This window comes from Episyrphus balteatus, chromosome 1, assembly GCF_945859705.1.
Source record: "Episyrphus balteatus chromosome 1, idEpiBalt1.1, whole genome shotgun sequence".
Taxonomy (NCBI): Eukaryota; Metazoa; Arthropoda; class Insecta; order Diptera; family Syrphidae; genus Episyrphus; species Episyrphus balteatus.
This window is the reverse complement of record NC_079134.1, coordinates 91,745,810-92,322,525: the sequence shown is the minus strand read 5'-3', so window position 1 is coordinate 92,322,525 and position 576,716 is coordinate 91,745,810. Positions and strand designations below refer to the sequence as shown.

The following is a 576,716-nucleotide window of genomic DNA, read 5'->3' as shown; positions in this document are numbered from 1 at the left end:
TATGATTTACATGGGAAAGATTGTGTTTTTGAATTTGGAATTTTATAACTTTTTAATGGTTCATTAACGCTCTACGGTCTACAAAATTGAATTTATAAAATTAATGTCGTTTTCTTTCACTCTATTAAGGAGTACTCTAAATTTTTACTCCTTTTTCTGAAGTCATAGAACATAATAGGTGTGTTTTTTATTACAACCGGTCTTAACTTGACAAAAAAAAACGCAGTCTGGGCTAAGCAATTTACATATTAAATACAACAACACCTTAGCCCCTTGGGCTTAGTTGTTTAGCCCGGAGATTTCTCTGGGCTTAACTTTTTGAAGAGTTTTAAATCTGTGCTACCAAACTATTTTTTTCATAAATTGTTTAGAATTTGTTTAAAAACGTGAAAACTCACGTTTGGAAGGACAAAATGTATTAAAATAGTTTTGCTAGCATACATTTTTGTATCTCTTTGTAAAACATACATGCAAAATACAAGAAAATGACGAAAGCGGAAAATATGACAACTCTAAATTTTTGTTGTGTCTGCTGTTTTCGGAACACTCAATATACAGTGCTGCCAAGATTTCAGGTTAAGCCCCGAGGCGTTTTTTTTTGTACACTTTTTTTTTGTCCATTTTTTTATGAATAAAACAAACTGCAAACATGGCGGTGTGCCTTTTTTTGTTTTTAATTGAAATTATTTCGTTTTAGTGATTAAGTGCTTAAAATATCTAAATATTTGAAGAAAAAGTAATAAAAAAAAGTGTTTGGAAAAAATTGTTTTGATATTTTTCGTTTGTTTATTAATTTTTTTTTTCTAGAAGTTTTTAAGCGCGAATATCAATTGTCAAAAATGTTGCACTTATTCCCCGCTTTTGTTTAAGGTGCTAGTTTCGGGAAGAAACAAGTGGAACCAACCTGAGCGTGCTTCTAGCAGTCCATATATCGTCGGCACAACGCCAAAACCGCGAATCTGCATTTTTGGACATTTTGACTTTAATGTGTCAGTTTACTTGTTATCGGTCCCTCTATTCACTGCGTCAATCGCAATCCTCCATCTGTTGCCTAGAAGCCTAAAATATCATTTTTTGTTGCACTAGTTTCCATAAGATTGCATGTGTTTCCAAAACTTTGAAGCCGTTTTTCTCAAAACTAAAATTTTGCAGATTCGTGGTTTTGGCTTTGTGCCCACGATATATTAAGTCAATGAAAATCATGAATGCCATAAAATAATACACTTTTTTAAAAGAATAAATGATTTTTTTAAATTTTGGAAAATATTTAATTTAAGGGGAGAGATCCCTATGGAATTTTTTATTTTTGCTTAATTTTAATAATAAAAATTCATATATGTATTAGACTGTTCAAAGTAATACCGAAAATATTGTTGGAAATGAATAAAAATACTGTAAAAGTTTCAGCCCTTAATATTACACATTAAGTACCGCCGCATCGCAAATTTCTATATCCCATATGATTTACATGGGAAAGATTGTGTTTTTGAGTTTGCAATTTTATAACTTTTGAATGGTTCATTAACGCTCTACGGTCTACAAAGTTGCATTTATAAAATATATGTCGTTTTCTTTCACTCTATTAAGGAGTACTCTAAATTTTTACTCCTTTTTCTGAAGTCATAGAACATAATAGGTGTGTTTTTTTATTACAACCGGTCTTAACTTGACAAAAAAAACGCAGTCTGGGCTAAGCAATTTACATGTTAAATACAACAACACCTTAGCCCCTTGGGCTTAGTTGTTTAGCCCGGAGATTTCTCTGGGCTTAACTTTTTCAAGAGTTTTAAATCTGTGCTACCAAACTATTTTTTTCATAAATTGTTTAGAATTTGTTTAAAAACGTGAAAACTCACGTTTGGAAGGACAAAATGTATTAAAATAGTTTTGCTAGCATACATTTTTGTATCTCTTTGTAAAACATACATGCAAAATACAAGAAAATGACGAAAGCGAAAAATATGACAACTCTAAATTTTTGTTGTGTCTGCTGTTTTCGGAACACTCAATATACAGTGCTGCCAAGATTTCAGGTTAAGCCCCGAGGCGTTTTTTTTTGTACATTTTTTTTTTGTCCATTTGTTTATGAATAAAACAAACTGCAAACATGGCGGTGTGCCTTTTTTTGTTTTTAATTGAAATTATTTCGTTTTAGTGATTAAGTGCTTAAAATATCTAAATATTTGAAGAAAAAGTAATAAAAAAAAGTGTTTGGAAAAAATTGTTTTGATATTTTTCGTTTGTTTATTAATTTTTTTTTTCTAGAAGTTTTTAAGCGCAAATATCAATTGTCAAAAATGTTGCACTTATTCCCCGCTTTTGTTTAAGGTGCTAGTTTCGGGAAGAAACAAGTGGAACCAACCTGAGCGTGCTTCTAGCAGTCCATATATCGTCGGCACAACGCCAAAACCGCGAATCTGCATTTTTGGACATTTTGACTTTAATGTGTCAGTTTACTTGTTATCGGTCCCTCTATTCACTGCGTCAATCCCAATCCTCCATCTGTTGCCTAGAAGCCTAAAATATCATTTTTTGTTGCACGAGTTTCCATAAGATTGCATGTGTTTCCAAAACTTTGAAGCCGTTTTTCTCAAAACTAAAATTTTGCAGATTCGTGGTTTTGGCTTTGTGCCCACGATATATTAAGTCAATGAAAATCATGAATGCCATAAAATAATACACTTTTTTAAAAGAATAAATGATTTTTTTAAATTTTGGAAAATATTTAATTTAAGGGGAGAGATCCCTATGGAATTTTTTATTTTTGCTTAATTTTAATAATAAAAAATTCATATATGTATTAGACTGTTCAAAGTAATACCGAAAATATTGTTGGAAATGAATAAAAATACTGTAAAAGTTTCAGCCCTTAATATTACACATTAAGTACCGCCGCATCGCAAATTTCTATTTCCCATATGATTTACATGGGAAAGATTGTGTTTTTGAATTTGGAATTTTATAACTTTTTAATGGTTCATTAACGCTCTACGGTCTACAAAATTGAATTTATAAAATTAATGTCGTTTTCTTTCACTCTATTAAGGAGTACTCTAAATTTTTACTCCTTTTTCTGAAGTCATAGAACATAATAGGTGTGTTTTTTATTACAACCAGTCTTAACTTGACAAAAAAAAACGCAGTCTGGGCTAAGCAATTTACATATTAAATACAACAACACCTAAGCCCCTTGGGCTTAGTTGTTTAGCCCGGAGATTTCTCTGGGCTTAACTTTTTGAAGAGTTTTAAATCTGTGCTACCAAACTATTTTTTTCATAAATTGTTTAGAATTTGTTTAAAAACGTGAAAACTCACGTTTGGAAGGACAAAATGTATTAAAATAGTTTTGCTAGCATACATTTTTGTATCTCTTTGTAAAACATACATGCAAAATACAAGAAAATGACGAAAGCGGAAAATATGACAACTCTAAATTTTTGTTGTGTCTGCTGTTTTCGGAACACTCAATATACAGTGCTGCCAAGATTTCAGGTTAAGCCCCGAGGCGTTTTTTTTTGTACATTTTTTTTTTGTCCATTTGTTTATGAATAAAACAAACTGAAACATGGCGGTGTGCCTTTTTTTGTTTTTAATTGAAATTATTTCGTTTTAGTGATTAAGTGCTTAAAATATCTAAATATTTGAAGAAAAAGTAATAAAAAAAAGTGTTTGGAAAAAATTGTTTTGATATTTTTCGTTTGTTTATTAATTTTTTTTTTTCTAGAAGTTTTTAAGCGCGAATATCAATTGTCAAAAATGTTGCACTTATTCCCCGCTTTTGTTTAAGGTGCTAGTTTCGGGAAGAAACAAGTGGAACCAACCTGAGCGTGCTTCTAGCAGTCCATATATCGTCGGCACAACGCCAAAACCGCGAATCTGCATTTTTGGACATTTTGACTTTAATGTGTCAGTTTACTTGTTATCGATCCCTCTATTCACTGCGTCAATCCCAATCCTCCATCTGTTGCCTAGAAGCCTAAAATATCATTTTTTGTTGCACGAGTTTCCATAAGATTGCATGTGTTTCCAAAACTTTGAAGCCGTTTTTCTCAAAACTAAAATTTTGCAGATTCGTGGTTTTGGCTTTGTGCCCACGATATATTAAGTCAACGAAAATCATGAATGCCATAAAATAATACACTTTTTTAAAAGAATAAATGATTTTTTTAAATTTTGGAAAATATTTAATTTAAGGGGAGAGATCCCTATGGAATTTTTTATTTTTGCTTAATTTTAATAATAAAAATTCATATATGTATTAGACTGTTCAAAGTAATACCGAAAATATTGTTGGAAATGAATAAAAATACTGTAAAAGTTTCAGCCCTTAATATTACACATTAAGTACCGCCGCATCGCAAATTTCTATATCCCATATGATTTACATGGGAAAGATTGTGTTTTTGAGTTTGCAATTTTATAACTTTTTAATGGTTCATTAACGCTCTACGGTCTACAAAGTTGCATTTATAAAATATATGTCGTTTTCTTTCACTCTATTAAGGAGTACTCTAAATTTTTACTCCTTTTTCTGAAGTCATAGAACATAATAGGTGTGTTTTTTTATTACAACCGGTCTTAACTTGACAAAAAAAACGCAGTCTGGGCTAAGCAATTTACATGTTAAATACAACAACACCTTAGCCCCTTGGGCTTAGTTGTTTAGCCCGGAGATTTCTCTGGGCTTAACTTTTTGAAGAGTTTTAAATCTGTGCTACCAAACTATTTTTTTCATAAATTGTTTAGAATTTGTTTAAAAACGTGAAAACTCACGTTTGGAAGGACAAAATGTATTAAAATAGTTTTGCTAGCATACATTTTTGTATCTCTTTGTAAAACATACATGCAAAATACAAGAAAATGACGAAAGCGAAAAATATGACAACTCTAAATTTTTGTTGTGTCTGCTGTTTTCGGAACACTCAATATACAGTGCTGCCAAGATTTCAGGTTAAGCCCCGAGGCGTTTTTTTTTTGTACATTTTTTTTTTGTCCATTTGTTTATGAATAAAACAAACTGAAACATGGCGGTGTGCCTTTTTTTGTTTTTAATTGAAATTATTTCGTTTTAGTGATTAAGTGCTTAAAATATCTAAATATTTGAAGAAAAAGTAATAAAAAAAAGTGTTTGGAAAAAATTGTTTTGATATTTTTCGTTTGTTTATTAATTTTTTTTTTCTAGAAGTTTTTAAGCGCAAATATCAATTGTCAAAAATGTTGCACTTATTCCCCGCTTTTGTTTAAGGTGCTAGTTTCGGGAAGAAACAAGTGGAACCAACCTGAGCGTGCTTCTAGCAGTCCATATATCGTCGGCACAACGCCAAAACCGCGAATCTGCATTTTTGGACATTTTGACTTTAATGTGTCAGTTTACTTGTTATCGGTCCCTCTATTCACTGCGTCAATCCCAATCCTCCATCTGTTGCCTAGAAGCCTAAAATATCATTTTTTGTTGCACGAGTTTCCATAAGATTGCATGTGTTTCCAAAACTTTGAAGCCGTTTTTCTCAAAACTAAAATTTTGCAGATTCGTGGTTTTGGCTTTGTGCCCACGATATATTAAGTCAATGAAAATCATGAATGCCATAAAATAATACACTTTTTTAAAAGAATAAATGATTTTTTTAAATTTTGGAAAATATTTAATTTAAGGGGAGAGATCCCTATGGAATTTTTTATTTTTGCTTAATTTTAATAATAAAAAATTCATATATGTATTAGACTGTTCAAAGTAATACCGAAAATATTGTTGGAAATGAATAAAAATACTGTAAAAGTTTCAGCCCTTAATATTACACATTAAGTACCGCCGCATCGCAAATTTCTATTTCCCATATGATTTACATGGGAAAGATTGTGTTTTTGAATTTGGAATTTTATAACTTTTTAATGGTTCATTAACGCTCTACGGTCTACAAAATTGAATTTATAAAATTAATGTCGTTTTCTTTCACTCTATTAAGGAGTACTCTAAATTTTTACTCCTTTTTCTGAAGTCATAGAACATAATAGGTGTGTTTTTTATTACAACCGGTCTTAACTTGACAAAAAAAAACGCAGTCTGGGCTAAGCAATTTACATATTAAATACAACAACACCTTAGCCCCTTGGGCTTAGTTGTTTAGCCCGGAGATTTCTCTGGGCTTAACTTTTTGAAGAGTTTTAAATCTGTGCTACCAAACTATTTTTTTCATAAATTGTTTAGAATTTGTTTAAAAACGTGAAAACTCACGTTTGGAAGGACAAAATGTATTAAAATAGTTTTGCTAGCATACATTTTTGTATCTCTTTGTAAAACATACATGCAAAATACAAGAAAATGACGAAAGCGGAAAATATGACAACTCTAAATTTTTGTTGTGTCTGCTGTTTTCGGAACACTCAATATACAGTGCTGCCAAGATTTCAGGTTAAGCCCCGAGGCGTTTTTTTTTGTACACTTTTTTTTTGTCCATTTTTTTATGAATAAAACAAACTGCAAACATGGCGGTGTGCCTTTTTTTGTTTTTAATTGAAATTATTTCGTTTTAGTGATTAAGTGCTTAAAATATCTAAATATTTGAAGAAAAAGTAATAAAAAAAAGTGTTTGGAAAAAATTGTTTTGATATTTTTCGTTTGTTTATTAATTTTTTTTTTCTAGAAGTTTTTAAGCGCGAATATCAATTGTCAAAAATGTTGCACTTATTCCCCGCTTTTGTTTAAGGTGCTAGTTTCGGGAAGAAACAAGTGGAACCAACCTGAGCGTGCTTCTAGCAGTCCATATATCGTCGGCACAACGCCAAAACCGCGAATCTGCATTTTTGGACATTTTGACTTTAATGTGTCAGTTTACTTGTTATCGGTCCCTCTATTCACTGCGTCAATCCCAATCCTCCATCTGTTGCCTAGAAGCCTAAAATATCATTTTTTGTTGCACTAGTTTCCATAAGATTGCATGTGTTTCCAAAACTTTGAAGCCGTTTTTCTCAAAACTAAAATTTTGCAGATTCGTGGTTTTGGCTTTGTGCCCACGATATATTAAGTCAATGAAAATCATGAATGCCATAAAATAATACACTTTTTTAAAAGAATAAATGATTTTTTTAAATTTTGGAAAATATTTAATTTAAGGGGAGAGATCCCTATGGAATTTTTTATTTTTGCTTAATTTTAATAATAAAAATTCATATATGTATTAGACTGTTCAATGTAATACCGAAAATATTGTTGGAAATGAATAAATATACTGTAAAAGTTTCAGCCCTTAATATTACACATTAAGTACCGCCGCATCGCAAATTTCTATATCCCATATGATTTACATGGGAAAGATTGTGTTTTTGAGTTTGCAATTTTATAACTTTTTAATGGTTCATTAACGCTCTACGGTCTACAAAGTTGCATTTATAAAATATATGTCGTTTTCTTTCACTCTATTAAGGAGTACTCTAAATTTTTACTCCTTTTTCTGAAGTCATAGAACATAATAGGTGTGTTGTTTTATTACAACCGGTCTTAACTTGACAAAAAAAACGCAGTCTGGGCTAAGCAATTTACATGTTAAATACAACAACACCTTAGCCCCTTGGGCTTAGTTGTTTAGCCCGGAGATTTCTCTGGGCTTAACTTTTTCAAGAGTTTTAAATCTGTGCTACCAAACTATTTTTTTCATAAATTGTTTAGAATTTGTTTAAAAACGTGAAAACTCACGTTTGGAAGGACAAAATGTATTAAAATAGTTTTGCTAGCATACATTTTTGTATCTCTTTGTAAAACATACATGCAAAATACAAGAAAATGACGAAAGCGAAAAATATGACAACTCTAAATTTTTGTTGTGTCTGCTGTTTTCGGAACACTCAATATACAGTGCTGCCAAGATTTCAGGTTAAGCCCCGAGGCGTTTTTTTTTGTACATTTTTTTTTTGTCCATTTGTTTATGAATAAAACAAACTGCAAACATGGCGGTGTGCCTTTTTTTGTTTTTAATTGAAATTATTTCGTTTTAGTGATTAAGTGCTTAAAATATCTAAATATTTGAAGAAAAAGTAATAAAAAAAAGTGTTTGGAAAAAATTGTTTTGATATTTTTCGTTTGTTTATTAATTTTTTTTTTCTAGAAGTTTTTAAGCGCAAATATCAATTGTCAAAAATGTTGCACTTATTCCCCGCTTTTGTTTAAGGTGCTAGTTTCGGGAAGAAACAAGTGGAACCAACCTGAGCGTGCTTCTAGCAGTCCATATATCGTCGGCACAACGCCAAAACCGCGAATCTGCATTTTTGGACATTTTGACTTTAATGTGTCAGTTTACTTGTTATCGGTCCCTCTATTCACTGCGTCAATCCCAATCCTCCATCTGTTGCCTAGAAGCCTAAAATATCATTTTTTGTTGCACGAGTTTCCATAAGATTGCATGTGTTTCCAAAACTTTGAAGCCGTTTTTCTCAAAACTAAAATTTTGCAGATTCGTGGTTTTGGCTTTGTGCCCACGATATATTAAGTCAATGAAAATCATGAATGCCATAAAATAATACACTTTTTTAAAAGAATAAATGATTTTTTTAAATTTTGGAAAATATTTAATTTAAGGGGAGAGATCCCTATGGAATTTTTTATTTTTGCTTAATTTTAATAATAAAAAATTCATATATGTATTAGACTGTTCAAAGTAATACCGAAAATATTGTTGGAAATGAATAAAAATACTGTAAAAGTTTCAGCCCTTAATATTACACATTAAGTACCGCCGCATCGCAAATTTCTATTTCCCATATGATTTACATGGGAAAGATTGTGTTTTTGAATTTGGAATTTTATAACTTTTTAATGGTTCATTAACGCTCTACGGTCTACAAAATTGAATTTATAAAATTAATGTCGTTTTCTTTCACTCTATTAAGGAGTACTCTAAATTTTTACTCCTTTTTCTGAAGTCATAGAACATAATAGGTGTGTTTTTTATTACAACCGGTCTTAACTTGACAAAAAAAAACGCAGTCTGGGCTAAGCAATTTACATATTAAATACAACAACACCTTAGCCCCTTGGGCTTAGTTGTTTAGCCCGGAGATTTCTCTGGGCTTAACTTTTTCAAGAGTTTTAAATCTGTGCTACCAAACTATTTTTTTCATAAATTGTTTAGAATTTGTTTAAAAACGTGAAAACTCACGTTTGGAAGGACAAAATGTATTAAAATAGTTTTGCTAGCATACATTTTTGTATCTCTTTGTAAAACATACATGCAAAATACAAGAAAATGACGAAAGCGGAAAATATGACAACTCTAAATTTTTGTTGTGTCTGCTGTTTTCGGAACACTCAATATACAGTGCTGCCAAGATTTCAGGTTAAGCCCCGAGGCGTTTTTTTTTTGTACACTTTTTTTTTGTCCATTTTTTTATGAATAAAACAAACTGCAAACATGGCGGTGTGCCTTTTTTTGTTTTTAATTGAAATTATTTCGTTTTAGTGATTAAGTGCTTAAAATATCTAAATATTTGAAGAAAAAGTAATAAAAAAAAGTGTTTGGAAAAAATTGTTTTGATATTTTTCGTTTGTTTATTAATTTTTTTTTTCTAGAAGTTTTTAAGCGCGAATATCAATTGTCAAAAATGTTGCACTTATTCCCCGCTTTTGTTTAAGGTGCTAGTTTCGGGAAGAAACAAGTGGAACCAACCTGAGCGTGCTTCTAGCAGTCCATATATCGTCGGCACAACGCCAAAACCGCGAATCTGCATTTTTGGACATTTTGACTTTAATGTGTCAGTTTACTTGTTATCGGTCCCTCTATTCACTGCGTCAATCCCAATCCTCCATCTGTTGCCTAGAAGCCTAAAATATCATTTTTTGTTGCACTAGTTTCCATAAGATTGCATGTGTTTCCAAAACTTTGAAGCCGTTTTTCTCAAAACTAAAATTTTGCAGATTCGTGGTTTTGGCTTTGTGCCCACGATATATTAAGTCAATGAAAATCATGAATGCCATAAAATAATACACTTTTTTAAAAGAATAAATGATTTTTTTAAATTTTGGAAAATATTTAATTTAAGGGGAGAGATCCCTATGGAATTTTTTATTTTTGCTTAATTTTAATAATAAAAATTCATATATGTATTAGACTGTTCAAAGTAATACCGAAAATATTGTTGGAAATGAATAAAAATACTGTAAAAGTTTCAGCCCTTAATATTACACATTAAGTACCGCCGCATCGCAAATTTCTATTTCCCATATGATTTACATGGGAAAGATTGTGTTTTTGAATTTGGAATTTTATAACTTTTTAATGGTTCATTAACGCTCTACGGTCTACAAAATTGAATTTATAAAATTAATGTCGTTTTCTTTCACTCTATTAAGGAGTACTCTAAATTTTTACTCCTTTTTCTGAAGTCATAGAACATAATAGGTGTGTTTTTTATTACAACCGGTCTTAACTTGACAAAAAAAAACGCAGTCTGGGCTAAGCAATTTACATATTAAATACAACAACACCTTAGCCCCTTGGGCTTAGTTGTTTAGCCCGGAGATTTCTCTGGGCTTAACTTTTTGAAGAGTTTTAAATCTGTGCTACCAAACTATTTTTTTCATAAATTGTTTAGAATTTGTTTAAAAACGTGAAAACTCACGTTTGGAAGGACAAAATGTATTAAAATAGTTTTGCTAGCATACATTTTTGTATCTCTTTGTAAAACATACATGCAAAATACAAGAAAATGACGAAAGCGGAAAATATGACAACTCTAAATTTTTGTTGTGTCTGCTGTTTTCGGAACACTCAATATACAGTGCTGCCAAGATTTCAGGTTAAGCCCCGAGGCGTTTTTTTTGTACACTTTTTTTTTTGTCCATTTTTTTATGAATAAAACAAACTGCAAACATGGCGGTGTGCCTTTTTTTGTTTTTAATTGAAATTATTTCGTTTTAGTGATTAAGTGCTTAAAATATCTAAATATTTGAAGAAAAAGTAATAAAAAAAAGTGTTTGGAAAAAATTGTTTTGATATTTTTCGTTTGTTTATTAATTTTTTTTTTCTAGAAGTTTTTAAGCGCGAATATCAATTGTCAAAAATGTTGCACTTATTCCCCGCTTTTGTTTAAGGTGCTAGTTTCGGGAAGAAACAAGTGGAACCAACCTGAGCGTGCTTCTAGCAGTCCATATATCGTCGGCACAACGCCAAAACCGCGAATCTGCATTTTTGGACATTTTGACTTTAATGTGTCAGTTTACTTGTTATCGGTCCCTCTATTCACTGCGTCAATCCCAATCCTCCATCTGTTGCCTAGAAGCCTAAAATATCATTTTTTGTTGCACTAGTTTCCATAAGATTGCATGTGTTTCCAAAACTTTGAAGCCGTTTTTCTCAAAACTAAAATTTTGCAGATTCGTGGTTTTGGCTTTGTGCCCACGATATATTAAGTCAATGAAAATCATGAATGCCATAAAATAATACACTTTTTTAAAAGAATAAATGATTTTTTTAAATTTTGGAAAATATTTAATTTAAGGGGAGAGATCCCTATGGAATTTTTTATTTTTGCTTAATTTTAATAATAAAAATTCATATATGTATTAGACTGTTCAAAGTAATACCGAAAATATTGTTGGAAATGAATAAAAATACTGTAAAAGTTTCAGCCCTTAATATTACACATTAAGTACCGCCGCATCGCAAATTTCTATATCCCATATGATTTACATGGGAAAGATTGTGTTTTTGAGTTTGCAATTTTATAACTTTTTAATGGTTCATTAACGCTCTACGGTCTACAAAGTTGCATTTATAAAATATATGTCGTTTTCTTTCACTCTATTAAGGAGTACTCTAAATTTTTACTCCTTTTTCTGAAGTCATAGAACATAATAGGTGTGTTGTTTTATTACAACCGGTCTTAACTTGACAAAAAAAACGCAGTCTGGGCTAAGCAATTTACATGTTAAATACAACAACACCTTAGCCCCTTGGGCTTAGTTGTTTAGCCCGGAGATTTCTCTGGGCTTAACTTTTTGAAGAGTTTTAAATCTGTGCTACCAAACTATTTTTTTCATAAATTGTTTAGAATTTGTTTAAAAACGTGAAAACTCACGTTTGGAAGGACAAAATGTATTAAAATAGTTTTGCTAGCATACATTTTTGTATCTCTTTGTAAAACATACATGCAAAATACAAGAAAATGACGAAAGCGAAAAATATGACAACTCTAAATTTTTGTTGTGTCTGCTGTTTTCGGAACACTCAATATACAGTGCTGCCAAGATTTCAGGTTAAGCCCCGAGGCGTTTTTTTTTGTACATTTTTTTTTGTCCATTTGTTTATGAATAAAACAAACTGCAAACATGGCGGTGTGCCTTTTTTTGTTTTTAATTGAAATTATTTCGTTTTAGTGATTAAGTGCTTAAAATATCTAAATATTTGAAGAAAAAGTAATAAAAAAAAGTGTTTGGAAAAAATTGTTTTGATATTTTTCGTTTGTTTATTAATTTTTTTTTCTAGAAGTTTTTAAGCGCAAATATCAATTGTCAAAAATGTTGCACTTATTCCCCGCTTTTGTTTAAGGTGCTAGTTTCGGGAAGAAACAAGTGGAACCAACCTGAGCGTGCTTCTAGCAGTCCATATATCGTCGGCACAACGCCAAAACCGCGAATCTGCATTTTTGGACATTTTGACTTTAATGTGTCAGTTTACTTGTTATCGGTCCCTCTATTCACTGCGTCAATCCCAATCCTCCATCTGTTGCCTAGAAGCCTAAAATATCATTTTTTGTTGCACGAGTTTCCATAAGATTGCATGTGTTTCCAAAACTTTGAAGCCGTTTTTCTCAAAACTAAAATTTTGCAGATTCGTGGTTTTGGCTTTGTGCCCACGATATATTAAGTCAATGAAAATCATGAATGCCATAAAATAATACACTTTTTTAAAAGAATAAATGATTTTTTTAAATTTTGGAAAATATTTAATTTAAGGGGAGAGATCCCTATGGAATTTTTTATTTTTGCTTAATTTTAATAATAAAAAATTCATATATGTATTAGACTGTTCAAAGTAATACCGAAAATATTGTTGGAAATGAATAAAAATACTGTAAAAGTTTCAGCCCTTAATATTACACATTAAGTACCGCCGCATCGCAAATTTCTATTTCCCATATGATTTACATGGGAAAGATTGTGTTTTTGAGTTTGCAATTTTATAACTTTTTAATGGTTCATTAACGCTCTACGGTCTACAAAGTTGCATTTATAAAATTAATGTCGTTTTCTTTCACTCTATTAAGGAGTACTCTAAATTTTTACTCCTTTTTCTGAAGTCATAGAACATAATAGGTGTGTTTTTTTATTACAACCGGTCTTAACTTGACAAAAAAAACGCAGTCTGGGCTAAGCAATTTACATGTTAAATACAACAACACCTTAGCCCCTTGGGCTTAGTTGTTTAGCCCGGAGATTTCTCTGGGCTTAACTTTTTGAAGAGTTTTAAATCTGTGCTACCAAACTATTTTTTTCATAAATTGTTTAGAATTTGTTTAAAAACGTGAAAACTCACGTTTGGAAGGACAAAATGTATTAAAATAGTTTTGCTAGCATACATTTTTGTATCTCTTTGTAAAACATACATGCAAAATACAAGAAAATGACGAAAGCGGAAAATATGACAACTCTAAATTTTTGTTGTGTCTGCTGTTTTCGGAACACTCAATATACAGTGCTGCCAAGATTTCAGGTTAAGCCCCGAGGCGTTTTTTTTTGTACACTTTTTTTTTGTCCATTTTTTTATGAATAAAACAAACTGCAAACATGGCGGTGTGCCTTTTTTTGTTTTTAATTGAAATTATTTCGTTTTAGTGATTAAGTGCTTAAAATATCTAAATATTTGAAGAAAAAGTAATAAAAAAAAGTGTTTGGAAAAAATTGTTTTGATATTTTTCGTTTGTTTATTAATTTTTTTTTTTCTAGAAGTTTTTAAGCGCGAATATCAATTGTCAAAAATGTTGCACTTATTCCCCACTTTTGTTTAAGGTGCTAGTTTCGGGAAGAAACAAGTGGAACCAACCTGAGCGTGCTTCTAGCAGTCCATATATCGTCGGCACAACGCCAAAACCGCGAATCTGCATTTTTGGACATTTTGACTTTAATGTGTCAGTTTACTTGTTATCGGTCCCTCTATTCACTGCGTCAATCCCAATCCTCCATCTGTTGCCTAGAAGCCTAAAATATCATTTTTTGTTGCACTAGTTTCCATAAGATTGCATGTATTTCCAAAACTTTGAAGCCGTTTTTCTCAAAACTAAAATTTTGCAGATTCGTGGTTTTGGCTTTGTGCCCACGATATATTAAGTCAATGAAAATCATGAATGCCATAAAATAATACACTTTTTTAAAAGAATAAATGATTTTTTTAAATTTTATAAAATATTTAATTTAAGGGGAGAGATCCCTATGGAATTTTTTATTTTTGCTTAATTTTAATAATAAAAAATTCATATATGTATTAGACTGTTCAAAGTAATACCGAAAATATTGTTGGAAATGAATAAAAATACTGTAAAAGTTTCAGCCCTTAATATTACACATTAAGTACCGCCGCATCGCAAATTTCTATATCCCATATGATTTACATGGGAAAGATTGTGTTTTTGAGTTTACAATTTTATAACTTTTTAATGGTTCATTAACGCTCTACGGTCTACAAAGTTGCATTTATAAAATATATGTCGTTTTCTTTCACTCTATTAAGGAGTACTCTAAATTTTTACTCCTTTTTCTGAAGTCATAGAACATAATAGGTGTGTTTTTTTATTACAACCGGTCTTAACTTGACAAAAAAAACGCAGTCTGGGCTAAGCAATTTACATGTTAAATACAACAACACCTTAGCCCCTTGGGCTTAGTTGTTTAGCCCGGAGATTTCTCTGGGCTTAACTTTTTGAAGAGTTTTAAATCTGTGCTACCAAACTATTTTTTTCATAAATTGTTTAGAATTTGTTTAAAAACGTGAAAACTCACGTTTGGAAGGACAAAATGTATTAAAATAGTTTTGCTAGCATACATTTTTGTATCTCTTTGTAAAACATACATGCAAAATACAAGAAAATGACGAAAGCGGAAAATATGACAACTCTAAATTTTTGTTGTGTCTGCTGTTTTCGGAACACTCAATATACAGTGCTGCCAAGATTTCAGGTTAAGCCCCGAGGCGTTTTTTTTTGTACACTTTTTTTTTGTCCATTTTTTTATGAATAAAACAAACTGCAAACATGGCGGTGTGCCTTTTTTTGTTTTTAATTGAAATTATTTCGTTTTAGTGATTAAGTGCTTAAAATATCTAAATATTTGAAGAAAAAGTAATAAAAAAAAGTGTTTGGAAAAAATTGTTTTGATATTTTTCGTTTGTTTATTAATTTTTTTTTTTCTAGAAGTTTTTAAGCGCGAATATCAATTGTCAAAAATGTTGCACTTATTCCCCACTTTTGTTTAAGGTGCTAGTTTCGGGAAGAAACAAGTGGAACCAACCTGAGCGTGCTTCTAGCAGTCCATATATCGTCGGCACAACGCCAAAACCGCGAATCTGCATTTTTGGACATTTTGACTTTAATGTGTCAGTTTACTTGTTATCGGTCCCTCTATTCACTGCGTCAATCCCAATCCTCCATCTGTTGCCTAGAAGCCTAAAATATCATTTTTTGTTGCACTAGTTTCCATAAGATTGCATGTATTTCCAAAACTTTGAAGCCGTTTTTCTCAAAACTAAAATTTTGCAGATTCGTGGTTTTGGCTTTGTGCCCACGATATATTAAGTCAATGAAAATCATGAATGCCATAAAATAATACACTTTTTTAAAAGAATAAATGATTTTTTTAAATTTTATAAAATATTTAATTTAAGGGGAGAGATCCCTATGGAATTTTTTATTTTTGCTTAATTTTAATAATAAAAAATTCATATATGTATTAGACTGTTCAAAGTAATACCGAAAATATTGTTGGAAATGAATAAAAATACTGTAAAAGTTTCAGCCCTTAATATTACACATTAAGTACCGCCGCATCGCAAATTTCTATATCCCATATGATTTACATGGGAAAGATTGTGTTTTTGAGTTTACAATTTTATAACTTTTTAATGGTTCATTAACGCTCTACGGTCTACAAAGTTGCATTTATAAAATATATGTCGTTTTCTTTCACTCTATTAAGGAGTACTCTAAATTTTTACTCCTTTTTCTGAAGTCATAGAACATAATAGGTGTGTTTTTTTATTACAACCGGTCTTAACTTGACAAAAAAAACGCAGTCTGGGCTAAGCAATTTACATGTTAAATACAACAACACCTTAGCCCCTTGGGCTTAGTTGTTTAGCCCGGAGATTTCTCTGGGCTTAACTTTTTGAAGAGTTTTAAATCTGTGCTACCAAACTATTTTTTTCATAAATTGTTTAGAATTTGTTTAAAAACGTGAAAACTCACGTTTGGAAGGACAAAATGTATTAAAATAGTTTTGCTAGCTTACATTTTTGTATCTCTTTGTAAAACATACATGCAAAATACAAGAAAATGACGAAAGCGAGAAATATGACAACTCTAAATTTTTGTTGTGTCTGCTGTTTTCGGAACACTCAATATACAGTGCTGCCAAGATTTCAGGTTAAGCCCCGAGGCGTTTTTTTTTGTACATTTTTTTTTTGTCCATTTGTTTATGAATAAAACAAACTGCAAACATGGCGGTGTGCCTTTTTTTGTTTTTAATTGAAATTATTTCGTTTTAGTGATTAAGTGCTTAAAATATCTAAATATTTGAAGAAAAAGTAATAAAAAAAAGTGTTTGGAAAAAATTGTTTTGATATTTTTCGTTTGTTTATTATTTTTTTTTTCTAGAAGTTTTTAAGCGCGAATATCAATTGTCAAAAATGTTGCACTTATTCCCCGCTTTTGTTTAAGGTGCTAGTTTCGGGAAGAAACAAGTGGAACCAACCTGAGCGTGCTTCTAGCAGTCCATATATCGTCGGCACAACGCCAAAACCGCGAATCTGCATTTTTGGACATTTTGACTTTAATGTGTCAGTTTACTTGTTATCGGTCCCTCTATTCACTGCGTCAATCCCAATCCTCCATCTGTTGCCTAGAAGCCTAAAATATCATTTTTTGTTGCACTAGTTTCCATAAGATTGCATGTATTTCCAAAACTTTGAAGCCGTTTTTCTCAAAACTAAAATTTTGCAGATTCGTGGTTTTGGCTTTGTGCCCACGATATATTAAGTCAATGAAAATCATGAATGCCATAAAATAATACACTTTTTTAAAAGAATAAATGATTTTTTTAAATTTTATAAAATATTTAATTTAAGGGGAGAGATCCCTATGGAATTTTTTATTTTTGCTTAATTTTAATAATAAAAATTCATATATGTATTAGACTGTTCAAAGTAATACCGAAAATATTGTTGGAAATGAATAAAAATACTGTAAAAGTTTCAGCCCTTAATATTACACATTAAGTACCGCCGCATCGCAAATTTCTATTTCCCATATGATTTACATGGGAAAGATTGTGTTTTTGAGTTTGCAATTTTATAACTTTTTAATGGTTCATTAACGCTCTACGGTCTACAAAGTTGCATTTATAAAATATATGTCGTTTTCTTTCACTCTATTAAGGAGTACTCTAAATTTTTACTCCTTTTTCTGAAGTCATAGAACATAATAGGTGTGTTTTTTATTACAACCGGTCTTAACTTGACAAAAAAAACGCAGTCTGGGCTAAGCAATTTACATGTTAAATACAACAACACCTTAGCCCCTTGGGCTTAGTTGTTTAGCCCGGAGATTTCTCTGGGCTTAACTTTATGAAGAGTTTTAAATCTGTGCTACCAAACTAATTTTTTCATAAATTGTTTAGAATTTGTTTAAAATATTTTGTTCTTTTTCGTCGGCTACAGGTCTGATTTGAATATATATTTTATTACCTAGTTCTCGATCGACGTTTCGATTGTGGTTACAATCTTCTTCAGGATCTAAGAAAAATATTTCTAAAAATTGCTATTATAAATAAAATTTATACTTATCTTAAAGTTTTTATATCAATGGATTTCTTTTTATTCTTGTTTGATTTCTTGGTTATATTCAAATATTTCAAAACTCAAAAAAGGAAAATGTCTTGAAAAAGACGTTTTCAATCATCGAAATTTCAAAATATAAAAACTTTTTTTTATCATTTGACAAGAAATTCAAAAAAATTCTTATCAAATTTAACTTAAAGAAATTGAGTTGATTATAAAGTTCAAGTTAGAAATTCCTTTTAACAAACTGACTATAAATACTGCTAATTTCGATGATTGAAAACGTCTTTTTCAAGACATTTTCCTTTTTTGAGTTTTGAAATATTTGAATATAACCAAGAAATCAAACAAGAATAAAAAGAAATCCATTGATAAAAAAACTTTAAGATAAGTATAAATTTTATTTATAATAGCAATTTTTAGAAATATTTTTCTTAGATCCTGAAGAAGATTGTAACCACAATCGAAACGTCGATCGAGAACTAGGTAATAAAATATATTTTCAAATCAGACCTGTAGCCGACGAAAAAGAACAAAATATTTTAATAAAGAAAGGTCACGAAATAAGGAAGAATTTGTTTAGAATTTGTTTAAAAACGTGAAAACTCACGTTTGGAAGGACAAAATGTATTAAAATAGTTTTGCTAGCTTACATTTTTGTATCTCTTTGTAAAACATACATGCAAAATACAAGAAAATGACGAAAGCGAAAAATATGACAACTCTAAATTTTTGTTGTGTCTGCTGTTTTCGGAACACTCAATATACAGTGCTGCCAAGATTTCAGGTTAAGCCCCGAGGCGTTTTTTTTGTCCAGTTAAGACCGGTGGTAATAAAAAACACACCTAATGTAATGAGTAATTTTTTGAGTAATTTTTTTTGTAATTGTGTGTGTGACAAGGCACAAATGGATAATTTCCTTGAAAAAATAGTGATAACAGGCCTAGGGAAAAAATTTTATGAATTGAAAAAAAAAAAAAATGAATATTAATAACATGAAGCATAATAAGCGTTCGTATTTTTTTGAAGACGCAAATTCAACAGCTATTTTCTTTGATTTTATTTTGTTCTTGTTTTCGTATGACGACTTCTACAGAAAGACGTAGACGCACAAGATGCACATAAGGACAAGGGAGAGAGAAGGATCGATTTCTCCTTTGCCCCTATGTGCATCTTCCCAGCAAACGTAGAACTACAGAAAAAACCGGTGTATTATGTACGTAAAACAAGTACTTCTTTTCCACTGAAAAAAGATAGGAGCTCGGGAAAAAACTCAGTTATATACTTCCTGTATATAAAAATACGTGAAGCAACTATCTCTTTCTCGCATGCAAGATGAAATAAATTTCCCCTCCATCAAAAGTACAGACAAAGGTACTTTAAAAGTACATCAGCGAAGCACATCTGGAAGTACTTCTGATGTATATTTGCCAGTACTTTTTTAGATACAGAAAAACCACTGAAAATAATTGTACTTTAAAAGTACTTATCTAGAAGTGGTGAAATTTGTACGTAAAAGAAATAGTTTGTTCCTAGTGAAACTAAACCTTTTGAAATTACACATGAAACATGATAAATTGAATTTTATAAATAGTCTAGCTTTTATTGAAAAATTATTTATAAACTTCAATTTAACATATAAAGGACAATGGTAATTTTGGCCCTGAGACCAATAACGATGAAACATACAGTAGCGAGCAAAAAAAATGCAAACGAAAAAACTATAAAGAGTTTTGAACAAGAAGTAAGTTACCAAATTTAGCATATTGAAACTGTTTTATTTTCATTAAACAGAGTCAATTTGTGGAATATTTTACTCCAAAAGCATTATTTGGTCAAAAGTCTACCTAAATATGCGTTTTAAGACGAGCAAAAAAATGCAAATGTTTTTATTGTTTGCATTTTTTTTGCTCGCTACTGTATATCATTGAAAAGGTACATCAATTGTTTGTATGGCGACAAACTTCAATTCGCTGTGTGAAAAAAGTTATAGACATAAATGTAGAGTAGGGTAAGAATAGGCAATATTCGGAGAAACGGCCTTAGAGTTACTAAGCTCACGAGGTTAGGGGTTCAAATTGGTGTCAAAAGAAAGATAAGTTGATAGAGAAAATGAAAAAGTAGGGTTACCGCTTTTAAAATTGGAACTTCTAGGTGGCAACCCTATTTTAAAAGAAAAGATGACATACATATAACATATCTTTGTATTATGTTCAAATGAGAACATTTTTGAAATGTCACACAAAAGCCTAAATAGTGAAAAATTAATAAAATAATATTCGGAATGTATGTAGGCCTACAAATTGGCAACCCTATTTAAATTAAAAACAAAAATAAAAACACATCAAAAAGTCTTTTTTGACCAAAAGAGTAGGTAATTACCTACAAACTTTTGTTGACATTCCCTTCTTTTTTAAAATTTTAGGTTGCCACATCAAAAATACGGGAAAGTACTTTGCAACCTACGCAAATGCTAAGATAGAGTAAAAATACTGGAGCAAAATGTGTGATATTTTATGTTATCTTTTGGCCTTTAACGCTATCAAATACCATACATTTTTGCTGAAAAATATATTTTCGGTATTTCTAACCATTTGCGTAGGAGAATAGTGAAAAAGAAAAAATTACTCTGCACTTTGGTGGTGGTTTTTGTATCTTTTTTTTCTTAGGCCGTGTGTGAATTGCGTTAAAAAGTTAAATTCGTGTTAAATTTTTGACACTATTGAGGTGAATAAAAAATTTCAGCTGTTAAAAATTTGTTGGGCTCTGGGACCTGGTTAAAGGAGATGGGGCAAAATTATATGGGACCTGGGCCATGAGCGTACATTAATGAGACTAGTCTCAAAATGTAGCAGGAGGTTAGTATATCCAATCTATGATTTTTTTTTAAATCGTTAGTCAGGGTCTTGAGATGCAAGGCTCCAAAGTTCGTTCTAATAACCCTTACTTGTCCCTTTTACTTGCAAATATCATGAGAGCTACAAGAGGTATATTGATGTCAAATGAAAGGTTTTTAAGTACTATGTAGTTAAAGACTAACCTCTTAAACAATATAAAATACATATTACACAAAACGAAGAAAAAAAATCGATTCATGTTCGAAATTAATGGCATTTATTTTCAAATTAAATATGCTTGCAATCGACACTTACGCATGAGTAGTTATAAAACTGTTTTAATTTTGTAGAATGCGATTAGAACCGGTTTAGCAGCTTGTTTATCTGACCAAATTATGTCATGTGTGGAAAACCAATCGGTTAATACACTTTTCAAAAAACTTGGTAGATCACTTATAGAAAAGGAACGAATAAGATGTTGTTATGGTAAAGTACAATTTTATTAGAACATTGGTTTATTGTATTTAATAACGTTTTAATTAATTTCAAAGAACTTATCAGTTTATTATAGTTTCAAAAAGCTCCAAGAAATATATTTTAAAATAAAACTGGGACAAGAGTGGATTTATCGAAAATCTTCATTAGTATGTATTTTATAATCTAGTTTATGTAAACAAGAGCGTAGCCCAGAGTTCATCACAAGAAATTATAGTTTTTGTGTCTCTCTAACATATTTTGGTCAAATAAACAAGCTTCTAATCCGCATTCTAAAAAATTCAAAAAGTTTTATAACTACACTTGCGTGTTGATTGTAAGCATATTTAAATTGAAAATAAATAAATATTTTGAACAAAAATCGATTTTTTTAAATAGCATTTTACTTTTCTTTATTTGTTCGCCGTTTCTTTGTTTTGTGTAATATGTATTTATATTGTTTAAAAGGCACTAAAACAACCTTTCATTTGACATCAAAAACATCAATATACCAATTGTAGTTCTCATGATATTTGAATATAAAAGGGACAAGTAAAGGTTATCAGAACGAACTTTGGAGCCTTGTATCTCAAGACCCTGACTTACGATTTCATAGATTGAATATACTAACCTTCAGCTTCATTTTGAGACTAGTCTCATTAATGTACGCTCATGGCCCAAAAACGACCCATCTCCTTCGAGTTAAATTTTTTTTGCAGATTGTTTTGTTTCGTTTTTTTATTAAAAAGGAGTATGTATCATCGCAGAAAAAAGGCAAAACAAAATTTTAAACAATACATTTTTTTTGGAATTTTTTTGTTCACCTAAATAGTGTCAAAAAATTAAGACAGATTTAACTATTTAACCCTCTACTGCATGAATTATGAACGAAATGAAATAAAAATTTTTTTAACAACTTTTTAGGTTTATTAGGAGTTGAAAAAATGTATTACATACATTTTTTTATTTGTTTACATATATATACATTTTTAGAAACATAAACCATATATGGGTTAGTATGCAGCAAGTCGATTTCCAGCAAACAATTAATAACCCATATATGGTTTAGTATGCATTCAAGGTATGTTTTGTAAAGTATGTTTTTATTACATTGGATTTTCCTTATTCATGGAATTTATTCAAACTCTTTCTTTTATCATTGTTGCAGAAGAACACCTTCCATTTTCTACACGCACACAAATCGTTTTCAGTCCCCAAATTTGACATATTGGTGTTTTTGTTTGCCATTTAGGGATATGGTCCATGTTTTCAGTTAGCATTGAATTCAACGGCTTTTACCCTTGGTTGTTGTTAGTGAATTGAAATTTCGGGATTAGATGGTCCTGGACTTCCGTGACTTGTATATAACTCCCTCAGCTTTGTTTTGTTCCATCTCTGCTTTGATCACCTGCCAAAGCTGAAGGGCGTCCCCTTTTTCGTGACATTGTAGGTGTTACAGATTTGAAAAAATGCTCGGAGATGGCTTGTTTGATGTTAAAAAGGGTCAGAATCTGAAGCTAGATCGTCATTACTTCGAAAGCCATCACCAGTTTTAGCATTATCACACTTATTTTTTCCATAGAAAGTCTTCGAATTCATTTTACAAAAAAAATAAAATTCCCACAAAAATCAGTAATGTAAGTCGCCAACGCATGATAACCCATATATGGTGTTTTGGAAAAAACGCAAAAAAAAGACAAAAATTATTAAAAAAACAAAAAACAAACTTCGTAAACATATTAAAGTATAATAAATTCATACGAAACTTATTTTTAATTGGATGCAACTTACTTATTTATTATAAAAAAACACTTGAAAAGTTCACACTTTTATTCACTGATTTGCACTTTAGACATGCTCTTGAAACAATGAGTTTATTTCAGAATCACGACTCTCTTACTGATAATAAAAACGGGTTAATTATAAAAAAATAGACATAGTTTTATTAAAGTTTTTTCTTTTTGACATTTGGTGCAATATAACGGGAATAAATCGACATGAAGTCGATAAACCATATATGGGTTAGTATGCGGTAGAGGGTTAACGCAATTCACACACGGCCTTAATGCACAGAGCTGAAGCTGTGAAGCGGTGTCAAACTTCCCGATGATGCACAGTGTGTCGAGCCCATACAAAAGTTTATCATAAATACTTGCAGCTAAGTTTTTGGAGTTTTAATATCTTTTTTTGTGTTTTTATGGCAGGAATAGAAAAAAAAAATACAAATTAACAAATTAAACAACCTATTACTTTTTTTTTTAGTATAATTTATGAAATTAACATTTATTGAAGAAGCCACTTGTGAGCAAAATTAATTTTTTTTTTATATATAAACAAAAATATACCTTTCGTAAGGTTTTTGGTGTGCTGAACTCGAATCCGAACTCAGAAAAATTCTATCATATCACGTTTTTGAAATATTCCCGTTAGAAAATCTGAAATGTCGTTTTTTAACAGTTTTTGAGGTTATGTTCTTGAACGTGTTGATTTATTTTAAATAAATTTGTGACAGTTTCTAAAAGAACTAAATGTTTTCTTTTAAAGCCCGTTTAAATCTTTTCAATATCTTTTTTCTACCTTGAGAAATCTTAAGTTGAAGTCAACTTATTTTGTTTATCTTCTCTATACAAAAAAATCGTATGTTTATTTGCGTTTCATAGCAAATCTCGAATTGTTTTTTGTCAATCGCTTTCAAATTTTGAAATAACGTTTTATTTGCATTTTCGTAAATTCTTATATCGGCGAGGTTGGTAAATACGCTATAATACACAGTAGAGCGTGGCCAGGCCAAGTAATTATATTAAAAATCTAGTATGCAGAAAAATATAATTTTTTTCTTGTTGAAAACAATATTTAAAATATTTTTAATTACATAAACAGCTTTTTGTTACTTGTGTATGGCTAAAAATTATTAAAAACATCGATTTTTTCATTTTTGTGATCCCCTTGAAGATGTTTCTCAAAAAATAAATTATTTTGAGTACTTGACTCGTAGCACATAAATGTGAATGTCTCTGGTAATCGCAAACAGAAGCAGACCAAACTTTGCCAATATTAAGTATAGGCCTATGGCAAAATAATATAAAAAAATTATCGATATGATTTAATAAGTATTTTTTTAAATTAAGTTTAAAAATTAAATTTTTTTTTTTTGGCCATTTATCAAAGAAATTTTAATAACTCATATATAATTTTATAAATTTAATTTTTTTTTTGTGATACGTTTTACAACAACACTCAAATAAACAAAATAACATTAACAAAATTTTTCAAACAATTACCAAACGTGAAATATATACTCTCAAAGATTCCCATAAATTCCTCAAAATATTTTCGATTTCCGAGGTACTCATGTTTCGGAGCTTATTTTGAATACATAACCTGGATTATTTTGTAAGATTAATATGTTTTCATATGAGTTGACACTTCTAAATTATATTTTAATAGCAAAAATATTAATTTTTAACAAAAAAAAAAGTGATTTATCATAAGGGGACGACACACTGTGTGATGGTGGAATTTTTGTGCCAAAGAATTTGTGTGGTAGATTATTAACTTCACTTATAACTGAGAAGATTATTTATTTTTTAAACTAAATTGTTTTATTTTAATTCTCTAAAGGACAGACAAATTTTTTTTTTAAATATTTTTCGCTTTTGTCTGCACAGAGAAAAAGTCGAACTCACATTCAAAAATAATTTGCTCAGCAAAGTTATGTTGCTGCGGCTTTCAAGGTTTCACTAGAAAATATAAAATGCAGCAAAAGTCAAAACAAACGCGAGCAAAAAAGACAAAGCTTTGTACATTGCATACATTGCGCTCTTTTCCTCCCATTTTACAAAGAAGGAGAAACAAGACAATTTTTTTTTTTGAGGGGAGAGATTTTGGTAAATAAAGAAACACATACATCTACAAACTAGGCTTTGTTGGTGGTTGTATTTTCCCCTAAACTATCGAGGTTTGGTTTGCAGGGTTGTGCGTCTACGTCTTCGTGTAGAAGCAGACTGTTTATGTATTTTAATTCAAAAAAAAAAAAAAAAAAAACCACTATATATATAAAAAAAACAACCCCAGTGGGGTCTATGTGCAACGAAAACTTTTGAATGAATTATAAACGTTACTATACACGCAAATAATACACAACCGACGGAGCAGACTGCGCGACCGACGAAATAAAACAAAGCAGAACAGCAAAAAAAAAATAACAAGATCAAAGAGAAACGTAAAAAAGAGTCAAAAAATTTTTTACCGGAGACTCCCGGTAGAAAATCTTCCATCCCTTTTTTTTTCGAACTTTATTTCTCCCTTGCTCTTGTGTGCGTCTCGGGCTTTGCGTGTTCGTGTAGAAACGGACTTAGTTTTACTTTTGGTATATTTTTCATTATATTTCTCATCGTGTGTGCAAATCGGTGTAAATCTGACTAAAAATGTGGAGCAAATCCGGGGTACTCCGTAGTATTAAAATTACTCCGGAGTAATTTTTTTTTTAAACTTTTGTGGCGTCAAAGAACAAAAAACCTTCAAAAGTGCAAAAATAAATACTGAAAGGGTACTCAATTCTCCACAGGTGGCGACAGTATTGTGATGAACTCCTAAATGAGCAATTTCCCAGGATATAGGTACTTTCCAACAGCCAAACATAATTTAGACGAAGTACCCGACCTTACAGTCGAAGAAGTTAGCGTGGCGGTGAAAAACTCCAAGAAAGGAAAAGCTATTGGTCCAAACGAAATACCCTCTGAGTTCTGGAAGAAGATGGGAGACATTGGGTGTAAATGGCTCAAGATTCTCATCTCCAAACTCATTAGCGGTGACCAAATGCCAAATCAGTGGAGAGAAAGTTTCCTTCTCCCAATCTACAAAGGAATGGGGGACACACGAAACTGTGATAACTACCGATCGATTAAGTTGATGTCACACACCATGAAGATCGTTGAGCGGATTTTGGACGGCCGACTGCGAAAAATAATACGGCTGTCTGATGACCAGTGCGGGTTTGTCTCGGGTAAATCAACCACAGATGCCATACAGAGTTTAAGAATCCGAATGGAAAAACACCGTGATTCCTCAAGGGATTTGCATATTGTGCTGGTTGATTTCGAAAAGGCATTCGATAGACAACCACGAGATCTGATATGGGTGTCCCTGAGACAGCGAGGGGTTCCGGAAGTCTACGTGCGGATGATCAAACACATGTACGAGGAAGTAAAAACGAAGGTAAAATGCCCCGCAGGAGTCACCGAAGAGTTCCCAATCAAAGTCGGTGTGCACCAGGGAAGCGTCCTGAGTCCTTTGCTCTTTATTACAGTCCTTGACTTTCAGCTTGAAGGAAAAGTGAATCAGTTATTCTTTGCTGATGATGGAGCCATCATAAGTGAAGATCCAACATCCTTGCAACGAGCACTGGATGTGTGGGTGGATGTTCTGGAATTAAGTGGGTATCGGATAAGCGCGAAAAAGACAGAATATCTCTGCTGTCCATTTTCTGACCCAGACGGCCCTATTCCGGACATTTACCTGAATGGAACAATACTTCCCAAGTGCGAAAAGTTCAAATATCTTGGATCTATGATCAACAACCAAGCTTCTTGTGATGACGACATCAACCACCGAATAAGTGTAGGGTGGATGAAGTGGCGCGAAAACTCTGCCATCTTCTCTGACCGAAAAATGCCCCCTAAGCTGAAAGGAAGGCTCTATACTGCAGTTGTTCGCCCAGCACTTACATACGGTTCACAATGTTGGACAATGTACAGAACGTATGAGAGTAAACTGACAGCAGCCGAGATGAAGATGCTTCGTATGACAGCAGGAGTAACAAAGCTTGACCGAATCAGAAGCAAGAAAATCCGAGGAAGCCTTCACGTCAAAAACACCATCTTGGATAAAATACAGCATGACCGTTTAAGCTGGTACTGTCATGTACAAAGACGAAACCCTGAGAACCCAGTTCAAAAGGCGATCGCTAACGACGTTCCAACGCAATCGCGAAGAAGAGGCAGGCCTAAGAACTCATGGAGAAGACAAATGCAACGACAACTGCATTCAGTTGTCATAGAACAATTCAAAATCGAGAAGCCTGCCGACGTTTCCTGAGGTCAACCCGGCGAACCCCACATGCGGAGCCGTAGTGTGAAGCAGTGGGAGAGTTGTGACCCCATCCGAGATCATGACTATCGTCGATAATGGAGAAGAAGAAGAAGAAGAAGAAGAAAGGGTACTCTCATTGGAGTGAAAGAAAACGGCATAAAAAAAAACCGACGCGAAAAATTAATTAAAATAATTTTTAGTTGAAAAAATGAATAATTCGAATTTATTGAAGAAATCTAATAGGATTGTATTAGGGGTTTGAGAGTTGTATAAAAGGGTCTGTGAAACCAAAACACAGCATAGAATGCAAATATCCGAAAAGTCTGCGAAATTTTTTGAAAAACCTAATAGTTTCGTCAAAAAAATGAAGAAAAAATTACATTTCATATTTTAAAGTTGAATAACTTCGAAATTAATATTAGCTTTTTTGTAGAGCGTTCAATTTTATACAAGAAAATAATTTAATCTAGCCTTTTTGATGAACCATTAAAAAGTTATACAATTTCAAACTCAAAATCTGCCTTTTTTTCCTAGGCAAAAAGTGCAGTACTTTTCTGGGAATATTTCCAGATTTTCTGGCATTTTTTCCAAAAAAATTTTTGGTGCTTTTCCATTTCATAAGATGGAAAAAAAGCCAGACAAACAAAATTGGAAAAAAAGCCAGGGGCCCTATTTTGTAAAATGATTATCGTTGAAACTACTTCGCTTTCGTTGAAATGCGACTACGTATTAAGATAATCATTTAACTTCAACAATACTCGTTAATCTTTACGACTGCCATTTCGTCGCCCTAGTATTGGAGTGCCCTATACGCCAAATTTCATTTTTTGAACTAGGTATGCAGTCGTACGTTTTCGAAGTTGCTCTTTTCAAATCTGCTATCCGTTTTTTTTCTATCTTTTTTCGTTGCCGAGATATTCACTATTGTTTTGACAAAAACAAAACATTTTGGCATTTACGTCAAATTTTTCATGCAATCCAAGAAAATTTTGAGAATTGTTTTGACGTACGTTATGTTTTTTTTTGACGTACGTGTATATGAATAAAAGAAACTTCTGATTTTCATGGCGTATACGGCAAACTCATTTTGGACAAAAATTTAAATATTTTGAAAACTAAACGAATTGCAGATGTCCAATAGCAGCATGTACACATATAAAAGACACATTTTAATTATATATCATACTAAAATATCAAAAAATACCAGCTGTTAGTTCTTTCGCAATTATCTTCCGAACATTTAAATGCGATTTCCCAAAAATGTAAAAATGGCGTATACGACACTTACTAGGGCGACGATTTACCTATCGTTTAACTTTCGTTTTCGTTTAGCTGTCATAACTATTATTGCGTTTGCAACGTTTGTCGCCCTACCTCCTCTAATAAGCTATGGGGGATTTAGGCTTCCCCAAGCCGAATGAAGTTGATGGCTGGATAGAGCCTTTCTTTAAGGAAGAGTATGGAAATAAAAACAACAGCCAGAGTAAACGGCTATGCTTCGAGTTCGAGTAATTTTTATTGAACAAAACTTAGCCTATTTGAAATATTTTCTTACACACTAAGAACTTAAATCTATTCATACATTCACTCAAACATACAGCACATAATGTTTAATGTTCAAATTGAACTCAGACATTCGGCAGCATACTTGCCATATCATCAAATTAATAGCCAATATGCATACCCCTTATTAGATGTAAACAAAATATATCCAATGCACTATACAGAATATAGTGCATTGAACCTTTTTAGGTAGATACACTGACCAGAGTAGAAGTAATCTGAAACGTCAGCGCGTGCAAGATTGGGCTTTTAAGCAGTCTGTCTTTGTCTTTTCTATCATAACTTTTTATTAAAGAAGTACAAGAAAAAACCAACCAATCAAATCAATTCTGAGGAAAACAAAAGCATACATGAAAACAAACGCCACTTTCCTTAAAATTGAAATGTCAAAAGTGTTTTTTTTTTCGACAATGACGTTTGGCTTAAAAGCTTTTCAGCCAAACGTCAAAAATAAAAAAAAAAAAAAAAAGAAAAAAAACTTTTGACACTTCAACTCTGAGGAAAAGTGGCATGTATTATGCGTGTATGCATTTGTTTTCCTCAGAATTGATTTGATTGGTTGGTTCTTTCTTGTACTTCTTTAATAAAGGAAAAAGACAAAGACAGATTGCTTAAAAGCCCAATACTACGGGGTGCATTACGTTGACCATTAATGAAATGCGAGTGCACCCTTCAAGCAAACAAGTCCGACCTCGGTCCGAATCCGCTCCGCCTGAGGCGGAGTTGAGCCTGACTTTGGCTCAGAAACTGGTCCGAAGGCGGCTCAAATTAGTATGGAAATTATAATCACCGCGAAGTCGATTGCATATGTATTGGTGTGGTGAAAATCTCCATTCCGCGAAAACGGAGCCGAAGTCGGACCCGAGTCGGAGCAGCGAAAACCTACCAGAAAGAGGAACAAAAAAGGGATGATGTTTCGCATTTGCGACCAAAAAAAGAACCAGATTTTTTTTTTTCACTGAAACTGTTTTATTTTGTTTTTCTTTTCTTTATTTTATTTTCACAAGCACAATTTTTATAATTATTTTCTGGTGAAGGCCAGTGGCAGGAGAACTCGATGTAATTCGACAAATTGTGGATGTTGAATGTATGTGGGTGCTGGTGGCGTCAGTCTGCCGAAGAAGAAGATTTCCTAAGAAAAACACAAAATGATTAGTTTATTATTTAAAAAATCACTGCGCGAGCACACTCGCCCATATTTTATCGATGAATTCTTTTTTTGGCTTAAAATGATCCCATATTATATATAGTAATTTAATTTTAAACAAGGCGAGACACGAAACGCCACAAACACTGCAAGAAAAAAAATAAAATGAAGTTGACGCTTTGTATTTCTGTTCCCTTTGTCTTTCCTTCGTCAATTTTCCTTTTCGCACTTTTTCACCACGATTCTCGTTCGACTTTTGTGTTCATACACAAAAAGTTGTAAGTGTGTGAGTGCAAGCCTGATTTTCGGGGTCTGAGGTCGGAGTTTCTTTGTTGAACTCAGTTTTCTTGCTTGAAGGGCATTTGAGAAATATATTTACTATTATAAAGTGAAGTGTTAGAGTCAATGACCAAAGTGTATTGTTTCCCTTTAAGCAAACAAGTAAGACCTCGGTCCGAAACCGCTCCGCCTCAGGCTGTTTCCGACTTCGGCTCAGAAACAGGTCCGAAGACCGCTCAAATTAGTATGGAAATTATAATCACCGCGGAGCCGATTTTAAATGTATTGGTTTTTTCACCACGATTTCTCCTTCGACTTTGTGTTCATACACAAAAAGTTGCAAGTGTGTGAGTGCAACCCCGTTTTTCTCAGTCGGAGGTCGGAGTGTCTTTTCTGAACTCCGTTTTCTTGCTTGAAGGGTTATGTCGCAGTGATCTTCTGCGCCAATGACTGGAATGGATTATTAATAATTATGTGATCGCGAGTGTGATCCCTTCACACCACCCTTCCCGGGGGAAAAAGGAGAAATCATGACATGTCTTGATTTCTTCTTTTACGCCTCACTTGTATAATAGGGATTTTGAGAAATATTTATGTTTTTCTTTAGGTATTTATATATTTTTTTTCCTTTATTATGTGTATGCTGATAGTATGTTTGACTGTATGTTTATAATGTAATAGGTATATATATTTTTTTTATTCATTTTATAATTAGTTTTAACGACTTTTTAGCAAGTTAGGTATTCTTTTATATGAAGTGACTTATTTAATATATTTTTCTTCTTACAAATATCACTTATTATCAATGCTTTACTTCTTATGTTATATTAGGTTACAAATATTACTTATTATGCTTTGCTTCTTATATTAGGTTACAAATATTACTTATTATCTATGCGCGCTATTAAAATTAAATGAAATGGTACCTAACTTTGTACGTACATACATATTTATGTAATTTATTTTTCGGAAGTACTTCCTTCCCCTTTTTTTTATTTTGATTTCGCTTTTATCATAAATCATATTAAAGTTAAATATATGTAAAATGGTTTTAGTCTATTCTTGTGTACTGTCATTCTATTATTATTGTATTTGATATCACAATTTACACCGTTTTGAGACAAAAATTCATATGGTCCTATATACAGGGTGTCCGGTAGAAAATGGATAAGCCTGAAATGGTTGATAGGTGCACTTTTTACTGTTCTGAAACCGAATAGAAAAAGTTTCTTTCGCAACCAGTTTAGAAAATATTAGCTTTTTTTCGTTCAGTGTACTTTAAATTTCATCATCTTACGTTTTCTTTAACCACAACCACGAATGAATGAATTTTATAAATTTCTTATTTTTATAATTTTCTACAACAATTGGCTCACTACATAAGAAGTTAACAAATTTTAAAACTGTTGCATCTTTTCTTTAAACAAATTTTGAAATTTGTTTTTCGATGCAAAATGTGAAAAAAAAAATTTTATGAAAATTTTCAAACACCTGTGGTATAAAAAAAATCCATAGGAACGTAGGTGGCCAACTTTTTTTAAAAATATGCGCGTCCAAAGGGGTTTTTATCAAATCTAGAGTTACTAGGAAGTTATTGTTACCAAAGTGCAAAAAAAGCCTATTAATTTAATAAATTATTTTAACTGTAAGATCTTAAGTTTTTCACATTGCTGCCACAAATGCATGGATTCCATCAGTTTTTTAATCAGTCATGTTTTACAATAATTCTTCTTACACATAACTATTAAAAAAGCGTTATAACCGTTGAACAATGGCTATAAAAAAAAATAATTTAACTTTTTTTATTGCAAAGTAGAAAAAAAATATTTGTTTGCTCAGTTAAAGCATGGGAATGCAATAATGCATCCGGACAGCTTGTTTTGAGTTTTGACTTCTCAATGATCTCGTTTTAAAGAAAAATTGAGATTTTCAGTCCCGTTGGCCCAATGCAACCTCACCAAAAATGTTGCAATGTTTTCGAATTTGTGTTCAATTCCCAATCTTATTGGGCTACGAAAAACGTCCAATATTAGATGCAATTTAATTTTCAGTTAATATTGTCAGCCACTTCTTATTTTATCTTTTAAACTGGTTATTAGCAAATTAGAAAACAAATATTTTTTTCTACTTTGCAATAAAAAAAGTTAAATTATTTTTTTTTTATAGCCATTGTTCAACGGTTATAACGCTTTAAATAAAAAAAAAATGGAGGCTTCCAAAAATATAACAAAAATATTTTTATGCATTATTCGACCATACGAACAGCCTACACTATGTTATTTCTCGGGTGTATTTTTTTTTTTTTATTTTGTAGCACAGTGTTATTTTTCGGAAGTACTTCCTTCCCCTTTTTTTTTATTTTGATTTCGCTTTTATCATAAATCATATTAAAGTTAAATATATGTAAAATGGTTTTAGTCTATTCTTGTGTACTGTCATTCTATTATTATTGTATTTGATATCACAATTTACACCGTTTTGAGACAAAAATTCATATGGTCCTATATACAGGGTGTCCGGTAGAAAATGGATAAGCCTGAAATGGTTGATAGGTGCACTTTTTACTGTTCTGAAACCGAATAGAAAAAGTTTCTTTCGCAACCAGTTTAGAAAATATTAGTTTTTTTTTCGTTCAGTGTACTTTAAATTTCATCATCTTACGTTTTCTTTAACCACAACCACGAATGAATGAATTTTATAAATTTCTTATTTTTATAATTTTCTACAACAATTGGCTCACTACATAAGAAGTTAACAAATTTTAAAACTGTTGCATCTTTTCTTTAAACAAATTTTGAAATTTGTTTTTCGATGCAAAATGTGAAAAAAAAATTTTTATGAAAATTTTCAAACACCTGTGCACTGTGGGTCACCTCCCATACAAAGTGCGGTCAAAAATATAATGACCATTTTTTTTTTAATGAAACACCTGTATTATCATTTTATATGATTTATTATTGCAAAAAAATGCATCAAGTCAGTTTTTTTAAATTTTGGTTATTTTCAAGAAAAATAAAAAAAGGTAAAAAAAATTTTTTTTTTGAAAATATAAAAAAAATGGTTAATGCCGGAAATGGACCTGCCTGTCAGTCGAGCACTTTACCCTTACCCTCTAGTTCAGTCTTTTATAAAAATAATAGTGCCAAAAAGGAATTTTTTTAGTTTTACGTTGTAATTTTTTTTTCTCCGTGTATCGTCATTCAAACTCGTATTACTCGAAAAGGGGAAAAAAGGGGAAAAAACGGCGCTATCATTTCGAAAGGTAGGATGGTATTCTTCATTTGAGAACTAAAATTGTAGAGGGCACTCGAAGGCAAACCAACTAAATCTCTAATTTAATGAAAATTGAGCTAAATAAAAATGGTTAAAATTGCTTCGCTAACGAGCCCCATTACAATTAGCCTTAATGTTATTTAACAATATAATTTATGTTTTTAGAAAGTATTAACCTTCTCTTTTAATATCCATAACAATTTAATACTGTTCACAATTTTTAACACCCGCTATCACTATCGCAAGTTCACACCTTATAACTGCAGCGATTAAAAAACTGTACCTTTTTTTATATACCGACTTTGAATGGCTATTAAGAAATGAAAAAAAGGGCAACCGTCAAATTTTTTTTGGTTTTGGTTCGATGGGAGATTGAAGAACGTTGTTTAATCATTGGATTTTAAAAAATTGACATTTACTTCTTTTATTTTTGACCTATGGCGGGACCCACTGTGCTGTGGTATAAAAAAAAATCCATAGGAACGTAGGTGGCCAACTTTTTTTAAAAATATGCGCGTCCAAAGGGGTTTTTATCAAATCTAGAGTTACTAGGAAGTTATTGTTACCAAAGTGCAAAAAAAGCCTATTAATTTAATAAATTATTTTAACTGTAAGATCTTAAGTTTTTCACATTGCTGCCACAAATGCATGGATTCCATCAGTTTTTTAATCAGTCATGTTTTACAATAATTCTTCTTACACATAACTATTAAAAAAGCGTTATAACCGTTGAACAATGGCTATAAAAAAAAATAATTTAACTTTTTTTATTGCAAAGTAGAAAAAAAATATTTGTTTGCTCAGTTAAAGCATGGGAATGCAATAATGCATCGGGACAGCTTGTTTTGAGTTTTGACTTCTTAATGATCTCGTTTTAAAGAAAAATTGAGATTTTCAGTCCCGTTGGCCCAATGCAATCTCACCAAAAATGTTGCAATGTTTTCGAATTTGTGTTCAATTCCCAATCTTATTGGGCTACGAAAAACGTCCAATATTAGATGCAATTTAATTTTCAGTTAATATTGTCAGCCACTTCTTATTTTATCTTTTAAACTGGTTATTAGCAAATTAGAAAACAAATATTTTTTTCTACTTTGCATTAAAAAAAAAGTTAAATTATTTTTTTTTATAGCCATTATTCAACGGTTATAACGCTTTTTTAATAGTTATGTGTAAGAAGAATTATTGTAAAACATGACTGATTAAAAAACTGATGGAATCCATGCATTTGTGGCAGCAATGTGAAAAACTTAAGATCTTACAGTTAAAATAATTTATTAAATTAATAGGCTTTTTTTGCACTTTGGTAACAATAACTTCCTAGTAACTCTAGATTTGATAAAAACTTTTACCATTCTGCAATCCCCTATGGATTTTTTTTATACCACAGGTGTTTGAAAATTTTCATAAAATTTTTTTTTCACATTTTGCATCGAAAAACAAATTTCAAAATTTTTTTAAAGAAAAGATGCAACAGTTTTAAAATTTTTTAACTTCTTATGTAGTGAGCCAATTGTTGTAGAAAATTATAAAAATAAGAAATTTATAAAATTCATTCATTCGTCGTTGTGGTTAAAGAAAACGTAAGATGATGAAATTTTAAGTACACTGAACGAAAAAAAGCTAATACTTTCTAAACTGGTTGCGATAGAAACTTTTTCTATTGGGTTTCAGAACAGTAAAAAGTGCACCTGTCAACCATTTCAGGCTTATCCATTTTCTACCGGACACCCTGTATATTGGATCTAATTTCTTTCTAGCCTCATTTCTTAGTAAAACCAAACTTCTTTTTTCAAAACTACTACTCTTCGTTTGTTCCTCTTTATCATATTTATCTTTTATAACATTTTTCTTCTTAATAAGCGTTTCCCGAGCGTCTTTATGGGCAACTTGTAATTTATGTTTGAGGTCAATTACGTAGTCGTCATAGTTGTACACCGGTTCCATTTGTTTTGTCAGGTTTTTTGGCAAGCTACACTGCTTTCCGAATATTAATTCAAACGGCGTGTAACCCGTTTCTGAGTGTACAAATGTGTTATAACAGAAAACGTAATATGGCAACCAACTGCTCCAGTCCATAGCCGTATTTAGGGGGGGGGGTGTTTTTAGGTGTTTAACCCCCCCCGAAATTTTTTTTTCAGAAAATCAAAAGATACCTATAAACATATACAAGTCTAATATGTGCAGCACTAAATGATTTGTTTTTGTATTTTAGTGATTTGATTACCTATATGAAAATCTCCCTTAAAATCACTACCAATTTTGCATCGTTGCAGAAGCTGTCGATGAAGTTTGTATAAAGGAAAACAAAAATTGTTTGGTCCATTACAAAGAGTTTTTATCTCTTTGACCATTTCCTAAACCACTATGTTAACACCTTAAAATGCTCTTTTAAGAACCCTTTAAATACCACAAGTACTTTTGCAGGGTTTTTGGTGCCGAACTCGAATCCAAAGACGGACTTATTCGATCACATCTTGTTTTTGAAATATTACCCTTAAATCTATTTAAATCTTTCAGACATCTTTTCTACTGTCCGAGATATCTTCAGTTGCTTATTACCCACTTTTGTTCTATGTCAACCTTAAATCCAGTATGTAAGCGAAAGTAAATGTATCGATTTATTCAGAGACTGTAGTACCTACCAACGCTAGGAAATAACCTCGAAAACTGGTAAAAAGCGGGATTTTCGATTTTCTAACGGGAATATCTCATAAACGCGATGCGATAGAATTTTTCTGAGTTCGGATTCGAGCTCAGCACATAAAACCTTTAGAAAAGTATATCTTGGTTTCTGTAACAAAAACCTTGTTGGCCATACTCAAAATAAAAAAAATGCGATTATACTTTAGCAATGGAAGAAAAACTTGTTTTTATTTCTAAAAATTATAAGAGAAAGTAACGGGACATTTTGGTCTTCTCAATATTCTTGTTTTTTAATCCCCTTTAACAAAAAAAAATAGTAGGGTGTCACTGCAATACTCGGTTTTATATAAATAGCATTTTTATATGGTGCGATTATACTTTTTCAAAGCACTGTATTTACAACATTTCGTTATTCTTTTGTTTCAAATTATAAAATTAAACAATTTCAGTTTGTTGTTAAATTTTGAAGTGAAGTATAACACTGGTCAACAAAATTAAACTTCTTTTTTGTTACAGTAACCAGGGTATACTCTTCTATAGGTTTTTTGTGTGCTGAGCTCGAAACCGAAGTCAGAAAAATTCGATCACATCACGTTTTTGAGATATTCCCGTTAGAAAATCGAAAATGCCGCTTTTTACCAGTTTTCAGGGTTATTTTTTAGCGTTTACTTATTTTTTTTAAATTGAATTTGTAACAGTTTCTAACGGGAATATCTCCAAAACGTGATGTGATAGAATTTTTCTGACTTCGGATTCGAGCTCAGCCTATAGAAAAGTATACCCTGGTTTCCGTAACAAAAACCTTGTTGACCAGTGTAATTAGCTCATGTCAAACAACTTGGATTATTTAAAATTTTGGTTTTTAAGTATTGCTAATTTCATTTAGAACTCAATAGATAGAATGTACCTGTCAATTTTCTGCTACAAAATTTCATTGCAAGAAAAAGTCCATTTTTCAATGTTTTATATATTAAATTGTACGAAATAATTTTTTTTTATAAAGCCTAAGAATGGTTAAAATTTGTTTCTTAAAAAAAATGTTCTTGCTCACTAACGCTCGCAATTTATATCAACCAACTTATCATTCTTTGTACCTACAAAACTAGAGATGCCGCTGAATATTCGGCCATTTTTAAATTCGTTTACCGTAAGCAGGGCTTTTTTAAACTTTTAACTACGAATTTCTCTCCTAAAAAATACTTAAAAAGGATATTGGCAAATTTTTCGCTTCTACACAGTTCAAATGACTATTTGATTTAGCGGGATTTAGAATCGACTGCAGTTACATATAGTTGATACAAAGTATTGTGATTTCTAAAAATTTGTTTGGTCTGAGCTAACCCCCCCCCCCCCCCCCCCGAAATGAAATCCTAGCTACGGCTATGCTCCAGTCTGTGTGTTTTTCTGAGACATAACTTCTGAGATACGCGCCTAAAACCTTATGTGAATTTTCTAAAGCTCCTATACTCTCATGATGGTACGCAGTAGATTGTAATTGTTCTATTTTCAAAAGCTTACAGATACCCTTGAAAACCTGGTTTATAAATTCGGTTCCCAGATCAGATGCTATTGTATGTGGTACTCCGTATCCTTAGAGGATATAATATATGGAGTGCTTGTGCTGTTATTTCCGTGAAAATTTTATAGTTTCACATCTAGTTTCTTCAAGTTTTTCGATGAGTGCATGCCTCCATTTTATTTTCATTTGATGGCTGTCATCAACAAGCGTGTTTATTTACAGCTGCGGAACCGGACTCGCACTGAAAAACGAAGGCAGCGACCCCTATCCATGCATATGGCGTTACAATGTATTAGGTATAGGAACAAGCACTCCATATATTATATCCTCTAAGTCCGTATCTTAGGTTAGGTTAGGTAGAAATGGCTGTCAGGAAAACAACTGACACACTTAGACCATTTATTGGTCCGTTGTGATACCATGATTTTGTGAGGAAATTCCTCACTAATTAAACCAGTTGGAGCTTTTAATAAAGCGGTGAAGGTTGAAGATGTCAGTATTGATTAGTTCACTGGTATCTTCTAAGAAATATTTTTCCAGGTATTTTTTACGTCTACTGGAAAGGGCAGGACATGAGCAGAGAAGATGTTGGATTGTTTCTTCTTCTTCCTCATCAAGGCAACTTCTACAGAAGTCGTTAGAGATTACGCCAAGTCTTATGGCGTGTCTACCTATGAGACAGTGTCCTGTTAAGACACCTATTACAGAGCTGATATGCAATCTGCTTAGAGACAATAAATTTTTTGAACGTTTTGGATCTAGCCTAGGCCAGATCTGCTTGGTCGTTTGGCAAGTTATAATGTTTGACCATCGTATGTTTGTTGCCTCTATAGCTTCTTGCTTCAGCATGAGTTTGCACGTTGCGATTGGTATACCAATATTTGCCTTATTGGGTAAAATTGGTATTAGAGTTCCATTTCTGGCGAGTTCGTCTGCTTCACAGTTTCCCAGAATATCTCTGTGACCCGGCACCCAGAAAAGGTGAATGTTAAACTGTTCTGACATCTCCATGAGAGATGATCGACAGTCGCGGGCAGTAACGGAGTTTGTGGAAACCGAAGCTAACGATTTAAGGGCGGCCTGGCTATCAGAGAAGATGCGGATATCCGATGTAGATATCACGTTTTCTTTGAGCCAAGTCAGTACTTCTTTAATCGCCATTATTTCCGCTTGGAACACGCTGCAGTGATTAGGGAGACGGAAGGAGAGACTAACATTAAGTCTATCGGAGTAAACCCCGCCACCCACTCCGTCATTGGTTTTAGAACCATCTGTGTAGAAATGAATTGAATCATCTCTTAGAAACTCGGCATTGTCCCATTCTGATCTATTTGGGATGGTGACTTCATAATTATTGCCGAAAACCAATTGTGGGGTGGTGTAGTCGGAGTGACTGTGGATTGATCCGAATGAATTCAGAATATTTGTGTGGCCAATAGAGTTATTGGTCCATTGAGATATGGCTTGGAGTCGAATAGCAGTGCTCGCGGCCACCTGCTTACTGAATATATCTATGGGTGGAAGATTGAGTAATATATCAAGAGCGGCGGAAGGTGTCGAACGGAGAGCTCCGCTGATGCACATGCAGGCTGAACGTTGGACTTTGCTTAACTTGTCTCGATATGTTACTTTTTCCAGAGCAGTCCACCAAACTGCTACCCCGTAAGTGAGAATAGGTCTGATGACTGCAGTGTATAGCCAATGAGTTATTTTAGGAGATAGTCCCCATTTATTCCCTATAGCTTTTTTGCAAGAAAAGAGTGCCACTGTGGCTTTTCTTATTCTTTCTTGTATGTTGGTTTTCCAGTTTAATTTGCTATCCAAAATAAGACCCAGGTATTTGGCTTCGCTGGCAAAACTAAGTGGAACACCATTAATAGAGGGGGGGTCTAGTTGTGGAATTTTATATTTCTTTGTAAAGAGGACAAGTTCTGTTTTTTGAGGATTTACCCCCAATCCACAGTTTGTTGCCCATTTTAGTAGCTTATTTAGAGCAGTTTGCATTAGTTCTATTATAGTATGGAGATGTTTTCCTGATATGGCAATGGCGACGTCGTCAGCGTATGCAATCACTTTGAATCCATCTACTTCTAGACCGACTAGTAGTTCATTAACCACTAAGTTCCACAGGAGTGGGGAGAGTACCCCTCCTTGTGGTGTACCTCTACTAACAGATCTTCTTGCTGAGAAATCTCCTAGAGTTGAGTTAATAATTCTGCTTTTCAGCATAAGGTCTATTAGCTCGCTCAGTGAGCTATCTACTTTAAGGTTCTTCAGTGCATTTGTGATTGCTATGTTGCTGACGTTGTTGAACGCGCCTTCAATATCAAGAAATGCAACTAAGGTGAACTCTTTATGATGGAGGGAATATTCAATAGTGCGCACTACAGTATGTAGTGCTGTTTCAACCGATTTCCCTTTACAATAAGCGTGTTGTGCTGTAGATATAAGATTGGGATCTATGACATTACGCAAGTGGATATCAATCATTCGTTCTAAGGTTTTAAGAAGGAATGATGATAGGCTGATAGGTCGGAGGTCTTTCGGATTGACATGAGAGAATTTGCCTGCTTTGGGTATGAATACAACTTTAACTTCTCTCCATAGGGCAGGGATGTGTTTCAATTTTACACATCCATTCAGAATTATCTCTAAGATGGGAATTAGAATATCTGATGCCATTTGAAGTTCGGCTGGTATTATACCATCCGGTCCAGCGGATTTGTATGGTTTGAAGGCGTTGATGGCCCACTTTAGCTTCTCTCTTGTAATCAGACCAAGATTGTTTTTTGAATTTGTGTCTGGCCCTGATGGGTCGACTCTGTTTATAATGTTTGAGCTACTTGGAAAATGAGTATCTAGTAGCAAATTGAGTGATTCTTCACAGGAGTGGGTCCAGGCCCCGTTATTTGTTTTCAAGGCACTGGGCATTAAAGGGTTTGTTGAGAGAATTTTTCTTAATCTAGAGGCTTCTGAAGAGTCTTCTATTTTTTCACAGAAATTTCTCCAAGAAGATGTTTTACATTTTCTTAGCTGTTTTTTGTAGACTTTCAGGGATTCTTTGTATAGGTCCCAGTCTGAAACATCTCTAGTGGATTTGGCGAGATTGAAGAGTTTTCTACAAGCTTTTCTGTGCGGTTCTAGCCCTGAGTTCCACCAGTGTGGCTTCTGCTTTCCTCTTACTTGTATGAGTGGGCAGGAGTTATTCATTGAAAGGTTAAGGGCAGAAGTGAGATCATTGACTTTGTTGTCGAGATCGATTGTATTTGAGGGATAACTTAGAAGTTCAGGTTTAAGTAAGCTTGTCAGAGTTTCCCTGTATTTTTGCCAGTTAGTTTTGCGATAGTTTCGGAATGCTAACTGTTTAGTAGTCACATCGTTAAGACTAAATTGGATGTATCTATGATCAGAGAACGAGTGTTCTTCAGATACTTTCCAATTTAAGATCCTTTGATGAATCGAATCGGAGACAAGAGTAATGTCTAGTACTTCTTGTCGGTTTCTGGTAACGAATGTTGGTTCATTGCCAGTATTACTTACTATCAGGTTAGTACTCAAAATAAAATCAAAAAGTGACTCACCTCTATCATTTATGTCGGTACTTCCCCAGACCGTGTGATGGGCGTTTGCATCGCAACCAATTATGAGGCAGATCTTTTGCCTTTCAGCATCGGCTACAAGTCTCCGTAGTTTTTCGCCAGGGAGAGGGCCGAGTTGGTCATGGCCGAGATATGCCGACGCAATCCAGAGTGTTCCTTGGTCAGTTTGCAGTCTGACCGCGGTTACATCTCGATCGCTGTAATTAGGGAGTAAATATACATTAGCATTACTTCTTGCTAATATGCATGATCTGGGGTCACCTTTGTCCGATGCATATAGCAAGTTGTACCCAGGAGTCCTGAGTCCCTGAACCATGGACTTGCAGATCCATGGTTCCTGGACCAGCACCACGTCTTCCCCATTCTTGTGGATTCGGAGAAGAAGGGAGGCCGAAGCCTGCTTGGAGTGGTGAAGGTTAATCTGAACTAACTGGAGCATGAATGCTACTGTTAGTCAGATCAGCCCCCACCACCGTAAGGTCGAGGTCTTCGGATTCTGACTCAGAAGATGAACGTAGGAGTTCATCTTCACTGAGTAGAATCTTGTTGAGATATTCCTCTGTTTCCATCTCAACATCGGAGTTATCTGGTATTGGAGCCATTGTGGCTGGCGTTTTAGAGCCCGAGGGGACCTCCTCAGTTGGGGAGATTACCGGCGTATCAACCTCAATTGATGGAGATGGAGGATTGATATTTAAGGCAATATCTTCTTCTAAGGAGGGAACCTCAGGTGCCGGAAGTGATAGAGGTGCAGCTTTTGCACTCTCCTCATCTTTTTTATAGATCTTTAAGGTTGTAGAAGTCCATCCAAACCTTATCTGACTTTGATTCGCGGCTAGGGGAGTCAACGACTCCTTATTGATGACAATTATTGCCGATCTATAAGGGCCCGTTGGCTCCTCCAGCTTTGCGACTTTCCAGTCGTGAGTGGGTAGGGATGCATTTCCAAACTGGATCATTTTGAGCACAGTATCTTTGTAGGCTAGCTCAGCTGGGATACTGATGCGAGCTCTAGGTCTGCAAGGAATGTCTTCCTTTGCCACAACCTCTAGCTTGGCATCAGGCCATAGCCCCTCTAGTCTGCTGATAGCAAGCTTATATAGATCGCATGATCTCTTGTCACCGAATGCGACGAGCTTGAGTCCGTATCTTAGAATAAAACCTACTAGAGCTTTGGCTACCGTGCTTGAATCTTTATTTGATAAATTTCGTCAGTTCATCTTGAATGGTATGTATTTAGCTCCATCTTCAGATTCTTCTAAAGTACCTACTAGGTCTATTAATATCACTGTGATAGTTCGATTTTGCAACAGAAGCGAGACACATCGATTCTAGTTAATTCGAGTATGCTGTGTTGCTGGTTAGTGGAGGGGAGAGGAGCGTGGAAGAGGAAGAGTCGGTAAGGCAGCAAGACTACCATACCGTGACAGGAACATCTGGAAAAGGAAAGAGGAACACCAGGAAAAGGGAAAGAGTGTCTACTCCCGAGAACTTGGCCTGCTTGCTGTGCGCAGCGTCAGCTCGTCGGATGTGGGGGGGATCTTGTTCCCGGAAGTAAACTTCACCAGCAGCCAAAAACATAAATCAGGCCGATAACCAACAACTAAACTCAAAATTTGACGCGGACGGACGTTCACCACCCCAAGGGCACTGCCGGTGTTGTTGCAGTGTGGCCTTTTACCCACCCAACCATGAGAATCCTCGGCCATTTTGGATTCTCCCAAATACGTTGTCGTTCCACTGGAAATCAGGTCCTTACCATCGTTGAAACTCGCTACCTTCTGCACCCCTGAAAATTTCTTCAATTAGCCATCGTTTCACTCAGGCGAAACGGAAACAAAACAAAAAAATATTTCTTGTCTTTTCAACATGGGCGTCTCAACTTTTATTCTTTATAAAAATGATTTTTAGAATATTAGAAATGATTTGAAACATTTTTTTTAAATTAACAAAAAAAAATAAATTAACAAAAAAAAAACCAGAAAAAAAACTAAGCAAAACAAAAGAAAAAAAAATGTAACAAAAAAACGATTCCTTTTTGAGGCAATGAACAAAAAAAAACAATCAGGATACCCTTAGTGGTACCAACTCAAATTAAAAAAAAAACGTCCCAGGATTCCCTACCTCTAGAGAGCTCTTTGGAGGTCCTAACCCTAGGAAAATAAAAATTTCAAAATCCGCTTGGACCCCTGTGGAATTATTTTTTTATCACTTACAATGTAAATTTATAATTAATATTTAAGAATTAAAAAAAAATATATTTTTTACTATAATTTTGCTTTGACGCCGGAAAAAAAACAACAGGTTAAATAAGGGACAAACACAAACACTTAATTTTTGAACGATTTGAGCTATTTTTTGTTTTGGGTTTGCTTTCAAAATAACTCACTGCGACCTCGCTTTTAGTATATAAGTAATTTTTCTTTTTGTTGTTTCGTTTTAGGTGCCTTTTGGCGGACCAGCGTTTCAGCCAGCCGGGGTGCTCCCTTGGACGGAACCAGACTGCAGGGGGAATTAGTTTGGACACTTCAGTTCCACTCCCAAATCCTTCGAATTGGATTACTACCGGCACAGTTTTCACCAAAAAGACCGATGATAATTTATTATTTTATTTTTTTTTTAAATGGTGCGGCGGCCCAGTCCTGGTACGTTAATCTGGGACCGCCAAAAATCAACCTAGGAAATTTTACGTCTATTTAAGACCTTTCAATAAAAAAAATAAAAATTCTGTCAAACTCACCACTTTTATTAATTTAGTAAAATATATATTTCCCTGGTTCACCCACAAAAAAATCGAAGCAAATTAATTTCAGAAAAACAGTTTACTGGTATTTAGAGTTCTAATAAAAAAATGGCAAAAAAAAACAAACATATTAATTTAATACACACACTTTGATTTAAATTTCAAATTTTACAACTTTTCACTATTTCTTAATTTAGTTTATTTTCTTACGCAAATAAATTTTAATTCAATTTAACTTGGTTTAATATTTTTATTTAAAAAAAAAAAACTTTGGCAGCTTTAGCTCAACCGAATTGTATCTTCCTTAACTTTCGAATGATACGACCCTTCAAGCAAGAAAACGGAGTCCAGAAAAGACAGTCCGACCTCCGACGGAGAAAAGCGGGGTTGCACTCACACACTTGCAACTTTTTGTGTATGAACACAAAGTGGAAGGAGAAATCGTGGTGAAAAGTGAGAAATGGAAAAAAAAGTGAAACAGACATAGCCAACAAGAGCAAAAGCGTCATTTTGTTATGTTTCGTTGAAGTGTATAGTCGCGTCGTGTCTCGTGTCGTTGTTATTATAATATTAGTATAATTATAAACAATTATATCAAATTATAAACAATATGGAAACAAAAAAAGGTATGTTGTATATATCGCTCAAAGTGTTTGGATTAAATTGATGTGTTTCTGTTTGTGTTGTAGATGTAATCGCTAATGATGAAGAATAAGGCAGAAGGTGAAGCATGCGATTGGACATCTAAAGAAACACCCACGCAACAACAAATAAAATAAAATGAAAAAAATTTATTGTATTTTATATTGTATATATTGTGAAAATTTCGTTTGCCAAAATTAAATAAAAAAAAACAGTTTCAGTGAAAAAAAAAAATAAATCTTGTTCTTTTTTGGTCGCAAATGCGAAACGTCATCCCTTTTTTGTTCCTCTTTCTAGTAGGTTTTCGCTGCTCCGACTCAGGTCCGCCTTCGGCTCCATTTTCTCGGAATGGAGATTTTCACCACACCAATACACATGCAATCGACTTCGCGGTGATTATAATTTCCATACTAATTTGAGCCGCCTTCGGACCAGTTTCTGATCCGAAGTCGGACTCAGCTCCGCCTCAGGCGGAGCGGATGCGGACCGAGGTCGGACCTGTTTGCTTGAAGGGGAGTTCGGCGAGATGTCAAAAGCCCGATCTTACAGCAGGGGAAAAATAAAGGAAAACCACTTTGACATTTGGCGGCGAACCTCCAAAAATTGGTACCGCATGTTAAATCTAACTGGACAAACATCACCCGATTCCCATCTCTCAATATAAACCTTATATACACTCTTGTAAGTATTGGTGAGCATTTCTAAATCCCCCCTGTCTATCTTCGAATTCGAACTTAATTATATAGGGCACGTTCAGAAAAAGGGAAATTACTTTGTTGCAACCATCCACCAATAGATGGCCATTGTAAGGTTAAGGGTGTGATTATATTGGCTTATTGGAGGTTTAAGTTTGGTTTGTGCGTAAAACTACAATTATAACGCGTAACATGAACATCGACAAAAAGTACGTATTGAACAAATAAAAAACAAAAATCGACACGTGTAAACGTTAATTATTGTATGGTTTCCATGTCAAAACTCATAAAAAAACATTAAAGTGGGTTTACATTGCATTGCCTGCAAACAAAATTACTAACATACATTTACTTCTGTAAGAAGTATAATGTACCACACGAGGATAATAAATCATCTTAATTTTATTTGTTTCTTTAATTTCATCAATAAAAATCTAGATATTTAAATTTTTCTCTTTCTATCATCCATCTCCTTTCCTCAAAATTTCCATACTAATTTGAGCCGCCATCGGACCCGTTTCTGAGCCGCAGTCGGACTCAGCTCCGTCCGAGGCGGAGCGAATTCGGACCGAGGTCGGACTTGTTTGCTTGAAGGGTAGGCACGAATTGGCCCATCCAACTCGACCCTCATGTAACCATATAAAGTACGAAGTCTGAACCATTGTTGATCGGTGTCAGTCCATAGACTACCCTTCAAGCAAACAAGTCCGACCTCGCCTCGGACGGAGCTGAGTCCGAATACGGATCAGAAACTGGTCCGAAGGCGGCTCAAATTAGTATGGAAATTATAATCACCGCGAAGTCGATTGCATATGTATTGGTGTGGTGAAAACCTCCATTCCGAGAAAACGGAGCCGAAGTCGGACCCGAGGCGGATCAGCGAAAACCTACCAGAAAGAGGAACAAAAAAGGGATGACGTTTCGCATTTGCGACCAAAAAAGAACAAGATTTATTTTTTTTTTCACTGAAACTGTTTTTTTTTTATTTAATTTTGGCAAACAATTTAAAATACAATACATTTTTTTCATTTTATTTTATTTGTTGTTGCTGCTGTTGTTGGTGTTTCTTTAGATGCCCAATCGCATGTTTCACCTTCTGCCTTTTTCTTCATCATTAGAGATTACATCTACAACACAAACAGAAACACATCACTTTAATCCAAACACTTTGAGCGATATATACAACATACCTTTTTTTGTTTCCATATTGTTAATAGTTTGATATAATTGTTTATAATTATACTTATATTTTATTAACAACGACACGAGACACGACGAGACCAAACACTTCAACAAAAAATAACAAAATGACGCTTTGGCTCTTGTTGGCCTTGTCTTTCTTTTCCTTTTCTCATTTTTCATCACGATTCTCGTTCGAATTTGTGTTCATACACAAAAAGTTGCAAGTGTGTGAGTGCAAGCCCGATTTTCGCGGTCTGAGGTCGGAGTTTCTTTGTTGAACTCAGTTTTCTTGCTTGAAGGGTTGTTGGCTATGTCTGCCTACTTTTTTTCCTTTTCTCAGTTTTCACCACGATTCTCTTAGACTTTGTGTTCATACACAAAAAGTTGCAAGTGTGTGAGTGCAACCCCGCTTTTCTCGGTTGGAGGTCGGACTATCTTTTCTGGACTCCGTTTTCTTGCTTGAAGGGTATAATTTATTAAACATCAAATTGGAAAATGGCAAATTCAACATGGCAGGTAGGTAATAAAAAATTCTTATTTTGTTTATTTTTTCGTTACATATTATTATTTATACAACTAATATTAATTACTTTGTCTTTTTCAGGTTCTAAGTTATGCTTCCAGCTGGAGTTTTCATGGATGGATGTCGTCACAAGTGGATAAGTTTGTTTTTCATTTCCTTCTTAGGAATTGTTTACGTTGTTTTTTTTTTTTTTCTAATCTTTCTTTTTCATTCTAGGTCTATGGGGCAGTTCAACAGGCGTCCGCAACAGCTGAATTCAGTGGTGGCAACCGTTTTGAAAGTTTGGCTCAAGTTTTCGAGATATTTCGAAAATAAAATCTTAGGTCGGGACTATTAAAATACTGATAATTTCGAATAATTAAGTTTTTTTAAGCAGTTTTTAGTTTAGAGAAAAGCTATTCCTGTATATAGCTATATGTTTAACACTATTCCAACCTAGATTGTGATGTTTCGGTCGCTTACAAACATTTTATAAACAAAAACTTCACTTTTTCATGTTTTTTTTTATTTTGTTGACTTTCAAAGCCTTTAATATGGAGGCAATTTGAGTTTAACATTGATTCGGGATATTTTATATTATTTAAATAGCATATCTTTCCAAAAATGAATAAAATACTGCAAATCTGAAAAAGTTCACTAGTGAAAATCAGCCTACTAAGCTACGGAATTGTATCAAAACCTGAACTTAAGATTAAATTAAGATAGTTTTTGGATTTTCAGCTTAAGCTTAAGATATATCAGAAAATAAATTAATGAATTAAACAGTTTTTGTAAAAACAAAAAACGTTCTTATATACTTACATCATGTCGGGATAAAAGCAGTCAAAATAACGTTTTTTCCCTTTTATAACTGTAATATTTAAAAAAAAGGAAGCCAAATAAATATGTATATGTTCGGATTCGAGTTCAGCACCCCTTTCACCTTCAGAAAAGTATATTTTGGCTCTTGTGGCAAAAAAAAAAGTTTATTTTTGCTTACCAGTGTTATTTAATACATTTCCGTAGCTTAATAGACTAATTTTCACTAGTGAACTTTTTCAGGTTTGCAGTATTTTATTCATTTTTGGAATGATATGCTATTTAAATAATATAAAATATCCCGAATCAATGTTAAACTCAAATTGCCTCCATATTAAAGGCTTTGAAAGTCAACAAAATAAAAAAAACATGAAAAAGTGAAGTTTTTGTTTATAAAATGTTTGTAAGCGACCTAAACATAACAATCTAGGTTGGAATAGTGTTAAACATATAGCTATATACAGGAATAGCTTTTCTCTAAACTAAAAACTGTTTAAAAAAACTTAATTATTCGAAATTATCCGTATTTTTATAGTCCCGTCTTAAGATTTTATTTTCGAAATTTCTCGAAAACTTGAGCCAAACTTTCAAAACAGTTGCCACTACTGAATTCAGCATACTCGAATTAACTAGAATCGATGTGTCTTCGCTCTGTTGCAAAAAAAAGTTCTAAAAACTATCACAGTGTATTTTGTCAAAACCTGATTCGGCTGTTGATGTCAAAGTAATCGGTTGTTTTTTTCGGTTGGTTATATATGTTTCTTTGACATACTGGGCAGTACTTAACGTATGTCGTCACATCGTTTGCATTCCTGTCAAAAAAGTATTTTAGTTTAATCGTTTAAGGCATGTGGATTAATTAAATTAAAAGAGTAAAAAAGGCAGCTTTATTGACTTTGCCAAATTTTAATTTTATTTACTAAAAAACTTTTTAACAAATTAAATTAATGTTTTTGGATGCATTTCGACTATTAGTCATCCTCAGCGAGCACGTTATACTAAGTTCAATCTGTCATGGACCAGCTGGACGTGAGAGAAAGAAGAATTAAAAACAAATTCAAAAACAATAATACAAATTAAAACGTCTATTAGAAGACTTATCGATGCATTTGAATAGTGGGGAGCATATTGGGGCTTCCTTCGTGTTCGTAGATATGCTTCTGTTTAAGAACATATAAATGCTCTCATAGTGCGTGGCTACACGGTGATTTTTCAATCGCCTAAGCAGTGAGTTTGTAGGCAAGAGGGATTAGGATTGAAGGGGGAAGATGCTCACGAAGCGAACTGAATCTTCTGAGGGTAGTACAGTTCCATTCCTAAATTTTTCCTCTTTTTGACGTTTGTTCCTAGAAAATGTAAAAGTGGAACGCGATTGAGCCCAACAGTGTGTAGCAACCTCATGTGATTTTTCAATCGATTGAAAAATCACTGTGTAGCCAGGCACATAGGCGTCTAGTTTGTATGCGTCGGTCGTTGACCTGTTTTTTCAGTTTGACGTTGTCCATACTCCAAAGTGTAAGTTGTTCATGTTCTAGTGCATGGATTGCAAAGGCGGATTTTGTTGTTTGTTGTTTCTAAATGCTAGTCAAATGCTCCTTCATTCTCACCTCTATGCTTCTTTTGGTTTGGCCAAGGTACTTTTCTTCACATTCATTGCATGAGATTTCATAAATTCCAGATTTTTGTAGGAAGTTTGTTTTGTCTTTCAAATTGACAATTATATTTTGTAATTTGTTGTTGCTGCTGTGTACAATTTCCATGTTATGTTTTTTGAAGACTTTTTTTAATTTGTTGGTGATTTCAGGTACGTAAGGTAATGATATTCTTTTTTGTTGTTCTTTTTCCCTAGATACAGTACCTTGCCATATTATTAGGCCCAAGCGAAAAAAATACAACTTTTTGGTTAATGTTGCTCAATTTTTAAAGTTTTTGTCAAAATATCTAAAATTTGTTTTGTCTCATTTACTTACACTTATCAGGTAGATGCGTATTGACTTAAAAAAAGTTTAAGAATTTATGAATTTTGATAAAAAATAACGTGCAAAAGGATATAAGCTTTAAAAGACGTTTTCCACCGAATTCATGACCGGAGAATTTCGAGACCAGTCTAATACTTTAATTTTTGTATCGCGTAATAACGTGACATTCTTAACTTTATGGTAAGGACCCCATTATGCATAAATATAGAATCTTTGAGCCTTAAGTCTGTTCTGAAATCGTAGAATAAAAACGAAAACGTCTTTAAGAGCTTAATCCCTTTTGAATGTTATTTTTTATCGAAATTTATCAATTCTCTAACTTTTTTTAAGTCAGTCCTTATCTACGTGATAAGTGTAAGTAAATGAGACAAAAAAAGATTTAAGATATTTCGACAAAAAACTTTAAAAATTCATCAACATGATCCTAAAAATTGTATTTTTTTTCGCTTGGGCTTAATAATATGGCAAGGTACTGTAATGTCGTGATGCTCCGTATGTTTATCTTTTTCGAATGTAGAGATACTAAATTGTCAATCATTTGTTCAGTGTAACCATTTAACAAAGCTGCATACTTGATGTATTTCAATTCTTCCATATAATTTTTGATGTTGAGTGGAAGTCTGCAAAGTCGATGAACCATGCTATGGAATGCAGATTTTTTATGAGACACTGGGCAGTGCGAATCAGGTGGAATGTAACATGGTGTGTTAGATGGTTTTCTGTAAACAGAAAATTCGATAGTACCGTCAATTTTTCGTGTTAAACGTACATCCAAGAAAGGTAATGACGAATCCTTCTCCATTTCTAACGTGAAATTAATCGTTGGGCATTGTGTATTTAAATGTGATAAAATGTCCCCTTCTTTTCCTTTTTAAATTATTGCTGCAACGTCGTCAACGTATCTCCACCAAGTTGTTGTAGTTTTCCTGTTTCCTTCAATTTTGTCTCAAAACTTGACATAAGAGGGGATAAGGCGTTTCCCATGCAGGTGCCTTTTGTAATTTGATAAAAATCACCATCAAACTGGCAAATGTTTTGATTCATGCAAAGTTTTGTTAGATTCATGGACAAATGTCTCTTTTCTTTCCTTGGCTCACATTCTTTTAGCCAGTCTTCCAAGATGATGAGTGTTTCAGGAATAGGTATGCTGGGGAAAAGAGACTCTACATCAAAAGACACTAAACATTCATTTTCTTTTATTGTTATACTTTTCATTTTGTCGCAACACTCAAAGCTATTTTCAACAAATAAACCTTTTGGTTTCTGGTATTCATTAAACTTTTTCACTAACCATTTTGCTATTTTTTCGGTTGGTGCATTACAGTTACATTGGGCGCATTTTTAGGTTTGTAATATCTTTGTGAGTTTTTGGCAAGCATAATAATGTGGATTAGTTTTGCATGTCCACCTATTGGTAATATGTGGTAATCATTGAGTAATAATTTCTTTTTCTGAGGATCGGTTATTTCAATACATTTGTTTATGAGGTGCACCTTTACATTACTTTTTTTATTTCTCCTAAGGATTTCTGTTACTCGTGAATTTTGTATTCTCGACGGCCGGCCGCACGGTTATCCAAAATGACTTATCTCGTTGCAAAAATCATAACTTTTGAACGGATTGAGGTAGCGGTACAGTTTTTTTTTTAATTTGAAGGAAATTTGCAGGGCTGTTACACCAATGAATTTCAACAAAATTGTTTTACAGGGTGTTTAGGAATCATCGGCTAAAAACATTAAAATTGGCATGCCATTTTGTAGAAATCACTAATCCACATCTAAAAACAAAATTTCAAAAAAATACAATGTCCCGTTTTCGGAAATTTTATTTTTCAAAAAAAATTTTCAAATTTTTTATAAAAATCCAAAAATTATTTTTTTTTTTTAATTTAATTTTGGGCTTATATTTGAGTTATATAAGTGCTTCTTCACAAAAAGTTTCGTTGAAATCGAATAAGCCGTTTCGGAGAATATCGGATTTAAAAAAAACCGTTCTATGGCAGATAGACCTTGTCTTAAAGCTTACATTTGAATTTTTTAAACAAAATCGTTGGAGCCGTTTTTGAGAAATTACAACTTTACTGAAATTGGTGTATGACAAGTACCGTTATTTTTGGTCCAAAAAAATTAATTCCAAAAACTCCTCTGGAGAGTCTCAAAAAAATGCTACATACCAATTTTGAAGTCAATCGGTCCATCCGTTTAGGCTGTAGATCAGACAGACGGACTTCCGGGACCAACTTTTTTGGCATTCTCTACCATCGTAATATCATGGAAAAATGTTATCTCAACTTTTTTGTTTGTAGGAATGCATAACTTGATAAATAGTACCTATGTAAAAATATACATAAAATGTCTTAAACAATTATTTATAAATATTTAGTAAAAAGTTCACTGCCATCATCATCACTTTTAATATTTAATAGACAGTTGGACAGTTGCTTTTTTTTAGCTCTTTTTGGGATCTAAATTTGTCAAAAATTATCAAGGACAAGAACAACAGAACATCCTTCAAAAAATAATATCTGACAAATAAAAAAAGATTTAAAAAAATTGTAAACGCAGTTACAATGGATAATATTTCTTCTAAAAATTAAAACCTTAAAATCGTTAACAGAGAACTAAGCGTTTACGTGGGTCAAGGTATGCCAAAGTAAGCGTTTTCTCAAGCCTTTATTTTTTTTTTTCAAAGTACAAAATCTCGGCAGTGCGCAATATTTTTATTTTGGCTCAACAATTGGTTGTTACACATACCCTATTCGACTTAATGCATGAACTCGAAGGGATTATTAACGGTACCTGCCATAGAACCGTTTTTTTTTTAATCCGATATTCTCCGAAACGGCTTATTCGATTTCAACGAAACTTTTTGTGAAGATGCACTTATATAACTTATAATATAAGCCAAAAATAAAATTTAAAAAAAAATAATTTTTGGATTTCTAAAAAAAAAATTTGAAAATTTTTTTGAAAAATAAAATTTTCGAAAACGGGACATTGTATTTTTTTGAAATTTTGTTTTTAGATGTGGATTAGTGATTTCTACAAAGTGGCATAGCAATTTTAATTTAAACATTTTTTTAAGAAAATCTGTTTTCGGCCGATGATTCCTTAACACCCTGTAACAATTTTCTTGAAATTCATTGGTGTAACAGCCCTGCAAATTTCCTTCAAATTAAAAAAATTTAAAAAAAACTGTACCGCTACATCAATCCGTTCAAAAGTTATGATTTTTGCAACGAGATAAGTCATTTTGGACAACCGTGGGCCGTCTGTGAGTTTTTTTTTTAATTTTTTCTTTTGTAATGTATAATTTATTTATTATTGATTTTATGCAGGTCGCTCGACTACAAATCGCAAAATGATGTCGAACGGGCGATAATGCTTTCCTTGAACTTTCTTAGGAGTATACAATTCATCTCTGGGAATTATGCCAACACTTTGTTTGTTCCCATGATCTTATTTATATCTTTTAGATATTCGTCGTCCTCGAAACTATTACATATTTTAAGCTCAATTATTTTATGTCCATGCCCTGGTGGCTTAAGCAATTCCGTCATAATATGATTATTTTTTTTTCAATTTCTGATTCTGTGTGTCATTATTTTGAACCGATTTTTTTTTTGCCTTTGATTGTAACTTAGTTATTATGCATATTTGGAGTTTTTTAGGGTTGTCAGAGTTTAACTTTATGCAATTTAGTGCTTAAGCAGTACAAATATCTTTAATATTCTACTTAAAACAAATTTTATTCTTTTAATAATAGCCTGACTTTCCGAATATTTTAATATATTTTCAAATACGTGTATTTTTTTTAATATACATAAATAATATGTATGAACAATTAACATGGTGTTTTTTTTTTTTGAAAGTGGTTTTTAATGAATTCTTGTACAATGTGGAATTATAACTTTGGTTTTGCAATTTTTTTTTTGTTTTTGTTTCTGTTTTTTTTTTTTTCATTAGTATATTCTTTTTTATATAATAATAACATATCTATTCCAAATCCATTTTCAAAAATGTTTATTTTTGTATTGTAATTCATTTTGGCAAGCAATAAAAATTAAGTCGGAAAGGAATAAAAATTTTAAATGAAAATTAATTATTACTTAACTTGAAAATATTTTTTTTATAGGTATAGGTATAATATTGATATTTTTTTTATTAAATCAATATATTTTTTATTGAATATTTGTCTTTCTGAAAGTTTTAAGTTAACATTGATTTAAAATTACATTAAAAAGGCATTTTATTGAACTAATGATGGCAAAACAAAGATTATACATAATAAATTTTTATTAATTTTTTTTTTTTTATATTTGACATGAATATTTATACATGTGTGCAAATCTTTTACTTTTTATAGGTCTGTTTGGGTACTGCCTAAAACAGAAATATTTCAACTTTTTTCAACTTTTTTAACCCAATTCCTGTTTGGGTACTCTGAAATTGTACATTTTTTCACAAAAAAGATGGCCGCGAGAGAGAAAAAAATTTCCCCTTCTTGCGAATTTCTGCCCAAAAAATTTCATCGAACAAAAATCTGAAATCTGTCAAAAGGTAGTGCTTTCTCTGTTTTTCTTTATTTGTTCTTGTCGCACAACATAAAGAAAACAAACTACAAACATGGTGGAGTGGATTTTTTTCTTGTTTTTTTTTTTTATTTATTTCGTTTTAGTGATGTAATGCTCAAAACAAATTAATATTTTACGAACAAAATAATAAAAAAAGTGTTTCAAAAATAAAACAAAGTGTTTTTAATACTATTCATTTCTTTTTTTTTTTTAATTTGTGTTTACATTTTTTAATGAAGAAAACAAAGTACAAACATGGCGATGTGGCTATGTTTTGTGTTTTTATTTTTATTTTTTGTGTTTTAATGATTAAGAAGTGCTTTATTTTATAAATGATTTATGAAAAAATGAATAAAAAAAAAGTGTTTGTAAAACAAAACAAAATGTTTTGATATTTTTCCTTTTTTTATTTTTTTTTTTTTTTCCAATTGGTGTTGTTGTTTACATTTTTGTTGTTGTAGAAAAAGTAGCAGAAAATTTTGTGCAAAAGCGTTTGGGTACTTTTACACAATTTTTCTTTCTCTGAGAGAATTTCATCCCCACTCCTTAAAATTTGACAGGTTTCATATTTTTGTGCAAAAAGAACCCAAACAGACCTTATATTGTACCTATGGATTTTTTTTTATAAATTTTGCATTTTTTTTTGTAATTCGATTTTTTTTATCTGTCTGTTTATTATTTAAATTTTGTTGTTGTTATGGTATGATTTTTCGAAAGCTTACAAAAATCATTGATTTTTTTTTTATTTTCTTCTTTTCTTGATACTGATAAAGGAGATGGCATATTTGAGTCTTCTTCATCAGAAATAACAATTAAAACTCAACCTTCGAAAATGTCGAGTATGTGCGTATGGGATATCCATTGTACTTTTAAGTCTCTCGTACCTTCGTCTTATATAGCTATTGCAGGAACTCAGGTGCCATTCGTCAAGGCTTGCATGATGTTTCTTTTAAATTTATTTTTAATGTATATATACTTTAAATTGATAAACCTTTAATTTCATTACCCACAATCTTTTGGACTTTTCGGTTAAAAAAATATTTGGTAATCTTAAAGAGTAGATATACTAGATATACTAGTAATATTATTAATATAATTATTATTATGTCAATTATAAGTAAGTTTGAACTCATTATGTTGTTATTATTATTATTGGTCACGACGACCTCATCTTTGGAATTTTTACCTCCCATTATCTTTTGATATACATTAATGTATGTGTAAGATTTGTTTTTTTGATTTAAAAGGAATTTCCATATGCTTTTTTTCTTCAATATTCAATATTTTTTTTTTATTCATAGTACATATGTACCTATACAAATAGTTTTCAAATACAATTTTTTTTTTAACTTGTTGAAAAAGAAATTGAATCTGCATGTTTTATTTTTTCATTTAATTTTTTTTTTTTGATTTAAGCGTTTTATCATAGTACGACCTGTTTTTCTGAGATCATTGTCGTGATCTGTTGAATTTTGGTGATTATGTACTGCATTTTTTATTTTTGTGTATTGCATTAATTAAATTTTCATCTTCTTTGAATCTTCGTCATCGGAAATAACAATTTAATTTTATTAGTTTTCCAATCTGGAAATTTCCTTCGGTCTCAGTTTCTATGTATGGACTGGCAAGATTCACCTAATGCCAGCCTGGCAAGATCGCCATGCAACGTTTGTTGCCCTACCTCCTCTAACAAGCTATGGGGGATTTAGGCTTCCCCAAGCCGAATAAAGTTGATGGCTGGATAGAGCCTTTCTTTAAGGAAGAGTATGGAAATAAAAACAACAGCCAGAGTTAACGGCTATGCTTCGAGTTTAAGAGTGATTTTTATTGAGCAAAACTTAGCCTATTTATATGAAATATTTTCTTACACACTAAGAACTTAAATCTATTCATACGTTCACTCAAACATACAGCACATAATGTTTAATGTTCAAATTGAACTCAGACATTCGGCAGCATACTTGCCATGTCATCAAATTTCATGTCACAAAATTTTGAAATAAATTTCAAAAAAAGTTCAAACTGTTTTTTTTTTTTTCAAAAAATCTACCCAATAAAGTATTATTTTTTTTTATTTTTATTATTTTTATTTCTCTTATATATTTTGAGTCAAACACCGAAAACTGAAAGTCAAAATCTCTTTTACTTTTTGAGAAAACTGAAAATTACCAAACCTTCTATTTTTTCACCAACGCCAAAATTACGGCTATTAATTATGTCTTTCAGAAAGGAAGTAAGATGTTCACGGGTTTTATTGTAGGAATCGTTCAATGGGTTATAAAAAAGATAAAACCCCGGAGTAGTATTAAATGAGAGGGTGGGGACCGGAGATAGGAGTGCAAAAGCCCCTTTTTTGGTTTTTTCAATATATCTCGTAAACAAAGCATAATTTTGAAATATTGCAGAGAATTTTGTAGAGAATTAAATTTCCTATAATAATTATGTTTTTTTTAAAAAGTGATAAAAAAATTTTCCTTACCAAAACAGTCAAAACAAACAAGAAAAAATAAAAAAAAAAACGATTTTTTTTAGTTTTTTTTACTTTTTTGGTTTTGTCTCTTATTTGGGCTGAGATAGACATTAATATTGCTCTAATAAAAGATAGAAGATTAAATTTTCTTTAAAATGCTGGTCTTATTAAATTTTTTAATTGAAAATTAACCGAAATATGGCCATTTGAACTTATCTTTTTTTTCGCAGATTCAGTTTTTCACAAGTAAAAAAGAAACATTTCAGGGGAAAGTACTATAACTTAGCAACCAAGAATTGATAGCGGTTTTTTGTAGAAGGGTTAAATACAATCATTTTTTACTATGGGAGGGGGTGTCTATCGTCCCCCGTTTAAGCGGAAGGGATTATTTAAAAAAAGAAAAATACTTAAAATCAAAAAAATTTATTAAAAAACAACGGCAACACTAACAGTTATGAACCATACTTTTTTCGAAAGCTAAAATTATACACTTAATTTAAATTTTGAAATGAATTTATTCAAACCAACTATTTCGAAAATGGAATTTATTAATTTTCAGGCTCTGTTTCCAAAATGAAATGTGGAAATTAATCCAGAATGTATTATTTTCTGGCCTAATTAAAAAAATCTGTCGTAATTTCCTATGGCATCATTTCCGGGAGCCCTTTTCTAGAGGTTTTTTATGTGCTGAACTCGAATCAGTCGAACTCGAAAGTCAGAAAAATTTGATAAAAAACTAAAAAACCTCATTTTGGCTGTTTTCGAGGTTCTGGTTTTACGTGGAGTAATTCATTATAAACAAATAAGTAACGGTGATTATAAGAACAGATATTCTTCTTTCAAAAACTGTTTAAATTTTACCGTTATCTCTTTTATTGCTCGAAATATCTTAATTTTCAGTTAATAAGACAACGAGAAACTAAACATGATCTAAAGTTTAAGTCACAGAATTTTTGACACAATAACTAAAACATACTTTATAAAGGTTTTTGGGTTGCTGAACTCGAATCCGCAATCAGAAAAATTCTATTAGCCTCCGTTCTTGAAATATAACCGTTATAAAAAAAACCTTTTTTAGCAGTTTATAATTGTAATATATCATGAACTAAGGCTTAAAGAATTTTTTTGATTGCGGATTCGCATTCAGCAACCCAAAAACCTCTAGAAAAGTATATTTTGGTTCTTGTGGCAGAGTTTAATTTTGTTGGCCAGTGCTGTTTCTGATTCAAAGACCGCTACTCAAATTTTAAATATATCGGGCAGTAAAAGAGATATCAAAAAGATTTAAACATTTTTTGGGAGCATAAAACCAGTTCTTATAGGCACCATTACAAATTTATTCATAATGAATTACCCCACATAAAAACATAACCTCGAAAACAGCCAAAATGACGTTTTTTGGCATTTTCTAACGGTAATATTAAAAAAAACGGAGGCCAGTAAAATTTTTTTTGACTTCACACTCGTGTTCAAAACATAAAAAACCTATAGAAAAGTATATTTACCAAGTTAAATTAACATTTATTTTGGTCCATCATTTTCAATAATTCAATATGAATCGAAGTAGTAAACTACCGTGTTATAAGAATTGAATTTGTGGCTCAAACATGACTGAACCAGCCCTGTTAATTAACCCTTTCGGTACCAGTGTGGGATTTCGCGAATTTAGCGGAATTTATTTCGAAAAATGACTTGTCTTGTTTGATGCCAAAACCGGTTTTTCTCAAAGCTAATGGATTGTAGAAAGTGATAACAAAAGCATTTTTAGGTGGGGATCATGTAAACAAAACAAAAAACAGCTTTGAAGTTGCAGTTGGCGATTTTTATTCTGTTTATTTGGTGGAAGAGATTACTTTGATCTTTAATTTTTCTCGTGCGTTTGGTGTGTGTTTTAATAAAAGTTTTATTTTTTTTATATTTCCTTAATATCAAGGTATAATCATGTAAGTAATTTTTTATTTCACAGGGTGTTTCACATTTTTGTTTTGGTGATTGAAGTTAAAAAAATGTGTTTTTTTTTTCGATTTTTGTGTTTTTGTTAGAGCAAAACTTTAGTTATTCCGCGTTATTCCGCTAAGAGATAACATTTATCAAGAATCACTAAAATTTGGCACCCCAATTATTTTTTTCGATTTTTCTAAGTGACTATTCAACAAAAAAAAGATGACCTACCGTCAAAATTGAATAATTTCTTAGGATTTGGTTAGCTAGCTATGTTATAATTTTAAGAATTTTTTTTTTATTTCAGAGGGTGTTTAAAAAACAATTGGCTAGTGAATTCATTTAAAAATAGTTATAACAGAAATACAGAGTGTTCCAATCCAAAATATAGAGTAAGAGAAAAAAAGAACTAAGTAATTTGAAAAATTAAAAAAGAAAACTACCAAGGAATAAAAAAAGATTATATCGGAAAAAGGGTGTTTCAGTAATAATAAGAAAATTTAAATAATTTAAAATTTTTTAATTTTTATAACGTTTATCGATATTTAAACAGGGTTTTCATATTTGCATACCTAAGTTAATAATCAAGTGATTGGTCATTTATAATTCGTGGCTTAGACAATGTCCTTCTTTCTGAAGATAGAATAAATTTATTTATGGCAACTATAAGAACGCTTTGTTAAAGATTCAGTGAAATATGGGCTAAGATCGGTCGAAACTGTGGAAGCTTGAAATTCACATACTTTTCCCGACTCATTGAGAATTTAAGACTACTGTAAATAGTCTTAGATGAAATAACTTTCTCATATTATGATAGCAGACCATCATAAGATAAAACATAAAAGAATTTGATGAGTCCTGCAAAAAAGGAAAAAAACCCAATGTTTCCAGTTAACCTTTATGTAGTTTCCGAACTCCGTTTATCAAAAAATTGGATAATTATGCACATAAAATTATTTCTATTTCATTTTCGTATGTAATACTTATAAATATTACCACCAAAGAGAATACAACGTTTTTTTTTTTCTGCGCGAAATTAATTTTTTAAGAGGGTCTATCAAGAAGCCAAAAACGTGTACTTTTAGAGCTCTGTAAATCAAAAATGTGTGTAAATATGTTATTAATCGTACTTCTACTCAATATTGTACTTATTTTTTAATAATATTATAAAAAAGAAATGATAATTTTTTTTTGTACAGTATTTTTAAAAATGAGTCCACCGAAAGGCAAAAAACTTGTACTTTCAGACTCTGTACATAAAAAAATTGACGAGATATTTAAACAATTGTTATTATATTTCATTATTGATATATTTATAATTAATCTTGAAAAAAAAGAATTCTCAAAAAGTTAAACCTGTAAGCGCTATTAATTTAATTCCGCTAAATGAGCAAATTCCCACACTGTGCAACGTTACTCTCATGTAACATATCTATAAAAATTCGTAAAAAATATAAATTGATTACACAAGCAGCTGCCCTGGACGTATTGAAAGCTATACACAAACCTCTTCTAATTCCATCAAATAGTTTTTTAGGTTTCGATGGCTTAATTGAAAGATAATATTGCCTAGTTACTGGATTAGTACAAAAAATTAGTCAAATATTATACTTTAAATTTTTACTTGCGATATAGGTACTATATATAAAGTTATGTATTTGTACAAAAAAAAGTTGAGGTAACGGTACTTGTCATATACCGATTTTAGTAATAATGAAATTGCTCAAAAACGGCTCCAACGATTTTGTTTAAAAAATTCTAATGTAAGTTTTAAGACAAGGTCTATCTTTTAATGAATTTTTTTTGTTTGAAAATCATTATAAACGGTACCTGCCTTAGAACTGTTTTTTCAAATCCGATTATCTCCGAAACTGCTCATTTGATTTCAACGAAACTTTCTGTCAAGAAGCATTTATATAAATTAAGTATAAGCCAAAAAAAGTTTCGAAAAAAAAAATAATTTTTGGATTTAAAAAAAAATTTGAAATTTTTTTTTTTGAAAAATCAAATTTTCGAAAACGGGACACTGAATTTTTTTGAAATTTTGTGTGTAGATGTTGATTAGTGATTTCAACAAAATGGCATACCAATTTTATTTTAAAACTTTTTTTCCAAAAAATTATTAACGATCTAACGATTTTTAAACTTTTTTTCTAAAAATGCATCTTAATATATCAATTAAAACTGCATACTTGTTTTGGGGGGGGGGGGGGGGGGGGGGGGCAGTTCAATTTCAGATTTTATATATTTTTAAAAAACGAATTTTATTTTTTTTTTTCTGTACCCATATAGTAGGTACCTACATTTTCCAAATTTCTATATAAAAAGTCTTAAAAATTTAAGCAACTTGAACTCTAAGAGCAAGTTCGTGCGACCCAGTCCTGCATTTTATTTTTTTATCGAAAAAGGGTCTGAAGTCCATATTTTTTTTTTATATGTGGTCATAATTTTGAAAAAAAGGTATATAAAAAATGTTATATTGATTAAACAAAATTAGATAGATTTTTATAAAAAGCAAATACTAGAAAAAAAAGTCATTACAAAATACTAAAAGAAAAAGAATAAAATGCAATATTTCATCAAAGTGTCTCTAAATAACGTCTGATAAGAATTTTGAACTGAGTTGTGGAGTTTATCTTTCTGATGGAACGAGGTATGGGAGTTCCATAGTCTTATTGCATTTGGGAAAAATTGACGATCTGATATTAAATATTTATAACGTATTGGAATTAAGTCCATAGATCTTTCTAATAAAGGAAAACCAATGTTAGTATAGAGGTACAATGGTTCTCGGGATTGCAATATGTTATGAAGTAAAGTTATTTTCTTATATTTAAATATGCTTTCAAGAGTGAGTCCATGTAGTGATAAGGCAAATGAGGAAATGTGGTCATACCTTTTTAAACCGAATACGTAACGAGCTATACTATTGTATGCAACATTAAGACGCCGCCGTCGATCTTCACAGTCACAATTTGAAAAAATCTCACAGCCAAACGTAATAGTTGGTATAAGTAAAGTTTTTGCTAACATTTTCCTGGTGACCCCTTCGGGTAGGGGAAAAGAAAGAATATACCCGAGGTAGGCATGCCTGTCGTAAGAGGCGACTAAAATCCACCCTCCGTATACTGAGAATGACGTATACAAAATATGGAATGAATAAAACAGAAAGATATAATACCCCAGGTGGCAATTCAGATTTTCTGGAAAATCCACCCTCTTCGGAGGTCGGCTCTAAGGATTCTGGGGAGAGCCAATTATTCCAATTCGAACACTTGATAAATCCGTTTTCAAGAAAACCCATGATAACTCGATCACCACCACCAACATCGAGTGTATCCGGGCAAAAGAGTCCGCCCAAAACGCCAGAGCGTGCAAAAGAAGACTCAGAGAAAGTAGAAAGTCTTGTAAAAGACAATAAAGATCTTCGTCAAAGGCTCGACGAAACATTGCAACTCTATCAAGATTTGAAAGAAGAAATAAAATTTCTAAGAAATGAAAATGAGGCCTTAAAGAAAGCACAGCAAGAAATCGATATTCTTCGCAAAGAAAATGTTATGTTGAAAAAAACTAACACAGAAATAGAATCAAAAGAAACTCCACAGCAAGTGGATATTGTTGAATATAAAACAGACGAAGAAGAACTAGAACGTGAAACGAAAAGATCCTCAAAAAGACGTACCAAAAAACGTAAAGTTCGTCCCCACCAGAGGATGCATCCTCTTCCGAAACGGAAGAAGCGAATGTAGAAGTAAATAAAGAAAACGATAAAAATAACAAAGAAAAACCTGTTAAAATAAGGCCACCGCCACCGATTAATGTTGTCGGGGTTGCGGAGTTCAATAAATTACAAACTATTTTAAAGGCGTTACCGCCGCCGAATTTTAAAGTTATCTCGCTTAATAACAACAAGTGGAAAGTTTGTGTAAAAGACTCCGATAACTATCGTCTCCTTTCGCGAAGACTAAACGAAGAAAAAGTAGAGTGGTACACATACGAAAACAAATCGGAAAGACCTCTACGCGTCGTGGCGAGGGGCTTACACTCCTCATGCCAAAAAAATGATGTCATCAGTGATCTTAAAGAACAAAATTACAAGATTTTAAATGCTGAAAACATCGTCAAGAAGGAAAAACAACAAAAAGATAAAGAAACAGTCGTGGTACAACGTAGCCTCCCACTATTCATACTCACGTTTGATAAAACAGAAAAACTAGAGGAAATCTACAAAATTAAAACAATACTTAACCTCGTTGTAAAGATCGAACCCCTAAGAAACCGTGCAAAGCAAGTACCTCAGTGTAAACGCTGTCAAGGCTTCAACCACACGCAAACCTATTGCAAAAAAGAACCTAGGTGTGTGAAATGCGCGGGAAAACATTTAACTGCAGACTGTACCGGAAATAGCAAAACTCCAGCGAAGTGCATTAATTGCAATGGAAGTCACCCGGCAAGCTATAGAGGCTGTGAAGTAGCCAAAGAGCTACAAAAACGCCGAGAAAAAACTCACACACAACGAAAACCATTGAAGCAAACAGAAAACCCAATTTCTAAGACACCTAAAAGGGCAAATACAGTAAGACCCAATACCGGCAAAGAAAATACAACGCCATCAACATCAAAGACGTCTCCAGAAAAAAGTAGTGCAAACTCATACGCCAAAGCGGCAGCTACACCCGTAATAAATCATCCTGAACCTGACGCATTTTCTCAATGTCTGGCTTTAATCTTGTCAAAATTTGAGGATCAGGTCAAACTTAATAATAGAATATGTGATAGGCTAGCTAAAATTGAAGATTTTATTCGACCCCAACGGTATACAAGAAAACATGATGGGAAAACCTTAAAATTATTACGTGGAATGCCAATGGATTATGGCAGAGACTTGGAGAACTAGAAATGGTTATACGGGAACAAGATATTGACATTTGTTTGATATCAGAAACCCATGTTAAAAGAGAATCAAATTTCAATATAAACGGTTTTTTAGATTACCACGCAATTCATCCGTCGAACAAAGCAAGGGGCGGAGCATCATTATATATAAAAGAATGTATCAAACACTCGATTGCTTGAACTTGAATCGATGCAGCTTATAAGTGTGCAAGTTAAAACTAAACATGATGCATTGAATATTTCATCAATATACTGCCCTCCGCGGTACAAAATTGATAGAAATGAATTTTCAAACTTACTAAAATCACTTAGACCAAAGTTAATCATTGGTGGCGATTTTAACGCTAAACACACGTTTTGGGGCTCTAGATGCATATCTCAAAAGGGCCGAGCATTATACGAAGCCGGTATGGAGAATAATTGTGACTTTCATTCTACTGGAAAACCAACTTATTGGCCGGCAGATTCCTCCAAAATACCTGACCTGATTGATTTCTTTATAGTCAGGGGAATACCGTCAAATCGAATTAAAGTAACGGAATGCTTTGATCTTTTCTCTGACCACTCTCCCGTTATTCTCACAATGAGCGAAAGTCTTGTTAAAATTGAAATACCACCTAGGCTAACAAACGGTAAAACTAACTGGGAAGGCTTTAAGAAAGATATTGAGGAAAATGTTGAATTAAGGGTATCACTACAAACACCTCTTGAGCTTGAAGGAGCGGTAGATAATTTTGTGAATATTATCCAAAAAGCCGCATGGAACAATACCCCTTGCCAAAGAGAAATTTCAGGGTACAAAGATGCTAAATATCCCCAAGAGATAAAAGACGTTCTTAAAGAAAAGCGAAAAGCGCGGAAAAAATTGCAACAAACTCGTGCTCCTCAACACAAATCTAATTTAAATCACTTAAGTAATTTACTTAAAAAGATGATATCAGATTTCAAGAACCGCGAAGCTAAAAATTACCTTGAAAATTTGACGGCAGGTAAAGAATCTAACTACTCTCTATGGAAAGCTATAAAAGCCACGAAAAAACCTAAGATTCCAGCACCTCCGATTATGAAAGACCAAAATGAATGGGCAAGAAGCGACAAAGAGAAAGCAAACGTTTTCGCTGATTACCTAGAGGAAACATTCAAACCATTCAATGGGCAAGCATTGAATGATAGTATAAATATGAATATAACGTCAAGTGAAAGCTTCATCACAAGAAATGTTACGCTTGCCGAATTAAACAAAGAAATTAAGAAGCTAAAGTCAAAAAAAAGCTCCAGGATACGACTTAATTACTGCGGAAATTCTTAAAATGCTCCCACGGAAAGGTTTAATAAACCTTCTATACATAATGAATGCCACTCTTAGGTTAGAATATATTCCAAACCAATGGAAAGTCGCAGAAGTAATAATGGTCTTGAAACCTGGCAAACCATCACATGAAAAGAAACCATACAGACCCATTTCACTGCTTCCTGTAGTATCAAAGGTTTTTGAGAGAATATTTTTGCAGCGCCTACAGCCAATAATAGAAGAAAAAGGTCTTATACCTGAACACCAGTTCGGTTTTAGAAGCAAGCACTCGACGATTGATCAAGTACATAGAATCACCGATGTCATTGAGAAAGCTCTTGAAGAAAAGAAAATTTGTTCAGCGGTCTTTTTAGATGTGTCTCAAGCTTTTGATAAAGTATGGCACGAGGGTCTCAAATTCAAGTTAAGACAAGTCCTACCTGAAGGACTCTTTATCATTCTTAGAGAATATCTAGAGAACAGAATTTTTCGCGTAAGGCACGGAAATGATTACTCAGACTTTAGGGAAATAGTGGCTGGGGTACCACAAGGTAGTGTTTTAGGTCCCATTCTGTACCTTCTATTCACACGCGATATACCTCAAACAGAAAACACAATTGTAGCTACTTTTGCTGACGACACCGCAATACTTGCAGTAGGCAAAACAATTAACGAATCGACAAGTAAATTGCAAAATGCTCTTAACAATGTCAATGAATGGACACAAACATGGCGAATAGCGCTTAACGAATTTAAGTCAGTCCACGTGGACTTTACATATAAGAAAATAAATAGACTACCTGTTTTTATTAATACTACTCAAGTCCCATTTGCAAATGAGGCAAAATATCTCGGGATGACTCTCGACGCGAAATTAAAATGGAAACCGCATGTTAAAAATAAATGTGATCAATTAAATATTAAGTTAAGAGAAATGTACTGGTTGCTCGGACAACATTCTAGACTTAGTATTGAAAACAAATTATTAGTTTACAAGCAAGTACTTAAGCCTGTCTGGACATATGGTATTCAACTCTGGGGTTGTACCCGCGATACAAATTTAAATAGATTACAAACCTTTGAAAATAAATTATTAAGATCAATTGTAAATGCGCCGTGGTATATAAGAAACGAAGATCTTCACAGGGATCTTGGAATCCCCACGGTTCGCGAAGAAATAAAAACGTTTGCCCAAAAACATCGAAAACGGTTAGTCGAACATACTAATGGAACAATACTAGAAATACTCGACGAGACAAACTTAGTACGACGTTTGCGAAGGACTAAACCTTCCTATTTGGTACAGTGAAATTTTTCAATTTAATTCCTTTTTTTCAAAATATCGGCGTTGATTAATATAAATTTGAATGTTTTAGAGATTTTATTTGTTTAACTTCCTTTAAAGTATTTTTTTTGATAACAAAATTTAAACCATTACTTAAATGATTTAATTTAAAACAAATGTTATTTATTTATTTTTAAATATCATCAGTAGGAACTTTCATCGGAAAGTTACCTACAACACGTAAATTAACTTCGAGAAAGATAAATTGCTAGATAAGTTCCATCTCAACTTAGTTGCAATCGGGAGGAGGAGGTGGTTTTAGTGGTTAGGTAGGTAGGTAGAGATGGCGGTCATAAGCAGCCTAGCTTGATGACCCAAGTAGCGCAAAATGCGCCGTTTTGATACCAAAACTTGTGAAACCTATGAGTTATAAATGGGTTAATTGGAATAAAGTGATTTCAATACATACGAGTGTTTAGGCTAGCCTAAAACCACTTCGTTGCATTGAGGAATGAGATCAAGTCTTTGATCTTTAATTCTGAGATGTTATTTATATCGTTGAAAAATTCACTGCCCAGAGAGAGCATTCTGCTTCTAGCAAGGGCAGGACATTGGCAAAGGAAGTGGAATACCGTTTCTTTTTCTTGCTGATTCAAACAACTGCGACAAAAGGTGTTGTAAGGAATACCTAGCTTTGCTGCGTGTTCTCCTATCGGCCAATGTCCCGTACATACCGCAACGATCCTGCTAATTTCTTTTCTGGGTCTAGAGATTAGGTCATATGATTTGGATTTATTATAGGTGGGCCAGATTTTTCTGGATATGACGCAGCTAGTCAAGTTGTACCACCTATTGTTGGCTTTTGTTAGGTATTTATTTTAGTGGTTAAGAGTCCCACATATCTATGAGCACGCGTTTTCCGGGCCTCATAGAATCTTTTGAAGATTTCAACACCTACCCACGGACAAAAAAAAAAAAAAAAAAAAAAAAAATTTTGTGGTGTTGACCAGTGTTAAGTGGTGAGAAGGTTCACCAGACGAAATACGATCTTTCGTATTTCGTCGATTTTGCTATTCCCACAGAAACGTAGTATTATATCTGCGTGTGTCACACAGAAGCTCATCGAAATTATTAAATTATCAAATTGTGAATCTAGATTTATGTTAGAAATAAAATTATTATATATTCAACTTTCAAAACAATGTTGGATTTACTTCTTTTATCATACAATGACAATATTGCAATGGGTCTAAAATCATTTGCATCTTTATTTTTGCCTTTGTCCATTCCATTGGGAATACTCCTGTCATAAGAATTCTATTAGAAACATGAGTGAGAGCTTTTAAAATGTATGGAAGTATTGCCTTAATAAATAAAGGATGCATTTCATCAAAGCCAACTGAATTGGACTTTATAGCCGTTAAGGCTTTTACAATGTCAGTTTCATCAATCGCCCTAAAGCTAAAACCAGTTTTTGTATCGGTACTAGAAGTCTTGGAGACCGACTCGTTCGGATAATTTGAATTTTTATAAAAACCTGAGAATGATTGAGAAACAAAATTTTTATTTAACTCATTGCAGTCAAAATCTTTGGGGTCTTGTAGTTCTTGTTTCCTATTCCCAGTTCTTTTCTATTTTTCCAAAGTGTTTTAGTATCTAGTGACGGGTCAAGTCTTGGAGCAAAAAATCTTCTCTTTGCTTCGCGTTTTTCAGATGTCACTTTTTTTATCCAATGTTATTTGATTAAGATAAACTCCTGTCTTTCTTAGAAGCAGCTTAGAGTCTATAAATATGGCCCAAAATCTATGCACTTGAAAAGATTTGCTGTCCTATAATTTATCTTATTTTCAGGTGAAATCAAAAACAATTCCCATGCAGACGTATTATTACAATTTTCACCAGAGACCCAAAGTAACCACAAATTCAAGTTTACTTTGTGCCACAATTTGGAGGTTTATAAGATAAAACGGTGAAGGTTTTGAAAATAGTATGATAGATAGGTACACCCAGAGAAAAAACGCATAGTAATTTTTAATACGTTCTACATTGAATCAATGCTGAAAAATGTATTCATTAATTTTCTAAAAATCGTCCTATGCTTAAGTTACAGTTTGTCACATTAATTTTTATAAGTGAGATGGCACAGTGGTAGAGCACAAGCTTGTAAGTCGATCTTGTACTGTGAAAGAGTGTGCACGCGCAAATCGGCTTTCACAGTGCTTTAATTCGCAAGCGGAAAGAGTGTTAGTAAACAACAAGTTAAATAGCCAGTAAGGATAACAAATCATCGATAGCTCAGTGGTAGTGACGTCGGACCCGAGATCTGAAGGAACGGCCGAACCTGGTTAAGTGCGTTCCACAAAACCTTCAGCGGAGCTGCCAGCTGAAGGGGAGGAAACGGCGCGCACGTCGAATATTGAAGCGGTAGCTAAAAAACATCATAAGCCAAATGATGATGTTGGTCTGTCATCGCTAGAGCCGTCATCTGACGAAGATGAAGAGAAGGAGCAGACCCTCCAAATCAAAATAAATGAGTTTGAGAGGAAAATGAATGATCTCAACGGTCATCCTAAAGAGCATAGATCCCTGCACGGAACCCCAGGCGCTCTATGATGAGCTCTGCTGCAAAGCGAGTGGTGATCTCGAATCATCAGCGTCAAGCCATTCCAAACGGCTTTGTCCAGACGGGAGAAAAGGAAACTGCCGATATTTTTAGTGCAGCTCTCGCCCAAAAGCAAACTGGATAGTTTGAGGAATATCACCGTCCTCAACTACCAGGTTGTCACTTAGGATAAATTCAAAATGTGCGGTGATACGCTTCAATGTGTGCGCTGCCAAAGGTTCGGCCATGTCGCAGCCAACTGCGAAATGCAGTGGCACTGTGTCAAGTGTGGAGAGAACCACAATAAGGGGGAGTGTAAACTCGGGGAGGAACGGGTCGAAGACAAGGCCTAGCAAAAATGCGCAGTCTGCGGAAGCGTCGGGCACCCTGATAATTATCGGGGCTGTCCGAGGTTTCAGCAAATGAAGCAGCAGAAAACAGCGAAGCAGGCTGTCGTTGAAAAACTTCCAGAAGGACGTGCTCCTATCGTCAATCCAAGCATCTCTTTCACCCAAATGGCGCAAAGAGCAATGCCACGAAATGTGGAAATTAATCCAGAATGTATTATTTTCTGGCCTAATTTCAATTTCATTTTCCGACTCTTTTTCCATAGTTGTTTGGTACAATTTCCAATATTTCTTCCTTTTTTTCCAAACTATTTTGTTGTGTTTTTTTTCGATTCTGGCGTTTTTTCAAAAAAAAAAAAAATCTGTCGTAATTTCCTATGGCATCATTTCCGGGAGCCCTTTTCTAGAGGTTTTTTATGTTTTTTTTTTTTTTTTTTTATAATTAACGCGCACTAAAGGGAGTTAAATACCCTTAATATGTTAAACACAGTGCGAGCTTCAGGAAAATAGGGAGGGATTTAAAAGGAGAAACCGATGCACATTAGTTTTAAAGCTCTGGACATTAAAATGGCAGGGAAAAACAGAGGCGGGTAATATATTCCACATTCGTGTGGTGCGGCTAAAAAAAGAATCTCTGTATTTGACGGTACGTCCGAAGTTGGGCTCAAGGGTAAACTGATGAGCATTCCTAGAAGCGCGAGTATTACGGTTAAATTTTTTCAGGGGAGGAATGCAACTAGCTATTTCATCTGAACATTGTTTATAAAAATAGCGATAAAACAAGGAGAGACATGACACATTACGTCGGTGGTCTAGGGACGCAATTGTCTCAGTTATCGATCTATCATCTATCATTTTGAAAGCACGTTTTTGTATTCTGTCCAAGAAACTCAAATACGTTATCGGAGCACCTGCCCAGATGTGACAATTGTATTCAAGTTTTGGTCGAATGTAAGCTTTATAGATTACAGCTAGATCAGAAGATGAGAAGAATTTCTTGCATCTTCGGAGAAAACCTAAACATTTCGCAGCGTTTTTGGCGACATCGAATATGTGTTCGTTCCACAGAAGGTGGTTTGTTACACTCATACCGAGAATGGAAAGTTTCTCAGTTTCCTCGATGCAAGTGCCACTCATTGATAGTGGCATGGGTGGAGGGTTCCGTTTTAATGATAGTAAGCAGCATTGTGTTTTTGATGCATTAAATTCTACACGATTTCTTATTCCCCATTGAACAATGCTGTCTAGATCAGAATTTAATGAGCTTATCATATTTTGTCGTTGAAGTTCCACATCCGAAGGACATGGGTGTGAATGTTCAAACGAATATGAAAAGCTGAGGGTACTATCATCTGCGAAACAATTTAATGGATTAGAAGTTTCAGAGAGCAAATCATTAATGAAAATGAGAAAGAGAGTCGGAGACAAAACGGAGCCCTGGGGCACACCAGCGTTTATTTTGTGGGTTTCAGACTTGAAACCATCCAATACGACTTGTATTGAACGGCCCGAAAGGTTATTTCTAATCCAATGAAGAAGAGAATCATCGATACCGAATGCATGCATTTTCGATAAGAGAGCTTGATGCCAAACTCTATCAAATGCCTTTGAAGCTGAACTCGAATCAGTCGAACTCGAAAGTCAGAAAAATTTGATAAAAAACTAAAAAACCTCATTTTGGCTGTTTTCGAGGTTCTGGTTTTACGTGGAGTAATTCATTATAAACAAATAAGTAACGGTGATTATAAGAACAGATATTCTTCTTTCAAAAACTGTTTACCGTTATCTCTTTTATTGCTCGAAATATCTTAATTTTCAGTTAATAAGACAAAGAGAAACTAAACATGATCTAAAGTTTAAGTCACAGAATTTTTGACACAATAACTAAAACATACTTTATAAAGGTTTTTGGGTTGCTGAACTCGAATCCGCAATCAGAAAAATTCTATTAGCCTCCGTTCTTGAAATATAACCGTTATAAAAAAAACCTTTTTTTGCAGTTTATAATTGTAATATATCAAGAACGAAGGCTTAAAGAATTTTTTTGATTGCGGATTCGCATTCAGCAACCCAAAAACCTCTAGAAAAGTATATTTTGGTTCTTGTGGCAGAGTTTAATTTTGTTGGCCAGTGCTGTTTCTGATTCAAAGACCAAGTTAAATTAACATTTATTTTGGTCCATCATTTTCAATAATTCAATATGAATTGAAGTAGTAAACTACCGTGTTATAAGAAATGAATTTGTGGCTCAAACAATTTACCTGGGTCAGAGGTAAGAAACAGGTCTAGAGTGTTTTCAGCTTGGCCCACAACGTCCGAAATTAGAGTTGGCTCGTCGACAAGCTGAGTTAGATGGTTTAACTCAGCGAAGATCTCAACATACCTTCCTTCGGGTGTTGTCTGGCCAGAATAGCGAAGCCACGAAGAATTGTGTACATTGAAATCGCCTGTAATGACGATTTCAGTGCGAGGATACAGGGAAACAATCCTTTGGATGGAGTCGGACAGGGCATCAAATTCGTTAGAAGTTGAATTACTGTCCAGGTTGGGGCTTCGATAAACGAAACATGTATGAATGATGCGCTTATTAACCGTGAATTTTAACCACATGAAATTAAAATTTGTGTTTACACACAGGCCGTATTGTGGTTGAAGTTGATAAGCTACAACATTTCTAATATAAATGGCGAGACCGTGATGAGAAAAGAATAATGGCACCAAGCAATACCCATTTAGATTAAATTCAGAACAATCTCAATTTTCATTTATTTGAGTCTCACCTTATGCCAAAACAGCTGGCCTGTTTTGTACAGTATAAATGTACACATCGCAGAAGTTCGATCTAAGCCCACGAATGTTGGCATAATCGACCCTGAATGTACCTACCATTTAAATATACCAAAACTTTAAAAACCTTATCCGACAATTAACTATATTGAATATGTTTTATAAATTCCAATTTGGGCTTCAACAAAACAAATTATCACTAGTGTTATGCCTTAGTGACAATTTGTATCGATCCGCCCCTGGTTATTTATTAACACACACAATAATCTATCTGGAATCGAACTGATAACGATTGCGGCATTTTGAGAAGAGGTTCCACTCACAATACCACAATCGTTAAGCAAGTAAGACTGCAGAAAGAGTGGGGGAAGGAAAAGAAAGGATTACTCGTATGCACTGAACACTATTTGAGCGGCGCGAGAATTTATTTTTTTTTTATAAGCCGTTGTATTATGTGGTTGATTTGATGCTGCAGTGGTTTTTTTTTTTTTTGTCTATTGTTTTTGCACTAGATGGGTATTATATTTTTTTGTTATTGTAACACTATTATTGCAAAGCGAACGTTTGTTGTTTTTTTTTGTTGGGAGAGGTACTGTGGTGTTGTTGTTGCACATTGCATTTATGTTGGATTTTATTTATTTTTTTTTTAAACACTTGTTTTTTGTTTTTTTTTTGTAATTTAAATTATTTATGATTTGTATTTATTTAATTATTTATTTTTTTTTTCTTATTTAAATGGGGCTATTGCTTTTTTTTATATTATTAATTTGGACTAATATAGGGAAAAAACTATAAAGACAAACGAGAAAGCTTTCTTTTCGGTTGGGATAAGACTTAAACGCGTGCGTTGCCGATGGGAGGCAAATCGGAACTAATAGTATTCGTACAATGTACGCTTGATTTTCTACGAATACTAATAAAATATTCGTAAAAGTACTAATAAACGTCCATTTTACGCATAATATTCGTGGCTGAAAACCACGAATAAAATTCGTAGAATGTACGCAGTTATTAGTACTATTTACACATGAAATTTTTTGAGTGTAGCATTTTCCCTTGTTTCTCGAACGATTTCGATTTCTATTATGACTAACATTTTTGTGATTCGAATTCACATTAAAAACCTGATGATTTTCTACACCACTAGTTCTCTTTTCACGACGCCTATGCTCCTCTTTCAGCAATTTAATTTTTTAGGTTAACAAGAGGTGGTAAGCTATCTCGGCTTTCGATGGCTACAATAAAATTTTCATATGTATCAGGCAAACTACATAGCAAAATAATACTCAGCAACTCATCAGGCATAACACATTGGATTTCATGCAATTTTTCTACTACTTCATAAAATTGGTCAAGATGAGCTGACATGGACAGACCATCTGTCATCTTGGCATGCATTAATTGTTTAACCCCTTACCGCACAGTGGCTCATATATGAGCCAAACCATAAAAAGCCTTAATACTTTAAAGTTAAAAAAAAAAATCTAGTCTTGTTTAAACTTTTCGAATTAAGTAATATAAGGCCTCTAAATAACATTATAAAACGCCATCTGTAATGATTTGGGCGAGCTTAGTTATCCGGTAAAGTGGCCGAACTGGTGATAGGCAGGACGGAGCATATTTGAAAAATTGAAAATTGAATAAAAAATATAAAACAATGAGTAAGAACTTTTAAAAAAATATGCCAATAAAGGATATAATGTGATTATTATTGCTAATATATATTTTGTTACATTTATCAAGTTTTAGACATTTGAAAGTGGCATTAAGTGATTGGATCATATATGAGCCACCGTGCAGAAATGTTCCCCTCCTGTTGGTCCATATATGAGCCATCGTGCAACAAGGGAACAAATTAATTTTTTTTCTTATTATCTACACCCGATTTTTTCTACGTTTTCGTGCGGAATGTTATAAATTTAATTTAAATAGATTAAAAGGCCTTTTAATCTATTTTATTGAGACTCATACAGTTCCAGCGCGTAGTTTTTACGTATAATTAATTTAATTTACATTTTTTTTTGTTCGTTTTCTGCTCAATGTGCCAAATATGATCCAAACCGGAAAAACCAAAATTTTCCGACTTTTACTCAAAAAATTGAAAATTCCTGAAACACGTGTCTTTTTATTTAACAAAATCTACCATATACATTTTTTTCACGAAAAAAAAAAAAATCATGCGGTAAGGGGTTTTAAACAAACTCACCATTCGAGCTGGACCTTTAGGCTGATAAATTTCAGAAAATGTATCCCATGCCTCCTTAGACTTCTTACAGTGTTTTACATGTACCAGCTCAGATGATTTTACACTCAGTAAAATTGTTGCTAGCGCCTTCCCATTACTCATTGTCCATGCTGATGATTCTTCTTCTTTAGGCTGCACAGGCAATTTATTTGGCCCATCAACAAATGACCACAAATCCGCATGGACCAGAACGCTCTTCATTTGAATTGTCCACGTCGTATAATTATCGCCGTTCAGCTTTTCAATTTGATATAAGGAACTCATCCTTTTATTTTATAATTTTGTTTCTCAACAAATTAAAAAAAAAAATCTTAATCCCGATTTAAAGAAAAAAATAGACCAACTACTTTAATTCAACAGACTTAAATTAGTTTTTTCTACAAACGAACAAAAAAAAAGACTTGTGGCACTCGAGGACTGCCGCGGTTAAGCTATTGCTTTGCATTTTTTGTCAACTTATGCAATTATAATTTGTTTACCTACCCTACACAAAACCAATGATCTGATTTTGTATCTACCTATCAATTCATACACCTAATATTTAATATTTATTTATTGACAATAATGGTTTGTACAGTACTTAGATAAAGTTAAAGTTAACATTGATTAGGAAAACAGAAAAAATAAAAAAAGATAAATTATGATGAGCAAATCTTTGTGGGAGTTGGGATTTGGGAATAGGATCAAAGTTGGATTAGGGCTAATGTTAAACTGGGAGGGATGAGAAATGAAAAAAAATTGCAGCTATAAATTTTTTAACATTTACAATTAATTTGATTATTGATGGGAGAGAGTTCCAGAGTCTGACAGCACGAATGAAAAATAAACGGGATGAATTCAAGTAATTATATAGATGAGGGGTTAGGTTGTTGCTTCTAGTGGATCGATTTAATGAAAGTCTGTTATATAAATAAGATGGCATCCTAAGTTGTATAAGTTTATGTAAAAATAAGCAGTTTCCTGCATCGAGGTATTGCTGTAAAGTGCAACCTAAGAGTTTCTTAGCAAAGTCAGAGATATGGTCGTGTCTTCGAAGCCCATAGACATACCTAACAGCATCATTGAAGGCGACTTGAAGTTTCCGTTTAGATAGTGAGTCAAGGTCACTATAAACAATTTCAGCGTAACAAATTAATGGCATAATTAAGGAAACTACCAGTTTTCGTCAAAATTTACGCAAACACCCGTAAATACGACCAATGATTACATTGGTGTGTTTATACCCAGATAAAGAACGGTCTATAACAAACCCAAGGCTAGTACAATGCTCAACTACTTTAATTTTGTCATCTCGCAGCCTTATATCCGGAATGATGCGGAGATCAAACTTTTTTTTGGATATAGGAATGATTAGTGATTTAGCCGGGTTCAAGAGTAGCCCATTGGCGATAGACCAAGCGTTTATTTGACGTAGATCTTCATTCATGGAGAGCGAAAGTTCATCCAGCTGATTGAACGGTTTTGATAGATGGAGTTGAACATCATCCGCATATAGATGGACTGAGGCATGTGAACAGCAAGACGGGAGATCATTGATAAAAAGGCAGAAAAGTATTGGTCCGAGAATAGATCCCTGTGGGACCCCTTGCACAACAGGTTTAGAGAGTGAGTATCTACCATCAGAAAACACTTTCTGCGATCTACCAGATAAATAATCAGCAATGAGTTTGCATGCCCTTTCACCAAAACCAAAGAGGCGTTGCAGTTTGCGCTGTAAAATATTATGGTTTACTTTATCAAACGCCTTGGAAAAATCGAGCAGGCACAGAAGATTTAAATAACCCTTATCATAGTCCACCCTAATGTCCTCAAGAAGATTTACCATAGCAGTGAAGCAGCTATGTTTAGCTCTAAAGCCAGATTGTTTTATGTATAACAAATTATTGGATGTAATGTGCCTTAAAATTTGCTTCTCAATTATCTTCTCGAAGACCTTAGAGAGGCATGGCAGGATGCTGATTGGTCTGAAATCTGCCGGAGTCGTACAATCTCGCTTTTTCACAATTGGAAGAACTTTGGCAACTTTCCAGGAAACAGGGAAAGTGGTAGTTATAATACACCAGTTTATTATGTGAGTGAGATGGGAAATGATAAATGGCATTAATAATTTAACGAACGAATGGGCACTCCATCCTCACCTATAGAGTCAGACTTTATAGCCATAACACATTTCGCTACATCATCTTCATTGACCACATGAAAATCTTCCAGGCTAGCAATGGAATCTGAAGAGTTGAGTTGAGTGTTTAGTTCAAAATCATAAACAGGAGTTGGACCACCAAGGAAAAAATCATTTAGCTCATCAGGGTCAAGCAAACATTGAGAACCTTTGTTCTTACAAATACCAATTTTTCTTAAATTGCTCCATAACTTTTTTGATGGTAAAGAGGTGTTGAGTTTGGATGAATAATAATTGGATTTAGATACTCGAATTTTGTATGTTGCTTAATTGCGAGCGAACTTGAAAGCTTTCCAGTTTTCAGCAGTTGGTCTGTGCCTCCACCTACTATGCAGTATATTTCTATGCTTGATGGCCAAAAGTACAGACGAGCTGAACCAAGGACAACAATTATTGAGTACTCTTACCGTCTTAGTAGGGACGCATTCATCATACAGTTTAAGCAACACATTTTGGAAAGAGTTGACCTTGTCATTAGCGTTTGCATGTAGGCGGCAATTGATCAAGGGGGCAGAGACAGTAGCTTGATGGAGATTATTTAAATCAATCCATTTAAAATCTTTATAAGAGAAAGTTTCATTACTGGCAGGTTGTGATATCTGGATATTATATGTACAGAAAAGAAGATCATGATCAGATATATCAAAAGATAACTGATCGTACAGATTGACAGAGGAACGATCTGAAACCATAATAAGATCAAGAAGACTGGAAGAGCGGTTAGGAGCGAAACGAGTTGGATAGGTGGTATTTACAATGTTCATTCCGACAGACGAAACTAAATCGTTCATCTGATGGGCCAATGTATCTTGCTTGAGCATGTCGGTATTAAAATCACCACATACAATTATGTGCTCAAAACTAGCACAGAAATCACTAAGAGCAGAAAAAAATGCAAGAGAAGAGCAGTTTCGATTATTGTTATAAACACATGAAATTAAACATTTCGTATGGTGATCTCCAGCTTCGATAATGATGAATTCAGTGCCTGTCCATTAGATTTGGCAATGACTTTTGCTTTAATAGATGATCTACAATAAATGGCTACACCTCCCCCAATCGTGTCAGTTATTCTATCATTACGGTGTAGTTTAAAATTGGGGATATCATAAACCTGATCAATAATATCAGGTTTGAACCAGGTCTCACTTACACAGATAATATTTTTTTTTTTTTAGATTTAGATTTATTGATTCATCGAGAAAAAGAATTACAAAAACATTTTTGTTAATTAACTTAAATCTTTAAGGGCATGGCCAGATGGGCCGTCAGCCAGATGATAGCTTTGCTTAATGATTACATTTATGAATTTGTAAATTAATTGATTTTTTGCTTCTTAATATAATTTTAAAAGGCTTCTCTTAATATTTTGTTTCTATAACTTAATGATATTTTTATATATTGCGATAGTTGGTGCCAGTTTTTCCCATTTAAAATTGCAAGAAGATCAGTTTCATGCCATACTTGTCGCCTTATTTCTGCCAAAATTGCACATCTTGCGATGAAATGAACAATATTTTCCCTTTCGTTGTATTGCATAAGGGGCATTTCAGAGCTAAGTCTTCGCGGTGCGGTATGAAATTCAATGCTAACAATTCTCCTCTTGCTCTGAATATGAAAGATATTTGTTCGAAGTTAAAGCTGTCATTAAAATACTTACTTAGATAACATCAATACAAGAATTAGAAAATAAGAGCTTCAAATAATCAAGTTTACAAACATTAAGACTACGTGCATTCATAAAACAAACTCTCAAACCATCGCAACGCTTAGAAATAATATTAACAAGAGTAGTCGTTGATTTTTCATACATACTGTTCTGGTTATTTACCATCAGATACGTGGACTGAACAATAACAAAACAAAAGGGAAGGGAAAACAAGAAGAATAAAAAAAGTATGGGAAACAAAGAAATGGTATGGGAACAAAGAATGCTAATATAGAAAATTTTAATAATGAATTACAAAAATCAATTAAATTTCAAAATTTTAAAAAGTAAAAATCAAAACTAGAAAAGCTTACAGTTGAAAAAACTACAACAACAAGGTCACATTTGAAAACATGCATACACACACTCTCATGTCATAAACTTCTCCAGACCTAAAAATAAGAAAACACAAGAATACTTTTTCTCTTTTCTCTACAATCGCAACGCAACGCTTTACTCGTTCACAAATCACAACAAGTTGAACAAGAAACAGAAGAATGGGAAGAGAAAACAAAACAAAAGAAAGAAACCAGAGATACCCAAAAGAGATGAGAAACTTCTGACGTCATACGCGGTTTGCCTACAAGCTGCTTTAGACATTTTTGGATAAGTATGCGTGAAAAAATATACATTTTTGGCGAAGTATGCGTGAAAAATTGACATTTTTGCTTAGGTGTGCGGAAAAACACCGTGGCTACACTATGTGTGTTTTTCACATTTATTCACGAATACAAAAGAGATTACAACAACACGAAATAAACAAATGGGTTTTGGGGGGTAAAACGTACGAAAGTTTCCCATCTCCTTTGGGTATCTCTGAAAGAAACCATTCACACCCCAAAACCCATTTGTTTATTTCGTGTTGTTGTAATCTCTTTCGTATTCGAGAATAAATGTGAAAAACACACATAGTGTAGCCACGGTGTTTTTCCGCACACCTAAGCAAAAATGTCAATTTTTCACGCATACTTCGCCAAAAATGTATATTTTTTCACGCATACTTATCCAAAAATGTCTAAAGCAGCTTGTAGGCAAACCGCGTATGACGTCAGAAGTTTCTCATCTCTTTTGGGTATCTCTGATTCACACAAACAGCGCTTGCTTGCTCTCGTCTCGATACATGCAAGCTTCGTACAATTGTACATTCGTACCATGTACACACATACCATACACGTTTAGTGAACCTTCCATGTGTGCGGCGTAATAAATTTTCGTTTCATTTTTCGTTACTATATTTTTTGGCTAGCACCCCATCCCAGGCCTGCGTTAAAATCTATGTAATAGCTTAAAAATTACTTTAAACTCTTAGCTGTGAATACTTTAATTTCGCAAACCTGGGCCCATAACCTGTTGCAGAAATAGAACGCAAACCGGGATTATAATTCAATGTTAATGTTTAATGTGTTAAGTATTGAAAGCAACAGATCAGAATGATGAGATTAGAGATAATGATAAGTTGGGCGAACAAAGTAAAGTAAATAGGTACATAAGTAATGTTAGAATTAAGAGAGTATTGTGTTGACTTTAATTATGATTAATTAATCTTAAGTTAATACAGTGATTCAAAGAAATATTTCAACACAATTGAGTGCAATGTATGAATGAGTGAAAGTTAATATGAGCAAATGAGTAAATGAGTAATTGTTTAATGTTTAACTGTTTGATGCAGTTATTTGTAAAAATAATATTTTTCATAGGGTGTTGTTTGCTGCAATCGGTTCCTCAAGTTTGGTTCCAAAACAGGTTATAAAAGAAGATAACCGCTAAAACCGATTACATGAGAGGGTGGAAACTGAAGATAGGGGTGCCAAAGCCCCCTTTTTGGGTTTTTCAATATATCTTGTAAACAAAGCAAAATTTTGAGATATTGCACTTCACACATTTTGTAGAGAATTAAATTTTCTATAGCAATAATGTTTTTTAAAAATTGATAAAAAAAAATTTTCTTACCAAAACAGTTGTGTCTCTTATTTGGGCTCAGATAGGCATTAACATTGCTCTAATAAAAGATAGAAGATTAAATTTTCTTTAAAATGCTGGTCTTATTAAATTTTTTCATTGAAAATTAACCGAAGTATGGCCATTTGAACCTATCTTTTTTTCGCAGATTCAGTTTTTCTCAAGTAAAAAAGAAACATTTGAGGGGAAAGTACGATAACTTAGCAACCAAGAATTGATAGCGGTTTTTTGTAGAAGGGCTAAATACAATCATTTTTTACTATGGGAGGGGGTGTCTATCTTCCGCCCTTAAGTCGGGAGGGGTAATTTTCTAAAAAAAATACTTAAAATCAAAAAAATTTATTAAAAACAACGGCAACACTTACAGTTATGAACAATACTTATTTCGAAAGCTAAAATTTTACACTTTATTTAAATTTTTAAGTTAGGTTATTTCAATTAATTGTTTGCAAAATAAAGGAGTGAGCCTGGTAAAGAAAGTAGTTTTTCTATTTTTCAATTTTCTAGGAAAACAAGAAGGCATAGGAACATAATGATTTTCAGTGTTTAAAAAGAAATCAATTGAGGCTGTATACTTTATCGATAAACTTCGTATTGAAATCCACAGTCTTTACTAAAATAGTAATCAACTAGTTTTTTAAACTTTTTTTTCTAAAATTTTGACTTTGAAATCATTTATTTCGAAATAGTCGCTTTAAATAAATTCATTTTAAAATTTAAATTAAGTATATAAATTTAGTTTTCGAAAAAAGTATCGTTCATAACTATAAGTGTTGCCGTTGTTTTATAATATTTTTTTTTATTTTAAGTATTTTTTTTTAGAAAATTGCCCCTCCCGCCTAAACGCGGTAAAATAGTAATAGTAACATAGTAACGCGGTAACATAGTAAAAAATGATTGTATTTAACCCTTCTACAGAAAACCGCTATTTATTCTTGGTTGCTGAGTTATTGTACTTTCCCCTCAAATGTTTCTTTTTTCTTGAGAAAAACTGAATCTGCGAAAAAAATATAGGTTCAAATGGCTGTACTTCGATTAATTTTCAATGAAAAAATTTAATAAAACCAGCATTTTAAAGAACATTTAATGTTCTATCTTTTATTAGAGCAATGTTAATGCCTATCTGAGCCCAAATAAGAGACACAATCAAAAAAGTAAAAAACATGTTTTCGTAAGAAATTTTTTTTATCAATTTATCAAAATCTCAAAAAAAAGAAGAAATATTTCTGTATTAGGCAGTACCACAACAGACCTCTTGTGTCCGAAGTGATTCATGTCAAATATCTTATCTATTTGCTTCGATACTTATAAGCATTCTGTGCATTTTCTCCAATTGGGCCCTGGCATGTTGGGGGCCCTGGGACATCGCCTCGCTTGCCCCGATGGTGTGTACGCCCCAGTTGTTTAATATTTTTTTCTGCCATGATACTCCTTTTTAATAAAAAAAAAAAAAAAAAAACAAAACCATCTGCAAAAAAAAATTACCCTAAATTTAACCAGGTCACAGAGACCATTAAATTTTTTTGTTCACCTCAATAGTGACAAAAATTTAACAGGGGTTAACAATTTTACGCAATTCACACACGGCCTTAAAGAAAAAAATTGTATGACAGTTTATTTTCAAAACCAGCTAACTGTCAACTGCTAACTTTACTTACATTTTTTAAAAAATTAAATTTTTAAACATTTACTCTGTCCGATAAAAATTGGCAGTACAGGAAAGATGGGGATATTTGCATCTCGTTCGCACTCTTTTCCTATCCATAAGTAGTTTAGTACCTTTTCAAAAAAGCTCTTACAGGGTTGGCGTAATGAGCGTTTTGAATTTGAAAAAGCTGAAAGAAATATTTGGAGGGTTACCATTCTTCTTGTTTAGATTGAATTTTCATTTCGTTTTTAATTACATATTAATATGAAATAAAATGTATCCTTTTCTACACCAAAACAATAATACGCAAACATCACAACAAGATCACAACGATAATATACAAACAAAACAACAAAAGCACAACAGTAAAAAACAAACCACATAACAATGAAACAACAACAGCACAAGATTTCGTATTACCGAAGTCGCCGGTGCGAATGATATTTGGCTATGTAAGTGTCAACAATGACATATTTCGGTAAGCAGTTTAAAGCAGAAACACAATCACGCTTTGCCGTCGATTTTGACAACTGCCAAAAGTTCAACCATACGAAATCTGTGTAACCTCCCACAATGACGCTTTTCTTACGTACGCTTTTTTTGACAAACGTAAGGAAACGTAAGAAAGCGAGCAAAAGTTCAACCAGACTGAACTTTTGCTGGCTTTATGACATTTATCAGACGTAGTTACAGTCACCCACATTATTATTGCGCCAAATGTGAATAAAAAAAATTAATTATTGCAAAACTAGGTGTGTTTTTTAATTTCTCTATATAGATTTTGCACTAAAAAACGACATCGAGATATTTTAAATCAAAACAATTCACGTATTAAAAACAAAAATAATTTTATGATGTTGTAGACTGAGTTTTATTGTTAAAAACAATTTATTTTGATTGGTTTTGTTTTTATAACTATAGGATTAAAGAATAAACAAATTTCTATGCATTTTTTAAACACATTAATATCCTTTTTCGTTTTTCCACAATTAAATCAATTTTGTGAGTGACTGTGTTTTTTTTATTTGACAGCAGATTTTATGTTTCAATCAGCTGTTCGAAGTCAAAGTGACAGAAGCGCGCTTTGAGGATTTCTCAACGTAACGCGATGACGCGTCTGGCAAAGCGTGATTGTGTTTCTGCTTTTAGTGTGTTTTCGTGGATCGATAATACAGTTCATCCCGGGGAGTTCACAGATTGAAATTTGATTCGATTGCGGGTCGAGTAGATTCCCGCGGAGTGAGTCACTGCGTCTTCTGTAATAGGCATGAATATCACAAAAAATCAACAAACCTACCACCCGGTACGAGAATCTACGCAAATAATATTCTTCCTCAAATATAATGGCTTTGATTTTTATGTGTAAATTCACAAACGCATCACTGCAGAGATGATTTGCGGTCATTCTTGTAGCACATGCATGTCAAACTTGCGGCCCGCAAGTTTTACACATAATTTTATTAGCGTCTAAGCATTGAGGCTTATTTTTTGCCAAAAAGGTATAATTTTTTTCATTCCACTCTTGATTTATATTTTAAGTTTATAATTTTTTAAATATTTTGATGAAAAAAAAATTAAAAATTAATATTATTTTATATAATCATGCCTATTACCGAAGACGCAGATGCACTGCGGCTGGAGTGAGAGTCACTTTCACAAGATTTCGTATTACCAAAGCCGCGCGCCGCCGCGGAAGTGATAGAATGACATTTGGCTATGTAAGTGTCAACAATGACATAGGGTCAATGTGGGTAAATGTAAACAGGGGTAAATGAAAACATGGCTCATAATAAGCTTCAGTTAAATCTCTTTGATGCATACATAAGTACAAATCGCGGACGCATGTATCTTTTAACATATACGTCAAGCTCATTGCTGTCAAGAGAGAATTCATTCGACGAGCGTATTTTCCGTGAAAGATAATTTTTTAAAGTGCCAAACAAGTCGTTAGTCTTTCAGAAAAATTAAATATTTTTGCAGATTCAATTAAGTCAGTATAATTTGCAAATACTTTTTTGTTTTTAATTTTGATGTAGATTCTATGTGATACAACCAAATTTTAAAATACAGGACATTTATGTCGATTTGCATGTGTTTACATTTACCCCAGAATATTTTTCATAATGGGTAAATGTAAACAACGTATTCTGGGGGTAAATATAAACATATATTTTTGCTGAAATTATTGGTTTTAATAAAAATAAAGTATTTTTAGTCGATTGCTATTGCTAAAGTGCCGCGGAGTCACAGTTTAAAGTAGCCAACACCATCATTTTCAGTGGATGATGTTGCAAGATCGGTCTTTGACGTAAAAAAAACAAAAAATTTGACGTTCGGAGCTGCTCAGGATTCATATTGGGCCTCTATATAAAGAATCAAAGGAAGAAAACAAAAACTTTTATTGGAATTTGAAAAAGTTTTCGTCAAATACCTTCTTGAACGTTTTTCAAGTTGTTATCCATATGATAAAGAGGAAATTCTAAATTTTAAACCACCGTTTACATTTACCCCGAATTTGTAAAAAAACACAAACATGGTGGGGTATTTGTAAACATGCCATATTTGACAGTAATGTAAACAATTTGGGAAATATTTGTTTATATTTATAAAGAAGAATTGCCATCATTTCATATTTGCATTTGAAGATACCATTCAAGTTGTTCCGTGAAAACATATAAAAATCTAAAGTCGAAAGAAAAAAAAGACATGAAATTGTTTACATTTACCCACATTGACCCTATGTCGGTAAGCAGTTTAGTGTGTTTTCGAGGATCAATAATACAGTTCATCCCGGGGAGTTCACAGTTTGAAATTTGATTCTGTTGCGGATCGAGTAGATTCCCGGGGACTGAGTCACTGTGTCTTCTGTAATAGGCATGAATATCTTTTAAATAAATGTTGTTCAAAATTTTATTTACAGAATTTATTTTTTCCATTTAACTCTTGGTAGTGTTTAATTTTTCGAAGAGTTTTGTTCACACTAATCAATTTTACTAGAAAAGAATCGGCAAAATCGATTTTGTTGCTATAAAAATGTCTAAAACGCTTAGAAATAGACGATTATTTCTTATTGGTGAAAAAAACTGGTCGCTAATTTCTTCTATTGTGTAAAGCAATGTCTTAAAAAAATTCTTTCGAAGAAAATAAGTTGCCGTTTCGTGACAAATAAGTAGCCTTAGTGTATAAATTATTTAAATAATTAAACATTTCGTTTTGTGTACTTGAAATTTTTTGTATATAATTTTTCAAACATAAACTAAGAAATCTAAATTGAGGCATAATTTATTTGAAAAGACACAATTTTTTTTTCAAGTGAGGCATAATTTTGTCTGAATGGGTTGGCAACACTGCGGTGTACTGCCAATTTTTATCGGACAGACTAGTAATGATGCTTCAGATGATATCATGGTAAGTATCCTTTGAACTTGGTTCTTTATTCCCATTCTATAAACTCTATTTTTCCTTCAGTCCCTTCTATCGATGCCTTCTACTAGAGAGAAACAAAGTAAACTAGTTGGCGAGGAGATCCTCGAACTTCTTACTAAACACACAGCCAAGGAACGATCTTTAGCAGAGAAATTCAAATCCCACGGAGGAGCTCAAGTAATGGAGTTCTGTCCCTATGGTAAGAAAGTTGAGTGTTTAAAAGCCCAGCAGGCCGCAGCTGAGATGGCTGCCAAGAAACGACGTGAAATCGAACAGAATGCAGTCTCCGACAAGGCCGAGGATTCAAATGCGGAGACAAATTCCAGTGGAACTCCTGATGAATCATCGACAACCAACTCGGAGGAATGCAAAAAAGAAGAACCAGCTGCTGCCTTGCTGGTAGCGCCCATCGATGAGATCATCACATCATCACATAGCAGTATGAATTCTAATGAGGGCCAGTGTTGCCAGAATATTTTCGAGGCAAGGATCCGATTTTGAAAAATACGCAAAAAACTTTTGTGGCATGAGATTTGAATTTTTTTTTAATTTTCAAATAACTTTTTCTTATCAGACTTCAAGTATAATTACACTGTGCAAGTTTATTCAAAAAAATTTTTGAGACAAGTGTGCTGTTGACTGTTCCTCCCTATTTCGGACCTGAGAAATCGATTGGCATCATTAGTTTTTCGATTTATCGGTACGACTTCGAACAAAATTTTTTTCGGAAGTAACCATAACAAATTACAGATCCAATTTTGATCATTTCTGTTATTAAACGTCGGTAATGAAAAATACTTTAAAATCTATGTGTTGAAAATTGCCGGTGCTGCCGTTTTGTTTTTTAAACTAATAATAAATTTATTTTCAATACTTTATTTTTGAATTTCATAAATAAAAGATTATTTAGAATATTTACAGAAAAAATTATATGGGAGTGAAGGATAAGATTAAATCGTTTAGGCGGTAGAAGCAATTTTCTCACAAATCGGCTTCAAATGAAAAAAAATGTATTACAGCACATTCATTACTAAGATATACATTTTTACAAAGCCAGTAGTTTATGCTGGTATTAAATAACGTTTGAGCAGAATTAATAGCAATATAAACAAGAAAAATGACTTTAAACCGGGCAAAATGATTAAAATTATTGAAAAAACTTCCGAAACAAATTTTGTTCGAAGTCGTACCGACAAATCGAAAAACTAATGATGATAATCGATTTCTAAGGTCCGAAGTAGGGGGAAACAGTCAACAGCGCACAAGTCAAATATTTCGACTTGAGCAGTGTTATTTTTTTTTTTCATTTTGTTGATATATTCTGGATTTCATGTTCTTTTATGGGTGTAAAATTAAGTGTAAATTCACAAACGCATCACTGCAGGGGAGTAATTTACGATCATTCTTGTAGCACGTTTATAAATGCAAATAATTAGCTTCACTTAAAATGTCTATTGTTCACTATTGCAAAATTGGATCAACTGATGCGCCAATATCAAACAAAAAAAGCATCAAGAATTTTCTTGATAAGTTGTTGATGCCGACGCGATTTGGAGTAAAAATGGAAGCAAAGGACAATGAAAAGTTTTTAATCAAATTCTAAATTGTGCCACCCCGACTGTCCCTACTTAAAACTAAACACCTAAAACTATGTAAGCCGGCCAAGGCATAAAAAACGAAGACCACTTTTACCTATACATGAATACCATTACTAAGCCACAAAAACTGGCTCTCCTGCTTTACCCTATCTCTTCGGTGCCGATCGGACACAGTCCTACTGAACCAAAGACGCCCTTCTCCGCCTAGTGCGGGGATGTCCCTGTCATACAGCAGTCACCTGTCCACGGTTCTTCGCCCGACGTGGTAGATTAGCGGAACTGCCAATATATCCTCTACAGGGTAAAAGCTCTCCTACCCCTGGCCAGAGCAGCATCCATATCGTCGCCCTAGTATTGGAGAGCCGTATACGACAAATTGCATTTTTTGAACTAGGTATGCAGTCGTATGTTTTCGAAGTTGCTCTTTTCAAATCTGCTATCCGTTTTTTTCTATCTTTTTTCGTTGCCGAGATATTCACTATTGTTTTGACAAAAACAAGAAATTTTGGCATTTACGTTAAATTTTTCATGCAATGCAAGAAAATTTTAAGAATTGTTTTGACGTACGTTATGTTTTTTTATGACGTACATACGTGTATATGAATAAAAGAAACTTCTGATTTTCATGGCGTATACGACGAACTCATTTTGGACAAAAATTTAAATATTTTTACAACTAGACGAATTGCAGATGTCCAATAACATGTATATAAAAGACACATTTTAATTATATACATATCATACTAAAATATCAAAAAATACCAGCGGTTAGTTCCTTCGCAATTATCTTCCGAACATTTCTTGTTAATTTAAGATAGAGACCTTCTAACCAAACGGTGTCGAAAGGTTTTTCCAAATCAACAAGACAGGCACCCGTGCACCACTTTTTTAGATTTGTTCCACTGAATATCAATACAAGTTTAGACGCGGCATGAATAGTGTCATGTCCTGCCTTAAACCCGAATTGATTATTCGGTATGATATTGTTGTCCTCAGCCCACTGAGACTGAGCCCTATTGATAACTTTTTCAAATACCTTGCTGATACTTTTAAGATTTAAGGAGACTTATCGACCGGAGATTTGCCGGATTGGAGTTGTCCTTTCCCTTTTTCGGTAGAGGATGTACCACTGCTGTTTTCCAACGCTTTGGATAATATGCATTATTCAGAGCGTTTTTGAACAGAGTGGCAAAAAAGTCAATAGCTTCCAGTGGCACGGTGTCCTTATAAGACGATTCCTTCCGTCTTACCTTCTATAATTCTATAACTTAATAATATTTCATTCATTTTAGCTCAAGTTTTTTTCTATGCGCATACACACAATACCTAGTCTGCCTATTTTTTTTCAATACTCCGCACAAATACACATCAAATCATCAAAGCTACAGCACAGCGACAGCCAACAAACAGAAAGGCAACCCGAAATAAGCCGTCTTATAGCTATATCCCTTCAAGCAAACAGGTCCGACCTCGGTCCGAATCCGCTCCGCCTGAGGCGGAGCTGAGTCCGACTTCGGATCAGAAACTGGTCCGAAGGCGGCTCAAATTAGTATGGAAATTATAATCACCGCGAAGTCGATTGCATATGTATTGGTGTGGTGAAAATCTCCATTCCGAGAAAACGGAGCCGAAGGCGGACCTGAGTCGGAGCAACGAAAACCTACCAGAAAGAGGAATAAAAAAGGGATGACGTTTCGCATTTGCGACCAAAAAAAGAACAAGATTTATTTTTTTTTTTACTGAAACTGTTTTATTTTTTATTTAATTTTGGCAAACGAAATTTTCACAATATAATCAATATAAAATACAATACATTTTTTTCATTTTATTTTATTTGTTGTTGCTGCTGTTGTTGGTGTTTCTTTAGATGCCCAATTGCATGTTTCACCTTCTGCCTTTTTCTTCATCATTAGAGATTACATCTACAACACAAACAGAAACACATCACTTTAATCCAAACACTTTGAGCGATATATACATACCTTTTTTTGTTTCCATATTGTTAATAGTTTGATATAATTGTTTATAATTATACTTATATTTTATTAACAACGACACGAGACACGACGCGACTAAACACTTCAACAAAAAATAACAAAATGACGCTTTTGCTCTTGTTGGCTAAGTCTGTCTACTTTTTTTTCCTTTTCTCAGTTTTCACCACGATTCTCTTAGACTTTGTGTTCATACACAAAAAGGTGCAAGTGTGTGAGTGCAACCCCGCTTTTCTCGGTCGGAGGTCGGACTGTCTTTTCTGGACTCCGTTTTCTTGCTTGAAGGGATATAGCAAATTTGTTTTCTTTTCCTTTTTTCCCTTATAAGTTACTTTATTTGACTCCTCCCTGTTTTACGCAAGCTCTCTTATCCAAATAATAACACGGTTTCTATCGTCTTATTTTGAAGAAAATTTGTGTGTATCTCGCAAAATTTAATAAGCAGCAGCAGAATATTCAAACAGAGAAATGTATAGGCACAGGAAGGTCCCAGTCGTAGGTTTTTGTTTGAAAAATTGTTATACGAACAGAATAAGACGGTTTCCATCGCTGCGCTTCTGTGATAAATTCAAAGGGGAGGTTGACTGTTTCTGTTTGCAAATATTGTTTAAGGGCCTTACTAATAATCAAACTTAAAGCTCAGTTAAATATTTAACTGAACTTTAAATATTTCTCCATACCAATAACCAATTTAATAGGCAGGTTAAGGGTTAACGCCACGTTAATTTTATAGCTGGAAAACTGAACTATAAACGCACGGTTAAATTAAAACGCACGATTTGCACTGTCATTTGACAGCAAAAAAAAACATTTGTCAAGTCAACCAGTTATTGCGAAAAATTAATAATATTGGCGGCAAATTATTAAATATGTAAGTAAATGTAAAAATGTATTTGTTTATAAATATTTATCCTTGTTATTAATAAATATTCTTTACTTTCAGAAAAGGCTGAAAAAGAAAACTTAAAAAGAAATAGATCTGCAAATTTTCATCGTCGTACTTCACGATAGATGAACTTTTTTTGTATGCACTTTTGGCCTCCTTGCTTGGGCTCCATTTTTTTAACTTTTACAACCAAAATAAAAATATATGAAGGTATGTAGGTATTTTGTAGTTATGTTTTTGTTCATTATTACATTACATGCAAAAAATGTCACTTCAATAATGTCATTTTGACAACAAATGTAATAGATCTGGTAATAGAAGCACAATTAGTTAAACGCGCGTTTATTTTGATTATTAGTTATTATTATTATACACCCAATTTAACGCGACGGTAAAATTATGCCTGATTCACAATATTGCGAGACGACGAGACGAGATCGTTGCGAGAGTAAAATTGATATCTAGTTTTCGATGTTTGGCCAAATAATTTATTTCTTTTTACACACATTCTTCTATTTCCTGTCAAAAATAGACAATTACCAAAAAAATAAAATGCACGACTGGGGTCGCACGAACTTGCTCTTAGAGTTAAAGTTGCTTTAATTTTCAAGACTTTTTATATAGAAATTTGGAAAAAAAAAATAAAATTCGTTTTTTAAAAAAAATAAAATAAAATCTGAAATTAAATTGCCCTCCAAAACAAGTATGCAGTTTTGATTGATATATTAACATGCATTTTTAGAAAAAAAAATTTTCTAAATCGTTAGAGCCGTTTTTTAAAAAACTAATTTTTTATAAATAATTTTTTGGAAAAAAAGTTTAAAAATAAAATTGGTATGTCATTTTGTAGAAATCACTAATCAACATCTAAAAACAAAATTTCAAAAAAATTAAATGTCCCGTTTTCGAAAATTTGATTTTTCAAAAAAAAATTTTTTAAATTTTTTTAAAAATCCAAAAATTATTTTTTTCAAAATTTTATTTTTGGCTTATATTTAAATTATATAAATGCTTCTTCACAAAAAGTTTCGTTGAAATCGAATAAGCAGTTTTGGAGATAATCGGATTTGAAAAAAACGGTTCTATGGTAGGTACCGTTAATAATGATTTTCAAAAAAAATTTTTTTCATTAAAAGATAGACCTTAATTTTAAACCAACACTTGAATTTTTTAAACAAAATCGTTAGAGCCGTTTTCGAGATATTTCAATTTTACTAAAATCGGTATATGACAAGTACCGTTATTTTTGGTCCAAAAAAATTAATTCCAAAAACCCCTCTGGAGAGTCGCCAAATAACGCTGCATACCAGGTTTGACATCAATCGGTCCATCCGTTTAGGCTATAGCTCCTTATACAGACAGACAGACAGACTGACAGACAGACTGACAGACTGACAGACTGAGAGACTGACAGACTGACAGACTGACAGACTGACAGACTGACAGACTGACAGACTGACAGACTGACAGACTGACAGACTGACAGACTGACAGACTGACAGACTGACAGACTGACAGACTGACAGACTGACAGACTGACAGACTGACAGACTGACAGACTGACAGACTGACAGACTGACAGACTGACAGACTGACAGACTGACAGACTGACAGACTGACAGACTGACAGACTGACAGACAGACAGACAGACAGACGGACTTCCGGGACCCACTTTTTTGGCATTGTCTACCATCGTAATGTCATGGAAAAATGTTATCTCAACTTTTTTTTTTTGTACGAATGCATAACTTGATATATAGTACCTATATCGCAAGTAAAAAACTTAACATTACCAAATGGCGTACGATTTAAATGACCAAGACAAAATCTCGTCTCGCTCTCGTCTCGTCGTCTCGCAATATTGTAAATCAGGCATTAACCCGACGTTACTTAAACGTGTGTTTAGCGATTCATTATTGGTAAGGCCCTAAGAGGTAAACAAATAAATATAGAACAATATTATGTGTTTCCTTTAGTCAAGACATGAATCTTTCACTCAATTTTTTGTCGTTAGATAACCGGAAAATTCCATCCATCAATTTGTGGGTTCAGGTTGATTTTTAGAGCTAAAAAAAATTGTGGAGGATTTAAAAAGAAAAAATACTTGATAGGTACCTACGAAAAAATATGGCTTCCCCTGGATTTATGCCTGCGGTCAGGAGTACGTCTCTGTTTCCCACAGTTCTCTGGAGCTTAAGAAACGGAAGCTCGTTTTGATCATTCCGTCTTAAAATCTTATTAATCTGCGGAAACATACTCGGGTCGCTAGAATTGACGGCCCGAATTTTTTTGTCCCAATACAAGTTAATTTTCTTCGATCAACTGGTTGATGTTTTTGATCGACGACTTCAGTGTTCTAATCTCCAGATCGTGTGGGTTGGTAAATCGCCGGTATAAACGTTTAAGTCTTGTCAATAGTCGGATTTTTTGTCTGTGGAGTGCGTCAATAGTCGCGTTTCGGTAAACGTTATTTTGGTCACGTTCTTTGTATTTAGGTATCGTTCTGTTCATCGTTTGTAAGATGGTATCGTCGTTGGAGATAACCATCGATCTCACTGTTCGACAGATTTCTTTCGTTTGGAGGGGCTATGTTGTTCGAACGCAGTTGTTGTGAGAGTTGCGAAAGAGTACAGACGTGTTGTGAGAAGGCTAAATTAAACGTATGAGTGGAGTAGGTAGAAAAATGACAAATCGTAATTTCTGTGAATTAAAAGTTAACAGAGAAGATTGCAAAATAAAATGCAATGAGTGCAATTCCTTGATTCATGCAAAATGTGTTAATCTAAGCCCTACAGATGTGGAAAACATACCTAGTCAAATCAAAAACATTATGGAGTTGTGACATGTCCCGTTTCTGCTTGAACCTCGTAAGTACATTTTTTTAAAAGATTTAATTTTCTATTAAACATTGCTCTAAAACTTACAGTAATAATAGATACAAAGGTTTAAGTGTGGAAACAACTCAATCAATATGTCTTAAACATAACATGATTTCCCTTTGTTCAATTCATATTTTTAACTTTGAGAAAAATGTATATTTATTTTAAGAACTGAACAAAATTTGCTATGTAGATACGTGGTTCAGGTAGAAACGGAACGATGTGTATCAAACATAAAAAAAATAACCCAAATTGACTATCGATATCATCAGTTTTCAGCAGCGTTGCCAGATTCCCCGATTTTTCGTATTTCTCCCGATTTGTTGAGCTATTTACGATTGCCCGATTTTGTGTTTAAAAATTAGGTTTTTGGCAGAACTTCACTTAAATGTTTTAAAAATTCCTTTCGTCTTATTTGTTTCCTTTTTTTTTATTTGTTGGTTTTAATCTATCAAGAGAATACCTGAGTAACAAAATGGATCATTCCACAATTCATTATCGACAGACGATATCGTTATGACGATAATCTTGCTTCACTTAAAAGCGATAGTTAACTTTCATCAGACGACATCGTTTTGACGATTGAAAAATTTTTTTCTGTCTGGTCAATAATATTTAAAAAAATGTCTTTAAAACGACAGCGCTTATTGACGATAGGTAAAGGTCTCGTTTTCATTTATTTGTTTTTTTTTTTCATGGATATTTTATATTCGATTTAACTTTGAAAATATTTTTTATAAATGCATTTGTCTTCCATTATAAAAAAAATTGCATTGAAAATAATTTTTTTTTGCAAATGAAATAAAATTGCTTTAAAAAAATGTTAATAAATTTAAATTAAATAATTTAAATAATTAAAATAATTAAAATAATTAAAATTTAAATAATAAAACATTTTAAATTAAATAATTTTTAAATTTCTTTAAAAAGAAACGTTTTAAAATCGTTAGACAATTCAAAAAAAGCGAAAAATTTAATTAACTTTTATTCTACTAATGCAAACAAGGAAACTCTCATTTTCAAGGACTATTTAATTTAGAAAATTTTTTACACATACATATATATATATATTTCTGCTTTTTACAACATTATTAAACTTTTTCCTGTTTGGGTATTCAAGAACTTTGAAGTTTTAAAGATTTCAAATATTTTTGAAGGTTCTTAAACTGTGATGTGGCAAAAAACTTTTTGTGAAGCAAAAAAACGGGCAACCACGTTAACAATAATCGTTTTTTTTCGATTTTATCAATTCAAAAATTACGGAACGACACCCCCTAGTTTAAAACTCAAAATATTTCAAAACGACAAACAAGGTCGAAAACAACAAAGAATTCATTTTACTCTAGTTAAATATTAAAACAAAACCACATCTCAGCCTTTGCTCAAGAAATAAAAAATGTCTAGGCCGGAATTTGATGATTTATTGTTAGGTATTCAACTCAGGACTTGATGACAATGCTATACAGGAAGTTTTCTATCGAAATTAAAGATTCTGTTTTATTTAAAATCTGTTTTATTTAAAGTCTTGATTTTTTTAAAATTTTTACTGATTCCCCGATTTTCCCCGATTTTTGATGTGGTAATCTCCCGATTTCATAAAATATTTTATGGCAACACTGGTTGTCAGTGAAGATGACTTAAGCCATAATAGTGATACAGGTAACATTACTCTAGAGGGCATTCACTTTAAAGTCATGGAAATAAAAAAATCTATTGCTACCACTCTCCATACATTGGGTCTAATGCAAGCACAAATTTCTGCTCTTGAGCAAACCACCCGGTTGCTTGCCGAAATAAAATCCGAAAATAAAACGATTAAAGCCGAACTAAAAACAACAAAAGAGAGACTAGAAAATGCAGAGTATATGCAGCATTCTAAACACATCAAATTGCGTGACGTTCCTCTTTTTGAGAGGGAAAATGTGCTCACAACGGTTATTCAAATTCTTAATAAAGGAGTTGACATGGAAATGACTAATGATGATGTGGATGACTGCTACAAGAAAAAGATCAAGGGAAAGCATCTGGTACCGTGGTTGTGCAACTGCGAAGTAGAAGTTTGAAGGAGGAAGTCTTGGCCGCTGAATACGCTAAAAAAGCACCACTCCAATCTGACAAAATCTTCTCTTCTTGCAAAGGAAAAATTTACATAAATGACTGGTTGTCCCAAAGCACTAAGATGTTGATGAAAGAAGCGAAAACTACAAAAGTAAATCACAAGTATTAACGATTTATAGTTAAGATTGTTTTAATTTTTCTTTTTATCTTTTATATTCTTAAATCATAGTTAAAAGTTAATTAAAAAATGTTTTGCCACAATGAATTATTTGATCTCCATAACAGTAGTTATTATTACTCTTCGAGTAATTCCTAAACTATTCAGACGTGTGTCCTATTTCGCTCCCGCATTTTTCTTTCATTTAAGAACATTCACTGTGCCCATTATATCAGTTTTGTCATAAATCGAAAGCCCTAATTATTTGGCAAACTTGTTTAATTTTCCAATTACGCTCAAAGAATTTTTATAGTGTAATAAAGTGAAAAAACTATAAGTCAATATAAATAATTGTGACAACTTTAACACAATAAATTGAAAAAAAAAAAAAAATAATAAAAAGTTAATCTGACTCTCTCTTAAAAATATCTGCTCCCGTTAAGACTTTTTGTTTCCTTCTTTCCCGGTGAGTGAAACATTTTACGTATATGTTCTGCCCATGAAGCATAATTTGAAGCTACATTGAATCCCCATTTTTTGTGTCTCATTTTGCATACATGTTGCCGACTCTGAGTGCCTGAGAAATTCATCTTTAACACCAGCTATAACTTACACTACGGACTGAATAGCAATTTCTAATCTAACAGATTATAATTAATTTTTGCTCTCAGTCTTACCTTCTGGGTGATTCATTTTAGTATAGTTCTGCCAAGCAATCATCTATTGGTATTACACCTTAAATCCTCTCTGGTGTTTTTTTTTATTTACATATATCATCCAACACACTATCGAGATTTTCACCTCATCAACATTTTCTAATTACCGACATTATCACGGTTCGTGGATTCGAATAATTTATCAAATACCTAAATCACTTTCTCGTGTCGGTAATTAAATTTAATTAGCAAATACCTAAACCACTTTATCACAAGAACTAAACTAATTTCCACTGTACAGTCAATACAGACAATCATACAACATACAACAGTACTTATTCCTAAGGATAGAGAAAAAATCAATTTTTCAACAAGCAGATATAGCTTATTCCTTAGAATAAAACTATCTGCTTCTTTCAGAGACGAATAAAAATTATTCTAAGGAATAAACTCAACAAAAATATTGTGTCAGTTGTCAAAGCTGTTTTGAAAGAATTAAAAAAAAAATACAGTGGAACACAAGAAAACAAAAACAATCATGAATAAAAATGACGTTTAATTTTAAATATTTTTGAATTTGACAATTTTTTTTTGTTATTCTGTAGAATAAATTATTCTTGATTGAAAATTTCAATGTTTTTATCTGATTGCTTATGAGCCTAATAACTTTATTCGTCGAACAGTTAACTGACCTTTTATTAGAAGATTGAAAAATTGGCTCTAAATCGTTTAAAATTTTGAGCAATTGGATTTTAACGGAATTTTAAATTTTTTTTTTACTGTAACTACATTCCAATTTTTGTAATATTAGCTAAAAATGTGATTTTTAGTTAAATTTTGAAAAGATTGTTCCGCTTTTTTTTTGTTTTTAAAAAACTATGCATTCCTTTTGTCCTAGTTTTGTACTCTTTTTTGTGTCCTAATTTGTCCGGGATTTTACATCTCGATTACTAGTTTCGTCAAAATATACCTGGCAACCCTATATGTGAGCAAATTTTGATAACTTTTGTTTGTATTTATATAATTCTTTTAAAAATTTAGGTACCTGATATAATTGTTTTAACTGAAATTTGGATCTTTCACCATGAATTGTGTTATTACTCTATACCGGGCTTTAATTTATATGCCGAATGCAATAATTCATATCCATCGGGTGGTGTAGCTATTTTTGTTAAAAATCATATTGTTGTGTCTGAGATTTCCACCCCTGATTTGAAGAGTGCTGATGCAATTATATTGAAAATTAAGCCTGAAAACATTCTTTATATTGACGTGGTTGCCATGTATCGGCTGCAATCTATTCATAAAGATATATTTTTAAATGATCTTGAAGACCTGCTTCGCGGTTTAAACAGTTACAATATCTGTATTATCGGTGAAATGAATATAGACATTTTTGGTATTCCATCTAGCTCTGATGACTATTTAATTCTTTTATCTTCCCTTGGTTTTGAATCTCTTATTAATGTTCCAAGTAGAGTCACAAATGTTTCAAAAACTTGTATTGACCATATTTTTGTTCGCACAAACTATTTTAATGATATCCGTCCGTTTTTATTAGAATGGGATGTTACTGACCATTTCGCAACAGGAACATCTTTTGCTGGCCTAATGACAAAATATACAAAAAGAAATGAACAGGTGAAAATCCCAGTATTACATAATATAGATTATTCAATGCTTAATGAATCCCTCGCCACTGAATCCTGGAGATCTGTTTACAGCTGTAACTGTCCTTCAGTTGCTTTTTCAAGTTTCGTTAACGTTCTGTCTAATTATGTTTCTGCTTGTAAATTTCAAAAACATAAGCCAAAATTTATATTAATTAAACCATGGATGACCTATCAACTGTGTCAAAATATTAACGATAAAAACGAATTTTACATTGTAAATAAGGCCAATTTAGGAATACCACGTATAAAGAATGCAAACAAAAAGTTGCAGAATGATGTTTCTAATGAAATAAAAAAACAAAAAAATGTAGCTGAAAGTCATAAACCAACATTCGAGAATACTGCAAGTTTAAAGCAAGAATCTTTTAATGGTAACGGAACTATCTCGTCGTTTTACCTCACTTAGAATATGGTATTTCATGCTGGGGTTGCTCTTATATTAGCAATTTACAACCTCTAATTATAGCTCAGAAAAAACTAGAGTAATGCTTAATAAGAGAAGGTGGGAGCCATCATTTCCTTTATTTAAATCACTCTCTATTTTACCGCTTAGGCATCTCTACGTCTACAAGGTAACGAAACTGTTTTACCTGGTGGTCACAATTTAATTAGAAGAAATGAAGTTGCCTATTCTCTTAGATCGGCTAACACGGTGTCCGTGCCTAGAGCTAAAACAGAACATTTAAGACGTTCCAGTATGGTTATAGCTCCGTACATATTCAACAAATTGCCTGCAGATATATGCAGCAACTTAGGTCACTACAAAAGATTCCTTAAAAACCTAAAAATATGGCTAGTGTCCAAATCAGATGTGGAAGACTTAATACAGGTAGTTGTTTAATAAAGAAATATTTGACTGTTAACAGTCGAATTGTTTTTTCTTGAACACCGTTTATTTTTAATAAATATGATTTAAAATCATGAAAATATAAAACCAGCATAAAAGTGTTCATATATGCGTTTCGCCCCGATGTAATGGTTGGGCTCATCAGAAGATGACCATTACACCTTGTCTTGACGCATATTTTCCCGAATAAATCGAGATTCCATATAATCCGAGCTGCATAGAGCAACTGCGAATTATATAGTTGCTACATTTATTGCTCGATTTACTCGGGAAAATATGCGTCAAGACAAGGTGTAATGGTCATCTTCTGATGAGCCCAACCATTACATCGGGGCGAAACGCATATATGAACACTTTTATGCTGGTTTTATATTTTCATGATTTTAAATCATATTTATTAAAAATAAACGGTGTTCAAGAAAAAACAATTCGACTGTTATCTAACAGTCAAATATTTCTTCAGTGCCATAGCAAGTCAATAAAAATAGCTACAATTTATCTTCTTTGAAGACTTGTAGCAACTAATAATTCGCAGTTCCTCTATGCAGCTCGGATTATATGGAATCTCGATTTATTCGGGAAAATATGCGTCAAGACAAGGTGTAATGGTCATCTTCTGATGAGCCCAACCATTACATCATCGGGGCGAAACGCATATATGAACACTTTTATGCTGGTTTTATATTTTCATGATTTTAAATCATATTTATTATGTTTAATAAAGTTTTGAATAATGTCTTATTTGCTTAGTTAAATTCTTATGTAAAAACTCATAAAAAAAATCTTACTTGTCCTTTAACGCTTTCTTTTTAATTGTTTTCTACTCATTATCTCCTTTTCACTACACCAATACAAACGCGACTCTTTCTTTTATCAATATAAATATTAAAAGTGCACTTAACACTGGTATATACTTGCCACAAAGTGTATGAAAGTTTTTCTTTTCTAGTTCACAATTCATGGAAAAAGTAAATGCATATATTTAAATTAATTAATACTAAAAAATTAAATTATGCTTTATGTAATATTTATCTATTTGTATAAAGTAAAATAATGTATGAATTACTATTGTAAACTTGAAATGAAATTAATAAATTCTTAATTCTAAAATTCTAAACGCAGTTCTCTTACTAAGGCGTTGGTGAAGCGTGGCCAGCGCACCTTACCGTAGTTGTAAGAATGCTACGGTACATACTCCTCCAATTCCACAAGCTCGTTCGGAAGCTGTATTGCGGCGGCGAGTCCGCAGTGGTCGCTGTCGTACTCAATTGTACGAAGGCAGTTTCTTGGGTGTTGGCCCACAGAGTCTGTTATTATCAGTCTTGAGTCTAGAAGCAATAAATCCAGAAAAGAACCTCTTCTTGGAAACGATGGCCTTTCAGTAGCCAGCAGATCAACCCTATATTTAATAATGTTTTGACTCATCCAATTATACAGATGATTACCTCGCTGATTCTGTATTTGATTTCCCCAATCTTGGTGTTTGGCGTTCAGATCACCGGCCATGAGGATATAGTTTCCCTCCAAATTCAGTCGTAGGACTTGAAAAAGTTTTTCGAGTTCTGCCGTAAAGTTAGAGGTGCTTCTGGCGCATAAGCTGCGACTGCATACACCCGCTTTCCATGTTGGAGAGGGATGAATGCAATGCACACCTCAAGCGATCGAAATTTTCGCACTTCACTATTGTATGTATATTACCTTATAACTAATGCCTTTACGTATGAAGATTGCAACACCGCCCTTTGAGTGGAGTCGGGCCGGTCTCTTCTTACGATGTTGTAATTATTATTTGTCAGTTTATGTTTCTCGTTTAGCTTAGTTTCGCTAGCCATAAACACATCGGGACTTAGATCTTTCAACAATTGGAAAAGGTTAGCTCTACGTTTGACCCACAGTACACATAATAAGGTCAAAAAACGTCAAAATTTGTTTGTCAAAAAATGGGCACCAATCTGTCAGGGCGGTCTTTAATTTTTATATTTTAATCGCAGTAAACAGGAAATTTGTTTTTGTTTTAATTTATAAAATGTCATTTGAAAAAATTATACATTGAAAAATAACAAATTTTCTGCGTGTTTCGTCTCGGAAAATGGTAAATAAATGTTAAAAAATTAGTTGTGCGCGTGGTTTTTCGGTTTTTTTGCGTTTTCGTCGGTAATTTAAACAATTAAGAATAACGGTAGTTGACATTGGTCGCCAAACTGTCAAGTTTTGACAATTTGGCGACCAATGTCAGTTTGGAATATATTACCTTTTTATGTGTCCTGTGGTTTGACCCTAATCTGTGAATTTACATTCACAGCTAGGATCCTAAGGGGCCTGTCTGACAGCGCGCCCATTACGACCTAGGTTGCGTTAAGCTAGGCAGTTGAGAGTAGATATGATCTACCCTCACTGTCTGCTCCCTTATCTGGCTTTGAAGCCCTGTTAACTGTGCTTGAATGCTCAGTAACAAGGTCAAAACCTCTGATTCTGCCGCCAGTGCTTTAGGCACGTAGACCTGTTGGAACACCTTTGATGGCTTCTGTGCTACCTTTGGCATTGCTCTTTGCGCCATTTGGGTGAAAGAGATGGTTGGATTGACGATAGGAGCACGTCCTTCTGAACGTTTTTCAACGACAGCCTGCTTCGCCGTTTTCTGCTGCTTCATTTGCTGAAACCTCGGACAGCCCCGATAATTATCAGGGTGCCCGACGCTTCCGCAGACTGCGCATTTTTGCTAGGCCTTGTCTTCGACCCGTTCCTCCCCTAGTTTACACTCCCCCTTATTGTGGTTCTCTCCACACTTGACACAGTGCCACTGCATTTCGCAGTTGGCTGCGACATGGCCGAACCTTTGGCAGCGCACACATTGAAGCGTATCACCGCACATTTTTAATTTATCCCAAGTGACAACCTGGTAGTTGAGGACGGTGATATTCCTCAAACTATCCAGTTTGCTTTTGGGCGAGAGCTGCACTAAAAATATCGGCAGTTTCCTTTTCTCCCGTCTGGACAAAGCCGATTGGAATGGCTTGACGCTGATGATCTCGAGATCACCACTCGCTTTGCAGCAGAGCTCATCATAGAGCGCCTGGGGTTCCGTGCAAGGATCTATGCTCTTTAGGATGACCGTTGAGAGCACTCATTTTCCTCTCAAACTCATTTATTTTGATTTGGAGGGTCTGCTCCTTCTCTTCATCTTCGTCTGATAAAGGCTCTGGCGATGACAGACCAACGAACTTGGCCCTTCTCCCTCCTCGGACATATAGTTAACATCATCATCATTTGGCTTATGATGTTTTTTAGCTACCGCTTCAGTATTCGACGTGCGCGCCGTTTCCTCCCCTTCAGCTGGCAGCTCCGCTGAAGGTTTTGTGGAACGCACTTAACCAGGTTCGGCCGTTCCTTCAGATCTCGGGTCCGACGTCACTACCACTGAGCTATCGATGATTTGTTACCCTTACTGGCTATTTAACTTGTTGTTTACTAACACTCTTTCCGCTTGCGAATTAAAACACTGTGAAAGCCGATTTGCGCGTGCACACTCTTTCACAGTACAAGATCGACTTACAAGCTTGTGCTCTACCACTGTGCCATCTCACTTATAAAAATTAATGTGACAAACTGTAACTTAAGCATAGGACGATTTTTAGAAAATTAATGAATACATTTTTCATTGATTCAATGTAGAACGTATATAAAATTACTATGCGTTTTTTCTCTGGGTGTACCTATCTATCATACTATTTTCAAAACCTTCACCGTTTTATCTTATAAACCTCCAAATTGTGGCACAAAGTAAACTTGAATTTGTGGTTACTTTGGGTCTCTGGTGAAAATTGTAATAATACGTCTGCATGGGAATTGTTTTTGATTTCACCTGAAAATAAGATAAATTATAGGACAGCAAATCTTTTCAAGTGCATAGATTTTGGGCCATATTTATAGACTCTAAGCTGCTTCTAAGGAAGACAGGAGTTTATCTTAATCAAATAACATTGGATAAAAAAAGTGACATCTGAAAAACGCGAAGCAAAGAGAAGATTTTTTGCTCCAAGACTTGACCCGTCACTAGATACTAAAACACTTTGGAAAAATATAAAAGAACTGGGAATAGGAAACAAGAACTACAAGACCCCAAAGATTTTGACTGCAATGAGTTAAATAAAAATTTTGTTTCTCAATCATTCTCAGGTTTTTATAAAAATTCAAATTATCCGAACGAGTCGGTCTCCAAGACTTCTAGTACCGATACAAAAACTGGTTTTAGCTTTAGGGCGATTGATGAAACTGACATTGTAATAGCCCTAACGGCTATAAAGTCCAATTCAGTTGGCTTTGATGAAATGCATCCTTTATTTATTAAGGCAATACTTCCATACATTTTAAAAGCTCTCACTCATGTTTCTAATAGAATTCTTATGACAGGAGTATTCCCAATGGAATGGAAAAAGGCAAAAATAAAGATGCAAATGATTTTAGACCCATTGCAATATTGTCATTGTATGATAAAAGAAGTAAATCCAACATCGTTTTGAAAGTTGAATATATAATAATTTTATTTCTAACATAAATCTAGATTCACAATTTGATAATTTAATAATTTCGATGAGCTTCTGTATGACACACGCAGATATAATACTACGTTTCTGTGGGAATAGCAAAATCGACGAAATACGAAAGATCGTATTTCGTCTGGTGAACCTTCTCACCACTTAACACTGGTCAACACCAGGAAAATGTTAGCAAAAACTTTACTTATACCAACTATTACGTTTGGCTGTGAGATTTTTTCAAATTGTGACTGTGAAGATCGACGGCGGCGTCTTAATGTTGCTGAAAAAACCGACAACTGCAGGATAACGAAAACACAACCGATCATTCTGGTAGTTAAAAGTATTCTCCTTTATTCAAGTAAATCTATTCTACTCTATAGCTATGTATGTCTTATATCTATTTTATAAATATAAATGTATTTGTCTTAATCTACTTAAATTACCTTATCTCTAGTTTTCTTAAAATCCTAAAATAACAATAAATGTAAATATAAGATAACGACGCAAGATACAATACATCCTCAATCACAACCATATTGCTCACAGATGTATGTCATAAAACACAATCTCTGAGCAATTACGGTTATGTTTGAAAGGGATCGACATGACCTAGCGTCGCTATTTATTTGTTCGTTAAATTCTCTACAGATAATTGAACATACTCCCGCCATTGGCATCATTGAAAATGTGTCAATTTAATGATTTTAGGGTAATGCTGATCTTCAGGAACGTCGTCGTTGGAAATTGGTAGAATTATTGTGGTGAAGATGCTGTATGTAGCAAGTGATGATTCTGCAAAGTATATATCAACTGGATACAACGATTTGAAATTATTCACCAGTGTCTTGAAGAGTTGTACAATGCACATCAGACGTTGTGTCATACCATTTTAATTTAACATCGAGGAGGCACCTTTGATGTCTTCATATGATGTCTTCTTGTGAGAATCCTAGACTCCATATGCAAGAACCAGTGTCAGAATTTTCTTCTTTCAGAACTCACTTATTCCGATTAGTAGGATTTGCAAGTTTTAACATCTGGTTGCAAATGCTTCATGGATTGGGATTTGAATAGTCGATAAATATGACCCTTGTCATTATTTAAATCCAACTTTTTTATCTTCGTTTATTGACCATCTTACTTGTCATTATATTGATCAAGTGTGCAACGGCGTATACAAGGGGGGGGGGGTCACGGGGTCATGACCCCCCCCCCCAAGAACTCAGAACTTAAAAAAGAATTTGTTATGTGATACTGAAATCTCTTGAGTAAGATTATTTTCAAAATGTTGAAGTTTTAGAACATGAACGAAAATTAAAAGTAAACAAAATTTTTGGTATTCAAACAAACTATTTTACCATATTTTGGGGATGTGGTCATATTTTTAGCGAACGCTATGCTGGATTAGGATTATTTTGATTCGTTCGATAAAATTAGTTGAGCTGTAGAGTTTTGTATGGAAACAAAATCCGGATAAGTATTATATTCAAAGCTTTTTAAAAGAAATTGAATCTAGTAGGTACACAAAAATAATATCTTAAGGGCAAGACACTGCTTACCAGCAATTAAAAAATGCAGCCATATCTTCTATTTTTTTATATGATGAAGTGAATAAAATATGTTTTAAATAGGGAAGCTTTCTGTGGCCTTGCTGTGTGGAGGTCAATTCTGTTGATAAAATTCGTCATCGGCAAAATGTTAAAGAAGGATATCATTTCTCAAATCTTTTTAGTTTTTTGCAATGTTCCAGTTCAATACATTCGCCTGTAAAAATTTTTGAATTTTGTTTGCTTACAGAATATAACAGTATTTTGTACATACTAAATTTGCTAGATCTGTTGCATTTTTTGAAACAACTATCGATTTGTTAATCATCAATGGCCAGCCAATTATAGAAGCAATGTAAGCAACCTTATCTAAGGCAATTTAAATATTATTATTATATAACACTTAGGGCTAATTTTTTGAATAGTTAGATAAACCTAAGTTAGAGCTTATTCCTAGGAATAAAAGTTTTTTTATAGTGACATTTATTCTTCTGATAGTCTATCTGACGATTGAAAAAGCAGGGCTTAATCTAATAAATACAACTGAATGTTTTTTATATTGTAAACCGCTGATGAATACCTGAAAACGGACGAACTCCAAAATATCGCCAAAATTATTTTTTTTGTCTTTACTATTTTAATAGAGGTATTTTAAATTCCCATACAATTTTAAAACAAAATTTAAAAAAATATATATTTTCAATGCAATTTTTTTACAAAACTTTGCGATTCGTTTGCCTGAGGTTAGGAAGACTTTTAATTCAAAAGTTAAAACTGTTATAAAGTAAAAACGATTTTTATATTAACTTTCTGGGCTAGCGGAAAACAATGAACAGTTGTTTTAAGGCAAATTATTCAATCGAAGTAATACAGTACATTTTATTTTTAGGAGGATAGCCTCAAGTAGTCAAAATTAAAGCCTAGTACGCTGCTGATAAGAAACGAAAAATCCCATACAAAAATGAAACAACGAAATGCTAAACCAAAAATTTCGTTCAACTTTTCGTTCTGTAGTACGCTGTTCGGCACAACGAAATTGAAAGTCTAAACTTCTTTTTCGCACACAAACAATTGCCGGGGACATTCATTGTGTGTGGAAAAATGACATTTTGAGTTTTTTTGTTTGTTTTTGTTGTTCATTTTGTCATTGCATTTCTTTCTGCGATGCGTGTTTGCTTTTTTTTCATTTATGTTTTGCAATTTTTGAGTATTTTTCGGTCCAGATTTCGCAAGCATTTCGTTGTCCTCGTGGAGACCGACGAAAAATTTCGTTTCACATCAGCAGCGTTCTATGCTTTAAGGCCTAACGCTAAACTTAAACGAATCTCATACCGTTTTTGTTTGGTTATTTTTAGAACTACATTCGGAACTTTTCGAAATGCAAGACGCACAAATTTTAATGTTTAATAATTCAAAAAGCCCATTTTCAGGTTTATGCTATCAAAACTTTTGAAAAAAAAAAAAAATTGGCATGACCCCCCTCAAGAAGCAAACCTGTATACGCCCCTGCAAGTGTGTTTAAGTCATCTAAGAAAGTGTGGTGTTACTGGCAAATTCGGTGCACACCAAGGATACAACGATTTGAAATTATTCACCAGTGTCTTGAAGAGTTGTACAATGCACATCAGACGTTGTGTCATACCATTTTAATTTAACATCGAGGAGGCACCTTTGATGTCTTCATATGATGTCTTCTTGTGAGAATCCTAGACTCCATATGCAAGAACCAGTGTCAGAATTTTCTTCTTTCAGAACTCACTTATTCCGATTAGTAGGATTTGCAAGTTTTAACATCTGGTTGCAAATGCTTCATGGATTGGGATTTGAATAGTCGATAAATATGACCCTTGTCATTATTTAAATCCAACTTTTTTATCTTCGTTTATTGACCATCTTACTTGTCATTATATTGATCAAGTGTGCAACGGCGTATACAAGGGGGGGGGGTCACGGGGTCATGACCCCCCCCCCAAGAACTCAGAACTTAAAAAAGAATTTGTTATGTGATACTGAAATCTCTTGAGTAAGATTATTTTCAAAATGTTGAAGTTTTAGAACATGAACGAAAATTAAAAGTAAACAAAATTTTTGGTATTCAAACAAACTATTTTACCATATTTTGGGGATGTGGTCATATTTTTAGCGAACGCTATGCTGGATTAGGATTATTTTGATTCGTTCGATAAAATTAGTTGAGCTGTAGAGTTTTGTATGGAAACAAAATCCGGATAAGTATTATATTCAAAGCTTTTTAAAAGAAATTGAATCTAGTAGGTACACAAAAATAATATCTTAAGGGCAAGACACTGCTTACCAGCAATTAAAAAATGCAGCCATATCTTCTATTTTTTTATATGATGAAGTGAATAAAATATGTTTTAAATAGGGAAGCTTTCTGTGGCCTTGCTGTGTGGAGGTCAATTCTGTTGATAAAATTCGTCATCGGCAAAATGTTAAAGAAGGATATCATTTCTCAAATCTTTTTAGTTTTTTGCAATGTTCCAGTTCAATACATTCGCCTGTAAAAATTTTTGAATTTTGTTTGCTTACAGAATATAACAGTATTTTGTACATACTAAATTTGCTAGATCTGTTGCATTTTTTGAAACAACTATCGATTTGTTAATCATCAATGGCCAGCCAATTATAGAAGCAATGTAAGCAACCTTATCTAAGGCAATTTAAATATTATTATTATATAACACTTAGGGCTAATTTTTTGAATAGTTAGATAAACCTAAGTTAGAGCTTATTCCTAGGAATAAAAGTTTTTTTATAGTGACATTTATTCTTCTGATAGTCTATCTGACGATTGAAAAAGCAGGGCTTAATCTAATAAATACAACTGAATGTTTTTTATATTGTAAACCGCTGATGAATACCTGAAAACGGACGAACTCCAAAATATCGCCAAAATTATTTTTTTTGTCTTTACTATTTTAATAGAGGTATTTTAAATTCCCATACAATTTTAAAACAAAATTTAAAAAAAAATATATTTTCAATGCAATTTTTTTACAAAACTTTGCGATTCGTTTGCCTGAGGTTAGGAAGACTTTTAATTCAAAAGTTAAAACTGTTATAAAGTAAAAACGATTTTTATATTAACTTTCTGGGCTAGCGGAAAACAATGAACAGTTGTTTTAAGGCAAATTATTCAATCGAAGTAATACAGTACATTTTATTTTTAGGAGGATAGCCTCAAGTAGTCAAAATTAAAGCCTAGTACGCTGCTGATAAGAAACGAAAAATCCCATACAAAAATGAAACAACGAAATGCTAAACCAAAAATTTCGTTCAACTTTTCGTTCTGTAGTACGCTGTTCGGCACAACGAAATTGAAAGTCTAAACTTCTTTTTCGCACACAAACAATTGCCGGGGACATTCATTGTGTGTGGAAAAATGACATTTTGAGTTTTTTTGTTTGTTTTTGTTGTTCATTTTGTCATTGCATTTCTTTCTGCGATGCGTGTTTGCTTTTTTTTCATTTATGTTTTGCAATTTTTGAGTATTTTTCGGTCCAGATTTCGCAAGCATTTCGTTGTCCTCGTGGAGACCGACGAAAAATTTCGTTTCACATCAGCAGCGTTCTATGCTTTAAGGCCTAACGCTAAACTTAAACGAATCTCATACCGTTTTTGTTTGGTTATTTTTAGAACTACATTCGGAACTTTTCGAAATGCAAGACGCACAAATTTTAATGTTTAATAATTCAAAAAGCCCATTTTCAGGTTTATGCTATCAAAACTTTTGAAAAAAAAAAAAAAATTGGCATGACCCCCCTCAAGAAGCAAACCTGTATACGCCCCTGCAAGTGTGTTTAAGTCATCTAAGAAAGTGTGGTGTTACTGGCAAATTCGGTGCACACCAAGGTAATCATCTTTCGAATATATATACGTTTTTACTGAACTCGAATTTTGTCAGCTATGTTAATCCTAGATGATTTTATCAAACACTCCACTGCATTCACTGGTAATATCATATCAGGATACAATTTTACTGAATCAACCACTTAACTCTTCTAGTTTTACCAATTCCATTGTTGATGTTGTTTCCTGGTCGGTCCAATGCTTCCTTCGGTTCGAGATAAATTTACTTGTTATTCTAAGATAATGTTATCATATTTTTGCTTAGTGAAAATGCTCGTAAATAATTTTTACAATATTTTAATTCAAGCAATTTTTAAATATAGTAAATAAATTCTTTAATTATTCAAGATATTACAATGAATTAAGCCGATTTTTTTACATTTTGAACGTGTATGGAGCATGTACTTAGGTATAACAAATACTTATAATATTTTATAAAAACACGAAATCAATGAATTTATTGTTCTGAACACGTACTACATCATTTGAATCATAAACAAGATATTTTTCTTAAACATAAAATGTTATACAAATTTAAATGTTTGTTTGACATATATTGTAATTTCTTTTTCAAATAACTATACAATTTTTGATAATTAAATTGAATATTTTATTGTTCAGTTAATTTATGTTAACAATATTTACTACAATTAAATTCAAATTATAACTGCTAGATATATTTTTTCAGTAATAAATACATATATTGTTTTGTATCCTTGCTAGGAAAAGGACGAGCAATGTACTCGAATTTGTCGAAGTCCCATTGCTTGTCCTTGCGTCTAGTGTGGGATAGAGGCCAATTTAACCAAAGATATTCTTTGATTCCCTGCCCCCTTCCACGGCTATAGGGATATAATTTCTTTTTAAATTTTATATTTTTAAATGAAATGAGCAACAAGATGCCATTGGCAACACGGAAATTATTTCTTCTTTTTGAAGTTTTTGTAATAAAAAATATCCACCTTGTTTCTATATTGTAAATATTACATTCAAATTTATTTTCAGCCCATAAGACTACTTCTCTGATCCTTTTATTACTACAATATTTTCGAAATACTAAAGGTGATTTTAGCATTTTTATCAAAGGCTGTGATTCTTTATTTAAACCCAAAACAAGAAAATAATAATTTTCATAAAACAATAATTTCAATTCAATTTTGATGTCCTTGGACATATCAAATAGTTTGCAAAAATACTTTAGCAAAGAATCATCATTTATATTCCAATAATAAGGGTTAGTGGAAGAAAGACTTTTTAAACAACATTTCAAACCACAAAGTGTAACAAAATTGGGAAATTCTATGTTCATATGATGTTTTAAATTTATTTTAAACAGAAATTGAAGTTTTCGATCAATATTATCAAAAATATATTCTTTAAAAACATCATATTTTGTTTTCAGCATTTTACTGTGTTTATTTTTAAAGAATCCCTTGCGTAAATTTACTTTTGAAATTGGAACACTTACGATTTTCTTCACTTTTTGTTTTTCGGAATCCTTGAAGTCCTTTATCATACAACTACTCAGGGAATTAAAAAATGTTCCTATTAATTTTAGAGTTTGAGTTTCTATTGGAACATTAACTATAAAATCTTGTTCATCAGAACTTAAGCAACTAGAACCTATTTCTACTGCTGATGGGTAAGCAATCCCATCAAGTTCTTTTTCATTATATATCAGATTTAATTCTGACATTTGTAGATCTTGAGTGTCACTTGTATTACCAAAGATCATACTTTGTTCTGTTTTAGAACAAATCAATAGAGAATCTACCCTTTCGACTTCTTCAATTTCTTCCTTATCGGAATCTTCATAGTTCAAAATTTGTAGAACTTTAATTTCGATTGAAAAAAAATTACTGAAAATTGGCTTTTCATTCACCAAAGGACCATCAAGGGTCACATCATGTTCCTCCGCTTTGGAAGATACAAGTTTTTTAATAGTTTGAAGATTCACGTCATGTTGTTCTTCGTAAGAACATGCTTCGCTCGAAAATAAGTGCTCTGCTTCAACTGACGAATCACTAAGGATAATTTCAGTTTCGGTACTAGGAACCTTTTTTTCAGCATGAAGCAAAGTATTGTGATTGCCATTGCAAATATCACAAGAACCTTCGCCACAACTTCTGCTTAAATGTTTGCCTTTCAAACATTTAAAACAAAGTTTATTTGCGATTAACTTCTTCAACTTTTTCTTGTAGCTCAATTTAATAAATTTGGCACATTGATGAGTGAAATGAAAGGAATCACATCCCATAGCGCAATTATCGATTGAAGGTAAAGATGCCTTTAAAATAGGCTTTTTTTCTTGATGGGCTTTTAAAACTTGAGATAAGCTATCCTCCAAAGGAACCTTTTTCCTTTGAACTTCTGCAATATTTGAGAGCTTGGTTTGGCGGGTTTCGAAAACAAAAAGCTTTTCTTCTGTAGCTTTATCAGGATTTCTCAAGTCAAAATCATTTTCGAATGACTCTTCAGAAGAACACTCTACAAGGGGTTTCCCCAACATACACTCTTTTCGAACATTAGAGATTTGCGTTTTGGAACCAAACGTAAAGTTTGTATTTTCACACTCTTCATTTGAAGCTGTGTCTGAATTGGATGCAAAATTCCCGCTTTTACCAAAGGTACAGTTTCTCAGTATTGGCCCTTGAGGTGCAGTTTCCTCTAAAGGAACTAGTTTCCTTTTTTCTTCTCGCATTTATGAGAGATATGTATCTGAAATACTTAGGATGTTTCTAAAAGCAGAATAATCCCCAACTGAATTAATAAGAATTCTTTCGGATTTTTTAATTAATAATTTGAGGTGTTCTGTTGTCTCATCCTCCGAGCCAGTTTCTGACACATATTCATCAGATAACTGTTCGGCGCAATCTCTTGCCCTAAGAAGAGAACTTAAGCCTTCAGTGCCTGTTAGGAAGTCCTCCAAAACTTCCTCAAAGTTTTTAATGGCTCGTTTGAACCTACTAATCACTTTGCTCGACACCTTGCTTATTTTTGAAGCCTCATTTATTTTGTTCCAAAGGTTCTTACCCGATTGTATTTTGTTTCTTACCTTTGCAGCGCAGTTCGTCCTAAGGTACTGCATGTTACCACTGGCTCGTAAGTCTGAGTCCCATTCCCCAAACAGCCACTCCCAGTGGTCCAGTTGTAGTTTCCATTCTGCTATTAAGCGTCTCCTCTCGTCAAGGCTGGCCTCAAGCATTTCCTTTTGTATACTTGAAATATGATCCACAATCATATATTGACATTTTATTGTTTCCATAGTCATATTTTTAATTTATACGCGAAACACTTGAGAGAAGAAAACAAAATACAAACTTTTAAGGACTTATTCCTTATTAATAACTTCGACTACTCGTACACGCACTTAGAACATTTTTTATTTTATTAAAATTGTGTGCTCAAAACAACACTAGGGGTCACCATGAAAATACCGACAACTGCAGGATAACGAAAACACAACCGATCATTCTGGTAGTTAAAAGTATTCTCCTTTATTCAAGTAAATCTATTCTACTCTATAGCTATGTATGTCTTATATCTATTTTACAAATATAAATGTATTTGTCTTAATCTACTTAAATTACCTTATCTCTAGTTTTCTTAAAATCCTAAAATAACAATAAATGTAAATATAAGATAACGACGCAATATACAATACATCCTCAATCACAACCATATTGCTCACAGATGTATGTCATAAAACACAATCTCTGAGCAATTACGGTTATGTTTGAAAGGGATCGACATGACCTAGCGTCGCTATTTATTTGTTCGTTAAATTCTCTACAGATAATTGAACAGTTGCATACAATAGTATAGCTCGTTACGTATTCGGTTTAAAAAGGTATAACCACATTTCCTCATTTGCCTTATCACTACATGGACTCACTCTTGAAAGCATATTTAAATATAAGAAAATAACTTTACTTCATAACATATTGCAATCCCGAGAACCATTGTACCTCTATACTAACATTGGTTTTCCTTTATTAGAAAGATCTATGGACTTAATTCCAATACGTTATAAATATTTAATATCAGATCGTCAATTTTTCCCAAATGCAATAAGACTATGGAACTCCCATACCTCGTTCCATCAGAATGATAAACTCCACAACTCAGTTCAAAATTCTTATCAGACGTTATTTAGAGACACTTTGATGAAATATTGCATTTTATTCTTTTTCTTTTAGTATTTTGTAATGACTTTTTTTTCTAGTATTTGCTTTTTATAAAAATCTATCTAATTTTGTTTAATCAATATAACATTTTTTATATACCTTTTTTTCAAAATTATGACCACATATAAAAAAAAAATATGGACTTCAGACCCTTTTTCGATAAAAAAATAAAATGCAGGACTGGGTCGCACGAACTTGCTCTTAGAGTTCAAGTTGCTTAAATTTTTAAGACTTTTTATATAGAAATTTGGAAAATGTAGGTACCTACTATATGGGTACAGAAAAAAAAAAATAAAATTCGTTTTTTAAAAATATATAAAATCTGAAATTAAACTGCCCCCCCCCCCCCCCCCAAAACAAGTATGCAGTTTTAATTGATATATTAAGATGCATTTTTAGAAAAAAAGTTTAAAAATCGTTAGATCGTTAATAATTTTTTGGAAAAAAAGTTTTAAAATAAAATTGGTATGCCATTTTGTTGAAATCACTAATCAACATCTACACACAAAATTTCAAAAAAATTCAGTGTCCCGTTTTCGAAAATTTGATTTTTCAAAAAAAAAAATTTCAAATTTTTTTTTAAATCCAAAAATTATTTTTTTTTCGAAACTTTTTTTGGCTTATACTTAATTTATATAAATGCTTCTTGACAGAAAGTTTCGTTGAAATCAAATGAGCAGTTTCGGAGATAATCGGATTTGAAAAAACAGTTCTAAGGCAGGTACCGTTTATAATGATTTTCAAACAAAAAAAATTCATTAAAAGATAGACCTTGTCTTAAAACTTACATTAGAATTTTTTAAACAAAATCATTGGAGCCGTTTTTGAGCAATTTCATTATTACTAAAATCGGTATATGACAAGTACCGTTACCTCAACTTTTTTTTGTACAAATACATAACTTTATATATAGTACCTATATCGCAAGTAAAAATTTAAAGTATAATATTTGACTAATTTTTTGTACTAATCCAGTAACTAGGCAATATTATCTTTCAATTAAGCCATCGAAACCTAAAAAACTATTTGATGGAATTAGAAGAGGTTTGTGTATAGCTTTCAATACGTCCAGGGCAGCTGCTTGTGTAATCAATTTATATTTTTTACGAATTTTTATAGATATGTTACATGAGAGTAACGTTGCACAGTGTGGGAATTTGCTCATTTAGCGGAATTAAATTAATAGCGCTTACAGGTTTAACTTTTTGAGAATTCTTTTTTTTCAAGATTAATTATAAATATATCAATAATGAAATATAATAACAATTGTTTAAATATCTCGTCAATTTTTTTATGTACAGAGTCTGAAAGTACAAGTTTTTTGCCTTTCGGTGGACTCATTTTTAAAAATACTGTACAAAAAAAAATTATCATTTCTTTTTTATAATATTATTAAAAAATAAGTACAATATTGAGTAGAAGTACGATTAATAACATACTTACACACATTTTTTATTTACGGAGCTCTAAAAGTACACGTTTTTGGCTTCTTGATAGACCCTCTTAAAAAATTAATTTCGCGCAGAAAAAAAAAAAACGGTGTATTCTCTTTGGTGGTAATATTTATAAGTATTACATACGAAAATGAAATAGAAATAATTTTATGTGCATAATTATCCAATTTTTTGATAAACGGAGTTCGGAAACTACATAAAGGTTAACTGGAAACATTGGGTTTTTTGCCTTTTTTGCAGGACTCATCAAATTCTTTTTTGTTTTATCTTATGATGGTCTGCTATCATAATATGAGAAAGTTATTTCATCTAAGACTATTTACAGTAGTCTTAAATTCTCAATGAGTCGGGAAAAGTATGTGAATTTCAAGCTTCCACAGTTTCGACCGATCTTAGCCCATATTTCACTGAATCTTTAACAAAGCGTTCTTATAGTTGCCATAAATAAATTTATTCTATCTTCAGAAAGAAGGACATTGTCTAAGCCACGAATTATAAATGACCAATCACTTGATTATTAACTTAGGTATGCAAATATGAAAACCCTATTTAAATATCGATAAACGTTATAAAAATTAAAAAAATTTAAATTATTTAAATTTTCTTATTATTACTGAAACACCCTTTATCCGATATAATCTTTTTTTATTCCTTGGTAGTTTTCTTTTTTAATTTTTCAAATTACTTAGTTCTTTTTTTCTCTTACGCTATATTTTGGATTGGAACACTCTGTATTTCTGTTATAATTATTTTTAAATGAATTCACTAGCCTATTGTTTTTTAAACACCCTCTGAAATAAAAAAAAAGTTCTTAAAATTATAACATAGCTAGCTAACCAAATCCTAAGAAATTATTCAATTTTAACGGTAGGTCATCTTTTTTTTGTTGAATAGTCACTTAGAAAAATCGAAAAAAATAATTGGGGTGCCAAATTTTAGTGATTCTTGATAAATATTATCTCTTATCGGAATAACTAAAGTTTTGCTCTAACAAAAACACAAAAATCGAAAAAAACACATTTTTTTAACTTCAATCACCAAAACAAAAATGTGAAACACCTTGTGAAATAAAAAATTACTTACATGATTATACCTTGATATTAAGGAAATATAAAAAAAATAAAACTTTTATTAAAAGACACACCAAAGGCACGAGAAAAATTAAAGATCAAAGTTATCTCTTCCACCAAATAAACAGAATAAAAATCGCCAACTGCAACTTCAAAGCTGTTTTTTGTTTTGTTTACATGATCCGCACCTAAAAATGCTTTTGTTATCACTTTCTACAATCTATTAGCTTTGAGAAAAACCGGTTTTGGCATCAAACAAGACAAGTCATTTTTCGAAATAAATTCCGCTAAATTCGCGAAATCCCACACTGGTACCGAAAGGGTTAATTAACAGGGCTGGTTCAGTCATGTTTGAGCCACAAATTCAATTCTTATAACACGGTAGTTTACTACTTCGATTCATATTGAATTATTGAAAATGATGGACCAAAATAAATGTTAATTTAACTTGGTAAATATACTTTTCTATAGGTTTTTTATGTTTTGAACACGAGTGTGAAGTCAAAAAAAATTTTACTGGCCTCCGTTTTTTTTAATATTACCGTTAGAAAATGCCAAAAAACGTCATTTTGGCTGTTTTCGAGGTTATGTTTTTATGTGGGGTAATTCATTATGAATAAATTTGTAATGGTGCCTATAAGAACTGGTTTTATGCTCCCAAAAAATGTTTAAATCTTTTTGATATCTCTTTTACTGCCCGATATATTTAAAATTTGAGTAGCGGTCTTTGAATCAGAAACAGCACTGGCCAACAAAATTAAACTCTGCCACAAGAACCAAAATATACTTTTCTAGAGGTTTTTGGGTTGCTGAATGCGAATCCGCAATCAAAAAAATTCTTTAAGCCTTCGTTCATGATATATTACAATTATAAACTGCAAAAAAAGGTTTTTTTTATAACGGTTATATTTCAAGAACGGAGGCTAATAGAATTTTTCTGATTGCGGATTCGAGTTCAGCAACCCAAAAACCTTTATAAAGTATGTTTTAGTTATTGTGTCAAAAATTCTGTGACTTAAACTTTAGATCATGTTTAGTTTCTCTTTGTCTTATTAACTGAAAATTAAGGTATTTCGAGCAATAAAAGAGATAACGGTAAAATTTAAACAGTTTTTGAAAGAAGAATATCTGTTCTTATAATCACCGTTACTTATTTGTTTATAATGAATTACTCCACGTAAAACCAGAACCTCGAAAACAGCCAAAATGAGGTTTTTTAGTTTTTTATCAAATTTTTCTGACTTTCGAGTTCGACTGATTCGAGTTCAGCACATAAAAAACCTCTAGAAAAGGGCTCCCGGAAATGATGCCATAGGAAATTACGACAGATTTTTTTTTTTGAAAATACGCCAGAATATGAAAAAACGCCAGAATCGAAAAAAACACAACAAAATAGTTTGGAAAAAAAGGAAGAAATATTGGAAATTGTACCAAACAACTATGGAAAAAGAGTCGGAAAATGAAATTGAAATTAGGCCAGAAAATAATACATACTGGATTAATTTCCACATTTCGTGGCATTGCTCTTTGCGCCATTTGGGTGAAAGAGATGCTTGGATTGACGATAGGAGCACGTCCTTCTGGACGTTTTTCAACGACAGCCTGCTTCGCCGTTTTCTGCTGCTTCATTTGCTGAAACCTCGGACAGCCCCGAAAATTAGCAGGGTGCCCGACGCTTCCACAGACTGCGCATTTTTGCTAGGCCTTGTCTTCGACCCGTTCCTCCCCGAGTTTACACTCCCCCTTATTGTGGTTCTCTCCACACTTGACACAGTGCCACTGCATTTCGCAGTTGGCTGCGACATGGCCGAACCTTTGGCAGCGTACACATTGAAGCGTATCACCGCACATTTTTAATTTATCCCAAGTGACAACCTGGTAGTTGAGGACGGTGATATTCCTCAAACTATCCAGTTTGCTTTTGGGCGAGAGCTGCACTAAAAATATCGGCAGTTTCCTTTTCTCCGTCTGGACAAAGCCGTTTGGAATGGCTTGACGCTGATGATCTCGAGATCACCACTCGCTTTGCAGCAGAGCTCATCATAGAGCGCCTGGGGTTCCGTGCAGGGATCTATGCTCTTTAGGATGACCGTTGAGAGCACTCATTTTCCTCTCAAACTCATTTATTTTGATTTGGAGGGTCTGCTCCTTCTCTTCATCTTCGTCTGATGACGGCTCTAGCGATGACAGACCAACGAACTTGGCCCTTCTCCCTCCTCGGACATATAGTTAACATCATCATCATTTGGCTTATGATGTTTTTTAGCTACCGCTTCAATATTCGACGTGCGCGCCGTTTCCTCCCCTTCAGCTGGCAGCTCCGCTGAAGGTTTTGTGGAACGCACTTAACCAGGTTCGGCCGTTCCTTCAGATCTCGGGTCCGACGTCACTACCACTGAGCTATCGATGATTTGTTACCCTTACTGGCTATTTAACTTGTTGTTTACTAACACTCTTTCCGCTTGCGAATTAAAACACTGTGAAAGCCGATTTGCGCGTGCACACTCTTTCACAGTACAAGATCGACTTACAAGCTTGTTCTCTACCACTGTGCCATCTCACTTATAAAAATTAATGTGACAAACTGTAACTTAAGCATAGGACGATTTTTAGAAAATTAATGAATACATTTTTCAGCATTGATTCAATGTAGAACGTATATAAAATTACTATGCGTTTTTTCTCTGGGTGTACCTATCTATCATACTATTTTCAAAACCTTCACCGTTTTATCTTATAAACCTCCAAATTGTGGCACAAAGTAAACTTGAATTTGTGGTTACTTTGGGTCTCTGGTGAAAATTGTAATAATACGTCTGCATGGGAATTGTTTTTGATTTCACCTGAAAATAAGATAAATTATAGGACAGCAAATCTTTTCAAGTGCATAGATTTTGGGCCATATTTATAGACTCTAAGCTGCTTCTAAGGAAGACAGGAGTTTATCTTAATCAAATAACATTGGATAAAAAAAGTGACATCTGAAAAACGCGAAGCAAAGAGAAGATTTTTTGCTCCAAGACTTGACCCGTCACTAGATACTATCACACTTTGGAAAAATATAAAAGAACTGGGAATAGGAAACAAGAACTACAAGACCCCCAAAGATTTAGACTGCAATGAGTTAAATAAAAATTTTGTTTCTCAATCATTCTCAGGTTTTTATAAAAATTCAAATTATCCGAACGAGTCGGTCTCCAAGACTTCTAGTACCGATACAAAAACTGGTTTTAGCTTTAGGGCGATTGATGAAACTGACATTGTAAAAGCCTTAACGGCTATAAAGTCCAATTCAGTTGGCTTTGATGAAATGCATCCTTTATTTATTAAGGCAATACTTCCATACATTTTAAAAGCTCTCACTCATGTTTCTAATAGAATTCTTATGACAGGATTATTCCCAATGGAATGGAAAAAGGCAAAAATAAAGATGCAAATGATTTTAGACCCATTGCAATATTGTCATTGTATGATAAAAGAAGTAAATCCAACATCGTTTTGAAAGTTGAATATATAATAATTTTATTTCTAACATAAATCTAGATTCACAATTTGATAATTTAATAATTTCGATGAGCTTCTGTGTGACACACGCAGATATAATACTACGTTCCCGTGGGAATAGCAAAATCGACGAAATACGAAAGATCGTATTTCGTCTGGTGAACCTTCTCACCACTTAACACTGGTCAACACCAGGAAAATGTTAGCAAAAACTTTACTTATACCAACTATTACGTTTGGCTGTGAGGTTTTTTCAAATTGTGACTGTGAAGATCGACGGCGGCGTCTTAATGTTGCATACAATAGTATAGCTCGTTACGTATTCGGTTTAAAAAGGTATGACCACATTTCCTCATTTGCCTTATCACTACATGGACTCACTCTTGAAAGCATATTTAAATATAAGAAAATAACTTTACTTCATAACATATTGCAATCCCGAGAACCATTGTACCTCTATACTAACACTGGTTTTCCTTTATTAGAAAGATCTATGGACTTAATTCCAATACGTTATAAATATTTAATATCAGATCGTCAATTTTTCCCAAATGCAATAACACAATTTTTCCCAAATGCAATGTCACAACGACGAAATAAATTAAGGTGAAATCAAAAGTAACAATCACTTCAGTATTCAGTTTCAAACAGACATTCAAAGCAGATAGACGTGCAGCGGATAGTTTTAAACACTTAACAAAAACAACCACCAAATCTACCAGCGAAGGTAGATAAAACCTTAATTAATGTGCGCATGAAAGTTTTTCTTAAGGAAACGGGTACAATAGATCTTAGAGGTCGCAGTACATCTTACACCCCAAAAGGATTAAACTAAGTGGTGCCATATAATAATTAAAGTAAAAATAATTAGCAGTAATTAAAAATGGGTGAGCCTTTTAATCTTGAAAGTGTGTTTATTGCCCTAGAGAAACTAATTAAGAGCATCGTCAACGACCTGGGTCCTGAACACGGACCGCGAATCAATAAAACCCTAGGAAGTTTTATACCAAGGGATGACCAAATTATAGAATAATATAAACAATAGAACAAAGAAGACAAAGAGGAAGACAAAATGGAAACCGAAAGCGAAGAGAGCTCATCGACACAGCCAACTATGAGGTGCAAACCAGCCAAGATGAGCCAGCCAGCGAAGAAGAGGATACTTGTGATTCTGCTTCCAGTTCGGAAAATGATGGTGAATCTCCCCAGCCAAGGCAAAAGAGGCCTAGCCAATCCGGAAAAGGAGCAACTGCAGCCAAAAAACTAATAATCACGGATTTCTACAAGCCATCAACAGCAACAGCCCAGCAATCTCCGAATAAGCAGCCAACATCAGCCAGTCCAAACAAGCCGCCAATAGCACAACAGTCACAAGTAGCAACTCAGCCACTAACAGCGTGCATTTCCCCAGCCCGGACCCATCGAAAAATTAAAAAAAAGTATGCAAAAGTTTTGTACAAGTTTTGTACAACCAAAGCTGAGTTTTGTAAAAGCTTAAACGAAAATTATAGCCAATTCAAAGCACCGGACTGGAGAAACGTTTCCCCAGCCCGGACATTTCTCAAAATGAAAAAAAAAAAAAATTAAAAAAAAGTATGCAAAAATGTTGTACAAGTTTTGTACAGTTTTGTACAACCAAATTCGAATTTTGTACAAGCTTCCAACAAAAGTTATAGATAATTGAAAGTACCGGGCTGGGGAAACGTTTCCTCAGCCCGGACATTTTTAAAAATTGTATCAAAATAAAAAAAAATTCTAAAATTATCTACGAGTTTTGTACGGTTTTGTACAACAAAAACCGAGTTAAATAATAAGAGCTAATTTTAGTTTACACTGGGTACATACGTACCTAGCCAGCTATATCGAAAACTTGCAAAATTTAAACGCAAAGTCCATCAAAGATTTATGTAGGGGAAAGTGGCCTAAAATGGCACCCCAAAGTAAAATGGCACCCATGCTAGAAATCGTAGAATCGAACATAATTAGAAAGTTTTATGAACGCGATTCTTTAGTTAATCTTTAGCAACTTCAAGCTATTATTTGAAATTTGACAGGTCAAACTGTCTCTAACCATCTCAAAAAGTACACTCGTTAAAATTTTGTGAATTTTTTTTTTGCAAAAAAAAGTGTAAAAAACATTGTACATATTTTGGAAAAAGAAGTTAATATATGTATGTATTGTAATGTTTTATTCCCGGTTCACAATAAAACTTAGCCTTTAATGGATATTCAGCAGTCGAGGATCCTTAGGGATGTGTTCAGAGGGTAGGTACTTTCTTAATTATTAATGGTGAGTTCACATTTCTACCTTTGGTGTAGTAGGTAGTGTGTTCAGACATTTCCCCAGCCCGGACCCATCGAAAAATTAAAAAAAAGTATGCAAAAGTAATATAGACAATAGAACAAAGAAGTCCAAAGAGGAGAGAGCTCATCGACACAGCCAACGATGAGATGCAAACCAGCCAAGATGAGTCAGCCAGCGAAGAAGAGGGTACTTGTGATTCTGTTTCCAGTTCGGAAAATGATGGTGAATCTCCCCAGCCAAGGCAAAAGAGGCCTAGCAAATCCGGAAAAGGAGCAACTGCAGCCAAAAAACTAATAATCACGGATTTCTACAAGCCATCAACAGCAACAGCCCAGCAATCTCCGAATAAGCAGCCAACATCAGCCAGGCCAAACAAGCCGCCAATAGCACAACAGTCACAAGTAGCAACTCAGCCACTAACAGCTCAACAACCAACGTGCATTTCCCCAGCCCGGACCCATCGAAAAATTAAAAAAAAGTATCCAAAAGATTTGTACAAGTTTTGTACAACCAAAGCCGAGTTTTGTACAAGCTTATAACGAAAATTATAGCCAATTCAAAGCACCGGACTGGAGAAACGTTTCCCCAGCCCGGACATTTCTCAAAATGAAAAAAAAAAAAATATGCAAAAATGTTGTACAAGTTTTGTACAGTTTTGTACAACCAAATTCGAATTTTGTACAAGCTTCCAACGAAAGTTATAGATAATTGAAAGTACCGGGCTAGGGAAACGTTTCCTCAGCCCGGACATTTTTAAAAATTGTATCAAAATAAAAAAAAATTCTAAAATTATCTACGAGTTTTGTACGTTTTTGTACAACAATACAACAAAAACCGAGTTAAATAATTAGAGCTAATTTCAGTTTACACTGTGTACATACGTACCAAGCCAGCAATATCGAAAACTTAAAAAATTTTAATCAAAGATTTATGTAGGGGAAAGTGGCATAAAATGGCACCCCAAGGTGAAATGGCCCCCGAGCTAGAAATCGTAGAATCGAACATAATTAGAAAGTTTTATGAACGCGATTCCTTAGTTAATCTGGCAAAACCGACATATATGAAATTTTATCAACTTCAAGCTATTATTTAAAATTTGACAGGTCAAACTGTCTCTAACCATCTCAAAAAGTACACTCGTTAAAATTTTGTGAATTTTTGTATGTATTGTAATGTTTTATTCCGGGTTCACAATAAAACTTATATCGTTTATTTTAATTTCCACTTATATTTCCGTTCAAATAAGAACACACTTTATTTCAACTCAATTTACTTTTATTATTCGCTCACACACGTTTAAATCACTTTACTTACTACTAACAATTTCCATCACTTTTAAACTGTATCCGGTCGGTGTCTACGCTGCCCTTTTATACCGGAATTTCGAGATTCGAGAATGTCTTCGAAGGTTCTTGTCCTTGCTTCTCAGGAGGGGCGCTTCATACTTCCAGTCCAATGGGATATTTTGGGATATTCAGCAGTCGAGGATCCTTAGGGATGTGTTCAGAGGGTAGGTACTTTCTTAATTATTAATGGTGATTTCACATTTCTACCTTTGGTGTAGTAGGTAGTGTGTTCAGACATTTATCTTAAAAGTAGTTCAGTAATTCATCGTTACATTTTCCCCGTCTTAGGATTGTTCGTCCCGAACAACTCCATTGCTTCTTTCACCATTATAACAATGTAAACGGTCACAATGAACTACCTTTAGTTTACCTCTTACCCCTCTTCATATACGGTAAACCACGTCATTGATTCTGGTTATTACTGTGTAAGGGCGTTCTCAGTTTTGTTGTAGCTTGGGTGATAGTCCCTTCTGTCAGTGGGGATTGTAAAACCACACAATTTCTCCTTCTTGAAACCCTGTTGCTCGTTGCTTTGGATTTTTCTAGCTGATCCTTTGCTAGCGGCACAAGTATCACATTTTCGGCACCACTTTTCAACGTCTTCTCTTATACGTAACCAGTAGAATTGCTGTCGTAGCTTTCCAGCGTCTTGTTGATGCCTAAATGGCCTCCAGAAGTTCCATCGTGCATCTCTCGGAGAACATCATTAACCTTTGACTGAGGTACGACTAGCTGCATTACATAGGATTTACCATCTGCGGATTCCCACTTACGCCTGAGTTCGTCTAACAGCGACAATTTCCTTCTCTTCTAGTCGTGTGCAAAAGCTTGCAGTCTTGTTTGCACGGGCGCCGAGATAATGCGTCTGCGTTTGAATGCAGCTTTCCTCTTCGATGTTGAATTTGACAGTGATATGTCTGAAGTATCTCGATCCATCTCGCTACTTGACCCTCTGGATTTTTTAAGTTCAAAAGCCAATTTAGTGCACCATGATCTGTGCGAACTTCTGTCCATAGATGTACTTATGGAAGTGCTTTGTTGCCAACACCAGAGCAAGAAGTTTCCTCCTGGTCACGCAATAGTTTCTTTCTTGTTTCGAGAGTACTGTTAGATACATCCATTTATAAGAATAAAACCACAAGCGGTTCTACTTGAGGAAAACTAATACCTTGAAAACAGAACTAAGGAAAACAGAGTAGCTGCTAGAAAACCTGTTTTGAAATCGGAGATCAAAAAATTATTGAAAAACAGAATCGTAAGGAGAGAATATTGATTTTGGATAAGTTGAATCAATAAACAATAAACCATTATATTTCGAAGCGGAACATGAAGGTTTGTTTAACTTTTAACCGTTTCTAACTTCAGAAGTGGGATTTGAACTACAATTATTAATAATGCAATTCTATGGAAAAGTATAACGATAAATTTTTGTTTTTTATAATTTAACTGGCCATAAGATTTCAGGATAATGGAATCGAATAATATAAATGGAACAAAATATAAGAGATTTTGCATATTTTAACAGTAAATTTACACTTTGCTACTTGGTCGAGTCACGTTCTGGTGGTCGTAGGCTGTTCAGTTTTACTGAAATCTCCTCCCATTTTCTATTAAGTACCGGCTTTGCGCAAATGCCTATAGCAACCTCGGAATTTGCTTCCAATAGCTCCACAAGCGTGGTTAGTTGATTTCTGTTGCTAACTATTCTAGCACTAAATTAAGTAAATATTTATTAACAAGTAAAACAAACCTAATTAAACAAATTAAACAATCTGTAATTTAAAAAACCAAACCCCAACAACGACGAAATAAATTCTAAAATTATTTACGAGTTTTGTACGGTTTTGTACAACAAAAACCGAGTTAAATAATTAGAGCTAATTTTAGTTTACACTGGGTACATATACATACGTACCTAGCCCGCTACATCGAAAACTTACAAAATTTAAATGCAAAGTCCATCAAAGATTTATGTAGGGGAAAGTGGCCTAAAATGGCACCCCAAGGTAAAATGGCCCCCGTGCTAGAAATCGTAGAATCGAACATAATTAGAAAGTTTTATGAACGCGATTCTTTAGTTAATCTGTCAAAACCGACATATATGAAATTTTAGCAACTTCAAGCTATTATTTGGAATTTGACAGGTCAAACTGTCTTTAACCATCTCAAAAAGTATACACTCGTTAAAATTTTGTGAATTTTTTTTTGCAAAAAAAAAAGTATAAAAAACATTGTATTTTGGAGAAAAAATAATATATGTATGCATTGTAATGTTTTATTCCGGGTTCACAATAAAACTTATATCGTTTATTTTAATTTCCACATATATTTCCATTCAAATAAGAACAAACTTTATTTCAACTCAATTCACTTTTATTATTCGTTCAAACAAACACACGTTTAAATCACTTTATTTACTACTAACAATTTCCATCACTTTATTTCACTTTGTACTGCACTCTTTCACTTTCAAAATTAAACTGTATCCGGTCGGTGTCTGTGTGTTCAGAGGGTAGGTTCATTCTTAGTTATTAATGGTGAGTTCACATTTCTACCTTTGGTGTAGTACGTAGTGTGTTCAGACATTTATCTTAAAAGTAGTTCAGTAATTCATCGCTATATTGCCCCCCTCTTAGGATTGTTCGTCCCGAACAACTCCATTGCTTCTTTCACCATTATAACAATGTAAACGGTCACAATGAACTACCTTTAGTTTACCTCTTACCCCTCTTCATATACGGTAAACCACGTCATTGATTCTGGTTATTACTGTGTAAGGGCGTTCCCAGTTTTGTTGTAGCTTCGGTGATAGTCCCTTCTGTCAGTGGGGATTGTAAAACCACATAATTTCTCCTTCTTGAAACCCTGTTGCTGTCACTCGTGCGTCATATCTTGTTTTCATCCTGTCACTAGACGCTTTTATATTTGTCCTTGTCCATTGGTGAATGTCAGCCAGTGTTTCTTTCAGATTACCTACGAACTCAACCATTTCATGTGGCTCGTTTGGAACACATCCAAATTTTATCTCACTTGGCAGGCGTATTGCTGAGCCAAATAGGACATCCGATGGTGTTTGTTCAGTAGAACTATGTGTTGCACTTCTATAAGCCATCAAGAATGATGGAATATGTCGATCCCAGTCTCGTTGATTATCATTGACTACTTTTGACAGGTGTTCCTTAAGTGTCCTGTTAAATCGGTCAACCATCCCATCAGATTGTGGATGAAGCGGTGTTGTTCTCGTCTTCTTGATGCCAAGGAGTGAGCAAATCTCTTGAAAGATTTTAGATTCGAAGTTTCTTCCTTGGTCGGAATGAAGTTCCATTACACTACAAGAATGTACCGGTTTCCGTTTTTGGTTTTGGGAAAAGGACCTGCCACGTCTATTGCAATCCTCTCGAAAGGTGTACCCACATTGTACTGCTGCATCTTGCTTTGGATTTTTCTAGCTGATCATCTGCTAGCGGCACAAGTAACACATTTTCGGCACCACTTTTCAACGTCTTCTCTCATACGTAACCAGTAGAATTGCTGTCGTAGCTTTTCCAGCGTCTTGTTGATGCCTAAATGGCCTCCAGAAGTTCCATCGTGCATCTCTCGGAGAACATCATTAACTGTTGACTGAGGTACGACTAGCTGCATAACATAGGATTTACCATCTGCGGATTCCCACTTACGCCTGAGTAGCCCTTCTTGCACATGAAGCAAGTCCCATTGTGCCCAATATGCTTTGAGAGTGCAACTTCGGTCGGAGATGTCAGCCCATTCTGGTTTCTCTTGATGTTCCTTCCATGCAAGGATGGGTTCGATGTCCGAATCTTCCTGTTGGGCCATCCTGAGTTCTTTATCACTTCAGCCGGAAGTGGGATCAGCTCTCGTTCGTCTAACAGCGACAATTTCCTTCTCTTCTAGTCGTGTGCAAAAGCTTGCAGTCTTGTTTGCACGGGCGCCGAGATAATGCGTCTGCGTTTGAATGCAGCTTTCTTCTTCGATGTTGAATTTGACAGTGGATATGTCTGAAGTATCTCGATCCATCTCGCTACTTGACCCTCTGGATTTTTTAAGTTCAAAAGCCAATTTAGTGCACCATGATCTGTGCGAACTTCTGTCCATAGATGTACTTATGGAAGTGCTTTGTTGCCAACACCAGAGCAAGAATTTTCCTCCTGGTCACGCAATACTTTCTTTCTTGTTTCGAGAGTACTGTTAGATACATCCATTTATAAGAATAAAACCAAGCGGTTCTACTTGAGGAAAACTAATACTTTGAAAACAGAACTATAGAAAAAAGAGTAGCTGCTAGAAAACCTGTTTTGAAATCGGAGATCAAAAAATTATTGAAAAACAGAATCGTAAGGAGAGAAGATTGATTTTGGATAAGTTGAATCAATAAACAATAAACCATTATATTTCGAAGCGGAACATGAAGGTTTGTTTAACTTTTAACCGTTTCTAACTTCAGAAGTGGGATATGAACTACAATTTAATAATACAATTCTATGGAAAAGTATAACGATAAATTTTTGTATTTTTATAATTTTACTGGCCATAAGATTTCAGGATAATGGAATCGAATAATATAAATGAAACAAAATATAAGAGATTTTGCAAGAACATTACAATTATTAAATGTCTTGAGAAAAGCAATTTTTACATTTCGTAATCAAGCAAACTGAAATTCAGCTGACGAAAACTCTTCCCAAATTTTCTATAAGTTACATAATTAAAGCCATACAATCCCAGAGATGAAATGACCATGTGGATTTATCATTTCTTTGAGTCTTTAAATCAACGGATTATCTAATTGGGTGAGTGAAGTAGGATATTTAAAAATGATTCATTTTGTTTGGTAGATGTGAAGGCATTCGGTTTAAACTTTAAACCCTGAAGTGAAATATTGTTAAAATTTTGAAGAGATATTTAGACTCTTATGGAATCTATGATTTAATAACGTAAAAAATGTTATTAAAGTAGTTATTTTATCATATCTGAATTTGACGTCATAATACAGAATGAAATCAAATTGCAGCATTATTTATTAAATATTAGGACTTTTGTCCCTTTTATATAAATCTTTATGTAGTTTGGATTTCAGTAAATTTTTATACTGTCGAAAAAGAAAATTAAACCAATTACACAGATCGCTATATTGATCTAAAAAGAAATGGTTTCAATACGATAAATTTGTTAATTTTAGTACACTAATCAAGTGCGATAATATTTGGATAAAGTTCGATTGATGTTGTTTAATTTAATCTTGGGATGGATGCATGATATGCAAGAAAATAACCGGATTTGAGTGTTATAGCGACAGATCAGTATGAGAAACGTCAACATTTGTTTAGGACTAAAATAAAATTATTTTGCTTAAAAATATTGCTAAAGTATAACTACAAATGCCAAAACAAAATGGAATTAGAAGACTATCTACTATTCATCATAAGACATTCATAAGACAGTTTAACTTTTTTCTATTATTTACCACTTGGCTATGGGTAGAAATTAATAATTGTTGAAGTTTTTTGAGAAACAAATCAAAAGCATAAGATGAGTCACTAGCAGTATAAACTTCATCCCAAAACTCAAGTCAAAGCTATTTTAAGGGAAGGAAATTTTGTTTTGATAGAAGTACTTGCATGTGTTTGTTTTAATCTTTTTTGACTGCAATTAAATTGGATGCTTGTTAAGCTTTGATCAGCTATGTCTGATTCAAAAACTCCCGATTAGTAACGCACATCATTATTTTTATGAAGCCTTAAAAAAATATGATCCAAACAAGATGAGCCTCTTGTAGGTTTTTCTAATAAAGAGATAAAGCCAAATGAGGAATTAACAGCAAGAAAATAATCAACATCAGAATTGTTGGTCAAAATATCCATATTAAAATCGGCTACAAGAAGCATATTTTTATCATTGTGAGCATTCAAAAACCCAGAGAATTCATCTACAAAAGCTTTGATTGCATAAGAATGTAATCTGTATACTCCGACAAAGAAATAATGAACTTCAGATATAGTAAAATTTAGGCAAATCAAATCAGCACTCTGAAGATTCGGTTTTGCAACTTCACACATAATATTAGAGCGGGCGGCCACTGCAGAAACGCTCAACTCATCGAGTTAAAGAAAATTTCAAATGAGAAGTGAAAGAGGGCTATTAGTCTGCTGCTGCTCATTCTTCGTCTAACATTGTTTGTGTGAAATTTACTTCTCTCAATTGCAAAAATATGTTGATGCAAAATCTGAGAGAAAACAAAATCAAATTACATGCAAATATATTTGGTGACAGTAAAAACAAAGCACGCTTATAATATGTCAATGATTGTCTTACTACGTTCACGCGATCTCTTTTTAAAGATGCTAAATTCTTAAAAACCAAGGAAAATGCAAATACATATGGGTACGGAATTCAACTATACTTATCAGAAAAAAGGAAGGCGATAATATTATTAAGATAAAAAGTTATGAGGATTTCATAAAGAATGATTTAATTTTAATTTCTTAAAATTTAATATGATAATAAATGTGCTGAATCTTCTTTATCAGATCCTCATTATCTTAATTTAAGTAGTATTAGTGATAGTATAGCCAATTGTTTTTGCATTGATCATCCTTTTATGGAATTGAATTTAGGTTTATCAGTAGTGCACCAAAATATTCGAAGCTTACGTAAAAGCTTTGACACCTTTTTTACTTATCTCGCATCTCAAGACCATTTTCATAGACTGGATCTATGAAAATGAAATTTCAAAATTTTGCATTCCGGGTTTTACTTTTGCTGCTAATTGCAATGAATCTTACGCAGCAAGTGGTGTGACGGTATTTTATAGAAACGATATAGGCCGGGCGGCCACTGCAGAAACGCTCAACTCATCGAGCTAAAGAAAATTTCAAATGAGAAGTGAAAGAGGGCTATTAGTAGTTACGAAAACCACAGGTCTTCCCGTTCGCATCCTGGCACGATTGGCGTGGTAAAGTGCATTGTGCATCTCATAGAGTTAAAAGACAATATTGGTGTCAAATTAAAGGTGATATTGTCAGCTATCAAAATTCAAATTCAAATTCTTCCGGGTGAAAGTCTGGCAGTTTTGTCACGCAGCCCGTTTTAAGGTTAGAAGCGATGAAAGTGAGTTTTTTCATAAAGTCATGTTTTTTGGTATTTTGGTCGATGAGTTAAGGAGTTTTTTCACTATAAAATAAAAATAAGAGTTATTAGCATTTAAATATAAAACGATGTTTTGGAAAAAGCTTGATAGATTATTAACAATGACCCAAAGTATATGCAAAGCTACGAATAATTCAGGAAAAAGTCTCAAATAATACGCTGCGCCCCTTACAACTTACCGAATTAAAAGGCGAATTTATTGTCAAATTAAAGCTAATAATGTCTTTTTTTTGAAAACCAGAGGTCTTCCAAGCCACATCTTGATATTTCACCCCCCAGCTTGGGGGAATGTTATAAGTGAAAAACGCTCCTAACCTTAAAACAAACTGCGTGACCTAACTTCCATTTTTTGGCTTGGAAGACCTCTGGTTTTCAAAAAAAGACATTATTAGCTTTAATTTTAAATAAAAGACGAAGAATGAGCAGCAGCAGAGAGATACATGAATCATTTTGATTTACTTTTAAATGCTTTACAAAACAGGTTTCGATGTCGTTTTGTTGTATATGAGCTCCCACTCCGTTGTTGAAGAGGTGGATGACCTTATCTCTGGCATTAGAATTGCACACATTAGGCACACCAACAATATCAACTGCCAATTGTTTTTCTCTCTGTTCCAGAATATTGAGCTTAGACTGTAATAGACCGAGAGCCAACGACATAATGAATCAAGTCATCTAAAGAATGTTGTGAGGCATATCATTAGAAAGGTCTTGGGGAGTAAAGCACAAATCGTGAAGTCTGGCAGCATTTTGGTACGACCAACATGGGTTAAATTCGACCCAAAGGTGTGACAAAAATGAAAGAAGTCAAGTCATCTAAAGAATGTTGTGACGTACATATATCAGAAGAAAGCCCTTGAAAAGTTAGACAAGAATCATTAAGTCTGGCAGCATTTTAGTGTGACCAACATGGGTTAAATTCGACCCAAAGTGTAAAAAAATGAAAAAAGTCAACCTGGTTGGGTAACTTTGTAAATTTAATTCCTAACCGAAAGTAATTTGCATAATATTTTATTTGATGAAATTTGTAACATAATATTCCCAAAAGTGTCAGCGCAAAAAAAAGTCCTGTTTCTGTTTCTTGTTTAAGAAAACCTGTCATGTGAAAAATGTTGTGATGCATATCCAGAGAAAGGTCTCGATGTGTAGCATAAGAATAAATTGGTCTGGCAGCCTTTTAATGTGACCAACATGGGTTTAATTCGATCCTAAGCGTGAAAAAACAGAAAAAAATCAACTCGTTTGAATAATTTTGTAAGTTTAACAGTGAAAACTATATGTTTCTATGTCTTCTAGTTTTTGAGAAAATTGAAAAATAAAAACAAATAAAAACAAAAAATATTTTGAAAAAAGAAAAATCTGATAAAATAATTTTTCAATTTTTCCAAAAACTAGAAGAAATAGAAACATATAGTTTTCACGGTTCGATAAGGAATTAATTGAGGCAGTTTTCTGTCTAAGTAATTTATTTACTAAAATTCACAGTCTGGACAAAAATAGTATAAAATGAGTTTTAAAAAATTTTTTTCCCCTATTTTTAACTTTGAAATCGATTATTTCAAAAACTATTGGCAATATTATATTGATTTAAAAATTAGAATCAAATGCACAATTTTGCCTTTTGGAAATGGTATCATTTATTACTGTAAGTGTTGCCGTTGTTTTTTAATAATTTTTTTTATTTTGATAATTTTTTTTTAGAAAAATGCCCCTCCCACCTAAACGGGGGGAGATAGACCCCCCTCCCAAAGAAAAAAATGTTTGTATTGAGCTCCTCTACAAAAACACTTCATCAAAACCTGGCGCCCAACTTATCCTACTACGTGCCGAAACAACATTTTTGTTCTATACCTAAAAGTTCGAATTTCTGTATCTGGGTTGAAATCGAAAATTTTTTTTTCTAAGCCAATTTTGAAGTGATTTTCATAAAAAATACCTCGATCAATTGGGAAATAGATATAGTTTTAGAATATATTTTTTAAATAGCATGTTGTTTTGAAAACATATACTTTAAATTGATGCCGAAGTTGGGCAAATGACAAAAAAAAATTGATTTTTTGAACTTTGACATCTTATAAATTCTAAGTGGTTTAACCGAGTTACATGTTTTATACATTGTTAAAAAGGTATATTTATCTTCTATCAGAAACTGTAAGAAAATCGAAAATGGGTAAAAAATTGTCGAAGCTAGAATTTTTTCAATGGGTGAAGGTCCCAAAAACCGTTTTTTGCCCGTAACTCCAGATTTTGGGGGTGTTAGGGGATTTTCAAATACCGTTTCGTATTCAGTGCGACTAGCTCTACAAAACCTGATAGGTCTCCGCCCGCGTATATTTTGAGTGTTACACCGTGTAATTTAAAAATTTTGATTTTCAGGATTTTTTAAAATTTGAAGTTTGAGTAGGGTAAACAAAGGTGAATTTAGAAAAAGGGCAAAAATCTATTATCTAAAAAAAACGTGATAAAAATAAAATTGAAATCGGAATCGATAGATATTATAAATATATGAAAGCCACACACACAAATAAAAAATATAAAAAATCTACAACTCGAGATATAGTCTTTTTAGAGTCATGACACTCAAATTTGATATTTGAGAAATAATTCACCAAAAATCAGAATGAAAGATTTTTTAAATAATTTTTATGTAATAAGTTAGGAAAAATAAAATAACTTGACATGTATCTGTCAAATTTTTAATATTACTTACGGTTTTTGCGTAGGGATTTTTTCAAAAAGTACTTATTTTCGTATTTCAACATATTAAAGGAAAAAATCCCGTCATAGGTAGACCTATCCACGTCGTTATACCAGTTGAGAGTTATATTTTCTGAAAGTCACTACGACTAAGGAAATAAATTGCACATGGGTTGCCTAGCGATATCCTGTCAAGGCATAGGGTTGCTAGGCCTTAAAGTTTATTTTTGCGTATTTTTGAATACGCGACCCTGCTTATATGGCAAGCCAAAGAGTTATAAAAAAAATATTATGTCATAGGAGATTTAATTTAAAAATTTTAATTTCCAGGATTTTTTAAAATTTGAAGTTTTAGTAGGGTAAACAAAGGTGAATTTAGAAAAAGGGCAAAAATCTATTTTTGTAACAAAACGTGATAAAAATAAAATTGAAATTGGAATCGATAGATATTATAAATATATGAAAGCCACACATACAAATAAAAAATGTAAAAAATCTACAACTCGAGATATAGTCTTTTTAGAGTCATGACACTCAAATTTGATATTTGAGAAATAATTCACTAAAAATCAGAATGAAAGATTTTTTAAATAATTTTTATGTGATAAGTTAGGAAAAATAAAATAACTTATTTTCGTATTTCAACATATTAAAGGAGAAAATCTCGTCATAGGACGACCTATCCTATGAAAATCCCGTCATAGGACGACCTATCCACGTCGTTATACCAGTTGAAAGCTATATTTTCCTAAGGGTAGTGTCCAACTTTTTGGCGCCTGTGTATTTTAGAAGATTTTTACAATTCCATTGTAGTCCATTGAAATGTTACAAAAATTTGACCGAACCTTGCATTTTGGGTAGGACAAGATTTTTTTGTTTTGATCTGTAGGGGAGGTTAATATGAGTATACAATCCAGTTTTCGGGGTTGAAAGCCCCCCCATTTGGCCGCCATCTTGGAAAAAAGGGGTGTTAATTGTTTTTTATTGATACCTTGCGAACCGTAATTCCCACAAAAAAAATGTCTGAAGAGATTTTGTAGATAATTTATTTCTCTACAATTTTGATTGAGGTACTTTTTTCTGTAAAATTGAAAATAAGAAAGTTATACTTAAAAATAGATGTACATTTTCAAGAAAAAATTCTTTGAAAGGCCATAGCTTTTTTTCTACAACTTTTATTGAAAAAATACTCATGACAGTTTTTAAAGATCATTTAATTTCCAACAATTTGATGTGGTCATTTTGCAGATTTCGTTTATATAAAGCTGCTGCAATGGTTTTACAAAAAAAAGGTAACAATTTATTTTCGTACTTTTATGTTTATTTTATTTTTTTTACTTCAATGCAGACTGATTCAAAAGGATATGTAGGTTGGGTTGAAACAAGAAAAAAATCAAAGTACGGGTCGTCCATTCCGTACCGTTTAGTGAGGAGGGCAATTTTCTAAAAAAAATGTCTTACTTTTGAAAAAAAATTACTAAAAATCAACGGTTACACCCATTTTAACGTGTTATATTTTTTGTAAGGCCGAAAACCTTTTCTTTTAATTTCTCGAAAACGACAAGACTTTTTTGCGTCCGGTTTTCTGTTTTTGTTTGAAAACACATTACAGCAATGAATTTTGAAAACCTTATTAGTGCTTAGTTATATAAAATTTTGAAAAAAATTAGTTCAAAATATTTTTTTCGTATTTTTTTTCAAAGTTTTTATTTTGAAATTTTTTTTTTGAAAAGCTATTCCATAAAACAGGTTTAATTAAAAATAATATAAAAGAAAAGGTTTTCGGCTTTACAAAAAATATAACACGTTAAATTGGGTGTAACCGTTGATTTTTAGTAAATTTTTTTCAAAAGTAAGACATTTTTTTTAGAAAATTGTCCTCCTCACTAAACGGTACGGAATGGACGACCCGTACTTTGATTTTTTTCTTGTTTCAACCCAACCTACATATCCTTTTGAATCAGTCTGCATTGAAGTAAAAAAAAAATAAAATAAACATAAAAGTACGAAAATAAATTGTTACCTTTTTTTTGTAAAACCATTGCAGCAGCTTTATATAAACGAAATCTGCAAAATGACCACATCAAATTGTTGGAAATTAAATGATCTTTAAAAACTGTCATGAGTATTTTTTCAATAAAAGTTGTAGAAAAAAAGCTATGGCCTTTCAAAGAATTTTTTCTTGAAAATGTACATCTATTTTCAAGTATAACTTTCTTATTTTCAATTTTACAGAAAAAAGTACCTCAATCAAAATTGTAGAGAAATAAATTATCTACAAAATCTCTTCAGACATTTTTTTTGTGGGAATTACGGTTCGCAAGGTATCAATAAAAAACAATTAACACCCTTTTTTCCAAGATGGCGGCCAAATGGGGGGGCTTTTAACCCCGAAAACTGGATTGTATACTCACATTAACCTCCCCTACAGGTCAAAACAAAAAAATCTTGTCCTACCCAAAATGCAAGGTTAATGTAACATTTCAATGGACTATTGACCGAAAGAGTGAGCTGAATTGTAAAATCTGTAATTCTTCTAAAATACACAGGCGCCAAAAAGTTGGTCAAATGAAAAATTTGGCAGATACGTGTCAAGTTTTTTCGTTTTTTCTCTCTAATAACATAAATATTGTTTCAAATATCTTTCGTGCTGATTTTTTTGACCTTTTTTTTCAAATTTACCTCAGTTTCCCCTTCGTATATGTCAAATTTATAAAAATCCTGAATATACAAATTTTTAAATGTAATTTTCTCCAACATAATTTTTTTTACACCTCTAACACTTACCATATAAGCAGGGTGGTGTGGTCGAAAAAACTCAAAAAATGAACTTTAAAGCGTGGCAACCCATGTGCAAACTGTTTCTTTAGACACTACCCTTAGGAAAATATAGCTTTCAACTGGTATAACGACGTGGATAGGTCGTCCTATGACGGGATTTTCTCCTTTAATATGTTGAAATACGAAAATAAGTACTTTTTTAAAAAATCCCTACGCAAAAACGGTAAGTAATATTAAAAATTTGACAGATACGTGTCAAGTTATTTTATTTTTCCTAACTTATCACATAAAAATTATTTAAAAAATCTTTCCATTCTGATTTTTGGTGAATTATTTCTCAAATATCAAATTTGAGTGTCATGACACTAAAAAGACTATATCTCGAGTTGTAGATTTTATTTTTATCACGTTTTGTTTAGATAATAGATTTTTGGCCTTTTTCTAAATTCACCTTTGAATTAGTAGGCTGGAGCCTACTGCGGCAGATTTTAGGGGCGGCAAATTTGGGGACCGATCTGTTCACCTATGTTTTCCATGACGACTTTCTGATGTCTTGCAGATAGAATTCTGTAAAAAAATTTTCCAATGACTTTTTTCTCCCATTAGTCATTGCACATTCCATATTCTAGACTAAAACAGCAAGTTCGCCGCCCCTCAACTAGTAATCGGCATCTGCGCATTTTTCCCATACTTTGTATGAAAAAATCCCCCCTATTGCGTATGTCGTTTGTACGACTTGCTCTGGGAGCTACAATTTGTCTTAAATAAGAAATTTATCTTGGCAGTCCCCTTCGCTCTTCGCTCCTCCTTCCAATGACACAATAATTGCGGGTTGGGGTCGAAATTCTGTATGCTGCAAAATTCTGTATTCAAAATACTGTATGCCAAAATACTGTATGTCAAAATTCTGTATATTCAAAATGCTGTACGAACAAAATTCTGAAAGTCAAAATTCTGTATAGCAAAATTCTGGTTGGTCAAAATACTGTATTTCAAAATTCTGTACATTAAAATTCTGTATAGCAAAATTCTGTAAAAATGCTGTAAAAAATATCGTTTTGATAATGTAAAAAAGTGCGCGCGCACTTTTTTACATTATCAAAACGATAAGCAAAAACGGTAAGTAATATTAAAAATTTGACAGATACGTGTCAAGTTATTTTATTTTTCCTAACTTATCACATAAAAATTATTTAAAAAATCTTTCCATTCTGATTTTTGGTGAATTATTTCTCAAATATCAAATTTGAGTGTCATGACTATAAAAAGACTATATCTCGAGTTGTAGATTTTATTTTTATCACGTTTTGTTTAGATAATAGATTTTTGCCCTTTTTCTAAATTCACCTTTGAATTAGTAGGCTGGAGCCTACTGCGGCAGATTTTAGGGGCGGCAAATTTGGGGACCGATCTGTTCACCTATGTTTTCCATTACGACTTTCTGATGTCTTGCAGATAGAATTCTGTAAAAAAATTTTCCAATAACTTTTTTCTCCCATTAGTCATTGCACATTCCATATTCTAGACTAAAACAGCAAGTTCGCCGCCCCTCAACTAGTAATCGGCATCTGCGCATTTTTCCCATACTTTGTATGAAAAAATCCCCCCTATTGCGTATGTCGTTTGTACGACTTGCTCTGGGAGCTACAATTTGTCTTAAATAAGAAATTTATCTTGGCAGTCCCCTTCGCTCTTCGCTCCTCCTTCCAATGACACAATAATTGCGGGTTGGGGTCGAAATTCTGTATGTTGCAAAATTCTGTATTCAAAATACTGTATGCCAAAATACTGTATGTCAAAATTCTGTATATTCAAAATGCTGTACGAACAAAATTCTGAAAGTCAAAATTCTGTATAGCAAAATTCTGGTTGGTCAAAATACTGTATTTCAAAATTCTGTACATTAAAATTCTGTATAGCAAAATTCTGTAAAAATGCTGTAAAAAATATCGTTTTAATAATGTAAAAAAGTGCGCGCGCACTTTTTTACATTATCAAAACGATATTTTTTGCATCATTTTTACAGAACTTTGAAATACAGATTTATTTAAAAGAGGTTTTACTATGAATTTCTAAAAGATCAACTAAATAAAGAGGATAAAAGGAGAGAGAAGACAAAACTCTACACTTATTTAATAAACAATCTGAATTAAACCATATTGCATACCTTAAACGGATTGCAAAAAAAATTAAATTTATATTGATTTTGACAATTTTTGTAAAATGTATTTTGTTTGTTTAAGAAAAGTTTGATTTGTGTTCCTAGAATTGATTTACTTTTTTACTTTAATAATTTACTTCAATAATTAAAACTAATTATATTTAAAGCTAGTATCATGTGTCTTTTTTATCAAAAGAAATTTCTTGAAAAATACTGTATTGAAAATACAGTATTTTGCCGTACAGAATTTTACAAAACCGAATTTTGCAAGTCAGTATTTTGTTCATACAGTATTTTGACGTACAGAATTTTGTATTTACAGTATAATGACGTACAGAATTATGGTCTTACAGTATTTTGACCCCACAGAATTTTGTCGTACAGAATTTTGACAAGCAGAATTATGACCCGCTCCCAATAATTGCTTTACTTAAGCCTCAATTTTGGCGTTCAGAGCGAGTCGTTTTTGTGTCGTTTAGTACAAACGACTTAATACTCCAGTCAAAGCGTCATTTGACCTTGCGCAGAGAGGCACTGTCAGTTTTTATTTCATGGATCGATAGGGGTATATGTATTTAAAAGGCTTAAACCCAATTTCTCACCACCTGATCTTTCTTATTAGCGGAGTTATTCGCAAAAATGCATTTTTTGTGATATTTACTTCTAAGCGAATATCTTTGCTCCAGATTGTCGTAGACCAAAAACTAAACACACATTCTCTTCCTTATAATATTTTCTATCGTTGTATGTAATTTCATTGTATTTGAGTGAGTAAATACAAAATGGCAGCCATTTAAAGTCAAATTCTTGTTGTTAAAAAACTCATTTTTGTCATTATTTCGAAAAAAGCTTATATCATGATTGACATTTTTTTAATCTATTTTGTAGCCCTATTCATGTCCTGCATTTTAAATGAACGCATGCAAAACCGGTGCGAAAACACCCAAAAATATCGTTTTTTGGGAAATACTCGGCTTCAGAGTGTCCTACGACAAAAAATAAAGCTATTGATTGTTCGTTACAACATTTTCTATCGATTTGGAGCACATTATTTTTGTTGAAACAAATAAAAAATAAGTAATATTAAGTCAAAGACGTTTTTTTTATTTAGCAAACTCTTGCCTGATTATTTTGTAAACGATGCAAGTATTTGCTAAAAAAATAAATTATTACTGATGTAGTCCTTTAAATTATCTACATTTAAAAAAAAAAATTAGCTCTCTACACACGAGTCGAGAAATGAATTTTTTAAAAAAGTTCCGAATGCCCAACGAAAAACATGAGACAAATCCTCTTATAACAAGAAACAATGAAAACAACCCCTCTCACTGAGAACTATTATTATTATTTCGTAAGAATTTTTTTTAAATTTTCTTACGAAATGATGCTTTCTTAAAATTATTATAACTCGGCTCGTGTGCGTCGTAGAGAGCTAATTTTTTTTTAAATTGTAGATAATTTAGAGCGATTTTATTCACTCCAAGTTGAAAACAACTCGAGGATTTTTATGTTCAACTTGATAATTTGATTTTATTCACTGAAAGTTGACGGTTTTAGCCTTCAGTTTTCAAATCTCAAGTTTATCAACTTTTGATTTTCTCAACTTCCGAAAATATCAGAAGTTTGTCGAGTAAACTTGGGATTTTAAATTGAAATGTCATTTTTTTGTTTTATTTTTGTGTCAAATGTGTGTAAATTAAAATTAGATTTTAGTTTTTGTGGTTGCTTAATGTATAATGAAAATGACGGAACTAATGAGCCTTGTATTTAAAAGAAAGCCAAAACAACATAACGCCAAAATCATGTCGGAAACCTTTTTTTTTATTTCGTTAAAATAAAAGTATTTTCGGAAAATGAATTCAATCGCTTTTTTTTCAGACATACAAATTGCATGTATTTAGTTGGAAAATTTAAAATAGATAAAAAATTATGTGTGTGCCGAAAATGGATGCTTTATCTTGTTGATTTTTTTCTGCCTAAAAAACATTTTCTTCGGCGTTTCCTTTTGAGCTCCTTGAAAAGTCTACTTTCTTCAGTGCAAATGAGTTCCAAGTTTCAGCCGAGATTATATTGGTTTTATGTAAAAACATGTGCATATCATGTATAGCCATTTAAAGTACATATAGGAGAATATTAGGCAATTAGTTAAAAAAAAAACTTATAAAACTTTAATTGGAATGACACAAAATTCAAATGAGATTGGAAATTGATTAAAATGTCACAAATATCCCAGGAATATTTTCCAAACGGCAAGTTGGCCAACTTTTGGATTGAAACAAGGGAGTTAAGAATAAAATTATTGAATAAAACAAATTTTCAAACTGTAATTTGAATCTCGAGTTGGAGTTAACTCTGAAGTAATGCAACAATCTGGAGCAAAGATATTAGCTTAGAAGTAATATATCCCAAAAAATGCATTTTTGCGAATAACTCCGCTAATAAGAAAGATCAGGTGGTGAAAAATTGGGTTTAAGCCTTTTAAATATACCCCTATCGATCCATGAAATAAAAACTGACAGTGCCTCTCTGCGCAAGGTGAGGCCCTTTTTTCCGACGCTTTGACTGGAGTATAAGTAATAGGGGTGAATGTATTACCCTTTTCCCACTAACAACCTATACATGCCAGTCCAACTACTGGTTGGACTGGCATGTATATATTTGATAGAGTTAAAGGCTATATTATACATAATATTTTAGCTAAGACTATGCTCTATCTAAAAAATGTCGGGTGCCACCTCGCGAATGCAGACAATCACTCGTTTTTTTGGCCAAAGTGTATAATATTTGATAGAGTTAAAGGCTATATTATACATAATATTTTAGCTAAGACTCTCCTCTATATAAAAAATGTCGGGTGCCACCTCACAAATGCGGACAAGTACTAGGCAACCCTACTTCAATGGTAAAAAACACTAAAATCACTTGTTTTTAGGCCAAAGTGTACAATATTTGATAGAGTTAAAGGCTATATTATACATAATATTCAAGCTAAGACTCTCCTCTATATAAAAAATGTCGGGTGCCACCTCGCGAATGCAGAAAAGTACTCGGCAACCCTACTCAAATGCTAAAAAACACTAAAATCACTTGTTTTTTTTTGGCCAAAGTGTATAATATTTGATAGAGTTAGAGGCTATCACATACATCATATATTAGCTAAGACTCTCTTCTATCTAAAAAATGTTGGGTGGCACCTCACAAATGCGGACAAGTACTGTCAACCCTACTCAAATGCTAAAAAAACTAGTGATTTTAGTGTTTTTTAGCACTTGAGTAGGGTTGCCGAGTACTTGTCTGCATTCGCGAGGTGGCACTCGACATTTTTTAGATAGAAGAGAGTCTTAGCTAATATACAGGGTGTCCCAAAAGTTAGCGTCGAAACGAAAACGGTAGATAGGGTAGGTGGTGACAGTTATCAGAAAAATAATTAAAAAAATCGCAGCCATATATTTTGGGAGTTATGGGCATTTGTAAAAAAGTCGAAAAAATGGTCACCCTGTGACGGTTTTTCATGTGCCGTGACTACAAATCTTAATTTTCTCATTTTTTTCTTTTGTTACGGAACCTTGAATAACCCTGCTATCAAATGCATTCAAAAATTTTAACTCAGCCGCATCAGTTTTAAAAAAAATATTACTTTTTTACCCAACTTAGTAATAAAAAATTTTACATGACTCTAATTCAATGAGCCGTAGTGTAAAAAAAATGCACTAAGATGTTTCGGCAAGTTGCCTTAAAAGTTGGTGTGTTCAATTCTCTTTTCAAAATGGTACAACTTTGTTGGGAATATTTCATAAATAACCGAGATAAATTTTTTTTTTCTTAAGAAATCCGACTATTTTATGAGGTAATTTTTCCATATTATTCAAGTTTTGTACCCTTTCAGAACCTTTCAGAATACAAAAACTTAAATAATATGGAAAAATTACCTAAAAAAAAAGTCGGATTTCTTAAGAAAAAAAATTTTATCTCGGTTATTTATGAAATATTCCCAACAATGTTATACCATTTTGAAAAGAGAATTGAACGCACCAACTTTAAGGGCAACTTGCCGAAACATCGTAGTGCATTTACCCATACCCAAAAAGTATTATAAAATACTCCAGAATTTTTAACCGTGTATGTTAGTTTGTTTGTAGATTTTAAGAGCTGGCTCTCTATAAATTGAAAAAAAATTTTGATGTTGGGGAAGAGCCGACATTTAGGATAAAATTTTATAAAATTAAATTTTTTTTTTTGTTATTCTGCCGTTTTCGAGTAATTTGCTACCTATAACGTGAAAAATTTGTATGAGAGGTACAATTTTTAAGCGAGATATAAATTAAAAAAAAAATGAAGGGGCAAGGGCGGCAAAAACTGAAAAGCCTATACCTTAAAAATTTGTAAATCCGCCTCTGATTACCCTACTCAAACTTCAAATTTTAAAAAATCCTGAAAATCAAAATTTTTAAATTAAATTTCCTATGACATAATATTTTTTTTATAACTCTTAGGCTTGCCATATAAGCAGACCGCGTATTCAAAAATTGAATTGAAAATGAACTTGAAAGGCCTGGCAACTCTATGCCTTGACAGGATATCGCAAGGCAACCCATGTGCAATTTATTTCCTTAGACACTAGCTTTCAGAAAATATAACTCTCAACTGGTATAACGATGAGGGTAGGTCGTCCTATGGCGGGATCTCCTACTATAATTTTCAAAGTCAAAATTTTGAAAAGAAAAATGAAAAAAAAAAATATTGAACTAATTTTTTTTTTTAAATTTTATGTAAATAAGAACTAAATTAGCTTTAAAAAAATGTAATGGTCTTATTGTTTTTAAACGAAAACAGAAAACAGGAAGTAAAAATGTCACACTGTTTTCGAGAAATTAAAAAAAAAAAACCAAAACTACTTAAAAAAAAACCTTTTTGTTTTGTTTTTACGTGGCTGGACTTCTTGGTAAATTATTTTATGAAACATTAACCTTCCATTATTCTTTAACATTCAGATAATATAAACACAATAAAATGGGATAGTATTGGATTGACCCTGAATTAATGCTATTTTTCAATCAAAAGGTATCTAGGAAAAAATATTTCTCTGAAAATCAGGAAATATGATTTTAAGAGTCCTTTTACTATTATCAACTACTTACTTACATATTTTTTGTATGCCTTTTTGTACATTATGGTGGAGTGAAAAATCCTTTTTTTCGATTTTTGCGTGTCCTGTATTATCAATCGTTCATGATCTAAAATGTACACAACCAAAAGTTTAGTCAGTTATGTCAACATCTTGAGGTGACGCACTAGACTAGAATTTTTTTAAACCGAATCTGAATATTTTGGTCAAAAAGAGTACCCAACGACTGCTAATAGATACATTTATAATTTAAGCTAATTAGATTTATTACTTCTTAGTTTTATGTAACCATCTTTTGCCTTAGGCCTACAAATAGAAATTGCAGCTTCATTAACAAGTTTAAGGCTGAGTGGACCACGTAAAAATCGGGTTATCGCTTACAAATCGGTGCATAACTTTCACATTTTTAAAGATAATTGAATGAAATAAATTTTATTATTTAGATAATAAACAAGGCTAAATATCTTTATCCCCACAATTTAAAAATTTGTGCACTTGTAATTAAGAGAGCACAAAACATGATAAAATTTTCGTTGTTTTAGAACGACCTGAAAGACATTGGTTTGTTTCTTAGTCAGACTAAAATTTTTATTTTTTTTATTTCTATTTTGGATTGAGGTTGAATCAAACTACGGAGTTAAACTATTTTGAAAAACTAAAAATGTTTTTTCATAGAAAAAAATTTATCGAAACTGAAGCTATTTTTCCTTATGTAACAATGTTTTAACATGTATAACTTCTGCAATTATTAATAAAATGCATCGAAATAAAAAGAAATAAGTACCTCAACTCAAATACTAACACATTTATTAGTTTAACAAATTTATATTAAGTTTTAAGGTCTTAAACAACAAAAAAATGTTAAAAAGTCATTTTTTCTTAACTTTTTTTAAAAAAAGGTGGTTTAATTTCTTTGTTTTTCAAAGTATGATTTTGATTTTTAGTTTATTTAAAAGCTTAGTTTATTGACTATGGAGTAAAGCTATATTTTGTTGGAAAATATTATTTTGAAACCCTCCCATCGCTTTTTAAGTAGTCCCAAAAACAATAAACTGTACTAAGAAACCAGAAATTTTAGATTTTTTATTATATTTTTTTTATTTTTTTCATTATTTTTTCTATCAATATCAAGTTAGAAAACAAGAATTGCTATCATAGTTTTCTTACAATTAATTTGAAAAAGAGTCTACTTTCCATTTTTTTCTCAGAAATTCATGGAATGCGTATGTATTGTAATTTGTAGTTCAAACAAATTCCGCTGGCGCTAGTTGTCTCTCTCTCTCTTTATTATCTTTTATTTTGTTTCTACATGATCTCTCGCACTCGCTCTGTCGAGTGGTTGTTTGGTGGTATAAAGAATAAGATGAACTTAGGTATCTACATTCTACATATTGTTTGTACATAGGTTTTTCCATAAAAAAGGATTGGCGCTAGGCAAGCTCATCGCACATGCAAAGTGTTGTTGTTTTTTTTCGCGAAAATGAGAGGATACAGGAAATGGATCTCTCGCACGTTCGCAATGTATGGTATCTGGTGTTGCGTGGTAGGTATATGGAATAGGATAAACGAGTTTTTTTTGTATTCTTGTTTTTTTTTCAAACTGGTTTATTTATCTCTTTCATAAATTTATGATGTTGCATGTTAGGTATTCTCCTGAGCAACTGTAGGGATATATTTTTTTCTATAAAAAAAAATTTGATCTGTAATGTTATTTTCGAATTTGATTTTATAGATGAAATTGTCTTTTTCTGTGAAATCGGGCACAACTATTCTGCTTCTCAATTACTTCATTTGTATAATTTTTCAAAACAAATTTATGAGAAATATGACCAGTCAAAAACTTTAAAATTCTTTTCTTTTTTTTTTAATAGGCAATAGGAGGTATATACTATCACCTTTCTAAATAAACTATTGAGTATTTTGTACCTACTTATAATAATGAAATAAAATGTATTGTTTTTTTTACCAAAACTAATTAAAATCCAAACAAAACAAAAAAAATGTTAAAAAAATTTGTTTTTTAAACTACTAAAATAAATATCATCACTGAATAGAAAAGATTCCTGCGCCTACGAACACTATTATTAGAATACCAAGTGATGTAGGTACATAGATGCGCAGAATGATAGAAAAATTTAACACTGAATATCATACCATTTTTTTCTTCATAAATATACCATCCACGACTCTTGCACATAGAGTAAAACCAATGGAAAACGAAAACACAAGTGAATTCGGTTGCGCAAAGCAAAACCGCAAAACGATTCTATAATCTATATACACTTGCAAGGCTTGCAACCCTTTTTTTTTGCTATTTCCTTGATGCTGATTTGTTTTTTCTACCTAAATAGACTTTAATTTTATGACTTTGGTTCTCTAGAAAGGGAAAGAGAATGCAAATAAAGACGGCGAGAGAGAACTGAGTTGAGATGACGTTGAACGTGAGAGATGTATGGCGAAGAAAGGTCACTAAAAGCTGAAACACAATCACGCTTCAGGGCGTCGCTTCGTTGCGTTACGTTGAGAAATCCTCAAAGCGCGCTTCTGTCACTTTGACTTTGAACAGCTGATTGCAACATAAAATCTGCTGTCAAATAAAAAAAAAACACAGTCACTCACAAAATTATTGGGCCAAGTCTTTATCTTGATTTAATTGTGGAAAAATGAAAAAGGATATTAATGTGTTTAAAAAATGCATAGAAATTTGTTTATTCTTTAATCCTATAGTTATAAAAACAAAAACAATCAAAATATATTGTTTTTAACAATAAAACTCAGTCTAAAACATCATTAAATTTTTTTTGTTTTTAATACGTAAATTGTTTCGATTTAAAATATCTCGATGTCGTTTTTTTGTGCAAAATCTATATAGAGAAAATAAAAACACACATAGTTTTGCAATAATTTATTTTTTTTATTCACATTTGGCGCAATAATAATGTGGGTGACTGTTATTATGTCTGTTAAATGTCAGAAAGCGAGCAAAAGTTCAGTCTGGTTGAACTTTTGCTCGCTTTCTTACGTTTCCTTACGTTTGTCAAAAAAAGCGTACGTAAGAAAAGCGTCATTGTGTGAGGATACACAGATTTCCTATAGTTGAACTTTTCGCATTTGTCAAATTCGACGGCAAAGCGTGATTGTGTTTCAGCTTTTATAAACACAAACTCATTTACATGAAGTCTGAGTTCGTCATTCGGGAACACCCACTCTTAACATAGTCTTTCTACATACTGGGTTTGGCAAAAAAAACCTTCTTAAAGTACAATATATTGCTTTCTGAAGATTTATATTTTTTTTTTCATTCAAGTCTATACTCTGTCCGATAAAAATTGGCAGTACAGGCCTTATGGGAGAGCTTTTTTAAAATCAGTGGGACCTTACAGTTGCCAAACGAAAAATATGCCCCTGAAACACACAAGAAAACCACAGGCGTGCCATGGCATTGTTGTTGTAATTTCTTTACCAAGCGACGTACATCCCCCTATGGCCGATCTGCCACACGATCTGTGGCAGAATGAAACTCAATCATCAAAGTTGTTTTTTTAAAGTATTCACAATACATAAGAGTTACCATAGGTAAACTTCCTTCATAAACTACTCCCTTTTCTATTATTTTTTTGAAACAGCTTTCAGGATTAATGCTTTTTTCAAGCTTTTAAAACGAAAAAAAGCATATGTGTTGACGTGGTGCTGGGGCTGTTTTTTTTTATTTTGTGTATGTAGGAAAACAGTTAATGTCAATATTTTAACACGCATTTCAACATTTTAACAGGAAAAATTTGTTACGCATGCGTGGGGTTGGGCATAAACAAAAAATACCAAGACTGGAAACTTTCGTACGTCTTTCCCCCCCAAAACCCTTTTGTGTACAGTGTTGTCTGTCAATATATATGTGAAAGCTACCACGTTGGTAAATGACGTTAACACGCAAGCAAGAAAACGGAGTCCAGAAAAGACAGTCCGACCTCCGACCGAGAAAAGCGGGGTTGCACTCACACACTTGCAACTTTTTGTGTATGAACACAAAGTCTAAGAGAATCGTGGTGAAAACTGAGAAAAGGAAAAAAAAGTAGACAGACATAGCCAACAAGAGCAAAAGCGTCATTTTGTTATTTTTTGTTGAAGTGTTTAGTCGCGTCGTGTCTCGTGTCGTTGTTAATAAAATATAAGTGTAATTATAAACAATTATATCAAACTATTAACAATATGGAAACAAAAAAAGGTATGTTGTATAATATACAATGTATATATCGCTCAAAGTGTTTGGATTAAAATGATGTGTTTCTGTTTGTGTTGTAGATGTAATCTCTAATGATGAAGAAAAAGGCAGAAGGTGAAACATGCGATTGGGCATCTAAAGAAACACCAACCACAGCAGCAACAACAAATAAAATAAAATGAAAAAAATGTATTCTATTTTATATTGTATATATTGTGAAAATTTCGTTTGCCAAAATTAAATAAAAAAAAAAACAGTTTCAGTGAAAAAAAAAAAATCTAGTTCTTTTTTTGGTCGCAAATGCGAAACGTCATCCCTTTTTTACTCCTCTTTCTGGTAGGTTTTCGCTGCTCCGACTCAGGTCCGCCTTCGGCTCCGTTTTCTCGGAATGGAGATTTTCACCACACCAATACATATGCAATCGACTTCGCGGTGATTATAATTTCCATACTAATTTGAGCCGCCTTCGGACCAGTTTCTGATCCGAAGTCGGACTCAGCTCCGCCTCAGGCGGAGTGGATTCGGACCGAGGTCGGACCTGTTTGCTTGAAGGGCATTTATAGATTCACGACATTCACCACACATCGGACACGAACACAACGATAGGTTCACGATATTCACCACACCTCGCAGCTTGTAGGCAAACGTCAGTTGACTGCGGAGTTTCCAGTCTTGGTATTTTTTGTTTATGGGGTTGGGCTGTGTCTCATATGAGTGAATTTTTGTTTGTTATTGTGGTGTAAAAAGAAAAATTAATTTTTTTATTCGTTTTTGTGAAATTTTACCGCCAGGATGGTAACGCTGGTACCTTTTCAAAACATTTTTTCTGGATAGTATGGCATCGCTGTGTGAGCTTTTTGATGTGATAGACATATCCAGAAGGCGTGAAGCAGAGTGAGATGCAAATGTCCTATCTTCCCTGTACTGCCAATTTTTATCGGACAGAGTATAGTGGGCCACCTCAAGATGTTAACATAACTGACTAATATTTTGATTGTGTACATTTTAGATCATGGACTAGCGATTGATTATACAGGACACGCAAAAATCGAAAAAAAGGTTTTTTCACTCCACCCTAATGTACAAAAAGGCATACAAAAAATATGTAAGTAAGTAGTTGATAATAGTAAAAGGACTCTTAAAATCATATTTCCTGATTTTCAGAGAAATATTTTTTCCTAGATACCTTTTGATTGAAAAATAGCATTAATTCAGGGTCAATCCAATACTATCCCATTTTATTGTGTTTATATTATCTGAATGTTAAAGAATAATGGAAGGTTAATGTTTCATAAAATAATTTACCAAGAAGTCCAGCCACGTAAAAACAAAACAAAGCAATAAGGGTTTTTTAAAAGTAGTTTTGGTTTTTTTTTTTTTTAATTTCTCGAAAACGGTGTTACATTTTTACTTCCCGTTTTCTGTTTTTGTTTAAAAACAATAAGACCATTACATTTTTTAAAGCTAATTTAGTTCTTATTTACATAAAATTAAAAAAAAAATTAGTTCAATATTTTTTTTTCAAAATTTTTACTTTGAAAATTATTTTATCAAAAATTATTTCATAAAACACCTTTATTTAAAACACCTTTATATAAAAAACAATGTTTTCGGCTTAAAAAAAGGTACAACACTTTATTTTAGGTAAACCCGTTGATTTTATTTTATTTTGTTTCCCAAATAAAGTAAATTTTTTTTTTAAATTGCCGCTCCTGGCTAAAGGGGGGAAATAGACCCTCCCCTCCCATACGATTTTTTTCTTGTCTCAACGTAAGCTACACACTCTAGCTTTTTGACACATTTCTCATAAATCGCACTGTATAATAAATACAAATATTTTTTCTCGTATTTTTGGCACACATTCAGACCGTAAAAAACCAATGTTGGTCATACCAAAATGCTGCCAGACCAATTTATTCTTGTCTAACTCCTCAAGACAAGAAACAGAAAGAGGATTTTTTTTCGAAAATTTCGAAATTTCGACTTTTAAGTTGTCTACCGTGGTGTTTGTCAAAGAAATTTGGCCTGACTTTTTGCGCTGACACTTTTGGGAATATTATGTTACAAATTTCATAAAAAAAAATATTATGCAAATTACTTTCGGTTAGGAATTAAATTCACAAAGTTACCCAACCATGTTGACTTTTTTCATTTTTTTACACTTTGGGTCGAATTTAACCCATGTTGGTCGTACCAAAATGCTGCCAGACTTCACGATTCGTGCTTTACTCCCCAAGACCTTTCTAATGATATGCCTCACAAGTCACAACATTCTTTAGATGACTTGATTCATTATGTCGTTGGCTCTTAGACTATATGTATCGGCTGCAAGTTTCTTGATACTTCATAGAGGACATTAAATGCAAAATGTATGTAATATTCTTATTAAGTTTCAAGGACACACACAATGTAGATTTTTGTTATTATTTAAGAATGATTCGTTCTTGTATCGATTTTTATTAATATCAGCAATTAAATTAGATGTACCATTTTATCTGTACAATACTGTACATAAATCCCTGACGGACTTTGCATTTAAATTTTGTAAGTTTTGGATATAGCTGGCTAGTATATACCTAGTATAAACTAAAATTAGCTCTTATTATTTAACTAAGACTGTACAAAACGCGATTTTTGTTGTACAAAACTGTACAAAACTCGTAGATAATTTTAGAATTTTTGTTTTATTTTGATACAATTTTAAAAAATGTCCGGTACTTTCAATTGGCTATGATTTTTGTTGTAAGCTTGTACAAAACTTGGTTGTCTTTGGTTGCACAAAACTGTACAAAACTTGTACAAAACTTTTGCATACTTTTTTTTTAAATGTTGCGATAGGTCTGGGCTTAGGCACGTAAACAACCAGCTACAGCAAATACAACTGCCGCCCAGCCAACGCCATCAATCTCCACCACCAAGACAACAGGAATGCCACCAATCTTCTGTTTTTCCGCTAACATCGCGGAAATCAGCAGATTCTGCAAAAATAAAATCCTCAAGGTGACATTTAACCCATTTATTCCCAAAGTCCTTTAAAACTAAAAATTCAAATTTTTGGTAACAAAACTTTATTAAATACGGTCATAGGAACACAAAAAAATTTTTTAATTTTTTTAAAATAGTAACTAATATGTTTATTAAGCTGTACCCAAGCAGGTACATTGGGAGGATACGGGTTCTAATTTTTCATATGAAATTTTTTTAGAGCAAACTTTTTGAATGTTTGAAGCTTAGAATCTTAGTAGATTTTAAGAAAAAAACACATTCTGAAATGTAATGAACCACGTTTGAACAACATTTCACTAAAATGTAGGCAAATCTTCTTGGAAACTGGCTGCGGTTTTGTAATAATTCCAACAGTTTACCAGTGTACAAGTTAGCACTGACGTAAAACGAATTGATGAACTGGTGGTGTAGTTCGGCAGTCCATACCCTTATTACCCGCTATTGCCTATAATTCTATGTTTCCGTTGAAAATGTCCCCCTTACTCTTTTTGAAATATTTCTTCTTATTCGAGGTTTTTATTTTATTTTAGTAGTAATAAACATTCAGCCCTAGAATCAGGTTTATAAGGTTTTCCTCTTTTGGACTGTTTTGAACATTGATGACCAAAATATTTGTAAGTTTTTGTCTGCAAACCTATAACGTTTTTTGGAATGATATGGTCATAAAAGGTCTAATTTAAGCCATTTATTTTTCGAACGTGAAGTGAATGTTTTCCAATCTGGTTCTCCATATTTATATTGCCTACTTCAAACTTATTGCGAGTAATTATTGTAAAATCACCCACATTTACACAACAGCGTGGTTGAGATTATTTGAAGATTGAGGTTGTTATCACTCACAAATCAACATCAGTCTCCCAAGCAACATCTCTAATAACTAGTCCAGTGCTACCTGAGAAGTCACTGGCGAATGGATCATTGTTCAAATTTTCAAACTACATATAAATTGTCCTGGGGGGTCATTCCGTAATTTTGAAAACGATAATCGAATCGATGATAATCGTTTTACAGTTTGAGAATCTTTATAGCTATTTTAAGTCAATTCTGATTCAATATTTCCTAAATAGTTTATATAAATAAAAGTTTTCGTATCCTTAGAAGTCGTATTAGTCTAGGTGATTTAGTAGTTGCCTCTTACTCGGGTGTCCCAGGTTCGATTCCGCAAATTGAAATTGTTTTTTTTTTTTATTTTCTCAATAACCGTCAATAATCGTCAATAAATAAACGATAGCTAAATAGGTCTCGTTTTTGGAGAATTTATTCGTTTTTGGATGCAATATTTGATTTTTTAAAAGTGTTTATTAATTTATTCCAATCACCGATTAATTTGCAAACTCCACAAACAAAAAAAATATTAATGAATCGAATAAAACCAATAACAATATGCCTGGACCGTCATGTAAAAAGTTATTGCACTCTTTATAAATAGTCAATTACTTGAAGGAGTGAGGTGCAAAAGTAAAAGAATGAAAAATAATTGTGCAGTTTGTGATAAAAGGATCAAATTAATAGGATTGTTAGTAAAATATATAACCCTCATTTTAAGATATTGGACCACTTAATATTTTACCTTTAAGGATGTTTATAACGATGCACAGAAAGCAACTTAAATGAAATTTTGTGAAATTTGTGATTATTAGTTGGCTCATAGACATCCTTCTAGTTAAAATATTAAGTGGCCCAATATCTTAAAATGAGGGTTATATATTTTACTAACAATCCTATTAATTTGATCCTTTTATCACAAACTGCACAATTATTTTTCATTCTTTTACTTTTGCACCTCACTCCTTCAAGTAATTGACTATTTATAAAGAGTGCAATAACTTTTTACATGACGGTCCAGGCATATTGTTATTGGTTTTATTCGATTCATTAATATTTTTTTTGTTTGTGGAGTTTGCAAATTAATCGGTGATTGGAATAAATTAATAAACACTTTTAAAAAATCAAATATTGCATCCAAAAACGAATAAATTCTCCAAAAACGAGACCTATTTAGCTATCGTTTATTTATTGACGATTATTGACGATTATTGAGAAAATAAAAAAAAAAAAACAATTTCAATTTCCGGAATCGAACCTGGGACACCCGAGTAAGAGGCAACTACTAAATTACCTAGACTAATACGACTTCTAAGGATACGAAAACTTTTATTTATATAAACTATTTAGGAAATATTGAATCAGAATTGACTTAAAATAGCTATAAAGATTCTCAAACTGTAAAACGATTATCATCGATTCGATTATCGTTTTCAAAATTACGGAATGACCCCCCTGGTGTTTACTCTACTTAAGTATACTTCAAGGTCAAACACGTCATTGTGGATACTTTATTCGCTCATATTTAGAAGAAACAGGCATAAAATGTGGCATTCTACATTGATTTGAAATTTATTCTAAAATAAAAAATATCTACAGATTTTTCCATTGTACCCAAGCGGGTACAACATACCCGCTACTAAAATCGGGCAGTAATAATTTTTTTTTTAATTTTTCTCTTTTTCCTGTTTATAAAAACTATTTTTAAAGTTTTAAGCAAAAAACAAAAAAATAATATATAAACAAAATATTTGATTTGTTACCAAATATAAAATAACCTCAAAAAAACGACGAAAACGCAAATCGTACCTCACTCCGAGTAATAAAAAAAATTACATTTTACATTTTTTTTTGTCATAAACTGAACTGTAATATGTTGTCAATATGTCCAGAGACTAACAAAAATAATATTTGATCAAAACAAATGAGAGATAAGTCAACGGTAAGGCGAAATATTCCATGAATTTTTTGTACCCAAGCGGGTACAGTGGTAGTAAATGGGTTAAAAACCGGAGCACAAAGACGATCATCATTTCAACTGGCAACCGCCAATCTTTTGAGGACATTAAAAACTTCCTGAAGGCGAGGAAAATCCAATTCAACACTTTTACACCCCGAGAAGTTAGGAAGAACCTGCTGCTGCTGAAAGGGCTTCACTTCACACTCGCAGCCATTGAAATAGAAGATGAACTGAGGATCTCCCAGTCATCAAAGTCACTGAATGCAAGTCCAAAAAGGCACAGGGCAAAGAATTCAAAAACTTTGTGGTAGAACTAAGCAAGAACTGTGACATCGCCAAATTCTACTCAAAGACCTTGATAATGAACCATAGGGTTCATCGGAAGTGTCTTAGGACCAACGACATCGTTCAATGCCGAAACTGCAAACGTTTCGGTCACGTTGCTACTAACTCCGGCTGCCAATATGTATACGTTAAGTGCAAAGAGGACCATGAACCAGGGCTATGTACGAGGAAGGAAAACACCGGATCAGATGTATGGTGCGCCAACTTTAAGAAGGAAGGACATCCAGCTAACTTTAAAGGATGTCCGACATTGAAAGCCAAGCTTACCGAAAGGAATAAGGTGCTAGCGGAGAAAAAGTCTCACCAAGAGTTTGCTGCTTAGTCAGCATGTAACATAACCCGGCCAGCAGTAAGCTATGCAGCAATGGCCCTAAAAGCACAACCACTAAAGGCAGCAACACCCAAGCCAATAGCATCAGTGAAGAACCAAACACAACAACAGCAAACCAGGACTCCAGCAAAGACAGGGCCAACTAAGCCGAGCAGACCAGCATCTACATCAGCAACATCACCGATGAATCTTAACAACGAGGTTGAGCGACTGTCAGTGATGCAGAGAGCCCGCAGTGCAGTTCCATCTAACTATTGTCACCGATTTCTAAATTAATTAAAACTATATTTATCATTAATAAATATAGAACTCACGAGTTGAGCATAACATGGACCGACTCCTTTGACAGAATAAATTAAATGTATTCGAATAAAAAGGGGAAGTGATAATGATAGTATGAAATGGAACAAGGAATGAAAAGAAATTTGGTATGTTCCGAGAATGAGATTTGGGATGTAGAGGGAATGGAATAAAGTATGTTTAGGTAGTATAAGATGTTGCAGATTTTAAACCAAGATTCTTGTTGCTAACTATTGCTAGCAACTTTTGTTGAATCTTACTGTGGGAGGGATATGCAACTTGGGAATGATGATACCTTATAAGGTATTTTAGCTACATAAATACCGATAGTAAAGTTGAACAAAAGAAATGTTCAACAAAGAAAGTAGATCTTAAGTTATGTATTTACATAACGAACAAAGAAGGTTTTATGCATTACAGGAAATTTAGGATGGACAAAGATTTACTTGATATACTAAGTTCAAAGTGTCGAGACGACTAATCTCCACCCGAAAATAACGATCGTTATACAATTTTTTATAAGTGTTAACTTTTATAAACCTTTATTTTAAACTTTTATAAGTGCTTACAAAAGCTAAGAAAAGTTAGATAAAAAAAGCAATAGATAATAATTGATATAAGCTGAATATCAATTTATTTGAGGTAAGCTCTAATATAGTGCAGTGAAAATACTAGAAAAATTATTAACAAGGTTATTTTTTTCTAGGCGGTTTTGTTTAATTATACAGACCGCCTCAATTTCATATCTAGAAAAATTGTCTTGGCAAAAGAATCATATTAGAAGAAAACCATACGGAGTTAAAAGGAAAACTTTAAACTTTTTTATTTAAAGTAATTTCTTTTAATCAAAATAATTAAGCTATTGTTGTTACTATAAAATTCAAAGTTTAAATAGTTAAAGTACTATATTCGAATCAGCTATACGCAAAAGTGACGGTAGCAAAAGAATTGGTTTTAAAAAGTTATAACACGAACCGGGTATAAAGATACATATATATTTAGAATAGTGTTTTAAAAGAACCATTTAAGTATATATTAATATATAGTGAAATAATAACTTTGGTACAAAAAAGTCCTCACGATAACTTCTGCTGCAGTGATCACTTCATCAGGATATAAAAGGGTGAGTTTGATTAAAAATACATATATTAAAAACTTATATTAAATTATATAAGCCGTATTTTTTCTACTACTCAGTAGCTACTCATTTTTTGATTTTATTCGAAAAACAATAAAAACAAATACTTACTTGTGTAATTGTTTTTATTGTTTTGCGAATAAAATGAAAAGTGAGTAGCTACTGAGTAATAGAAAAAACACGCCTATACTTATATCTTAAAATCATAACGCTATTCTAAAGGGTTTCTGTGGGTAGGGGATTAATGATTAATTAATTAAAATATTATAAAACTAAAATAAGAATAAGAATCTAAAATTAAGAATAAATTCGAAGACGTTATGACCGTTAATAACGATTTCTTTGAACCCAATACTAATAAAATATAATAAAGATTATTGAAATTTTGCATTAATATAGAATAATTTTAATAATAGGCGTGTTTTTTCTATTACTCAGTAGCTACTCATTTTTTGATTTTATTCGAAAAGCAATAAAAACAAAAACTTTTTTGTGTAATTTTTATTATTGTTTTCGAATAAAATAAAAAATGAGTAGCAACTGAGTAATAGAAAAAACACGACAAATGATAAACTAAGAATAAAATGTTGATCATAATGAAATACAATACTATAGCTGCGTTCCTTTGGAAATATTTATCTACTTTTTAGTACTTAAAACTACTTTGATCTACTTTGCTATACTGAAAAAGTAGTTCAAAGCAGCTTTAAGTACTAAAAAGTAGATAAATATTTTCAAAGGAACGCAGCTTATATATGTATGTTTTTTAAATGAAGAAAAGTTAAAAGAATGAAAATGGAGTAAGTTTTAATATAAAGAGATGGGGGGGACAACATAAGTAAGAGGAAGTACTTAAGATAAGAAGATGCCAATCTTAGGGGTCGTCTAGCCGAGTACGGCGACTATGGGGAGGGTGAGAAAATCTCTCGCGTATCTCGAACAACTAAAGATACATTAGACTGGTATCACAAATAATTATATACAGATATCTCATCTTCATAAAAAAAAGTGACATATGAAACTGAAAATCACCACTTTGAAGAGCTTTTAAAAAAGCTCTTTTCGATGAAAAATTTGAGAAATTTTAAAATGCTTTTTTTTCTCTTTGGAATTTTGATTATTTATTCTGTGATTCTCTTTTACGTGGTCTTTGAGAGTGAGTATCATGTGTTTTCACGGCTCTGCCTCAGACAGAGCGAGAAGATCTTTTTGTATGGATAGAAAAGAAAAAAAAAATCATGGGCATAACGATCTTGACTCTTGAGTTGGAATCGTTATTTTTCTGTATCTCTGAAATTTGTTCTTGTATTCTTGTTGTGTTTTTGCATTGCAAAATCGCGCTTTAACTGTTTCTTTTTTAAGGCGGGATATATGGTAGAAAAATAGAGCTGTGTGTGTGCAGATGGATTGTGGACGTATTTAAAAATAAAAACCTGAGCAGTAAATGCATTTTTTTCCCTAATATTTTTTCATAAGCTAGGTTCAGATTGAGATGAGGAATAAAAATATGAGGTGATCTGTGGTTTTGCAATATTGTTTGTCAATTAAAAAAATGTGTTTTTTTTTCTGTCCATAGAAGTAGACCTTGCAGCTCGAGTATTGAGTCTTCCTGACGCACGTTTTTTGTTTCTTTCTATCAAAGGAATATACGGTTGACGCTGGTCAGTCTGCCTCAACGAGAACGATTCATTAAAAAAACAACACAAAAAACTTACTCAGTAGTTCAGTACCTACTCACAAAAGATTTATTAGAAGAGAAAGAAAGAATAAGGAATATGTACTAGTATCTACATACATATTTGGGTTGGTTTTTTGTTTTTGTTTGTTTGTTTTTTTTTTGCAATTTAGTTTTGTTTTTGTTTCCTTGGATGGCGCGATTGAGTAATTGTGTGTAGGTATGCAAAAGGATTGTGAATGCATTTTAAGAAAGTAGGTAGGTACCTAGTACTACCTACCTGATCAATGAAAGAAATTTTGTTCTTTAATATTTTTTCATAGGATAGGTTAGGGTTAGGAATATACAAATGAGATCTGGTTTTGGGATATTTTTTGGAAATCAAGGAAAAAAGTTTTATTTGTTTGCGCATTGATTTGGTTTGTGTTTTTGTTTAACTGGGGTATGAAATCATGAGTATCTAATTAGGTAGGTGAAACAGGTCGGACTGGGGCAAAAGGGCCCGGGTGGCAAAATGAAAAAGGGGCACCGCTGCATACAAAAAAAATTACAATACTACAAACATTTCTCGAAGAAGAAAAGAGATATTTAAGAGATTTAACGGATTTAGAAAGACAAGATTTAGTTCTTTTAGAAACCGTTAGAAATTTATTTATAACAAATAAACAAATGCTAAGAATTAACCTCGAAAACTGATAAAAAGCGGCATTTTCGATATTCTAACGGGATTATCTCAAAAACGTGATGTGATAAAATTTTTTTGACTTCGGATTCGAGCTCAGCACCCAAAAAACCTAGGTATAGAAAAGTATATCTTGGTGTCTGTAACAAAAACCTTGTTGACCAGTGTTATCTATAAATCAAGAACAGCGGAAACGGAGAACATTCAAATGTCTGGTTTGTCTTTGATCCATATTGCAGAACCAAATTAAATACCTTAATACCTACTAAATTGGAAAAAAAAGGAAATAAATTCCTCCTTTATTTAGTTCTTTTATTTTTTATGTCTTGTAGATAAACGAAAGGAATTACACATTCTAATTTTGTTGTTGTTTCGTTTGTGTAGAGTTAAGAAAATTACTAATTTAACAATAAAATTATTTAGTGGAGTAACTGAAGCTAAAAAATGTTGTAAAGGATCTTTTCTTACAAACGTCGGTAATTTAAAAATACTCTTATCTCTATGAAAAATTGCTCGAAAAATAGCACTGCTTCCGTTTTGCTTTTAATATTTAAATTACTTAAGACTTTAATTTGTGTTTTGTTGGTTTTTTTTTTTCAAAAAAAATATTCCTAAATGATATGAAAAGATTGCCTGAGTTGTTTGAAGACATTATTAAAGCGACAGAAGCAATTTTCTAACAAATTGACAAATTTCAAAATCAAGTAAACGGAAATTGAAAGCAGTGTATTTGATAAACTGGTCCCCAAACTCAGAATTTTGAACTTATCTTTCATTTCTTTCAATATTTAGTAGGTACCTACAGAAGAACGGTCACGTAGTGAGCAATTACAGTGAAATTTAAGCCCATAAAATTATGAAAATTATTATAAGATACCTAAACCATAAAAAATGATTTAGTTACATCACTAATCAATTTAATTCAGATGATAATTTACATTACATTAAATTACATATTAATCTAATCCGAAGATAAATCTACGGACTAGACACACACTACAGCTTCGGAAACTTAGTCCATTTTGCTGTTACAGCACAAGACATTAATACAACAGAGAGAAAGACAAAGAAAGAAAGAACAACAGAAACACATATAACACATAACTACGTGGCACAGAGGGGGAGACATCGTTGACAATTGTCTCATGTTATCGCACAGGTGGCTTCAGTTAAGCTGGCGATTTAGAAAAAACTTCTGAGCCGACCGTTGGGTTCGAACCCACGATGTCTGGCTCTGAAGTCATCTACTCATTCCTCTGTGCCATGGCCACCTGCAGAGATGATAATTTAATACATAGCATTTATTGATTCTGCATCAGCTACTTAGTACATTAATCAACAATATTTTTTTCGCGCAATATTCTTATATTATATCATGCATACAAAAGTGATTTATACAGGGTGATTCAGGAGTAATGTGCCAAAAAGCTAGAGCGTGTAGGTTAGGTCGAGACAAGAAAAACATCGTATGGGAGGGAGGCTATGGGAGGTATGGGAGGTATGGGAGGGAGGCCCTATTCCCCTTCCTTTAGCGGGGAGGGGCAATTTAAAAAAAAATTGACTTATTTTGGAAAAAAAAATTATTAAAAATCAAAGGTTATACTAATAATAACGTGTTACACCTTTTTGTAAAGCCAAAACCCTAGTCTTTTACAAATATTTTAAACAAAGCCATTTTATGGCACAGTTTTTGAAAAATTAATTTTTATAATAAAAATTTTGAAAAAAAAATGGAAAAAAAAAATTTCAAAGTAATTTTTTTCAAAATTTCATGTAGTTAAGTACTAATTTAGTTTTTTAAATTCGATGCTCTTATTCATTTTTAAACAAAAAAAAAAAAAAAACAAAATTGAAAAATATTTTGTGATTTTCGAAAAATTAACAAAAAACCAAAACTACTTTTTTCTAAGAAACCTCTTTATATTTGTTTTTACATGGCTGGACTTGTTGATAAATTAATTTATGAAACATTAACCATTCGTCAACTATTTTTTAAACATTAAGACTTAATTAAGGATACAATAAAGTGATACCGTATTGGATTAATCCTGAATTGATCAACTTTTTTCATTGATAACACCTGAAAACTTACCTGAGAATTTTTCTTACTATGTCTGAGATGCTCGCTGCCCATGGATTCTAGCTGTAAGGGTCTTAAGGCAGTATAATTGTTTTATTTTTTTTTATAAAAAACAATGAAATAGTACTTGCGCAAGCTGTTCAAAATAAAAAAAAGGACTTTTTAAATCATTTTCTTTGATTTTTAATGGTTTCAAGAGAATCATTTTTTCCTAGATAACATTTGAATTCTTATCCTTCGTATTTGCCATTTCTTGTCCTCGATTGATCTTTTGGATGTACATTATTATTTGTTATTCAATTTCCATTAAGAAATTGCCTAAAACCCCTTAAAGCTAGAATCCATGAGCAGCGGGCACCCCAGACATAGTAAGAAAAATTCTCAGGTAAGTTTTCAGGTGTTATCAATGGAAAAAGTTGATCAATTCAGGATTAATCCAATACGGTCTCACTTTATTGTATCCTCAATTAAGTCTAAATGTTTAAAAAATAGTTGACGAATGATTAATGTTTCATAAATTAATTTATCAACAAGTCCAGCCATGTAAAAACAAAAAATACATGAAATTAAAAAAAAAATTACTTTGAAATTTTTTTTCAAAATTTTTATTTTAAAAATTAATTTTTCAAAAACTGTGCCATAAAATGGCTTTCTTTAAAATGTTTGTAAGAGACTAGGGTTTTGGCTTTACAAAAAGGTGTAACACGTTATTGTGTTACACCCCCCCCCCCCCTCCCATACGATTTTTTTCTTGTCTCGACCTAACCTACACGCTCTAGCTTTTTGGCACATTACTCCTGAATCACCCTGTATAATTGAATATGAATAAAAAAAAAGTTTCAAAAAAATTCAAAAATTTTTGAGAAACCCGACCTTTTCTATAAAAGGTTTATTTTGGTCCTAAAGCAAATTTTCCCTCTACGGAATCACTCTTAGTTACCAATTTTCAAGTAGGAAAATCGCTACAGATCGAGATAGAGGCAGACAGTCAAAATTATTGCGAGACCCAATCTTCGATTTTTGTTATCTCGAGTTCGATTTTTTTACAAATTCTTAACTTTTCCGTAAATCGTAAACCGCAAGTAAAAAAATGAATTTAAATTTAAAAGAATATTTTTTGGAAAAAAAAAATTTAATTGAAAAAAAAACGTTTATTGCAACTGAAAAAAAATGCATCAATAAAAAAATTGTATAAGGTACAACAGAAAAATATTTTCATTAAAAAAAATAATTATTTCAACTAAAATTGTAAGAAGTTCGACGAATATTAAAAATGAACTATTTATTGCCCACACCCCCACACTTTGCATTGATTTGTTTTTTCTATGGAGAATTTTTTTTTATTTGCAATAGGTACAATTTTTTTAAGGCCAAATATTGTTTTTGTCAATAAAGATGGTGCAATAGTATTTTTTTAATGCAAAACATTATCAAGTTGCAGTAAATATTTGTTTTAAAAAAGATTTTTTACAACCCTGCTTTATTTTTTTTATTTCTTGCTTCCATGTTCCATAAAAAAAAAATAAAGTTCACCTGGATGAATGCAAAAACATGAATAGAATTCGCCAATTCATTCACTCTTCTCTATCTAAGAACCTGCTTACCTATCTATCCATCTACTTAAATTTTCACAGACCCATACACACCAGACACCACACTTGTTTGCACAACGTAGCGAACACACAAGTATCTTGTCTATGGGCCGCCTTATGCACGCAGACGTCATGACGCCCAACGACATCGGCCTTATGTATGTATACGCAAATACCCATACTATGCTCATGTTTATATTTCACCAACAATCTGATCGGTGCCCAGTGCCCATGAAATCTCAAAACCAGCCGACACTCTTATAAAATATTTTCAATTACATACAGTTTATGTACCTACATATCGTCGGGGTAAAGCAAAATTGTTGTACGCCGACGATATCTATTTGAAATATTTCACAGCAGCTGATTGCTTAGAAAGTCAAAGACGAATTGAAATCACTTCTATCTCTGTCTACCCACAAGCACTCCTTTTTTTTATTTTCGCGGGAGAGTGAGTAAGTTCATGGTCGTTAAGAGATCCTTTCTTATTGTTCTCTTTTTAAATTAAAAAAAAAAGCTTTTTTGTCGGCTGAAAAATTCTCTTCTCCTTTTTGATTCAAATTTAAAAAGCTCTTGTCGGCTGAAATGTGTCGGCTGGAAAAAATTTTGATGACCATTTTTTTCTATGGGATGCGATATCTGTATATAATTGTCTGTGCTGGTATGATATTTATTTTTTTTGTAATAAGGTTGAAGCACAAATAATTATATACAGATATCTCATCTTCATAGAAAAAAGTGACATATGAAACTGAAAATCACCACTTTGAAGAGCTTTTAAAAAAGCTCTTTTCGATGAAAAATTTGAGAAATTTTAAAATGCTTTTTTTTCTCTTTGGAATTTTGATTATTTATTCTGTGATTCTCTTTTACGTGGTCTTTGAGAGTGAGTATCATCTATCATGTGTTTTCACGGCTCTGCCTCAGACAGAGCGAGAAGATCTTTTTGTATGGATAGAAAAGAAAAAAAAATCATGGGCATAACGGTCTTGACTCTTGACTGTATCTCTGAAATTTGTTCTTGTATTCTTGTTGTGTTTTTGCGTTGCAAAATCGCGCTTTAACTGTTTCTTTTTTAAAACGGGATTTATGGTAGAAAAATAGAGCTGTGTGTGTGCAGATGGATTGTGGACGTATTTAAAAATAAAAACCTGAGCAGTAAATGCATTTTTTTCCCTAATATTTTTTTCATAAGCTAGGTTCAGGTTGAGATGAGGAATAAAAATATGAGGTGATCTGTGGTTTTGCAATATTGTTTGTCAATTAAAAAAATGGAAAGGCAAACAGAAAATCGTCGTATTTGAAGTATAAGAGCACAAAAGAAAATAGTACTCAGATACGATTGCAACTCAAGACCGTTGTGCACATATGTGTTTTTTTTTCTGTCCATAGAAGTAGACCTTGCAGCTCGAGTATTGAGTCTTCCTGGCGCACGTTTTTTGTTTCTTTCTATCAAAGGAATATACGGTTGACGCTGGTCAGTCTGCCTCAACGAGAACGATTCATTAAAAAAACAACACAAAAAACTTACTCAGTAGTTCAGTACCTACTCACAAAAGATCTATTAGAAGAGAAAGAAAGAATAAGGAATATGTACTAGTATCTACATACATATTTGGGTTGGTTTTTTGTTTTTGTTTGTTTGTTTTTTTTTTGCAATTTAGTTTTGTTTTTGTTTCCTTGGATGGCGCGATTGAGTAATTGTGTGTAGGTATGCAAAAGGATTGTGAATGCATTTTAAGAAAGTAGGTAGGTACCTAGTACTACCACCTGATCAATGAATGAAATTTTGTTCTTTAATATTTTTTCATAGAATAGGTTAGGGTTTGGAATATACAAATGAGATCTGGTTTTGGGATATTTTTTGGAAATCAAGGAAAAAAGTTTTATTTGTTTGCGCATTGATTTGGTTTGTGTTTTTGTTTAACTGGGGTATGAAATCATGAGTATCTAATTAGGTAGGTGAAACAGGTCGGACTGGGGCAAAAGGGCCCGGGTGGCAAAATGAAAAAGGGGCACCGCTTCATACAAAAAAAATTACAATACTACAAACATTTCTCGAAGAAGAAAAGAGATATTTGAGATTTAACGGATTTAGAAAGACAAGATTTAGAAACCGTTAAAAATTTATTTATAACAAATAAACAAATGCTAAGAAATAACCTCGAAAACTGATAAAAAGCGGCATTTTCGATATTCTAACGGGATTATCTCAAAAACGTGATGTGATAAAATTTTTTTGACCTCGGATTCGAGCTCAGCACCCAAAAAACCTAGGTATAGAAAAGTATATCTCGGTGTCTGTAACAAAAACATTGTTGACCAGTGTTATCTATAAATCAAGAACAGCGGAAACGTCTGGTTTGTCTTTGATCCATATTGCAGAACCAAATTAAATACCTTAATACCTACTAAATTGGAAAAAAAAGGAAATAAATTCCTCCTTTATTTAGTTCTTTTATTTTTCATGTCTTGTAGATAAACGAAAGGAATTACACATTCTAATTTTGTTGTTGTTTCGTTTGTGTAGAGTTAAGAAAATTACTAATTTAACAATAAAATTATTTAGTGGAGTAACTGAAGCTAAAAAATGTTGTAAAGGATCTTTTCTTACAAACGTCGGTAATTTAAAAATACTCTTATCTCTATGAAAAATTGCTTGAAAAATTGCACTGCTTCCGTTTTGCTTTTAATATTTAAATTACTTAAGACTTTAATTTGTGTTTTGTTGGTTTTTTTTTCAAAAAAAATATTCCTAAATGATATGAAAAGATTGCCTGAGTTGTTTGAAGACATTATTAAAGCGACAGAAGCAATTTTCTAACAAATTGACAAATTTCAAAATCAAGTAAACGGAAATTGAAAGCAGTGTATTTGAGAAACTGGTCCCCAAACTCAGAATTTTGAACTTATCTTTCATTTCTTTTAATATTTAGTAGGTACCTACAGTAGAACGGTCACGTAGTGAGCAATTACAGTGAAATTTAAGCCCATAAAATTATGAAAATTATTATAAGATACCTAAACCATAAAAAATGATTTAGTTACATCACTAATCAATTTAATTCAGATGATAATTTAATACATAGCATTTACTGATTCTGCATCAGCTACTAAGTACATTAATCAACAATATTTTTTTCGCGCAATATTCTTATATTATTCTTATATTCATGCATACAAAAGTGATTTATACAGGGTGATTCAGGAGTAATGTGCCAAATAGCTAGAGCGTGTAGGTTAGGTCGAGACAAGAAAAACATCGTATTGGAGGGAGGCTATGGGAGGTATGGGAGGGAGGCTCTATTCCCCTTCGTTTAGCGGGGAGGGGCAATTTAAAAAAAAATTGACTTATTTTGGAAAAAAAATTATTAAAAATCAAAGGTTATACTAATAATAACGTGTTACACCTTTTTGTAAAGCCAAAACCCTAGTCTTTTACAAATATTTTAAACAAAGCCATTTTATGGCACAGTTTTTGAAAAATTAATTTTTATAATAAAAATTTAAAAAAAAAAAATGGAAAAAAAAAATTTCAAAGTATTTTTTTTCAAAATTTCATGTAATTAAGTACTAATTTAGTTTTTTAAATTCGATGCTCTTATTCTTTTTTAAACAAAAAAAAAAACCAAATTGAAAAATATTTTGTGATTTTCGAAAAATTAACAAAAAACCAAAACTACTTTTTTCTAAGAAACCTCTTTATTTTTTGTTTTTACATGGCTGGACTTGTTGATAAATTAATTTATGAAACATTAACCATTCGTCAACTATTTTTTAAACATTTAGACTTAATTAAGGATACAATAAAGTGATACCGATACCGTATTGGATTAATCGTGAATTGATCAACTTTTTTCATTGATAACACCTGAAAACTTACCTGAGAATTTTTCTTACTATGTCTGGGGTGCTCGCTGCCCATGCATTCTAGCTGTAAGAGTCTTAAGGCAGTATAATTGTTTTATTTTTTTTTTTATAAAAAACAATGAAATAGTACTTGCGCAAGCTGTTCAAAATAAAAAAAAGGACTTTTTAAATCATATTCTTTGATTTTTAATGGATTCAAGAGAATCATTTTTTCCTAGATAACATTTGAATTCTTATCCTTCGTATTTGCCATTTCTTCTCCTCGATTGATCTTTTGGATGTACATTATTATTTGTTATTCAATTTCCATTAAGTCTCACTTTATTGTATCCTTAATTAAGTCTAAATGTTTAAAAAATAGTTGACGAATGATTAATGTTTCATAAATTAATTTATCAACAAGTCCAGCCATGTAAAAACAAAAAATACATGAAATTAAAAAAAAATTACTTTGAAATTTTTTTTCAAAATTTTTATTTTAAAAATTAATTTTTCAAAAACTGTGCCATAAAACGGCTTTCTTTAAAATGTTTGTAAAACACTAGCGTTTTGGCTTTACAAAATGGTGTAACACGTTATTGTGTTACACCCCCCCCCCCTCCCATACGATTTTTTTCTTGTCTCGACCTAACCTACAAGCTCTAGCTTTTTGGCACATTACTCCTGAATCACCCTGTATAATTGAATATGAATAAAAAAAAAGTTTCAAAAAAATTCAAAAATTTTTGAGAAACCCGACCTTTTCTATAAAAGGTTTATTTTGGTCCTAAAGCAAATTTTCCCTCTACGGAAACACTCTTAGTTACCAATTTTCAAGTAGGAAAATCGCTACAGATCGAGGTAGAGGCAGACAGTCAAAATTATTGCGAGGCCCAATCTTCGATTTTTGTTATCTCGAGTTCGATTTTTTTACGAATTCTTAACTTTTCCGTAAATCGTAAGCCGCAAGTAAAAAAATGAATTTAAATTTAAAAGAATATTTTTTGGAAAAAAAAAAAATAATTGAAAAAAAAACGTTTATTGCAACTGAAAAAAAATGCATCAATAAAAAAATTGTATAAGGTACAACAGAAAAATATTTTCATTAAAAAAATAATTGTTGCAACTAAAATTGTAAAAAAAAAATAATTGAAAAAAAAAACGTTTATTGCAACTGAAAAAAAATGCATCAATAAAAAAATTGTATAAGGTACAACAGAAAAATATTTTCATTAAAAAAATAATTGTTGCAACTAAAATTGTAAGAAGTTCGACGAATATTAAAAATGAACTATTTTTTGCCCACACCCCCACACTTTGCATTGATTTGTTTTTTCTATGGAGAATTTTTTTTTATTTGCAATAGGTACAATTTTTTTAAGGCAAAATATTGTTTTTGTCAATAAAGATGGTGCAATAGTATTTTTTTAATGCAAAACATTATCAAGTTGCAGTAAATATTTGTTTTAAAAAAGATTTTTTACAACCCTGCTTTATTTTTTTTATTTCTTGCTTCCATGTTCCATCAAAAAAAAATAAAGTTCACCTGGATGAATGCAAAAACATGAATAGAATTCGCCAATTCATTCACTCTTCTCTATCTAAGAACCTGCTTACCTACCTATCCATCTACTTAAATTTTCACAGACCCATACACACCAGACACCACACTTGTTTGCACAACGTAGCGAACACACAAGTATCTTGTCTATGGGCCGCCTTATGCACGCAGACGTCATGACGCCCAACGACATCGGCCTTATGTATGTATACGCAAATACCCATACTATGCTCATGTTTATATTTCACCAACAATCTGATCGGTGCCCAGTGCCCATGAAATCTCAAAACCAGCCGACACTCTTATAAAATATTTTCAATTACATACAGTTTATGTACCTACATATCGTCGGCGTAAAGCAAAATTGTTGTACGCCGACGATATCTATTTGAAATATTTCACAGCAGCTGATTGCTTAGAAAGTCAAAGACGAATTGAAATCACTTCTATCTCTGTCTACCCACAAGCACTCCTTTTTTTTATTTTCGCGGGAGAGTGAGTAAGTTCATGGTCGTTAAGAGATCCTTTCTTATTGTTCTCTTTTTAAATTGAAAAAAAAAGCTTTTTTGTCGGCTGAAAAATTCTCTTCTCCTTTTTGATTCAAATTTAAAAAGCTCTTGTCGGCTGAAATGTGTCGGCTGGAAAAAATTTTGATGACCATTTTTTCCTAGTAATTAGTAATTAGTAAGTAATTAATTCATTTTATTGATTTGTTCCTTAGATACATGTTAACAATTTAAAGAATTTAAAGCTATGGCATTGCCGTCAGCTCGGTTAGCAAATTTATATATAAATGTATCTTTTCTTTATAAAATAATAAATAAATGTAACTATTCAAATTCTGTGATAATTAACATTCTATACTTGTAAATATCTTTCAAGAATAAGGCGAGAGGTTTCTTTTTTTTCTATGGGATGCGATATCTGTATATAATTGTCTGTGGTTGAAGATCAAAGAACCACACCCACCGGCGAGCTACAGTAGCGACCAGCATACCAGCAAAGATCTTCGGTACCTAAATAAACCTGTTACAAAATGGCGCCCAACGTGTTGTTGCCCACTATTACGAAATAGTGAGGCTAAGATTTTTGAGCCACTTCAAGATTTGATTGCAATTTAGTTTAAATTTTTTAATTTTTTAATTTTTTGATTTTTTTAGTTTTTTAACTTTGCTTAAATTTTATAACATTTGGTGATGTCTGCCTGTGAGTCCCGATGACTGATAGTATGGTTGCGGTATCGCGTTGCCACATGGTTATTCACACCAAAAACGATTTTAAAATACAAGAAAGACTTAGCAGTTTCAGTCTGTGAAAATCTATTAAGGTATTCACAAAGCCGAACAATTTAGCCCTTGCTTGGAGATGTAGGTTGAAAGAGACTCGTAATGCGGGAGCGTTCTCGAAAGTCCTTTCAACTGATTCTCAATAGATTCTTTCATTTTATTTTTCTTAGAGTCTTCTCAGATGAAAAGTTGTCTGTTGATGTCCTAAGGAAAAGAAAATTTAATTTAATAAAAGTAATTTCAAAATTAGTTTCAGATTCAGAATTACCACTAGTTTATTTAATTTTTTTATCTTGGCTCAGAGGACTACGGTGTCTTCTCATTCTTCAGGTTCAGTCCTTTTATAGTTTAGTCACCCTCATCTCTTTAACAATTTATGAAAAGTTTCTGAAATTGAAATATAGTTTTTATTAAACATTTTATTATTTAATTAAATTTTTAATTTTTTGAAAAAAACAAAATAAAATTTTAAAAGTGAAATTTATATTTTTTTGATTTAAAATCGGTTTTTTTAATCCAAGTTAAAAAAAAGGCATTTATTTTAAAATCTAATTTTTTTTATTTTGTTGGTTTGAGTCGACTGGATAGAATTTTGAAGTTCTGGCAACCAGATTAGCTGTTAGAGTTAAAGTTAAATAGAAATAGTTTTTATACAATATTATTTTGAAACAATAAATAGATCAGAGCTTCAAGGGAAAGCTTTTGTGAATCGGTTCAGAGCTCAAGAGCATGAGCCAAAACAACCCGAAAAAAAGTTCGTTAGGCAGTTGGAGAAATCTTCGAGCTATATCGGAAGCTAGGTTCGAAAGTTTTGTACGGCGTTTTAACAACACCATAGATAGGTTTAATTTAGATCAATCGGTAGATTTTTCCAGAGAATTAAACTCAATTATTTCGGATTATAGCGCTGACATGTCTAATGTGAATGGTTCAGTAGAGCCTTCGGAGGCGAACCAAAGTGTACAGTCAGGCTTTCTGTGGGTAGGGGATTAATGATTAATTAATTAAAATAACATAAAACTAAAATAAGAATAAGAATCTAAAATTAAGAATAAATTAGCAAATAAAACTTTTGAAAATGGAATAGATCCTACACGGACAGAACAGGTAGTCCCACCTGGAGCAGGATGTTCTAACACAGTCCAAGGTCCTGGTAGGTTGGAAAGTGATGATTTCGCTGATAGGGTGGAAAGGAGTCTACTCGATAACCAAATGCGTGTTTTTGAGCAAATGAAACATTTTATGGATAGTGTAAATCAACGGTTGGACAATTTTGCGAAAAGTAATGCTCAAACGTCTGTAGGTGAACATTTCGCACAGCAATTTACCTCGCCGCTGCAAAGGGAATTTAATCCTTTGTCTTTAGACAACTCAAATGCTTCAGTTAGGTGCCGTATAGATAAATGGCATATTAAATACGATGGCACTAGCAATATCTCGGATTTTTTATTCCAAGTGGATTATTTGCAGGTTTCGTCAGGTAATACCTTATTTTCAGTCATTGCTCAATGGTAAAGCTAATGAGTGGTTTTGGAGGTATATACGTAAGAGACCGGATGCGAAACTTGAAGAAGTGAAATCTGAGATGCGTAAAGAGTTTGAACGCCCAGAAAGTGATGTAGATATTTATATGCGGTTGCTAACTCGCAAGTAAGGATATAAAGAGTCGTTCAACGAGTTTTATAACGCCATTGTTAAGATCAATGATCGTATGAAAGAACCATTCGATAGCAGAAAATTAGTAGACGTTATACGAAATAATGCAAAGGATAAGTTCGGAGAAATGTTGTTGGCTGCAGATGTCAAAACAATGGAACAATTGAGAATAAAGGCTAGAGAAGCCGAACGATTTTCTTCACCCAAAGTTGTTCATTAACTAGCTTTAGAAGAAGAAACAAAACAGCAGGAAATAGAAGATGAAGAAATCGCAGCTTTTTCGCATCAAGGTAGAGTAGGAACAGCTTCAAATTACTCTTGTCATAATTGCGATGGAAAAGGACACTCGTATTTATACTGTCCTTCTCACACTCGTAATTTGTTTTGTTACTTTTGCGGAGCTAAGGGCGTAACCACACTAGAATGTCCAAAACATGCGGGAAACTCGCGACGGGTCGACAAGAAGGGTTGGGAAAGTCGTTCCCCGAAAACCAATCCAGACCCTTCAAAGCAATAAACAAGCAAATTAATAAACAACTTACCTCTGATAACCAAGGGCGGATCCAGGATTTTTTTCTGGGGGGGGACACAAGGGACGGATTGGCAAAAAAATCAGCAATAACAGTTAGAAATAAAGTGAAGTATCATACGACTGACTGACAAGCAGCGAATTTTAACGATGCACAGTGCGGTATTTTAGTCTAAAACCTGGCCAAAAATATTTGGGCACATTTTCCACATCAAAAGGTACCAAATGACAAAAAAAATATTCGGAAGGAAAAATTTTCATTTTCTTGGTACAGTTAAAGCCACTTAAGTGCTTACCCACTTACCTCCCGATTAGCCGGTAGAAAAAAAAATATTAAAAATCATAAAATGCACGTATAACCCTGTGCTATAACTTTTCATTTTTTGAGTCAAGTTGTTTCATTAAATAGTTTTTGAGAAATTAAGTTTTAAAGATGAAATGTAGAAAAAAAAATGTTTTCGTTTTTTAATTGATTTTGTATAAAATTTTACAATATTATGGACATATTTATACCATTTTTTAATGACCTCGTAGTTTTTAGTCAAATACTAAAGACCTCATTCTAATACAAAATATTAAAGTTCCTAAGATTTAAAAAAAAAAACTGAAACATAGGTAGGAACTTTTTTTTCTGGGAAACCCAGTTTGGTTGTTTTTATTTGCAATAAATTTTTTTTATATCTCAAGAATATTGTGTTCAAATTGTAGGTCTATTGGAGCCAACTTGACTAAGTTATGAGTATTTTAATACTTCGCTTACGAACTTTTTAGTTCAGGGTTCAAAACTTTAAATCATTCTCCCCACAACTAATGTTTTCAAGCCGGTGCCCTTTATAGCTTCGAAACTACTGCACCGATTCTTTTGAAATTTGGAACACTATTTCTTTACTACTAGGTATCCCTGAAGAAATTTTCTCAATAACATAATAATTATAAAAGTCTATAAGTAAGGGTCGCTTTTTTTCAAGGGGTATTTATTTTCAGGGGTGCAAACTTGGGCAAACTCTTGAAATGCAAGATAGTTCTTTACATCCAGCAGTTCAATAATATATATTTTATGCAATGTTGTGGCGGGTTGCGCTATTTTAAAAACACTAACGTAAGAAAAAAATAACGAAAAAAGTGCAAATTTTTTAAGTGTGTATTTCAACCCCTCCGGAGGCCTCCGTATGAAAGCATAGAGTTCCATATACAATTAATTTTTTTTTTAGAATACAATTCATACCTTAATTGTCGATATCAAAATTTTTCACCAAAATCAATACGTGTAATTAATTTAAAAAAAAAAAAACACTTAGAAAATTAACTTTTTTTTAAATCGAAAAAAAAATTCGTGCCCCGTGCCCCCCCCCCCCCCCCTGGATCCGCCGGTGCTGATAACTCCTGCTCTCAACAAAACCAAGGAGCAAATTCCCCGTCGTTAGAAGAAAAAGTCAGTAAGGTAGAGTCAAATCCAACCAAGGTTCTCAAGCGAGAAGTACCTCCGGAAATTTCTAGTCATCCAGTCCACACTTATGATCTGAAGTCTCTTCACGATCGAAAAATGACTTATGAAAAAGCGCGTGCTAGAATAATGGGAACAAAACAAAGTTTAGTTGATAAAAAAGTTCAAAAATGTAGGAATAGGTATAGGAACAGAAGGAAAGTTAGAAAGCTAATTCTTGATTCAATTATTTCTTCTGAATCTGATGGTAGAATGTACGCCAACGTTTTACTAGAAAATTAATCTATTTTCGGATTATTAGATAGCGGTGCATCAATTTCAGTACTAGGCAAAGAGTGCTTGGCCTTGGATTTAGTTAAGCGAATAGGAGTAAAGGTAACATCTTACGAAAATAAAGTTAGCACCGCGGACGGAAAATCCCACAATATAGTTGGATTTTGTAAAATATCAACAAAATATAATGGCGTTTCTTAAATCTTACTTTTAACCTGGTACCAAACCTCACCCAGACACTTTATTTAGGCATGAACTTCTGGAGGGAGTTTAATTTATTACCTCAAGCTGGTGAAATAGAAGCTAATGTCTATGAAGATGAAAAAGAGGTTAATATTAAAGATGAAGCAAAATTAATTGATCTTTCGCCAGAACAGAAAATGCAGTTAGAGGCAACAAAAAAGTTGTTCCCAAATTTTGTCGAACTGGGTCTAGGAAAAACTCATGTAGGTATTCACGTCATTGATACTGGCGAAGCGGCACCAATTAAATCAAGGCACTACCCATTGTCTCCCGTCCGACAAGAGGAAGTCTATAAAGAATTAGACCGCATGCTAGAGCTTGGGGTTATTGAAGAGTGTAATTCTCCATGGTATTGCCCATTGGTTTTGGTAAGAAAGCCTGGCAAAGTTAGATTGTGCTTAGACTTTCGTAAGGTAAATTCAGTCACGGTAAAAGACGCGTACCCCATGCCTCATATTGATGGCCTATTAAGCCGAATAAAGGATACACACTACATCTCAGGCATTGATCTCAAGGACGCATATTGGCAGATACAATTAGAAGAGAAGTCGCGGCCAAAAACGGCTTTTGCAGTCCCAGGTAAGTCACTTTACCAATTCAAAGTGATGCCATTTGGACTGAGCAATGCAGCGCAGACGTTGTGTCGTACCCTTGATAAGGTTATACCACAAATAATTATATACAGATATCTCATCTTCATAGAAAAAAGTGACATATGAAACTGAAAATCACCACTTTGAAGAGCTTTTAAAAAAGCTCTTCACGATGAAAAATTTGAGAAATTTTAAAATGCTTTTATTTCTCTTTGGAATTTTGATTATTTATTCTCTGATTCTCTTTTACGTGGTCTTTGAGAGTGAGTATCATGTGCTTTCACGGCTCTGCCTCAGACAGAGCGAGAAGATCTTTTTGTATGGATAGAAAAGAAAAAAAAATCATGGGCATAACGATCTTGACTCTTGAGTTGGAATCGTTATTTTTCTGTATCTCTGAAATTTGTTCTTGTATTCTTGTTGTGTTTTTGCATTGCAAAATCACGCTTTAACTGTTTCTTTATTAAGGCGGGATTTTTGGAAGAAAAATAGAGCTGCGTGTGTGCAGATGGATTGTGGACGTACTTAAAAATAAAAACCTGAGCAATAAATGCATTTTTTTCTCTAATATTTTTTTTTTCATAAGCTAGGTTCAGGTTGAGATGAGGAATAAAAATATGAGGTGATTTGTGGTGTTGCAATATTGTTTGTCAATTAAAAAAATGGAAAGGCAAACAGAAAATCGTCGTATTTGAAGTATAAGAGCACAAAAGAAAAAAGCACTCAGATACGATTACAACCAGTGTTGCCGGAGAGAAATATTAGAAGGTAGTACGGCAGAAAAAAAAGGGGAGTATTTTGAACAAAATAGGAGTACAGCCATTTTTTTGTCTTGACATTTTTTTTTAGTTTTATTTAAAAAAAAATATATTAAGTTAAACATAAACAACAAAACATAAATAAATAAATTATTAATTCAAATAACGAAAGTAATAAAATATCTGTCTTATGGTAGATAGCTTAATTTATAGTAATATTATTTTTTTAGAATAAAAATTAGGAACTTAGATATTGTAATCACAAGATATGTATTAAATACATTAACCCTTAACTATAGTGGTGGGTCCAGGGGACCCACATCAACTTTTAAAAAGTTAATAAAAACCGTTGAAAATGAATTTTCTCTTTTTTTTTTTTATTTTTTTATTTTTTTTTAAATTGTTATCTTTTGATGCTTAAAAACAAAATTTATAAAAAAATTCAATTTTGTATTTTATTTTATCATTTCAAAACACCACAAATTTTCACCACTATAGTTAAGGGTTAAATAGAAGTGGTTTTGCAAAAATGAAGGTATTTTGATTATATGGTAAGTATAAAATGATATAAGAAAAAAACAAATATTATTTTTATACGCTTTTAAAAGTTGTTTTGAAGGATTCCATTTGTGGCAATCAACTCTATTTAACAATTCCTTGCAACTCATAATTGCATTTATTGTATTTACTTCCAATCTGTTTCGTTTTTTATCTTTGATGATAAAGAGTTGGGAAAAAACTCGTTTTGCCGCTGCGCTGCTGTGCGGAAGACTTAATAAAGCACTAACAAAATCCTTTGTCAGAGGGAAAAGTGTTTCATTAAGAGCATTTAAAAAAAAAATATTTCTGACCAAAATTCTTCTATTTCTAATGAATTCGAAGAAATTATTGAAGTTGCACTTTCTGCTAAATTTAAAGGGTCAATGCCTTGAATATGTTTCAGAATTTCGTCATAGAAATCGATTCGCTGTGAAATTTGAGCACACAGGGTCTTATAATATTCTCGGCAAACACCTTTAAACTAATTACATATTTCACTTATTTCAATTTTGTTTGTTTTAATAAAAAGTTCAGCTTTAGCCCCAACGTATACAGAGTTAATATTTTTTAAATAAATGTCAGAAAAATTCGGATTAGAGAGAAACTCGTCGCTTATCACATCCGATTTGATAAAATTTTGTAAAATAGTTTTATAGAACGTTTTTACGTGTGGCAAAAATGTATGAATCCGGACGGACTGAGATTGAAATTCTAAGTTTAGCTGCTTAGTCAACTGGAGAACATAGGATAGAAATAATAAATACAATTTTGTGGTATCATTTAGTTCTTCTTGAATCTTGTGAACAAGATCTAGATTGTTGTCAGAAGATTCAAAAGAATTCTCCAAAAAATAATAATGCAGGCCACTGTTCTAGCGTTCTTGCCACAACCTGTTCAAGAGCTCACCACCGAGTAAAAATTCCCTTTGAAGGTAAAAGTGCTGCCAAATTTGCATTAAATTTAAAGTAAATTAAATTTATTTAGGCTGATATTACACTTTGCTACAAGTGTAAAATATTTTATGTCATTAAAAAAAATAGGAGTACGAATGTGAAAGGAGGAGTACGGGAGTATGGAGGTGCTGAAAGTAGCACAATACTCCTATGGGAGTACTTTCGGCAACACTGATTACAACTCAAGACCGTTGTGCACATATGTGTTTTTTTTTCTGTCCATAGAAGTAGACCTTGTAGCTCGAGTATCGAGTCGTCCTGGCGCACGTTTTTTGTTTCTTTCTAAAAAAAAAACAACACAAAAAACTTACTCAGTAGTTCAGTACCTACTCACAAAAGATCTATTAGAAGAGAAAGAAAGAATAAGGAAATGTAATAGTATCTACATTAATATTTGGGTTGGTTTTTTGTTTGTTTGTTTTTTTTTGCAATTTAGTTTTGTTTTTGTTTCCTTGGATGGCGCGATTGAGTAATTGTGTGTAGGTATGCAAAAGGATTGTGAATGCATTTTAAGAAAGTAGGTAGGTACCTAGTACTACCTACCTGATCAATGAATGAAATTTTGTTCTTTAATATTTTTTCATAGGATAGGTTAGGGTTATGAATATACAAATGAGATCTGGTTTTGGGATATTTTTTGGAAATCAAGGAAAAAAGAATGCATGCACAGTTTTATTTCTTTGCGCATTGATTTGGTTTGTGTTTTTGTTGAACTGGGGTATGAAATCATGAGTATCTAATTAGGTAGGTGAAACAGGTCAGACTGGGGCAAAAGGGCCCGGGTGCCAAAATGAATGAGGGGCACCGCTGCATAGAAAAAAAATTACAATACTACAAACATTTCTCGAAGAAGAAAAGAGATATTTAAGAGATTTAACGGATTTAGAAAGACAAGATTTAGTTCTTTTAGAAACCGTTACAAATTTATTTATAACAAATAAACAAATGCTAAGAAATAACCTCGAAAACTGATAAAAAGCGGCATTTTCGATATTCTAACGGGATTATCTCAAAAACGTGATGTGATAAAATTTTTTTGACTTCGGATTCGAGCTCAGCACCCAAAAAACGTAGGTATAGAAAAGTATATCTTTGGTGTCTGTAACAAAAACCTTGTTGACCAGTGTTATCTATAAATCAAGAACAGCGGGAACGGAGAACATTCAAATGTGTGGTTTGTCCTTGATCCATATTGCAGAACCAAATTAAATACCTTACTACCTACTTAATTGGAAAAAAAAGGAAATAAATTCCTCCTTTATTTAGTTCTTTTATTTTTCATGTCTTGTAGATAAACGAAAGGAATTACACATTCTAATTTTGTTGTTGTTTCGTTTGTGTAGAGTTAAGAAAATTACTAATTTAACAATAAAATTTTTTAATGGAGTAACTGAAGCTAAAAAATGTTGTAAAGGGCGGAAACAGATCCGATATTCATGATCTTTTCTTACAAACGTCGGTAATTTAAAAATACTCTTATCTCTATGAAAAATTGCTTGACAAATTGCACTGCTTCCGTTTTGCTTTTAATATTTAAATTACTTAAGACTTTAATTTGTGTTTTGTTGGTTTTTTTTTCAAAAAAAAAAATTCCTAAATGATATGAAAATATTTCCTGAGTTGTTTGAAGACATTATTAAAGCGACAGAAGCAATTTTCTAACAAATTGACAAATTTCAAAATCAAGTAGGTATACGGAAATTAAAAGCAGTGTATTTGAGAAACTGGTCCCCAAACTCAGAATATTGAACTTATCTTTCATTTCTTTTAATATTTAGTAGGCAGGGCCGTCTTTAACTATCCTGAGGCCCTTGGGCACACAACAATTTGGGGGCCTTTGGGAAAGTAAAATTAGTACAATGGTTTTTTTTGGACCGTTATTAACGGTACCTACTTGCCATAGAACCGGTTTCTTAACGTAAACGACACAACCGATTTTAATAAAAAATTTTACATAAAAAGGTTTATACTGATATTAAAATTAAGATAACTTAAAAAAAATTATTTTTGGATTTAAAAAAAAAAAAATTTTTTTTAAAGTTACCTATTTAATGAATTTTATGTGTCAATTTTTAAATACGAGAGCAATCCGCAATTCAAATTAAAAAAAAGTTTGGGGGTGCCAACCATTGTACCATGGCGTTTTCCATTGAACCAAAACATTGATGTACCGTCGCACAGTGCGGCGACTAGTGGAAAAAAATCAAAAAAAAAAAATTGCCAAAAATGTGGAGCAAGTATGCCAAATTCAAGGTAATTAGTCTGAGTGAATGAATCAACAGTTAATTTATGATAAAGTTCAATCTTCTGTCGTCAGAGATGCTCAGAAGATCAATAAAAAAAAAATAATGAGAGTAAGATTTTTAGTTAACGGTCAAAAGAGCATTTGTTGAAGAAAAAAAGAAGATATGATATTTTTTTTGCTAGATTCATATTCAGGAGAGAAAATATAATTATTCTAACTGCATTATTTTTTTTTGCATGTAAATTTATATTTTTTTTGAGAGTCCAAATCAAAGCTTCTTTGTGCGTGTTAAGTACTAACTTCGATAAGCTATATATTTTTGGAGGGGTCCGATGGGAAAAAAGTGTTTTTATTTAAAGAAAGTAAACAATTATACCTTTTAAAAAAAGTAAGTTTTTTTTGCAGAAGCCTGCTCTTTCTCTTGCAACAAGTGTTTGTTTACGAGTATTTTTTACATAATGTGTTCCGCTAGGGAGCTTTTTGATGCTTGTTTTTCCAACCCAACAGCCCGATTGCGTGCACGGTTAAAAATTCTGGAGTATTTTTTAATACAGCTCTTGTATTAAAGCAATTTTCAATACAAAAAATAATACATTTTAATACTTCCAAAATATTAAAATTATTTTTAATCTTTTTTGTATTAAATTTTAATATTTAAGTACTAAATTTATTTTTTGTAATACAAAAATTATTAGAAAATAACCTCCGTGGGTTAAATTCTAATCTTGTATTGAATTTTAATACCACTGTATTACATTTTAATATAATTGTATTCAAATTTATTAAAAACTAATATAAAAAGTATTAAATTGTAATACAAGAATAATAAATTTTAATCAAACGACGACAGCCACAGTACACGCTGACACATGTCTGCCTTTAATTTTTATATTTCAATCGCAGTTAACAGGAAATTTTTTTTTGTTTTAATTTATAAAATATAATTTGAAAAAATTATAAATTAAAAATAAACAAATTTTCTTCGTGTTTCTTCGCGGAAAATGGTGAATAATTTTTAAAAAATTAGTGGTGTGCGTGGTTTTTTTGGTTTTTGTGCGTTTTTCGTCGGTAATTAAAATAATTACGGTAGCTGACATTGGTCGCCAAATTGATTTTGGAGACCAATGTCATTTCGGAATATATTACCTTTTTTATGTGTAAACTGTGGACGCCAGCAGCCATTTAAAAAAAAAAATCCATTGTTTGAGACACCTTTTCTAAAAAAATTAAATCAAAAACTGTAAATTTGTACTAATTTGAAGGCGCTTTGTGTTTTTTCGAAGCAAAATGCATGCATTGCAGATGAATTTTGATCGGCAGTAAGATTTTACATGCCACAGTTTGTGAAAAAGATAAAATAATATCACCATTAATATATTATTTAATATTATATATGATATTTATTTTCAGTAATGAATTTAGGAAAAGAATACATATATTATTAATTTTAAATACATTAGGTATTGAAGTGAAATATTTTTGTATTGACTTTTAATAAAATTCTTATTCGAAATTAATATAAAAAGATTAAATTTTAGTATGCAATACTTGAAATTTAATACATTTTGTGTTAAATTCTAATATAAATTGTATTATGTTTTAATACAGCCATATTAAATTTTAATACATTTTGTATTAACTTAAAAATTTTAATATTTGTCATGTATTTAATTTTAATACATTTCTGGTGTAGACCTATATGTAACCCAAAAAATATTAAAAAATACTCCAGAATTTTTAACCGTGTGGTGTTTTGCAGTTAATGAAGTCAAAACTAAATATTAAATATGCAATCAAATTTAGAGCCTGAAAATCAAGAAATCTTACTTGTTTTTTTATTTTTTCCCGAATTCCCATACATACAAGTTCCTGGATTGAATAATGTATACAAAAGTAGGCGTGGCAGGGGGCGAATAGGGTCGACACTATTTTGTATTTTTGAACTCGCCTAGATAATCAAATTACTTCAATTTTATTCAAATTGTGCAAGCCGTTTTCTAGATATAAATATGCACACTCAGGAGTGGGCGTGGCAGGGGGCGTGGAAATTTCGCTAAAGTTTGTAAAACGTGTTGTAATAACATTTAAAAACAATTTTTTTTCCAAACTCAACTTATTTTCAAAAATTTGATTTTTTTCTAACATCTCCATACAATCGACGCACTGTGCGTCGATGAGCCGGAAATAGTTTTTCTTAAACGTTTTCCAACGTCAAAAGTATTGATGTTTTTTGCCGACGAATTGATTCAATTTTCGTCTTTTAATACGAATCTACACATATTTTTACACTGATTTTAACACACACTACAGTTTTGCAAACTTCAAACGAAATTATTATTTAAGAGTGGGTGTCCCCGAATGACGAACTCAGACTTCATGTAAATGAGTTTGTGTGTATTAGTGACCTTTCTTCGCCTTACATCTCTCACGTTCAACGTCATCTCAACTCTTTCCATTTCTAGAGAACCAAAGTCATAAAATTAAAGTCTATTTAGGTAGAAAAAACAAATCAGCATCAAGGAAATAGCAAAAAAAAGGGTTGCAAGCCTTGCAAGTGTATATTGCGGTTTTGCTTTGCGCAACAGACTGCCTGTCTTTCCAAATTTTGTTTTCATAGAAAAAAATATATCCATACAGTTGCTCAGAAGAATACCTAACATGCAACATCATAAATTTATGAAAGAGATAAATAAACCAGTTAAAAAAAAAAAACAAGAATACAAAAAAAAACTCGTTTATCCTATTCCATATACCTACCACGCAACACCAGATACCATACATTGCAAACGTGCGAGAGATCCATTTCCTGTATCCTCTCATTTTCGCGAAAAAAATACAACAACACTTTGCATGCACTTAGCCTGGCGCCAATCCTTTTTTATGGAAAAACCTATGTACAAACAATATGTAGAATGCAGATACCTAAGTTCATCTTATTCTTTATACCACCAAACAACCACTCGACAGAGCGAGTGCGAGAGATCATGTAGAAACAAAATAGAAGATAATAAAGAGAGAGATACAACTAGCGCCAGCGGAATTTGTTTGAACTACAAATTCCAATACATACGCATTCCATGAATTTCTGAGGAAAAAATGGAAAGTAGGCTCTTTTTCAAAAATTAATTGTAAGAAAACTATTATAGCAATTCTTATTTTCTAACTTGATATTGATAGAAAAAATAATGAAAAAAAATAAAAAAAATATAACAAAAAATCTAAAAATTCTGGTTTCATAGTACAGTTTATTGTTTTTGGGACTACTTAAAAAGCGATTGGAGGGTTACAAAATAATATTTTCTAACAAAATATAGTTTTACTCCATAGTCCATAAACTAAGCTTTTAAATAAAATAAAAATCAAAATCATACTTTGAAAAACAAAGAAATTAAACCACTTTTTTTTTTTAAAGTTAAGAAAAAATGACTTTTTAGTATTTTTTTGTTGTTTAAGACCTTAAAACTTAATATAAATTTCTTAAACTAATCAATGTGTTAGAATTTGAGTTGAGTTACTTATTTCTTTTTATTTCGATGAATTTTATCAATAATTGCAGAAGTTATACATGTTCAAACATTGTAACATAAGGAAAAATAGCTTCAGTTTCGATTAATTTTTTTCTATGAAAAATACATTTTTAGTTTTTCAAAATAGTTTTACTCCGTAGTTTGATTCAACCTCAATCCAAAATAGAAATAAAAAAAATAAAAATTTTAGTCTAACTAAGAAACAAACCAATGTCTTTCAGGTCGTTCTAAAAGAACGAAAATTTTATCATGTTTTGTTCTCTCTTAATTACAAGTGCACAAATTTGGAAATTGTGGGGATGAAGATATTTAGCTTTGTTTATTATCTAAATAATAAAATTTATTTCATTCAATTATCTTTAAAAATGTAAAAGTTATTTACCGATTTGTAAACGATAACCCGATTTTTACGTGGTCCACTCAGCCTTAAGGATAAAGATAATGGAAGAGAATTCGTTGTTTTTATTAATAAATAATAAATAATCTTACCTACAGTGGAAAAAAAAGATATTTTTCTTGTTTTTTGAAAATATTATTGTCTTATTTTTTGGAAAATTGAATTTGGCTTTGGTCATTTGGATTTAAAATTTTGTCCGCATACAACGCCACATAATTTGCCCGACAAAAATATTTTGAGAATAAATGAGTGAGAGAAATTTTCGTTCCTTCGGGGCCCCCTTGATAATGGGGGCCCTGGGCACGTGCCCCGTGTGCCCTTATGGTAAAGACGGCATTGTTAGTAGGTACAGAAGAACGGTCACGTAGTGACGTAGTGAGCAATTACAGTGAAATTTAAACCCATAAAATTATGAAAATTATTATAAGATACCTAAACCATAAAAAATGATTTAGTTACATCACTAATCAATTTAATTCAGATGATAATTTAATACATAACATTTATTGATTCTGCATCAGCTACTAAGTACATTGATCAACAATATTTTTTTCGCGCAATATTCTTATATTATATGCATACAAAAGTGATTTATGCAGGGTGATTCAGGAGTAATGCGCCAAAAAGCTAGAGCGTGTAGGTTAGGTCGAGACAAGAAAAACATCGTATGGAAGGGAGGGTCTATTCCCCTTCGTTTAGCGGGGAGGGGCAATTTAAAAAAAAATTGACTTATTTTGGAAAAAAAATTATTCAAAATCAAAGGTTATACTAATAATAACGTGTTACACCTTTTTGTAAAGCCAAAACCCTAGTCTTTTACAAATATTTCAAACAAAACCATTTTATGAAAAATTAATTTTTATAATAAAAATTTTGAAAAAAAAAAATTGGAAAAAAAAATTTCAAAGTAATTTTTTTCAAAATTTCATGTAATTAAGTACTAATTTAGTTTTTTAAATTCGATGCTCTTATTCATTAAACAAAAACAAAAAAAAAATAATTTTTCAAAAACTGTGTCATAAAATGGCTTTCTTTAAAATGTTTATAAAAGACTAGGGTTTTGGCTTTACAAAAAGGTGTTACACGTTATTGTGTTACACCCCCCCCCTCCCATACGATTTTTTTCTTGTCTCGACCTAACCTACACGCTCTAGCTTTTTGGCACATTACTCCTGAATCACCCTGTATAATTGAATATGAATGAAAAAAAGTTTCAAAAAAATTCAAAAATTTTTGAGAAACCCGACCTTTTCTATAAAAGGTTTATTTTGGTCCTAAAGCAAATTTTCCCTCTACGGAATCACTCTTAGTTACCAATTTTCAAGTAGGAAAATCGCTACAGATCGAGATAGAGGCAGACAGTCAAAATTATTGCGAGACCCAATCTTCGCTTTTTGTTATCTCGAGTTCGATTTTTTTACGAATTCTTAAACCGCAAGTAAAAAAATGAGTTTAAATTTAAAAGAAAATTTTTTGGAAAAAAAAACGTTTATTGCAACTGAAAAAAAATGCATCAATAAAAAAAATTGTATAAGGTACACCAGAAAAATATTTTCATTAAAAAAAATAATTATTGCAACTGAAATTGTAAGAAGTTCGACGAATATAAAAAATGAACTATTTATTGCCCACACTTTGCATTGATTTGTTTTTTCTATGGAGAATTTTTTTTATTTGCAATAGGCACAATTTGTTTTAAGGCAAAATATTGTTTTTGTCAATAAAGATGGTGCAATAGTATTTTTTTAATGCGAAACAATATCAAGTTGCAGTAAATATTTGTTTTAAAAAAGATTTTTTACAACCCTGCTTTTTTTTCTTGCTTCCATCAAAAAAATGAAGTTCATCTAAGAACTTGCTTACCTACCTATCCATCTACCAACATTTTCACAGATTTAAGCGACGCATACACACCAGACACCACACTTGTGTGAACACCGGAGCGAACACACAAGTATCTTGTCTATGGGCCGCCTTAAGCACGCAGACATCATGTCGCCAAACGACATCGGCTTAATGTAGGTATAAGCAGATACGCACACTATGCTCATGTTCATATTTCACCAACACTCTGCACCTCATATCATGTATGTCTATATGTCTACACACAATTGAACAATCTGATCGGTGCCCAGTGCCCATGAAATCTCAAAATCAGCCGACACTCTCTTATAAAATATTTTCAATTACATACAGTTTATGTACATATCGTCGGCGTAAACCAAAATTGTTCTTAGTCCTTAAGGAATCCTATGTACTTAGAACAATTTTGCTTTACGCCGACGATATATACCTATTTGAAATATTTCACAGCAGCTGATTGCTTGGAAAGTCAAAGACGAATTGAAATCACGTCTATCTACCCACTTGGTTGCACTCCTTTTTTTTATTTTCGCGGGAGAGTGAGTAAGGTCATAGTAAGAGATCCTTTTTATTGTTCTCTTTTTAAATAAAACAAAAAGCTTTTTTGTCGGCTGAAAAATTCTCTTCTCCTTTTTGATTCCAATTTAAAAAGCTCTTGTCGGCTGAAACGTGTCGGCTGGAAAAAATTTTGATGACAATTTTTTTGTATGGAATGCGATATCTGTATATAATTGTTTGTGGTTATACCATCACGTCTAAGAGATCAAGTTTTTCTATATCTAGATGATTTGTTAGTTTGCACTGAAGATTTTGAAAGTCATTTAAGTATATTGAAAGAAGTAGCATCGTGTCTTAGGCACGTTAATCTTACTATAAACCTAGATAAGAGTAAGTTTTGCATGCGGGAGATAAAGTATCTTGGATACATAGTCGGACATGGGACCTTAAAAACTGATCCAGATAAGATTGAAGCGATGGTAAATTTTCCCATTCCCAAGTCTCAAAGACGATTCTTAGGACTTACTGTATGGTATCGTCGCTTTATCAAAAACTATTCTGATTTAGCAGCACCGTTGTCGGATTGCTTTAAGAAAAAGAAGTTTGAACTCAGTCCTAAAGCTTTAGAAGCTTTTAACAAATTAAGAGAAGCCCTTGTTCTCTTTCAACTGGTAGGGACTTGTTTATACGAACTTGAAACGCGTGAAGGTAAATACATAGGAGTATATCACTCGAAAGATATACGTCAATAACCTGAAAGAAAAAGTAAACAAAAAAAACCACAAGGTCTCAAGTGCAAAAAAGTTAGAACTTTGCCCGGCACGAGACAACAGGGCGTAAGGTACGGCTCCCACGTTAGTTGAAAGATACATCCTTTTCTTCATAGAGGAAGGAATACCTAGAGACGCGACTTCGGTTGGTTTTTCTCTTCCACCCTACAAGCTGCAATGAGAGGAAAAACTCCACAGTGCTTATATGTGGTAGTTTTACCGTGCATTTTAAATGGCACCAACACATTCAACTGTGGAGTTGGGCTCAAAACAATTAAAAACAATTTAAGTGCTCAGTAGAGGAATTAATTCATAAAAAAATAATATAATAAATTCAAAACACGAACCTTTTTTTATATTTCTGTACATATTTATTGAAAGGTGGGTGTCTGGAGTGAGCTATTTGAGCTATTCAAGTTCATGTACAAACCAAAATCATGTTTAAATTCAAAATTTGTGAGGACATCTACTGGTGAAGGAAAGGAAGGTACCTTTCACACGTATTCACAGATAGGAAAACAAGAGAAAAATAAGAGAGATTATCTGAAATTAAATTTGCGGGTGTTTTAGGCAAGGGGGGTACGAGTCGGCTCTCTAGGTATTCCTTCCTCTATGGCTTTTCTTTAAGCAAATTTAGCCGTACTCGCAAATAGATGATCCAAATAAAAAACCATATTGTTTACAAAAATGTAAAGAAGACTGAACTATCATTTCATTTTCAGTCATTTTACTTTTGGTTATAATCCGTTTCGAGGTAGTGTTATTTTTGTATAAACAAAATAGTAACCGTTCATTAAATTTTTTTATACAAATTTGTTCATGCTTGCTCTCTTTAGCGCAATACGGTATATGATAATGCTACGCACCATTTTTTTTACACAGCAATTTTTATATTTTTTTATTCATTATTTTGATATTTTATTGAATTTTGATTTTGAATTTATTTTAGCAAAAAAAATTTGCCGAATCACTTTAGCACTATACAAGAATATTTAAAACTCACTGTAATAGAAAACATACCAATAAGGTATGTTTAGGTAGTATAAGATGTTGCATACAATTTTTTATAAGATGTTGCATACAATTTTTTATAAGTTAATTTTATGAGTGTTAACTTTTATAAACCTTTATTTTAAACTTTTATAAGTGCTAACAAAAGCTAAGAAAAGTTAGATAAAAAAAGCAATAGATAATAATTGATATAAGCTGAGTATCAATTTATTTGAGGTAAGCTCTAATATAGTGCAGTGAAAATACTAGAAAAATTATTAACAAGGTTATTTTTTTATAGGCGGTTTTGTTTAATTATACGGATCGCCTCAATTTCATATCTAGAAAAATTGTCTTGGCAAAAGAATCATATTAGAAGAAAACCATACGGAGTTAAAAGCAAAATTAAGCTAACCCAGAAGGAATCAACTATAGTTCAAGTGGCTAACACGCCCTAATAGCAGTCTATTGTACTAGAGGACTCAAGTTCAATTCCAGAGTGGAACAAAACAATTTTTTTATTAAACTTTTTTATTTAAAGTAATTTCTTTTAATCAAAATAATTAAGCTATTGTTGTTACTATAAAATTCAAAGTTTAAATAGTTAAAGTACTATATTCGAATCAGCAATACGCAAAGTGACGGTAACAAAAGAATTGGTTTTAAAAAGTTATAACATGAACCGGGTATAAAGATACATGTATATTTAGAATAGTGTTTTAAAAGAACCGTTTAAGTATATGTATATTAATATATAGTGAAATAATAACCAAAGGTAAAAAAAGTCCTCACGATAACTTCTGCTGCAGTGATCACTTCATCAGGATATAAAAGGGTGAGTTTGATTAAAAATACATATATTAAAAACTTATATAAAATTATATACTTATATCTTAAAATCATAACGCTATTCTAAAGGGTTTCTGTGGGTAGGGGATTAATGATTAATTAATTAATATAACATAAAACTAAAATAAGAATAAGAATCTAAAATTAAGAATAAATTCGAAGACGTTATAACCGTTAATAACGATTTCTTTGAACCCAATCTAAAAACGTTTGACTGAATTCCATTGAGTATCATAAAATTATTACTCTTGGTTTTCGATAAAATTGCATACTAATAAAATATAATTAAGATTATTGAAATTTTGCATTAATATAGAATAATTTTAATAATGATAAACTAAGAATAAAATGTTGATCATAATGAAATAGAATACTATATATGTTTTTTAAATGAAGAAAAGTTAAAAGAATGAAAATGGAGTAAGTTTTAATATAAAGAGATGAGGGGGACAACATAAGTAGGAGGAAGTACTGAAGATAAGAAGATGCCAATCTTAAGGGTCGTCTAGGCGCGTACGGCGACTATGGAAGGGAGGGTGAGAAAATCTCTCGCGTATCTCGAACATCTAAAGATACATTAGACTGGTATGATATTTATTTTTTTTTTGTAATAAGGTTGAAGATCAAAGAACCACACCCACCGGCGAGCTACAGTAGCGACAAGCATTCCAGCAAAGATCTTCGGTACCCAAATAAACCTGTTACACTATGGGCTACTGAGTGATAAAGATAAGTCCGCGTCCTTAGCCACCTTCATCATCACTAGGTCATTAATGAAGCTCCGCATACTGGCGTATAATGACAAGTCATTGTACAGCCTGGAGAAGAGGACATCCCAACTAACAATTTTGCTTCTATAAAGCTTTATAGAAGCAAAAGAAGCATGTATAAAGCTTTACAGAAGCAAAATTGTTAGTCGGGATCATTCAACTTGTTCTTGAAGAACAACAGCTCACACATCGCCCTCATCAGCGAGACCAATTTGACACAGAAAAATAACATTGACATCGTTGGATTTAACACCTTCCGACAGGACAAAGCTTAGAACCGCAGAGGGACTGCAATTTTTGTAAGGAAAAATATAAGCACCAGTGAAACCATCATCAATGGACTCTTGGCCAGTGAAGCTAATTCCGTAATCTTAAACCTAGGAAGAGATGAGACACTCACCATAATAAGCGTGTACTTCAAATGCAATTCCACAACCAAAAACATCCAGAGCGACTTACAGACCCTCAACGGCATACTCTCGAAAAGCACTTATGGACTCATCGGCGGTGATTTCAATGCTAGACATCACCTTTGGATGGATACAACTATCAACACTGAAGGGAGGGCAATATCCGACTGGTTGGATTTCAACAGTGCCCAACACTCGCTAGTTGTAATTTATCAACCGAAACCAACCTACCCAAGAACACCTTCAACATTAGACTTCTTCTTAGTAACATCAAATTTTGTCCATATTCATCCTGATTTCTGCAACAGTGAAACTATCTTGACGGACCAAGAAGCAGTTCAGCTCAGTACTAAGCTTCATCAGCCCATCAACTAAGTGACCCAACCACGGAACACTTCATCAACTATAGGAGATTGGATATAGACAGGCTGCAGAGAGAGGTTGAACAATCCGTCACTTGCCCACCACACAACAGAAATCTTCAGAATGTTGAAATGGATGCTGCCGTGATTCCCTGGAAACGGCCATAACAAGTGCACTGGACAATCAAAAACAGCCGAAGACATCAAAGGACTACCAGCATCTTCCAGAACACGTGCAAAATTTATACGCACACAGACAGCGGTTAAGGAAACGCCTCCAAAGGATCCACCAGCGGGACTTGAACACATCAAATGCTAACTATCGGACAGTGTGGAGTGAGCTGTAGTGCATCAACATCATGCTCCGTAACTCCATTCAACATTTCAACAACACGCAGTTCCAGAAGAGACTGCAGTCAATAAAGCCCGGACCTGATGCCTTCAAAGATATCAACCGAATTATTGGACAGAAGTTACCAATGCCGGAAGTTATTAACACCAACAATGGAGAAGCAACAACATCTCAGGAAAAAGCAGTTACTTCGAAAGTAACTTCACACCGAACCCTTCCGCAGACCCAGTATTCTTACAGGAAATGAAAGCATCCATCCAAAGGACCTTAGTACGGGTGTTTTCATAAATGTCGGAAATCTGCGTCAGTCCAATCGTCTTTCTGCTTTGCTGAATTAACGAACACACCAATTCTGCAGAATGTTTGCAGGCCTGCGTTGGTACAATTTTCAGCAGTCACTGAGTGTTCATAAACGTCAGAAAAAAAATATAAAAAAATTGCCACAGAATGAGTTTTGTTTAAGCAAAAAAATATTTCTTTTTCAGTTCCCGAAAATATTGTTTTTAATAACACGAAAAATTTGTAAGCCGTGTTACGTTAGGGTGGCTAAAAAAAATACTTTCTTCTAAAAAAAAAAATAATAAAAACACCGAGTAGTTCACATTTAAAACAAATTATCTATGGAAAAAATATTTTAAATTAGGGTGTTCAAAAGTTTTTTTATGCGTTTGAAAAAAAAAAATGATTTTTAGTGCACAGAAAGTTTGTTAAGTGCGTTTTTGCTATAGTAATATTAAATTCATGCCGAATTAATTAAATTGAATTTGGTTGAATTCCAAGCGTAAATGTTAACTATACCATTTTTCTGAGCCCCCTAATTCGAAAATACCTACCCCAATTTTACATTATATTTCATAAACCATGTTTTACAAACTTTCTCTGCAGTTAAAAATAATTTTTGTAATTAATTAAAAAAAAATGTTTGAACCACCCTAATGGAAATTTTTTTTTTTTCGATAATTTGGTCAAAACAATATCCACGTTGGTTTTTTTTTTTTGGAACTCTTCAAGCAACTGTAGAAGATAACATTTTTTAGAGCCATCCTAATACGCAACTCATTATCTCAAAAAACACAATTTCGAAATTTTCTGTGTCATTTAAATTTAAATTTTTCGAAAAATGAAAAAAGAAACATTTTTTGCACCACTCTAATTAATATGTTTGCTTTTCATTTTTTTAACAATATTTAAATTTATTAACAAAAAAAAAATCGAATCAAGAGTCAAATAAATTTCTTCTTGAGTTCTGCAGCAATAAAATTTTGGCTGCGCAATCTGCCCGATGCTGACGACATACTGACGTTTATGAACAGCAGAACTGCAGTTGGACTAAGTTAGTCCGATCGCAGATCTGACTATGAACACGACTAACGCAGGCCTAAGTTAGGCAGACGTTTATGAAAACACCCTACCTAACATCGATGTAGCAACATTCAGTAACAACCGCAAGTGATCCAGTTGACAGCCCAAACCTGAGTACCCCAAAAGAGACTGCCGAAATAATTGGCCTATCCGAACCGAAGAAATCAGCCGGAACGGATGGCATTTCCAACTTCGTCATTAAGAGGCTCCCGCAGACATTTATTAATCTTCTTATTTCTTAACCATTATCCTCAGCAATTGGGGCCCTATTTTGTATTACAAAACGAAAGGCAAAACAACGATACCCAGGGCAACGATAGTCACGACGCACGTAAAGCCATTTAGTACAACGATAATGCATGGTTGAAAATATTGCCAGATAAAAATGAAAAAACAATTTTTTTTTAAGCGTACCAACTTCACGCCAATGAAAAGCTGTCAAAAAATAAGTAGATAAACAAAATCTTCAGTGGCGAAAAAAGTTTTCTTTTACTTTTCTTGAGCTATTTAATATTTTCTATTCAAAAACATAATAAAATTGAAGTTAATAATAATAATAATTTAACTATATGCCTGTAAGACCTAAGGTCTTTTAAATGCAACTGCACGGCACTAGTTAGAAGGAATAGAAAGATAGGAAAGAATTTTTGTTGGTACAGTGAATTGAGAATAAGATGATTATTACCCACAACCTTCAGGTTAGCAGTCAAGTACTACATCCACTGCACCATTGCCACCCGTTATGGACATAATTTCGACTATTTATTTTATGAATTTTAAGAAGAAAATCATCTTTCCGAGAACTTTATCTCTGCCATTGCCAATTGGCCATGAAGATTGAGATCAATTGTTTGTTTTATCGTTTTCTTGTGTTGTGGTGTTTTTAGTAATAAGAAATATGCTTCTTTGTTTTAATATTGGAGTATGTTTATATTTTTGTATGTTCATTGCGATCAGTGGAATTAAAATTGGATTCGAAGTTTGACAATTTTTTTTTTTTTCTAAACACGACAAACGAGAACGAAGGTCAAACGATAGGCAAATGACAGTCGTAAGCATTAACGATTATCGTTGAAATCAAACGGTTATCGTAGTACCTAATTACATTTGAACAAGAACGAAGTAGTTTCAACGATAATCGTTTTACAAAATAGGGCCCCTGCATCAACAACAGCTACTTCGCACAGAAATGGAAAACTGCAAGAATCGTGGCAATTCCTAAGAAAGGTGAGAGGAACATTATATCTAATTACAGGCCAATTTCTCTTCTCAACAACCTAAGTAACATCTTGGAAGAGCTGACACTGAGGAAGCTCAAGAAGTTTTGCAGTGATTTCAACATTATCCCAGACATGCAGTTCGGCTTTCGGGAGAAGCACGCCACACTGCATCCGCGCATGAAGTTCCACCAAGGCATCACCTCGGCTTTAAACAACCATCAATTAACCGTCGCATGCTTTCTGGAGTTCGAGAAAGCATTTGACAGCGTATGGATAGAAGCCCTTATCCATAAACTTCATTAACTAGGCTTTCCTGTAGCACTAATAAAAATCATTTTTTCTTTTCTTTCTTCTAGGAACTTCTTCGTACAAGTGGAGGATAGAAATCAACTTAAACGAGCTCCTGAGGTTCAACCTACACTCTATTTCACTCTATTTATTTATTTATTCATTACTTAAAATTTTGATATAAAAATATAATTAAATACTTAAAGCTAATTTATAATTGGATTTTAAATTCACATCTGTTTATGGAAAGATCAAGTTCAGTACATATTAGTGTTGAAAAATTTTATGCATCTAGAAAATGGTTCGTTGCAACCATAATTACATCTATGTTTAGGATTGGTAAAAAAATGACGAAGACGCAATCTTCTCTCCGGAATATAGATTTCAAAATTATAAATAATTTGTGTGCATTTGATACGGTATGAAAATACATCATGGACAAACAGTACACACTGAACAGTAGTAGGATGTAGTACTTGACACTCTAGGGGTGCTTTCATAATTGCATGGTTGCTTTGTTTACATGCGGTCATTTGCGATCAGACTAATGTCAGAAAAACTATTTGCGCATGTATTTTACTTTGAATTTATGAACACTTTTTCTGATTTGCGTCATTTGGCAAAATTTTTAAGTTTCAATTCAGCCTCTTCTCCAAAACAATCATATCTTCTTTAAGCAGAAAAAACAACTTTTTTTTAACATTTCTCTAAATATTTACAAATTTATTATATCCAAGAAATTCGCGGCTATTTTTGTTATTTTTAATTGAACTTTGAATTTCCAATCAATATTTTGACAAAATTGAGAAATAAAGAAAAGCTGTATCATTTTTACAGCATTTTCCTTCTTTCTTTGAGTTTAAATTCATTGCGCATGGGAATTTTTTCATTTGCACATTTGCGCTGCAAATATTTGCGTTTTACATTTATGAACACCTGACATTTGTCATTTGCATTAATGAAAGCTTTGCATTGGTCAGACTTGCGCAACCATGCATTTATGAAAGCACCCTAGGTCTGTCCTGAAAAAATCCAACCACGCCTTCCATCGCCTATAATAGCTTTCCGGTATGGTATACCATCTCCATGACAGCCATGAAAGAACTTCAAATTTTCGAGAGGAAAATCCTGAGGATCTGCACGTGACTTTACTTTGATCGACAGCGACAAAAATACTACAGCAACGAGCAACTCTACGAGGAAGCAAACATCATCACGTTGGACAAGTATCTGCTGCAATCTATAAGAAACTTGTAGGAAGCATCGCCAACCATCCCAATCAGCTGATGAGAACAATGAGATCCCAACCACTACATCCCGATACCTTAGTGCTTTGGGTATTCTGGATGAGCATATAATCCCAACCGACAACGAGGAAGTAGTTTACTTTTAAGCCGATACGCAGTCGGCCTAATAACGCGGCTAAATGCCATACCACCCAACCCACCATCATCAATACCACAACTGGACAACCGAGACGGAACACCCCGAGGATAACCTAGTCAGCAGACTTGTAAAATTAAGCCTATTCATGTACTATATTTATTTATATTTTATCTTTTATCCATTGTATAATGTTAGGCCCCATATGTGCCAACAAATTTTATATCAATCAATGCATGTATCTTATCAGAAATAAGTTAAGCTTAAGTCAATTGTATATATGTAGTATGTTTAATAAAACAAAAATCTTATCTTATCACAATCGTATTTTGAACAATGTTCACAATAGAGACAAATTTATCAATTGACAACCGTAATACCTAAATATCAATTGATAAATTTATCGTTTATCTATCAATTAATATTTGACAACCGTAATAGGGGCCTTACTTTGAACACCATAACATACTTAATAAGTAACCATCAACTTAACATATACAAGGTGATTCAGAAGTAATGTGCCAAGAAGCTAGAGCGTGTATGTTGGCTCAAGACAAGAAAAAAATCGCAATTAAAAAAAAATTTACTTAATTTGGAAAACAAATTATTAAAAATCAACGGTTACACCTAAAATAATGTACTATACCTTTTTGTAAAGCCAAAACGGTAGTCTTTTAGACAAAATATAAACAAAACCATTTTATGGCACAGTTTTTGAAAAATTAATTTTTAAAATCAAAATTTTGAAATAAAAAAAATTTAAACAAATTTTTTTCAAAATTGTATGTTATTAAGCACTAATTTAGTTTATCGGTGAAATAATTATGCCGACGACTGTATAGTTCTTTAAATACCTTCTTTTACGTACAATTCTTAAAAAAAGTAAATTTCCCATCATTTTACATCGACAAAAAATCAAAAATTGGAAAATATATGGCAGGTTCTACCTCATTTTCAGCATGTGAAAACAAAATTTCAAACGCAAAAATCTTTCTTATTTGACCTAATCCAGAAAAACTAAGTAAGCCATCGTGTTCAGCATATTCGAATTAGTAGATATTAGATGATTAGAGCCCTCTGTCGGTTTTTTGAACTATCAAAGTGTAATTGTATGTCTAAATTTATGGCATCAATTAAATTAAAGTAAACCTTCAAATATCACAATAATTTTTTTTTTCTTCCATCATAATTTGTTTTTAGTAGATTTGTGTGTTCTAATATTGCACACTATAGTAAACCATTTTTGGGCGATTGTTGAAAATTTTGAAACACAAATTTGCTCGAATCAACGACTCAATAGTTTCTGCGTGTAAAAATCGTTCGCATAAGCCCATGTGATTTATTTTGAAACCAAACAGTCGCAAAACTAAAAAGCACAAGTAGCTACGCGACTAGCATAAGTTTGAAAACTGTTTCTTCGTATGGTTTTTTTTTATAAATGTGTTGCTATTTTATTGTTTATTCAAGTACAAATTAGAAAGCATGAAAACGTTTAAATATTTAAGCTTATTGACGGTCAGTGGCGCGTAACTTTTCTTCAACTGCTTCCCTCGATGCTTCTGATAAATCAGTTGCTTGAATATATTTTTGTACTCCGACAAGCGACTTTTTCAATGCATCAAAAGAACTAGAATACAACATCTTCTTCTTTACCTATTGGAAAAGAAAATGAGTATAAGGTTTGAAATATGTAATTTAGATATAATTTACTTTTGCAGTATCGGGACACCATGACATCAGGAATAGTTTTTGTTTCTTTGAACTTTCTGATGTACCTTGACACTGATGCATGTATTCAAAATCAAATAGCCCATATCTAAATAAAAGAAACAAACAAAAAAAAAGTTGATCTCCACTTGACCAAATGAAATTTTACTATTTTACCGGCACTCCCCAGGTCCACATTTCTGGATATCTTCCAAAAATTGATCGTATTCAGCATTACGGTCCCCGACTGTTTCTACATCAATTTGCTTCTCATCGCGAATGAAAAAAATTACATAACGATGTTTCTTATCCTTTTTTATTTCTTCATAGGTTGTTTTACAAACATCGGAAACTGTTACACCAGAAGCCTGTATTATGGATATAAAAAATCAAATTTCATTACTTGCAATAAAAAAAAAACGATTATTTTATATATTATATTATAGATTACTAGCTGACCCGGCGGAATTTTTCTAGTATTATTTCCAATTTTTGATTCTGTAGTGTGTAAACCTTTTCGAATACCAACAGAAATCGGATCTCAACAACAAATCTAATACATAAAATTATCTTGTCGCGATGTTTCTTATCAAACTCCACCAAAACGGCTGAACAAATTTCTATGAAATTTTTTGTGCATATCGGGTTGGTCTGAGAATAGGCAAGCACCTATTTTTCATACCCATAATTGGTTAGGGTGTCCCAAAAAAACAGAAGGTTTGAGAATCGACAAACTTCTAATTTCTAATAGATCGTTAGGGTGGTCCAAACAAATTTTTGTTTAATTTGTTTTGAAAGATTTTTATGAAATTTTACGGGTTGGGGTCAAAATTCTGCCGGGGTCACAATTCTTTTATCAAAATTCTGCTTTTCAAAACTCTGCTTTCAAAATTCTGCTTTTTAAAATTCTGTTTTTCAAAATTCTACTTTTCATAATTCTGTTTTACAAAATTCTGAAAAAAATTAAGAAATGGTTTGGAAAATGTTAAAAAAAAGCGCGCGCTTTTTAACATTTTTAAACCCTTTCTTAATTTTTTTCAGAATTTTGTAAATTCATCATCTCGCAAAATCTGCTGCTTATTTGAGATAACTTACTTACGAATAGGTACTGTCAATTTTGGTAATATTAATTTTTTTTTATAAATCAATAAATTTAAAAATATTCAGTCTTATTTATTAGATTTTTGTCTACTTATACACTGCATAACAATAAAAATAATAATCACATCACATTATTCGCGGTTAAGACAATCTACTCTTGTGTATAAATTTGACAGCTATAAGACAACAATAAGCAAGGTTTTTGATCACATTTTCCAAATTTAAACAGTTGTATAAGGTTATACAACGTTTATAAATACAGGGGATTCTCTTTAATGATCTTCTATCTTAAATATCTTCGAAAAATGATAATTGAAAAATTTTTAATTAATCAAATAAAAATTAGTATTCAAAAAATTGAATAGGAAAAGGAATATTCTTCATCGTTTCTAATTAGTTTTCAACGGTATATAGATGCCAATTATAAAAAAGTTAGTCTTCTAGGCATTTAGGAAAGTACCAAACTTAAATTACATTAATGAGGTGTATTTTTGTTAACCGCATGTGCTATGAAAAAAAAAAAGAATTAGCAGAATTTTTTTTCTTAAAAAAAAATGCTGGCAGAATATTGAAAAGCAGAGTTTTAAAAGACAGAATATAAAACAGGCAGAGTTTTGAAAAACAGAATTTTCTTAAAAAGCGCAGAATTTTGACCCGCTCCCATTTATATAATTTCGAAAGAAAACCAAAACATATAAAAAAAAGATCCAATAATAAAAAAAACTTAATTTTTCAACAAAAAATTGCGATTAAAAAAATGTTAAAGATTTTTTCCAAAAATTAAAAAAAAATTATGCTGGACCACCCTTATCATTTACGTGTATAAAAAATCGATATTGGGCGATTCTCAGACCAACCAATATGCGTACAAAATTTCATAAAAATCGGTCTAGCCATTTCGGAATAGATTTGTAACAAACACTGCGACACGAACATTTTATATATTAGATGCAGTGTTATAAAGTTAATAGTGACAGATAATTCTAAATTAAAAATATTTATTAACGAGCCCATTAGCTTTGATAGGTCTTTATTCCTTGTAAGGATCTATAGCGAAAATTTTTTATGTAATGATGCCATTCAAAAGAAACATTCGTTTAAACAAAATAAAGAAAAAATTTAAAGCAGCGGTTTCTTTGTATTTCTTTTAAATAACTTGATTTAAAATAAAATGCACGTATCGCTTTTGCAGTTCAAAGCACTTTTATCTTAGTTTACTTGTAGATTTTAAGAGTTGGTTCTATATAAATTTGAAAAAAAAATTGATATTGGGGAAGAGCCGACAATTACTGAAAAATTTTGTTAAATGAAAAAAAAAAATTTGTACGACTTTTTTTGAAAAAAAAAAAAAAAAAAATGAAAATGTAGTTTTATTTCAATTTCTTTGAATATTACGTCTGCAAAGTTTAATCAAAATCGTTTGAGCCGTTTTCGAGATATAAAAAAAGCAAAAAAAAAAAAAACAACTTTCAGAATTCCATAAAAATCATCTGTATGAAATTTGAAGAAAATCCGTCCACCCGTTTAGGCTTTATAAATGTGTACAAATGCACGCACACACGGACGAACGGAATTGCGATACACACTTTTTCGAAGTTCTCCATCATCGTAATGTTGGTTTTGATTAAAACCTCAATTTTTTTTCGACACAAAACTAATACTTGCCTTATAGAGCAAGTAAAAAAATAAAAACGTAGTTTCTAGAAACTAATACTAGCTACAAATTCTGACTAAAAGTTTTACAGACAGACTCTCAATACACAAAATATGCATTCTTGAAACGTGTTCAAACATCGAAAAAACTGTTGTTTTGAATTCTATGCCCTAAAAGGGCATATGCTTTCAAAATAAAATTGCTCAAAGTGTATGTACAGTAGCGAGCAAAAAAAATGCAAACGAAAAAGGTTAAAAGAGTTTTACATGATAACTAAGCCATTTTACATCCTTATGCTACCAAATTTGGCACACAATATTGAAAATGTTTTATTTTCACGAAACAGAGTAGATTTGTGGAATATCTTACTTCAAAACAATTATTTGGTCAAAAGTCTGCCTAAATATGCGTTTTTAGCCGAGCAAAAAAAATGCAAATGTGTAAAAAACAATAAAGTATAATGATTTATTCATATTTTTTGTTTATGTTTTTGGTTTTTTAGGTTCATATTTTATTAATATTTTGTTGGGAACCCTTTATTTGAAACAAAGGCGCGGATTTTTTTGGTATTGAGTCTATTAAAGACTATCATAAATTTTATGGTATTTGTTCACATTCTGATCAAATTTGCTCCATCAGAACTTTGCATTTTGAATGCTTTCGCTTTCTAATCACCCGATCTACAAGATAATACAAATTTTCTGTGGTATTGGGGTCTGAAGATCGCGTTAGACACTTCAGAACAGCGAAATTGGTCATTTTCAAAAAGCTTTTTTCTAACCGGCTGGTGTTTTTGGGGTCATTATCTTGTGTAAACAAGCTATTTTTGAGGCCAAACTTTGCGCAAGACGACCGGAAAAGAAAACCTTACAAAATTTCAATTAATAGCAGAAAGCGGTTTGATTTCGCGAAGTGCCATATGCATTGGACAAGTGAAAAAGTGAGGTATGATTTTTTTGAGCAATGAGAGCAAGTTCAACTTGTTCTTGTCAGATGGCTTTCACTGTCTGTGAAGGCCTCTAGGATATCGATATAACCCTATTTATCAAGTTCCTGCTATTAAACACGGAGGAGGTGTGGGGTAAGTATAAAATACTCATGAAAAGAAATTAATAGTAAGTTTTTGTTTAGGGTTTGTTTTCTCGAGAAGTGTGTCACTTGTGCCAAATGAAAAGAATAAATCGGATGAATGCAAAAATGTGCAAGGACATTGTGGAAACCCATATGTTCCACATTTTTAGTCCAATATCCCCGAAAACAGCTTGTTTACACAAGATAATGACCCCAAAAACACCAGCCGGTTAGAAAAAAGCTTTTTGAAAATGACCAATTTCGCTGTTCTGAAGTGTCTAACGCGATCTTCAGACCCCAATACCACAGAAAATTTGTATTATCTTGTAGATCGGGTGATTAGAAAGCGAAAGCATTCAAAATGCAAAGTTCTGATGGAGCAAATTTGATCAGAATGTGAACAAATACCATAAAATTTATGATAGTCTTTAATAGACTCAATACCAAAAAAATCCGCGCCTTTGTTTCAAATAAAGGGTTCCCAACAAAATATTAATAAAATATGAACCTAAAAAACCAAAAACATAAACAAAAAATATGAATAAATCATTATACTTTATTGTTTTTTACACATTTGCATTTTTTTTGCTCGGCTAAAAACGCATATTTAGGCAGACTTTTGACCAAATAATTGTTTTGAAGTAAGATATTCCACAAATCGACTCTGTTTCGTGAAAATAAAACATTTTCAATATTGTGTGCCAAATTTGGTAGCATAACGATGTAAAATGACTTAGTTATCATGTAAAACTCTTTTCACCTTTTTCGTTTGCATTTTTTTTGCTCGCTACTGTATGTTACTACTTTTAAAACAGGTTTAGTTTCTATAACCAGCACATACGATTTCAAAGATACATAATTAGGAATTTAAGAAATGACCAATTAATGTCAAAAATTACGTTTTTCTTGGCTATGCGAAGATTCTTGAAAAAAATGTGGACTCATCTTTAAGATAATGTTTTTATTTAAAGAAAGGTTTTTATTATTTTTTTTTCGTCCGATTCATAGTTTATAAAATAAACACATTTCAAAAGTTTTCTCATTTCAAATTGTCCCAATGATTGCTTTTTTCTCTTAAAGTCTAGTACGCTGCTGATGCGAAACTTTTATTTTATTATTTATGTTTTGCAATTTGAGAATATTTTTTCGTTGAGATTTCGCAAGCAATTCGTTGTCCTGGTGGAGACCGACGAAAACATTTCTTTTTTTTTCATGAGCAGCGTATAAGGCTTAAGAGGGTAATGTGATCACACAATAATTAAGATCACATCACGCACTGATTGATTTTTTTCTTAGACATATCCTCTTTGTAATTTGTAACCTTTGATTTTTAATATTTTTTCCAAATGAAGCCAATTTTTTTTTTAAATCGCAAATCCTGGCTAAATGGGGTAGAATAAACGTCCCCTCCCATTCGATTTTTTTCTTGTTGACATCGATAGTTAGTAACTGAATGATTTGAACTATAGAATAGTTCATTCATTCATTTATTCATTCGAATAAAAACTATCGAACAAAACTATCGAATAAACTATCGGATACAAACTATCGAATAAACTATCAATTAAAAAAAAACGATTTGAATGAGAAAACTATCGTATAAAAAAACTATTTGAATGAAAAAACTATTGTTTAAGAAAACTATTCGAATGAATAAAGTGTCGAATAAAAAAAAATATTCGAATGAAAAAACTATCTTATAAGAAATTATCGAATGAAAAAACTATTCGAATGAAAATAGTAAATAAATGAATGAATGATTTAAAACTATCGAATGAATGAATATTTTACAACTATCGATAGTTTGATAGTTTTTATTCGATAGTTCCCATCACTACTTACGGTGACTACCATGAAGCTAAGAACTATGCGATCGTGAAACTTGTTTTCGCAGAAGGGCCTCCCATGGTCGACAGCTACTATTTAACCCCCCAACGAAGGAGTGTTCCCACCAAGGCACTCCCAACAATTGACGCTAGCGGATGAATTCACTTATAGAATCAATGGTAGCTTCACTAGTTCCAGTTAGGCCGAACTACTTGGTTAACCCCTTATATGAGCAACTCCGACATATTCAGAGCACAGGTCTATAAGGAGCAAATCACATCTAGGCAGAATAACATCAAGGTGAGCCTAGCGACACACACCAACATCTAAGAGCATTCCATTAAGCGTGCATGCAATTCCTTGGGTTAGGCGACTGGAGATCACCGGCGTAGTAAAAGACGATCAAATTACACAAATAGGAGCATGCCAGTGTCGACAAAAATGCGATAACGTTTCGCTAAATTTTCGGAAAATTTCGAGCATTATGGAAAAGCTTGCTAATACGAGCGGCACTACCCCGCCAAGCAGTACCGATTCTACGCACAGTATTGATCCTGGACCGATTAGCAATAATCGGGTCAAAGCTATACGGATTTCGGGGGCTAGCAAAGCGATGCACGAGGTGAGAAGAAAATTAAGAGTCACGAGTTGGAACGTGGGTAGTATGAACGGCCGAGGCTGTGAATTAGAAGAGATGATGAAGAGGAGGCGAGTGGACATCTTGTGGTCCAAGAAACCAAGTGGCGAAATACTGGACACAGAGCCCGTTTCTTAGACTTCAAGACAAAACAATACATGATGTTCTACTACGGAACAGAGCAAGGTAGAAACGGAATCAGTGTCATTCTTGCTTCTTAAAAGCTAGGAAGATTCAGTTTAACACCTTTACTCCCCGTGAGGACCGGAAGAACCTACTGCTCTTGAAGGGACTGCATTTCACACTGGCACCCATAGAATTGGAAGATGAACTGAGGATTGAGGGTCTCCCAGTAATAAAAGTCACGGAGTTTAAATCAAAGAAGGCGCAGGCAAAGCAGTACAATAACTTTGTTGTCGAACTCAACAAGAACTGTGACATCGCTGAAGTCTTCTCCAAGACCCTGATAATGAACCACAAGGTTTATTGGGAGCGGTTAAGGTCGAACGACATCGTGCAGTGCCGCAACTGCCAACGCTTTGGCCACACTGCCACCAACTGCGGGCGCCAGTACGTGTGCGTCAAATGCAAGGAGGAACACGAACCAGGCCAGTGCAAAAGGAAAGAGAACACCGGATTGGACGTTTGGTGCGCCAATTGCCAAAAGGAAGGACATCCAGCCAGCTTTAAGGGATGCCCAACACTAAAGGCTAAGCTCACAGAGAGAAACACCATGAAAGCAGAGAAAAAGGCTCAGCAAGAGTTTGCTGCTAAATCAGCCTGTGCGATGACCCGCCCAGCAATCAGTTATGCAGCAATGGCCCAAAAAGCACGAGGAGTTAAAGCTACCGCAGCAACAACAACACCAAAACCAACAAGCACCAAGAGCCATATCCAGCAGCAGCCACAACAACAGCAAGCAAGGACCCCAGCTAAAACTATCCCTGTCAAGGCAGGGCCAACGAAGACAACAAGATCAGGGTCAACCTCAACACCTCCATCGATGAACCTCAACAACGAAGTAGAGCGCCTCTTCGGGGATAATCTCCTCACAGTGATGCAGAAAGCCCGGAGTGCCGTTCCACCCAATTATCGGCAACTAAGTGAGGGAGATAAGTCCGCGGCCTTAGCCACCTTCATATTTACCTTATGCCATTAAAGAAGCTCCGCATACTGACGTACAATGTCAATTCATTGTACAGCCTGGAAGAGAGGACATCATTTCATTTGTTCATGAAGAACAACAATCCAGACATCGCCCTCATCAGCGAAACCAACGTGACAAGGAAGAACAACATCGATATCCGGGGATACAACACATATCGGCAGGATAAAACGGAGAACCGCAGAGGGACCGCAATATTTGTTAAGAAGAATCTAAGCACCAGTGAAACCATCATCACAGGACTCCTCACCAGTGAAGCCACAGCTATCAACTTAAACACAGGGAGAGATGAATCATTGACGATTATCAGCGTTTACTTCAAGTGCAGTTCCAACGCCAGAGGCATCCATAAAGATCTGCAAACCCTCAATGGCATCCTCTCAAGAAGCACTTATGGACTCATCGGCGGTGATTTTAACGCTAGACATCAACTCTGGATGGATACGACTGTTAGCGCTGGAGGCAAAGCGATAGCCGACTGGCTAGATATCAACAGTTCTCAACACTCCCTAGTTCCAGTTTCCCAACCGAAACCAACCTACCCGAGAACACCATCAACCCTGGACTTTTTCCTTTCAACTTCAAATCTCATTCATATAGAACCAGACTTCAGCAACTTCACCTGTTCAACAGTACCCAGCGACTCGGATCATGAAGCAGTACAGCTAATAATCAAGCTTCACCATCCCATTTACGTTATAGAACAACCAGTAGCACACTTCATTAACTACAGACGTCTAGATGTATACAGGCTGCACAGGGATGTCGAACAAACCGTGACACTGCCTCCACAAAACAGGAACTTGGAGAATACTGAAATTGATGCTGCTATTGACTCCCTGGAAATAGCAATCACGAGAGCACTGGACAGTCAAAAGCAACCGAAGACATCAAAAGACCGCTATCAACATCTTCCTGAACACGTGCAAAACCTGTACGCACATAGACAACGGTTAAGGAAGCGTCTACAAAGGATTCACCAGCGGGAACTGAACACATCAGAAGAGACTACAGTCAATCAAACCCGGACCTGATGCCTTCAAGAACATCAACCGAATCGTCGGTCAGAAGTCACCAATCCCGGAAGTCATAAATACCAACAATGGAGAAGCAACGACATCGCAGGAAAAAGCAGAAGCATTTGCAGTCCACTTCGAAAGTAACTTCACACCGAACCCTTCCGTAGTCCCGGTCTTCTTAGAGGAAGTCGAAGCATCCATCCAAAGGACCTTATTACCTAACAACGATAAAGCAACATTCAGCGACTCCAATCCTGCAAGTGAACCAACTGACAGCCCAAACTTGAGTACCCCAGAAGAGATTGCCGAAATAATTAACCTATCCAAACCGAAAAAATCAGCTGGACCGGATGGTATCTCCAACTTCATCATAAAGAGGCTCCCGCAAACAGTGATAATCTTCTTAGCTATCATCCTCAACAACTGCATAAACAACTGCTACTTCCCACAGAAATGGAAAACCGCAAGAATTGTGGCGATTCCTAAGAAAGGTGCTAGGAACATCATCTCCAATTACAGGCCAATCTCTCTTCTCAACAATCTAAGTAAGCTCTTGGAAGAGCTGACACTCAGGAAGCTGAAGAAGTTCTGCAGCGATAACAACATCATCCCAGACATGCAGTTTGGTTTTCGGGAGAAACACTCCACACTGCATCCGCTCATGAAGTTCCACCAAGACATCACCTCAGCTTTAAACAACAATCAAGTTACCGTCGCATGCTTTTTGGATGTCGAAAAAGCCTTTGACAGCGTATGGATAGATGCTCTTATCCATAAACTTCATTTACTAGGCTTTCCTTTGGCACTAATTAAAATTATTTTTTCTTTTCTCTCTTCCAGAAACTTTTTTGTGCAAGTGGGGGATCGGAAATCACCAATGAAAGTCATTAGAGCTGGAGTTGCTCAAGGATCCAAACTTGGCCCCTTCCTTTACAGCATCCTGACGTCAGACCAACCACCTGCAAGTGAGTGCGAGAACCTGCTTTACGCGGACGATTCACTCATTTACTGCAAGTCCATCTCGCCAACAATAGCTGCCAGGAAAGTCGAAGCTCACATTCGGAAACTGTATGAGTTCTACAGTAAATGGGGTATCCGAATAAACTCATCCAAGTCGGAACTACTGTGCCTTAGACGATCAGGAGGAAGAGGCAGTCGATCGGCTGGAAGCTGTAGAAGCATCACATTGACACTTCCAGATGGAACTAGATTGCCAGCCAAACGCAACGCCAAGTACTTAGGAATCAACTTTAACGAGCTCCTCAGATTCAACAATCACTCCCGTTTGGTCCTCAAAAAAGCCAACTTTGCTTTCCATCGCCTTCACCCTCTGATGAAAAGAAGAACAGGATGGAGTCAACCAACGAAACTCTTGATCTACAAGCAGCTTCTGCGACCAGTCATTGCCTACAGCTTTCCAGTATGGTACACCATGAAGGAACTACAAATGTTCGAGAGAAAAATACGGAGGATTTGCACTGGACTCATCTTTGAGCGACAGCGGCAGAAATACTATAGCAACAAGCGACTCTACGAGGAAGCAAAAATCATACCACTGGACAAGTATCTACTGCAATCGGCGAAGGTACTGGTAGGAAATATCGCCAACCATCCCAATCAACTGATGAGAAGAATGACAGCCCAACAACGACACCCGGAACCTAAGTACCTTTGCGCCTTGGATATGCTGGCTGAGAACATAATTTCAATGGACAACGAAGAAGTTAACTTTTACGCCGACACCCAGTCGGCTTACTACCGTGGCTAACGCCAACCAAACCAACCCAACTCAACCAACCCCACAACTGGACATCCGGGTCTGAACACCCCGAGGACAACCTAGTCAGCAGACTTTAAATTAAGTTTATCCATGTATAATATTTATTTATATTTTATAACTGTCATTGTATAAGGTTAGGCCCCCTCTGTGCCAACAAAATTTTGTATCTATCAATGAATCTTAGACATAAGTTACTTTTAAGTCAATTGTAAATAACAAGTTCAATAAAAACAAAATTGAATTGAATTGTCATTCTTGCGGAAAAGCTTCTTGGAAACGTTTTAGCTATTTCGAAGTTCAGTGACCGATTGATGTCTCTAAAACTGGTGATGGAAGGAAAGGTGTGGAATATAGTCAGTGCATATGGGGCAAAATCATGGAGGTTGGAAATTTCGATGACCGAATTCTTAAAAAATAAACTTTGTTTTATGTTAAAAATTTCATGCTCAAATGTTTGCTTAAGCCATAATTTGTCGGTTCATGAACGGGCAGAGCACAAAAATGTATATTTTTCAATTTACCGCAAAACCCCAAAAATTAGTACTAGAAAAACGTTCCACGAAATGGTGGTGATCTCTTCAAAACGACTTTAGGAGTCTAGAAATAGTATCAATGTGAATGATATTATTATATTAAGATAGTCTTAAATAAATCAAATATAACTATAATCCAGTCAAATAAGGGTTTAACCTCGGAATGAATGTTAGTAGAAATTTTTTTTGCTCAATATCTTCCTTTTGCCATTCTATAACATATCTCAAAAGTCTAGAAAAATCTCATGTCCGCTTGTCGCGATTTCTAGGTCAAATAGCGAAATGGAGATTTTCAAAATTAGCAAAAATAGGCTATGGTATTATATACACATATGATACATGATTTCAAGGTATTTTCTAATGCTGATTCCAAAAAATCTAAAATCAAGGCAATCTGACGTCTCTGAAAAAAGTTATACCTGTTTTTTATGTGTCAACTCATATTATTATAACAGTTGCAAACTTACTACCGAAAAACACTTAAAAGTAATGGTAGCGGAATCATATTTTGCATGAGGGTTTTCATATCCATTATCATTAAGAATCAAAACAATGCAATGCAAAAAAACATTTATATCCATGACAAAATGGTATTTTTTGAGAAAAGGGGAAATTTTGGGATGTGCACTAAAAAACATCCTTGTACAATCTTGGAATTAGTGCTAATAGGCTAATTTTTTTGTTTCTATCTTTGTTTGGATATTCTTTAACTTATGTCAAAAATCTAAAAAATCTCATGTCCGCAAGTTCTAATTTTCCAGGTTAAACTAAGTTAGGTGCAGATTTAAAAAAAATAATAAAAAAACTTTAGATTCTTATATATATACCAACATAACCCATATCATTTCAAGGTATTTTTTAACGCTGATTCCAACAAAACCCACAAACAAATCAAAATGACCATCCCTGAAAAGTAATGTACCTTATTCATGTTGATCTTACACAAATATCTGAAGAGCAGTTTTTCAATTTTTTCAAATCTGCACCTTATCTTCAAACCAAGAAAATTAGGACTTGCAGACATGAGATTTTTTTAGATTTTTGAGGGTAGTTAAAGAATATCCAAACAAAGATTAAAATGAAAAAAATAGCCTATTAGCACTTATTCCTAAGATGAACAAGAATCTTCTTTAGTGCATATCCTAAAATTTGCCCCTCCATCAAAAAATACCATTATTTCGTAGGTATATATATTTTTTGTAATGGATAGTTTTGATTTTTAATAATGATGGATTCTAAAATCTTCATGCAAAATTTGGTTCATCTGCCATAACTTTTAAGGGTTTTTCGGCAGTAAGTTTGCAACTGTTATAATAATATGAGTTGACAGATGAAAAACAGGTATAACTTTTTCCAGAGACGTCAGATTGTCTTGATTTTAGATTTTTTGGAATCAGCATTAAAAAATACCTTGAAATCATGTATCATGTGTGTATATAATACCATAGCCTATTTTTGCTAATTTTGAAAATCTTCATTTCGCGATTTGACCTTGAAATCGCGACAAGCGGACATGAGATTTTTCTAGACTTTTGAGATATGTTATAGAATGGCAAAAGGAAGATATTGAGCAAAAAAAATTTCTACTAACATTCATTCCGAGATTTACCCCTTTTTTCTCCTTATTTTACTGTATTACTACTTTATTTCTTGGGGCAGAGACCGATTTCTACAAAAAAAAAAAAAAAAAAATGCTTTAATGCAGATCCGAAACACTTAGGCCATAAGTAATTTTTTTCTTTTGTTTTTGTTGTAACTTTTTTGATTAAATTGTTTATTACAGCCATACTTACTACTTTTGAGAAATTCAGCAACAATTCAGCACACAAAAAAAAAAAAGAACTGACAGCAGACAAAAAAAAAGAACTGACAGGCAAAGATAACTAGTAGTTTTACAAATGCGGTTTGTTAATTTTTTTTGATAATATAAATCAAATTCGTTTTTTTATTTCTTTCATTAATTACAGAAAATGGCATAGCACAAAAAAAAACAAAAACAAAAAATGATGTGGGGGACCAAAGATGAGGAGTTCCTGTTGGAACTTTGTCTAAAGAATTTGAGAGGCGGCCAATTTATTATTCTCTCTATATTAAAATGAAACTACATAATTTAACGACCAAATAAATAAAATTGTATTTAAATTGTCAGAGTTTATTTTATTTGATCAATTTTGTGAGCTCAAGCTGATTGTAACAACAAAAATAAATAAATCCCACTGAAAACTTGACATTTGGATGTCAAAACATTATAAACGTCAAACAAAAACCTGTAAACTTGTGGTGTGAACGCTTTTCAGGTTTTTGAAAACTTTTTGCCATAAACCGCGTTTTTGGGTTTGGTGTGAAAAGGCTATTAGATAGGATATTGAGTAAAAATACCCAAAACATGCAAAATTATGAGTGTTAGACTACATTATTTATTCAGATTCTAAGAGCGTTCCCGGAAATGACGTTTTGACCATAATTTATTTTTATTTTTTGTGTCACAAAGTAAAACGAAATATTTTTGAGATTATATTGTTGTGGCCTCGATTTTTGATCATAATATCACAAAAAAAAAAATAAAATTTCAATCTAACTATACCCCAAAACAAGCGTTCCCGGAATGCCGGTTAATTGATGTACGCTACTTAAAAATGATACTAAAACTAGCTTCTTACATACATTTTATATATTTATCAATAAAAATAAGCGTTGAATGATAAATCTATATAAAATTAACTTTAAAAACTGCTTGCAGCACAATTTGTACGTTAGATGATTAAAGTATTGATACATTAAGAAATGTTGGTTTTATGCGTGACAACTTGAAATTTTGTGTGGAGCTTGACAATACTATTCTCCAGTGAAGTACGTAGGATTTTTTTGAAATATTAACATTTAATGATTTTATGGTCTTTTTTTCATCGTATTTTGTTTTTGCATTGAAATAATTTTTTCAAACATTCATTTAAAAATTAATATTTCAAAAAAATCCTACGTACTTCACTTGAGAATAGTATTGTCAAGCTCCACACAGCCCAATCGGTTCAAAACTGTAGGAGTTAGTTGGTCGCCCGATGGGAGCACAGGATTTTGCGATCATCCTGAACTACGCCGCCATTTACAAAATTTCACGTCATTAAAAAATTTCAAATTAGCCTATTCTGTTACCTATTGATATACTTAAACAAACTAAACAAACTCCAAAAGAAAATAATATTTCTCCTTGTGAAAGGTGTTATTACCCCTTAATTATTTTATATAAAATGCCCATGGTCCTTTGTCTTGACAATTTTGTCATTGTCAGACTAAGACAAATTTGTCGTTTTTGTGTTTTCACAAAATTGAACCGTATGCATTATGGTTAAAGGTAGCAAATGCTTTTACTTCTAAATTTTTATAGTATTTGCAACTTTCCATATGCATAAAAGACATAGTAAATGCTGAGAAAGTAGTATTTACTAGAATAGTATTTAATAGTTTTGGATGAATTTTTATAGTAAATACTAATATTGGGATGCATAAAAAACTAGTACGAACTTTTACTTTCTAGTATTGACTGCAAAGTTGCGACTGATGATGTCGGCATTTAACATGAGAATATAACGGTAACGTGTGACGGTTCAGGATAATATCTTTGTACAGGTTCTGGTCTATTTTGGGGTTTATCTTCACTATTGGACCAACACCGTGCCAAAAAAAGGCAGCCCACACCATCACGTTTCCACCACCGTGCTTACCTGTCTTAATGGTGTACTTTAGAGCGATGAATCCAAGTTCTGTCGGCTTGGATCGGGCGGTAAAAAAACATTTGTGGCTTCCACAAAACATGGAACATGTTCCAAAGTACACCATTAAGACAGTTAAGCACGGTGGTGGAAACGTGATGGTGTGGGCTGCCTTTTTTTGGCACCGCGGTGTTGGTCCAATAGTGAAGATATTGGAAAGTTGGCTTTTGTCGAGTGCGGACGTGTTTTTTCATTCGCTCCTATAGTTGTGTGAATAGTTGATAATATTTTTTTAATATACGATTTTATATATAATATTGATATCCAAATTGAGCGGTATTAATAATTTGGCAGAAATCTTTTTTAGATGGATTGCCATAAATGCAATACTGCTATTGTAGGGAGATCGTCGATAAAATGCGAAGGTGTATGTAAAAAAGTGTGGCATCTGTCGCAGAAGTGTAGTGGTTTGGACACTTACAGCAGTGGTGTTTTAGAAACAGTGAGCATGATAAGATTTATTTGTGATGATTGTGTAAATCAAATTTATAATGTTGACAGTGTAATGAATGATATAAAAAAAATCATATCTGAGAATAACAAAGGACTAGAACAGGTTAAAGATGACTTTGCGGCATCTTTAAAACAAAACAGAGAAGACATTCAAGCGGTACTTAAAGAGATAGAAAACAAGCACAATGAAAAACTTAAAAATCAAATTGTGAATAAAGGGCCCAACCCATACAATCCGTTACGTCGACGGATTTAACTGACAGCTTTATAAAATATACATGTTCTTATGAGAACCGACCCATAAAACGCATTAGTTGAGTCCGTCATGTATGGGTCGATTCTCATAAGAACGTGTGTATTTTATCGGGTTGTCAGTTGAAAACTTCGACGTAACGCACGCGACGGATTCTATGGGTTGGGCCCTTAACGCGAGTGAAAGAGAAAACCAATTGAAAGAAAGTGTAACGAGCATAAAAGATCCGGTAAATAAGCTTGCGGTAGAAATGAAAAAGAAAAACAACAGTGTTGACAGTATGGTCGAAAAGAAAACATACGCAAGTGAATTAAAGAAAAATTCTCAAATTAAAGTGGTACCAAAAGAAGTAAACCAAACAGCTGAAAAAACAAAATCTGAAATAAAAGCTAGAGTTAATCCATCTACTAGTGGTATCCAAGTATCGGGTATTCAAAAGCTAAATAGTGGGGCAATTATAGTGTCGTGCGATAATGAAAATTCAATAGAAAAGTTAACATCGGATGTTAAAAATAATCTTGGTGATGATTATTCGGTAGATGTGATTAATAGAAACCCGAGAATAAAATTATCTTATATCTCAGACCGTTTTGAAGAGAATGATTTAATTTCGTGCATACGTAAACAAAATGATTTTCTGAAGAATTCTGAATTAAAATTCAAAACTATGTGGAAGCGAAAGGGAAAGAGATCGGACTACTATACTGCAATAATAGAAATGGACGTAAATAGCTATAATGAAATTATGAAAGTTGGTAAGATAAGTGTTGGATGGGATAAATGTGAAGTGAGTGAGGCCATTTACGTAAAGAGATGTTATAAATGTTTGGGTTTCGGCCACTTCAGTAAGGACTCTACGAGTGATAGAATGACTTGTCTCAAATGTGGAGGTTAACATAAAGGTTCTGAATGTACAGCTGAATGTTTATCTTGAGTGAATTGTGTTAAAATGAATGAAGAATTAAAACTAAATTTAGACGTAAATCATTATGCCCTGGACAATTGTTGTGAGGTTTACCTTCGTAGACTAAAAACAGAAAGAAAGAGACACTTGTAGCAACCCATAAATAAGAGGAAGGCGGTTTCGTATTATTTAAATGCGCAAAGTCTTCTTCATAACAAGAGCCATGTAGAAGTATTGTTAAATCATTGTAAGCCAGATGTATTGTTACTATCTGAAACAAGAATAACACCTGATATAGAAGAGTGCGAGTATAAAATAGATAACTACTCACATATTATTTGTTTTTCGCATTCAAGACATACAGGAGGAGTGATGGCTTATATAAGAAAAGGATTAAGGTTTGAAGTGGTGAACGTTACAGGGTATGATAATATTGTGTGGATTTTAAAATTGTATGCTTGGTTTGAAAGTAAAAAATGGGGTTTCGTGAGTGTCTATAGATCACCAAGCGCATCAGTAAATGATTTCTTATGTTTTTATGAAAGGTGGTACACTGAGCATTTGGAAAGTGAAATGAATGTTGTAATAATGGGAGACTTTAATATTGACTTGTTAATAAATGATACTAACAAAGTGAGAATGTTAGATTTAATTACGGATCAAGGTGATATTCAACTTATAAATGAGGCTACAAGAATTACAGAAAATTCAAAAACATTAATTGATTATGTGTGTTAATATAGATACGAAAGACGACTTTATTGTGTATGTGGATAAGAACTTTAAGGTGAGTGATCATGAAACTGTAAGAGTGGAAATAAAATGAGATAATGGTAAAAATGGTTTGAAAAAGAAAAATATTTTTAAATATTCCAAATTAAAATTTGATAATTTGTTGATCAATAATGGCTTTTCTGATTTATATTATGAGGGAGACTTTAACGAACTAACAATAAGTTTTAATGAATGTATTGAAAAATGTTGTGCAGCTATGACTGTTGAGAAAGTGGTTGGAGTGAATGTTAACTGTCAGTGGTATAATAGTAGTCTATGGAGATTGAAGCAAGAAAAAATTGCAGCATTTAGAGTTGCAATTTACAGCAACAACGTCGAAAGCTGGCAGAGATATAAACAAATTCGAAATAAATATAAAACAACAGTCTCAGAACCAAAAAATGAGTACATTCGTCTGCAAATACAAAATTATAGTGGTAATCAAGTCGGTATATGGAAAGTAATCAAGACTCTAATAATGAAAAACAATGAAAGTAAGGATATTACTAATATTAAATTCGGTGATGAATTTTTAAATGTTGAATATCAAATTGCGAATAGGTTCAATTCTTATTTTATTGACAGTGTGATTGAAATTAATAATTCAATTCCCTTACAGCAATATATCTCACCAAATATACAACAAAATTGTGTTTTCAACTTTCGGTATGCTAGCGTGGAATCATTGTGTGTCCTCGTTGAAAAATTAAACAATAAAAAAGACTGTAGTGGTATTAACAGAGACATTATTTTTAAATCCATTGAAAAATGGAAAAAAGAGATTGACTGTAAAAATTTCGTAATAGCAGTGTTTTTGGATTTCAAGCGTGCGTTTGAAACTATCGAGAGAAGTATATTAGTGCAAAAACTGGAAATGTATGGAGTTAGAGGCAATGAGTTGAACTGGTTTAAGTCTTACCTTACAGGAAGGACTCAACGAACAAAAGTTGGAAATACTATATCAAATGCAATGGGAGTGGAACTGGGAGTACCTCAGGGATCAGTTTTGGGTGTGTTGCTTTTTCTTTTATATATAAATGACATTAAGTGTGTGTTGCGATTTTGCAAAATTGTGTTGTTTGCGGATGTTGCCTTGATATATGTAAGTGGAAAGAATGTTGAATATATGGTACAATGTTTAAATGAGGATTTGGACAGCATAAATAGATGGCTACAAATGAATAAAATGAAATTAAACGTGAAAAACACAAAATGTATGAAATTTGAAGTGTCTGAACCAATAAATGTGTGTATGGATGGAGAGAGGATTGAGTGTGTAGATAGTTTTAAATATCTTGGAGTTGTGTTGGATTCAAAGTTAAATTTTAAAGAGCATGGCAGATATGTGTGTGCAAAAATTGCAAAAAAAGTTGGTTTCCTGAGAAGAGTTAGAAGAGACTTGACGTTTGAGAGTACTTTGCTGCTATATAACACTATTGTGCTACCCCATTTTAATTATTGTGCAACGGTATTGTATGCTTTTCAACAAGAGATTGTAAATAGGCTGCAAATACTTCAGAATAAAGCAATGCGAGTGATATTGAGAGTGAATGTTTATACCCCTATAAGAGTTATGTTGGATGCGTTAAATTGGATGAGCGTTAAACAAAGACTAAAATATAGTGCTATGGTATTAATTTATAAAATGAAGAATAATATGGTTCCTGAGTATTTACATTATCAACGTCGGAGATGTGCAACCATATGATTTGCGCAATTGCGAAAACTTAAGACCAAATAGGTGCAACAGAAGCAGCACTCAGGATTCATTAATGTACATGGGTTTTAATTAATTTAATGGCCTTCCGTGTGAATTAAAAAATGAGCTAAGTATAAATGTTTTCAAAAATAAACTTATTCTTCATATAAAAAACTAGCTAACCCCACCCGCTTCGCTGAGTGCATTTGAATCATTTATTTTCAAAACATGATAAGTCCACTTTTTTTCTAAATTCGTTTTTTTGACTAAATTGTTACTCTAGGGATAACCACGTCTATCTTCAAAATAATGTAGTATCTACTCCATCTATATCCGATTTCACAGCTAAGCGAAATATTTTTTTAGTATCAAAAACAGGATAAGTCCCGGACTTATCATCTTTTGAAAATAAACAACAGCTTTTTTATGTGTAAAAGCTATATTAAGCTACTGACTGAAAATCTTAAGTTTAAAGCTTCTTTAAAATTAAAGAAGCACTCCGGACATTATATATACATTATATTTTAATCTCAAATACAATTTTGTGATAGACTCGAGATGAAAGCAAAATTGTGTACCCATTTTAAAAGTAATTTCACATCCGTATATTTTCAAAATATGATAAGTCCAAAAGCGTTTTTATATTTTATCTTTTGAACTATCGCTCCAAAAATTAAAAACGAAACGGTTTTACCAAGGCAAAAGTTCTACAAAATTTATTTTTTATAAATTTTGCTACACACATCAAAAGAAAATAGAACGTTTTTTTCTTCTCCTGCAAAATTTAAAATCATGGACTTATCATGTTTTGAAAATAATGATTCATTTATAAAAAAAAATTAACCTGTGTGAAAATATATTCAAACCGAAAAGTGAATTTATATTCATTGCAGTGAACATTTCTCAATTTATTCTAATGTTTTTTGGTTAGATCAATACCTCATATTTTCAACAATGGACTTTGCGTTTTATTTATGGTTTAAGCGAACGTAAGATGAACAAAAAATCAAAAAAGCAAATCTGACGGAATCATTTAACATCTTTGTCTTTAAATTTTCCACAAAAAATGGTAGCGTCTATTTCGAAAACGGTTGATTTTACAGAAAAATGCATAAGGCAATATTTGTAGATAATTTTATGACAAATAATTTTACTACAGACCCCTATTGACCTTTGAGCAACACGTCGCGAGATATATGCGAAAAACTGATTTTCGTGACCTTTTGACCTCTATAACGCCGGCACGATATCAATGTCGATTTTTCACATCTTCATTACAACGTCGTAACGAAGGTGTATACCCGAATTCAGCCCAGTAGGAATTTTTCCGCAGATTGGGGTTAAAAATGCCTAAAATTACTGGGCTATCGCATCGTGCTAAAGTTTACTATGATTTTTAGAAACTTTTTGCTTTTATTGCTTATTCATTTAACGAACCGTGATTTTTGTAATTTTTATTGTTGGACACTCAGTTTGAATCAAATCATTCCTCGAACTTGCATTTCAAAAAAAAATCGTTCGTGTTGTAGTTTGGCCTTCAGAATCAAGTGGCATTATTGTGTTGTCCAATAACCCTACTTAGAAAATTCTGCCGCTGATATATAGATACTTTATACCAGAAGAAGCCAGATCCAGTGCTTTTTATTTTTAAGATGTTTTCCCCGTACCATCAGAAACCAGGTGCATATGAAAAACACAAACCTTAACACTGAATGACCATACCTTCTTTAATTCTTAACTTTTGGTACTGGGAAAACATCTTAAAAATAAAAAGCACTGGATCGTGCTTCTTCTGGTATAATGTATCTACCTATATATCAGCCTTCACAAATCAGTTGACACAATAAGAAGTGAAAACGATGTAGTTAATTACCCGACGGACATAGCCGTATTTAGGGGGGGGTTTTGGGTGTTTAACCCCCCCCCCGAAATTTTTTTTCAGAAAATCAAAAGATACCTATATTATAAACATATACAAGTCTAATATGCAGCACTAAATAATTTGTTTTTGTATTTTAGTGATTTGATTACCTATACGAAAATCTCCCTTAAAATCACTACCAATTTTGCGTCGTTGCAGAAGCTGTCGATGAAGTTTGTACAAAGGAAAACAAAAATTGTTTGGTCCATTACAAAGAGTTTTTATCTCTTTGACCATTTCCTTAAGCACTATGTTAACACCTTAAAATGCTCTTTTAAGAACCCTTTAAATACCACAAGTACTTATGCAGGGTTTTTGTTGCCGGGACTAAACTATGCTTTTTCAAAGGGTTTCGGTGGCCGAACTCGAATCCAAAGACGGACTTATTCGATCACATCTCGTTTTTGAAATATTACCCTTAAATCTATTTAAATCTTTCAAACATCTTTTCTACTGTCCGAAATATCTTCAGTTGCTTATTACCCACTTTTGTTCTATGTTAACCTTAAATCCAGTATGTAAGCGAAAATAAATGTATCGATTTTTTCAGAGACTGTAGTACCTACCAAGGCTAGGAAATAACCTCGAAAACTGGCAAAAAGCGGGATTTTCGATTTTCTAACGGGAATATCTCAAAAACGCGATGTGATAGAATTTTTCTGAGTTCGGATTCGAGCTCAGCACATAAAAAACCTTTAGAAAAGTATATACCTGGTATACCCTGGTTTCTGTAACAAAAACCTTGTTGACCAGTGTAATTAGCTCATGTGAAACAACTTGGATTATTTAAAATTTTGGTTTTTAAGTATTGCTAATTTCATTTAGAACTCAATAGATAGAATGTACCTGTCAATTTTCTGCTACAAAATTTCAGTGCAAGAAAAAGTCCATTTTCAATGTTTTATATATTAAATTGTACGAAATAATTTTTTTTATAAAGCCTTAGAATGGTTAAAATTTGTTTCTTAAAAAAAATTTTCTTGCTCGCTAACGCTCGCAATTTATATCAACCAACTTATCACTCTTTGTACCTACAAAACTAGAGATGCCGCTGAATATTCAACCATTTTCAAATTCGTTTACCGTAAGCAGGGCTTTTTTAAACTTTTAACTACGAATTCCTCTCCTAAAAAATACTTAAAAAGGATATTGGCAAATTTTTCGCTTCTACACAGTTCAAATGACTATTTGATTTAGCGGGATTTAGAATCGACTGCAGTTACATATAGTTGATACAAAGTATTGTGATTTCTAAAAAAAAATTTTGTTTGGTCTGAGCTAACCCCCCCCCCGAAATGAAATCCTAGCTACGGCTATGCCGACGGAGTTATTGAATTCCTTCGATTAACCAGGAACTCCGCAATAGGAGCACCAATTATATTGCTCCGAAATATCAACCTACCTAAAACTTTGTAATAATACCAGTTTTCCCGTAAGGAATTTAATGGCAGCTCTGATTGAAGCTAGCATTTTTTGTGGAAAATTCAAAGACAAAGATGTTTTGCTTCATCGAATTTAAATGATTCCGTCAGACTTGTTTTTTTTGATTTTGTGTTCATCTTACGTTCGCTTTAACCATAAATAAAGCGCAAAGCCCATTGTTGAAAATATGAGGTATTGATCTAACCAACAAATATTAGAATAAATTGAGAAATGTTCACTGCATTAAATAAAAATTCACTTTTCGGTTTTAAAATATTTTCACACAGGTTAAATTTTTATTATAAATGCACTTAGCGAAGCGGGTGGGGCTAGCTTTGAACGATAATAATTATAATAATTTTGAAATCCTGTCTGAATTAATTTGTTTACAAATTAAGCTAAGTTAATTTTTTTAAAAAGCGAGAGTGTTTCATCACTCGTACAAATTGACAGCTATGTAAAGATGGGAGAAAAGGTATTAATTTTTTTTATACAAACCATCTACACATTAATACCTTTCAAACAAAAAAAAATTACCAAAATCGGACCAGCCAAACGTGAGTTTATCGGCCACACACAGTTAACGAACTCTTTTTTATATATAAGATTGTGATTAATACATTATGTTTTGTTCAAAAAGGTTTTCTAACCTCATATACTGAGTATTTTAGGATCTAGGGCACACAACAGAGCCTAATCTCATGCAATGCAGATATAGGTACTCTTGGCTTACGCCGAGATGGTTCCAGAAACTCTATTATTATTAAGATAAGCCCCAAAATAGACCAGAACCTGTACAAAGATATTATCCTGAACCGTCACACGTTACCGTTACATATGTAGAAGAAAATTCGCCGCTTTTATGGCGCTTCATGCACGAAAATGACCCTAAGCACACTTCAAAACTAGCGTAAAGTGCCTTAGAGGTCAATATAGTAAATGTTTTAAAGTGGACTGCTCAATCACCCCATCTAAACCCGATAGAAAATTTATGAAATGACGTTGAGGAACGCATTGAAAAACAAAAAACCGAACATTTTAACAGATTTGTGGCAAAAGATACAGAATGCTTGCTATTCAATACCTAAGCACTGCTGTGAGGCCAAGTCGAGAACTTGCCAAGAAAACTCAATTCAGTTTTAAAGATTAAAGGATTTCAAACGAATTATTAAAAAAAAATATAGCTTTAGTAACGCTAATTAACATAAATAAGCAATTTTATTGAAATGTGCTAATTCCATGTCCAGAGAAACATGGATTATTTTAGTATTTTTTTCATATTTTTCTTTCAGATATTAACCCTTAACCACCTACCTGCGGTCTCACAGACCGCAACGGAAAAATTGTGAATTTTGGTGCCTTATAATTTTGTTGAAGATTTTTTTTATATTACATTTTTTATATTCATTTAATTCTTTGATATGTTAGTTTATAAGAATGAATACGAAGAATTCGAAATTTTAGATTCCTACTGTAACAGAGCTCAATACATAAGCACAGTCAGTGACCCATATAGAGGGTAGGTGGTTAAGAGTTAAAATTATAAGATTGATTTTTGGGAAAATATACTTAGATGTGTAAGTAATGTTATTAACAGAAAAATGAGCATATGGAAATAGAAACAAGTTTTCTAAATACATATAATTTAATTGTTTCTTCTATTAATGTGCTAATTCTTTGTCCAACACTGTATATATCGTAAATAACGTTAGTATTGATTATGGATTTTGATAATGGAGTTAATATCCAACACGCCATCTCAAGACGAACGTTAATTATGCAATTCATTTTTTTTTCTAAATCCAAGACCTTCAAGACATCTCCAATGAACTTCTCGTGATAACGCTTTATTCAGGACATCTGCAATCATGTGTTCAGTTGGTACATGCTTCAATACAAACATCTCAGTAATAATCGATTCTCGGATAAAATGGTGCTTAATATCCGTATGTTTTGTGCGAGCTTGTGCGAGGTTGTTTGCCAAACACTGTGCTCCACGGTTATCCACAAAAATAGTTGTCTTAGCAAGGTTTGAAAATCCAAGTTCAATCAAAATACTTTTAAGATAAATTGCTTCTTTCGACGCCTCAGATAAGCTGATGTACTCAGCCTCCGTCGATGAAAGCGCTACGTTCGTTGCTTTTGTGACTTCCAAGATATAGCTGCACCACTGAGTACAAATGCATAGCTAGTATATGATCGACGTTCAACCATACAATTATCCCAGTCTGCATCTGTGTATCCAGTTAATAACTCATTGGTTTTTGTATACATTAATCCAAAATTCGCACTTCCAGCAAGATATCTGAGAACTCGCTTCGCTGCTTGCCAATGACATTTCTTTGGATTAGTAGTATACTGTGCCAATCTTGATACGGCGTTTGAAATATCTGGACGTGTAGCAACTGATAAAAACATCAAAGACCCAATCAATTCTCGATACGGAAAAGTCTCTTTTGAATTCATCTCTTCTGTGTCATCAAAACATTCTTTCTTCTCTGAGGGTGTCGCTACTGGATTACACTTCTCCATACCATACTGTTTGAGAAGTCCTAAAATAGTTCAATCATTAATTTTTGTTGATGAATTTCCAAACCAAGACAGTATGTTGCCAAGCCCAGATCCTTAATTTCGAAATCTTCCAGCAAACGGTTTCTAATTCTCAGTAACTTTTCAGCATCTTTTGCAGTACTTAATATGTCATCGACATAATACATATTATGTATGTATATCAGGACATTTTGTTCGTCCTGTCACCACCAGAATCATCTCGGAAAAGTTAAAGGTTCGTTTGCAATAGGTTTCAGCCCCAAGCTAGATAACTTTGCATTTAATTTAAAGTACCATTGACGACCAGCTTGCCGCAAACCATAAATGGCTTTTCGTAACCTGCAAGCATTACCTCCATTCTGTAAGTTATTGGGCATCTTCTCGGCTTTTCGTCTTAAGTTCGATGTTCCCCTTGTTTGGAAATTATTCTTTGCAGCATTTCAGATAGCATCTCGGGTACTCGCATAGTAACTTCTTCATCTAATGTTCCGTTTAAGTAAGTTGTTACAACATCAAACTGCCAAACCTTAAGACCCATCTGAACAGAAAGAGCCAATAGCAAAAGCAAGGTTTCCAATCTTGCCACTGGAGCAAATGTTTGGTGAAGCCTGGTACGATGTTCGAGATAAATTTTAGCTCCCATACAAATTATCGGAAAATTTTAGCCGAGCTAAAATGGATCTCATACAAATTATCGATAACTTGTATGGGAATTTTATCTCGGCTAAAATTTAGCGCGAACAGCGTACCAGGCTTGAAAGTTTACTCCATACTTCTAACTGTAACCTTTTGCTACGAGCCGAGCCTTTCGTCTCTCAATATTACCATTCGGGCCATGTTTATTAGTTAAAACCCAACCACAGCCAACAACATCATTCATCTTCTCATTTTCAATGATATCCCATGTGTCGTTTTTGAGCAAACTCATCGCCACTGACTCCATTGCCTTTTTCCATTCAACACTTTCTTCACTCTTCAGAGCATCGGCAACACTTATTTCAGCAACCCCAGCAAAATGTTCATGTTCATCTTCAGTTTCACTGAATCCATAAAACTCCTTGGAATCTGTAGAGTCTCTTCAATGAATTTAACATCGCGAGCATTTATAACTTGGTGTTTGTTCGGCAACCACACTCGGTAACCTTTTCTGTTTCGATGATATCCAACAAATACTCCTTCTATGGATCTTGCCGCAATTTTGTCTTTGCCAGTTTTTATCCAAGACATACACCATTTGACAAAACGATCCTCGCCATTTAGACTTCTTGTCGGACAACAATTCCGAATATGACAAGCTGTGGCAACTGCTTCAGACCAAAAACTGCAACAACAAACATCTTGCCATGTCCATGAGCGTCATGACTCATGAGTGTTGAGGAGTATGAGGAATTCAGTCTTCTTTTGATGCCTTTATCTAAAAGATGTTTTTCAAATTCTGAACTGCAGTACTCACCACCATTGTCGGATTGCAAACATTTGATTTTCGCCCCCGTTTGCTTTTCCACAAGATTTTTATAGAATTTGAAAGCTTCAAAAACACCACTCTTTTGTTTAGGGAAATATATTTCGCACCACCTTGTGCTTTTTTCGTCAATGAAGGTTACAAAATATTTTGCTCCTTCAAGTGATTCCGTCCTAAATGGACCTACAACATCAGAGTTAACTATTTTCAAAACTTCTTCAAATGACTTTGGAAAGGGCAACGCTACCATTTTACCTTTCAAATAATTCTTCACATTTTAATAATTCTTCATGATTCTTTGTATCAATTGCAGGAACTACACCGATTTGAATCAGCTAAAGAAGATCTTTGCTGTTCAAATGATCCAACCTTCCATGCCACTTCAAGCAACCAGGCTGGACAACTACTTTTGAACATTCTGGCCGTTCTCGAACGACTAAAGGTCTCCCCTTCTATCTGCAATCAAACTTGCAGAACCATACTTTGCTTGAACAATTGCACAATCTTTACCAAATTTAACTTCATGCCCTTTGTTTGTTAGTCTTGCCACAGAAATCAGATTTTTACGTAATTCTGGTACAAATAACGTGTCTTTAAATGCAATTGTTCGAAATCCTGTATCATTTGCAACGGATAAATGTATAACACCTCTGTGTTTTCTGTGATGCTTCGATGATGCTGTGATGCCATAGCCATGATGACACCTCCAATTGTTTGTTTTTGTGCTTCGCTCTCTTCAATGATTTTAACCTTAAGCACTTCAGCAGAAGGTTAGTCATCAGGGGACTCTATGGCACAAAGAAAGTTCTCAAATGACGATGGAAGTACAGCACCAAAATTGACAAAAGATCACCATTAATTTTGATCTTCGTGCTTTCTAGTTTATCAAAGGCATCAAAGAATTTGGCTATGTGCTCTCTAACATCACCACCATCCTTCAACTTTTGAAGTATTAATTGCTTTAAAAGCGTAGCTTTTCTTGCTGGACATTTTGAAGCAATTTAAGCCACACTGAGTTCGAGGTTTCACATCCACGAATCTGCTTCAATTCTGATGGGTGAATGGACAGAATAAAATCAGCCTTTGCTTTACGATCCTGTTAACATAATGCTGCAATTTCAGCATCAATAGTTGCTGGTTTTAGAGATTTTCCATTTACAAAATACCATAAATCGTTCTTGGTAAGAAGTGCATGCATACACCAGGTATCATAGTTCTCCTTAGATAGCAACTCCATTAGTGAAGAACTATATATTGTAGCAAGACCCGCAGCCATTTCAATTAAAATAAATTAATTTAAAAACTCTTACCAACGTTAAAACCGTTAGTTAATAAAACCGTTAGTTTTTGTTCTGAAAGGTTCTGAAAGGGTACAAAACTTATATCGTTTTCTATTGACGAATCTCAGAATGAGATTTGTTCAATGATTAATTCAAATGAAGATGAATCAAATGAAGATGAATCAAATGCAGATGAAATGAACTTTGACTTACATTTGAGACTTAGACTTCAAATTTTGCAATCACCAATCATTTTTCCTGAAATGATTGCAATCTTTTTTTTTACCAATCAATTGACTGCATTCAAATGATTGCAGTCTTTTGGGGATGAGTGCAGTCTTTGCATTCTTTTTGCAGTCTTACCATTCCTTGGCAGTCTTTGCATTCCTTGGCAGTCTTTGCATTCCTTGGCAGTCTTTGCATTCCTTGGCAGTCTTTGCATTCCTTGGCAGTCTTTGCATTCCTTGGCAGTCTTTGCATTCCTTGGCAGTCTTTGCATTCCTTGGCAGTCTTTGCATTCAATGGCAGTCTTTGCATTCCTTGGCGGTCTTTGCATTCCTTGGCAGTCTTTGCATTCCTTGGCAGTCTTTGCATTCCTTGGCAGTCTTTGCATTCCTTGGCAGTCTTTGCATTCCTTGGCAGTCTTTGCATTCCTTGGCAGTCTTTGCATTCAATGGCAGTCTTTGCATTCCTTGGCGGTCTTTGCATTCCTTGGCAGTCTTTGCATTCCTTGGCAGTCTTTGCATTCCTTGGCAGTCTTTTGCATTCTTTTGAATTCTTTTGCATTCTTTTTGCATTCTTTTGCATTCTTTTGCATACTTTGGCATTCTTTTACATTCTTTTGCATTGTTTTTGCATTCTTATGCCACAACCATGACAAACGTAAGGATTTCACAAAATGTTCAACATTTTTTTTTTCAATAATGAATTTGATAGTTGTTTTAAGTTAGTATCATTGTCTCTGCAGAAGTAAGGAGTGTAAATAAAACAAATTTCCATTTACAAAATACCATAAATCGTATCATAGTTCTCCTTAGATAGCAACTCCATTAGTGAAGAACTATACAGTACGTTCTCGATTAACGCAACTCTCGATTCACGCAACTCCTCGATTTTCGCAACACCCCAATTTTTATCATTGTTGACGCAGTAATCGCAACTCTTGTACAAAAATTGACTCGATAAGTGCAACTTTCAATACAAAAATACAATGAACTGACCAAAATTTAACCCTTATTGAAAAAATGTTGATTGTTCAAAAATTGCTAGATATGTCAATTTTTAAAATCTAACAAACTAAAAAATCCAAACAAAAATATCCAATTTTTTCGAAATAAAATAATTAAATTTGGATAAAGAACTAAACATTCATAATTACGTACTTATCGTAATGAATTTACTTCCATTTGTTTCGTTTCATATCAATTATATTTTATTGGACAGAAATTTGTTGCATTGTTAGTGTTGCGTTTCTGATATTTTCGCTTTTCATCTCATATTGAACCTAAAAATTATTTACTCGGTCATTGCAACAACCTCGGTCATTGCAACCACCCTTGTTATAATTAGTTGCGTTAATCGAGAATGTACTGTATATTGTAGCAAGACCCGCAGCCATTTCAATTAAAACAAATTAATTTAAAAACTCTTACCAACGTTAAAACCGTTAGTTAATAAAACCGTTAGTTTTTGTTCTGAAAGGTTCTGAAAGGGTACAAAACTTATATCGTGGCAGTCTTTGCATTCCTTGGCAGTCTTTTTGCATTCTTTGGCATTCATTTGCATTCCTTGGCAGTCTTTTGCATTCTTTTGCATACTTTGGCATTCTTTTACATTCTTTTGCATTGTTTTTGCATTCTTATGCCACAACCATGACAAACGTAAGGATTTCACAAAATGTTCAACATTTTTTTTTTTTCAATAATGAATTTGATAGTTGTTTTAAGTTAGTATCATTGTCTCTGCAGAAGTAAGGAGTGTAAATAAAACAAATTTTTGAGTCTTGGTAAACAACTTTATTTATTATTTAACCAAAAAAAAAACTTAACATATTTTTTTACTCCAAAACCACAACTAAAAAACCCTCATACATTATAGTCATATGCAAAACAAAACAAGTTCAGTACATTTAATTAACAGAATATACAGGGTGTCCCACAGTCACCGCCCCAAACGAAAACCATGGATTCCTGAGGTCATTTTAAGTCGAAAAACTTAAGAGGTAATTTTTTCGTTTTCGTCCCGTTTTCGAGTTACCACGGTTTTTATGATTTTTGTTCTCTTTTCCCTTATCTAGCTTTATCTTTGCCAAACTACGTTTGATTTGAAAAATTTTTTTTACAACCAATCAAGAATTTATTACAGTTTTAGTTTGTTTCAAAACTTTTTTTTCTGCGGACAACCGTTTCTCCACAATTTGGCATCAAACACAATTTTCTTCGTTTTTTAAGTTGTTTTTTACACTTTCATATCATTTAAGTCAAAAAAACACGTTAATGAGTATTAATTTTTTGTGCTTTTTATTAAAGCCCAGTTTATTTTCATAAAAAAAATAAGTTTTATTTCATAAAAAAGGCTACTGAAAGTAATAAAAAAAAAATAAACAAACTGAGTGAATTAAAAAAAAATATAATTTTTAAATAAAAAATTAATTTAAATGAATTAAAAACTTTTTCTGAGCTATTGTGGTTAAGAAAAGAACAAATAAATAAAGCTCAGAAAAAGTTTTAATTCATTTAAATAAATTTTGTATTTAAAAATTATTTTTTTTTTAATTCACTCAGTTTGTTTATTTTTTTTAATTAATTTCAGTAGCCTATTTTATGAAATAAAACTTATTTTTTTTTTATGAAAATAAACTGGGCTTTAATAAAAAGCACAAAAAATTAATACTCATTAACGTGTTTTTTTGACTAAAATGATATGAAAGTGTAAAAAACAACTTAAAAAACGAAGAAAATTGTGTTTGATGCCAAATTGTGGAGAAACGGTTGTCCGCAGAAAAAAAAGTTTTGAAACAAACTAAAACTGTAATAAATTCTTGATTGGTTGTAAAAAAAAATTTTCAAATCAAACGTAGTTTGGCAAAGATAAAGCTAGATAAGGGAAAAGAGAACAAAAATCATAAAAACCGTGGTAACTCGAAAACGGGACGAAAACGAGAAAATTACCTCTTAAGTTTTTCGACTTAAAATGACCTCAGGAATCCATGGTTTTCGTTTGGGGCGGTGACTGTGGGACACCCTGTATTAGTCAAAATATAAAGGAATACAATAAAAAAGTAGCAAAATCCCAGTTAGTCGTTTTTAAGAAAAACATTGCACTAACGAGCGTGTGTCATTCTGATCTTTAAAAATGAATAGTTTATGTTAAAATAAAAAAACAAAAATTTCTAATATTTCAAATACACTGGTCAACAAGGTTTTTGCCACAAGAACCAAAATATACTTTTCAAGAGGTTTTTACTGTGCTGAACTCGAATATCGAGTCAGAAAATTATTGTTGGTCTCCGTTTTTGAAATATTCGAGTTCAGCACAGTTAATTTAATATATGTTGTGTATTTTAAGAGAAAACGGACATACGCCCTTTTTGCTTAGTAAAACACATAGATGTGCAATGCCGTGCTAAGCAAAAAGGGTGCATATCCACTTTTTTAGTTTTTATTAAATTGAATTTTATTGTTTCTGGTTTGTGCACCTTTAAATTAAACATTTTAAAAAATTTTAAAAGAATATGGAGAAACCTACGCCCTTTTTTAATAAGTAAAGCACATAAAGAGTGCAAATGTGCTCTTTTGGATAAATGAAAAGATTCGGAAAAATTGCCATAATTTTGTATTTAACTTAATCCAATAAAATAAAAAATGTTTCATAACATTTCATAAGCAAAAATAGACATTAATTCATAATTAAAAAAATAAAAAAAAACATCAAAAATAATAATTCAACATGAAACATAGGTACTAAGTAATTTACTAAAAATGGTTTAGCATTTTACTAAATAGTTTAAATTTTTTCGCTAACGTATCTCAGTCATTTTCCAAACAAAACGGGAAGTGTTTTCCAGATATTAAGCCAGTTTTCTGGTAAAATCTGGCTTACTTTTGGGATAAGATCTGTTTTTCTGGGGTGGAATCGGCTAAAATGATATTTGACTATCATATTTTTTACTATCAAATTTGATAGTCAACTATTTTTTATCTGTGTAAGGTGATCGTCTTTAGATCATTTTTAATTTTGGTTTAGTTGGTATCACTTCGGTTTGACATCTGTCAAACGTCATTAAATTTAAAAAAAAAAACAATGCAGAGTTTCAGTTTTTCACTTCCATAGCTACAATAATTGAGAAGACAATTATTAAAAACGTAAGTTAATATTTTTTAAAACGCTTAAAATAATAATTTATAACTTTAATATCCATCCAGCAAACACAACTCGAAAAGGATCGCTTACAAAGAATCCCACAAAATATTGTATAAACTTTGAATTCAGATGGCAGATCCAAAATGTGTATTATACTCATAAAAAGTACTAAATATTATTTCAAATTATTTTCTTTTGTGTACAAAGGTGTGATTGCACATTACTTTGAGTCGGGGATGTAAACTATAATTTAATTTGTTCCTCAAGTCTGACTCTTCTATTTTCTATTTCATATTCAGTTACTTTATTTTAATTTTGTAGTCTTAAAATAATTGCACAGGCGCAAAAATATTAATTTTTCCCAAACAAAGTAAAAGCACCACGAAAACCATGAAAAAAATATGCCACAAATGTTAAATTGTATCAAATTGACACCTAAATAGGTGTCGGCTGAAAAAGTCAAAAAAATATGATAGTCACTTTTGACTATCATCTTACACAGACGAATTTTCTTGAATTTGACAGTCAACTATCAAAAATCATCTTACACGATTCCACCCCTGGTTAACGAGATACGTCGGGGAATTTCGTGACAGGCATTTTGATCCCATATTTTATGACATTTGCTTTCAGAAAACTTAATTCGGTATTACGCACATAATACTTGGGTTTTACCACCAAGGGCAAAATTTTTTTTTATGGGATGCTTCAAATTATGACCGGTTTTTTCTGTTTTACTTTTACAGTCGAAACATTTGTCATTAATCTGTATAATCTTTTTTGTATGCTTTCTTATCACTTTTATTCGAGAAGTAAATATGTATTTCAAATGGTTAAAGGAACTTGTCACTCCACTATCAATGCTTGGCGGAAATTCATTTGCCTGAGGACTGACACATTTGCGAACAACATAGTGACAAAATTGCTATTTGTATATTTTTCTATCAAACAAAAAGATTGACACAGCAAATTTTTCGGAAAATTCGTGACAAATTTTTAAAAAACCCCTGACAGTTCATTGTCATTACAATTTTTTTATGATCCCACAACTTATTTCTAAAAAATATTTTTATGACAAAGAATTTACACAATTATCAAGTGGTCATTTACAAAATTGAAATAGGTACCTGATGGTAAAAAGATTCGGCCGACATAAATATAACTATATTTTATCGTTTATTTTACATACATACATTAAATCCAAAAAAATAGGGGCAGTTTTGAACACGGGGCACATTTGAACACTGCATATAAAGTTTTAGTATATCAATCTTTTTTAGAAGTATTTCGTCATAAATAAATGTCAATGATTTTCCATCGTTATCTCGGCTGACTTTCAGATTTATAGGTGGAAGGTGATTTTTATAGTGGTTTTGCATTGTTTCAGTTTTTTAGTTGTAAGAGTTTAAAAAAAAATTGGTACGTGATTTCAAAACGCAATACAATTTTTGTTAATGGTTAATGAATTTTAAACTAATTGACGGTGAATTTTTGAATGAATATATTAATGTTAAATATTTATTCAACATTTTATGTCGTTGACACAGTTGGGACAGTTTTGAACAAGTATTGTGGGGCACTTTTGAACATGTTCAAAACCGCCCGAGTAGTTTGTATCAGACATTTTAAGGACACTTGAATGTGTTTTATTTAATAAATCGTAATGTTCTTATAAAAAAAAATAATGAAACTAGCATTTGTGAGCAAAATTAAAGAAAAAATGGGAATATGTACAACATAATTGAGGATTTAAAAAAATGCCTGAATTCTTCAAGTTCTGCTAGACTGTTCTCGATGAGGACTCGATTATATACCGCTTAAGCGTTATAGAAATTAAAGTCAAGCTACCTACACCAATTAATGCTCCTGGTACATGAAGAACATCCGCTTTGTTAACACTTGGATTTAATGTCTAGAAATATATCTATATATATTGAAAATAAATCTATTTTACTCTGAGAAGCATAAATGGTATGAATACCATTTTTCTAGGATATATTTTAAATGAATTTTTCTTGGTTTTTGTTTTTCTTTTGAACTTATAAATGTGATAAACTGATAACTATACTTTAAATTTTAATGTTATTTTTTCTGAGTTTTTATTATTTGTTGGTTATGATATAATAATCAATTTGGAGTTTTTGTATGTTCTTATTAAAAAACTAATAAAAAGTTAAGTATTATTTATTCATTACAACGAAATTAATACTGATGTTCAAAACTGCCCCTTCCATGTTCAAAACTGCCCCATACATGGGGCACTTTTGAACATAAGACCTAATATTGGTTTAAAATTAAAATTAAATATAAATAATATGCGAAAATAACCAGATATAATTTAAAATCGAAGTTCAATATCACTGCTTCATATAAGTAAACTTAACAGATCAATAAATCGAATAAATATCTTTCTAGCAGTTGCGAAAGCAAAAAGTGTTCAAAACTGCCCCACTCTCCCCTATTCAAAGTTACTTCTGAAATAACGAAAACTACTTTTTAAATGGTTTTTATATCCTTTTTTTTGAAGATTGTTGAAGTCGTTTTTTTTTATAATACTTTGTGTGTAGAAATTTTCAAAATTTTTCAAAAACGAATTAATCTACATAATAAAAATCTAATCTACAAAAAAAGGATATAAAAACCATTTAAAAAGTAGTTTTCGTTATTTCAGAAGTAACTTTGAATACTTTTTTGGATTTAATGTATGTATGTAAAATAAACGATAAAATATAGTTATATTTATGTCGGCCGAATCTTTTTACCATCACGTATTATTTAAAAAAAATTTTACCCCTTTTGAAAAATTTGATTTTCAAAAAAAAAAAATTGAAATTAAAATTTAAAAAAAAATCCGGTTTTGGAGTAAAAAAATATATTAAGTTTTTTTGGGTTAAATAATAAAAAAAATTGTTTACCTAGACTCAAAAATTTGTTTTATTTACACTCCTTACTTCTTCACAGACAATGATACTAATTTAAAACAACTATCAAATTCATTATTGAAATAAAAAAAATGTTAAAAATTTTGTGAAATCCATACGTTTGTCATGGGTGTGGCAAAAGAATGCAAAAAAATGCAAAAGAATGTAAAAGAATGCAAAAGAATGCAAAAAGAATGCAAAAGAATGCAAATGAATGCAAAAGAACGCAAAAGAATTCAAAAGAATGCAAAATACTGCAAAAGACTGCCAAGGAATGCAAATTAATGCAAAAGAGTGCAAAAAGACTGCCAAGGAATGGAAAAACTGCAAAAAGAAAGACTGCACACATTCCCAAAAGACTGCAATCATTTTAATGCAGTAAATTGATTGGTAAAAAAAAAGATTGCAATCATTTCAGGAAAAATGATTGCTGATTACAAAATTTGAAGTCTAAGTCTCAAATATAAGTCAATGATTGCAATCTTTGTTTGGAATTGTGTAACTGAATTTCAAAGACTGCATTCACAAAAGATTGCATTCTTTTACAACCCTGACCCGTTCACATTAGCTATATGAAGAATTTGTTGGTATTCCCTCATATAGCTTTTAACAGATAAAGGTAGACGGCATAATCTGTAAACCATTTATTTAAATAAAAAAGTCAGTGAGAGACAATACAGGCCCGTAGCCAGAGTTAAATTAAAGGTAAGGCAACGGTATTACCAGGTAGGGCATTGGTAAATTTTTTTTTCTCAGTTAAAATTGACGGTAGGATTTTTGCAATTGCTGAACGAAGGTCGAAAAAATTAGGGGTATTCACATTGCAAAATTTTATTTTTCTACTACTACAATTACAAATAGACAAATTTGGCACGTTTTGTACTTAGTCGTGACTAAAGTAATCTTTAAATGTAAGTTTTTGTCACATAGCGTAATCTTTGACAAATAGTGAAATCTAATTTATTTCATTGTTTTTTTCTTGAAATATACAATATTCAAATATATGTACAACAAATTAAATTTTTTTTTTGTAAAAAATCTGCACTTGGTTTTCGAATATATCTTCGAGTCTACTCAAATAATTTCTGACCATAGATTGTTCTCGTGTTGGAATTGTTAGACCTTAAACATCAATTGAAAATTAGCATTTTTATGGAAATGCGTTTAATTTGAACATATATAACAAAAATTAACAACATAAAACTTAAATTTTGTATTTGAGACTAAACTAAACTTTTCTTAAGGTTTTTTTTTTTTGTGGCTCCACAAAATTAGGCCCCAGGTAATAGGGAATAAGGCCCCAAATTGGAGTATTTGTTCTTATGCACCAATGAAATAAGAATATAACGAATTAAAGAAATGCCTCGAAAATAAATGAAATAAAGCACAACTTCTTTTGACCATTTTTGGCAAAATGAAATAAAACTACAATTTTTCTTCTTCATAATGACCTTATTTTAGATTTTTTTTATTGCGGCCTTATATTCTAGACTGCTGACCTCGAATCCGAAATCAAAATATTTAGGTACTTTTTTCGTTTTTTGAAATATTAACGCTGTGCTGGAATATGCAAAAAAAAAAGCGTTTTTTACTGTTTTCTAATGTGCCGATTTCTTAAAAAAAAGTTGTCTTCTGTCAAAACTGTTTAAATCTTTCCGATATTTTTTTTTATTGTCTGAGATATCTTCAGTTGTTTGGCGTATTATAATATCATTAACAATAAAGGAGAAATACAACGCCTCTTTTATAAAAAGCTTATTTCTAGAAGAAGGGTATTTTCATAAGTAGGGCATTTTTGAAAGTCGAATGTTTTCATAAATAGGGCATTTTTGAAGGTAGTCCGGGTTTGAGGCACTGAATTTTTAAAGCTGGAGCAATTTTGAAGCTACGGCATCTTTATAAGTTGGGCATTTTTAAGGCTAAAGCTTTTTTGATGGTAGGGCATTTTTATAAGGGCAGCCTTTTTGAATTTAGGGTATTTTGAGAGCTAGAGCATTCTTGAAAGTAGGACATTTTCATTAGTAGAGCATGTTTTAAGGTAGGACATTTTTAAGGTAAGGAATTATTGAAAGTACGGCATTTTTATAAGGGTATTTTTGAAGGTAGGGCATTTTTGAAAGTAATCCCTATGTGATGATAGGGCATTTTTGAAATTAGGACATGTTCATAAGTAGGGCATATTTTAAGGTAGGGCATTTTGAAGGCTGGGAATTATTGAAAGTACGGCATTTTTATAAGGTTATATTTGAAGGTAGGGCATTCTTGAAAGTAATCCCTATCTGATTTTAGGGCATTTTTTAACGTAGGGCATTTCACAAAGTAGGGCTATTTTAAGGTAGGGCATTTTAAATTTAAGGTGGGGCATCAATGCCCCCCCCCCCCTGGCTACGGGCCTGGAGACAAGGCTTTGCCTTTAATTAAAAATACATTATAACACCCCCAACATCTAAATCCTATAGATAAAAAAATGAACAACGCCCTTGATAAACTTAAAAAACATAACACTTATTTCATGAAATCTGACAAAGGCAATAAAGTAGTTATCATGAGCAAATCAGATTATCACAATAAAATGTTGGAATCTATAGAAGACAATTTCAAAGTTAATACTGATGTCAAGATTTGATTTGATTGCAGTTGACACCATACATAATGTATTCAACATTAATAAATATAAGTTGCGTGTGTCTAACCCAACGGTTCCTTTAATGTATGGTTTACTTAAAGTGCACAGAAGTGGAGATAAAATGAGGAAAATTGTCTCAAACGTAAGCTCTCCACTTACATACATAACAAAATGACTTGTCAATGAATTGAGAAAATTCGGAAACTTTGATGGCTTTGTCAAAAACACATTTGATTTTGTTCACAAAATAAAAGACATCGAAATTGAAGACGATGAAATTATGATTTCATTTGATGTAACTGCCCTTTTTCCATCGATCAATGAAACAGTCGATGCAATAAAACAACATTTACTTACGTTTGATTTACCATCAGAACAAACAAAAGCCTACATTGATTGCATTAACATTTGCATGAAACATAATTGTTTTCATTATTAGAAGTGTGTATAGCTTTTTAATACTGGCAGGGCAGCTGCTTGTGTAATCAATTTATTTGAATTTTTTTGAATGAACTACAACAACTTGTGTGTTACCACAAAAGTTCCTTCATAATTGTTTTCAATTCCGCGACTCATTTAACTTCGGATGCAGTATGGGAAATGGCCTCTCACCATATTTAGCAGAAGCATTCATGTGTAAATTTGAATTCGATTTACATAAAGAAGGGAAACTACCACGTTTATGGTATAGATATGTTGATGACACCTTTGCTGTGGATCACTTTCGAGGAGGAAGACGACACGCTTCACACTTTGCCCTTCCTCGACCTTGAAATCAAGAGAAAAGAGAAAAAAGTTGCGTTTAGTGTCTACAGAAAATCCACATCAACAGATCGTTCCATAACAAATGATGCATACTGCGCTTAAAATCAAAAAATTGCAGCTTTCCATTCAATGGTTTACAGATTATGCCGTATACCTTTATCTGTTGAAAGCTTTATGAGGGAATACCAACAAAATCCTTCATATAGCTAATGTGAACGGGTACGATAAATCTGTCATAGACCATTTGATCAAGAAACACTCGAAAAAGTTAATGCGCAACAACATCAGCACTTTATTTGAGCAAAACACAGGCGCACACAAACACCGTGTAACTTTGCCCTTCGCTCCCAAAATTACCAACAAGTAAGTACATGTCTTTGCTAAATCAACAAATTAAAATCTCTCTTAGGATCCACAAAAGACCACACACCAACTAATCGATGCATCCGCATTTATCAAATCTCTTGTTCTAACTGCAACAAAAAATATATTGGACAAACAAGAAGAGCTACTGAGTTAGATTCAACGAAAGAGACAGATAAAGCGATAGCAGCCCACATCTTTGATCCAGATAATGAGAATCCACACTCAATAATGTCACTGATAACAATTTTAAGCTTTAAAAAAAAGTAAACAAACCCAGTAAACTAGACGCATATGAGTCTATACATAGATATATATGTATAAAAACCAATTGAATCATCATTATTCAGCGCAATTAAGAAAGAGTTAACAGAAACTCCGACCTAGCGAGATATTCCTTCGGAGCGGAGATTTTCCGCAAAGCATACTTCGTCGGAGGTTCTAATTGCATTCCAGGTATCTTTCATCGGAAAAAATACTAGACAAATGCGACGACGCACCGCATCGCAATAATTTGACATGCGTCAGATTCAAGATTTTAATAGATGTACAAAATATACCGATATATCGATAAGTTGGTATATCTTCCGATATTTTTATATAAAAACCCCTAAATAGATTTAAATTATCATTATGTAACTACACTTAGGAGCAAAAAAACGGAATCAAATAAATTCTTATATTAAAAACAAAAATTGCAATGGATAAAATATTTTTTCTTCAAAGTCTCATGGTCTCATTCTAAAGCTTGAATTTTGTACTTTGAATTGTTGGGAAAAATATAAAAATGCATACGATAGTATTAGCGCTATCTTCCAATAAATTGCACTTAATTTTTGTTTAAATGTTAATTTTCAAGATACTGTCTGTTTCAAATTGCAGTCTTTTTTTCCTTACGATAGTACTAGCGTTATTTGTCAGTAAATTGCACTTCATTTTTTTAATGTTAAATTTTCCAGAGGAGGTACACTCTGTTTTAATTTCAGTCTTTTTTCCTCACATAATTCATTTATGTTGATGGGATCTTTATAAAATGTACAGATTTTTAAGTTCATTTACTTAAAGCTTTAATTTCAAGCTTTTCAATGGTACCATTTACATTCATGTGTGTCAACTACATCCTGTTCAATTATCGTTTTTACAAAACCCAGTTTGATTCCATTTTTTTGCTCCTAAGTGTATATAGAGTTTCATTTCATAGTTTCTCATAAGTAAGAATGTCAATGTACAGTAAATTACACCCTTGCGTTAATTTGAAAATGAATGGATATTGCGATATTTCTATTCAACAAGATATCGAATCGAAAAATATCGATATTTTTTTAGAAGGCCATCTCTATAATTATCACAGACGACAGAAAAAACAACAGATGAAAGAAAAAACAATTCAAAAAATAACAAACGAGTTGAAGGTATTTCATTTAAGAAAATTAAAAAGTGTCCATGGCAAGTGTCGCGTTATTTTTGGAGGCCGAGTCCAAACAAATAAGGGCAAAAAAACTCAAGAAAAAAGGACGATTTTAAAAAGTGAAAGAAAATTTATTTGTGAAAGACTTTTGCCTGTTAGGCCCTCCGCCCGCGATTTCTTTTTTGTTTATCAATAGTTTTATTTTATGTTGGACTTATGTACAGTCACGAGCATCTTTTTTCCATTCACCAACAAACCTTTGTCGTGGTCCAATTCAATTTAACTGATAGGGCAGATCTTCCAAATACAGCCACAATTTTTGGTGATCTTTTTGTATTTTTTGGTTTTGCCTAAACACAAAAATCCATAATATGACGGTTTTACACTAAAATAAAACCGATATTATTTGCCGCAAAACACACAGCGTCGTTGTTGAAGAAGCAGTTGCATACTCGGCCTTAAATCTGTACATACCTGTCACTTTTCGTTACATTTTCTCTCGTATAGGGGGAGCCCTTACATAAACCAATATCACCAGCTGCGCCATTTTGTATATTTCTTCATAGTGTCTTCACCAGCAAGGAACTTGCTACGACGCTGTGTGTTTTGCGGCAAATAATATCGGTTTTATTTTAGTGTAAAACCGTCATATTATTTACCTATCGAAAACACACAGCGTCGTTGTTGAAGACCTGTCTGTTATCTGCTGGTGTTGGTGTCTATTTACAACGCTATGATGATCTTTTATTTTATTATTATTACTTAATGTTTTTATTTTTCAATTTATCAAATAAAGAAATTCATTTACATAATTCTTAAACTTAGAAGTCTTCGAGACTGTTATCAAAAATATTTTAATTTATATAGGCTTAAAGTTTTTGAAAAGAAAAGGTGAACCCCTAACAACATCTGAATTAATCTCTTTGCAGTAATGTTTTCGAAATGTATTTTCAGTTTTCCAGTTGCCTCTTGCCAATATGTCGTCTATTGGTTGCTTTTCAAGCCAACCTAATGATGCCACCGCTGCCCTAAAGCTTCCAGGTGTTGCTCCTACGCCCGCATCTCTTAAAATGGTTCGAATCCAGGTTCCAATTACAGTTCTCGATGCCGGTTTTACTGCTCCATTAACAGTTATGAACAGGCTATCTAAATTGTTGCCCAGAACTCTCCTTGGTTGAGAAAGTCTTATCAGCTGTTTTACCCAGTAAACAGGACAGACTTTCTTATTCTCATGACACAATAACAGCCAACTTGACTGCCTGTGCTTTGCTGAATCTGTCTTTGACCCAAATGAAGGATGGAAAATTATACTCTCTTCTTCTTCCTTATAACATTCGCTTGAGAGTTTTAAAAGTGTGAGATCATGAACTCTTCTGCCAGACGCTAAAAGTAATATAGAAGCAGTTCTTCTCGAGGCTTCGAATAACGAATCTTTTATAGTCTCGTTCTCTGATGCTAACCAATTGAACACACTTCTTGGATCCCATATGGACGGCCTTTCAGATGATGGTTGAGCCGAACCAATAGCCCTCAAAATACGCCGCACAAAAAAGTTTGTCGGTAGACTCTCAGCTAACATTGGATCACAAAAAGTTGAAATCGCTGACTTGTGAACGAGAATAGTACTAGAAGCATATTTGTCTTCTATGAAAAGACTGGCCAAATACCTCGCCAAACAAGAACCAGTAGGCGATTTAGGATTGATGTTATTTTTCTCGCACCAAGTAAGCCATTTTTTTATAGCAGGCGAATATGTTTTCAGTGTAGACTGTCTCCATCCTCTTTTTAACAAATTTTTTTCCTCCGTAGACCAATTTATAATCTGGCTGCTCCAGCCCCAACTATCCATACTTTCAGGATCAAATTTTCTACCTGAGGGGGAGGCTGCCCCGTTGTCACGTCCACCAGGACCTCCCGTAGGTTCGGAATAACTAAGGGTGGTTCCAGCGCCCGAGCCTTGAGATCGCTCATCCAAAAAACCTGGTCCCATTCTGGAGATACTATTAGATAAGTGCCCCGAGACTTGTTTAGGTGGGCTAGTACTCTTGGCATTAGGTTGGGTGGTGGAAAGATCCACGCTAGACCGTGATCCCAAACTTGGCTGAAAGCATTTATGTATTTTGCAGCCTGGTCTCTGCTGTCTATAGACACATAGTTGGGAAGAATCGCAGATCTTTTGGAAGCAAATAGATCTATCTCTGGGCACCCCCACTTTTTGAAAACTTCCGCAGTTCCCTGAGGGAGAAGATGCCATTCTGGTATTGGACGGCCCCTTGACAACCTGTCGGCTATTCCGTTGTACCTTCCCGGAAGGTAAAATGCCGATAGAGTTATATTGAGCTGATCGGTTAGTTGGAGAAGTTGGTACGTCAAGCTTAGTAGGTTTACTGACCTTGTTCCTCCCTCCTTGCGTATGTACGCAACCAAAGTTCGATTGTCCGATTGGAGAAGTATGTGTGCATTCTTCAAAAGAGTTTCCTGTCTCTTTATCGCCATCAGAACAGCGTACATTTCTTTTAAATTGCAATGCCATCGCTTTTGAACTTTTGACCACTGGCCTGATAGGAACTTCTCGTTCAGCTGAGCACCCCAACCTATATCCGAAGCATCCGTTGCCAGAAAATGGGTCACGTCTATCTTGTGCAGAATTTCGAATTTCGGTAGGGCTCCGAGCCACCAATCTAACTCTTCCAAAGCCCTCCGAGGGATGGTGAGTTTTTGTCTCGGCCTTATGTTGTATTGCCTCGAGAAAATCTGAAGATATCGAGAGTGGAGTCGACCTCTGGGTACAACAAAGCTGGCGAAATTTAACTGGCCTAAAACTTGTTGCAAACGATGAAGAGTGCAGGAACCTAGCTGCAACATTGTCTGAAGGGATAATCGAATTTTGTTGACCTTCTCGTCCGGCAGAGACATAATATTTTTGCAAGTATCCCAAACCACGCCCAAGTATTCCAGCCTTTGGTCTGGAACCAATACTGATTTTTTGTAGTTTATCTTCCAACCCAATTGTTCTAGAACTCGAACGGCTTCCGTAACCTGTTCTTCTAGTTTGGAAGGGTTCAGATTTACCAAAAGGAAATCGTCCAAATATACCAGGACTCGCATACCTTGTTTGCGAAGAATCTCCGCGATCCAACATGTGAGAGCTGAAAACAGTCTGGGAGCTGAAGCTAGGCCAAATGGCAGACAAGTCAGTTGCAGCAGCTCTTCCCTGTAAACCATTCTTAGAAAACGCCGATGGGTCTCTGCTATCGGCACATGGAAGTAAGCTTGGGAAATATCTAACTTTACCATCCAGTCTCCTGGCTGTAAGAATTCTGGGATCGTGGAATGAGAAACTAGCTTGAATGTTTTTACATTCACGTATGCATTTAGGGCTCTCAGGTCGAAGATAGGACGAACGCCCCCATCTGATTTTTTTATTAAAAACATTTTCGAAATGAAACTTGGACCCACCCCTGGTGGCGTTTCTAAAATGTTCAATTTTTTCATCTCTTGTATTTGTGTGTCCATCTCTGGTGAACACGCTGTTGCAAATTTGTGCTGGGTTGCTGGTGATGGGAAAGTTAAAGGAGGTCTTTTGCAAAATGATATTCTTGTTCCCGAAATCGTTTTTAAAATAAATGAGTTTGCTCCCAGCTTTTCCCAGCTCGCTCGGTAACTTTGCAACTGGCCACCTCTGAACGCTGTATCACTTATTGCTTTTCTCCCTTTCATAATTTTTGGAACGAAAGGAAGAATTAAATTTTGTTTGTCTCTTGTTAGAGCTACTCTCTTTGTGGTCTTTGTTATACTTGTATTGTTTTTTAAAATTGTTTCTATAGTCAACCGCATTCCTTCTGCCCTGACTATGAAACAACCTGGGAGTAAAACTCTTCTTTTCTTTGGTTGTCTGAGTTTGAGCAACACTAAGCCACGATTGTACTCCACCTAGTGAATGTATTAATTCAGACAAGGCCTGCCTCTCAAACAGATTATCAGCACTGGGGTTAATGGCTTTTAGTGCCGCTTGCACATTCTTGTTCGGTATTTCACCTATAAGTCTTTCTCTACGTACCTCTATACATTCTGCTCTTTTGCCGCAGACCACCTGAAGGGCCAACTCAGAAATCTTGTATGAAGAGGAAGAAGATCCAAAACGAGCAGTAAATTGCTCATACAGAGCATTTGGGTTCAATTCATTTGGAGATTGGAACGCCCAATCTACTATACTCTGGAGACCTGACTTCAGTAAAGCCTTTTGCTCTAATAAAGCATTCGTCAATGCGGCCATTACCTGTTCGGTTGAAGCAAGGTAGTCCTTGCCTTTATTAAGAGTACATAACTCATCATTTATTTTTAGTTCTACAAAACCCGGTGTTGCTGCCAATGATTTAACGGCCTTTGAGTACCTAACGCTCTTCCATGTCGGCAAGCCAAAATGTTGTAATTGGATGAGCTCATTCAGATGCTCATCTTTTGCACGTGGAATCAGGCTGGAATCGCATTCCGTATGCAATTCGCCCAAGTCCAAAGTTCTCCGCGAACTTCCAGGGTTTTGCAAAAAAGTCGAGGAAGTGCTCGACTGATGTGGTGTAATAATATTTTCAGGTAAAATCATACTCACAAATTGTGAAAGCTGGCACACCTGATTCGTTAGATCATCCATTCGCTTGTCCATCGAAGCATGTCCAGACATGATCTTCCTTCTTTTGTTTGGAGGAGGCGCCGCAGTGCCTTCGCTTTCAGAAGAGGACCGTGATGATGAATTTGATGGGTATCTCCTCTTTTCTGATTCCTCCTCATAGCTATGATCGTCCTTACCATCATTATCTTTTTCACTCATAATTTAATTAGAAAATTTTTATCACTTGAAAAAGAAACACAACTGTACAGTTCACGAGTAAACAACGCTATGAAGAAATATACAAAATGGCGCAGCTGGTGATATTGGTTTATGTAAGGGCTCCCCCTATACGAGAGAAAATGTAACGAAAAGTGACAGGTATGTACAGATTTAAGGCCGAGTATGCAACTGCTTCTTCAACAACGACGCTGTGTGTTTTCGATAGGTAAATAATAAAGTCTAGTACGCAGCTGAAGCGAAACAAAATTTTCCATACAAAATTTCGTTAGCGAAATCTTGAACGAAATTAAATTTGTTTTGTTTTTGCTATAAAACTTATTTTCTGGTTTTTTCTTGAATTTTTTGATTTGTACTTTTATTAAGAAAATACCATCGGGTAGATGGTATTTTCTCGTTAACATGTTCGCTGTTGACTTTGGGGACTTCAAAATTTTTAGTTTCGTACTGGGCTTAAATAACAAAAGTTTACTAAAAAAAACTTTTTTTTCTTTATTGCTTAAATTTTAATTATATATTCCGCAACAAAAACTTGTCGGAGGGCTTCGGGAAAAAAATTATTTGTATCTGCCAAGAATACAACCATTAAAAGTACTTACTTCATCGCATGCAATGACATGCGTTGAAATTTGTCGGAGAAAATTTCCGATCAGTTGATCGGAGAAATACCTCGAAGTAAAAAGTCTCCGATTCGTAGAAAATCGGAAAAAATCCGCTCCGACGGATTACCTCGCTAGGGCCGACTGAGCTTGTTACTCTTTAATTTGTTTTTCGGTTTTTTGTTCTTGTTAAAGTCAAACCTCGAAGTAAAAAGTCTCCGATTCGTAGAAAATCAGAAAAAATCCGCTCCGACGGATTACCTCGCTAGGGCCGACTGTGCTTGTTACTCTTTTATTTGTTTTTTGGTTTTTTGTTCTTGTTAAAGTCAAACATAATGTATACCTAATCTCTTTTGTATTTGTTTAATTGTCGTTCGCTGATGATTTTTCCGCAGTTGAGAACCGAAATGCATTCGTATTGAATAAAAAGAATTTAAAATCAAAATTAAAAATAACGATTTTTTGTCTTTTTATTACGATTTTTGAGGTCAATACGGTGAAAAACATTAAAATAATAAATCTGACCACAAACCGACTAGTATTTGCAAATTAATTGTGAATTAAATTTTAATTATAAAATAGTTGAAACACCTTTTTTTTCACCATAATATACCCAAATTGTTGACCTCAGATAATGGCAGTGAGTTCATCTCAAAGAGTTTTTGGATATTCATATGATTAGCCATCACACAATATCCGCCAAGTAAAACTCTGCTGGGTTCTTGGGCATAGCAATATAGAAGGGAATGAAATAGTGGATGAACTAGCTACATTAGGGTCAGCATCAAATGATGATAGTAGCACCCAATTAGTAAAGGGACCAGATATCCCTATCGGTGTGCTCAAAAGGAAAATAGACCTTATGACTAAAGAACAAATCAGTAACACCTGGAAAACTAGGGACGATTGTATTATCTCTAGAAGTTTATGGCCTAAAATCAACGAAAAAGGAACTCGGTATAATTTATCTCTGAGCAAAAAGAATATTAGTCTTGATAGGTGTACTAACTGGTCATTGTGCCATTGGTGCAATGGCTATTAGAATGGGTGTATTTGCACCTGTTTTCTAAAGGAGCTATCAAGATGTAGAGGAAATAGAGTCCATTAAACACCTGCTCTGCGAATGTCCAAACCTCCAAACAAACCGACTGCGTTACTTCGGAAATAGGTTCGAGGGAGAACTAGATGATCTAGCGCAGGTGCCAATGGCTTACATGAGAAAATTCATTGAAAGTACAGGATGGTTCGTAAATGAGCCAGTCTTTGTAAACCGATTAAAAAGTTTAGGAACATCAATGCGATTTTTAAATAAAAGGGAATCACAGTGGACCAATAGGCCCCCGTGTATGCAGCAGCTTAGCTGTGCACTACCAAAGATCATATAACTAGTAAAGATGTCGCACGTAGAACAAACTTCTGTGCTTGAAATTCTCTACCATCAGATTTTACCCATAGGTCCAAAACATGTATCCAAGAATTAAATTGTTGAGAAACATTTTAAAATTTTTCGATGACTGCGTAGAAAAGAGAGGGTTGATTTTTATAGATGAATTTATTTAATGGGAGGAAGCGAGATAGTAGTTAAATGTTGATACGAATAAGGAAAAGAAAAAAAAATACATTTGTCTGCGAGAATGTACCTATGAAATAATTTTATTTTTGTTAAATTATTCAGGAAACTGATATTAACACATGATTCAAAATAATAATTTAAATAAGAATAATTTTAGATATATATATATGACAAGAGTGTATGAGCAAAATTGTGTGAAAATGAATTTCAACCCTCAAATTGTCAATAGGTCCAAATCATTATAATGCAGAAATCCTTCGCAACATTAAAAAAAGTTCTTATCATGAGTGGGAAAGAGAGAGTTATTTTTAATAGATTTCTTAAATGCGAAGGACCGAGATGTAAGTTGAATAGGAACAAATGAAAACAAAAAGGATTGTTTTGCCGTGCGGGTAATATTTTTTTTCACAACTGGATTGCTTCGCACAAGCAGGGCGAAGACGAGATGGCTAGTTTTAAAGATTGATGAAAAAAAGAAGCAAAAACAACTTTTGCAAGTGACTGGTGTGCTTGAGGTGGGTAGGTATCATGGTATAAAAAAAGAAGGTATGATCATTAGAAAAAACTCAGTATCGGGAACTGTCAAATGAAAGAAAAAAAGATGGCTACTTAGTGTTTTGACAGCCCAGCCCATTGAAATTGTTGTTGTAAACAAATTTGTCTTGGAAATTGTTGTTGCTTTTGACTTTGCCAAATGCCAGACGTCAAAACCTTATTACCCCATTTTGTAAGATGGCGGCTCTAATGATCATACCTTGTCTTTTTATACCATGGGTAGGTATAGGTAGGTATACGTGTAAGCAGAAGAAGGTTGATAAGTTTTTTTTTGGTTTTAATTTTTTTTCGATGGTAGTTAGATATTTAGATATTTTTTTAAGTGGAGGGTGGTTTTCTATTTCTATATTTTTGTTTCCTTTTTGAATAATCGCAAAGGCACAGGCGCATTGCTTTTAGGTGTAAGTACACACGTAATATGTAGATAGGATTTTTTTTCCTTTACGACAGCAATCGTCCTTGAAAAATGTAGTTCATTGTATTTTGGTTTGAAAAAGAAATTCAAACAAGTGGTAGGTAGGTAGGTAGGAAGTGATAAAAATGATCATTCTTGGTTTGGTGTTATTTTCTTTAGTGAGGTAGGTTATGTAGGTATCTATTGATATTGAAAGATTTATTTAGTGTGGATCAGGGCTGTAAAAAATTCTATTTAAAAATGCAATTGAAATTAAAAAAAAATGATTGCAACCAAAAATATTTTGCATAAAAAAATGTTATTGCAACTGAAGAATACCTATTTGGATTGAAAATTAAATTTTTATTGCAACTGCAAATATTTTGCACACAAAAAAAATTAAAAATTTTGCATTAAATATTTGTTCATGATCTTAGGCGATTATCTTTGCATTTATGTTATTTTGCAATTATTAAAAATATACTATTGGAGCTACAAAAATCTTCTATAACTTATTTGAAAGGTAATAATGTAAAGGTGAATACCACAAAAGGATTCTTAAAAATTCAATCATTAAATAGGGTAAATAGGGGTAAAACGAAATTGCAATAAAGTGACTATTTTCTAAAAGCAACGTTGTAGAAAACTGATTTTTTTTTTAAATTGGTAGATACATTTATTGGAAGGCTAACGAAGGTATTGAAAAATTCTAGAAAATTTCAAAACTAAGTTATAAACGATTTTCTTAAACTAAAACATGAAGTAGACCTTTGACATAGTTGTAGGTAGGGGACATTTTTTTGACAATTTGAAAATGCCATTTGAAAGATAATGAAAAAAAAATTAAGGGCCTCTGCGTTTCAAAATATGAATTTTTGAAAAACTAAAAACCTTTTTAGATTTTAGCCACACGATTTCAGATTCTTTGAAAGCTCCGAAAAATTGCTAAACATTAAAAATCACCCAAAAATACCTGCCCCTAAAAAGGTTTTTAGTTTTTCAAAAATTCATATTTTGAAACGCAGAGACCCTTAATTTTTTTTCATTATCTTTCAAATGGAATTTTTCAAATTGTCAAAAAAATGTCCCCTACCTACAACTATGTCAAAGGTCTACTTCATGTTTTAGTTTAAGAAAATCGTTTATAACTTAGTTTTGAAATTTTCTAGAATTTTTCAATACCTTCGTTAGCCTTCCAATAAATGTATCTACCAATTAAAAAAAAAAATCAGTTTTCTACAACGTTGCTTTTAGAAAATAGTCACTTTATTGCAATTTCGTTTTACCCCTATTTACCCTATTTAATGATTGAATTTTTAAGAATCCTTTTGTGGTATTCACCTTTACATTATTACCTTTCAAATAAGTTATAGAAGATTTTTGTATCTCCAATAGTATATTTTTAATAATTGCAAAATAACATAAATGCAAAGATAATCGCCTAAGATCATGAACAAATATTTAATGCAACATTTTTAATTTTTTTTGTGTGCAAAATATTTTCAGTTGCAATAAAAATTTAATTTTCAATCCAAATAGGTATTCTTCAGTTGCAATAACATTTTTTTATGCAAAATATTTTTGGTTGCAATCATTTTTTTTTTAATTTCAAATGCATTTTTAAATAAAATTTTTTACAGCCCTGATCCACACTAAATAAATCTTTCAATATCAATAGATACCTACATAACCTACCTCACTAAAGAAAATAACAACAAACCAAGAATGATCATTTTTATCACTTCCTACCTACCTACCTACCACCAAAAGCAATGCGCCTGTGCCTTTGCGATTATTCAAAAAGGAAACAAAAATATAGAAATAGAAAACCACCCTCCACTTAAAAAAATATCTAAATATCTAACTACCATCGAAAAAAAATTAAAACCAAAAAAAAACTTATCAACCTTCTTCTGCTTACACGTATACCTACCTATACCTACCCACCTCAAGCACACCAGTCACTTGCAAAAGTTGTTTTTGCTTCTTTTTTTCATCAATCTTTAAAACTAGCCATCTCGTCTTCGCCCTGCTTGTGCGAAGCAATCCAGTTGTGAAAAAAAATATATACCCGCACGGCAAAACAATCCTTTTTGTTTTCATTTGTTCCTATTCAACTTACATCTCGGTCCTTCGCATTTAAGAAATCTATTAAAAATAACTCTCTCTTTCCCACTCATGATAAGAACTTTTTTTAATGTTGCGAAGGATTTCTGCATTATAATGATTTGGACCTATTGACAATTTGAGGGTTGAAATTCATTTTCACACAATTTTGCTCATACACTCTTGTCATATATATATCTAAAATTATTCTTATTTAAATTATTATTTTGAATCATGTGTTAATATCAGTTTCCTGAATAATTTAACAAAAATAAAATTATTTCATAGGTACATTCTCGCAGACAAATGTATTTTTTTTTCTTTTCCTTATTCGTATCAACATTTAACTACTATCTCGCTTCCTCCCATTAAATAAATTCATCTATAAAAATCAACCCTCTCTTTTCTACGCAGTCATCGAAAAATTTTAAAATGTTTCTCAACAATTTAATTCTTGGATACATGTTTTGGACCTATGGGTAAAATCTGATGGTAGAAAATTTCAAGCTCAGAAGTTTGTTCTACGTGCGACATCTTTACTAGTTATATGATCTTTGGCACTACCCTATTTACCTAACCTAACCTATATCCGCTCAAAAAAGCTCTAATGGTAACTCTCCTATAGAAAGATTTCACTCTACCCTTACCGAAATTATCAGAATTATCAAATCACAAAACAACAACAAAGCAATTGGTGAAGTTATTGACGGGACTGTAATTACATATAACAACAGTGTACACTCTGCAACAAAATTGACACCTTTTAAATTACTCAACGGTCATATAATTAAAAGAAACCCTTTATTTACGAAAGAAAATACCAAAACAGAGTAGGAATACTTAATTCAGGAATTGACGAAACTTATTCATGGTCTTAGCCTAAGAAACAAACAATAGAATATTGAAAAAGGAAACGAAATCGAACTGATCCACCAGGTTTTGTAGATAACGAGACAATATATGAGTTAAATGATAGAAGGAACGAATGGGCTCCTAGATTTAACGAGCATAAGGTTGTTTAGAACCATAAAATAACAATTACTTCAAATAAACGAAAGAAAGAAACCAAAAAGAGTTTCAGCTTGTTCAAATAATACTAATAAAACTTTTAGAACTAATGTTTTTTTGAACAAAAATGTCTCTAAAATTATTTTAGTTTAACATTGCAGCGATCCGTCTCCATTACAACCAACAATATAAAAATTAATTTTTGATGAACAGATTATGCTCTTGATTTAAAAGTTTTATTTTTTTTTTACTTTTTATGAACTTCAAACTTTATTCAATTTGAGCAAAAATCCAATTCCTTATCGTTAAATGTGTTAATTTTGACAAACTTTGCTAGTCAACTTTTATATAATAATAATAATTATAATAATTTCATCACCGAAGAAGCTGCTTTTATGGAATATTATGAACTTTATTCATTAAGTTCATACTTGCAAGGGAAAGTACGATTGTACATATTGGATTTGGGTTTGGAATGGGTATTATTGTAGCCGATTTCCAGCTTTGGGGAATGACAGAATTGTTTAGGATGTTATTATACAGGGTGATTCAGGAGTAATGTGCCAAAAAGCTATATCGTGTAGGTTGGGTCGAGACTAGAAAAAAATCGTATGGGAGGAAGGTCTATTACCCCTCGTTTCGAGGGGAGGTGCAATTAAAAAAAAATTGATTTTATTTCGAAACAAAATTATTAAAAATCAACGGTTATACCTACAATTATATCAATCTTAAATGTCTATAAAAATATCATGGATTCGCGGAAAACGTGTAAGAACTTATTTATAAATGTTTAATTTGTCATCAAAACCATAAATAAAATGAATCATTGGCTTTTTGGGACCAATTACAGATTTTACTGTCTCTTCGAAAAAAACACCCTTTCACCAAAATTTTTTTTATGAAAACTCTTTATTCTTGCTTTCTATCCCAAAATCAATGTTTTTACCAAATTTCATTAGGGGAACCCATCATTTTTGTTTTCATTAAAAAAAACACCCTGTTAACCATGATATTTTTATAGACACTTAAGATTCTTGTTTCTAATCTTAAAAGTAACATAACTGCTAAATTTCAATAGGGTACCACTAATGTTACTCTAGTATTAAACATCTTTTCAAATATACCCATATTTTCTTTACTTCTAAAAAAACACCCTTTCACATAAAAAAAATTTATAGACTTACATTATTCTTAGTTCCCATGGGAAAGAGAACATATTTGATGAATTTCGTAAGGGTACCATTTATACCATTGATTTTATCGCGGATTTTTCCCTATTTCCCAAAATAACACCCTTTTACCTAAAATATTTGTATAGACTTTTTGAGTTATTGATTTCTGTTATAAATGAAACATTTTTGCCAATTTTCATTGGGGTAACAATTTTTTCGCAGTTTTTGTGGTACTAATTCCGAATTTCATCATTTCTTGAAAAAAAACACCCTTTCACTCAAAATAATTTTTTACTTTTTATAGATTCTTAATTCTTATATCAACCAAAACTATTTCACCAAGTTTTAAAAATTAATAAAATATAAGTTAGCTGTTATGGTACCTTTCTCACACACAACTTAACCTATCAAAAAAACACCCTTTCACCCAAAATATTTTTAAAAACTTTATGAATCCTTTGTCCCTGTTTTATCTTAAACCTTCTTCCCAAATTTTGTCAGTGTAGCATGTTTTTCACATGGGTTTCGGTTATATTTTACCTGTTGAGGTCAAAAAACAAGCACCCTGGTTTTTAATCGGAAATAACTTTTCTTAGAGCAATCGTATTGACTTTATTTGTATGTCATTAGATTCAGCATCAAAAAATACCTCGAAAACATGTGTCATATGATGATATTCAACAAACAATTTTTTTCAGTATATTTTTGACCTTCACCCAAGAGGGAGGTCTTGTCCACGCACAAACACCTCCCAACTTTTTTTTATAGACTTTTTTTGTACTTGGTTCTTATCACAAAAGCAAACTTTTTGCCAAGTTTTATGAGTGGAACAATTTTTTTTTTATTTATAAATGCCTATTTTACCTGTACTTCTAAAGAAGTTGTGAATAGCGACGAAACGTTGGGTAAAAGATGGAATACAATTTTTTTTATTTGCATTTAAAATCAATTGTCCAAAATAGCCTGCATTACCAAATATAAATCTACAAATATTCATTAAAAACTTGTCCTACTACGGACTTGGTCTATTATATTAGATTAAAACTAAAATAAACCAGCAGTAGTACCTGGATATCTTGTAAAACAGTATGCCGCTATACGTCGACTTCAAAATAACGCTTCAATGGGGGTTCCAACAAGATAATAACCCAAAATACTTCAGGAGAGCAGCCAAACAATGGTTTCAAAACATTAAGATTTAGCTTATGGAGTGGACTGCTTAATCTTTGGACCTCGATCTTTTCTAGAATCATTGCGAGGATATAAAAGAAGAAGTTTATAAAGCAAAACCCAAACATAACGGCAGTTATGGACCGTTGTTGAGCAGGTTTGGTGAGCTAAAACACCTCACAGATCTCAGCGACTTGTCGGCCTCATAAAAGGTTTTTGCCAAGCTTTAATTAAAAATAAAGGTCAAGGGAGCAAATGCTAGCTTTTGCCAAGTAAAATACCGTTTATTTGAACTTTTTGTGCCTTTGTTTTATTTAAATTTACTAGAAAAAGAAAATCACTGCTATTATTTTGACCGCTTAATTTTTAGGTTTATTTTGTTTTTGGATTATTGCTTAGCTATTAGCAATAAATTAAATTTCATTCATACTAAAAATTAATCTAGAATGTATCTAAAATAGTTTTACTAAAAAATAAATCCAACATCGAAACTCTTTTTATGTTTTATATTTTATTTGAAATATTTTTCGATGCACTGCTATTTTATTGACCGCAGCTGTAAAACATACATATAGTAATAATTTAGTTTTTAAAATTTGAAGCTCTTATTTGCTTTTAAAACAAAAACAGAAAACTGGATCCAAAAATAGCTTGTCATTTTCGAGAAATTAACAAAAAACCAAAACTACTTTTTTCTAAGAAACCCCTTTATTTTTTGTTTTTACGTGGCTGGACTTGTAGATAAATTAATTTATAAATCATTAACCATTCGTCTATTATTTTTTAAACATTTAGTCTTAAATGAGGATACAACAAAGTGACACCGTATTGGATTTACCCTGAATTGATCAACTTTTTCCATTGATAACACCTGAAAACTAACCTAAGAATTTTTTTTACTATGTCTGGGGCGCCCGTCGCACACAGGTAAATTTTCCCAAAAATATGGCCAAAATTATTTTTTGTGTTTATTCAATTTATTATTGCATGATTTTATCAAAATAAGATAATTTCCATAAAATTCACCATTTTTAAGTAAATTTACACGAAAATTCACAAAAAAAGAAGCAAAAAATGAAAAAAGTCGTTTTTTTTTTACTTTACGCCATAGGGATTCTTTCATTTGACATTTAATAATACAATATTTATACATTCAATAGATTGAAAAAAAAAAAAAAGCACTTGAACAGTCGTTATTATAAATAAATAAATAATGCAGGCATAGATAACAACTATATACATAAATAAACATGAGTGTGAGTTTGTATGTGTGTATATCATTCAATGACTTGTGAGTTGTGAAATTGTTACTATAAGTCTGCTTGCTCGATCTCTGGTTCTATTAGAAACTGAAGTATTTCAGAGGGAAACGCATTTTTTGTTTTAGGATTTAGTTTTCTCAAACCACTTATTAATGGGTCAGAAGAGACCAAGAGATTATAAAACACATCTTCCATATTTTGCTGCCTCGAAAATTTTCTTGGGAAACTTTCTCGAAACGTTTTATATCTTTGTTTCGTGATTCTTGGGCTTCTTCGCCGAGCTGTCCAATGAATGAATAAATTTTATTGAGGCTTAAGTTTGGATACATATGGTTATTATGAAACTAAGTTAATTTTCCTTCAACAACTATTGAAAGTGCTTCTTCTGCTGTATATGGAATAATTTTCTGGTCAATTTTTTTCAAAGCTTTTGATATTTTTCAGCACGTGAAGGAGTTGAAAATATTATATTTTTCATTACATTTGATGAACAAGTTTCCCTTTTTCTCGCAGTTGCATGGCGCAGCATAGCTTAATTCTTCGACATTATAGTTAGGACGTAAATCTTCTGTTTTACGTCTCTTTGACCTTTCGCTTAGGTCTGAAAAATCCATTTGAGGCCGTCGAACAAAGCCATGGGCTCAGCATGGAAACGATATTTCATATTGCAACCAATTTATATTTTGTTTTAAGAAGGTGTTGTTATTTCTGGAGGCACTCAGCCATCTTTTTCTATGTTCATATATGCAAAATCAAAATCCGTTAAATTTTTCTCTATTTGCTCCGAAATTTCAATATTTCAACCTTTGGTACCAAAAAAATTAGTTTTTTCTGTAATGTCACGTGACGAACAGCTTTTTAAAAATTCAGAAAAATGAAAGTTAATTACGATCCTGTGTCAAAAAAGAGAAATCTAATTAAAAAAAAAAAAAAAATCACCGTCCCCAACACCTTTTGAAGCCAATATTATAAAAAGTCGCAAAAAACCGCAATGTTTTAGGATTGTTTCCCATAAAGGAAACATTTAACTATTTTTCAATACTATTTTCAGTACAGAAAAACGCAAATCAACTTAACTTTTTCATTATCAAAGAAAAAAAAATTGTTTGTTTTTACTGCTCAAACACATTATCTTAAAAAGCTTTAAAATTTATTTTAGACTTAAAATTTTGCATTATCTTTGTCATTATCTTTTTTTAACATACCATTAGCAACAGAATCCATGTTAATTATTTTAAAAATCGCCAAAAAAAAATAAATAAAAAATAAAGCAAACTACTTCTTATAAGAAACCAACCTTGCTACTGCACTCGTTAATTAAAATGTTCTACTTTGAAAGCATCTACTGATTAAACAGTTACAATTTGCATCGCATGATCAATCAGGTTCTAAGCTTATGTTATTTGTAAACAACTTGGCATTAAAAAAAACAACAAATCGCAAATTTTTTTTTTGTAGTTTTGGCCATGAATTTGGGAAAATTTACCTGTGTGCGTCGCCCAAGGATTCTAGCTGTACGGGACTTAGGGCAATAAAACCGCAATTTTTTTAATGAAAAAATTAACAACAAATAATACTGTACATTGCAAGGATAAATCAATGGCAAGAAAAGGCAAATACGAAGTAAGAGAATTCAAATGGTATCTAGGAAAAAATAATTCTCTTGAACCCTTTAAAAATCAAAAAATATGATTTAAATTGTCGTTTTTTATTATAAACTGCTTGTGTAAGTATTATTTCATTGTTTATCATTAAAATAAAACATTGCTTCGTTGCCTTAAGGCTCTTACAGCTAGAATCCTTGGGCGGCGCACATAGGAGTATTCTGGTCAAAAAGCTGGACAAAAGTCGATTTTCTAAAAATCAAAATTTTGAATTAATTTTTTTACAAAGCGGATGGTAAATATACATGGGCTCATATTTGTGGTAAAGTGTGTGGTGTGACAAAACAAGTTCAAAGTCAGCTGTATATTTTCTGGATTTTTTTTAAATTTGTATTGACTTGGTGAGCCTTGTTAGGAGATTGGTTGTGAGCGAGCGTGCTTTTAAACATAAAATTTTCAAATGAAAAATACAATAGCTGGTATTGAATAATAACACTGTGCAAGTCGAAATCTTTGACCAGTGCGCTGTTGACTGTTTCCCCCTATTTCGGACCTGAGAAATCGATTTTGCTGGTAGTAAATAACGTTTGAACAGAGAAAATAGCAATATAAACCAGAAAAATGACTTTAAACCGGGCAAAATGCTTATAATTATTGAAAAAAACTTCCGAAAAATAATTTGTTCGAAGTCGTACCGATAAATCGAAAAACTAATGATGCCAATCGATTTCTCAGGTCCGAAATAGTGGGGAACTGTCAACAGCGCCCTTGTCTCAAAAAATTTTTTGAAAAAACTTGCACAGTGTAATTAAAGAGTAGTTTTGGAAATATTAAATGTTTTTTGTTCAATTAAATGACAGTGGGAAAAGAGTCTGCCACATATAGATATTTGTATTGCTTTTTTTTTAAGTCTAAGTGCTTTGTTATACACCCACCGAAATAATTATAAAGGCAGTCGATTTTGTTCGTTTTTAAACCATATAAAGGATATTTAATTTTTACTCCTTGCACGAATAAGATGACAAGTATATACTGGATTGTTTGCCACCGTTTATTTTTATTTATGTATTTCGTTAAACTTAATTTTAAAAATTATTTTTTGAATTTCTGGTGCGAAATAATTATAAAGGCACAGCTGATTTTTACATTAAAAGTGTGGTTTAGCGAGATCAAATGTAACCAAAAGTAATAGACTAAGAGCCCACGACGGCCAGACCTTCGTTATTTTATACCAGCTGAAAGTTTGTCTGTGCATACCCCCCATAGAGGTAAGAACGACCAGGGACTTTTTAGTTCTGGGTTGTGGTTGCTTTGGCAGGTAAACGGTACTAAAGGTGTAAAAAATAGGACCTTACTTTCGTCAAAGTATACCGCTTCATTTTTTTATATTTTCTTAAGGATAACTTCAGAAGTCTAGTCGTCCATTGCCAGACATCTATGACGGTTGTTTCCCCCTGCCAGACACCCCTAAACTTGCAAAAATTAGGACCCTACTTTCGTCATAGTATACCAGCTAAATTTTATATATGTTATTTGGGGACCTATGAAAAGATGTTACCTCAAGAGCCAGGTAGTTTTGATGGTTGCAACACCTTGCCAGACACAATTTTCTAAAAAATGACTCAAAATTAAAAAAAAAGTATTAAAAAACGACGGCAACACTTACAGTAACAAATGATACTTTTTTTCAAAAGCCAGAATTGTACACTTAATTTTAATTTTTAAATCAAGTCATTTCAATCAAGTTTTTGAAATAATTGATTTCAAAGTCAAAATTTGTGAAAAAAAAGTTTAAAAAGTTACTATGAATATTATTTGTGTTAAGGCTGTGGATCTAAATACAAAAAATTCTAATTAAATAAACTGCCTAAATTAATTCCTTATCAAACTCTGAAATCCATATGTTCCTGTGCCATCTAGTTTTCGAGATATTTGAAAAATAGGAAAACTACTTTTTTATAAGATTTTAATTATAGTAGGAGATCCCACCATTGGACGACCTATTCACGTCGTTATACCAGTTGAAAGCTATATTTTCTGAAAGGTAGTGTCTTAGGAAATAAATTGCACATGGGTTGCCTAGCGATATCCTGTCAAGGCATAGGGTTGCCAAGCCTTAAAATTATTTTTCCGTATTTTTGAATACGCGCCCCTGCTTATATGGCAAGCCTAAGAGTTCTAAAAAAAAATATGTCATAGGAAATTTATTTTGATAATTTTTATTTTAAGGATTTTTTAAAATTTTAAGTTTGAGTAGGGTAAACAAAGGCAATAGGTAAATTTAGAAAAGGGCAAAAATCTATTTTCTAAGAAAAACGTGATAAAATTAAAATTGAAATTGGAATCGATAGATATTATAAATATATGAAAGCCACACATACAAATAAAAAGTGTAAAAACCTACAACTTGAGATAAAGTCTTTTTAAAGTCATGACACTCAAATTCGATATTCGAGAAATAATTCATTAAAAATCAGAATAAAAGATTTTTTAAATAATTTTGATTTGATAAGTTAGAAAAAATAAAATAACTTGACACGTGTCTGTCAAATTTTTAATTTAACTTGCTGTTTTTGCGGAGGAATTTTTTGAAAAAGTACTTATTTTCGTATGTTTTCAATATATTTAAGGAGAAAATCCCGTCATAGGACCACCTATTCATGTCGTTATACCAGTTAAAAGCTTTATTTTCTTAAGGGTAGTGTTTAAAGAAACAGTTTGCACATGGGTTGCTTGGCGACATCTGAAATATATCTTGCTAATTTGAAAATAATAATTTTTCAGTGAACTGGAAAATTTTTAAAAGTAAAAAATGTTTTTATAATTTTTTTTAACTTTGACCTCGAATATCTTTAGAATGGTAAGATTAATGAAAAAAATTAATAAGACCTTTTTTGTGGAGTAATCAATTTCCTACAAGAATATGTCTTGCGCGTTTGATGATTATAATTTTTCAATTTGTTACGAAATTAAGAACAAAAAACGAATTTTTAAAGATTTTTTCGATTTTTGGACCTCAAATATCTATTAAACGGTAAGATAAACGAAAAAAGTGTATAAGGCCTTTTTTGTAGAGCGTTCAATTTCCTACAAGAATATGCAAAGAAATTTGCTAAAAAGTCAATTAATAAAAAAATTATTTTTTTTTAGTAGAAGCTTGATGTAAAAATGGAAAATTGCGAAGCGGAGGACCTTCCCATTCATATTTGGTGTATATATTCTAGAGGTGTCTAGCAATCGATTTTTTGGAGTACCAAACCAAAAGAATAAATTTCGATTTTTTTGACCCACCCTAATAAACATGCTTTTAAAGAATAATAAAACACTAGTAAATAACAGATTTAGAAGAGGACTAATAAATCCAATAAGTTCAATTTTTAAATTACTGTAGGGAGGAATGAACAACGAAGATAGAGAAGAAATATTAGATATCTAGATATAATAGATAAAAATGATAAAAAATTAGTAGATGCTTACAACCAACAAATTTCTATTAATGGAATTTTTCAAAACAATTTTAAAAATAGAACAAGTAAAAACCCAATATTTTAAATTAACAGAGAGATTAGAGACGAAATAAATGAAATTAAAAACGAAATTACACTACTTACAACTCCATAATTATATTTCAGAATTAGATAATGAAATTGAAAAAAATTTGAAAATGTTATTGAACAAAATTGTAACGAAAGGTACTACAAATTTTTAATCATAAAATTGTAATACAACCAAATTTAAATATGATCATAATAGACTCAGAAATTGTTATTAAATTATTATTCAAGATATAGAGCATCAAAATAAATTAAAATCATGAAGCCTCAGGAGAGTCTTCAATCTAAGGCGGGGGGAGTTACAAAGGTATCCATTCCCATGGCCACACCACAGTTGGTACCTATCCAGATACCGATGTCCCAGACTTAACAATAAGTATGTTCAACGAGGATTTTTCTAGATCAGAACAGGATAGGACAGCAAAGTTTCGTGAGAAATGCCAGAACAAGTTAGAACAGTCATTTAAACTTCAGTTGTGAAAATAAAAAAAAAAACGAACAAATTGTAAATTATACGAATTTGTTTGTGTTTTAAGTGCGAAAAATATAATTAAAAATTGTTTTTAGTTATAAAAACCACGAGCACTCGAGAAATATTCGCACAATCAAATCAAAACAAAAACAGAAAATGACAGCTTTGCTTTTGACACTTCTCACGAATCTGTTCTAACCTGATCTGACTCAAAAGCAAGAACAGAAAATCCTGTTCTGATCTCCTTTCAGCATAAACTTAGTCCAATATAAACTTAAACACAAATACAGAGACAATCAATTCGGCACCGTAGGTTAAGTTATGAAATGTATCTTAGTTTTAAGTCAGTTCTATTCTTACAGTCAATAAAGAAAGATCGCATTGATCTTATTTCTTAAACTCAAAATTTCGTGTTTGCCTATTCATTTTTCCTCCACGTTAGGAGAAGAATAAAATTATATTTTTTTTAGATCCCGGAGGATCTCGAACGTAATTCGCGCACTTTTGTAATTTATCAAAACGATATTTTTTACAGCATTTTTACAGAATTTTGATGTACAGAATTTTGAAATACAGTATTTTGAATACAGAATTTTGCAACATACAGCATTTCGACCCCAACTTCCAAATAACTCATCCAAAAACGAATTCGAACAAAATCTACGCAATAAAGAAGCAACAACTGCGACACGGAAAAACCAACAGTACATGAACAGTTTCGTTGTGTAAACCCCTAAAAACATAGAAAAAACCTACTGAGATCTGTAAAAACAAAATAACGATTTTCAGGTTTTATTTTTTTGTTTTTTCTTTTCTTGAAATTGAACAGCATTCGTTGTATGGGTCAAAATCATGGAGGTGGGAAATTTCGATGACCGAATTCTAAAAAAAATCAACTTTGTTTTATGATAAATAATTATAAAAAAAAAAAAAAAAAAAAAAAAAAAATGAATTTCACTATGGATTATAAAACTCTTCATCGAGAAGACTTTAACAACGATTTTTACGAACTTCACAAGGCAACGTTCCTAGGGAACATTCCTAATTCATAGTTGTTGTTTAACCTAAATTTGAGTTTATCCAATATAATTTACATAAATGGATTAAACTCGGGTTTTTCTAAAAAGCACAGTGTCTATGAATACACCTCGTTTCTAAACTTAATTGGCCCGTTTTGGGGCAGTAGTTAACTGTAGTTCAACCGTTCTTCAACAGAGTTAAATAAATCTCAAATATACCTAAGAACCTCCGATTCCGATTTAAGAAAATAAAAATTACTATCAACAATAAGAGAAACTTTGTATGTACTGAACATACATACATATAATACAGTCAAATAAGGTGAAAAAAGGGGTTAACCTCGGAATGAATGCCAATAGAACCTTTTTTTTTTGCTCAATACCTTCGTTTTGGCATTCTATAACATACCTCAAAAGTTTAGAAAAATCTCATGTCAGTCGCGATTTTCAGGGTCAAAGCGCGAAATGGAGATTTTCAAAATTAGCAAAAATAGACGATGGTATTATACAGGGTGATTCAGGAGCAATGTGCCAAAAAGCTAGAGCATGTAGGTTTCGTTGCGACAAAATTTAAAAAAAAAATTGGAAAAAATAATTTCAAAGTATTTTTTTTTTTTCAAAATTTTATGTAATTAAGTACCTGAAAATTTACATGAGAATTTTTCTTACTATGTCTGGGGTGCTCGTTACCCATGGATTCTAGCTGTAAGGGTCTTAGGGCAATAAAATTGTTTTATTTTAATGAAAAACAATAAAATAATATTTGTCCAAGCACTTCATAATAAAAAAAGGACATTTTAAATCATATTCTTTGCTTTTTAAAGGTTTCAAGAGAATTATTTTTTTCCTAGATATCATTTGAATTGTTTTCCTTCGTATTTGCATTTTCTTGTCATCGATTTATCTTTTGGATGTACATTATTATTTTTTATACAATTTTCATAAATAAAATTGCGATTTTATTGCCTTAAAGCTAGAATCCATAGGCGGCGAGCACCCCAGACATAGTATGAAAAATTCTCTGGTAAGTTTTCAGGTGTTATCAATGAATAAAGTTGATCAATTCAGGGTTAATTCAATGCTGTATCACTTTATTGTATCCTTATTTAAGTCTGAATGTTTAAAAAATAATTGACGAATGGTTAATGTTTCATAAATTAATTTATCAACAAATCCAGCCTCGTAAAAACAGAAAATAGAGATTTTAAGAAAAAGTAGTTTTGGTTTTTTGTTAATTTCTCGAAAATGACAAGATAATTTTAAATCCGGTTTTCTGTTTTTGTTTAAAAATAAATAAGAGCATCGAATTTTAAAAAATTGTTTGAAATTTTTTTTTTTCCAAAATTTTGATTTCAAAAATTAATTTTTCAACAACTGTGCCATAAAATGGCTTTGTTTGAAATTTTTGTAAAGACTAAGGTATAACTTTTTTCTTGATTTTTGATTTTTTGGAATCAGCATTAAAAAATACCTTGAAATATTGTATCATATGTGTATATCATCTTTGAAAGTTAAGTGTATGACTCAGTCTATTTCCACTGTAAGTCTGTATTCTCACCCATCCAACACGGTTTTCTTAACCCTTTCGGACCCAGCGTTACTCTCATGCAACATATTTTTAAAAATTCGTAAAAAATATTTAATTAAATAATTTTTTAGGCTTCGATGGCTTAATTGAAAGATAATAAAGCCTAGTTACTGGATTATTTCAAAAAGTTAGTCAAATATCATACCTTTAATTTTTTTATCGAAAAAGGGACTGAAGTTCACATATTTATTTTTTTTTTGCAAAAAAATTTTTTTTTGTATATGGTCATAATTTTGAAAAAAAAGATATAAAAAATGTTAATGCAGAAAGTGTTTTGTTTTTTGGCTTAGAAGAAGTAGCATACATCATAGTTTCATAAAAAGTTATTTTCTCAGTTGTCCGACTTTTTTTGGTGGTCATAGGCAGTGCATGTTACTTACATGTAACATGAGAGTAACACATTAGTTTTGCTATTTATTATTTTGGAAAATAACTTTTTGCTATTCATATTTCTTAGTTGTGGTGTTTTTGACACGATAATACTGAAAAAACATTTTTTAATATCGATTTTCATAGCTTGGGTTCGAAAGGGTTAAAGGAAGATCAACAACAACAAACCTCGTTGAATTTGTCTCAAAAACACTAATAGCGTTTTCGTTTGGTCGTCCGGGACTGTCCGGAATTCTTCCGAACGATTCTGAAACTGTTCGTTTGGCACTCAATGACAGATCTAATTCTGAAAAGAAGAGAAAATCGATTCTGAATTTTGAGGCAGAATCAAAACCAGAATCACGCACACATGTTCACACTTAAGACGTCAAAGTAATAAAATGTCATTCTTTGTTGTTCATTTCTCAATTTTTAGATTTTTAACTATGCACAAACTATAAACTATATTAAAATAAAGTGAAGAAAACAAAAAAAGAATAGATAACTTAATAATAATAAAAAAAATAAAAAAAAACAAAACTTTCATCAGACGTTCGCATTTGATGTTTCACAAATACAAAGAAACCCAAACTTCAGAATAAAAAAAAAAGTATACAACTCTGATCGTTTGGCATTCCGGATCGGACAGTCCCGGACAGTTCTAAGAATTCCCAAACGAAAACGCTATAAATGTTCTTGAAAATGGAAACGAAGTTGACACAGTTTACACGGACTTTGCGAAAGCCTTTGATAAAGTGTCACATAAAATCATTTGTCTTAAACTTGAAGCATTAGGATTTCCACCAAACTTTATTTCTTGGGTAACCTCATACTTGAGAGAGAGAGTTCGATCGTGATAGACGTGTTAAAAAGTGCTTTAATAAATTTATCATTTAATTCTTGGTTTTGCTGGTAATAATTACCACAAAACTACTTTAATTGATTTGTTTGTGACATTATTGATTTTTTTCGTGACAAACATTCAATTCGATGGATGAATCTTGTGGAAAATGTGAAAATAGATTTAGTCGAAATGACGGCAATGTAATTTCATGTAACGGATTCTGCAAAAAAATGTTTCATCGATTGTGTTGCGAATGCAAATTGTCTGAATATGACATCGGGTTAATAAAAGGAAATAAAAATATTGGCTATTATTGTAGTGATTGCTTAGAGTTTCCCAATAAAATTAACAGCCATTATGAAAAATTATTGGTGTCTCAGCAGTCTAACTATGAAAAAATAATAGACATTTTGAACAAGCTATTAACTGAAATGAGTAATACGGTTGATTCAATTAAATCGGATACAAACAAAAGGAGTGATAAGGAGAATAAAAAAATACAAGAAATTTCTGATTCAGTGAAGGAGATAAATAAAAATTTACTGCTAAAAACAAAGGATAGTGCGAGTGAGAAAAATAGTCAATTAAAAATTATAGAAGATAATGTTCGTGAGTGTCTAGTTAACAAATTCGATGAGTTAAAGAGTGAGGTAGCTAATTCCCGTAATAAAGAGCCTGAAATAAAAAAAAAATACAAAACCATCGTACGCGGATTTACTTAAGAAACCCATTGAAATTGCACCTGCGTTAGTGAATCCGAAAGAGAGTCAACATTTTGATGTGACAAAATCAGACATAAAGAAGAAAATAGACCCCTCTGCCCTTTCCATTCAAGTAAACAACATGCTTGAAAGAAAAAATAGTTCGATTGCAATATGTTGTGACAGTGAAGAAGCTATTAAAAAAATTGGTGATGAAATCAAAAATAAAATGAGTGATAAATATGAAGTGCATATGCCTATTATGAAAAACCCAACTCTTCTTGTGAGTGGCCTGTCCGAAAATTTAGAATGCAATGTTATTGAGGAAGCTATACAAAAACAAAACAGTATAGTTTTTTCTTCAATTAAGTGCGTTAAAGTGTATGCATCTTTTAAGAATAAAAATAATTTTAATGCTATTTTGGAAGTCGATAGTAAAGCTTTTCATGAAATTATGGAACTAAAAAAGATTTATATTAAATATGATAGATGTGTTGGGTATGAAAAAATTGGTATCCGCCGTTGTTTCAAATGCCTAGGATATAACCATAAGCATGACGAATGCACCAGTGAAAAAGTATGTTTAAAATGTGGAGAAAAGGATCATGAAATTAAAGACTGTGTTAACGAAGTTAAATGTGTTAATTGTATGAAGCTTAAAAATAAAGCTAATATTCCTGATATGGATATCAAGCATGATGTGCGTAGCGTAGAGTGCCCAATCTATAGAAAGCAATTGGTTAATAAACGAAGTAAAATCAATTATTAGCAACAATTGGAGTTGAAGTGCTTAAGTCTCAATATTGAAGGTCTCATAAATAACTTCTGTGAACTAGAGTCGTTAGTTTATGATAATTGTTTTGACTTTATATGTGCAACAGAAACACATACAACTGATATGGTTGAAGATGCAGAAATTGATTTAAAAAACTATCAAATAATAAGATGTGATTCCATATCTGCACATACGGGTGGTGTAATTTTCTATATTAAAGAAAATTGGGAATATGAAATACTTAAAACGATGGCGATTGAAAAAAAGGTATGGTTTTTGTTAGTGAAAGTCCATAGGAATAGTGTTGTTTATATACTTGGAGGTATCTACAGATCTCCTAGCTATTCTGCAACTATATTTATGGATCATTTTTCCAACTGGATGAACTTTTTAAGCTGTGATTTCAAATCTGTGATAATAATGGGGATATTAATATATTTTTTTTAAAAGACAGTTCATATAAAAATCAAATAAGTGCAATATTGAATGATAACTCATTTTCCCAGTTAATTGACAAACCGACAAGAATTACAAAAAACTCCAAAAGTTTAATTGACTATGTTATGACCAATGTTCCGGAGAGAGTTAAAGCCAAGTCTGATAGTAAATTTAAGATAAGTGATCATGAATCTGTGATAATTAGCATAAGTACATTATTAAACCTTAAACCTGAAAAAAAGACTATACGTATATTTAAATATGATACAATGTGTTTCACCCTTAAAATAAGTAACTATGATTTTTCATTTAATGAGAACATATCGTTTGATGAGATAACAAATAAATTTTCTAAAAACTTTCTTCAGACTGTTGATAGTTTTACATCGTATAGAAATATAAATCTCAATCATAACCCCTGGTATACTGATGATCTAAATCGACTCAAAATAGAAAAGGTTTTGAAATACGAAAAGCAAAAGTTTCATGTCTGGTTGTCGACTGGAATAATTACAAGCAATGCAGAAACAGATTTAAAACGTCGCTTAACAACGCTAAGAACCAATACATTAGTAATAAAATTGAAATCTGTGGTGATCAAAAATCAATGTGGAGAACATTAAAGTTATTCGTCTTAGCCCTGATTTTTCAATCATCAGTTAGACTATCAGAGGAATAAATGTCAATATAAAAAAAACTTTTATTACTAGGAATAAGCTCTAACTGAGGTTTATCTGACTATTGAAAAATTGGCCCTTAAAAGAAAGTAAAAAAAATATCAGTGAAATTGTATACAATAACAGTAAATACACTAAATGTATAGAAATGTCCAATGTTCTAAACTCGTTTTTTGTCGAAAGCATTGTCGAAATTAGAAACAGTATTCCAAAAAAACGATATGTTTATTCTGTGTTTGATTATTATTACCTTAATTTTCAACTAAAAGAAATTAATTTGAATGACTTGAAATCTGTGTTAAAATCAATGAACAATAAAAAAGATACAAACGGAGTGAACATTAAGATGTATCTTGACAATTTTGAAATTTGTGGTGAAATGTTACTTAAAGTCGTAAATTTATCGTTAATTAATGGCATTTTCCCAAATTGCTGCAATGAATCTGTTATTGCCCCAATTCAAAAAATTAAAAATTCTAAGAAAGTGGAAGATTTCAGACCTGTTAATATGATGTCACTAGAAAGCAAAATTATTGAAAAAATTGTATATAATCAGCTGCAAAATTACTTAGAATCGTTTAATCTTATTTCATGCCACCAATCTGGTTTCCAAAAAATCATAATTGTGAATCCCTTCTCAATCTTGTCATCACGAAGTGGAAAATTGAAATTCATGACAAAAAAGTGGTAGTGGCCGTGTTTCTAGACTTGAAAAGAGCATTCGAAACTGTAGACAAGTTGATTTTAATTGATAAACTCAAAATGTATGGCGTGAGAAATAAAGAACTAAATTGGTTCAAATCATACCTCGAAAATAGAACTCAAAGAACGAAAATTAATGATGTCATTTCAAACTCTGTATCTGTAAATCACGGAGTTCCTCAAGGATCTTTGCTAGGAGTTTTGCTGTTTTTGGTTTATATCAACGATATGGAGAATGTTGTTCGATTTTCAAAAATCGTTATTTTTGCTGATGATGCTTTATTGTTTATCTCCGGTAGTAATATCGATGAATGTGTAGATAAAATTAATTTAGATCTTCAAAATTTACAAGACTGGTTTGACAGTAATATGTTAAAATTAAATATAAATAAAACAAAAGCTATGATTTTAAATGGATTTACCAATAGAACTATCAGCATAAACTGTAATAATATTGAGACAATAACTGAAATAAAATATTTAGGTGTTGTAATTGATGATAAACTAACGTTAGATGCTCATGTTAATTATGTTTGTAAGAAGATATCAAAAAAAATTATTTTTTAAGTCGAATTCGGAAAAAAATGTCTATGAAAACAACTATTAATGTGTACAATACAATGATAAAACCGCACTTTGAGTGTTGCTCGAGTATTCTGTTTATGTGTAACAATCAAAAAATGAATAGATTTCAAAAACTTCAAAATGGGGGAATGAGAATTGTTTTAATGTGTAATGGATTTACCCCAATAAGTGAAATGTTGTTTAAATTGTCTTGGATGAGTGTCAATCAAAGAATTATGTATAATGTGATAGTATTTGTATTTAAAATCAAATTTAATATATTGCCTAATTATTTATACGAATATGTATCTTTTGTCGGTGATGTACAACCTTTTGCACTTCGAAATGCTGGAGATTTCAGGTTATCAAGATATAGAAACTTCAAGACCACAAATATGGTTTTACATAGAGGTCTAGATATTTATAACAGCCTTCCTTATACTTTGAAAAATGAGCAAAATTTACAAAGATTTAAAAACAAATTAATTCCATATGTTAAAAATAGATTTATTTAAAATATGTTATATAAAATGATTGTAATCATTTTTTAAATGGCAAAATATTGCCAAATAAATATGTATATATAAAAAAAAAAAAAACTTGGAAAACCGCGTCTATAGAGTTTTGTTTCGTTGCACAATATCTAAACCAATTTTCGCCACATCTGGAGTTCCTCAAGGTAGTCACCTTGGACCTCTTCTTTTTGTTCTTACAGTAAATGATGTGACCGCTATCTTAAAAGACTCTTCCCTTGTAATGTTTGCAGATGATATGAAAATTTTCAAGGAAATTTCAACTCCATCTGACTCTAATCTTCTCCAAAACGACCTTAATCGCTTTTTCAATTGGTGCACACATAATTTTTTAGATTTGAACATCTGTAAATGCCTTAAATACTCCCGAAGACGTACATTAAATACCTCAAGAATTTACTACTTTTTAAATGAACCCATCCAAATAGCAGAATCCATGTGTGATCTGGGCGTCTTGTGATAGAATGTTGAGTCATGTGAATTTGACGCGAGTCGTAGAATCGCTCTTCTGTCAGCTGCAGTAACAGCACTTACTGTTCACCCTTTCATATTTTATTCACAATTGGACTCATTGCGTAAAAAAATTGAAAAGAAATTTCCGGGTTTGTTGCATTTTTTTACCTTTTTGGCGATTAAACGGGGGCACTCATGATTTTCGCTCTTTCTTCCTCTACCAATTATTTCGTGGGACCCACTTAAACTGAAATCAGCTTTAAATTACTAAAAGACATCGGAGAACATTTCTGCATTTCTACCTTCTTTGATTTGCGCTCGAAAACTAAAAAAAAAGCGGATGTGCTATTCAAGTGAGCCAGAATAGGAGCACTTTTTTCAGAGTTGTTCCGCAAAAAATTGCAAAATTTAACTAGAGGGTCATTGAAAATGAATGATTTCGCTCACAGAGAGAGTGCATAAGGGGACATACCAAAAAGTAAAATATTGATCATTTTGGTATTAAGAGACAGGAATTATATGCACTTATAACTAAAAAAAAAAGGTGTGCTATTCAAGTGAGCGGCACTGTATATCAAGGCATCATCCGCAAACAACACAATTTTGCAAAATCGCAACACACACTTAATGTCATTTATATATAAAAGAAAAAGCAACACACCCAAAACTGATCCCTGAGGTACTCCCAGTTCCACTCCCATTGCATTTGATATAGTATTTCCAACTTTTGTTCGTTGAGTCCTTCCTGTAAGGTAAGACTTAAACCAGTTCAACTCATTGCCTCTAACTCCATACATTTCCAGTTTTTGCACTAATATACTTCTCTCGATAGTTTCAAACGCACGCTTGAAATCCAAAAACACTGCTATTACGAAATTTTTACAGTCAATCTCTTTTTTCCATTTTTCAATGGATTTAAAAATAATGTCTCTGTTAATACCACTACAGTCTTTTTTATTGTTTAATTTTTCAACGAGGACACACAATGATTCCACGCTAGCATACCGAAAGTTGAAAACACAATTTTGTTGTATATTTGGTGAGATATATTGCTGTAAGGGAATTGAATTATTAATTTCAATCACACTGTCAATAAAATAAGAATTGAACCTATTCGCAATTTGATATTCAACATTTAAAAATTCATCACCGAATTTAATATTAGTAATATCCTTACTTTCATTGTTTTTCATTATTAGAGTCTTGATTACTTTCCATATACCGACTTGATTACCACTATAATTTTGTATTTGCAGACGAATGTACTCATTTTTTGGTTCTGAGACTGTTGTTTTATATTTATTTCGAATTTGTTTATATCTCTGCCAGCTTTCGACGTTGTTGCTGTAAATTGCAACTCTAAATGCTGCAATTTTTTCTTGCTTCAATCTCCATAGACTACTATTATACCACTGACAGTCAACATTCACACCAACCACTTTCTCAACAGTCATAGTTGCACAACATTTTTCAATACATTCATTAAAACTTATTGTTAGTTCGTTAAAGTATCCCTCATAATATAAATCAGAAAAGCCATTATTGATCAACAAATTATCAAATTTTAATTTGGAATATTTAAAAATATTTTTCTTTTTCAAACCATTTTTACCATTATCGCATTTTATTTCCACTCTTACAGTTTCATGATCACTCACCTTAAAGTTCTTATCCACATACACAATAAAGTCGTCTTTCGTATCTATATTAACACACACATAATCAATCAATGTTTTTGAATTTTCTGTAATTCTTGTAGCCTCATTTATAAGTTGAATATCACCTTGATCCGTAATTAAATCTAACATTCTCACTTTGTTAGTATCATTTATTAACAAGTCAATATTAAAGTCTCCCATTATTACAACATTCATTTCACTTTCCAAATGCTCAGTGTACCACCTTTCATAAAAACATAAGAAATCATTTACTGATGCGCTTGGTGATCTATAGACACTCACGAAACCCCATTTTTTACTTTCAAACCAAACATACAATTTTAAAATCCACACAATATTATCATACCCTGTAACGTTCACCACTTCAAACCTTAATCCTTTTCTTATATAAGCCATCACTCCTCCTGTATATCTTGAATGCGAAAAACAAATAATATGTGAGTAGTTATCTATTTTATACTCGCACTCTTCTATATCAGGTGTTATTCTTGTTTCAGATAGTAACAATACATCTGGCTTACAATGATTTAACAAAACTTCTACATGGCTCTTGTTATGAAGAAGACTTTGCGCATTTAAATAATACGAAACCGCCTTCCAAACATTTATAACACCTCTTTACGTAAATGGCCTCCTCACTTCACATTTATCCCATCCAACACTTATCTTACCAACTTTCATAATTTCATTATAGCTATTTACGTCCATTTCTATTATTGCAGTATAGTAGTCCGATCTCTTTCCCTTTCGCTTCCACATAGTTTTGAATTTTAATTCAGAATTCTTCAGAAAATCATTTTGTTTACGTATGCACGAAATTAAATCATTTTCTTCAAAACGGTCTGAGATATAAGATATTTTTATTCTCGGGTTTCTATTAATCACATCTACCGAATAATCATCACCGAGATTATTTTTAACATCCGATGTTAACTTTTCTATTGAATTTTCATTTTAAGTCATAGCTTGTACTAAGCTTAAAAAAATAAATACAAAATAAATATAATACCATTGTCTATTTTTGATAATTTTGAAAATCTCCATTTCGTGCTTTGACCTGAACAATAGACTTGCACAGAGTGAAACTACAATGTCAGTTGATAGTGTACAATTAGAATATGTTGATAATATTAAATATCTCGGTGTTGACAACAAGTTAACTTTTAAAGAACATACAGACTGTGTAAAAAGATATCGAAGAAAATTGTAAAATTAGACAAAACATAACAATGAATTGTGCGGTAAGAGTGTATCATGTTGTTCTGAAACCGCATTTTGAGTATTGTGGTAGCTTACTCTTTTTATGCCATCAATATCAAAAAAATAGACTTCAAGTGCTCCAAAATAAAGCAATGCGAATAATCTTAAAGTGCGATAGATACACGCCAATATCATTTATGGTTGAGCCCAATATATTTGCGGGAAAATGTTAGCACCAACGAAATCTCTGAACACAATCTAAGAAACAACAATGATTTAAGAATTCAACGCGTACTAACAGCAAGAGGACAAAGAACATTACAGTACATGGGATTTCAAACCTTCAACAGCGTACCTGACTCTGTTAAAACTTCAGAAAATATTTTTGAATTTAAAAGAAAAATTTTGCATTATATATGTACGTTTAAATATTCATTAATATTATGTAAAGGTGTTAAAAAAAGCAAAAATGTAACCTCCTTTAAGAAAATTTGTAAATATTTTCGCGAAAATCGCGACTTGCAGACGTGAGATTTTTCTAGACTTTTGAGGTATGTTATAGAATGCCAAAACGAAGGTATTGAGCAAAAAAAAATTATTAGCATTCATTCCGATGTTAAACCCTTATTTGACTGAATTAATATATGTACTTTATTTTAAATAATGTGAAATACTACGTTTTCGCCAATACATCTGTGTCAATAAGTTAAAAGAGCTTAAGTCAATTTTTATCATTTTTCAGTATAAGTAAATGAAATTTGTGGACCAGATTTTTTTTTACTTTTTTTGTGATTACTTTTAAACTGTTCCCGCTAAACCAACAATTTTTTTTTCTGGGTACAGGCTTGTTATACCCTTAATTTTCATATGTATATTTTTTCTTGAAAACGTTCGCGACGGCCGTTACATTTGAAAAAATAACTTACTTTGACTTAAGTATACAATTTTGCAGACATTTCAAGGAACAAAACAGCTTATGTTACTTGAGCTGTTTTGCAAAATTGGGTTTGGTTCAAAATGCATTTTTTTAAATGGCTTGAGTCGACATAAGAACACAAATGGTTCACTCGACCACAAGTTTAAAATAGCTTATGTTGACCTAAGCGATGAATATATTTGAATTCAAATTGTCATAATAGCTTATGTCATGACTTAAGCTTATTTAAAAAAGTGTATTATTTTTAAGATTTGGACGATTTTATACATAAGCTATTTTGCAAATGCAGTTTTTGTCCAAAAAGACTTAAGCTACTATGATTTTTTTTTAATTTAACGGTTTATATTTTGCGTAGAGAAATGAGACCCAGACTAAAACAAAGCTGAACATGTTAAGCAAATAAAATCGATTTTCACTTATGTCGTAATAAGCTCTTTTAACTTATTACCACAGACATAATCTAGATTTAGGAGAGGAGATTTAAAGTGGTGTTTTTACCGGCTTGAGGATTTATTTGACAGCTCAGATTGGAATTTCATTACTTCTGGATGAAAAAAAAAATCCTTGTTATTTAGAATTTTCAGCTGTATAAACTTATATTTTATTGCCTTCAACGTTTAATTTATTTTATGCAAAATGTTTCCAATATTTCGCAAAATCGTTAGTAAATTTCAACTAAACAATTTTTTTCCATTTTGACTTTTCTTTTTGTTTGCAATTTACAGTAGGTGGCGCATTATTATGCAAATTTTCAAAAATGTGTCACTAATTCAGTACAGTATTATTACGGTTGTATTAAACATTATGCCACTACTAATTGTTGTTCCGTGCTTGCAATGTTTCAGCCACTCACCACTAAGCTTTTCCACCAGTTGGTATAAGGTTCTCTGCAGCTTTTCGCTAGGAATCCGCAAAGAGCGTTATTTGTGGAATTCACCCAGGGAAAATTATCAAGCCCATTAGTTCTCGGCTAAGCATTAAAAAAGAGTTCAATGGTGCACTTTGTGATAAAAGCATGAAATTAACATCATTGGTAGAACTCAATATAAGAGTTATTTTGAGATATTGGGCCACCTTGTATTCCATCTGGAAGGGTAGATACAAGAGTTTTTCTGTGTTGCACTTGCTTTATTGCATATCATAGTACAAGTAATAAAACATTTTTCTTAATATGATACATGATTTCGAGGCATTTTCTAACGCCCGATCGAATAAAATCGATACCAAAATTTCTCGACCATCATGTAAAAAGTTATTGGACTCTTTATGAATTGTCTTTTACTCATAGAGCAAGAGTCAGAATATTACCAAGTACTCCTTGAAAGTGGTAGGTTGTTAAAATTTTGTGTGGACGTTTCTTATACCATAGAAAATAATAATAAAATATGTCCATCAAAATATTTCATGTTAAAGGGTGTGAAAGACAATTCATAAAGAGTGCAATAACTTTTTACATAATGGTCAAGACATTTTGGTTTTGGTTTTATTCGATCAGGCGTTAGAAAATACCTCGAAATCATGTATCATATTACTAATATTGTATCTACTCTTCCGGATGGAATACAAAGTGGCCAAATATCTCAAAAAAGCTCTTATATTGAGTTCTACCAACGATATTAATTTCACGCTTTTATCACAAAGTGCACGATTTTGTTGCTAAGCCGCCTCACTATAGGAAAGATGTTACACTCGTAGCGTTATAGTAGAAAGCCGTAATACTAATTAGTGTACAGAAAAATTAAAATTAAACTATTTCTGAGCGTAACAAATTTGTGAAAACTTTTATCGATCTATCATGTGGCCACCTACTGTATTATGAGGTCCAGCCCAAACCAACAAATACTAGCCGTTAAGAAGATTTAGATTAGAATAATAATAAAAATTACAGATATTCTGTTTGTTTAATCATTTTTCTAGGTTACATGATGCTGAAAAGGGTAGATATAGGTTAAGAAAGTCGGTAGTTGAAATTCGAAAGTTATGATTAATACATTTTTGGTGCTGAGAAAAAAACTACCCCTTTTAAGTGTTTTCCTAATTCAAACCCAAATATCTCGTAAACTATTAACTCTAGGGAGTTATGCCGATGCATACAAATTATCAAATCTGATTGAAACCACTGTTCCCATACTACAGAAACCCGGTGTCATTTGCTACCAAGCAACTAAAATATGAAAATATTTTGAAATCCAGTTGGTTAGTTAGCATGTTTGTCGAAGTCATTGCAGAATGTGAACGCCCTGATTAACTTTCAACTTCAATATTTAAGTTTTAGTATTATATTTATTTTAAGTTAAAATTGAACTAAATAAATGAAAGCTCTTTCATATTTTTTTCCGACAGAAATGAAAAAAAAAAATTAATTCGCTACTTTTTTCCAATGAATAATTAATTTGAATAAACCGACTGCCGCCCATAATTACTGTATGGCTATAGGTATAAATGTGTTCAACATAATATACAAACAGTTGAAGATTCCATTTTTACATTTGACTCTCTCAATCTGTCTCCAAATTTTCTCTTAGTGCTCATCACTTAATTAATTATTATTCTCTGGATGCAGCTATTATTATAAATGTCGAATTTTAAAATTTATTTTTAGTATTTCCTCGGATATTTTCTTAATAATTTTTTTACTCAAGCCACTCATATGTAGTTAGTGGCATATACAACACACTTTTACAAAGTGATTCATAGACGCACACTCAAATATACAACACAATCACGTATACGACTGGTGTACAAACAATTGAAACGAGAAGGTAGTGGTAGTGTACAATAAAAATTGAAAGGAATATACAAAAAAATTAACTCACTCATCATTGGGTACGTACATATATTATTACCAAATAAGGCAACTCTTTGAGCCCTCGTCAGTTCACCGCATATATACATATATTTATACATATAATTTTTTTCCGGATATAGTTAAGATAACTTAATTATTGCAAGATGTTTAATGACCAATTTATGGATTCCAATTGAATACACTTCAAAGTTTGATGAAACAGGAAATATATATATATATATATCTTGGAAAATAGTTCATACATATACAAGGCGTGTTAAGGAAAAGGGAATCTAGACATTTCTTGAAGTCATTTTGCGCACATGGATGTACTATGACTATATTTGATTAAAAACAGCTTTTTAAAATTTGAACTCAAATAAATGTGATTGCGAGGAATTGCATTCAGGAAAATATTTTATATAAATAAAAGAAACAAAATTATAAAAAAAATGGCATACCGTTGTGCCAATTATAGTAACATACCATTTTAAGAAATTCACAAGTCCTTTTTGGTGATTTTTGATTGAATATGTATGAAGGAGATTCCGTTTACAACAGACCAGAACTTCTAATAAGATTATTTGTTTTAATAATTATTTGTTTTTACTTAAAAATTTATGAGACCGATAGAACCTACGCACCACTTTAAGCAATATTATTTAAATGCTTGCCTAGATGTCTATGTCTAGCACTAAGCACAAGCACTGTACAAATTTGCAATGGGAGTTTCTTCAACGAAGAAAATTTTTGGTCCAGTCCAGATCCAGATTGAATAATTGCATGGGCACTTATCGATTCAGAAACTACATGTGCTTCATAAGAACAGTATAGTTCACTGAAATCATTAATTTGTTTATATGACCGGATTTAAAGATCGGGTTCAATCCAAATAGAACTTCGGATTCAGTTTCAGCGACAAAAAACAATAGGTGTGTTTTTTATTACAACCGGTCTTAACTTGACAAAAAAAACGCAGTCTGGGCTAAGCAATTTACATGTTAAATACAACAACACCTTAGCCCCTTGGGCTTAGTTGTTTAGCCCGGAGATTTCTCTGGGCTTAACTTTTTGAAGAGTTTTAAATCTGTACTACCAAACTATTTTTTTCATAAATTGTTTAGAATTTGTTTAAAAACGTGAAAACTCACGTTTGGAAGGACAAAATGTATTAAAATAGTTTTGCTAGCATACATTTTTGTATCTCTTTGTAAAACATGCATGCAAAATACAAGAAAATGACGAAAGCGAAAAATATGGCAACTCTAAATTTTTGTTGTGTCTGCTGTTTTCGGAACATTCTATATACAGTGCTGCCAAGATTTCAGGTTAAGCCCGGATGCGTTTTTTTTTGTCCAGTTAAGACCGGTGGTAATAAAAAACACACCTAATATTCCCTTCTCGCAAGAACACGGAGTTCTGATTGATTTCTCCATCCCTTCAAACAAACGAGTACGACCTCAGTCGGAATGGGCTCCGAACTGAGTCCGACCTCGACTACGAAACGGGTCCCATGACGGATGGGATGGATGGATTATAATTTCCATACTAATTTGAGCAGCCGCACATAGGAGTATTTTCATCAAAAACCTGGCCATAATAAATTATCGTGCTTTTTGTTATTATTTCTGTTTAAAATGAATATTATTCCTACAAGAAAATACAATATAAACCTAATTTTTAATGTTTTAATATTTTCATCAAAAACTCTTAAATTTGATTAATGGCCTATACTCCGCCTGTCGACATTGGGCCTTACCAATAATGAATCGCTAAACACACGTTTAAGTATCGTCGGGTTAAATTTTACCGTCGCGTTAAATTTGGTGTATACTAATAATCAAAATAAACACGCGTTTAACTAATTGTGCTTCTATTACCAGATCTATTACATTTGTTGTCAAAATAACATCATTAAAGACACATTTTTTGCATGTAATGTAATAATGAACAAAAACATAACTACAAAATACCTACATACCTTCATATATTTTCATTTTAGTTGTAAAAGTTAAAAAATAAAGCCCAAGCAAGGAGGCCAAAAGTGCATAAAAAAAGTTCGTGAAGTACGACGATGAAAATTTGCAGATTTATTTCTTTTTAAGTTTTCTTTTTCAGCCTTTTCTGAAATTAATGAATATTTATTTATTTTATTTATTTATTTATTTATTTATTTCATTTTTCGTGATTGCCTACAATCTGTAAGATATAAAATCTTATAAAATAGAGGTAAGCTAATTTTACAGAATTGAGCCAAAAATGTTACTTTAATTAATAAAATTGAAAACAAATTAATTATATGAGATATCTAAATATATACATAAGTTCAATTAATATCGTATAATAGCAAATTTAAATTCAAATTGAAAAATGAGCTTTTAGAACTTTTTTAATGCTTGTTGCACTTTGGTTTTCTTTTAAGTTACGCGGCAATGAGTTCCAAAGACGGACGGAATTTACAAAAAATTGTCGCTCCGATGTTAGATATGAGAACCGAGGAACGATTAACTGATGAGATCTGTGCGAGGATCCAATTCTAAGATGTTTAATGACCTACTTTTCAGCTTCTTTTAAACTTTAGTAAGGTTGTTGGGCATGGAAAAAGGAGAACGTTATACAAGTTTGATCCTCTATAAGAAGTTTAAACGAAGCTTTACCGAAGCTCTACCGAAGCTTTGAGATTTGACATATAGCTTTGGAACAGCTTGTATAGTTCTTTAATACATGTCTTATCGAAATTAAAAAAACAACTACAAAAACAAAAAAGAATTCTTTTTTAACTGGTTTTTATTTGATTTTAAATCATGAATTTTATTTTTTTATTTGAAATTATATATATTATTCCATTAGTTTTAAGTCTATCTACTAATAATAATTTTAAAATTATATAATTTTTTTACCACACCCAGGAATCGAACTTCGTATCTGCTTGGTGGCAGTCCGCTACTCTACCCACTCGGCTATCCCAGTATATTCATTAATGAAGTCAAAAACTTAATCAGTTCAAATAGCAAAAATGTCAAAACAAAAAATGTCCGAGCTAAATTATTCAATGTCAAAACCAAAAAGTGTCCCAGCTAGATTATTCAATATCAAAACCAAAATCAAATTCTTTCTTTAAAACTTTTATAAATTCATTAAACAGGCCTTTTCGAAAACAAGCTTTTTTCGTTTAAGTTTCTTTAACAGTATTTAAACAACTTATTAGAAGTTGTTAAACAAGTTCGAACTTGTATAAGCAATTAAATTCTGAAGCAAGCTCAATACAAGCTGTATAAAAAGTAGTACCTGCGAGATCTCAAATTATAGAAGCTGTTGTGCTAGTTGGGTTGTGTAACCCAAAGTGTACGAAGTGCACCATATACTTTGCCAACAATTCCATTAATGTGGTTATCCCAGGTCAGAAAGCGGTTAAAAGTCACACCGAGATTTTTTGCTGTTAAAACGTATTCGATTGGAGCATTGCTCAGAACAATCGGTGGAAAGTACGTGAGATCAATAGATCTTCTAGAAATGACAAGACACTTAGATTTTTTAGGGTTTAAAACAAGACCATTTGACTGCGACCAATTTACCACTTTTTCTAAGTCCTCATTGACACAAAATGCTCCATGCTCAATAAGTCCCAGTGGGCAGCTAAAATATAACTGAATGTCATCAGCGTACATGTGAGATGAACAATTTGCAAGTGAAGATGGAAGTTCATTTACATATATTGAAAATAAAAGGGGTCCGAGAATGGATCCCTGGGGCACACCAGTAACATTTGGTAAAAAACTAGATAGTCTATCTCCAACTTGCACTGCTTGTCTTCTGTTAGTGAGGTAAGAAAAAATTAATTTTGTAGCACCGGATGAAAAATTAAAATTTTGCATAAGTTTTTTACACAAATTGACATGATTGACAGTGTCAAAAGCCTTTGAAAAGTCAAGCAAAACCAAGAAAGTAATCTGATCTTTGTCCAAAGCTTGCCTCAGGTCTTCAGTTACATTTAAAAGTGCAGTTATACAACTGTGTTTTTTACGAAAACCAGATTGCTTTGGACTAAGCAATGAGTTGGCAGCGAGATAAGCATTTACCCGTGACCACGAAGTTTGCAAGTTCTTCGAAACGTCGGGACGAAGAAATAATTTAATATTTCTTATAAATACGCGGTGAGTTTCGTAAAATATTTAATTAAAATTAAAAAGGTAATACAATTGACAAAATCATACACAAAAAAGAAGGATGAACATCATCGAGCCCAACAGCCTTTGACTTAATAGAAAGAAAACTTTCGACCACATCATCACTTATTACTGCGAAAAAACCAAAGCCATGTTCATCGCGGTGATCGGTAAACGAAAAGGAATTTTCGACGCTGATTTGGGGGGTCTGCCCAAATGGAGTGGACACAAATATTTTATTGAGGATGTTACAATCAATATCCTCAGCTGGTCTGATTTTTGTCTTACCTATCCCAATTTTATGAATGTTTTTCCAAAGCTGATTTAATATTTATTAATAAAAAAGAGAAATATTTATAAACAAATAAATTTTTCCATTTACTTATTTAATAATTTGCCGCCAATATTATTAATTTTTCTCAACAACTTGTTGACTTGACAAATGTTTTTTTTTTTGCTGTCAAATGACAGTGCAAATCGTGCGTTATAATTTAACCGTGCGTTTATAGTTCAGTTTCCCAACTATAAAATTAACGTAGCGTTAACCCTTAACCTGACTATTAAATTGGTTATTGGTATGGAGAAATATTTAAAGCTCAGTTAAATATTTAACTGAGTTTTAAATTTGATTATTAGTAAGGCCCATTATTTTTCTCTAATTTTTTTTCTCATCTCTTATACGTAATTTTCTGTTTCTTTTCTCTCTTTCCCAACTTTAATTAAGATCACCCAAAATAAAATAAACTAATGACATCATTAAATTTAATTTAAAAATAAAAAAACATTGCATAAAGTAAGGAGTATTTTCTATCAGAAAGTGAAAAACTAATTGACTAGCAATTCTCTAAAGAGCACCTAAAAGCACCCAATTTTTGTGCATTGATGGTATAAGGAATATAGCGTCGGCATAAAGCCAAAACCGCGAATCTGCATTTTTTGCCATTTTCACATTAAAGCGTCATTTACCTTGTTATTCTATTCACTGATTCAACCCCTATCCTCGATCTGTTGCCTAGAAGCCTGAACTATCAATTTTCGTTGCACGAGTTTTCATAAGATTGCATGAGCTTCCAAGACTTTGAAGCCGTTTTTTTTCAAAACTACAATTTTGCAGATTCGTGGTTTTGGCGTTGTGCCCACGAAGTAAACTAACTCATAAGTTTCAATTCATCGCAGAATAACGGGGAATACTAAAACAAAATCATTAAAGTTCAAATAACAACTTAATAAAAATAACAAGTTTTTATATACGTGTTCTAAGCCCGACTTGAAATAAAAAACACCATCTAATAAATATTTCCAAAACGTTAATAATATTGTTAATAAATAACTGAAGAAGAACTCTCCATTTAAAATTTTTTAGATTTCTATCACAACATTTCGATAGGAATCGCATATTGAATAACACTACTAACCAAAGTACTTCGCATCGTTAAAAGCAGAAACTCAATGGGTGCGTTAACTTACGCATAGATACCCTATCCAAGATACCAAATTATCCGATACGTTTGTGAACACGAATTAGGTGTTCATCAAATTTTCCATAAGATACACGAGAATCCAGAAATTGTATTGGTTTTTTCACCACGATTTCTCCTTCGACTTTGTGTTCATACACAAAAAGTTGCAAGTGTGTGAGTGCAACCCCGTTTTTCTCGGTCGGAGCACAGTACAAATAAAAAAGTAATATATTCTGAACTGACATTGGTCGCCAGATTGTCAAAACATGACACTTTGGCGACCATATTCAGCTACCGAATTCTTAAATGTTTAAAATACCGACGAAAAACGCACAAGAACCGATAAACCACGCACACCACTAATTTTTAAACAATTATTTACCATTTTCCGCGATGAAACACGAAGAAAATTTGTTATTTTTTTTCAATTTATAATATTTTTAAATGACATTTTATAAATTAAAGCAAAAACAAATTTCCTGTTTACTGCGATTGAAATATAAAAAATTAAAGGCCGACCTGACAGATTGGTGCCCATTTCTGACAAACAAATTTTGACAACGCTCGGAATATATTACCTTATTATGCGTACTGTGGGTCGGAGTATCTTTTCTGAACTCCGTTTTCTTGCTTGAAGGGTTGAAACATAAAATAAAAAAAAAAAATACAATCACTCACAAAATCATTGGGCCAAGTCTTTATCTTGATTTTAATGTGGAAAAATAAAGAAGGATATTAATGTGTTGAAAAATACATAGAAATTTGTTTATTCTTTAAAGCTGAAACACAATCACGCTTTGCCGTCGATTTTGACAACTGCGAAAAGTTCAACTATAGGAAATCTGTGTATCCTCACACAATGACGCTTTTCTTACGTACGCTTTTTTGACAAACGTAAGGAAACGTAAGAAAGCGAGCAAAAGTTCAACCAGACTGAACTTTTGCTCGCTTTCTGACATTTAACAGACATAGTTACAGTCACCCACATTATAATTGCGCCAAATGTGAATAAAAAAAAATAAATTATTGCAAAACTATGTGTGTTTTTTAATTTCTCTATATAGATTTTGCACAAAAAAACGACATCGAGATATTTTAAATCAAAACAATTTACGTAATATTAAAAACAAAAAAAAATTTATTGATGTTTTAGACTGAGTTTTATTGTTAAAAACAATATATTTTGATTGGTTTTGATTTTATAACTTAGGATTAAAGAATAAACAAATTTCTATGCATTTTTTAAACACATTAATATCCTTTTTCATTTTTCCACAATTAAATCAAGATAAAGACTTGGCCCAATAATTTTGTGAGTGACTGTGTTTTTTTTATTTGACAGCAGATTTTATGTTGCAATCAGCTGTTCAAAGTCAAAGTGACAGAAGCGCGCTTTGAGGATTTCTCAACGTAACGCAACGAAGCGACGCCCTAAAGCGTGATTGTGTTTCAGCTTTTAATCTTACGGCCATATTATTCACTAGTTAAAAAAATACATCTGGATGTAAGGAAATTGAAATGTCAAAAATAAATCCAAATTCATGATATTCACTATCACGCAAAGAAAAAAATAGTCATTTTTAACTATTTTTCAACTTTTTTCATAGTTAAAATCGGGATAACTATTTTCGATTTTGATTTATTTATGACATTGGACAATTTTACATCCAGATGCATTTTTTAAACTAATGAATAATATGGCCGTTATAGTTATAAAAGCAAAACCAATCAAAATAAATTCTTTTTTAAAGAGAACTTACAAAACTCAGTCTTGCACATCATTAAAATACTTAAATTTTTTTGATTTAAAATATCTCGAGTCCGAGCTCGATAACGAAACGGGCTCCACGGCGCGTGGCTCTAATTAGTATGGAAATTATAATCACCGCGGAGCCGATTGCAAATGTGTTGGTGTGGTGAAATTCTCCATTCCGAGAAAATGGACCCGAGCTCGTAGCCGAGTCGGAGCATAAAAAGTACCAGAAAAGGAATCGAAAAAAGGAACGACCGACGATTGGTATTTGAAGCCATTTGCAACCAAAAAGAGACCACGTTTTTTTTCTATTTTTCACTAAATTTTTTTATATTAGGTGTGTTTTTTATTACAACTGGTCTTAACTGGACAAAAAAAAAAACGCAGTCGGGGCTAAACAACTTACATTTTAAATACAACAACACTTTAGCCCCGTGGGCTTAGTTGTTTAGCCCGGAGATTTCTCTGGGCTTAACTTTTTGAACAGTTTTAAATCTGTGCTACCAAACTATTTTTTTCAGAAACTGTTTAGAATTTGTTTACAAACGTGAAAACTCACGTTTGGAATGATAAAATGTATTTAACTAGGTTTACTAGCATACATTGGGCAGGTTCAGAAATGTTAGGCACTAAATATTTAGGTAATTTCTCGGTCTCTGATTGGTCAGCTGTCAAAAAAAATCTTTCCAATTTAGGTAATTTTATTGGAAAGCCAACTGGAAAGTTAGGCAAGAAAATTTTCCCTAAAAATTTAGGAAAGCTTTTTTTGTCAACATGACAGCAGATTGTTTTTAATTTAAGAATCAATTTAGCAATATTAAATTTATTTGTGTAAAAAACGAATAAAAAGTGCATTATCGGTTATAATTAATATTATTTATTCATTAAAGTTAATTGAAATTTGGTTTCTTCCCTATGCGATCGGTAAAATACTTAAGTGAATTTCAAAATTTGACAATAGCATCATATCCAAACTAATTTAGTCAATTTACTCAAATTTCCGTTCAGAAAGTGACGTTGCCTAAATATCTAGTCCCTAATAATTCCTGAACGTGCCCATTATTGTATTTTTTTTGTAAAACAAACATGAAAATAAAGAAAAAACTCGAAAGCGAAAAATATGATAACTCTAAATATTTGTTGTGTCTTGTGTTTTCGGAAAATTCAATATACAGTGCTGCCAAGATTTCAGGTTAAGCCCCGATGCGTTTTTTTTGTCCAGTTAAGCCTGGTGGTAATAAAAAACACACCTATTATATTATTTATTATAGCCATTTTCTGTTGATACAGCAACTGGAATGGCATTGCATTCAATTCGATAAATTGTTGAAATGAATTGTAGCTGTTAAATGTTGGTGGATTGGTTTGCCGGAGAAGAATGTTTCCAAAAAAAGATTAATTATTATTGATTAGTAAATTGCTTAAATACAGTAGCGAGCAAAAAAAATGCAAACGAAAAAGGTGAAAAGAGTTTTACATGATAACTAAGTCATTTTACATCGTTATGCTACCAAATTTGGCACACAATATTGAAAATGTTTTATTTTCACGAAACAGAGTCGATTTGTGGAATATCTTACTTCAAGACAATTATTTGGTCAAAAGTCTGCCTAAAGATGCGTTTTTAGCCGAGCAAAAAAATGCAAATGTGTAAAAAACAATAAAGTATAATGATTTATTCATATTTTTTGTTTATGTTTTTGGTTTTTTAGGTTCATATTTTATTAATATTTTGTTGGGAACCCTTTATTTGAAACAAAGGCGCGGATTTTTTTGGTATTGAGTCTATTAAAGACTATCATAAATTTTATGGTATTTGTTCACATTCTGATCAAATTTGCTCCATCAGAACTGTGCATTTTGAATGCTTTCGGTTTCTAATCACCCGATCTACAAGATCCTACAAATTTTCTGTGGTATTGGGGTCTGAAGATCGCGTTAGACACTTCAGAACAGCGAAATTGGTCATTTTCAAAAAGCTTTTTTCTAACCGGCTGGTGTTTTTGGGGTCATTATCTAGTGTAAACAAGCTGTTTTCGGGGATATTGGACTAAAAATGTGGAACATATGGTTTTCCACAATGTCCTTGCACATTTCTGCATTCATCCGATTTATTCTTTTCATTTGGCACAAGTGACACACTTCTCGAGAAAACAAACCCTAAACAAAAATTTACTATTAATTTCTTTTCATGAGTATTTTATACTTACCCCACACCTCCTCCGTGTTTAATAGCAGGAACTTGATAAATAGGGTTATATCAGCAATGCATAGCTTTTTTTATTTCAATTAAAGTTAATAATTGGGCCTATTCTGCCAAATCTTTTATTCTGCTATGAATTTTCTGTTATGAATGATAAACGATCTCAAAGATAAAAGATTTTTTATAATTGGTATTCAGGAGTTCGAACTTTTATAAAATTCAGTTTTGAAACTTCGAAAAGGAAAATCTGCTATATTTGTTTATAGCAAACTGCAAACTGATCTTAAATCTTTTATCATCTGTCATTCCCAAAGAAAAAAAAAAACCAATCGAAATGTGGAAAGTAAAGTGAATTGAATTTTCTCGTAGATCATCCAGCAAAATTGTGTTTCTTCCTATAAAATTTAAGTAAATAATTAGATTCGCGTGCATCTTGCATTTCGCAAAATATTTAGAATCTGGAGCAGATACCTCACCGCTACAAAACCAACCCTATTACATGGACATTGGATAAAGTGCTCAGTGAAGATTGCAATAATTTAAATGCAATTGTTACTTTTTGAAAAAAGTCAAAAAGTGAAAATATTCAAACTGAAAAAATTAAAGATAATGATGCAGAAACCTTATTTTTTGCTTTAAGAAACAATTTTTGTAGTTTTTTCCAAAAACAAATAGCGCTAGAAAAAAATAAAAAATTGTTACTTTTGTAAATTTACCACTTTTTAGGTCATTGTAGTTAAGGCTTTAACTTCCCTATTTTTTGTAAAATATGTGTTTTCATTTTATTTATGAAATAAATTATAATTTAAATAAACATGGTGTTTCTTAGTTTCATTTATATCAAGTGAAAAATTTGTTCCAAGGAGGTGGTAGTTCTTGGAGATGAAATAGGATTGCAATGTCGAGTCGAGGCGAGGACGACCGTTCCTTTTGGCAGTTGCTTGATTGAAGACGGAATAGTGGGTGAAGTGATCTTGGTGTTTGGTTGATGCTTTTAGTTTTGCATTAGATTTGTCACTAACTTGTCGTATCTGAATTAACTTTGTTTTTTTTTTTTTTTAATTGCTTGATGGTATTATACGAATAAAAAAACTAACCTCCGTCTCAGTTATTTATAAAACAAAGCTAAATATAAAAAAACACCTACTTTTATTGAAAATTTGCTACTTTCATGAAATCTTTTATGATAAAAGCAACAAAAATCTGTCTTTTATTCTTTTATAATTCATAAAAGATTTCATAACAGATTAAGGCTTGCTGAATACCAAAAATGAGATTCGTAAAAGAATTTTTGACAGTTCGAACTTCGTTAAAGATTTTATAAAAGATTTCATAGCAGATTGTGTATGCCGAATACTAAATATGAAAATCATAAAAGATTTTTTGACAGATTAGATTTTTGTTTGGAAATTCATATAAGAATAACTGAATAGCAGAATAAAAGATCTCGCCGAATAGGCCCAAATATTGTTATTAATATTTATGACGAGTCACGAGCACGGCACGTGACACGCGAGGAATTGCAACAAATAAATAACAAAATGGCGTTTTCTCATTTTCTTGCCTTCCCTTCAAGCAAGAAAACTGAGTTCAGATATTATTGCTCCATTTAGAAACGCCAAATCTGAGATTAGACAAGTTTACACTCACACATTTACAAGACATTGTGTATGAACACAAAGTCGAAGAAGAAGCGTGATCAAAAGTGCGAAAAGGAGAATTGAAGAAAGAAAGCCAAGGGCAAGAAAATGACAAAGCGCCAAAAAGTTATTTATTGCAGATTGCAGTGTCTGGCGTGTTGTAGTCGTGGCTTGTCATCAAGAGCCCTGTTCCTTCGGCTTCGGAGGTGGTGGTCTACTAATAGTAGATGTTTTGGTTAATCCCTTCAAGCAAGAAAACGGAGTTCTGTTTGATTTCACCATGATTTGTTTATAAAATTATTATAAATAATATGGGAAAGTTTTAATCCAAAAAAAGGAATGCATTGTTGAAATGTTGCAAAATGTGCTTCCGCAGCTATTATTGCACCGTTTAAAAAATTACCAAATAATAAATATCGACCCAAGTCTTGACTCCGTAATTAACAAAAAACAGAAATCCAAGTAATTGTCCTGTTACAAATAGATTAATTAAATTGTTTCAAGTCAATATTAAAAGAACTTACAAATTGGTAAAACGATGAACAATCAATAGTAAATTTTCTTTTTAAAAATGAATGCGTCTTGATAAATTCAATCTGAAATTTAAGGCAACAATGAAAAAAATTTAGAAAAATGTAAAAAAGTATGAAACAAAAAGTCAATGAAATAGAGATGAAATTATGAAAGTATTTTAAAGGAAAATAAAGCAAAGTTGAAAATTTTAAAAGTGAAAAAGCGGCTTGATGACGGTCCGGGGGCCGTCTGAAAACTACGTTGAGCAAATAAGATCCAGAACAGCAAGCCTTCCATCTGATCTTTTATTTTGACTGTACCATTAGCCAATTTAACGTCAGCAATTCTCACAATACTATCTGGACCAGGGTAAACTTTCAATACACGGCCCAATTGCCAAACTGACCTAACATCGTTGGGCTCAACGAGGATAACGATATCACCGACTTCTACTTGTTTCGTATTTTTGTACCACTTGCTTCGCCTCGTAATGTCAGGCAAATATTCTTTATACCAACGAGCAACAAGTTGAGACATCAAATGTTGAGCCATCAAATGTTGAGACCGCCTGCTGTACCTAGAGTCTGCTATAAGCATCGTTCTCAGTAAAAATTCCTGGAGGTGTTATGTTTCTATCTTCTTGTCCAAAAAGCATCGTATTTGGGGTAAGCGGGGTTGGATCTTCTGGGTCAACTGGAAGATGTGTTAAGGGACGATGATTTATCTGACTCTGATCTTCTAATAGGGCGTTTCGTAAAACATCTTCACGAGGAATCATATCTTTTAAGATGGCATTGACACATTTCTTGCTTGATTGGATCAGCCGTTCCCATGCTCCTCCCATCCATGGAGAATATGCAGCAATGAATCGCTATAAGATTCCTTCGTACTTTGCCGCATATTCACTTAATTGGATTTCCATGTCTTTAGTATCCTTATTCAATTAATTTTCGGTACCAACAAAATTGAGCCCATTGTCGCTACAAAAATTGTATCACTACTCGGCTTATAATAAATCGGCTCACAGCCATCGTGCATTGATCTAAGCTTAGATCGTGGAGTAACTCAATTTGTACAGCTCTGAAAGTAAGACAAGTAAATATCATGCCGTACCTTTTTACTGTTCCACGTCCAAATTTCACCAACAGAGTTCCAAAACAGTCGACACCGACATGTGTAAAAGGTCTTGAATCGAATGCCAAGCGAGGTTCGGGCAACTGACCCATCAGCGGTACTACATGCTTGGCTTTACGACGTTTGCACTCAAAACATTTAGATTTTACTCTGTCTACAGCTCTCCGGAGGAAAATTATCCAAGAACGTTCGCGAATGTCAGAGATTATAGTTGAAGTACCAATGTGAAGATTTTTTTCGTAATGATGTTGTATAAGCAAATCTACCAACGGATGATTATTCGGAAGTATAGCTGGATTTCGTGTAGCATATAATAAGTTTGCCTTTTGCGCTCGAGAACTCATTCGAATTGTTCCATCTTTGTCTAAAAATGGCGATAATCTTAGAATAGAACTATTCGAATCAACTTTTCCATTCTATGAAATCATGAGCAAAAGCTTCAGATTGAATTTTTCGAAAAAGCCAATTTTCAGCGCGATAATATTAAATTGGTGTTATAAACTTTTCACACAGAAGAAGCCCATTTTGCTTTGAACCTTGCACTAAGATCATTAAAAACGTCAAACGAAGCCAATTCTGGTCTTGTGTGGAGTAAAATTGTACTTAATTCAGGTTGCATTAAATTTGAATTCGGTCTTAGTTGAGTTACAGGCCATTCCGAAAAAGGAAGCCTTAAAAAATCTGGACCTTCGAACCATCTTGTATGTTGATTTCCCATAGAGTCTTCAAACCATTTAGTCCCATCGTCAGCAACATTGTCAGTTGTGCCAACGTGAAACTACTGACGAGGGGAAGTTGAATCAAGAATCTCTCCAATTCGGGAAGCAACGAAAGATGGGAACTTATAGTGAGTGGAGTCAATCCATGACAAAACGGTATTTGAATCTGATAGATAGATCTCTTCATGAATATTAATTGTATGAGAGGCCTTTATTGTGGATGTCAGACGCACTCCAAGAACTGCAGCCTGTAGTTCCAATCGGGGAACCGAGAGTTTTTTCACTGGAGCGATCTTAGCTATAGCCATAACTTGTGAAATCTCTACCTTGCCATTATAATCAAAGCGAAGATAAGCTACTGCAGCAAAAGCTTTTTCGGAAGTATCAACAAAAGTAATAAGGCTTACCTTGAAGTCATCAGTAGTTCGTTCATTCATTCATTTGGCATTGATATTAGTCTCGGGCATTTCATCAAAAATTAAACGGCTTTTGGATTGAACTGAAACCAGATCAAAATGCATGGACTTGCAGATACGAACAGCATCTTTGGTGACTGAAATTGCTTCTTCGACTGAGTCATGGCTGTTGAAGTAGTAATCGACGTAAGTCCTCTTAGTAAGTCCATCCCCAGTTTTTGGGCATTCTTCTTTAAACAAATTGGCATGGTGATTTTTAACGAACTAAGCACATGTTGGTGAACACCTGGGTCCAAACATTATGTACAACGTAGGTTTTCTTAAAGTGTCACCATCTACTGGTCTTCTTCAACGATTTTAATCTCATGGAACATTTTTTTAACATCAGCATTCACAGCAATTGCTCTCTCTCGAAATTTAAAAAGACCAGCATGCAACGGCACGAGATTGTCTGGTCCCTTCAAGAGAAAAGTGTTGAGTGAAACACCATTAACCTTCGCAGCTACATCAGCAATACATCATGGTTTAATTGGAATCTTATTTGTATTCTCGACGATGAAAGTTGGAGCATACCAAATTCGAGGCCAATTTTTTGCCAATTCATCTTCTGAAGCAATTCTGGCATATCCTTTTTCTACAAGGCCGCGCATGTAATTATTTTTCCATTCCAGAAGGTGTGGTTTCTTTTTCAAGGTTTTCTCTAGTCCCACGAGTCTCTTTTAAGCCATCAGGTAGTTGTCAGGATAGTCTAAGAGCCGAGAGCAGATTTCTTGCGTATGAGGTAACCGATTCATATGAATGTCAGAGGTAGTCTGGGTCATTGTGATGACGAATACCTTAGTCTGCCTGCATTTATTTGGGGCGTTGTCGAGAAAAAGCGCATCAAAAGTACCATTTTTTATATGACGATATGACGAAAATAAGAAAATCACCCTTTGACTTGCTTCAAAAAAACCACAATAACTCTTAAACCGAAGGTTTAATCGAAAAAACTTATTTAACATATTCTGTAGGAAATTAATAAGATTTCTATACAATTTTTTCTGCTAGGTCCAATAATACGCGAGTTATGTGAAAAAGTAAAATAAATAAATTTTCAGAAAAACAGCATTTTCGGGAGCGTCCGCCGGGGATTTGGTCCCACTCAAAATGTCTGCCATGGGGGTTTTTGTTACACCACACCAAATTCTTCTGTAGTAAAATGTCGCTTGACTAGATCATGTAAACTTTCATCCTGTTTAATTGCGTCATGGAACAAGAATTTCATTGTAGGCCTGGATACTTGATGAGTACAAAAAACATTAGCTTCAGTAGAAGTTGAATTTGCATTGCCATAAGCAATCCAACCAAGAAGTGTTTTAACAGCACAAGGTTCTTTATCCTTTCCATGACGCTGTCCTTTAAGCCAAAGGAAATTAGCTTGATCCAGTACAATCAAAATTTTAGGCTTCGTATTTACAAGATCTTTCAATGGAAGTCCACGGAGATGAGGATACATACCTACCCATCAAATAAGATACATTGATTGATTGACTAGGAAAGTCTAAATCCTTGACTGTATATACGTTTTTCAAACAATGACTTTTTTTCTTGTTGACACCAGACACTTCCAGAATGGTCCGCGAAGAATTCTCTGAACGTACACCTTTAGTCCATTGCAGAGTCAGTTCTTCAGGTTCACCTTGAAGTCCCAGTTCATCAAAAAAATCCTTCTCGAGCATTGTGAAAGATGAACCATCATCAAGAAATGCGAATGTGTCAACAAAAATGTTATCTCGACCATGAAGTCTAATTCCCTTCAAGCAAGAAAACTGAGTTCAGAAAAGACACTCCGACCTCAAAACGAGAAAAACGGGGTTGCACTCACACACTTGCAACTTTTTGTGTATGAACACAAAGTCGAAGGAGAAATCGTGGTGAAAAAACCAATACATATAAAATCGGCTCCGCGGTGATTATAATTTCCATACTAATTTGAGCCGCCGTGAGACCCGTTTCGTAGTCGAGGTCGGACTCAGGCGGAGCGGATTCGGACCGAGGTCGGACTCGTTTGCTTGAAGGGTTGGAACTATTTTGAACATAACTGATGTGTTCGATCGGACATGTGAAGATTGAATATGCGGTGGAGGAACAAATTGTGCAGCAGCTGTGCTCAACACCGAATCCAAATCTCTTGATTGATGCACAAAGGGGTGATGACGACCAGAACACCCCCTTGTACCGCAAGTTTTCTTCTTAGCACAAACTTTCCAGTCGTGTTTCAAAGAATCCAAACAAGTAAAGCAAAAAACAAACGAGAGTCTTTGCTCCTCCAATAATGCTTTAAAACTAGCACACTGGTGAAGAGGATGTTGTTTTTATTGCACTTCTTACACAGTTCGGGTTGAGAAGCAGAGTCCGAAGTTTGTGCTTGGTGAGTTAAAACCTGACGAGATGATTTCGCTGAAGCTTGATTCCTTTTGGATTCAGCATGACCAGAACTGAGTGGCCTTATCAAATAAGGTGGCAAATCAACAACTTTCTCATTGAGAAACTCGGCAAACTGAACAAAATTGGCATTGTGAATACCAGGTCTCTTCCTCTGCCACTCTTTGTATAAACCTGCACCAAGCTTAGAGGCTAGATTGGTCATCACGTATCCATTATTAACATCTTCTTCTCTGTTCATGGATCTGACATCAGCAACATAACCATTCACCTTCACCGCCCACAATCGAATCTTCGGATCGCTCTTCGATGACAGTTTTGGAAGATTCAACAAATCTGTTGTCAAATCGTGAACGAGGACATCATATCGACCGAAAATGACACGAAGAGAATTCATAATTGCGTCAGCATCCGATGAATATTTCAACCGATTGCACACCATTTGGTATGGTACGCTTCCCCTTTCAAAGTCTTACGGAGTCGAGCAACATTCTCCTTGTCACTGAATTTTCCCTCGACAGTTGTAGATTTGAATACTTCTTCAAAATATGGCAATTTACGTCTATTCTCGCCAAAAAATGATGGTAGTTCCTGAACGTTATTACGATTGAGAAAAGTGAGAAGGCTCGCCATATCATTTCCTTGAATTGAAGTATCAGGGTAACTTTCTCTTTTTTGATTCAGGTGATGATAAAATAGGAGTAGATTCTGGAGGTTGAGAAACGTTGTTCAACATTGATTGATGGTTTGCTTGAGTTTTCTTTAATATTTCCCAACGTTCATCATTACCACACTGATCTGAGACACTAACATTCTTGACATTTTCAGGGGTGGATGTAACTGCTTACCCACAAAGATTCAGATAGCCTAAGTTTTACGTTTTCGAGTTCAGCTCGTAGGACTATAAGATCATTGTCACGTTGAGTAACAGTCGCTTGAGCGACTACAGCAGCTTCCACAAACATGTCCATTTGATTCCATTCGTCTGGGGACGGTTGGTTCGGGTCTTATGGTGTCTCAGAATTATCTGAAACATCTTCTTCGGTCTTGCAGTCACTTTCTTCACAATACCATGGAGTACTCGTATCGTACAGATTGGGATTGAAATCATGGCAAGAATAGTGCCACCAACGATGGCACTTTTCGCAACTAACCATAAAATCATCATCCGCTTTATTGCAATTCTGAGAAGAGCAACAATTCTGAGAAGAGCAACTTTGTTTAGGATCCGCCATGATAAATAGTCAAAAATCAAATTCTTTGCAATTTAAAAAAAGTAAAATTATTGCACCGTTTAAAAAATTCCCAAATAATAAATACAGAAATCCAAGTAATTGTCCTGGTTATTATTCGATTTTATTTTCTATTAAAGTTACAAATAGATTAATTAAATTGTTTCAAGTCAATATTAAAAGAACTTAAAAATTGGTAAAACGATGAACAATCAATAATAAATTTCTTTCTTAAAAATTAATGCGTCTTGATAAACCCAATTTGAAATTTAAGGCAACAATGGAAATAATTTAGAAAAATTTAAAAAAGTATGAAACAAAAAGTCAATGAAATAGAGATGAAATTATGAGAGTATTTTAAAGTAAAATAAAGCAAAGTGTTTTATATGAAAATTTTAAAAATGAAAAAGCTGCTTGATGACAGCAGCAATTTTTTTAAATTAACAACATTCAACAAAGAAAATTTGTAGAATTTCATCATTAATTACTCTTGCCTCTGGCCTGTACCTCTAGAAAATAATTGAAAAAAATTAGTTTGTGAAAGTATAATAAAATGAAAAAAATTCAGTGAAAAAAAAATAAATCTTGTTTTTTTTCGCAAATTCGAAACGTCATTCCTTTTTTGTTCCTTTTTCCTATGACAGATTGGCCTCAATCTGATTTATTGGCAAATGTATTTAATAACGAGTTGCTGGAAGAAAGGATGCTCCCGAGGCTTGTACTTGTTTCGGTGGTTGATAATAAGCTCTTCGAGGACTCATTAACAAATTCTCGTCGTGGTTTCGTTTACTAAAGGTTAGTGCTTATGTTCTAAGATTTGTGACAAATGTAAGAACTAAAAAACCTGATCGAGTGAAAAATGGACTGAAATACGCAGAAATCCGAGATGCCAAACTATCGATTTTGAAGTATATTCAGTGGAACGCTTATCCAGATGATATTCAACATCTAATTTCAACAAATCAGCTTCCTTCAAAATCTCAATTATTGCGATATTCAGCCTTTCTCGATAATGATGGATTGCTTCGAGTGGGGGGGACGAATTAAATCAGCTTGTGTTTCATTTAATATAAAACACCCTTTCATTCTACCTAAAAATAACCTAGTTTCTAATCTCATCATTACAGATATTCACCAGCGGTACATGCACTCAGGGGTATCTGAAACTTTCGCCTTTGTCCGACAAGAATTTTGGATAATGGGCAGCCGAAACATCATTCGAAAAACTATCCATCAATGCCATCAATGTTTTATGCAGAGAAGAATTACTAGCCAACAGATAATGGGAGATTTGCCATCTTATCGCATACAACCGAACCGGCCATTCACTAATACAGGCTTAGATTATGCTGGCCCACTGACGATAAGGTTATCCCGCTGTCGCAATGCTAAAACATCCAAAGCATACATAGCATTTTTTGTGTGCATGACTACGAAGGCTATACATTTGGAGTTGGTGAATGATCTCACCACAGATGCCTTCATTGCAGCTTTTCGCAGATTTGTCTCTCGCCGGGGCAAATGCTCTATTGTATACAGCGACAATGGGACAAATTTCCAAGGCGCTAGGCGGTGCCTTACTGAGATGCACAAACTGGTTATGGAGCAATCTCACAATGATGTTATCACTGACGCTCTCGCCAAGGATGGTATAGCTTGGCACTTCATCCCTCCGTCAAGTCCACACTTTGGCGGATTGTGGGAGGCGGGCGTTAAGTCAGTTAAACTGCACTTACGTCGTGTTATCGGAAAATCAATTTTAACTTTTGAAGAATTATGTACCCTTTTGTGTCAAGTAGAAGCTATTCTTAATTCTCGTCCTTTGTGTTCTATGTCCGACTGTAATTTAAACCCTCTAACCCCAGCTCACTTTCTTGTAGGTCAACCAATGAAAGCTGTTATAGAGCCGAGCCATTTGGATACCCCCATCAACAGACTATCCCATTGGAATCATATCCAAAACATGGTCCAGGGATTCTGGAAGAGATGGCACACAGAATACCTGACAACGCTCCAAGAGCGACCAAAGTGGCAACGAAGTACACCAAACTTCAAATCTGGGGACTTAGTGGTAATCAAAGAACCAAATTTACCACCCACTAAATGGATTTTGGGCAGAGTCGTTTCTGTTCATCCGGGGACAGACCAACAAGTACGAGTCGTTACCGTAAAAACAGCAGCCGGAACATTTATCCGCCTTATAGCGAAACTTGCGCTCTTACCGACATCCTGAAACTGGTTCCAGGGGGGCCGGGATGTTTAAGCCTTAAAATTGTTTAATATTTGTTGTAATAATGTTGCCTTTGTTCATAATTTAAATTATCCTTATTTTGTTTTTTGTTGCTTTTGTTACATTATACTCTTTTGTTTTATTCTTGTTTACAATACTGTAATATATTTTCTGCATGATTTATAATATTTATTTGTAATGGTAAAAGGTGTGGTGAGTTCCTTTAAATTACTTTCTCGCTGCAAATTTCTGCATAATCTCTGCAACAACAGCGATGATAAGAGATTATGCAGTCATGAACAAGATTTTTCTTATCACTCGTTCATTTGAATCGAGACCACACCATGAACCACACCTTTGGCCAGCAGCTCAACCGTATATTGGATAAGTACCAATAAAATTATTTGTACATTGATTAAACCTGGTATATTTATTTGTGTGATTTATAAATGATTTTTTTTTTGATGATTTTTGTTTGTGGTACGATCTCAAACAGTAGCCATAAACACTTGGTGGTAGCACCTTCAAGATGTTGGGCGCTTTCATAAATGCATGGTTGCGCAAGTCTGACGAATGCAAAGCTTTCATTAATTCAAATGTCAAATGTCAGGTGTTCATAAATGTAAAAAGCAAATATTTGCAGCGCAAATGTGCAAATGAAAAAATTCTCATGCGCAATGAATTTAAACTTAAAGAAAGAAGGAACACGACGTAAAAGATGATACAGCTTTTCTTTGTTTCTCTATTCTGTCAAAATTAATTGGAAATTCAAAGTTCAAGTCAAAATAACAAAAATAGCTGCGAATTTCTTGGATATAATAAATGTAGTAATTGAAAATATAATACCGATGAGTTTTCTTTGAGTTTTATTTTTTTTTAATATAAGTTTAACATTCTATTTTACTTTGAACAACTTCGTAAAAATATTCGTATTTGTATTTAATATAATTTTAACATTCTATTTTACTTTAAATAACTTCGCAAAAATATTCTATTTTACTTTCAATAACTTCGCAAAAATATTCTATTTTACTTTCAATAACTTCGCAAAAATATTCTCCTGACCGCCGTCCGTCGTCACGTCTTCAGAATTCGTTATGAACTGCCTGTATCTTCTTTTCTATATCCATTCCAACACCCCTAGACTGTTGAGTAGGCGGTACCAGGCTAATGCCCTGGTGGCCCAACTCATTACGTATACTCCAGTCGCGATACCTCCAACGATGATTACGATACGACCCAGTCGTCTTGGCATGTTTGTTCTGATGACTCTTGTTGTTTTTCCGTTTGTTTTTATGTCCAGCTTAAATTAGGGCATCGACTGGCTGAGCCATCTATATTGAGTTGAATCACTCATCGGCTCTTGACTTCATGGGTATCATTTTCGGTATGGAATGTGTTTGTTCATGACGACGACGATCTGGAAATATAATCTTACTTGACTTTATTTTATAATATTAACTTAATAGCTACTTATCTTATTGTGGAATGTGCTTGATCCCACATAAATTTGTAAATAGGTATTGACAAAAATGTTTAAAAACATTTTTTTTTTCTGAAAGGATGGAATTAAAACTACATATTGTTAATTTTGGAGAAGAGGCTGAATTGTAAGTTAGAAATTTTGACAAATGACGTAAATCAGAAAAAGTAAAGAAAAAAGTAAATTCAAGTAAAGAAAAAGTAAATTCAAGTAAAATACATGCGCAAATAGTTTTTCTGACATACCTAAGTCTGATCGCAAATGACCGCATGTAAACAAAGCAATCATGCAATTATGAAAGCACCCGTTGTTGTTGTTCAAAGATTATAAATAATTTTGTATTTTTGTAGAAAATTGTCTTCTCCAGCAACCTAACCACCACCAACATATAATGTATTTATATCGCTGAAACTAAATCCGGAGTCCGTTTTACTCTATGACTCGATCACGTCAAGTTTTCTAGATAAACCCAAAAAGAGTTCACAGGCTCGAACATCTTTTTTGAGGTTATCTGGAAAACCTGACGTTATAAGGCAAAATAGACTTTGAATCTGGTTTCAACAACCCAAAAAATTTTGTAGCAAAGAATTCTTTGTGTGGTTGTGACATTTTTTAGGTAATCTCAAAAACCTGACGTGATATTTTTATTTTTACAGTGAGCTTAGGGTCTCAAAAGAATAGCTTTGAAATATTAAGGTGAGAAAACACCCCTTAATATTTAAAAAAAAATATTTAAATTTTTTCATACAAAATGTATGCAAATGACGACCACGAAGAATATTTTCAAGTTCAAGATGTACAAAAGAGAAATGGGTATGGGGGCATGCTGCCCCCCTACAACCACCATGCTTAAGCTCCTTATAGGATTTGAGATGTTGCAAAGATCCCCTCTAAGGATCTATTAGGTTCGTCAAAGGTCGTACTCAAAAACGTTGGCTATTACGCCGTCGTTTGCCTCTATAAGCGAGAACGCTATATCATAGAGCGAGCAGAGAATGAAGAAGTATGCTTAAAAATTAAGCGAGTTGCTCTTGGAAATTAAAACACACTGGTTGGCGTTGGAGAAAAGACAACATTTATTTAAGAATTTCATTTCCCTTTTATACAAAACATAGGTGTTCAATTTCCATTCAACTATTCATTAAATTCCCTAATTCCATGGCTTTCGACAGTTGAATCTCAATCACTTCACACCTTGCATATTGCCACATCAGCATTATTATTCAGAAATCCAAACATATCGTCGCCCTAGTATTTAAGTTCCGTATACGCCATTTTTACATTTTTGGGAAATCGCATTTAAATGTTCGGAAGATTATTGCGAAAGAGGTAACCGCAGGCATTTTTTGATTTTTTAGTATGATATACAGTTAAAATGTATCTTTTATATACATGTTATTGGACATCTGAAATTTTATGACGAACAGATTTTCCATAGACCCCTATTGACCTCCGAGTAACAGGTCACGAGATTTATGCGAAAAACTGATTTCCGTGACCTTTTGACCTCTATAACTTCTAACGCGGACGCGATATCAATGTCGATTTTTCACATCTTCATAACAACGCCCTAACGAAGGTCAGTAGGAATTTTTCCGCAGATTGGGGTAAAAAATGCCTAAAATTACTGGGCTACAATGCACTTGGACTGTATATATATGTATGTGAATGCTTATCCCATTGAATAGATGAGCAACGTATTTTTAATGGATACAAATGAACTTATTTAGGTTGATATGGCACCATGCGTACGTTGGGAGGTTTCAACTATCGAAGGTCAAGATATTAAATGATCACTAGTGCGATCCCTTCACACCACCCTCCTGGGGGAAAAAAGATGAAATAATTTCATAACGCAAGGTTTCCTCAGTGTACAAAAAGGGATTAGTTATGTTTTTGCTTTTTTTTTAATGGAATAACATTGTTTCGTTTTTAAAATTTTGTTCTTTTATTTTGTTTGAGAATTCAAATTACGATGTATTGTTTTTTTTTTCTTTTATATGTAAGTTATGTTCTTTCAATTCTTATATTTTACATATTCGACACTTATCTATATCGCTGGCTGAGAATTATAAGGGTGTATTTCATACAATATACAAAAAATGAGTTTTATACACCAAAATTTTTGTAATTTCAACGGCTTTCAGATAAAATTAAAAAAAAAATTAGAAAAAAATTAATGGCGACGGTACAGGTAAAAAAGACATACAATTTTCATGATTTCACATAAATTTATTAATAAGGTTCTATGTTATTCAAATTGCAATATAGAACCCTTTTACTGATTTTTTTCCAAAAAAAAAAAATACATTACATAGAACTTTTTTGCGCAAATTTTTCAAAATGAAATCTTATGGAAATGATCTTTTTTTTTACTAAAAGACCTTTTGATGTTTTTGCTGGTATTCAACAACAGTGGTGGAATCGTAATAATAATAATTCGTCGTTTTTGACTATCAACTATCGACTATCAAGTTAGCGGATTTCACTCCAGGGCTTTTGCTAAACAGCAAAGAATTTTTGTATCTCGTTCTCTACTCTTTAAACCAAGATATGTACTATCCAACCTTTACTTTTGCAATAATTTATTCGGGTTACCTAACCCAGATATTAATTAAATTAGAGTAATGTTTTTTTGTGTTCCAAGAATTGGAAGTGATTTTTTGATTTTGTTTTCATAATCGAAGTTAAAGAAATACTCAGATTCTTTAACTTAAAACAAAAGAAGTCAAAACTCAAAAAGTACCAAAAAGGTACCTTCGGACAATGTTTCCATAATTTTTGCCCATGCTTAATTTTTTTAACTTTACCTGCAGACGGTTTTCTTAAATACTTTACAATCTTTTGATTTCCACAAACTTGAGTTTTTAATATTGTTAAATTCATAAAAATAAATCGTTAAACGGTATAATTATTACGCCATTTTGACTTCGAAATAAAATTTTAGCATGGGCAAGAATTTAGCATGGGCAAAAATTATGGAAACACCTAATTGTCAAATATCTAAGGATTGAAATAAGATATCGACATAAATTTAATTCAGTTACAAAGGTTAGTGTTTTATATAAAAACTAAATTATTAACGAAGTTTTTAAGTGTAGTATTAGAATTTAAATTTCTATTGAAATGGGTCAGGGGATGTCAAAGTAGCATTTTCTTAAATCCCCCATAAACGACGTCATTATTACAGAAAAGTTCTCAGTTTGAGTGCTCCATAGCTTTTAAGGTTCAAATAGGTTCTAACAAATATAACAAATACAGACAAGTTGTAAAAGAAATTTGTTTTGGCCGAGATTTTACACAATTTAAAAAATCTGAATTTTTGCTAAAATGTGCATTTTTCGGAGCCTTCCCGATTTCGTTTTTTCTATTGATGATTCAAAATAGGGGATCAGATCAGGTTCTAGAGACCACTCAGCATAAGTTATGAGTAGTAGATAGGTAGTGAAATGAAAAAGAGTAAGGCCCATTTTCTTCACTATTGCTCAACTTGAAGCAAACTCCAAAGTTTGCCAGCTTTGAGAGTTGACTTCAACTCGAGAGTAGAAGCAAAAGTTGAACATTTGTTTTCTTCACTATTTTGTTCTCAATTCTCGAGTTTGAAAAACAAAAGTTGGCCAACTTTCAGTTAAACAAAATATCCCTGGGATATTTGTGACATTTTATTCAAATAAATTTAAAATGAATTTTAAATGTCGTTTGTTTTGTTTAATTGTCTAATTTCTGTGTTAAAAATATCGAATTTGTTTTAAAACAAATTAAAAATCGGTGGATAAATTTGTTTTTTTATTTGGTGTTGATTCTTTTTGTCAAAAGATTCTATTTGGTAGCAATAATTTTGAAGCGATATAAAAAAAAAATTACGGGATGTGAAATGATCAATATATTCATAATTTACAACTGTCAGTGATTCGAAAATATATTATAATGTAGGTACATATGTTCATAAATTAACTATAAAGTGCAACAATTGCTGAATTGAATGAAAAAGCGAATAGAATTTAATATTTTTCTTTAAAAAAAATAAAAAAAAAATTAGAGCCATTTTTTTACTAGATATCTATTAGTTTAATTTTCCATTTTTAAAAAGAGGAATCATTACATTATCATACAATTTAAAAGAAAAAAAAATATATGATGTTTTCCTACAAAATCTCAGGTTTGCTAGCCCAACTTTCATTTTTCCGAGAGTTGAGAAAATCTCAAGTTGATAAAATCTAAAGTTGAGAATCGAAAACTGGAACTGTCAACAAAGAAAAACAAAATCTCAAGTTGAGAATAAAAATCCTCAAGTTGACTTCAACTTTTAGTGAAGAAAACGGCTCTAAGTCAATTCAGATGGGTTCTAACGCCTCATAAAATATCGATTTTCGTAAAAAACGAGCAATCTTCAGGAGGCTTCCCGATTTATATTTTTCCATTGTCAAATAAAAAAAAAGTATCAGAATATGTTCAAAAGACCACAAGGCATAAACCATGAGTTGCACGCAGTGATCTGAAAGAAAAGTCCAAAAACACTCCACTCTACTGGGTACTTCCGGTTTTACATGCACGAAGACCCCTTACTAAAATATATGTATCTTCTAAACGACTTGAGATCTCACTCTGAAATTTGGCATGTAGTTTTTAAATTGTATAAGCTTTATTTTAAGACTATTTAAAAAAATATCAAAATGGTCGAAGTTTCTTAAATTTGGATTTGAAGTGCCAACTTCCGGTTTTCTATCGAAAAAATAAATCTATTTCCGGTTTAGATTTCATATTTGAAAAGCACGTCTAATTTTCGTATAATCCATCATTAAAATAATTTTGTTACCCCTTCGTTTAATTTATATAAATTTTTCAAATAAACTCTTCCCACAGTTTTCCAAAACTTTAGAAGCCCATAACTCCGCTATCAGGGCTTAAAATTCAAAATCCTTCCAGATGTATTTTTTAAATCGATTGAGGAATACATATACCAAATATGAACAAATTTGACGACCCACGACATTTTTCGCTGCTGGTTTCACGTGAAATGCCCCCTTAGTACCCAAAAAACAAACATATTAAACAAAAAATTAACTAATTTTTACTTGTATTTAGTTGCTAAGATTGAAATGATTTTTCATTAATTTTATGCGCATTCTAATTAAAATTAAAAGATTAAACTAACTTTCAATTTTTTTTTGGCATACATTTTGCACCGTAGAAGATGATTGTTTTAAGACGATTGTATTTTTGGCAAAAAAGAATGCAAAAATCCGATTGATTTAATACAAATTCTAATTGTTTTTAACATGTCTTTGTTTTCTGTATTCCTAATTCAACAAAACCAGGAATTGGGATTTGTGGTATTTTTTCTGTTATTTAAAATAGAATTTGACTGTTTTGTGCAAAACTTGAATAAATCAAATAATACAGTGAAATAAGGTTAAAAAACGGATAAACCTCGGAATGAATGCTAATAGAAATTTTTTTTGCTGAATATCTTCGTTTTGGCATTCTATAACATACCTCAAAAGTCTAGAAAAATCTCATGTCCGCAAGTCGCGATTTTCAAGGTCAAAGCGCTAAATGAAGATTTTCAAAATTAGCAATAATAGACAATGGTATTATATACACATATGATACATGACTTCGAAATCTAAAATCAAGACAATCTGACGTCTCTGAAAAAAGTTATACCTGTTTTTCATCTGTCAACCCATATCAAGGGGCACGGTAGTGCCCAGCCAAGTTCTCTAGCAACTTTGGCACTACACCCTTATTTACAGGAAACAACTCAGGCCATTTTCGACCCCCCTCTTACTTTTACACCAAAGATACTAGAAATTTCAAACTCGCTTCATTTGTTAAGCTGGTCAAAACAAAACTCCTCACAAAATTTCAGCTTGCTACGATGAGTAGTTTCTGAGATATAGGGCTTCGAAAATCTCAAAAACCGTAACTGACTGACTGACTGACTGACTGACTGACTGATTCACTCACTGACAGATCATCAAAATTATGGAGAACTTCCCGTTATCGTAGAAACTTGAAATTTTACACGGTGATAGGACTCGTGGTGTATACAAAGGAAAAAATCGAAAATTTGAGATTTTCAATTCAGGGGGCGTGGCATCCGCCCATTTCCACTGAATTTTCATCAAATATTATGGAGCACTTCTGATTATCGTAGAATCTTGAAACTTAGTGGAATGGTAGAGCTAGTAGTTTATACAAAGGAAAAAATTTAAAATTTGAGAATTTCAGCCAGGGGGCGTGGCAACCGCCCATTTTCACTGAATTTTCATCAAATATAGAGATTTTCAATTCTACAGCCATACCTTGCAAAAAGTAGTGAAATCACAACAAAAACATTACTGTTAAAAAAAGAGCCAAGTTCTCCTATGTTGAAATTATGCTGGTACAAAAAGTATTGAAATGTAAAAGTGTACCAAGTTCTAAAGTTTGGGTTCAAATTCGTATCAATAAAATTTTGATTGTTTACTTGGCAATTTTTTAAATAACTTTAAAAATCTTTAATTAAAAGAAAAATTGTCAAGAGAACAATCAAAATTTTATTGATACGAATTTGAACCCAAACTTTAGAACTTGGTACACTTTTACATTTCAATACTTTTTGTACCAGCATAATTTCAACATAGGAGAACTTGGCTCTTTTTTTAACAGTAATGTTTTTGTTGTGATTATTATAACAGTAGCTAACTTACTACCGAAAAACACTTAAAAGTTATGGTAGCGGAACCAAATTTTGAAGGTTTTCATATCCATTATCATTAAGAATCAAAACAATGCAATGGAAAAAACATTCATCACAACAAAAACATTACTGTTAAAAAAAGAGCCAAGTTCTCCTATACTGAAATTATGCTGGCACAAAAAGTACTGAAATGTAAAAGTGTACCAAGTTCTAAAGCTTGGCTTTAAATTTGTATCAATAAAATTTTGATTGTTCCCTTGACAATTTTACTTTAAATTACCGATTTTTAAAGCTATTTGAAAAATTGCCAAGTAAACAACCAAAATTTAATTATACAAATTTAAAGCCAAGCTTTAGAACTTGGTACACTTTTACATTTCAGTACTTTTTGTGCCAGCATAATTTCAGTATAGGAGAACTTGGCTCTTTTTTTAACAGTAATGTTTTTGTTGTGATTTCACTTCTTTTTGCAAGGTTTTGCTGTAGAAATTAAAATCACTATAATTGATGAAAATTCAGAGAAAATGGGCGGTTGCCACGCCCCTTGTCTAAAATTCTCAAATTTTAAATTTTTTCTTTTTTATTAAATACCAGATCTACCATTCTATCAAATTTGAAGATTCTACGATAGTTAGAAGTGTTCTACATTATTTGATGAAAATTCAGCAGAAATGGGCGGTTACCACACCCACTGTCCAAAATTCTCAAATTTTAAATTTTTTTCTTTGTATAAACTACCAGCTTTACCATTTTACCAAGTTTCAAGATTCTACGATAATCAGAAGTGCTCTAAAATATATGATGAAAATTAATTGAAAATGGGCGTTTACCACGACCCCTGTCGAAAATTCTCAAATTTAAAATTTTTTTCTTTGTATAAACTACCAGTTATACCATTTTACCAAGTTTCAAGATTCTACGATAATCAGAAGTGCTCTAAAATATTTGATGTAAATTAAGCGAAAATGGGCGATTAAGACGCCCCCTGGCGAAAATTCTCAAATTTTAAATTTTTTTCTTTGTGTAACCTACCAGCTTTACCATTATACCAAATTTAAAGATTCTACGATAATCAGAAGTGCTCTATAATATTTGATAAAAATTCAGCGGAAATGGGCGGTTGCCACGTCCCTTGGTTGAAATTTTCAGATTTAAATTTTTTTCCTTTATATAAACTACCAGCTCTACCATTCTACCAAATTTCAAGATTCTACGATAGTCAGAAGTGCTCTATAATAATTGATGAAAATTCGGCGAAAATGGGCGGTTACCACGCCCCCTGAATTGAAAATCTCAAATTTTCGATTTTTTCCTTTTTATACACCACAAGTCCTATCACCATGTAAAATTTCAAGTTTCTACGATATCGGGAAGTTCTCCATAATTTTGATGATCTGTCAGTGAGTCAGTGAGTCAGTTACGGTTTTTGCGATTTTTGAAGCCCTATATCTCAGAAACTACTCATCGTAGGAAGCTGAAATTTTGTGAGGAATTTGGGTTCGGCCAGGTCAACAAATGTAGCGAATATTCTGGCATCTTTGGTGTGGAAGTTAGAGGGGGGTCGAAAATGGCCTGAGTTGTTTCCTGTAAATAAGGGTGTAGTGCCAAAGTTGCTAGAGAACTTGGCTGGGCACTACCGTGCCCCTTGATATCTATGAAAAAATGGTATTTTTTAAGAAAAGGGGAAATTTTGGGATATGCACTAAAAACATCCTGGTACAATCTTGGATTAAGTGCTAATAGGCTAATTTTTTTGTTTCTATCTTTGTTTGGATATTCTATAACTTATGTCAAAAATCTAAAAAAATCTCATGTCCGCAAGTCTATGTCATTTTAAAAAAATGCTCATAGAATCCTTTTTTGTGGTGAAATTAATAGAGGTATTCACGATCGGGTGCAACAGGCCTAGTAAAAATGTAAAATTTTATTTTTTTACAATAGATCGTGAACGTCCCTTTTCTTATCTATAGTAAATATTGAAGCATGAATGAAATTCATGATGTTTTTTTTTTTAACAGGGTTGTTCCTCCACTGTTGCTTCTTCTTTTTTCCATTTTTTATAATTTAATTCTTTGTTTTGTTCGGGTTAATTAATTTTCACAAATTATTTTACATCAAAAGAAACTAAATTACGGGACATGAGTACTGACAAGCCGACAACCATAATAAACAGAATAAAAAAGACAAAAGTTTATCATAGGCGACGCGACGGTGAGCTGCCATCTGTCAAAAATAATTTTACTCTATTGTATTTTTATTTTGCAATAGGTCTAGGGTATTGCAAAAGTGCAAGACTGTTGTAAAATTTTAATCCGTATATTTTGTTGTTATAGTGTTGTAAGAGTTTACACTTTTGCACTTTTGCAATGATACAAGACCAGTTGCATCGGATCGTGAATACCCCTAATGTTTTTTTCATTGTTTTATGATTTGTTTAGGGTCCTTTATAAGATTGCATTAATACTTTACTGCTATCCCTTCAAGCAAGAAAACGGAGTTCAGAAAAGACACTCCAACCTCCGATCGAGAAAAACGGGGTTGCACCCACACACTTGCAACTTTTTGTGTATGAACACAAAGTCGAAGGAGAAATCGTGGTGAAAAAACCAATACATATTAAATCGGCTCCGCGGTGATTATAATTTCCATACTAATTTGAGCCGCCTTCGGACCCGTTTCTGAGCCGAAGTCGGACTCAGCTCCGTCTGAGGCGGAGCGGATTCGGACCGAGGTCGGACTTGTTTGCTTGAAGGGATATTACTATTTTTTTCGCAAAACTAAGGTGAGTTGACATACAACCCTATAATTCTCAGCCAGCGATATGATAATAGGACATACTAGAAGATTGCAGAACTCAATTTAAATTTTTGTATGTATGGGTTTTTTTTTAATTAATTTTTTTTTAATTAAATATAAAATAATAATTGATAACTATACGTATTTTTTACGTTATTTTTTTTCCAGGTCGCCAACTTACTGGCCTTCCGATACTAACAAAATACCAGACCTTATTGACTTTTTCGTAGCTAGAGGAATCAAACGAAATCACATTAGTGTCGAAGGTAATTATGACCTGTCATCAGATCATACTCCAGTGATTCTAGCACTAAGGGCCAGTTGTACAAACGTGGTTCAGCCTCGGATCAGGAACTTAACCCACCGATTTCGGTGGATTTGCTGCGGGTCAACTGTGGTTCAAGCATGAATGTGGCTATTTCTACTTATATGAACCTTGAACCAGTGCTAAACTTCAGCCTTGCTACCGATTTCAGAAGATAAAAGTTGATGATCCACGGATTAAATATTTGAACAACTGGCCCTAAGTGAATCGGAACGGAAGTAATAGAAAAAAGTAACCCAAAGCTTATAAATAAGAAAACAAACTGGAGTGATTTTAGAGAAAGGCTTTTAAGTTTTATAAATTTAAGATCTCCCATGGATACAATCGAGCAAATTGACCATGAAGTGGAACAATTTATTGCTGATGTGCAACAGGGCGGTGAAAAAAGTACTCCAACATTTTCTAATAGAAGACAAAATGAAATAAAATATCCTTTACAGATAAGAGAGTTGATAATAGAGAAAAGAAGAGCTCGAAGAAAATGGCAAAATACTAGATTCCCAGATGATAAAACAACGTTTGACCGTATAAGCAACAATCTTATAGCCTTTTCACACCAAACCCAAGAACGCGGTTTATGACAAAAAGTTTTTAAAAGCCTGAAAAGCGGTCACACTACAAGTTTACAGGCTTTTGTTTAACGTTTAAAATGTTTTGACATCCAAATGTCAAGTTTTCAATGGGATTTAATTTTTGTTGTTTAAATCAGCTTGCGCTAACACAACTGGTCAAATAAAATGAACTCTGACAATTTAAATATAATTTTATTTATTTGGTCGTTAAATTGTGTAGTTTCATTATAATTTCTTCCGGAGAATAATAAATTGTCCGCCCCTCAAATTCTTTAGACATTTTGTTGTAAATATGAACGTTGTTTCGGCTGCCTTTGAGCTGTGGCTCTAGTCTGCTGTCAGTTCTTTTTTTTGTCTGCTGAATTGTTGCTGAATTCCTCAAAAGGTTTGTTTGGTTATTTCGTTTGGAGTTGAATGTTTTCATTTTCAGGTTTTTGGCGAGTTTCATCAAAAACTTGTGTCTTACGGAAACTTGTGGTTTATGAAAAATGTATGGAAAAACATGTGTTTTTGGTATAGGTTTTTAGGGTTTTTCGCAAAAACCGCGTTTTTGGTTAAAAAAAAACAAATTTACAAATTTAAAAATGATTCACTCAGTACATTCCTAAAGAATTTAACGACTGATGTTTCAAACTATTTTTCGCTATGGAAAGCAGCCAAGCGCCTGAAAAGAACGCAGTTACAAAACTCGCCCTTGAAATCTCAAGATGGGAAATGGATCGGTAAACCGAAAGAAAAAGCTAACCTTTTCGCTGAACATCTTGCGAATGTTTTTAAGCCATACTCATCAAACGTGGCTGAAAATAGCTTACAGTGTGTTGATAAGACAGATGAAAGTGAAATACCAATTGTAAGACTTAAAGAAAAAAAAGTATGTGTTTACATCAACTATCAAATACAAAAATTACGATCTAATTACTGCTCAGGTTATGAAAGAAATACCATTGAAAGCCTTCATAAAACTCCAATATATAATAAATGCATGCCTTAAGCACCTGTATGTCCCACACCATTGGAAAATAGCTGAAGTAATTGTCATACCAAAGCAAGGTAAACCACCTACAGAGGTGACGTCTTACAGACCAATATCGCTTATACCAATTATGACAATAGATTTTGAAAAACTGCTTCTGAAGAGACTTAGCAAAATCCTAGAAGAAAGAAGGTTAATCCCAAACCATCAGTTTGGCTTTAGAAATAAACATCCCACGATAGACCAAGTTCATAGAATAACGGATGTAATAGAAAAAGCATCAGAAGAAAAACAAATATGTTCAGCTATTTTCTTAGATGTTGCTCAAGCTTTTGACAAGGTTTGGCATGAGGGACTTGAGTACAAACTGCAAAGGGATCTTCCCAGGCAGTACTTTGAAATATTAAAATCGTACATCTCAGACCGATTGATTAGAGTAAGGCACGATCAAGAATACTCGGAATTGAAGAAAGTAGAAGCCGGTCCTACCCTGTATTTACTATACACAAGGGATATTCTATTTGGTAATCACACCATAGCGGCTACTTTTGCAGATGATACCGCAATTTTGTTACCCGACTAATGTGTCTCTAAGGCAGCAGTAACTCTACAAAATGCCGTCGACACAGTGAGAGATTGGACCGAAAAATGGCGTGTCAAACTAAATGAAACAAAATCTTCACATAAAAACCTTATAAATAAACAGATAAACAATATTCCAATATTCATTAATAATAATCAAGCTGTACCTTACGCCAATACGGCCAAATACTTTGGAATGACTTTGGATGCAAAGCTAAAGTGGAAAGAGCACGTCCAAAAGAAAAGAGAAGAACTAAACTTGAAACATAGAAAAATGTAATGGTTTCTTGGTAACAACTCTGATTTATCAATCTAAAACAAAATAATGCTGTATAATCAAGTACTAAAGCCTGTTTGGATTTATGGAATCCAATTATGGGGCTGTACAAAGAAAACAAATACCGAAATCATCCAAAAATTCCAAAACAAAGTCCTTCGTGGAATAGTTAATGCATCTTGGTACATAAATACCGATCTACATCATGATTTACAAATGAAGGGCTAAGAGCTGAAGTGAACCAAGTCACAAAAAGTGAATTCGGAGATATAACGAGCTAAAGTAAATACGTTTCCATTGAATCTTATGGTGAAAATTTTTTTCGAACAGATGACAATTTTAATCGAAACACTTTTGGATCAAACTAATGAAAGACGTTCGTAGAGTCAAACCTTGCGCAGATTTTGGCACAAGATTTGAATTTTTTTTCTTTTTTTGACTTGGTCCGTTTCAGCTATGAAACCTCCAAATATAAATGGTTACAGAAGTTGTTAAAAAATACGCTGTATCGCACAACCAGAGTCTTGAATATAAGAAACCATGTTCGAAGATTAAGAAGAACTAAGCCTCATGAGCTTATGTTCTAAAAAAACATGGGAAAGTATTAAAAGTTTAAACCTCCCCCAAAGTGATTTTACAAAGTTAAGAAAGAAAAATCTGATGTCGATCCTTAAAGATTGGTCCTGATTAAGAGGTGGTTTTAGTGGTTAAAAGTCCCACACTACTTGGTGTCGAATACTGCCAAGTGTCTTTTGAAGATTTCCTTCTATCAAAAAAAAAAAGTGTTTGTATATATTATATAATGAATAACTGTATGTAGGGGAAGTGGGGGAAAGACCGCCCACTCAGTGTTTGACTGTCTTAAAAACCAATAAAAAACATCTTTTAAATAGAATAAAGTTTTTATTCATTAAGTTTAATGTCTTTTGCAGTAACTCTCATTATTATAAAAAAAAATAAAAAAGTACTGAACAAAAGATACCTAATACGCTTTGAAAAAACATCAAACAAAAAACCGTCTTGCCCCCACATGGGGGTAAGACCGCCCTATCAAATTTTGTTGGTAGAAAGACCGTTTCTATTGCATTAAATGCAGACTATTTGTAATAATAACACAATTATGCTATATTTTCATAGTTCTCACTCCAGCACAAGCTTTTTGGTACCATTTGGTACACATTTTGCATTTAATCCAACAATACTTTGGATTGGATCTAGAAAACAGTTGCAGGAAAAAGGTACAAATACAGTCTGCAAAGTCCTCTTCATCAGAATCATCAATTTTCTTTTTTCACTTTGTTTAACCTACCAGAGCTTCCAATTTCGCCCATGGGCGGTCTTGTCCCAGTCATATCATATTTATGTTCTGTATAATTTTTTTTAAATCTATCTTTATGACTCCTTCGTTCGCAGAAAATACTTTTTAATATTCACTTTCTATTATAAAAAAAAGTTAAAAATTTTAATTATTTCAGTGTCAAAAATACAACTGACTTTTCACATAGAGTCAAATTTTCTCAAGTGGGCCACATAAAACCGACTTCTCGAATTTGGTGCTTTTTTTGCATATATTGAAAGATTTGCCTGTTAAAAATAATATTCCAAAGTATTTTTGAAAAATTTCAATTTTGTTAAAAGTTATAAACAAATGAAATTTTTCAGGTCTTTTTGTTAAAATGGCTATATCTCAGTAATGAAATCATAAAAATAAATAAAATTTGGTACACATATTACCAATTGTACACCCAACAATTTACTTAAAAAAAAAATTTTCAAAAAAAAAATGATTTATAAATAATTAATTTTGTTATAAGCAATTGCATTTTTTACTAACTTCTGGAGTATGTAGGAAAACCATTTTCTTATATTCGATTTGAAATTTTATGAGCTTTCATTATCTGAAAGAAAATTTTAGTGCAATTCATAAGAAAAAAAGTTATGCATGTTTAAACTTTGCCGCATATTTATTTTTAATAGCACTTGTCAACAAAATTGAACTTTTTTTCTGCCACAAGAACCAAAATATACTTTTCTAGTGGTTTTTGGGGTCTTGAACTCGAATCCGAAGTCAGAAAAATGTGATTGACCTCCGTTTTTGAAATATTACCGTTATAAAAAGCAAAAAAGCGTAATTTTTGCTGTTTTCAAGGTTATGTTTTTATGTGGTATAATTCATTAAAAACAAATTTGTTACGGTGTCTATGAGAACATATTTTATTCTTCCAAAAACTGTTTAAATCTTTTCGATATCTTTTTTATTGGCCGAGATATTTTTAATTAAGTAAGTCTTTGGCTCAAAAACAGCACTGGTCAACAAAATGTATCTCTTTTTTGCCACAAGTACTAAGATACAATGCGCGTCACTTGAATAGAAACAACAATTTTTCTTTAGAAAATAGCGATTGGCGCTTTTTTGAGGTAACTTAGTAGATTTTTGGTTTTGCATTTTCAAAGAGGAACAAGCAATGTTGTAAAAACAAAAAACCCAAAACAGAAACCGTATGGCTACTAGTTGCGTTTTTTCGCATTACTTCACAAAAAACAGTGTTTTTTTTTGCGTCACTTGAATAGAAACAAGCTCTTAAATTAGATAAAAATGATGAAAATTCGTGGAAAACACTAATTTTAGTAAAGCAATATTAAACTTTGACATTATTTGCACATTATAACCAATTATAGGCTATGAGCTACCATTAGGCACCACAGAAAATGTATAAATAGAATTTAACATTGAAAATGCACTTGTACTGTAAACAATCGTGGACCTAATTGGAGAAAGTGATAAAAGTGTTTTCTTATAAATTAAGAAAATGACATTTTCTACAATTTAAGGATTGAATAAGTGAAATAAACTTTCGTTTTCATCCGGAATGCATCTGTTTTGTTTCTATTGCGTTGTTTTTTCTGGAACTATCGTTGTCCAATCTCTGAGACGGTTGTTCTTCCACGTTCTTAAACTTGCCAAGAGCTTCTACCATTATTTCTTTGTAAAAGTTTGCATCTTTTTTCGAAGCGTGAAGCTTCAAATTTGCTATTGCACATCATAAAAACAAAGCGAATTACTATAACATATTTTAGTGCCCTTTGGTGGCGATGCGATAAAAGTTATTCTTTCATAAACCAATGAAATAGGACTAATATTAACATGGTCCATCTGAGTTAGTATGTTTTCCTTTTTAAAAAACCACTCTTTACCTCACTTTTTTTCAGTTCGAATGCAACTATAAAATAGCTAACTTTTTTGTAATCTTAGTAGAACTTAAAATGTTGTTATTTTGCATTTTGAGGCTTTTTTAATGTTGTGCAATTATTTTTTTCTCTGCTCTTGATTTGGGTCTCACCTGTCTTATTTTTTTATTCAATCACTAGTTTACGATATTTTAAAAATATTCTCATCCAAATTTGGTAAAATTTCCAATATCTTTCGCGATTTTGCATGGTGCAAGTGCATTTCCAATGTTAGCTTCTATTTATGCATTTTCTGGGGTGCCTAATGGTAGCTCGTAGCCCATAATTGGTTATATTGTGCAAGTAATGTCAAAAATTAATATTGCTTTACTAAAATTAGTGTTTTCCATGAATTTTCATCATTTTTATCTAATTTAAGAGCTTGTTTCTATTCAAGTGACGCAAAAAAACACTGTTTTTTGTGAAGTAATGCGAAAAAACGCAACTAGTAGCCATACGGTTTCTGTTTTGGGTTTTTTGTTTTTACAACATTGCTTGTTCCTCTTTGAAAATGCAAAACCAAAAATCTACTAGGTTACCTCACAAAAGCGCCAATCGCTATTTTCTAAAGAAAAATTGTTGTTTCTATTCAAGTGACGCGCATTGTATCTTAGTACTTGTGGCAAAAAAGAGATACATTTTGTTGACCAGTGCTGTTTTTGAGCCAAAGACTTACTTAATTAAAAATATCTCGGGCAATAAAAAAGATATCGAAAAGATTTAAACAGTTTTTGGAAGAATAAAATATGTTCTCATAGACACCGTTACAAATTTGTTTTTAATGAATTATACCACATAAAAACATAACCTTGAAAACAGCCAAAATTACGCTTTTTTGCTTTTTATAACGGTAATATTTCAAAAACGGAGGTCAATCACATTTTTCTGACTTCGGATTCGAGTTCAAGACCCCAAAAACCACTAGAAAAGTATATTTTGGTTCTTGTGGCAGAAAAAAAAGTTCAATTTTGTTGACAAGTGCTATTAAAAATAAATATGCGGCAAAGTTTAAACATGCATAACTTTTTTTCTTATGAATTGCACTAAAATTTTCTTTCAGATAATGAAAGCTTATAAAATTTCAAATCGAATATAAGAAAATGGTTTTCCTACATACTCCAGAAGTTAGTAAAAAATGCAATTGTTTATAACAAAATTAATTATTTATAAATAATTTTTTTTTTGAAAAATTTTTTTTTTAAGTAAATTGTTGGGTGTACAATTGGTAATATGTGTACCAAATTTTATTTATTTTTATGATTTCATTACTGAGATAAAGCCATTTTAACAAAAAGACCTGAAAAATTTCATTTGTTTATAACTTTTAACAAAATTGAAATTTTTCAAAAATACTTTGGAATATTATTTTTAACACGCAAATCTTTCAATATATGCAAAAAAAGCATCAAATTCGAGAAGTCGGTTTTAGGTGGCCCACTTGAGAAAATTTGACTCATAATGATAGCAATTTGATGAAAAATCACAATCACAAAAATCACGAAATTGCTAAAACTTACAGACGTGATCGATCGTACCAAAGGCCACCTATTTTATATTGCAAGTAGTGCCAATTTCACTTTTTTCATACAACATAGTACGAAAACCGTCTTGCCCCCATAGACGTCTTGCCCCCACTTCCCCTATATGTACATGCGCATATGCGAGGGTCTCTCTCCCTCCTTTTTCTTAAAAAAAAAAAATAATTTAATGCAAATATGCATTGCTTTAGTTTGTAAATATAGAATTTCTTTAAACGATTTTTGTGTACCGCAACTCTTTTTCCTTCGTACTTGATATCGCAGTTTACATCATCTTCAGACAATAATTCATATGGTCCTATGAAAATAGGATCCAATTTTCTTCCTATTTCAAAGCTGGTTGGTTTACTTTTTGCTTTTTATCGTAATTATCTTTTCTTGCGTTCTTCTTTTCTAACAGCTCATCTCTTGTATCTCTATGAGCAATTTGAAGTCTTTTTCTTAATTCGATTACATAATCTTGATAATTGTACCTGGGGTCTACTTGTTTTGATGGTAATGTAAATTGTCGTCCGAACACTAATTCGAAAGGTGAATATGTACCCAGTTTCTGTATGTACGCGGTGTTATTAGTCCAAGAGCTAGTGGCACATTTGACTAAGGTAGCTCTTGTAAGGCTAAAAATTCGTACAGTGGTAGGTTTTAGCATGGTAAGTAAAATAATCTTTGTCTGGCAGGCCTCAGCGGTGTACATCATATATATCGTCACGCGAGAATTGTTTTGTCGTAAACTCCAATTTTGGAATTTTGGGAAATCCCATTTTAAGGTTTGAGTTTCTATAAAAAAAAAATGTCCGATAGATTTTTTTCAATTTTTAATAGAATATTTTGTGCGATATCTTCTTCTTATTTATGTTGTCAAAATTGCCACATCTGGTTTGGTTTTCAAATTATAAAAGTTTTTACCCAAAATCAGTTTGTCGAAAACGCCACCATCCCATATTTTCCATTTTCCATCCCATACACGTACGACAAAGTAGATGCACGTATGACACTCCAATATACTAAGACACAATTAAAAAAGTAAATTTTCAATTTTCTTAGTTCGTTTTTGTTTATTAATTAAACATTACAAAAATAGTTTCTTATTACATAGAAGTAGTATTGGTTTGACTTAGAGGCTTAATTATTAAAATAAATAGATTAAAAACAAAGAAAAAAACAAAATCGGTCATCCTATGACGATAAACATGAAAAAAAAATTAAAAAAAATAAAAAAAAAATAAACAAAGTTTGGTTAAATTAATAATTAAATATTATGATCATAAATAAAAGCAAAATTAAATAAATATCAAATTTAAGAATTTATTCTAATTTTTTGATTTGAATAACGCTGCATAACATTCGTGGTCTGATTTAGGCATAAATATGAAAAGGCTTTTAATATCATTATTCTTATCCTTAGTTATCGAGTTAGATTTTTTAGTAATTTTAAGACATTGGTTGAACAAATTTACGGGAGCTGCTATGGTAGAATTTTTGTATCTTTTAAATATTGATGCGCTTTTATATTCCACTTCTGTAATATATTTGATAAATTTAATTTTACTGAATGGAATAGAACAGAAGTTTAACTGACCAGCTTTAGCAGAGAATGCTTTGAAGTCTCTAGGCAGCATTTAAATTAATTTTAATTTAACGTTTTTAAAATTCATATTATTTTTGAGATGTCACAAGAGAGAAAGCTGACTAAATACTTCTAAGTGCCGAAGGTACTTGTCGATGGAGGTATGGACGCAGTCTATTTCTTGAATCAAGGAATGTCCAGGATCCAGGTTCCGAAAATTTTTTTGTTATTGTTTTTAGAGACGTTTTATGTTGCAAAAAAGAAATCAAAGCAGTAGACATCACTTTGTTTTTGTTCTGGGAGACACAGGAATCACTCCAAAGAGTTAAAGTTTTAATGAAAGGGTTGTCGGAGAATATTTGACCCAAAATTTTAAAAATGGAACTAGCAATATCGTCATCACTACGACCGCTGTGTAACTCTTGGGTTTGTGTTTGCCTTGAAAATCTAACATCAGTCGCACTGATCCTTTTTTGGCTTATAAAACGACAAGTTAAAATTGTAATTGAATTCCCGTCAGTAAATATGTTGTTTGACGGGATTATATGAAGATTCCTTGTAAAGCCCTATATTTTATTTACTTATATTTAAGTGGCTTCCTGCTTGTACTAGCATTGCAATAATGCGAGTCTATTATAGGAAAGCTTGCTATATGGTCCCAAACGCCTTTATTTCGGTAGAAGATCAACAAGTGTACTTATTTATAGGGCACACCCACTTCCATATTGTTTCAGTTCGGTACTTGCGACCGAGGAGGATGAGGTCAAGCATCTATAGCGGCAGGAACAAACAACAATAACCATGACAAAATTAAATACAACATTTTAGATGCCTCTGAACTGCACTTTTTTCTTCCTTTCTTATAAATTGCACCTCTAAAAATATATATTATATATGGCTTTGACTCTTTTTTTGTTGGTGTGGCTGAAAAAGGACGTATTTGATTTGGCTCCTGAGATACGAAGAAAATTTTCGAGATAACAGTGTTTGTATAGATTGAAATTTGGTCTTAAGAAGTGTGCCTAAGTATTGGCTTGAAAATTGTGAAGTTTTGGTTGAAATTAAAGATATTTTACGGGTTTTTTTTCAAAAAGAAATTGAATATAATCTTCAAAATAATTAATTTATATTTAAACTCCTCAAACTATACGGGACACTTCCAGAAACTCATTCTATACGGTGAGTACATCCACTTCATCCTCTCTTATACACAGAAGCAAAACATCAAAAACTAGAACCATCTTAACATTTATTAAATAGAGAATAAATCCAATTAATTAAATTATTTAAATCTCGAAATGATAAATTAAACAATTATTTAAATACGTTTTGGAAAAGGAAAAAAAGAACAAACAAAAAACCACCACACTGAACTCTGATTTAATAGCATTTGACAAACGAGCTATCTGACAGCTGACAGTAGAAATAAATCTCTTACCCATTAGCTTAACGAGCTAGTAGAAAATCATCCAGGGCCGGCATCAAGTATCAAAAAAGTACTGCTGAAGTAAAAAATGGCAACTATTACTTTGAAAGATCTTAAATCCCTTTTAAAAAATCAAAAAGAGGAAATTCTTTAAAACATTAATGAAGCCACCGACAGAGTGATTAAAAATACGGATGAGAAAGTAGGAATCATTTCAGAAAGAGTGGATAAGCTGGAGAAAATCGTGGAAACACAGGGAAATATAATAGAAAAACAAGAAATTATGTGTTATAAACAAGAAAAAAGAATAGCGCAGCTAGAAGTAGGACTAAGAAAAAGTAATTTAGTAATTTTTAAAGTAGAAGAAACTGAATCAAATGCAGATGAGCTCAAAGTAGCTACTTGTTATTAATATCATAAATAATAGCATCGAAGAACAATAAATGACATTGAAAACTGCTACCGTTTAGGAAAAATTACCCAAGAAAAAACAAGACCAATTCGTCTTACATTCAAAAGCTACGAACAAAAAAAAAAGATTCTCCAAACGAAAAAATCGATTGCTAATTACAGTATCGCAGAGGATCTCCCGAAATCGCACCTTGAGGCTAGAAAACCTCTGGTCCCAAAACTGATCGAGTTCAAAAAACAAGGTAAAAGAGCATATTTTAATCTGGATGAATTAGTAGTAGACGGAAAAGTTTGGAAAGAAAGCACAGACTACGACTCAGAAAACTCTAGAAAAAGAACCCGCTCTACAAAAAATTCGCCCCCGCAACAGTCAAAAGTTACGAACATCAGTAAACCAAAAACAAAAACAACTATAATTGGATCAACAGAACTGAATCCAAAAAACAAGCTATAAACCCAACACAGCAGAGTACGAACGAATATCTGAACAGAACGCTGTCGCCTAAAAACAACGAAGGTAAGGAGCCCGGTTGCAGCAATCCAACGAACTCAGAATAGCAAATCATAGAGAAAATAAACAAACATCAACTCACAAAACAACAACACTAACAAAAACAACAACAACGCCATCAACAACAACAACAGTGGCTATGGCAGCAACAACAGTGCCAGAAACAACAACACCAACAACATTAACACCAAAACCAACACCATTATCAACACCAACAACACCACCAACACCAAGACATACACCAACAGCAAAATCAACAACAGCAGCAGCAAAAGCAACAACAACACCAACAACAACATTAACAACCACAACAACATTAATAAATACAACAACGAAAGCAACAACAACAACCACAACAACCACAACAGCAACAACAACAACAACAACAACAACAACAAAAACAACAACAACAACAACAACAACAACAACAACAACAACAACAACAACAACAACAACAACAACAACAACAGCGGATATGGCAACAGCAGCAGCAGCAGCAGCAACAGCTACAGCAGCGGAAGCGGCAACAACAACAACAACAACCACAACAACAAAAACTACAAAAACACCATCAACACCACCAACAACAACAGCAACACCAAACTCAACAGCAACAACAACAGAAACAGCAACACCAACACCAACACCAACACCAACAACAACAACAACTTCAACAACAAAACAAACAGCAACAACAAAAGCAGCAGCAAAAGCAACACCAACAACATCAAATACAAATGCTGCATCAACAACAACATAAACAATATTAACAACAACAGCACCAACAACAAGTTAAAGTGTTCTAACTGTAAAGAAAGCAAAGCGACCGACTTCATTGAATGTTTGATCAAGACCAATCTTGTCGTGTCATTTTGGTGACCGCAAGCCCAAACATTCGCAGTGGATAATCGTCGGCACGTTAAAAGAGTCAGCACAATTCAACTATTGTATGATTGCACTTTGATTGACCCAAAACAATATCCGTAATATGATATCGAATTGGCAATCAAAGAGTACAACACAATTGAAGTGTGCTGAGTTCAACGCACGACGATTTCCTCTGGTAGGTATAGGAGGAGATACAACATCCCTCCCCACCCGGAGAAAGAACTCACGATCAACCGGATGACAATCGACAAGATTAAACTATTTTTATTGAACAATTTCTTAAAAATACTTAACAAATATAGTTTTATATTCTAAGAATTACTTTGTTTGTTTTTTATAACATTACAATTTTTTCATTATTTTTTTTTTTATTGAGGAACGTTATTATATTTTTATTAAGGAACATTATTATTAACAGCATTATATTTACAAATAGGTTCAATTTTGTTTTTGTTTTTAATTCATTCTAATATATTGTATTATAATTTTTCTTTTATATATATAAATAGCCCTTATTTTTTTTTATGTAAGCAATATATTTTTCTGAGTTAATGGACAGTATGTTTTATTTATATTTTTGGGTATATAGAACAAAACGTTATATTTGTATAAAAGTGTAATTAACAGTTTTAAGATTTTTATCTTTTTATTTGATCTCATTTTTACAATTCTTTATTTAATTATTATTTATTAATTATTTTGTTTTCTCTTTTTCTTACTACATTATACATTACAAATAAGTTTTTTAAACTCGGGCAAACGTTACTCCTCGTATCGATTTCCTCGTTGCAGCTGTACGATCTGGCAGGGCATCCATCTCGACGGCATCTATCTTGACGGCATGGGATATTTCTGGGACAACGTTTGTTACATTTGTTGTTATATAACTCGGTATGTTGGCGGTGTTTTCAGACGAACTTCTTGAGAGGTACCATTTAAACAATACGAGTGCTAATATGAGAACACCGATCGACAAAAGAGAATATCGATGGACGTCGACTTCCAATCGCTGACTGTTTACACGCTTTCCGTTTTCGACCTGATTTGCTTCCTCTTGTAGGTCTTCTAACGACTTCTTCCCCTCCTTTAAACTCGCAATCATATCGCTATGACTACCTAAGGATAGTGGTGGTGGTTTCGAAAAGGTCCTCACTGTAAGATTGGCATATCTTTCCCTTAGTAGTTCAATAAGATCCGAATGGTTCACTCTCGGTTGATGGATCTTAAGCTTTGAACTCCAAACCTGCTCGTATGATATACGCAATTCGTTCGTATTTATTTCGCAAGGATGTAGAATGTGCAGAATTCCGAATCCTTTGAGCTCTGGAGCGTACAGTTCCCCATCGCAATTAAAATTGAGAGCAATCGATTCTCTTACATTGAAAAGCCATTGGTTCTTCGTTGACATCTTCGTGATTACCCCCTTTGTAGTTGGTGAAACGACGTAGTTGCAGTTCGTTTTTGAGGTTGCAGAATGTTGCAACAGCTCTACTAGGCATTCGGAGCTTCCACTGGTATGTATAGGTTTTTGGTGTTGGCATACCTTTATCGTTATTGACGAATTGAACGGGACCTCGGAACATTGCATCAACTCTGAACGCGACATGGTGACAAATAAGGTATGATCGTCTGCTTCTGCGATGTATTCAGTCTTAACGTCCAAAACCAAGTCCCAATGGCTATCGAGTTTTGTTCGCACTGGGTATACCTTGAACAAGGAAAACATGGTGGCTTCAGGTAGCGGAACAGTAATCTTTAAAACGATTGAGTCTCCTTGTGGATAGGCCAACAGCCGAACAACTTGGAACAACGCGGCTGGATTAAGAACCATTCTTTCAAACTTAGAATTCTTCAGCACTGATGATATATTGTTTGCATCCAAAATAAAAGGATGAAGCTTATTTTGGTACAAATCGTTAAAAATTGATAGCTCAGTTGTTTGGCGACTTTGGACTTCAAGTAGTTTAGAAGTAACTAATGAGATCATTTCGTTAATCTCCACTTTCAATTTCGTCGCAGCTAACTCTTTGATTGTAGCCGTCGCGAAATTTTCCATATCCGTGGTGAAGTTTTCGAAACTATTTCCAATTTTTTCCACCTCTTCTGCTAGTGTTTTAATAGGTTTACTGAGCCTATCAAAATTGGAATTTGCCACCGTTATCTGTTTCTTAATCAAATTTAGCGTTTCATTTTCGTTGGTATCCAAGTTGCTTAGATGGTCATATATCTTATCTGAATCCTCCTTGTCCATAGTTCCAAAAGCCCAATGGAAGAAATGTCCAATTGTTTCTATAGCTCTCTTATTTCTTCGGTGAGAGACCATATGTTTTAGTCGCATGTTGTTTTGCCGAAGGTTGTAAATGATAGCTTCCAACTCGTTCGTTCTCATGTTGCAATTTATTTTAAATTTTGATTGTAAAGGAACGCACAGCTTTTTGATCTTCGCGTCACACTTGTTTACAAAATCGAGAACCTCAGAAAAATCCATGGGTTTTATTTTCGTGAATATGGTCCATTTGTTGTTAAAAAAGACAGCATTCCCAATGCCTTCAAATAGTGCCGGAGTTAAAGTAATGTTTTCTATTTGATAAGGAGCTGATGTTGTTGTTGTGTGGGATGTTGAGACGTTCGGTATGTTTGCCACGAGAAAGATTAGTTTATACATTAAAGCAACATTTAAAAGTGTTTGTTTAATATTAAGTATTGAATACATTTTTCTTCTATCACTTTTTTTTTTGTTTAACAGGAATAGTCTAACTTTTTGTTCTATTTGTTTTTTTTTTTTTTTTCTTTGAATTTAGTGAACAAATTGAAATTTATAAATTTTATGTAAGAAAAAGCTAATTTATATTTGATTAATAAAATAAAAATAAAAATTATTATTTTTACCAGTCAGTCTACAATCTAGAAAGAAAAAATAAAAGAAATCAAATTTAATCATTACAATAAGCCTTAAGTTGGTTGTTGTGTACCCTTTTGATTTTCCTACCTACTTGAATATTGGTATTTACAATATCATTTACAGACACCACCTCGTAGGGACCCAACCAAATAGGAGAGAACTTATTTTTCCTAGTTGGATTTTTAAGCATGACTTTTGCTCCAACTGCAAATGAAACAGGGTTGGTTTGACGGTCGTATTGCTGTTTCGATTTTTGCTTGGCCAGTTCGAGATTCTTTCTTGCTAGTTCATGAGTTTTCTGCAGTTGATGTTTAGTCTTCATCATTATACAAAGGTTTAGGTTTACTCTTTAAATTTGTCGGCATCTCGAACTCGAAACCATACAAGCTCTTCGTTGGTGTCAGTTTAGTGGCGGTATGCACCGTGTTGTTGTGGACATGCATTGCCTGTCTCAGCCACTGGTCCCAACACTGTTCATCATTGTCAACAAAACTCCTTAGATATTCCGCTAAGGGTCTGTGACTGCGTTCAAGTGAACCGTTGGCCTGTGGATGATAGGCGGTAGTGTGGATCTTTTTAACTCCCAGAAGCTTACAAGTTTCGGAAAAAAGCTTCGAAGTAAAATTTGTTCCGTTATCTGTGACTAGAACTTTGGGTATACAGAACCTTGTTACTATCTCTTCGTAAAAAGCTCTTGCCACAGTGCATGCTTCAGCATCAGGAATTGCCACACAGGTCATATATTTCGTCAAGTCGTCCTGGAATGTTAATATGTATCTATTACCGGAATACGTCAGTGGAAGGACACCGACCATGTCCATGTATACCTTTTCGAACGGAAAACATGGGGTATCTGTCAATACCATTGGCATTCTGGTCATTTTCCCTGACTTATTTTTTTGGCATTTGTCACAATTCCTGATGTAATTTTCAATGTCATTTTTCATCCCTTTCCATCTAAACTGACGACGAATCCGCGCAAACGTTTTTGTCATCCCCTGATGCCCTCCTAGTGCGGAGTTGTGGAAATCGCGAAGAACTGTTTGTATGTCTTCAGGATTTTCTAGAGTTTGACAGTCATTTTCAATACTAGGAACTTCCCTATTCCTTTTGGCCTTACTCCTTGTCTGAACAATTTTGATACAATCGTTATCTTTTTGTATCCTGCTTAACGCATCTGCATTGCAGTTGGTTTTGCCAGGCTTATACGTGATTTTACCTCGATATTCAGACAATTTGTGGTGAAAACGCAAAAGTCTCGTGGTTGGATCCTTTACATTAAATACTCCTACAAGGGGACGATGGTCTGTAAAAATTGTAAAATGTCGACCTAAAAGATATGTTCGGAAGTGCTTACACCCCCAAACTACGGCAAGCAATTCCTTTTCTATCGTAGAATAATTTCTTTCAGATTTTTCTAGCGAACGGCTAGCATAAGCAATAGGCTTATCCTCACCCACTTCGCCCTGGGACAAAACGGCTCCTAGAGCTTCGTTGCTGGCATCTGTAGTCAGGATAAATGGCTTTGTGAAATCTGGGTAGATGAGAACAGGTGGTGAGGTAATCGCTTCCTTGAGGAACTGAAATGATTTTTCACAATCTGGAGACCATTCGAAACTACTTTCACTACGCAGCAGCTTTGATATTGGGGCTGCTATTTTAGCATATTGCGGTATAAATTTTCTATAATAGTTCGTAAGTCCCAGAAATGATTGCACCTGTTTTATTGTTTTGGGTCTAGGAAAATCTGTAACACATTGTGTTTTAGCTGGGTCGGGTGAAGCACCAGCTTCAGAACATACGTGTCCCAAATATGTTACTTCACGCCGTAGAAAGTTACATTTCTCGGTATTTAATTTGAGATTGTGCTGCCTTAGTTTTCCCAAAACTTTAGAAAGTTTTTGATTATGTTCTTCTAGATTTTTACCATAGACAACAATATCATCTAAATAAACGAAACAATCAATGCCATGCAAACCTGTCAGAATGTGATTCATGATCCTTTGAAATGTTGCCGGAGCACCGGTTAGACCAAAGGGCATTCTATTGAACTCGTAATGCCCTGTACTGGTGCTAAACGCAGTTTTTGCTCTATCGGCTGGATCGATCAACACCTGATGGTAACCGCTTGCCAAATCCAATGTGGTAAAAAACTGACTATTGCCCAATTGATCGAGAATTTCTTCTATTCTAGGAAGGGGAAATGCATCTTTGATTGTGACTTCATTTAGTTTTCTGAAATCAACAACCACCCTCCACCGTTTTTGACCTTCAATCATTTTCTTTGGCACAATGAGCAATGGTGAATTCCAAGGTGATTTACTTTCAGAAATTATGTCTTGGTGAAGCATTTCTTGCACTTGCCTTTCAATTTCCTGTTTGTGAATCTGCGGAGTTCTATATTGCTTTGTATTGATTGGTGCTTGGTCAGATTTGGTGGGTATGTTGTGGGCTAACACGGGTGTATAGCTTAAACGATCACCTTTTAGTAAAAATACATCATTAAACTTAACGCATAAATTTTGTATAGATTTTTTTTTCTTGCTTTGTTACGTTATGATCTAGTTTTATTAAAGATAGAAGGTTCTTTTCCCGTTCCTTAATGTGGATTTGTTTAAAATTCGCATATATCTTCGATCCCGGATTATTTTTTAATATTGTATAGTTTTTAAGGTTTGAGTGTGTAGGTATGAAGCTTGTATCCATGAAATAGTCCTCTCTTGTACTGTTCAAAACAGGGACATGGACGTAATTGTCGTGCGCCTTAACTATTGTGTTTCCTAGATAAATTCCATCATCAATTTCCTGTGAATGTATCAGGAATTCATTTGACTTGGAATTAGGAATTTTTATTTTAACAATAGTTTGCGTACGAGCTCCAATCCTACACTTGGCAACGTTTAATAGAGAAATAGGAGGAGGATTTGTTGGCAGGCATTTTAGAGGTAGATCAATTAAAACTTCTTTTTTTCCATCCAAAAATTTTATTCTCTTGGAAACTGCGTTGATGATTGAGTGATTCCAAAGGATATCACGACCCAGTATACCATCAGCAGGTATATCTTCTAGTCCATCTACAACATTCCACTTAGTAAAAAATTTTCTTGGAAAAAGTAAATTGGTTTTAATTGTACCCAATGTCATACCTACTCCACCGAAAACACCACCCAGTTGCTTTCTCTCATTTATATTTATATTGGTAGCATTTTTTAATGAACTTCTTTTTAGTAAGCTCGAGTCTGCTCCTGTGTCGACCAGAAGAAGTACCTTTTCGGACTTGGCCATTGACATAGGCAGCTCGACGAACACGTCATGCTTACGAAGATTCCTAAATGCATACAATATTTTTTTCTTACTTCTCGGCAAAGCATACTGGTTGAAACACTTCAAAACAAAACACTTAAAATAATCATTCAAAAAGTTATAAACGAATTTCACCTTTGAATAGCACTTACTCCAAACGAAACGAAGATTGAAAATCAGAAATAAGAAACCAAACTGACCTAGGTTTATACTTGTCCCAGAAACTGGTGGCCTTGATTTCTGCTTCGTTTTACGAATCGACTCAAAAGTAAAGAAATTTAACTCCTCCGAGTCAATGTTTTGTGTTCTTTTTTCTTTTTGTCGATCGTTTAATAGAGGCGCTAATGGCTTTACTTCGTCTACATTGCTTTTTTTATTTTTCGTAATTTTCTTTTTATTTTTGTGTTTATTTTCTGTTGTTGATTTTGTGGAGAGCGAATTTTCTGGGGCACAATTTAGTGATTCAAATTGGCCCCCAGGGCGTTTCCCGATTGGTCTTTTAGGTAATTTCTCTTAGAGAAACAATCGTCCTCCACATGCCCCACCCTAGAACACCACTTGCATTTGACTCTAGGCCTTTGACTTATTGTCTGAGTAGCTCGTATTTGTGAGCGGGGACAACTGTTTTGAGCATGCCCATAGTCCTCGCAAGTGTCGCAGTATGGCGTTCTTTTACGAATGTTGCAATCAACATAGCTGTGATTTTGCTTACCACAGAATCCACATGTTTTAATGGGATTTGCTGACCTTGTTGACTGTCTATTGCTGGAGTGGGGAGGGTCTTGAAAATTCTGGATGTATTGAGGTGTTTCATTATGTGTGATGTGTGAGGGATGTTGTGCGGTTGTAGATGAGTAGTTTTGTGTCACTTGAGGTAAATTGTGAGGTAGTGTAGTATAATTGTTAAAAAGCTGAGGCATAGAAGGCATAGATGGATATGCTTGAGTCAGGCTATTGTAATTTTGTTGGAAAGTGCCGGGAATTCGGTACATTGAGCTAATACGATCAAAAGGTAAGTTTGGTGTTGTTCCAACTCCCATATAGCCCATCGAGTTTGGCTGTAGTAGCAAGGAAGTTTTCAAGGCTTCCTCAGAGATTTCGTTGAGATCTTTGCTTTTGCTCCCCAGCATAAACTGTCGAAGAGCTGGATCGACTAGCCCTATTTTAAAAGTTGTCAACACCGTGTTTTCAACTTCTTTTTTGAGACCTACTGACTCAGTTGCGGTATATCTTGAGTCAATAATCTCAACAGATGTAGCCTTCAGTTTCGCTAGACGTCTAGCGAACGCTTTTACATCTTCGCCTAACAATTGATGGCATTGTTTTAATTCGTTTATCACATTGTCCAGAGTTTTTGGCACTAAATAACTGTCTTTAAACAGTTTTGCCAAACCCTCTATTGTGTTCACAATGTTTGAACGAATTAACTCAAACGCATCGCCTTGCAATCGGGTTGAGATTAGAGACACTAAGATCCCCTCTTCTTCTGGCTTTACCATTTTCAAGGCCAGATCGCATGCGTTTAAGAATTCATGAACTCTTCGTGAAAGTTCATGATTTCTCTCCCCGTTGAAAATGGGGACTAACCTTGAAACTACCTTGCTTATATTCTCAAGTGGCATATTTTTCTTTTCTTCTTTTTCTACCTGAGTGATTTTATTTGACTTAGATACTTCTACAACTGTGGTTTGAACTCCTGTGTTGACCAGGTTTCTTTCCACAGACGATTTTGGTGTAGAAGTATATTGAGGAGTGAGCAACGGAATAAGGTGTTTTGAACCGTCAGGATAAGGTGATGATTTACCCTTTTCCCTTAGCTCCCTTTGAGTTGTTAAACTTTTGTTTAACTCAATAGTGAGCTGGTCTATTTCCTGGTCAGCTTCTTCTGTTGTTTTGAGAAGTTGTTTTTCAGCTTCCTTACGCCTAAACTCGCTCTTTTTAAGCTGTTTAGTAAGGTCTTCTGCCTCTTTAGCGTGGTTTTTTACTAGAGCGTGAACGGCTTTGACGTATTCGTTAACGATCGCGTCAGTCGATTCTACTCTAGTTAATTTACCCCACTGAGACGTTAGCTGAAAACTGACCAGTTTGTAAACCTCAGGATTCAAAACTTCCCTTAATTCTGTGAAAAGAAATTCATTCACCGACTTTAATTGTCGTTGGTTTTCTTTCTTTTCTTTTTTAAAATACTCTAACTCTTCTATTAGATCGTTAAGTTGGGCTTCAATTTGGGCGCGGGCCATTAACTAACGCCAACCAACAGATCTAATTTTTTTTTCTTTTTAAATCAAATAAAATCAAACGACCTACCTCAACTAAAGTTACTACGAAAAACAAATGAAAGAAACGAAACTTGACTAAGAACTTGACTTGAAAAACTAAACCGAAAAAAAAAAATTTTTAAAAAATCAAATTTATAGGTACACAACTTTGTCATTTACGATATAAAAAAAATATATGTACATACATTGAAGTATACTCACCTGTATTTCTCCTTTTGTATTTCCTTTCAATTGTCACAAACGATGGTTTTTTATTTTTTTTTTTTTTTTTTTTCAGATATATTTTTTTTTTGAGATATATTTTTTCTTTTTTCTCTTTGTTATTTGAGATATATATTTTTTTCCTTCACTTTAATGTCACAACAACACTACACAACACAACATTCGACGCGATTCTTTTAAAACAATTTGATTTACACTTTGATTAATTAATAATTTGATAATTTAATTTGATAATTTAATTCTATAAATTTAGATTCGCGAGTTTACAAAAAACGAGATTCGCGGACCGGCTGCGCCAATGTTAAAGTGTTCTAACTGTAAAGAAAGCAAAGCGACCGACTTCATTGAATGTTTGATCAAGACCAATCTTGTCGTGTCATTTTGGTGACCGCAAGCCCAAACATTCGCAGTGGATAATCGTCGGCACGTTAAAAGAGTCAGCACAATTCAACTATTGTATGATTGCACTTTGATTGACCCAAAACAATATCCGTAATATGATATCGAATTGGCAATCAAAGAGTACAACACAATTGAAGTGTGCTGAGTTCAACGCACGACGATTTCCTCTGGTAGGTATAGGAGGAGATACAACAACATCAACATCAACATCAACATCAACATCAACATCAACATCAACATCAACATCAACATCAACATCAACATCAACATCAACATCAACATCAACATCAACATCAACATCAACATCAACATCAACATCAACATCAACATCAACATCAACATCAACATCAACATCAACATCAACATCAACATCAACATCAACATCAACATCAACATCAACATCAACATCAACATCAACATCAACAACAACAGCAACAACAACACCACTAACAACAACAAACACAACAACATCAACACGAAAACCAACAACATTACTTTTACCAACGCCAACACCTACTCCAACAACAAAACCAACAGTAACAACAGCACCAACAACACCATCAACAACATCATCACCAGCAACACCAACAACAACAAGAACATCAATACCAACAACATTAACAACAACAGCAGCAGCAACACCACCAACAACATCTACAACAGCAACAACAGAATATTATTGGCAGTGTTTCAAATATTACTGAAATAGAAAATATAACTGTTCTAGCATACAATATTCAGGGCCTAAATAATAAATTAATGAATGTTGATTTCTTCCATTTTATACATAAATTCGAAATATTTTTTCTTTTTGAAACCTTTCTAACCTATGATAATATAAGTAAATTTAGTAAATATTTTTCAAATTATAAACTACATTGGGTACCAACAGTAAAAACCGTATCCGGATCCGTATTTGGATACAGATTGGATAAAATTGTTGGCTCATACATCGAATACAATGAACAAATAGTATTGCAACTACAAGATGAAAAAGAAGAACTATATATATATTGCCAACCTATCTAAATTGCAACCACTGGAATCGTGATTTTAACAAACTAGCAGAAACAATTCAAGTAATTGCAAAAGAAAATTTAATGGTAATTGGTGACATGAATGCACGTACTGGAGACCTGAAAATTAATGAAACGAACTTTGTAATATCACGCAAACTAAAAGAACACAGAAACTCGAAGGATACAATTTGTAACGCAAATGGATACTTTGTCAAGATACTAATTTATTTGTCTTAAACGGTTGCTTCGAAGGCGATATAAATGGAGACTACACCTATATTAGTGGACAAAGAAAATCGGTAATAGACTACTGCGCGATTTCGAGAAAATGGATGGATTTCGTAAATCATTTCAAAGATGAACAAAAAATATCTTCAGACCATATGCCAATTACAGTAACGTTTTCAACAACGCGTTAAGGAGCATTTGACCTCAAAAACCGGTCAAAAGTCCTAATTACAAATTTTGGGGAATCCCATGTAATTAATTTTTTTTTTACCTGAATAGATAAGCTATCATAATCTGCTTTTAAAAAGTACTTAAGCCCATCCAATTTTGAGGGAGGGCAGTTGAAAGTTAGACTTTGTGAAATACAGAAGTATACTTTGTGAAAACGGCTAATTTTGTGAGTTTTTCAAGTTGTTGTTATATATAATTAAAAGTGAATTGTTGTGGATTTTAGTTATGGAATATGAAGTACAAGGTATGTATTTAATTAAATATTACAGTTTTTTTTGAATTCTTCAACTATTTTATGTTTTATCATGCTTAATGTGATGTACGGGAAAAAAGTATAACTTTGGGTGTGTGTTTTTTTTTTAAAAGGTGTTTTTGTTAAGCCTCGGGCAATGTCGGGCTGACATTTTTATGTGGTGGTAAACTATAGGGTTTATAGATGATGGGGAATGAAAAACCTTTTCCTCATGTTTCCTCCAAAAAAAAAAAAACACACTTTAAAGTTTTCATTTTTTTTCATCATTTTTGCTTATTTTTAAACTTTTATTTTTTTTTTTTATTTGTCAGCTAATTTGATTGAGATGTCTCGAGAATCGTTATATTTGTTGTTTAAGGAAAGTTCAGCCCGAAAGTTGGACGATAAGGTGATATTTATGGAACAAAAACTCCAAGATCTGATGAATTGCCCCCAAAACGAGTTTCAAACATTACATCACGATTTAATGAATTTTAAATAGATTTAAAGGAAAAATGGAGATCCGCCCAATACAATGAAGAAAGGTTTTTTCAAAATTCAAACTCTGGGAACACGTCTCGAAGATTTTTCGCCGTTCCGGATTTAGCTGCTGAAATAACAGGCATAAACAAAGATTTCATTGTGAAACTCAAAATTATCCTTGAAGCGATGTCATCTGAACACAAGATTAATGAAAGGAAATTTGAAGAATTTTGCAAGGATACTGCAAGAATGTATGTACAACTTTACGGTTGGCATCCAATGACGCCAACTCTTCATAAGATCCTTGTACATGGATCAACAGTAATAAAATACGCTATCCTACCTATCGGCCAGTTATCAGAAGAAGCTGCCGAAGCCCGCAATAAGCATTTTCGCTCATACCGCCATGATTTTGCAAGAAAATTTTCAAGGACTCAGTGCAATCAAGATGTTTTAAATAGGCTTCGGCTCACATCCGATTCACTCCTGAGTTCTAATCACCAAAGGAAACGCAGCAAAAGCCAACCCTTTTTAACTGAAACCATAGAGCTTTTTGAGCCAGAAGAACCAGATTATGAAGAAATAGAAGAAACGATAAGACTGGACCACAGTGATGAATCAGACTGACTAAAATATCATACTTTTAATTTAACTGTTTTGTTATTTAAGTTTTTAAATATTTTAGTACATAAAATACTTATAAAAAAAAAAATTTTTTTTAGTAACTCACAATTTTTTTTTTTAAACCCAAAACAACACTTTTTTGAAAAATTTTGATACTTAATTATGTTAAGATATACAGGGTGTCCCAAAAGTAATGGATCAAACGAAATATGCTGATAGGCCAACTTTAGGGCTCTCAGAATTTGGTAACTTGTTCATCCCAAATCCTTACGGCTTTCGATTTACTGCAGTTTTTGTGAAATTTCGAAAAACGCGACTTTGCAACAGTATTTTGCTTCCTACGCTCATAACTGATTTTTGTTTTTTACAATTCTTTCACTTAAACATTGCCTAATAATAAGAAATAATTAACTAATCAAAAAAATTTTTATTTCATACGCCATTTTGCTGCAAATTAATTAATAGTTCCATGTTTTATAAAAACTCAATTTCTTTCTTTTATTTCAGAGCAACATCCTGGAAAAAATTTGTATGGTGTGGCACTGGTTTATTATTTTGAAAACTTGTCGTGTTATTGCAGTTTTCAAAAATAAAAAAAAAAAATAAAAATTTCCAAAGTTGAAATTAGAACGAAAGTTATTTTAGTTTGAATGCAAAAAAACAGACGTTTTCAGAGCAAAATAACAAACAAAAATCGAGACTTTTGTTCAAAAAGAAATAAACAAACAACAGTCGAGAAAATGTGTTTATTTTTCTTTGTTATTTTTCTCTGAAAACCCCTGTTTTGTTGCTTTTAAATTGTAACATCTTCAGATCTAACTTCAACTTTGGAAACTTTTATACATTTTTGAAAACTGCAATAACAAGACAAGTTTTCAAAATAATAAACCAGTGCCACACCATACAAATTTTTTTCAGGGTGTTGCTCTGAAATAAAAGAAAGAAATTGAGTTTTTATAAAACATGGAACTGTTAATTAATTTGCAGTAAAATGGCGTATGAAATAAAAAATATTTTGATTAGTTAATTATTTCTTATTTTTAGGCAATGTTTTAGTGAAAGAATTGTAAAAAACAAAAATCAATTATGAGCGTAGGAAGCAAAATACTGTTGCAAAGTCGCGTTTTTCGAAATTTCACAAAAACTGCAGTAAATCGAAAACCGTAAGGATTTGGGATGAACAAGTTACCAAATTCTGAGAGCCCTAAAGTTGGCCTATCAGCATATTTCGTTTGATCCATTACTTTTGGGACACCCTGTATAAGTAGATTTTGTGTAAAAAAAATCGTTGAAATCGGAAAAGCCGTTTAGGAGAAATCTACACACTAGCACATTCTGCTCAATCAAACTAAGTCAAATACCAGACTTTTTATTTCCCTGTTATGATATTTTTGTCTTTTTTACTTTTTTATGTTTAAGTATGTGTTTTTATTAGTTTCCAACTAAAAAAAAGTCTTAAATAATTTTGACCGGTTTTTGAGGTCAAATGCTCCTTAGTGCAACGGTACAAAATAAAACTAAATCAATTGATCTACCTCTTAAACTCATATGGAAAGACAGTAACAAAAGCAGCTTTGAAAACAGACTAGCCCTAAATCTTGCTCAAATAGAACCACAAACTGACCACGAATCGCTTGAAAATTTAGTAAAATGCATCGTGAAATCTTACCCAACTCCTGGTAGAAACATCAAACAAACAGGAAAACAGAAGTGGTTCGATCGAGAATGCAGAGAAGCGAGAAAACTGTCCTTCAATTTGCTGAACACAATAAGGAAGTCAACCAATGTAGATGAAAGACTTCTTTTGCGTTACAGCCAAGCTAAAACCAATTTAAAAAATTATTAAGTAAAAAGAAGAACGAGTACCTACAACAAACTGCACGAAACCTTGCAACCGAAAGAAACCCAAGAGAGTATTGGAGGCTGTTCGTATATATAACGTAAATTAATCAAAGGTTGATGAATGCTATAAGAAAAAAACGTGGTTTCAACTCTTTCCAAATATGAAGATTATTTATTGATCGTACAACTTACTTCGTCGATGGTTATTACAAAAAGAGGAAGTTACAAAGTTACAAAGTAGGTATTTTGGTATAGATTCTAAGAAGCGAAATTGGTATAAATTGAGTGGGGGTATATTGTTATTGATTTACAGCGACATCTCAAGATTATGTATTTAGTAGTAGAACAATTAAGAACAAATTTAAGAGTGGGTGTCCCCGAATGACGAACTCAGACTTCATGTAAATGAGTTTGTGTGTATTAGTGACCTTTCTTCGCCATACATCTCTCACGTTCAACGTCATCTCAACTCAGTTCTCTCTCGGTATCTTTATTTACATTCTCTTTCCCTTTCTAGAGAACCAAAGTCATAAAATTAAAGTATATTTAGGTATAGAAAAAACAAATCTGCATCAAGGAAATATAAAAAAAAAGGGTTGCAAGCCTTGCAAGTGTATATTGCGGTTTTGCTTTGCGCAACCGAATTCACTTGTGTATGTGTATAGAAAAAAATATATCCATACAGTTGCTCAGAAGAATACCTAACATGCAACATCATAAATTTATGAAAGAGATAAATAAACCAGTTTAAAAAAAAAAAAACAAGAATACAAAAAAACTCGTTTATCCTATTCCATATACCTACCACGCAACACCAGATACCATACATTGCGAACGTGCGAGAGATCCATTTCCTGTATCCTCTCATTTTCGCAAAAAAAATACAACAACACTTTGCATGCGCGATGAGCTTGCCTGGCGCCAATCCTTTTTTATGGAAAAACCTATGTACAAACAATATGTAGAATACAGATACCTAAGTTCATCTTATTCTTTATACCACCAAACAACCACTCGACAGAGCGAGTGCGAGAGATCATGTAGAAACAAAATAGAAGATAATAAAGAGAGAGATACAACTAGCGCCAGCGGAATTTGTTTGAACTACAAATTCCAATACATACGCATTCCATGAATTTCTGAGGAAAAAAATGGAAAGTAGACTCTTTTTCAAAAATTAATTGTAAGAAAACTATTATAGCAATTCTTGTTTTCTAACTTGATATTGATAGAAAAAATAATGAAAAAAAATAAAAAAAATATAACAAAAAATCTAAAAATTCTGGTTTCTTAGTACAGTTTATTCTTTTTGGGACTCCTTTAAAAGCCATTGGAGGGTAACAAAATAATATTTTCCAACTAAATATAGCTTTACTCCATAGTCAATAAACTAAGCTTTTAAATAAAATAAAAATCAAAATCATACTTTGAAAAACAAAGAAATTAAACCACTTTGTTTTAAAAAAGTTAAGAAAAAATGACTTTTTAACATTTTTTTGTTGTTTAAGACCTTAAAACTTAATATAAATTTCTTAAACTAATCAATGTGTTAGTATTTGAGTTGAGGTACTTATTTCTTTTTATTTCGATGAATTTTAACAATAATTGCAGAAGTTACACATGTTCAAACATTGTAACATAAGGAAAAATAGCTTCAGTTTCGATTAATTTTTTTCTATGAAAAATACATTTTTAGATTTTCAAAATAGTTTTACTCCGTAGTTTGATTCAACCTCAATCCAAAATAGAAATAAAAAAAATAAAAATTTTAGTCTAACTAAGAAACAAACCAATGTCTTTCAGGTCGTTCTAAAACAACGAAAATTTTATCATGTTTTGTTCTCTCTTAATTACAAGTGCACAAATTTGGAAATTGTGGGGATGAAGACATTTAGCCTTGTTTATTATCTAAATAATAAAATTTATTTCATTCAATTATCTTGAAAAATGTAAAAGTTATTCACCGATTTGTAAACGATAACCCGATTTTTACGTGGTCCACTCAGCCTTAATATTTTTTCATAGGATAGGTTAGGGTTAGGAATAAACAAATGAGATCTGGTTTTGGGATATTTTTTGTAAAACAAGGAAAAAAGAATGCACGCACAGTTTTATTTGTTTGCGCATTGATTTGTTTTGTGTTTATTTTTTTTGTCTTGTTGAACTGGGGTATCAAATCATGAGTATCTAAGGGCCAGTTGTACAAACGTGGTTCATCCTCGGATCAACGTTTGAACTCGGTTCAACTCATTTGCAGTGTTGTACAATCGAGGTTCAGGTCTTAACCCACTGCTGAACCAAGATCAGAAGTTACCCACCGATATTGGTGGGTTAGCAGTGGTTCAGCCATGGATCAGGTGATTTTTAGTGGAAAAAATATTGCTTTCTCACTTTAATCTGAATTTTTTGACAGTTCAGATAATAGGTGGTGGAAATTAATATGGTTTTCCAAAATGATTGGGGTGTTTTTTTTTTTATTTGTTTAGGATCAGTTTGTGATGGTAAATAATAAATAAAATAATAACACAGCTTTTACCACTTTTATTTGTATTTTTTAATACTTTATTAATTTTTATAAATGATTATACAATTTTCTCCAAAAAAAATAAAACAAAACAAAAAACAAATACAACAACCACCCAAGAATCCTCCTCGTCCTGATTAGTACACTTGATGAACGTCCGGTTGCCATTAGGAGTGGCAAAAGATTATTTTCAACAAAATAATGTTTTATTTTTGTGTATTTTATCCCAAATCACAATTGATAGATAGACGAAACATTTTCACGAACTTTGTGCTTTATAAAATAAGGACAACTGACAGTGACATTAGGCATATATATACCAAAATTTTCTTGTATATAAACCTGAACTGCGGTTCAGCTGACTCTCGCTTGATCCACTACTGTACAACCCAATCAAAGTTGAACCTGGTTCAAGAGTTAACTCGAGTTCAGCTGATCCGTGGGTTAACCCTCAATTTGTACAACTGGCCCTAAGTAGGTAGGTGAAACAAGTAGGTTCCCAGCAAACGCAGAACTACAGAAAAAACCATTGAAATATGTACGTAAAAGAAGTACTTCTTTTCCACTGAAAAAAGATAGGAGCTCGGGAAAAAACTCAGTTATATACTTTCTGTATATAAGAATACGTGAAGCAGCTATCTCTTTCTTGCATGCAAGATGAAATAAATTTCCCCTCCATTAATAGTACAGACAAATGTACTTCAAAAGTGCATCAGCGAAGCACTTCTGGAAGTGGTTCTGATGTACATTTTCCAGTACTTTTTTACCTACAGAAAAAGCACTGAAACTTGTAACAGAAAAAGCACTGAAACTTGTACTTTTAAAGTACTTATTTTGAGCACTTTCATGGGTTTATATCCGTACTGCTAAAATCCATATTTTTTTTTCGCGAAAAAACAACAACACTTTGCATGCGCGATGAGCTTGCCTGGCGCCAGTCCTTTTTTATGGAAAAACCTATGTACAAACAATATTTAGAATGCAGATACCTAAGTTCATCTTATTCTTTATACCACCAAACAACCACTCGACAGAGCGAGTGCGAGAGATCATGTAGAAACAAAATAGAAGATAATAAAGAGAGAGGTTTGAACTACAAATTCCAATACATACGCATTCCATGAATTTCTGAGGAAAAAAATGGAAAGTAGACTCTTTTTCAAAAATTAATTGTAAGAAAACTATTTAAGCAATTCTTGTTTTCTAACTCGATATTGATAGAAAAAATAATGAAAAAAAATAAAAAAAATATAACAAAAAATCTAAAAATTCTGGTTTCTTAGTACAGTTTATTGTTTTTGGGACTCCTTTAAAAGCGATTGGAGGGTTACAAAATAATATTTTCCAACAAAATATACCTTTACTCCATAGTCAATAAACTAAGCTTTTAAATAAAATAAAAATCAAAATCATACTTTGAAAAACAAAGAAATTAAACCACTTTGTTTTAAAAAAGTTAAGAAAAAATGACTTTTTAACATTTTTTTGTTGTTTAAGCCCTTAAAACTTAATATAAATTTTTTAAACTAATCAATGTGTTAGTATTTGAGTTGAGTTACTTATTTCTTTTTATTTCGATGAATTTTATTAATAATTGCAGAAGTTACAAATGTTCAAACATTGTAACATAACGAAAAATAGCTTCAGTTTCGATTAATTTTTTTCGATGAAAAATACATTTTTAGTTTTTCAAAATAGTTTTACTCCGTAGTTTGATTCAACCTCAATCCAAAATAGAAATAAAAAAAATAAAAATTTTAGTCTAACTATGAAACAAACCAATGTCTTTCAGGTCGTTCTAAAACAACGAAAATTTTATCATGTTTTGTTCTCTCTTGATTACAAGTGGACAAATTTGGAAATTATAGGGATGAAGATATTTAGCCTTGTTTATTACCTAAATAATAAAATTTATTTCATTCAATTATCTTTAAAAATGTAAAAGTTATTCACCGATTTGTAAACGATAACCCGATTTTTACGTGGTCCACTCAGCCTTAATTCTGCCGTAAACATTCCGGCCGCCTTGCAGCAACGCATGATGCAAATACGCTCCTTTGACTTAAATATACAAACATAAATACAAAATAAATTCTTATAGTACAATTGAAAAATTAACTGAAATTTGAACAGAGTTAAAGCTGAAACACAATCACGCTTTAGGGCGTCGCACTGTGGGCTAGAACGCTTTTATAGCTGGAATTAATTATAGAAATTCTCGAAATAATCTAAAGTTGCAGTTAAAGCCATTAAGATGATGTCGAATGTTATAATAATGATAATTTTATGGTATAACAGACACTAAAGATAAGACCAACAACAAAAATAAACGAAATATTATGTTAAATAAGGTTTTCCAATTTACAACAGATATTATTGGTATAAAAAACAAAAAAATGAGTTTTTTGAAGTTTGAACGCATCAAACTCGAAAATGGTGTCATTGAACGCTTACAAAAGTTGTTTTATCTAAATAGGGAAGGTAAAATGTTATCGCAAATAAAAAAACCGTTATTTGAAAACATTCAACACGTTTTTTTTCATCGTAAGTGGTTTTTTTGAACATTTTTCTCACTATACTTTCAGAGTTACAGCGAAAAAAGTTTGCTCTTGTAGGACATAGTTTTATAAAAAATATAATACCATATAGGCTAGCTACTTTTTAAAATTATTTCTAGAGTGTGCCTACGCGTGTCTTTTTTTTAAAGCTTAGGAACATTCGTTTTATATGAAATCGGTGCTAGTAACATACTTTACCTTAAAATTTATAAACAAAAGTTCAATATAATTACAATTTAATAGCAAGTACTATATTAGGATATATCAGTAATTGATAAACTAGCAAAATTTTCACAATCGATCCGTTAAAACAAACTCATTAAACGAATATCAGGATATAGGAAAAAATGGACTTTTTTGTTTTTTTTTTCGAAAACTTGCTTTTCGGTTGTGTTTTTATGTATCCAATGAATGTTTTGACCTCAATTTTGAATGAACAATCATAGCTAGTCCATTTATCTATCGAATAAGACTAAAATGAGCAATATTTGAAGAAGTTGACTTTTTAATTAATTCATGCTAAAATAGCGTTCTAGCCCACAGTGCGTCGCTTCATTGCGTTACGTTGAGAAATCCTCAAAGCGCGCTTCTGTCACTTTGACTTTGAATAGCTGATTGCAACATAAAATCTGCTGTCAAATAAAAAAAAACACAGTCACTCACAAAATTATTGGACCAAGTCTTTATCTTGATTTAATTGTGGAAAAATGAAAAAGGATATTAATGTGTTTAAAAAATGAATAGAAATTTGTTTATTCTTTAATCATATAGTTATAAAAACAAAACCAATCAAAATATATTGTTTTTAACAATAAAACTCAGTCTAAAACATCATTTCATTTTTTTTGTTTTTAATACGTAAATTGTTTTGATTTAAAATATCTCGATGTCGTTTTTTTGTGCAAATCTATATAGAGAAATTAAAATACACACAAAGTTTTGCAATAATTTATTTTTTTTTATTCACATTTGGCGCAATAATAATGTGGGTGACTGTAACTATGTCTGTTAAATGTCAGAAAGCGAGCAAAAGTTCAGTCTGGTTGAACTTTTGCTCGCTTTCTTACGTTTCCTTACGTTTGTCAAAAAAGCGTACGTAAGAAAAGCGTCATTGTGTGAGGATACACAGATTTCCTATAGTTGAACTTTTCGCAGTTGTCAAAATCGACGGCAAAGCGTGATTGTGTTTCAGCTTTTATAGTTTAGGTTTGAAATTGGTACAAATAATAATAAACAAATTAACAATATTTAGAATGCGACCGTATATATATTAATGTATTCTTAAATATGTGCAAGAAATTTAAGCTTTAACTTGAAGGTTTGAAATTTTGAGATATAACTAACGATATTAGAAAAGATAAATGTTTGAAAATTAAGGCTTTGAATTAGTTTATAAATCTGTGGTTAACACGCATAAATTAACGATAGGACGGGTCACTACTCCATGTTGTGTTCTAACATCGGCAACGCGAACACGGTTATCAGGTCCCGGGTAGACTCTTATGATGCGACCTAAGCGCCATTCATTTGGGGGCAAATTTTCATTACAACTAAATCATTCTCTTTTAAATTTTCTTTAGGATGCTTCCATTTATGACGTTTTTGAAGCTCTAATAAGTACTCATTCTTCCATCTCGCGCAGAACTGTTGGTGAAGAACTTGTAATTTTGTCCATCTGTTAATATAGCTTAGGGAGGTGTCGGTAAGATCTGGTTCTGGCGGAGCCAGAAGAGGGCCACCACGAAGAAAATGGCCTGGTGTAAGGGGTAGAATGTTTCTGGCGTTATCGGACATTGGAGAGATCGGCCTAGAATTTAAGCAAGCCTCAATCTTAGCAAGGAGTGTAGAAAACTCTTCAAACGTATAGTTGTGGTCTGCAGCAATTTTTCGAAAATGTTTCTCCAGCCTCCCACAAACCGCCCATATGAGGTGCACCGGGAGGAATGAACTTCCATTCCAATTTCCTGTCATTATAAAGTTCGGAAGCGATTGATGGAAGAGATCGCTTAAATAATTTGAAAGAATTTTCAATGATTTTGCTAGCACCGACGAGATTTGTACCATTATCTGAGAAAATTGTCTTCGGTGTACCGCGACGTGCAATAAAACGACTTAAAGCAGCTAAGAAAGATTGGCTTGAAAGGTCACTAGTAGCTTCTAAATGGATGGCTTTCGTGGAGAAGCATATAAATAAACAGACATACCCTTTTGTTAAATTACATTTCCTACCAGAAAACGTTTTAAGCGTGAATGGACCAGCAAAATCTAGCCCAGTGTTAATGAAAGGCAATGAAATTTGTGTGCGTTCTGGTGGGAGAGCTGCCATGATCTGCTGTCGCATTTCTTTTCTATGAATTGTGCAAACCTTGCAAAGTCGAATAAGTTTTTTAACTAAATTTTTTAATCTTAATCTGGGAATCCAATATTCACAACGAGTTAGGCGTAACACTAGTAGATTCTCACCGTGAAGTGAAACTTTGTGGATAAACTGAACGATAAGAGTAGTAATGTGTGCATTATAAGGTAAAATAATTGGATACCTTTCATTGAAAGAAAGTGATGAATGTGCCAGTCTGCCATTCACTCGAAGAATTTTATTTGAGTCTAACATTGGGTTGAGGTTAGCTTAACTGCTTCCAAGTGGAATTTGTTCATTTTGAGACAGTATAGAGTACTCAGCGGGAAAGTACATATATTGGGTTAATCTTAGAATAAGATTTTTAGAGCGTAAAGTTTCGTCGTATGTTTAAACTTTGGATTTTTGGTTAGAATCCTTTTTATATTTTGGATGGGTTCGATAGAAAAAGCGAAGAATATACGCCACTACATTTAATGCCTTTGGTAACGAAGAGAATTTGTTGATGATTTTTTCGACATTGAATTCTTTCACACTAGTGTGGTTCATTTTAATCGGCCTTTTTTCTAAATCTGTTTCTTTCGGACACGAAAAGAGGGTTCTAGGCCAAAACTGGTTGTCGGAAGAACGAACGTGCATCCATGTTGCGTTGGAAGTACTTTCTTGTATTATGGAAACTCTGTTACCAACGAAGGTTGCCCATGTACAAGAAGGTTTTTCGAGCCAACATAAAACAATGGAGCTATCCGTCCAAAGAAAAAGTTGAAAGTCCTTGCAGTTCAGCTGAGGAAGAACCTTTGAAACAAGTTTAGAGAGAAGTAAAGCTCCGCACAGTTCCAATCGTGGGAGTGTAAGGCTTTTGACAGGAGCCGGTTTGCTTTTGGCGCAAAGAAGGTGACTTGACCAACAAAGAATGTCGAATGAAAATGCCACAACTAATTCGAGGGTCTCAAACGGCAAATTTTGGTATAAGCCACGCTTTGATGCGTTAGGTTTAAGCCACTTTTTAAGCGAAAATTGGTAAATTCTTGTCAAATTTGGAAAATGTCGAAAATTTGAAGGAAAACAGTTAGCGATAAAATTGAAAATGGCACAACTAATTCGAGGGTCCCGAACGGCAAATTCAGGTATAAGTCACGCTTTGATGCGTTAAGTTTGAGCCACTTTTTGGAGGGTGCCTCGCTAAGTTGACACGTCAAGTTAGCGAAACATCACACTTTTTAATGAAAACAGTGAGCGACAAAATTGAAATTGGCACAATTAAATCGAGGGTCCCGAATGGCAAATTCAGGTGTAAGCCACGCTTTTATGCGTTAAGTCTAAGCCACCTTTTAAGCGAAACTTGGTAAATTCGTGTCAAGTTAGCGGAACAACACTCAATTTGATTGAAAACATTGAGCGACAAAATTGAAAATGCCACAACTAATTCGAGGGTCTCAAACGGCAAATTTTGGTATAAGCCACGCTTTGATGCGTTAGGTTTAAGCCACTTTTTAAGCGAAAATTGGTAAATTCTTGTCAAATTTGGAAAATGTCGAAAATTTGAAGGAAAACAGTTAGCGATAAAATTGAAAATGGCACAACTAATTCGAGGTTCCCGAACGGCAAATTCAGGTATAAGTCACGCTTTGATGCGTTAAGTTTGAGCCACTTTTTGGAGGGTGCCTCGCTAAGTTGACACGTCAAGTTAGCGAAACATCACACTTTTTAATGAAAACAGTGAGCGACAAAATTGAAATTGGCACAATTAAATCGAGGGTCCCGAATGGCAAATTCAGGTGTAAGCCACGCTTTTATGCGTTATGTCTTAGCCACCTTTTAAGCGAAACTTGGTAAATTCGTGTCAAGTTAGCGGAACAACACTCAATTTGATTGAAAACAGTGAGCGACAAATTTGAAAATGCCACAACTAATTCGAGGGTCTCAAACGGCAAATTTTGGTATAAGCCACGCTTTGATGCGTTAGGTTTAAGCCACTTTTTAAGCGAAAATTGGTTAATTCTTGTCAAATTTGGAAACAACACATTTCCTTATGAAATAATGGAGCTGCAAAATCGAAATTATCACAACTAATTAACGACTAATTAATAGCAAATTATGACATACTCAAATGTTCAAAAAGACCTTTATTAAGAGTTGTTGCTTCGCCAAGTTGATATCAAGTTAGCGAAACATCAAAAATATATATGAAAACAATGAACGACAAAATCAAAATTACCACAACTAATTAACGACTAAATAACGGCAAATTATGCACCTAGTCCCGTTTGGATCGGTGAATGTTGTTTCGCTAAGTTGACACTCATAAATTATTGTAGTATTGTGACTGTGTATAAAAGATTGAGAAATAAATTATAGTTTTTTACAAAGTCGAAACTGAATAAATATTCAGTAGAAATAGGAAAATAAAATTTATTCTATGTGGAGCAATCAACCGAAATACTTATTTATTTAACGACACTACAGTAACCATGTACACCAGTCTGTGTGTCTGTCAGTCTGTCAGTCTGTCAGTCTGTCAGTCTGTCAGTCTGTCAGTCTGTCAGTCTGTCAGTCTGTCAGTCTGTCAGTCTGTCAGTCTGTCAGTCTGTCAGTCTGTCAGTCTGTCAGTCTGTCAGTCTGTCAGTCTGTCAGTCTGTCAGTCTGTCAGTCTGTCAGTCTGTCAGTCTGTCAGTCTGTCAGTCTGTCAGTCTGTCAGTCTGTCAGTCTGTCAGTCTGTCAGTCTGTCAGTCTGTCAGTCTGCCAGTCTGTCAGTCTGTCAGTCTGTCAGTCTGTCAGTCTGTCAGTCTGTCAGTCTGTCAGTCTGTCAGTCTGTCAGTCTGTCAGTCTGTCAGTCTGTCAGTCTGTCAGTCTGTCAGTCTGTCAGTCTGTCAGTCTGTCAGTCTGTCAGTCTGTCAGTCTGTCAGTCTGTCAGTCTGTCAGTCTGTCAGTCTGTCAGTCTGTCAGTCTGTCAGTCTGTCAGTCTGTCAGTCTGTCAGTCTGTCAGTCTGTCAGTCTGTCAGTCTGTCAGTCTGTCAGTCTGTCAGTCTGTCAGTCTGTCTGTCTGTCTGTATAAGGAGCTACAGCCTAAACGGATGGACCGATTAATGTCAAACTTGGTATGTAGCGTTATTTGGGGACTCTCCAGAGGGGTTTTTGGAATTAATTTTTTTGGACCAAAAATAACGGTACTTTTCATATACCGATTTTAATAAAATTGAAATATCTCAAAAACGGCTCCAACGATTTTGTTTTAAAAAATCAAATGTTAGTTTAAAGCTAAGGTCTATCTTCTAATGAAAAAAATTTTGTTTGAAAATCATTATTAACGGTACCTGCCATAGAACGGTTTTTTTCAAATCCGATTATCTCCGAAACTGCTTATTCGATTTCAACGAAACTTTTTGTGAAGAAGCATTTATATAATTTGAATATAAACCAAAAATTAAATTTTCGAGAAAAAATTTTGAAAATTTTTTTTTGAAAAATCAAATTTTCGAAAACGGGACATTGAATTTTTTTGAAATTTTGTTTTAAGATGCTGATTAGTGATTTCTACAAAATGGCATACCAATTTTATTTTAAAACTTTTTTTCCAAAAAATTATTTATAAAAAATTAGTTTTTTAAAAAACGGCTCTAACGATTTTGAAAATTTTTTTTCTAAAAATGCATCTTAATATATCAATCAAAACTGCATACTTGTTTTGGAGGGCAATTTGATTTCAGATTTTATTTTATTTTTTTTTTAAAACGAATTTTATTTTATTTTCCAAATTTCTATATAAAAAGTCTTAAAAATTTAAGCAACTTTAACTCTAAGAGCAAGTTCGTGCGACCCAGTCGTGCATTTTATTTTCTTTCGACTTTAGATTTTTATATGCTTTCTGCTTTCTTTCTGGAACAACTTGAATGGTATCTTCAAATGCAAACATGAAATGATGGCAATTCTTCTTTATAAATATAAACAAATATTTCCCAAATTGTTTAAATTACTGTCAAATATGGCATGTTTACAAATACCCCACCATGTTTGTGTTTTTTACTTGCGAAATAGGTACTATAGGGCAAGTTTAGGATTCGTAAAAAAAATCGAACTCGAGATAACAATTTTACATGACATTACGATGATGGAGAATGCCAAAAAAGTGGGTCCGGCAATTCTGTCTGTCTGTCTCTATCTGGAGCTGCAGCCTAAACGAGTGAAGTGATTTTCTTCAAACTTGGTAGTTAGCAGTTTTTGGTGATTCCCTAGAGGGGAAATTGAAATTTTTTTTTTATGACCAAAACTAACGGTACCTGCCATATAACGGAAATAGAAAAGTTAATTTTTTTCAAAAACGGCTCTAACGATTTTGAATAAAATTTTTGTGTGTAGTACTACACATAAGGGCCAACTTTTTAAATAAAAAAAATATTTTTTGTACCGTTATTAACGGTACCTGTCATAGAACGGTTTTTTTCGTTTCTGAATATCTCGTACAAAATTAACCCGATTTAAATGAAAATTTTTATACAAAAGTGTGTAAGTAAAGATAATATTAAAGTTTTAGAAAATTTTCAAAAAACGCATTTTTGGGTTTTTAAAAAATATTTCAAAATTTTTTTTGAAAAATCAATTTTTTGAAATTAAGTTTTTATGTGTAAATTAATTATTTCTTCAAAATGGCATACCAACTTTTTTTTTGAAAAATGTTAAAAAAATTTTATATATAAAAAATAATTTTTTTAAAAAACGGATCCTACAATTTTCAAAATTTTTTTTCTAAAAATACCTTTTTATACGAGAAATAAAATGGCATATTTGTTTTTTTTTTTAAGATATTTTAAAACGGAGTTTTATTAATTATAAAAACAGATTTAATTTTTTTATACTACATATGAAATTTCTTCAAAATATCAAATTTTAAATTTCTTGAATAAAAAGCTTTAACATTATAGTTACTTTAAGCATAAGAGCAAGTACGTGCGACCCCAGTCGTGCAATTTATTTTTTTACAAATTCGGGGTAAATGTAAACGGTGGTTTAAAATTTAGAATTTCCTCTTTATCATATGGATAACAACTTGAAAAACGTTGAAGAAGGTATTTCACAAAAACTTTTTTCAAATTCCAATAAAAGTTTTTGTTTTCTTCCTTTGATTCTTTATATAGGCACCCAATATGCATCCAGAGCAGCTCTTAACGTCATATTTTTTATTTTTTTACGTCAAAGACCAATTTTGCAACATCATCCACTGAAAATGATGGTGTTGGCTACTTTAAAATGTGACTCCGCGGCACTTTAGCAATTAGTGAGGCGGCTTAGCAACAAAATCGTGCACTTTGTGATAAAAGCATGAAAATAACATCGTAGGTAGTACTCAATATAAGAGTTATATTGAGATATTGGGCCACCTTGTATTCCATCCGGAAGGGTAGATACAAGACTTTTTCTGTGTTGCACTCGATTTGTTGCATATCATAGTATAGGCAATGAAACCTTTTTGTTAATATGATACATGATTTCGAGGTATTTTCTGACGCCCGATCGAATAAAATCAATACCAAAATGTCTCGACCATCATGTAAAAAGTTATTGGACTCTTTATGAATTCTCTTTTACTCAAAGATCAAGAGTCAGATTATTACCAAGTACTCCTTGATAAAAATTGGTAGGTTGATAAAATTTCGTGTGCACGTTTCATATACCATAGAAAAAAATAATAAAATATGTCCATCAAAAAACTTCAGGTCAAAGGGTGTTTTTTTTTTAGCGAGAAAGAACACTTTTGAAATGGTACCATTGCACCACATGGAAAATTTTTGCAATTTTTTGAACCGCATATATATTTTATACATCGTATGAGAATCAAAAATAATCAAAAAATGAATTACATTTACCATGGAATATTGAATTTTCATGCAAAACTTAAATTGCTTGCTTTTATTTTTTATTAATTTTTCACACAAATAAAAGTTTTGAAGGAGTGAGGTGCAAAAGTAAAAGTATGAAAAATAATTGTGCAGTTTGTGATAAAAGGATCAAATTAATAGGATTGTTAGTGCAATATGTAACCCTCATTTTAAGATATTGGGCCACCTAATATTTTACCTATAAGGGTGTTTATAACGATGCACAGATAGCTATTTAAATACAATTTTGTGAAATTTGGGGTTATAAGATGGCTCATGTACATCCTCATAGGTGAAATATTAAGTGGCCCAATATCTTAAAATGAGGGTTACATATTGCACTAACAATCCTATTAATTTGATCCTTTTATCACAAACTGCACAATTATTTTTCATACTTTTACTTTTGCACCTCACTCCTTCAAAACTTTTATTTGTGTGAAAAATTAATAAAAAATAAAAGCAAGCAATTTAAGTTTTGCATGAAAATTCAATATTCCATGGTAAATGTAATTCATTTTTTGATTATTTTTGATTCTCATACGATGTATAAAATATATATGCGGTTCAAAAAATTGCAAAAATTTTCCATGTGGTGCAATGGTACCATTTCAAAAGTGTTCTTTCTCGCTAAAAAAAAACACCCTTTGACCTGAAGTTTTTTGATGGACATATTTTATTATTTTTTTCTATGGTATATGAAACGTGCACACGAAATTTTATCAACCTACCAATTTTTATCAAGGAGTACTTGGTAATAATCTGACTCTTGATCTTTGAGTAAAAGAGAATTCATAAAGAGTCCAATAACTTTTTACATGATGGTCGAGACATTTTGGTATTGATTTTATTCGATCGGGCGTTAGAAAATACCTCGAAATCATGTATCATATTAACAAAAAGGTTTCATTGCCTATACTATGATATGCAACAAATCGAGTGCAACACAGAAAAAGTCTTGTATCTACACTTCCGGATGGAATACAAGGTGGCCCAATATCTCAATATAACTCTTATATTGAGTACTACCAACGATGTTAATTTCATGCTTTTATCACAAAGTGCACGATTGAACTCTTTTTTAATGCTAAGCCGCCTCACTAAATAGTAATTGACTAAAAATACGTTATTTTTATTAAAACCAATAATTTCATCAAAAATATATGTTTATATTTACCCCCAGAATACGTTGTTTACATTTACCCATTATGAAAAATATTCTGGGGTAAATGTAAACACATGCAAATTGACATAAATGTCCTGTATTTTAAAATTAGTCTATTTCACATAGAATCTACATCAAAATTCAAAACTAAAAAGTATTTGCCAATTATACTGACTTAATTAAATCTGCAAAAATATTTAATTTTTCTGAAAGACTAATGACTTGTTTGGCACTTTAAAAAATTATCTTTCACGGAAAATACGCTCGTCGAATGAATTCTCTCTTGACAGCAATGAGCTTGACGTATAAGTTTAAGAAAACATGCATTTGTACTTATGTATGCATCAAAGAGATTTATATGAAGCTTGTTATGAGCCATGTTTTCATTTACCCCTGTTTACATTTAGCCACATTGACCCTAATAAAAATAAGAATTTTAAGGGGAGGAGACGTGTATTTACATTTTTAATTAATTTTTTTAAGATTTAATTTTTCATACAAAATGTATTAATACAGTAAAATAAGGAGAAAAAAGGGGTAAATCTCGGAATGAATGTTAGTAGAAATTTTTTTTGCTCAATATCTTCCTTTTGCCATTCTATAACATATCTCAAAAGTCTAGAAAAATCTCATGTCCGCTTGTCGCGATTTCAAGGTCAAATCGCGAAATGAAGATTTTCAAAATTAGCAAAAATAGGCTATGGTATTATATACACACATGATACATGATTTCAAGGTATTTTTTAATGCTGATTCCAAAAAATCTAAAATCAAGACAATCTGACGTCTCTGGAAAAAGTTATACCTGTTTTTCATCTGTCAACTCATATTATTATAACAGTTGCAAACTTACTGCCGAAAAACCCTTAAAAGTTATGGCAGATGAACCAAATTTTGCATGAAGATTTTAGAATCCATCATTATTAAAAATCAAAACTATCCATTACAAAAAATATATATACCTACGAAATAATGGTATTTTTTGATGGAGGGGCAAATTTTAGGATATGCACTAAAGAAGATTCTTGTTCATCTTAGGAATAAGTGCTAATAGGCTATTTTTTTCATTTTAATCTTTGTTTGGATATTCTTTAACTACCCTCAAAAATCTAAAAAAATCTCATGTCTGCAAGTCCTAATTTTCTTGGTTTGAAGATAAGGTGCAGATTTGAAAAAATTGAAAAACTGCTCTTCAGATATTTGTGTAAGATCAACATGAATAAGGTACATTACTTTTCAGGGATGGTCATTTTGATTTGTTTGTGGGTTTTGTTGGAATCAGCGTTAAAAAATACCTTGAAATGATATGGGTTATGTTGGTATATATATAAGAATCTAAAGTTTTTTTTATTATTTTTTTTAAATCTGCACCTAACTTAGTTTAACCTGGAAAATTAGAACTTGCGGACATGAGATTTTTTAGATTTTTGACATAAGTTAAAGAATATCCAAACAAAGATAGAAACAAAAAAATTAGCCTATTAGCACTAATTCCAAGATTGTACAAGGATGTTTTTTAGTGCACATCCCAAAATTTCCCCTTTTCTCAAAAAATACCATTTTGTCATGGATATAAATGTTTTTTTGCATTGCATTGTTTTGATTCTTAATGATAATGGATATGAAAACCCTCATGCAAAATATGATTCCGCTACCATTACTTTTAAGTGTTTTTCGGTAGTAAGTTTGCAACTGTTATAATAATATGAGTTGACACATAAAAAACAGGTATAACTTTTTTCAGAGACGTCAGATTGCCTTGATTTTAGATTTTTTGGAATCAGCATTAGAAAATACCTTGAAATCATGTATCATATGTGTATATAATACCATAGCCTATTTTTGCTAATTTTGAAAATCTCCATTTCGCTATTTGACCTAGAAATCGCGACAAGCGGACATGAGATTTTTCTAGACTTTTGAGATATGTTATAGAATGGCAAAAGGAAGATATTGAGCAAAAAAAATTTCTACTAACATTCATTCCGAGGTTAAACCCTTATTTGACTGGATTATATGCAAATGACAACCACGAAGAATTTTTTTTGGTTTTTTACAGTTCTTTGTATTTGTACATACCCAACCTAGTCCCCATTGTGAAGGGATCGCACTAGTGATCATTTAATATCTTGACCTTCGATTAGGGTTGCCAAACGTCCGGGTTTTCCCGGACATGTACTCTTTTTTGACTGTGCGGGGGACGTCCGGGATAGTTTCTATTAATTGTCCGGGATTGTACTCTTTTCAACCCTTCAAGTATCTCACTACTTGCATGCTATTTAAAGCGAGGCGTATTTATTTTTGTTTATATCTGCTCAATTTTTGCATTTTCTGTTCCAATTTTAATTTGCTTTATTTATTAACTCAATTTTTTTTATTTTCTTTTGCAATAAAATTTTCTGATCAAAAAAAAATTATCTTTATAAATGCTAGTATTTAGAAAGAGTTTTTCTGAAGGTCTTTCGAATTTTGTATCCAACTTTAAGTTTAGAGCTACAAAATCAACACTGAACAAAAAAAAAATGATTGTAATGGTTCTTAAATCTATAGAATATTTATACCTAAATTTTTGTAAGTGGGAAGATTAATTTTCCAATTTTATTAGTCTCCTATTTTAATAATCTCCTATGGTTAAACCCATTGGTTTTTAACGGTATTTTATAATTTTGATTTTTTTTTTTACTAAAAAAGGCGTTTGCATTTTTTTTGTATTATTATCTCAAAAGTTTACTAATAAAATGATATTACTAGTACAATAATGATTTTTTTCCTTCTGCTGTGCAGTCAGGAAATGCCAAACCTTGTCTCAAGGTTTTTCGTATTTTTGTGAAAAAAAATGTTGGGAACAAAGGGTTAAAAATGTGATTTTAACTTAAATCTTAAAAAGATTTTTTTTTAAATCGTGCATTCGATTTGTCCTAGTTTTGTACTCTTTTTGAATTCCTTATTTGTCCGGGAAAGTCCGGGATTTTGCATCCCGATTACTAGTTTCATCAAAATATATCTGGCAACTCTACCTTCGATAGTTGAAACCTCCCAACATACGCATGGTGCCATATCAACCTAAATAAGTTAATTTGTATCCATTAAAAATACGTTGCTCATCTATTCAATGGGATAAGCATTCACATAATACAGTCCAAGTGCATTGCTATCGCTGCATGAGATACTATTTCAAGTGCATACACTTCCATAGAGAGAATGACAGAAGGCAAGCGACAAACAACAAACGAAAATATTAAGGATTTATGTTACTACAAAAAATATTATGAATGTCTACTGCATGGCCCTCGTTGTAAAATATATTATTTGAGATATATGTTTGGACTTCTGAATAATAATGCTGATGTGGCGATATGCAAGGTGTGAAGTGATTGAGATTCAACTGTCGAAAGCCATGGAATTAGATAATTGAATGAATAGTTGAATGGAAATTGAACACTAATGTTTGGTATAAAAAGAAAATCAAATTCTAAAATAAATGTTGTCTTTTCTCCAACGCAAACCAGTGTGTTTTAATTTCCAAGAGCAACTCGCTTGATTTTTAAGCATACTTCTTCACTACATTCTCTACTCGCTCTATCATAGAGCCTCTATGATAAAGCGTTCTCGCTTATAGAGGCAAACGACGCACAGTGTGACAATTCGCACATTTAGCGGGATTTAATTAAAAAAGCAACATACATGAATGTAAACAAAAACCAGTTTCTCTTAAAGCCTAAACCTCCCCCTCAATGAATATGCACATTTTTATGCGTTAGAACTAAGCACAACAACAAAAAATTACTTTAGAAATTAACTTTTGTATTATTTTTTAGAGAATGGTCTGATTTAGTGCCAAGTGGATTTTGCTTCTGTTGCAAGTGGTTCGTGAGGTTTAAGGGAAAAGTTTATTTTTTTTTTATAATTAATATAATATTTGTGATTATAAACTTAAGTTTTTTTTTTTATAAATTGTTGTTATAAAAATGGGGGTGCTTGGAACCGAAAAAATAGTGAAAAACTATGTGTTTTATGTGTTCATTAGACAAAAAGTATAGTTTTACAGTGTTTTTCAAGGTTGTTTTAAAGCTGTATATATGTGGAACCAAAAAGTGTTTTATCTTTTTGCGCACAGGTGCGACACTCATACAAAATTTTTCGTATTCTAGGATGCCAACCGAAATTAGGAAAAAACAAATTTTTGATATTTGGATTTCCAAAATCAAAATTAAACGTTTCGATGCTGTGTTTTCCTTCGTTATGGATAATTTTAATAATTTTTCATTTTCTGAAGAAGCAATTAAGTCAATAAAGGCAACCTTCAAAACTTTATGCTTGAGGTTTGACGAAAAAATGGCCAAATGTGGTCGTAATAGAGAACGCTTTGAAAGCAATAATTGTGATTGGTTAAATGAAATCATTAAACTGCCACAAATTGTTTTAAATGAAATTCCCTTATCATCTATAACATCTTCGTCACAAACCTGCTACATTTGCGCAGAAAAACCATCTGAAGTGAACATTCAGCTTATAGACTAGATGTTAAAGTTTGGCAGGTTAGAGATCAAGGGAGTAAAGAAAAGGTCAAAGCAAGAACATAATGATTCAAGATAGATTTAGAGCTGAAACTCAACAGCCCGGCAACACAAATGATAGCAACACGGCCAGAAGATTTTTTAGAGATGAAGAAAAAACTGCTGAAATCACAGAAAACGATATTGAAATCATAAAAAAGTTTCACATTATTTTAGAAGCGCTTGGGTCTGGGTGTGTAATTGACGTAGATTCCTTTGAAACATTTGCAAGAGATACGAGGGAGCTATATATAAGAAACTATAGCTGGTTTCATATGCCAGCAAGTATTCATGAAGTTAAATATCAAAGACCATTTTTGATAGTGGCACTGTTAAAGCCAAGGTTATGGAAAATAGCAAAAAAAAAATCTTATAAGAAAGCAGTTTCCTTATTTTTCAATTTTCTCAAAAACTAGAAGGCATAGCAACATATGGTTTTTAGTGTTTGATAATGAGTGAATTAAAGCAGTTGGATTTATCAATCAATTTTTTCCCAAATTTTGACTTTGAAATTGGTTATTTCAAAAACTATTTATTAAAATAACTTGATTTAAAAATAGGAATTTAGTATAAAATGTTGGCTTTTGAAAAAGGTATCACTCATAACTGTAAGTGTTGCCATCGTTTTTAAATAATTTTTTCTTAATTTTAAGTAATTTTTTAGAAAATTGCCCCTCCCTCTTAAACGGGGAGGAATTGACCCCCTCTCCTGTAGTAAAAAATGCTTGTATTTACCTCCTCTACATGAATTCGTTACAATTCTTCACCTTGTGAGTTATCGTACTTTTGCCCAAAAATGACCTCCATTAAACCTCTTTTGTTTAAAAATATGAAAGAATATTAACAAAATTGTTGTTTCATTTCATTTTGTATATATTTGTTATAAATTCTATAAAAAAAAAATCTACGAAAAGTTATAATCTGTGAGCGTTATTAATTAAATCCCGCTAAATGTGCGAATTGTCACACTGTGCGACGGCGTAATAGCCAACGTTTTGAGCACGACCTTTGACGAACCTAATAGATCCACAGAGGGGAACTTTGCATGGCGACCGTGACAGGACCATAAAACAAATACTATTAACACAACAACAAATCCTAAATTAAGCTGTCAGCTACGTTGCCGAGGCCGAACGACTATTAAAGAATTCAGGGATCCAACCAGCGATGACAACCAGCCCGACAGAAGACCCACAGCTACCTAAACCCCTCACTATAGAGGATAATAATAAACGGCAGACGAAAAGAAGCCGTATTAACGACGATAGCTCCCCCTGCACCTCCATCAAGAAGAGGAGGCAAAACCGCAACCTTAAAGGCCAAAATCCGGGAACTACACCGTCTTGCTAACATTCCTGGTACTAATTCAGAGAATAGCCGTAAGTACCACTCTGAAATTAAGGTACTACCGAAAACCTTGTGGGAAGACCGCAAATCCAAAGAGGCGACTAGACGAAAAGAGGAAGCACAGTTCCATAACCTCTTCGATCAAATTGCCGATTGACTTGCCAAGCATGGGAGGCAAGGAAAGTAAGGAGGAAATAATTAATACGGGTCCCCAGATTCTGAACGCATCCAACCTTGGACAAATCCACACTGACCACACCACTATTGTCCTGTGATACTAGTAGGCCTGGCATATCTGGGTCTGCAGCACTTCCGAAGGAAAATCATCGCAGATGTTATCAACCACCTTGAAAATAGAATAGTCAAGGTATAACACCTTTCGGGCCAAAGAAGTTATTTTTATTTAAATATAATGTATCATTATTAAAGTAGTCCAACATATACAAAAAAAAAATTTGTGAAAAGAAAAATTTTAATATTTCTAAAAAAAAAAAAATGTTTCATTATTGCTAGCGGCTCTCTCCCTCACATTTCGTTTTGTTCATAGACTTAAAATCCAATGAGTTTATCTGAGCTTAATCTAGTCTTCAGTCAACCTAATCAAATTTACGTAAACTTCAAAAAATCACCCAATCGAACTAGAACACCCACTAAAGCAAAAGAAAACAAGATTTCTGAGTTAGAGAGGTTAGAATTAAAAAGACTTAGTACGGAAGCTCATAAAGACAAAATTGATTCCGAAGGCATAGTCAATCGCAATATAAGAAGCGTATCTCCGGAAAACGAAGAGAACGAAGAAGAAAAACAAGAATCCCAAACATTAAGCGAACACAAAGAAGAAGAAAAACAAAAATCCCAAACATTATCTAAAACCGACACAATGAGTGGCGAAGAATTTAGCTTCAGTACAGCACAAAAGCTGCCCACTCTGCCATTCGAGGAAAACACCAGATCTGAAAGCCTTAGAGACTTCTTCAAAAGCATCGAGTTCTATTACGACACACTTACAACACCAGCTAAAAGTACGCTAATTAAGTCTGTTCTGAAATGTAAAATTCAAGGAAAGGCATTAACCGAACTCGGAAATGCCAGCCCCAAGGAATTTATTGAGCTTAAAAAAATGATCGAGAAATGTGGACCAAAGGACACCATCGAACAAATCCAGTCAAGGCTGAGCCGAGCGACTCAGGGTAATCGAACCGCCAGAGAATTTATAACAGAAATAGAAACTCTGATTAACAAAATGTCTGAACTGGATATGCCACGGTGAAGGTACCAGAGAAACCCTGACCACAGCAAACGATCGTAGAGGACAAGCCTTTCTTTAAAAGGGAGTGAATGATCGACTTCGATTGGCGCTCCACATTCAACTCTCCAAAGCGCCTCGAAGCACCTACTCGAAATAGATCAAGGAACCCAAACTGCGTCCCTTAAATATTTTGAAGAACGTCAATTAGGGCGACCGAATTTCAGGGGACACCATTCCAGAGGATCAAACTCTAGAGTACGAGACGTATGAGACAACCGTCCTAATAATTATAGCTACCAATCAGGTAACCAAATCTACCAGCCCAACCCAAATAAAAATTATAGATTGGGTTCTCAACATATACAAAATAATTCACAAAACCAATACAGAAGCAGCTCCCAAAATAACCAGTTTTGTACTAATAATCACCCAGGCTACCAAAACAATCCAAATAACAATTTCAGACAAGGTTAACAAGTCACTTACAATCAACATGAACGTCAACATCAAGTCAGCGACCAACAGAAACATTGAACCAAACAACAACGGCCGTCGGTTAACTAATTACCAGCCCCGTAATAACCAAGAAAGTACACACCAAACATACTATCCTAGGGTACGAGCTTTGGGAAACGAACAGCCCACCGAGAGGATAGCGGACCGGTCGGAGGGGAATCTATAGAATCCCTTCTACCAAACGAATATTACTAAACAATGACAAACAAGTACGATGCTTACTAGATACAGGTGCATCTATCTGCGTAGTAAAAAACTCTGTAATAGAGGGAAACATTACAATAGACAAGAAAAACATAACCAACATAATAGGTACATCCGGAGACCTTAAATCAGAAGGCACACGTATTAACACATTAAACCTCGGAGGTAACAACATTCCTTACGATTTTCATGTAGTACCTGATTCATTTCCGATACACGTTGACGGAATCATTGGAGAAACTTTTTAGCCGAATTCGGAGCAAAAATACATCTTGAAAACTTATTTCTGAAATTAAGTATACACCACAGACAAATATCAATTCCAAAATTGTCACACCATAGCTCGAACACCGTTACCGTACGTTGATTTGAACACCGTTACCGTTTTTCCATGATGCGAAGCAATCTTCTGGTTAGATACAAAACATACTGAACCGATAGGAGATTGGAGAGTATCACCAGAGGAATCCTTCTCGGATCACTTTAGGATACTCTTCACCCTAGACAGGAATTTAATAGATATCAAACCTTACAGAAACCCAACTAGAACAAATTGGACAAAGTACACAAATTGGCTGAAGGAGCGTATCGACCCACCAAGAGAAAATACGCTTTCAAATACATCAGCCATCGATACTACTGTCCAAAACCTTACTAGTAAAATTAAAACTTCTTTTGAAAAACACTGTCCCCTATCCCGTTGCACAAAACCCACTACCCTACCATGGTGGAATAGTGAGCTAAAGAAACGTAGAACAGAGGTCAGAGAACTTTTTAATAGAGCAAAAATGAGCAAATAAGAGAAAGACATGAATTCATATAGAGCCGAACTTAACCTTTACACCAAAGAACTGAGGAAGGTTAAAAAAGATTCATGGGCTAGGCACTGCGAATCCATTGAGAACACAAGTGAGGCGGCTAGGCTTTGTAAAGTCCTTGCTCTTAACCCCACGACACCGGGTTACATTAAGTATTCTGACGGATCATGGTCGAACTCGAGCCAAGAAACACTTGAACTTTTTATGGAAACACACTTTCCTGGCTGTAAAAATCCTGATAAATCTGGATTCACGCAATCAAACTTGCTTGAATCCACAAACCAAGAATCAAACATAGAACAGATTATTACAGAGCAGAAGATTATCTGGGCAATCAACTCGTTTAAACCCTATAAATCTGTGGGACCAGATGAGATAATCCCAGCTCTTCTTCAACACGCTTTAAATGTAATAATACCATGGCTTAGGATTATCTTCATTAGTTGTATTAAACTTAGATACGTCCCTATGAGTTGGAGAAAGGTTAAAGTGGTCTTTATTCCAAGAGCAGGAAAACCGACACACTCAACCGCAAAAGATTATAGACCAATAAGTCTCTCCTCGTTCCTCCTTAAAACACTGGAGAGAATCATTGATCTGCATATTAGGGAACTTCTCAATTCTAACAACTTATGCAACTACCCACACGCTTACCTTAAAGGCAGGTCAGTTGAAACTGCACTGCATGAGGTAGTTTCGCATATTGAGAAAAGCCTTGAAAACAAAGAACATACACTAGCAGCATTTTTAGATATCGAAGGAGCGTTTAACAACGTTAACACGGAATCAATTAAATACTGTCTAGCCGATATTGGAGTAGATTCTGTCATAGTAGATTGGATCATACTATGTTAAATGGCAGAATCATTAACTCACAAATGGGAAATAGTACGGTAGAGAAAACAGTTACAAGAGGTACGCCACAAGGAGGGGTTCTTTCGCCTCTCCTTTGGATCCTTGTGGTTAACAAAATTCTCACAAAACTCAAAAACCAAGGTATTAAAATAGTAGCTTACGCTGATGACATAGTAGTTCTGATAACAGGTAAGTTTCTTACCACCGTCGGAGATATTATGGGACACGTACTCAAAGAAATATCTTCATGGGCAGCCCGAAATGGTCTGGGGTTAACCCCACAAAAACGGAACTAGTTCTGTTCACGAAGAATAGGAATCTAGGGGATTTTAATCCTCCTAAACTTGATGATATTCCTCTGACTCTCTCCAAAGAAGCTAAATATCTTGGAGTAATCCTTGACTCCAAGCTAACATGGAAACGTAACACCGAGGAAAGAATGAAAAAAGCACTATGCGCTTTCTACACTTGCAAAAAAAACCTTTGGTGCACGATGGGGTATGCGCCCTCAAGTCATCCAATGGATGTATACGGCGATTATTCGCCCCATACTTACCTATGGTTCTATCGTATGGTGGGAAGCTGTTGAAAAATCAAGCTATCTCAAGAACCTTAACAAAGTACAGAGATTAGCGTGTATAGGGATTACAGGGGCACAAAGGTCTACGCCACAAGCAGGGTTGGCAATAATTTTAGACATCCCGGTGTTAGACGAGTTCATAAGATGCACGGCAGCTAAAAGCGCACTTCGATTAAAAGAATTGGGCTATTGGAGGCAAAACACTTATGGTCATGGGTCTATCATGCAAAGATACGACACAGATCCGGGTTTGAATGAGACTACAGATTACATTCCACCTTTAGTAGATTTCAACAAAAATTTTTCCATTTTAATACCTGAAAGAGAGGGGTGGGATTCCAATTCGCTTATCAGCGAACAAGGATTCCCCTTCTACACTGACGGTTCAAAAATGGAATCAGGAATAGGAGCTGGGGTGTTCTGTAAACCTCTCAATATTAGAATCATATAAACTCCCAGACGATTGCAGTGTGTTTCAAGTTGAAATTTTTGCTATAGAAAAAGCGGCAGAATTGGTTCACAAAGAAAAACTAATCTCCTCGGAGATAACATTCTTTGTGGACAGCCAGGCTGCTATCAAAGCTTTAGCCAGTGAGACGATAAGATCCAAAGCGGTTTTAAACTGCAGAAAGAAAATCAATAGCATTTGCTACACTAACCAAGTAAAACTCTGCTGGGTTCCTGGGCATAGCAATATAGAAGGGAATGAAATAGTGGATAAACTAGCTAGGTTAGGGTCAGCGTCAAAAGAGGATAGCAGCACCCAATTAGTATGGGGACCTGATATCCCTATCGGTGTGCTCAAAAGAAAAATAGACCTAATGACTAAAGAAAAAATCAATAACACCTGGAAAACTAGGGACGATTGTATTATCTCTAGAAGTTTATGGCCTAAAATCAACGAAAAAGGAACTCGGTATATTTTATCCCTGAGTAAAAAGAATATTAGAATCTTGATAGATGTACTAACGGGTCATTGTGCCATTGGTACAATGGCTATTAGAATGGGTGTATTTGCACCTGATTTCTGCAGAAGCTGTCAAGATGGAGAGGAAATAGAGTCCATTAAGGGGTAATAACACCTTGTAAACCATGAAATCGAGCGTCATTTTCATCAGCCTATAAAACAAAGAAGAAATAATATTTTCTTTTGGTGTTTGTTTAGTTTAATAAGGTATATTAATAGGTAACAGAATAGGCTAATGTTAAATTTTTTAATGATGTGAAATTTTTTAAATGGCGGTGTAGTTCAGGATGATAGTAAAATTCTGTGCTCCCATCGGGCGACCAACTAACTCCTACAGTTTTTAACCGATTGGGCTGAAATTTTGTGTGGAGCTCAAAAATACTATTCTCTAGTGAAGTACGTAGGATTTTTTTGAAATATTAATTTTTAAGGAAATGGCATTAGTTTGAAAAAATTATTTCATTTCAAAAACAAAATTCGTTGTAAAAATGACCATAAAATCCTTAAAAATTAATATTTCAAAAAAATCCTACGTACTTCACTAGAGAATAGTATTTTTGAGCTCCACACAAAATTTCAGCCCAATCGGTTAAAAACTGTAGGAGTTAGTTGGTCGCCCGATGGGAGCACAGAATTTTACTATCATCCTGAACTACACCGCCATTTAAAAAATTTCACATCATTAAAAAATTTAACATTAGCCTATTCTGTTACCTATTAATATACTTAATTAAACTAAACAAACACCAAAAGAAAATAATATTTCTTCTCTGTTTTATAGGCTGATGAAAATGACGCTCGATTTCATGGTTTACAAGGTGATATTACCCCTTAAACACCTGCTCTGCGATTGTCCAAACCTCCAAACAAACCGACTTAGTTACTTCGGAAATAGGTTCGTAGGAGAACTGGACGATCTAGCGCAGGTGCCAATGGCTAACATGAGAAAATTCATTGAAAGTACAGGATGGTTCGTAAATGAGCCAGTCTTTGTAAACCGATTAAAAATAATATTTAAAATTCAACCTAGGTAACATCTTAAATTCAACAAATTTTAGTAACCCAATCACAAAATATTTCGAGTTTTCAATGCGAATAAGTATACATCATGATAAACGCAAATTCGAAAATTAAAGCAAACCAAACAGAAACATGAACAAAAACAAAACATACGAGTATAAGTTAAGTATATGTAGCTTTCCTTTACTCCACTGAGTTTTTTTAACTTTTTAAGATTTTGTGTTCCTTACTGCCATATTATTCACTAGTTTAATAATACATCTGGATGTAAAGAAATTGAAATGTCAAAAATAAATCCAAATCTATGATATTCACTCTCACACAGAGAAAAAAAATAGTCATTTTTAACTATTTTTTAACTATTTTCAGAGTTAAAATCGGGTTAACTATTTTGGATTTGGATTTATTTTTGACATTTGACAATTTTACATCTAGATGTATTTTTTAAATTTTATTTTCAACATCACTCTATAATTAAGGTTAAATCTCGAGTCTACTCCTCAGTGGAGTGAAGGAACACGACACCAACAAAAGACACAACACAATTTAACTTAAGGTCAGAGACAGAGAATGTGTCGCTTTCCCCCCTCCAATGAGAGTAGGTTCCTTATTAGAACTTATTTTTTCACACTTAAGTACTCGACATTTGTTTAAGTATTTGTTAGGCAAGGTTTTTTTTCATACAAAAAATGACCGACAGTTTTAAAATCTACTCTCATTTTCGTTACATCACTCCAGAAAAAAGGCTAAATCGGAAGTATAATCCTGAGTGGAGTGAAGGAAAATGATATTTTGATGAAAATCTGGTGGTGATTCTCATAAGAATAAAAAGTGTGATTGATATAATGACATTTAGAACTAATAAACTTGTGGAATGCAAAACTATCGATAGTTTTTTTAAGCTATCGATGTACGTGATAGTTTTTTACTATCGATACTATCGATAGACTATCGATAGGCCCCCGTGTATGCTGCAGCTTAGCTGTGCACTACCCTATTTACCTAACCTAACCTAACCTAACCTAACTGAACCTAGAACATTCCACCCCCAAGAGTTGTGTGAAGGTGTTAACTTGGCAACTTCATGTTCAATACACACCCGGAAAAGAAAATTGTACGGCTGATGCCTTAGCAGTGTTGCCAGAGAATTTTAGAGTCAATGAGCCGAATTTTAGAAGTCTTGGAGCCAAAAATCGCCAACTTCAAACATTGTTCATAAAAACTCATAATAATGTACTTTGTACCATTATTTTTTATTTTGTTTCATCATTTTTTTTCCAACCTCAAATTGGCTTAGATATATGAAAACATAAACAAAAAATTAAAAAAAAAAAATAAAAAAAGAAATAATACTCTGTATTAAATTTATCAGACTTCAAGTTAGATTCTTTAATTTTTATTTTAGTAATAAATAACAAAACAAATAGGTATACATTGTGGAAAAGTGGAAACAAAATATGAGGCGTTCAGAATAATAATGGGTCAAGTCCATTTCAAATTTGTGCATTATTCTGAACTCTGAGAAGATTTTTTTCAGAAATTAAAGGAACTTTTAAAATAAATGCTTCACAGATAGATCTATGTATGTCTCCAAAATGCCTTTCTTTTATTTCATTTGATTTTATTTCAATTTTTAAGACCTTAAAACATCCAACCAAAGGAGAAGTGGTGTATGAAAATGAAAGTAGGTACATTCACAATTGCGCTTCGAAGAAGTTTAGTTCTACTTCGAAGACTTTTAAGACGTGATCATAATAATCAAGTTCTTTTTTTATAAAAGTTTTTAATTTTGAAGAAGCCAAAAATCGCCAAATTGAAAACTTAAGGCGCCAAATTTTTATAAATCGGAAATCAGAATTTGAAGGAGCCGGAGAAAACTTGAAGGAGCCGGTTTGGCTATAAATAGCCGGTCCTGGCAACACTAGCCTTAAGTCGAATAAAATTACACTCTGAACATCTTAAACAATTCCAAATATGCAAAGTCACAAGGTCACAAGCAAAGGCAGAAAAATCGGTTCAAGAAAATAAGAAACAAGAATCAGAAACGGAAGAAAATAATCGTATTATCACTGAATTGCTTAAAGCACCAGGACACGAGCATAAAATAATTGAACTAAAAATATGTAACAGAGTCGAGGACAAAGAATATCAAAAAGATATAGATATAATCCTTGGACCAAACAAGAAAGAAAGCCCAAGGAAAGCAATACCGCCCGATTGGCATCATTTTGAGATTTGTTGTCGAGGGACGTGCATAAAATCTGCGGACTATTATCAATAAATAAATTATACATTACAAAAGAAGAAATTAAAAAACTCGCAGACGGCCGTCGAGTATTGCCCGATTCACAATATTGCGAGACGACGAGACGAGAGCGAGACGAGATTTTCCTTGACGATTTTAAAAATTTCCAAATAATGAAAATATATGAAACAATACACAATATTCCGATTCTCATTGCGTTGAAATTCCGAAAATTTGGAAAAAGGACGCACGAGACGACGATTTTTCGAAAATGAAATTTTAATATTAAAATATTCTTGACATCTTATATGGATAAAAGTTTTCTCAATTTAAAATATTCGAGTTAGCTCAGGTGAGAAGGTGATTGCCTCCCAACCTCTCCGCCTGGAGTTCGATTCTCAGAAACTACTGTTTATTTTTTTTTTATTTTTGTTTGCTTTATAGAATAAAAAATCGCAACATTGTGAATTTCGATACGATTTTAAAACGATTTTTTTTTAAATCGAAAACGTTCAGAAAAAACGTCTCGCTCTCGTCTCGTCGTCTCGCAATATTGTGAATCGGGCATATACAAAATTCACGAGTTACAGAAAATCTTAGGAGAAATGTTAAAAAACAGTAATGTAAAGGTGCACCTCATAAACAAATGTATTGAAACAGATCCTTACAAAAAGAAATTATTACTCAATGATTACCGTATATTACCAACAGGTGGACATGCAGGAATAAACCGAATGCTTAAAACGATTAAACAAAAATATTTCGCCTTAATTTCGGCTTTTTCTTCACTATTTAGGGTGTCGATTTTTTTTTTTTTTTCAATTTCAATTTATTTCATTTTATACAATAAGGGCCAGTTGTACAAACGTAGTTCATCCTCGGATCAACGCTTGAATTTGGTTCAACTCATTTGCAGTGTTGTACAATCGAGGTTCAGGTGTCAACCCACTGCTGAACCACGATCAGAAGTTACCCACTGATATTGGTGGGTTAGCAGTGATTGATTTTGTGGTTGATTTTTAGGGGAAAAAATGTTGCTTTCAGCTAAAAGCTGGTGAAAAATAATATGGTTTTCCCAAATGATTGGGGTGTTTTTTTTTATTTGTTTTGGATGTGTTTTTGATGCTAAATAATAAATAAAATAATAACACACCTTTTACAACTTTTATTTGTATTTTTTAATAGTTTATTAATTTTTATAAATGAATAGGTATACAATTTTCTCAAAAAAAAAACATAACAAGAAACAAATAAAACAACCACCCAAGAATCCTCCTCGTCCTGATCAGTATATGTACTTGATGAAAGTCCGGCCGCCATTAGGAGTGGCAAAAAACTATTTTCACTAAAATAATGCTTTATTTTGTGTATTTTCTTCCCAATCACAATTAATACATGGACGATACATTTTCACGAACTTTGTGCTTTATAAAATAATAACAACTGACAGTGAAATTAGGTATATATCGATACCTTCCCGTAAGAATGTATTAAGCGACATTTCTAAAATTGTTCAGGAAACGCAAAAAACTAAATTTTTTTTGTTAAGAAATGTATGGGTTGCACAGTTTTATTTTCTGCCTAGTTTCATTTGTATACATGATAGAACAACCAAAATTGTACCAAAACGTTGCGCTCAACTCATAGTATATTTCCACATCAAAAAGTCATTTTCGAAGTCGCTTAATTCATTCTTACGGGAAGGTATCGATATATATTAAAATTTTCTTGTATATAAACCTGAACTGGGGTTCAGCTGACTCTCACTTGATCCACAACTGTACAACCCACTCAAAGTTGAACCTGGTTCAAGAGTTAACTAGAGTTCAGCTGATCCGTGGGTTAACCCTTAATTTGTACAACTGGCCCTAAGGGTATTCACGTAACGACATAATTTTCTACTTTGCAGAAAAATAGAACATTCTGCAAAAGGTTTAAATAAATATCCCAGCAGAAAATAATTGCGTAAACAAGGGAAACAAACAGCTGTTTGTTAAAAGTCAAGTTGAACTTATAAAATTTGTTTAATTAAAAAAAATTAGTCAAGCTAATTTTGCAAATACTATGCAACAATAAAAAAAATGTAATTTGCTCAAATAAAATAATATTTTTTTTTTTCAATATTAACATGTTTTATTTGTGGTTATCTGAATAATACGACATAAATCGCGTTCAAAAAGATATTCCAGATACGGGGATCCCAGATAGCCTATCCGATAGGTGATTGAACACACCCAAAGTTTATCAGATTTTTTTTCTACGGTTTCTGCTTCAAATTTGTGAGATAAAATTCTATGATTTGCGGAATATTTTTCCCATACAAATTTGTACAGCTCATTTCTACCGATAGAAAATTCTACGGTTTCTATGGGTTTTCCGCGTTTACGTAGATACTCCTAATTTGTTTACAAAAAGATATCTGCGAAGCCTGGAAAGGCTTTTCTGCAAAGGTTGCATACGTTTAATGTTTTCTTGAAAGTAATTAACTAGAAATGTTATAAAATATAAATATTTTTTTTTTTTAATTTTTTTAATGATATAGTGATAGTGTTAATTTGGTAAGTGATTTCTTAATAGCTTTTTTCTCAATCCGTCTGAGGATATGTTGAGGAGTTCTCTGGGTATCCGGTTGAATGTTGCCGGAATAGTAACCGACAGTTGTTGTCTCCCGTACGAGTTCTTATATTTTGGTGTTTGCAGGTAGCCTTGTGCTCTTCTTCTCGTGTTAAATTGCTGATTGATTTCTCGCTTATAGCGCTGGTCGCTATAGTATTCTTCAAGGATACTTAGCTCAAATAGCTGCTTCATGTTTAATAGTCCTAGTTCTGTGTATGTTTGCTGGTAATTTAAATTATTTTGCGAGTAACTTCCATGTTTGGATCTGCTCAAGATTTTTACTGTACGGTTTTGTATTTTCTGCAGCTTTTGTAAGTATGTATGTGTTGTATTTCCCCATGCTAACAGTTCATACTTTAAAATTAAAATAATAATAAAGTATGAGTACGTATTGTTCTGTCAGTAAAATATAAGATATTTGACGCTGTTGTGAAATCTTCTCTCTGCTACGCTGCTCAAGTTTGGGGTATAAATGAGTTTGAAGAAGTAGAAAAGTTTCATAGAAGCTTTTTGAAGAAACTGTTCAGTCTAGGGTGGCTTTAACATCGATAGTCAGCTGTTTCGATGGTATCGATATTTTTCAAAAAAACTGCCCTTAAAATTAAGCACGATCTGCGTAACTACTTTATCAAGAACAAAAAAAAATAATATTTAAAATTCAACCTAGGTAACATCTTAAATTCAACAAATTTAAGTAACCCTATCACAAAATATTTCGAGTTTTCAATGCGAATAAGTATACATCATGATAAACGCAAATTCGAAAATTAAAGCAAACTAAACAGAAACATGAACAAAAACAAAACATACGAGTATAAGTTAAGTATATGTAGCTTTCCTTTACTCCACTGAGTTTTTTTAACTTTTTAAGATTTTGTGTTCCTTACTGCCATATTATTCACTAGTTTAATAATACATCTGGATGTAAAGAAATTGAAATGTGAAAAATAAATCCAAATCTATGATATTCACTATCACACAGAGAAAAAAAATAGTCATTTTTAACTATTTTTTAACTATTTTCATAGTTAAAATCGGGTTAACTATTTTGGATTTGGATTTATTTTTGACATTTGACAATTTTACATCCAGATGTATTTTTTTAAATTTTATTTTCAACATCACTCTATAATTAAGGTTAAATCTCGAGTCTACTCCTCAGTGGAGTGAACGCACGACAACGACAAAAGACACAACACAATTTTACTTAAGGTCAGAGACAGAGAATGTGTCGCTTTCCCCCACTCCAATGAGAGTAGGTTCCTTATTAGAACTTATTTTTTCACACTTAAGTACTCGACATTTCTCGACTGAAAAGGTAAAGTATCTTATGTCAATTTTGATGATTTTTCAGGAGAGCAAAAACAAACTTCAAAGTTGCCTCCCAAAAATTCTTTCAAGTGTAGACTTAATTGTATAAAACATTTAGATGTTAAATTTTATGATCTTTTTTTTTTAATTTATTTCAAAAAGATATTTTTATTATTTTTCCCGTTATAAGGAAAAATGTGACTTAAGATAATTTGGCTTTTCTTTAAATTTTATTTTATATTAATTTCCAAAATCTTAAGTTGAGATAAGATATTTTGCCTCGTGTTTTCAAAGGACGTTTTCAATTCTTATGTCCATTTAAGATGATTCGCATGTGCAAAAGTGGAAAAAAAGAGACTTAAGATGATATTTTCTGTTTTTTATTTGAAAAACTTAAAGCCCTTAAAATTAAATAATCACATTTCTTGTTAAGATAAACTTTAAATAATGAAAACAAAAAACAGAAAAAACTAAATAAAATTAATAGAAATTAAAATACTTAAACCAAATTATAAATTCATTAGAAAAAAAAACAAAGAATATAAAAAAAAAACTGAAACAAAAAACTTAATTTGATTTCATATAGCATTTTTAATGTGGTCTTAAAATTAAGAAAAAATTATAATTAATGCAAAAATTAGGTCCCGTATTCTGATTCATCCGGTTCTTCTGATTCATCTGATATGTCTGGGTGAACATCTGGTTGATCATCGGAACGCAGGTTAAGTTAAAAGTCGTGAAAATTAGAATTAATTAAGTCGAGCATATCAAGAAGATCTTTTTTTTTTGCAGAGCTTATTTGAATGGGTTTATCCTATGCAATTTTAACCATACTTGTAGTTACTTTGCTAAATCCTCTTTTTTTATGTTCAAGATTTTAATTCCTCGGATTCATCTAAACTAATCTTATACTCTATTTGCCAAACGTTTTTGTGTATCTAAGCCATCTTATGGAGCTCCATTTAAAAGCTTCTCCGCGATTGTTTTTTTTGCGCCACATAAATTTTTCTTTTAAGACCGCTGAAAAATTTAAGAACATCGATTGTTTCATTTCTAGGACTTTGAAAGTGTTTTTTGTTCCCAAAGATGAAATAAATAAGTACCAATCTTGTGGGTGGTGGATTTGTGCTTTGGTTCTTTTCTCTGTAAAAAAATTGAAAACATAGTTGACACAAAAGCGTTTTTGTTTTGGCCAGCACACGAATCACTATATAAAATCAAATTTCAAACACTAAATGAAAAAAAAAACTGAATTATTAACTCACTTCACTAAAATAAAAACGCGCGCACAAATGAAAATTCAGAGTCAAACTACGCAGAAAAACATCTTATGTTCTTCTTCTTACGAGAATTTTTGTTGGTTTGCAAACGGTAAAATATCCTATGACTACTTAGGGAGAGAAAAATTTCAGTTTGAAATTCAAAAAATCATCTTATGCTGGCATAAGATGATTTGCCTTTTCACACTTTTTTCGAATTTTTTAACGTATTTTATCTTATGTCAACTTAAGGATGAATTTTGTTTCTGCTTGCACGCGTGAAAATATCTTAAGTCAACATAAGATAATTTAAGATTTCACAAGAATGAAAAAGCCTTAACCCAATATAATCTTAAGTCTACACAACACAAAATCTTATGTGGACTTAAGATATTTTACCGCGTGTTAAGATGTGTCTTTTGAACATAAGATGAAATTGTTTTTGTGCATAAAAAAGCAAAGGAGTGAGATAGAAAGATGCTGATAAGACAGAACTGTAGGCCTTTAGAATGGCAATGAGGTTCAACAAAAAAACGCGAAACATCTTAAGTCGACTTAAGATACTTTACCTTTTCAGTCGAGATTTGTTTAAGTATTTGTTAGGCAAGGTTTTTTTTTCATACAAAAAATGACCGACAGTTTTAAAATCTACTCTCATTTTCGTTCCATCACTCCAGAAAAAAGGCTAAATCGGAAGTATAATCCTGAGTGGAGTGAAGGAAAATGATATTTTGATGAAAATCTGGTGGTGATTCTCATAAGAATAAAAAGTGTGATTGATATAATGACATTTAGAACTAATAAACTTGTGGAATGCAAAACTATCGATAGTTTTTTTAAGCTATCGATGTACGTGATAGTTTTTTACTATCGATACCATAAACAAAAAATACCAAGACTGGAAACTTTCGTACGTCTTTCCCCCCAAAACCCTTTTGTGTACAGTGTTGTCTGTGAATATATGTGAAAGCCACCACGTTGGTAAATGACGTTAACACGCACACATTTATAGATTCACGACATTCACCACACATCGGACACGAACACAACGATAAGTTCACGACATTCACCACACCTCGCAGCTTGTAGGCAAATGTCAGTTGACCGCCGAGTTTCCAGTCTTGGTATTTTTTGTTTATGATCGATACTATCGATAGACTATCGATAGGCCCCCGTGTATGCTGCAGCTTAGCTGTGCACTACCCTATTTACCTAACCTAACCTAACCAAACTGAACCTAGAACATTCCACCCCCAAGAGTTGTGTGAAGGTGTTTACTTGGCAACTTCATGTTCAATACACACCCGGAAAAGAAAATTGTACGGCTGATGCCTTAGCAGTGTTGCCAGAGAATTTTAGAGTCAATGAGCCGAATTTTAGAAGTCTTGGAGCCAAAAATCGCCAACTTCAAACATTGTTCATAAAAACTCATAATAATGTATTTTACACCATTATTTTTTATTTTGTTTCATCATTTTTTTTCCAACCTCAAATTGACTTAGATATATGAAAACATAAACAAAAAATTAAAAAAAAATAAAAAAAGAAATAATACTCTGTATTAAATTTATCAGACTTCAAGTTAGATTCTTTAATTTTTATTTTAGTAATAAATAACAAAACAAATAGGTATACATTGTGGAAAAGTGGAAACAAAATATGAGGCGTTCAGAATAATAATGGGTCAAGTCCATTTCAAATTTGTGCATTATTCTGAACTTTGAGAAGATTTTTTTCAGAAATTAAAGGAACTTTTAAAATAAATGCTTCACAGATAGATCTATGTATGTCTCCAAAATGCCTTTCTTTTATTTCATTTGATTTTATTTCAATTTTTAAGACCTTAAAACATCCAACCAAAGGAGAAGTGGTGTATGAAAATGAAAGTAGGTACATTCACAATTGCGCTTCGAAGAAGTTTAGTTCTACTTCGAAGACTTTTAAGACGTGATCATAATAATCAAGTTCTTTTTTTATAAAAGTTTTTAATTTTGAAGAAGCCAAAAATCGCACAATTGAAAACATAAGGCGCCAAATTTTTATAAATCGGAAATCAGAATTTGAAGGAGCCGGAGAAAACTTGAAGGAGCCGGTTTGGCTATAAATAGCCGGTCCTGGCAACACTAGCCTTAAGTCGAATAAAATTACACTCTGAACATCTTAAACAATTCCAAATATGCAAAGTCACAAGGTCACAAGCAAAGGCAGAAAAATCGGTTCAAGAAAATAAGAAACAAGAATCAGAAACGGAAGAAAATAATCGTATTATCACTGAATTGCTTAAAGCACCAGGACACGAGCATAAAATAATTGAACTAAAAATAAGTAACAGAGTCGAGGACAAAGAATATCAAAAAGATATAGATATAATCCTGGGACCAAACAAGAAAGAAAGCCCAAGGAAAGCAATACCGCCCGATTGGCATCATTTTGAGATTTGTTGTCGAGGGACGTGCATAAAATCTGCGGACTATTATCAATAAATAAATTATACATTACAAAAGAAGAAATTAAAAAACTCGCAGACGGCCGTCGAGTATTGCCCGATTCACAATATTGCGAGACGACGAGACGAGAGCGAGACGAGATTTTCCTTGACGATTTTAAAAATTTCCAAATAATGAAAATATATGAAACAATACACAATATTCCGATTCTCATTGCGTTGAAATTCCGAAAATTTGGAAAAAGGACGCACGAGACGACGATTTTTCGAAAATGAAATTTTAATATTAAAATATTCTTGACATCTTATATGGATAAAAGTTTTCTCAATTTAAAATATTCGAGTTAGCTCAGGTGAGAAGGTGATTGCCTCCCAACCTCTCCGCCTGGAGTTCGATTCTCAGAAACTACTGTTTATTTTTTTTTTATTTTTGTTTGCTTTATAGAATAAAAAATCGCAACATTGTGAATTTCGATACGATTTTAAAACGATTTTTTTTTAAATCGAAAACGTTCAGAAAAAACGTCTCGCTCTCGTCTCGTCGTCTCGCAATATTGTGAATCGGGCATATACAAAATCCACGAGTTACAGAAAATCTTAGGAGAAATGTTAAAAAACAGTAATGTAAAGGTGCACCTCATAAACAAATGTATTGAAACAGATCCTTACAAAAAGAAATTATTACTCAATGATTACCGTATATTACCAACAGGTGGACATGCAGGAATAAACCGAATGCTTAAAACGATTAAACAAAAATATTTCGCCTTAATTTCGGCTTTTTCTTCACTATTTAGGGTGTCGATTTTTTTTTTTTTTTCAATTTCAATTTATTTCATTTTATACAATAAGGGCCAGTTGTACAAACGTAGTTCATCCTCGGATCAACGCTTGAATTTGGTTCAACTCATTTGCAGTGTTGTACAATCGAGGTTCAGGTGTCAACCCACTGCTGAACCACGATCAGAAGTTACCCACTGATATTGGTGGGTTAGCAGTGATTGATTTTGTGGTTGATTTTTAGGGGAAAAAATGTTGCTTTCAGCTAAAAGCTGGTGAAAAATAATATGGTTTTCCCAAATGATTGGGGTGTTTTTTTTTATTTGTTTTGGATGTGTTTTTGATGCTAAATAATAAATAAAATAATAACACACCTTTTACAACTTTTATTTGTATTTTTTAATAGTTTATTAATTTTTATAAATGAATAGGTATACAATTTTCTCCAAAAAAAAAAAAAAAACATAACAAGAAACAAATAAAACAACCACCCAAGAATCCTCCTCGTCCTGATCAGTATACTTGATGAAGGTCCGGCCGCCATTAGGAGTGGCAAAAAACTATTTTCACTAAAATAATGCTTTATTTTGTGTATTTTCTTCCCAATCACAATTAATACATGGACGATACATTTTCACGAACTTTGTGCTTTATAAAATAATAACAACTGACAGTGACATTAGGTATATATCGATACCTTCCCGTAAGAATGTATTAAGCGACATTTCTAAAATTGTTCAGGAAACGCAAAAAACTAAATTTTTTTTGTTAAGAAATGTATGGGTTGCACAGTTTTATTTTCTGCCTAGTTTCATTTGTATACATGATAGAACAACCAAAATGGTACCAAAACGTTGCGCTCAACTCATAGTATATTTCCACATCAAAAAGTCATTTTCGAAGTCGCTTAATTCATTCTTACGGGAAGGTATCGATATATATTAAAATTTTCTTGTATATAAACCTGAACTGGGGTTCAGCTGACTCTCACTTGATCCACAACTGTACAACCCACTCAAAGTTGAACCTGGTTCAAGAGTTAACTAGAGTTCAGCTGATCCGTGGGTTAACCCTTAATTTGTACAACTGGCCCTAAGGGTATTCACGTAACGAGATAATTTTCTACTTTGCAGAAAAATAGCAAAAGGTTTAAATAAATATACCAGCAGAAAATAGTTGCGTAAACAAGGGAAACAAACAGCTGTTTGTTAAAAGTCAAGTTGAACTTATAAAATTTGTTTAATTAAAAAAAATTAGTCAAGCTAATTTTGCAAATACAATGCAACAATAAAAAAAATGTAATTTGCTCAAATAAAATAATATTTTTTTTTTCAATATTAACATGTTTTATTTGTGGTTATCTGAATAATACGACATAAATCGCGTTCAAAAAGATATTCCAGATACGGGGATCCCAGATAGCCTATCCGATAGGTGATTGAACACACCCAAAGTTTATCAGATTTTTTTTCTACGGTTTCTGCTTCAAATTTGTGAGATAAAATTCTATGATTTGCGGAATATTTTTCCCATACAAATTTGTACAGCTCATTTCTACCGATAGAAAATTCTACGGTTTCTATGGGTTTTCCGCGTTTACGTAGATACTCCTAATTTGTTTACAAAAAGATATCTGCGAAGCCTGGAAAGGCTTTTCTGCAGAAGGTTGCATACGTTTAATGTTTTCTTGAAAGTAATTAACTAGAAATGTTATAAAATATAAATATTTTTTTTTTAATTTTTTTAATGATATAGTGATAGTGTTAATTTGGTAAGTGATTTCTTAATAGCTTTTTTCTCAATCCGTCTGAGGATATGTTGAGGAGTTCTCTGGGTATCCGGTTGAATGTTGCCGGAATAGTAACCGACAGTTGTTGTCTCCCGTACGAGTTCTTATATTTTGGTGTTTGCAGGTAGCCTTGTGCTCTTCTTCTCGTGTTAAATTGCTGATTGATTTCTCGCTTATAGCGCTGGTCGCTATAGTATTCTTCAAGGATACTTAGCTCAAATAGCTGCTTCATGTTTATAATCCTAGTTCTGTGTATGTTTGCTGGTAATTTAAATTATTTTGCGAGTAACTTCCATGTTTGGATCTGCTCAAGATTTTTACTGTACGGTTTTGTATTTTCTGCAGCTTTTGTAAGTATGTAGGTGTTGTATTTCCCCATGCTAACAGTTCATACTTTAAAATTAAAATAATAATAAAGTATGAGTACGTATTGTTCTGTCAGTAAAATATAAGATATTTGACGCTGTTGTGAAATCTTCTCTCTGCTACGCTGCTCAAGTTTGGGGTATAAATGAGTTTGAAGAAGTAGAAAAGTTTCATAGAAGCTTTTTGAAGAAACTGTTCAGTCTAGGGTGGCTTAAACATCGATAGTCAGCTGTTTCGATAGTATCGATATTTTTCAAAAAAAACTGCCCTTAAAATTAAGCACGATCTGCGTAACTACTTTATCAAGAACAAAAAAATAAATAATATTTAAAATTCAACCTAGGTAACATCTTAAATTCAACAAATTTTAGTAACCCAATCACAAAATATTTCGAGTTTTCAATGCGAATAAGTATACATCATGATAAACGCAAATTCGAAAATTAAAGCAAACTAAACAGAAACATGAACAAAAACAAAACATACGGGTATAAGTTAAGTATATGTAGCTTTCCTTTACTCCACTGAGTTTTTTTAACTTTTTAAGATTTTGTGTTCCTTACTGCCATATTATTCACTAGTTTAATAATACATCTGGATGTAAAGAAATTGAAATGTCAAAAATAAATCCAAATCTATGATATTCACTATCACACAGAGAGTAAAAATAGTCATGTTTAACTATTTTTTAACTATTTTCATAGTTAAAATCGGGTTAACTATTTTGGATTTGGATTTATTTTTGACATTTGACAATTTTACATCCAGATGTATTTTTTTAAATTTTATTTTCAACATCACTCTATAATTAAGGTTAAATCTCGAGTCTACTCCTCAGTGGAGTGAACGCACGACAACGACAAAAGACACAACACAATTTTACTTAAGGTCAGAGACAGAGAATGTGTCGCTTTCCCCCCCCCCCCCTCCAATGAGAGTAGGTTCCTTATTAGAACTTATTTTTTCACTCTTAAGTACTCGACATTTGTTTAAGTATTTGTTAGGCAAGGTTTTTTTTTCATACAAAAAATGACCGACAGTTTTAAAATCTACTCTCATTTTCGTTCCATCACTCCAGAAAAAAGGCTAAATCGGAAGTATAATCCTGAGTGGAGTGAAGGAAAATGATATTTTGATGAAAATCTGGTGGTGATTCTCATAAGAATAAAAAGTGTGATTGATATAATGACATTTAGAACTAATAAACTTGTGGAATGCAAAACTATCGATAGTTTTTTTAAGCTATCGATGTACGTGATAGTTTTTTACTATCGATACTATCGATAGACTATCGATAGGCCCCCGTGTATGCTGCAGCTTAGCTGTGCACTACCCTATTTACCTAACCTAACCTAACCTAACCTAACTGAACCTAGAACATTCCACCCCCAAGAGTTGTGTGAAGGTGTTAACTTGGCAACTTCATGTTCAATACACACCCGGAAAAGAAAATTGTACGGCTGATGCCTTAGCAGTGTTGCCAGAGAATTTTAGAGTCAATGAGCCGAATTTTAGAAGTCTTGGAGCCAAAAATCGCCAACTTCAAACATTGTTCATAAAAACTCATAATAATGTATTTTGTACCATTATTTTTTATTTTGTTTCATCATTTTTTTTCCAACCTCAAATTGGCTTAGATATATGAAAACATAAACAAAAAATTAAAAAAAAAAAATAAAAAAAGAAATAATACTCTGTATTAAATTTATCAGACTTCAAGTTAGATTCTTTAATTTTTATTTTAGTAATAAATAACAAAACAAATAGGTATACATTGTGGAAAAGTGGAAACAAAATATGAGGCGTTCAGAATAATAATGGGTCAAGTCCATTTCAAATTTGTGCATTATTCTGAACTCTGAGAAGATTTTTTTCAGAAATTAAAGGAACTTTTAAAATAAATGCTTCACAGATAGATCTATGTATGTCTCCAAAATGCCTTTCTTTTATTTCATTTGATTTTATTTCAATTTTTAAGACCTTAAAACATCCAACCAAAGGAGAAGTGGTGTATGAAAATGAAAGTAGGTACATTCACAATTGCGCTTCGAAGAAGTTTAGTTCTACTTCGAAGACTTTTAAGACGTGATCATAATAATCAAGTTCTTTTTTTATAAAAGTTTTTAATTTTGAAGAAGCCAAAAATCGCCAAATTGAAAACTTAAGGCGCCAAATTTTTATAAATCGGAAATCAGAATTTGAAGGAGCCGGAGAAAACTTGAAGGAGCCGGTTTGGCTATAAATAGCCGGTCCTGGCAACACTAGCCTTAAGTCGAATAAAATTACACTCTGAACATCTTAAACAATTCCAAATATGCAAAGTCACAAGGTCACAAGCAAAGGCAGAAAAATCGGTTCAAGAAAATAAGAAACAAGAATCAGAAACGGAAGAAAATAATCGTATTATCACTGAATTGCTTAAAGCACCAGGACACGAGCATAAAATAATTGAACTAAAAATATGTAACAGAGTCGAGGACAAAGAATATCAAAAAGATATAGATATAATCCTTGGACCAAACAAGAAAGAAAGCCCAAGGAAAGCAATACCGCCCGATTGGCATCATTTTGAGATTTGTTGTCGAGGGACGTGCATAAAATCTGCGGACTATTATCAATAAATAAATTATACATTACAAAAGAAGAAATTAAAAAACTCGCAGACGGCCGTCGAGTATTGCCCGATTCACAATATTGCGAGACGACGAGACGAGAGCGAGACGAGATTTTCCTTGACGATTTTAAAAATTTCCAAATAATGAAAATATATGAAACAATACACAATATTCCGATTCTCATTGCGTTGAAATTCCGAAAATTTGGAAAAAGGACGCACGAGACGACGATTTTTCGAAAATGAAATTTTAATATTAAAATATTCTTGACATCTTATATGGATAAAAGTTTTCTCAATTTAAAATATTCGAGTTAGCTCAGGTGAGAAGGTGATTGCCTCCCAACCTCTCCGCCTGGAGTTCGATTCTCAGAAACTACTGTTTATTTTTTTTTTATTTTTGTTTGCTTTATAGAATAAAAAATCGCAACATTGTGAATTTCGATACGATTTTAAAACGATTTTTTTTTAAATCGAAAACGTTCAGAAAAAACGTCTCGCTCTCGTCTCGTCGTCTCGCAATATTGTGAATCGGGCATATACAAAATTCACGAGTTACAGAAAATCTTAGGAGAAATGTTAAAAAACAGTAATGTAAAGGTGCACCTCATAAACAAATGTATTGAAACAGATCCTTACAAAAAGAAATTATTACTCAATGATTACCGTATATTACCAACAGGTGGACATGCAGGAATAAACCGAATGCTTAAAACGATTAAACAAAAATATTTCGCCTTAATTTCGGCTTTTTCTTCACTATTTAGGGTGTCGATTTTTTTTTTTTTTTCAATTTCAATTTATTTCATTTTATACAATAAGGGCCAGTTGTACAAACGTAGTTCATCCTCGGATCAACGCTTGAATTTGGTTCAACTCATTTGCAGTGTTGTACAATCGAGGTTCAGGTGTCAACCCACTGCTGAACCACGATCAGAAGTTACCCACTGATATTGGTGGGTTAGCAGTGATTGATTTTGTGGTTGATTTTTAGGGGAAAAAATGTTGCTTTCAGCTAAAAGCTGGTGAAAAATAATATGGTTTTCCCAAATGATTGGGGTGTTTTTTTTTATTTGTTTTGGATGTGTTTTTGATGCTAAATAATAAATAAAATAATAACACACCTTTTACAACTTTTATTTGTATTTTTTAATAGTTTATTAATTTTTATAAATGAATAGGTATACAATTTTCTCAAAAAAAAAAACATAACAAGAAACAAATAAAACAACCACCCAAGAATCCTCCTCGTCCTGATCAGTATATGTACTTGATGAAAGTCCGGCCGCCATTAGGAGTGGCAAAAAACTATTTTCACTAAAATAATGCTTTATTTTGTGTATTTTCTTCCCAATCACAATTAATACATGGACGATACATTTTCACGAACTTTGTGCTTTATAAAATAATAACAACTGACAGTGAAATTAGGTATATATCGATACCTTCCCGTAAGAATGTATTAAGCGACATTTCTAAAATTGTTCAGGAAACGCAAAAAACTAAATTTTTTTTGTTAAGAAATGTATGGGTTGCACAGTTTTATTTTCTGCCTAGTTTCATTTGTATACATGATAGAACAACCAAAATTGTACCAAAACGTTGCGCTCAACTCATAGTATATTTCCACATCAAAAAGTCATTTTCGAAGTCGCTTAATTCATTCTTACGGGAAGGTATCGATATATATTAAAATTTTCTTGTATATAAACCTGAACTGGGGTTCAGCTGACTCTCACTTGATCCACAACTGTACAACCCACTCAAAGTTGAACCTGGTTCAAGAGTTAACTAGAGTTCAGCTGATCCGTGGGTTAACCCTTAATTTGTACAACTGGCCCTAAGGGTATTCACGTAACGACATAATTTTCTACTTTGCAGAAAAATAGAACATTCTGCAAAAGGTTTAAATAAATATCCCAGCAGAAAATAATTGCGTAAACAAGGGAAACAAACAGCTGTTTGTTAAAAGTCAAGTTGAACTTATAAAATTTGTTTAATTAAAAAAAATTAGTCAAGCTAATTTTGCAAATACTATGCAACAATAAAAAAAATGTAATTTGCTCAAATAAAATAATATTTTTTTTTTTCAATATTAACATGTTTTATTTGTGGTTATCTGAATAATACGACATAAATCGCGTTCAAAAAGATATTCCAGATACGGGGATCCCAGATAGCCTATCCGATAGGTGATTGAACACACCCAAAGTTTATCAGATTTTTTTTCTACGGTTTCTGCTTCAAATTTGTGAGATAAAATTCTATGATTTGCGGAATATTTTTCCCATACAAATTTGTACAGCTCATTTCTACCGATAGAAAATTCTACGGTTTCTATGGGTTTTCCGCGTTTACGTAGATACTCCTAATTTGTTTACAAAAAGATATCTGCGAAGCCTGGAAAGGCTTTTCTGCAGAAGGTTGCATACGTTTAATGTTTTCTTGAAAGTAATTAACTAGAAATGTTATAAAATATAAATATTTTTTTTTTAATTTTTTTAATGATATAGTGATAGTGTTAATTTGGTAAGTGATTTCTTAATAGCTTTTTTCTCAATCCGTCTGAGGATATGTTGAGGAGTTCTCTGGGTATCCGGTTGAATGTTGCCGGAATAGTAACCGACAGTTGTTGTCTCCCGTACGAGTTCTTATATTTTGGTGTTTGCAGGTAGCCTTGTGCTCTTCTTCTCGTGTTAAATTGCTGATTGATTTCTCGCTTATAGCGCTGGTCGCTATAGTATTCTTCAAGGATACTTAGCTCAAATAGCTGCTTCATGTTTATAATCCTAGTTCTGTGTATGTTTGCTGGTAATTTAAATTATTTTGCGAGTAACTTCCATGTTTGGATCTGCTCAAGATTTTTACTGTACGGTTTTGTATTTTCTGCAGCTTTTGTAAGTATGTAGGTGTTGTATTTCCCCATGCTAACAGTTCATACTTTAAAATTAAAATAATAATAAAGTATGAGTACGTATTGTTCTGTCAGTAAAATATAAGATATTTGACGCTGTTGTGAAATCTTCTCTCTGCTACGCTGCTCAAGTTTGGGGTATAAATGAGTTTGAAGAAGTAGAAAAGTTTCATAGAAGCTTTTTGAAGAAACTGTTCAGTCTAGGGTGGCTTAAACATCGATAGTCAGCTGTTTCGATAGTATCGATATTTTTCAAAAAAAACTGCCCTTAAAATTAAGCACGATCTGCGTAACTACTTTATCAAGAACAAAAAAATAAATAATATTTAAAATTCAACCTAGGTAACATCTTAAATTCAACAAATTTTAGTAACCCAATCACAAAATATTTCGAGTTTTCAATGCGAATAAGTATACATCATGATAAACGCAAATTCGAAAATTAAAGCAAACTAAACAGAAACATGAACAAAAACAAAACATACGGGTATAAGTTAAGTATATGTAGCTTTCCTTTACTCCACTGAGTTTTTTTAACTTTTTAAGATTTTGTGTTCCTTACTGCCATATTATTCACTAGTTTAATAATACATCTGGATGTAAAGAAATTGAAATGTCAAAAATAAATCCAAATCTATGATATTCACTATCACACAGAGAGTAAAAATAGTCATGTTTAACTATTTTTTAACTATTTTCATAGTTAAAATCGGGTTAACTATTTTGGATTTGGATTTATTTTTGACATTTGACAATTTTACATCCAGATGTATTTTTTTAAATTTTATTTTCAACATCACTCTATAATTAAGGTTAAATCTCGAGTCTACTCCTCAGTGGAGTGAACGCACGACAACGACAAAAGACACAACACAATTTTACTTAAGGTCAGAGACAGAGAATGTGTCGCTTTCCCCCCCCCCCCTCCAATGAGAGTAGGTTCCTTATTAGAACTTATTTTTTCACTCTTAAGTACTCGACATTTGTTTAAGTATTTGTTAGGCAAGGTTTTTTTTTCATACAAAAAATGACCGACAGTTTTAAAATCTACTCTCATTTTCGTTCCATCACTCCAGAAAAAAGGCTAAATCGGAAGTATAATCCTGAGTGGAGTGAAGGAAAATGATATTTTGATGAAAATCTGGTGGTGATTCTCATAAGAATAAAAAGTGTGATTGATATAATGACATTTAGAACTAATAAACTTGTGGAATGCAAAACTATCGATAGTTTTTTTAAGCTATCGATGTACGTGATAGTTTTTTACTATCGATACTATCGATAGACTATCGATAGGCCCCCGTGTATGCTGCAGCTTAGCTGTGCACTACCCTATTTACCTAACCTAACCTAACCTAACCTAACCTAACTGAACCTAGAACATTCCACCCCCAAGAGTTGTGTGAAGGTGTTAACTTGGCAACTTCATGTTCAATACACACCCGGAAAAGAAAATTGTACGGCTGATGCCTTAGCAGTGTTGCCAGAGAATTTTAGAGTCAATGAGCCGAATTTTAGAAGTCTTGGAGCCAAAAATCGCCAACTTCAAACATTGTTCATAAAAACTCATAATAATGTATTTTGTACCATTATTTTTTATTTTGTTTCATCATTTTTTTTCCAACCTCAAATTGGCTTAGATATATGAAAACATAAACAAAAAATTTAAAAAAAAAAATAAAAAAAGAAATAATACTCTGTATTAAATTTATCAGACTTCAAGTTAGATTCTTTAATTTTTATTTTAGTAATAAATAACAAAACAAATAGGTATACATTGTGGAAAAGTGGAAACAAAATATGAGGCGTTCAGAATAATAATGGGTCAAGTCCATTTCAAATTTGTGCATTATTCTGAACTCTGAGAAGATTTTTTTCAGAAATTAAAGGAACTTTTAAAATAAATGCTTCACAGATAGATCTATGTATGTCTCCAAAATGCCTTTCTTTTATTTCATTTGATTTTATTTCAATTTTTAAGACCTTAAAACATCCAACCAAAGGAGAAGTGGTGTATGAAAATGAAAGTAGGTACATTCACAATTGCGCTTCGAAGAAGTTTAGTTCTACTTCGAAGACTTTTAAGACGTGATCATAATAATCAAGTTCTTTTTTTATAAAAGTTTTTAATTTTGAAGAAGCCAAAAATCGCCAAATTGAAAACTTAAGGCGCCAAATTTTTATAAATCGGAAATCAGAATTTGAAGGAGCCGGAGAAAACTTGAAGGAGCCGGTTTGGCTATAAATAGCCGGTCCTGGCAACACTAGCCTTAAGTCGAATAAAATTACACTCTGAACATCTTAAACAATTCCAAATATGCAAAGTCACAAGGTCACAAGCAAAGGCAGAAAAATCGGTTCAAGAAAATAAGAAACAAGAATCAGAAACGGAAGAAAATAATCGTATTATCACTGAATTGCTTAAAGCACCAGGACACGAGCATAAAATAATTGAACTAAAAATATGTAACAGTTTCGAGGACAAAGAATATCAAAAAGATATAGATATAATCCTGGGACCAAACAAGAAAGAAAGCCCAAGGAAAGCCCAAGGAAAGCAATACCGCCCGATTGGCATCATTTTGAGATTTGTTGTCGAGGGACGTGCATAAAATCTGCGGACTATTATCAATAAATAAATTATACATTACAAAAGAAGAAATTAAAAAACTCGCAGACGGCCGTCGAGTATACAAAATTCACGAGTTACAGAAATGTTTAAAAACAGTAATGTAAAGGTGCACCTCATAAACAAATGTATTGAAACAGATCCTCACAAAAAGAAATTATTACTCAATGATTACCGTATATTACCAACAGGTGGACATGCAGGAATAAACCGAATGCTTAAAACGATTAAACAAAAATATTTCGACTTAATTTCGGCTTTTTCTTCACTATTTAGGGTGTCGATTTTTTTTTTTTCAATTTCAATTTATTTCATTTTATACAATAAGGGCCAGTTGTACAAACGTAGTTCATCCTCGGATCAACGCTTGAATTTGGTTCAACTCATTTGCAGTGTTGTACAATCGAGGTTCAGGTGTCAACCCACTGCTGAACCACGATCAGAAGTTACCCACTGATATTGGTGGGTTAGCAGTGATTGATTTTGTGGTTGATTTTTAGGGGAAAAAATGTTGCTTTCAGCTAAAAGCTGGTGAAAAATAATATGGTTTTCCCAAATGATTGGGGTGTTTTTTTTATTTGTTTTGGATGTGTTTTTGATGCTAAATAATAAATAAAATAATAACACACCTTTTACAACTTTTATTTGTATTTTTTAATAGTTTATTCATTTTTATAAATGAATAGGTATACAATTTTCTCAAAAAAAAAAAAAACATAACAAGAAACAAATAAAACAACCACCCAAGAATCCTCCTCGTCCTGATCAGTATATGTACTTGATGAAGGTCCGGCCGCCATTAGGAGTGGCAAAAAACTATTTTCACTAAAATAATGCTTTATTTTGTGTATTTTCTTCCCAATCACAATTAATACATGGACGATACATTTTCACGAACTTTGTGCTTTATAAAATAATAACAACTGACAGTGAAATTAGGTATATATCGATACCTTCCCGTAAGAATGTATTAAGCGACATTTCTAAAATTGTTCAGGAAACGCAAAAAACTAAATTTTTTTTGTTAAGAAATGTATGGGTTGCACAGTTTTATTTTCTGCCTAGTTTCATTTGTATACATGATAGAACAACCAAAATGGTACCAAAACGTTGCGCTCAACTCATAGTATATTTCCACATCAAAAAGTCATTTTCGAAGTCGCTTAATTCATTCTTACGGGAAGGTATCGATATATATTAAAATTTTCTTGTATATAAACCTGAACTGGGGTTCAGCTGACTCTCACTTGATCCACAACTGTACAACCCACTCAAAGTTGAACCCGGTTCAAGAGTTAACTAGAGTTCAGCTGATCCGTGGGTTAACCCTTAATTTGTACAACTGGCCCTAAGGGTATTCACGTAACGAGATAATTTTCTACTTTGCAGAAAAATAGAACATTCTGCAAAAGGTTTAAATGAATACCCCAGCAGAAAATAATTGCGTAAGCAAGGTAAACAAACAGCTGTTTGTTAAAAGTCAAGTTGAACTTATAAAATTTGTTTAATTAAAAAAAATTAGTCAAGCTAATTTTGCAAATACTATGCAACAATAAAAAAAATGTAATTTGCTCAAATAAAATAATATTTTCTACGGTTTCTATGGGTTTTCCGCGTTTACGTAGATACTCCTAATTTGTTTACAAAAAGATATCTGCGAAGCCTGGAAAGGCTTTTCTGCAGAAGGTTGCATACGTTTAATGTTTTCTTGAAAGTAATTAACTAGAAATGTTATAAAATATAAATATTTTTTTTTTAATTTTTTTAATGATATAGTGATAGTGTTAATTTGGTAATAGCTTTTTTCTCAATCCGTCTGAGGATATTTTGAGGAGTTCTCTGGGTATCCGGTTGAATGTTGCCGGAATAGTAACCGACAGTTGTTGTCTCCCGTACGAGTTCTTATATTTTGGTGTTTGCAGTTAGCCTTGTGCTCTTCTTCTCGTGTTAAATTGCTGATCGATTTCTCGCTTATAGCGCTGGTCGCTATAGTATTCTTCAAGGATACTTAGCTCAAATAGCTGCTTCATGTTTATAATCCTAGTTCTGTGTATGTTTGCTGGTAATTTAAATTATTTTGCGAGTAACTTCCATGTTTGGATCTGCTCAAGATTTTTACTGTACGGTTTTGTATTTTCTGCAGCTTTTGTAAGTATGTAGGTGTTGTATTTCCCCATGCTAACAGTTCATACTTTAAAATTGACTCCACTAACGAATAATAATAAAGTATGAGTACGTATTGTTCTGTCAGTAAAATATAAGATATTTGACGCTGTTGTGAAATCTTCTCTCTGCTACGCTGCTCAAGTTTGGGGTATAAATGAGTTTGAAGAAGTAGAAAAGTTTCATAGAAGCTTTTTGAAGAAACTGTTCAGTCTAGGGTGGCTTAAACATCGATAGTTAGCTGTTTCGATACTATCGATATTTTTCAAAAAAACTGCCTATAAAATTAAGCACGATCTGCGTAACAGTAACAGACTTTATCAAGAACAAAAAAAAATAATATTTAAAATTCAACCTAGGTAACATCTTAAATTCAACAAATTTTAGTAACCCAATCACAAAATATTTCGAGTTTTCAATGCGAATAAGTATATATCATGATAAACGCAAATTCGAAAATTAAAGCAAACTAAACAGAAACATGAACAAAAACAAAACTTACGAGTATAAGTTAAGTATTATGTAGCTTTCCTTTACTCCACTGAGTTTTTTTAACTTTTTAAGATTTTGTGTTCCTTACTGCCATATTATTCACTAGTTTAATAATACATCTGGATGTAAAATAATTGAAATGTCAAAAATAAATCCAAATCTATGATATTCACTATCACACAGAGAAAAAAAATAGTCATTTTTAACTATTTTTTAACTATTTTCATAGTTAAAATCGGGTTAACTATTTTGGATTTGGATTTATTTTTGACATTTGACAATTTTACATCTAGATGTATTTTTTAAATTTTATTTTCAACATCACTCTATAATTAAGGTTAAATCTCGAGTCTACTCCTCAGTGGAGTGAAGGAACACGACAACGACAAAAGACACAACACAATTTTACTTAAGGTCAGAGACAGAGAATGTGTCGCTTTCCCCCCTCCAATGAGAGTAGGTTCCTTATTAGAACTTATTTTTTCACACTTAAATACTCGACATTTGTTTAAGTATTTGTTAGGCAAGGTTTTTTTTCATACAAAAAATGACCGACAGTTTTAAAATCTACTCTCATTTTCGTTCCATCACTCCAGAAAAAAGGCTAAATAGGAAGTATAATCCTGAGTGGAGTGAAGGAAAATGATATTTTGATGAAAATCTGGTGGTGATTCTCATAAGAATAAAAAGTGTGATTGATATAATGACATTTAGAACTAATAAACTTGTGGAATGCAAAACTATCGATAGTTTTTTTAAGCTATCGATGTACGTGATAGTTTTTTACTATCGATACTATCGATAGACTATCGATGTTTAAGCAACCCTAGTTCAGTCTTCCGATGAAATCCCCGAACTATGCCCTATATCTTGAAACAGGTCTTCCTAAAATATACACCTACACACTCAAGCTGCATGCAGATTACATATTAAGGGGTAATAACACCTTGTAAACCACGAAATCAAGCGTTATTTTCATTAGCGTATAAAACAAAGAAGAAATATTATTTTCTTTTGGTGTTTGTTTAGTTTAATTAAGTATATCAATAGGTAACAGAATAGGCTAATGTTAAATTTTTTAATGATGTGAAATTTTTTAAATGGCGGTGTAGTTCAGGATGATAGTAAAATCCTGTGCTCCCATCGGGCGACCAACTAACTCCTACAGTTTTTAACCGATTGGGCTGAAATTTTGTGTGCAGCTTAAAAATACTATTCTCTAGTGAAGTACGTAGGATTTTTTTGAAATATTAAAATTTAACGATTTAATGGTCTTTTTTTCAACGAATTTTGTTTTTGGAATGAAATAATTTTTTCAAACTAATGCCATTTCTTTAAAAACTAATATTCTATGTGTACATGGAAGAAACTCTATCTCTTTAAAATATAGGATGCTACTTGTAACTGAATATTTATAGTCATTTTTATATACTTTTTGCTTTTTTTCTTTTTTGATAATATAAATGTATGTTTTTTTTTTTAATTATCATTCAAATTTGCCAACCGAGCTGACGGCAAAGCCAAAGCTTTAAAATTCATTGTAAAATTTGTAAATAGTATTTAAAGAAACAAACCAATAAATGAATTACTTACTTACTACTACTACTAAGTATGAGTACATTATAAGGGGTATAGTTACTCAAGTGATGAAGGGCAAATACTGCTTTTCGTAGCCTTTTACATATGTGAGTAATATATAAATCCCATTTGAAAAAACAGTCAACATACACACCACCTAAGTACTTAAAATATTGAACATTTTCAATAACTTCCTGACAGCTAACGTCGTGGCTAAGTTGCTCATTGTTTGCGTTCCGATGTATGCATTTTGTTTCGTGGAATTTTATTTTGATTTTAGTTTTCAGCACATGTGCTGGTCTGATATGCATCAATTTTGTTTTTTTGACATTGATTATTAGACCAAAGTCATGACACCATCGTACGATCAAATCAAATTCCGTTTGGATAGTTCTGGTTGCTGTTGATAAGTCTCTGTGGCTGACTACTATTGCAGTATCATCCTCGAAAGCAAAACCTATACTGTTTTTAAGAATAGTAAGTATTTGACTCACATATATAATATATAGTATGGGCCCCAGGATATATCCTTGAGGGACTCCATACTGCAGATTTTTTCTTGGCTTATTGAGTTTGATATCTTCTTCTTCTTTGTTTAATACTTTTAAACCAATCCAATATAAATCCTCGTATTCCAATTGTTTCCAGCATTTCAAACAATTTTTCAAATCTTAAGCTATAAAAAGCTTTTTTGATATATTGATTGGAAGATATCGTCAAATGTTCTATACAAATCCTTTGTGTTGGTACAATTATTCATTAAATTGTTCCATTCGGTACTTTGTATTAATGAATTTACCAGGTAATCATTAATGTAGCATGTATCTTTTTGCTGGTGAGAGTTATCATTAGAGCTACTCAAAACGCCACAAAATAATGCATAGTGATCCGTCACATCAGTTTCGATGACAGAGGCGTAAATTTGTTCATTTTCCATTCTTACCAAACAGTTCATTTGTTCATTGATTACACAAGCAGCTGCCTGCAAGTATGAAAATACACAAACCTCTTCAAACAGTGATCTATTCTTGTCTTACTTCCTTTCCGAAGATCAACTCTTGTGTAGGCTTTAATGACGTTTGATAAACCTTTTGAAGCATAAATACTCGAGTAGTTAATAACTAAATTACTATCTCTTTTATTCAGATCAATGTTTATATCTCCTATTATAATAAGTTTCTTTTTCTTTTCAACTCCATCTATTTGTTTTTCTAACTCATCTATAAAACTTGGTATGTTGAAACCCGGTGGTCGGTAGAGTGCAATAATCGAAAATTAATCTTCATCGTTTTTAAATTCTAGCTGTATATTTTCATAAAAACTGGTTTTCACGATAGTTTTTTTCAAAAAGAAATTATGTTTTTTATAAATACAGCTATTCCACCTCCTCTTTGTTTTGTTCTATTAAGAAACTCTTCTTTAAAGCCGCTTATTTGATAATAAATATTTTCGTATTCTTTAATATTAGTCTATTGAATAGACCCTTTTGGATGGAACAAATTCGTTCAAGTGTTTTTATTGGCGATTATGATTCCTTGGCATACAAGAATACTCCAGCCAAAAGTGCTACTTAATCCATTGGTGCATTTCTGAGAAAACGGCAACACTGGTCGGTTTTCAGTTTTTTTGATTTAACTCGAAAACCAAGCCTGACTTTGAAATGGTTCAAAGACACTTTTCATAGCAAATTAAATTTTCTGTCAAGTTAAGATGGTTAAAAAATTTTAAAAATTATTTTTGACTTATATTCTAACCTAAAATCAAAGAAAATAAAGTTAAAAAATTGACAATTTTATTTTTTTTTACTAAATCAAGGGGCATTTTGTGTATGTAGCCGGGACGTCCAAACTTTGTACTAATGAAATAAAGTAGAGGTAAAATCCTTTGATAATATGCAATTTTTAATTTTTTTTGTCAAGAAACAACTTAAATGTACCTATTCAAAAACTAGCACTTTTTCTAAATTTTTGACTTTTTTAGTTAAAAGCAAGTTTTTAAAACTCGATAAAATCGTATTAATTGGTAACTTTTAGACTTTTAAAGTAAACATACTTCGAGGGATTGATTTAATATAAACTAAATATGACAAACAAAAACATTTTTTTGCATCCTTATGGCCTTTTGTGCAATTTTGTGTATGTGCATTTTTATAAATTCGGGTCGAATGGATGGACGGAGAGCCATTAGCTTTGGTCTATTGCATAGAAGAACATTTAATACCAACTCTTTTACTGTTTTCAATGGCCTGAAAAACAATTCTTGTAAAATCCGCGACCAACGAAAAGTTTCTCTTGAAAAACGAAAAAAATACTCTAATGAGTTTGAAACAAAATAGCTCAGGCAAATTAGTAAATCAAATTGCACTTTTCGCGGGACAAATTTTTTTCACGGAACGTGTTTAGGTGAATGTCCTTATCGTAAAAGTGAATTTTTTGGGATGATAAGATATCGGGAACAGCCGCCATCTTGGAAAAGAGGTCGGTGCCGTTTTTATTTTATAACTCCATTTTTACTCATTTAAACCAAAAATGTCCGAGGATAAACTTATTATCAATTAAATTATCTAAAAAATGGTATATAAATGAATTCCGTGAGTTAGTTAAATTCAATTTTATAGTCGGTCAAAGTCCGGGTTCTTCTCTCAAGGTTAAGACAATATGACATTTTTTAAAATATCTGAAGAACTTTTGATTTGTTTGGGATTTTCTAAAAGAATGAAATATAGCACTTTTAATTATCTATGAAATGAGCCCTTTATCGTTACTGTAACCAACATAATGTATAAGCTATCTAACGTCGAAGTTCACATTCTACCAGTCAAAAGTGAGAAAATATCAAGTTTTCTTCTACACTGCCGCTCATCTGAATAGGTTCACATTTTAGTTCATTTTACATTTGGCCTGTCTTGGTATTTAATGCAATGGCACATCTTTTTTATGTATGTAACGAGAGAACATCTTTATGCGCTTAGTTTAGGAGAAAAAAAATTGTCTTGGGGCCTACCGTTCTTCTCACACGGTAGCTAGACCAAATCTAGTCATAAAATCAAGCATATTTTTTGGCTCATCTGAATAGGTTCAAAAGCAAAAATGTTAATAAATGATGAGTTGCATGGGTCTGTTGGACTCAAAATTGTGTCTGTCAATAAATCTGATTGTGTATAACCTGTAAGGATGAAAACGGGTCGTGAAAAATCTTTAGGCGCGGAAAAAATGTGGAAAATAAAAGAAGAATTTGAATTAGACTGAAACCAACGATGCATTGGGACAAAAACAAACACAAGTTAAAATTTAGTAAGCAGTTATTTGCGCAATATCCAAGGGTATAGAAACAACATTAAAAGTCGATGTAACTCAGTCACAACATGGGCCGATAGATGTGCAATGATCAGAATAGCATGACTTCGAGCTAAAAATTAAGCTGAAAACCGGTATAAAATGCAGTTTAACGACGGCAAAACGGGTTGTCAGAAGTGGTAAACATTTGAGGAGAACAAAACCTCGCAAAAATTACCACTTTACAAACCACGAACAGAAACTCACCTCCAATAGTAAAAAAAACTCTGTTTGAAATTGCAGATAAAAAGTTTTGTATGAGGAAATAGCAAATTCGACTTTCACGACAATTTTTTTTTTTATTGGAGGTGAGTTTCTGTTCGTGGTTTGTAAAGTGATAATTTTTGCGAGGTTTTGTTCTCCTCAAATGTTTACCACTTCTGATAACCCGTTTTGCCGTCGTTAAACTGCATTTTATACCGGTTTTCAGCTTAATTTTTAGCTCGAAGTCATGCTATTCTGATCATTGCACATCTATCGGCCCATGTTGTGACTGAGTTACATCGACTTTTAATGTTGTTTCTATACCCTTGGATATTGCGCAAATAACTGCTTACTAAATTTTAACTTGTGTTTGTTTTTGTCCCAATGCATCGTTGGTTTCAGTCTAATTCAAATTCTTCTTTTATTTTCCACATTTTTTCCGCGCCTAAAGATTTTTCACGACCCGTTTTCATCCTTACAGGTTATACACAATCAGATTTATTGACAGACACAATTTTGAGTCCAACAGACCCATGCAACTCATCATTTATTAACATTTTTTCTTTGAACCTATTCAGATGAGCCAAAAAATATGCTTGATTTTATGACTAGATTTGGTCTAGCTACCGTGTGAGAAGAACGGTAGGCCCTTCTCCTAAACTAAGCGCATAAAGATGTTCTCTCGTTACATACATAAAAAAGATGTGCCATTGCATTAAATACCAAGACAGGCCAAATGTAAAATGAACTAAAATGTGAACCTATTCAGATGAGCGGCAGTGTATTAGACCGAGCAAATTTTTGAAGTGGAGGTATAACCAAAATATAAGTAAACAGTTTTTTAACTATATTCGTCTTAATATTGAATTCAAAGTTTGAAATCTTTAATGTTAACCTTTATATGGTTTTCGAGGTTTTAAATGAAGTGAATTTTCCAATTAATGTGAATAAGCTAAAGTGACACTATTTAAAATTCTAAATATAAGAACTGATGCCCTGTCATTTTTCCTAAACATGAACACCTCAATCTCAGCATTACGATAAGTATAACTCAAGATATGAGGTGTGTAAGCCGTTATGTTTTCGAGACTATTGTGTTTAATTTTTGATTGTTTATTTGAACTATTGAAATCCCAAATATGTTCAGTTTAAAAATCGTATATCATGACTTCGACGTTTGTTGCTTCTACAATGTGATGGTTACAAAAACAATAAAGGGTTCATTTCATAGATAATTAAAAGTGCTATATTTCATTCTTTTAGAAAATCCCAAACAAATCAAAAGTTCTTCAGATATTTTAAAAAATGTCATATTGTCTTAACCTTGAGAGAAGAACCCGGACTTTGACCGACTATAAAATTGAATTTAACTAACTCACGGAATTCATTTATATACCATTTTTTAGATAATTTAATTGATAATAAGTTTATCCTCGGACATTTTTGGATTAAATGAGTAAAAATGGAGTTATAAAATAAAAACGGCACCGACCTCTTTTCCAAGATGGCGGCTGTTCCCGATATCTTATCATCCCAAAAAATTCACTTTTACGATAAGGACATTCACCTAAACACGTTCCATGAAAAAAATTTGTCCCGCGAAAAGTGCAATTTGATTTACTAATTTGCCTGAGCTATTTTGTTTCAAACTCATTAGAGTATTTTTTTCGTTTTTCAAGAGAAACTTTTCGTTGGTCGCGGATTTTACAAGAATTGTTTTTCAGGCCATTGAAAACAGTAAAAGAGTTGGTATTAAATGTTCTTCTATGCAATAGACCAAAGCTAATGGCTCTCCGTCCATCCATTCGACCCGAATTTATAAAAATGCACATACACAAAATTGCACAAAAGGCCATAAGGATGCAAAAAAATGTTTTTGTTTGTCATATTTAGTTTATATTAAATCAATCCCTCGAAGTATGTTTACTTTAAAAGTCTAAAAGTTACCAATTAATACGATTTTATCGAGTTTTAAAAACTTGCTTTTAACTAAAAAAGTCAAAAATTTAGAAAAAGTGCTAGTTTTTGAATAGGTACATTTAAGTTGTTTCTTGACAAAAAAAATTAAAAATTGCATATTATCAAAGGATTTTACCTCTACTTTATTTCATTAGTACAAAGTTTGGACGTCCCGGCTACATACACAAAATGCCCCTTGATTTAGTAAAAAAAAATAAAATTGTCAATTTTTTAACTTTATTTTCTTTGATTTTAGGTTAGAATATAAGTCAAAAATAATTTTTAAAATTTTTTAACCATCTTAACTTGACAGAAAATTTAATTTGCTATGAAAAGTGTCTTTGAACCATTTCAAAGTCAGGCTTGGTTTTCGAGTTAAATCAAAAAAACTGAAAACCGACCAGTGTTGCCGTTTTCTCAGAAATGCACCAATGGATTTAGTAGCACTTTTGGCTGGAGTATTCTTGTATGCCAAGGAATCATAATCGCTAATAAAAAGTCTTGAACGAATTTGTTCTATTTTTGCTCTGGAGCTCGGGTCTATTAAATAGACTATATTATTCAACTAATATTATTATTTTAATATCATTTATTATTGTATTTAGTTGTGATAAAATAATGTTCCAATTTTTTCTTAAGGAAGAATCGGAGCAATTTTTCAACAGCATCATATTCATTTTGACCCCATACTTGAGCAGCGTAACACATTATCGATCTGGATGCTGCTTCGAAAATTTTCAATTTGTTACTTATAATAATGTGACCGATAGCCAGGTCATATTTATTGCACTTTTTGAGCTCTCAAGTTTAGTTTCCAAATGTTTTTTTGTATTTTAGGTTGTATGTAAGCAGGACCCCAAGGTATTTGTCAGTGGCGTACGTTGAGTCGCCGGGGCCCCGGGGTTAGCTAAATTTTGGGGCCCCTTTGATATTTGGGGGCCCCTTAGTAAAGAAAAATTACCATAGGTTTTTTTTTGTATGGCTTATTTATTTTTAGGTTTATTTTAATGTTTTAATATGTTCGTAATGCACTTAGCTATACTTACTTAAAATGTCTCTCATAAAAGTAGTAAACACTTGTACTAGGGGCCCCCAAAATTAGATATTTAGAGACCCCTAAAATAAAATTTTTTTTAGTTCTGAAGTAATATGTACATATTATATTTTCCATCATCAGACATATTTTTTTTTATTTTGGGGCCCCTGTAAAATTATTTTTAGAGCCTCATAATTAAGTGCTTAGAGGCCCCTAAAATATAATATAACTTTTTTCTAGCCAAGAATTAATAGGTATTGGGACCTCTGTTCTGAAGTAATATTCGGAATGCCACCAATAACGAATGTTTTTAATTTGGGCCCTGATGTATTTATGTTGGGGCCCCTGAATTTATATTTAATTTTCCATTTGATTGTTTTGAACCACTTTTGAAGATTCTCAAATAATATTTTTTTGCTTTTTTGGGGCCCCTAATGTATTATTTGTGGTGGCAAAGATTTTTCAAGTAATATTTTTTGGGGCCCTAAGATAAAATTATAATTTTTCTTTTAAAAAAGCAGTAAATTTTTTTTTTGGGGCCCCTGGGGTAACTTTTTTTAAAATCAATATACATATAATGTGTGGCTACCAATGCATTATACATTGCACTGAATGACATAATTTGTCTCCTTGGTTACTTCGTAACTCAATTTATGCTAACAGTTTTTTCTCTGCATTGTCTCCAGTGGGGGTCCTGGGGTCGGTCGGGGGCCCCGGGGCACCGCCCCGCTTGCCCCAAGGGAGTGTACGCCCCTGGTATTTGTATTCGTTTACTTCTTCTATTTCTGCCCCGTTGATGTACCATTTTTCAGCAGATGGACGTCGGAAAACCATACATTTTGATTTGCTAAGATTGACGATTAAATTCCACTTATCGCAGTAAATTGCAAGTTTATCAATCATTTCTTGAAGCATCTTAGGGTTGTCTGCCAAAAGAACCAGGTCATCAGCATAAAGGAGAACTTTGATCAATATACCAGATATTAGTATGCCTCCAGGTAATTCATCATACAGATCATTTAAATAGATACAAAACATTTCTGGACTTAACACACACCCTTGTTTTAATCCTTCGTTCACAAATATGAAATTAGAGATGAACTCACCATCCCATATAGTTGTTTTGGTGTTTTGTAGAGGAGTTGCAAAATTTGTAACATTTTTGTTGACATACCAATGCACGAAATCGTGTCAAAAGCCGACTTAAAATCTAAGAAAAATGTGTAAACCTTTTTCATATTCTTGAATCTTAGGTGAACTATGCTGTTTAGGCTGAATATGTTATCCACTGTAGAATAGTTTTTCCGAAATCCAGCTTGGAACTCATTTATAATGTTATTTTCGGTCACCCAATTATTAATACGGTTAAGCAGCACACTTGTAAAAACTTTGTAAATTGCATCCGATAAAGATAAGCCTCGATAGTTTGAGACACAGTTTACATTGAAAATTGATCTTGTGTGGATAAAAGTTGACGAAAATGATTGTTTAATTATCTATTTAAGCATCATTGTACTAACATTTAAATATAGATAATATTTTATGACCATAGGAATGTTATGTACATATTAAGGTTCAAAGTGGACGGCGACGGCATATGGCATAGATCCTTGTATACATGATTCACACTGATTGTGTTTATGACACACATCTGTGTGGATCGTGTTACAAACAAATGCTTCTCTGTATCACACCGTCGTTATCCAGTTTGTTATCTATGTAAATAGTCTTATCTGTAGAAGTAAGTTAGATATAAGACATATATGTATATGTAGCTGTAATGTAGTTTAGTTTTATTTGAATAAATCAGTTCGTTTCTTATATTCAAAATGGAATGTTGTTGTCTTGTGTTTTGATTTTTCGTTGAGAATTATTCATGGTGACCCCGACGTGATTTGTTCATGTTCTATTTTAATTTAAATATTAAATATTAAAAAAGTGAGTGATAATCGAAAAGTATGGAGTATGGTAAGTATTCCGTGTATCCTTCTGTGAAAAGAAACTTTAAAATTAAAATCTCAAATTTTGAAGACTGTATAACAGACTTCAAAAACGAAACCTTAACACTTGAGAAATTGACTGATTCCAAAAAGTCGGCCAACCTAGCCTTCTTCGCTTACAACAAGGTTATAGAGTATGGTTCCGACAATATTGATTATGAGGACGAACTCAACGATCATTTTATATTCTTAGTAAGAATATATGACAAGTTATACCAAAAAAATTGGTATAAAAATTTTACCTTTGGTAAGAGCAGTGGGAAATTTATTTTCAATTCCCCTTCGGCAGCAAAGCCCAATACTACTTCAATTGAAGAGTGTGGCTACAAAAAATTTACGTTTGGTCAAGAAGAAAATCTTGAACCTAATGAACGTAAAAAAGCTCCAGAAAGAATTAGTTCCTTATCTGGAACTCCCTGCAATAAGCTCCCAGATTTTCTAGGAGAAAAAGAAAATTCACCTCAAAGGCCAATGCGTTCAAAATTTACCTTTGGCAAAAGCAGAGAAAAATTTGAACAGAATACTTCTCTTGTATCAACGATAGATAGTTCGTCGAATGACGAGTGTTGGTACGTTAACTTTACGTTTAATTCAAAAGCGATGCTCCCAAATGTTCGAGATGAGTGTAAGCTTCCGAAACATATTAATAAGAGTTTTTCTCAAAAGTCATTGGAAAATGATCTTGGCTTAAGAATTCGCGAAAGTGCTACAAGAGAAAGGGATTTTGTGTTCGAAACTCGCCAAACCAAGCTCTTAGATATTTTAGGAGCGCAAAGGAAACAGGTTCCTTTGCAGGAAAATTTAAATGAAATGCATGCCATAGAAGACATTGACATAGAAAAGCCTGTTTTAAAGGCACCTCTACATTCAATAGTCAAGGACTCCGAGGAACAAGAAGTAAAGGAAATCCTAAGTGTTCCAAATTCTAAAATTTATCTCCTCCGCAAAGGATTCTTTAAAAATAAACACAGAAAAATGGTGAAAACAAAATATGATGTGTTTAAAGAGTATTTTTTTGATAATATTGATCAAAACCTTCAATTTTTATTTAAAATAAATTTAAAACATAAAATAAACATTGAAATCTCCAATTTTGCAAGAGTTGGTGTTTTGAAATACTGCTTAAAAAGTCTTTCTTACACTAACCTTTTTTATTCGAAAATAAATGAAGATCTTCCTACGTATTCTGTCAAGATTTCTAAACAATATTTTGGTATGTCCAAGGAAATCATTATGGAATGGAAATTATTGTTGTACGATAATCGTTATTTGCTTGTTGTGATTTTAAATAAGAAATCTTTCCTTTATCTTAAAATTATAAAATGGCTTACTATACGTGGAAAATATTGTACTAATAAATCGAACAATAAAGTAGGAATACGAGTATGTCCTCAAAATAATTTTAATAATTTTATTAAAGGTGTTTTTCTAACTTTCAAAATACTTATTTTAATTTCAGGCTTCCAGAGAATGTTCATTGTTTATTTTAAATCATGTATTAATATACATTTCTACTTTTCAGGATCCCAAGCGCAGTGTAGAAGCATTGAACTTGAAACAGGAAAGTTCATAGTTACCTTGCATCCTCAAGGCAATTATTTAAATATGAACCATCACAAATCAAGATGGTTAAGTCTGATTCCAAAAGATTTAAAAGGAATCTTTAATTTTAATAAAATTAATGACACTTTGTCGTTTTATTTAAATGAAACTAATTCATTTCAAAAAATTATTTATACCTATGCCCTGGGAAAGTGGCAGGGTATCAAAGAAAATCTTTGGCAAAATTGGCCTTTATCGCGTACTAGACGCAAGGACAAGCAATAAGATTTCGATAAAGTCGTTTTACATTAGTTGGCCTTTTCCTAGTTTTATAAAATTTAAATTGCATAGAAGTATGATATATGACTATCTAAAATTAGTTTACTTATTTAGGTACTTAAATATAGTCTTCAAAATAGATTAATCGTTTTTGTTGAGATGGTTATTTCTTTCTTATATTATTGCAAAAATTAATAATGAAACAAAATAAATGATATATTAATGTTAAAAAATTAAATTGATCTAGTAAAAAATATTGTCTTAATCATCTTTTTAATTAAAACTTTATGGTATTTTTTGTATATCAACTAAGATATTCAAGAGAATTTATTATTCATAACTTTAATTGCATATTATATACAAAACTTTTGTTAAAGTAATTAAACGCTAATTTTAAGGCAATGAAGATGCTATATGGAATTTGATTGGGAAAAAGGATTGGTAGACTTCTGAGGATTGTTATGTTGGAAACAATATTGGACACGTTGATGTTGCACTGTGGACTTCTTAAAGCTCATACAAGAATTATCGGATGAACTTCAAACAATTTCAATTCAACTTAGTCGACTTTTCATGAGTATCCAAGGAATGCAGTTAAGGACTCGACTAACAAGCTTGCAAGTTAAATTGTATTGCAGACTGATGTGCCGCCCGGGAATACAGAAAAGACACAAATCTTTCAATTCAAATAGAAAAATCCTGAAAATAATATTTGCTATCGGGATCAATTTGATGGATGCTGGTGTTATTCCTTACTACCATCAGAAACGTAATGGACGTGAATGGTAATGGAAATACTGACTGATGGAAGAAATATTGGTCTGATCTATGATAAAGAAAAGGTATGAAGCCAAGCAGTTTTTCTTTTTATAACTCGAAGCTGCGCTTTGTCCAGGAAAATGAGAGTTTCATTTTACCGTGCGTCTTGCAATAGAATTCGTCCTAGCAGCAAATTATTGAAAATTGATTTTCGCCTCCTTATAAAGATCAACAATTCACTATGAATCTCCAACGATCCACACATAGAGCGTTAACTAATGGGTCTTCGAAATAACATGGACTCCAGAGTGTACAATTCAATAGCTGACTATACTATAGAGCAAAGGATTTAAAAAGTTACGATCATAGCTATCACTCATCAGTTTATGGAACCTACCACAACACTTTGCCAATTTCTAACGACGACATTTCTGCAGGTCAGCATAACCCGAACACCATTTTTATTGACACATTTACAATGATGTCAATGGCGGGAGTATGTTTAATTATCTATTTAAGGATCATTGTACTAACATTTAAATATAGATAATATTTTATGACCATAGGAATGTTATGTACATATTAAGGTTCAAAGTGGACGGCGACGGCATATGGCATAGATCCTTGTATACATGATTCACACTGATTGTGTTTATGACACACATCTGTGTGGATCGTGTTACAAACAAATGCTTCTTTGTATCACACCGTCGTTATCCAGTTTGTTATCTATGTAAATAGTCTTATCTGTAGAAGTAAGTTAGATATAAGACATATATGTATATGTAGCTGTAATGTAGTTTAGTTTTATTTGAATAAATCAGTTCGTTTCTTATATTCAAAATGGAATGTTGTTGTCTTGTGTTTTGATTTTTCGTTGAGAATTATTCAATGATCACAAAAAGCATCCAAAGTTAAATTTGAGCCTTTCACTAGTTTTTTTCCTTCATTGTGTTTGCAAGAGCCCACCACTCCTTAGAACTATGTACTTCATTTAATTTGGACAGCATATTATTGTGGTAAGCTAGCTTCTTTTCTTTGCAAATTTTCCTAAATTTCTGTGAACTTTCTTTATATATGCGTTCTAAGAAGTTTATTTTGTGCTTCTGGTACATTCTAAGTGACTTGAACATTTTTTTCCTTGCATTGTATGTAAAACCATTTATTTTTCGGAGAGAAAAACTTGGGTCTGGGAATAAAGTCAGCTGAGGCGATGATCTTATTTTTGAGGTGATCTATTTTTACATCGATGCCAGGCAAAACTGCATATGCTTCTGGAGCTACAAGTTGGTCTAATTTAATTTGATATTCGTAGAGTTTGCTTGGAAACCAATTAAGTTTGGGTGGGAGAGCGATATTATTTGCTAACCCTGTTGTTAGACAGCACATATCTTTAGGTACAAGGTACATAGTGGCATAGTGGCAAATGATCTGAATAGGCTTGGGTAAAACGGTCAACTTATTTATATATTTAAGTAAATCCACCGAACAGCAACAATAATCGTTTACCGATTTACCCATAGCTCTTAAGAACGTAAATTCACCATTTATGTCTCCTACTATTCTTCCATTTAAAATTATTCCACCCCCGTCATCCAAAAGCTCCAGTATTTTTTTACCTCTTGCATTTACGCAATTATCATTTGATTTGCGATTAGGTAAAATATGCGGATAGTTCAAAAGATCATTTTTATCAATCACTTGTGACGTTCCCGTTCTAGCATTCAAATCTCCAAGCAAACAAAATCCTACTTGAGCCTTACCTACCTCTACCATCAGTTCCTTTAATTGATTAAAATCTGCAGTCCACATTGTGCAGTTTAGGTATTTTGGAATGAAAAAAAGTGACTGTTGTTCAAACTTAGCTTTTAATAAAATGTTCTCGTTAACATACACAAATTCCAGGTTGTATTTTTATTTGATTGCCTTTTTATATGCAAAAAGACAACCACCTACAGCACGACCAGGCCTATGAGCTTTCTCTTGTTATTTTTTTCTTCGTTATTCTATCCATCTTATCTCATACTCTTTTAAATAAATACTAAATTCGCTTCGCTTATCAAAAATTACATTAGTTTCATACAAAAAAATAATTTCAAAATCATTAAGAAATTCATAAAAATTACCAAATATTAATTTATTACCTAAATTAGCTACATTATAGGATAAAAGCTGACATACTTCTTGTTGTTATTGTTTTGACCTCGACACGCCACTGCTGCTCTGATGCTTAGTATTCTGTCTCACAGCTTGCACTAGCACATCATAGTTTGCATTCGAACCCCTCAACAGGTCACATAGAAACAGTTTGTCATCTTTAGAGGATGCGATAACACCCAGCTCATTCCATTTGAATGCCTTATCATCAACAATGAGAGTAGTACCTTTGAACGAGCACTTGATATTTTTGATGGCCGCATGTATATTCTTTTTTATCTGTCGTAGGTGGTATCGCTGCTGACGTTCAGATTCTGTGTAGTCACGTTGTACAAAAACACCGCTTCCATGAAGCTTACCACTGTTATGCAAGATATTATTAACTTGACTTGCAGAATCCAATTCGAAAAGATAGTCAGAGTTGGTTTTGATCTCTATTGTTCTGTTGATAACAACAATGGTTTTGAGAACTTTAGCACATAAATCCATCAGAGATTAGGGATGCAACATCGTTAAAAAAAACATCGATGTTTGAATACATCGATGTTTTATTTACAACATCGATGTTAAGAAAACATCGGTTCTATCTTCGATACATCGATGTTTTGCCGATGTATTTTTGTTGGACATAAATACGTTCTACTGTATCTAAAGAACAATATATTTATGTCTTATCTGTTTAAAACCCAAAAACCTAAGTTTAATTCAATTATTAGGTACCACAAAACAAACAAATTTATCAACAAAATGAAACATATTTTCTTAATACGATTTTCGTTTTTATTTATATATAAATACCATCAATTCTAATCAAATGGAATCAATTTTTGAAGTTATACTTTTTATGGGACGGTGGGTATGAAAATTTGTTTTTTTGACAAGAATGTCAAAGGGATTATGACGCGATCGCCATCTCCGAGACACTTGGGCAGCAGGGCTGTCGTTTTACCTTTAGAGTTGATAGTACTTTAGTATTAAAAAATGCAGTACGCCGCAGTACGATAAAAAAAAACACAATACGTGGCAAGTTGCATATTTCATGTCGCAAGTTGCATGTGGCATGTGGCAAGTAGCACGAGGCATGTGGCATTCAGTACGTAAAATGTGGCAAGTTCTATGTGGGAAGTTGCGTTTGGCAAGTATCATGTGGCAGAATTCATGTCGCAAGTTGCATGTGGCAAGTTGCATGTGGCAAGTAGCATGTGGCAAGTTGCATGTGGCAAGTTGCACGTGGCAAGTTGCATGTGGCAAGTTGCATGTGGCAAGTTGCATGTGGCAAGTTGCGTGTGGCAAGTGGCAACTTGCCACATGCTTTGTTTTTTGTGGCAACTTGCCATATATGCAACTTAACACAAAAAAACAAAAAGGTAAATACTCATAAATAAAAGGAGAAGAAAACAACATAGACTAAAACTAAACTTGTATTGATATAAAGGCCATCAATCGTAGATAAAATTTAATTTTTTTTTGCTCAAAAATTTAGCAACGGAAATTGGTATGAAGATTCTTAATTTCCAATTATAAAGATTTTTTCATGCATAACTATGTTCAGGGAAGTCAGATTGTCTTGGGTTAAGGTACGGAGATAGCATACAAAATTTTCCAGAGAATACCATAAACTGAGATTGTTAAAAAAATACGCTGTTTGATTATTTTAATAAAAATATAAAACAAAAATATTTAAAATATCAAATGAAATTCATTTACATGTACACATACTCTTTTTTTTTAACGTTCAGAGCTCTGAACGTAACTCACAAGCATGTCAATAATGGTCGCCATAGGCGTACACACCATTGGGCCAAGCGGGGCGGTGCCCCGAGGCCCCAACTGACGCTAGGGCCCTGACCGGAGACAATGCAGAGAAGGAAACTGTTATTATAAATAAAGTAGAAAAAATATTACCTCAGGGACCTCAAAAAATGCTACTAAAATAATCTAAGCGACCAACAAATAATACTTCTGGGGCCCCCAAAAAAAGAAAAAGGCGTATACATATCCTTTTTAAAAAAATGTCGAAATGGCCCCTTAAAATTAATATTGTCCCGGAGCCCCGGCAACGTACGCCTCTGATGGTCGCGTTCTGATTTCTGAACACACAGAAACAGTCTTTTGAATGAAAACATTAAAAAAAAAATTTAAAGCTTTGAACACTAGACAAAAAAGATTGAGTTTGAGAGTTCAAGTTCTGTTATTATGCAAAAAAAGAAAAACGAGTAACAAAATGAACGATGTCGATGTTTTGCAGATTTAACGTCGATGTATCGGCGATGTATCGGCTTAAGAAACATCGATGTATACATCGATGTTTTTAACAAAAACATCGATGTTTTGAAAACATCGATGTATCGTTTGCATCCCTATCAGAGATTGGTTTGCTTCAGTGATGTTCCTACTTTTGAGACCACTAACTACAATGTTATTTCGACGGAACTTTTGGTCAAAAAATTGGAGTTTGTTTTTTATGTCGCCAATTTCTTTCCGAAGTTTGATGTTCTCGTTTTTTACTATTAAGATTTCTTCTTGTAGAACTCTCATGTCATCTTTTTTAACAACATTCTCTAGCATAATTTTCATTTTCATATGAAACGAATCCCAGGAAAAAGCATCACCCATTTTACCAATATTCGTTCGTTTACTTGAACCAGCGTTTGATGACGATGAGTAATATTTTTTGTTGATCTGCTGCACTGAGTATTCTGGTGAGGTTTCGCTGTGGATACGTTTAAAAGGAGTATTATTTGCCATGAACAGAAAAAGAGGTTATGTCGTGAATGTGCCGCGCAACTATAAAATTTGCATTATATCTTATGTAAAGCATATAATTTATATAATTTTGCTTTATCACTTTTAAACAATTGATAAAAATGAAAACTTTTTATTAATTATATAAATTAAATCGAAAAATTTGTAAAAAAAATAATTATTTTTGAGCAGATGAATAAATTGACGTCTATTTGTTTACGAACCAGAGTTGCCAATCTCAAGATTGATATTGATATTGTTTTTTTTTTTGTCGGTGTAGGTAGGTAGGTAGAGATGGCGGTCAAGGCAAACCATGTTTGATTGACCCAATTAGCGCAGGATGCGCCGTTTTGATACCAAAACTTATGAAACCTGTGAGTGATAATTGGATTTATTTGAAATACATTTTTTAATTGGTTTTAAAAAAGGGAAAAACAAGTGTTAGGCAGTCCTAAATCCACTTTGTTGCATTTAGGAACGAGATCAAGTTTTTGATCTTTGATTCTGAGATGTTATCTATGACATTAAAGAATTCACTCCCCAGAGAGAGTGCTCTATTCCTAGCAAGGGCGGGACATTGACATAGGAAATGGAAGACCGTTTCTTTTTCTTGCTGGTCCAAGCAGCTGCGACACTAGGTATTGTGCGGTATACCCAACTTTGCTGCATGTTCCCCTATCGGCCAATGTCCTGTGCACACCGCAACGATTCTGCTAATATCTTTTCTGGGTCTAGAGATTAGGTCATATGTTTTGGATTTATTATAGGTGGGCCAGATTTTTCTGGATATGACGCAGCTAGTCAAGTTGTGCCACCTATTGTTAGCTTTTGTTAGGTATTTTAAGAAGATATCGCCCTTCATGACTCCTATGGGAATGTTAACTATTTCTGCTAGTGACTCATGAAGGGCTGATCCTTGCCTGGCCAGTTCATCCGCCTTTTCATTGCCTTCAAAACCACTGTGACCTGGGATCCAGATGAGAGTGATTGTGAGGCTTCCACTCAGCAATGAGAGTTCCTCTCTGCACTGCTGAACCAATTTGGAGGATGTCGTGACCGAATCAATTGCTTTTATAGCTGCCTGACTATCTGTTAGTATAGCTGTATTTTGGCTTTGATTTGGATATACTCTAAGTAATTTGCAAGCTTCTTTAAATGCCAGCAATTCTGCTTGGAATACACTGGCAAAGTTTGGTAGTCGAAAGGATTTTGAGATATTGAGGGATTCATAGTAGACACCCGAACCGACCCCACAATCCATTTTTGAGCCATCAGTGAAAATGCAGGTGTCGAAGCCTCTCGTCACAATGCCCTCTTCCCAGTCTGATCTCGACGGGAAGCTGACCTTGCAATTCATTACAGTATTCAAAATAGGGGTGCAGTAGTCCGTGGGTGTCAGAAGCATATCCGATGGTATTAAATTTGTTGTGTCACTGTGACCAAAAGATTTTGCTTTCCAACTACCTGTTTCTTTTAGCCTTAAAACGCTACAAGAGACCTGGTATTTAATATGAAGGTCTATGGGTAAGAGGTGCAAGAGAACGTTTAGAGCCTCCGTGGGGCACGACCGGAGGGCTCCAGTCGTCCCTACGCTTGCTGTTCTCTGGATTTTCTTAAGTTTGTTGATGTTATAAGCTTTATTAAGTGCAGGCCACCAAACAATGGCGCCGTAGGTAAGAATGGGTCGTACAACCGCTGTGTAAGTCCATAGAATCATTTTTGATTTAAGACCCCATTTTTTCCCAAAGGTTTTACTGCAGGCATAGAAAGCAATGCTCGCCTTTCTAACCCGCTCTTCTATATTAAGCTTCCAGCTCAGTTTAGTGTCCAAAATTACACCTAAATATTTGGCGCTAGAAGAAAGTGATAAGATTTGGCCGTTGAGCTGAGGTAGAGGGAAGGCAGGGATTTTGGTTTTAGTTGTAAAAAGCATCAGTTCCGTTTTACTTTGATTAACTCCTAGGCCACAGCTTGTAGCCCAGTTGCTAACTTTTCTCAAAGCCGTGTCAGTCATTTCACTGATCACAGGTAAAAACTTTCCTGATACAAGTACAACCAGATCATCCGCATATGCCACTGCCTTCACTCCACTTCTCTCAAGCTTCACGAGGATATTGTTCATGACAAGGAGCCATAAAAGTGGGGAAAGAACGCCACCCTGAGGCGTACCCCTATTAATGCATTTAAAACAGTTTGAATTTCCTAAGCTTGCTTGAATTCTTCTCTCTTTTAGCATTGAAATAATCCAACTTCTGATATAGTCTTCTACTTCAAAAGTCACTAGGGCTTCGAGAATAGATTCGGGTAGGACATTGTTAAAAGCTCCCTCTACATCCAAGAAGGTAGCTAGGGTATATTCTTTAAAGTGTATCGAGTTCTCAATTGTTCGAACGACTTCATGGAGGGCTGTTTCCGTAGATTTGCCCCTCATATAAGCGTGCTGCGAACTGGCTAGAGGACATCTTTTAAAAATGTCTCTAATATGAGTTTCTAAGATTCGTTCTAAGGATTTAAGTAAGAAAGATGTTAAACTTATTGGCCGGAAATCCTTCGCGGATTCATGTCCTCTTTTGCCCACTTTGGGTATGAAAACCACGCTAACTTGTCTCCAAGACTTGGGCACATGATTAAGAAGAAGGCAGCCTTTAAAGATTTTTTCAAGCCATAGAACTGCTATCTCTTGCTGATTTTGCAGCATAATGGGCAGAATACCATCAGGGCCTGGGGATTTGTACGGAGAGAAAGTGTTAATAGCCCAAGCTATATTTTCTCTTGTTATCAAGGGGTTTACTTGCTCAGTCGTAACTGATGGCAAAGTGGGATTTGTGTTCACTTCAGAGGTGCTATCAACGCACCCCGGAAAATGAGTAGTCATTAATAATTCTAAGGATTCAGCTGGAGATATTGTTCAGGATCCGTCAGACTTTTTAAGAAACGAGGGATTTGAGTGTTCCCTCGATAAAACCTTGCTAAGCCTGGCAGAATCCTTAATATCTTCTATGGAGTGACAGTATTCCTCCCAGCTTTCCTTTTTGGCTGATGCTATGCTACGCTTGTAGACTCTTAAGCAATCTTTATAGGGTTCATAGAATTTGTGTTTATGGCAGATGTTGAAGATTGTTCTAGTCATTTTCCTCAGATTAGACAGGTCTTCGTTCCACCAAGGGGGAAATATTTTGCTACTATGTCTCACCGGACAAGAGACTTTAAAGGCAGTGATCATTGCTCGTTCAAAGGTCATTACCTTTGATTTGAGATCATCCACCGAATCTGTATTTATATTGGGTATATTGCGTAACTTTACACTAAAAACTTGACCGAAATTCTTCCAGTCAGTTCTTTTGGGATTTCTATAAGGGGGTGGGATTTTGGTTTCAAACTTAAGTTGGAACAGAATCCAACTATGGTCTGAAAAGGATTTTAAAGGGGATACTCTCCAATTTTCAACCTGCAAATTGAAGTTGCTATTTGTAATAGTGATGTCTAGTACATCCTCCCATCCTTCATAGTTCCTTGAACTAGGAAACGTGAATGTTGGAGTAGTACCTCTATTGCAAAGGGTAAGGTTATTTTCAATGATATAATCAAATAAAGACTCACCTCGATCATTGATCTCAGAACTACCCCAAAGAGTATGACGTGCATTTGCGTCACACCCGATGAGTAGGCTTGTCTTCATTGTACTGGCTTGAGTTGTCAGCCTACGTACTTCCTCCGGCGGTGACTGCTGGTCATGTGCCATGTACGCAGATGCCAAAAGTAGTCCTTCAGTATTTGAACCCTCTAATTTGACAACGGTCAAATCAGAGGTGCTAAGATTTTTGAGCCATCAGTGAAAATGCAGGTGTCGAAGCCTCTCGTCACAATGCCCTCTTCCCAGTCTGATCTCGACGGGAAGCTGACCTTGCAATTCATTACAGTATTCAAAATAGGGGTGCAGTAGTCCGTGGGTGTCAGAAGCATATCCGATGGTATTAAATTTGTTGTGTCACTGTGACCAAAAGATTTTGCTTTCCAACTACCTGTTTCTTTTAGCCTTAAAACGCTACAAGAGACCTGGTATTTAATATGAAGGTCTATGGGTAAGAGGTGCAAGAGAACGTTTAGAGCCTCCGTGGGGCACGACCGGAGGGCTCCAGTCGTCCCTACGCTTGCTGTTCTCTGGATTTTCTTAAGTTTGTTGATGTTATAAGCTTTATTAAGTGCAGGCCACCAAACAATGGCGCCGTAGGTAAGAATGGGTCGTACAACCGCTGTGTAAGTCCATAGAATCATTTTTGATTTAAGACCCCATTTTTTCCCAAAGGTTTTACTGCAGGCATAGAAAGCAATGCTCGCCTTTCTAACCCGCTCTTCTATATTAAGCTTCCAGCTCAGTTTAGTGTCCAAAATTACACCTAAATATTTGGCGCTAGAAGAAAGTGATAAGATTTGGCCGTTGAGCTGAGGTAGAGGGAAGGCAGGGATTTTGGTTTTAGTTGTAAAAAGCATCAGTTCCGTTTTACTTTGATTAACTCCTAGGCCACAGCTTGTAGCCCAGTTGCTAACTTTTCTCAAAGCCGTGTCAGTCATTTCACTGATCACAGGTAAAAACTTTCCTGATACAAGTACAACCAGATCATCCGCATATGCCACTGCCTTCACTCCACTTCTCTCAAGCTTCACGAGGATATTGTTCATGACAAGGAGCCATAAAAGTGGGGAAAGAACGCCACCCTGAGGCGTACCCCTATTAATGCATTTAAAACAGTTTGAATTTCCTAAGCTTGCTTGAATTCTTCTCTCTTTTAGCATTGAAATAATCCAACTTCTGATATAGTCTTCTACTTCAAAAGTCACTAGGGCTTCGAGAATAGATTCGGGTAGGACATTGTTAAAAGCTCCCTCTACATCCAAGAAGGTAGCTAGGGTATATTCTTTAAAGTGTATCGAGTTCTCAATTGTTCGAACGACTTCATGGAGGGCTGTTTCCGTAGATTTGCCCCTCATATAAGCGTGCTGCGAACTGGCTAGAGGACATCTTTTAAAAATGTCTCTAATATGAGTTTCTAAGATTCGTTCTAAGGATTTAAGTAAGAAAGATGTTAAACTTATTGGCCGGAAATCCTTCGCGGATTCATGTCCTCTTTTGCCCACTTTGGGTATGAAAACCACGCTAACTTGTCTCCAAGACTTGGGCACATGATTAAGAAGAAGGCAGCCTTTAAAGATTTTTTCAAGCCATAGAACTGCTATCTCTTGCTGATTTTGCAGCATAATGGGCAGAATACCATCAGGGCCTGGGGATTTGTACGGAGAGAAAGTGTTAATAGCCCAAGCTATATTTTCTCTTGTTATCAAGGGGTTTACTTGCTCAGTCGTAACTGATGGCAAAGTGGGATTTGTGTTCACTTCAGAGGTGCTATCAACGCACCCCGGAAAATGAGTAGTCATTAATAATTCTAAGGATTCAGCTGGAGATATTGTTCAGGATCCGTCAGACTTTTTAAGAAACGAGGGATTTGAGTGTTCCCTCGATAAAACCTTGCTAAGCCTGGCAGAATCCTTAATATCTTCTATGGAGTGACAGTATTCCTCCCAGCTTTCCTTTTTGGCTGATGCTATGCTACGCTTGTAGACTCTTAAGCAATCTTTATAGGGTTCATAGAATTTGTGTTTATGGCAGATGTTGAAGATTGTTCTAGTCATTTTCCTCAGATTAGACAGGTCTTCGTTCCACCAAGGGGGAAATATTTTGCTACTATGTCTCACCGGACAAGAGACTTTAAAGGCAGTGATCATTGCTCGTTCAAAGGTCATTACCTTTGATTTGAGATCATCCACCGAATCTGTATTTATATTGGGTATATTGCGTAACTTTACACTAAAAACTTGACCGAAATTCTTCCAGTCAGTTCTTTTGGGATTTCTATAAGGGGGTGGGATTTTGGTTTCAAACTTAAGTTGGAACAGAATCCAACTATGGTCTGAAAAGGATTTTAAAGGGGATACTCTCCAATTTTCAACCTGCAAATTGAAGTTGCTATTTGTAATAGTGATGTCTAGTACATCCTCCCATCCTTCATAGTTCCTTGAACTAGGAAACGTGAATGTTGGAGTAGTACCTCTATTGCAAAGGGTAAGGTTATTTTCAATGATATAATCAAATAAAGACTCACCTCGATCATTGATCTCAGAACTACCCCAAAGAGTATGACGTGCATTTGCGTCACACCCGATGAGTAGGCTTGTCTTCATTGTACTGGCTTGAGTTGTCAGCCTACGTACTTCCTCCGGCGGTGACTGCTGGTCATGTGCCATGTACGCAGATGCCAAAAGTAGTCCTTCAGTATTTGAACCCTCTAATTTGACAACGGTCAAATCAGAGGTGCTAAGATTGGGACACAAAAAAGCTTTTAAGTGTTTTTTAGCTAAAATACATGTTCTTGGCTTACCTTGGCTCGAACTGACGGGCTTGTAAAAAAGGTCATATTGGCTGTCTTGGAGACCTCTCACTCGGAGGCCATTAATCCAGGGCTCTTGTATGATGCCCACATCAAAGTTTTCCTCCCTTAGGAAAACTCTCAGGTTATCTGAAGCACATTTAGAGTGCTTCAGATTAACCCTAACGACGTGCAGCATGTTTTTAATTTATATCGGATTCTGCATCGTCAGTTATCAGCCTCTCGCCGGAGAACCCTGCCTCTTTGGGGGTATCGTCATCCTCGACTATATCCTCAACTAGGTTAGGGTCCGCTTCCTGACTTTGCAGAATCTTTATTTTGGCATTCCTAATGCCATAGCGGAGTTTAAAGTCGGCTTTTTCGAGAGCCCCACGTTTTTTGTCGGTGTACTTGGTAATATTTTTGCTCTTGTTCTTTAAGTAAATGACTATTTATAAAGATTACAATAACATTTTGGTAATAATTTTATTCGATCGGGCGTTAAAAATTACCTCGAAATCATGTTTTATATTAATAAAATTGTGCTATGATATGAAACAATACGGATGCAACACAGAAAAGCTCTTGTACCTACCCTCCCAGATGGAATACAAGGTGGCCCAATATCTCAAAATAACTCTTATATTGAGTACTACCAAGGATAGGTATAAATTTCATGCTTTTATCAGAAAGTGCACGATTTTGTGCAACTAATTAACTAATTAGCTTAGGTTGTTGCGCGAGGCCCCTCAAAGCGCGAGACCCCAGGCGATTGCCTCGTTGGCCACCCCCTAAGGCCGTTACTGGAAACCAAACCAAGATATATGACTTCCCTGAAAAAAAGTTTTGGCTGAAAAAAACACTTTATAGTTTGAAATCGTCACAGCAAGTTCAGGGGATGGGTTTTTGAAATCAAAAATTTGTTTGATTTGCACATGCAAAAAAACTAATTTATTTCATACTGTACTTATGATTAGATTCTCCAAATTTCAACATTAGTTTTAATTTAATTTGTAATATATTTATGTATAATATCGACGAACAAACCTTTTACTAAATATAATAAAAATAATGTGGTTTTTAGTTTATTTTTATAAAAGTAGTTTCATCGACAATTCTAAAAATATCATTTCTAAAATTCACTAAATCATCTAGGAACCGCCCACTGCTGACATCATGAAGTTTTGCCATAACAAAATCAATGTTTTTTACTCCAGCGGTGTTTGCTAAGTCCGTATAATATTGATACTGAAAATAAATGAGAATTTGGATACAAATTTCTTTAGTGTTCTTTTATATTATTAGTAACTATAATTTGTATATATAATAATTTTTAATTTTTGGATTATTTTTAACAAAGTCCTTCCAAAGTCATCCATTAAAACATTGATTCGATGTTTCTTTTCAAAGATAATAGAATAGCATTCTATTATCTTCGATTGAACATTCAACAACAATCAATACCAATCAGAGTACCTACAACCGCCATTCAAACTTGGCACACCGCACAGTGGTTGATTTTGAGTCATTAGTCATTAATTCTGTTGTATGTCTTATTGACAACGTCTTACAAATCGATGAACCCTGGCTGCATCCACTAAAAACGTGACCCATTCTCCCGTTTTACCCGAGTTTGTTACATGCGTTGTATAGATTGGAATTTCATCTTAGCTGATTTACTCATAAATCAATGTACAGCTTCACAAAACCTAAAAATTTACTGCAGCTTATTTGTTAAATTATAGTACAGCTAGAGATTGCAATCCCGGGATTCGGGATCCCGGCCCATTTTTTGATCCCGAAATATCCGGGATCATAGCTCTCCAATCCCGGGATTTTCGGGATTGGTGGCTTAATATTCGCATACAAAAAATGACACAATTCTGCAAAAAAAAAAATATGTAAAAATGGAAAGAACTTTCCTTATTGTTTATTGCGGAATAGCCTTCATGCGATGATTGAACGCTTTGCACTTTTAAAACTGAGCATTCAAAAATCGCTTATCGATCTCAATCACCCTATAAGGTTTGAAGAAACAGATTTTGATTTAATAAATGAGATTATTGGAGTACTGGCTCGGCTCCAATAAATTAACAGTTGAATCTCTTTGCCGTTCTGATTCTAATTTGTGTACAGCTGATGGTGCTCTTAAATTTCTTTTTAAGCAGTTAAAGTCGAAAATTTCAACAAACTGAGGACAGCTTTTATTAATCGCTTGAGCTTGCGGCGGCGGCTGGCAGAATTATTTGGTGTTCTTGCTCACCTACAGAACTCAAAAGTAATTTTCGAAAACTTAAGCCCAGAAGTAAAAAATTTATTTTCAAGTTACAACAAAATATCATTAATAAAACAAATCCACATCAATTTTAAAACGTGTGGGTGCTGTCAACGATGACTATATTCTTGAAACTGAACCTGTTGCTGTTCCATCGAGCTGCGAAGAGAAACTTTCTTGGAATGACAAATTAGAAAATGAAGTAAAAAATAGTCTCAAAAACATTGAACCCTACCAAAATATAGAAGCGGCTGATGAAACGACTTAAGACTGGGTTCCCTTTTTCAGCAAAGTCAAATCTCATGTAAAAGCATTTGTGTGTATTATTGAATGTGTTTCGCTCTCTCGCCATCGAATTCTCTGGTTTTTTACTCTCAGGATGTTGGTTATGGTTTTCATTCATTGTCTCTTTGTGAGATCGCCATCGCACTCACGCGTGCGGGGTGACATGCAAATGGATGTAGGTATAGGTATACTACATAGATCTTTATATGGATATGGTGTTTGTGGACGAAAACTGGTTTGAAATTCAATATTTTCATGAAAGATTTCTGGAGTGTATACCTATTTATTTTTGAAATGAAAAAGAAACTTGTTTCCATGTTGCTGTTGTGGATGGCATTTGAGTTTTTTGTGTATCAGAGAAATTTTTTGCATTATAATAATAATTATAGTTGTTCAGCGGAGAAGCAGGTAGAGGATGTGTTATATGGGTGCATTGATATAATATACTTGACAGTATCCTTTGTGTAGTTTGTATAAAAATATGAGTAGATGCGCAGAAGGATTGATTTTCAGGTTCTTGCTCACTTTTGAGTTGTTCTTCGTTGAGAAATTTTTTGTCTCGCACTCGCGCGTGCCGGCTGACATGGAAATGTATTTACTTACAATATATAGAATGTTTAGGTTCTTATGTGTATGTTGTTTGAGGATGGACTCGATATCAATCCAATTTACTTTCAAAACCTTTTTAATAAAGATTTTTTTTTAAAGTCACCAATGTAATGAACTCAGTTCGTAACTGAATCGATTTTGTTTTTTATTTACTTATACCTACCTACATTATTAGGAAACAAAAATAAGGCAGCATTAATAACTTATAAGTTACTTTTTTTTAAACCTTGAAATTAATTTTTCAATTATGTAATCAAAGTTTAGGGAAGTTTTCAAAAATAATTTTCAAGCTCAACACTTTGAAAAACAATGATCTATTTTTTCAAACTGATACCTACCTATTTTATTTATAAATTCAGATAGGCATTAGCTACTTTTTTGCTCCTGTAGACAATGAAAAACAAAAGGACATATTTATATTATATAACCCCGCACGCACGCGCGAGTGTAGTATAATAAACAATACAACCCAGAAATCAACGTAAATATGGAAATCAATCATTGTGCACAAGCACATGTCAAATGTCAATACACATTTTTACACACAAACAAATGCACATATCTAATCCTTTACCTATATCCCCGCACGAGCGATGTGAATATTACACAATGCAAAGAATTTCGCTGACACCAAAAAAAAAACCCAAAAGTGTCAACTCGCAACCGCGGGTGCGATATTATAAACACGAAATGAATTGTTAGAAAAAACCCAAGAGTCAACAAGAACAAAACAACCCTTTTTGAAAACAAAAGATAATGATCTTGCAAAAAATATCTACTATCTACCTACTCTCTGCATCATCTTCATAATTTCATGAATGATTTCTGCCTGCCTGAGTGAGGAAATAGGAAACAAACAAAAAAAAGTATTATGTAAACACAAAAAACAAAAACAAAATATAACGAGAAAATGAGAGCGCAAGAGCAAGTTTTTTTTTCAATAAATAGAAAAGAACAGAAAAAAAGAATTCATCAGCGCCAGCTTATGCGTGGCATTCTTTTGAACTAAATTTTCATGTGTGCGTGATCAATGGAATTTTCAAAGTAAAAAAAGCTAAAATAGACACTTTTTCAACAATTTATATTAAAAATACTGTGAGCAAAAATATATATTTTTTTTTTGAAACTGATTTGAAATATAATGAAAAAAAATAATAAAAATAAATTGTGGATGCTTTGACTGCCCCTTCCTCAAAAACAGAATGCAAATATTGGTTTATTAAAATCAAATTTTTAGTGTGTAAATAAAAAAAAATTTTTTTTTTGGCAAACGGGTTGCATGAACAACTTAATTAACTTCTCATTAAAAAATACAAAAACATTTTAAAAAATAATCACGCTTTGCCCCACGACTAAAATGCTAAAAAAGTGCATTTTTAAACCTTTCCTTCAAATTAACCGTTCAAACTAACTTCAAATTAAATTTTAGAAATTTTATTGGATTCTCCTAATTTCCCTTTATTGTTTTCTTTTTGTTTCATCTAAAAACACTAATAAACGGTAAAGTTATTCTAAGAAGAGTGAGTAAAAAAACATGAAATTACAACAAATTAACGAAGCTTTTTTTCTAATAAAAAAAAAAAAAAAAAAAAAATCTGTTTCGCGTACTGCATGAAAACACATTTGATCATTATAAAACAAAAAAAAAAATAAATAAAAAGTTTATAAACAACGGTGCCCCAACCAAAATTCTGATTCAATCTAAATTTGCAGGAAAAAAATCATTTTCGACCCTTATAAAAATCGCACAAGAAATGTTTCTAAAATTTAAATGATGCAAAAATATTCGTACGTTTATTACCTTTTCAAAAAAGTAAGTTTCATAAGATTATCTTATAAACTGCAAAAGTAATACAACAATTAGTCAACCATCTTCCATTAAAATGCTATGGAAACCCCCCCTTAAATTAAGCTATCAAAAGAGGAATGCAGCTTTTTGAAGACGGGATAAGAGGAAAATACTTGGAGTAGGCAAATAAATATTTAATGTCCATCCCTCCAACGAGTATTGAACCCGAGCGTGCATTTTCTGCTGCTGCTGTTTCTAAACCAAAGTGTATAATATTTGATAGAGTTAAGGGCTATAATATACATCATGTTTAAGCTAAGACTCTCTTCTATCATTTTTTAGATAGAAAAGAGTCTTAGCTAAAACATGATGTTTATTGTAGCCCTTAACTCTATTAAATATTGTACACTTTGGCCTTAAAAAAAGTGATTTTAGTGTTTTTTAGCATTTGAGTAGGATTGCCGACATATTGTCTGCATTTGCGAGGTGCCACACAACATTTTTTAGATAGAAGAGAGTCTGAGCTAAAACATGATGTTTATTATAGCCCTTAACTCTATCAAATATTATACACTTTGGCTTGAAAAACAAGTGATTTTAGTGTTTTTTAGCATTTGAGCATTTGCCGAGGTCTTGGAAGCAGACTTGCAGCCAAAACATTGGATTCTTTGCTTTTTATTTGATTTTACTTTAAAAAATAATTCCAAATTAATTTAATTTAATATTTATTGATTTTTTAATTACTTCTTAACTAAACCTACAGACTGGATTAATTATCACATTTTTCTTGTTTATATTGCCATTTTTTCTGCTAAAATGTTATTTACTACCAGCATAAAGACAAATAAACAATTTTATGCAATTTATTTAACAATTTAATTTGTTTCTTTTTAAACAAATTTACACCTTTGTGTAATTTGTTTCGATGTATCCTTAATTATAAAAATTTGTTTGTTTCTTTTCCTTAAATAATATTTCAGTTGTAAGATTAATTATATCAAATCTCTGAATTGTAAAATGCGCGGTCGCAGACCTTTTTGAAAATATTATAACGAAATAAAAATATCTCTCTAATTCAAGAAATTTCGATTTTTTTGCATTGTTATCGTTTTATTCTGTTTTAGCGGAGTAACTAAAGCAAATTACAGACCCAATTTTGATAATGTATGTTCTTAAACGTCGGTAGTAAAAAAAACTTTAAAATCTATGTGTTAAAAATTGCCGATGTTGCCGTTTTGTTTTTTAAACTAATAATAAATTTATTTTCAAAACTTTTTTTTTTATTTCATAAATAAAATGATGTATGAAGATTATTTAGATTACACAGGTCAACACGAAATCTGTGCTTGGGTTGTGACTTGTGACTATGAAATTATGATAGATATATTGATTCTTATCTGGAAAAAATTTGTTTTTTTATTTGCTTTTGAAGTCACACGGAGAAAAATGAATCTAGTATTTTATACTCCATATGACTAGTAAGGAAATTAAAGTAAAAAGCCCTAGATTTTAAGTAAAATTTACCTTACGTATTGAACATTTCTTGGTTCCGTAAAGTAATTTTTACAAGAAAATTATGGTGAACAAAATAAAGTAGTATATACCTTACGAGTAGCAATATTTTCTTTATGTAGAGTAAGATAAACCTTCATCCAAAAAAGTGTATGACTCTTTTCACTTTAAGATTCTAGTAAAACATATTTTACAAATTTAACTATTCTGTGAATAAGTTTTAGCTTACACTAAGGTAATAATATTACCTAATTCTAGGAATTTTCCCCTATACATATTAATAACTCTTAATTGCTGTCATTGAAATGTCTGCCATTTTGTCTTCCATGTGTTTTGGAAATTTTTTTTTTGTCAAAGCTTTTAGGTGTCCGGGTGCGGAATAATTAATAAAGAAATAAAATCTAAAAAAATTCTTTTCTCATTTGTGTTTTTCTTTTGGAAGTGAAATGTTTTCATTACTTTTTGTGTTCTTTTATGCGTTGTTATTGGCTCCGTAATTACGGATAGCATATTTTTTTCTTGTGTTAGAATAATATATAGGTATCCATATGGATTAACATCATTCAATCTAATTAGTTCATGAAGAATTAGATAAAAATTAGATCAAATAAAGTCAATTCCATTTTTATTGATGATATTTTCCTAAATAAAATTGTTTGTTTGCACCTTACAAAATTATAATAAACTAGGTAATTTATGTAATTATTGAAAAAAATAACAGGGTCATACGTTACTTACTTCTAAATAGCTTTGAGGATTAAGTACTTGTTACCTAGTTATTCGTTTCAATAATTACAAAATTCAACTTTTTTATTTTAATTTTTGTAAGATAAATGCATACAATTTTATTTAGAAAAATGTCATCAATAAAAAAGAAATTTACTTTATTTGATCCAATCTGGAACTAAATTATATACCTTCCATAGAGAAGTTCAATTTACTTTAAAAATCAGTATTTTCAGCCTTATAGTAAGGTAAAATATGTACCTAACTTTCTAGTAATTTCTATTAGAAAGTCATACAAAAAAAGGCTTTACTGTAAAGTTAATCCTAAGCTATAAATTTACTAGAAAAGTAAGGTGAATTCCATTTTATTGGGGAGTCATCCCTATTTAAACTTTACATTCAAGTTAAATATACCAGAAATAAGGTAGTTCATACCTTATTTTTTCTCCGTGCAGCAGAGCAATTTCCACTGTTCAAGTAAATCGATCTTTAACAAAAATTGTCGTGCATTTTGCGAGGTAGAACCCAACATTTTTTAGATAGAAGAGAGTATTATCTAAAATATTGTAACGATGAATTACTGAACTACTTTTAAGATAAATGCCTGAACACACTACTTACTACACCAAATGTAGAAATGTGAACTTAACTTCAATAATTAAGAAACTACCTACCCTCTGAACACATCCCTAAGACTGCTGAATATCCCTTGAAGGCTGAATATCCCAAAATATCTACTAGACTGGAAGTATGAAGCGCCCCTCCTGGAAATGAAGTTTCGAGAAGGTAAGACGAGAACCTTCGAAGACATTCTCGAATCTAGAAATTCCGGTATAAAAGGGCAGTGTTGACACCGACCGGATACAGTTTGAATTTCAAAGTGAAAGAGTACAGTACAAAGTGAAAATTGTTAGTAGTAAATAAAGTGATTTAAAAGTGCGTTTGTTTGAGCGAATAATAAAAATAAATAAAAACATTGAATCAGTTAAGTTTGACTGAGCTTTAGGCGGAACTAACTAAGCGAGGTCTTTCTACTGCTGGATCGAAAAATTACCTCATTATCCGTTTGCAGGATTACTTAACCCAGATAAGCAAAAATTTTGACACATTTCAATTCGAAAATGAAATGCCAGAAGAACAAGTAAGTAATAGTCACGATATGTCGTCCAAGATGGCTGTTCTACTTGCAAAATTTGAAGAACAGAAAGAACAAATAGAAAAACAAAGCAATGAGCAGAGAGAACAATTAGAAAAACAACGAGATGAGTAGAAAGAACAATTAGAAAAGCAACAGAGTAGCGTTCTCGAAAAAATTGAGGCACAACGTAATGAACAAAAGAGTGAACAACAGAATCTTCTCGAAAAAATGGAGAAACATCTAGAAGAACATCGCGATGAGCAAAAGAACCTTCTAGAAGAACAGAAAAATCTTTTAGAGGGAAGGCTTGGTGATTTCGAGAAGATTTCACTGCTCTTGACGAGCGTGTCGAAGAAAATAAAGAAAAGCTGGTGGCAATGGACACTAAGTTCGAAGAGAAATTACAAGACATTACTAAAGAGTTGGACAAGGTAAGAAAAGTTATGGCTCGAGAAAGTTCTGGTGAATATTCAAAGAAGAAGGAAATGCACCCACCAACCTTTGATGGACAAAGTTCTTGGTCGATCTACAAGAAACAGTTTGACGCAGCTGCCACAACAAATGGCTGGGATGACGAAGACAAATGTATAGCGCTGACTCTTGCTTTTAAAGGTCCTGCTGCTGAGTTGTTACAAACTTTACCACCAGAAAAGAATGGTAACTTTAACGCTCTTGTTCAGGTCATTGATGGCCATATGCAAGAAGTCTTCCGCGTCTAACTCAATACAAGAGTCCAGAAAAGAGGAGAAACTCTGCAACAACTCCAAGCAGATATTGAAGGGTTAGCTCATCTGGCATATTCGACAGCAGGAGACGACATTATCAATCAGTTTGCGACAGAAGCCTTTGTTCGTGCTGTATCTGATATAAATCTTCAGCGAGCGATTCGAACAGCCGGAAAACGTTCCCTACCAGAAGCATTAGCGTTCGCCCTTACTATGGAAGCATCAGAACAGGCTTATCAATCAACGAAGACATGTGCCTGCCTCCTTCTTCAGAAGTTTTTGTGTGGACGAAACTATAGGGGAATATTGGAAGCCATCGATACCTCATGGTTGAGTCAGAAGTTGAGCAAAGTTTCCAATTCATCATCATCGGGAAGACTCTTGTGGCAACAAAGAACAACATGGTACCTGTACTGATACTTAACATCAAACCGTACCCAATCAAGCTTAAGAAAGGAGCAGTTGTTGGGCAATGTGAATCTGTGTCCGCAATAACTAAGATCAAGAAGATGGACACACGGATGACTGTGAACTCGGAGAAACTAAAAACTCAAATTCTCAAATCAGGCAACTTGAGTCAACATCAGCTAAATGTTGCTGGAAGGCTTCTTCACGAATATGCTGATATCTTCTCTTTGCCCAGCGGCAGAACGGCTGAACACAACTGGTGCAGCATCGAATCGATGCAGGAGATGCTAGGCCGATTCGTCAACCAGCAAGACGTCTCCCCTTGGCCAAACAAGGTGAAGTTGAAGAAATGATATCGACAATGAAGAAAGACGGCCTGATCGAAAATTCCAAAAGCCCTTGGGCATCACCGGTAGTTCTCGTCAAAAAGAAGGATGGAAGCACTCGATTTTGTGTCGACTTCCGCAGACTGAATGTTGTGAAAAAGAAAGACAGCTACCCACTGCCAAGAATCAGCGATACTCTAGATGCAATGGAAGGAGCACAATGGTTTTCAACTTTGGACCTGAAGAATGGTTACTGGCAGGTAGAAATCCATCCAGAAGATCGGGAAAAGACGGCTTTCTCCACAGAAAATGGTCTGTGGCAGTTTAATGTCATGCCGTTTGGGCTATGTAATGCTCCAGCTACTTTTGAGCGTTTGATGGAGTGTGTAAGTAAGTAAGTAAGTAAGTAAGTAATTTGTTTTATTGAAATTCATATGAGTAACAATTTTTGATTAAAAATATTTGAATATAAAGTTATCTTATCATATTTGAAAATATATAATAATTAATTAATTAAAGTAGTTTAACATAAAACATTTATTTTGCATCAATGACTCGGTTGAGTCGTCTGTTGCGATTAAATATCCATTAGATAGTTCTTTATGTTAGGGGGTATGATTGCTGCTGCTGATGTTGTTTTTGCAGGTGTTGTTGTTGTTTTTTTGTATTACCAATGGTGTTGTTATTGTTGAAGTTGGTGTTAGTTTTAGTGGTGATGTTGGTGTTGTTGTTGGTGTTGGTGTTAGTGTTGATGTTGTTGTTGATGTTGGTGTTGTTGATGTTGATGTTGATGTTGATGTTGATGTTGATGTTGATGTTGATGTTGATGTTGATGTTGATGTTGATGTTGATGTTGATGTTGATGTTGATGTTGATGTTGATGTTGATGTTGATGTTGATGTTGATGTTGATGTTGATGTTGATGTTGATGTTGATGTTGATGTTGATGTTGATGTTGATGTTGATGTTGATGTTGATGTTGATGTTGATGTTGATGTTGATGTTGATGTTGATGTTGATGTTGATGTTGATGTTGATGTTGATGTTGATGTTGATGTTGATGTTGATGTTGATGTTGATGTTGATGTTGATGTTGATGTTGATGTTGATGTTGATGTTGGTGTTGGTGTAGGTGTAGGTGTAGGTGTTGATATTGGTGTGGGTGTTGGTGTTGATGTCGGTGTTGGTGTTGGTATTGGTGTAGTCGATGATGTTGGTGTTGATGCTTGTGTTGATGTCGGTGCTGGTGTTGGGGATGATGTTGGTGTTGAAGTTAGTGTTGGGGTTGGGGTTGGTGTGGATGTTGGTGTTGGCATTGGTGTTGACGATGATGTTGGTGTTGATGTCGGTATCGGTGTCGGTTCTGGTGTTGGGGTTGTTGTTGGTGTTGATGTCGGTGTTGGTGTTGATGTCGGTGTTGGTGTTGGTGTTGGTATTGGTGTTGTCGATGATGTTGATGTTGAATTTTTGTGTTGATGTTGATGTCGGTGTTGGTGTTTATGTTATTGCTGTTGTTGGAGTTGTTGTTTTTCTGTTGTTGTTCTAGCCATTGTATTCTCTTACTAATTCGGCGCGATATTTAATAGCTAAAGAGAGGTATTTTATGAGTGAGTTCCAGTTTCCTTCGCCATTCAGAATATTCACCATGTTTTCCGTACTGAGTTCTCTTGCACCACAGTATAATATGCGTAGTTCTTTCAATACAGGACACACTCCAAAAAATTGGATAAATGTTTCGTCTTCTCGCATATTACATAAAGTGCACTGAGTATTTCTGTTATTTGATGGAAATGTACCGTTCAAGTAAAAAAGTCCCCCTATTGCCTTAAAAATCCATCCTATTTTGGATGAGATATTTTCGTCCTGAATATATCTACTTCCTTCAGTGTAGTTAAGGATATTATACGCTCCATGTGACGTTGACGCCTGCGCTCTTTGAAGTGCCACACTCCATTCTCTTTCCATTATTTGGTTGTCAGCCAAATCTATTGCATTTCGGAATAGTCTACTATTTCCGACAACCTCCTGGATATGCCTTCCTTCTAATAAATTAGTCCATTGTGTGACCCTGTATATGTTTTTGGACACTACTATATTAGCTAATGTATGCGGTTCTCGTCGTATAGACAGAGAATTTTCTTAATGTAGCACATGTGACATTTAATTGTGTAAATTAGAAGAGGTTTTAACTTTAGTTCCAGTACGAGCATGTAGTTTGGGGTTGAAGTTGGTACTTTCATTATTTTTTTTAGGAAATATCGTTGGACCTTTTCCATTTCATCATATTCCTGATGTCCCCAGGCCTGTGCACCATATCCCAGAATTGACCTTACTACTGCGTTGAAGAGTTCGAGTTTTGACGAATTACTAATGTCCTTTTTCGAAACAAAAGATTGCCAAGTCAAGTTTAAGCTCGTTTTTGCCTGATGCGTTCTATCCTTGAAATGCTCGGTCATACTCAACCCTGGTGTCAGCCATAGACCCAAGTACTTATACATGTTGACCACCTCTATTTCATCGGTTCCGAGAGTCCATCTTTCTAAGTTGTTTCTTCTGCCACCATTTTTTCTAAATATTATGATTTTAGACTTCTCGAGATTGATAATAAAATTCCACTCTTGGCAATACTCTTGAAGCTTGTTTATCATTATTTGCAGTTCCTTTGGTGTGTTCGCAAAAACTACAATGTCGTACGCATACAACAACATTCGGATGACATGTTCATTTATTTGTATTCCACCACCTATACAATCGTGCATATCGTTGATAAAAAGAGCGAATAATAAAGGACTTAAGAGACAGCCCTGCTTCACACCCATTTTTGTATCGAACCACTCTGAAAGTTTGCTTCCATCCCATACTGCACTGGCTGTCCCTGCATACATATCTTTTATAATATTACGAAATTTTATTGACAGACCCATTCTTTTTAGTTTGACAAACAGAGCATTCCGACTGATACTGTCAAACACTGCCTTGAAGTCTACAAAGAAGCAGTATGTTTTTTTTTTTTTTTTTTTTTGATGGAGTGTGTTTTAAATGGATTAACCTGGAAATCTTGCCCAGTCTATTTGGATGATGTCGTCGTTTACGGGAAAACATTTGATGATCATTGTGAAAACCTAAAGGCTGCATTTCAGTTTCAGAGACTACGAGAATCACATCTGAAGTTAAATCTAAAGAAATCTGCGCTTTTCAAGAACGAGGTTAAATATTTGGGGCATATCATCTCATCCCAAGGAGTAAAGACTGATCCTGATAAAGTTGACTTGACACTGTGAAGAATTGGCACCTTGTTTGGCCATCATGGTGCACTAAATTGGCTTTTGAACTTCAAAAATCCAGAGGGTCAAGTAGCAAGATGGATCGAGATACTTCAGACGTATCAATGTCAGATTCAACATCGAAGATTAAAGCTGCATTGAAATGCAGACGCATTATCTCGGCACCCGTACAAGCAAGACTGCAAGCATTGCACACGGCTAGAAGAAAAGGAAGTTGTCGCTGTTAGAAGAACGAGAGCGAATCCCATGAGTATGTAGATAACCTGAAAGAAACACTGGCTGACATTCACTAACGGACAAGGACAAATATAAAAGCGTCTAGTGACAGGATGAAAACAAGATATGACGCACGAGCTACAGCAACAGGGTTTCAAGATGGAGAACTTTTGTGATTTTACAATCCCCACCGACAAAAGGGACTATCACCGAAGCTACAACAAAACTGGGAAGGCCCTTACACAGTAATAATCAGAATCAACGACTTGGTTTACCGTATACAGAGAGGGTTAAGAGGCAATTTAAAGGTAGTTCACTGTGACCGTTTACATCGTTATAATGGTGAAAGAAGCAATGGAGTTGTTCGGGACGAACAATTCTAAGAGGGGGCAATGTAACGATGAATTACTGAACTACTTTTAAGATAAATGTCTGAACACACTACCTACTACACCAAAGGTAGAAATGTGAACTTACCTTCAATAATTAAGAAACTACCTACCCTCTGAACACATCCCTAAGACTGCTGAATATCCCTTGAAGGCTGAATATCCCAAAATATCCCACTAGACTGGAAGTATGAAGCGCCCCTCCTGGAAAGGAAGTTTCGAGAAGGAAAGACGAGAACCTTCGAAAACATTCTCGAATCTCGAAATTCCGGTATAAAAGAGCCGCGTAGACACCGACCGGATACAGTTTGAATTTCAAAGTGAAAGAGTACAGTACAAAGTGAAAATTGTTAGTAGTTACACTGTGTGTGTTTTTCACATTTATTCACGAATACAAAAAAAATTACAACAACACGAAATAAACAAATGGGTTTTGGGGGGTAAAACGTACGAAAGTTTCCCATCTCCTTTGGGTATCTTTGCAAATAACCAGAGAATTCCTTTCTTTTATCCGTGTTTTCTTATTGAAAAAAAGTGTATATAAGAAAGAAAATTTCTTATGTAAATACAAATTGCATTTAAGAAATAAAAGTCATAGCATATTGTTTCGTTTTTGTCAAAAATGTATTTCTTTTCTTAGATGATATTTTTAAAACACAACAAACGAACACAAACAATTTGTGGGTGTTATTTTCTTTCTTGCACATCCTCAGTTTGTCAATTTTTTGGCAGCTCAGTAAGGGTGGGTTCAGAAATTTTGTGGAAGTTACACTTTGCATCATTTGCATGTAGCCCAGTCGATTTAAACATTTCAAATGGAAAAAATTAAATCGAGCAATTTTTTTTCATAGGACGGTAGAGGGGATCACTGAGAGCTTAAAACCAGTTGTTCGGGAAAATCGACCTTGAGCCAAAGCCGCCATCTTGGATTAAAGGTAAAACACGTTTTAGTGAACAACTCGGCCTTTTTTGGTTTTTGAACAAAAATTATGTAAGTACAAATTGTAGAAATTTTATTTTCTATAACTTTTATCTTAATAAATTTTTCTATATGACCCATATTTTTCGAGTTATATTCAAAAAACTATACCACTACTTAGCTTAAGCTTTATACCCGCTTTGAGTATAGATTTTAAGATCAACGCAAATAGCTGCAATGTTAGTTTTTGAAAATTCTTGAAATTTTATAAACAAAAGGAACTATCTCAAAATCGGTAAGTGTCATTTTAAACAAAATGGGTAAATATTGTAGCTGATGTCTAGCAAGACAATTAAGTCTTTGAATTTTTCAAATCGGTGCATTAATGTCTGAGATATGACTAATTGTTTACAACTCACTCTCTCTTTAAATCTTTTATTATAAACAATTGGTCATATCTCAGGCATTAATGAACCGATTTGAAAAATTCAAAGATTTAATTGTCTTGCTAGACATCAATTATAATATTTACTCATTTTGTTTAAAATGACACTTACCGATTTTGAGATAGTTGTTTTTGTTTATAAAATTTCAGGAATTAGCAAAAACTAACATTGCAGCTAGATTTTTCATTCCCAAAAACATATAAAAACACTCCCATATTGTGTTGGTCTTAAAATCTATACTCAAAGCGGGTATAAAGCTTAAGCTGAGTAGGGGAATAGTTTTTTTCAAAATAACTCGAAAAATATGGGTCATTTACAAAAAATTTATTAAGATAAAAGGTATAGAAAATAAAATTTTCTACGAGTTCTACCTACTTAATTTTTGTCAAAAATGAAAAATGGCCGAATTATTCACTAAAACGTGTTTTACCTTTAAAGCAAGATGGCGGCTTTGGCTCAAGGTCGATTTTCCCGAAAAAATGGATTTAAGCTCTCAGTGATCCCCTCTACCGTCCTATGAAAAAAATGCACGATCTAATTTTTTCCATTTCAGCTTTATTTTTTGTACATCCCGGCTGGGCTAATATGCAACATTATTCTCTGATGCACAAACAACTCAAACATCCACAACAACAACATGAAAAAAAGTTTTCTTTTTTATTTCCAAATAAATAGGTACACAGCTAGGGTTGTAAAAGTAACGACAAAATGAGTACCCGCATGTATACGTTACTTTTGATATTAGTACCCGCATCAATAATATCGTTACTCGATACTTTCGTATGCTTCGTATTTTTTTTTCGTATATTTGGTATGTCTCGAATGTTTCGTATCTTTCGTTACTTTCGCATGCTTCGTACATTTCGTATATTTTATGTATTTGATACGTTTCGTATGTTTGGTATTTTAAGTATGTTTCGGATGTTATTAAGGGTGTAAACGTTTTTTTTTTTTTAAACAAAAACAATTTGCATAATATAAGCTACATTTTAAGGCCATAATCATAATTGCGGCGTTCTCATGCTGTGGTAATAAGTTCAAAGAGCTTATGTCGACATAAGTGAAAATCGATTTTATTTGCTTAACACGTTCACCTTTTGCTCAGCTTTGTTTTAGTCTGGGTCTCATTGCTCTACGCAGAATATAAACCGTTAAATTTAAAAAAATCATAGCAGCTTAAGTCTTTTTGGACAAAAACTGCATTTGTATAATAGCTTATGTATATGTTAAAATAAAATCGTCCAAATCTTAAAAAGAATACATTTTTTTTTAAATCAGCTTAAGTCATGACATAAGCTTTTATGACAATTTGAATTCAAATATATTCATCGCTTAGGTCAACATAAGCTATTTTAAACTTGTGGTCGAGTGAACCATTTGTGTTCTTATGTCGACTTAAGTCATTTTAAAAAATTGCATTTTGAACTTAAACCAATTTTGCAAAACAGCTTAAGTAACATAAGCTGTTTTATTCCTTGAAATGTCCGCCAAATTGTATACTTAAGTCAAAGTAATATATTTTTTCAACTGTAACGGTCGTCCCGAACGTATTCAAGAAAAAATATAAATATGGAAATTAAGGGTATAACAAGCCTGTATCCTAAAAAAATAATTGTTAGTCTAGCGGCAACAGTTTAAAAGTAATCACAAAAAAGTATAAAAAAATCATGTCCACAAATTTCATTTGCTTATACTGAAAAATGATAAAAATTGACTCAAGCTCTTTTAACTTATTGACACATTGTAATAAGAGTTTGAATTTTGTTCGATTTTTTTTTATCAAACGTGGAAACTTGTTTGAATTTTTTTCTAATTTTTCGACAAAAATTTAGTAATTTTATGTTTATGTTCGTTCAGTAATCTTATCACAATTCTTTAGAGACCTTTATTTCAAAAGTACATCGGGCAGATCTCGAAACATTAACACTTCAATACAACCATGCCGAACAACTTTTCATTTATTTTTTCTATTGGGAGTGATTTTCAAATCTCGTTTTCTCTGCTTTTTTTGTGTTGATAATTTTGCACTGAAAATAAAAAATTTGTTTGAAAAAAAAAAACTTTTGTACATTCTGAAGCTACATTTCAAGACAATTAACACCAAGGTTATAAACACATTGGTTGCGGCGTGGATATATTTCGGACACATAGAGAAAATACAAAAACGTCACTTTTGATATTTTTATATAAATTATCGATAACACAACGATACCTTGACTTTGATACCTTGGAGGAGGAGGTGGTTTTAGTGGTTAAGAGTCCCACATATCTATGAGCACGCGTTTTCCGGTCCTCATAGAATACATTGCACTTAAATATCTGGTACGTAAAAAAAAATAGTGGGATTGAGTGTCCATTTTGGCTGTAAACCAGTGTAATAAGTGAAAAAATTAATACTCATTTACGTGTTTTTTTGAATAAAATGATATGAAAGTGAAGAAAACAACTTAAAAAACGAACAAAATTGGGTTTGATGCAAAATTGCGGAGAAACGGTTGTCCGCAGAAAAAAAAGTAAAGTAAAGCTTCTGTTGTATCTATGATTTTATACTCATCTTTTATGCATTTTGTAGAGTTGCAAAAAGCTCACATTTCAGCGCAGTTCACAGCTGAGATCAAATTTTGAGCTAGCTCACTTTTGAGCTAGGTAGCATAGCTCAGCTCATTTAAGCTGAGTCGAAAGTGAGCTGAGCTGAAAGTGAGCTGAGCTGAAAGTGAGCTGAGCTGAAAGTGAGCTGAGCTGAAAGTGAGCTGAGCTGAAAGTGAGCTGAGCTGATAGTTGAGCTGAGCTGTAGGTGAGCTGAGCTGTTGGGTGAGCTGAGCTGTCGGTGAGCTGAGCTGAGCTGCTGCGTGAGCTAAGGTAAAGCGAGCTGAGCTGTGATGGGTGAGAGGTTACATTGATTTTTATTTGGAAAGTATAATGAAATATGAAGATATTTTAAACTTTTATAAAACACCATAGCTTAAGATCTATGGTTCTAGATATTATTGGAATTATTTATATATATTTATATATTATATATATAATTATATATAATAATTATATATAACATACATATTAGGGTGGGTCAAAAAAATCGAAATTTTTTTTTTTGGTTTGGTACTCCGAAAAATCGATTGCTAGACCCCTCTATAATATACACACCAAATATGAGCTCTTTATATTAATGGGAAGGTCCTCCGCTTTGCAATTTTCCATTTTTACATCAAGCTTCTACTAAAAAAAAAATAATTTTTTTATTAATTGACTTTTTAGCAAATTTCTTTACATATTCTTGTAGGAAATTGAACGCTCTACAAAAAAGGCCTTATACACTTTTTTCGTTTATCTAACCGTTGAATAGATATTTGAGGTCCAAAAATCGAGAAAATCTTTAAAAATTCGTTTTTTGTTCTTAATTTTGTAACAAATTGAAAAATTATAATGATCAAACGCGCAAGACATATTCTTGTTGAAAATTGATAGCTCCACAAAAAAGGTCTTATTAACTTTTTTCATTAATCTAACCATTCTAAAGATATTCGAGGTCAAAGTTAAAAAAAAAATATAAAAACATTTTATATTTTTAAAAAATTTCTAATTCACTGAAACTTCATTATTTTCAAATTAGCAAGATATATTCTTGTAGGGGCTTAAACGTTCTACAAAAAATTCCTTGGAATGAAATTGATTGCTTTAACCGTTTAGAAGATATTCGTATCCAAACCAATGCTCACTGATTTCAATAGTTTTCTTATGACCCGTATGCATTGCGATTTGGATACGAATATCTTCTAAACGGTTAAAGCAATCAATTTCATTCTAAGGAATTTTTTGTAGAGCGTTTAAGCCCCTACAAGAATATATCTTGCTAATTTGAAAATAATGAAGTTTCAGTGAATTAGAAATTTTTTAAAAATATAAAATGTTTTTATATTTTTTTTTTTAACTTTGACCTCGAATATCTTTAGAATGGTTAGATTAATGAAAAAAGTTAATAAGACCTTTTTTGTGGAGCAATCAATTTTCAACAAGAATATGTCTTGCGCGTTTGATCATTATAATTTTTCAATTTGTTACAAAATTAAGAACAAAAAACGAATTTTTAAAGATTTTCTCGATTTTTGGACCTCAAATATCTATTCAACGGTTAGATAAACGAAAAAAGTGTATAAGGCCTTTTTTGTAGAGCGTTCAATTTCCTACAAGAATATGAAAAGAAATTTGCTAAAAAGTCAATTAATAAAAAAATTATTTTTTTTTAGTAGAAGCTTGATGTAAAAATGGAAAATTGCAAAGCGGAGGACCTTCCCATTAATATAAAGAGCTCATATTTGGTGTGTATATTCTAGAGGGGTCTAGCAATCGATTTTTCGGAGTACCAATTCAAAAAAAAGAATTTCGATTTTTTTGACCCACCCTAATACATATATATAATTATATATATATATAATATATATATATATATATATATATTAGGCCGGTCGTTATTTTTAAAAGTTGAGCAATTTTATTGAGCTCCCTATTTTTTGTTCCTTTACATCTTAAAACATTATCCTATTTTTTTTTTACGACCATGTTAACACGTGCCGCTTGGACCTTAGAGTTAACGCTTTTGCGAGAGTACTTTCACAGTATGAAATTTTCTATGAATTTAATGTAAATGTTTTTATTGTCCCTAAGCAAGTGTATATGTATACCTATGTCATTTAAAGTGCAGTTGTAATAATAAAGATGCCTCGTGCAAATTTTTTTTTAGCCGGTTTTAATGAAAACCAAATTCTTGTCTCGAAATTGTCTTCAAAACGAGATGTATTAAGTTTTTTTTTTAGCAACGAATTGAAGATCAAAGTAAAAATAAATACATTACATAGCGCTCGTTTACTTGAATACAGTCATAAAGGGTTGGTGACGCTTTCCCCAAGATATAATCCCCAAACTAAAATCCTTAAACCCAAAATCCCCAAACTGAAATCTCCAGCAGCAAAATCTCAAAAGAGAAAAACTTCATAGCAAAAACCCCTAAGCCAAAATCTCAAAAAAAAATATGTTCAGGTAGTGAATCATGCGATCAAATCGCGCGATTTAATAGCATGATTCACTACTTGAATATATTTGTTTTGGACATAGTAATTTGGTCTTTGTTTTTGGAATGGAAATGATAGCCTAATCCATTTATTATTAGCTTTTTCCATCCATAGTAACTTTTATGAAAATCAACAGACACTTCCATTTATTAATAATTTTGACAAGCTTCAAGTGCATTCATAATTGGGAAACCTACACTATCTCCAAAAAAAAATCTCAATCGGATAAAATCTCCAGAAAATTTTTGAACACATGGACAAAATCTCCATGGGGAAAGGCATTCAATGGACAAAATCTCCAATACATAATTTTTTCTCCCATTTCTCGAAATCCCCAATAATCTCCAATTAGCAAAAACAAAAACGTAATAGAATGATAAGAAAAACACTCAGTCAAAGAAAAATCAGAACTAAACACGACAATTTTAAAATCATAAAGGTTCATCTTATAAAGAGGAACAGAAAAAATAAACTATATAAATCGCGCGCGTGATTTGATTGCTTGATACACAACTTTCGCATCTGATATTTTGGGATTTTCTCTCGGAATTTTTTTTTTTTTTTTGAGATTTTTTCCTGGAGATTTTATCTTGACCCAGGTATGTCTTGGGTATGTTTTGGTCATTCATCACCAACCCGGTAGAAACTGGACATTGGGGATTTGAAGATTTCGTGGAGATTTTGGCAAAAAAGATTGTTTCTATGGAGATTTTGTCTATGGAGATTTTCTCTTGGAGATATTGTCAAGTTGGATTATATTTTTAAGAGATTTTGTCCCATGGTGATATTTTTTTTTTTGGGGATCTCGGACGACTCCCGTCATAATTAAAAAATCACGAGTTTTGGGTTATTAATGCAGAATATATTTTGGAATAAAATAATCTTTAATCCTTCAAAAAGTCATTTTTTTACTTTAAAAATTGACGGAGCACTAGTTTTGTTTTAGAAACTTATTTTTTACATAGAAAAAAAGATTGATACTATGCTCGTTTTTTTTTTAATGTTGCCCTTTGCTCCCATATAAATTTTTTCTTGAAATAATTTTCATATTGTCATTATTCTGATAGTAAGTAACGTTTAAGCGGAAAACATTAATTTTCATTTTCATTTATTTATTTATTTATTCATCTACGGATATAAATCTTACAGATTACTAACAATTTTGATATACAAATATAATTAAATACTTACAGCTAATTTATAATATGCTTTGCAATAGGATTTTCAATTCACATCTGTTTATAGAAAGATCAAGTTCATTACATATAGTGTTGAAAAATTTTATGCATCTAGAAAATGGTTCGTTGCAACCATAATTACATCTATGTTTAGGATTGTTAAAAAAATGACGAAGACGCAATGTTCTCTCCGGAATATAGATTTCAAAATTATAAATATTTTGTGGGCATTTGATACGGTATGAAAATACATCATGGACAAACAGTACACACTGAACAGTACGCCTTTTTTGTAAAGAATCAAGTCCAATCAAAGCACATCTTGACGGATATGAAGGAGTAGGTATCTATTCTCCATTTCAGTTGCCTAACTACAAATCTTGTGAAAGCCTTTTGAACTCTTTCAATACGAGTTATCCCAATGGAAGTAGAAGGACACCAAACAATTGAACAATACTCAAGGATCGGACGAACTAGTGACATGTACACTGATTTCAGAGCATAAGGGTTAGAAAACTCGCTGCAGTTTCGCTTGACGAAACCAGCATTGAATTAGCCCTTGCAATTGCATAATCTATATGTAACGAAAAAGACAACTTCGGATCAAAAATGACTCCAAGATCACGAATCTCAGATTTGCGATCAAGAATCTGGTTGAACATATGGTAGTTGTGGATCATTGGAACTAAAATACGATGTGCCGTAAACACATTACATTTTGTTATATTTAATGGAAGGATATTCCTATCACACCAATCAGATAAAACATTTAAATCATTTTGAAGATTTTCCTGATCAATTCTATTTTTGATACAAAGAAAAATTTTCATGTCATCAGCATACATCAAACATGATGCATTTTTTAGAAGAGATGGGATATCATTAACAAATATATTGAAAAGAAGTGGTCCCAGGTGGCTGCCTTGTGGAACTCCTGATGAAGCTTGTATGATATTAGAGAAGAATTTCCCCAATTTCACACATTGTGTTCTTTTATAAAGGTAGCTGGAAATCCATTTCAGAAGCAATCCATGAATGCCAAAAGCTCGAAGTTTAGCTAGAAGAATTTCATGACAAATAGAATCAAATGCTTTTATAAAGTCTGTGTAGATAGTATCTACCTGATAACCAGATTCTAATGAATCGACGACATATTTACAATAAAGCATGAGATTTGTTGAAGTAGACTTGCCTGACATAAACCCAAGTTGTTCAACGCAAATATGCTCTTTTATACTAACATACAAACGGTCTTTTACTATAAGCTCAAATAATTAAGGTATTGCAGAGAGCTTAGTTATAGCACGGTAATTTGTTACAAGATTTTTTGGACCAGCTTTGTAAATAGGACTTATATAATGAGAACTTCCACTCATCAAGAAACTCGCCAGTATAGAGAGATTTATTAAAAATTATTAGTAGTGGGAACACTAATGTGAATTGACATTGCTTCAGAACTAGAGATGGAATTCCATCTGGACCAGGATTTGAGCTAGATTTTAATTTTGAGATACCATCAAGAATGTCAGACTCAAATAGATGAAGTTTTGAGATATTAGCATTGTTAATGCATGTAGGGGGAGGGAAAGGATTAGATGAAAAAAACACGACAGATTATAGTTTGAATAGTTTTAATTCACTGATAAAATTATTTGTAAATTGTAATTAGGGTTTTAATGTTAATTCTAATAAAAAAAATTTAAATGTTTATTCACTAAAGGGATTTAATTTTAAATAATTAAATTAAAAAAAATAGATCTTTGCTTTGACTTTAACTTGACTTTGACTTGACTTTAATTTGACTTTACTTTACTTTTCTTTTCTTTACTTTACTTTGCACAATTCTTTTACCGAATAATTTTCATTTACTTTATTCTGCCTTTTTATACTTTTAATCTTAGACGAATTACTTTACAAAAAGATGGAATTATTTGGAATTATTTGAAATGGAAAATAATAGTGTGATTGCCCAAATGTTTGGCTTTAATTTAGGATGTTTTTTGTGTGTATTAAATGTAGCGATCCTACATTCGGCCATCCTGCTTGTCGGCTGCCTCAGACGACCAGTCATCTTCAGAAACGTATAAAACATCGCTTAACATTGGCTACATCATCATCTCCATCACCATCTTCATCATCGCTTTCATTCTCATCGCTTTCAATCTCATCGCATTCACTACCATCTTCGTTCCGCCATGGTTTCATAAAGTCGGCTGATGACGAGGTAGAATTCGGTCCCTCGTGATCTCCAACTTTATGAACTTCATATCGGTCGTTTCTTTTTACTTTTACGACTTCGTACGGGCCAAGATACAATTTTTTTTTTATTTATTTATTTAACATAACTAATTTACTAGTTTACAATAATTATACTTAATCTAGGATATACCTATGATTTTAATTGACTATAGAGAAAAATGTTAATTTAAACTTACTAGAATTTGCTATTCTTTTGTCAAACAAATTATAATAACTGTTGTTATGTAAGTTAAAAAGTTTAAACATTTTATTTAGAGGTAAAAATTGTTCATAATTAGTACGACAGTTTGAAATAAGTATACTATCTGGTATGTTTCTCAAGTTTCTTTGTGGAATATTGAAGTTGATACGAGACAGAAGGTGCAAAGAGTCTATATTACCATTGATTAATTTAATAATGAATACAAAACATAAATATGAACGTCTGTTCTCAAGACTGGGTAGATCAATGAGTTTCAGTCTATTGTTATAGGGTGGGAGATCATAAGGGTTAGTCCACCCAAGTCCTCTGAGCGCAAACCTTAGGAATCGTTTTTGCACTTGTTCCAGTCTATTTTTATGGCAGTCATAATGAGGCGACCAAACCTGGCAAGCATATTCAAGAACAGGCCGAACGAAAGATATAAAAAGTTGTTTTATAACGAAGGGATCGGAAAATTGTTTCGACTCTCTCTTTATCCATCCAAGAATTGAGTTAGCTTTATTAGTAATGGAGTTAATATGTTGAACAAATTCGAGTTTGCGATCAAATGTGACACCGAGCACAGAAACATCATTTTCACGAGAAATTGACACACTATTAAACAGATAATTAAACGAATTAAAAGAAAGTTTTCTAGTAAAACACATAGTTTTACATTTATCGATGTTAAGACTCAAACAGTTACGAGTACACCAGTGGAAAAACGAATTAAGGTCACATTGGAGTTCCTCACAATCACGAGTATTTGAAATAGATTTAAATATAGTCACATCGTCGGGATAAATGAGACACTTTGAGTGTTTTAAAACGGATGGTAAGTCATTAATAAACAGAATAAAAAGAATAGGACCCAAATGGCTGCCCTGTGGAATTCCAGAATTGATCTTAAACTTGTTTGATTCGCAACCATTGAAAAGTACAGAGTAAGATCTGTCAAGTAAATAAGATTTAATCCATCTTACAAAGTAAGACACCTCCATATCCAACCTTACTTGCATCAGTATGCAATTCCGTCTCCATCCTGGATTGTAAAGCTTCAAAACTGTTTCTGTACATAAAGCAACTTTCAAAATTTCAAACGCTTCGACTTGATTCGGACCAAAATTAAATGTCGTTTCTTTACGTAGCAAGTCCGATAAAGGTTTCGCAATAACTGCATATCCTGCGATGAACCGCCTGAAAAAACCTGTGAGTCCAAGAAAGGACTGAATTTTCTTAACTGTGTCTGGCTTCCGGAAATTTTGAACCGCATTAAGTTTTTCTTGAGACGGTTTCAATGATCCATTTTCTACGATATGGCCTAGGAACTCAATTTTTTCAGTGATGAATTTACATTTCTTCCAGTTTATAACAAGTCCATTATCAGCAGCATCTTCGAAAACAAGTATAAGCTTTTCCATACATTCTTCAGGACTTTTAGCTTGGATAACAAGATCATCAACAAAAATTCTCAGCCAATTCGATCTTAAAAGCCTTTCAAAAACTGCATTTATAAACCTTTGGAAAACCGATGGCGAATTACAAAGACCAAAAGGTGCCTTAAGAAATTCATAATGCCCGTCTGGCGTTACAAATGCTGTGTACTTTTGACTCTCTTTTTCAACTGGCACGTGAAAAAATCCATTTTTGAAATCAAGAACAACAAAAAATTTTCCTTCCCATCATAACACTTGCAGCATCATAGCAAAAAAAATTAATTCAAATTTAAAGCTTTTTTCTTAGCAATTTGTTTTGATATTTACGATAAAAACAAACAAAAATTACGCGCATGCGATAAAAAGCTTTTGTTAAAGCTTTCAAAATATCAACTTTTATTACATGCAATACTCTAGCTTAAGCACATGCAAAATAATAATCGAACCAGATTTCACTCAATCTTAGTGTGGCTCAAAGCTTAAAGTGCAAAAAAAAAAATTCACTGATAAAATTATTTGTAAATTGTAATTAGGGTTTTAATGTTAATTCTAATAAAAAAAATTTAAATGTTTATTCACTAAAGGGATTTTATTTTAAATAATTAAATTAAAAAAAATAGATCTTTGCTTTGACTTTAACTTGACTTTGACTTGACTTTAATTTGACTTTACTTTACTTTTCTTTTCTTTACTTTACTTTGCACAATTCTTTTACCGAATAATTTTCATTTACTTTATTCTGCCTTTTTATACTTTAAATCTTAGACGAATTACTTTACATAAAGATGGAATTATTTGAAATGGAAAATAATAGTGTGATTGCCCAAATGTTTGGCTTTAATTAAGGATGTTTTTTGTGTGTATTAAATGTAGCGATCCTACATGCATACATTTTCTGTTTGATGAAGCTTTAAGTCGGAATGTTGAGAAAAGTTCACATGAACTCTGTAAATCAGAAGAAATACTACCATCAAATTCCATATTTTCTTGAAGAGCTAAAGAACGTTTCTTTCCATTTAAAAAAGTCCAAAAGGCTTTGGAGTCCGAAGAAATACGGCTCTGTATGTTCAATATGTATTGCTTGTGCAAATACTTGTTTAGAAAATCATATTCTTTACGAAATTGGCAGAAAAGCTTTCTGTCAGCTTCTGAATTTGATTTCCTAATTTGTTAAAAGCTTTATTTTTAACATTTTTTTAATTAACCAATCGTTTATTAGACCAAGGTGTTTTAAATGATATCAAACATTTCCTTTTTGGAATATATTGTCTTAAGCCAACCTAAAAAATATCTATACATTTTTCATACGCACCTTGAAGTGATAAACCGGAAAGATCATGCGTCCAGTCAATGGACTGAAGGTAATTGTTGAGTGCAACGAAATCTCCTTTGTTGAAATCAAAAAAATCATCATTAGACAAAAGTACAGAGTTTTTAACACAGTTTTCAAATTTTAAAATAGAACATATTGCAACATGATGAATTGAATTGTTTAAAAGTGGAAATTGAACTTGAATAATTTCAATATTAATATTATCGACAAAAACTAAATCTAACAATCTATTAAGTGAATTATAAATATGATTAATTTGAGAAATATTCATAGAATACATAGAATCAATAAAATTATATTCATAATCTTTTTTCATGTTAAATGGAATAAGACACTTATCATCATTTGAATAATTCCATATAATATCACCTAAATTAAAATCCCCAACAATAAATGGGTATTGATTTTCCAATAAATTGCCTACGACATTTATGTTATAAATATGACTTTTATATATATCTATTGTACTCTTTGGAGGTATATAACTTACAATAAAATATCTTTACCAACAAAAGCTAACTTTAATACATAATTGTTCAATATTTTCTCCAGTCTTACATTAAACAATACTTTTGCTTGGGTAAATGGATTTAACTGTCACTAAAACTCCACCACCTCTTTTTAAAAATTCTATTTATGATCTATCTAAACGATAAACATTATAATTAGAATGAAAAATTTCAGAAGACGAATAACTCGCATTTAACCATGTCTCTGTAATAATAAATTACATCATATTCATACATAGAGCTAGAAAGATATAATTCGTTAGTTTTTGTTCGAAGACCACCAGCATTTTGGTAGTAAACAGTAATAAGATCAAGGGGCACGGTAGTGCCCAGCCAAGTTCTCTAGCAACTTTGGCACTACACCCTTATTTACAGGAAACAACTCAGGCCATTTTCGACACCCCTCTAACTTCCACACCAAAGATGCTAGAAATTTCAAACTCATTACATTTGTTGAGCTAGTCAAAACCAAACACCTCACAAAATTTCAGCCTCCTACGATGAGTAGTTTCTGAGATATAGGGCTTCAAAAATCGCAAAAACCGTAACTGACTGACTCACTCACTCACTGACAGATCATCAAAATTATGGAGAACTTCCCGATATCGTAGAAACTTGAAATTTTACACGGTGATAGGACTTGTAGTGTATACAAAGGAAAAAATCGAAAATTTGAGATTTTCAATTCAGGGGGCGTGGCATCCGCCCATTTCCACTGAATTTTCATCAAATATTATGGAGCACTCCTGATTATCGTAGAATCTTGAAATTGAGTGGAATGGTAGAGCTAGTAGTTTATACAAAGGAAAAAATTTAAAGTTTGAGAATTTCAGCCAGGGGGCGTGGCAACCGCCCATATCCGCTGAATTTTCATAAAAGATTATAGAGCACTTCTGATTATAGTAGAATCTTGAAATTTGGTGGAATGGTAGAGCTGGTAGTTTATACAAAGGAAAAAATTTAAAATTTGAGAATTTCAGCCAGGGGGCGTGGCAACCGCCCATTTTCACTGAATTTTCATCAAATATAGAGATTTTCAATTCTACAACCATACCTTGCAAAAAGTAGTGAAATCACAACAAAAACATTACTGTTAAAAAAAGAGCCAAGTTCTCCTATGTTGAAATTATGCTGGCACAAAAAGTACTGAGATGTAAAAGTGTACCAAGTTCTAAAGTTTGGGTTCAAATTCGTATCAATAAAATTTTGATTGTTTACTTGGCAATTTTTGAAATAACTTTAAAAATCGGTAATTAAAAGAAAAATTGTCAAGAGAACAATCAAAATTTTATTGATACGAATTTGAACCCAAACTTTAGAACTTGGTACACTTTTACATCTCAATACTTTTTGTGCCAGCATAATTTCAACATAGGAGAACTTGGCTCTTTTTTTAACAGTAATGTTTTTGTTGTGATCTAAATTATTTGAAATGTTTAAGTTTGTAGAGCAGATTGATCCGGATGCATCTCCATTTGATGTATTTTTTTGACTTTGAAGTTTTTTGGAAAGTTAATAAATTGCCTTACCAACACATTCTTCGGCCAGTTCAATGGATTTAGGGCAACATCAAATAAATGGACAGGAAATCCTATTTTAAATGTAACATACGCCAAATCATTTACATTCGTATCTTGTTTCACCAGCTTAAAACATTTTATTTCACCTTTATCGCAATTAATTTTCGCAGCCACATACTTCTTAATTGATTCTTCGCTAGTTAAGGGGTAATAACACCTTGTAAACCACGAAATCGAGCGTCATTTTCATTAGGGTATAAAACAAAGAAGAAATATTATTTTCTTTTGGTGTTTGTTTAGTTTAATTATATATATTAATAGGTAACAGAATAGGCTAATGTTAAATTTTTGAATGAAGTGAAATTTTTTAAATGGCGATGTAGTTCAGGATGATAGTAAAATCCTGTGCTCCATCGGGCGACCAACTAACTCCTACAGTTTTTAACCGATTAGGCTGAAATTTTGTGTGGAGCTTCAAAATACTATTCTCTAGTGAAGCACGTAGGATTTTTTTGAAATATTAATTTTTAAAGAAATGGCATTAGTTTGAAGAAATTATTTCATTCCAAAAAACAAAATTCGTTGAAAAAAGACCATAAAATCGTTAAATTTTAATATTTCAAAAAAATCCTACGTACTTCACTAGAAAATAGTATTTTGAAGCTCCACACAAAATTTCAGCCTAATCGGTTAAAAACTGTAGGAGTTAGTTGGTCGCCCGATGGAGCACAGGATTTTACTATCATCCTGAACTACATCGCCATTTAAAAAATTTCACATCATTCAAAAATTTAACATTAGCATATTCTGTTACCTATTAATATACTTAATTAAACTAAACAAACACCAAAAGAAAATAATATTTCTTCTTTGTTTTATACGGTGATGAATACGACGCTCGATTTCATGTTTTACAAGGTGTTATTACCCCTTAAAGCACTGAATTTTGAAATATGTAACCATTTATAAGGATTAATCACATCAATCTCAGCATTTGTATCATCAATACAATCTGTACCAACAACACGAATTGTTTTGACATTTAGTTCCTTTCTTTGCTGCATAGTATTAGCAACAACAACACCAGTATGAACACCAACAACAGCAGCAGCAACGACACCATCAGCATCAAGAGAATTTTTTTCCTCCATAACAACAACACCAGCAGTCACATGTCACATCAGTATTAGAAGCAACAGCATTTCCATCACCCGCGCGCCTCTCATCAACAACCTTTTTAATTTCGCCAACCGCAACGACAGCTTTATTAGAAACAGAACCAGATGAGTGGGGGGCACATTTATTCATTTCGTTTCCCTTTTGTCATCCATTCTGCATTAGATCAGGGGCGTACACTCCCTTGGGGCAAGCGGGGCGACGGACCGGGGCCCCCGACCGACCTCAGGGCCCCCACTGAAGACAATGCAGAGAAGGAAACTGTTAGCATGAATTGAGTTACGAAGTAAATTAAAATGTATTTGAATCACTTCGGATACAAGGGAGACAAATTATGTCATTCAGTGTTATGTATAATGTAGCCACATAATATATATTGATTTGATAAAAAGGTTACCCCAGGGGCTCCAAAAGGAAATAAACTGCCTTTTTAAAAGAAAAATTATAATTTTATCTTAGGGCCCCAAAAAATATTACTTGAAAAATCTTTGCAACCAAAAAAGCAAAAAACAACTTCAAGCCAGGGCCCTGCAGGGACCCCAAATGCCTTTACTTCAGTACTTAAAAAAAATTAAGTTAAAAAAATTGTTTTTTGTTGCCCCAACATAAATACATCAGGGCACAAACTAAAAACATTACGTTATTGGTGGCATTCCGAATATTACATCAGAACAGAGGCTTCAATACCTATTAATTCTTGACTCCACAAAAATTATATTATATTTTAGGGGCCTCTAAGCACTTAATTTTGATAATTTTGAGCCGCCAAAAATTATTTTTCAGGGGCCCCAAAAGAAAGAAACTATGTTTGATGATGGAAAATCAAATGTGTACACATTACTTTAGAACAGAGGCCCCAAGAACTATCAATTCTAAGCTAAAAAAAATTTATTTTAGGGGTCTCTTAATATTAAATTTTAATTTTTCAGGGGCCCCAAAATAAAAAAAAAATTCATGTGTGCAATTCACAAGTGGTAAAAGTGAAACCTTAAAAATTATTTTTCTTGCATAAAATAAAAATCGAAAAAATTTACCTTTTTTTATTCTATCACCTTTAAATCCATATCTTTTATATGACAACCTTATAAATTAAAAAATAATAAATTTTAAATCATCTGAATGCTTATTATTTCACCTTTATTTGGCTTTTCAATCATGTTTCTACCATGCCTACAAAAAGTAGGAATTTTTTAAAGTCAACCATCTCGAAATTTTAAACTGAGATTACGGTACTTCCAACACTGGTGGGTGGTGGCTGGTCACCGGCAACAGATCTTCACAGGTGTTTTGAGGTATTTTTCAATTTTTTCAATTTAAGATTGTGTAACTTGTGAGTACGTACCGTTATGTGTGATATATCAAATAAAATGTTATGTTATCAGTATGCGTATTAAAGTTAAATCAAATTTATATGTGCACTAGATCAAAAGATATAACGTGTGTAGGAAAAGAACATCTTTTTACCGTTATCTCAGAATTTTGAATATGAAATTAATTGAAACTTTGTACAATCATAATTTATTTAATTACCTATCTACAGTACAAATTTCATTCATCTATCTATTAAAACAAAAAAGTTATAACTAGTTGAAGTCGTGTCGCGTTTCGTTTCATCTTGTTTCAAATCACTACGATACTAAAGAAGTTTTCACTTCAAAAAAATATGTCTGATGATGGAAACTCAAATATGTATTTATTACTTCAGAACAGAGGCCCCAAGAACTATCAATTCTAAGCTTCAAAAATTTTTATTTTAGGGGCCGCTAAATATTTAGTTTTGAGGGCCCCAAAATAATTTTTTCATGAGCCCAACAATAAAAAAAAATTATGTTTGATGATGGAAAATCAAATATGTACATGTGCATATTACTTCAGAACAGAGGCCCCAAGAACTATAAATTCTAAGCTAAAAAAAATTATTTTAGGGGTCTCTAAATAATTCATTTTAGGCAAAGTGCATTACGAACATATTAAAACATTAAAATAATTGTGGGAGAGGGAAGAAATTAAAACGTTTCTAGTCTTTTATTTTGTAAAGTTTATAATTAAATTTTATTGAAATTAAATTTAATATAGTTCAAAATAGTAGTTCAAATAATATTTACTTTAATAATAGGGTATTTCATAAAAATAACATAAAGGTTAATACAAAAAAATTAACTTGGCGGGAAATTTAAACTTTTCTCTTTAACTTTTCTTAGCTTAACTTTTCTCTACTAATGCTTAACAACGAATGCCATAAATCAATATCATTAATCTTAAAAGAAATTATATAAACCAAAAATGAGAATGGAACATTCTTAGGGTAAATTAGTTATGTTTGGTATTTTATAATATTGTTTAAAAATGATATAGTTTTATAAAAGTAGTAATGATAGTGAATTATGTAATCCTACACCATCCTTCTTTTCGGCTGTCTCAGACGAGCAGTTTGTTAACATTTCAATCTAGGTAACCATCAATCTCGGCATCATCGCTTTCATCTTCATCAAATTCATATATATTAAGCCATACAAATGAAATGTATGGCGTATACGTAATTTTTTTTGTATCTAAAGGGCCCCCAAATATGAAAGGGGCCCCAAAATTTAGTCTTGCCCCGGGGCCCCGACGACTCAACGTACGCCACTGCATTAGATACCTCAGCAGCAGAAGCAGTAGCATAAACTTCGTCTTCACCAACCTGATGCACACCATCATTATCAAAAGGGTTTGGCCAAAGACCATATAACAAGTAAAGATGTCGCACGTAGAACAAATCTCTGTGCTTGAAAATTTCTACCATCAGATTTTACCCATAGGTCCAAAACATGTATCCAAGAATTAAATTGATGAGAAACATTTTGAAAATTTTCAATGACTGTGTAGAAAAGAGAGGGTTGATTTTTATAGATGAATTTATTTAATGGGAGAGAGCGAGATAGTAGTTAAATGTTGATACGAATAAGGAAAAGAAATACATACAATTGTCTACGAGAATGTATGAATTATTTTTTTTTTCTTAAATTAGGTATTCAGGAAACTGATAACGACACATTATTCAAAATAATTATTTCAATAAGAACAATTTTATATGTGACAAGAGTATAAGAGCTAAATTGAGTGAAAATGAATTTCAACCTTCAAATTGTCAATAGGTCCAAATCCAAATCCAAATCATAATAAAGCAGAAATCCTTCGCAACATCAAAATAAGTTCTTATCATGAGTGGGATGTGGTAAAGAGAGAGTTATTTTTAATACATTTGTTAAATGCGAAGGACCGAGATGTAAGTTGAATAGAAGCAAATGAAAACAAAAAAGATCGTTTTGTGATGGAAGCAGGTAGGTATAGTGAATAGATTTTTTTTCACAACTGGATTGCTTCACACAAGCAGGGCGACGAGAGGGCTGTTTAAAAAAGGGATGTAAGAAAAGAAAGAAAACAAATAGAGTTTTTTAAGTGAATAGTGTAGGTGGGATGGGTAAGTATATGTTTAAGCAGGTTGATTTTTTTTTTGTTTTTTGAGTAGGTAGGTAAATTTTTTCTTATAAAACTTTCGAGGGTAAATAGATATTTATTTGATTGATTTTTTTTTTTTTGAGTAGGTATATTTTTTCTTATAAAACTTTCGAGGGTAAATAGATATTTATTTTAATGTGTGTACGTAGGTGTACGATTTAGGTAATTTGTTCCGTTTCTGTAAAAAAGGCATAAGAAGAGAATCTATTAGAATTTATGCCTTTTTTCAATTTTTTAGTGATCATGAAAAAAGAATAGTTTTTTTGTAAGGAGATTTTTTTTTTCAGTTGGATTGCTTCACATAAGTAACAGGTGTCAAAATGGCTTTGTAAAAAGGGTATGAAAAAAGGACAAAAATAACTTCTGATGGATTAAGAATGGTAAGTTTATTTTTGTGTTTATTTGTTTTCGTCGTGTAAAACTTCGTAGGTAGGTTAGGTAAGTACAGTACATTTGTGGATACGAACATAGTTTTTTTTATGTGTAGTTTTTGGGGTTTAAAGTCGCCTTATTTGGCCGTCATCTTGGAAAATGTGGTGTAAAGTGTTTTTTACCGATATCTTGTGAACCGTAAGTCCAAGTCTATTCCCCCTCGTTTAGCAGCGAAGGGCAATTTAAAGAAAAGTTGACTTATTTGGAAAAACAATTTTAAAAAACAACGGTTTTACCTACAGTAACGTCCTATACCTTTCTGTAAAGCCAAAAACTTCGTCTTTTCTAAAAATTTTAAACTAAACCATTTTATGGCATAGGTTTTGAAAAATTAATTTTCAAAATCACAATTAAAACAAAAAATGGGAAAACAAATTTCAAACAAATTTTTTTCAAAATTTTATGTGTTTAAGTACTAAATTAGTTTTTAAAATTCGATCCTCTTATTTGTTTTTAAACAATAACAGAAAACTGGATCCAAAAATATCTCGTCATTTTCGAGAAATTAACAAAATACCAAAACTACTTTTTTCTAAGAAGCTTCTTCATTTTCTGTTTTTATGTGGCTGGAATATTCAGACATTCAGACATGAATCATGATATAACAAAGTGACACAGCATTGGATTTACCCTGAATTGATCAACTTTTTCCATTGATAACACCTGAAAACTTACCTTTTTCAGTTTTTTTTTTTACTATGTCTGGGACGCCCGCCGCCCAAAGATTCTTGATGTAAGTTCCTAAAGGTAATTCTCAGGTAAGTTTTCAGTTGTTTTCAATGAATAAAATTGATCACTTCAGGGTTAATCCAATACTGTATCACTTTATTTTATCCTTATTTAAGTCTGAATGTTTAAAAAATAATAGACGAATTGTAAATGTCTCATGAATAAATTTGTCAACAAGTCCAGCCACGTTAAAACAGAAAATGAAGAAGCTTCTTAGAAAAAAGTAGTTTTGGTTTTTTGTTAATTTCTCGAAAATGACGAGATATTTTTGGATCCAGTTTTCTGTTTTTGTTTAAAAACAAATAAGAGGATCGAATTTTAAAAACTTATTTAGTACTTAAACACATAAAATTTTGAAAAAAATTGTTTGAAATTTGTTTTACCATTTTTTTTTTAATTGTAATTTTGAAAATTAATTTTTCAAAACCTATGCCATAAAATGGTTTAGTTTAAAATTTTTAGAAAAGACGAAGTTTTTGGCTTTACAGAAAGGTATAGGACGTTACTGTAGGTAAAACCGTTGTTTTTTAAAATTGTTTTTCCAAATAAGTCAACTTTTCTTTAAATTGCCCTTCGCTGCTAAACGAGGGGGAATAGACTTGGACTTACGGTTCACAAGATATCGGTAAAAAACACTTTACACCACATTTTCCAAGATGACGGCCAAATAAGGCGACTTTAAACCCCAAAAACTACACATAAAAAAAACTATGTTCGTATCCACAAATGTACTGTACTTACCTAACCTACCTACGAAGTTTTACACGACGAAAACAAATAAACACAAAAATAAACTTACCATTCTTAATCCATCAGAAGTTATTTTTGTCCTTTTTTCATACCCTTTTTACAAAGCCATTTTGACACCTGTTACTTATGTGAAGCAATCCAACTGAAAAAAAAAAATCTCCTTACAAAAAAACTATTCTTTTTTCATGATCACTAAAAAATTGAAAAAAGGCATAAATTCTAATAGATCCTCTTCTTATGCCTTTTTTACAGAAACGGAACAAATTACCTAAATCGTACACCTACGTACACACATTAAAATAAATATCTATTTACCCTCGAAATTTTTATAAGAAAAAATATACCTACTCAAAAAAAAAAAAAAAATCAATCAAATAAATATCTATTTACCCTCGAAAGTTTTATAAGAAAATATTTACCTACCTACTCAAAAAACAAAAAAAAATCAACCTGCTTAAACATATACTTACCCATCCCACCTACACTATTCACTTAAAAAACTCTTTTTGTTTTCTTTCTTTTCTTACATCCCTTTTTTAAACAGCCCTCTCGTCGCCCTGCTTGTGTGAAGCAATCCAGTTGTGAAAAAAAATCTATTCGCTATACCTACCTGCTTCCATCACAAAACGATCTTTTTTGTTTTCATTTGCTTCTATTCAACTTACATCTCGGTCCTTCGCATTTAACAAATGTATTAAAAATAACTCTCTCTTTACCACTCCCACTCATGATAAGAACTTATTTTGATGTTGCGAAGGATTTCTGCTTTATTATGATTTGGATTTGGACCTATTGACAATTTGTAGGTTGAAATTCATTTTCACTCAATTTAGCTCTTATACTCTTGTCACATATAAAATTGTTCTTATTGAAATAATTATTTTGAATAATGTGTCGTTATCAGTTTCCTGAATACCTAATTTAAGAAAAAAAAAATAATTCATACATTCTCGTAGACAATTGTATGTATTTTTTTTTCTTTTCCTTATTCGTATCAACATTTAACTACTATCTCGCTCTCTCCCATTAAATAAATTCATCTATAAAAATCAACCCTCTCTTTTCTACACAGTCATTGAAAATTTTCAAAATGTTTCTCAACAATTTAATTCTTGGATACATGTTTTGGACCTATGGGTAAAATCTGATGGTAGAAATTTTCAAGCACAGAGATTTGTTCTACGTGCGACATCTTTTTTTTTCTCCCATACAAATAAGGACCACCCTAATATATATATATATAATATGCGAAAACAGTTTAAAGAATTAACAAGAAATTGTGAAACTTGTAATAAATTTAAATATGATAGGTATCCAAAGTTAATACCAAATGGAGAGGCGAAATTCCTCCATATAAAATATTGATGCATATTCAAAATTCTTAACAGTAAAATTCTTATAGAATAAAACTAACTTAGAAAATACATTTTTGGAAGTTTTACAAATACTCCAGTCAAAGCGTCGGAAAAAAGGGCCTCACCTTGCGATGAGAGGCACTGTCTGCTTTTATTTCATGGATCGATGGGAATATATTTAAAAGGCTTAAACCCAATTTCTCACCACCTGATCATTCTTTTTAGCGGAGTTATTCACAAAAATGTATTTTTTGGGATATTTTACTTCTAAGCTAATATCTTTGCTCCAGATTATCGTAGACCAAAAAATAAAGATACATTCTCTTCCTTATAATATTTTCTATCGGTGTATGTAATTTCATTGTATTTGAGTGAGTAAATATAAAATGGCAACCATTTAAAGTCAAATTCTTGTTGTTAAAAAACACATTTTTGTCATTATTTCGAAAAAAGCTTATATCATGATTGACATTTTTCCAACCTATTTTGTAGCCCTGTTCATGTCCTGCATTTTACAGAAAAAATCAGCTCTTTATCACCAAAGATGGCCGAGCTATTGATAAATGAACGCATGCAAAACCGGTGCGAAAACACCCAAAAATATCGTTTTTTGGGAATAACTCGACTTCAGAATGTCCTACGGCAAAAAATAAAGCAATGAATTGTTCATTACAACATTTTCTATCAATTTAGTGCACAATCTTTTTGTTGAAACAAATAAAAAATAAGTAATATTAAGTCAAAGTCGTTTTTTTGTTTAGCAAACTCTCGCCTTATTATTTTGCAAACGGTGCGAGTATTGGCTAAGAAAATGAAATATTATTGTAGTCCTTTAAATTATCTACAATTAAAAAAAAAATTTGCTCTCTATGACCCACACGAGCCAGGTCATAGTTCAACAAATGGACAAGTTGAAAGAATACATTCAACTTTAGCAGAAATAACAAAATGCCAGGGTTGCTACAAAGCTCAAAAGTGAGCTGAGCTCAGCTCACAGCTCAGCTCAAATTTTGAGCTAGCTCACTTTTGAGCTAGGTACCATAGCTCAGCTCATTTGAGCTGAGCTGAAAGTGAGCTAAAAGTGAGCTGAACTGAAAGTGAGCTGAGCTGATGGTTGAGCTGAGCTGTCAGTGAGCTGAGCTGTTGGGTGAGCTGAGCTGTTGGGTGAGCTGAGCTGTCGACACAATTTTAATATTTCAACCCCTAATAAAAAATAATCTATCGAACTACCTGCTTGAGAAACCACAAAACTCATTCAAAAATAAACGCGTGAAAGTAATAAAATAAAAAAATAAGTGCATACCCTTTCATATCCCATCCTATCCATATTGCACGACATAATTACCTACACATTGTATATCTTTTTCATTGACCTGTGATAAAAATAACTTCAAACCCATTCATGGACCAAACGCGTCATAAACATTTTACCAAACTTTCAACTCCTAATAAAAAATTATAATTATAATTACATATAATTAAGACAAATTTAACACCTTATTGTTTTTACACTTTTTGGTTAAGCCTGGTACGCTGCTCACGCTAAATTTTAGCTCCCATACAAATTATCGAAAAATTTTATCTCAGCTAAAATGGATCCCATACAAATTATCGATAACTTGGATGGGAATTTTATCTCGGCTAAAATTTAGCGCGAGCAGCGTACCAGGCTTTAGGATTAATTAAACGACACGAATTAAAATGTTCACGATATACCTACATATATACATATACGCACGTAAACATTAAACGAGACGAGAAAACAATCAAAACACGAACCTTGAATGCATTTCGGACTGCTTGCAGTCGCTGAACACTGTGGTTTATTTTGTTTAATATAACGGCCATATTATTCACTCTGGATTTAGTTTGGATTAAAGTTAATTTTAAATCCAATCCATTAAATCTGAATTTCATAAATCCAAGGATTTAATTTTTTGTTCATATTATTCACTCAAAAAAAAACTTGTGTGATTATTCAATAAATTTTGTATAATTTGCATTTATCTTTATTTTTCCTTCACAAAATACTTTACAAAACAACTGAACACTATGAAAATGAATTTTACATCTGGATTTATAAAGTTAAGCGGACCTCCAGAGAGCAGTTTAAATTTTTTTGAATTTAACGAGATTGGATTTAAAAAATTGGATTTAAGATTGGATTTAAGTAGTGAATATTATGGAATTGGATTTATTTTTGACGTTTGACATTGTTTACATCCAGATGTATTTTTTAAACTAGTGAATAATATGGCCGTAAGAGTTATGCTCTTTGAATCTTTTTTCAATCGTTCGTTTTGTTTGACCATAATAAACTCCATCACAGTCTTCACATTTTATTGCATAAATGCCGGATTTTTTTGATCTTGTCTATTTTGTCTTTGGTTTAAAACACTCAAACAAAATTAAAAAATCGAATTTTTCAACTTTATTTCGCAAAACAGTGAAAAAAGTGAAATGAAACGTGCTTCGATGTGCTTTGTGCCGGAAATAACAAACAAAATCTCCAAACAATTTCGCGATCACAATGTTGACCTTGTTTTTTCGAGCCAAAATAAACTTAAAAATCTACTAGGTTCAACCAAAGACAAAATAGACAAATTCAAAAAAATCCGGCATTTATGTAATAAAATGTGAAGACTGGGATGGAGTTTGTTATGGTCAAACAAAACGAACGATTGGAAAAAGATTCAAAGAGCATAGCTCTTATATTAAACAAAATAAACCACAGTGTTCAGCGAATGCAGAACATGCAATAAAGCATAAACATTCAAACTTAAATCACAGACAATTATATACAGATATCGCATCCCATAGAAAAAAATTGTCATCAAAATTTTTTCCAGCCGACACGTTTCAGCCGACAAGAGCTTTTTAAATTGGAATCAAAAAGGAGAAGAGAATTTTTCAGCCGACAAAAAAGCTTTTTTTTTTAATTAAAAAAGAGAACAATAAAAAGGATCTCTTACGACCATGACCTTACTCACTCTCCCGCGAAAATAAAAAAAGGAGTGCAAGTGGGTAGATAGACGTGATTTCAATTCGTCTTTGACTTTCTAAGCAATCAGCTGCTGTGAAATATTTCAAATAGGTATATATCGTCGGCTTAAAGCAAAATTGTTCTAAGTACATAGGATTCCTTAAGGACTAAGAACAATTTTGCTTTACGCCGACGATATGTACATAAACTGTTTGCCATTGAAAATATTTTATAAGAGAGTGTCGGCTGATTTTGAGATTTCATGGGCACTGGGCACCGATCAGATTGTTCAATTGTGTGTAGACATATAGACATACATATGAGGTGCAGAGTGTTGGTGAAATATGAACATGAGCATAGTGTGCGTATCTGCTTATACATTAAGCCGATGTCGTTGGGCGACATGACGTCTGCGTGCATAAGGCGGCCGGCCCATAGACAAGATACTTGTGTGTTCGCTCCGGTGTGTATGCGTCGCTTAAATCTGTGAAAATTTTGGTAGATGGATAGGTAGGTAAGCAAGTTCTTAGATGAACTTTATTTTTTTGATGGAAGCAAGGAAAAAAAAGCAGGGTTGTAAAAAAATCTTTTTTAAAACAAATATTTACTGCAACTTGATATTGTTCCGCATTAAAAAAATACTATTGCACCATCTTTATTGACAAAAACAATATTTTGCCTTAAAAAAAATTGTACCTATTGCAATTAAAAAAAAATTCTCCATAGAAAAAACAAATCAATGCAAAGTGTGGGGGTGTGGGCTATAAATAGTTCATTTTTAATATTCGTCGAACTTCTTACAATTTTAATTGCAATAATTATTTTTTTAATGAAAATATTTTTCTGTTGTACCTCATACAATTTTTTGTATTGATGCAATTTTTTTCAGTTGCAATAAACGTTTTTTTTTCAATTAAATTTTTTTTTTTCAAAAAATATTCTTTTAAATTTAAATTCATTTTTTTACTTGCGGTTTACGATTTACGGAAAAGTTAAGAATTCGTAAAAAAAATCGAACTCGAGATAACAAAAAGCGATCTATCTCGAACTGTAGCGATTTTCCTACTTGAAAATTGGTAACTAAGAGTGATTCCGTAGAGGGAAAATTTGCTTTAGGACCTTTTAAACCTTTTGTAGAAAAGGTCGCGTTTCTCAAAAATTTTTGAATTTTTTTGAAACTTTTTTTTTATTCATATTCAGTTATACAGGGTGATTCAGGAATAATGTGCCAAAAAGCTAGAGCGTGTAGGTTAGGTGGAGACAAGAAAAAAATTGTATGGGAGGGGGGGGGTGGGTGGTGTAACACAATAACGTGTTACACCTTTTTGAAAAGCCAAAACCCTAGTCTTTTACAAACATTTTTTAGAAAGCGATTTTATGGCACAGTTTTTGAAAAATTAATTTTTAAAATAAAAATTTAAAAAAAAAAAAATTCAAAGTAATTTTTTTCAAAATTTCATATAATTAAGTACTAATTTATTTTTTTAAATTCGATGCTCTTATTCATTTGTAAGCAAAAACAAAAAACCAAATTGAAAAATATTTTGTGATTTTCGAAAATTAACAAAAAACCAAAACTACTTTTTTCTAAAAAACCTCTTTATTTTTTGTTTTAACATGGCTGGACTTGTTGATAAATTAATTTATGAAACATTAACCATTCGTCAACTATTTTTTAAACATTAAGACTTAATTAAGGATACAATAAATTGATACCGTATTGGATTAATCCTGAATTGATCAACTTTTTTCATTGATAACACCTGAAAACTTACCTGAGAATTTTTCTTACTATGTCTGGGGTGCTCGCTGCCCATGGATTCTTTTCTTTCCAAAATTTTTATTATAAAAATGAATTTTTCAAAAACTGTGCCATAAAATGGCTTTGTTTAAAATATTTGTAAAAGACTAGGGTTTTGGCTTTACAAAAAGGTGTAACACGTTATTATTAGTATAACCTTTGATTTTTAATAATTTTTTTTTCCAAAATAAGTCAATTTTTTTTTAAATTGCCCCTCCCCGCTAAACGAAGGGGAATAGACCCTCCCTCCCATACGATGTTTTTCTTGTCTCGACCTAACCTACACGCTCTAGCTTTTTGGCACATTACTCCTGAATCACCCTGTATAAATCACTCTTGTATGCATATAATATAAGAATATTGCGCGAAAAAAATACTGTTGATTAATGTACTTAGTAGCTGATGCAGAATCAATTAATGTTATGTAATAAATTATCATCTGAATTAAATTGATTAGTGAAGTAACTAAATCATTGTTTATGGTTTATGTATCTAATAATAATTTTCATAATTTTATGGGTTTAAATTTCACTGTAATTGCTCACTACGTGACCGTTCTTCTATACCTACTAAATATTAAAAGAAATGAAAGATAAGTTCAAAATTCTGAGTTTTGGGAATAGTTTCTCAAATACACTGCTTTCAGTTTCCGTATACTTGATTTTGAAATTTGTCAATTTGTTAGAAAATTGCTTCTGCGGCTTTAATAATGTGTTCAAATAACTCAGGCAATCTTTTCATATCATTTAGGAATTTTTTTTTTTTGAAAAAAACCAACAAAACATAAATTGAAGTCTTAAGTAATTTAAATTTTTAAAGCAAAACGGAAGTAGTGCAATTTTTCAAGCAATTTTTCATAGAGATAAGAGTATTTTTAAATTACCGACGTTTGTAAGAAAAGACCATGAATATCGGATCTGTTTCCGCCCTTTACAACATTTTTTTAGCTACAGTTACTCCACTAAATAATTTTATTGTTAAATTAGTAGGTAATTTTCTTAACTCTACACAAACGAAACAACAACAAAATTAGAATGTGTAATTCCTTTCGTTTATCTACAAGACATGAAAAATAAAAGAACTAAATAAAGGAGGAATTTACAAGGTTTTTGTGACAGACACCAAGATATACTTTTCAATCGGTTTTTTGGGTGCTGAGCTCGAATCCGAAGTCACGTTTTTGAGATAATCCCGAAATAATATCGAAAATGCCGCTTTTTATCAGTTTTCAAGGTTATTTCTTAGCATTTGTTTATTTGTTATGAATAAATTTGTAACGGTTTCTAAAAGAACTAAATCTTGTCTTTCTAAATCCGTTAAATCCGTTAAATCTCTTAAATATCTCTTTTCTTCTTCGAGAAACGTTTGTAGTATTGTAATTTTTTTTTATGCAGCGGTGCCCCTTTTTCATTTTGCCACCCGGGCCCTTTTGCCCCAGTCCGACCCTGTACCTACTTGTTTCACCTACCTAATTAGATACTCATGATTTCATACCCCAGTTCAACAAGGCAAAAAAAAAAACACAAACCAAATCAATGCGCAAACAAATAAAACTGTGCATGCATTCTTTTTTCCTTGATTTCCAAAAAATATCCCATAACCAGATCTCATTTGTATATTCCTAACCCTAACCTATCCTATGAAAAAATATTAAAGAACAAAATTTCATTCATTGATCAGGTAGGTAGTACTAGGTACCTACCTACTTTCTTAAAATGCATTCACAATCCTTTTGCATACCTACACACAATTACTCAATCCCACCATCCAAGGAAACAAAAACAAAACTAAATTGCAAAAAAAAACAAACAAACAAAAACAAAAAACCAACCCAAATATGTATGTAGATACTAGTACATAGGTATTCCTTATTCTTTCTTTCTCTTCTAATAGATCTTTTGTGAGTAGGTAGGACGACTTGATACTCGAGCTACAAGGTCTACTTCTATGGACAGAAAAAAAAACACATATGTGCATTCTGTTTGCCTTTCCATTTTTTTAATTGACAAACAATATTGCAACACCACAGGTCACCTCATATTTTTATTCCTCATCTCAACCTGAACCTAGCTTATGAAAAAAATATTAGAGAAAAAAATGCATTTATTGCTCAGGTTTTTATTTTTAAATACGTCCACAATCCATCTGCACACACACAATTATATTTTTCTTCCAAAAATCCCGTCTTAAAAAAGAAACAGTTAAAGCGCGATTTTGCAATGCAAAAACACAACAAGAATACAAGAACAAATTTCAGAGATACAGAAAAAAAAACGATTCCAACTCAAGAGTCAAGACCGTTATGCCCATGAATTTTTTTTTCTTTTCTATCCATACAAAAAGATCTTCTCGCTCTGTCTGAGGCAGAGCGGTGAAAACACATGATACTAACTCTCAAAGACCACGTAAAAGAGAATCAGAGAATAAATAATCAAAATTCCAAAGAGAAATAAAAGCATTTTAAAATTTCTCAAATTTTTCATTGAAAAGAGCTTTTTTAAAAGCTCTTCAAAGTGGTGATTTTCAGTTTCATATGTCACTTTTTTCTATGAAGATGAGATATCTGTATATAATTATTTGTGCTTAAATGTAAACAACTTGAGTGTGAAGAAACAAATATCAGATGACAGAAAATTGGATGCATATAAAGGCTACTACATTCATAATGACAACAATGCTATCAATGCTGATAACGGCAACATTACATTGTACCTTTTTTCTCTCATCAAATAACAATATATTTGCACAGCCTGGACCAGTCGTGATGCTGATGATGGACTGCATGCATTCCGAAATGCATTCAAGGTTCGTGTTTTGATTGTTTTCTCGTCTCGTTTAATGTTTACGTGCGCATATGTATATATGTAGGTATATCGTGAACATTTTAATTTAAGTCGTTTAATTAATCCTAACCAAAAAGTGTAAAAACAATAAGGTGTTAAATTTGTCTTAGTTATATGTGATTATAATTCTAATTTTTTATTAGGAGTTGAAAGTTTGGTAAAATGTTTATGACGCGTTTGGTCCATGAATGGGTTTGAAGTAATTTTATCACAGGTCAATGAAAAAGATATACAATGTTTAGGTACTTATGACGTGCAATATGGATAGGGTGGGGTATGAAAGGGTATGCACTTATTTTTTATTTTATTACTGTCACGCGTTAATTTTGAATGAGTTTTGTGGTTTCTCAATGAGGTAGTTCGATAGATTATTTTTTATTAGGGGTTGAAATATTAAAATATTATGTTATTTATTATATCATAAACAAATATATTTTGTGGTTTCTGAAAACAGGTAGTATTAAGTGTGTGGTGGACCCAATACCAAAAATATATTAGTTTTAATAACCAGAAGCTATTCCGCGCCCGTAACTTCCAACGCCTATATCTCGGAATTAAAAAAAAAAATGTAAAAAAATTTTTTGATGCCAAAAGGTAGCGGGTACTCTAACCTACATTTGGGTACAACTCCCATCACCGACAGCTCAGCTCACCCAACAGCTCAGCTCACTGACAGCTCAGCTCAACCATCAGCTCAGTTCACTTTCAGTTCAGCTCACTTTTAGCTCGCTTTCAGCTCACATTCAGCTATGGTACCTAGCTCAAAAGTGAGCTAGCTCAAAATTTGAGCTGAGCTGTGAGCTAAGCTCAGCTCACTTTTGAGCTTTGTAGCAACCCTGGCATTTTTTTTTCTGCTAAAGTTGAATGTATTCTTTCAACTTGTCCATTTGTTGAACTATGACCTGGGTCACAGAAGAAAAGTTCTATGTTTAATCTACTCATTAGATTCTTAAAGACCATGGATTGAAATCCTCTTGCTATCTAGTGTAATTTTTTTACAATTGGGATACATTTGTAAAACTTCCAAAACTTTATTTTCTAAGTTAGTTTTATTCTCTAAGAATTTTACTGTTAAGAATTTTGAAAATGCATCAATCAATACACATTAAGTATTTTATTTGCTGCGCTGAAAAAATGTCTATATGGAGGAATTCCCCCTCTCCATTTGGTATTAACTTTGGATGCCTATCATATTTAAGTTTATTACAAATTTCACAGTTTCTTGTAAATTCTTTAAACTGTTTTCGCATATTTGGCCAATAATAAATATCGTATATTTGTTTTATGTTCTCTATAGTTTCTGTGAGCTCGTGTATGAGTTTGTTGTATGATTGCACTTTGATCCTCTTTGTTACATACATCATTTGGGAATATTTTTGTGTAAAGAAACTTATTATTGAATGTCTCTAAAACTATCTTTTTTATTTCATAAAGATCTTCAGGTGTGCAATGTATAGCTACGACTCCTGGTCTTAAATATTCTTTAAGTATTACTATTAAATTTTCGGGGGTATCATTTTCAATAATATGACGTAATCTATTTGGGAAATTTTGAATTTTTTCAGGAATTGTGAATTTTGCTTTGGCTAATAGAATTTTTTTGACGGAAGTCGTTTAATGGTTTATTAGTTTCATTAATGACAGTATTATCACTGCTTTCCGCTGAATGTATTGTTGCGTCCGTTGAGGAACTTTTATCAGTTATCTGATTTAAATTTTGCCTTGAAAAGGGCATCAGCTACAACGTTTGTCTTTCCTGGTTTGTATATTACACTGGTTAACAAGGGTTCTGTTGCCGGAACAAAAATATACTTTTCTGAAGGTTTTTGGTGTGCTGAACTCGAATCCGAAGTCAAAAAAATTCTAGCAGCTCCCGTTTTTGAGATATTACCGTTAGAAAATGCAAAAAAACGTTTTTTTGAGTTTTTCGGACCTTATTCTATTGTATAAGGAAAATTGTTTGAGCATATTTAGTAACGGTTTCTATAAGAACTATTTCCCATCTTTTGATACCTGTTTAAATCTTTTCAATATCTTATGTATTGCCCGAGATATCTTAAACTGAAGTCAGTGGGTTTGGCTTCATATATCATAAAGAAGATAATGACATTATAAAATTTTTAAAAATATCAAACAACTGAGGATATCTCGGGAAGTAAAAAAGATATCGGAGAGATTTAAACAGATTTAAAAAGGTGGTAAATAGTTCTTATAAAAACCGTTACTAATATGCTCAAACAATTTTCCTTATATAAAAGAATAAGGTCCGAAGTGCTGCACTTTCTAACGGTAATATCTCAAAAACGGGAGCTGCTAGAATTTTTTTGACTTCGGATTCAAGTTCAGCACACCGAAAACCTTCAGAAAAGTATATTTTTGTTCCGGCAACAAAAAAAAAGTTTAATTTTGTAAACCAGTGTTATCTTTGGAGCATATTCTTCTATAAAATTGTGCCAACGCTTCATTTTTGTGTTAGGGTTTCGCTGAAAAACTGCATATGTAAGAGGTTGATGATCTGCATGTATTTCTAAATTAGACACATCGTAAAGGTACTTCCGTAGATTTTTGAGTGCCCACACTATGGCATATAATTTTTTTTCATTGGTTGCATAATTTCTTTCAGTTGGATCTAAGGTTTTTGATATAAAAATGATGGGTTTATCATCCTGTGATAATACCCCACCTACAGCATCGTTTAACGCGTCAGTCGTTAAGACTCGTTCACCAAGTAGTTTTTTTAAATCTTGGAATGCTTTGATTTCCTCTTGATATAAATATATTTTTGTTTTTTTAGAAACATATTGGAATACTTTTCCATTTTCTCCCGTTACGAATTTAGTAAGAGGCTTCGATACTTTTGCGTAGTTCTAAATGAACTTTCTATAATAACCTGTTAATCCTAAGTAACTTCTTAATTGTCTCAAAGTTTTTGGAATAGGAAAATTCTGAATAGATTCTATTTTCCTGGGGTCTGTTTTAATAATTCCGTGTCCTACTACATAGTCAAAAATTCTACTTCTTTGTTAAAAAATGTGGATTTTTCTAATGAAATTTTCATGTTTGCATTTTTAAAAACATCTATTATTTTTTCTAAATGTTGTTCTTGTTCATGTATATTATTTGAATAAACGATTATAATGTCTATGTATCTAAACATGACATATTTTCACTACGTAATCCCTTAAAATATCGTCCATAGCTCTCTGAAATATGCCTGCAGCGTTTTTTAGTCCAAATGGCATTCTGAGAAATTCATATTTCCCGTTATTTACTCAAAATGACGTTTTTTCTTTATCTGCTGTGTTCATCTTTATTTGATGAAATCCTGACTCTTAATCAATTGTGGAAAAGTACATCTAGTATGGGATATTTATCGGAAATTGTATGCTCGTTGATTTTTTTAAAATCAATGACGAGTCTCATTTTTGGAGAACCATCTTCGTTTGTTCCTTTTTTTAGAAACTACCCAAACTGGTGAGTTATAAGGGCTCTTTGATGCCTGAATTATTTCATCTTTTAACATTCTTTGTAACTCTTTATTTATAAATGAATTACCAGAAAGTGGATGCCATCGCCAACACCAGGATTATATTATTATTATCTCAAGATATTCTATTACCTATTGAATTTTAAAATATCATTGATACAAAAAGCTTAACAGTTTTTGACAAACCACTTTTTGGGAAACCTTAAGAGGTTAAAAAGTTTTTAATATTGTAAGTACCTATATATATTTTAGTTTGGTTTTATATATTTAAGATTTTTTATTTATATTAATTAAATAGAGTCCTGAAGAAGGGTATATCCATACCCGAAACGTCGACTGATTGAAATAAGAACTATCTCAAGAAAAGACCAATAGCCCACAAACCCTATTATTACTCAAGAAAACTGAGTTCAGAAAAGACACTCCGACCTCAAAACGAGAAAAACGGGGTTGCACTCACACACTTGCAACTTTTTGTGTATGAACACAAAGTCGAAGGAGAAATCGTGGTGAAAAAACCAATACATATAAAAAATAACTTCCATACTAATTTGAGCCGCCGCCGTCGGACCCGTTTCGTAGTCCAGGTCGGACTCAGGTGGAGCGGATTCGGACCGAGGTCGGACTCGTTTGCTTGAAGGGTAACGACGCAAGCATGACACCAAATTATTCACCGAAAAAGGAAAAACTTGTATTCTTTTTCTCACTTATTTTTCTTTTGAGTGATAGTGAACCAACAATTATAAGGGTAAGAACTTAAACATTTTAATTCTATAAAAATTAATTAAAAGTTAACAATTCAACTTCAAGATTGAGGTAAATTTATTACAATTAACTGAATACATGTCGTGGACACAAACTTCCTACTAAAATTCTTCACATTATGGCTTCACATGTAAAGTTTGTTGGGTGGACTTGAAGGCTTCCCCGGATTTACTTGATATTTTAGATATTCACTTATGAAAATATGTAACATGTGTTCTACGATCTTTCTGGAGTGCCCGTTTTTAGTATCATGTGTTTTTAGTCAGTTTTAGTCTTTTTATGTTCTCAAACTAAAAAAATATAGGGGTCGCTTCCCTACATTGGGCGGCTTTGTTTTGACGAACATGAACTGCTATCTAAGATCTTGGATTTAAAGATGTAATCTATTCATTCGATGTTTTCGAGATCCATATTAAAATATTGCTTTCCGATAAGCCTTGTATTGACAAATTTTATTGGACAGAGAATAGTTAATAAGATAAGCATAGTGCGTAGCTGAAGCGAAACGAAAAATTTTGAAGTTTCCAAAGTCAACATCGAACATGTTTACGAAAAAATACCATTGGGTAATAAAGCAAAGTAAAAATTAAAAAGACTTGTGGCACTCGATGACTGCCGCGGTAAAGTTATTGCTATTGCATTTTTTTTATCAACTTATGCAATTATAATTTGTTTACCTACAATACACAAAACCAATGATTCCTATCAATTCATATACAACAACAAGGTCACATTTGAAAACATGCATACACACAATCTCATGTCATAAACTTCTCCAGATCAAAAAATTAAGAAAACACAAGAATACTTTGTCTCTTCTGATTCAATATCGTAATCGCAAGCGCACCGCAACCCTCTACTCGTTCACAAATCACAAAAAGTTGAACAAGAAACAGAAGAATGGGAAGATAAAACAGAAGAAAAGAAAATACAGAACATTTTTTCTGCTCCTGATTTATTCTGCAGACACAGCATTTATGGTCTTCTTCCTTACTCCTCACTTTGTTGTCTAACACAATTTATATAACCCTCTCTGTCTGAACCATTTATACAAACAGCTGCTTGCTTGCTCTCGTTCGTCTCGATACGTCGATACATGCGAGCTGCGTGCAATCGTACCATATACATACACACACATACCATACACGTTTAGCAAATGTGGGGTGTAATAATTTTTCGTTACTAAATTTCTTGGTTCGCTCCCCATGCCAGGCCTGCGTTAAAATCTATGCAATAGCTTAATAATAAAAAAAAATATCAACAAATTCATGAAAAAACATCAGAAAATAAGTTTTAAAGCAAAAACAAATTTAATTTCGTTCAAGATTTCGTTATCGAATTTTTGTATAGAAAATTTCGTTTCGTTTCAGCTGCTAAATGAGCTATAGGAAAGAATTTTTGTCTAAGCTGGGGCTCATTCTTGTTTGATTGTGCAATGAACTCAGTTAAAAAAAAATATTTAAAACATATTAAAAAAAAAAAACAAAATTTGAAGATTACACCGGCACACAAAAAAAAAGTGTCATGTACCAAGAACCAGACCTATCTTTCTATATGTTTTTGGGCACGCTGAATCCGAATTTGAAGTCCGTTTGGCCCCATCACCCTCCAGTTTTGAGCTGTGAGTGCATTTTGTTTGAATTTTTATGACTTTTTTGGAGTTTTTTGCATTTTTCTCAAAACTGAAGGGTGACCGGGCAAAACGGACTTGAAATTCGAATTAAGCGTGCCCAAAAACATATAGAAAGATAGATCTGCTTCCTGATACATGAAACTTTTTTTTTTGTGTGCCGGGGATGACAGCGACATGTCGCGACAGCGCTAGCACACAAAAAAAAAGTTGTATGAACCAGGAACCAGACCTATCTTTCTATATGTTTTTCAAGTCCGTTTTGCCCGGACACCCTCCAGTTTTGAGAAAAGTGTAAAAAAGACCCCAAAAAAGTCAAAAAACTTCCTTTTTTTGAGTTTTTTGCATATTACTCAAAACTGGAGGGTGACAGGGCCAAACAAACTTGAAATTCGGATTCAGCGGGTCCAAAAACATGTAGAAAGATAGGTCTGGTTCCTGGTACATGACACTTTTTTTTTTGTGTGCCGGTGTTATCATTCAAATTCCCACTGAATACTGTCTATCAAAAATTACAAGTTTTTGGAATTTTTTTCGCAGAACAAGTTTTGTAAGATAAAAGGAGAAAATGCTGGCTTAGGGGTCCAGTCAATTAAAAAAATAATGTCTTACGGCCATATTATTCACTAGTTTAAAAAATACATCTGGATGTAAAGAAATTGAAATGTCAAAAATAAATCCAAATCCATAATATTCACTATCACACAGAGAAAAAAAAATAGTAATTTTTAACTATTTTTTAACTATTTTCATAGTTAAAATCGGGATAACTATTTAGGATTTGGATTTATTTTTGGCATTTGACAATTTTACATCCAGATGCATTTTTAAACTAGTGAATAAGTCTTGGCATTTTTTGTTTATGACCCTACCATATCGTCGCCTCAATAAAATAATGTCGTATGTTACATTCGGCTACTTTTGGGAAAACGCAATCAAAGTTCAGAATTTTTTTTCTCGAAAACTGTACGGTGAATTTTTTAAAAAATATCATGGTATATACAGAAAACATTTGCCTATTGAATTGCGTTAGAATTATTTCAATATTCCAATCCAGAAACAAATAATAGTCAATTTTGTCCAATATGCCGTTGTCGTATGTAACGTTTTCACAGAAAATATTTGTTAGTCAAACACATACGACAAATTGATGACACATACGACAAAAAATAAACAAATTTTAATCCTACACTTGTTTACGACATACGACATAAAATAGAAATCAAGTTCGATGCGAAAAAAAACACATAGAACCAGGTTTTTTCTTTTTAAACGGTTTACGTTAATTTATTATTTAAAAGTAGAACAACTTAACTCTTAATTCTTAAAATATATATTTTTTTTTGTTTAAACAAAAGAAAAAAACTTAAAATAAAATTTAATTCACAGAAAAAATAATATTTTTATGTTATTTTTGAACAATTTTTAGAATTCATGAGATGTACTTTTAATTCTTAAGGCCTAACTACATACACGACTTTTTGAAAAAGTACAAAAGTGAAAAGATTTTTTTTCTTTCTATCGCCATTGTTTTGTGATAAAGAGTACACAAATATTTTTTTAGACTAAAAAATAAGCTTTCTGCATCATTTATTTTAATTTTTCATCGCGAAAAACTATACAAAAATGCATTTGAAAATTTTCACTTTTTAGAATTAAAGCCTTAACTACATTGGCTCAAAAAGTGAAAAAGTACAAAAGTGAAAATTTTCAAACGCATTTTTGAATGGTTGTTCGGGCTGGAAAATTAAAAAAAATTATGCAGAAAGCTTATTTTTTGGTCTAAAAAATAATTTCTATACTCTTTTTCATAAAACAATTGCACTAGCCAGAAAAAAAATATTTTCACTTTTGTACTTTTTCAAAAAGTGGTGTAAGTAGTTAAGCCTTTAGAATGGAAGATTCCGATCGTTGGATTGATTATTTGTAGATGTGGATGGAGTAGACATAATAATATCATGTGTAGCTTCATAAAAATTTCGGAGGGGCGAGTTTTCATTTTGATTTTCTAACTGGTACGTAGGACTGTTATCTTCATCGTCTGCTGAAAAGTCCTTTGTCACTGGATTCAGAACACTCAAGGCTTGGCCACACTGGAGGGTATGCGGTAGCGGTACGGATAGCGGTGAGGGTACTTGTATGAAAAAAATTCCAAACTGACACATCAACGTTCAGGTGTGGAATTTTTTTAGTACAAATATCGTTACCGCTATACCGCATACCCTCCGGTGTGGCCAAGCCTTCATTGGGCGAACCTAATGGATCGACATCGAGGAATTCATCATCCAATATTTCGTTGCTCATGCTAAATAAAATATAATCATAAAACCACTTTTTAAGCATTTAATATGCATTATCATATTACGCATAAAGCTCCTCCGATAAACTTGGCGCAGGTGACTCGTCCGCCCTGCTCGACATCTTGATTGCGACTGAAATTACACTCGTCTGTGTATTTCCTTATGGGACATACGACAAACGTTTACCGAAATTCCAGTAAAATATTGTCGTATGTTTAGCAAAAATAGCACATACTACAATTATTTACCGAACGAAGAAAAACACAGATTTTGTATGAAAAAATTGTAGTATGTGATAATTTTTGTCGTATGTGCACGTTTTCAGTGCACTTACGACAAATAGATACTGATACTACACATACGACAAAATGCATACTGATTATCTCGGAAACGAAGACAGATATCGAAAAACGGATTTCACAGAATGAAAGAGAAAAAATCAGTTAGCAAAACTGCATTCAAATCTCAAAACCTCAATTTTGCACATACGACAATATTTTATTGAGGCGACGATATGTGCTAGAGTGCAAATGCACAGTGTGCAGAGATTCAGAGACTCAAAATCTAAAAATAACTACACTAATATGCCATCATTTTTTTCATAGTAGACTTCTTTATATACCTATTTTTAAATCAATTTATATACTATAACTATATCATATTCAAAACGTTTCTAAACATGCATATAACAACATTTTATTATTTTGTAAAAAATCCTTGGTATTATGTGCCTGAATATTTTAAAGCTTTTGGAAAAACTTTTTTTGGTCAATTTCAGTTTCATATATCATTTCTCTCCGTATGAATGAGACATCTGTATAATTTATTATCTGTGCTTACACTTTAAAGTTGGAATTTTGTCCAGAAGTACAAATATAAAAAAAAACATAATAAAGTTACTTCAAGAAAAAACAATTTACTGAGTAGATCGTTTAAAGCAGAAACACAATCACGCTTTGCCAGACGTGTCATCGCGTTACGTTGAGAAATCCTCAAAGGGCGCTTCTGTCACTTTGACTTCGAACAGCTGATTGAAACATAAAATCTGCTGTCAAATAAAAAAAAACACAGTCACTTACAAAATTATTGGGCCAAGTCTTTATCTTGTTTTAAATGTTGAAAAATGAAGAAGTATATTAATGTGTTTAAAAAATGCATAGAAATTTGTTTATTCTTTAATCCTAATAATAAAAACAAAACCAATCAAAATAAATTGTTTTTTAAACAGAAAAAAACAATAAAACTCAGTCTGCAACATCATTGAATTATTGTTGTTTTTAATACGTAAATTGTTTTTATTTAAAATATCTCCATGTCGTTTTTTTGTGCAAAATCTATATAGAGAAACGAAAAAACACCTAGTTTTGTAATAATTTATTTTGTTTTATTCACATTTGGCCCAATAATTATGTGGGTGACTGTAACTATGTCTGATAAATGTCAGAAAGCTCGCTTTATTACGTTTCCTTACGTTTGTCCAAAAAAGCGTACGTAGAAAAAGCGTCATTGTGTGAGGTTACACAGGTTTCGTATGGTTGAACTTTTGGCAGTTGTCAAAATCGATGGCAAAGCGTGATTGTGTTTCTGCTTTAATTCTCATTCCAGATTACAAAGTGCATCTCGTCGATTGGTCGGAGAGCAGCTTGCGGCAGTATACTGCACTTCGCATTCTTTTGAGAATTCAGATGAAAATCAAATGATTTTTTCAATCAAGAAGGTGTAATTTTAGTAGTAGATTTATTCCATTTAATAATATCCTTATTACAATTAGATCAGCTGAAACGTCAGAGAATAACCACAGAAATGGCTGTAGCTGCTTTAAATGAAGCCGATTTGACACCATTGAAAGTTGAGACGAAGAGGAACAACAGCACGCCTATTCGTTTTTCTCTTTCAATTATTCTTTTCCAGAGCAAATATTCCTCGCGTTTTATGAACATAAACCTTTACTACTTCTACTTCAAGGCTTAATTTTAAAACTTCCTTTTTTTTATTCAGAACCCCCAAAAATACACCTGGCATTTGTTTTTCTACCAAACAACTAGGAATGCACCCAACTATGGTCAGCAGGACAATCGAGGCGTCCAATTATAAACCTAAGTAGTAATCTGCCTAAAGTCATTCGTCCTTAAAAAACCACCCGCCCACATCAATTTGGACCAGCCACCAAAATCACAAACTTCAAGTCGCATCGCATCATAAGCCCCCAAATAATAATGGAAAAGATTACAGCTCGACATAATGTGTAACTGAAATTCAATCAATCAGAGAACGGGCTCTTGCAACCAGCACACTATGGTTACACTTTATTGATTACTGGTGTGGTTGGCCCACCATCCGGACGTGATGGCAATGACTGGAAATCCCTAGCAGGTATCTAATACAATCAATTCCTTTACGTCCTTGTTTAAACATTCTGCTTCCACAGAACTAAAAACAAGGAAGAACAGTCATCAGTCATAATATCTGCCATCTGTTTCAACTGCCATCTGTTTCAGCAACATTACAACCTTAAATTCATAGTTCTTGCATGAACTAAGTAGGAATGTAGGAAATAATTGTATGGTACAGGGTGTATCAAAACTTTTTTTTGGCAAGTAATATTTAAAAATATTGATTTTTTCATAAATCCAAAATGTAAAAACCAAAACCAAAAATATGTCTGCGTGCGCTATTTGTGATAATATTGCGGATTACCTTATGTATTGGATGTATTAATGCTTCCTTCAGCAGCATCAAACTTTTTAAGGAAAGGAAATCTTTTTATTTCTTTTGTGTCGATTGCGATCCATTTGCTTACAACAATATTGTTCGTGATGTATTAAAAAATAAGCTGTATATCGAAAATCTCCATAACCAATTGCTCCAACTCCCGACAAACAATTTTGGTTCTATAAAGCTTTACAGATGCAATTGTTGCTTCTGTAAAGCATTGTTGTGTTAGACATTAATCCATAATGTCTCACACTAACCATAACATACCACAATAATTAAATCGAAATTCAAGGGCACCAAGAGTAATTCGCTTTGTACACAAAACAAAACAATACTCAAATTATTTGGGCCAACAATAATTGTAAACACCTGGCCAATGATTCAACTTCAATAACAAGTTGAAGCGACGGCAGGTCGACGATCCGGTGACAAAGCAAACTGGATCGTCACAATTAAATAATTAAAAGAAAAGTGCTGATGGGTCAAATTGGTAATTGAGTGTTGATGACTCAAATTGCGTCACCAAGAAATTGAGGATGACGTAAAGTAAGGTAGAAGAAATTAAGTAGGTATAATTTAAATATAGGTAAATAAATAATAAACAAAGAATTGCCCAAAATTGCAATGTATGCAATATTAATTTTGTAATTGGGTAATTCTTTGTATTTCAATTTAAATAACAATAAAATAAAGTATTACCCAAGATTGCAATGTAAGCAATCCTAGTTTTATAATTGGGTACTACTTTATACGTTAGTCTTAGTAGTATTAGTGTTTAATATCACAATCAAGTTGTATAAATAATGTACGAAGAATTAAGGCAGGTCATATTCAAAAAGATTACCTGCTGACCGTCGTGGTGTCCAGATACGAAAACAATAAAAGTAAGAATAACCAAAACAACTAAATTATTAATCTTTATTTTCTCTCATTCCAGGAATTCAAATATACCTCTGGTATCTCTGAATTAAATATGTAGGCCTAGTCGCCTCTAACTAACTGGCCACCAGTGTGCCAAAATAACTGGAAAGGGAAAATAGGGCTAGAATATATTGTAACGATGAATTACTGAACTACTTTTAAGATAAAAGTCTGAACACACTACCTACTACTGCAAAGGTAGAAATGTGAACGGACCTTTAGTAATTAAGAAAATATCCCACTGAACACATCCCAAAATATCCCACTGAACACATCTAAAAATATCCCACTAGACTGGAAGTATGAAGTGCCGCTCCTGGAAAGGAAGTTTCGAGAGGCAGGGACGAGAGCCTTCGAGGACGTTCTCGAGTCTCGAGATTCCGGTATAAAAGGGCAGCGTAGACACCGACCGGACAGTTTAATCTTAAAAGTGAAAGAGTACAGTACAAAGTGAAATAAAGTGTTGCGAATTGTTAGTAGTAAATAAAGTGATTTAAAAGTGTGTTTGTTTGAGCGAATAATAAAAGTAAATTGAGTTGAAATAAAAAGTGTTCTAATTTGAACGGAAATATAAGTGGAAATTAAATAAGTTTTATTGTGAACCCGGAATAAAACATTACATTGGTGTCAGAAAAGTGGAATAAAACTTATTTATTTGTGCGAATCAGATAATTTCGCGAATAAAATAAAAAGTGCGCGTGTGTTTTAACAATAAACAAAGTGTAAAACATTTTGAAATAAGTAAAAGTGCTCGCGTTTTGAAAAGTTAAAATGGGTAAAACACTAAATCAGTTAAGTTTGACTGAGTTGAAGGCGGAATTAACTAAGCGAGGTCTTCCTACTGCTGGATCGAAAAATGATCTCATTTTTCGTCTACAGGATTATTTAACCCAGAACAACGAAGATTTGGATACATTTCAATTCGAAGTTGAAATGATAGAAGAACGAGTAAGTACTAGTTCCGATATATCATCCATGATGGCTGTTCTCCTTGCAAAATTTGAAGAACAGAAAGATCAAATGGAACAACAACGTAATGAACAAAAGGATGAACAGAAGAATGTTCTCGAACAAATAGAAAAACAACAGAGTAGTGTTCTAGAAAAAATCGAGGCGCAACGAACAGAACAAAAGAGTGAACAACAGAATCTTCTCAAAAAATTGGAAACCCAAAAGAACCTTCTAGATGAACAGAAAAACCTCATCGAAGGTAAGCTTGATGATATCGAGAACAAGTTCGTTGCTCTTGATGCTTCCATCAAAGGTGTTGAAAAACAATCTCAAGAAAAGTTCGAGAAAGTTGAAGAAAAACTCGAGAAAGTAGAAATAAAATCCGATGACAAATTGAAAGGAATGGAAGTTAAAATGCATCGAAGAACTTGACAAAGTTCGAAAAATTAAGGTGCGAGAAAGTTCTGGTGAGTATTTAAAGAAGAAAGAAATGCATCCACCAACCTTTGATGGACAAAGTTCTTGGTCGATCTACAAGAAACAGTTTGACGCAGCACAACAAATGGCTGGGATGACGAAGACAAATGTATAGCGCTGACTCTTGCTCTTAGAGGTCCTGCTGCTGAGTTGTTACAAACTTTACCACCAAAAAAGAATGGTAACTTTAACGCTCTTATCTAGGTCATTGAAAAACGCTTTGGAGATGGCCATATGCAGGAAGTCTTCCGCGTCCAACTCAATACAAGAGTCCAGAAAAGAGGAGAAACTCTGCAACAACTTCAAGCAGATATTGAAAGGTTGGCTCATCTGGCATATCCAACAGCAGGAGACGACATTATCAATCAGTTTGCGACAGAAGCCTTTGTACGTGCTGTATCTGATATAAATCTTCAGCGAGCAATTCGAACAGCTGGAAAACGTTCCCTTCCTTAAGCATTAGCGTTTGCACTGCCTATGGAAGCAGCCGAACAGGCTTCTCAAGGCGTTCATCGGGTAAGAGAAGTTGCAGTGGAGGAATGCTCTTGTCAAAAACTCGCATTCCAAAGAAGCAGCTCCGTCTGCTCGATGCTGGAACTGTAACAAGACAGGACATCTCCAGCGGCAGTGCAGATTGCCACCAAGAAGAACTGCTTGCGAACACTGTGGAAACAGGAATATCGCCCAACAACAGGTAAGCGATACAACTAACACTCATGCTCATCTTGATTCCCGGCAGAAGCTGATTTCTGGTATCGATGGCCCCAGAACCACAATTCAAGTCTCACAGACTAAACGAGACAACAAAAGTTTGACAGTGGAGGCGACCATAAACAACAAACAACACGTGGCTACAATTGACACCGGTGCCACCGCCTCTATTGTACGAAGAGACTTGGTGAAGATGACATGGCTACATAACACCAACAGCTACCGTCTGAAGACCGCCACAGTAGAAGCAGCAAGGGTGTACGGTGAAGTTCGTCTTACGATCCGTATGGCAGAACTAGAGTTTTCGCATGTGTTTTTGGTGGCAGATATATGTGACGAGTGCATCATTGGAATCGACTTCATGAAGGACCATAAAATCATTTTGGATATAGGTAATCAAGTCCTGAAATACAGAAATGTGGAGATCCCAATGGTCTATGGCAACGAAAATTCAACAACAATTAGAACTGTCATCAAAGAAGACATGTGCCTGCCTCCTTCTTCAGAAGTTTTTGTGTGGACGAAACTAAAGGGGAATATTGGAAGCCATCGATACCTCATGGTTGAGTCAGAAGTTGAACAAAGTTCCCAAAACATCATCATCGGGAAGACTCTTGTGGCACCAAAGAACAACATGGTACCTGTACGGATACTTAACATCAAACCGTACCCAATCAAGCTTAAGAAAGGAGAAGTTGTTGGGCAATGTGAATCTGTGGCCGCAATAACTAAGATCAACGAGGTGGATACACAGATAACTATAAACTCGGAGAAACTAAAGAAACAAATTCTCAAATCAGACAACTTGAGTCAACATCAGCTTAATGTTGCGGGAAGTCTTCTTCATGAATATGCTGATATTTTCTCTTCACCCAGCGGGCAATACGGCCGAACACAACTGGTGCAGCATCGAATCGATACAGGAGATGCTAGGCCGATTCGTCAACCAGCAAGACGTCTCCCGTTGGCCAAACAAGGTGAAGTTGAAGAAATGATAACAACAATTTTTATTTATTTATTTATTTATTTATTTATTTATTTATTTATTTCATGATAAACCTATACACATTAAGACATATTGTCTTATAACTTAGGTAAGGGCTACAATTAAACATTTTAAGAAAGACAATGAAGAAAGACGGGCTAATCGAAAGTTCCAAAAGCCCTTGGGCATCACCAGTAGTTCTCGTCAAAAAGAAGGATGGAAGCACTCGATTTTGTGTCGACTACCGCAGGCTGAATGATGTGACGAAGAAAGACAGCTACCCACTGCCAAGATTATATTTGGGGCATATCATCTCATCCCAAGGAGTGAAGACTGATTCTGAAAAAGTTGACACTGTGAAGAACTGGCCAACCCCTCAGGACAAGCATCAACTTCGGAGTTTCCTCGGTCTGGCAACGTACTATCGACGATTTGTGAAGGATTTTGCGAGAATCGCCAAAAGCTTGCACCAACTTACGGAGAAGGGTAAACCCTTTAAATGGTCAGGTGAGTGTGAGAAAAGCTTTCAGGAACTGAAGCTGCGGTTAGTGAAGCTCCTGTGCTGGCCTATCCGACTCCAGGCAAACAATTCATCATTGACGCAGATGCAAGTAATGTTGGAGTTGGTGCTGTTTTATCGCAAGTTCATGACGGAGAAGAAAAGGTCGTTGCCTATTTCAGCAAGGTACTCTCGAAACAAGAAAGAAACTATTTCGTGACTAGAAGGGAACTTCTAGCTCTAGTATTGGCAACAAAGCACTTCCATAAGTACATCTATGGACAGAAGTTCCTTCTTCGCACAGATCATGGTGCACTAAATTGGCTTTTGAACTTCAAAAATCCAGAGGGTCAAGTAGCAAGATGGATCGAGATACTTCAGACGTATCAATGTCAAATTCAACATCGAAGAGGAAAACTGCATTCAAATGCAGACGCATTATCTCGGCGCCCGTGCAATCAAGACTGCAAGCATTGCACACGACTAGAAGAAAAGGAAGTTGTCGCTGTTAGAAGAACGAGAGCTGATCCCATTTGCGGCTGGAGTAATGAAGAACTCAGAATGGCCCAACAGGAAGATTCGGACACCGAACCCATCCTTGCATGGAAGGAACATCAAGAGAAACCAGAATGGGCCGACATTTCCGACCGAAGCCCCACTCTAAAAGCATATTGGGCACAATGGGACTCACTTCATGTGCAAGAAGGGCTACTCAGGCGTAAGTGGGAATCCGCAGATGGTAAGTCCTATGTAATGCAGCTAGTCGTACCTCAGTCAAAGGTAAATAATGTTCTCCGAGAGATGCACGGTGGAACTTCTGGAGGCCATTTAGGCATCAACAAGACGCTGGAAAAGCTACGACAGCAGGAAACCAAAACAGTTGTGGATAAGATTGTCTTTCATTGGGTGAGCAGGTTCGGAGTACCCATGGAACTTCATTCCGACCAAGGAAGGAACTTCGAATCTAAGATTTTTCAAGAGGTTTGCTCACTCCTTGGCATCAAGAAGACGCGAAAAACACCGCTTCATCCACAATCTGATGGGATGGTTGAGCGATTTAACAGGACACTTAAGGAACATTTGTCAAAAGTAGTCAATGATAATCAACGAGACTGGGACCGACATATTCCATTATTCTTGATGGCTTATAGAAGTGCAACACATAGTTCTACTGGACAACACCATCGGAAGTCCTATTTGGCTCAACAATACGCCTGCCAAGTGAAATAAAATTTGGAAGTGTTCCAAACGAGCCACATGAAATGGATGAGTACGTAGATAACCTGAAAGGAACACTGGCTGACATTCACCAAGGGACAAGGACAAATATAAAAGCGTCTAGTGACAGGATGAAAACAAGATATGACGCACGAGCGACAGCAACAGGGTTTCAAGAAGGAGAACTTGTGTGGTTTTACAATCCCCACCGACAAAAGGGACTATCACCGAAGCTACAACAAAACTGGGAAGGCCCTTACACAGTAATAACCAGAATTAACGACGTGGTTTACCGTATACAAAGAGGGGTAAGAAGCAAACTAAAGGTAGTTCATTGTGACCGTTTACATCGTTATAATGGTGAAAGAAGCAATGGAGTTGTTCGGGACGAACAATCCTAAGAGGGGGGCAATGTAACGATGAATTACTGAACTACTTTTAAGATAAAAGTCTGAACACACTACCTACTACTGCAAAGGTAGAAATGTGAACGGACCTTTAGTAATTAAGAAAATATCCCACTGAACACATCCCAAAATATCCCACTGAACACATCTAAAAATATCCCCCTAGACTGGAAGTATGAAGTGCCCCTCCTGGAAAGGAAGTTTCGAGAGGCAGGGACGAGAGCCTTCGAGGACGTTCTCGAGTCTCGAGATTCCGGTATAAAAGGGCAGCGTAGACACCGACCGGACAGTTTAATCTTAAAAGTGAAAGAGTACAGTACAAAGTGAAATAAAGTGTTGCGAATTGTTAGTAGTAAATAAAGTGATTTTAAAGTGTGTTTGTTTGAGCGAATAATAAAAGTAAAATATTGAGTTGAAATAAAGTGTGTTCTTATTTGAACGGAAATATAAGTGGAAATTAAATAAGTTTTATTGTGGACCCGGAATGAAACATTACAATATTATTGAGAGGAACCCAATTCTCGAGTCCAAATACCTTGCCTACAGGGAAAAGCTTTTAATAAAGACTTCGTTATGTATGAGATATTACATAACAGCATTATAGAAGCAAAATTGTAAGTAGGGCTTAACAAGCAAGTTACAAATAATATCGCTTCTAGTCGCTCGCATATTTCAAATATAAATAATCCTTCATCATGTGATACTGCACCCAATACCGACAAACGTCATACGAGAAGTAAGACAAAAGTTAAAAATATTATCTCTAGATCTAAAAGCTCATCTAAACGCAAAAGCAATGAGCTCGACGCAGAGAACTCTCCTCAAAATCCATTAATTAAAAAAACAATCGTCCACTACAAAACTTCAACTTTAATTGTGATGCCCCAAACCCCCCGACAATTCTTCCATCGTCATCAATACCATTGCATCTGCTCACACCTCACCCAAAGTTACTGAACCGACAACAACAATAAAACCAACAACTCCAATAACCGGAACGGATGAATGCTAAATGTCCTCTAAACCAATAATTTGATCAGTTACGACGTTACCAAACTTTCACTCAATGGACGTAAATAATATTGATACAAGTAACTTTCCACTTTAAACTTGTCATGTTCAAGAGCAGAACAACTCAAAAATGCCCTTTGAATCACGTTTAAAAATTGTTGAAGGACAAAAAATTCTTTTTATTTCTAAGCTTGACCCATCTACTAAATGCCTTAGACATCAAAAATTTCATAAAAAACAAGATTGGTACGCTACAAAGCATTATTGTAGAAAAAATGCTTCAACGGAATTATTCTAAATACTCATCTTTCAAAATAAGGTGCTAAGATTCAGTTTTTTATCTCTTAAATAATGAATCCTTTTGGCATTCTGGAACTGTTATGCACGAGTTTGTAAATAGAACATTGAAAAAACAGCCAAACCATTTTCACAAACACCTGACAATGCAAACATCCAACTGCAGCAACTTCAACAAGTACTAATATACTATCAAAATGTGAATGGATTACGGACAAAGACCAATAAGGTCTACAAAAACGCAAATAACATTTCGCACGAAGTTATTGTCTCAACTGAAACCTGGTTAAACTCATCTATCGCTGATACCGAGCTATTGGACACAAGTTTTCAAATTTATCGCCGTGATCGACAATTTCTCAATGAATCTGCTAAAGTTGGTGGAGGATTGCTGATAGCTGTCAAAAACTCTCTCCTTAGCACTCTAGTCGATGATTTCCTAGGACCTAGGGTCTACAATTGAAATGAAATTAAAGATGTCATCTGGTTACTTATATGTAGTGGCTATCTATGTACCACCTAATTCCAAATCTGAGACATACGAAGGACTATGCAATTGCTTGGATAGCATTTCAGAGAAAACTGAATCAAATGATGAAATTATAGTAATTGGAGACTTTAACTTAGGAAGTTTACATTGGTCTTGGATAGATGAATTCCAAGAGCTACTTCCAGATGGCTTACCTGCTTTTATGTTAAAAAAATGTTCATCTTATTTGTCTTACCCATTATATCTCTTGTTCAATGAATCTTTAAAATGTTCAAAATTCCCTACTCTATGGAAATATGCTTACCTCAGACCGGTTCATAAAAAGGGCCCTAAGAATTTGGTCACTAATTATCGTCCCATAGCCAAACTGTCCGTTATTCCAAAACTTTTTGAATCCCTAGTATGTGAAACTCTTTCCTTCAAGTGTTCCTCTGTTTTATGTGAAAATCAACATGGATTTGTGAAGAAAAAATCGACGATAACAAACTTACTAGAGTTTACAACATTTTGCGTTGATGCTTTTGAGAAAAAGCAACAGGTTGATTGCATATTTACTGATTTGAGTAAGGCATTTGAAAAACTAAGCCATGAAGTACTTTTGAAAAAGCTAACAAGAATTGGACTAAATGAGAACTTTCTTTCATGGATATCTTCATACCTTTTAGACAGGTATTACTGTGTAATGTTTAAAAACGAATGTTCTGAGAACTTTAGAGTAAATTCTGGTGTACCTCAAGGAATTCACCTAGGCCCATTGCTCTTTGTGTTATAATTATAAATGACCTTCCTTCTGTTTTCCAAAACTCAAAAACTTTTTTTTATGCTGCCGACGTGAAAATATTTCGAACAATAAATTCCCTATCCTAGATTCGAAACAAACTTTTACTGATCATTATAACCACATTGTTAAAAGAGCTAATGTAACACTTGGCTTCATCAAAAGATTTGCGCAGGAGTTCAAGATCCATATGTTTTGAAGGTTCTATATATTTCATTTGTAAGGCCAATTCTTGAATACGGATGTATAGTGTGGGCACCTTACTATATGATTCATATAAACAGAATTGAAAGTGTTCAGAGAAGGTTCATGAGATTTTCGTTACGTTTTCTTTCATGGTCCGATAGAATTGTCCTACCTCATACTCGGATAGACTTAAACTTATTAATTTACCATCACTTTCAGTTCACAGGGAGTATTTGCAATTATGTTTTGTAATTGGGATAATAAGAGGCTCAATATCTTCTTCAGTGTTGGATCGACTGAATTTTAATGTTGGGCGTGCTGGTTTAAGAAATAGGTTGCCAATTTGCGTGTTTTTAGTAGATCTAACTATGGCGTCAATAGCTCTATGAATCAACTAATTAATATTTTTAACAAAAACTTTAATATAATTGATTCTATTAATGATAATGTTAATCCCATAAATACAAAAATAGCTTCTTTAATCAATTTAATTAATTTAGCAGAATGTTGTTTTTTCTGTTTTTATATATATTACACAGAGAAAAATATGACCCGCTAAAAACTAACAGATTGCCACATTGTTTTACCGTCCATACATTTCATAAGGAAATCTTATTAAAATCAACGATTAATAAGGTTTTTTTAAGGAGATTTCTTATTATTTTTATAGAGAAAATCTTATTAAAATTTGACTGAAAAGTTGATTTTTTTTGCAACTAAGCACTAGAACAAAAATTGCGATCAATATTTTCATGTCAGGTTGGTTCAGGTGGTAAGGTGGGCGACTAATGATTTGAAGTCTCCAGTTCGATTCCCAGCCTGGTCATCGTTTTTTTTTATTTTTTTGCAGATTTTAAAACAATAAGGAAAACCCGATTGTTTTAATAAGGTTTCCTTCTTGGATGAAAACCATAGAGAAATCTTATTGTTTTGTTCTATTTTATGTGGTCTATTTTTCTCTGTGTAGTACATGTATTTTCAATGTTAATATATGTATATTTTATTGTGATTAATTGACAATTACTACTCATGTATTGAGTTTAAGTTTAATAATTCCATTGTTGGTATTTAAGTTTATTTCTAATGTTAGCATTTAACATATTAAATAAATAAAACAAATCCTGCGATTTAGTTAGTTCTTCTGATAGTTAAAAGATTTTTCAAAACTAAATACATATCTTTATTTATTTTACCTTAGCCTTTTTTTTTACTTAATTTAGTTAATTTATTTATTTTCTTTGTTATTTACTACCTAAGTCTTTTTTTTTCATAACATATATCACTTTTTTTTTAAATATATAAAAAAATGGCATCTCGGAATAGAACAAAGTGCGGAATTATTCATGGTGGAGCGACAAAAACTGAATGCCCAGATGTAAGGTTTTTGATTTCCCAAAAAAAGATACTACCTATAAAGTAAACGCAATGACTAGCGTTAGTAGGAGAGTCACAAGCAGTGGCGTACGTTGAGTCGTCGGGGCCCCTGGCAAGACTAAATTTTGGGGCCCCTTTGATATTTGGGGGCCCCTTAGATACAAAAAAAGTACGTATACGCCATACATTTTTTTTTATGGCTTATTTATGTTTAGGTTTATTTTAATGTTTTAATAAGTTTGTAATGCACTTTGCTATACTTACTTAAAATTTCTATCATAAAAGTTGTAAATACTTGTACTAGGGGCCCCCAAAATTAAATATTTAGAAATCCCTAAAATAATTTTTTTTTAGCTTAGAATTGATAGTTCTTGGGGCTTCTGTTCTGAAGTAATGTGTACACATTTGATTTTCCATCATCAAACATAGTTTATTTCTTTTGGGGCCCCTGAAAAATTATTTTTGGGGCCTCAAAATTAAGTGCTTACCCTACTAACAATTTTGCTTCTATAATGCTTTACAGAAGCAACAATTGCATCTGTAAAGCTTTATAGAACCAAAATTGCTTGTCGGGTAGAGGCTCCTAAAATATAATATAATTTTTTTGGAGCCAAGAATTAATAGGTTTTGGGGACTCTGTTCTGATGTATAATATTCGGAATGCCACCAATAACGTAATGTTTTTATTTTGTGCCCTGATGTATTTATGTTGGGGCCTCTAAATTGATATTTAATTTTCCATTTGATTGTTTTGAACCACTGAAGTAATAGTAATAGATTTTGGGGCCCTCAAATTCATATTTGATCCTGAAAAATTATTTTTTTTTGACCCTTCTGTCTCCAGTGGGGGCCCTGAGGTCGGTCGGGGGCCCCGGGGCGTCGCCCCGCTTGCCCCAAGGGAGTGTACGCCCCTGGTCACAAGAACACATAGAAAGCCTTAAATGGCCCTATATGTGCAGTTAACATTTTGAAAAATCATTCATCTATTGGAAAAAAAATATTTAAGAAGGAAGGCATATCCCCCGCTGTACTTGGAGCGATCTGAAAATATCTCTAGTGAATCTGTTCATTTTGATCCCAGCAACGCTAGAATTAATTAAAGCAAAATGAAGCTGATGTAAAATGTAGTGTAATTAATGCTGAAGAATTGAATCGTGCGTCACCTGCTCAACCTGCGAAGCTCATTTAAAAAGGCAGTCTTTTTATATAAAAAGCATGGAAAAGCTAAATAAAGCAAATAGTGTCTTAAAAATGAAAATACAAACGAACCGAAAATCAAAAATTAACATGCTCCAAGAAATTAGTCGAATGAATAAAAAAAACCATGAAAAGAATTCTATTTAAATCTATTCTAGATTTAAATCAAAATACCAAGACTTTTGCTAAGCTGATTTTATCTCAGACCTCAAGAGAATATTCCAATGAGGAAAAGTGGGTTTCGCAATGCATTTTTTTCGTTCTTCCTGTGGCTACAACTTTCTTAGGGATCAACTTGGTTTGCACTTGCCACATCCATCTTCCTTGCATAGATTGATAAACATAAAAAGCCTTTCCCCTGGGGCTCATATTAATGTTTTGAACGAAATAAGGGACGTAACATCAAAACTATCAGCAAAAGATGGAGAAGTCATTGTAATGAGCTGCGTTCCTTTGGGAACATTTATCTACTGCTTAGTACTTAAAACTACTTTGAACTACTTTTGCTATATTGAAAAAGTAGTTCAAAGCAGCTTTAAGTTCTAAACAGTAGATAAATATTTCCAAAGGAACGCAGCTATTTTTGACGAAATGAGTTTACAAAAAAATCTGGCCTACAATAAATTCAAAGATGAAATTGAAGGTTCTGTGGATTATGGAAATAACCAAAGGTCTAATGATTTTGCTAAATCTACATGTGTGTTCATGATCCTTTATCTCTGGATTGTGAATATAAAATTAATACAAATATAGTCCTCCTAGTTATTATCTATCTATGGTTAATATTTCATTTATCTATCTATTAAAATAAAAGGATATAGGTATCTAAATAAAAAAACCCGTTAAAACGGTTCCCCATAATTCGGTCAAAAATAATTTTTGAGCTCGTACATGCGTGCGCTGCGCATAACCAACACCTAAAAATAACCAACAATAAAAATTGGTGTTTTTCAAAAATTCATATTTTGGAACGCAAGACGGTGTTCACATTGGCCTCAGTCAACCGACTCATTTTGATGTAAGGCCACACCGTCGTGTTCAGACACAAAAGTAGTGTGAATGTGAACACTCCACATTCATTTTGACGTCTGTAGTTGTTGAATTCTATTCCAATTACTCATCTTAATTGTTTTATTTTTTTCAAGAAATCAAACACGAGTTTGCAACTTTCCCTTCAAGCAAGAAAACGTAGTTTCTGAGCCGAAGTGGGACTGAGCTCCGCCCGAGGCGGAGCGGATTCGGACCGAGGTCGGACTTGTTTGCTTGAAGGGTTGTTTCAAAATATTTATTTATAACGGTAGTATTCGTTGACATAACACAAATGAAAATGTTAAAAAAAAACATTATTTGTTTGCTCGCTCCAACCTTAAGGCAAGATTGAGGCCAATGTGAACACCGTCCAACGCCTCAGAAAAAAATTAGTATGTATAAGACGCCTGTTTTTTTTCATTAATTTCATTAGCTTTCTAATGACAACTATAAAAAAGAAAATGTATCTGCCGTGGCACTAGAAATTTGAAGAAAAGGTGAATTAATAAAAAAGAAAGGAGCGGAAATAAATGCACAGTTAACCCAGCGAGCCTTAATACATATACCTATCCTTAAGGGCCAGTTGTACAAATTGAGGGTTAACTCACGGATCAGCTGAACTCGAGTTAACTCTTGAACCAGGTTCAACTTTGAGTGGGTTGTGCAGTTGTGGATCAAGTGAGAGTCAGCTGAACCGCAGATCAGGTTTATATACAAGAAAATTTTAGTATATATGTACCTAATGTCACTGTCAGTTGTCTTTATTTTATGAAGCACAAGCTCGTGAAAACGTATCGTCCTTTTTATTTAACTTAAAACCCATCTTTTTATTGTGATTTGTAATAATACACAAAAATAAAGTATTATTATAGTGAGGCTAGTTTTTCTTTCTACTTCTAATGGCGGCTGGACCTTCATTAAGTGGAGTGGAGTGACCAGTAAGAGGAGGATTCTTGGGTGATTGTTTTGTTTATTTTTTATGATGTTTTTTTTTGTGAAGAAAATTATTGTATCCATTCATAATAAAAACAAATAAACTATTAAAAAATCAATAAAATAAATAAAATAAAGCATTAAAAAATCAGTAAAAGCTGTGTTATTATTTTTTTATTATTTAGCACATCACAAACACATCCAAAACAAAAAAAAAAAAAAAAACACCCCAATCATTTAAGAAAAGCACATCATTTTCCACCACCTTTCAGCTGAACTGTCAAAGAGTTCAGATTAAAGTGAGAAAGCAACAATTTTTCCATTAAAAATCGTCTGATCCATGGCTGAACCACTGCTAACCCACCAATATCTGTGGGTAACATCTGATCTTGGTTCAGCAGCGGGTTAAGACCTGAACCTCGTTTGTACAACACTGCAAACGAGTCGAACCGAGTTCAAACGTTGATCCGAGGATGAACCACGTTTGTACAACTGGCCCTTAATCTCGAAGATCGGATTATAAGAACTCGAGCTGTAAAGCCAATCATATCCCTTGAATTTTTTTGTAAAATGATAATAAAATGTGTTTATATCTAAATCAGGTTTAAAATTTGTCAAAAAGAATAATAATTCCTATTTAATTTGTCTCCAAAAACGGAAGCAAATCGCAGGAAAACAACAACAAATACTACAAAAAATATAGAAACTATTTTGGTTTAATTTTCTTTCAAAATTGTTGAAAATAAAAAAAAATGCTTACCTACTATTATTTGTGAAAAAGCAAAACAAATAAAAGAATAATTTAACAATTTCTATATTTTTTATAGTATTTTTTGTTGTTTTCAGGCGATTCGCTTGCACTTTTTAAATACAAATTACACAGGTATTATTATACTTTTTGATATATTTTAAACCTGATTTAGATATAAACACATATTATTATCATTTTACAATCATAACATTGATACTCGTACACATTGACTTAATATATATGGACTGCTAGAAGCATACTCAGGTTGGTTCCACTTGTTTCTTCGCGATACTAGCGCCCTAAAAAAAAGCGGAGAATAAGTGCCGTGTAAGGTTATACCGCTAGTAGAGCTAGAAAGATGTGGAATCATTTTTTTTTCAATTTTTGTATGGAAAAGTCAAACGACTAGCAGTCCATATATAGTAGGTCAATGCTCGTACATATAAAATTAATTCGTAAAATAAATGTTTTTCGAGGTCTTTTTTTATTTTTTTCTTATGGAAAATAATTATTTATTTATTTCAATTCGTTAAATACTAACGTGAATATACTTATAGATATATACATAATACTTAAATCTAAATTAATTACTCTAAGCTATTGAAAAACATAGTTTTGAATTTAATGCATTTAAAATTGTCATTTACAGACTCGATACAAAAGTTTATTGAATATTATTATCAATTGATTGAGGGGGCTATTTGCACCATAGTTCGATCTACTAAAAATAAGGCACAATGGTTGGCGTAACCTTATACTTGTGCGACTATAACTGAAATTTAACCGACTTAGAACCGATGGGGATGATATTGACCCATTAATAATTCCAACAATAAAACAAAACTGCAAATACTTTCTATGGTCAGTAAGTGAAGGAAGATTTATTAATTTGAGTCTTTGAGAGTAAGGGGGAAGTAAATTATCATGTGACCAAGGAAGAAAACGAAGACAGAAACGCGAAAACCTTCTCTGTATTGCTTCAAGTCTTGTTATATGAGTGGCATAGTAAGGTGACCACACTACACAGCTATATTCGAGTATTGGTCTTACAAAAGAAACAAAGAGCAATTTTAGCACATAAGGTTCGCGGAAATCACGAGCAAATCTCTTTATAAATCCTAGTATTTTATTAGCTTTTTTAATAATGTAGTTTAAATGATCTATAAATGTTAGCTCAGGATCAAGAATAACTCCTAAGTCTGAAAACACGGGGACTTTACTTAAGTGACATGAATCAAAAGAATAATTAAAAACAAACGGGACTTTTTTGCGTGTAAAACTCATAGTTTTACACTTGTCGACATTAAGAACAAGACGATTTTTATTGCACCATTCCCTAAATAAAATTAAGTCTTCTTGTAAGAGTAAACAGTCAGAAGTACATTTAATAGTTTTGAAAAGCTTAATGTCATCAGCATAAATAAGGACGGACGAATTTTTAATGATCGAAACCAAGTCATTTATAAATAAAATAAATAAAATTGGGCCTAAATGGCTACCCTGAGGAGCACCTGAATTGACGACAAATTGGTTCGAACACATATTACGAAATACAACACTATAAAGCCTATTTTTTAGATACGAGGATATCCAATTTAAAAAACTATTATTGAATCCAAGATTGCTTAATTTTAATATTAATGTTTTATGTTATGACACAGCTTGTCAAAGGCTTTACTAAAGTCAGTGAATACACAATCGACTTGCCCACGTTTTTCAAAAACATCTAAACAAAAGGACGTGAAGTTAAATAAATTAGTGACGGTAGACTTTTTTTTGACGAATCCATGTTGTTGATCACAAATAATTGACGTACAGTTAAAGGTAAGTACATTACATACAATTGACTCAAACAGTTTTGGTATCACAGATAATTTAGCTATAGGTCGGTAGTTCATTATTTCGTTTTTAGGACCTTTCTTGTGCACAGGAATAATGAATGCACTTTTCCAGATATTAGGAAAAAGAGAACTTTGTAAAGACTTATTAAAGAGAACACATAACGGATATGACAAATAAGAAACACATTTTTTTAAAATAGAGGATGGCACACCATCAGGGCCTGGACTGAAACACTCATCCAGTTTTATTATACTTTGTGCAACGGTATCTTCGTTTATATCAAAATTTATAGAATTTAAGTGAGGGAAATTCACCTCAGCCGAAGAAAAGTAAGAAGGGTTCTCTGAATTTGAATCTTCGAAAGCTTCTTTAAAGAAGCTTGCAAACATATTTGAGATAACCTCGGGTTCATGACTAGTTGACGATGAATTTTTCATAGAGTTTGGGTAGCCGCTAGTTTTTTTCTTACAATTAACAAATTTCCAAAAATTATCAGGATTTGATTTTAGATCACGTTCAATTTTAGAGATATAATTTTCGTATAAAGAATTTGAGTGTTCTGCAAATAATTGTTTTATAATTAAGAATGTTTCAAGATCTTCATCGGTTCTTGTACTATTATATTTTACCCAGGCTTTGTTTCTTTTATTTTTTAAGTTTTTAAGATGTAAGTCAAACCATGGTGGAACATTAGATTTGCCACGTCCTCTTTTAAGTGGAATTGTCTTACAAAAGCAATCAAAGAGTGTAACATAAAAAAGGTTACACATATCATTAATATTGCAACTAGAAAATAATTGATTCCAGTCAATGGTACATAATAAATTAAAAAGTTCTATATAATTACATTTACTAAAATTAAATTCGAGTTCGTTTATAGAGTTATGGTGAGGAGAAGATAAGTTAAGATTAAGCGCAATATCTAATGCAGGATGATGTCGATCTTCGTCTGTTAGCTTAACAGTCGAGGCTATGACTGCAGTTTCGGCGCTTACGGTATCACAGAAAAATATTAAGTCTAGTGTTCTTCCTAAACTATTAGTCACTCCGTTAAACTGGCTTAGTCCACACGATGACATACCATCAATTAAAGAAATTTCAGTTGAGCTCGATGCATTTACGGGAACGTAGAAGTTATCGTCATCAATTTTAACCCAATCAAGGTTTGGTAGGTTAAAGTCACCTACAATCAAAATTTCATCTTCAGGTTCCAAAAGCACATAGATACTTTCTATGCAGTCATTCAATTTTTCATAAATTTCTGTATTAGAATTCGGAGGAATGTACGCTGCTATAATGAATAAATTTCCTGAGTCAAGTTGAATTTTCATGCCCAAAGCTTCAATATTGGCAGATCTAAAGTCGTTGATCACGCATCCAATGAGTGAGTTTTTTATTGCAAAAAGTATTCCACCTCCTACAGTGTTGGAATCGTCCAAATGGTGACGATCACGTCTAAAGACTTGATAGGAGGTATCCAAAAGCTCAGAGTCGAGAATAGAATTATTCAGCCAAGTTTCAGTCAGTATAATGACGTCGTGAGGAAGATTGTTTGCATTTTTGTAGATCTTATTGGTCTTTGTCCGAAGTCCATTTACATTTTGGTAATATATTAATATCTGATTAAGCTGCTTTTACGTTGTTTCAGCGTTGTCCGGTTTTGACGAAAAGGATTGTGAGTTCCTACTCGGTTGCTCGGTCTATTCACAAACTCATGCATTATGACGCCAACTGGCCAAAACGATGTTGAGTTAAGTACGTGGAAAACTGAATCAGGGGCACGTATCTTAAAAGAAGAATATTTTGCGTGGTTTCGATGCAGAATTTTTTCAGCATTTATTATAAATGATGTTCCCAGTTTTTCTGACACATAATTTTTCATATCGAGGGCATTTGTTGAAGGGGCAAGTTTAGAAAGAAATAACACTTTTTGTCCTTCTACAGCCCTAAGTCCAGATACAATTGGAGACAGCATCTCATTAGTTCGATTGGTATCAATATTTGGACGTTTTGGAGCAGAATATTGCGGTAGTTGTTTAGACGATATTGGAAGTGACATAGAAGTAATTGAAGAACTGTTGGTAGATGAAGAAGTTGATGATTCTGTGTTACATATAGGTGCGCGATCAGTAACAGCTGAAGGAAGTTGCACTTGTAATGATGACGAAGAGAGAAGAGAAGGAGTAGGTGCATTCACGTTAAAGTTGAAATTAGGGATAGGGCGAGATAATGTGTGATTACTAAATATAGATACAGCTGTTTTTTTCGATGCAGGGTTTATATCGAAATTTTCATCATCGATAACATCACTTTTTCGTTTATGTTGTGTTTCAGTACTACTTTGTGATTCAGGAGTTATATTATTTGAACACTTTAATGTGTTTTCTGTTTGTAGTTGTGAGGGTGAAGATATATTTTCGATTTTGTCAAAGAGAAATAATAATTGTTTTTCCAAATTTTCTAACTGCTTCATGTTTTGCAGAACGTCACGAACAATATTATTATCAGAAAATGGATCGCATTTGTCACAAAAGTAGTAGAACGACTTCATTTTATTAAAAAGTTTGATGCTGCTAAAGGAGGCACCAATACAAAGAACATGAAAAGTTCTTCTACAATTTCCACTACACATAATGGAATCTATCATGTAGTCGCAGATTTTTTCGCAAGATCCACAGTTCGCCATACTGCTTCAGTTATTATTTAATTTATGTCTTAATCGAAATTACTTTATATTTTTTTTATCAGTTTAATTTTTTTTTTTTTTTTTTTTTTTTTTTTTATCGGAAAATAATCTATATAACTTTCGGATTTTCGTCGCTATCCACCAGGTGCTGTGATGCCAAGTGCCAATATGTGGATGCGTCGTAAAACGACCAACTCTACTGCACCTGCGCTCAGCGGAACACCACCAACCAGAACACAAAAATAAACCCATAAACAAAAAATACCACGACTTAAAACTTTCGTACATCTTTCACCCAAAACCCTTTTGTGTATAGCGTTGTCTGTGAATATATATGAAAGCCACCACGTTGGTAAATGACTTTAACACGCACACATTTATAGATTCACGACATTCACCACACATCGGACACGAACACAACAATAGGTTCACGACATTCACCACACATCGCAGCTTGTAGGCAAACGTCAGTTGACCGCCGAGTTTCCAGTCTTGGTACTTTTTGGTTATGAATAAACCATAACAAACCCTTTTTTTTTTCATTTGTGAAGAATGATCATGTGCATATTGTGTGAGTGTTTGTGCTGTAGGTCATAAACAAAAAATACCAAGACTGGAAACTCCGCAGTCAACTGACGTTTGCCTACAAGCTGCGAGGTGTGGTGAATGTCGTGAACCTATCGTTGTGTTCGTGTCCGATGTGTGGTGAATGTCGTGAATCTATAAATGTGTCCGTGTTAACGTCAACGTGGTGGCTTTCACATATATTCATAGACAACACTGTACACAAAAGGTTTTTGGGGGGAAAGACGCACAGTACACATAATAAGGTAATATATTCCGAACGTTGTCAAAATTTGTTTGTCAAAAATGGGCACCAATCTGTCAAATCGGCCTTTGATTTTTATATTTTAATCGCAGTAAACAGGAAATTTGTTTTTGTTTTAATTTATAAAATGTCATTTAAAAATGTCGCGAAAAATGGTCAATAATTGTTAAAAAATTTGTGTTGTGCGTGGTTTTTCGGTTTTTGTGTGTTTTTCGTCGGTATTTTATCACGTCATGTTTTGACAATTTGGCGACCATTGTCAGTTCGGAATATATTACCCACAGTACACATAAAAAGGTAATAGTAGTAGTAGTAGTAATTTGAATTTATTATTTCATACATGTTTGATTACATTTAGTATTTAACAATTCTTAAAAGCTATGGCAAAAGCCGTCAGCCGGATTGACAATTTAATGATTTAATAAATTTTGATTAGCATATTTAAAAAATTATTTAGTAGATATAAACAATATGAATTTAGGTTTGTGGAATTCCCTAATAGCAGCAACTGATGATATGTTGTATTTTCCGCGCTTTTCTTGTTTTTTTTTTGTTGTTTAACCTTTGTTGACAATTTTAATGATTTGGAACATAAAAGAGAGTTGTTAATTTGTGGCATCTTTCAATGGTTGGCAATTTTGTATGATTTGCAACATAAAATACGGCTTCTTTACGGTGCTTTTGGCGATTTATAATCAATTTTGTTTTTTTAGCGTTTTTACAATTTTAATGATTTGGAACATAAAAGAGAGTTGTTGTTAATTTTGGACATCTTTCAATGGTTGGCAATTTTGAATGATTTGCAACATAAAATACGGCTTCTTGACGGTGATTTTGGCGATTTAGGATGATTTTTTTTAGCATTTTGACAATTTTAATGATTTAGAACATAAAAGAGAGTTGTTAACTTTGACATCTTTCAATGGTTGGCAATTTTGTATGATTTGCAACATAAAATACGACTTTTTTAAACCTCAGTGAATTGCTTTCTAAAAGAAAGGGCATCGGAAACATAGTGATAAAGTGTTTTCCAATTGGCTCCATTCAGTATTTCTACTACTTCTTCCCTTGATAAAAGCGATTTACTAAAATGCAGTCTCCTGAATTCCTGAAGAATCGGGCATTTTCCTATTAAATGATAGACATCTTCCTTTTCTCTAAGGTTGCAAATAGAGCAGAGGGATGGTAGATCACTCCTGTGAGGTCTAAAGTTTACAGGCAACATTTTTCCCCTTGTTTTGAAAATTATACTTATTTCCTGTGTGCTGAAGTCTTCATGAAAATAGTTCCTCTCTAATAAGCTGTGGTTAAGTTCTTTGTAGACTAGGCGACTCGACAAGTTAGCTGCTTCCTCCAAAAATTGAGCATGTATTTTCTCATCCAGTTTTAGCAGAATGTTATCGAGCGCTGGCCTCCATGAATCTCGATCCTCCCATCTGATACACAGCTCCACTCCTAGCTCCTCACTTAGCTCTTGCCACTTCGCAAAGAATCCTAATTTCCTGCTTAGTAGAAACAGTAGAACGATTTTTGGCAGGCGTTGTTCGGGAAGTTGTAAAGTTTTAAGTACATACTTAAAGTGCAACCTCAGAGTGACCAGATGGATCATTGGTAATCCAGTTTCAGCATAAAGCATATAGGTCGGGGTGGTAGTCGGAAGTCTGAAGAGATGCTTTATGAAGTATCTTTGCAGCTTTTCAACTTCTTCATGCTCTTCGTAGCCCCAAACCTGACTTCCGTAGCACAGAATTGATTGGGAAGTCGCCTCGAAGAGCTTGTACTTAGTTTTAGATGCAACTTATTTTCTGAACAAAACATTTTTCCAAGTACAAAATAGAGCTTTTTTGGAGTCTTTCAGCAGTTCTTGGAGGTGCACACTAAAAGTTAGTCTTGAAGTGAGTGTTACGCCAAGATATTTGTACTGCTTCACCACATCTAGAGGATCCGCTCCTATAAACCATTTTTCCTCTCTTTTGTAGCGCCCTGTATTGTTTCGGAATACCATAATTTTCGACTTTGATGTATTTATACGTAGATTCCATTTATTGCAGTAATCTGCTAGCCTATTTGTCATCAGCTGAAGCATATTTGGCGTTTCCGCTAGCAGGACAATGTAATCAGCGTACATCAAGCCTTTGATAGGAACATTGTTGAATGTTATTCCTCCCGGAAGGTTTTCAAGAAGATCATCCAGAAACAAGCTGAATAGAAGTGGGCTTAGTTGACAGCCCTGTTTTACACCCGAAGATGTGATGAACCAATTTGAGATCTCACTTCCATCCCAAACAGCGGTTAGATTATTGTTGTTCTATCAAGTGAAGCATTTTATAAGATATCCCAATATTGCTTAGTTTTAGCAAAAGAGCTCTTCTATCCACAGAGTCAAAGGCAGCACGGAAATCAATAAAGAATGCATAGAGTTTTCTCCCTCTTCCAAGATAAGTTCTCCCAATATTTACAAGTACAAATATGTTGTCTGTTGTTGAATAGCTTGCCCTGAATCCCGCCTGATATTCACTCAGAAGTCCGTTAGTTTCTATCCAACAGGTAAGTCTTTGCAGGAGTATACTGGTGAGAAGCTTCATGAGTGAATTAGGGAACGAAATCCCTCTGTAGTTCCCTGGATCGCTTGGGTCCCCTTTTTTAAAAATTGGAAAAATAATGTTTTTTTGGAAACTATCCGGAACAGAGCCTGAATTATAAATGTTTTGAAAGCCATCTCTCAAAAACTGAACAAAACTTGGTGGCGCGTTCTTATAAAATTCAAAGGGTATTCTGTCTTCTCCTGGAGCTTTATTGTTTTTGCACTTAGTTATAGCACGTACAACTTCCTCTGTTGAAATGTCATGATCTAAAGCTTCTACTTGAATATATGGCAGCGCAAAGTAATGTGAGGTAGAGTCAGCATCGGCACTCAACAGGTTTTGAAAATGAGTTGCTAGGACGCCTGTGTTCATGTTGGTACCAATTACATTTTTTGATCCATTAAGAGTTCTTACTAGTTTCCAATATGTCTTTGAGTCTCTTGCTTGCCCGAGATCGTTAACTATTCCTTGTATAAACCACTGCTGTTTCAGTCTGCAGAGATCTTTGTAGGCTCTGTTGCTTTCCTGATACATTCTTTTTGATAGTTCCGTGTTCATCCTTCTAGCCAGCTTCAGGAGTCTGAACGACTTTTTCCGTGCATTTGAACATTCCTGGTCAAACCAAGGTTCTTTGTTTTGGCACAATGGTCTTGCTCTTTGGAAAGGTTCGGCTGCTTTCTTTATTGCTGAAACACAGGCATCTGAAAAGTTCTCTGGAGACAGGTCTTCAGTTGTCAAGAGGGCAGTTTCATAGCAGAGATTTTGCTGGTAAACGGTGCACTTAGAGTCTTTCCATTTTAATTTAGATGGCAAAAAAGTGTGTTGACTGGTCTCGGATTGATATGAGTGCTTATATTCGTAATTAGTGGCATATGGTCGGAGTGTATTAGTTGTTTTACTTCAAAGTCTGTTACATATTGTACCCATGCGCCTTTAATAAGACAAAAATCTATAGTTGAACAGCTGGTTCCCCTTATAAAAGTAAAATTGCCGTCAGCATCGCTCCTGCTCCTCCCATTTAAAAGAATAAGATCATGTTCTTCACACATAGCAATGAACTTTTTGCTCTTCCCGTCTGTTATTTTGTCTTTTGCTCTTCTTAAGGATGAAAAATTGGTACTGATATCAACTTGATCGTCGTACAAGACTTGTGCTTCACCAATTCTAACGTTGCAATCACCTATTACCATTATATTTCCGTTGTTTAAAGTTGCAAGAATGTTGTATACATCCTCAAATTCTTCAGGCCAGTTTGTGCAGTTTATGTAAACTGGTAAAATAAAAAGTTTCTCATTGTTGAAACAGCATTCTAATAAGGTTCTTCCATTGTGTTCGATAAATCTGCATACTTTGTTATTGTAAAGATCCTTTTTGATTCCATATAATGCACCACCGCTAGCTCTTCCTCTGTTGTGTATACGAGTGGCAGGTATCTAGTGTAAAACAAAATTTGGAAATTTATCGATATATAAAGACAAATGTTTATCTTCCACGAAGGTTTCGTATAAGAAAAATATATCTTGACTTAATACAAATTCAAAAAAATCTCTAAATAATAACTTATTTTTAATTCCTGATATATTATATGCATTATTTTTTAAATAATAAATTTGGCTTAAATTAACTGATTGGCTGACGGCTGTATTACTAAAAGCACTTTTGTGACGTACTCCCTAAACTTTGCCCATCTCTAGCTAAATTATCGATTGTACTAGATTTCGAAGAACTTGGAGCAGTGATGTGTTGAATGCTTCCATTCATATTTGACTTTGAGTTGTCATCTAACAGCTGGGATATAAACGTCATTCCTTCAGGCGATGAGCAATTGAGCAATTTATTTACACAAAAGTAAGTGAAATTATCAATAATTAATTTTTCGCCCACAAGCTTAGTTTTGATCGTTGGATTTTTCTTGAAAATTTGTGTTCGGAGTTTTACAATGTTTCTTCTTCTTTCTCGCGCCGCCGCCGCACTGTTGTCCAAAATGACTTATCTCGTTGCAAAAATCATAACTTTTGAACGGATTGAGGTAGCGGTACAGTTTTTTTTTTAATTTGAAGGAAATTTCCAGGGCTGTTACACAAATGAATTTCAAGAAAATTGTTTTACAGGGTGTTTAGGAATCATCGGCCGAAAACCGATTTTCTTAAAAAAAAAAATATTTATATTAAAATTGGTATGCCATTTTGTAGAAATCACTAATTCACATCTAAAAAAAGTTCAGATTACACTTTTCCATGATATTACGATTATAGAGAATGCCAAAAAAGTTGGTCCCGGAAGTCCGTCTGTTTGTCTGTCTGTATAAGGATCTACAGCCTAAACGGATGGACCGATTGACTTCAAATTTGGTATGTAGCATTTTTTGGAGACCCTCCAGAGGGGTTTTTGGAATTAATTTTTTTGGGCCAAAAATAACGGTACTTGTCATACACCAATTTCAGTAAAGCTGTAATTGCTCAAAAACGGCTCCAACGATTTTGTTTAAAAAATTCAAATGTAAGTTTGAAAACAAGGTCTATCTTCTAATGAAAAAAATTTTTTTGGAAAATCATTATTAACGGTACCTGCCATAGAACGGTTTTTTTTAAATCCGATATTCTCCGAAACGGCTTATTCGATATCAACGAAACTTTTTTTGAAGAAGCACTTATATAACTCAAATATAGGCCAAAAATAAAATTTCAAAAAAAATAATTTTTGGATTTTTAAAAAAATTTTGAAATTTTTTTTTGAAAAATAAAATTTTCGGAAACGGGACATTGTATTTTTTTGAAATTTTGTTTTTAAATGTGGATTAGTGATTTCTACAAAATGGCATACCAATTTTAATTTAAACATTTTTTTTAAAGAAAATCTGTTCCTTCTGCCTTCATTTTTTTTTCAAAGTACAAAATCTCGGCAGTGCGCAAGCATGCGCAGCTAAATATTTTTATTTTGGATCAACAATTGATTGGTACACATACCCTATTCGGCTTAATGCATGGAACCGAATGGATTTTTTACGGTACCTGCCATAAAACCGTTTTTTTTTTCAAATCCGATATTCTCCGAAACGGCTTATTCGATTTCAACGAAACTTTTTGTGAAGAAGCACTTATATAACTCAAATATAAGCCAAAAATAAAATTTAAAAAAAAATAAATTTTGGATTTTTAAAAAAATTTTGAAATTTTTTTTTGAAAAATAAAATTTTCGAAAACGGGACATTGTATTTTTTTGAAATTTTGTTTTTAAATGTGGATTAGTGATTTCTACAAAATGGCATACCAATTTTAATTTAAACTTTTTTTTTAAAGAAAATCTGTTTTTGGCCGATGATTCCGAAACACCCTGTGAAATAATTTTATTGAAATTCATTGGTATAACAGCCTTAGAAATGTCCTTCAAATAAAAAAAAAAATTGTACCGCTAACTCAATCCGTTCAAAAGTTATGATTTTTGCAACGAGATAAGTCATTTTGGACAACAGTGCGCCGCCGCCGGATAATCTCTATGCATCGATATGCCTGTGCCGCTAAGTTTGCCGGTTGAAAGTAAGATTTTGTTGGTGGATTCTTTCCTCTCCATCTCAACTACAATATTTACGATGTTTTCATTATTTGATGGAAGCAAACGCGCGGTCGATATATGGGATGGATTATTCGAGTCAAGCAGATCTAAACACAAATCTTTTGCCCTTTTCAGGACGTCAATTCCTGGTTATGTCGGTAGATAAACAATTATATTTTTTTCGTTTAATACTTTAGACAGTTGTTCGATTTGTTTCTCTAAGACGAGGTTTTTTTCTTCTAGAATTTGGTTATGTTGTTTAAGTGCCGCGATCTGTGTGTTAATTGAATCTAGATCTGTTTTAGTAACAACATCTTTAAGTTTCTCATCTAAAAGGCTAGACATACAGCTCGTAATAAAGGACATAAGCTCAGTTGCAGACATATTGCCGACAGACATTTTGTTTGTTTTGTGTTGTATTTTAATAATTATTTATATTTTATTCCGTTTTTTTTTTTTTTTTGCCGTTTCGTTTTTGATGTTATATAAATACAGCGAATTCAGCTCTTTAGTATATTTATAAGTTTATGTGTGTGAATTTAAGTGTATATACTTTAGTTATACCGCCTTTGTTAAGCAAATTACCAAATTTTGAAATCAATAAAAAAAAAACAATTTTGACTCACTTGGCTTGTTTTATTTTAATTTTATAAGCTGGAGCAAATGTTCTTGAACAGTTGGGTTGGATTTAACTTCGTTGATATGGATTTTAGCAAGCGGAAATAGAAACTTTTTTGGGAGCACCATCAAACACTAGACCTTTTTACTCGGACGAACTGTCAATCTCGGTAATATATTCCAAACTGACATTGGTCGCCAGATTGTCAAAACATGACACTTTGGCGACCAATGTCAGCTACCGAATTCTTAATTATTTAAAATACCGACGAAAAACGCACAAAAACCGATAAACCACGCACACCACTAATTTTTAAACAATTATTTACCATTTTCCGCGATAAAACACGAAGAAAATTTGTTATTTTTCAATTAATTTATCATATTTTTAAATGACATTTTATAAATCAAAACAAAAACAAATTTCCTGTTTACTGCGATTAAAATATAAAAATTAAAGGCCGACCTGACAGATTGGTGCCCATTTTTGACAAACAAATTTTGACAAAGTTCGGAATATTATTATGTGTATTGTGATATTACCTTTTTATGTGTACTGTGGGAAAGACGTACGAAAGTTTCCAGTCTTGGTATTTTTTGTTTATGGTGTAGGTCATAAACAAAAAATACAAAAACTGGAAACTTTCGTACGTATTTCCCCCCAAAACCCTTTTGTGTACAGTGTTGTCTGTGAATATATGTGAAAGCCACCACGTTGGTAAATGACATTTATAGATTCACGACATTCACCACACATCGGACACGAACACAACTATAGGTTCACGGCATTCACCACACCTCGCAGCATGTAGGTAAACGTCAGTTGAGCGCCGAGTTTCCAGTCTTGGTATTTTTTGTTTATGGTGTAGGTATTGAGAGAGAAAAAGAAAATAAAAAAAAAAATAACTTTAGTTCTTTCTTTGTCTTTTCTGTCATCCCTTCAAGCAAGAAAACGGAGTTCAGAAAAGACACTCCGCCCTCAAAACGAGAAAAACGGGGTTGCACTCACACACTTGCAACTTTTTGTGTATGAACACAAAGTCGAAGGAGAAATCGTGGTGAAAAAACCAATACATATTAAATCGGCTCCGCGGTGATTATAATTTCCATACTAATTTGAGCCGCCTTCGGACCCGTTTCTGAGCCGAAGCCGGACTCAGCTCCACCTGAGGCGGAGCGGATTCGGACCGAGGTCGAACTTGTTTGCTTGAAGGGATAGGAAAGAAGAGGTTTTTTTTTCAAGAAACAAGATGAGCGAGATGATTTTGTGTGTATTTACTGAATATGTTAAAGCTTTTGGAAAAGCTTTTTTTTGGTCAATTTCAGTTTCATATATCATTTCTCTTCATATGAATAAGACATCTGTATAATTTATTATCTGTGATTATATTAGCCGTTTTTTATTATCACTTGATCCATATAGATCATTACCTAAAATGTATTACAACAACTACATGAGATCTTGCTTTTCATCAGGATCACGAATCGAAATTTTGCAAGATCTCATGTAGTAGTTGTAATACATTTTAATTAATGATCTAATGGATCAAGTGATAATAAAAAACGGCTATTATCTGTGGTGATTGACACTAAGAATCACGGCACCTGGTGGATAGCGCCAAAACCTGAGAGTGATATAGATTATTTTCCGATTTGCCGTTTAAGGTAGTTTTCATAAGAAATAAACAAAAAAATCCTCGAAAAACATTTATGTTACGAATTAATTTTAGATGTACGAGTATCAATGTTATGATTGTAAAACGATAATAATATGTGTTTATATCTAAATCAGGTTTAAAATATATCAAAAAGTATAATAATACCTGTGTAATTTGTATTTAAAGAGTGCAACCGAATCGCCTGAAAACAACAAAAAATACTATAAAAAATATAGAAATTATTAAATTATTCTTTTATTTCTTTTGATTTTTCACAAATAATAGTAGTTAAGCACTTTTTTTTATTTTCAACAATTAAAGCCTGTGCCTACGTTCTGTAACTTAGTCGAGAACTTCTCGCATTGAAAAATTGTGAAACAAAAATTCCATACGTTTCTCTATTTGGAAAAATAACCTGTGTCTGTATCTCGATGTGAGAAGCAACCCTATAAATTTTTTATTCTATTGGAATTATTGGAAACTGTCAAAAAAAGGGAAAATATTTTTACCTTTGGCCATCAAAGGTCATACACATAGTTTTACAAAAAAATATCCCAAGGCTCGGTAGTCCGAAGGTAGGGCAGTCGGTCAGCGAGTGGAAGGTACCGAGTTCAAGTCACGGTTAGGGCATGAAATTTTTTCTTTTTTTTTTCTTTAATATTCTTTTTTTTATTTTAAAAATTTAAGTTATACAAAAATAAATAACCGTGAACACTTTTTCAGAACTAACATCTCACATTTAATACAAGATTATCAATTTTTTTTTCAAATATCTTACTTTCTCGCATCCTTTTTGCTTGTGAGTAATTTTGGCAGTTCAATCGAGAAATTATTTCGATAATTTTCTTACAGACACAGTTTTATTCACATTTTTCCAGTCTTTCAAGCATTTTTATTCCGAAATGTTTCAAGTCGAGAAAATTTTGTTTATAGAAACAAGCGAATGTGAGAAAATGATTTTTGTGTCGATTCACATTATTTTTGTTCCGATTTGCATGTTTCATGCGAGAAATTTCTCGATGCGAGAGTTACAGAACGTAGGCACTGGTACGCTGTTCGCGCTAAATTTTAGCCGAGATAAAATTTCCATACAAGTTATCGATAATTTGTATGGGATCCATTTTAGCTGAGATAAAATTTATCGATAATTTGTATGGGAGCTAAAATTTAGCGCGAGCAGCGTACCAGGCTTAAAAAAAAAAATTATACCAAAATAGTTTCTATATTTTTTGTAGTATTTGTTGTTGTTTTTTCCTGCGATTTGCTACACTTTTTGAAGACAAATTACACAGGTATTATTGTACTTTTTGATATATTTTAATCCTGATTTAGATATAAACACATATTATTATCATTTTACAATCATAAAATTGAAACTCGTTGATTTAAAATAAATAAATAAATAAACAATAATTTAACTATATGCCTGTAAGACCTGAGGTCTTTTAAATGCAACTGCACGGCACACAGTGTGGCCGATGGTAGGAAAAGTTGGCAAAAATTATTTTTCTTCGTTTCTAAGTTTGTTATGGGTAAAAATACTATATTAAAGCACAAAACTGAGACAACTTTTGTGATTCTATGAAAAATTATCAAAAACGCACATTATAAGGGCATAAGTATCTGTTACGTTTAACTTTGAAGTTGTTTGAGAAAGAAAATTGTTATTTATTTGTTCAATACTTAGATTTTACTGTTTTTTTTTTTTAAATAAGATTATTCTTAAAAATAGATTTTAGACCTGACTCAACGGTTTAGTCATAACAAAATCTTCTTAATGAAAAAATGCACTGGTCAACAAAATTCAACTTTTTTTGTCCGAAGAACCAAAACATACTTTTCTGAAAGATTTAGGGATGCTGAACTCGAATCTACGAAAGAAATATTCTATTAGCTTCCGTTTTTTGGAATATTACCATTATAAAATGCAAAAAAACACGTTATTTTGAATTTTTATGAGGTTATGGTAAAAAAGTGTGGTAATTTCTTTAAGCATAGTTTGACGCGGTCATCTTCTTCAGAGAACCGTTTCAAATTTTCCGATCTTTTTTTATGTATGAGATATCTCAAGCTGCGCCTGCGTCTCCATTGTGTAGATCAACATTATTTCCTTAAATTTTTAGCCACAATGCTAACCGTACACACTTTCAGTTTTGGCTAATAGAATAATTCTGACAATGGATACGAGTTCAGAATTTCTAACACCTTCAGAAAAGTAAAATTCTGTTGAACTGTATTGTCAGTACTTCCGGAATCTGAGAAATATATACAAAAAAATCGTTATTTTTAGATAACTTCACATAGTGTTTACTCAAAAAGGGGCAAACATGGGCACCACTTTTTTAATTGACACAAAAGACGACACTCTCAACAATAAAGGGACACCAAAAACAAAGCGCCACTTCACACCTTTGTGAACTTTTTCTTAACGAGTTTGTATGACGCACACAAAAAACGAATGATTTTAAAGACACCGAATTCAAATAATTTTTTCAAACAAACTAGACACTCATAATTCAAAAGAGGAATGAGAATCGAAAGCTTCCCTTTTGCTTGTAATTCCATATTTATTTCAAATTTTTATCTTTTGATTTAACGAAATAGCACTTAAAACTTGAAACACAGACGGGAGCTAGAAAAAGGTAAATAACGAATAATTTCGTCAATGGCGACATTTTAAAGTGTAGTTACTCACCGCGTTAGACTTAAACCGTGGAATAAAAACCGGTTTTGTGTAGCTTATTAATCCCTTTATTAAAGTAAATTTGTATTTGGCAGTTCGGTACAATTTGAAAATAGCTATTTTTGCCAGCTTTTGATACCATTGGCCACACTGTGCGGCACTAGTTAGAAGGAATAGAAAGATAGGAAAGAATTTTTGTTGGTACAGTGAATTGAGAATAAGATGATTATTGTCTCATATAGTCCCACGGGTGGCTTCCAAGCTGGGGGATTAAGAAAAGAATGCTGCCTGAGGTAGTTCGTAAGATAAATGTCTTTCGAGGTCTTTTTTGTTTTTTTCTTATGGAAACTACATTGAAATGCAAATCGAAAAAAAATCTATATCATTTTCAGGTTGTTGCTTCCAGTGGTAGATGGCGTGGAAAGCTATTACCCAAGTCACAATAGTAAAATTGACGTTACCCTTCAAGCAAACGAGTCTGACCTTGGTCCGAATCCGCTGCGCCTCAGGCGGAGCTGAGTCCGACTTCGAATTCGAAACGGGTCGGACGGCGGCTCAAATTAGTATGGAAATTATAATCACCGCGGAACCGATTTTATATGTATTGCTTTTTTCACCACGATTTCTCCTTCGACTTTGTGTTCATACACAAAAAGTTGCAAGTGTGTGAGTGCAACCCCGTTTTTTGCGTTCTGAGGTCGGAGTGTCTTTGCTGAGCTCCGTTTTCTTGCTTGAAGGATAAAGATGAAAATTAGTTGATGGATGAAGACATAGATGGCGTTAAGTTAAAAAGTAGTAGATGAATAGTTCAAAGTATAGTGTAGAGATGAAGGAAGAGATGGCGTTAAGGATGAAAAGTACCAGGTGGTGGTAAATTATGTAAATAAACAAACACCAAAGACACTACTTAATGGTGTAGCAACAACAAAGTAGAATTGCTAGGCAGACCAATACTAAAAAGAGCTCGCCCAGAAGGTAAGGCCAAAAAGCAATGATATTGATTTTGGAATGTACAAATCAGTTGGTAGAGTAAGTCCGAAATGATGAGATGCGGGCAGTTCATAAACAAAAAATATCAAGACTGGAAACTGAGCAAACTGACGTTTGCCTACAAGCTGCGAGGTGTGATGAATGTCGTCAATCTATCGTTGTGTTCGTGTTGGATGTGTGGTGAATGGCGTGAATCTATAAATGTGTGCGTGTTAACGTCATTTACCATACCAACGTGGTGGCTTTTACATATATTCACAGACAACACTGTACACAAAAGGGTTTCGGGGGGTAAGACGTACGAAAGTTTCCAGTCTTGGTATAGTTTATCGATGGGGCAGTCCGTCGAAACTCGAGCAGTCGGCGAAGATGGTATATCAGCATGAAAGTGTAGGACAAAAAAAAAATACTGATGTATGTAGCATCAAACAATGCTTCGAGAGCAGAACATATACGTTAACCAAGACTGGAAACTCGGCGGTCAACTGACGTTTGCCTACTAGCTGCGAGGTGTGGTGAATGTCGTGAACTTATCGTTGTGTTCGTGTCCGATGTGTATTGACTGTCGTGAATCTATTAATGTGTGCATGTTAACGTCATTTACCAACGTGGTGGCTTTCACATATATTCACAGACAACACTGTACACAGCAGGGTTTTGGGGGGAAAGACGTTCGAAAGTTTCCAGTCTTGGTATTTTTTGTTTATGGGTGACACTTATTGTGTTGTTGTAGACGATAGCTAAAGAGTGCAGCGGGAATCGACAAACTATACCAAGACCATAAACAAAAAAATACCAAGACTGTAAACTTTCGTACGTCTTTCCCCCCAAAACCCTTTTCTGTACAGTGTTGTCTGTGAATATATGTGAAAGCCACCACGTTGGTAAGTGACGTTAACACGCACACATTTATAGATTCACGACATTCCCCACACATCGGACACGAACACAACGATAGGTTCACGACATTCACCACACCTCGCTGCTTGTAGGCAAACGTCATTAGACCGCTCAGTTTCCAGTCTTGGTATAGTTTGTTTATGGCAGCGGGCGTCAGACATGCGAAATTAATAGTGAGAACTCCAAGTCAAAAGAGGTTGCACATATGAATTTGTAAACAAAGATCAATTAAACTTTGTGTAGTGCCTATGCCATAAACAAAAAATACCAAGACTGGAAACTTTCGTACGTCTTTCCCCCCAAAACCCTTTTGTGTACAGTGTTGTCTGTGAATATATGTGAAAGCCACCACGTTGGCATATGACGTTAACACGCACACATTTATAGATTCACGACATTCGCCACACATCGGACACTAACACAACGATAGGTTCACGACATTCACCACACCTTGCAGCTTGTAGGCAAACGTCAGTTGACCGCCGAGTTTCCAGTCTTGGTATTTTTTGTTTATGGCCTATGCAATGCTTGGCAGCATTATATATTATATATTTCTATAAGCCCTGTTCCATTGGAGGTGGTAGTTTACTACTAGTAGATGTTTTGGTTAATCTAGTACTATCATCTTCTCATACTCTTCTTCCCGAGTAGATATGATTTGTATTGAATTCGTTGAAAGTGCGTTCCATTGAAAATCGCTAGTTAACTACTAGTAGTACTTTGCAACCCAAAGGAACAGGGCTATAGTTACGGTGACCATCCGTCCCGGTTTACCCGGGACAGTCCCGTATTTCTATAGCTTGTCCCGGGTTTTTATTTAAGGAACCCGGGACGTATAAGTGTCCCGTATTTTGATATTTGTCCCGGGATTGTCCCGTATTTGCAAATTCTCTGATTTTTTTTATTCAAATTTAATTACTTTGTAAGGAAAACAAGAAAACAGTGGTAAAAAAATAAAAACTTTTCTAATTTTCCGGATAAAAGCATTAGTTTTTAAGATTTTTCGTCAATTATTTAGTTTTAGCTTGAAAAGCTTCACCATAATACTTTTTTTCGAATAATGAATATCATAATGGAAGAGTTAAGAACCCAGCTAAATTTGAAAACTTTTAAGCACATGTTAAAAGTTAAATTAAAGACTACACGACTTCAAAATCGTTTTAAATAAAATTAAAATTGTAAAAGCCAGCTCTCACGATTTTGGTTAAAAAAATATTTTTTTGAAGCTTTTAACAGTATGTACCTTAGGGTGGGTCAAAAAAATCGAAATTTTTTTTTTTGATTTGGTACTCCGAAAAATCGATTGCTAGACCCCTTTAGAATATACACACCAAATATGAGCTCTTTATATTAATGGGAAGGTCCTCCGCTTTGCAATTTTCCATTTTTACATCAAGCTTCTACTAAAAAAAAATAATTTTTTTATTAATTGACTTTTTAGCAAATTTCTTTTCATATTCTTGTAGGAAATTGAACGCTCTACAAAAAAGGCCTTATACACTTTTTTCGTTTATCTAACCGTTGAATAGATATTTGAGGTCCAAAAATCGAGAAAATCTTTAAAAATTCGTTTTTTGTTCTTAATTTTGTAACAAATTGAAAAATTATAATGATCAAACGCGCAAGACATATTCTTGTTGGAAATTGATTGCTCCACAAAAAAGGTCTTGTTAACTTTTTTCATTAATCTAACCATTCTAAAGATATTCGAGGTCAAAGTTAAAAAAAAATATAAAAACATTTTATATTTTTAAAAAATTTCTAATTCACTGAAACTTCATTATTTTCAAATTAACAAGATATATTCTTGTAAAGGCTTAAACGTTCTACAAAAAATTCCTTGGAATGAAATTGATTGCTTTAACCGTTTAGAAGATATTCGTATCCAAACCAATGCTCACTGATTTCAATAGTTTTCTTATGACCCGTATGCATTGCGATTTGGATACGAATATCTTCTAAACGGTTAAAGCAATCAATTTCATTCCAAGGAATTTTTTGTAGAACGTTTAAGCCTTTACAAGAATATATCTTGTTAATTTGAAAATAATGAAGTTTCAGTGAATTAGAAATTTTTTAAAAATATAAAATGTTTTTATATTTTTTTTTAACTTTGACCTCGAATATCTTTAGAATGGTTAGATTAATGAAAAAAGTTAACAAGACCTTTTTTGTGGAGCAATCAATTTCCAACAAGAATATGTCTTGCGCGTTTGATCATTATAATTTTTCAATTTGTTACAAAATTAAGAACAAAAAACGAATTTTTAAAGATTTTCTCGATTTTTGGACCTCAAATATCTATTCAACGGTTAAATAAACGAAAAAAGTGTATAAGGCCTTTTTTGTAGAGTGTTCAATTTCCTACAAGAATATGAAAAGAAATTTGCTAAAAAGTCAATTAATAAAAAAATTATTTTTTTTTAGTAGAAGCTTGATGTAAAAATGGAAAATTGCAAAGCGGAGGACCTTCCCAGAGCTCATATTTGGTGTGTATATTCTAGAGGGGTCTAGCAATCGATTTTTCGGAGTACCAAATCAAAAAAAAAATTTTCGATTTTTTTGACCCACCCTAATGTACCTATTATAAAACCGTTTCCTTCATTTCTGACTTCCTTGTAATCGACTTAAATGATTTTAATAGAATATTTTCGTTAAAACCTAGACCTTAAAATTAGAAATAGTTATGAAGTCATTTTAAAAAATTGAATTTAAATTTTTTTTGAAAAAATCAATATTTTCAAAACGTTATCCAACGAATTTTTTATCTGTCCCGGGTTTCGCTCCTAGAAATATGGTCACCGTAGCTATAGTACTATCATGAAGTCGAATTTAGTGTTAGTTCAAGTCACCACTATTTTGCGGTGGCGCTCAGTGTATTTTATCATACATATTCTGCTTTTTTAAGTTACCACCAGAGTTCCTGAGATCGTTTCACTTCATGATATGTATGTAGTACTATGGAAATATACAGGGTGTCCCACAGTCACCTCCCCAAACGAAAACCATGGATTCCTGAGGTCATTTTAAGTCGAAAAACTTAAGAGGTAATTTTCTCGTTTTCGTCCCGTTTTCGAGTTACCACGGTTTTTATGATTTTTGCTCTCTTGTCCTTTAACTGGCCTTATCTTTGCCAAACTATGTTTGATTTGAAAGATTTTTTTTACAACCAATCAAGAATTTATTACAGTTTAAGTTTGTCTCAAAACTTTTTTTTCTGCGGACAACCGTTTTTCCACAATTTTGCACCAAACACAATTTTCTTCGTTTTTTAAGTTGTTTTTTACACTATCATATCATTTAAGTCAAAAAAACACGTTAATGAGTATTAATTTTTTGTCCTTTTTATTAAAGCCCAGTTTATTTTCATAAAAAAAAAAGTTTTATTTCATAAAAAAGGCTACTGAAAGTAATTAAAAAAAATAAAGAAACTGAGTGAATTAAAAAAAAAAAATTTTTAAATAAAAAATGTATTTAAATGAACTTAAAACTTTTTCTGAGCTATTGTGGTTAAGAAAAGAACAAATAGATAAAGCTCAGAAAAAATTTTAATTAATTTAAATCAATTTTTTATTTAAAAATTATTTTTTTTTTTTAATTCACTCAGTTTCTTTATTTTTTTTTAATTACTTTCAGTAGCCTTTTTTATGAAATAAAACTTATTTTTTTTATGAAAATAAACTGGGCTTTAATAAAAAGGACAAAAAATTAATACTCATTAACGTGTTTTTTTTTACTTAAATGATATGATAGTGTAAAAAACAACTTAAAAAACGAAGAAAATTGTGTTTGATGCAAAATTGTGGAAAAACGGTTGTCCGCAGAAAAAAAAGTTTTGAGACAAACTTAAACTGTAATAAATTCTTGATTGGTTGTAAAAAAAATCTTTCAAATCAAACATAGTTTGGCAAAGATAAGGCCAGTTAAAGGACAAGAGAGCAAAAATCATAAAAACCGTGGTAACTCGAAAACGGGACGAAAACGAGAAAATTACCTCTTAAGTTTTTCGACTTAAAATGACCTCAGGAATCCATGGTTTTCGTTTGGGGCGGTGACTGTGGGACACCCTGTATATATGTACAATGATTGGCAGAACATAATCCAGAGCAAAAATATTTCATTCACTAGGACAGATGAGAGAGATAGATTATTATTGAAGGCTCCGGAGAGAGTTTCAGTTAAATATCAATAAAAAAGAAGACACTCAAAAATTAAATTAATTTTTGTGTAACTTTCACTATTAAAAAATTAATTTTAATATCTCTAATTACTGAAAATGCGAGGGTCTTATAAAGCAAAACACTCGCGAGAGAAAAAGAGATTAGTAAAACTAAAAATGAATAATTGTTTAGAGAAATAGACAATAAAATTTTGGTAAAAATCACGGATCTAGTTTTAAGCAAGAGCCAAAGGGATTGCTACCAGTGTTGGTTGGTTAGTTCCATTTTTATTTAATAGCTCCATTTTTACTTATTTAAAACAAAAATCAAGGACAGACTTATTCACAATAAAATTATCTAAAAAACGATATACGAATGAATTCCGTGAGTTAATTAAATTCTATTTTATAGTCGGTCAAAGTCCGGGTTGGTCTCGCAAGGTTGGGGCAAAATGACATTTTTTGAAATATGTGACGAACTTTTGATTTGTTTGGAAAATTCTTTAAGAATGAATTATAGCACTTTTAATCATCTATAAAATGAGCCCTCAATTGTTTTTGTAACCATCATATTGTAGAAGCAACCTAAAAAAAAGTTGGAAGGTCAAAAATTACTGAAAAAAATTGTTAGTCGAATATGATCATATGACACATGTTTTCAAGATATTTTTTGCCAAGGTATGCTGAATCTAATGACATAAAAATAAAGTCAATACGATTGCTCTAAGAAAAGTTATTGCCAATTAAAAACAAGGGTGCTTGTTTTTTGACTTCAACAGGTAAAATATATCCAAAACCCATGTGAAAAACATGCTACACTGATGAAATTCGGGATGAAGGTCTTAGATAAGGCAGGGACAAAGGATTCATAAAGTTCTTAAAATTATTTTTGGTGAAAGGGTGTTTTTTTGATAGGTTAAGTTTTGTGTGAGAAAGGTATCATAACAGCTAACTTAAATTTTATTAATTTTTAAAACTTGATAAAAAAGTTTTGGTTGGTATAAGAATTAAGAATCTATAAAAAGTACACAATATTCTTGAGTGAAAGGGTGTTTTTTTATTAAGAAACGATGAAATTCGGAATTAGTAGGTACCACAAAAACTGGGAAAAAATTGTTACAGCAATGAAAATTGGTAAAAATGTTTCATTAATAACAGAAACCAAGAACCCAAAAAGTCTATAAAAATATTTTAGGTTTAAGGGTGTTTTTTGGAAAAATAGGGAAAATCCGCGATAAGTCAAATAATCTCATAAAAAAGGTACCCTCACGAAATTCAATAAATATGTTCTCTTTCTCATGGAGATTACGAAAAAAAGAAGTCTCTAAAATTTTTTAATGTGAAAGGGTGTTTTTTTTAGGTGTAGAGAAAATATGGGTATATTTGGAAAAGTGTGCAATACTAGAGTAGCCTACCGTCCTCCCTCTGGGGCAGCGTTGCCAACCCATTCAGTCAAAATTATGCCTCACTTGAAAAAAAATTATGCCTTTTCAAATAAATTATGCCTCAATTTAAATTTCTTAGTTTATGCTTAAAAATTATATACAAAAAGTACAAGTACACAAAACGAAATGTTTATTTAATCAATTTATACATTAAGGGCCAATTTTTCAATAGTCAGATAAACCTCAGATAGAGATTATTCCTAGGAATAAAATTTTTTATATTGAAATTTATTCTTCTGATAGTCTTACTGACGATTGAAAAGGCAACTTATTTGTAACGTAACGGAAACTTTTTTTCTTCGAAAAGAATATTTCAAGACATTGCTTCATATAATTGGAAGAAATTAGCGGCCAATTTTTTTCACCAAAAAAAAATATTAGCCTATTTGCAAGCGTTTTAGACCTTTTTACAGCAACAAAATTAGATTCCTTTCTAGTAAAAGTGATTAGTGTGAACAAAATTCTTCGAAAAATTAAACACTACCAAGAGCTAAATGGTAAAAACAAATTGTGTATACAGGGTGTCCCAAAAGTTAACGTCGAAACGAAAACGGTAGATAGGGTAGGTGGTGACAGTTATCAGAAAAATAATAAAAAAAATCGCAGCCATATATTTTGGGACTTATGGGCATTTGAAAAAAAGTCGAAAAAATGGTCACCCTGTGGCGGTTTTTTATGTGCCGTGACTACAAATCTTAATTTTTCTCATTTTTTTCTTTTGTTACGGAACCTTGAATAACCCTGCTATCAAATGCATTCAAAAATTTTAACTCAGCTGCATCAGTTTTAAAGAAAATATTACTTTTTTACCCAACTTAGTACTAAAAAATTTTACATGACTCTAATTCAATGAGCCGTAGTGTAAAAAATATGCACTACGATGTTTCGGCAAGTTGCCTTAAAAGTTGGTGTGTTCAATTCTTTTTTCAAAATGGTATAACATTGTTAATAATATTTCATAAATAACCGAGATAAAATTTTTTTTCTTAAGAAATCCGACTTTTTTTTAGGTAATTTTTCCATATTATTTAAGTTTTTGTATTCTGAAAGGTTCTGAAAGGGTAAAAAACTTGAATAATATGGAAAATTTACCTCATAAGAAAGTCGGATTTCTTAAGAAAAAAATTTTTATCTCGGTTATTTATGAAATATTCCCAACAATGTTATACCATTTTGAAAAGAGAATTGAACACACCAACTTTTAAGGCAACTTGCCGAAATATCGTAGTGCATTTTTTTTACACTACGGCTAATTGAATTAGAGTCATGTAAAAAATTTTAGTACTTAGTTGGGTAAAAAAGTAATATTTTCTCTAAAACTGATGCAGCTGAGTTAAAATTTTTGAATGCATTTGATAGCAGGGTTATTCAAGGTTCTGTAACAAAAGAAAAAAATGAGAAAAATTAAGATTTGTAGTCACGGCACATAAAAAACCGTCACAGGGTGACCATTTTTTCGACTTTTTTTCAAATGCCCATAAGTCCCAAAATATATGGCTGCGATTTTTTTTATTATTTTTCTGATAACTGTCACCACCTACCTTATCTACCGTTTTCGTTTCGACGTTAACTTTTGGGACACTCTGTATAAAATTTCGAACAACTTTTATTTAAAAGATATAGAAAATATAAGTTTTTAGTCTTTTTATCAAAATATTTAAAAAATTATAAGAAAGTTTTAAAATATAAATCAAGAGTAAAAAGAAAAAAATTATGCCTTTTTGGCAAAAAATAAGCCTCAATGCCTTAGCTAATAAAATTATGCCATAAAGGCATAATTATGCCTCAGTTGGCATCGCTGCTCTGGGGTATGAGTTACCCCAGAAAAATTTGTAAAATGAACTTTTTTCTCTAAGTATAATTTTTAAATAATTTTTTTGTGTAGAAAGTATTTATTTTTCTATGTTTGAGTGAAAAATATTATTTGAAATCGTTGTACTAAGAATAAAAATGATGAATAAAAAATAATTTTATGAAAACAATATATTTTTTAAATATTTATGATTGGGGTATGTCATATCCCAGTAAGAGGAACAAGTAAGAAAAAATAAGATGGAGGAGGAAAGGGTAGTACCTACTAGTGGTACCCTATTGAAATTCAGGACTTATGTTACTGACACAAGAAACAAGAATCTAAAGTGTATACAAATTTCATGGTTAAAAGGGTGTTTTTTGGGTGAAAACTAAAATGATGGATCACCCTGATGAAATTTGGTGAAAACGTTGAATTTGGGATAGAAAACAAGAATAAAGAGTTTTTTTTTTTTAATTAGGTGAAAGGGTGTTTTTTTTCGAAGAGACTATTAAATCTGTAATTGGTCCCAAAAAGCCAATGATTCTTGTAAAACGTCTAAGAACTTAAGTATAAACGTTTAATTTGTCATCAAAACCAGAAATAAAATGAATCATTTGCTTTTTGGGACCAATTACAGATTTTATTGTCTCTTCGAAAAAAACACCCTTTCACCTAATTTTTTTGCTTCATATTTTCGAAAATATTGAGTCTGTTTTTTATTTGAAAATCGAAAGTTGCCTCAAAATGGCACAGCCTAATATGTATATTATCTTCTGAATCACTTTAATGTAATTTTTTGATTTGTTTACCATAGAAAATTTTTTCATATATTTTGCATATATTATGCATATGCATTTTATGCAAATATGAAAAAATAAATTAAATATGCATATCGCTTTCAACTTTATTTTCGATGAAACGAATTTTGGTGTAATCAGAATTTACCTATCTCAATCCTTTAAAAATATGCAAATATGCAAAATCCGAGGTCTAGTTATTACAGTAGACCATGGCTCATAATCACAGACCGAGGTACATGTTTCATGTCATTAGACTTCTCAAAAGCTTCTCCACAAGCAAACGGCCAGGTAGAACGTGTGAATAGTGTTATAAAAGCAATGTTAAGTAAAATAAGTGAAAAATAGGAAAACTACTTTCTTTATCAGGCTCACTAATGAGCGTTCTGGTACCACACTGGTACCAAGAAATTTCATTTTTAAGATCCAATATTAAATGGAAATAAAACTCATTCATGAAATCGAAGTAGATTAAGCAGAGTACTTTTTAATTTTTGATTTCTGATAATGGCAAAGCAAAATAGCCAAGAAAATAAAAATCTGATAAAGAAAGTAGTTTTCCTATTTTTCAATTTTCGCAAAAACTAGGAGGCATAGAAACATATGGTTTTCAGTATTTGATAAGGAATTTATTGAGGTAGTTTACTTTATCAATTTATCCCGTAATGAAACCCAAAGCCTTGACAAAAATAGTATTCAATGTATTTTTTTAAACTTCTTTTTCACAATTGTTGACTTTGAAATCGATTATTTCGAAAACAACGGACTAAAATAACTTGATTTAAAAACTATAACTAAATGTACGATTCCAGCTTTTGAAAAAGGTATCATTCATAACTGTTAGTGTTGCTACTGTTTTTTAATAATTTTTTCTATGATTTTTTAGAAAATTGCCCATCCCGCCTAAAGGGGAGTCATAGACCCTCCCTCCCATAACAAAATGATTGTATTGAATACCTCTACTAAAAACCGTTTTCAATTCTCGGTGCCTAAGTTATCGTACTCGAGCCTTGCGTTGATATGAATTTTTCTCGAAAAAAACACGTTTACGGGGGGTAGCTAATCCGATTTTGGTAAAAACGGATTATTATTGCTGAGGCCTTCAGGAACACAGCCTCATCTTTAGTTTTTGTCGTCATTTTAGGTCAACCTTAAACTGGTTCAGGCTCACTGTGCAAGATCGAACGGCGGACACATACAAGTGGTGGTCAACACACACTACAAATTTCATATTTTGACAACATTTACTAAAGTCTACCTTTCTTCTCCTGGGACAAGTGTTTACATATAATGGTGTCTTCGAAGCTGTGCCATTACGAAGATGGGTGGAACCAATAAACGATTCGGGTGCTGTGGTGGCTGACAACGATGGGCACACACCATAGTTTATTTTTTTGTATTTTTTTATTGAATACAAATGGAGGCTACACTAAAAGTTATGCATTATGTACATTATGTAAGATCAAAAAACCACTGTGCGGCGGGTGGGCTTACGTTTGACTCTCCAGCAATCCAGTTGCAGAGGCTTACAACCAAGAAAACCAAAAAAAACGCAGGAATGTTTATCTAATAATAATCATGGATAATAAAAGTTTACAAGATAATAAAAATCGAGTGGGGATATACACTCAAGTGTCAGCAGAAGTCACGGCTGTCGGCGAGAGCTTGGCTTCGCAAGAAGCTAAGTCACCAGTGACAAATGTAAGCAACGGAAAGCAAGAGCTTAAAGACAAAAGGCTGTCATTTTATCGGTGGACCTCCTTCCTGACCTTGATCAGCTAACAATCGCAGGTCTGGATAACTCGAACGGACCTCCTTCTATAGGTAGTCAAACCGAGGATGAGCTACTGGTAGATCCGAGTCAAGAAGACATCAAGCTAAAGTCTGCTGAACACCTCAAGGAATCGAGGAACCGCAGGAGCTACAGATGTTCGAAGAGATTCGTGAGAGCCACAGAAAGTAAGGATCCTTCTACTCTTAGTGCAAGAGATAAGGCTCTCCTTAAAAAGCACAAAAAGCAGATAAGGGCCTATGAACGTAAGGCAGAGATTGCCACTACACCCGTAGACCCCTCTCAGCAAAAGGAAACCAAAAAGTCTGAGGGCAAATGAGTTAATGCTGCCACATCTAGGTCGAACCCTAAAAAGGTAGATTGTGAACAGGCTGGTACTAACTCTAAAGCTCAAAATGGTGCAGATATTGATGAGGTGACGGCAAGTAAGATATTGCCCTCTACTGCTACGAAAAGCAAAGCGCAAGGAGGCAACACTACAAGGACGAAGCCAAGAGCACCAAAAAGAGACAGGTCGAAGGAAGCAGCTGAAACTGAAGGTGTCAAGAAATTGTAAACCAGCAGCTTTGACACTTCCCCAATCGATCTACAAGTGGCCATAATAAGTCGGGACAACCTCCTGCTAAAAACGAAAGGAGACGTGTTGAAGTACGGTATTGGCACCGTAAAGGTTAGAAGGCATGATAGCAAAGGGGAGCCAAAAGCTGCTGGTGGTGCAAATCAACTTGCATCACGCTAAAGCAGCGACTCACGACCTAATGCTCTTCATGTCTCAAAAGAACGTGGGTGTGGCCTTGATCCAAGAACCATGGATCTGTAAGAACAAGGTAAATGGATTGAGGTCAAAATACTACAACCTTTTTCATTCCACGTCTGAGGTAGGTAAAGTAAGAAGTTGTATTTTAGCGAAAAAGTCGATTAATGCTTTCTTTTTATCTAGGTACAGCAACAACGATATTGCGGCAATCAGCGTTGAATCCAAGGAAGGCAACTTCATCTTAACGTCAACGTACATGCCATACGAAGAGGAGAACACACCATCAAAAACAGTCCTGGAGCTTGTGGACTATTCCACGGTAAATGGAACACCTTTGGTGATGGGATGTGATGCCAACGTCCATCATGCACAATGGGGTGGTAATGATATCAATAAAAGAGGTGAGTCAATTTTTGAATAAATTCTTTGTTCTAATATGACGATATGCAATAGGGGTAATCACCCAACATTTCGAAACAAAAACAGAGAAGAAATTCTAGATCTGACTCTTATGAGCATAAATGAGCAAATTTCGATAGGAGATTGGAGAGTATCGCCAGAGGATTCCTTCTCGGATCACTTTCGGATATTCTTCACCCTAGACAAGAATTTAATAGATATCAAACCTTAAAGAACCGAACTAGAACAAATTGAAGAGAGTACCTACACAAATTGACTGAAGGAGAGTATCGACCCACCAAGAGAAAATACGCTTTCAAATACATCAGCCATCGATACTACTGTCGAAAACCTTACTAATAAAATGAAAACATCTTTTGAAAAACACTGTCCCCTATCCCGTTGCACAAAACCCACTAACCCACCTTGGTGGAATAGTGAGCTAAAGAAACGTAGAACAGAGGTCAGAAAACTTTTAATAGAGCAAAAATGAGCAAATAAGAGAAAGACATGAATTCATATAGAGCCGAACTTAACCTTTACACCAAAGAACTGAGGAAGGCTTAAAAAAGATTCATTGGCTAGGCACTGTGAATCCATGGAGAACACAAGTGAGGCGGCTAGGCTTCCTAAAGTCCTTGCTCTTAACCCCACTACACCGGGTTACATTAAGTATTCTGACGGATCATGGTCGAACTCGAGCCAAGAAACACTTGAACTTTTTATGGAAACACACTTTCGTGGCTGTAAAAATCCTGATAAATCTGGATTCACGCAATCAAACTTGCTTGAATCCACAAACCAAGAATCAAACATAGAACAGATTATTACAGAGCAGAAGATTATCTGGGCAATCAACTCGTTTAAACCCTGTAAATCTGCGGGACCAGATGAGATAATCCAAGCTCTTCTTCAACACGCTTTAAATGTAATAACACCATGGCTTAGGGTTATCTTCATTAGTTGTATTAAACTTATATAGGTCCCTATGAGTTGGAGAAAGGTTAAAGTGGTCTTTATTCCAAAAGCAGGAAAACCGACACACTCAACCGCAAAAGATTATAGACCAATAAGTCTCTCCTCGTTCCTCCTTAAAACACTGGAGAGAATCATTGATCTGCATATTAGGGAACTTCTCAATTCTAACAACTTATGCAACTACCAACACGCTTACCTTAAAGGCAGGTCAGTGGAAACTGCACTGCATGAGGTAGTTTCGCATATTGAGAAAAGTCTTGAAAACAAAGAACATACACTAGCAGCATTTTTAGATATCGAAGGAGCGTTTAACAACGTTAACACAGAATCAATTAAATACTGTCTAGTCAATATTGGAGTAGATTCTGTCATAGTAGATTGGATTCATACTATGTTAAATGGCAGAATCATTAACTCACTAATGGGAAATAGTACGGTAGAGAAAACAGTTACAAGAGGTACGCCACAAGGAGAGGTTCTATCGCCTCTCCTTTGGATCCTTGTGGTTAGCAAAATTCTCACAAAACTCAAAACCAAGGTATTAAAATAGTAGCTTACGCTGATGACATAGTAGTTCTGATAACAGGTAAGTTTCTTACCACCGTCGGAGACATTATGGAACACGTACTCAAAGAAATATCTTCATGGGCAGCCCGAAATGGTCTGGGGTTAACCCCACTAAAACGGAACTAGTTCTGTTCACGAAAAAAAGGAATCTAGGGGATTTTAATCCTCCTAAACTTGATGATATTCCTCTGACTCTTTCCAAAGAAGCTAAATATCTAGTAGTAATCCTTGATTCCAAGCTTATCAGTGAACAAGGATTCCCCTTCTACACTGACGGTTCAAAAATGGAATCAGGAACAGGAGCTGGGGTGTTCTCTCAATATTAGAGAATCATGTAAACTCCCAGACGATTGCAGTGTGTTTCAAGTTGAAATTTTTGCTATAGAAAAAGCGGCAGAATTGGTTCACAAAGAAAAACTAATCTCCTCGGAGATAACATTCTTTGTAGACAGCCAGGCTGCTATCAAAGCTTTAGCCAGTGAGACGATAAGATCCAAAGCGGTTTTAAACTGCAGAAAGAAAATCAATAGCATTTGCTATACTAACCAAGTAAAACTCTGCTGGGTTCCTGGGCATAGCAATATAGAAGGGAATGAAATAGTGGATAAACTAGCTAGGTTGGGGTCAGCGTCAAAAGAGGATAGCAGCGCCCAATTAGTAAGGGGACCTGATATCCATATCGGTGTGCTCAAAAGAAAAATAGACCTAATGACTAAAGAAAAAATCAATAACACCTTTAAAACTAGGGACGATTGTATTATCTCTAGAAGTTTATGGCCTAAAATCAACGAAAAAGGAACTCGGTATATTTTCTCCCTCAGTAAAAAGAATATTAGAATCTTGATAGGTGTACTAACGGGTCATTGTGCCATTGGTACAATGGCTATTAGAATGGGTGTATTTGCACCTGATTTCTGCAGAAGCTGTCAAGATGGAGAGGAAATAGAGTCCATTAAACACCTGATCTAAGATTGTCCAAACCTCCAAACTCATTTACGAACCATCCTGTACTTTCAATGAATTTTCTCATGTTAGCCATTGGCACCTGCGCTAGATCGTCCAGTTCTCCTACGAACCTATTTCCGAAGTAACGGAGTCGGTTTGTTTGGAGGTTTGGACAATCGCAGAGCAGATGTTTAATGGACTCTATTTTCTATCCATCTTGACAGCTTCTGCAGAAATCAGGTGCAAATACACCCATGAATTGGAATCCCACACCTCTCTTTCAGGTATTAAAATTTTTATTGAAATCTACGAAAGGTGGAACGTAATCTGTAGTCTCATTCAAACCCGGATCTGTGTCGCATCTTTGCATGATAGACCCATGACCATAAGTGTTTTGCCTCCAGTAGCCCAATTTTTTTAATCGAAGTGCGCTTTTGGCTGCCGTGCATCTTATAAACTCGTCTAGGACCGGGATGTCTAAAGTTATTTGCAACCCTGCTTGTGGCGTAGACCTTTGTGCCCCTGTAATCCCTATATCTACACGCTAATCTCTGTACTTTGTTAAGGTCCTTGAGATAGCTTGATTTTTCAACAGCTTCCCACCATACGATAGAACCATAGGTAAGTATGGGGGGAATAATCGCCGTATACATCCATTGGATGACATGAGGTCACATACCCCATCGTGCACCAAAGGTTTTTTTCGCATGTGTAGAAAGCGCATAGTGCTTTTTTCATTCTTTCTTCGGTGTTACGTTTCCATGTTAGCTTGGAATCAAGGATTAATCCAAGATATTTAGCTTCTTTGGAAAGAGTCAGAGGAATATCATCAAGTTTGGGAGGATTAAAATCCCCTAGATTCCTTTTCTTCGTGAACAGAACTAGTTCCGTTTTAGTGGGGTTAACCCCAGACCATTTCGGGCTGCCCATGAAGATATTTCTTTGAGTACGTGTTCCATAATATCTCCGACGGTGGTAAGAAACTTACCTGTTATCAGAACTACTATGTCATCAGCGTAAGCTACTATTTTAATACCTTGGTTTTTGAGTTTTTTGAGAATTTTGTTAACCACAAGGATCCAAAGGAGAGGCGAAAGAACCCCTCCTTGTGGCGTACCTCTTGTAACTGTTTTCTCTACCGTACTATTTTCCATTTGTGAGTTAATGATTTTGCCATTTAACATAGTATGAATCCAATCTACTATGACAGAATCTACTCCAATATTGACTAGACAGTATTTAATTGATTCTGTGTTAACGTTGTTAAACGCTCCTTCGATATTAAAAATGCTGCTAGTGTATGTTCCTTGTTTTCAAGACTTTTATCAATATGGGAAACTACCTCATGCAGTGCAGTTTCCACTGACCTGCCTTTAAGGTAAGCGTGTTGGTAGTTGCATAAGTTGTTAGAATTGAGAAGTTCCCTAATATGCAGATCAATGATTCTCTCCAGTGTTTTAAGGAGGAACGAGGAAAGACTTATTGGTCTATAATCTTTTGCGGTTGAGTGTGTCGGTTTTCCTGCTTTTGGAATAAAGACCACTTTAACCTTTCTCCAATTCATAGGGACCTATATAAGTTTAATACAACTAATGAAGATAACCCTAAGCCATGGTGTTATTACATTTAAAGCGTGTTGAAGAAGAGCTTGGATTATCTCATCTGGTCCCGCAGATTTATAGGGTTTAAACGAGTTGATTGCCCAGATAATCTTCTGCTCTGTAATAATCTGTTCTATGTTTGATTCTTGGTTTGTGGATTCAAGCAAACTTGCTTGTTTAGGATTTTTACAGCCAGGAAAGTATGTTTCCATAAAAAGTTCAAGTGTTTCTTGGCTCGAGTTTGACCATGATCCGTCAGAATACTTAATGTAACCCCGTGTAGTGGGGTTATGAGCAAGTACTTTACGAAGCCTAGCCACCTCACTTGTGTTCTCCATGGATTCGCAGTGCGTGTATGAACAAAACATACTACAAACATGGCGGTGTGCCTTTTTTGTTTTTAATTGAAATTATTTCGTTTTAGTGGTTATGTGCTTAAAATATCTAAATATTTCAAGAAAAAATAATAAAAAAAGGGTTTGGAAAAATTTGTTTTGATATTTTTCGTTTGTTTATTTATTTATTTTTTTTTTGTAGAAATTTTTAAGCGCGAATATCAATTGTCAAAAATGTTGCACTTATACCCCGCTTTAGTTTAAGGCGCTAGTATAGGGAAGAAACAAGTGGAACCAACCTGAGCGTGCTTCTAGCAGTCCATATATATTAAGTCAATGAATGGACCAATAGGCCCCCCGGGAATGCTGCAGCTTAGCTGTGCACTACCCTATTTACCTAACCTAACCTAACCTAAGTGGCATATGGAAACCATATCTGAACATTAGATGCAAGAAAACTTAAAAACTAAAAACAATAACTGAACGATATCTTTGTGTGTTTCCGCTTGGAGAAGAGAGATAAAGAAAAAAATAAAGATTGTAAAGAAAACGAATCCTTTTGAATCTATATTAAAAATAAGAAATAAATAATAATAAAATATACTTAAGTATTTCAACTTTTAATTATTTTACTTTCAAAAGTACAAATTATTTTTCAGATAAGAGTTAAGATTAATAGTACAAAAATGGTCTTGACTCCATAGGCGGTCTTGCCCCCACTTCCCCTATATCAAAAGTAATTATACTTACTTGAACAGGGCCCATCATATGTGCTTGGTGCCTTTTGTAACCCATTTTCCATCTCCTTCTCATTTCCTCTTCAGTATCATCCATCATTTCCTTTTTAGAAGGAGTATGTTTTTTATTGCAAAAGAAAGCCATTGCAAATCTAGCTTGCAGATCCATCATTTGAGAAGCACAAACATAAAATGGTATGCCAATGAAAGCCATTGTTGGATATTGAATGTTCAAAACGTGTTTGAAAAGAGGTTTAATACAATTTTCTTCAATATAGATTCCACAATCAGAGCTCAAAAAAGGAAAAGAGTATTTATAACCCGTACAATATAAAATACATGAGATAGGCATTGAAGTGTTGTCAGTAAAAATTCCTTCATTTTCAGTAACTTTTAAAACATCTGGCTTTTGAATTAGATTTGTATTAAATTTTGTCTTTGGTGTCTCATTTAAGTGATGACTCAAAATCACTGATCTTGCCACCATTGATATTGAATGAGCAAGATCCATTCCGCTTGGTCCGGCTCCAATTACAAGTACATTTTCGTCTAAAATAGTAGAAAAATAAAAAAAAAAACATAAACTTATTTTTTTGTAAATTATTTTTAGTTTTTTTTTATTCTCTACTTGAAATTATTTATTTTTAATTACATAATTCCAAACTAAAGATAGTGAAGAGGCATATAGTGGTCACTAAGAATTTGGTGACTTACACCCGTATTCTGCTATTCGATTCACGTGAATCGAAAGATTTCCTTCCTTAACCACGTCAACCTCAACATGGTTTTGAAAAAACGCTCAACTTCGAAAGCAAAACGTTGTTTCTGTCTGTTCTAGAAATTTTAATTTTAATAATAAGTTTAATTTTGACCCCCATTTAAACACTTCTTATTTTATACATTCACGTGAATCAAATAGCAGAATACGGGTGTTAATCATCCCGAACAATCAGGCGCGGATCTAGAAATTTGGTTTGGGGGGGGGGGGGGGGGTACAGGATTAAAAAAATTTACTTCCAAAATAATCAAAAAATGGTCAAAATATATGGTACATTTTAGCTAACATACAGCTTACATTAAGCTAAATTTTTGACAATACCTACATTTTTTTAAAAATTAATTTTCATCTGTCAAACATTTACCCTGCTTTGTGAGCCGGTTAAACTTTTATCTTCAGAGTATAAGTTGTTCGCAGAAGGATTAATGTGTTTTTTTTAATTTATAATCAAAAACTGAAAATAAAGAAAGAAAATTGGGAAAGTAATGTCGACTTTTCACGAGTAGCTTACAATAAAATCAGGATTTTGTTTTGTTAGTGTTTCGCAAATAAATACAATGATCTGATCTGGTTCACGAGAAAAATAAAACACAGCTTTTATTGATGATGAACAAAAATTTTAAGTGAATGTAAACGCAAAAATAAAATTCACAGGTCAATGCTTGGTGGAAGTTTGTAAATTGTTAATATTTGTAAATGTTTTATACACCATTAATTCTTTTGTTTTGCAACTAAGAAAGTATTTAGCCAATTCAAAAATGTATCCCGATTCTCACAGCTAAATAAAGCCCAAGATAAATTCTTAATTCAACAGACATTGATAGAAATGTCAAAAACTTATCCTCGGCCAAAAATTTAACCAAATTCACATACGGCCTAAAACTAAGACTTGAAAAATATGTCCCTTTTTCGAAAAATGGATATTTATATTTTTCTTAATGAAAACCTGTAGCCAACGAAGAAGATAACATTCATTAAATAAAGAAAGGTCACGTAATAAGAAAAAATTTATATTTTTCTTAGCCCTGATTTTACAATCGTAAGTTAGACTATTAGAAGAATAAATGTCAATAAGCTCTATCTGAGGTTTATCTGACTATTGAAAATTGGCCCTTAATCCAATAAATTAATTTTCCTATATTTAATTTTTAATAAATACAAATAAAGCTTTTTTTTAAATCTGTTGAAATTATTGAGGTTGTCATTTTAAACAAATTTAGAAGTTAATAACCGTTCTACACTGTGTGAATCTTGAACCTTGTTAAAATAAACAGAAACCACTTTCATTAAACTGTTTTTCGGAATGATTTTTCGTTGAAGGCCATCATTTTTAAATGTATTTTTTTTTTCTTTTCAAAATTGAATCAAAGTTGACCATACTACATTTTACATTGCGATTGCAGTTGAATGTTTTTATCAAAATCGCAGGGGTTTGGAGAAAATTACCTATATTTTTAAAAAATTCTTACGTGGAAGGTACCTTAATTTATGGTTCAACTGTACTAAAAGAACGAATATAATTCAGAAATGTTTTTCTTCCACATTCGTGTTTTGAGTAGAACTCGCCTGGCGCCCTTCACTTAAAAAAAAAAAACTTTGAAGTTTCGATTACATCGATGTTTCCAAGAGCGATGTTTTCAGCATCATTATTTTTTTGCGGAAACATCAAACCATAAATATTTTTTTCTATAAAAAAGTACCGAGTAAAAATAGTATAATTACACGGTGCTACAAAAATGAGGTTTTAAAATATACGCGGGCGGAGACCTATCACGTTTTGTAGAGCTGATTACTGATTACAAAACTGTATTTAAAAAGTCCCTAACACCCCAAAAATCTGCGGAGTTAGGGGCAAAAAACGGTTTTTTTGACTTTCACCCATTGAAAAAAATCTAGCTTCGTCAAATTTTTACCCATTTTATATTTTGTTACAGTTTCTGATAGGAGATAAATACCTATACCTTTTCAACAATGTATAAAACAGGTAATTCGGTTAAACCACCTAGAATTTATAAGCTGTCAAAGTTCAAAAATTCCATTTTTTTCGTCATTTTCTCAACTTCGACATCAAATTAAAGTATATATTTTCACGACAATATGCTGTTTTAAAACATATTCTGAAATAATATTTATTTCCAAATCAAACGAGGTATTTTTTATGAAAGTCAGTTTAAAATTGGCTTATTAGAAAAAAAAATTTTACGATTTCAACCCAGATAGAGAAATTCGAACTTTTAGGTATGAAACAAAAATGTTGTTTTGGCACGTAGTAGGATAACTTGGACGCCAGGATTTGATAACAGGTTTTTGTAGAGGAGTTCAATACAAACATTTTTTTCTTTGGGAGGGGCAGTTTTCTAAAAAAAAATTATCAAAATAAAAAAAAAATATTAAAAAACAACGGCAAACCTTACAGTAATAATTGATACCATTTCCGAAGGGCAAAATTGTACATTTAATTTTAATTTTTAAATCAATATATTATATCTAATAGTTTTTGAAATAATCGATTTCAAAGTTAAGAATAGGCCAAAAAAAAATTTTTTAAACTATTTTATACTATTTTTGTTCATACTGTGAATTTTAATAAAAAAATTACTCACACAGAAAACTGCCTCAATTGATTCCTTATCGAACAGTGAAAACTATATGTGTTGTTATGTCTTCTAGTTTTTGAGAAAATTGAAAAATTATTTTATCACATTTTTTTTTTTTCAAAAACACACATTATGTGTGTGTATAAGGATTGGAAATCTTTTTTTTTTACCATTCTTATGTCATATAACAGAAAGATAGGTTCCAATTGTCCAATTCAGATGTATGGATTATGGTTGTATGTCCATTTTATTTGAAATAAACAGCGGTTAAAATAACAGAAGATGTACCAGTGGTAAAAGATGACCGCATATGCTGGCTAAATGATTTTAAACAGTGAACTGAAGTGCTTGAAATCTGAGCTTAGATTCAGCAAATTTATTAAAGTATCTTCCTGTGAAGATTTGTGCCTTCTCCATTTGCATTTTTTTTAATACCTTCTGAACAATTTTTGTTTATTTTCAATGTTTTATCGTCTTAAAAAATTAACGTTTGTATATTTATTAAAATAAGGGACTCACAGTTTTTGCCAAAATCAGACACCTTTCACTTTTTAACAGACTTCCAAAAAGGAGGAAGTTTCGTCTGTTTTTTTATGTTTGTTAACTCATAACTTTGGGCTATGTGAACCAATTCTGATAATTCTTTTTGCATTCGAAAGCTAGTGTTGTCCTATATATGTCCAATTTTGTTCAGTTCTGGAGAAAATCATAAATCCAAAACCAAACCAAAAAAGTCGGTTTTGTTTTTTTTTTTGATAAAAAAGATTATTATTTGCAAAAATTCCACTGGTTTTTAAAACTGAACAAAAATCCATAACTATTTAAACTTGTCATGTGATCAGCTCGAGAAGCGTCTGGTTGTTTTTCATAATCTACGTTTACTTCGTCTTACGGAATGCAGAATAAAGAATGAAATGACATTTGTTTACGACATAAAACGAGTGAAAAAAGTGGAAATATGATTGAGTTTTGTTTTAATTTATATTTTAAGTTTATAAATATTAACAATTTATGCTAATGCATTGTACAAGCATACATGCATTAGCATTGACTTAATTAAACCCTAAACACCAACATCAAAATAAACATAACAATTGTAAACCAAAACTAATTTGTTAAAATTACGCGTATACATAAATTAAAAAAAAAAGAAAAAATATAAAGCACATACGTTGTAATTAATCAATAGAAATTATTATATGTAAAAAAAAGAGAGTTTGAACACTGTTAAAACCATCGTTAAGACATTGGGTGATATGCATAAAAAGATAGTAGTTACTTAAAGTAAAAGGTGAAAGTAAATACTATAAATTCTAGTAAAATGTAAAATTCATAGTATTTACTTAATTTCGTATGCATAAAAAAAAGTACCTGCTAGCAGGTAAATACTTTTACAGTCGTATTTATTAGATTTTTGTCTACTTATACACTACATAACTTTTTTCAAATTGTTGAAAATATGCTTTTTTAATAAAAATAATAATCACATTATTCGCAGTTAAGACAATCCAATCTTTTGTATAAGTTTGACAGCTGTAAGACAACAATAAACAAGGTTTTTGATCACATTTTCCAAATTTAAACAATTGTATAAAGTTATACAAAGTTTATAAATAAGGGGGTTAGAAGATACTTAATTCATCCAAGTAAATACTAGAATTCACCGAAAAATGATAGTTAATATGTACTATTTTTTTTAGATGATTGGATGATTGCTGCTGAAGCGTAACGAAAATTTTCTTACAAAACAAAAACAACGAAATTGTGAACGAAAAATTTTTTTTCAGCTTGGACAACGAAATTTTTACCTATGTCCGAACATTTGGAAAAATTAAAATCATTCGTCACTAGCATTCGAATCCGAAGTCAGAAATAATTTATCAGCTCCTGTTTTTTGAAATATTGCCGTTAGAAAATTCAAAAAAAGTTGTTTTTTTTTTTTACTATTTCGAGCCTTATTCTTTTATATAAGGAAAATTGTCTGAACATATTTAACGGTTTATATAATAACTGGTTTCCTTCTTTCAAGACCTATTTAAATCTTTTCGATATCTTTTTCAGTGCCTGAGATATCTTGAGTTGTTTGGCATGATATATCTATCTCTATATCTAGAAATTAATACTACATTTTAAGATATCTCGGGGAATAAAAAAGATATTGTAAAGATTTAAAAAGTTACTAAATATGTTGGAGCAATGTTCCTTATATAAAAGAATAGGGTCCGAAATAGTAAAAAAAAAACGTTTTTTCGCATTTTCTAACGGTAATATTCCAAAAAACAGGAGCTGATAAATTATTTCTGACTTCGGAAATGTGAACGGAACGTTTAAAATTTCCAGAATTTTTATCTTTTTTTTTTACTAATTTTCAACTTTGGGTGTTTAATTCGACGTTTAAATATATTTCAATTGACAAACGGTTATTATTTTTTGGTCTAACAAATATTTAACTATAAGAAACCAATATTGAAACCTTAAAATTGTCACTTTCGCATAATAGGGTTTTTTCCAAGTTTTTCCCACTGTTATATTTTTATTGAAATCCTGAGCGGCAAACTACATTATGTTTTAAATTATCGCGAACAATTTAGTAAATGTTGATAATTATGGTTTCTTGTGAGCAAATATATTAAAAAATATTAATTTTTTTTCATTTAAATAAAAAAAAAATAGGCCCTGACAGGAATCGAACCTAGGACTCCAGATTGACTCGAATTTCTGACTATTTAAGAAGCTAGAGCCTAAATGGATGGATCAATTCTCTTCAAACTTGGTATGTAGAAGTTTTTGGAGATTGTGCAGACGATTCTATGGAATTATTTTTTTTTTAACCTCATATAAGAAATTGCTTTCGAATATATAATTTTTTTTTTTAAATTTAGTTTTAAATTGTATGGGAATTTTATTACTTCAATGAAGCGGGGGATACAGTTTTCTTGCCAGAAATTAGAATTCACTGCTGTTTGCATAAAACCTAACACCGAAACATGTTAAGGATAATTTCTGATTCAAATATCAAATCAAGAACTCAGAACTTAAAAAATAAATTGTTATGTGATACTGAAATCTCTTGAGTAAGATGATTTTCAAAATGTTGAAGTTTTAGAACATGAACGAAAATTAAAAGAAAAAAAATGTTGGTATTCAAACAAACAACTTTACCATATTTTGGGGATGTGGTCATTAGGGTGCAGTGATTTTATTTTTGTTTTTTATTTTCGAATTGGCATAGTAATTAAAAGTTGCGCTATGTATAAACGAACAAAACTGTATACTTAAAATTTTTAAATAATCATTTTGAGGTGCCCCAAGCCCTCTGAATGCTTAAAAAGGCGACTTTTTGACCTTTAAATTAAATGGGGAAAAATAAAGTCCAACATAGATTTTCTTTTAAATGCGTATTTAACTGAGTTTGAATCATCTAAAAAATATGTTTCACTTCACTCTTAATTGAGATTTCAATCAAAAATCTTAACAAAGGTGCGGTTAGTTGAAAATCAAGAATTCTTAAATTTCGATGTTCATGGATTTTAAATCCGAATAGCTAAGTACCTTTTATATTGAATTGGGTAGGTACACAAAAATCATCTCTTAAGGGCAAGACACTGTTCACCAGCAAATAAAAGAAGCAGCCATATTTAAATAGCAATCTTTTATTATTTTATATGCAGGGCCACCTTTAACTAGCCTGGGGCCTTTAGGCACACAAGAATTTGGGGCCCTTTTGGAAAGTAAAATAAATAAAATGTTTGGCTAAAAGACAATGGTTGGTTAAAAAGGGGTGCCAATATATGAAATAGTAATGATGATACGGAAACAAATGTTACGGGCAACTATGATACGAGCAACTATGATACCAGTATAACGATGTTACGAATTCAAATGTTAGGAATACAAATGGTACGAGTTTTGTGGCGGCTTTTTTTTGGTATTGTATTCGATCTGGCAACAATAAGAGGAACGTTGTGAAATAATGACAATAATGGAATGGAAGAGATGTTATCTGATTGGTCAAACATTAATATATAAGCCAAACAGAAGATGGGATTGGTTGAAATTTTTCTATAAGGTCTCAAAGAATTATGAAGCCGTGGTCGTCGCAAAGGAAAAATGATAGTAGTATTATTTTTAGAGAAGCAAAAGAAATAAATCTGGAGGGTTGATTGCCGTTGCACATACATATGCTTGGAAGTAAAAAGTCTAGAACATTACCAACGTTAAGCCCAAAACAATGTAGGTGGTTTTGAGCATCTTGCAGACCTTGTAGACCAAGTTTTGGTATTGTGAGGAATTTTTTTGAAGTTATACTTCTTATGGGACGGTGGGTATGAAAATTTGTTTTTTGACAAGAATGTCAAAGGGATTATGACGCGATTGCCATCTACGAGACAATTGGGCAGCAGGGCTGTCGTTTCACCTTTGGAGTTGGTAGTACTTTAGTATTTAAAAATGTAGTACGCCGCAGTACGGTAAAAAAAAAACACGGAACAAGGGGCAAGTTGCTAGTTTCATGTCGCAAGTTGCATGTGCCAAGTACCATGTGGCATGAATCATGGTGCAAGTGCATGTGGCATGTTGGAAGTACCACGAGGCATGTGGCAAGTTGCGTGTGACAAGTAACATGTGGCAAGTTGCATGTGGCAAAATGCATGTGGCAAGTTGGATGTGGCAAGCTGCATGTGGGAACTTTTTTTTTTTGACGGGAGGAAATCTTCAAAAGACACTTGGCAGTATTCGACACCAAGTAGTGTGGGACTCTTAACCACTAAAACCACCTCTTTATCAGGACCAATCTTGAGAGATCGACATCAGATTTTTCTTTCTTAACTTTTTAAAATCACTTTGGGGGAAGTTTAAACTTTTAATACTTTCCCAAGTTTTTTTTTTTAGACCATAAGCTCATGAGGCTTGGTTCTTCTTAATCTCCGAACATGTATTCAAGTCATAAATAAAAGGAAAAGAAAACAACATAGACTAAAATTAAACTTGTATTGATATAAAGGCCATCAATCGTAGATAAAATTTAATTTTTTAGCCGCGGAAATTGGTATGAAGATTCTTAATTTCCAACAATAAAGATTTTTTCATGCATAATTATATTCAGAGAAGTCAGATTGTCATGGGTTAAGGTACGGTGATAGCATCAATTTCCTAAGAATACCATAAGCTGAGATTGTTAAAAAAATACGCTTTTTGATTATTTGAATAATAAAATAAAACAAAAATAATAAAAATATCAAATGAAATTCATTTGGGGTCGGTTTGTTCACACTCGATTATCTCTTAATCATGGATTTTTCTATGGAATAATCCTTGATTAAAAGATAATCGACTGTGAACAAACTAGCCCTTAATATACTGAGTGAGAAGTATAACTTCAGTTGCGTGTACATGTGTACACACGCTCTTTTTTTCGATATTTTAATGAAAGGGAGGTCTTAACTAAAGGCTGTCGTTGTACTGTCCGTGCATCTGTGCAGTTAAGGGTCCACTTGAAGCAACCCAAACGGATAAAAATAATTTTTGAAGTTTGATGATTTTTATTTGACTTAACATTTTTTATCTAGGTACCTACTCGTACTGGTAGGTATTCTTAATATGTATTAGTTTTCTCGCTTAAATTATATATGAAGTAGGAATTAAAATTATATTTTGTTAATAGACACATAGCTACAAAAGCCGTGTTTTATTGAGTAAACATTTAATGCTGTAAACAACAACAATTGATTTCTTTCATTTATTAATTTATAATCCTTATTGTTGAAGGGTCAAAAATGTAAACCTAAGTTTAGGAAATCGAACAGCGCAGAAATGGTGTTGTATTTTCTTTCAAAAATATGCATGCGTTCCTACCTATGAGTAGGTACACGTATTTTTTGTACATTTAACTTAATGTATCGATTGAACTGATTTAAAAAACAATGAAAATAGTAAAAAAAATTTCTTTTACTTTAGATTTTTTCTTTATTTATTATATTAAAAAATTAAACAGGGAATAAGGTACGTTTATCATTATCATTAGTTCAAATAGTAATAATGGTTTAACGTTGTAGCTGAGGTCTTAAGCTCAAGACATGAAAAGTATTGTTTTGAAAAAAAAAGGCAAGCTGATGTTCATAACATTTTAATACTTAATACATAATATATATAAAAAAAGGTAAAATATCATCAACCAATTTATTGCTTCGTTCTATGTTTGACTTCATTCTACATAAAATGCTTCAGAAGCAAACTCTAGCTATATGAGCAAATACGTGCGACACTTTCGTGCATTGCACCTATGTATAATTGAAAAATATTCAGAACCTTCTCGTTAGGTGGCTATTGACCCAATAAAAAAAAAACAAACATAATAAACAAAATGTTCACTAAAAAAAAATAAAAATGTACACATTGGGATAAAAAATATTATGCAAAAGGGGAACCACGTTTTTTGGAAATGTTGTATGTTTCCCTTTTTTGTACAATAAGTGCCTTCATTATTAAGAACACACTTTTTAAACATGGTTCAATTTTAGTTTTGAGCTTGTTATCAATTTTCCAAACATGAATTCCATATAAAATGTCGTTTGGAGCTTCTCAAGAGAAAAGTTGCAGAATACCTTATAACGTTATAATAGTACAAAATTAGCTGCTGAAAAAGCTTAATGGTAATTTAAGGTTTATAACAAGCTCAAAACTAAAATTGAACCATGTTTAACCATGTGTTCTTAATAATGAAGGCACTTATTGTACAAAAAGGGAAACATACAACATTTCCAAAAAACGTGGTTCCCCTTTTGCATAATATTTTTTATCCCAATGTGTACATTTTTATTTTTTTTTAGTTAATCCGTATTTACGTAATAAGATAAGTTAATAAAACTAAAAAAATTTAAGCTACTTCGATAAAAACCTCAAAAATCGAGCAAAATAAACCAAAAATATGTATTTTTTCGTATATGAGTCCAATCTAGTCACCTTCTCTATATAATTTCACGACCATCAATTTTTATATAACCTCTGATGACCTTCGATCAATAGGTCGCGAGATATTTGCGAAAAACTTTTCGTGACCTTTTGACCCCTATAACTCTTAACGCGGACACGATATCAATGTCGATTTTTCAAATTTTCATAACAATGCCGTCATTAAGCTGTATACCAAAATTCAGCTCAGTAGGAATTTTTCCGCAGATTGGGCTTAAAAATGACTAAAATTACTGGGCTATAGGTACGGTGACCATATTTCTGGAAGCGAAACCCGGGACAAATAAAAAAAATCGTAAGATCATTTTGAAAATATTAATTTTTCAGAAAAAAAATAACATTTTCTTAAATGAGGTTTCATTATTTTTCCTTATTTTGATATTAGCTCAGGGAAATTAGTCAAAATATGGGCATGAAATCGCATTTTTCGCGGGACAAAATTTTTTTCATGGAATGTGTTCGGGTGGTTGTCCTTATCATAAAAGTCAATTTGTTGGGATAATTGGAGGTTGGGAACAGCCGCCATCTTTTAAAAGAGATTGGTATCGTTTTTATTGAATAGCTCCATTGTTATTCATTTTAACAAAAAATGACAAAGGTAAGACTTATTAACAATAAAATTATCTAAGAAATGATATACAAAACAATTCCGTGAGTTGATTAAATAAAATTTTATAGTTGGTCAAAGTGCGGGTTTGTATCGCAAGGTTGGGACAAAATGACATTTTTTCATATATCTGACGAACTTTTGATTTGTTTGGATAATTCTTCAAGAATGAATTGTAGTACTTATAATTACCTATAAAATGAGCCCACAATCGTTATTGTCACCATCGTATTGTAGAAGTAATCTAACTCCGAATCTCTCCATGTACTAGTCAAAAGTAAGAAAAAAGCTGTTTTTTTTGCTAGTAGGCCGAGAAAATTTTGGGAGTAGAGGTATAACCAAAATATAAGTACGCAGTTTTGCAGCCATACGCGTGTTAATGTCGATTTCAAAGGTCTGACAACTCTAATTTTGTGCTTTATACGGTTTTTGGGGGGTTAAATAACGTAAGTTTTCCAGTTAATGTGAATGGGCTAAATTTATACTATTTGAAATTATAAATATACAAGCTGATGCTCTATTATTTTTCCTAAATCTGGACACCTAAATCTCGGCTATGGGGTTAATAAAAATCACGATATAAGCTTTTTTAACTAACCATATCAGGCTTTTCAATTCAAATAAACAAACAAAAATCTAAACAAAAAAAGCTTCTAAAACATAATCGTATAAACGGCTAATATATAGTTCTATTGGTCACATCCTCAAGATTGGTGTGTTCAGATTTAGGAAAAATAATAGAGCATCAGCTTGTATATTTATAATTTCAAAGAGTATAAATTTAGTACATTCACATTAACTGGAAAACTTACGTTATTTAACCCCTCAAAAACCGTATAAAGCACAAAATTAGAGTTGTCAGACCTTTGAAATCGACATTAACACGCGTATGGCTGCAAAACTGCGTACTTATATTTTGGTTATACCTCTACTCCCAAAATTTTCTCGGCCTACTAGCAAAAAAACAGCTTTTTTCTTACTTTTGACTAGTACATGGAGAGATTCGGAGTTAGATTACTTCTACAATACGATGGTGACAATAACGATTGTGGGCTCATTTTATAGGTAATTATAAGTACTACAATTCATTCTTGAAGAATTATCCAAACAAATCAAAAGTTCGTCAGATATATGAAAAAATGTCATTTTGTCCCAACCTTGCGATACAAACCCGCACTTTGACCAACTATAAAATTTTATTTAATCAACTCACGGAATTGTTTTGTATATCATTTCTTAGATAATTTTATTGTTAATAAGTCTTACCTTTGTCATTTTTTGTTAAAATGAATAACAATGGAGCTATTCAATAAAAACGATACCAATCTCTTTTCCAAGATGGCGGCTGTTCCCAACCTCCAATTATCCCAACAAATTGACTTTTATGATAAGGACAACCACCCGAACACATTCCATGAAAAAAATTTTGTCCCGCGAAAAATGCGATTTAAATTACTAATTTCCCTGGGCTATATCAAGATTTCCTAAACGATTTAATGGGAGCATTTTTGATGAATTCATTTAAATCGTTTACGAAATCAGAAATCATTTTTTAATCAAAATCAGGAAAGCTGTTTTTTTAAATTTTAATTTTGTTTAAATTAATTTGAAATTGTATGATCTTTAATTCAACTTTTAACTTGTCCTTAAAAGTTTATAAACTCTTCTTCTTTACTCTTTCATTTGTTGTTCATTATTCGAAAAAAAAAAATTTCCTCGTGTAGCTTTTCAACCTGACAAACAAAACCTGGAACTAATTAATTGACTAACAATTTTAAGAACTTAAACCTAGTCTAGAGAAAATTTTCATACTACAACGAAATCGTAAGGGAAATTTTTTCTTTTCGTTGCACATTACCCGGTCTAGCCAACGAAATTCTTACCTGTGCTAGAATACTTGGAGAGTTTTCAATCGTTTGTCACTCCCATTTATTTGTCCAGTCAATTTTTCTTGCTCCAAAAGTTTTTTAACTTTGGAGACATAGAAAAATTTTCCTTTTGCTTCATTAGGGTACTGAGCTGAATGCTTTATCCGAAAAATTAGAAAAAATTTAATTTCCAACCACTGTTTTCTTGTTTTCTGTACAAATATTGAAAATAGAATGTGCAAATACGGGACAATCACGGGACAAATAACAAAATACGGGACACTTATACGTCCCGGGTTTCTTAAATAAAAACCCGGGACAAGCTGTAGAAATACGGGACAGTCCCGGGTAAATCGGGACGGATGGTCACCGTAGCTATAGGTAATTCATAAATAAAACAATCATGAGAAATAGACAAAAAATTAGTAAAACTGATTTTTTGCGTTGTAAAGCCCACACAATATGTACCTTCAACACATTATGAAAACGGTATTTCTTTTATAAAAACATAAAATGATTAAAGCCTTAAATTGAGTTCACAAGTAAAAGAAATTTCATTTATTTAAATATCAAAATTATTGAAATGCATCCAAATAAAAGTTGAAATATATTTGAATGAAATTTCTTTTGATTATGTAGTGTGTACTTAATTTAAGGTGTTGTGATCATTTTATGTTATTATTGTATGGGATTATCACGATTTGATTGTTCTTCTGAAACTTTAAAGTAAATATAAGTTTGTTAATTGATTTCTTTTAAGTATCACTTTCCTTACTTTTTCTTATTTTTCTATTTATTATATTTTTTGTTAAAGGTTTTAATTAAATGCGTTTAGAACAATCTCTCATTTTTTAATCTGTTTTAGTATCCCGATTTTTCAAGCAAAACTAGTTGTTTTAATTTAAAAAATCGCGTGATTTTTTAAAATAAAATAATCGGGGATAATAAAAAACGGGATTATAAAAATCGGGATTTATAAAGCGGGATTATAGAAAGCGGAATAATGAAAAACGGGATTTTAAAAGCGGGATTTTAAAAAACGGGAATATAAAAAAGCGGGATATCGAACCCAACCCAAATTTTTACGTTATTATTAGTTAAATTGTTAGTTAGCTTTAATTAGTTATATTTGTTATTATTTATTATAATAACATAATTATTTAGTTTTTACCATTAGAAACTTAAAAAATATCAATATTTATAAAAAAATAGTAATTGTTAAACAAAAAATAACAATATATAAAATAAGAACCCGTTTTATTTGTAAATAATGAAAACCGAGCTCCAATTATGCAATATTCACTTCCTAACAGTACACAAGGTAATAGCTAAAAATAAAAATTAACAAATGAGGCTATGAGAGCAATAGTGGCGTAACCGGTTTTTTTTCAAAAATGAGTTTTTCATAAAAACTTGGTCTCTTAATATATCTACTTTATTACAAAAATAGATTTATTTAGCTAGATACACTCAGAACTAGATGGCACTCAAAAAAGTGTTGTTTTGAAAAACCCTGTATCTTAAATCACTCGTAGCTCAAAACTTCCTTTTTGTGGCTTACGCCACTATTGTTCTCATAGCCTCAAATAAAGTCTACAAATTAGATCGTTTTCTTGTGTATTTGATTTCTGAAAATTTAGGTAATGATTGGCAAAAGAGTTTCCAAATTATAGTATTTATTTCAGAAAATCAATAGTCAATAGAAATTACGTTTAAAATGTAAGATATGTACAGCAGCAATGAAAAAATAAGCCTAAAAAGAATGATAAATTAGCTAATAAAAAGAATGATTTTAACTAATACTATTTAAAGAATAAAAGTAAGTATGTATACGCCCGAGTTTACTCAATAATTCTGTTGGATGCATAAACGTTCGAAGCTGAAAGCTTTTTGAAGATCATTCCTTTAAAAATTAGACTAATACTACGTTTCCACCTACCCTAAATCCGAGATTTAGCTAAGTAGATTTAGAATAAATCTCGAGATTTATTTTAAATCCACTTCGCTAAATCAAAGATTTGGGTTCAGCTACCCTAAATCTAAGATTTTCACCTACTTTCAATCCGAGATTTAGAATAAAACTCGAGATTTATGCTAAATCTACTTAGCTAAATCTCGGATTTAGGGTAGGTGGAAACGTAATATAAGCATGGAAATTTCTCAAGGTTTTCTATTAAAAAAAATCATTTTAAAATCATATATGGCAATATGCTAAACTGCTATTTTTTTTTAATTTAAAGCTTTAGGTTAACCCTTTCGAACCCAAGCTATGAAAATCAATATTAAAAAATGTTTTTTCAGTATTATCGTGTCAAAAACATCACAACTAAGAAATATGAATAGTAAATAGTTATGTTCCAAAATAATAAATAGCAAAACTAATGTGTTACTCTCATGTTGCATGTTAGTAACATGCACTGCCTATGACCACCAAAAAAAGTCGGACAACTGAGAAAATAATTTTTTATGGAACAATAATATATGCTACTTCTTCTAAGCCAAAAAGCAAAAGACTTTCTGGATTAACTTTTTTTATATCTTTTTTTCAAAATTATGACCATATATAAAAAAAAAAAATTTTTGCTAAAAAAAAAAGAAAAATGTGAAATTCAGTTCCTTTTTCGATAAAAAAAATTAAAGGTATGATATTTGACTAAATTTTTGTAATAATCCAGTAACTAGGCATCATTATCTTTAAATTGAGGCATCGAAACCTAAAAAAATATTTAATGAAATATTTTTTACGAATTTTTAAAAATATGTTACATGAGAGTAACGCTGGGTCCGAAAGGGTTAATGTAAAAAATAAAAAGAAAAGAACATAAGTAACTTTTGGGATGCGAACCCAGGACAGTTAGATTGGGAGGCGATCACCTTCTCACGATCATGTTGATTGAGATATCTTTTATCTACATATATAACCTGTTAAATAAAGGATCGAAGTACAAAAACGGCTCTACTGACTACACCACACTCTGCTAAGGAGGTCAGAAACCCACTAAAAACTAAAAAAAAACAAATTTGCATTTCAGTTTCAGTCGTTTCAATTTGGTGGGGGCAGTTCATTTTTGTTATTTATTTATCAAAGCCATCGCCAATAAGAAATTTGAATTTTTTTTTGTAAGTGCCAAAATTTTTAAATATATATTTGAAAAGTAGTTTCTTTTGGCTGATTATTTTAAGATATTTTGATTGGTTGTTGCTTTGATTATATAAAATTTTATAAGAAAACCCCCACCAAACCGAAACAACTGAAATGTGAACATTTTGTTTATTATGAGAAGGTTCTGCATATTTTTCAATTATACATACAGGTACAATGCACGAAAGTGTCGCACGTATTTGCTCATGTAGCTAGAGTTTGCTTCTGAAGCCTTTTATGTAATGAAGTCAAACATAAAACCACAGACAATTATATACAGATATCGCATCCCATAGAAAAAAATTGTCATCAAAATTTTTTCCAGCCGACTAGTTTCAGCCGACAAGAGCTTTTTAAATTGGAATCAAAAAGGAGAAGAGAATTTTTCAACCGACAATAACGTGTTACACCTTTTTGTAAAGCCAAACACTAGTCTTTTACAAACATTTTAAAGAAAGCCATTTTATGGTACAGTTTTTGAAAAATTAATTTTGAAAAAAAAATTTCAAAGTAATTTTTTTCAAAATTTCATGTAATTAAGTACTAATTAAGTTTTTTAAATTAGATGCTCTTATTCATTTTTAAACAAAAACAAAAAACCAAATTGAAAAATATTTTGTGATTTTCGAAAAATTAACAAAAAACCAAAACTACTTTTTTCTAAAAAACCTCTTTATTTTTTGTTTTTACATGGCTGGACTTGTTCATAAATTAATTTATGAAACATTAACCATTCGTCAACTATTTTTTAAACATTTAGACTTGATTGAGGATACAATAAAGTGGTACCGTATTGAATTAACCCTGAATTGATCAACTTTTTTCATTGATAACAATTGAAAACTTACCTGAGAATTTTTCTTACTATGTCTGGGGTGCTCGCTGCCCATGGATTCTAGCTTTAAGGGGTTTTAGGCAATAAAATCGCAATTTCTTAATGGAAATTGAATAACAAATAATAATGTACATCCAAAAGATTAATCGAGGACAAGTAATGGCAAATACGAAGGATAAGAATTCAAATGTTATCTAGGAAAAAATGATTCTCTTGAAACCTTTAAAAATCAAAGAATATGATTTAAAAAGTCCTTTTTTTTATTTTGAACTGCTTGCGCAAGTACTATTTCATTGTTTTTTTAATAAAAAATAAAACAATTATACTGCCTTAAGATCCTTACAGCTAGAATCCATGGGCAGCGAGCACCCCACACATAGTAAGAAAAATTCTCAGGTAAGTTTTCATCAGGTGTTATCAATGAAAAAAGTTGATCAATTCAGGGTAAATCCAATACGGTATCACTTTATTGTATCCTTAATTAAGTCTAAATGTTAAAAAATAGTTGACGAATGGTTAACGTTTCATAAATTAATTTATCAACAAGTCCAGCCATGTAATAACAAAAAATAAAGAGGTTTTTTAGAAAAAACGAGTTTTGGTTTTTTGTTAATTTTTCGAAAACCACAAAATATTTTTCAATTTGTTTTTTTGTTTTTGTTTAAAAATGAATAAGAGCATCGAATTTAAAAAACTAAATTAGTACTTAATTACATGAAATTTTGAAAAAAATTACTTTGAAATTTTTTTTCATAATTTTTATTTTAAAAACTAATTTTTCAAAAACTGTGCCATAAAATGGCTTTGTTTAGAATATTTGTAAAAGACTAGGGTTTTGGCTTTACAAAAAGGTGTAACACGTTATTATTAGTATAACCTTTGATTTTTAATAATTTTTTTTCCAAAATAAGTCAATTTTTTTTTTAAATTGCCCCTCCCCGCTAAACGAAGGGGAATAGACCCTCCCTCCCATACGATGTTTTTTTTGTCTCGACCTAACCTACACGCTCTAGCTTTTTGGCACATTACTCCTGAATCACCCTGTATAAATCACTCTTGTATGCATATAATATAAGAATATTGCGCGAAAAAAAATATTGTTGATTAATGTACTTAGTAGCTGATGCAGAATCAATAAATGTTATGTATTAAATTATCATCTGAATTAAATTGATTAGTGAAGTAACTAAATCACTTTTTATGGTTTAGGTATCTAATAATAATTTTCATAATTTTATGGGTTTAAATTTCACTGTAATTGCTCACTACGTGACCGTTCTTCTTTACCTACTAAATATTAAAAGAAATGAAAAATAAGTTCAAAATTCTGAGTCTGGGAACCAATTTCCGTATACTTGATTTTGAAATTTGTCAATTTGTTAGAAAATTGCTTCTGCCGCTTTAATAATGTCTTCAAATAACTCAGGCAATCTTTTCATAACATTTAGGAATTTTTTTTTGAAAAAAAAAACAACAAAACACAAATTAAAGTCTTAAGTAATTTAAATTTTAAAAGCAAAACGGAAGCAGTGCAATTTTTCAAGCAATTTTTCATAGAGATAAGAGTATTTTTAAATTACCGACGTTTGTAAGAAAAGATCATGAATATCGGATCTGTTTCCGCCCTTTACAAAATTTTTTAGCTTCAGTTACTCCACTAAATAATTTTGTTGTTAAATTAGTAATTTTCTTAACTCTACACAAAAGAAACAACAACAAAATTAGAATGTGTAATTCCTTTCGTTTATCTACAAGACATGAAAAATAAAAGAACTAAATAAAGGAGGAATTTATTTCCTTTTTTTTCCAATTAAGTAGGTAGTAAGGTATTTAATTTGGTTCTGCAATATGGATCAAAGACAAACCAGACATTTGAATGTTCTCCGTTTCCGCAGTTCTTGATTTATAGATAACACTGGTCAACAAGGTTTTTGTTACATACACCAAGATATACTTTTCTATAGGTATAGGGTGCTGAGCTCGAATCCGAAGTCAAAAAAATTTTATCACATCACGTTTTTGAGATAATCCCGTTAGAATATCAAAAATGCCGCTTTTTATCAGTTTTCGAGGTTATTTCTTAGCATTTGTTTATTTGTTATTAATAAATTTGTAACGGTTTCTAAAAGAACTAAATCTTGTCTTTCTAAATCCGTTAAATCTCTTAAATATCTCTTTTCTTCTTCGAGAAATTTTTGTAGTATTGTAATTTTTTTTGTATGCAGCGGTGCCCCTTTTTCATTTTGCCACCCGGGCCCTTTTGCCCTAGTCCGACCCTGTATCTACTTGTTTCACCTAACTAATTAGATACTCATGATTTCATACCCCAGTTCAACAAGACAACAAAAAAACACAAACCAAATCAATGCGCAAACAAATAAAACTGTGCATGCATTCTCTTTTCTTGATTTCCAAAAAATATCCCAAAACCAGATCTCATTTGTATATTCCTAACCCTAATCTATCCTATGAAAAAATATTTAAGAACAAAATTTCATTCATTGATCAGGTAGGAAGTACTAGGTACCTACCTACTTTCTTAAAATGCATTCACAATCCTTTTGCATACCTACACACAATTACTCAATCGCGCCAAACAAGGAAACAAAAACAAAATTAAATTGCAAAAAAAAAAAACAAACAAACAAAAACAAAAAACCAACCCAAATATGTATGTAGATACTAGTACATATTCCTTATTCTTTCTTTCTCTTCTAATAGATCTTTTGTGAGTAGGTACTGAACTAATGAGTAAGTTTTTTGTGTTGTTTTTTTAATGAATCGTTCTCGTTGAGGCAGACTGACCAGCGTCAACCGTATATTCTTTTGATAGAAAGAAACAAAAAACGTGCGCTAGGAAGACTCGATACTCGAGCTACAAGGTCTACTTCCATGGACAGAAAAAAAAACACATATGTGCACAACGGTCTTGAGTTGTAATCGTATCTGAGTACTACTTTCTTTTGTGCTCTTATACTTCAAATACGACGATTTTCTGTTTGCCTTTCCATTTTATTTAATTGACAAACAATATTGCAACACCACAGATCACCTCATATTTTTATTCCTCATCTCAACCTGAACCTAGCTTATGAAAAAATATTAGAGAAAAAAATGCATTTATTGCTCAGGTTTTTATTTTTAAATACGTCCACAATCCATCTGCACACACACAGCTCTATTTTTCTTCCAAAAATCCCGCCTAAAAAAGAAACAGTTAAAGCGCGATTTTGCAATGCAAAAACACAACAAGAATACAAGAACAAATTTCAGAGATACAGAAAAATAACGATTCCAACTCAAGAGTCAAGACCGTTATGCCCATGATTATTTTTTCTTTTCTATCCATACAAAAAGATCTTCTCGCTCTGCATAGAGGAAGGAATACCTAGAGAGCCGACTCGTACCCCCCTTGCCTAAAACACCCGCAAATTTAATTTCAGATAATTGGTATACATCTCTCTTATTTTTCTCTTGTTTTCCTATCTGTGAATACGTGTGAAAGCTATAATGTTCCTTTCACCAGTAGATGTCCTCACAAATTTTGAATTTAAACATGATTTTGGTTTGTACATGAACTTGAATAGCTCAAATAGCTCACTCCAGACACCCACCTTTCAATAAATATGTACAGAAATAAAAAAAAAGGTTCGTGTTTTGAATTTATTATATTATTTTTTTATGAATTTATTTCCTACTGAGCACTTAAATTGTTTTTAATTGTTTTGAGCTCAACTCCACAGTTGAATGTGTTGGTGCCATTTAAAATGCACGGGAAAACTACCACATATAAGCACTGTGGAGTTTTTCCTCTCATTGCAGCTTGTAGGGTGGAAGAGAAAAACCAACCGAAGTCGCGTCTCTAGGTATTCCTTCCTCTATGCACCAGGGAGGGGGGAAACAAAAGCGATGGTAAAATCAAGTACAGCAGTTATGTTCTCTTTTTTTTAGGAAGAGAATGCAAAGCAGTTACATATATAGAAACAACTTTATGTCACAAAATTAATGATCGAATTATTGTTTTAATGATAAATTATCACTATTTAGAATGATCACTTCGATTAGTTGATAGTTTATAACAAAATGTTAGGTTTATAAGCCAAGGGCCACAGTTTATAATAAAATTTAGGGAATAAAATAAAAAATAAATAAATGCAGAGCGAAAATAGAATACTTGTGAACAGTTTGACGATTACTCGAAGAGCATGATAGTATTTTCTACAAACTAGTATTTTTTACTCCATCTGACTAGTAAGATAATTAAAGTAAAAAGCCCTAGATTTTTAATAAAATTTACCTTACGTATTGAACATTTATTGGATCCGTGAAGTAATTTTATCAAGAAAATTATAGTGAACAAAATAAAGTATTATACCCTTTACCTATAGCAATATTTACTTTACGTAGGGTAAAATATACTTTCTACTAAAAAGGTGTATGACTGATCTTACTTTAAGATTCTAGTAAAAAATATTTTGTTGATTTCTGTGAATATTTTACAAATTTAACTTCCCATAGAGTGAGTTTTACTTTACACTAAGGTAAAAACTAATACTGATCTCTATGAAATTTCCTCAATAGGATCCAGTGCATGTCGACGAGTCTTGACATGAAAAGTTTAATGGAGGCGCTCAATTGCATGTGAGAATTCAATATTAAAGAATTTAAATTTTGATTTCCTGGATACGATTAAAATTTATAATTTTTACAGAAGATGAGTTTTTCTTTTGGAAATGGAAGATTAAGCTAAAAATTGGAGCAAGTAAGTCAATTTCATATTATTTTCTTGAGTCAAATTTTCTGCATGTATAGATGTATACCTATCTACCAAAATTATAATAAAATAAATGTTATATTCATAATTATTGAAAACATAAGTGTGTCATTATGTACGCACTTACTCCTAAATGGCTTTGAGGAGTAAGTACGTGTTACTCGAGTAATGTTTTAAATGAATATTTTTATTTATATACGTTTATTTTATTATATATATCAGCCTTACTGTAAAGTAAAATATGTACCTTTACTTCTAGTAATTTTTATTTTGTCCTTTTTCGTTGGCTACAGGTCTGATTTGAATATTATTATTACCTATTTTTCGATCGACGTTTCGATTGTGGTTACAATCTTCTTCAGGATCTAAGAAAAATATTTCTAAAAATTGCTATTATAAATAAAATTTTATACTTATCTTAAACCTTTTATATTAATGGATTTCTTTTTATTCTTGTTTGATTTCTTTGTTATGTTGAAATATTTCAAAATTCAAAAAAAAGAAGGAAAATGTCTTGAAAAAGACGTTTTCAATCATCGAAATTTCAAAACATAAAAACTTTTTTTATCATTTGATAAGAAATTCAAAAAATTTCTTATCAAATTTAACTATAAGAAATTGAGTTGATTATAAAGTTCAAGTTAGATATTCCTTTTAACAAACTGACTATAAATACTGCTAAGCCCTTCACAATCTGATCTCCTGTTAACAGTATTCTCTGTGTCTAAAATATATAGCATTTCTAGTACCATTCTTTTATTATAATGCTTTTCTATCTGTAAAATATCTACATTGTTATAATCTGGTCTATGTCCTTCGTCTATACAATGTAAAGCTAGGGCAGTTTTTTGTGAATGTCCGTTATTAATATCCGATCTATGACCGGCTATACGGTTTTTTAGCTTCTGCATGGAAGTACCTACATAAACTGATGGACAATAGTTTGCTCCATCACCTAAACATTTGATTTTATATACTATATCTGATTTATCGTTTTTAGAAAATTCACCTTTTAAATTCGAAAAAAGTGAACTTCTCAAAACATTTACTGATTTAAAAGCTAAACGAACACTATCTTTGTTTCTAATAGGAGCATCTTGAATTCGATTCGAAAGATGAGGAATATACAAACAACTTCTGTAAGAAAACTGTGTTGTATTTGTTACTAAATTTGGTCTAACCAACGGGTTGAAATATTGATTCAACAAAGTTTTTATTATGTTTATTGGAAAAGAATTTGATATCAAAACATCCATGATTTTCTGAATATTATTCTGACGAAAGGCAATATCACTGATATCCAACACTCTAGTTATAAAATTTTTTGCTGTATTAATAATGATCTGTTTTGGCTGTTGGGAATTATAATTAATAAGGCGACCTGAGGATGTTGGTTTTTTATACCAATCAAATATTAAATGGTTATTTTTTCTAATTACAAGCACGTCAAGGTACGGAAGTTGTCCATTATTTTCATATTCAACTGTAAATTGAATTTTTGGATGAAAACCGTTCAGTGCATCTAGAATTGAAGTAACATCACTAGATTTAAGTATAACAAAAATGTCATCAACATATTTAGTAATAATTTTAGGTTTATTAGGAATATTATCAAAAACACTGTCCAATAAAGCTTCCATAACAATATCAGCCAATATTGGAGATGCAGGGCTGCCCATCGGAACTCCTTGTTTTTGTTGATAAAATATTTTATCAAATTCTAAATAGTTGTTATCTATAACACAAAATCGTAATATTTCTAAGAATTTCAACTTTGGAATCCTAGTATGATTTTTAATAATATCCCAACTTTTCTCAACCAATTCTAGTGCTAATGGAATAGGAATGTTAGTGAACAATGACACAACATCAAAAGAAACAAGAATATTAGAATTTATTACTACGGAAGGCACGCCGTACTGCTAACAGAATTTCAAAAATGAGTTTCTACAATTATATTACGTTTAAATATGGATTAGAAGTATGTATGAATTTAAAAACCTATAGCAGAATTGGGGTGAGTCATGTTAAAAATAAAAATACATTAATTTTCTTACTTAAGTGTAGAGAATTTGGACTGATTCCGGAATTTGTCCAGAACTCTACAAAAAATGTTTCAACGATATTTGATTTTGAAAATGAATATTTTGAAGAGGGTTTAAAAAGAAAACTTTCTTCAACTGCAAGGAAATACCATTTGAAATTAATAAACATTTCAATTTCGTTGAAGCAATCGCAAATTAAATCTCAACAGAGATCATTGGTTATTTTAGAAAATAAAATTAAAAGTAGGTTATTAGTAAATGAATATTCGAATTTCTTTAGTAGTCAGGAGCAAACCAAAAATAAAATCAATTATAACACTAAATTATCACAAAAGAATAAACTTGAATTGCTCAAGTCTAAACTTAAGCAAGAAATGAGAGTGCATTTTCAGGAAAATTGGTTTGTTAATAAAACACAAACAGATTTTCCTGAGGATGTAAAGTGGCTTCTCTCATTAGGACCAAAATTTGTTTTGCCAGTTTCAAAAGAAAATTTCCCTTTATTTAAAATAATTGCAGATGGGGAAGAAATTATTAAAAGTAAGGAACAAAGTGAACAAGAACCTGCACGGTCATGTTTCACACAAATTCTTCAAAATTATCTTCGATGTGTATCAATTCCCCCTTTTGATAAATATTTAAATAAAATATTTAATGATACTAAAAAGTTTTTGAGGAGACATCCAGAGATTTACATTGTTCCCGCTGATAAAGGCAACGTTACAGTTGCAATTTTAAAAACTGATTATTTTAATAAAATGAATAATATGATGGCTGATAGGAATACATATTCAATATTAAGAAGCGACCCAACAAGTAAAGTTCAAAGTCGAAATAATAAACTCGTAAAAGACTTATTCATAAATAAATATATTAATGAAACTGAGAAAAAATGTATGACGACTTATGTTGCGAATAGTCCAAAAATTTATGGTTTGCCTAAAATACACAAACAAAATGTACCTCTAAGACCGATTTGTTCTTCACTTAAAGTTCCTTGCTATGAGTTATCGAAATACATTGTTAAAATTTTAAAAAATGTTACTGTTAACTCCAAATACAATGTTAAAAATGCATCATCTTTTATCTCAATAGTATCACCAATTATTTTAGAACAGGATAATATTCTTGTTTCTTTTGATGTTGTGTCATTGTTCACTAACATTCCTATTCCATTAGCACTAGAATTGGTTGAGAAAAGTTGGGATATTATTAAAAATCATACTAGGATTCCAAAGTTGAAATTCTTAGAAATATTACGATTTTGTGTTATAGATAACAACTATTTAGAATTTGATAAAATATTTTATCAACAAAAACAAGGAGTTCCGATGGGCAGCCCTGCATCTCCAATATTGGCTGATATTGTTATGGAAGCTTTATTGGACAGTGTTTTTGATAATATTCCTAATAAACCTAAAATTATTACTAAATATGTTGATGACATTTTTGTTATACTTAAATCTAGTGATGTTACTTCAATTCTAGATGCACTGAACGGTTTTCATCCAAAAATTCAATTTACAGTTGAATATGAAAATAATGGACAACTTCCGTACCTTGACGTGCTTGTAATTAGAAAAAATAACCATTTAATATTTGATTGGTATAAAAAACCAACATCCTCAGGTCGCCTTATTAATTATAATTCCCAACAGCCAAAACAGATCATTATTAATACAGCAAAAAATTTTATAACTAGAGTGTTGGATATCAGTGATATTGCCTTTCGTCAGAATAATATTCAGAAAATCATGGATGTTTTGATATCAAATTCTTTTCCAATAAACATAATAAAAACTTTGTTGAATCAATATTTCAACCCGTTGGTTAGACCAAATTTAGTAACAAATACAACACAGTTTTCTTACAGAAGTTGTTTGTATATTCCTCATCTTTCGAATCGAATTCAAGATGCTCCTATTAGAAACAAAGATAGTGTTCGTTTAGCTTTTAAATCAGTAAATGTTTTGAGAAGTTCACTTTTTTCGAATTTAAAAGGTGAATTTTCTAAAAACGATAAATCAGATATAGTATATAAAATCAAATGTTTAGGTGATGGAGCAAACTATTGTCCATCAGTTTATGTAGGTACTTCCATGCAGAAGCTAAAAAACCGTATAGCCGGTCATAGATCGGATATTAATAACGGACATTCACAAAAAACTGCCCTAGCTTTACATTGTATAGACGAAGGACATAGACCAGATTATAACAATGTAGATATTTTACAGATAGAAAAGCATTATAATAAAAGAATGGTACTAGAAATGCTATATATTTTAGACACAGAGAATACTGTTAACAGGAGATCAGATTGTGAAGGGCTTAGCAGTATTTATAGTCAGTTTGTTAAAAGGAATATCTAACTTGAACTTTATAATCAACTCAATTTCTTATAGTTAAATTTGATAAGAAATTTTTTGAATTTCTTATCAAATGATAAAAAAAGTTTTTATGTTTTGAAATTTCGATGATTGAAAACGTCTTTTTCAAGACATTTTCCTTCTTTTTTTTGAATTTTGAAATATTTCAACATAACAAAGAAATCAAACAAGAATAAAAAGAAATCCATTAATATAAAAGGTTTAAGATAAGTATAAAATTTTATTTATAATAGCAATTTTTAGAAATATTTTTCTTAGATCCTGAAGAAGATTGTAACCACAATCGAAACGTCGATCGAAAAATAGGTAATAATAATATTCAAATCAGACCTGTAGCCAACGAAAAAGGACAAAATATTTTAATAAAGAAAGGTCACGAAATAAGGAAGAATCTAGTAATTTTTGTTTGAAATTCATACTAAAAAAGGCCTTACTGTAAAGTAAATCTGAAGCTACGAATTTACTAGAACAGTAAGGTAAATTTGATTTTATTGGGGAGTCATCCCTATTTTAACTTTACATTATAGTTAAAAATACCAGAAACAAGGTGGTACATACTTTATTTTCTCCCTAAAAAATATGCAATAATGCGATTTGGGATGATTGTTTTTAAAACAAATTACTATTTTTTCGGATAGGTATATTGGGGAAATTACAAATCAGCATGAAAGGGTTAAAGGGAAAGTTATGAATGAAATATTTTAGTTCAAAAGCTGATTTCTTGCGAGAACAATATTTAAATAGTAATCTTCTGAGTTCATTTAAAAAAGTCATAGTTTTATAAAAAACAATGGAAGAACAAAGTATTAGCTTAAATCTTAATAATAATATATTTTCTTTTTGCGACAAAAGAAACTGTCGAAGTAAGGTATGGGGGACTTTTGGCGAAATAAAAAATCAAAATGGTGATACTATACCAAACTTTGTGGCATGCAGATCGTGCAAAAAAGTGATGAAAAATTTTAAAACAACGACGAACCTCTTGAGGCACAGATGTTTTAAAGAAACCTTGCCAAATATAAACAAAGAAGTGATTGTGTCGGTGGCCGATAAGAAAGTAGTTTTTGATGTGTCCGTGAAGCTGTGTGTTGAAGATATTAGACCGTTTTCTACTGTAGAAGGCTCTGGCATTTTTTAAAGAGTGTATAAAAATCGGTGCTAAATACGGAGAACATGTTAACGTGAAAGACATGCTTCCCACTGGAACAACCATAAGCAACAATGTAAAAAATTTTAAAGACAAATTAGTGGAAATAGTCAAAACAGAACTCGGTTTTATTAAAAATTTTTCGGCAACAACAGATTTGTGGACTGACATTTTGGAAAATTCAGATAATTTAAGTGATTTAAAATACAAAGTAAAACATTATTTAGTGAATTTGTTTCATCCCGAAATTAAAATGTCATTCAAAAGTGCGACATTTTTTTATCCCCCGTGCAATAAAATGCAATTATCGTCCCCAACTGAAAAGACTGAAATATATGATTACATAAAGTCAATAGTTCCTGCTACTGCTGCGGCATCTGAAGATATTTTGGACGAACAACCAACGACTAGTTCCAAGGCCAGTCATATTTTCTCGGATTTTATGAATGAAAATACAACAACGAGCGTGAACTCTATTGATATTGAAATAGAAAGATACATTCAGTTAAATTCGAAAAGCCCTGTGGATATTCTTCAATGCTGTTGTGAAAATGCATTTTCACATGCAGAAACATAATTACAGAAAAACGATCGAGGTTGAACCCAGAAACTGTAAATAATTTGATGATTGCGAATTCAAACTTGAAGATAAATCCAATTTAAATATTTTTTTTTCATTATAAATAAATATAAATTTTTGTATCTAGCATTAAAAAATTTTTCTTTTTTTTCTGTATTTAATTTAATTTTATTCTAATATGTTTTTCTTCATTTCATTATCTTGTCAAATTAATTAATTTAAATAAAACAAATGTAACTTGCTTTTGTGTACCAAACTGATTCTCTTTTAATTATGCTACAAGAAAAACCACCCTCGAACACTATGAACATTTCCTATCCAGTTCGAGTAATTTCGATCATATTGATCATAAACATTTTGTTCACGATCATTTTACTCGATTTTACTCGAACAGAAACTCGTTTGAAATGAAGGATTACTTACGAGTCATCATACTCCTAAACAGGAAAGCTCGAACATATTTGAGTTGTGTGGATTCTGTTTGTTCGAGATCGTTTTTTCGAGTAAGTACTCGATGTTCGTGAACAATACTCGACTCTTTTGGGTCTCTGATACCTACTACTTTCTTAACCCTTAACTGATGTGGTGGGTCCAGGGGACCCACGCCTTTTTTAAAAATTAAAAAAAAAACCGTTGCGACTGAATTTTAAAGTGGAAATTTTATTTTGAAAACAAGTTTTCCCATTTTTTTTATTTTCTTAACTGGTTTGGAAAATGTTATATTTGAAATTTGTATAAAGAAATTTGTAAAAATATTTAAATTTGTATTTTGTTTTATCATTTAAAAACACCTGGGTCCACTGGACCTACGACTTTAGATACGTCAGTAAATTTCACCACATCAGTTAAGGGTTAAAATGCATTCACAATCCTTTTGCATACCTACACACAATTACTCAATCCCGCCATCCAAGGAAACAAAAACAAAACTAAATTGCAAAAAAAAAAAACAAACAAAAACAAAAAACCAACCCAAATATGTACAAGTAGGTATATATTCCTTATTCTTTCTTTCTCTTCTAATAGATCTTTTGTGAGTAGGTTAGGTACTGAACTATTGAGTAAGTTTTTTTGTTGTTTTTTTTCATGAACCGTTCTCATTGAGCCAGACTGACCAGCATCAACCGTATTTTCTTTTGATAGAAAGAAACAAAAATCGTGCGCCAGGAAGACTCGATACTCGAGCCACAAGGTCTATTTCTATGGACAGAAAGAAAAAAAAATATGTGCACAACGTTCTTGAGTGGTAATCGTATCTGAGTTCTATTTTCTTTGGTGCTCTTTTACTTCAAAACGACGATTTTCTGTTAGCCTTTCCATTTTTTTAATTGACAAACAATATTGCAACACCACAGATCACCTCATGCTCATATTTTTATTCCTGATCCCAACCTACCTTATGAAAAAAATATTAGAGAAAAAAATGCATTTATTGTTCAGGTTGTTTTTTTAAATACGTCCACAATCCATCTGCACACACACAGCTCTATTTTTCTTCCAAAAAACCCGCCTTAAAAAAGAAACAGTTAAAACGGGATTTTGCAATGCAAAAACACAACAAGAATACAAGAAAAAAAATCAAAGACACAGAAAAATAACGATTCCAACTCACGATTTTTTTTTTTGATTTCTGTGAATATTTTACAAATTTAACTTCCCATAGAGTGAGTTTTACTTTACACTAAGGTAAAAACTAATACTGATCTCTAGGAATTTTCCTCAATAGGATCCAGTGCATGTCGACGAGTCTTGACATGAAAAGTTTAATGGAGGCGCTCAATTGCATGTGAGAATTCAATATTAAAGAATTTAATTTTTGATTTCCTGGATACGATTAAAATTTATAATTTTTACAGAAGATGAGTTTTTCTTTTGGAAATGGAAGATTAAGCTAAAAATTGGAGCAAGTAAATCAATTTCATATTATTTTCTTAAGTCAAATTTTCTGCATGTATAGATGTACCTATACCTATCTACCAAAATTATAATAAAATAAATGTTATTTTCATAATTATTGAAAACATAAGTGTGTCATTATGTACGCACTTACTCCTAAATGGCTTTGAGGAGTAAGTACGTGTTACTCGAGTAATGTTTTAAATGAATATTTTTATTTATATACGTTTATTTTATTATATATATCAGCCTTACTGTAAAGTAAAATATGTACCTTTACTTCTAGTAATTTTTGTTTGAAATTCATACTAAAAAAGGCTTTACTGTAAAGTAAATCTGAAGCTACGAATTTACTAGAACAGTAAGGTAAATTTGATTTTATTGGGGAGTCATCCCTATTTTAACTTTACATTATAGTTAAAAATACCAGAAATAAGGTGGTACATACTTTATTTTCTCCCTAAAAAATATGCAATAATGCGATTTGGGATGATTGTTTTTAAAACAAATTACTATTTTTTCGGATAGGTATATTGGGGAAATTACAAATCAGCATGAAAGGGTTAAAGGGAAAGTTATGAATGAAATATTTTAGTTCAAAAGCTGATTTCTTGCGAGAACAATATTTAAATAGTAATCTTCTGAGTTCATTTAAAAAAGTAATAGTTTTATAAAAAACAATGGAAGAACAAAGTATTAGCTTAAATCTTAATAATAATATATTTTCTTTTTGCGACAAAAGAAACTGTCGAAGTAAGGTATGGGGGACTTTTGGCGAAATAAAAAATCAAAATGGTGATACTATACCAAACTTTGTGGCATGCAGATCGTGCAAAAAAGTGATGAAAAATTTTAAAACAACGACGAACCTCTTGAGGCACAGATGTTTTAAAGAAACCTTGCCAAATATAAACAAAGAAGTGATTGTGTCGGTGGCCGATAAGAAAGTAGTTTTTGATGTGTCCGTGAAGCTGTGTGTTGAAGATATTAGACCGTTTTCTACTGTAGAAGGCTCTGGCATTTTTTAAAGAGTGTATAAAAATCGGTGCTAAATACGGAGAACATGTTAACGTGAAAGACATGCTTCCCACTGGAACAACCATAAGCAACAATGTAAAAAATTTTAAAGACAAATTAGTGGAAATAGTCAAAACAGAACTCGGTTTTATTAAAAATTTTTCGGCAACAACAGATTTGTGGACTGACATTTTGGAAAATTCAGATAATTTAAGTGATTTAAAATACAAAGTAAAACATTATTTAGTGAATTTGTTTCATCCCGAAATTAAAATGTCATTCAAAAGTGCGACATTTTTTTATCCCCCGTGCAATAAAATGCAATTATCGTCCCCAACTGAAAAGACTGAAATATATGATTACATAAAGTCAATAGTTCCTGCTACTGCTGCGGCATCTGAAGATATTTTGGACGAACAACCAACGACTAGTTCCAAGGCCAGTCATATTTTCTCGGATTTTATGAATGAAAATACAACAACGAGCGTGAACTCTATTGATATTGAAATAGAAAGATACATTCAGTTTAATTCGAAAAGCCCTGTGGATATTCTTCAATGCTGTTGTGAAAATGCATTTTCACATGCAGAAACATAATTACAGAAAAACGATCGAGGTTGAACCCAGAAACTGTAAATAATTTGATGATTGCGAATTCAAACTTGAAGATAAATCCAATTTAAATATTTTTTTTTCATTATAAATAAATATAAATTTTTGTATCTAGCATTAAAAAATTTTTCTTTTTTTTCTGTATTTAATTTAATTTTATTCTAATATGTTTTTCTTCATTTCATTATCTTGTCAAATTAATTAATTTAAATAAAACAAATGTAACTTGCTTTTGTGTACCAAACTGATTCTCTTTTAATTATGCTACAAGAAAAACCACCCTCGAACACTATGAACATTTCCTATCCAGTTCGAGTAATTTCGATCATATTGATCATAAACATTTTGTTCACGATCATTTTACTCGATTTTACTCGAACAGAAAAATGATCGTTTGAACTCGTTTGAAATGAAGGATTACTTACGAGTCATCATACTCCTAAACAGGAAAGCTCGAACATATTTGAGTTGTGTGGATTCTGTTTGTTCGAGATCGTTTTTTCGAGTAAGTACTCGATGTTCGTAAACAATACTCGACTCTTTTGGGTCTCTGATACCTACTACTTTCTTAACCCTTAACTGATGTGGTGGGTCCAGGGGACCCACGCCTTTTTTAAAAATTAAAAAAAAACCGTTGCGACTGAATTTTAAAGTGGAAATTTTATTTTGAAAACAAGTTTTCCCATTTTTTTTATTTTCTTAACTGGTTTGGAAAATGTTATATTTGAAATTTGTATAAAGAAATTTGTAAAAATATTTAAATTTGTATTTTGTTTTATCATTTAAAAACACCTGGGTCCACTGGACCTACGACTTTAGATACGTCAGTAAATTTCACCACATCAGTTAAGGGTTAAAATGCATTCACAATCCTTTTGCATACCTACACACAATTACTCAATCCCGCCATCCAAGGAAACAAAAACAAAACTAAATTGCAAAAAAAAAAAACAAACAAAAACAAAAAACCAACCCAAATATGTACAAGTAGGTATATATTCCTTATTCTTTCTTTCTCTTCTAATAGATCTTTTGTGAGTAGGTTAGGTACTGAACTATTGAGTAAGTTTTTTTGTTGTTTTTTTTCATGAACCGTTCTCATTGAGCCAGACTGACCAGCATCAACCGTATTTTCTTTTGATAGAAAGAAACAAAAATCGTGCGCCAGGAAGACTCGATACTCGAGCCACAAGGTCTATTTCTATGGACAGAAAGAAAAAAAAATATGTGCACAACGTTCTTGAGTGGTAATCGTATCTGAGTTCTATTTTCTTTGGTGCTCTTTTACTTCAAAACGACGATTTTCTGTTAGCCTTTCCATTTTTTTAATTGACAAACAATATTGCAACACCACAGATCACCTCATGCTCATATTTTTATTCCTGATCCCAACCTACCTTATGAAAAAAATATTAGAGAAAAAAATGCATTTATTGTTCAGGTTGTTTTTTTAAATACGTCCACAATCCATCTGCACACACACAGCTCTATTTTTCTTCCAAAAAACCCGCCTTAAAAAAGAAACAGTTAAAACGGGATTTTGCAATGCAAAAACACAACAAGAATACAAGAAAAAAAATCAAAGACACAGAAAAATAACGATTCCAACTCACGATTTTTTTTTTTGATTTCTGTGAATATTTTACAAATTTAACTTCCCATAGAGTGAGTTTTACTTTACACTAAGGTAAAAACTAATACTGATCTCTAGGAATTTTCCTCAATAGGATCCAGTGCATGTCGACGAGTCTTGACATGAAAAGTTTAATGGAGGCGCTCAATTGCATGTGAGAATTCAATATTAAAGAATTTAATTTTTGATTTCCTGGATACGATTAAAATTTATAATTTTTACAGAAGATGAGTTTTTCTTTTGGAAATGGAAGATTAAGCTAAAAATTGGAGCAAGTAAATCAATTTCATATTATTTTCTTAAGTCAAATTTTCTGCATGTATAGATGTACCTATACCTATCTACCAAAATTATAATAAAATAAATGTTATTTTCATAATTATTGAAAACATAAGTGTGTCATTATGTACGCACTTACTCCTAAATGGCTTTGAGGAGTAAGTACGTGTTACTCGAGTAATGTTTTAAATGAATATTTTTATTTATATACGTTTATTTTATTATAGGGGAAAGGTGCGAACAGTGAGACAGTGCAAACAGTGAGACAATCCATTTTTCTCTTTCCTGAAAATAAGCACAGTAACGCTAGTTTGGGTCAAAACGTTTATTGCCCCGTCTGCGTCTTTTAATGTTGTCCCGACTAAAATAAAGCTGTCCATTTTCTTACACCGTAAAATATCACACAAAATCAGCGGAAAGTAGTTTTTGTAGTGTTTTAAAAAGAGTGTATAACACAAAAAAATCTGGTTAGTGGACAGAACTTTTTTTACATTTGTATTATATTTATATGTTCTTTCATAAAAAAAATATCATGTAATTAGAATTCCTTCTCGTTTTTTGTAATTTTATATTTTTCCGAAAAATGACAAAAAGTAAACAGTGAGACATTATTAAAAAGCAAACAGTGAGACATAGATTTTTAAAAAAGCAAACAGTGAGACATAAGATTTAAAAAAAAATCTATTATTTTAGCATGACTTCAATATGATTTCGTAGTGTTTTTTCTTTTTTTTTTTGGGCTTTTTGTTACATTTTTTGAAAAAATGGGTTAAAGTAGCATAAATTAATTAATTATATACTTGTCAATTACCTAATTATTTGACGTTCTCGTTAATTTTTTTTCACCTAAGAATGTCTCACTGATCGCACCCTTTGCAAACAGTGAGACGTTTTGACTTTTTCTACATTTTAGTCCAATGTGATGCTCTCATTCATTCTTTAACTACAAGTTTTTTTGCAACATTAAGATAAAATAATGTCTTAAACTGATTTCAAAGTTTCGTTAAATTATCTTGAAAACATTCTAAGATATACCAATTTAAAAAAAGGGTGTCTCACTGTCCGCACCTCTCCCCTATATATCAGCCTTACTGTAAAGTAAAATATGTACCTTTACTTCTAGTAATTTTTGTTTGAAATTCATACTAAAAAAGGCTTTACTGTAAAGTAAATCTGAAGCTACGAATTTACTAGAACAGTAAGGTAAATTTGATTTTATTGGGGAGTCATCCCTATTTTAACTTTACATTATAGTTAAAAATACCAGAAATAAGGTGGTACATACTTTATTTTCTCTAATTTCGATCATATTGATCATAAACATTTTGTTCACGATCATTTTACTCGATTTTACTCGAACAGAAAAATGATCGTTTGAACTCGTTTGAAATGAAGGATTACTTACGAGTCATCATACTCCTAAACAGGAAAGCTCGAACATATTTGAGTTGTGTGGATTCTGTTTGTTCGAGATCGTTTTTTCGAGTAAGTACTCGATGTTCGTAAACAATACTCGACTCTTTTGGGTCTCTGATACCTACTACTTTCTTAACCCTTAACTGATGTGGTGGGTCCAGGGGACCCACGCCTTTTTTAAAAATTAAAAAAAAACCGTTGCGACTGAATTTTAAAGTGGAAATTTTATTTTGAAAACAAGTTTTCCCATTTTTTTTATTTTCTTAACTGGTTTGGAAAATGTTATATTTGAAATTTGTATAAAGAAATTTGTAAAAATATTTAAATTTGTATTTTGTTTTATCATTTAAAAACACCTGGGTCCACTGGACCTACGACTTTAGATACGTCAGTAAATTTCACCACATCAGTTAAGGGTTAAAATGCATTCACAATCCTTTTGCATACCTACACACAATTACTCAATCCCGCCATCCAAGGAAACAAAAACAAAACTAAATTGCAAAAAAAAAAAACAAACAAAAACAAAAAACCAACCCAAATATGTACAAGTAGGTATATATTCCTTATTCTTTCTTTCTCTTCTAATAGATCTTTTGTGAGTAGGTTAGGTACTGAACTATTGAGTAAGTTTTTTTGTTGTTTTTTTTCATGAACCGTTCTCATTGAGCCAGACTGACCAGCATCAACCGTATTTTCTTTTGATAGAAAGAAACAAAAATCGTGCGCCAGGAAGACTCGATACTCGAGCCACAAGGTCTATTTCTATGGACAGAAAGAAAAAAAAATATGTGCACAACGTTCTTGAGTGGTAATCGTATCTGAGTTCTATTTTCTTTGGTGCTCTTTTACTTCAAAACGACGATTTTCTGTTAGCCTTTCCATTTTTTTAATTGACAAACAATATTGCAACACCACAGATCACCTCATGCTCATATTTTTATTCCTGATCCCAACCTACCTTATGAAAAAAATATTAGAGAAAAAAATGCATTTATTGTTCAGGTTGTTTTTTTAAATACGTCCACAATCCATCTGCACACACACAGCTCTATTTTTCTTCCAAAAAACCCGCCTTAAAAAAGAAACAGTTAAAACGGGATTTTGCAATGCAAAAACACAACAAGAATACAAGAAAAAAAATCAAAGACACAGAAAAATAACGATTCCAACTCACGATTTTTTTTTTTGATTTCTGTGAATATTTTACAAATTTAACTTCCCATAGAGTGAGTTTTACTTTACACTAAGGTAAAAACTAATACTGATCTCTAGGAATTTTCCTCAATAGGATCCAGTGCATGTCGACGAGTCTTGACATGAAAAGTTTAATGGAGGCGCTCAATTGCATGTGAGAATTCAATATTAAAGAATTTAATTTTTGATTTCCTGGATACGATTAAAATTTATAATTTTTACAGAAGATGAGTTTTTCTTTTGGAAATGGAAGATTAAGCTAAAAATTGGAGCAAGTAAATCAATTTCATATTATTTTCTTAAGTCAAATTTTCTGCATGTATAGATGTACCTATACCTATCTACCAAAATTATAATAAAATAAATGTTATTTTCATAATTATTGAAAACATAAGTGTGTCATTATGTACGCACTTACTCCTAAATGGCTTTGAGGAGTAAGTACGTGTTACTCGAGTAATGTTTTAAATGAATATTTTTATTTATATACGTTTATTTTATTATACCTATATATCAGCCTTACTGTAAAGTAAAATATGTACCTTTACTTCTAGTAATTTTTGTTTGAAATTCATACTAAAAAAGGCTTTACTGTAAAGTAAATCTGAAGCTACGAATTTACTAGAACAGTAAGGTAAATTTGATTTTATTGGGGAGTCATCCCTATTTTAACTTTACATTATAGTTAAAAATACCAGAAATAAGGTGGTACATACTTTATTTTCTCCCTAAAAAATATGCAATAATGCGATTTGGGATGATTGTTTTTAAAACAAATTACTATTTTTTCGGATAGGTATATTGGGGAAATTACAAATCAGCATGAAAGGGTTAAAGGGAAAGTTATGAATGAAATATTTTAGTTCAAAAGCTGATTTCTTGCGAGAACAATATTTAAATAGTAATCTTCTGAGTTCATTTAAAAAAGTAATAGTTTTATAAAAAACAATGGAAGAACAAAGTATTAGCTTAAATCTTAATAATAATATATTTTCTTTTTGCGACAAAAGAAACTGTCGAAGTAAGGTATGGGGGACTTTTGGCGAAATAAAAAATCAAAATGGTGATACTATACCAAACTTTGTGGCATGCAGATCGTGCAAAAAAGTGATGAAAAATTTAAAACAACGACGAACCTCTTGAGGCACAGATGTTTTAAAGAAACCTTGCCAAATATAAACAAAGAAGTGATTGTGTCGGTGGCCGATAAGAAAGTAGTTTTTGATGTGTCCGTGAAGCTGTGTGTTGAAGATATTAGACCGTTTTCTACTGTAGAAGGCTCTGGCATTTTTTAAAGAGTGTATACAAATCGGTGCTAAATACGGAGAACATGTTAACGTGAAAGACATGCTTCCCACTGGAACAACCATAAGCAACAATGTAAATAATTTTAAAGACAAATTAGTGGAAATAGTCAAAACAGAACTCGGTTTTATTAAAAATTTTTCGGCAACAACAGATTTGTGGACTGACATTTTGGAAAATTCAGATAATTTAAGTGATTTAAAATACAAAGTAAAACATTATTTAGTGAATTTGTTTCATCCCGAAATTAAAATGTCATTCAAAAGTGCGACATTTTTTTATCCCCCGTGCAATAAAATGCAATTATCGTCCCCAACTGAAAAGACTGAAATATATGATTACATAAAGTCAATAGTTACTGCTACTGCTGCGGCATCTGAAGATATTTTGGACGAACAACCAACGACTAGTTCCAAGGCCAGTCATATTTTCTCGGATTTTATGAATGAAAATACAACAACGAGCGTGAACTCTATTGATATTGAAATAGAAAGATACATTCAGTTTAATTCGAAAAGCCCTGTGGATATTCTTCAATGCTGTTGTGAAAATGCATTTTCACATGCAGAAACATAATTACAGAAAAACGATCGAGGTTGAACCCAGAAACTGTAAATAATTTGATGATTGCGAATTCAAACTTGAAGATAAATCCAATTTAAATATTTTTTTTTTCATTATAAATAAATATAAATTTTTGTATCTAGCATTAAAAAATTTTTCTTTTTTTTCTGTATTTAATTTAATTTTATTCTAATATGTTTTTCTTCATTTCATTATCTTGTCAAATTAATTAATTTAAATAAAACAAATGTAACTTGCTTTTGTGTACCAAACTGATTCTCTTTTAATTATGCTACAAGAAAAACCACCCTCGAACACTATGAACATTTCCTATCCAGTTCGAGTAATTTCGATCATATTGATCATAAACATTTTGTTCACGATCATTTTACTCGATTTTACTCGAACAGAAAAATGATCGTTTGAACTCGTTTGAAATGAAGGATTACTTACGAGTCATCATACTCCTAAACAGGAAAGCTCGAACATATTTGAGTTGTGTGGATTCTGTTTGTTCGAGATCGTTTTTTCGAGTAAGTACTCGATGTTCGTAAACAATACTCGACTCTTTTGGGTCTCTGATACCTACTACTTTCTTAACCCTTAACTGATGTGGTGGGTCCAGGGGACCCACGCCTTTTTTAAAAATTAAAAAAAAAACCGTTGCGACTGAATTTTAAAGTGGAAATTTTATTTTGAAAACAAGTTTTCCCATTTTTTTTATTTTCTTAACTGGTTTGGAAAATGTTATATTTGAAGTTTGTATAAAGAAATTTGTAAAAATATTTAAATTTGTATTTTGTTTTATCATTTTAAAAACACCTGGGTCCACTGGACCTACGACTTTAGATACGTCAGTAAATTTCACCACATCAGTTAAGGGTTAAAATGCATTCACAATCCTTTTGCATACCTACACACAATTACTCAATCCCGCCATCCAAGGAAACAAAAACAAAACTAAATTGCAAAAAAAAAAAACAAACAAAAACAAAAAACCAACCCAAATATGTACAAGTAGGTATATATTCCTTATTCTTTCTTTCTCTTCTAATAGATCTTTTGTGAGTAGGTTAGGTACTGAACTATTGAGTAAGTTTTTTTGTTGTTTTTTTTCATGAACCGTTCTCATTGAGCCAGACTGACCAGCATCAACCGTATTTTCTTTTGATAGAAAGAAACAAAAATCGTGCGCCAGGAAGACTCGATACTCGAGCCACAAGGTCTATTTCTATGGACAGAAAGAAAAAAAAATATGTGCACAACGTTCTTGAGTGGTAATCGTATCTGAGTTCTATTTTCTTTGGTGCTCTTTTACTTCAAAACGACGATTTTCTGTTAGCCTTTCCATTTTTTTAATTGACAAACAATATTGCAACACCACAGATCACCTCATGCTCATATTTTTATTCCTGATCCCAACCTACCTTATGAAAAAAATATTAGAGAAAAAAATGCATTTATTGTTCAGGTTGTTTTTTTAAATACGTCCACAATCCATCTGCACACACACAGCTCTATTTTTCTTCCAAAAAACCCGCCTTAAAAAAGAAACAGTTAAAACGGGATTTTGCAATGCAAAAACACAACAAGAATACAAGAAAAAAAATCAAAGACACAGAAAAATAACGATTCCAACTCACGATTTTTTTTTTTGATTTCTGTGAATATTTTACAAATTTAACTTCCCATAGAGTGAGTTTTACTTTACACTAAGGTAAAAACTAATACTGATCTCTAGGAATTTTCCTCAATAGGATCCAGTGCATGTCGACGAGTCTTGACATGAAAAGTTTGATGGAGGCGCTCAATTGCATGTGAGAATTCAATATTAAAGAATTTAATTTTTGATTTCCTGGATACGATTAAAATTTATAATTTTTACAGAAGATGAGTTTTTCTTTTGGAAATGGAAGATTAAGCTAAAAATTGGAGCAAGTAAATCAATTTCATATTATTTTCTTAAGTCAAATTTTCTGCATGTATAGATGTACCTATACCTATCTACCAAAATTATAATAAAATAAATGTTATTTTCATAATTATTGAAAACATAAGTGTGTCATTATGTACGCACTTACTCCTAAATGGCTTTGAGGAGTAAGTACGTGTTACTCGAGTAATGTTTTAAATGAATATTTTTATTTATATACGTTTATTTTATTATATATATCAGCCTTACTGTAAAGTAAAATATGTACCTTTACTTCTAGTAATTTTTGTTTGAAATTCATACTAAAAAAGGCTTTACTGTAAAGTAAATCTGAAGCTACGAATTTACTAGAACAGTAAGGTAAATTTGATTTTATTGGGGAGTCATCCCTATTTTAACTTTACATTATAGTTAAAAATACCAGAAATAAGGTGGTACATACTTTATTTTCTCCCTAAAAAATATGCAATAATGCGATTTGGGATGATTGTTTTTAAAACAAATTACTATTTTTTCGGATAGGTATATTGGGGAAATTACAAATCAGCATGAAAGGGTTAAAGGGAAAGTTATGAATGAAATATTTTAGTTCAAAAGCTGATTTCTTGCGAGAACAATATTTAAATAGTAATCTTCTGAGTTCATTTAAAAAAGTAATAGTTTTATAAAAAACAATGGAAGAACAAAGTATTAGCTTAAATCTTAATAATAATATATTTTCTTTTTGCGACAAAAGAAACTGTCGAAGTAAGGTATGGGGGACTTTTGGCGAAATAAAAAATCAAAATGGTGATACTATACCAAACTTTGTGGCATGCAGATCGTGCAAAAAAGTGATGAAAAATTTTAAAACAACGACGAACCTCTTGAGGCACAGATGTTTTAAAGAAACCTTGCCAAATATAAACAAAGAAGTGATTGTGTCGGTGGCCGATAAGAAAGTAGTTTTTGATGTGTCCGTGAAGCTGTGTGTTGAAGATATTAGACCGTTTTCTACTGTAGAAGGCTCTGGCATTTTTTAAAGAGTGTATAAAAATCGGTGCTAAATACGGAGAACATGTTAACGTGAAAGACATGCTTCCCACTGGAACAACCATAAGCAACAATGTAAATAATTTTAAAGACAAATTAGTGGAAATAGTCAAAACAGAACTCGGTTTTATTAAAAATTTTTCGGCAACAACAGATTTGTGGACTGACATTTTGGAAAATTCAGATAATTTAAGTGATTTAAAATACAAAGTAAAACATTATTTAGTGAATTTGTTTCATCCCGAAATTAAAATGTCATTCAAAAGTGCGACATTTTTTTATCCCCCGTGCAATAAAATGCAATTATCGTCCCCAACTGAAAAGACTGAAATATATGATTACATAAAGTCAATAGTTCCTGCTACTGCTGCGGCATCTGAAGATATTTTGGACGAACAACCAACGACTAGTTCCAAGGCCAGTCATATTTTCTCGGATTTTATGAATGAAAATACAACAACGAGCGTGAACTCTATTGATATTGAAATAGAAAGATACATTCAGTTTAATTCGAAAAGCCCTGTGGATATTCTTCAATGCTGTTGTGAAAATGCATTTTCACATGCAGAAACATAATTACAGAAAAACGATCGAGGTTGAACCCAGAAACTGTAAATAATTTGATGATTGCGAATTCAAACTTGAAGATAAATCCAATTTAAATATTTTTTTTTCATTATAAATAAATATAAATTTTTGTATCTAGCATTAAAAAATTTTTCTTTTTTTTCTGTATTTAATTTAATTTTATTCTAATATGTGTTTCTTCATTTCATTATCTTGTCAAATTAATTAATTTAAATAAAACAAATGTAACTTGCTTTTGTGTACCAAACTGATTCTCTTTTAATTATGCTACAAGAAAAACCACCCTCGAACACTATGAACATTTCCTATCCAGTTCGAGTAATTTCGATCATATTGATCATAAACATTTTGTTCACGATCATTTTACTCGATTTTACTCGAACAGAAAAATGATCGTTTGAACTCGTTTGAAATGAAGGATTACTTACGAGTCATCATACTCCTAAACAGGAAAGCTCGAACATATTTGAGTTGTGTGGATTCTGTTTGTTCGAGATCGTTTTTTCGAGTAAGTACTCGATGTTCGTAAACAATACTCGACTCTTTTGGGTCTCTGATACCAGAGATGAGCTAAGTCGTGATTTTTCAATCACAGGTATACCTGTGACTGTGATTTTTAATTCACGGTGATTCTAACCTGTGATTTTTAACCGTGATTTCAATTTTTTTTATGAAAATCCCAAAAAAAAAAAAAAAAAAAGCAAACATTACAGGTAGCATTTTTAACGTTTGTACTTTCCAAAATACACCTTCTGTATGATACTTACATACGTAGAAAGTACTAATGAAGCTCAAATACGAGTATATTTGAAACAATGGAGCTGATTTTACAAGGAAAACTGTTTTAAGCAAATAGATCCGCGATTTACCAAAGCCATCCCTGATTATACTGGGGAAAACATTATTTTGTCTAAGCGACTCTTGATTTTACGGAAATTGAAATTTATTATTTCACGGGAAAAGTAACTTTGAAACCCCTTATTCTAGTCAGGGCAACCTGCGATTTCACAGCAAATATTCGGGTGCAAACCGTGATTCTTCTGGAGCCATACGTTATTGTAAGGGGTAAACAAAACATTAATTTTACCGAACGTGCGTGAATTTCGGTAAAAACAATTCACGTTTACAATTAAACTGTTGCAAAAAAAATTGTTTTATCCAAAATCACAGGTTAAAGGCATAACTACAACGGCCACTTTTTGGAAAAAGTCAAAAAGTGAAAATTTTCAAACTCATTTTTTGACAGTTTTTCTGACCACAAAATTAAAAATAATGATGCAGAAAGCTTATTTTTTGGTTTAAAAAACAATTTTCGTAGTTTTTTCCAAAAACAAATAGCGCTAGAAAGAAATAAAAAAAATTTACTTTTGTAAATTTCCCACTTTTTCACTTTTTAGGTATTGTAGTTATGGCTTAAAAGTCATTTTCAATGCATCTGCGTGAATTCCGGTTAAAATAATTCACTTTTACACTGTTGCAAAATGTTGTTTTGGCCAAAATAAAAGTCATTTTCAATGCATTTTCATGAATTCCGCTTTAAATAATTCACGTTTACATAAGAATTGGTGCAAAAATTATTTTGAACAAAATCACGGGTTTAAAAAAAATTCTAAACATTTGCGTGAATTCCGGTCAAAACAATTCACGTTTACAAAAGAACTATTGCAAAAGTTGTTTTGGGAAAATCACAGGTTAAAAATAATTCCAAAGCATTTGTGAAGTGAATTCACGTTTACACAAGAACAAGAACGGTTGAAAAGTTGTTTTGGGAAAAATCACAGGTTAAAAATAATTCCAAAGCATTTTTGAAGTGAATTCACGTTTACACAAGAACAAGAACTGTTGCAAAAGTTGTTTTGGGAAAAATGGGAGGTTATAATTTCCAATGCACTTACCGAAGAACTGTTGCAAAAGCTATTTTTTTCCAAAATCAAAGATCAAAAGTAATATTCAATGCATTTTTGTGAATTCTGCTTTAAATAATTTACTTATACATAAGAATTGGTGCAAAAGTTATTTTGAACAAAATCAGGGGTTTAAAAAAATCCTTAACAATGTGTGAATTCCGGTCAAAACAATTCACGTTCACAAAAGAACTATTGCAAAAGTTGTTTTGGGAAAAATCACAGGTTAAAAAAAAACCCAAAGCATTTGCGCAAATTCTGTCAGTACATTTCACGTTTACAAAAGAACTGTTGCAAAAGTTGTTTTGAAAAATCACAGGTTACAAAAATTGCAAAGCATTTGCGGACCACAATAATATTTTTCCAAGACTAAATTTCTGGGTATATTTATTTGATTAAAGAAAACACATAAATATTTAAAGAATTATTTTTTAACTTGCATTATTTTAAGCGGAATTCACGAAAACGCATTGAAAATGACTTTTGACCTGTGATTTTCTAAAAAATATTTTTTTGCTACAGGTCAAGTGTAAACGTGAATTATTTTCCGCGGAATTCACGAAAACGCATTGAAAATGACTTTTGACCTGTGATTTTGGAAAAAATAACTTTTTGCTACAGGTCAGGTGTAAACGTGAATTATTTTCCACGGAATTCACGAAAACGCATTGAAAATGACTTTTGACCTGTGATTTTGGAAAAAATAACTTTTTGCTACAGGTCAAGTGTAAACGTGAATTATTTTCCGCGGAATTCACGAAAACGCGTTGAAAATGACTTTTGAGCTGTGATTTTGGAAAAAATAACTTTTTGCTACAGGTCAAGTGTAAACGTGAATTAGGTATTTTCCGCGGAATTCACGAAAACGCATTGAAAATGACTTTTGACCTGTGATTTTGGAAAAAATAACTTTTTGCTACAGGTCAAGTGTAAACGTGATTTATTTTCCGCGGAATTCACGAAAACGCGTTGAAAATGACTTTTGAGCTGTGATTTTGGAAAAAATAGCTTTTTGCTACAGGTCAATTGTAAACGTGAATTAGGTATTTTCCGCGGAATTCACGAAAACGCATTGAAAATGACTTTTGACCTGTGATTTTGTAAAAAATAACTTTTTGCTACAGGTCAAGTGTAAACGTGAATTAGGTGTTTTCCGCGGAGTTCACGAAAACGCATTGAAAATGACTTTTGACCTGTGATTTTGGAAAAAATAACTTTTTGCTACAGGTCAAGTGTAAACGTGAATTAGGTATTTTCCGCGGAATTCACGAAAACGCATTGAAAATGACTTTTGACCTGTGATTTTGGAAAATATAACTTTTTGCTACAGGTCAAGTGTAAACGTGAATTATTTTCCGCGGAATTCACGAAAACGCATTGAAAATGACTTTTGACTTGTGATTTTGTAAAAAACAACTTTTTGCTACAGGTCAAGTGTAAACGTGAATTAGGTGTTTTCCGCGGAATTCACGAAAACGCATTGAAAATGACTTTTGACCTGTGATTTTGTAAAAAATAACTTTTTGCTACAGGTCAAGTGTAAACGTGACTTAGGTGTTTTCCGCGGAATTCACGAAAACGCATTGAAAATGACTTTTGACCTGTGATTTTGGAAAAAATAACTTTTTGCTACAGGTCAAGTGTAAACGTGATTTATTTTCCGCGGAATTCACGAAAACGCGTTGAAAATGACTTTTGAGCTGTGATTTTGGAAAAAATAGCTTTTTGCTACAGGTCAATTGTAAACGTGAATTAGGTATTTTCCGCGGAATTCACGAAAACGCATTGAAAATGACTTTTGACCTGTGATTTTGTAAAAAATAACTTTTTGCTACAGGTCAAGTGTAAACGTGAATTAGGTGTTTTCCGCGGAGTTCACGAAAACGCATTGAAAATGACTTTTGACCTGTGATTTTGGAAAAAATAACTTTTTGCTACAGGTCAAGTGTAAACGTGAATTAGGTATTTTCCGCGGAATTCACGAAAACGCATTGAAAATGACTTTTGACCTGTGATTTTGGAAAATATAACTTTTTGCTACAGGTCAAGTGTAAACGTGAATTATTTTCCGCGGAATTCACGAAAACGCATTGAAAATGACTTTTGACTTGTGATTTTGTAAAAACAACTTTTTGCTACAGGTCAAGTGTAAACGTGAATTAGGTGTTTTCCGCGGAATTCACGAAAACGCATTGAAAATGACTTTTGACCTGTGATTTTGTAAAAAATAACTTTTTGCTACAGGTCAAGTGTAAACGTGACTTAGGTGTTTTCCGCGGAATTCACGAAAACGCATTGAAAATGACTTTTGACCTGTGATTTTGGAAAAAATAACTTTTTGCTACAGGTCAAGTGTAAACGTGAATTAGGTATTTTCCGCGGAATTCACGAAAACGCATTGAAAATGACTTTTGACCTGTGATTTTGTAAAAAATAACTTTTTGCTACAGGTCAAGTGTAAACGTGAATTAGGTGTTTTCCGCGGAATTCACGAAAACGCATTGAAAATGACTTTTGACCTGTGATTTTGGAAAAAATAACTTTTTGCTACAGGTCAAGTGTAAACGTGAATTAGGTGTTTTCCGCGGAATTCACGAAAACGCATTGAAAATGACTTTTGACCTGTGATTTTGGAAAAAATAACTTTTTGCTACAGGTCAAGTGTAAACGTGACTTAGGTGTTTTCCGCGGAATTCACGAAAACGCATTGAAAATGACTTTTGACCTGTGATTTTGGAAAAAATAACTTTTTGCTACAGGTCAATTGTAAACGTGAATTAGGTATTTTCCGCGGAATTCACGAAAACGCATTGAAAATGACTTTTGACCTGTGATTTTGTAAAAAATAACTTTTTGCTACAGGTCAAGTGTAAACGTGAATTAGGTGTTTTCCGCGGAATTCACGAAAACGCATTGAAAATGACTTTTGACCTGTGATTTTGGAAAAAATAACTTTTTGCTACAGGTCAAGTGTAAACGTGAATTAGGTATTTTCCGCGGAATTCACGAAAACGCATTGAAAATGACTTTTGACCTGTGATTTTGGAAAAAATATTTTTTTGCTACAGGTCAAGTGTAAACGTGAATTATTAACTTTTGACCTGTGATTTTGGAAAAAATAACTTTTTGCTACAGGTCAGGTGTAAACGTGAATTATTTTCCGCGAAATTCACGAAAACGCATTAAAAATGACTTTTGAGCTGTGATTTTGGAAAAAATAAATTTTTGCTACAGGTCAAGTGTAAACGTGATTTATTTTCCGCGGAATTCAAGAAAACGCATTAAAAATTACTTTTGACCTGTGATTTTGGAAAAAATAACTTTTTGCTACAGGTCAAGTGTAAACGTGAATTATTTTTCCCGGAATTCACGAAAACGCATTGAAAATGACTTTTGACCTGTGACATCTACTTTTGACAAACATTTTTGCCTCACTTCTAGTGTAAAGTGTAAACTTAAAACATAGAGATCTTTTTTATGATTGATCTATGAGATCACGCCATATCCTAAACGAACTTGTCGAAAATGACATTCAGGGTGAATTCTCTATTTGAGCGAAGTGTAGTAAAATGAAAAGTAAATATACAATTCACGGTTAAGGAAATCACAGGTTATTTGAGAACTGTTCACAGGTAGTGATTGTGATTTGTCAATCACAGGTTAAAAATCACAGGTCGTGATTTTTTGCTCATCTCTATCTGATACCTACTACTTTCTTAACCCTTAACTGATGTGGTGGGTCCAGGGGACCCACGCCTTTTTTAAAAATTAAAAAAAAAACCGTTGCGACTGAATTTTAAAGTGGAAATTTTATTTTGAAAACAAGTTTTCCCATTTTTTTTATTTTCTTAACTGGTTTGGAAAATGTTATATTTGAAATTTGTATAAAGAAATTTGTAAAAATATTTAAATTTGTATTTTGTTTTATCATTTAAAAACACCTGGGTCCACTGGACCTACGACTTTAGATACGTCAGTAAATTTCACCACATCAGTTAAGGGTTAAAATGCATTCACAATCCTTTTGCATACCTACACACAATTACTCAATCCCGCCATCCAAGGAAACAAAAACAAAACTAAATTGCAAAAAAAAAAAAAACAAACAAAAACAAAAAACCAACCCAAATATGTACAAGTAGGTATATATTCCTTATTCTTTCTTTCTCTTCTAATAGATCTTTTGTGAGTAGGTTAGGTACTGAACTATTGAGTAAGTTTTTTTGTTGTTTTTTTTCATGAACCGTTCTCATTGAGCCAGACTGACCAGCATCAACCGTATTTTCTTTTGATAGAAAGAAACAAAAATCGTGCGCCAGGAAGACTCGATACTCGAGCCACAAGGTCTATTTCTATGGACAGAAAGAAAAAAAAATATGTGCACAACGTTCTTGAGTGGTAATCGTATCTGAGTTCTATTTTCTTTGGTGCTCTTTTACTTCAAAACGACGATTTTCTGTTAGCCTTTCCATTTTTTTAATTGACAAACAATATTGCAACACCACAGATCACCTCATGCTCATATTTGTATTCCTGATCCCAACCTACCTTATGAAAAAAATATTAGAGAAAAAAATGCATTTATTGTTCAGGTTGTTTTTTTAAATACGTCCACAATCCATCTGCACATACACAGCTCTATTTTTCTTCCAAAAACCCCGCCTTAAAAAAGAAACAGTTAAAACGGGATTTTGCAATGCAAAAACACAACAAGAATACAAGAAAAAAAATCAAAGACACAGAAAAATAACGATTCCAACTCACGATTTTTTTTTTTGATTTCTGTGAATATTTTACAAATTTAACTTCCCATAGAGTGAGTTTTACTTTACACTAAGGTAAAAACTAATACTGATCTCTAGGAATTTTCCTCAATAGGATCCAGTGCATGTCGACGAGTCTTGACATGAAAAGTTTAATGGAGGCGCTCAATTGCATGTGAGAATTCAATATTAAAGAATTTAATTTTTGATTTCCTGGATACGATTAAAATTTATAATTTTTACAGAAGATGAGTTTTTCTTTTGGAAATGGAAGATTAAGCTAAAAATTGGAGCAAGTAAGTCAATTTCATATTATTTTCTTAAGTCAAATTTTCTGCATGTATAGATGTACCTATACCTATCTACCAAAATTATAATAAAATAAATGTTATTTTCATAATTATTGAAAACATAAGTGTGTCATTATGTACGCACTTACTCCTAAATGGCTTTGAGGAGTAAGTACGTGTTACTCGAGTTATGTTTTAAATGAATATTTTTATTTATATACGTTTATTTTATTATATATATCAGCCTTACTGTAAAGTAAAATATGTACCTTTACTTCTAGTAATTTTTGTTTGAAATTCATACTAAAAAAGGCTTTACTGTAAAGTAAATCTGAAGCTACGAATTAACTAGAACAGTAAGGTAAATTTGATTTTATTGGGGAGTCATCCCTATTTTAACTTTACATTATAGTTAAAAATACCAGAAATAAGGTGGTACATACTTTATTTTCTCTCTGTGCACAAACAAAACCATACAAATTGTTTGAACTCATGAGTATACTCGATCCTCAATACCCACGAACAAAATTACTCGTAAACAGATCGACTGTTCATAAACACTAGGCTTTACTCGAAATGATCGAAAGTGATCGAAGTGTTCGAACGTGATCGAAAAATCATGAACAGTTTGAACAATGAAAACAACCACTCCCAGTTTCTACGTCCTATACTGCCGTACTATACTAAGCAAAAAGGGCGCATGAGCCAAAAATCCAAAATTGAGTTAAAGGCATATTTGACATCCTGAAACAATTCCTCATTTATATGTTAACTAAAAACAGCGCATTTTCAATTCCAAGTGGCTCAAAATAGTCAATGAAGATGAGCACAACGATATTACTCCGCTGTATTCCTCAATAGAAAAATGCATTTATTACTATATCTAAAAATTAAAAAAAAAAAAAATTAGATACGCATTTGCGTAAACTAAAAATTATAATTTTCCTACTACAAGTTGCTTAAAATCATTTTTGAAATTGAGCACATTTACAATTCTCAACCTTTTCCCTTATCAGTAAAATGCATTTATCTCAAAACTACAAAAATGGATATGCGCCCTTTTTGCTTAGCACGGCAGTATAGGTACCTGTTGCATATGTTTTTTTTTTATTTAGGTTTTTAATTTTTGGTTTTAGAAAGGGACTGAGTAAATAAAAAAGTAATTAGTCGTTAGGTAACAATACAAATGGGGTAGTGGGGAATTCCCAGTTAATTTGTGCAGGGAGGTGCGTAGTACAAACATATCCCTAAAAAATATGCAATAATGCGATTTGGGATGATTGTTTTTAAAACAAATTACTATTTTTTCGGATAGGTATATTGGGGAAATTACAAATCAGCATGAAAGGGTTAAAGGGAAAGTTATGAATGAAATATTTTAGTTCAAAAGCTGATTTCTTGCGAGAACACAGAAAAGACACAGAAAAATAACGATTCCAACTCACGATTTTTTTTCTTTTCTCTCCATACAAAAAGATCTTCTCGCTTTGTCTGAGTGAGAGCCGTGAAAACACATGAAACACAAAGACCACGTAAAAGAGAATCAGAGAATATAGAATCAAAATTCCAAAGAGAAAAAAAGCATTTTAAATTTTCTCAAATTTTTCATTGAAAAGAGCTTTTTTAAAAGCTCTTCAAAGTGGTGATTTTCAGTTTCATATGTCAGTGTTTTCTATGAAGATGAGACATCTGTATATAATTATTTGTGCTATCAGCTCTCTACGACCCACATGAGGCAAGGAATCAATTTTTTAATGACCAACGAAAAATATGAGACATATGAAAACAACCCCTCTCACTGAGAACTATTGTTTTTCGTCTTATAAACAATAATTTTTTTTTAATTGTAGATAATTTAAAGGACTACAATATTATATTATTTTGTTAGCCAATACCTACTTACACCGTTTGCAAAATAATAAGGCAAAAGTTTGATAAACAAAAAAACGACTTCGACTTAATATTACTTATTTTTATTTGTTTCCACAAAAATAATGTGCACAAAATCGATTATCGATAGAAAATGTTGTAAAGATCAATTGATAGCTTTATTTTTTGCCGTAGGACAATCCTGAAGCCGAGCTATTCTCAAAAAAACGATATTTTTGGGTGTAATCGCACCGCTTTTACTTGCGTTCATTTATCAATAGCACCATCTTTTTTCGAAATAAAAACGAAAATGTGTTTTTAACAACAAATTTTATCTCTACAATTTTAATTTACAAAATAGTTTTTAATCCCGGGCTAAATTTTGAAGTTGGAGAAATTAAGTATATTCTATCAATTTACATACATTTTTTTCTTCTGTCAAATTAAATTGAATTCTTTTTTTTTCTTCGATTCTGAGTTTTATATATTTCGTCTTCACTTTCCAAGTATTTTATCATCAATTTTGTTTGAATTTTATTCAGTTTTGCTTATTTCTTTCTTGTCACAATTTTTGCGGCAGAATAATGCTTCGAACATTATTTGTCCGCGCAAAATTAAGTGGAGACTTTTTCTTTACAGCGGCTATAAATATTTAATTTTTGCGTATGAACTGCGTACTGCTTGGAAAAATATTCAAGACACAATTTGTCCGGAGAAAAAATTTGTATGATAAATAAAATTTTTCCCGATCTGCGTACTAGGCTTTAAAAGTAAAATATCCAAAAAATGCATTTTTGTGAATAACTCCACTAAGAAGAATGATCAGGTGCTGAGAAATTGGGTTCAAGCCTTTAAAATATACCTACCCCTATCGATCCATGAAATAAAATGCGCAAGCTTATGCTCTTTTTTCCGACACTTTGACTGCACTACTGATTGGTTTCAAATCAGGAAAAAAAAATGCCCTAATTTTTTCAAATGTTTATTCCTAACCCTTCCTTACGCTATTTCATTAAAAAGTTTATAAGTATGAATGATCAAACATCCGCCATTTACGCAACACTGGACACAGAATATCGCCCCTGCTTTGGTAACTTCTTATCAAAATAGTGCCAGGAAGGGTTAGAGATAAAAATATGAAAAAATAGGGTATTTTTTTTTTCTCATTTGGAACTCAACTTTCGCAAAATAGTAAAATAAGGACTACCCTTATATACTTAGCTTTATTGTTTATTAAACTTTTAATGCAACTTTACTTGAAAACGCCAGTGGAGGAGGTACATAAGTTCTGCAATATCTTACCTCCTAGTGAATATAAAGCACATTTTGACAATATTCTTACCTTTAAAATTTTCCGGGCATCTATAATCATGACTATGTATTGCCTTTCCTCGAAAATTTTCGATGCCTTTTAAAGATGGATATGAAGGCGTATGATAGTGTCCATTGCATACCATAACATAGTCAAAAATTTCAGTTTTGAAAACGTTGTTACATAAGTCTTTTACCAAAACCTTAAAGTTTAATGCAAACGGTATTTAGTTTATATTAGCTTTGTTGGTGTAAAACTATACCTCCCATTTATTCTGTCTTGGTCTAACTCGTATGACATGATGCAGAAATCGTACATGTTCTCGAATTCCAAAATTGTCCGTGTATTTATTCAAAAATGCCATCATGTTTTCCGATGATATATAAGAAGCATCTTCTTCAGGTATTGGAAAATCGGGAAAACCCATTACTTCTTTGGGAAGATTAGTTCTAAAGTATTTAATTTCGAATGAAATTTGATTTTTTTACAGATGGTATATAATATCTTACCGTAAATTTTTGTACATACTTGAATGAACTTCAATGCCATATTCATTTATTCCTATTTCATCAGTGTATTGCCATGTGCCTCCAATACCGTCTGATTGCTCGTAAATAATTGGATCCAATTCATTACACAATGCATGTCTTGCAGAACAAAGGCCTGCAATTCCTGCTCCGATTATGCACACACGCATTTTTTCTCTATAGAACAACACAATAATAAATATATGTTAAATTTGTAATGTATTTTTTTTTTCGTTCCTTAAAATTTTTGTTTCATAAATTATGTAATTATTTAATTAAGCTCTCTGTCACGCACCAACCAACTTTCAACCTAGAATGACAAGATGAAAATACTAACATGTTGCTACTCCCAAAAGACGACGTAAGTCTGCGAATGTTTCTTATCAGAAAACATATACAGATTAAGACTGCTCCATTTAATTTTAATCAGGACAGACAAAAATACAGATTTACTTATTAATTTGTCGGTGTAAGCAAATGTTCACGGAGAAAATCGTAAATACAATGAGATTAATAAAACCTAATCGGGAATCTTCCTAAATATAGGAAAATATTTGAATAGTCAATTTATGGCTGCACACTGCACAAGGTCATAGCCCAGGGTTCGAACCTCGGTCATGAAGTTTTGGAGCAAATTTAAAAAAAAAGTGGAGCAGATGCAAAATTTCCGGAGTAGATTTGAAACAAAAAGAAAATCTTTAACTTTTAGAAACTTTTTTTTAATACAAAATAATTAAATCTTAAATTGAAGTCAATTCAATTCATAAAAAAGAACTATTTTGTGATAAATTCACCTTGGACCAATTTATATTGTTTTATTAGCCTCATTAATGCAAGTGGTGGTTCAAAAATGTGTTTGCAATTCTAAAATAAATACAATTTCGATTTAAAACATTCCCATCTGGTTAGCAAAGTTAGTTCAGGAAACAATTTTTCTGTGTGCAGAGTTGGGTAATCGAATCGTTAATTACATTACATGTAATTACAGGGTAATTGCATTGTAATCGAATTACTTTCCCATTACAATGGAAATGTAATTCGAAATGCAATTACAATTAAATTACCGTGTAATTTTATTGTAATTACATTATGAAATTACAAAAGTAATTGCATTGTAATTAAATATTTTGGAATTTGAAAGTAATTATATTGTAATTGAAACTCTGAAATTAATTTCTAAATTAAATTAAACATTTTATTTTAGTCAAATGAAACAAAATCATTCAATAAATTAATTAATATTAGCTGTGTTTTATTATTCCCGTGATCCAGATCAGATCATTTTATTTGTTAGCTATACAACAACAAAGCAAGATCCTGCTTTTTTTTGTAAGAGAAATAAAAACAATATGATTTGATCTGGATCACGAGAATAATAAGACACAGCTATTATCATATTATGCGAAAAGTTACAGTAAAATCACTGGTAATTTATTATTGCTTTAAGCAAAACAAACTTTTCAAACTTTGTGTCCGATAACATATTTCACCGCAGCGCATTTATTATGCCCGCAAATGAAGACAATCTTTCAATGCGAGCGACGACGATTGAAGTATTGTGTTGTACATCAGGAACAATGGCTTTGCAACTTGCTACATGCAACTTCCCACATGCAACTTGGCACATGCAACACATGAAACTTGCCACATGCAACTTGCCACATGCAACTTGCCACATGCAACTTGCCACATGCAACTTGCCACATGAAACTTGCCACATGCAACTTGCCACATGCAACTTGCTACATGAAACTTGCAACTTGCCTAATACGGCTATATCTCGGAATTTTGAAAAAAATGAAATTTTTTTTTTGCTGCCCAAAGGTAGCGGGGACTCCAACCTACATTTGGGTACAACTCCTATCCCTGTAGGTGCACGCGTTCTCAAACCGGGAGAACTTAAAGGTCAAACAAAAGTTAAGCCCGATTCTGAAAAAATAGGCATGATGCGGTGGTTTAAAATGGAAGATGATTTTTTAAAAATCTGACAATGTGCAAAGCGTAGGCCCATGACACAAGCTATCATTTGGCATCACTCCCAAAAATTGCTCTCAAGCGGTTAAGCTTCGCGGAGCGTTGAAAGGTTCGGGGATTTTTCGAAAAAAAATTTTACCCCAACTTTCAAACGCAATTATCTCGGAATTTTGAACAAAATCCAAAAACCGGATTATACCACTATTAGGTAGCTGAGAATATAACCTTTCATATGGCACCACCCCCATGTCTCTAGGTCAAAGCGTTCAGCTCCCAGAAGCTTTTTCGCGCCCCCAACTTCCAACGGCTATATATCGGAGTTTTGAAGAAAAAAAATGAATACAAAATTTTTGGTGCCCAAAGGTAGCGGGGACTCTAACCTACATTTGGGTACAACTCCCATTCCTGTAGGTCCACCCTTTGCATGTGGCATAGTTTTTCTTTGAAATGTTGAAGGTTTAGATTTTGGTTTTATTTTGTTTTTAAAATATAATTACTTTAAAATTACAATTTTAATTACAATGCAATTACTTTTGTAATTTCATCGTTTTAATTACAATAAAATTACACGGTAATTTAATTGTAATTGCATTTCGAATTACATTTCCATTGTAATGGGAAAGTAATTCGATTACAATGCAATTACTCCACTAGTAATTGCATTGTATTAATTAGTAATTAATTACAAATGTAATGATTACTCCCCAACTCTGTCTGTGTGGAAAAAGTGGAGTAAATCCTTAAAAATCGGAGCGTTGGAGTAGATTATTTTTTTCAATCAAAAGTGGAGCAAGTTTGCTCCGATCGGAGCAAGGTTTTAACCCTGTCATAGCCAGACATTTTCTTCTAGAGGGGGGGGGGGGATGACGTAGGCTCCCCCAAAAGATATTTTATTTATTATTTTACTATGCGACTTTCAGTTGAGTCAAAACAAAATTATTTTTTTAGGTATTTTTTTCAGTTTAAGGATGCGACTTTTAGGTTAGTCAAAACAAATTTTATTTTATATGATGGTATAGTTTTTTTTTTATTAAAATTTATTAATCTTTACACATACATAACTCAATATTATTTTTTACAAGTTTAGGCTATAACTCAGTTTTTTCAATTTAGTTTTTATTGAACTTGTTATTTACAATTGATTTAAAATTAACTTATGTCTAAGATTCATAGATAGATACAAAATTTTGTTGGCACAGAGGGGGCCTAACCTTATACAATGACTAAGTTATAAAATATAAATAAATATTATACATGGATAAACTTAATTTAAAGTCTGCTGACTAGGTTGTCCTCGGGGTGTTCAGACCCGGATGTCCAGTTGTGGGGTTGGTTGAGTTGGGTTGGTTTGGTTGGCGTTAGCCACGGTAGTAAGCCGACTGGGTGTCGGCGTAAAAGTTAACTTCTTCGTTGTCCATTGAAATTATGTTCTCAGCCAGTATATCCAAAGCGCAAAGGTACCTAGGTTCCGGATGTCGTTATTGGGCTGTCATTCTTCTCATCAGTTGATTGGGATGGTTGGCGATATTTCCTACCAGTACCTTCGCCGATTGCAGTAGATACTTGTCCAGTGGTATGATTTTTGCTTCCTCGTAGAGTCGCTTGTTGCTATAGTATTTCTGCCGCTGTCGGTCAAAGATGAGTCCAGTGCAAATCCTCAGTATTTTTCTCTCGAACATTTGTAGTTCCTTCATGGCTGTCTTGGAGATGGTGTACCATACTGGAAAGGTGTAGGCAATGACTGGTCGAAGAAGCTGCTTGTAGATCAAGAGTTTCGTTGGTTGACTCAATCCTGTTCTTCTTTTCATCAGAGGGTAAGGGCGATGGAAAGCAAAGTTGGCTTTTTTGAGGACCAAACGGGAGTGAGTGGAAGCGTATCAAATGAGTTTAAACCGTAATATGGCAGTTCAAGAAATTAATGAAAACAATTTGATTTTAAACTCATTTTTTGTAAAGTGCAACAATAATCTTTTTGCTATTAATTATGTTCAAATTTTATTTAAATGTCATTTTTTGTAAAGTGCAACCATAATCTTTTTTGTCAGTAATTTATGCAAGCGTGTGAACAGGTAAAATTTTTGTGGTTCACGGATCTAATTTTCCGATCTGTATATTTTCGTTTATACCGTTCCCACGTTTGAATATTATTGCATAGTTGCACTTTTAATTCCATCGCCTTCACCTTCTGATATATAAGAAAGGAAGGAAAGAAGAACAGGATTAAGTCAACCAACGAAACTCTTGATCTGACTTGCAGCTTCTGCGACCAGTCAATGCCTACAGCTTTCCGGTATGGTACACCATCTCCAAGACAGCCATGAAGGAAGTAAAAATGTTCGAGAGAAAATTACTGTGGTAGAAATACTATAGCAACCAGCGATTCTACGAGGAAGCAAAAATCGTACCACTGGACAAGTATCTACTGCAATCGGCGAAGATACTTGTAGGAAATATCGCCAATCACCCCAATCAGCTGATGAGAAGAACTACAGCCCAACAACGACATCCCGAATCAGATACCTTTGCGCTTTCGATATACCTACTGGATGAGCACATAATTTCAATGGACAACGAAGAAGCAGTTAATTTTCACGCCGACACCGACACCCCGTCGGCATACTACCGCGGCTAAACGCCAACCAAACCAACCCAACTCAACCAACGATCCGGGTCTGAACACCCCGAGGACAATCTAGACCGCAGACTTTTTAAATTAAGTTTATCCATGCATTATATTTGTTTATATTTTATAACTTTGTCATTGTTTAACGTTAGGCCCCCTTTGTGTCAACAAAATTTTGTATCTATCAATGTATCTTAGAAATAAGTTATTTTAACCCTTTGTAGCCCCATGTGAGATGTGACATTTCTGTAACAAACCGAAAAATATCGCCCAAAAGCTGTAAAAAAACATATCTTTATTCATTTGAAGCTTCTTACATAACACTGGTTTACAAGGGTTTTGTTGCCGAAACAAAAATATACATTTCTGAAGGTTTTCGGTGTGCTGAACTCGAATCCGAAGTCAGAAACAACTAATCAGCTCCCGTTTTTGAGATATTACTGTAGAAAATGCAAAAAAACATTTTTTTGGGTTCTTCGGACCTTATTCGTTTGTATAAGGAAAATAGTTTGAGCATAGTTAGTAACGGTTTCTAAAAGAACTGTTTTCCATCTTTCGATACCTGTTCAAATCTTTTCAATATCTTTTGTATTGCCTGAGATATCTTAAAATGAAGTAATTGAGTTTGGCTTCATATATCATAAAGGAGATAACGACCATATAAAATTTATAATAATACCAAACAACTGAGGATATCTCGGGCAGTAAAAAAGATATCGGAAAGATATAAACAGATTTAAAAAGGTGGGAACTAGTTACTAAATATGCTCAAATAATTTTCCTCATATAAAAGAATAAGGTCCGAAGTACTGCATTTTCTAACGGTAATATTTCAAAAACGGGTGCTGATTCATTTTTGTTTGACTTCGGATTCGAGTTCAACGCACCGAAAACATTCAGAAAAGTATAATTTTGTGTCTGCAACAAAAAAAAGTTTAATTTTGATAACCAGTGTAGATAATCTTTAAGAATTGCTTTATCGAAATAATGCGCCATATTTCTAATAAATAACACCAATAGTTTTTAATTGGCAGTTAATGATGAAAGTTCGGCTTTTTTTAGAAATAGGCAAATTTGTGTAAAAGCTACGAAATCCAGAAAAATATTTTTCCTGCATAAACTAACGGGGTTTTATTTTTGATTTTTTGAAAAGTGCCTAAAAATAAATATTAGATAGTTTTTTGTTTGAATTTTTGTATTTGTATATAAAAATAAATTATTTAAACTTATTTTCTTACTCACTTAATATCGAAATAACTAAGTAAATAATGAATTTATTGAATTTAAAAAAAAATACGTGTTTTATCATAGGTAAAGCCCTGTCGATTGACATTATTAATTTTAAAATTTACGATGTTGGGTTACAAGGGGTTAAGTCAATTGTAAATAGCAAGTTCAATAAACCAAAATTGAAAATTGAATTGATTCTATTTGTTTAATTGTGTGCAACTACAACAAGGATGGGAAACCCTCGCTTACCTCATCAAGCAAAGGGATTAGTTAGAGGTTTTGTGGGAGGAGTTTAACAAAAATGATACGATTTTCCGAGACAAATTCTCGGAACATATGGATCACGAGTATTTTAAAAGGGTGAGCCAGGCAGCGGATCTCATGAGAAGTGATTCAAGACGTCCTACATGGGAGTTTTTTCATCAAAAACCTGGCCATAATTATTTTTCGTGGCTTTTGTTATTATTTCTGTTTAAATGAATGTTTCTACAGAAAAAACCTAATTTTTATTATTTTTATTTTTTCATCAAAGACTCATAAATTTGATTAATGGCCTATACTCCGCCTGTCGACATTATTTTTCTCAAATTTTTTTCTTCATGCCTAATACGCAATTTTCTGTGTTTTTTCTCTCTTCCCAATTTTTTTTAGATTTCTATCACAACACTTCGATATCGCGTATTGAAAAACACTTACCAAAGTACTTCGCATTGAAAAAAAATGAGTTAGATGTAGTTAACTTTTAACTCATTTTTTAACAAGACACGATCGAAAAATAAAAAAAAAAGTGCAGGATATTGACCCATGTTTATTTTGCACCCACTTTGACAACTTTTTTGATATCAATTTTGATTTTCAGAAAGTCGACTTTTGACCAGGTTTTTACTGCAAATACTTCTATGTGCGTCTTCTTTTAGCTATTGAAGAAATAGAATAAGGCGCAAGCAAGATGCCTAAACAAGAAAAAAATCCCAAGGAGAAACTAGAGGGAACTCAGTTGGGTTCAATATGCCAACAGGAAAAGAAGCTGTTCCAAAACCAACAGAAAGATCTATACGAATTCAATTCAAGAACCCCAATATACAATTATCCAGATGAATAACAATACGGGATTTAATTTAATATTAAATATATTGAAAAGGTCTTTAGACAAGGTCGATAAGCAGTTCTTGTTGAATAAAGGTCTACAGATTCGTCAAATTAAAATAAGTAGTTTCAGTTTGGAACAGAATTGGGATGAGATCACTTGTTTATATCAAAAGTTGCACCAGAAATTGGATGTAGGTGAAGTAGAAGAACTACAATGCTAAAAGAGAGAAGAATTCAAGCAAGTTTCGGAAACTGAAACTGTTTTAAGTGCGTCAACAGGGGTACGCCTCAGGGTGGTGTTCTTTCCCCCCTTTTATGGCTCCTTGTCATGGACAATATCCTCGTGAAGCTTGAGAGAAGTGGAGTGAAGGCAGTGGCATATGCGGATGATCTGGTTGTACTTGTATCAGAAAAATGTTTACCCGTGATCAGCGAGATCACTGACACGGCTTTGAGAAATGTTAGCAACTAGGCTACAAGCTGTGGCCTAGGAGTTAATCAAAGTAAAACGGAACTGATGCTTTTTACAACTAAAACCAAAATCCCTGCCTTCCCTCTACCTCAGCTTAACGGCCAAATCTTATCACTTTCTTCTAGCGCAAAATATTTAGGTGTAATTTTGGACACTAAACTGAGCTGGAAGCTAAATATAGAAGAGCGGGTTAAGAAGGCAAGCGTTGCTTTCTATGCCTGCCCCTGCAGTAAAACCTTTGGGAAAAAATGGGGTCTTAAATCAAAAATGATTCTATGGACTTACACACTTACTTACGGCGCCATTGTTTGGTGGCCTGCACTGAGTAAAGCATATACCATCAACAAACTTAAAAAAAATCCAGAGAACAGCAAGCGTAGGGACGACTGGAGCCCTCCGGTCGTGCCCTACTGAGGCTCTAAACGTTCTCTTGCACCTTTTACCCATAGACCTTCACATAAAATACCAGGTCTCTTGTAGCGTTTCAAGGCTTATAGAAACAGGCTGTTGGAAGGCAAAACCTTTTGGTCACAGTGACACAGCAAATTTAATATTATCGGATATGCTTTTGACACCCACGGACTTCTGCACTCCTATTTTGAATACTCTAATGAATTGCAAGGTCAGCTTCCCGTCGAGATCAGACTGGGAAGAGGGCATTGTGACGAGAGACTTCGACACCTGCATTTTCACTGATGGCTCAAAAATGGTTGGTAGGGTCGGTGCGGGTTTCTACTATGAATCCATCAATATCTCAAAATCCTTTCGACTACCAAACTTTGCCAGTGTATTCCAATTGGAACTGCTGGCAATTAAAGAAGCTTGCAAATTACAACAGATAGTCAGGCAGCTATAAAAGCAATAGCTTCGGTCACGACATCCTCCAAATTAGTTCAGCAGTGCAGAGAGGAACTCGCATTGCTGAGTGGAAGCCTCACAATCACTCTCATCTGGATCCCAGGTCACAGTGGTTTTGAAGGCAATGAAAAGGCGGATGAACTGGCCAGGCAAGGATCAGCCCTTCATGAGTCACTAGCAGAAATAGTTAACATTCCCATAGGGGTCATGAAGGGCGATATCTTCTTAAAATACCTAACAAAAGCTCACAATAGGTGGCACAACTTGACTAGCTGCGTCATATCCAGAAAAATCTGGCCCAACTATAATAAATCCAAAACATATGATCTAATCTCTAGACCCAGAAAAGACATTAGCAGGATCGTTGTGGTATGTACGGGACATTGGCCGATAGGAGAACACTCAGCAAAGGTATTCCTCACAACACCTTTGCCGCAGTTGTTTGAATCAGCAGGAAAAAGAAACGGTCTTCCACTTCCTATGCCAATGTCCTGCTCTTGCTAAAAGTAGGGTGCTCTCTCTGGGCAGTGAATTTTTCAACGATATAAATAAAATCTCAGAATTAAAGATCAAAGACTGCGATTCCTCAATGTAACAAAGTGGTTTTAGGCCAGCCTAAACTCTCTTTTTTCTTGAAATCACATTATTTTCAATTAATCCATTTATAATTCATAGGTTTCACAAGTTTTAGTATCAAAACGGCGCTTTCTGCACTAATTGCGTCATCAAGCTGTGCTGCTTATAACCGCCATCTGTACCTACCTACCTACCAGAAGACTACTTTGAAATACAAGAGAAGCTAGAGGAGACGGGGGATGCGGCTTTCTTATGGGACATTACTTCACTAAGAGTAGGAAATAATTTCACTTTTTTTGGGAAGTTAGTTCTCGCTGAATGTGAGAACAACATTTTTTTTTTTTTTTTTTTTGGAACGAAATTCATTTTTCGGTGAAGTGGGAGGTGGAAAATAATTTTTCTTTTTAATACTGTGTCTTATTAGTTGAGGTGTCTTTGGCACATTTTTTTTACAAAAGTCTGCACTGAAAAATGAAAATGGGAAATCGCGGGTCTTCAAAAAGTTTTTGCACTCTTTTTTTCTAGTACAAACTTTAAATAAGTAAAATCAAGAATACATTTAGGAAATTCAAAATAAATAAAATTTAGTTATATACTTTCTCGTAGTAACATAAGTAGATTCAATTTAATTCCAATGTTCAAATGCGAAGCGGAAAAAAATTTTTCTTACCCGAATTTTAACGCGAAGCGGAAAAAATTTTTGCCCACGTGAGGACCAATTGAGGTGTGAAAATTAAAACTTCGCGCGAGTTTTTAATTAAGGAATACAAAGTTAGGTTGGGTTGTAGAAGGAGGCGTTTCAGACTCAAACTCAAATACTCATTGCCACATTGTAAAGAAGCCATCGTTGACATCATTGGACAAACTTGTTCGTTCATTCTGGGAAACAGAAAGCCATGACACTGCTATTGATGCTGAAAGCGAGGTAGTAAATTTGTTGTTACATTACCATTTAAACAGAATCCTATAATATCTTTAAAGGACTCCATGTCATCAGCAAGAAAAAGGTTTCTTTCATTAGAAAACAAACAGAACAAGGATGAAGAACTTAAAACATCCTACATTAGCTTCATGCAAGAATATGAAGCATTCGGTCACATGACACAATTAAAAATGGTATTATTTTGATGCATCTGCTAAAACCACTTCTGGTCTCTCACTCAATGATATACTTATGGTCGGGCAAACAGTTCGTTCAACCAGATCTATTCTCAATAGTTCTAAAATTCAGAATGCAACGATATGTATTTACGTGATGAGTTATTTGACCAAGTGATTACTTAATTAAAGATGTTTGAGAAAATTCCTATTTTTTCTCACCGTTTCTGGTCTCCCACTCAATGATATACTCATGGTCGGGCCAACAGTTTGTTCAATCAGATCTATTCTCAATAGTTCTCAAATTCAGAATGAACCGATATGTATTAACGTGATGAGTTATTTGAATATGTTATTACTTAAATTAAGATGTTTGACAGAAATCCAATTTTTTCAAACATCTTTGATATGTATTTACGGCAGACATAACAGAGATGTATCGTCAGGTTTTACTACGAGAGGAAGAGGAACTTATATGTATATTGGAGACCAAGAACCGAAATGCCATTTCAGCTTTATCAATTGAATACCGTCACCTATGGCACAGCCTGTGCTTCCTATTAAGCAACCAGGGTCCCTGTTCTGTAACTTTATCACTGGCAATAAACGTTTTTAAACGTCTCTAAAATCCATTTTCTTGCATAAATGAAACGAAATTTCCATCAACCTGAGATAATTAAAACTGTAGGACTAATATGGTATCCTTCACTAAATGCTTTCAAATTCAGCTTTAATGACGAAAAGGTAAGTAATGAGTTAAAACAAGGAACCCGATGGATTATGGTTTAGAGTTTTACACTCAAAGAACCTCATTGCCAGAAGATTATCATGTCTTAGAAGGAAGGCGGCTTGTAAGTAGAAATTCATCTATAGCATAGCTTACTCCCTATTTTGATGAAAAATTAAAATAATTCGATTTGGAGGGAGATTGGCATATGCGAAGATCTCTCCAGATACTAAGCATCAAATTCTAACTCCACAAAAAAATAATGTAATAACTAAATGGGCTTTGACAGATTTACATCACAAACATATGCACGCTTCACATTTCTATTAGAGCGTTAATAGCCATCTCTAGACAACAATATTGGATATTTGCTGTTGGACATGCAGAACGATAAGTTATTATTAGATACATTATTTTTTTTTAGAGCGAAGCCAAGCATGGCGTAGCTAGAGATTTTATGTAGGGTGGGCCAGATGTTATCATCGACCTGAAGCCATAACCATGAGTGTGCAATTTTTTTTACTAGGTCTATATAAGGCAAGTATTGGTTTCGTGTCGAAAAGAAAAATGAGGTGTTAATCAAAACCAACATTACGATGGTGGAGAATTAAGAAAAAGTGGATCTAGGAATTCTGTCCGTGCGTCTGTACGTCCATCTGTACACATTTCCGCAGCCATAAACCAGTGGACTGATTTTCTTCAAATTTGGTACAGATGATTCTTATAGAATTCTGAAAGTTGTTTTTTTTTTGTTCTTTTTCTACCTTAATTAGAAAGTGTACCCCCGTACAAATTCTTCAAGTTATACCAAATAACTGGAAAACGGCTCTAACGATTTTGATTAAACTTTGCAGGCGTAAAACTGCATTTTTAGTTTTTTCTCAAAAAAGTCTAATAACAAAAAAAATTATTTAACAAAACTTTGCCCTGAATGTCGGCTCTTCCCCAACATCAACAAAATTTCTTTGAAATTTATAAAAAGGAAGCCCTTAAAATCTGTAAACCCATGGTATAAAAAGAGAAGGATCGAGAACTGTCAAAACTTATGGCTACCTAAGGTTTTGACAGCCCAGCCCATTGAAATTGTTGTTGTAAACAAATTTGTCTTGGAAATTGTTGTTGCTTTTGACTTTGCCAAATGCCAAACGTCAAAACCTTAATACCCCATTTTGTAAGATGGCGGCTCTAATGATCATACCTTGTCTTTTTATACCATGCTGTAAACCTACATAAGTGTTAGTTTACAGCAACTACGTGACACAGTCGTGCACTTTATTTACTTTGCTTCTTTAACTGGCAAATAATTCGCGACTCTCTGTTGTTTTTAATAACTTAAAATTTGCAAAAAGTTTATTTTTAATAATATATTCGATATGTGTAGTTTAAAATAATAGTGGTGTAACTTATTTTTTTTTTTTTTTTTAAATGTGTGTTTTTTGCTCAATGGTATCGTATTTTGTTAATATCTTTCAATATAAAAATATATAGTTAGGTACTGGTTTTTCTGTTTATATTGTGTAGTGTAATATGGTATTCCGTTTTTTAAAAGCTTGTTATATCGAAATGCAATTGGATGGAGTTATATCACTTTTATTTTGAGCGACACAAAAGTTTAATTTAGTCGCAATTTATGACAGCGATTGGCTTTAAAAACTGACCTTTCCAAGTTTTCAATTTTATTTGCTTTATTTTTTTGTTTAAGGTGCTCTTGAAACTTAAGCCAGAAGTGAAGTTACATATAAAAATAAAAATTTGTAAATAAAAGTTGTTGTATGCGGGTGAATATGTGACTCTAAGGCCGTATGTTAAACATTTAGCAGAGGATTCATTTTTGACATTTGAATGTCTGGTGAATAAAAAATTATCTTTGGCTTAATTTAGCTGTGTGAATTTGGATACATTTTTAACGTAGATAAATATTTTTTTTTGCAAATCGAAAGAATTAATGATTTAAAAAAAAAGTATAAATATTAACAATTTACAAACTTCCAACACGCGTTGTCATGTGAATTTTATTTTTGTGTTGCCATTAATGGGTAACTAACAATTTTTTTCATCATCAATAAAATGAAATATATTGAAAAATATAAATTTTTCCTAATATACACTCATAATGTTGTATTACTTTTTCAATTTTCTTTCTTTATTTTCAGTTTTTGATTAGTTATTGAAAAAAATACAAAAAAAATTCTGCAAAAAATTTATTCTCTGAAAATAAAAATTTAACCGGCTCCTAGAGCAGGATAAATTTTTGACAACTGAAATTATCCTTTCACCTCAAAAGTGTCAAAATATATTCTCGGTTTAGTATTTAACCCGATTCACACACGGTCTAAGGCCGTGTGTGAACTGTGTTAAATAGTTAACACCGTGTAAAATTTTTGACACTATTGAGGTTAATAAAAAAAATTTCGGCTGTATGGATTATTGTTTAGAATTTTGTCTGCCTTTTTTCTGCCATGATACTAGTTTTTAATAAAAAAAAACAAAAAACAAAAGCATCTGCAAAAAATATTTAACTCAAATTTAAGCAGGTGCCAGAGCCCAATAAATTTTTAACAGCTGACAATTTTTTATTAACCTCAATAGTGTCAAAAAATTTACATGCTGTTAACTATTTAACGCAATTCACACACGGCCTAAATTGAAAAAGCTAATTATTGAATCCGACCTTTTAGACTGCTCATATAAACGGGGTATTTAATTTATACATACATATCGCTGACTAAGAAAAATATACAAGTTATGGATTTGTTAATTAGTGGAACTAAAAAAAACAATTTTTTGTATTTTTCGCTCAATGATGTGAGCTCTTTTATTGATAGTAATAAACTCAATTAGATACATTTTGTTAACCCGAAAGAAACCTAATTTATTGCTATGTTGTTAGTGTTACTGCTGACTTCGTATTCTTGGAATTCCCACCTGTGGGAACCCTCGCTGTAGTCTGGTCACTGGCTCGTGTTGACTGGGGTCGACAACATGTTGTGTCAGCTAAGTTGTGTCGCGCGTGTTGTTAGCGACGACAACTTATACTGTGATAACTCCTCCCTTCTTAAATTCGACTGTCCTCAGTCGACAAATAGAGCACTGGTATTTTGTTTTGGTCCATATGATCTTTCTTTGGTTCTTCTTTGATTTGTATGACTTTCTTGGTTGGAATGATTATTTTGACGATTATTGCTAGTATGGAAAGTATTAGGATGGTCGAAAGGCTATAGTTGGCGATTTTATGGATGTTTGCATCGCTTTGGATTCTCTTTAGATGCACCGTGTTGTTGATGTGCAGTTCTTTGAGCATTTCCATTGTGAGAATCTCCTTGTGGGTTTTTGTTGAAAAGTTCTCATGCAAGATTGCAGGTAATGGCTTTCCTGCTGGAGTCTCTTTTGATAGGTATTCCTGCCCGTCTATAACTATTGAAATGTTGCTGTATGGTACAATGAAGGAGCCAGTTAGATTTACTTTCTTATTTTCCACCAGAATAGAGCCGTTGAATTGGTTGAGTAGTATTGTTCCTGGGTGTATTTCCTCTACAGTCGGAATATGCTGGTTGTTGATTTCGTCGCAGTTTAGTTGTTTACTTTGGATTAGGTTTCTTGTACAATTGTCGTTTTCTAAATTTATAATTTCGTTTCTTTTACAGATAGTTAGATTGTTGCAAGTATTGCATTTACTTTTTACACCATATATTTTATTGTTACAATTTAATATGTTCTCATAATTTATTTTAATTACATTTTTATTTTGTTTAATAGGTTTGATTAGAATTTTTGTACAAATCTCTGTTCCCGTTGTGGGAATAGTTATTATATAAAGTAAATTTGTATTATTGGAGGCTATTTTTACATTCGAAAATTCTAGTGCCTCTTCTAAGTTAATGAATGGTACATTTTGCTTATTAAATTTTTCTTTGACAATTTCGATTTCGGAATTAGATAAAATAAATGAATTTATTATGTTATTTTTTGTTCAAAGTAGAGCGTATTCTATATTGATTATTTCTTCTTTTATGATTTGTACTTTGAACTTAACGTCTAACAGAAATTCGTTTTTTTGGATTGCATTAAGTTTAGTAATTTCTACTAAATTGTTTGTTATATTGCTTATCTTATTTATTTTTTTTGTTAATACATTATTAATAATGATTTGTTTCTCATTATTTTGTTATAATTTTTGTGTATGTGCTTTTATAATTCGGAAATCCTCGTGGTCCGGAGTACCGGCCAACCATTTCCATGCACTTCCTAAGAAGTTCATTGATCTCGGATTTCTATTGGGTTTTAAACTATTTAGGGCAGGCATGTCAAACTCAATGGTAACGAAGGGCCAAAACAGCGAGATCAAAATTTTTATGGGCCGCAGAAAAAAGTAGAACTAAAATTTTTATAAAACAAATTATTAAAAAAAAACAGGGAAAATGATTACATTAATGTATTCCATTTACCATGTTTTCTAAGACCAAGGTTAGTTAGGCTGGATCTTATAGGTAACTCATTCGTCTTAATGACTTAAATAACAACTCGCATCGACAGGTAAATTTAACAGGAAAAAAGCGAAGAAAATCAAGAGAACTTGTCTTTCAAAGACATAAATCTGCAAGCCTTTTTCATACTCAGTATGAAAGTTTATATTTTTTTGTGGATTATTTTTGATACGACCGATAAGAATAGATACGGATTAACTTAAAAAAAGTAAAAGAATTCATAAATTTCGATAAATAATAACGTGTAAAAGGAATTAAGCTCTTAAAGACATTTTCGTTTTGATTCTACGATTTCGGAATATGCTTGAGGCTCAAAGATGCTATATTTGTGCATAATGGGGTTCTTGCCATAAAATAAGAATGTCACGTTATTCTTCTATACAAATATTAAAGTATTGGACCAATCTGGAATTTCTCTGGTCATGAAATCCTCAAAAAACGTCTTTTAGGGCTGTACGCTATTTTTTATCAAAATTTAAAATTAAATGAGACAAAAAACATTTTGGATACCTCAACAAAAACTTTAAAAATTGAGCAACATGAAACAAAAAATTGCAATTTTTTCGCTTAGGCCTAATAATATGGCAAAGTACTGTAAATTATAAACTTATAAAAAATGTGGACTGGGCCGCAGAGTTAAGCGTTGCGGGCCGCAAGTTTGACATGTTTGATTTAGGGATTTGAGGACTTCGGATATTTGGTGGGACAGGTAGGGAAGACTGGGATCGGATTTATTGACTTGATGGTCTATGTCGGCTTGGATATTCCTTAAGATCTCCTCGTATTGGCCTAGGTCGATGACAGGGATAATTCTTAACGCGCCGATTTGTAATTTTGCTGGGCCCATGTTCGTGGCTACAATTTTTGAATTGGAATAATCCAAAATTTGTATTTCGCTTAGCACACCGCAAAGGAAAAATCTGAAAAAGTTAATTCCTAATGTTATTTTTATGGACTATTTTGCCTGAATTTGTTAGAACTGTGGTTGATTTGTCCTCTTTAACAATCTCTTTTCTAAATCTGGGGGTTAATTTTGTTCCTAGCCTTTTATTAATTTTGATATAAATGGTTTCACCAGGTGAATATGTTTTTAATTCTTGTCTTGATTTATTATGGGTTTGCAAATCTTTACTCTGCTTCAATCGGAGGTTTTCAATGTTTTCCTGTCTTGCTGATTCGAATTGCTTCGGATCTGTTGTACTCCAGTCAAAGCGTCGGAAAAAAGGGCCTCACCTTGCGATGAGAGGCACTGTCAGTTTTTATTTCATGGATCGATAGAGGTATATTTAAAAGGCTTAAACCCAATTTCTCACCACCTGATCATTCTTTTTAGCGGAGTTATTCACAAAAATGCATTTTTTGGGATATTTTACTTCTAAGCTAATATCTTTGCTCCAGATTATCGTAGACCAAAAAATAAACATACATTCTCTTCCTTATAATATTTTCTATCGTTGTATGTAATTTCATTGTATTTGAGTGAGTAAATATAAAATGGCAGCCATTTAAAGTCAAATTCCTGTTGTTAAAAAACACATTTTTGTCATTATTTCGAAAAAAGCTTATATCATGATTGACATTTTTCTAACCTATTTTGTAGCCCTGTTCATGTCCTGCATTTTACAGAAAAAATGAGCTCTTTATCACCAAAGATGGCCGAGCCATTGATAAATGAACGCATGCAAAACCGGTGCGAAATCACCCAAAAATATCGTTTTTTGGGAATAACTCGACTTCAGAGTGTCCTACGACAAAAAATAAAGCAATGAATTGTTCGTTACAACATTTTCTATCAATTTAGTGCACAATCTTTTTGTTGAAACAAATAAAAAATAAGTAATATTAAGTCAAAGTCGTTTTTTTGTTTAGCAAACTCTTGCCTTATTATTTTGCAAACGGTTTAAGTATTGGCTAAGAAAATTAAATATTATTGTAGTCCTTTAAATTATCTACAATTCAAAAAAAAATTTAGCTTTCTACGACCCACGGGAGCCGAGCTATTATAATTTTAAGAAAGCATTAATCCGTACGAAAATTCAAAAAAATTTCCCTTGTTTATGATTCGAATACTAGTTCTCAGTGAGAGGGGTTGTTTTCATTGTTTCTTGTTATAAGAGAATTTGTCTTATGTTTTTTCGTTGGTCATTTGGACCTTTTTTAAAAAATTAATTACTCGGCTCGTGTGGGTCATAGAGAGCTAATTTTTTTTTTAAATTGTAGATAATTTAAAGGACTACAATAATATTTTATTTTCTTAGCCAATACTCGCACCGTTTGCAAAATAATAAGGCAAGAGTTTGCTAAACAAAAAAACGACTTTGACTTAATATTACTTATTTTTTATTTGTTTCAACAGAAAGATTGTGCACTAAATTGATAGAAAATGTTGTAACGAACAATTCATTGCTTTATTTTTTGCCGTAGGACATTCTGAAGTCGAGTTATTCCCAAAAAACGATATTTTTGGGTGATTTCGCACCGGTTTTGCATGCGTTCATTTATCAATGGCTCGGCCATCTTTGGTGATAAAGAGCTCATTTTTTCTGTAAAATGCAGGAAATGAACAGGGCTACAAAATAGGCTAGAAAAATGTCAATCATGATATAAGCTTTTTTCGAAATAATGACAAAAATGTGTTTTTTAACAACAGGAATTTGACTTTAAATGGCTGCCATTTTATATTTACTCATTCAAATACAATGAAATTACATACAACGATAGAAAATATTATAAGGAAGAGAATGTATGTTTATTTTTTGGTCTACGATAATCTGGAGCAAAGATATTAGCTTAGAAGTAAAATATCCCAAAAAATGCATTTTTGTGAATAACTCCGCTAAAAAGAATGATCAGGTGGTGAGAAATTGGGTTTAAGCCTTTTAAATATACCCCCATCGATCCATGAAATAAAAACAGACAGTGCCTCTCATCGCAAGGTCAAATGACGCTTTGACTGGAGTATTGTAACAGTCCTACCGAAGAATACTTCGATTGGTCTTTTATTTGTAACAGAATGAATAGAGTAATTATATTCGTATACAGAGCAATCAAGAAGTTGATCAAATGGCATTCGAGGTCGTTCAGCTTTTAAACAACGCATTATCTCAGAGAGTGTCGAATGGAATCTTTCTATTTGACCGTTTACCGAACTGCTGTAAGGAGGGGTGGTATAAATTTGGATTCCTAACTGATCTTGAAGCATGAAGGATATTGTTGCTGAATTGTATGATTTTTCGTTGTCGAAAATTATTTTTTTCGGTACGCCGAAGGAAAATATGAGCTGCCTTAAAGGTTCAATTATATCGAAAATAGCTTTTGATTTAATAATTTTTACTTGCGCATATTTCGAAAATTTGTCTATTGCAGTGAGTATCTGTTATGAATCTGTTGAGTAAATGTCAATATGAACTATATCGCCTGGAAATTGTGGAATTGGGGTTTCTTGAATTTTTGGTTTATTAGGATGTCGTTCATATTTTTGTTCTTTGCATATTCTACACTGTTTAATAATTTCGGAAATTCGAGCGTTCATCTTTGGGAAATAATATTTGAAAAGGAGTTGAATTTTGTTTTCTTTAGCGTTCCTCTGGGCTCTATTGTGTTCTTTTAAGATTTCTTCATTCTGATCGATTACATTTGTGAGGTCGGTAACTTGTGTTTGAGTGAAACGAATTCTAAAAGTTTGATAGTGAAGCGGATACATTTCTTGAACTCTTCCCATAGTTGATTCGTTGGTATAAAGACCATTGATAACACTTGGGTTTAAAACTCTTTTAAATATTGAAATTAACTGGTCTATGGTATAATCTGGTTGTGTGAATATATGTCTATGGTAGGTTGGGAAAGGGATTTTAAATTCGTATTTTGTTTCTTTGCCAATGAGAAGAAATATTTGATTTTTAAAAACGTTAATTGGGCTTTCAACACTAGGGATTAAATTATGCGACGAGCTTTGGTCACTATGTTGAGATGCGGTAAGTGAGAATACTTCGGAGTTTTGTGGAGCACGCGATAGTGCATCTGCGACTACGTTGCTTTTCCCTGGTTTGTATATAATTTTGTGGTCGTATTCTTCAAGGATTTCTTTCCAGCGTTTCATTTTCGAATTGTTATTCTTGTTACTCATAGCGTATGTAAGCGGCTGGTGGTCTGTATAAATTTTAACATGAGCTGTTCCGTATAAATAATTTCTGAAGCTGTCCAATGCCCAAATGATGGCAAGCATTTCTTTTTCGTTGACAGCATAATGTTCTTCTGTCTTGTCTAATGACCTTGAAATGAACATTATTGGTCTGTCATCTTGCGAGAGAACTGCACCGATTGCGTACTCTGATGCATCGGTTGTGAGTTCGAAACTTTTTTTAAAGTCAGGGTAGGCGAGGATTACATCTTTAGAAGTAAGGGATTTTCTAAGTTTGTTAAAAGCTTCTATTGCTTCGGTGGATAGTGAAATTAAAACTTTGCTCGATTTAAATTTTGAAATGTGGCCCTCTTTGCCGCGTAACATTCTCGTTAATGGTTTTGCTAATTTAGCATAATCGTGAATGAACCGTCTGTAATATCCGGCCAATCCTAAGAATGATCGTAATTCTTTTAGGTTTTTTGGAATTGGGAAATTTGCTATTGCTTGAACTTTGGAAGGGTTTGTCGTTAGACCTTTTGACGATACAATGAAGCCCAAAAATTCTACTTCTTCTTTGAAGAAGTGGCATTTGTCTAGTTGTACCTTCATGTTTGCCTCGCATAGTGTGTGTAGTACTTTTTCTATGTGACATGCATGGTCTTTTTCGTTTTGACTAAATATAATTATGTCATCGATGTAGACATAACATATTTTACCGATGTAAGCGCGCAGAATGTCGTCAACTGCACGTTGGAAAATGGATGGCGCATTCTTAAGTCCGAAGGGAAGTCGGGTGAATTCGTATTTGCCTCCGTTAATAGAAAAAGCTGTTTTCTCCGTATCGGAACGTTTTAGGGGAATTTGGTGGAAACCACTTTTTAAATCGAGAACTGAAAAGAATTTGCTTTGACCTAAATGGGATAATATTTCGTTAATTTCTGGGATGGGGTAACGATCAGAGATAGTGACCTCGTTTAATTTTCTGTAATCAATTACAAGTCTGAAGTTCTTTTTTCCTGATGAGTCGGGTTTTTTTGGTACAATCCACACAGGTGAATTGTATGGGGATCGAGAAGGTTTAATTATATTGTTTTCCAAAAGCTCACTTATCTGTTTTTCCACTTCATCTTTTAATGAGGCGGGGTAAGGGTAATATTTCGAGTATACTGGGGAATCTGTGTTGGTGCGTATTTCTCCTATGACTCTTGTTGTGTATGTAAGTTTTTCATTTGGATTAGCGAATAGAGGTTTGAATTTTTGAGAGATAGTGGCTATAGTTGTTTTCTGCGATTCTGACATATGGTCAATTTTTATACCTATGGGGTTTACGTATTGTGACTTAAGTTGTTTAATTCGAATTTTAGTTTTGCCTAAAATTGACATAAAATTATCTTTTTTATGAATAACTGCATGTAAATTTTTAAGACTATCATTTCCCAAGATCCCATGAAAAGATTTAAGGGTTGGGAGAAGGTAGAATTTCAGTTTGACGTCATTTAGATTAAATAGGTTAACGAACGTGTGTTTCGTTATTTCAATGTTACCTGCAATTGATTTTGCCAAAAATGTTTGTTCGTTTGGAAGAGGTTTCTCTACCAAACATGTTTGGATGTAATTTTTACTCGAGCCTGTATCAATTAGAAAATTTAGTAGTTGTCCATTCTTCGTTCTGCATTGAAAATATGGCAGCGAAGAGTCATTTAACCTAAAAAATGAATGTCACATTCATCGGCTTCGGGTTCCTGATCTTCAATCTGTTCTTGCATATAATTATAAAGATCGGGATCGTTTTCTGCTTCTAGTACGTTTGGTTGTTGGAAGAAGGCATAAGCACCGTTAGGAGAGATATATCCAGTTGGCTGCAGGGTGAAATCTGGAGGTATATTTGAAGATGATGGAACTGGATTTTCAGAGTTTATATGAAAATTCCTTTGGATTTTCTGAGGTACCATATTTTGAACTGAAGGGTTGAACCCTTGTGTCCTTTTACCAGCGTATTTAAACGGTTGGGGACGGTTCTGGTAGTTTACGGCACCAGAGTGGATAGTTGATGTCTCCATTGGTTCCGGTTTGGGTTGGGGTTTGGGTGGGCGTGGAGGAGCAAAATTGGGAAAATTATAGTTAGGTTGTGTTTGTGTATAGTTAGGGTAATTAGGATTGGGGTAGTTATAATTAGGGTGCGTGTAGTTGGGGTAGTTGGGATAATTTCTTTGCTTATTTTGGTAAGTAAGATTAGGGATACTGTTGTTAGGTTGTGGCAAGTAGGCAATTTCTGGATAGAAAGCATTTTGTTGTGGTGTTCTCCTATTCTGTGCATATCCGGTGGACAATGTTGGTTGTTGTCGTCTATTTTGGAATTTTTGATAGTTTCCTAAATGTTGCTGATTTTGATGGTTGCTCGCATATTGGGAGCGAAATTTTTGATTTTCCAGTTTTTGGCATAAGTTTAAGGCTTCTGGGAGGTCCGACGGCTCTTTCATGCCTAGGAGTCTTGGAAGATCTCCGTTTAGGCCTCTAATGAAAGTATCCAATGCCTTGTCCCTGTAGTTGCTAGTCAACAGAGAGATGGCCTCTTG

General features: G+C 32.8%; 4 protein-coding genes and 6 long non-coding RNA genes across 18 annotated transcripts; 6 read left to right on the top strand and 4 right to left on the bottom strand.

Annotated features, from left to right (window-relative positions):
* The first annotated feature begins 47,114 nt into the window (after positions 1 to 47,114).
* LOC129921219 (uncharacterized) lies at positions 47,115 to 47,735 on the top strand. Its single transcript, XR_008773482.1, has 3 exons — positions 47,115 to 47,237; positions 47,326 to 47,384; positions 47,461 to 47,735. It is a non-coding gene; the product is annotated as an uncharacterized LOC129921219 (long non-coding RNA).
* Positions 47,736 to 85,246: 37,511 nt separating this feature from the next.
* On the top strand, positions 85,247 to 86,212 carry LOC129921218 (uncharacterized). Its single transcript, XM_056002952.1, has 2 exons — positions 85,247 to 85,360; positions 85,421 to 86,212. The coding sequence occupies exons 1-2, from the start codon at positions 85,286 to 85,288 to the stop codon at positions 85,877 to 85,879; spliced, it is 534 nt and encodes a 177-aa protein (XP_055858927.1). The 5' UTR covers positions 85,247 to 85,285; the 3' UTR covers positions 85,880 to 86,212.
* A 39,154-nt stretch (positions 86,213 to 125,366) lies between these two features.
* On the top strand, positions 125,367 to 189,818 carry LOC129921215 (uncharacterized). 2 transcript variants are annotated; one of them, XR_008773479.1, is made up of 3 exons: positions 125,367 to 126,455; positions 126,502 to 126,756; positions 189,686 to 189,818. It is a non-coding gene; the product is annotated as an uncharacterized LOC129921215 (long non-coding RNA). The 2 variants fall into 2 exon arrangements; XR_008773478.1 differs by having other exon boundaries at positions 125,371 to 126,455; positions 126,509 to 126,756.
* LOC129921214 (uncharacterized) lies at positions 143,064 to 147,482 on the top strand. Its single transcript, XR_008773477.1, has 3 exons — positions 143,064 to 146,098; positions 146,176 to 147,041; positions 147,105 to 147,482. It is a non-coding gene; the product is annotated as an uncharacterized LOC129921214 (long non-coding RNA).
* On the bottom strand, positions 165,110 to 169,384 carry LOC129921213 (uncharacterized). Its single transcript, XR_008773476.1, has 3 exons — positions 168,924 to 169,384; positions 166,994 to 167,112; positions 165,110 to 166,929 (listed from the first exon to the last, which is right to left on the bottom strand). It is a non-coding gene; the product is annotated as an uncharacterized LOC129921213 (long non-coding RNA).
* A 2,602-nt stretch (positions 189,819 to 192,420) lies between the features above and the next one.
* LOC129921211 (cofilin/actin-depolymerizing factor homolog) lies at positions 192,421 to 555,175 on the bottom strand. Of its 8 annotated transcripts, XM_056002948.1 has the most exons (7): positions 554,869 to 555,175; positions 554,622 to 554,808; positions 554,390 to 554,561; positions 503,034 to 503,569; positions 192,885 to 193,075; positions 192,711 to 192,816; positions 192,421 to 192,653 (listed from the first exon to the last, which is right to left on the bottom strand). In XM_056002948.1, exons 1-7 carry the CDS (start codon positions 555,054 to 555,056, stop codon positions 192,507 to 192,509), a joined length of 1,527 nt encoding a protein of 508 aa, XP_055858923.1. In that variant the 5' UTR covers positions 555,057 to 555,175; the 3' UTR covers positions 192,421 to 192,506. The 8 variants fall into 8 exon arrangements, 4 of the variants coding, with proteins under 4 accessions (XP_055858923.1, XP_055858925.1, XP_055858924.1 ...); XM_056002950.1 differs by lacking the exons at positions 503,034 to 503,569; positions 554,390 to 554,561; positions 554,622 to 554,808; positions 554,869 to 555,175 and adding exons at positions 268,496 to 268,580; positions 268,654 to 268,807; XR_008773474.1 differs by lacking the exons at positions 192,421 to 192,653; positions 192,711 to 192,816; positions 192,885 to 193,075; ... (1 more) ...; positions 554,622 to 554,808; positions 554,869 to 555,175 and adding exons at positions 328,654 to 329,352; positions 329,409 to 329,516; positions 389,980 to 400,407; positions 425,639 to 425,713 and having other exon boundaries at positions 503,034 to 503,148.
* On the bottom strand, positions 232,792 to 236,284 carry LOC129921210 (uncharacterized). The gene has a single exon (XM_056002946.1). It carries the CDS (start codon positions 235,567 to 235,569, stop codon positions 233,287 to 233,289), a length of 2,283 nt encoding a protein of 760 aa, XP_055858921.1. The 5' UTR covers positions 235,570 to 236,284; the 3' UTR covers positions 232,792 to 233,286.
* On the bottom strand, positions 275,406 to 311,644 carry LOC129921216 (uncharacterized). Its single transcript, XR_008773480.1, has 3 exons — positions 307,268 to 311,644; positions 279,756 to 279,827; positions 275,406 to 279,702 (listed from the first exon to the last, which is right to left on the bottom strand). It is a non-coding gene; the product is annotated as an uncharacterized LOC129921216 (long non-coding RNA).
* Positions 286,291 to 288,322, top strand: LOC129921212 (uncharacterized). The gene is made up of 2 exons (XM_056002951.1): positions 286,291 to 286,467; positions 286,800 to 288,322. Exon 2 carries the CDS (start codon positions 286,817 to 286,819, stop codon positions 287,903 to 287,905), a length of 1,089 nt encoding a protein of 362 aa, XP_055858926.1. The 5' UTR covers positions 286,291 to 286,467; positions 286,800 to 286,816; the 3' UTR covers positions 287,906 to 288,322.
* LOC129921217 (uncharacterized) lies at positions 298,601 to 300,066 on the top strand. Its single transcript, XR_008773481.1, has 3 exons — positions 298,601 to 298,939; positions 299,035 to 299,578; positions 299,632 to 300,066. It is a non-coding gene; the product is annotated as an uncharacterized LOC129921217 (long non-coding RNA).
* Positions 555,176 to 576,716: the final 21,541 nt, after the last annotated feature.

Bases quoted from the DNA above. Each gene is read 5' to 3' on its own strand.
- LOC129921210 (XM_056002946.1), bottom strand. From the start codon at position 235,569: ATGTTGGATCGCGGAGATTCTTCGCAAACAAGGTATGCGAGTCCTGGT.
- LOC129921218 (XM_056002952.1), top strand. From the start codon at position 85,286: ATGGGTTGGCAACACTGCGGTGTACTGCCAATTTTTATCGGACAGACT. The intron at 85,361-85,420 runs GTAAGTATCCTT...TTTTTCCTTCAG, and splicing joins ATGCTTCAGATGATATCATG to TCCCTTCTATCGATGCCTTC.
- LOC129921211 (XM_056002947.1), bottom strand. From the start codon at position 395,612: ATGACTACTCATTTTCCGGGGTGCGTTGATAGCACCTCTGAAGTGAAC.
- LOC129921212 (XM_056002951.1), top strand. From the start codon at position 286,817: ATGCACTCAGGGGTATCTGAAACTTTCGCCTTTGTCCGACAAGAATTT.